General features: G+C 42.4%; 49 protein-coding genes and 1 long non-coding RNA gene across 112 annotated transcripts in view; 28 read left to right on the forward strand and 22 right to left on the reverse strand.

Moving 5' to 3' along the window:
• Nucleotides 1-1342, forward strand: part of LOC131137651 (potassium voltage-gated channel subfamily H member 7-like) — an 11350-nt gene extending 10008 nt beyond the window's left edge. For both annotated transcript variants that reach the window (XM_058085840.1, XM_058085841.1), the window contains 2 exons: nucleotides 413-491; nucleotides 960-1342. In XM_058085840.1, the coding sequence (XP_057941823.1) occupies nucleotides 413-491; nucleotides 960-1077 (197 nt within the window). In that variant the 3' untranslated portion in view covers nucleotides 1078-1342. The remainder of the gene's footprint in view (nucleotides 1-412; nucleotides 492-959) is intronic.
• A 10555-nt stretch (nucleotides 1343-11897) lies between these two features.
• gca (grancalcin) lies at nucleotides 11898-16121 on the reverse strand. The gene is made up of 8 exons (XM_058085973.1): nucleotides 15982-16121; nucleotides 15255-15491; nucleotides 15084-15153; nucleotides 14962-15005; nucleotides 14744-14891; nucleotides 13198-13311; nucleotides 13030-13088; nucleotides 11898-12385 (listed from the first exon to the last, which is right to left on the reverse strand). Exons 1-8 carry the CDS (start codon nucleotides 16003-16005, stop codon nucleotides 12359-12361), a joined length of 723 nt encoding a protein of 240 aa, XP_057941956.1. The 5' UTR covers nucleotides 16006-16121; the 3' UTR covers nucleotides 11898-12358.
• A 25-nt stretch (nucleotides 16122-16146) lies between these two features.
• Nucleotides 16147-25816, forward strand: LOC131137660 (dipeptidyl peptidase 4-like). 3 transcript variants are annotated; one of them, XM_058085858.1, is made up of 26 exons: nucleotides 16147-16192; nucleotides 17830-17917; nucleotides 18914-19012; nucleotides 19078-19169; nucleotides 19254-19328; nucleotides 19406-19458; nucleotides 19524-19596; nucleotides 19702-19822; nucleotides 19890-20044; nucleotides 20636-20733; nucleotides 20803-20932; nucleotides 21005-21043; nucleotides 21115-21213; nucleotides 21280-21350; nucleotides 21465-21518; nucleotides 21598-21707; nucleotides 21777-21824; nucleotides 21891-21989; nucleotides 22093-22162; nucleotides 22782-22976; nucleotides 23067-23121; nucleotides 23319-23418; nucleotides 23848-23906; nucleotides 23967-24039; nucleotides 24355-24428; nucleotides 24497-25815. In XM_058085858.1, exons 3-26 carry the CDS (start codon nucleotides 18997-18999, stop codon nucleotides 24587-24589), a joined length of 2052 nt encoding a protein of 683 aa, XP_057941841.1. In that variant the 5' UTR covers nucleotides 16147-16192; nucleotides 17830-17917; nucleotides 18914-18996; the 3' UTR covers nucleotides 24590-25815. The 3 variants fall into 3 exon arrangements, 2 of the variants coding, with proteins under 2 accessions (XP_057941841.1, XP_057941840.1); XR_009131956.1 differs by lacking the exon at nucleotides 16147-16192 and adding an exon at nucleotides 17652-17742 and having other exon boundaries at nucleotides 23848-23866; nucleotides 24497-24572; XM_058085857.1 differs by lacking the exon at nucleotides 16147-16192 and adding an exon at nucleotides 17652-17742 and having other exon boundaries at nucleotides 24497-25816.
• Nucleotides 24655-55129, reverse strand: LOC131137649 (sodium-driven chloride bicarbonate exchanger-like). Its single transcript, XM_058085837.1, has 26 exons — nucleotides 52836-55129; nucleotides 52148-52177; nucleotides 48811-48892; nucleotides 47517-47660; nucleotides 47312-47453; nucleotides 47074-47234; nucleotides 46061-46249; nucleotides 44793-44881; nucleotides 43179-43336; nucleotides 43012-43099; nucleotides 42763-42909; nucleotides 41285-41385; nucleotides 41036-41210; nucleotides 40832-40965; nucleotides 40491-40736; nucleotides 40020-40125; nucleotides 39218-39379; nucleotides 38999-39112; nucleotides 38386-38547; nucleotides 38065-38316; nucleotides 37929-37997; nucleotides 36964-37137; nucleotides 36774-36896; nucleotides 36022-36086; nucleotides 35852-35956; nucleotides 24655-32109 (listed from the first exon to the last, which is right to left on the reverse strand). The coding sequence occupies exons 1-26, from the start codon at nucleotides 52881-52883 to the stop codon at nucleotides 32034-32036; spliced, it is 3342 nt and encodes a 1113-aa protein (XP_057941820.1). The 5' UTR covers nucleotides 52884-55129; the 3' UTR covers nucleotides 24655-32033.
• Nucleotides 25950-29815, forward strand: LOC131137726 (pro-glucagon-like). 2 transcript variants are annotated; one of them, XM_058085987.1, is made up of 6 exons: nucleotides 25950-26133; nucleotides 27465-27567; nucleotides 27637-27765; nucleotides 28105-28221; nucleotides 29566-29712; nucleotides 29779-29815. In XM_058085987.1, exons 2-6 carry the CDS (start codon nucleotides 27479-27481, stop codon nucleotides 29801-29803), a joined length of 507 nt encoding a protein of 168 aa, XP_057941970.1. In that variant the 5' UTR covers nucleotides 25950-26133; nucleotides 27465-27478; the 3' UTR covers nucleotides 29804-29815. The 2 variants fall into 2 exon arrangements, with proteins under 2 accessions (XP_057941970.1, XP_057941971.1); XM_058085988.1 differs by lacking the exon at nucleotides 25950-26133 and adding an exon at nucleotides 26137-26185.
• LOC131137692 (serine/threonine-protein kinase 24-like) lies at nucleotides 54224-60942 on the forward strand. The gene is made up of 11 exons (XM_058085930.1): nucleotides 54224-55099; nucleotides 57082-57312; nucleotides 57390-57446; nucleotides 57514-57622; nucleotides 58522-58679; nucleotides 58748-58933; nucleotides 59023-59171; nucleotides 59247-59370; nucleotides 59649-59717; nucleotides 59789-59910; nucleotides 59986-60942. Exons 1-11 carry the CDS (start codon nucleotides 55058-55060, stop codon nucleotides 60017-60019), a joined length of 1281 nt encoding a protein of 426 aa, XP_057941913.1. The 5' UTR covers nucleotides 54224-55057; the 3' UTR covers nucleotides 60020-60942.
• Nucleotides 60943-61803: 861 nt separating this feature from the next.
• LOC131137667 (protein downstream neighbor of son homolog) lies at nucleotides 61804-66392 on the reverse strand. Of its 2 annotated transcripts, XM_058085885.1 has the most exons (10): nucleotides 65883-66392; nucleotides 65612-65803; nucleotides 64374-64552; nucleotides 64220-64295; nucleotides 64056-64158; nucleotides 63829-63994; nucleotides 63567-63762; nucleotides 62448-62517; nucleotides 62251-62381; nucleotides 61804-62184 (listed from the first exon to the last, which is right to left on the reverse strand). In XM_058085885.1, exons 1-10 carry the CDS (start codon nucleotides 66306-66308, stop codon nucleotides 62044-62046), a joined length of 1680 nt encoding a protein of 559 aa, XP_057941868.1. In that variant the 5' UTR covers nucleotides 66309-66392; the 3' UTR covers nucleotides 61804-62043. The 2 variants fall into 2 exon arrangements, with proteins under 2 accessions (XP_057941868.1, XP_057941867.1); XM_058085884.1 differs by having other exon boundaries at nucleotides 61804-62381.
• Nucleotides 66393-66408: 16 nt separating this feature from the next.
• On the reverse strand, nucleotides 66409-113442 carry runx1 (RUNX family transcription factor 1). Of its 4 annotated transcripts, XM_058085895.1 has the most exons (15): nucleotides 113235-113442; nucleotides 95019-95139; nucleotides 83307-83380; nucleotides 83129-83205; nucleotides 82924-83000; nucleotides 82719-82795; nucleotides 73495-73699; nucleotides 73313-73413; nucleotides 71187-71329; nucleotides 70995-71105; nucleotides 69793-69949; nucleotides 69386-69490; nucleotides 67815-68051; nucleotides 67405-67551; nucleotides 66409-67338 (listed from the first exon to the last, which is right to left on the reverse strand). In XM_058085895.1, the coding sequence occupies exons 7-15, from the start codon at nucleotides 73500-73502 to the stop codon at nucleotides 66806-66808; spliced, it is 1542 nt and encodes a 513-aa protein (XP_057941878.1). In that variant the 5' UTR covers nucleotides 73503-73699; nucleotides 82719-82795; nucleotides 82924-83000; nucleotides 83129-83205; nucleotides 83307-83380; nucleotides 95019-95139; nucleotides 113235-113442; the 3' UTR covers nucleotides 66409-66805. The 4 variants fall into 4 exon arrangements, with proteins under 4 accessions (XP_057941878.1, XP_057941879.1, XP_057941880.1 ...); XM_058085896.1 differs by lacking the exons at nucleotides 95019-95139; nucleotides 113235-113442 and adding an exon at nucleotides 83511-84073; XM_058085897.1 differs by lacking the exons at nucleotides 82719-82795; nucleotides 82924-83000.
• A 4195-nt stretch (nucleotides 113443-117637) lies between these two features.
• On the reverse strand, nucleotides 117638-125539 carry LOC131137685 (gap junction alpha-3 protein-like). 2 transcript variants are annotated; one of them, XM_058085918.1, is made up of 5 exons: nucleotides 125072-125539; nucleotides 120504-120555; nucleotides 120306-120394; nucleotides 119686-120236; nucleotides 117638-118619 (listed from the first exon to the last, which is right to left on the reverse strand). In XM_058085918.1, the coding sequence occupies exons 3-5, from the start codon at nucleotides 120372-120374 to the stop codon at nucleotides 117866-117868; spliced, it is 1374 nt and encodes a 457-aa protein (XP_057941901.1). In that variant the 5' UTR covers nucleotides 120375-120394; nucleotides 120504-120555; nucleotides 125072-125539; the 3' UTR covers nucleotides 117638-117865. The 2 variants fall into 2 exon arrangements, with proteins under 2 accessions (XP_057941901.1, XP_057941902.1); XM_058085919.1 differs by having other exon boundaries at nucleotides 120306-120431.
• Nucleotides 125540-126164: 625 nt separating this feature from the next.
• sap18 (Sin3A-associated protein) lies at nucleotides 126165-128476 on the forward strand. Its single transcript, XM_058085989.1, has 4 exons — nucleotides 126165-126361; nucleotides 126914-127023; nucleotides 127955-128077; nucleotides 128154-128476. Exons 1-4 carry the CDS (start codon nucleotides 126290-126292, stop codon nucleotides 128308-128310), a joined length of 462 nt encoding a protein of 153 aa, XP_057941972.1. The 5' UTR covers nucleotides 126165-126289; the 3' UTR covers nucleotides 128311-128476.
• A 243-nt stretch (nucleotides 128477-128719) lies between these two features.
• Nucleotides 128720-168748, forward strand: ptger2a (prostaglandin E receptor 2a (subtype EP2)). Of its 4 annotated transcripts, XM_058085911.1 has the most exons (6): nucleotides 128720-128807; nucleotides 129578-129677; nucleotides 130179-130227; nucleotides 135033-135289; nucleotides 164766-165667; nucleotides 167065-168748. In XM_058085911.1, exons 4-6 carry the CDS (start codon nucleotides 135070-135072, stop codon nucleotides 167338-167340), a joined length of 1398 nt encoding a protein of 465 aa, XP_057941894.1. In that variant the 5' UTR covers nucleotides 128720-128807; nucleotides 129578-129677; nucleotides 130179-130227; nucleotides 135033-135069; the 3' UTR covers nucleotides 167341-168748. The 4 variants fall into 4 exon arrangements, with proteins under 4 accessions (XP_057941894.1, XP_057941895.1, XP_057941897.1 ...); XM_058085912.1 differs by lacking the exon at nucleotides 130179-130227; XM_058085914.1 differs by lacking the exons at nucleotides 128720-128807; nucleotides 129578-129677; nucleotides 130179-130227 and adding an exon at nucleotides 162927-163059 and having other exon boundaries at nucleotides 135158-135289.
• Nucleotides 137491-179511, reverse strand: LOC131137643 (nidogen-2-like). 4 transcript variants are annotated; one of them, XM_058085822.1, is made up of 44 exons: nucleotides 167038-167433; nucleotides 162903-163025; nucleotides 160389-160656; nucleotides 159593-159778; nucleotides 159231-159350; nucleotides 154271-154372; nucleotides 154001-154140; nucleotides 152746-152878; nucleotides 152312-152665; nucleotides 150915-151017; nucleotides 149600-149639; nucleotides 149402-149511; nucleotides 149199-149332; nucleotides 149008-149119; nucleotides 148734-148934; nucleotides 148421-148651; nucleotides 146268-146414; nucleotides 145761-145889; nucleotides 145567-145692; nucleotides 145331-145470; nucleotides 145144-145249; nucleotides 143917-144044; nucleotides 143732-143837; nucleotides 143518-143648; nucleotides 143083-143188; nucleotides 142476-142609; nucleotides 141793-141898; nucleotides 141594-141721; nucleotides 141417-141522; nucleotides 141218-141342; nucleotides 141034-141139; nucleotides 140834-140958; nucleotides 140654-140759; nucleotides 140450-140574; nucleotides 140272-140377; nucleotides 139103-139230; nucleotides 138930-139035; nucleotides 138726-138850; nucleotides 138553-138658; nucleotides 138349-138473; nucleotides 138165-138270; nucleotides 137965-138089; nucleotides 137589-137893; nucleotides 137491-137521 (listed from the first exon to the last, which is right to left on the reverse strand). In XM_058085822.1, the coding sequence occupies exons 3-43, from the start codon at nucleotides 160572-160574 to the stop codon at nucleotides 137717-137719; spliced, it is 5436 nt and encodes a 1811-aa protein (XP_057941805.1). In that variant the 5' UTR covers nucleotides 160575-160656; nucleotides 162903-163025; nucleotides 167038-167433; the 3' UTR covers nucleotides 137491-137521; nucleotides 137589-137716. The 4 variants fall into 4 exon arrangements, with proteins under 4 accessions (XP_057941805.1, XP_057941807.1, XP_057941808.1 ...); XM_058085824.1 differs by lacking the exons at nucleotides 137491-137521; nucleotides 137589-137893; nucleotides 137965-138089; ... (37 more) ...; nucleotides 159593-159778; nucleotides 160389-160656 and adding exons at nucleotides 169982-170213; nucleotides 170282-170472; nucleotides 171568-171755; ... (13 more) ...; nucleotides 178521-178693; nucleotides 179349-179511 and having other exon boundaries at nucleotides 160666-163025; nucleotides 167038-167437; XM_058085825.1 differs by lacking the exons at nucleotides 137491-137521; nucleotides 137589-137893; nucleotides 137965-138089; ... (38 more) ...; nucleotides 160389-160656; nucleotides 162903-163025 and adding exons at nucleotides 169982-170213; nucleotides 170282-170472; nucleotides 171568-171755; ... (14 more) ...; nucleotides 178521-178693; nucleotides 179349-179511 and having other exon boundaries at nucleotides 166486-167437.
• A 1325-nt stretch (nucleotides 179512-180836) lies between these two features.
• rtraf (RNA transcription, translation and transport factor) lies at nucleotides 180837-184472 on the reverse strand. 4 transcript variants are annotated; one of them, XM_058085969.1, is made up of 10 exons: nucleotides 184414-184472; nucleotides 183915-184083; nucleotides 183756-183796; nucleotides 183477-183528; nucleotides 182950-183049; nucleotides 181703-181783; nucleotides 181546-181634; nucleotides 181396-181464; nucleotides 181249-181297; nucleotides 180837-181076 (listed from the first exon to the last, which is right to left on the reverse strand). In XM_058085969.1, exons 1-10 carry the CDS (start codon nucleotides 184446-184448, stop codon nucleotides 180922-180924), a joined length of 840 nt encoding a protein of 279 aa, XP_057941952.1. In that variant the 5' UTR covers nucleotides 184449-184472; the 3' UTR covers nucleotides 180837-180921. The 4 variants fall into 4 exon arrangements, with proteins under 4 accessions (XP_057941952.1, XP_057941953.1, XP_057941954.1 ...); XM_058085970.1 differs by having other exon boundaries at nucleotides 180839-181076; nucleotides 183915-184039; nucleotides 184125-184444; XM_058085971.1 differs by lacking the exons at nucleotides 183477-183528; nucleotides 183756-183796 and having other exon boundaries at nucleotides 180840-181076.
• Nucleotides 184473-184683: 211 nt separating this feature from the next.
• Nucleotides 184684-192983, reverse strand: acp2 (acid phosphatase 2, lysosomal). The gene is made up of 13 exons (XM_058085933.1): nucleotides 192741-192983; nucleotides 190348-190443; nucleotides 190178-190264; nucleotides 189990-190050; nucleotides 189824-189915; nucleotides 189659-189757; nucleotides 188602-188691; nucleotides 188436-188519; nucleotides 188293-188341; nucleotides 187777-187865; nucleotides 187573-187679; nucleotides 186554-186729; nucleotides 184684-185175 (listed from the first exon to the last, which is right to left on the reverse strand). The coding sequence occupies exons 1-13, from the start codon at nucleotides 192831-192833 to the stop codon at nucleotides 185030-185032; spliced, it is 1269 nt and encodes a 422-aa protein (XP_057941916.1). The 5' UTR covers nucleotides 192834-192983; the 3' UTR covers nucleotides 184684-185029.
• A 1472-nt stretch (nucleotides 192984-194455) lies between these two features.
• LOC131137652 (insulin receptor substrate 2-like) lies at nucleotides 194456-199001 on the forward strand. Its single transcript, XM_058085843.1, has 3 exons — nucleotides 194456-197117; nucleotides 197214-197683; nucleotides 198762-199001. Exons 1-3 carry the CDS (start codon nucleotides 194638-194640, stop codon nucleotides 198764-198766), a joined length of 2955 nt encoding a protein of 984 aa, XP_057941826.1. The 5' UTR covers nucleotides 194456-194637; the 3' UTR covers nucleotides 198767-199001.
• On the reverse strand, nucleotides 194530-235372 carry LOC131137661 (hemopexin-like). Of its 4 annotated transcripts, XM_058085860.1 has the most exons (17): nucleotides 235249-235372; nucleotides 234483-234508; nucleotides 233818-233942; nucleotides 233634-233739; nucleotides 233437-233561; nucleotides 233260-233365; nucleotides 233059-233183; nucleotides 232881-232986; nucleotides 232276-232350; nucleotides 230971-231113; nucleotides 230759-230912; nucleotides 211709-211921; nucleotides 211487-211579; nucleotides 211255-211385; nucleotides 210183-210330; nucleotides 209862-210096; nucleotides 194530-194540 (listed from the first exon to the last, which is right to left on the reverse strand). In XM_058085860.1, exons 1-16 carry the CDS (start codon nucleotides 235311-235313, stop codon nucleotides 209870-209872), a joined length of 1968 nt encoding a protein of 655 aa, XP_057941843.1. In that variant the 5' UTR covers nucleotides 235314-235372; the 3' UTR covers nucleotides 194530-194540; nucleotides 209862-209869. The 4 variants fall into 4 exon arrangements, with proteins under 4 accessions (XP_057941843.1, XP_057941845.1, XP_057941846.1 ...); XM_058085862.1 differs by lacking the exon at nucleotides 194530-194540 and having other exon boundaries at nucleotides 209788-210096; nucleotides 233437-233558; XM_058085863.1 differs by lacking the exon at nucleotides 194530-194540 and having other exon boundaries at nucleotides 209788-210096; nucleotides 233059-233180.
• LOC131137650 (chloride intracellular channel protein 6-like) lies at nucleotides 203331-209461 on the forward strand. Of its 2 annotated transcripts, XM_058085839.1 has the most exons (7): nucleotides 203331-203998; nucleotides 204119-206019; nucleotides 207167-207276; nucleotides 207349-207474; nucleotides 208345-208451; nucleotides 208522-208703; nucleotides 208764-209461. In XM_058085839.1, the coding sequence occupies exons 1-7, from the start codon at nucleotides 203515-203517 to the stop codon at nucleotides 208923-208925; spliced, it is 3072 nt and encodes a 1023-aa protein (XP_057941822.1). In that variant the 5' UTR covers nucleotides 203331-203514; the 3' UTR covers nucleotides 208926-209461. The 2 variants fall into 2 exon arrangements, with proteins under 2 accessions (XP_057941822.1, XP_057941821.1); XM_058085838.1 differs by having other exon boundaries at nucleotides 203332-206019; nucleotides 208764-209460.
• A 5637-nt stretch (nucleotides 235373-241009) lies between the features above and the next one.
• On the forward strand, nucleotides 241010-262323 carry nhlh2 (nescient helix loop helix 2). 4 transcript variants are annotated; one of them, XM_058085997.1, is made up of 6 exons: nucleotides 241010-241043; nucleotides 242526-243828; nucleotides 258974-259279; nucleotides 259398-259479; nucleotides 259562-259831; nucleotides 261153-262323. In XM_058085997.1, the coding sequence occupies exon 6, from the start codon at nucleotides 261183-261185 to the stop codon at nucleotides 261561-261563; it is 381 nt and encodes a 126-aa protein (XP_057941980.1). In that variant the 5' UTR covers nucleotides 241010-241043; nucleotides 242526-243828; nucleotides 258974-259279; nucleotides 259398-259479; nucleotides 259562-259831; nucleotides 261153-261182; the 3' UTR covers nucleotides 261564-262323. The 4 variants fall into 4 exon arrangements, with proteins under 4 accessions (XP_057941980.1, XP_057941978.1, XP_057941979.1 ...); XM_058085995.1 differs by lacking the exon at nucleotides 258974-259279; XM_058085996.1 differs by lacking the exons at nucleotides 241010-241043; nucleotides 258974-259279 and adding an exon at nucleotides 242099-242210.
• Nucleotides 262324-268234: 5911 nt separating this feature from the next.
• Nucleotides 268235-278665, forward strand: LOC131137672 (vang-like protein 1). The gene is made up of 9 exons (XM_058085892.1): nucleotides 268235-268446; nucleotides 270060-270155; nucleotides 271163-271289; nucleotides 272650-273075; nucleotides 273189-273364; nucleotides 273439-273599; nucleotides 273712-273862; nucleotides 274357-274606; nucleotides 274667-278665. Exons 2-9 carry the CDS (start codon nucleotides 270088-270090, stop codon nucleotides 274925-274927), a joined length of 1620 nt encoding a protein of 539 aa, XP_057941875.1. The 5' UTR covers nucleotides 268235-268446; nucleotides 270060-270087; the 3' UTR covers nucleotides 274928-278665.
• Nucleotides 276430-279976, reverse strand: LOC131137695 (oocyte zinc finger protein XlCOF6.1-like). The gene is made up of 2 exons (XM_058085934.1): nucleotides 279831-279976; nucleotides 276430-278521 (listed from the first exon to the last, which is right to left on the reverse strand). The coding sequence occupies exons 1-2, from the start codon at nucleotides 279946-279948 to the stop codon at nucleotides 277374-277376; spliced, it is 1266 nt and encodes a 421-aa protein (XP_057941917.1). The 5' UTR covers nucleotides 279949-279976; the 3' UTR covers nucleotides 276430-277373.
• A 465-nt stretch (nucleotides 279977-280441) lies between these two features.
• LOC131137697 (calsequestrin-2-like) lies at nucleotides 280442-283870 on the reverse strand. Its single transcript, XM_058085936.1, has 11 exons — nucleotides 283496-283870; nucleotides 283279-283363; nucleotides 283102-283202; nucleotides 281955-282063; nucleotides 281761-281834; nucleotides 281495-281625; nucleotides 281380-281425; nucleotides 281258-281312; nucleotides 281080-281180; nucleotides 280732-280806; nucleotides 280442-280648 (listed from the first exon to the last, which is right to left on the reverse strand). Exons 1-11 carry the CDS (start codon nucleotides 283736-283738, stop codon nucleotides 280445-280447), a joined length of 1224 nt encoding a protein of 407 aa, XP_057941919.1. The 5' UTR covers nucleotides 283739-283870; the 3' UTR covers nucleotides 280442-280444.
• poglut1 (protein O-glucosyltransferase 1) lies at nucleotides 282649-289298 on the forward strand. Of its 5 annotated transcripts, XM_058085943.1 has the most exons (13): nucleotides 282649-282721; nucleotides 283111-283544; nucleotides 283628-283757; nucleotides 284971-285055; nucleotides 285362-285505; nucleotides 285591-285726; nucleotides 286851-286972; nucleotides 287049-287108; nucleotides 288195-288294; nucleotides 288384-288442; nucleotides 288560-288727; nucleotides 288804-288860; nucleotides 288923-289298. In XM_058085943.1, exons 5-13 carry the CDS (start codon nucleotides 285414-285416, stop codon nucleotides 289077-289079), a joined length of 951 nt encoding a protein of 316 aa, XP_057941926.1. In that variant the 5' UTR covers nucleotides 282649-282721; nucleotides 283111-283544; nucleotides 283628-283757; nucleotides 284971-285055; nucleotides 285362-285413; the 3' UTR covers nucleotides 289080-289298. The 5 variants fall into 5 exon arrangements, with proteins under 5 accessions (XP_057941926.1, XP_057941924.1, XP_057941925.1 ...); XM_058085941.1 differs by having other exon boundaries at nucleotides 283111-283757; XM_058085942.1 differs by lacking the exon at nucleotides 282649-282721 and having other exon boundaries at nucleotides 282897-283757.
• A 403-nt stretch (nucleotides 289299-289701) lies between these two features.
• Nucleotides 289702-294696, forward strand: timmdc1 (translocase of inner mitochondrial membrane domain containing 1). Of its 2 annotated transcripts, XM_058085963.1 has the most exons (9): nucleotides 289702-289870; nucleotides 290791-291071; nucleotides 291139-291304; nucleotides 291436-291524; nucleotides 292684-292751; nucleotides 292823-292901; nucleotides 294227-294337; nucleotides 294406-294530; nucleotides 294561-294696. In XM_058085963.1, exons 2-9 carry the CDS (start codon nucleotides 290809-290811, stop codon nucleotides 294581-294583), a joined length of 924 nt encoding a protein of 307 aa, XP_057941946.1. In that variant the 5' UTR covers nucleotides 289702-289870; nucleotides 290791-290808; the 3' UTR covers nucleotides 294584-294696. The 2 variants fall into 2 exon arrangements, with proteins under 2 accessions (XP_057941946.1, XP_057941945.1); XM_058085962.1 differs by having other exon boundaries at nucleotides 294406-294696.
• A 1653-nt stretch (nucleotides 294697-296349) lies between these two features.
• Nucleotides 296350-314060, forward strand: LOC131137645 (ATP-binding cassette sub-family C member 4-like). Of its 3 annotated transcripts, none has more exons than XR_009131955.1 (31): nucleotides 296350-297016; nucleotides 299487-299597; nucleotides 299929-300049; nucleotides 302353-302577; nucleotides 302649-302738; nucleotides 304178-304341; nucleotides 304401-304526; nucleotides 304617-304866; nucleotides 305645-305746; nucleotides 306249-306338; nucleotides 306475-306666; nucleotides 307155-307249; nucleotides 307339-307425; nucleotides 307514-307610; nucleotides 307675-307884; nucleotides 308680-308820; nucleotides 309335-309372; nucleotides 309445-309557; nucleotides 309632-309778; nucleotides 309865-309944; nucleotides 310222-310372; nucleotides 310447-310566; nucleotides 311182-311292; nucleotides 311425-311525; nucleotides 311591-311782; nucleotides 311856-312011; nucleotides 312264-312353; nucleotides 312427-312599; nucleotides 312673-312778; nucleotides 312900-313044; nucleotides 313117-313139. XR_009131955.1 is itself a non-coding variant. In XM_058085830.1 (31 exons), exons 1-31 carry the CDS (start codon nucleotides 296940-296942, stop codon nucleotides 313132-313134), a joined length of 3897 nt encoding a protein of 1298 aa, XP_057941813.1. In that variant the 5' UTR covers nucleotides 296353-296939; the 3' UTR covers nucleotides 313135-314060. The 3 variants fall into 3 exon arrangements, 2 of the variants coding, with proteins under 2 accessions (XP_057941813.1, XP_057941812.1); XM_058085830.1 differs by having other exon boundaries at nucleotides 296353-297016; nucleotides 307514-307598; nucleotides 312910-313044; nucleotides 313117-314060; XM_058085829.1 differs by having other exon boundaries at nucleotides 296354-297016; nucleotides 312910-313044; nucleotides 313117-314058.
• Nucleotides 314061-314933: 873 nt separating this feature from the next.
• fmnl2b (formin-like 2b) lies at nucleotides 314934-328662 on the forward strand. 4 transcript variants are annotated; one of them, XM_058085834.1, is made up of 28 exons: nucleotides 314937-315409; nucleotides 315523-315606; nucleotides 316429-316509; nucleotides 317108-317184; nucleotides 317260-317343; nucleotides 317409-317552; nucleotides 317626-317752; nucleotides 317824-317900; nucleotides 317993-318086; nucleotides 319272-319346; nucleotides 319410-319520; nucleotides 319595-319744; nucleotides 319815-319916; nucleotides 319985-320205; nucleotides 320844-320947; nucleotides 321030-321221; nucleotides 321493-321513; nucleotides 322010-322134; nucleotides 322198-322400; nucleotides 322468-322702; nucleotides 322773-322841; nucleotides 323203-323283; nucleotides 323360-323489; nucleotides 323559-323719; nucleotides 323789-323890; nucleotides 323981-324079; nucleotides 325368-325491; nucleotides 325597-328519. In XM_058085834.1, the coding sequence occupies exons 1-28, from the start codon at nucleotides 315293-315295 to the stop codon at nucleotides 325683-325685; spliced, it is 3279 nt and encodes a 1092-aa protein (XP_057941817.1). In that variant the 5' UTR covers nucleotides 314937-315292; the 3' UTR covers nucleotides 325686-328519. The 4 variants fall into 4 exon arrangements, with proteins under 4 accessions (XP_057941816.1, XP_057941815.1, XP_057941817.1 ...); XM_058085832.1 differs by having other exon boundaries at nucleotides 314935-315409; nucleotides 323360-323719; nucleotides 325597-328662; XM_058085836.1 differs by lacking the exon at nucleotides 321493-321513 and having other exon boundaries at nucleotides 325597-328520.
• vps16 (VPS16 core subunit of CORVET and HOPS complexes) lies at nucleotides 328065-342152 on the reverse strand. 2 transcript variants are annotated; one of them, XM_058085849.1, is made up of 27 exons: nucleotides 339391-342152; nucleotides 338934-338997; nucleotides 338590-338738; nucleotides 337780-338062; nucleotides 336909-336997; nucleotides 336266-336357; nucleotides 336064-336192; nucleotides 335848-335992; nucleotides 335658-335773; nucleotides 335457-335579; nucleotides 335327-335382; nucleotides 335152-335241; nucleotides 334420-334591; nucleotides 333187-333318; nucleotides 332990-333117; nucleotides 332818-332853; nucleotides 331025-331133; nucleotides 330808-330942; nucleotides 330622-330730; nucleotides 329855-329952; nucleotides 329668-329772; nucleotides 329515-329592; nucleotides 329361-329447; nucleotides 329201-329283; nucleotides 328972-329068; nucleotides 328784-328887; nucleotides 328065-328719 (listed from the first exon to the last, which is right to left on the reverse strand). In XM_058085849.1, exons 4-27 carry the CDS (start codon nucleotides 337827-337829, stop codon nucleotides 328578-328580), a joined length of 2505 nt encoding a protein of 834 aa, XP_057941832.1. In that variant the 5' UTR covers nucleotides 337830-338062; nucleotides 338590-338738; nucleotides 338934-338997; nucleotides 339391-342152; the 3' UTR covers nucleotides 328065-328577. The 2 variants fall into 2 exon arrangements, with proteins under 2 accessions (XP_057941832.1, XP_057941833.1); XM_058085850.1 differs by lacking the exon at nucleotides 338934-338997.
• cavin2b (caveolae associated protein 2b) lies at nucleotides 339663-343848 on the forward strand. The gene is made up of 7 exons (XM_058085917.1): nucleotides 339663-339925; nucleotides 340141-340490; nucleotides 341563-341703; nucleotides 341769-341870; nucleotides 342718-342978; nucleotides 343047-343199; nucleotides 343264-343848. Exons 1-7 carry the CDS (start codon nucleotides 339859-339861, stop codon nucleotides 343561-343563), a joined length of 1374 nt encoding a protein of 457 aa, XP_057941900.1. The 5' UTR covers nucleotides 339663-339858; the 3' UTR covers nucleotides 343564-343848.
• On the reverse strand, nucleotides 342288-346099 carry arl11 (ADP-ribosylation factor-like 11). Its single transcript, XM_058085978.1, has 5 exons — nucleotides 345420-346099; nucleotides 344692-344757; nucleotides 344507-344622; nucleotides 344271-344448; nucleotides 342288-344185 (listed from the first exon to the last, which is right to left on the reverse strand). The coding sequence occupies exons 1-5, from the start codon at nucleotides 345450-345452 to the stop codon at nucleotides 344036-344038; spliced, it is 543 nt and encodes a 180-aa protein (XP_057941961.1). The 5' UTR covers nucleotides 345453-346099; the 3' UTR covers nucleotides 342288-344035.
• eef1b2 (eukaryotic translation elongation factor 1 beta 2) lies at nucleotides 345748-347813 on the forward strand. The gene is made up of 7 exons (XM_058085975.1): nucleotides 345748-345913; nucleotides 346429-346551; nucleotides 346608-346743; nucleotides 346825-346891; nucleotides 347083-347208; nucleotides 347394-347461; nucleotides 347694-347813. The coding sequence occupies exons 1-7, from the start codon at nucleotides 345834-345836 to the stop codon at nucleotides 347778-347780; spliced, it is 687 nt and encodes a 228-aa protein (XP_057941958.1). The 5' UTR covers nucleotides 345748-345833; the 3' UTR covers nucleotides 347781-347813.
• A 223-nt stretch (nucleotides 347814-348036) lies between these two features.
• On the forward strand, nucleotides 348037-352583 carry zdbf2 (zinc finger, DBF-type containing 2). The gene is made up of 8 exons (XM_058085886.1): nucleotides 348037-348100; nucleotides 348641-348737; nucleotides 348877-349013; nucleotides 349166-349481; nucleotides 349540-349614; nucleotides 349687-349976; nucleotides 350889-350991; nucleotides 351067-352583. Exons 2-8 carry the CDS (start codon nucleotides 348642-348644, stop codon nucleotides 351733-351735), a joined length of 1686 nt encoding a protein of 561 aa, XP_057941869.1. The 5' UTR covers nucleotides 348037-348100; nucleotide 348641; the 3' UTR covers nucleotides 351736-352583.
• On the reverse strand, nucleotides 351334-371298 carry dytn (dystrotelin). 5 transcript variants are annotated; one of them, XM_058085876.1, is made up of 15 exons: nucleotides 360664-364855; nucleotides 359993-360110; nucleotides 358341-358576; nucleotides 357103-357176; nucleotides 356986-357027; nucleotides 356762-356842; nucleotides 356480-356681; nucleotides 355737-355822; nucleotides 355553-355632; nucleotides 353922-354020; nucleotides 353692-353855; nucleotides 353532-353631; nucleotides 353341-353459; nucleotides 353181-353274; nucleotides 351334-353076 (listed from the first exon to the last, which is right to left on the reverse strand). In XM_058085876.1, exons 5-15 carry the CDS (start codon nucleotides 357002-357004, stop codon nucleotides 352219-352221), a joined length of 1902 nt encoding a protein of 633 aa, XP_057941859.1. In that variant the 5' UTR covers nucleotides 357005-357027; nucleotides 357103-357176; nucleotides 358341-358576; nucleotides 359993-360110; nucleotides 360664-364855; the 3' UTR covers nucleotides 351334-352218. The 5 variants fall into 5 exon arrangements, with proteins under 5 accessions (XP_057941859.1, XP_057941860.1, XP_057941858.1 ...); XM_058085877.1 differs by lacking the exon at nucleotides 360664-364855 and adding an exon at nucleotides 370890-371298 and having other exon boundaries at nucleotides 357103-358576; XM_058085875.1 differs by lacking the exon at nucleotides 358341-358576.
• On the forward strand, nucleotides 360029-362273 carry LOC131137733 (CD59 glycoprotein-like). The gene is made up of 5 exons (XM_058086000.1): nucleotides 360029-360130; nucleotides 360411-360484; nucleotides 360682-360783; nucleotides 361846-361919; nucleotides 361999-362273. The coding sequence occupies exons 2-5, from the start codon at nucleotides 360430-360432 to the stop codon at nucleotides 362122-362124; spliced, it is 357 nt and encodes a 118-aa protein (XP_057941983.1). The 5' UTR covers nucleotides 360029-360130; nucleotides 360411-360429; the 3' UTR covers nucleotides 362125-362273.
• mlpha (melanophilin a) lies at nucleotides 362353-370357 on the forward strand. 5 transcript variants are annotated; one of them, XM_058085870.1, is made up of 14 exons: nucleotides 362353-362889; nucleotides 363205-363426; nucleotides 363491-363603; nucleotides 364517-364561; nucleotides 366538-366596; nucleotides 366668-366757; nucleotides 366821-366902; nucleotides 366978-367168; nucleotides 368306-368383; nucleotides 368452-368637; nucleotides 368728-368901; nucleotides 369049-369210; nucleotides 369289-369345; nucleotides 369417-370357. In XM_058085870.1, the coding sequence occupies exons 1-14, from the start codon at nucleotides 362780-362782 to the stop codon at nucleotides 369753-369755; spliced, it is 1908 nt and encodes a 635-aa protein (XP_057941853.1). In that variant the 5' UTR covers nucleotides 362353-362779; the 3' UTR covers nucleotides 369756-370357. The 5 variants fall into 5 exon arrangements, with proteins under 5 accessions (XP_057941853.1, XP_057941854.1, XP_057941852.1 ...); XM_058085871.1 differs by having other exon boundaries at nucleotides 366830-366902; XM_058085872.1 differs by having other exon boundaries at nucleotides 362354-362889; nucleotides 366668-366902; nucleotides 369417-369462; nucleotides 369524-369721.
• Nucleotides 370866-373704, forward strand: LOC131137691 (leucine-rich repeat flightless-interacting protein 1-like). 3 transcript variants are annotated; one of them, XM_058085927.1, is made up of 5 exons: nucleotides 370866-370997; nucleotides 371193-371276; nucleotides 371693-371863; nucleotides 372358-372423; nucleotides 372539-373704. In XM_058085927.1, the coding sequence occupies exons 2-5, from the start codon at nucleotides 371250-371252 to the stop codon at nucleotides 373532-373534; spliced, it is 1260 nt and encodes a 419-aa protein (XP_057941910.1). In that variant the 5' UTR covers nucleotides 370866-370997; nucleotides 371193-371249; the 3' UTR covers nucleotides 373535-373704. The 3 variants fall into 3 exon arrangements, with proteins under 3 accessions (XP_057941910.1, XP_057941908.1, XP_057941909.1); XM_058085925.1 differs by having other exon boundaries at nucleotides 370868-370997; nucleotides 372358-372450; XM_058085926.1 differs by lacking the exon at nucleotides 370866-370997 and adding an exon at nucleotides 371002-371081 and having other exon boundaries at nucleotides 372358-372450.
• A 177-nt stretch (nucleotides 373705-373881) lies between these two features.
• On the reverse strand, nucleotides 373882-375761 carry dph3 (diphthamide biosynthesis 3). The gene is made up of 3 exons (XM_058086001.1): nucleotides 375497-375761; nucleotides 374944-375018; nucleotides 373882-374779 (listed from the first exon to the last, which is right to left on the reverse strand). The coding sequence occupies exons 1-3, from the start codon at nucleotides 375602-375604 to the stop codon at nucleotides 374711-374713; spliced, it is 252 nt and encodes an 83-aa protein (XP_057941984.1). The 5' UTR covers nucleotides 375605-375761; the 3' UTR covers nucleotides 373882-374710.
• Nucleotides 375762-376158: 397 nt separating this feature from the next.
• On the forward strand, nucleotides 376159-377655 carry LOC131137720 (claudin-22-like). The gene has a single exon (XM_058085976.1). It carries the CDS (start codon nucleotides 376531-376533, stop codon nucleotides 377167-377169), a length of 639 nt encoding a protein of 212 aa, XP_057941959.1. The 5' UTR covers nucleotides 376159-376530; the 3' UTR covers nucleotides 377170-377655.
• A 1267-nt stretch (nucleotides 377656-378922) lies between these two features.
• On the reverse strand, nucleotides 378923-380557 carry LOC131136819 (frizzled-7-like). Its single transcript, XM_058084081.1, has one exon. It carries the CDS (start codon nucleotides 380555-380557, stop codon nucleotides 378923-378925), a length of 1635 nt encoding a protein of 544 aa, XP_057940064.1.
• A 1673-nt stretch (nucleotides 380558-382230) lies between these two features.
• cdk15 (cyclin-dependent kinase 15) lies at nucleotides 382231-389625 on the reverse strand. 3 transcript variants are annotated; one of them, XM_058085909.1, is made up of 13 exons: nucleotides 388295-388557; nucleotides 387042-387173; nucleotides 386854-386948; nucleotides 386708-386787; nucleotides 386544-386638; nucleotides 386391-386453; nucleotides 384665-384788; nucleotides 384484-384604; nucleotides 384324-384417; nucleotides 384185-384248; nucleotides 384043-384091; nucleotides 383828-383970; nucleotides 382231-383757 (listed from the first exon to the last, which is right to left on the reverse strand). In XM_058085909.1, the coding sequence occupies exons 1-13, from the start codon at nucleotides 388448-388450 to the stop codon at nucleotides 383642-383644; spliced, it is 1332 nt and encodes a 443-aa protein (XP_057941892.1). In that variant the 5' UTR covers nucleotides 388451-388557; the 3' UTR covers nucleotides 382231-383641. The 3 variants fall into 3 exon arrangements, with proteins under 3 accessions (XP_057941892.1, XP_057941890.1, XP_057941891.1); XM_058085907.1 differs by adding an exon at nucleotides 389530-389625 and having other exon boundaries at nucleotides 384324-384604; nucleotides 386854-387173; nucleotides 388295-388509; XM_058085908.1 differs by having other exon boundaries at nucleotides 386854-387173.
• LOC131137736 (uncharacterized) lies at nucleotides 383458-387979 on the forward strand. The gene is made up of 4 exons (XR_009131962.1): nucleotides 383458-384984; nucleotides 386360-386562; nucleotides 386766-386912; nucleotides 387036-387979. It is a non-coding gene; the product is annotated as an uncharacterized LOC131137736 (long non-coding RNA).
• Nucleotides 389626-390273: 648 nt separating the features above from the next.
• LOC131137725 (pro-opiomelanocortin-like) lies at nucleotides 390274-391803 on the reverse strand. The gene is made up of 3 exons (XM_058085985.1): nucleotides 391760-391803; nucleotides 391004-391109; nucleotides 390274-390926 (listed from the first exon to the last, which is right to left on the reverse strand). Exons 2-3 carry the CDS (start codon nucleotides 391106-391108, stop codon nucleotides 390513-390515), a joined length of 519 nt encoding a protein of 172 aa, XP_057941968.1. The 5' UTR covers nucleotide 391109; nucleotides 391760-391803; the 3' UTR covers nucleotides 390274-390512.
• Nucleotides 391804-393071: 1268 nt separating this feature from the next.
• ftcd (formimidoyltransferase cyclodeaminase) lies at nucleotides 393072-398316 on the reverse strand. Of its 2 annotated transcripts, XM_058085891.1 has the most exons (15): nucleotides 398177-398316; nucleotides 397065-397164; nucleotides 396760-396943; nucleotides 396569-396697; nucleotides 396412-396500; nucleotides 396171-396350; nucleotides 395933-396070; nucleotides 395025-395156; nucleotides 394734-394795; nucleotides 394034-394160; nucleotides 393808-393969; nucleotides 393695-393738; nucleotides 393489-393627; nucleotides 393336-393431; nucleotides 393072-393272 (listed from the first exon to the last, which is right to left on the reverse strand). In XM_058085891.1, the coding sequence occupies exons 2-15, from the start codon at nucleotides 397116-397118 to the stop codon at nucleotides 393189-393191; spliced, it is 1620 nt and encodes a 539-aa protein (XP_057941874.1). In that variant the 5' UTR covers nucleotides 397119-397164; nucleotides 398177-398316; the 3' UTR covers nucleotides 393072-393188. The 2 variants fall into 2 exon arrangements, with proteins under 2 accessions (XP_057941874.1, XP_057941873.1); XM_058085890.1 differs by lacking the exon at nucleotides 398177-398316 and having other exon boundaries at nucleotides 397065-397236.
• On the forward strand, nucleotides 396337-405327 carry LOC131137658 (sentrin-specific protease 7-like). Of its 4 annotated transcripts, none has more exons than XM_058085854.1 (20): nucleotides 396337-397220; nucleotides 398862-398940; nucleotides 399012-399058; nucleotides 399134-399271; nucleotides 399481-399634; nucleotides 399701-399941; nucleotides 400019-400170; nucleotides 401565-401598; nucleotides 401673-401876; nucleotides 402129-402352; nucleotides 402413-402477; nucleotides 402554-402670; nucleotides 402733-402852; nucleotides 403797-403889; nucleotides 403970-404037; nucleotides 404109-404149; nucleotides 404223-404266; nucleotides 404347-404415; nucleotides 404481-404631; nucleotides 404708-405327. In XM_058085854.1, the coding sequence occupies exons 1-20, from the start codon at nucleotides 397207-397209 to the stop codon at nucleotides 404834-404836; spliced, it is 2184 nt and encodes a 727-aa protein (XP_057941837.1). In that variant the 5' UTR covers nucleotides 396337-397206; the 3' UTR covers nucleotides 404837-405327. The 4 variants fall into 4 exon arrangements, with proteins under 4 accessions (XP_057941837.1, XP_057941838.1, XP_057941836.1 ...); XM_058085855.1 differs by lacking the exon at nucleotides 396337-397220 and adding an exon at nucleotides 398024-398114; XM_058085853.1 differs by lacking the exon at nucleotides 396337-397220 and adding an exon at nucleotides 398481-398557.
• A 1038-nt stretch (nucleotides 405328-406365) lies between these two features.
• Nucleotides 406366-424996, forward strand: LOC131137644 (interphotoreceptor matrix proteoglycan 2-like). 3 transcript variants are annotated; one of them, XM_058085827.1, is made up of 22 exons: nucleotides 406366-406500; nucleotides 406577-406801; nucleotides 406868-407035; nucleotides 407224-407390; nucleotides 409165-409193; nucleotides 410176-410208; nucleotides 410321-410376; nucleotides 413447-414624; nucleotides 414694-414846; nucleotides 414923-414981; nucleotides 415066-415086; nucleotides 415157-415383; nucleotides 415453-415514; nucleotides 415590-415788; nucleotides 416981-418320; nucleotides 418380-418599; nucleotides 419896-420106; nucleotides 421351-421539; nucleotides 421601-421796; nucleotides 422468-422547; nucleotides 422639-422691; nucleotides 423096-424996. In XM_058085827.1, the coding sequence occupies exons 2-21, from the start codon at nucleotides 406729-406731 to the stop codon at nucleotides 422670-422672; spliced, it is 4695 nt and encodes a 1564-aa protein (XP_057941810.1). In that variant the 5' UTR covers nucleotides 406366-406500; nucleotides 406577-406728; the 3' UTR covers nucleotides 422673-422691; nucleotides 423096-424996. The 3 variants fall into 3 exon arrangements, with proteins under 3 accessions (XP_057941810.1, XP_057941809.1, XP_057941811.1); XM_058085826.1 differs by having other exon boundaries at nucleotides 406371-406507; XM_058085828.1 differs by lacking the exon at nucleotides 406366-406500 and having other exon boundaries at nucleotides 406583-406801; nucleotides 413537-414624.
• Nucleotides 424997-425447: 451 nt separating this feature from the next.
• On the forward strand, nucleotides 425448-428947 carry LOC131137717 (calcipressin-1-like). Its single transcript, XM_058085974.1, has 6 exons — nucleotides 425448-425563; nucleotides 425692-425759; nucleotides 425837-425979; nucleotides 426586-426759; nucleotides 426954-427113; nucleotides 427655-428947. The coding sequence occupies exons 2-6, from the start codon at nucleotides 425720-425722 to the stop codon at nucleotides 427834-427836; spliced, it is 699 nt and encodes a 232-aa protein (XP_057941957.1). The 5' UTR covers nucleotides 425448-425563; nucleotides 425692-425719; the 3' UTR covers nucleotides 427837-428947.
• A 673-nt stretch (nucleotides 428948-429620) lies between these two features.
• LOC131137654 (protein SON) lies at nucleotides 429621-443935 on the forward strand. 3 transcript variants are annotated; one of them, XM_058085846.1, is made up of 20 exons: nucleotides 429621-430028; nucleotides 430530-430733; nucleotides 430941-430972; nucleotides 431565-431716; nucleotides 431790-431980; nucleotides 432086-432249; nucleotides 432365-432623; nucleotides 433233-433417; nucleotides 433542-433694; nucleotides 433762-433934; nucleotides 435913-436047; nucleotides 436165-436242; nucleotides 436325-436522; nucleotides 436616-436726; nucleotides 438153-438269; nucleotides 438820-438967; nucleotides 439044-439112; nucleotides 439249-439364; nucleotides 442478-442579; nucleotides 443029-443935. In XM_058085846.1, the coding sequence occupies exons 1-20, from the start codon at nucleotides 429946-429948 to the stop codon at nucleotides 443104-443106; spliced, it is 2748 nt and encodes a 915-aa protein (XP_057941829.1). In that variant the 5' UTR covers nucleotides 429621-429945; the 3' UTR covers nucleotides 443107-443935. The 3 variants fall into 3 exon arrangements, with proteins under 3 accessions (XP_057941829.1, XP_057941828.1, XP_057941827.1); XM_058085845.1 differs by having other exon boundaries at nucleotides 429629-430028; nucleotides 430527-430733; nucleotides 432089-432249; XM_058085844.1 differs by having other exon boundaries at nucleotides 429639-430028; nucleotides 430527-430733.
• Nucleotides 443936-455239: 11304 nt separating this feature from the next.
• LOC131137674 (muscarinic acetylcholine receptor M4-like) lies at nucleotides 455240-474086 on the forward strand. Its single transcript, XM_058085894.1, has 7 exons — nucleotides 455240-455607; nucleotides 463915-464513; nucleotides 466003-466160; nucleotides 466235-466424; nucleotides 466984-467067; nucleotides 467891-468160; nucleotides 470134-474086. The coding sequence occupies exons 1-7, from the start codon at nucleotides 455553-455555 to the stop codon at nucleotides 470377-470379; spliced, it is 1602 nt and encodes a 533-aa protein (XP_057941877.1). The 5' UTR covers nucleotides 455240-455552; the 3' UTR covers nucleotides 470380-474086.
• A 1288-nt stretch (nucleotides 474087-475374) lies between these two features.
• LOC131137728 (midkine-B-like) lies at nucleotides 475375-488380 on the reverse strand. 2 transcript variants are annotated; one of them, XM_058085991.1, is made up of 5 exons: nucleotides 488026-488380; nucleotides 480448-480524; nucleotides 480102-480269; nucleotides 479848-480009; nucleotides 475375-476022 (listed from the first exon to the last, which is right to left on the reverse strand). In XM_058085991.1, the coding sequence occupies exons 2-5, from the start codon at nucleotides 480521-480523 to the stop codon at nucleotides 475994-475996; spliced, it is 435 nt and encodes a 144-aa protein (XP_057941974.1). In that variant the 5' UTR covers nucleotide 480524; nucleotides 488026-488380; the 3' UTR covers nucleotides 475375-475993. The 2 variants fall into 2 exon arrangements, with proteins under 2 accessions (XP_057941974.1, XP_057941973.1); XM_058085990.1 differs by lacking the exon at nucleotides 488026-488380 and adding an exon at nucleotides 486719-486821 and having other exon boundaries at nucleotides 475376-476022.
• Nucleotides 488381-488534: 154 nt separating this feature from the next.
• Nucleotides 488535-545052, reverse strand: LOC131137647 (diacylglycerol kinase zeta-like). The gene is made up of 37 exons (XM_058085831.1): nucleotides 544788-545052; nucleotides 537259-538391; nucleotides 535542-535650; nucleotides 534980-535075; nucleotides 534226-534303; nucleotides 533820-533876; nucleotides 533662-533730; nucleotides 533162-533233; nucleotides 532959-533075; nucleotides 531939-532010; nucleotides 531207-531305; nucleotides 531050-531132; nucleotides 530922-530982; nucleotides 530199-530312; nucleotides 529973-530110; nucleotides 529794-529872; nucleotides 529354-529409; nucleotides 528336-528398; nucleotides 528183-528256; nucleotides 527568-527679; nucleotides 527092-527178; nucleotides 526862-526974; nucleotides 526683-526783; nucleotides 523310-523389; nucleotides 523135-523179; nucleotides 513707-513773; nucleotides 510929-510969; nucleotides 510701-510843; nucleotides 510048-510122; nucleotides 500785-500856; nucleotides 500634-500690; nucleotides 500101-500156; nucleotides 492313-492353; nucleotides 492095-492215; nucleotides 491980-492016; nucleotides 491697-491796; nucleotides 488535-489476 (listed from the first exon to the last, which is right to left on the reverse strand). Exons 2-37 carry the CDS (start codon nucleotides 538260-538262, stop codon nucleotides 489360-489362), a joined length of 3906 nt encoding a protein of 1301 aa, XP_057941814.1. The 5' UTR covers nucleotides 538263-538391; nucleotides 544788-545052; the 3' UTR covers nucleotides 488535-489359.
• A 14579-nt stretch (nucleotides 545053-559631) lies between these two features.
• Nucleotides 559632-560813, forward strand: cryaa (crystallin, alpha A). The gene is made up of 3 exons (XM_058085979.1): nucleotides 559632-559981; nucleotides 560056-560178; nucleotides 560245-560813. Exons 1-3 carry the CDS (start codon nucleotides 559784-559786, stop codon nucleotides 560452-560454), a joined length of 531 nt encoding a protein of 176 aa, XP_057941962.1. The 5' UTR covers nucleotides 559632-559783; the 3' UTR covers nucleotides 560455-560813.
• Nucleotides 560814-561769: 956 nt separating this feature from the next.
• Nucleotides 561770-563272, reverse strand: part of hsf2bp (heat shock transcription factor 2 binding protein) — a 7534-nt gene continuing 6031 nt past the window's right edge. For 4 of the 6 annotated variants that reach the window (XM_058085958.1, XM_058085957.1, XM_058085954.1 and 1 more), the window contains 2 exons: nucleotides 562486-562589; nucleotides 562004-562320 (listed from right to left, as the gene is read on the reverse strand). In XM_058085958.1, coding sequence (XP_057941941.1) covers nucleotides 562091-562320; nucleotides 562486-562589 — 334 coding nt within the window. In that variant the 3' untranslated portion in view covers nucleotides 562004-562090. The other 2 variants (XM_058085955.1, XM_058085956.1) reach the window with 2 other exon arrangements.

Here is a 563272-nt window from a genome sequence, read left to right on the forward strand (position 1 = left end):
CAGTAAAAATACAGTAAAACAAAATTAAAGTAAAAATAACATTTTCTACCAACAAAAGTAATACTTCTATTTTTTGTCATAATGCTAAATAAATAAAATAAAAATACAGTAAATTATAAGTAAAACAAAAATAAAGTAAACATATATTTTTCTACCAACTAAACTAAATACCTCAATTTTTTTTTCTCAAAATGCCAAATAAAATAAAACTAAAAGTGTTTCTGCCAATAAAAGTAAAACTAAAAGTAGAAATGATTATTCATTAGAATGTGAAATAAATAGAATATCTTTGATGCCAACAAAAGTTACAGGTGATGAAGTCTAACATAAAAAAGTGAAATAAAAAATATTTTTGTACCAACATTGAAAAAAAAAATGTCCCTTGCCCCTCCTCCTCGCCACGCCACGCCAGCCGGAAGGGACGATGACGCAGACCTCACTTATGGAGAGGCGGAGCGACGACTGGACCGGCTGCAGCGGCACCTTGGCAGGTACGATCTACAGCTACTTCCTGTTTGAGAAAGAATGGTGACAATCACAAATGCATGAATGACAATATATGATCAATTCATTTTTCAAAACTCCAACTAAACGCATTATTGCCTTCTGATTAAATGCATGGATTTGTCAAATATTTGAATATGATTATTATTAAGGCGGCTGTCAATTAATTGTAAGAAATGCAGTTAATCGCAACATTACCTCCTGATTAACTTGCACTGATTTAAACTATTTAATTACCGGTGCTGTCACTTGATTTTTTTTAATGCAATTAATCGCAATTTGCTGCCCTTCGATTATTTTTTTAATCACATTACCTTCTGATTAAATGCATGGATTTAAAAAAAAGCAAAGAGTGGCCCCCACAGGCTCTCGGTTTCAGGTGTCAGTCCACACGCTGTGAAGACCAGATACCTGACCTGAGAACGGATGCTGTGTTGCGGTCTTTGGTCTAACAGGCTGGAGTCCCAGATGACGGCGGACATCCAAGCCATCCTCCAAATCCTCCAGCGGCAAACCGCCGCCGGCCCTCCTTCCTACGGCTCCGGCAGCCCCGAGGACCAGAGGCCACGGTAGACTAGACTGTTGACCGGCGTCAAGTCCTGGGACTCTAAGAGACCTTGGCTTTCCTGATCCACACGGAGTCTTCCAGATGCTCACGTTGCCGGATGATTGAACCGGAAACGGACGTGAGGCCCTTTGGTCTAGGATCAGACCTCAGACCTGTTTGTGACCCTCGGCTTCCTTGGGATCTGGTCCTTCACTGACGTGGAGGGAAAGAAGACCTGCTGATTTTCTAACTTGGAAGTCGACACCATTTTTAAGAGGAAACAAAAAATAAAGCTTGTAAATGAATTGAGTGTTGTCCATTGTGTGTGTGTGTGGGGGGGGGGGGGATAAATCTTTCCTCCATGTTTGATATGGATGCTGTATGGTATCATGTACCCGGAAACGACAGACTCAATTGACGTGATTTTGCCCCGCCCACACGCGAGCGAGCCCGCCTGTTTTGCTTTGTCTCATCATCCATGACCACCATGATCACCGCCGTCACAGTCCGAAGCTCCGCTGTCATTTCCGGGTACATGATACCCTCTCGAGGCGCACAGAGCCCGGCTTTCCAACGCTTCTCGCCGGAGGTCCGCCTGGTCGACGCGGCTTCCAGCGGTACTTCAGGCTCAGTTTGAGGACCTGCTAGCTTAGCTTAGCTGCTAGGTTAGCGCCAGGATTTCCAGGTAGGAAACCAGGAAACTCCAGGTGTTTTATTTCGGCTGCTAAGTGCCTGTCCGCCTGTCTCTGGTGAGTATAGCAATGTTTGTTGTGTCCAAATCAATAAGGGTACAACAAAAACAACGTTGGATTAGCAGTGAAGCTACAGGCATGACGCTTGGTACAAATAAATGCAGGAAATGATTTGGAATAAAAGTGTAAATACATGTCACAAGATGAAGCAGCTCATTAAACATGTGCTTAAAGTTATGGAAGTGAGTAGGATGCTAACTTGCTAATTGGGTCAAATGATGAAGTTCATGTTCATGTTAAAGGTTAAATAACTTAATACTGTTCATTTCAATCTGAAAAACATTATTTCACTCCCCATTACTTCTTTGCTGTTTTATTCTTATTTTATTTATTTATTACTGAATGATTTATTTATTTTCTTTATTCTTGATTTGTTTATTTATTTTTTCATCTCATTTTGTGTAGGAAAATAAAAAATGAAGATATTTGAGAACAGTGGAATGTTTTATCAGAGCTTTTCTTGTGGAAAACCTGAACCAAAGCACTGAAAAAGCGGAAGCAAAAGCATTGAAGACACTTTTTAAATTCTGTTTTTAATAAATGTGTTGTTTTTTTTGAATGGCGCAGCCTCACCCAGACCCGAGCTCCAGTGGCCCCCAGGTAAATTGTGGACATGATGTATAGTAAGGCTTTTTTTTAGGAGATGATCTATAGTAAGGCTTTTTTCTGGACATGATGTATAGTAAGGCATTTTTTTGCATTTTTTGGACATGATGTATAGTAAGGCATTTTTTTGCATTTTTTGGACTTGATGTATAATAAGGCATTTTTTTGCATTTTTTGGACATGATGTATAGTAAGGCATTTTTTGCATTTTTTGGACATGATGTATAGTAAGGCATTTTTTGCATTTTTTGGACATGATGTATAGTAAGGCTTTTTTTGCATTTTTTGGACATGATGTATAGTAAGGCTTTTTTTGCATTTTTTGGACATGATGTATAGTAAGGCATTTTTTTTTTTCATTTTTTGCACATGATGTATAGTAAGGCATTTTTTTGCATTTTTTGGACATGATGTATAGTAAGGCATTTTTTTGGACATGATGTATAGTAAGGCATTTTTTTGGACATGATGTATAGTAAGGCATTTTTTTGCATTTTTTGGACATGATGTATAGTAAGGCATTTTTTTGGACATGATGTATAATAAGGCATTTTTTTGCATTTTTTGGACATGATGTATAATAAGGCATTTTTTTGCATTTTTTGGACATGATGTATAGTAAGGCTTTTTTTGCATTTTTTGGACATGATGTATAGTAAGGCTTTTTTTGCATTTTTTGGACATGATGTATAGTAAGGCATTTTTTTTTTTCATTTTTTGCACATGATGTATAGTAAGGCATTTTTTTGCATTTTTTGGACATGATGTATAGTAAGGCATTTTTTGCATTTTTTGGACATGATGTATAGTAAGGCATTTTTTGCATTTTTTGGACATGATGTATAGTAAGGCATTTTTTGCATTTTTTGGACATGATGTATAGTAAGGCATTTTTTTGGACATGATGTATAGTAAGGCATTTTTTTGGACATGATGTATAATAAGGCATTTTTTTGCATTTTTTGGACATGATGTATAGTAAGGCTTTTTTTGCATTTTTTGGACATGATGTATAGTAAGGCTTTTTTTGCATTTTTTGGACATGATGTATAGTAAGGCATTTTTTTGGACATGATGTATAGTAAGGCATTTTTTTGCATTTTTTGGACATGATGTATAGTAAGGCATTTTTTTGCATTTTTTGGACATGATGTATAGTAAGGCATTTTTTTGGACATGATGTATAATAAGGCATTTTTTTGCATTTTTTGGACATGATGTATAGTAAGGCTTTTTTTGCATTTTTTGGACATGATGTATAGTAAGGCTTTTTTTGCATTTTTTGGACATGATGTATAGTAAGGCATTTTTTTGCATTTTTTGGACTTGATGTATAGTAAGGCATTTTTTTGGACATGATGTATAGTAAGGCATTTTTTTGCATTTTTTGGACATGATGTATAGTAAGGCATTTTTTTGGACATGATGTATAATAAGGCATTTTTTTGCATTTTTTGGACATGATGTATAGTAAGGCTTTTTTTGCATTTTTTGGACATGATGTATAGTAAGGCTTTTTTTGCATTTTTTGGACATGATGTATAGTAAGGCATTTTTTTTTTCATTTTTTGCACATGATGTATAGTAAGGCATTTTTTTGCATTTTTTGGACATGATGTATAGTAAGGCATTTTTTGCATTTTTTGGACATGATGTATAGTAAGGCATTTTTTGCATTTTTTGGACATGATGTATAGTAAGGCATTTTTTGCATTTTTTGGACATGATGTATAGTAAGGCATTTTTTTGGACATGATGTATAGTAAGGCATTTTTTTGGACATGATGTATAATAAGGCATTTTTTTGCATTTTTTGGACATGATGTATAGTAAGGCTTTTTTTGCATTTTTTGGACATGATGTATAGTAAGGCTTTTTTTGCATTTTTTGGACATGATGTATAGTAAGGCATTTTTTTTTTCATTTTTTGCACATGATGTATAGTAAGGCATTTTTTGCATTTTTTGGACATGATGTATAGTAAGGCATTTTTTGCATTTTTTGGACATGATGTATAGTAAGGCATTTTTTGCATTTTTTGGACATGATGTATAGTAAGGCATTTTTTGCATTTTTTGGACATGATGTATAGTAAGGCATTTTTTTGGACATGATGTATAGTAAGGCATTTTTTTGCATTTTTTGGACATGATGTATAGTAAGGCATTTTTTTGGACATGATGTATAATAAGGCATTTTTTGCATTTTTTGGACATGATGTATAGTAAGGCATTTTTTTGCATTTTTTGGACATGATGTATAGTAAGGCATTTTTTTGGACATGATGTATAATAAGGCATTTTTTTGCATTTTTTGGACATGATGTATAGTAAGGCATTTTTTTGCATTTTTTGGACATGATGTATAGTAAGGCTTTTTTTGCATTTTTTGGACATGATGTATAGTAAGGCATTTTTTTGCATTTTTGGACATGATGTATAGTAAGGCATTTTTTGCATTTTTTGGACATGATGTATAGTAAGGCATTTTTTGCATTTTTTGGACATGATGTATAGTAAGGCATTTTTTGCATTTTTTGGACATGATGTATAGTAAGGCATTTTTTTGCATTTTTGGACATGATGTATAGTAAGGCATTTTTTGCATTTTTTGGACATGATGTATAGTAAGGCATTTTTTGCATTTTTTGGACATGATGTATAGTAAGGCATTTTTTTGGACATGATGTATAGTAAGGCATTTTTTTGCATTTTTTGGACATGATGTATAGTAAGGCATTTTTTTGCATTTTTTGGACATGATGTATAGTAAGGCATTTTTTTGGACATGATGTATAATAAGGCATTTTTTTGCATTTTTTGGACATGATGTATAGTAAGGCATTTTTTTTTTCATTTTTTGCACATGATGTATAGTAAGGCATTTTTTGCATTTTTGGACATGATGTATAGTAAGGCATTTTTTTGGACATGATGTATAGTAAGGCATTTTTTTGCATTTTTTGGACATGATGTATAGTAAGGCATTTTTTTGCATTTTTTGGACATGATGTATAGTAAGGCATTTTTTGCATTTTTTGGACATGATGTATAGTAAGGCATTTTTTTGGACATGATGTATAGTAAGGCATTTTTTTGCATTTTTTGGACATGATGTATAGTAAGGCATTTTTTTGCATTTTTTGGACATGATGTATAGTAAGGCATTTTTTTGGACATGATGTATAATAAGGCATTTTTTTGCATTTTTTGGACATGATGTATAGTAAGGCTTTTTTTGCATTTTTTGGACATGATGTATAGTAAGGCTTTTTTTGCATTTTTGGACATGATGTATAGTAAGGCATTTTTTGCATTTTTTGGACATGATGTATAGTAAGGCATTTTTTGCATTTTTTGGACATGATGTATAGTAAGGCATTTTTTGCATTTTTTGGACATGATGTATAGTAAGGCATTTTTTTGCATTTTTGGACATGATGTATAGTAAGGCATTTTTTGCATTTTTTGGACATGATGTATAGTAAGGCATTTTTTGCATTTTTTGGACATGATGTATAGTAAGGCATTTTTTTGGACATGATGTATAGTAAGGCATTTTTTTGCATTTTTTGGACATGATGTATAGTAAGGCATTTTTTTGCATTTTTTGGACATGATGTATAGTAAGGCATTTTTTTGGACATGATGTATAATAAGGCATTTTTTTGCATTTTTTGGACATGATGTATAGTAAGGCATTTTTTTTTTCATTTTTTGCACATGATGTATAGTAAGGCATTTTTTGCATTTTTGGACATGATGTATAGTAAGGCATTTTTTTGGACATGATGTATAGTAAGGCATTTTTTTGCATTTTTTGGACATGATGTATAGTAAGGCATTTTTTTGCATTTTTTGGACATGATGTATAGTAAGGCATTTTTTGCATTTTTTGGACATGATGTATAGTAAGGCATTTTTTTGGACATGATGTATAGTAAGGCATTTTTTTGCATTTTTTGGACATGATGTATAGTAAGGCATTTTTTTGCATTTTTTGGACATGATGTATAGTAAGGCATTTTTTTGGACATGATGTATAATAAGGCATTTTTTTGCATTTTTTGGACATGATGTATAGTAAGGCTTTTTTTGCATTTTTTGGACATGATGTATAGTAAGGCTTTTTTTGCATTTTTTGGACATGATGTATAGTAAGGCATTTTTTTTTTCATTTTTTGCACATGATGTATAGTAAGGCATTTTTTTGCATTTTTTGGACTTGATGTATAGTAAGGCATTTTTTTGCATTTTTTGGACATGATGTATAGTAAGGCATTTTTTGCATTTTTTGGACATGATGTATAGTAAGGCATTTTTTTTGCATTTTTGGACATGATGTATAGTAAGGCATTTTTTGCATTTTTTGGACATGATGTATAGTAAGGCATTTTTTTGCATTTTTTGGACATGATGTATAGTAAGGCATTTTTTTGGACATGATGTATAATAAGGCATTTTTTTGCATTTTTTGGACATGATGTATAGTAAGGCTTTTTTTGCATTTTTTGGACATGATGTATAGTAAGGCATTTTTTTTTCATTTTTTGCACATGATGTATAGTAAGGCATTTTTTTGCATTTTTTGGACTTGATGTATAGTAAGGCATTTTTTGGACATGATGTATAGTAAGGCATTTTTTGCATTTTTTGGACATGATGTATAGTAAGGCATTTTTTGCATTTTTTGGACATGATGTATAGTAAGGCATTTTTTGCATTTTTTGGACATGATGTATAGTAAGGCATTTTTTTGGACATGATGTATAGTAAGGCATTTTTTTGCATTTTTTGGACATGATGTATAGTAAGGCATTTTTTTGGACATGATGTATAATAAGGCATTTTTTGCATTTTTTGGACATGATGTATAGTAAGGCATTTTTTTGCATTTTTTGGACATGATGTATAGTAAGGCATTTTTTTGGACATGATGTATAATAAGGCATTTTTTTGCATTTTTTGGACATGATGTATAGTAAGGCATTTTTTTGCATTTTTTGGACATGATGTATAGTAAGGCATTTTTTTGCATTTTTTGGACTTGATGTATAGTAAGGCATTTTTTGGACATGATGTATAGTAAGGCATTTTTTGCATTTTTTGGACATGATGTATAGTAAGGCATTTTTTGCATTTTTTGGACATGATGTATAGTAAGGCATTTTTTGCATTTTTTGGACATGATGTATAGTAAGGCATTTTTTGCATTTTTTGGACATGATGTATAGTAAGGCATTTTTTTGGACATGATGTATAATAAGGCATTTTTTGCATTTTTTGGACATGATGTATAGTAAGGCATTTTTTTGCATTTTTTGGACATGATGTATAGTAAGGCATTTTTTTGGACATGATGTATAATAAGGCATTTTTTTGCATTTTTTGGACATGATGTATAGTAAGGCATTTTTTTGCATTTTTTGGACATGATGTATAGTAAGGCATTTTTTTGCATTTTTTGGACATGATGTATAGTAAGGCATTTTTTTGGACATGATGTATAATAAGGCATTTTTTTGCATTTTTTGGACATGATGTATAGTAAGGCTTTTTTTGCATTTTTTGGACATGATGTATAGTAAGGCTTTTTTTGCATTTTTTGGACATGATGTATAGTAAGGCATTTTTTTTTTCATTTTTTGCACATGATGTATAGTAAGGCATTTTTTTGCATTTTTTGGACTTGATGTATAGTAAGGCATTTTTTTGCATTTTTTGGACATGATGTATAGTAAGGCATTTTTTGCATTTTTTGGACATGATGTATAGTAAGGCATTTTTTTTGCATTTTTGGACATGATGTATAGTAAGGCATTTTTTGCATTTTTTGGACATGATGTATAGTAAGGCATTTTTTTGCATTTTTTGGACATGATGTATAGTAAGGCATTTTTTTGGACATGATGTATAATAAGGCATTTTTTTGCATTTTTTGGACATGATGTATAGTAAGGCTTTTTTTGCATTTTTTGGACATGATGTATAGTAAGGCATTTTTTTTTCATTTTTTGCACATGATGTATAGTAAGGCATTTTTTTGCATTTTTTGGACTTGATGTATAGTAAGGCATTTTTTGGACATGATGTATAGTAAGGCATTTTTTGCATTTTTTGGACATGATGTATAGTAAGGCATTTTTTGCATTTTTTGGACATGATGTATAGTAAGGCATTTTTTGCATTTTTTGGACATGATGTATAGTAAGGCATTTTTTTGGACATGATGTATAGTAAGGCATTTTTTTGCATTTTTTGGACATGATGTATAGTAAGGCATTTTTTTGGACATGATGTATAATAAGGCATTTTTTGCATTTTTTGGACATGATGTATAGTAAGGCATTTTTTTGCATTTTTTGGACATGATGTATAGTAAGGCATTTTTTTGCATTTTTTGGACATGATGTATAGTAAGGCATTTTTTTGCATTTTTTGGACTTGATGTATAGTAAGGCATTTTTTGGACATGATGTATAGTAAGGCATTTTTTGCATTTTTTGGACATGATGTATAGTAAGGCATTTTTTGCATTTTTTGGACATGATGTATAGTAAGGCATTTTTTGCATTTTTTGGACATGATGTATAGTAAGGCATTTTTTTGGACATGATGTATAGTAAGGCATTTTTTTGCATTTTTTGGACATGATGTATAGTAAGGCATTTTTTTTTTCATTTTTTGCACATGATGTATAGTAAGGCATTTTTTTGCATTTTTTAGACATGATGTATAGTAAGGCATCTTTTTTGCATTTTTTGGACATGATGTATAGTAAGGCTTTTTTTGCATTTTTTGGACATGATGTATAGTAAGGCATTTTTTTTTTCATTTTTTGCACATGATGTATAGTAAGGCATTTTTTTGCATTTTTTGGACTTGATGTATAGTAAGGCATTTTTTGGACATGATGTATAGTAAGGCATTTTTTGCATTTTTTGGACATGATGTATAGTAAGGCATTTTTTGCATTTTTTGGACATGATGTATAGTAAGGCATTTTTTTGGACATGATGTATAGTAAGGCATTTTTTGGACATGATGTATAGTAAGGCATTTTTTTGGACATGATGTATAATAAGGCATTTTTTGCATTTTTTGGACATGATGTATAGTAAGGCATTTTTTTGCATTTTTTGGACATGATGTATAGTAAGGCATTTTTTTGCATTTTTTGGACATGATGTATAGTAAGGCATTTTTTTGGACATGATGTATAATAAGGCATTTTTTTGCATTTTTTGGACATGATGTATAGTAAGGCATTTTTTTTTTTCATTTTTTGCACATGATGTATAGTAAGGCATTTTTTTGCATTTTTTAGACATGATGTATAGTAAGGCATCTTTTTTGCATTTTTTGGACATGATGTATAGTAAGGCTTTTTTTGCATTTTTTGGACATGATGTATAGTAAGGCATTTTTTTTTTCATTTTTTGCACATGATGTATAGTAAGGCATTTTTTTGCATTTTTTGGACTTGATGTATAGTAAGGCATTTTTTGGACATGATGTATAGTAAGGCATTTTTTGCATTTTTTGGACATGATGTATAGTAAGGCATTTTTTGCATTTTTTGGACATGATGTATAGTAAGGCATTTTTTGCATTTTTTGGACATGATGTATAGTAAGGCATTTTTTGCATTTTTTGGACATGATGTATAGTAAGGCATTTTTTTGGACATGATGTATAGTAAGGCATTTTTTTGCATTTTTTGGACATGATGTATAGTAAGGCATTTTTTTGGACATGATGTATAATAAGGCATTTTTTGCATTTTTTGGACATGATGTATAGTAAGGCATTTTTTTGCATTTTTTGGACATGATGTATAGTAAGGCATTTTTTTGGACATGATGTATATAATAAGGCATTTTTTTGCATTTTTTGGGCATGATGTATAGTAAGGCATTTTTTTGCATTTTTTGGACATGATGTATAGTAAGGCATTTTTTTGGACATGATGTATAATAAGGCATTTTTTTGCATTTTTTGGACATGATGTATAGTAAGGCATTTTTTTTTTCATTTTTTGCACATGATGTATAGTAAGGCATTTTTTTGCATTTTTTAGACATGATGTATAGTAAGGCATCTTTTTTGCATTTTTTGGACATGATGTATAGTAAGGCTTTTTTTGCATTTTTTGGACATGATGTATAGTAAGGCATTTTTTTTTTCATTTTTTGCACATGATGTATAGTAAGGCATTTTTTTGCATTTTTTGGACTTGATGTATAGTAAGGCATTTTTTGGACATGATGTATAGTAAGGCATTTTTTGCATTTTTTGGACATGATGTATAGTAAGGCATTTTTTTGGACATGATGTATAGTAAGGCATTTTTTTGCATTTTTTGGACATGATGTATAGTAAGGCATTTTTTTGGACATGATGTATAATAAGGCATTTTTTGCATTTTTTGGACATGATGTATAGTAAGGCATTTTTTTGCATTTTTTGGACATGATGTATAGTAAGGCATTTTTTTGGACATGATGTATATAATAAGGCATTTTTTTGCATTTTTTGGACATGATGTATAGTAAGGCATTTTTTTGCATTTTTTGGACATGATGTATAGTAAGGCTTTTTTTTGGACATGATGTATAATAAGGCATTTTTTTGCATTTTTTAGACATGATGTATAGTAAGGCATCTTTTTTGCATTTTTGGACATGATGTATAGTAAGGCATCTTTTTTGCATTTTTGGACATGATGTATAGTAAGGCACCTTTTTTCAGCGCCACCCCCCGGCCCACTTTATCTTTTATGTTGACCTTTTCCAGCGGGACAGATCACTGCAGCACATTCTTTCCCTAGCACTGTTATTATGGGGGTGGAGTCTTTCGTCGTCGTCGCCTCCTCTTCGGCATCTTCATCATCTCCTCGGTGGCATAATTTCAAGTGGTCCAGGCATCCTCCACGTCAACCTTTCATGTCCCTATTAGCAAGTGCCTCATTGATCGCCAACTGGGAAGGCAACGCCCTATTTTTTGTAAGTAACCTTAACCGGGATTTGAACGCCGGTCCCCTGCACCATAAACCCGCGATGCTACCAGTGGAGTTAGCCAGCTGGCGAACACTCATGGTGTTATAACGGAGGTCATGACTACGATAGGTGCTGGACCTGGTAATATAGTAAAATCACCATCAATTGCCCTTACCGGGTATTGAACCGCGATCCACTGCACCATGAATCTGCGGTGCTACCAGTTGAGCTAACCAAATGGCAAAAATGTCAGCTACCAATGGTCTCTATACTCTTCTGCATCGCTGTCCTTGTCTTTGCCCAGGTCTGTTGGTGGCCTCTTGACTCCTCGGCTCTGGTGCTTGGCCTCCCCGTGGCTTGGAGCTGTGGCACTTCCTCTCCGAGGGTGAGCTGCCCGGCGGGTGTCGGCCGGTGCGGTGGGGTGCCTTGCTGCTCGCCTGCGAGCCCCCTCAGCTTGCTTAGATCAACAATACTAAATCATCAATTTGACTTTTTTCTTGTAAATTTATTACAACTTTATTTCTCATAAAATGACCACTTTTTTAATGACTTTTTCCCTGATTGCTCATGAGAAGCCATAGCTGTCAAAATAAGACATTTTTTGGCAAAATCGGGAAAAAGTTCAATGGGAATAATCATAACATCACAAGAAAAACAGGCTAAAAAGTGCTGTTTTCCGAGTATAAACTGGCAATATGAAAAAAAAGTCATTTTTAGCGGCATAGACTGGCAATATGAATATGAGAAAGCTTCATTATGACAAAAACTGTATGAAAATGATTCAAGAAGAAAGTTGTTTTACATGACATGTTAGCATTCATTCATAAGCCACAGGTTCCGCCACCGGGAACCCGACTGGCCTTGGTTCCTGCAGGACTGGGACGTGATCCATCCGCGATTGGCTCTTTAGCGGGTTCTGGACTCACGGCTCCGCCCATCGGCAGGCGGCACTTAAAGGGCCATGGTGCACGTGATGAACTGTCCAATGAGAACACGGCTGGTTAAGACGGACAGGCGGCGATTCCTTCATTCATTGACAAATATCTGATAAACTGATATATGTTACTGATATGTTATCATTCATCATTCATAATGCAATGATTTAAATGTTGAAGTTTTTTTTGTTTCATTTTTTAAATTTATTTTTCCAATAAAAATACATTCAAATTAAATTATTTAAATTGAGTGAGTGTTTCTGTCAACATAGATATAATATTAGAAGAATTAAAAATTTGCCACAATGCACCTTTTCTTCATGATTGTACAAATTAAAAAAATACTATTAATAAGAAAATAAAATAAATAAAAATATAATAAATAATAATAAATAAAATAAAAAAGTTCCATTTAATTAATTCATTTAGAAATAAATCTATAACATTTTAATAATTTGAACAATTTAATAAACATACATAGTATAGTTTTGACATTTTTATAAATAAAAAAAATAAAAAAATTAAATTACATATCCAAAAAAAATTAACAATTAAATACATTTCAAAATGTAATAATCTGAATAATATATATTTTTAAAATATGCTATGAATAAATTGATTTAGATGATATTATTTCTATGAAATATGTAAAATGTGAATTTTCGAGTGCAACGCTGACTGACTCACGTCATCATAGAGGAAGTTGACAGAACCTCGCTGCATGGTATCTCTCCTCTTAAAGTTCTCTGAAAGAGGAAGATGCAGTTGGAGTGCAAGAAGAATAATAGAAGAAGAATAAACTACACAGGAACAAAAAAAACAGGAACGTATTGAAAAACGGCGAGCCCTGCGTACCTGTGAGGGCGCGAAGCTTGACACAGCAGGCCACGTAGTCGTCAAAGAAGATGCGTCCGCCTCGGTTGTAGCGCTTCAGGATGGTGTTGAGGGCCTGCGGGCTGATGCGGTATCCTGGGGGGGGGCGGTAAAATACAATCCAGTCACCATCACTTGCCAGGGAGCAGAGAGCAGAGCCGGAAAACACCCACAACGTGATTTTTCATCATTTTTACTTTTATTGCTATTTATAGTTTTATTAATTATATTATTCATTATTTTGAACCGGATTATTAATTATTTTATTATCTTATTTATATATTTTATACTTTCTATTCACTTACTTATTTTTACATTATTTTTTTAGAATTTTTATTTGTATTATATTTTAATATTGTTTTTATTTTATTACTATCTATAATTATCATCATTTTAAGCATGCTGGGTAGCTTGCAGGACAAGGTGGTCTGGGAAGTAAAGGTGCTGAAGTGGCTGAAGGTGCTAGGTAAAGGTAAACAAGGTGCTAAAGGTGCTAGGTAAAGGTAACAAGGTTCTAAAGAGGCTAAAGGTGCTAGGTTTACAAATTTCCCCACTGAGGGACGAATAAAGGCATATCTTAATCTTAGGTAAAGGTAAACAAGGTGCTAAAGTGGCTAACGGTGCTAGGTAAAGGTAAACAAGGTGCTAGGTAAAGGTAAACACGGTGCCAAAAGGTGCTAGGTAAAGGTAAACAAGGTGCTAAAGTGGCTAGGTAAAGGTAAACAAGGTGTAAGGTAAAGGTAAACTAGGTGCCAAAAGGTGCTAGGTAAAGGTAAACAAGGTGCTAAAGTGGCTAGGTAAAGGTAAACAAGGTGTAAGGTAAAGGTAAACTAGGTGCCAAAAGGTGCTAGGTAAAGGTAAACAAGGTGCTAAAGTGGCTGGGTAAAGGTAAACAAGGTGTAAGGTAAAGGTAAACTAGGTGCCAAAATGTGCTAGGTAAAGGTAAACAAGGTGCCAAAGTGGCTAAAGGTGTTAGGTAAAGGTAAACAAGGTGCCAAAGTAGCTAAAGGTGTTAGGTAAAGGTAAACAAGGTGCTAAAGTGGCTAAAGGTGCTAGGTAAAGGTAAACAAGGTGCCAAAAGGTGCTAGGTAAAGGTAAACAAGGTGCTAAAAGGTGCTAGGTAAAGGTAAACAAGGTGCCAAAAGGTGCTAGGTAAAGGTAAACAAGGTGCCAAAAGGTGCTAGGTAAAGGTAAACAAGGTGCCAAAGGTGCTAGGTAAAGGTAAACAAGGTGCTAAAGGTGCTAGGTAAAGGTAAACAAGGTGCCAAAGGTGCTAGGTAAAGGTAAACAAGGTGCTAGGTAAATGTAAACAAGGTGCTAAAGGTGCTAGGTAAAGGTAAACAAGGTGCTAAAGGTGCAAGGTAAAGGTAAACAAGGTGCTAGGTAAAGGTAAACAAGGTGCTAGGTAAAGGTAAACAAGGTGCTAGGTGGCTAAAGGTGCTAGGTGGCTAAAGGTGCTAGGTGGCTAAAGTTGATAGGTAAAGGTAAACAAGGTGCCAAAAGTGGCAAACTAAAGTCAGCGACCCACCCATGGAGCTGATGGCCTGGCTCATCTCATGGGGCTCCACGGTCCCGCTCCTGTCGCGGTCGAACATCACGAAGTTCTGCTTCCAGCCATTCAGAGCCATAAACAACTCCTTGAACTCGTTGAAGCCCATCTTTCCCGTGAAGTCCCTCTGGGAAGGCGTGGTGAAGGTTCAATCACTGATGGCAGACATGTTGTGTGACGATACGTGAAAAGGATACGTCTAGCATTGCGATCATGATCCTGCAGGTCTCCAGGCTGAACGCTGCATCATGAAGAAAGAAAGTTTGTCAAGATTAGATTAGATTAGATTAGCCTAGCCTAGCCTAGCCTAGCTACTCACGGCTGTAGGTTCCAGTGAAGCCAGCCTGAGTCAGGCACCTTTGGAGCTCCTCTGCATCCACCTCACCGTCCTACAGAGAGGTGAGAAGACCACACGGTGGCGGCGTCTGTCTGGATGCGCCTCTGCTACTGGTACTGGTACTGGGGGGGTGGGGGTGGGGGTGGGGCTTACCTGGCCAGCAATGGCTGTGAAGTAACCCCACATGGGGTCATTGGCAGCTGGGGGTAGAGCACCGTATGCTGCGGGGTAGCCTCCTCCGTAGGGGGCATATCCAGGCCCCCGGGGTGGAGCACCTCCCATTGGACCACCCATGTGACCGGGCATTGGTCCACCGGGTATTCCGCCTGGTATTCCGCCTGGTATTCCGCCTGGTATTCCACCGGGTAGCATTGGTCCACCATGGCCATACTTAGAGGAGAAAAAGGAGCACATTACGTGACGTCATCGTGAAATTTGCATAATTAGCCATGCCACCAAAGTGACTGTCGGCATCGGGTACTGAAGGTGCACTTCCGGTTGTAATACTACTCGAACTTAAAACTTACAAACTTAACGTAACATAAGCACTAAGTAACGTATTAGTGTTTTCAAAGCTTACCCCAAGACGGAAGTTAAGTGGAGCAGGAGCACGTGAAAGTTAAATATTGTAATGTTGTCATTATTTGCACCCCGGAAGTCAGTGTTCACGACTCGTTTCTTTCCAAAGCACAGCTATAAAACTCGACATGTGATGCTTATTGTTTATATATAATTTATTTTGACAAATAGTATTACGACAAACTATTTTCACAAATAGTTTAGTAAAAACAAACTGATTAAGAATGTCCTGACATATTTCGCAAGAGGAGCGAACAGGCGAACACGTTCTTTTCATCTATACAAGTTTACGTTTACTTACCCCACCGTATCCCGGGTAAGCCATGCTAAGTTCAATTTTTTAATGGCACAAGTTGGTTCAAACAGGCTGTTTGAAGCGCTAACAGCACAGACTCCACTACTCCTTTGAGTTGCTCCTGTTCTACTTCCGGGAAAGACGTGTTTTTTTTCAGTCTTAACTTTATTGAAAATGACAAACCAGTCACAAAACTATAACTCAAAGTAAAATAAAGGTATGCAACATTATAATTGTAATAATTATCTTCACGGTATTGTACAGTAACGACCTTTCAACAATTCGTTATTGTATTTGAGTCGACGTTTTTATTTTTTGTACTTTAGCATCGTTAAGTTTCGACGAGCATCGTCGCCACTCGTTACTTTTCGTTTTATTTCGGCAGCCAATGGCTGCAAGATGTACTGCTGATGCCGCTCGCCAATCAAACCAAAGGATTTGAAAAAAAAAGGCGTGTGATTGGTTCCTTGTGCGAGGCGGTCACGTAAACAGGAAGTGTTTACAATATTTGTTTTTGTACTTATTTTGTTGACTAGGTATCAGTCTCCCTGTTGCTTCGAGTTCAATTTAAACTTGTTTTGTTATCTTTAAAACAGTTTGGTATGAGCTAACTGAAGAAAGCTGAATTTATTAAAATTGTAGATTTGTGTTTGAATTTCTAATTGTGTGAGAATAAATCATAAAAGCTGCACAAGCATACTTAAAGAAGCTTCTCTTTCTGTTTATTCCAATTGGAAACTTAAACCGTGAACGAATATTTGCTCATTTGCTCTGAGCTTTGTAGATTGGTTCCTCCTGTCCAAACGTTCATCATGAACGACAAGCAATATCATTAAGTGCTGGTAGTCCCAGTAAAAAAAGGCCGTATATAAACACTTTACTCTTCCATTGGGACCAAATGTGTTCACAGTCACCTATAAAGGATGTGCTTTAGTGGCAGCTAAATGGTACATTGCATCTCTTCAAACAAAGCACGCTGCATTTGTTTGCCCAGGATGTCCACTTTCAGGCCAACAAGTGACGGAAATGGTGTTTATTCCACATACAGGCAGAGCTTTTCTATTTGTTAAGCTTTTAACAGCCTTCTTACCGTTTTTTGGTCATTCGTTTCACTCAGTGGAGAAATAAGAGAAATTTAAAAATACATGTCCAAAAAGAAATAACATGTCAAAACATTTTTTATATAAAAAACATAAAATATAATAAATTAAAAAATATATATATAAAAATAAGAGTTTGAAATAATAAAAAATAATAAATTAATATTAATAGACAAATGAGAAAATACATGTCCAAAAAATTCAAATATTTTTAATGTAAAAAAAATACTTAAAATGTAAAAATATTAAATTAAAAATACATTAATTAGTATTAATAGAAAAATAAATGTCAAATAATGGAAAAAGTGAAATAAGTATTGAAATAAGTATTTGATCCCTGTACAAACTGTAACATCGTACTTGGTGGGGAAAGCCAGAGAGCGCCATCATAATGTATTGACAGATTCATCGTTGCCTTGGTGAAAAATCTCCTTTGATTGACTTTAAAACCAGAAAAGTCCTTCCAAAGTGGACAAACTTTGCTCTTTGCACGTTTATTGTGGTGGCTATGAAAGCTGGGCTAATATTTAACAGCTATGTTGGAAAGGCACGCCACAAACAACCTGTCCCGCACACTTCCCAGACACCTGCGTGGACGCCGGTGTCATTTCCTTCCTCCGCACGCTGTGGTTGTGTTTTTTTTTTGTGTGTGTGTCTTTCAGTTATGGTTAGTTGATGGACGAGCACACTGTTGCTGTTGCTGTTTTTAGCATTTGAGCACGGGCATTCACATCATAGCTTTTGCTTCTCTCAGGTCTCCGTTGCAAAGGTTCTCCTAGGGGTCTTTGGACTGGCCGTGGTGGTGGTTCTGATCACAGTGCCCACCGTCATTTATTTGAAAGGTAAGTCTTGGCTTCATTTCCAGCTTAATCGTCCACGTTTCCCTTTCCCGTCTTTATTGGGTTTAACAGCACGCCCCCTCGCCCCGCCCCGCCATTTTTTTATGGCACTTATCATGATGTCAAAAATCACCTGAGGACTTCAATTCCCAAAATGAAATGAAGAATAACGACGATGTAGCTTGAACCAATTCATACAAGTAGAAACGGGACAACAAAAATAACCCTGACATTTATTACCGCTTCTCCTAATTGACCTTTTTGACCTCATATAGGACTTTTATTCTCATATTACAAGAATATTACACTTTTCTCTCAATTTACAACTCCATTCTTATAGATTTACCACTTTATTCTAATCAGTTATGACTTGTTTCTCATCCTATACGACTTTTTGGTACATTTCTGACTTTATTTTCATAATACTATCAAATTTTTTCTTGAAAATCATTACTTTTTCTCGTAAATTTACACATGAATTCTCATATTACTATTTTTTTCTCACTAATTTACAACTTTATTCTCATAATTTTACCACTTTTTTCTCATAATGTAAGTGTTTTACGTGTAAACTTTATTTTTTTTATGTTTTTCTCATAATTTGCAACTTTATTCTTTACAACTTTTTTCTCATAATTTAGGACTTTATTCTCATGACTACTACTATATTCTTGTCATTTACAATATTTTCTCATCATTTACAACTTTTTTGTAAATTTCCTACTTTATTCTCATAATATTATGACTTTTTCTCTTGGAATTTGACTTTTTTGAATGAACTTTATTCTAATGTATAACTTTGTGTAGTACAACGACCTACTTTATAACTATAACTACCTACAATTTTGTTCTTAAAATTCATGACTTGGATGAAAATATGAAATGAAATAATGTGATTAATTGTGTTAATAAATGAAAATGGACGTTGATCAAATAACTTCTATGAATTGAGTGAAAACCAAATAAGGTGTTGGTGTCAAGTTGCCATGTGTGTTTCAGAGAAGCAAGATGGTGGCATCTACGAGAAGTACTTCACATTGGCGGACGTCTTCAACAGCTCCCTCAAACCCAGGGCTTACAGCATGAGGTGGATCTCAGGTGGGTCCATCGAGGTCCTATGACTGGCTCTCCATCCATAAGCATTCCTGTTCTCGCTCATCCAGATGCCGAGTACCTCCGGAGGCGAGAGGGCTCCGTTTATCTCCACAACGTGGCCACGGGAGGGTCCTCTGTCTTTCTGGGCGGAGACAAGTTTGTAAGTCATCCACGTGTGGAAGGTTTGACGGCACACAAAGTTGACGCTGAAGGATCAAATGGATCTTCATTTCTTGGAACTTAGAAGGAAAAAGACGCCACTGACTACCAGCTGTCGGCGGACCGAAGATACGTGGCGTTCATGAGCAACCACAGCAAGGTGAGACGCAGCTTTGGCTTTGCTTTGATCGATGAAATGTCCTCAACATGAATGATGCCTCCGTCGTGTCCCGCTAGCTTTGGAGGCATTCCTTCACGGCATCGTACTCGCTCTACGACCGCACGTTGGAGTAAGTATGCAGAAGTCCGACTTGAATGCCCTACGTGGTTTTGATGCTGTCGTACTTGGTCTCAGAAAGTTCCTGGAACCCAGTGACCTTCATCAACAAGTCCAGTATTTGGCTTGGGCTCCTGAAGGCAACAAACTGGTGAGTATGATGGAGGGCTTTCATCGTCAAAGCTTGATCCTCCTTTCCCAAACACGCCCGGCCTCCAAGATGGATTACCAGAACTGTTCTCTTTTGGATTCCTAGGCTTTTGTATTCCAAAATAACGTGTACATAAAGACCAGCCCAGATTCTCAGCCTCAGCAAGTTACCTTCGACGGCAAGGAGAACCTCGTGTTTAATGGAATTCCAGACTGGGTTTATGAGGGTAAGCCACAGTACATATATGTACTAGTACTAGTAGTAATAGTAATAGCTTTTCTTCCCCCTACCAGAGGAGATGTTCTCATCCAACCAGGGACTCTGGTGGTCTCCAGGAGGAAAATATGTGGCCTACATCCAGCTGAACGATACAGAGGTCCCCACTGTGGAGTACCCTTGGTATGGGGATAAACAGTACCCAAGTACTGTTTCCATCCCATATCCAAAAGTGAGTACCAATCCACCTTATATCCACCCTTGGTCCTAAAACCTAAACCTTGGCTGCTATCCGAAGGTGAGTACCCATCCACAGCCCTAAACCCGACCTTATATGCATCCAAGGTCCTACTTCCTAAACCCTTACCCATATCGAAAGGTGAGTCAGTATCTAACCAGTCTTAAATTATACCTGATACCCACTCAGTTCAAATTCCTAAACCTTGACCCAAATCCACAGTATGAAACCCTGCCTTATATCCACCTAAAGTCATAGTTGCTTAACCCTATAAGGTCCTAAACCCTACACAGTCCTAAACCCTACCTTATACCCAACCATGATTCCAGTTCCTAAGATCTGATCCATATCTAAATGTGAGTACCGATCCACAGTCCTAAACCCAACCTTAAACACACCCAAGGTTCAAATTCCAAAAATCTGATCCATATCTAAAAGTTGGTACACATCCATAGTCCTAAACCAAAGCTTATGCCCACCTATGGTTCAAATTCCCAAGTTCTGATCCATATCTAAAGGCGCGTACCCATCTACAGTCCTAAACCCTTACCCATATTCAAAGCTATTTTCTTTTGTCGTCTTCAGGCAGGTTCCCCCAACCCAGTCGCCAGTCTGTTCGTGGTGGACACTGACAACACAACCCACACTTGGCAAGTTCCCGTCCCAGAACCGTTCCGCTCCAGGTAAGGGAACCTTCCCAGCTGTTGAGTTGTGCGTCCATCCAGCATTTATGGCCATCTCCGGCTTTCCAGCGAGCACTACTTGGCTACCGTGACCTGGGGAACTGACCAGCGTCTCGCCGTCCAGTGGCTGAAGAGACTCCAAAACCACCTCATCCTTCAGATATACAACCTCAATGGCTCCACTTGGGACCCAGTTGAGGTAGCAAGTCCTCGTTTGGAGGGACATCTTCTTGAAACATCTTTTCACTCATCCTTGTCTTGATTTATGTAGCATCTGGACATGCGCAGCTCCTCTGGTTGGATCGGACGGGTAAAAAAAAAAAGGAAGAATAAGCTTTTAGAGAAGCATGCTTGTTTTTAGCTAAGTTTTTTTCTGGCTAGTTTTCACCACCGGATCCAGTTTTTGCTGCAGATAAGAAGAGCTTGTATTTGCTGATGAGTGACGGCAAAGGCTACAAACACATCCATCACATGGCGCAGGTCAGCAGCTGACGCTAGCTCTTACGTTAGCACAACTTTTTCATCCGATGCTACCTCACCTTGCAGGGCAAAGCCACAGCTATCACTACGGGAGCATGGGAAGTCGTCAACATTCAGAAGGTTACTGCGGATAGCGTGTGAGTTTCACTTTCAAAGATATGTCCAAAAACTCTTGAAAAATGAGAAAATGTAGCTCCGCCTACTTTCAAAAAGTAGTCCCAGGTTGAGATGAAATACTACGTATTCCACAGGTATTACTCCAGCAACCAAGAGGGTGGAAAACCTGGAGGACGCAACGTTTATAGGTGAAAATGGGCGTCGCCTACGGCTTCATCACCATTCGCCGGATCTCCTAACAGCATGTTACGGTTCCGCGTGTCGCAGGTGGACCAACGGAGCCGTGACGTGTCTGACCTGCACCCTAAGCGGTGACTGCCAGTACAACTCGGCGGATTTCAGCCACGATGCGTCTTTTTACCTCATGAGCTGCAGAGGTCAGTCAGTTTCCCGTTTGTCGCATTCCTGAAACACGCCTGTATTGTTTTGTTTTTTTTTGCTCCAAGGTCCCGGCGTTCCGTACAGTTCTCTGGTGGATAACAGGGACGGCACAGGTGAGCCGGATAGAGGGCATTCCTGTACAGGACAGTATTCCTTTCTAACCATCTTGCCGTTTTTAGAGGTGAAACGTGTGGAGGACAATAAGGAGTTCATCCAGCTGGTATCGCACATCCGCATGCCCCACATGCGTCGCGGCATCCTCAGGATTGCGGGATACGGTCAGTCGTGTTATTTATGATTACTCGTTATTCAAGAGATGGTAATGGTAATGAATGGCGGCCATTCCAATTCCATGATCTTGTTTTGTTGTTTTGGATGTAGATCTTTGGTACCAAATGTTTTTGCCGCCGGGCTTTGATGAGTCCAAGAAGTACCCGCTACTGCTGGATGTGTGAGAGATATTTCATAATATTTTTTATAACATTTATTTCTTTTTCAATTCATTTGTGTATTCATTTATTTTTTTAGTGATGGAAAATGATTATGATATAAATACATTTTTTAATTTTTTTTAATTTAATTCTGAATTTTAGTTATTTTATAAAGTTTATAGAAATTTATTTTGGTGTTGATTTTATTATTTTATTTCATTTATTATTTTTCATTTGGATACTTTTATTTTCTACTCATAAATATTTTTGTTATGTGAAATTTAATGTTTACAAAATATTTAATACACTTCAATAATATGGATACATTTTTAATTAGTTTTGTTTTAGCTATGTAATAAAATTTGTGGGATTTTATTAATTTTTTGTTGATTTGGTGGTTTTTATTTAATTGATTTTAAAATGTAATGTATATTTTCATTATTTTTTTAAATAAAAATGGGTGAATTTAGTTTTAATATTTTAATTTCATTTTTATTTGCATATTTATGTAACATAAATAAATTATATTTTACTTATTTTACTTATTTTATATATTTTACTTATTAATTTTATTGATGTATTTTTCATTGATATTGTGTTTTAATTGCTGTGTTTAATTGCTGTATGTATTTTTTGCAGGTATGCAGGTCCGTGCAGCCAGAAGACGGACTTCCTGTACCGGGTGAGCTGGTCCACCTACCTGGCCAGCGAGGAGAAAGTGGTTGTTGCCAGCTTTGACGGGAGAGGCAGCGGCTACCAGGGCGACAAGCTCATGCACGAAATCTACCGACGTCTGGGAACCTACGAGGTGGAGGATCAGATAACGGCGGCCCGGTAAGAGGCCCGCCCTCTCTGCAAACACGTTTCTGCTCAGATGAGGGGAGAAAGAAAAAGCCTCACTTTGACGTCCCGTTTGGATTTCAGGGAATTCATCAAAATGGGATTCATTGACAAAGATCGAATCGCCATCTGGGGATGGGTACGTACCTTTGAGGCCGGTAGCCGGATCGTGTCGGTGGTTTACCATCACTGTCGTCACGGTCCGGGGCTGCACGTGTACCTTGAGATGGTCAAGCAGAACCTGGGCCAAATGACATTGGTGCATCAGTAATGGAAACTCCCAACGCAGTCAATCCTGCAGCCTCCTAATAAAGCCCAGTCCCTTCTTCTGTGCAGTCTTACGGCGGCTATGTGGCATCCATGGCCTTGGGATCTGGAAGCGGCGTCTTTAAATGTGGGATGGCAGTTGCTCCAGTCTCCAAATGGGAATATTATGGTATTTTTTTTTCTTCTTGCTGTTTACCACTTCCACAATAATTTTACAGAAAAATGAAGACAAACAGGAAAAAACAGCATTCATTTTACAAGAATAAAGTCAAAATATTAAATGAATTTTTTTTTAATTGCAGCAAAAATTTATGAAAATAAATTTTATGAGGAAAAAAATAACATATTTAGTTATTTAGTCGTAGCATGAAGTCAAAATATTGAAGAAAAAATTTATTTATTTATATATTATTTATTTATTTATTTATTTATAAATTGCTAATATTATGAGAAACAAAGCAAACAACAAATAAAGTTGGAATATCTGGAAAAGTAAGGTGCGGAAAAAGTTCAAATATTCTGGAAATGATTGATTAAATGGTTGGAATGCTGGAAAAAGCTTGACATGCACTTTTTTTTTTTTTTAAATTCCCTCCAGATTCCATCTACACAGAGAGGTACATGTTGACGCCGGCTGACAATCCTGCAGCTTACATGGTAAACACACACACTCACACACGCGTGAACGGTGTCCAAGTGTGATATCCGTGTGCGCAGAACTCAACGGTGACGGCACGGGCCAAAAACTTCCATGCGGTGCAGTACCTTCTGGTTCACGGAACTGCCGACGGTAAGCCAAGGCTATGCTAGCTTTGACTTTTCAACTTTTGCAATTTTATTCTTGCAAATTCTTGTTTTTTTTTCAACAATTTTCTTGTAAATTTTCTTTGAATTATTTCTCAGAATATTTCTAGAATACATATTTTTACATTTTTACATATTTTATACAGCTTTTTTCTTTAATATTTCAACGTTATGCTACCAAAATGATGTTATTCTTTTCCTCCTATGGAAAATGACGTTTTAAAAGAATAACATTGATGTTGTTTATTGCTGCTGAAATAGAATTACCTTTGTGATGTGTGAAGTTTTGCGTATTTTGCAGACAACGTGCATTTCCAGCAGGCAGCGGAGATATCTGAAGCTCTGGTGGACGAGCAGGTGGACTTTGACGCCATGGTGAGAGCAACGCCAGCCGCAAGCTAGGCGTCACGTTGCGGAATGACTAACTGTTGTCGTCCCGGCAGTGGTACACGGACAAGGACCATGGGCTCGGCGGTTCAGCCTACCAGCATGTCTACACGCACATGAGCCACTTCCTGCAGAGGTGCTTTGCGTGAAGCCCACGGATCAACACAACTGGCATCAAGCAGACTACCGAGACTCTGACTCTATGACTAATGTATATTGTTTATAATGGAGAGTAATCACTACTCTGCCCTTCCTATTTACGGAACACAACCACTCCAAGACTCCCGCAATATTTAAGACATATATGAGATTATTTTTCCTCATAATATTACGCTATTCTCCCAAACCACAACTTTTTCAACACTCCGAAACCAGCTAATGTCATTCATAATTCCATAAAACCATTAAGAGTTCCACTAGAAACCTAACCTAGCTTATTGCTAACGCTAGCCACCATTTTTATTCCTCTGGCGCGAAAAATCACCGGACATACATGATGTGAATGAATTAGTTCATTGTTTGGAGTTACACCGAAATGATTCCTACCGCAAACCGCTGCATTCAGGACACATAACACACTTTAGTCCTGTCACTACAGTACATTATCGGAGAGCACAGCAAAAAATGGCAAAATACTATGGAACACTCCAGCTAATGTCATTAATGATTCCACACCACAAGCCTTCCACCATAAACTTCACCTAGCTTAGAGCCAACGTTAGCCACGGTGAAGAGTTGCAAAGTATGATTCCTCGAGCGCTAAAACTCTTCAGACGTGAAGACAAAACAGCTCCAAAACGAACGTTCATGATAATTAATCTTATCTTGCCTTTGCTATTTTATCTTCAGAACTTTGTTTCATAATTCGTTAATTTGTGAGGCGTTACACTGAAATGATTCCCACCGCAAACAACGAGGCTTTTCGCATGTTTCCTATCGCCTCTTAACATGTGGAGCTCGCTATTGGCTTTAATGTCTGTTAACCACGACACAGTCATCAATACGCACACGTTTATTCGAATAAAAACAAATTGTTTTGATTATTCCTTGACTTTTTTCACAGGCTCGGCATATATACGAAGGGTTTTATTATATGACAATAGAAATCCAGTTTTTGGTTACCCATTTTGATTTTTTAAAAATGTCACATGCAACAATATATGAAAATATACTTCCTATTTTTATACCAATAACCGGATTTTTAAAATATAAACGTGTTGCATAAAATATTAAATTATTAACTGTAACATATTAATAATTATAAAAGTAAACATTAGGCATTAACATTAATAGTGGGCTACATTGTGGCAGGATGGAAACAATATATTTTTTTAAATAAACAAATAATATTAATATATAATACAAAGAAAAAGTAATTTTCCGCCAGTAATTTCAAATCATGCTCCACGCCTATTTGGGCAATAAAAGAGCGTAAAAGTGTAAAAGCAAGTTGGTGAAAAAAGTTACACGATGACTGTATGATGTCACGCTCGCCCATTAAACCTTCCTGCTGTTTGCCAGGATGAGTGTTGCGTTTGTTTGAGCTTCTCACCCGAGCGCCAGCTGGCGTCACGCTTCCATCCTTCGCCTCGTTGACGGCGGAGCTGCCTGGCTAATGGCTCGAGAGTAATCGGCGGGGCGGATGGAGGAGGTGGCCGACCTGGGCTATTTAAGGGTGGACGGCAGAAACGGGGTAAGTAGTCCGGGGAAGTGGCGACGTTCTTCTGAAAGCCATACGGGAAAAGGTGAGGCGTCATTTCTGTGTCTGAGCGGCTCCTGAGTTTATTTCCTAAGGAACATGTCAGGTTAGGCTGATAATCTTAAAAAATCTTAAAATCATTATCATAATAACCATCTCATACAGGGCAGCAATAGTCACTACTAGACCGCCGGTCTCTCCGGTCTTTCCGACGTACAGTCCAGTCAGTAATGCCGTAATGCTTGTCTTTTTTTCTCTACTCCATGATAAACTACTTCCAACTTGCATCGTTATCTTCTTACCTGGATCAGTCATTAAATCATATTAGCATGCTAATATGGTCAAATTATTGGTAGCATGCTAATATGGTCATGGTAGTATCAAGGTAATGAAAAGTGTGTATCGATAGCATGCTAATATGGTCAAATTATCGGTAGCATGCTAATATGGTCGTAGTAGTATTAAGGTAATGAAAGGTGTGTATCGGTAGCATGCTAATATGGTCAAATTATTGGTAGCATGCTAATATTAGTCATAGTGGTATCAAGGTAATGAAAGATGTGTATCGGTAGCATGCTAATATGGTCAAATTATCGGTAGCATGCTAATATCAGTCGTAGTGGTATCAAGGCAATGAAAGGTGTTTATCAGTAGCATGCTAATATGGTGAAATTATCGGTAGCATGCTAATATGGTCAGAGTAGTATCAAGGTAATAAAAGGTGTGCATCGGTAGCATGCTAATATGGTCAAATTATCGGTAGCATGCTAATATGGTCATACTAGTATCAAGGTAATGAAAGGTGTGTATTGGTAGCATGCTAATATGGTCAAATTACCGATAGCATGCTAATATTAGTCATAGTGGTATCAAGGTAATGAAAGGTGTGTATCGGTAGCATGCTAATATGGTCATAGTAGTATCAAGGTAATGAAAGGTGTGTATCGGTAGCATGCTAATATGGTGAAATTATCGGTAGCATGCTAATATGGTGAAATTATCGGTAGCATGCTAATATGGTCAGAGTAGTATCAAGGTAATGAAAGGTGTGTATCGATAGCATACTAAGATGGTGAAATTATCGGTAGCATGCTAATATGATGAAATTATCTGTAGCATGCTAATATGATGAAATTATCTGTAGCATGCTAATATGGTGAAATTATCGGTAGCATGCTAATATGGTCATAGTAGTATCAAGGTAATGAAAGGTGACTTGTGTTTTTTAAGGCTTCACTGACATAACTCATTTGAACTTGGTTGTTATCAGTATCGGTGTTGTTATCAGTATCGGTGTTGGTATCAGTATCGGTGTGGTTCTGTAGTTCAGGTAGCGGCAATGACAAGCATCTGCTCCGTGGTCGGCCTCCTCGTCATCTTCAGTTTTGTCCACTGCGGCTGGCAGCTTCCACTTCAGGACACCTCAAGGTAGGACTCAAAGCGGGACATATTTTTATGGTTTGAGTCCGTGTGACGGATGTCTTCTTCCACCTGAAGCTCAGAGATGGACGAGGCTTTAGTGAGGAGACACTCGGAGGGAACGTTCTCCAACGACTACAGCAAGTATCTCCAAGACCGCAAAGCGCAGGACTTTGTTCGCTGGCTGATGAACAACAAGCGCAGCAGGTTGGTGGTCTGACGTCACAATAAGTCCTCGTGGTTTTCGTAGTGGAACCACATAGCAGGGTTGCTAGGTCATGGTCGTCATTGAGTCCCGTCATTATGGATACCGCTTCCTTAAGTTTGGGACACCAGTACCAAATTGTTGACAAGAACTGGAATGAGAATCAGGACCAGGGTCCGTGATCTAGGGTGAAGTTCTCCGGGTCAGGGATGAAATCTTGCCCAAAGTGGAGGAGTTCAAGTACCAGTAGGCGGGTTGGGTGGTCCACCGTGGTAACGCGCTGTAAACCTGCATCCTGATCCTCGATGTTGTCCCGATGAGCATTGTTGTTTTGTCCGCAGCGCCGCCGACAAGCGCCACGCCGAGGGCACCTACACCAGCGACATGAGCTCATACCTGACGGACCAGGCCATGAAAGACTTTGTCGCCGGGCTCATGACGGGACAGATCCGAAGAGAGTAGGGGAACTTCCCACTTCTTCTTAACGCTCCTCCAGTGCGTGATTGCACGACAACATGGCCTTGGCTTCTTTGTCCCGCCCCCCTTCACCTTTGAACCTGATGTGCCTTTTCCTGCCTGGTGCAACAATAAATCACATGAATGTGCTGAGTGGCGTGAGAGCGAGCGGAGAAGTTGTATTTTATAGCACAGTACACCTGTTAGCTTCTTACTTTAGCATCGTAGAAGCAGCTAACACAATCACGGCCAAAGATGCTAGTGGTTTTTGGTCTTGCCTGGTGGACTCGGTCAAGTATCTCAGGGCCTGGTTTTGGTTGTGACCGAAAGAACCAGATGTCGGATACAACAAAACCGTGGAAAGATTATTACTTTGCATTATTGTTTTAATAATTACTGATTACAGAACCCCTAACCTGGACCAAGCCCTGACACTAACCCCTAACTCCAAAACCCAAAACAAAATCTAATCCTAATCCCAAACCTAACACCAACCCCAAAAACCTAATCCTAACATAAACACCAATGTAAAAACCTATCCAACCTCTAAAACTAATCCCAACCAAAGCCTTACCTCAGCCTTGACCTTCAAGACCTAATCCTAGCCCAAACCCCAACCCTAACCTCTAAACCTAGTACAGGCCCTAACTGTAAACCTAACCCTAACCCCAAACCTAACACCAACCCCAAAAACCTAATCCTATCATAAACACTAATGTAAAAACCGAGTCCAACCTCTAAAACTAATCCCAACCAAAGCCTTACCTCAACCTTGACCTTCAAGACCTAATCCTAGCCCAAACCCCAACCCTAACCTCTAAACCTACTTCAGGCCCTAACTGTAACCCTAACCCCAACTCGAGTCCAATCCCCAATCCCAATCTAAACCTCAACCCTAACCTCTAAACATAGTTCAAGCCCTAACTGTAAACCTAACCCAAAACCCATTCCTAACTCCTAAACCTCGTCCAAGCCCTAATCATAATCATAACCCCAACCTTAACCTCTTTACCTAAACCCTAACCTCTAAACCTGTAAACCTAATTCAAGGCCTAGTCCTAACCCCAACCCTAACCTCTAAACCTACTTCAAGCTGTATTCTTAACCCAAACCTCAACCCTAAGTCCTAAACCTAGTCCTAACCCTAACCTCCAAATCTAGTCCAAGCCCTATTCCTAACCAAACCCCCAAACCTAACTTCTAAACCCATAAACCTAGTTTAAAAACCAACTGTAAACCTAAGCCAAAGTCCAAGGTCAAGGTCTGCTTTGCACACAGGGGCAAATGGGACCACCCCATGGGTGGCAACGGAGCCGTAACGGTTTCCGTGGTGTGCATGTACCCAGATGTGACGTCAGGAGGCAGCATGGGGGGTTAAGCCGGAGGAGGCACGTGGACGGAAGCTTCACCAGCGACGTCAACAAAGTCCTGGACTCCATGGCGGCCAAGGAGTACTTACTCTGGGTCATGACCTCCAAGCCTTCGGGTGAGAGGTAAAGCGGGGGCTTTCCGGGGATCGGCGGGCGGCGCTTGCCGGCGTGACGTTGCGTGTGTTGCAGGAAGAGAAGACAAGCAGAGCGCTGAAGAGACGGCGGAGCTCAAACGACGGGAAAGGGAAGCCATAGAAAAACATCCCATTCTTCCATAAGCACTCAGGGAGAGAAACACCAAATAAAGTTATCTTTTCCATCCTGTGTTGGCAGCCCACAATGTCAATAAGAACCGGTGGCTAGCTTTAGCATCCAGCTAGCTGACACGTCAATAAGAACCGCACCTGTTATCATAACCTGTGGCTAGCTTTAGCATTCAGCAAGCTGACATGTCAATAAGAACCACACCTGTTATCATAACCAGTGACTAGCTTTAGCATCCATAGCATTCAGCTAGCTGACACATGTCAATAAGAACCACACCTGTTCTCATAACCGGTGGCTAGCTTTAGCATCCAGCTAGCTGACACATGTCAATAAGAACCACACCTGTTATCATAACCAGTGGCTAGCTTTAGCATCAAGATAGCTGACACATGTCAATAAGAACCACATCTGTTATCATAACCAGTAGCTAGCTTTAGCATCCAGCTAGCTGACACATGTCAATAAGAACCACACCTGTTCTCATAACCAGTGGCAAGCTTTAGCATCCATAGCATTCAGCTAGCTGACACATGTCAATAAGAACCACACCTGTTCTCATAACCAGTGGTTAGCTTTAGCATCCAGCTAGCTGACCTTCATGCTGCTCCACACACGTTCTTAGCGTCTTGTTGATATCTTCTAAATGTTTCTCTTGTGATATTATGACTTTATTCCCATAATGATGACTTTATTCCCGTAATATGACTTATTCCATGATTTATTCTGATAATATGATGACTTTATTCTCATAATATTTTGACTTTACTCCCATATTTTTTCATTTTTGCTGTTGTTTTTTTTTTTAGTAATTTTTTGACTATTCCTCACAATATAAAAACAACATACATTTTTCCTTTAATATTTAATTGTTATGCTGCCTGCTAAAACATTATTTTATCTCATTATATTGTGTTGTAATTCTTGTAAAATCATGACTTTTTATGTTAATATTTTTACATCATTTTTTTTGTAAAACTATTGCAGATTTTTCATGGCGTTTTTACACTTTTTAGTATTATTTTTATTTAGTATTATTTTTAGTATTTTATTTTTAGTATTTGTAATAAAAAGGGCCTTTTTTTAGACAATAACTGAGACGGGGGGGAAAATCAAACATGAAATTAGTTTATTGAACATTTTCTAGACACTCTGGCTCGCTTCCTTCTCATTCTCCGCAAACGTTTTACAAAGTGGAACTCAAATCACAGCAAAAATCACCAGTCAAATTTATGAACAGAAAGCGCATGGTTACCATCTATCAAAGTTTTAAGGCAAAATAAAGATACATAGTATGAATTTGTCTAATAGAGAAAGAAGCGGGAAAGAAACATCTACCTGCCCTGGACATCATTTTAGTCCTATATTAGTAACACACAATCAAATATGGCATCACTCAGACAGTTAACACATATTACAGTTGCCCTTTGCTGATTTTTTTTTATTCCGATTATTGCATCTCTAAAAGTACTCGGGGTGTGTTTACTCAAGAACAGCACAAAGGAGTGCATATGTGGGTCAACGGACAACTGACGACGTGTGTTGGAAGTGCTCGCGACGCATTACCCGAGTCCGAGGAACGCCGATTTCCCACCAAAAATCAACCCTGGAAAAGGGGCATGTTTGGGAAAACGGCACAAACGCTAAGTTACGTGTATGGGACACGTCCTTGTGGTGTCCCTAAAGTCTGGACAGGACACGTTTACAGTAGTTTATATACAGTACAGTATATATATATATACATATATACCGTCATTCTAGTCATACCTCTATTTTTTCTTAATTTTGCAGTAAAAATTGTTTTTTCCACAATGAATGATGGACAAAAGGAGGGGGGTACTGTCATACATCCAGACTAGAGTTGACGCCGGTGCAATAAGCAGTTTTGTGTGTTTGTTTTTTTTTTTTTGCCAAGCATAAAAATCTCTAAAACACATCAGCTGTAGTTAAAAAGGTGAGACACTCACGGACGTTGCTGGTCGGGCACAAATGCGCACGTCGGACCCTTTGCACACGCAGGACGGGTAAGACCCAAAAAAAAAAAAAAAAATACAGTGTATCACAGTACAAATGTGGCACAGTATTTATATATATATATATATATATATGTATGTTATATATATGATATACTGTATATATATGATTAATAACAGAGAAATGACAGATGCCGGGATGTGTCATCACAAACTGGTCTCCCGGTCCAAGCTCTTGTCGTGTCGCCGACGCTTGTGACGCTTCTCGCCACTTTTGGGAAATCTGGGTGGTGGGAAAAAAAAATCACATGTATAAAATCATCAATAAATGATTAGAATGTCATGGAATTATACATCAAATATATCGGGAGATTGTAGAAAATATGGTTTATACTTTTTTTTTTAGCTTGAGAGTAATTTACTGAAAAAAGTAGTAACTGTAATCACACCCTATTTTGGTAATATGATTGGAATATTATGAGAAAAGTCTGGATTTTACTTAAAAAAAAGTGGAAGATGATTTAATTAAATTTGATTTTTTTTTTTAAATTAAAATTTTAAAATACAACACTGATGTATGATTTTATATTTAATTTTATTTTATTTAATTTTTACATGTTATTACATTTAAAATACAACATTGTTATATGATTTTATATTTAATTTACTTATTAAACTATTAAATGTATATATTTTTTATTTCATGAAAAAATATATTAGAAAAAATACTAAATAAAATACAATTTCAGCTAATTAAATTTTATTCAAAATTATGTGAAATTAAATATATTTATATATATTTTATATATATTTATTTATATGAAATATATAACATATTTCTATCTGTTTTTATATTTTTAGAAAAGTCTGAATTATCATGCTAGAATTTATTTTAATTTAAATACAACTGTTATATTTATCCATTTTATATGATGAGAAAAATTAATTTCATTAGAAAAAAGTTGCAATTGCAACTATAGAATTCAGTTAAATTAAAAGTAATATATTTATATCTTATTTTTATTATTATTATTGAAAAATGTTGCAACTGCAGAAGATGACAATTGCATAATTATGATCATAATTTCATTTCAATGAGAGAAATAAAAAGTATTGTGAGCCAAAGCCATTGAGTGTGGCTGCTGAGGGATGCCAGGATACGGTGAACACATCACAGCAAATCATAACAATCATCGATGCAAATCATCATGCAAATACATCTATGACGACCGTGTCTCCGGTGGAGTACTGTCCCGATACAGATCCAACCGGACCGCTACAGATCCAGTAAACACCGAAAGTGGTACTGAGCAGGTACCATTTCCTGTTTTGCACGCGAGCGCCCCACTGGAGACACAGCCAAAGTTTGGACGTCAAATAAGTAAAAAAGCAAGAAGCCAAGGAAAGGGAACATCCATGAAAGCACATGACATGGCATGCTAACATGCTAACACGCTAGCCAGGTGTGGTGTGCAGAGCAGAGGCAGGATGAGAGCATGCAAGCACAGGCGGCGTGCTGGTTAGGGGAAGGGGATTTTCAAAGTAAAAAAAAATTATTACAAAATTATTACAATTTATTCCTCGAAAAAAGTTGCAACTATACAAAATGAACATGGGCTAATTATGACAAGCTTTGAATTGAATTTCATGTAATTTAATTTAATTTCATATATTATATTTTACTTGCAACTATAAGTTGCAACTATATAAGAAAATAAAAAAATAAATATAATTTAATTGAATTCACTTATGAATTGTATTGGGAATTGAAAATAAAATAAAAATTAATTAAAATAAAATAAAATATGTATATCATATTTTACACCAAATTCAATTTAATTTTGTTTTATTTTATTTATGATATTGTATTTTTTACGTCTGAATTTTACTTGAAAAAGTTGCAACTATACAAAATGAACATGGGGCAATTATGACAAGCTTTGAATTGAATTTCATGTAATTTAATTTAATTTCATATATTATATTTTACATCTGAATTTTACTTGAAAAAAAGTTGCAACTATATAAGAAAATAAAAAAATAAATATAATTTAATTGAATTTTATTTCACTTATGAATTGTATTGCAAATAAAATAAAATAAAATAAAATAAAATAAAATAAAATAAAATAAAATAAAATAAAATAAAATAAAATAAAATAAAATAAAATAAAATAAAATAAAATAAAATAAAATAAAATAAAATAAAATAAAATAAAATAAAAAATGTATATCATATTTTACATCAAATTCCATTTAATTTAGTTTTATTTTATTTTTGATATTGTATTTTTTACATCTGAATTTTACTTGAAAAAGTTGCAACTATACAAGTGAGAAGCTTTTAATCCAATGTAATGTAAAGTCATGTAAAGTCATAAAGCAGCGGTGTCGCCGGATGAAGAAGAAGACGAAAGCAAAGCAGGAGTGTGATGACAAGAAGTCACGGACGGGAGAAGGACAAGCCATCAGCGTGCGCTTTTCAAGCTTCCTCGACGTGCAAACGGCGTAGCGTTCCACACCCTAGCGAGAGCAGAAGCGGGAGACTCACCTTGTCGCTGGTCGGCCTCTAGAGGTTAGGAGGGGGAGCTTGGAGGGGAGGGGAGGGGGGGGGGGAGAGGCAATGCGGGAGTTTCTATGTTAGTCTACGCCGTGGACGTCATCCTTCAATACACACCTTCTATCTCTCTTGTCCCTAGTGACAGCCTTTCCTTTTCCTTTCCTCTTTCACAAAGCACTGCTACAATGACGCAACGCTCATCATTAAATTACATGACATTTTTCATTGATTTCAATTGGATTTTATTTATTTTGACCAAAAAATACTACATACTGTTTTAAATAGTAGTCCTGTCCTCATTAAACTCATTAAAAGTCATAAAAATACGAGAGAAAAAAAAGCATGAATTTAGGAAAAAAAACTGTTGTGAACGTACAACAATAAAGTCAAAACTTTATGAGAAAAAAAATCATAAATATACAAGAATAAAGTTTAAAATTCACGCCAAAAAATAGCGAATTAAGTCGTAAAATTTCTTTACTTTATTTTGATTTATTTTTGGATTTTATGACTATTTTTTCATGTAAATGTACGGATTTATCCTCACAACTTGTTGTAAATTTTTGACTTTCTCTGAAATTCTTGCAATGTGACTTTGTGGCACTTAAATTTCCGACATTTGCTTCTTGGTTTTTGTTTTATAATTTGACGACTTCATTCTTGTAAATATATGACAAATTTTTCCTGTAAATTTACAGATTTTTTCTCTGAACTTACACAACTTTATTGGACATTTCAGACTTTTTTTCTTGGAAAAATTGTACTTTTTTGCTCCAACATGTTCAACATTTTCTTCTTGTAAATGTACAACTTTAATTTGTCTTGTAACTTCACAGCTTTTTTCTATTTTCTTTTTTATTCTTGTAATATTACTTTTTTGTTGTAAATTTATGACATTTCTTTTGTAAATTTACATGTCTGTTCTCGTAACTTTTTTTCATCATACATTTTCAACATTTTATTTTCATGAATTTACAACTTTATTTTTTTCTTGTAAATTAAAGACTTTTTTCTCAGAAATGTATGACTTTTTTTTCTCATAGAATTTATGTAATTATTCCCGGAAATTTTTGAATTTGTTTATTTAAATTTACGAATTTATTCTTGTAACATTACGACTTTATTGTTGTCAATTTCAGATTTTTTTTTCTTGTAAATTCTTGCAATATTGGTTTTGTGATCGTAAATTACCAAAATTTTCTTTCTTTTCTTTTTTCTCAGGATTTTTTTTTCTGAAATTTATGACTTTCTTGTTGTAAATCCACGACTTTCTCGATTTTCTTCTTGTGCAATTCATTCGTGCAAAAATACGACATTTTTCTTGTGAATGTACGACTTACAGAATAGAGTGGTCAATCTGCCACTTTATCATCAAAATGTGAGAAGGAAGTTTCTTTCTGATATGCCATAAGGAAAGAGGATAAGGAGTCTATGAAGGGAGCATCTCCTGATGAAGCAAGCGTACCTTTTAGCGGGTGGGTCCTTTTCCACGGGGCTGACGCTCTTCCACACGTCCCCGAAGGAGCCTTTGGACATCTCGTCCGTGATGTTGACCGTGGCCGGGTCGCTCCTTCAAAGAAGACACGACAATGGCGTCAAAGCGTGGGGGAAAGGGTGGGGCCGGGTCGGACTTACTTGAGGTGTCCCTCCAGTGGCACCTGGACCACGCCCTCTTCTTCCGCCATCATGCTGTGCTCCTCCTGTTCCAACATTTACACATTCAGTGTTTGCTGAAGAACATAAACATAACAGTAATACAAAAATATGCTTGCTGACTGTATTGTTTTAAATAATGGCCCATAGTTCCGAAATTGATATCATTTTACATAAAATTAGATGTAATTATCGTTGTAGTTGCACTTTGAATCGTTTACCACAAAGCGATTTCCCCTACTTTTTATAGATAAAAACTTATTTCTATCTGAAATTAAATGTAATTAATTCTGAGTTGCGATTAATCACAGTTAAATATTTTAATCAATTGACAGCCCTAATTTTTATTCATATTAATTTACATTTTTATCTATTCATTTTTAAATGCATTTTTGTTTTTTATTTATTTATTGTATTTCATCAATTTTATATTTGTTTATTTTGATTTTTCTATACAATTTTATGACATTGTTTAAAATTTTGAATGTATCTAATATTAAATGTATTTATTATTTTTAATAATTTAGTAGTAATTTAATTGATTTAATATTTATTTATTTTGTGACAATTTTTTTGTTTTTTTACTGAATCCTATTTCTATATTTTTCACTTATTTGGTAATGTAAAATAAACATAATTTTAAATATTTTTTTAAACATACTTTTTATTAATTGTATGTATGTATGTATGTATTTATTTATTTATGTTTTTGGAGGGGGGGTAAAGCATAGGACCTCTTGCGCAGCATCCTCCAGTTTCTTCTTCTTCCACTCAGGCATCAGGTCATCCAGCCAGCTCAACTCTCTCTTGCTGAAGATGAAGTCCAGAAGCTTGCGGATGAAGACCAGCGCCAAGACCTGAAATATGGATTGAGGGATCGTAATGATGTCCGATTCCCAGCATATAGAGCGGCCGGGCTTTTACCATCATGGGGAAAACGATGGCAGCCCTGGAGGTCTTGATGACCCACAGCAGCACCAAGCAGCTGAGCTGGATGATGGTGAAGAGGTGGACCTTCCTCAGTGGGACGTGGCGAAGGTAAATGAAGTCCGGTTGGTGTTTGGTCGGCATTCCGAACAGCTTCAGACGATCGAAGAACTGTGGACAAATCATTCTGGATGAGGTGTGGCCAACGAAAACATATTTTATTTATTTATATATTATGTATTTTTTCTTTTTTTGTATTTTTTTTGTATTTTTTTGTATTTTCTTGATTATGATTTATATTTCTAGTTATTTTAAAGATTCATTCATTCATTCATTAATTTTCTACCGCTTTTCCTCACGAGGGTCGCGGGGGGTGCTGGAGCCTATCCCAGCTGTCTTCGGGCGAGAGGCGGGGTACACCCTGGACTGGTGGCCAGCCAATCACAGGGCACATATAGACAAACAACCATTCACACTCACATTCATACCTATGGACAATTTGGAGTCGCTAATTAACCTAGCATGTTTTTGGAATGTGGGAGGAAACCGGAGTACCCGGAGAAAACCCATGCATGCACGGGGAGAACATGCAAACTCCACACAGAGATGGCCGAGGGTGGAATTGAACCCTGGTCTCCTAGCTGTGACGTCTGCGTGCTAACCACTCGACCGCCGTGCCGCACTATTTGGACATTTGATTAAAAATGTAACAAATGTATAATGAATAGGACAACCCCTGTTTAATATAATGCTGGAAAAATAATGGGGAGGGGGGTCCTGTCGTGCAAGCTTCCTGACCTGAATACCTAAGCTGGCGGTACGAAAACCGAATGGGATTACAATTTACCAAATTGTTAGCAAAAAGTTCAGACAACTGGAGTCTGGTAAAAACAGGACCCCCTACCCAATCGCCATTTGGAGAAATAATGGGGGGGGGGGTCCTGTCGTGTAAGCTTCCTGACCTGAATGCCTCGAAGCGAGGATGCCCCCATGTAGAGAAAGACTCCATAGAGCACCGGCATGGGAATGAACTGCAATCAGAAGGCGGATGTCAAGGACACGTGCTTCATCCCCGGACGTCTCGGCGTCTCTCCTGACCTTCAGCACGGAGGTCATGAAGACGGAGCAGCCCATCAGGGTGAAGATCATGAGGCCGGTGAAGCGCTGCTCACGGATGCCCAGGAACTTGGGCTGCTCACCGGGGGCCGAGCACTCGGACTCCAGCTTCAAGCTGTTGACATGGGAGATGGAGAGCACGGTGGCCGCCACGAACCACGGCAGGCCCATCACCGAGCACACGCCCAGCATCACCCCGACCACAAACAGGTCCAGGTGGTAGCCGCAGCCTTTCTGGAAGAGGACAGCCCAGACCAGCGTGTCTCGCACACGCGCCGCTGATCAAGTTGTCACCTGACATACCTTCAGTTTGTGCTCCTTCCTGTTGATGATGACCGCTGTGATCTGCTGGTCCATGAAGATCAGGATGGTGCACAGGAGAGCAGGGATGAAGGTGATGATGGTGGTCCACCACGGGTTCGGACCCACGGGGTTGATGACCCAACCACGATCGTCTCTGGTTGGCTAATTTCGTTCAAGACACAAAATCATAAAGTGCATTTTTATTACTCATTTTTCAAATGCAACATTTTTGTATTTTATTTTATTTAAATCACGTTGTATTCATTTTTAAATATTTATTTTTATATATTTGCAAAAACAGTAGAGTGCATTATTGCTTCTTGATTAAGATTAATTGGCATTTTAATTTCTCCTAAGAAAACAAATCATATTGTGTCTTGATTGAGATTTATATTTATATTACTGTACATTCTTATATTTATTTTAATTTAGTCATTTTAAAATATTTTTAAAAAATTGTTATTTCATATATATTTTTATTATAATTTTTTTTTTTATTATTTCTTGATAAAAATATATATGATATGAATTGACATTTGATATTTCTTGTGATGATTTTAATCTAATGAAGTCACAGTTAGAAAGTTTAAAGAGAAAAAAAAAGCGTACTGACTTTAAATTTGCTGGGAACTTGAAGTTTGGGCGATGGAATCCCCAGAGCGTAGTCCACCAGGACCATGGTGAGGATGGTGATGAAGACGGCAAAGTCACTGATGATGGCCCGCACCTGAACACAAACAATAACGAACACCCGACAGGACAAGTTGACCGCAGTGTGCATTTTGGCCACCAGGGGTGACGTGTCCCCCCCAGATGTGGCTTCGGTACCTACCTTGGTGGGGAAGTAGCGCCTGGTCTTGAACTCCTTGAGGAAGGCGGACATGAAGACGGTGGAGAAGAAGAGGACCACGCACCAGAAGAGGACGTCGGGGATGAAAGGGCCGTGGGGGCCGCAGGCGCTGCCCAGGAATTCCCCGTGCAGCTCTTCGCACTCCTACTGACACCCGAGGACACCGTCAAGGAATAGCAATAGCAGTAGCAGTAGCAATAGCAATAGCAATAGCAATAGCAATAGCAATAGCAATAGCAATAGCAATAGCAGAAATAGAGATAGAAATACAAATAGAAAATACAAATAGAAAATAAAAATAAAAATAAAAATAAAAATAAAAATAAAAATAAAAATAAAAATAAAAATAAAAATAAAAATAAAAATAAAAATAAAAATAAAAATAAAAATAAAAATAAAAATAAAAATAAAAATAAAAATAAAAATATTTGAAAAAGCATAAGCCCGGGAGGGGCTCAGATTAGAGCTGCTTCTCCTTCACATCGAGAGGAGCCAGTTGAGGTGGCTCGGGCATCTAGTCTGCATGCCTCCCGGATGCCCCCCTGGTGAGGTGTTCCGGGCATGCCCACACTGGGAAAAGACCTCAGGGCAGACCTAGGACACGCTGGAGGGATTATGTCTCACAGCTGACCTGGGAATGCCTCTGTGTCCTCCCGGTGGAGCTGGAGGAGGTGGCCGGGGACCGGGAAGTCCGGGCTTCCCTACTGAGACTGCTGCCCCCACGACCCGGACCCGGATAAGCGGAGGAAAACGGATGGATTGATGGGTGCCGGATCTTATTTACCTTCACGTCCAACATGGTCCAGTTGAGCTGGGAGGCCGTGATATTCCTCTCCTCCCACAAGCGCAGCGTCTCGTTGCTGGGATGGCCGGGTTCCACGCAAGCGCACCTGGGGGGGGGGCAACATTCACCGCATGCGATACTCTCAGTCATTACTATTCAATTCATTTTTTTAAAAACTAAAAAATGGAAAAGTGAAATAATTGGAGAAATGTATGATTTTTCAAATAAAATATATATTCAAAATAATATATATAGGAAAACGACACTTTGTAAAACAAAAAATATATAAAAAAAAAAAAATATTGCAAAATTAAAATATTTAAAACGTGTCTACTTTTATTGAATAAAAACCAAACATGAATAATAAAAAAAAGTTGAATAATCAACAAAATGTCTACTTTTATTAAATAAAGGTATTCTTTAAAATACCCCCCAAAAAGTGAAAGCACGAGAATAAAACGAAGTACTTACGAGTAGTGCGTCAGCTTCTGAAGGTCGTTGTTCTTGTTGATGGGGTAGTGCACGCCCAGGTGGATGAGCTTCTCCAGCGCCTCGTAGATGAAGATGATGCAGATGAGGGCGGCGAAGGCTTCCTCTGTGAAGCGCGTGATGTAGCAGACCAGCGAGCTGGCGTCGGTGGCCACCAGCAGGAGGCAGAAGAAGGACGTCCACAAGCCGATGCAGGCCCTCAGGGACAGGTAGGACAGCCCGTAGTCCCTGCGTGGAGGCACGTGAGACGTTGCAGACACGGCTTCGCTGCGCAAGAACCACCACCGAGCGAGAAAGCGACCAAAAAAAGCAAAAAAACACACTTGCAGAACTTGAAGAGAATCTTCTCAAACACAAGAACCGGACCTGTGCTGCCAAGGATGGTGAGAGGCTGGCCAGCAAAGAGCGAGTAGGCGATGCCGGTCATGGACGCCCCGAATAAAGACTCGATTGCGCTCTGGAAGCACCGCGGCAAAAGCCGGGGGTCAGAGAAACATCTCCTTTTCCAACAAGAGCCATCATCTTACCACGCGGCCCTCGGTGGCCTCGCCCAGGAGACCCCCGAAGGTGATGACAGGTGACATGCAGGCGCAGTAAAGGAAAAGGAAAGAAGCCAGACACTGCAGGCTGATGGCGTCCGTGTAGTCGGAAAGGTAGTGAGGTGCCTTTCTCTTGATGTCCATCACCAGGCCGCCAAACAGCCTGGAGGGGGAGGGGGGGGACAAAGAGGCATTTTTAGCGGCGTAGCAACGGCTAACGCTTTCTTTTCCACCTACTTTCCCGTGCGTTGGAGCTCAGGGCCGCCGTGGCCTCCGTGCTCCTCCGACTCCACCAGGTCGGTCACACCGTTGGGAACCGGAGGGATCTTACGCTTTTCCTGCAACAACAAAAAAATATTGCCAGGAAAATGCCGTACAAGTTGCATTTTTTACCAGAAATAATTAAACTGCTATCAGCTAAAAATATGTCTTCAACTACGTGCTTTGATGATGCAACTCCACTGTGGGAGGAGGGGGGGGGGACACAAACTGGAATGCCGAACACAACATTCCCTTCACAGGCTATTTCTGGGATGCTTTATTTAAGCATATCTTCTCCAGCCCCATCCATGCCAACGTTCTCTACCATGTCTCCCGCTCTGGGATGTGCTGGGCTGGAGCCTATCCCAGCCCACTTGGAGCCTTCCCAAGCAGCTAGAGCCTATCCCAACCCACTTTGAGCCCATCTCAGTAGCTAGAGCCTATCCCAGCCCACTTGGAGCCTTCCCAAGCAGCTAGAGCAGGGGTGGGCAAACTACGGCCCGGGGGCCACATTCGGCCCGCCAAGTGTTTCAATATGGCCCGCCTGTTTTTTCCAAATATTTCATTTGAACTCAACATACAACCTGGCATCATGGCTTGGGCCAATTTTTTGATGGTTGAGGTAGCTGCTTTATCAATTTCGTTATTTGATGTGGTCTGTTACAAAATGCTCCTGTAAAAAGGGACACAAGCACATAATAATAATAATAATAATATTAATAATAATAATAATAATAATAATGTTGTCAATAATGATAATAATACTACTATTATATTAATATTGTTGTTAATAATATTAATATAATAATGGTAGTAATATTACAAAATATTCCTGGAAAAAGGAGCACAAGCACAATAATAGTAATACAAATAATGACAATAATACTACTATTATATTAATATTGTTGCTAATAATATTAATATAATAATGGTAGTAATATTATTATTATAACAAAATAATAATAATAATAATATAATAACATTACTATAACTAATAATAATAATTCTAATAAAAATAACAATAATAATAATAATAATACATTGAGAAACACACTTTACATCAAATAAATGATTTCAAAGTGCACATATAGCAGATTGCATGACACTTTTACATGTAAAATATGTGTAAAAATATAGGCGTAAAAATGGACTGTTATGTGTAAAATACTACATAATCCCCCCGTCAATTTTGTTAAATTAATGCGGCCCGCGAGTCAAAAAGTTTGCCCACCCCTGAGCTAGAGCCTATCCCAACCCACTTGGAGCCCATCTCAGTAGCTAGAGCCTATCCCAGCCCACTTGTAGTCTACCCCAGCAGCTAGAGGCTATCCCAGCCCACTTGGAGCCTTCCCAAGCAGCTAGAGCCTATCCCAACCCACTTGGAGCCCATCTCAGTAGCTAGAGCCTATCCCAGCCCAACTTGCTACTTTGCTGTGCTGATCCCAGGTTGGTACCTGGGAGGGCACGTTCTTGGGAGGCTCTATCCTGATGGAGGGATCCCACTCCCCAGGGGGTAACACCGTCACTTGGTCCAGGAACTCATCGATGCCGGCCACCAGGTCGTTTCTGTCTTTGGCTTTATACGCCACATCATGGAAAACCTGGAGGGGAGGGGCCATGTTAGAAAAGCAGCATCGGCGCCGTGGGAAATGCTGACCAAACGGCGGGAAGGGTCCGGAAAGTCCACATTTGCGAGGTCTCACCTCGTCAGTCATCAGGGTGGCGATGGAGCGCCCAATTTCATGGTACTGCGGACCTTTTCCCAGCGGCCCCAGCAGGATGAAAAGGAACCTGGAAGAGACGCAGAGAGCGCTTAGCGATCGTCTGTTCCTAAGAAAGCACAGAGGTCAGCGGGGGGTGGGGGCGGGACCTGGTGGTGATGGGAACCTCGGCCAGGCCGTTGAGCAGCACGGCGGGCGCCAGACGCACAAAGGCCACCACGGGACGCTCCAGGAACTCCAGCTCCCCCACCAAGACGTTGGACGCCTCGGCACCGGGTGGGATTTTCTTCATGAAGTGAAGGTCAATCTAAGAACGTCAACAAGACATGACACAATGAAACTACAAACATGGAGTAGAAAGGGAACTACGAACATGGAATATAAATGAGACTACAAACAGGGAGTAGAAATGAAACTACAAACATGGAGTAGAAATGAGACTACAAACATGGAGGAGAAATGAGATAGTGAGACTACAAACATGGAGTAGAACTGAGATGACAAACAGGGAGTAGAAATGAAACTACAAACATGGAGTAGAAAGGAGACTACAAATATGAAGGAGGAAATTAGACTACAAACGTGGAGTAGAAATGAGACAATGAGACTACAAACATGGAGTACAACTGAGCCGACAAACAGGGAGTAGAAATGAAACTACAAACATGGAGTAGAAAGGAAACTACAAACATGGAGTAGAAATGAGACAATGAGACTACAAACAGGGAGTAGAAATGAAACTACAAACATGGAGTAGAAATGAAACTACAAACATGGAGGAGAAATTAGACTACAAACATGAAGGAGGAAATTAGACTACAAACATGGAGTAGAAATGAGACAATGAGACTACAAACATGGAGTACAACTGAGACGACAAACAGGGAGTAGAAATGAAACTACAAACATGGAGTAGAAAGGAAACTACAAACATGGAATATAAATGAGACAATGAGACTACAAACAGGGAGTAGAAATGAAACTACAAACATGGAGTAGAAATTAAACTACAAACATGGAGGAGAAATTAGACTACAAACATGAAGGAGGAAATTAGACTACAAACATGGAGTAGAAATGAGACAATGAGACTGCAAACATGGAGTACAACTGAGACGACAAACGGAGTAGAAAGGAAACTACAAACATGGAGTAGAAATGAGAGAATGAGACTACAAACATGGAGTAGAACTGAGACTACAAACAGGGAGTAAAAATTAAACTACAAACATGGAGTAGAAAGGAAACTACAAACATGGAATATAAATGAGACAATGAGACTACAAACAGGGAGTAGAAATGAAACTTCAAACATGGAGGAGAAATTAGACTACAAACATGAAGGAGGAAATTAGACTACAAACGTGGAGTAGAAATGAGACAATGAGACTACAAACATGGAGTACAACTGAGACGACAAACAGGGAGTAGAAATGAAACTACAAACATGGAGTAGAAATGAGACAATGAGACTACAAAGATGGAGTAGAACTGAGACTAAAAACATGGAGTAGAAATGGAACTACAAAGATGGAGTCTTTTCCAGAGTGGTATTCGCCGTGTGAGTGAGGAGTGAGTGTGGTGTTGGGAGGAAAAGAATCTGGTGTGAAGTCATCCTGAATTTTCCCAGGCTTGGAGGTGAAAGGTGAGCGGTCCGCACGTTATCCGACTCTTAATCAAACACGCACCCCCCTGCCGTTTTGGCCCAGGGTGGTTGGCGCGTCCCGTCGGGTGGACAAACAGCAGAAGAGGCGGTTGCTCACCTTGCTGAAGTCCACGGCGCTGTTTTCCCTGCTCACGTCTTGTTTGCCTTCGGTGCTGGCCGGCTGGGACTGCGGTGAAACCGTTTGGCCTGTGAAGAAAACCGCAGTGTCATTCCCGCCAAAACCAGGTGGGAAGAATGCCAAGGAAAAATGGGAAAAGGACTGCAGTGATGTGTGAGTGATGAACATTTCTGAAAAAAAATGTCTCAGTTTTGACGTTGGAATCAAAGCTTGGGCAATGTGGCAATGCTGGGTTGGCTTGGCAGCATGCCTTGCGGGCGCTGAATCTGTTGTGCTTCTCATCAAAACAAACATGGGGCATCACTAAAAGATGACTGGAATGCATTACACGGCCATCAAGAACATTGTAGACCTGCACAAAACTGGAACTAACTACACAAGTCTAAAAGACTGTAGACTTGAGCAAGACTGGAACGGACTACACACTCATCAACAACATCGTAGACCTGCGCTAGACTGGAACGGACTACGCGGTCATCAACAGCATTGTAGATCTACACAAAATGGACTACATGGCCAGCAGGAACATTGTAGACCCGCGCAAGATTGGAACAAACCATACGACTCGTAACAAGACTGTAGACCCGTGCAAGACTGGGACAAACTATACGACCAGCAACAAGACTGTAGAATTGTGCAAGACTGGAACGGACTACACGGTCATCAACAATATCGTAGACCTGCGCAAGACTGGAATGGACTACATGGGCATCAGGCACATTGTAGACCCGCGCAAGACTGGAACAAACTATACGACCCGCAACAAGACTGTAATGGACTGCAATAAAGTGTGTGTGAGTAAGCAGTGGGTGCTACCACTACAAGTGGAGAAAATCTAGTAGTTAGTCTATTGATCTATTGATCTATTGAGCTATTAATCTATTGATCTATTGATCTATTACGGAGGCTATCTCTACTGTGGTGGACTACAGATCTTCATTGCCTGTGCAGACTTCATGCTCTTCCAGCGAGATGGGCCGGTAGCCTTGCGCCACGGCCTCCAGGACGCTAAGACGCTTGTCCCGCTTCCCGTCAACCGCCGCCTCCGGCCCGGCTCTGACGTGACTCCTGAGCGCGCTCAGTGGTGACCGAGGCGCGGTCAGACACCGCATGCAGCACTCGTATGGCTGCCGCCACTCCGCCGGAGCGGTCGGAGCTGGGCAGGGTTCCGCTGGACTGGGAGGTGCTTTGAAGTTTGAGCAAAGATGAGCGAAGATGATGGTAGCGGACATCATGGAGGTACTCACCGTTCTTGTCCATGGAATGTGGTTCGGACTGCTTCTTGCCGATGTCTGCGAAGGAGCGCACGATGGGGATGCGGTTGGCCAGCTTCTTGTGGTTCTGGTGGTGATGCTGCTTGAGCAGAGCCTCACGGATCCTCCTCCGGGCGTCCTGACCCACTGGGCCTGACACTTCATGCTGGTCCAGGACCATATCTGCCGAGGACAATGCATGCGTTTCTGGCACACAGTCATCTGTTTGTTTTTTACTCATACATAATATATTTCTAAGGTGGAAAAATATTTCTACAAAAATATTTTTTAAAAACAGCAAAAGTTAAATTTTTTACAGGATTTTTAAATTTCAAAAATTTGCAAAAATGTCACTTATTTTTAGAAGAATAAACAAATAAAAAAAACAAATGTAAAAAGCAACAGTGGAAATATTATTTTTTCACCAAAACATAATTTAAAAAGAATAATGTGTTTTGTAATTAAAAAAATACTTTTTTTTTATCTCAAATAAATGCGAAAAAAACTTTTTTAATTAAAAAATATTTAGAAAAAATAATAACTACAAATATATTTTGTAAAACTGCAAATGTGCATTTTTTTTACAATTTTATAATTTTAAAAATATCCCAAATTTGCAAAAATGTCACTGTTATTTTTTATGCTGAAAATAAAGAAGTGGCATGGTGGACGAGTGGTTAGCGCGCAGACCTGACAGCTAAAAGACCAGGGTTCAATCCCACCCTCGGCCATCTCTGTGTGGAGTTTGCATGTTCTCTTTGCGCATGCGTGGGTTTTCTCTTCCCACATTCCAAAAACATGCTAGGTTACATGCTAATCCAAATTGTCCATAGGTATGAATGTGAGTGTGAATGGTTGTTTGTCTATATGTGCCCTGTGATTGGCTGGCCACCAGTCCAGGGTGTACCCCCCGCGACCCTCATGAGGAAAAGCGTTAGAAAACGAATGAATGAAAATAAAGAAGCAAAAAAAAATCAAATAAAGGCAACGTTGTTGTTGTTGTTTACCAGCGATCTCCTCCAGCGAGTGAGCCCTCATGTCCAGCATGACGGTGCCGTTCATGATGCAGCTGCGGAGTTCGAACAGACTGTGGAGAGACAGCGTGGCTACGTAGGGCTTGCTCCATCTTTCGCCGCCGTCCTCCACGTCCTCCTCAAACTTCAGCCATCTGCGTACACACAAACACACAAACACACACATGACTCACACGCACCTTTTCCCACGCGTGATACGACGTCCGCCCACCTGGCTGTCTCCTTCCACTCGGCGTCTTCCCCCTCCCTGAGGCAGATTTCGTCCAGCTCGGTGAAGAGGGCGTGTGGGATGTGCTCCTCGTCGCCATCCTCCGTCCCCAGCAGGAACTGCACCCTCTGCGCCGGCGTGTCTTCTGCGGGCACAACAAGCCCTCAGTTCTTTTTCCGTGCACGCCAACCGGGGTAGAGAGGCTTACTGTGCGAGGGGGATTCACGCCCGTCGTCGGCCGGCGAGTCCCTCTCCTTGGAGCGCTTCCGGTGGCGGTGGCCATGGTGGCGATGGCGGCGGTGTGACCTCCGACCCAGAGGGACGTGCACCCCGATGTAGAGCGTGCGGTGACCTGGAGGAAATGCAGCGTGACGGGAAAAGTGGAATTTTTTTTTAGGAGAATGCCTTCTGCTTCTTTTTTCCTTTTCTTTTCATGCAAAGCCACACAAAGGCCAGCTCAGAAAAAAGGCCTTTGCAGCGCCTGTGCTTGTGCGTGCCCAAGTCTAGCATGCATGCGCGCGGCGGGAGTGAAGATAATCCGAGCTGACTGTCTCCCCATCCCCCCCCCCCCCCCCCCACCTCCGCCCCCGACATCCAATGCTCACACAACTGTGGAGTCCCCTCTTCCCTCCTGCGCCACACCGAATCACTAAATATCACTTTTATTTTCATTTCATTTATTTATTTATGATGGAGAATTCTTTTTAAAAAAAATAGTTTTGGAAATGCATTAATTTTACATACAATATTTTATATTTTTAAATCTCATAATTTGATTTTTTTTAATTTTATTTTATTTATTTATTTAGGATGACAATTTGGAGTCATCTATTTGAAATATTTTTTTATTTAATTGATTTATTGGAGATTTTGTGTCATAAAGAAATTGTTTTTTAAATGTATTTATTTGATATTTAATGTGAACTTTTTATTTTCATTCATTTTAATTCATTTTATTTAATTCAATTATTAACTTATAAATAATAATTATTATTATTGATATTATTATTTTAGTTAAATGTATTTATGATGGAGATTTTGAGTGACCTCTTTTTAAAATATTGTTTTTAAATGTTTTTTTTACATATTTCATGTTTTAGTATAAAGTTTATTTATTTTTAATGAATGAATGAATTTCTAAATATTTAGTTATTTGTATTATTATGATTTTAGTTGAATTTATTTATTATAGAGATTTTGATTCATTACTGTTTTTGAAATTTGACATATTTAATATTGTTTAATATAATACTACTTAAATTTATTAACTTAAATACTTAAAGTATTTTTATTGAATTTGTTATTACCATTAAAAAAAATATTGCCCAAATATTTCAACTTACTTTCTTGGAATATTTTGGCTTTATTCCCATAATAGCACCTCTTTTCCCACAACCTAATTTTGCCAAGCTGGTGTGGTGTGCATAAATCCGGCATGGCACGGTGCGTCGCTGCCGTGGACGCTTTTGTTGGAGGGCATGAAAGAGAAGCAGGCTGGTTACCTTCCAGTTCTTCTTTCTCAAAGTTGGTGTTGAGCATGGAGCGTGTTCCTCCCCGATCCACCACCGCTTCCTCGTCAGCCCTCTGCCAACACAAACACCATAAAGGCTTAGTCGGAATTATTACAGGCATTTCCTCATTTCTCTATATTCTAACATTTTCGAAATAATTCAATTTTAATTATATATAATCATTTTCAAAAATTATTAAAAAGAATTTCTTTATTCCTCAAGATTATAAAATGTTCTACAAAATAATTAGAATTATTTTAAATAATTTTAAACTAATATATAACAATTTTAATTATTAATTTATTTTTGAATAATTTGTATTTTATCTTATTGGTATTCATTAATTTCTCTATATTTTAAAAGATTTCATTAGAATTATTTTTAATCATTTTTAGACAATTATTAAGAGCATGTAATTATTTCAAAATGTTGTAAATAATTTAATTGTAGTTATTTTTTATGACCAGGTGTATGAATATGCTATGAAAATGTTGAATTGTTGATTAAAAAGGGCTCCCATCGGTGGAGTTGCCAGGAACCGTGCAGGCCGCGGGGCGGTGCTGGGGTCATGTGATCAGCAAGACCGCAAGGGGATCGGGGATGGAGGAGATGGAGGAGGGGCGGACACGCTGCTCAGCGTGATGCACGTGTTTCTCTGGTACTGCGTGCCAAGTACACGGCGTATACAGTACACACCCTATACACATACATACTGTACATATGTACATACATACAGAGAAAATGTACAAATAAGTCAAAAAAACATTTTTTAAAAATGAAAGTGTTAAAAAAGTTACATGTTTTTTATTTTTTACATATTGTTTTTTAAATGCAATTTTGCCATATTTAATATTTTTAAAATAATACTTAAAAGTACTTAAATATTTATTTAATATATTACAAATATATATTTCATTTGATTTGATTTTGAGACATGTCTTTTTACAATATTGTTTTTTTAATGTATTTATTTGACATATTTCATATTTTTTCATATAATGCTTTCAATGACCATTTGGAGTTATTATTATTGTACAATACTTGATCTGTTTGATTGACATTTTATTGATTGATGATGGCCATTTGGAGTCCTCTTTGTTGTCATGTTGAAATAATAGAATGAATATGAATATGGTGTTATTGTTCTAGGGTATTACATAAGATGAGATGAATGGCCATCGTGCATGGCTTGGTTCTGTGGCTCGGGAGATGGATTATCAGCCGTGCTTGTAAGGAGCTCTGTGATTGGCCGTGGCGGTTTTAGTCGTCATGGTTTTTCATCCCTACAGATGTTTTTCCGAGGCGATCCTTCACTGAGAGCATCACTACGTTCCAAAAATGCATCGGCTGTACCGTACGCGTACGCTATGGACCAGATGTGGTCGTCCAAAGGGGAATATTTAATATCCCTAGCGGGGGGAGGGGGGGCGGGGGTCAGTGGGGGGACCACAACAGTCTTATGTGTCGGGTCTAGCTCATCAGGAAATCACGCAAGCACCAACCAAACACCTGTAGGCCTAGGGTTTATGGTTAGGGCTAGGGTTTAAGGTTATGGGTTGGGTTTAAGGTTCGGATGAAGGTTTAAATTTAGGGTTTAACACTAGGGCTTAAGGTTAGGGATAGGGTTTAAGTTTAGGATGAGGGTTTAAGGTTAGGGGTTGGGTTTAATGTTAGGATGAGGGTTTAAGGTTAGGGGTAGGGTTTAAGGTTAGGGATATGGTTTAACGTTAGGATGAGGGTTTAACGTTAGGATGAGGGTTTAAGGTTAGGACAAGGGTTTAAGTTAGGAAGAGGGTTTTAAAGTCAGGGCTAGGGTTTATGGTTGGGGTAGGGTTTAAGGTTGGAATAGGGTTTAAGGTTAGGATGAGGGTTTTAAAGTCAGGGCTAGGGTTTAAGGTCGGGGTAGGGTTTAAGGTTAGTGATATGGTTTAAGGTTAGGGATATGGTTTAACGTTAGGATGAGGGTTTAACGTTAGGATGAGGGTTTAAGGTTAGGGTAGGGTTTAAGGTTAGGGTAGGGTTTAAGGTTAGTGATAGGGTTTAAGGTTATGGGATATGGTTTAACGTTAGGATGAGGATTTAACGTTAGGATGAGGGTTTAACGTTAGGATGAGGGTTTAAAGTTAGTGATAGGGTTTAAGGTTAGTGATAGGGTTTAAGGTTAGGGATATGGTTTAATGTTAGGATGAGGATTTAACATTAGGATGAGGGTTTAAGGTTAGGGATATGGTTTAAGGTTAGGATGAGGGTTTAACGTTAGGACAAGGGTTTAAGATTAGGGGTGGTGTTTAAAGTCAGGGTGAGGGTTTGCGGTTAGAGATAAGGTTTAAGGTTATGGATAGAGTTTAAAGTTAGGGATAAGGTTTAAGGTTAGGATGAGGGTCTAAAGTTAGGGATAAGGTTTAAGGTTAGGATGAGGGTCTAAAGTTAGGGATAAGGTTTAAGGTAATGATGAGGGTTCACGGTTAGGGATACGGTTTAAGGTTAGGATGGGGGTTTAAGGTTCAGGTCAGGACTAGGTTTGAGACGCAGGCCTGTCCAGATAAAGGGCCCTGCAGTGACATACCTGCTGGATAAATCCTTTGTTGTAGTCGGCGGAGAGCATGTTGGTGGCGAGCTAGAGGTTACGAATACGAGGAAGGCGTTCACGTGCGGCGAAGACACGATGCTCTGACTCAATCTGGTCTCATCCAGGGTCAAATGATCGCACCCGTCCACCAATCCCCTCCTCGACCTCTCCCTCCGACGGGGATTAGTGTTGTGACATCAGAGATGCTACCCTGATGTCTCCCTCTCTCTCTCTCTCTCTCTCTCTCTCTCTCTCTCGCTCGCTCGCTCGCTGTCTCTCTGCTGAGCCGTGCGAGCCCCGTAGATCTGTTATCTAAGTCTCGGCCCGGGACGGGACGCTCCAAAAACTGGCGTGGGAAATGTTGCGGAATCAGGAACGCCGACTTGCGCCTTTACCCAGGAGTCCGGACCACCTGGCTTGTGTCTATGTTGCCATGGTAACCAGCAATATGACCACTAGCGCAATGAACTATTGAAATGCTTTACGACTATTGTCCTGTGTTTTCATTTGGACATTTCATGAACGAACGGTGCATTGAGGCATATCTTTAATGATTGATGATTTCTGACTGTTCCTAAATCGGCTTTTTTTTTTTTTACTCATAAACATTTAGAATTTAAAACCCGTATCATAAATAAATCTTATTTTGAGCTCACACTGTAATAAAAAAAAACATGTTTGTGTCATGTTTGTGACAATCAAATCTTTTAATCACCCAAAAATAAATCTAATATTGCATAGAGAAATAGGATGACTTACCACGTTCTTGCTTTCTTGAGCACTTTGTTCCTGCAAGCCAAAGCAGATGTTATTATTAGCTTAGCCGTGCTGCATCGCTCCTCCACACTGTGTGCCTACAACCCCCCCCCCCCCCCCCCCACTGCGATCGCTCCTCCGCACACTGGAGCAACATGGTACCCTGCTGAAACCATGGCAACGCTGTTGCTTGCTGGTGGAGGAGCAGGAGGGCTGCGGGGGACACAAGCACTGGCAAAATAACATCTCCCATGTGTCCTATATGTGTTCCTCATGTTCCTCTCCTGGTTCCTTTGGGCTGTGGGGGGTGGGGGGTATATACAGGGTGCTTTGTGGACATCATTTTTTTTAAATGGCCGCATTCCAGAAAAAAAAAAGTTAGGACACCCCTGTCGTGCTGCACTGCATTGTAGAGTGAAAAGAAATAAATAAAAAAAAGCAGGAAAAGATGGAGGAGGAGATGGCTCTCCTGCTAGCTGACAGGTTGCGTAAGACACCGCTGAAGGTCGAGGACGTGTGAAGTACACACATTGGACATTTCATTAGGTACACCTGCACACTACATCATGTCAGCGTATAACGTGACAGCATTGGGAGGGAAGAAGGTGTGTGTGTGGGGGGGGGGTGTCACGAAAAAACAGTCAATCCTATCTGCGTCCTCCAAGACAAGAAAGAAAGGATTGTGTCTTACCGATGGCAAAAGCGGCTCCATTTGAGCGCCCTGGTCGGTGACGTCCATCTTTTCTCCTCCGTCGTCTTCTTCTTCTTTCTCAGATGCAGCTTGGAGGTGATGATGAAAGTGACGAGGAGGAGGAGGAGGATGACGACGATGATGAGGAAGGTTGCCGAACAGTAAATTCAAAAAAAAAAAATGGAGGTCCTACATCATTTACGCATGGAGGTTGAGGGGTGGAGGGGGGCCGCTCTCGTGCAGGGTAGCTGAAGCGTGTGGGGCTAGGATACACCGGTATATGAAGCTATTTTATTCATTTCTATTCCCACTCTAAACGAAGCAATAGCATTCTTGACATACAAATACCTCATGTTTTTCCATTTATGTCTGTGTGCGTGTTAAATTGATGTATTACGGTAGTCATGTCATAATAAAATACAGTATATGAACAAAAACTGTGTAGAAATGTGACCAGGAGGTTGCAATTGGACACTGTACTCTGGCTCCCCCGTGTGGTCAACTTGTGAATTGCACGATCGTAGTCGTCATTTTAACCCATAAAACATCCCTGCAACACTTCAAATGTGATCTGTACTGCTTCTATGTTTAACCTGAACACATCAAGTCCGTACGTGACGTATAGGAAACATTTAAGAGAGCTTGTCATGTGACTATCCCAGGATGCTTCCCCAAAATGGCGGCGTGTCAAAGTAAGCTAGCTCATTCCCAAAATAATATTTCTTTGCCACAAAACCTCATTTTAAATAAATCTAACTATTGCAATGCTTTAACTGGGTATATAATATATTAAATATTAAACTAAAATATTTAAAACTATATTTCTTACAGGAATAATAAAAAAAACAGCTACAGAAACTAGCTAGCTTTTACAGCCTTAACCCATAAGAAGTCATAGTGTGTCCCACAAATGACAGTGTGTAAGCTAAGCTAGCTCATTTCACAAATCCAGTTATTTTTGTGCTAAAAGATTATTTTAGATTAATTTAATAACTGTAATACTTTAATAGGGTGTCAAATAATATAATTAAACTCTTATCTCGATATTTCTTCAATGAATTCACAGAAAAGAAGCTAGGAAACATTGCTATCGGGCTTTTAGTCATCAAACTGTTGTGAACTACGGATCTGCGAGTCATGAACGGGTCTTTCAACTCTTGAGTGTTTTACTGAATCGTGTTTGACTCCTAGCTAAGTGGAAAAATGAAAAAAGATGTGTCAGGGCGTGATGAGATGTGGCACACTTGTGACTTGAGTATCCGAATCACAACTTTCTGCACGTTCTGTGAATGTTACACAGTTGACTTCAGTGAGCGATTCAACAGATCGATTTTTGTCTTTATTCTCCTAAAATTATAGCTGTTTTTTCCTTTTCTGTTTTTTTATCTTCAACTTTCATCTTGTACATTTTCTTCTGTAATTATAACTTTATTCCCATATTTTGACCACATTTCTGCAACCAAATTTCCCAATAATTACAACTTTATTCGTTCCGCGAATGGCTCCTGGGCTGCACATTGCATACCCCTGCTCTAACGCATCCAAACAATAAAACATGGCGGTCAGTGTACTTGACAACGTTAGGGATTCGTATCACTGCACTTTTTTGTTTTGTTTAAGTTCTGCGTGTAGCAGCACCGGAGTGGGAAACACACATAGCGGGATGTCGTCCGGATCAGAACCACCCTGCGAGGCGTCATGACGCTGACAAAATGGCCGGGAGTTCTGGGCTTAAAGTGAGGCAGGAGAGCGAACGCACTGGCACGCTTACTGCTACCAAAATAATGCGACGCTCATGTCCTCCTGTTGAGGGACATTAGATGTAACATGCCGGCTGTCGTCGTTCGAGACCGTTACTGCTAGCATACAAGCTAGGTAGCGAGCGCGATAGCAAGCTAACGATGCTAGGCTAAGGCTAGCTGATACAACTCTTTAGCGAGAGAAAGAAAAGTTGTATTCCTGAATTAAAGCAAAAAAACACAAAACCCCCAACACATCCGCCGTTATTCGAACACGTTCAAATCGGGTGGGGGTTTATTACTCGCTTGCTCGCCTGACGGCCAGCAAACGTACGCTAGCGTGTGCGCCCTTATGCTATGATTATGTTTCTTATTCATTTCGAACGTTGTAATGTCTGCTGAACAATACGAGGTGTCCACTTAAGCGTCACCTGACAAGCTGTGGACGGAACTTTGGGCAAGAAGCTGTCAGCCATCACCGCCATGGCCCACCCCCCTGTTCAGGGGAACCTGCCCGGTATGCAGGTAGGACAAAGTTTCTTCTTCGTTTTTTTTTTTTTTTAAACCGGACTTGTTATGCCTGTTACCATCTGCACAATATGACACACGTTTCATGCGCAGTCTGCAGGGAGAGTCGGATCCATCCAAATAATGAGTGTATCGATACCCAGAGTCGGATTGATACTCAAGTGATGAGGTGTTATTATATTGTTCTACTTTGCCAGGGAAAGCGGGATGTTAGCCACGGCTACCAAGAAGTTAGCTACACAAGGAAGTTAGCCTGGGCTACCAGGAAATAAACCAGTGCAACCAGGAAGTTAGCCATGGTTATCAGGAAGCGAGCCAGTGCTACCAGGAAGTTAGCTACATAAGGAAGTCAGGCACAACTAATTGACGACAAGGAAGTTAGCCTGGGCTACCAGGAAATAAACCAGTGCAACCATGAAGTTAGCCATGATTATCAGGAAGCTAGCCAGTGCAACCAGGAAGTTAGCTACATGAGGAAGTCGGGGACAACTAATTGACGACAAGGAAGTTAGCCTGGGCTACCAGGAAATAAACCAGTGCAACCAGGAAGTTAGCCATGGTTATCAGGAAGCTAGCCAGTGCTACCAGGAAGTTAGCTACGTAAGGAAGTCATTCACAACTAACTGACGACAAGGAAGTTAGCATGAGCTACCAGGAAATAAACCAGTGCAACCACGAAGTTAGCCATGATTATCAGGAAGCGAGCCAGTGCTAGCAGGAAGTTAGCTACACGAGGAAGTCAGGCACAACTAATTGACGACAAGGAAGTTAGCCTGGGCTACCAGGAAATAAACCAGTGCAACCAGGAAGTTAGCCATGATTATCAGGAAGCTAGCCAGTGCTACCAGGAAGTTAGCTACACGAGGAAGTCAGGCACAACTAATTGACGACAAGGAAGTTAGCCTGGGCTACCAGGAAATAAACCAGTGCAACCAGGAAGTTAGCCATGATTATCAGTAAGCTAGCCAGTGCTAACCAGGAAGTTAGCTGCATGAAGAAGTCAGGCACAACTAATTGACGACAAGGAAGTTAGCCTGGGCTACCAGGAAATAAACCAGTACAACCATTAAGTTAGCCATGATTATCAGGAAGCTAGCCAGTGCTACCAGGAAGTTAGCTACATAAGGAAGTCAGGCACAACTAATTGACGACAAGGAAGTTAGCATGGGCTACCAGGAAATAAACCAGTGCAACCAGGAAGTAAGTTAGCCATGATTATCAGGAAGCTAGCCAGTGCTACCAGGAAGTTAGCTACACGAGGAAGTCAGGCACAACTAATTGACGACAAGGAAGTTAGCCTGGGCTACCAGGAAATAAACCAGTGCAACCAGGAAACTAGCCAGTGCTACCAGGAAGTTAGCTACATAAGGAAGTCAGGCACAACTAATTGACGACAAGGAAGTTAGCATGGGCTACCAGGAAATAAACCAGTGCAACCAGGAAGTAAGTTAGCCATGATTATCAGGAAGCTAGTCAGTGCTACCAGGAAGTTAGCTACATGAGGAAGTCAGGGACAACTAACTGACGACAAGGAGGTTAGCCTGGGCTACCAGGAAATAAACCAGTGCAACCAAGAAGTTAGCCATGATTATCAGGAAGCTAGCCAGTGCTACCAGAAAGTTAGCTACATGAGGAAGTCAGGCACAACTAATTGACGACAAGGAAGTTAGCCTGGGCTACCAGGAAATGAACCAGTGCAACCAGGAAGTTAGCCATGATTATCAGGAAGCTAGCCAGTGCTACCAGGAAGTGGGTTAGTCCTACCAGGAAGTTAGCAAAGGGTTTTTAATTTCTTTTCCTTGGCACTATTTCTAGCCGTGACTCCGGTTAGCTTGTCTGTGCTGCATTTGTTTACCGAGTAGGTGCCACAAACACTTCCTGTCCATCAGTTTTAACGTGTAACGCGTGGGAAATGTACCAAACCGATGGTTCCGTACCAAAAAGTCCTATTACGGTTGTGTAACATTTCCCCGCATCAGAACACCAGAGCGGATCCCGAGGAGCTTTTCACCAAGCTGGAACGCATCGGCAAGGGTTCCTTTGGCGAGGTCTTTAAAGGCATCGACAACCGGACGCAGAAGGTGGTGGCCATCAAGATCATCGACTTGGAGGAAGCCGAGGAAGAGATTGAGGACATTCAGCAGGAGATCACGGTGCTGAGTCAGTGTGACAGCCCCTTCGTCACCAAGTACTACGGATCCTACCTGAAGGTTTGCTGCGCATCAACACGCCTCGCACACTTCCACCATTTCCTGTCTGTAACCTCATCCTGTCCTTGGCATGGCAGGACACCAAGCTATGGATCATCATGGAGTATTTAGGAGGAGGCTCTGCTTTAGATCTGGTGAGTGTTTGATGAAACCCTTCCAATGCTCCTAAGGTTAGAGTTGAATAAACAAAGTCTTGGACAGATGGAACCAGGAGCGCTGGACGAGACCCAAATTGCCACCATTCTGAGGGAGATCCTGAAGGGGTTGGAGTATCTGCACTCTGAGAAGAAGATCCACAGGGATATCAAAGGTCAGAGTTGATTCCTCCATCTCCATAGGAGTTTCCAGCCTGAGCCACATTCATAACATTTCATTTTCTATATATTTAATATATTTAAACTTTCCTCCTAAATAACATTTGGCAATTTTTGACTTATAATATTATAACTTTATTCCCATAAATTGCATTTCCCCCCAAAATAATGTTTAATATTTTATATAATATTATTTATTTATGTATAAAAAATTATAATATTTACAATTTATTTATAATATTATTTATATAATATTTTATATTTTATTATAGTGAAATATTTTCAAAATCATTGCTGATTTTTCCACTTTTGCCATATACAATAAATCTTATTTATAGAATGCTGTGAGCTACACTTTGGACATCCCTTTTGTAGGTTCACAGCACCAGGCTGTCCTATCTAGTCGTTAAGCATGAACTGACTGTGGATATTTAAACTTGCCTCCTAAATAACATTTGGCAGTTTTTGACTTAATATTATAACTTTATTCCCATGAATTGCATTTTCCCCAAAATAATCTTTAATATTTTATATAATATTATTTATGTATAATAAATAATTTATATATTTACAATGTATTTATAATATTATTTATATAATATTTTATATAATATTATTTATTTATGTATAATAAATAATTTATAATATTTACAATTTATTTATAATATTATTTATATAATATTTTATATTTTATTATAGTGAAATATTTTCAAAATCATTGCTGATTTTTTCACTTTTGCCATATACAATAAAACTTATTTATAGAATGCTGTGAGCTACACTTTGGACATCCCTTTTGTAGGTTCACAGCACCGGGCTGTCCTATCTAGTGTTTAAGCATGAACCGACTGTGGACTAAAAGACAAATGCAATGCCCCCCAATCCCCCCCCACAGCCGCCAACGTGCTGCTCTCTGAGCAAGGCGAAGTAAAGCTGGCAGATTTCGGCGTGGCGGGCCAACTCACCGACACCCAGATCAAGCGCAACACCTTCGTGGGCACGCCTTTCTGGATGGCCCCCGAAGTCATCAAGCAGTCGGCGTACGACTCCAAGGTGAGGAAAACCCGGTCGCTTACCGGGAACACTTTTCTAAACGCCGTCCCCTCTTGTGTGCGTTCCAGGCTGACATCTGGTCCCTCGGCATAACCGCCATCGAGCTGGCCAAGGGCGAGCCCCCTCACTCGGAGCTCCACCCCATGAAGGTGTTATTTCTCATCCCAAAGAACAACCCCCCGACTCTGGAGGGAAACTACAGCAAACCGCTCAAAGAGTTTGTGGAGGCTTGCCTCAACAAAGAGCCCAGTTTTGTGAGTATATGCCCCCCCCCAATCACCCCCCTGTCACCACATGTGCCTCCGCCATCTTTTTAAATTCTCGCCCGCTTCGTTTTCCGCAGAGGCCGACTGCCAAAGAGCTGCTGAAGCATAAGCTGATTGTCCGCCACGCCAAGAAAACGTCCTACTTGACCGAGCTGGTTGACAAGTACAAACGATGGAAGGCCCAGCAGTCCAGAACCGCAGAGTCCAGTTCCGACGAGTCCGATTCGTAAGCGTCGTTAGCGACACACGTTAAGCGGCGAGTGCGGGGGTTGATCGCTTGTTTTTGAATGTGTCACAAAAGGGAGCAGGATGGGCAGGCGTCAGGCGGAAACGACTTCGGCAGCGACGACTGGATCTTCACCATCCGGGAGAAAGACCCGAAGAAGCTTCAGAATGGAGAGGGCCAGCCGGGGGCGGCAGAGCAGGTGCCCCATATGAGAAATTAAGACTAAACTCACAGTGTCGTCTTAGAAACGATATCAAAATCATCACACAGCAACTTAACACCCTAAAGATAGCTAGGAAATATACAAGTTGAAAACTATTTTGTTTCATTCAGCTGCCTCTGTCCACCAGAGGGAGCCATGGAGCTTTTTCGTTTTTTTGTTGCGTTTTTTTTTTTTTTACCAAGCATTGTTCCTGAAGTTTGATTTCCGTAAAATAACGTAAGTAACAACCTCTCACTCTCTCTGTCGCCCTGCAGACTAAAGACATTCCAAAGAGGCCTTATTCACAGAACCTGACCGCAGTCATCTCGCCCGCATTCACAGAGGTAACGCACTCTTCAAATCCACAGGAAGCGTTCAAGTCCGTGGAAGATACCATATCTGTGTTGACTCCCAGCTCAAGGCCGACCGTGACCCCTTAGTCCTCGACCGCTTGAAGGAGTCCATCCTACGGGCCGAGGAGGCCTACCCCGGCATTACGGATTCCCTCGTGGCTCACATGGTCCACCGCCTTCAGAGGTACCGCCGCATCCTCTTTGAGGTCCCGTCGGGCTTTCCTGGGCAGTAAATACCCCCCCCTCGTTTTTTCCCCAGTTTCTCCACAACGTCTCCTTTTACGGCGCAGTGAACAAGCTGAACTCTCGTGCAAAGAACCGACACACGCAAAAAGCTCAAAGACCGGAGACATCCACTTATCACGCGTACGACACCATCAGAAACCACACACACACGCGCCTCACGGCAAGCAGCTTCCATCATGGAAAAAAGCTCAGGTAAAGTCCTCGTCAGTGGGCGGGGTCACTTGCTGTGTCTCCATTGGCTCACTCGCGCCATTTGGGAATGTTCGCCTTCAACGCTAGGAAGGAAGTACACGGCGTACACAGAGTACTCTTTTGGATGTGTACCGATGCAAGTATTCCATTTGAGACACAGCCCGATTGTACCAAATGCTTTTAAAAGTCTGTTCGTAGTTTTACCTCCTCCTCTTTTTGTTGTTTCAAACGTCAGCAAGGGGTGTCCGAACCTTTTCCCACGGTGGGGGTGGATGGGTGGGGGGTCGGTCGGTCTGTTTTTACATTTGATTTCATCAACACAGAAAGGTGCGAGTCAAGATACACCACGCTAGCAAATAAACGTCAAGAAAAAGCAGCAGCTTTGCGGCATAGGCGAGTGGCGCGGTGGCTAGGTGTTAGCTTTAGCACTTTAGCATTTTTTTTTATAGCCGGTGGCACATTCTAAAAGTATACTTTAACAAGAAAATATGTATTTAAAAAAAATAATTGCAAAACAAGATTTTTTTTACAAGCATAAAGTTTAAATATTAAGAGACCAAAAAAATCTATTAAGAAATATGTTTCATTTTCCAAGAATGTTTAATTTTGAGGAAAATAATAACATAGTTTTAAAGTTGAAATGTTCTGAGGACAAATAGTACCATTTTAGTAGCATATTGTTGAAATATTTTACCCAAGAAAGTGGCAATTTTACGAGAATACTATGGAAATATTACAAGGACAAATAATGTCATATTCGTAGCATAAACCTGGGGGGGGGGGGACGGACTACTGTATGTGGCCCTGGGTTTGGACACCTTCTGGGTTGTTAAGCCAACAATGCCATATATATATATATATATATATATATATATATATATATATATATATATATATATATATATATATATATATATATATATATATATATATGCGTGTGTATGTAAATGTCTGATCATTGCAGATTTTCAAGTGAAATGTTAAGCTTTTAAAGTGACATAAGAAATAAAAATCTATTGTTAAACGCATCTTTTCTGCTTCCCTCACCATTATGAGTGCAGGGAGCCCCGCAAATATGAAAATACAGATTTCTTCATAATAATAATAATAATAATACACATAAATCAAGTCATTGAAAACAATATGCTTCTATTCTAGCCCACCTTTTGCTGTGCCATGTCGAAATGAAATATGGTATTTACTGTACTTTTCATGTTTCATTTTCATGTATGCATTATGCAAAAATTTATTTAAAAATGTAAAAAAAAATTGAAAATTGTTTAAAAAAATACATTTGTAAATGCAATTAAATAAATTAAAAATTTTAAAAATGAATAATGGTTTATATATTTTTTATGGAGTAAACATTTCAAAAATCAAAAACAATTACAAAATTAATTCAACAATATAAATGTATTTTGTATGCAAACGATATTTTAAAAATCAAATTATGAAAAATTGTTTGAAAATTATGTACGTATTTTGTAATTTAAATGCAGTAAATATTACAACTAGTGAATATACTTTTTAAAATGGTTCATATATTTTTAAAAATGCAACAAGAATAAATTATTTTTTTATATATTTTTTTACAAATGCAGTAACAGATTTGAAAAAATATTTAATAGTTTTTAAATGAAATAAAGTTTTAAATACATAAATGTATATTCATTCATTCATAGAATTTAGAAAATACAAAAATAAGTCACTGAAATATTTGACTAAAATACTGTAAAATGTGGTCCTAGTTTGAGGTCATTTGAAGACCTCTGCATTAAAAGGAAAATATTTATTAATATGCTATAATGTGCATAATTATAAAAAAGTAAGACCAAAGAACACAATGTGTAGAAAATAGGAGGAAAAAGCAGCACCAGGATCAGTTCTTCCAGGCGTAGCTGTAGTCCTTCATGGTGATCTGCGTGAGCGCCGACTTTCCCAGGCCAGACGGTCGCTGCAGCTGCCTGACGGAGGCGGGATGGAGGCCGCATTGGGACAGGTCCGCCGAGCCGCTTTCGCACTGCATGGATCCCATGTGAAAAGGTAAACGTGTTGTACTCGAACAACGTTCCAGGGATGGTTCTACCTGTTGCCGGGGATCGTGGACGTTGAGGACGGCCGTCGGCGTGTGAGTGTAGAGCGTAGCCGAAAAGTTCCCTTTCTGGGCGGGTCCCAGCAAAGTGGTGATGGCGTGGAGGGAGGACGGCAGGATGGGTCCTTCGGGGTGACCACAAAAAAGCCTCAACTATCGTCCCACGCTGCGTTCAATGACTGCTGGGTTACCTGCTATCTCGAGACTGCTGACGTTCTGGTAGGTGGAACCAACCTGGCTCTTCACGTTCACACAACGCGCCTCCAAGGAAGGAAGGAGAGAGCAGACTACATCAATCCTACCAGGATCAAGTCCCAAATTTACTGGGAAAAAATATCATATTACGAGAATGAAGTCTTAAAATTACAAAATAAATTTGTTAATGGACAAGAACATTTGAAGTCAAATTTACAGGAATAAAGTCATTAATTTACGGTAAAAATTTGTTTACTAAAGTCTGCAATTAATGAGAACAAAAAGTACATTTACAAGGGGAAAAAAGTCCAGTTTGAGAATAAAATAAAATGTACACCAATTAACTAATTAATTAATAATCTAAGTTGACAAGAAAAAATTATATGTCCTCAATTTAAAAAAAGTAACATTTACGAGAAAAGCCGTAAATTTATCCCCAAATTTTGAAAATTGGCAATATTTTCAAGTTGTCATTTTAAAGATGAAAAAGTCAAATTGATGAACATTTTTGAAAAGTCAGAAATTTCCAAGAATAAAGTCGCCCTTTTACGAAAATTAAGTTGTAAAATAAGTAATAAATTTATGGAAATAAATTTGTAAGTTGTCGAAATATTTTTAAAAGTCAAACTTATGAGGACAAAAAAATTTGGAGACTTAAGCCGTAAAATTTCCCCCCCAAAAATTCAAAAAATTGGTGAGAACTAGGGCTCATATTTATTTATTTTTTTTACTTTTTTTTATTTTATTTGAAGTATTCAAGAATTGTTAGTCTTATCTTCATATTTCAAATAATTGATTTCATGCTGGGCAATATTTTACTTATATAAGAAAATGACTTATATAAATGATGAAGCCGAGTTGATGGCGGATACATACGATGAATGAAATGCCGTCATGAGGAGAAGAAGCAACGTTCCTATGGGGAAGTATTAACTCTGCGGACCTCCCGACCTAAACCGGTTGAAACCGGTTGAAACGCCGGCTAATGTTGGCTAAATCTCCTCTCCAGAGTGAGAATAAAAGCAAGCAGGGGAAGGCTACATATTTGAGAGCGCCATCTTAAGTGCAAGAGAAGCCCCCCTTAAGGCGGGACCGTGAGAAGAACGGTGGCGTACCTTGAGCGTGTGCAAGGCGGCACCCCTGAAGGCGAGGGGGGCCAGCAGCGTGGGAGGAAGTCCCGCCTGTGAGCCGGCCGTGGCGACCACGCCCTTGGAGTTGATGAGGAAGTTGATGAGCGTGAAGGTGTGCGCTCCTTCCACGCATGCCGCCGACTCCGGCTTGTGGTCCACAATGGCCGCCCGGCCCTCTTTGCTGTTGGATGACAAGCGTTAGGGATGAAAGGTGGACACGGAATGGGGCGCGGCGGGGGACACACACAGTTGAACGGAGACGCCGTCTGGCTTCCTGATCTTGTCCCGTACTCCGATTTCCTCCAGCCAGGACAGGCCGCCGCCGCAGTCGTCGTCGTCTTCGTCGTCATCCTCGTCCCGCGGCTCTCCGCACTTCCTCCTTTCCTCCATCAGAGGCAACGTGAAGCGGATGCCTGACAGACCAAAAGCCGATGAGCACAGGAAGCAGGAAAACGGGCGTGGGCCACATCTCACCTTCAGCCTCCATGGCGTCTCGGAGGCCTCTGCTCGTGGGGGACATCGTGGCGGTGACGCCGCTGGAACCTCCCACGCCGGCCGCCCTGAACAACACTGTGAACTGACAGCGAGGAACGCTAGCTAGCGTGCGTGGGATCGGTGGAACAGGAAGTAAGCGGTACCTGATGCGCGCACACGTAGAAGTACGGACACAGCCTGGCCTTCAGGAGCCCGTACAGCGACGACAGAGCGGCCGACCTGCGCCCACGCACGCCACAAATCATTCCTCATTCACGGAGGCGCCACCTCACCCGACGGGCCCCGGCGTCACCTCACCATTCGCTCATCAGGCTCTGCTGCAGCGCCGCATCGTGCGCCCAGGGGGCGCTGGTGCCCGCGAACCTCCGCTCAGCGTCCATCCTGGGGAAGAGCGGCACCCACGGCAGGCTGGGGTGCTGCCAGTAGATCAGACTCTGCTGGAAGGCGCAACGCAGATCCACGCACGACCTCGCATCCTGGAAGACGAGGAGGAGGGTACTATAGGGCATACACTGGGCTGCTGGAGTCTACTATAAGATATATATTGGGCTGCTGGGGTGTACTACAGGGCATACATTGGGCTGCTGGAGTGTACTACAGGGCATACATTGGGCTGCTGGAGTGTACTACAGGGCATACACTGGGCTGCTGGAGTGTACTATAGCGCATACATTGGGCTGCTGGAGTGTACTACAGTGCATATATTGGGCTGATGGAGTGTACTACAGGGCATACATTGGGCTGCTGGAGTATACTACAGGGCATACATTGGGCTGCTGGAGTGTACTATAGCGCATACATTGGGCTGCTGGAGTGTACTATAGCGCATACATTGGGCTGCTGGAGTGTACTACAGGGCAAATATTGGGCTGCTGGAGTGTACTATAGGGCATACACTGGGCTGCTGGAGTGTACTACAGTGCATACACTGGACTGCTGGAGTGTACTACAGGGCATACACTGGGCTGCTGGAGTGTACTACAGGGCATACACTGGGCTGCTGGAGTGTACTACAGGGCATATATGTATTGGGCTGCTGGAGTGTACTACAGTGCATACACTGGGCTGCTGGAGTGTACTACAGGGCATACATTGTGCTGCTGGAGTGTACTATAGCGCATACATTGGGCTGCTGGAGTGTACTACAGGGCATATATGTATTGGGCTGCTGGAGTGTACTACAGGGCATACATGGGCTGCTGGAGTGTACTATAGGGCATACATTGTGCTGCTGGAGTGTACTATAGGGCATACATTGGGCTGCTGGAGTGTACTACAGGGCATACATTGGGCTGCTGGAGTGTACTACAAGGCATATATGTATTGGGCTGCTGGAGTGTACTATAGGGCATACACTGGGCTGCTGGAGTGTACTATAGGGCATACATTGGGCTGCTGGAGTGTACTACAAGACATACATTGGGCTGCTGGAGTGTACTCCTTTTTAACCAAATTGTCCTGAAGATGTACTAGTACTAACTGTGTAGTAATATTTCTAAAATAGTATTTTTTTTTAGGCGTGATGACTTGGGTACCTGCAGGCAGTGTGGTACGGTGGTGAAGTGTGTCCTGCAGTGCTGGCTCAGCCCCAACGCTTCTTCCTGAGCTTTTGGATGCTCCGTCCAAGCCAAGGTCAGCGAGGACGAGAAGAGCAGGCGGGTCTTCAGGCTCCAGTCGATCGGGTATTCCGTGCAGAGGGAGGGCGTTGCGGGTTCAGGAGCCACGGTCTAGGGGCAGGGAGGAGGAGTCAAACTCTGACCATTCGCTCAACTTTGCTAGAAATGTTCATGTTTTTGTCAACTATACCTTCAACAATGGCGTCTGGACGTCCCCCCCTTCGGAACCAGGGGAAGACTGAAGGGAAGACTCGGGAGAAGACGTCGGTACGTCCGCATCTTCTGCTTTGGCGGTCGAAACTCCCTCCGCCGTCGACTCCATCTTGTCATCTTTCCCGTCGTCGCGGGTGAGACCGAATCTGTTCTCGATGTTGGCGAACGGGTTCCTGCGTTTCGCCGCGCCGGCGGAGCGGCTCAGCTTGCCGACAAGCGGACCGGGTGCGAAGGGACGGAGGGACGGACACGAAGGCGGCGACGGGCTTGTTTGTCCTGTACCGCTGCCGTCGTGACCACCGCCCGGGCTGGGGAAAGCTTCGCTGCGGGATCTTTTCCTTCGCATGCGCATGGTTTCCGAAGGCCGCTTGAAGCTGGGAGAATAGCCGCACTCTTCCGACATTTTGTCGATATATGACCGAAACTGTACGACAAGACGTCAACAAACCACAGGTCTGTACCTTCCAAATTTGCCGCCTCTTCTTCTTCCGCTTTTGTCTTCTTCTGTTATTTTTTGGCGGTTGGCAGACTAGCCGTTAGTGCATTACCGCCACCTGCTGGACTGGAGTGGAGTAGAAGGGCCCAAGCGTCCCAAGTGCTGCGACAATGCAGTGTTGAAGTTCCACCGCTAGATGTCACAGTTTCACCAGCAAAACAACCAAACCAGCGACGAAAACACCGTTTATTGTATTTCAACATTCCCAGGTGACAGGTGGACGCCATGTTAGCAGGCAGCGTCATGACGTCATTATGACAAAAATAGATAGAAGTGGGTGGGAGGGGTACACGAACAGGCTGTCACACCTTAATATTTAACTTTTTTTAATTTTATACTTGCTGTCCTGCCTTTTATTTTGTATTGTTTCCTCCTGGTTTCGTCGATGAAAAGGTCCAGGTCAGTCAGTACGGCCTCCAGACGGCCTCGGCGGCGGCCATGTTGGCCGGCGAGCTGCTGTGGCTGGACTCCACCTCCACGCCCTCGCTGGGATTGGGCAGAGACGGGTGCAGCAGAGGCGAGCCGGTGGAAGCGTTGGTGCACGGCGGCAGGATCCTCGGCGGCGGGGAGCGTGAGTCCCCGCCTCCCCCCGCCATCATGGAGAACTGGTAGGAGCCGGCGGCAGCCGAGTAGTACACGTGGTACGGCGAGGTGGACTGAAAGGGTCGGTTCTGCGGCTGGTGCGGCGCGTTGGACGGGTACGGCGGAGGCAGGTAGGTGTGGTAGCGGCCGCTGGGCGTGGTCGCCATGGCCGTCGCCATGGTGATGCCCAGAGCGCCGTTGGAGACGGGGTTGTGGGGGGGCGTGTAGGTGAAGGCGGCCGCCGTGGGGGGGTAGTGGACGCGCGGGTCGGAGAAACGTGCGTCCGGCAAAGAGGGCAGAGAGGTGAAAGGGCGCTCCAAGGTCATCCTCGGGTCGCCGAACGTCAGCTCTGAACCTGAACGGGAATCGGGTCTTACATTTCCTCCTTCGAGATGTTTGCGTGCGTGCGTGGGCGTGTTACCTGTTAGACGCGAGGACAGCTCACCAAGCGACGAGCGAGTTGGTGAAAGGGGATTGGCTGAGTGGACGCTGGGCGTGGCTATCTGGGCCAGGTAGGGATACGATTGGTCGTAGGACCAAGATGGCGACGACTGCATCGGGCGAGCATCTGACAGAGACAGCCAATAAAAAACCTTTTACAAAATAATTTTAATCAAACTGCAAATCAATCAAAATTATAATACAATATTTTAAATATATCATAAAAATAGAATAAAAATATTCAAATGATAAAAATGAATGAACATGAAATCAATTATTTGAAATATGAAGATAAGACTAACAATTCTATACTTCAAATAAAATTAAAAAAAAGTAAAAATAATAAATAATACAAATAAAAAAAAGCAGAAATAGATGGGATGTTCTTACCAGCAGACACCTGCGTGTGGGCGGGGCTGGAGAAGGCGGCTGACTGGCGTGTGTTGGCGGCGGAGGCCTGATGATGATGATGATGATGCTGATGATGGGCATGATGATGATGGTGATGATGATGAGGGTGGGGGGGTGTGACTCTCACGGAGCTCCGCCTCAGCTGCTCCAGCTCCGTCAGCCTCTCGGAGAAAGCCAAGGACCCCGGCTTCATGTCCTCCATCTTTTGGCGGTGACCTAAAGGGGGGGGGCGTATGGGACTTATGGCCGCTTCCTCTTTTACACACACACACACTTCCTTGTTTGTGTTAGCCTACCTGAGAATTTATGACCAACCTTTTTTTCCAAAAAGAATCCAAACCCTCTTTTTGCTTCTTTCTCAGAATATTACGACTGATTTCAACTTCATGCTACTAACAATTTCCTCATAATATTACTACTTTATTCTTGCTAAATGATAATTTTTCCCTTTTTTCCCTTCATATTTGGACTTTATTGTTCTACAGTTACAGCTGCTGTTTCTTTTTGCATATTTTTACTTAAATATGATGACTTTATTCCCATAATATTGTGACTTTATTTCCATAACATTGTGACTTTATTTCCATAATATTGTGACTTTATTTCCATAATACTGTGACTTTATTACCATAATATTGTGAATTTATTCCCATAATATTGTAACTTTATTACCATAATATTGTGACTTTATTCCCATAATATTGTGACTTTATTTCCATAATACTGTGACTTTATTACCATAATATTGTGAATTTATTCCCATAATATTGTAACTTTATTACCATAATATGATGACTTTATTCCCATAATATGATGACTTTATTCCCATAATATTGTGACTTTATTCCCATAATATTGTGACTTTATTCCCATAATATTGTGACTTTATTCCAATAATATTGTAACTTTACCATAATATGATGACATTAGTCCCATAATATTGTGAATTTATTACCGCAATATAATGACTTTATTCCCATAATATTGTGACTTTATTTCCATAATATTGTGAATTTATTCCCATAATATGATGACTTTATTGCCATAATATTGTGACTTTATTCCCATAATATTGTGATTTTATTCCCATAATATTTTGACTTTATTACCATGATATTGTGACTTTATTTCCATAACACTGTGACTTTATTACCATAATATTGTGACTTTATTTCCATAATATTGTGACTTTATTAAAATAATATGATGACTTTATCACCATAATATTGTGACTTTATTTTCATAATATTGTGAATTTATTCCAATAAAATGATCACTTTATTACCATAATATTGTGACTTTATTTCCATAATATTGTGAATTTATTCCCATAATATTGTGACTTTGTTCCCATAATATTGTGATTTTATTCCCATAATATTGTGACTTTACTACCATAATATGATGACTTTATTCCCATTATATTGTGACTTTATTCCCATAAGATTTTGTTTTGTTTGTCTTTAATGTTTCAAGCTGGTAAAATTTTCTTCACGTTCCCGAAGGACTGCTGACGTTTCCATGTTTGCAGTTTAGTGTGTTCCACTCACGTCGGGGCTCCCTGGGACCGTCCACGGTGATTTTGATGGCCCTCTGGTAGGTGGCCACCTGGGGGGGGTTGGTGAAGACGGTGATGGTGAGGGTGAAACTCTTCCCTGCCAGGAGGACAGAGAGACAACATCACACCAGCTTCTCCTCTTCCGCTTTCTCATGCACTCCAAATCACCACAAAATACTACTACTAGTAGTACGAGTACTACCTTATATGTACTGTATGTAGCATGTACTTTAGGGCTGAGCGTAACGGTCGCAGCAGAGAGAGGAAGGAGGTTGGCGTCCATGAGGAAGTTGCTTTGAATACTGATCTTTATTCACGTGCACTTCCTCCTCTGCGTGTGTGTCTATGTGTGTGTATGTGTGTGTGTGTGTGTGTGTGTGTGTGTGTGTGCGCACACACCCCGGCCGCTGCGCCCGACGAAGCGCAGGTCGTTGAATCGGGCCACTTGGTTTTTCACGGCTGCCGTGGCGTTGCGAAGCTCGGCCGAGTAGTTCTCGTCATTTCCCGCCATCACCGTCACCATGGTGCCTTCAGGGACCTCGCCCAGTGCCACCACCTGAAAGACGCTGATGTGTCAAAGACTTTCCATGCGTATGTCACACAATCATTGTTTAAAAACATGTACATGCTATTTAGTCCATAAAGTCAGAAATAATAGAACATTTAACAAAGCCACAGTGCCAAGGATCTACTCATTGAACAAAGAGATCTACTCATTCAACAAAGAGATATTGCCAAGGATCTACTCGTTCAACAAAGAGATATTGCCAAGGATCTACACGTTCATCAAACAGTGCCAGGGACCTACTCGTTCATCAAACAGTGCCAAGGATCTACTTGTTCATTAAACAGTGCCAAGGATCAACTCGTTCACCAAAGAGATAGTGCCAAGAATCTACCCATTCATCAGATAGTGCCAAGGATCTACTCGTTCATCAGATAGTGCCAAGGATCTACTCGTTCATCAGATAGTGCCAAGGATCTATTTGTTCTTCAGATAGTGCCAAGGATCTATTTGTTCTTCAAATAGTGCCAAGGATCTACCCGTTGACCAAAGAGATAGTGCCAAGGATCTACTCGTTCATTAAACAGTGCCAAGGATCATCTCGTTCATCAAACAGTGCCAAGGATCAACTCGTTCACCAAAGAGATAGTGCCAAGAATCTACTCATTCATCAGATAGTGCCAAGGATCTACTCGTTCATCAGATAGTGCCAAGGATCTACTTGTTCATCAGATAGTGCCAAGGATCTATTTGTTCTTCAGATAGTGCCAAGGATCTATTTGTTCTTCAAATAGTGCCAAGGATCTACCCGTTGACCAAAGAGATAGTGCCAAGGATCTACTCGTTGACCAAAGAGATAGTGCCAAGGATCTACTCGTTCTTCAGATAGTGCCAAGGATCTACTTGTTGACCAAAGAGATAGTGCCAAGGATCTACTCGTTCACCAAAGAGATAGTGCCAAGAATCTACTCGTTCATCGGATGGTGCCAAGGATCTACTCGTTGACCAAAGAGATAGTGCCAAGGATCTGCTCATTCATCGGATGGTGCCAAGGATCTACTTGTTGACCAAAGAGATAGTGCCAAGGCTTTCTGACCTTGAAGGCAACAGGCAGTGTTTTGTTGCACCTCCAGTGGGTGGGCAGCACGGAGCACAGGAAGTTGGGGCTGTCGGTCTTCACCAAGTCGCCTGGGTGCTCCACCATGACCTGGCCAGAAGGAAAGGGTTGACGTGAAGCCTCGGAGAAACACACGGCGCCTCGGCCTCCGTGCCGGACCTCCCAGCCTACCGTGTCGTGGTTGGTCAGACGCAGCTTGCCCACCAGGGACGCCCCCCCGCCCTCCGCCTCCCGGGCGCCGAGGGCCTCGGCCATCTTTCCCCCGGACGCCGGCACGGTGGAAGGGGGGGTGTAGCGCCGGCCGAGGGAGGGGTCTGGAGGAGACATTTCTTTTTTTCAGATACTTCAGGCAAAAATACCACAGCTAGCATTCATGCTAAATCATATTTACGTATTTATGGCAGGAGTTCTTCATGTTAGCATACTTTCTTATTAGACCAGAAATATTACATTCATCATTTTATTCATTCTCTCCCTACTATTTGCAGGATGTATATTATTTGTCCGGACGCGCTGGACACACACACACACACACACACACACACATACGGAAAATGTGAATTTTTACCAAAACAACGATAAAAATTTAATATTACAATTAATATTTTTGTTAACTTTTATGGCACAGCACATATTTAGCATTTATGCCATGACATTTTTGACCCATTTAAATTAAAAATATATTCATACATAAAATTGACATTTTATGACAGAGGATGCCCGATAAATAAATATAATAAATATATATAACACTCCATTTATTAACTTCATTTTTAAATAACAGTTTTTTTTACATATTTGCAATTTATGTCTTAAGAAATATAATAATAAATATTTATATTAGAGTTAATGTATTTAATTTTTAGCTTAATTCTGACATTATTACTACAGCAAATTATTTAAATTATTATTATGATAAAATATTATTTATGTACGACAGCAAAGAGAATAATATGACCTGATTTGATTGATAATGATGAAATTGCTTGGTATCAATTAGGATAATAACAATAACCGAACATGACGTCACCTTGAAGGACATAAATATCCATTAAAATGATGATGTACCGTATTTGGCGTCCCACAGAAAGACCATTTGTGCGCCTCGTCGACAACAAACTTCCGGCGGAAGGGCAAATTCTTCGAGTTAATTGAAAAAAACAAACAGAAACAACCGTAGACTCCCAACACTTGCTTTTGTTTCGAGTGAATTAAAAGTCCTCAAAGCTCCGTCCCGAAGTGTGGCAACATTCTCACCCCCCAAAAAAAGATGAAAAAAAGACCTTTCCGACACGACCAAGTGTTGAAAACACGGCAGCGCACGCGCGCGTGTGTGTTTCCGTTTAATGCCAATTCAGACTGGCAGCGGGCTAGCTTTGACCGGCCTGTCATCAGTGCATTACAGCTCACTCGGAACCTGATTGGCTGAAGGCGACCATCGGGCAAGCTGATTGGCCTGAGGGGGCGGGGGCAACGGGGTGATGTTAACCAGTCAGGTCGAGATCCGTCCGAGTAAAGTGAAGCAAACTTGCACTTTTCTTGCCCAAACAACAAAAAAACGACGCAATAATATTTAATTATACTATATCCAAGTGTATCCACACTTATAATAAGTTATATACAATGCAATGAGGGTAAAAGGTGAGCTAAATGACGGGAAGTGTGCCGCTCGCTTGAAGTTAAAACTGAGCAATACCGGTGATAACCCATAGGGGTCAGTAAAGGATCGAAACCATGTCTTCAAGCCACAATAAAGATGGAAGGTAATGTTTTTCCTTCTTAATGTATATTTTTGACATGCTAATGTTGGAATAGTTGGACTTTATTCAAATGTCCTTGAAATTGAAGTATTTATTAAGTATTATTAACATTATTAGAGCATAATTTCTTTAAAATTAACACATTTATTTAGTTTTGTTTGACTTCAAAAACTGTTCCATCTGAAAAAAGTTATATATTTATGAACATTTGATCGACTTCAAGCTGCTGTCGGAAGAGTTTTGAGAAGACGCCAGTCTGCCTCCTGCAAAGCGGCGTGGCCAAAGGGGGAATGATGAAAAATGCAAACGCCTCCTTTCTTGTCTGACCCGCACACGGAAATATTTATATTTCACTTTCCCGATAATACCACAAAGGAAAAGCCAGAAATTAAAGATTTCATTCATTTAGATAGAATTCATTCTTCCTTTATCAATCTATAAAACAATATATCTTACATATGAAAGAAATTCATGTTAAAAAAAGGGAAAAAAAACTTTTCATTTTCAGAGAGTGTATAGAAAAAGATGGCGCTTTACCAAAGAGCTGGCTGCTTCCTGTGGGGCCTTTCCTCATCAAGAGCATGGCCCAAGAACCAGAGAAAGCCCCCGCGTTCATGCCGGGATCCTCAACGCCAGTCCTGCCGGCGATATCCAAAAATCACCAAAACTCAGATTCATGTGCACTCGGAGGAACGCGAGCAAGCTGTTTTTATACTCACCTCCCCATGCCCCCCCCCTCCAGCAAAAGGGAATCCGGTCAAGCTGAAGTTTGAAGGGGTCTGAAGCTCACCGCCACGGGGGACACGCGTCCACTTTGCCCTCGGGCGCCGGCCGCTGATTTCTTCTCCCCGCTCCTCCTCGCCACTTGGGATGTCTGCTCAGGACCGGAGACCTTTTCTCTAACGCCTCCCGGGGAGGACCGGGCTTTTGTACAAAGCAGAATGGGGGTTTCTTCACAAGAAGACCGGAAACCATCAAATTCTTTTATTAGTTAAAAAAATGATACATTTTTGTAACCGACTGTATTATTTTTTTTTTACATTTTTTAGAATGATGTGTTTATTTAAATTAAATTATTTATTTATTGATTTATATTATTTCATTTTTATTCATGAATGATTAATTAATTCTTTATTATAATTATGTTAGTTTATTTGTGATTATTTTATTCTATTCATTTAAGATTTTACATTAAAATGATTCATTTATTTATTTCAATGTAATGATTTATTCATGTGTTTTTTTATGTTTTTATTATTTATTTATGACTGGATGAATCTCAAATAAATATTCTTAATATTTATTTACTTATTTTCATTTTTGAACATTTTTGGCAGGAATTTTATAACTTTTTTTTTATTTTTATATTATTTTATATTTTTTATATAGCCGTAATTATTCATTCATGTGTTTTGGTTGATTTACTCTTTTTTTTATTGGACTTGACATTACTTTTAAGAGAACATTTTTTCATGTGAGGTGTGCTAGAATATTCCAAAATAAGTCAACAATAAGGAAGAGTATATTTGAGTATTTTCAGAATAAGTTCTACCCTTCCATGTGTACGGACTATGTGCAGCTTTGTGGAGCTGTCCGTGGTGCTGCACTGGTCTCGTCTCGTTCGACTGCTTTTTTCTATACAAGCAAACCCGAGCGGCGACACACGTGTCGCCTATTACCACTTCACACACACATACAGTCAAAGTAAGCGCGCGCGTGCACACACACACACACACACACACACACACCTTGTCTATAATTCATGGGGTGTATTGTGCGGATGCAGTTAACTGCCGCTTAAAAGTAATTAATTGATTTTCTGACATATCGGTTAGCAGGAGCCGCAAGTGACACACACACACACACACACACACAGCTTGATGACGATACACACTTATTAACATTGGGGCTACGTATATCTACTTAAATATCAATGTAAATATTTACATATTCATTCTAAACAAACAAATAATTTAAAACTGTAATATTTACAAAGAAATTAATGCAAATACAAACTTTAAACAAATAAAAACTTTTAAAGTTTCAAATAAAATAATTTAAAAGCAGTAATATTTGAAAATAAATGTAAAAAATGTAAATATGTGCACCCGATTCTTGTTTTTAAAAATATTGACAATCTATGTAGCATAAAAGGAGTGCTTTCAATGCAAATTTTAAATACATATAAATACATTCCAAAAAGTAAGAAAATATAGCATTTTAAAATAGTAATATTCAATAATAAATAATAATAATAATATAAATAATAAATAAATAATAAATAAAAAATAGTATTACTATTAATAGTAGTAGTATTGTTATTTAATAGTATAAAATAAAATCCCATAAGATTTAAAAAGAAAACTACAATTAAAAAACTGTTTATAAATTAATTTTCAAAATCCAACTAAAATGATGAAAAATCAGTCATTTTTACAAAAGAAAAATTATTTTAAAAAACGTGAAAAAAATGGTACTATTTGAAATGAGAGAAGTTCAGCAACTTTGGCAGCCATGAAGTCTTTTAGTCTCCTTTGAGGAAGAAGTTGGCCTTTCACCTTCTCCTATCACTCACTCCATCGCTGCAACTTTGGCAGGGAAAGGACTTGAAATATGCAAAAGGACGTCCTTTGGCTGTGTGTGTGTGTGTGTGTGTGTGTATGTGTGTTGACTGAATTATTCAGCCAGACTCGCGCCTCCGTCTCGCTAAACTCAACATTGATTTTCTGCCACAGGAGATGAAGGACGGGCAAGGAGGGATGGCGGGATAGCGCTTCCATCAAGAACACGGGCGGCGCTTTGGCCAGCGGAAGGTAGGAATGAGACGGAGGCGGACTGGCTGTGTGTGTGTGTGTGGGGGGGGGGTGATGGGGGGGGGTCCAAAGTGAGAGCACACGTGTGGAGTGACACCGGGGGCGCTGGGAAGAGATTGATGCGGGGCGATGAAGGAGCCTCCGGCGGTGTTTAGTGCAGTTTGAATGGCTGAGCAGGTGCATTAGGACCCGGGAACGCTTCAAGACACGCAAACACACACACACACACACACACACACACACACACACACCAGCCAAGATGGAGAAATATGAAGTCATTTTGACCAGAATAAAGTCCAAATATTGGGTGGAAAAAGTTATAATGTCACAAAAAAAGTCAGCATTTTACAAGAATAAGAAATCGGACTTTTTTTTTTACACTTTATCATTTGGAACTTTGGAACTTGCCATGACTCAACTGGACCACATCTGACGTGGTCCACCTCTTGGAGGTGCTGCAGCAGAGGGCCGCGTTTTGGCTGATGATCATCCCAAGAACCGCGGCTGACCAACCCCTCCTGATGGGACTACATCTAGGAAGTGGACTATTATATTAGGCTAGGCTATTTTCTATTGGTCTCTGTTTATACTTCATTGTGTCAGATGTTGGCCTCTCGACATCCATTGCAGCCTGGACATCCAGGAAGGGGGAATCCACCCATCTGCGGTCCCTTCTTTCCCAAATGGATTTTGAGTTTTTCCTTGTCTGGTTGGGGGTTCAGATCAGGGGATGTCGTCATATCATCTTGACTTGACATAAAGTAACCTCATGTTAGGGGCACAAAGTTGGCATATTTAATAATAGCAATATTTAAACAATATCATGTTGTCATTTTGGGAAAATTAGCTTGGGAAGAAAGTCATCATATGATGGGAATAAAGTGGTACTATTATGGGAATAAAGTTGTAGTATTATAGGAATAAAGTGGTAGTATGATGAGATTAAAGTGGAAGTATGATAGGAATAAAGTTGTACTATTATGGGAATAATGTGGTAGCACGATGGGAATAAAGTGGTAGTACGATGGGAATAAAGTTGTAGTATGATGGGAATAAAGTGGCAGTATGATGGGATTAAAGTGGTCATATGATGGGAATAAAGTGGTCGTGTGACGGGAATAAAGTGGTAGTACGATGGGAATAAAGTGGTAGTATGATGGGGATAAAGTCATCATATTATGGGAATAAAGTTGTAGTATGATGGGAATAAAGTTGTAGTATGATGGGAATAAAGTGGTAGTACGATGGGAATAAAGTGGTCGTACGATGGGAATAAAGTGGTCGTATGATGGGAATAAAGTGGTCGTGTGAAGGGAATAAAGTAATCGTGTGATGGGAATAAAGTAATCGTCTGATGGGAATAAAGTGGTCGTATGATGGGAATAAAGTGGTCGTATGATGGGAATAAAGTGGTCGTACGATGGGAATAAAGTGGTCGTATGATGGGAATAAAGTGGCCGTATGATGGGAATAAAGTGGTCGTACGATGGGAATAAAGTGGTACTATTATGGGAATAAAGTGGTCGTACGATGGGAATAAAGTTGATGGTACATAAGGTGGGAAATGTACAAAAAGCGGAAATTGGAATTGTTGTCCAAAGGTAAATGTAGGGAATGTTTTTCGGACAATGACACTGAGGCTTTGATGAAAATGGACGACAGATTTTGGACGGCACATTATCCATTCACGGCCTGGGGCGATTGTGGGCCGATGATGGCGCCCTACACGCGCTGCGTCTTTGCATGCTAAGTACCTGAGAAGATTGTATGTAAGGCGGGCGAGTCATTAAAGCGGAAGGACCCGTACCAAGGAGCCAATCGGATGCGTCGGGACGCTGCAAATCCCAAACGAGCCGATGAATAAATGAAAAGGCGCAGTCAATGTTTGGAATTTACAATACGGAATAGAAGGATGCTAATGGGAGGGGGCCCACACGCACACGTGAAGACAAGACTTCCCAACCACAAAGTGGGGACAAATGGGGTGCAGCCGAGGCGCATCGGGTGAGGATGAGCGAGGAAAAGGGTGAGGCGACTCGCCGCATGACTTCTTTGCTAACCACAGCACCGATGGGACTCGGGCGGCCTCGCACGGACGACTTTGCAGAGCGGCGAGCCGCCATTCGGGCCATTAAGAACATCCGGAGAGCTTCGGGTGATCACGGGCTCCATCGATCGTCAGATGGCTCTTCGCTGTCGGCGGTTTCTGCCGGCGGCGGTACAAAACTTTGACAGAGTTGAAGTCAGCCGGGAAGAGAACACGCGGTGACGGGCGGGGGGGTCGCCGGTACAAGTCCATTCCTGCAACTTGGTCTCCGATCCACGCGACTAAACCCATTCCGGATGCTGTCAGAATTCATGGTTTTCACTAAATTCCACATTTTCCAAACATAACTCAACAATATTCCACTTTTTCCATAAGTCAAACTGACTTTGATCCTAAGAATTCCTACTCATTCCGCATTTCTCACTAACACTAACAGGTTAGGGTTGGGGCCCTAATCCTAATCCTAATCCTAATCCTAACACTAACAGGTTAAGGTTGGGGCCCAAATCCCAATCCTAACCCTAACAGGTTAGGGTTGGGGCCCTAATCCTAATCCTAACACTAACAGGTTAAGGTCGGGGCCCTAATCCCAATCCTAACCCTAACACTAACAGGTTAGGGTTGGGGTCCTAATCCTAACCCTAACACTAACAGGTTAGGGTTGGGGCCCTAATCCCAATCCTAACCCTAACACTAACAGGTTAGGGTTGGGGCCCTAATCCCAATCCTAACCCTAACACTAACAGGTTAGGGTTGGGGCCCTAATCCTAATCCTAATCCTAACACTAACAGGTTAAGGTTGGGGCCCTATTCCCAATCCTAACCCTAACACTAACATGTTAGGGTTGGGGCCCTAGTCCTAATCCCAATCCTAACACTAACAGGTTAGGGTTGGGGTCCTAATCCCCAATCCTAACCCTAACACTAACAGGTTAGGGTTGGGGCCCTAATCCCAATCCTAACGCTAACACTAACAGGTTAGGGTTGGGGCCCTAATCCTAACCCTAACACTAAAAGGTTAGGGTTGGGGCCCTAATCTTAATCCTAACCCTAACACGAACCAGTTAGGATGAGGGTCCTAATCCTAACCCTACACCAACGTTCCAGACCTCGGCAAAGTGGTGGGTGTGCGCCATTCCATGCGGTGCTGTACAAGTTGGTGAAATGCCAGGGAAAAGGAAGCGGGACTTCTCACCTGCCGGGAGCGCCTGGGAGCCCATAAAGAGCCCTGCCTTTAAAACTGAGTTATGATGTGCTAACGGCAAGTTGGCATCCATCAAGCGCAAACAGACCTGTTGAGTTTCCTCTGTTGTGCGATGCCCCCCCCTGATAACACACGCACACAGCAGGTGGAGCCCCCAGATAACCACAAGCGCTACGGCGCGACCGGGCAGGGAACAGCAACAATGCCGGCTGGGATGTAAATTCATCAGAGAAAAGCACCGGCTTTGACCTACGAGGACTCGGGAAGGCCGCAAATCAACACCGACGGATGACGTGGGAGATATAGAGTACACTGAAATCCACGCTATGTTGTACACTCCAATGTTTGAAGCGCTGGCTTGAATCCAGTCGGGAGGGGGGGGGGGGGGGGGGGGCTGAGGAAAAAAACCACCAGTGGCTTAACCGCACGCTGCTTCACAATCCTTCCCGCTGTGGTCGGGATTCATTCGTTCCGCAAAAAGAAAGACTGTGTTTTCAGTGCAGGTTATTTGATAACCCGGGGGGGGGGGGGTGGACGTTCCTGTGAGGCTTGAACACAAAAGCCACAAGATGTCTTCTCCCGAGCAGCTGTGGTTGGACCGGTCACCGCCACGAACGCCGATCGCCCAAATTCTATCTCACGATGACCATGATGGACGGCTGCCATGTTTGCAACGGGAAAGCAAACATGGGAAAAATCCGGGAAAAAAAAACAATCACTAAAGTCTTTTTATGACATTTTATGAGAATAAAGTCCAAATATTTCAAAGAAACATCATTTTCTAACGAGAAAAAATTATAACGTAAACAATTTGGTAATATGATGAGGAAATATAATTCTATTTTAGTTATTTTTATTATTTTATTATTTTATTATATTATTATTATTATTTTATTATTATTTTATTATTATTTTATTATTATTTTATTATTATTTTATTATTTTATTATATTATAATTTTTGTAAGAAACATTATAATATTATAAGAATAAAACCTGAATATCACAAGGAAATTAAATTCTAAGAATTTGTTTTTTTAAACCAACAAAAATAAAAAAATTTCACAAGAAAAGTTGTACTCTGGCAAACATTTTTTTGCAATTTTATAATAATAATAAAGTTGGAATATTGTGAAAATTTATGGTCAAATAAGTTGGAGGAAAAAGTTTGAATAAAGCCCAAATATCACAATAAAATTTTTAAAAATACAGCAAAAATAGAAAAAATTGTACTCTAGCAAAGAAAAAAGTCACAATTTTATAATAATAATTTAAACCGTAAATGTATTTCTTTGATTGAATTTTATGAAATAATTTAGACATTTTAGTTGACATTTTGGCTGGGAGTGCTCACCGGGTGCCGACCCCTCCCCAGCTGCAACTTCCTGGACACCAAGTTCTTCTTCTACCGGAAGATGCCTTCATGGTAAGGACGCAGAGCAAAAGTAGCCTTTTTGCAGCAGAATTAGCATAAGACATTAGCACCAGAGTGCTATTGATCTTCCTGCGGTGCTGAAAAAGCTCCCCCGCCCCAGTTCCCTCGGCTCTGCCCCCCCGCCGGGCTCCCACGACATCAAACGCGGGAATACGCGGCCGTCGCGTCACTCTGTGTGCATCCGTGCAGCTGCTAAAACATCAACAACCAGAAGCAACGTGGGCGGCCTGGAGGGGAATGGGATGCTTTCCGCTGAGGTCAGAAGTGAACCACGGCCAGACGCTCACATTCCAGACTCGGAGACCGCGACCGGGTCTCCGCTCCTCCACCGGACAAGGTGCGGGCGCAACGGCAAGAAATAGTCGGCCCTCTGAGGTCACAGGTTGACATGGATGGGGAGGGGGGGTCCTGTCCCTTTAAGAAAACTCTCTCTCTCTTTTATTATTATTTTTTTTATATTAATTAATTTATTTGTACATTTCTTTACATTTTACATTTCTTTCATTTTATTTACCAAGACAATAATTACAAAAAAGTATTTTTGTAAATTATTAAAAATTTGCATTTCAGAAACTCTTTTTTTTTTTTTACCTGGCCACATAATTTTTTTTACAATTTATAAATACTAAATTGTATTTCAAAAACTGTAATTAAAAAAAAAATCTATGTTTCTTCCTGGGCAAATTTAATTTAATTCAATGAAAAACATGTTTTAAATAGTTAAAATTTTGCATGTAATATTTGATTTCACTTATTAAAAACATTAGTAAAGCATTTTTTCAAATATTTTAAATGAAAATTTAAAAACTTTTAAAAAAAGTGATTTTTAAAAATTTTTACATTTTTTTACTTTAATTGAACTTTTATTAAACTTTATTTACCAAAACAATAATTAAAAAAATGAATGTAGCATTTTTGTAAATGATTAAAAATTGTATAGCGCACAAGTGGTTAGTGCGCAGGCCTCACAGTAAGGAGACCCGAGTTCAATCCCACCCTCGGCCATCTCTGCATGGAGTTTGCATGTTCTCCCCGTGCATGCGTGGGTTTTCTCCGGGTACTCCGGTTTCCTCCCACATTCTAAAAACATGCTAGGTTAATTGGCGACTCCAAATTGTCCATAGGTATGAATGTGAGTGTGAATGGTTGTTTGTCTATATGTGCCCTGTGATTGGCTGGCCACCAGTCCAGGGTGTACCCCGCCTCTTGCCCAAAGACAGCTGGGATAGGCTCCAGCACCTCCACGACCCTTGTGAGGATAAGCGGTAGAAAATGAATGACTCAAATACTTTTACATTAAATTTTTTACTTTCAGGTAAATTATTATTATTTTTTAAATTTGATTTACTATCATATATCATGTATCCTATATCATGTATGTGATCCCTAAGCAATCACTCAAACACTCACAGCTCTCCACGACCGTGAGGGTGGGGTGTGGGGGTGGGGTTGTCCTCCCCCAGAGAGGCGTAGGGGTGGACGTCCTTTGAAAGTTGAAGCGGTGCAAACGGACGCAGGGTGCGTGACGCTAAACTAATAGCATCATTCAGGAGCCAAGATGACGGCACCCGGGGCTAATGAGGTGCGTTTACAGTATCCGTCAGTTACTTTGGGGTGTCGGCAAGTGGAATAATTGGTCCCAGGAGCTTTTCAAGCGTGTGCCGGCTGTGTGCATGCGGGCGGGCCGGCTCTGTGTTGCTGTTTTTGTTTCGGGCCGCATGGAGGAAAGATGCAGAAGTGACATTATTTCTACAAATGAGTATCATTTACAATAAAAAAAAATATTTTAAAAGAATAACACCACAAAATAAAAAATAACTTAAAAATATTTTTAAAGTAATAATAAAGTATGAGTTTGAATAATATAAATAATTCACGTCATGTAACCCCCGCCAAAGTGTTGTTTATGGTGTTTTTCTGAGCGCTGCCGTCAGCAAATACGACCCGCCTGTTGGAGATAACGACTGACGACGTGTGATTACGACGTGACGACTAAATGGAGCCAAACATCTTGATATTTGACGACGCGCTTTGCCCTTACGACCTCACAGGGGCACTTTATGGCGCCGGGGATTTGGCACGTAATTGGACAATTAGCGTGCCGCTAAGAATGGAACGACATGTTAGCGAACAAGATTATTTAACGCATGCTAAGTGGACGTCGCAAACAGCCTTAGGCAACAAGCACACACACACTATTTCTCTTTTGGGGGGGTCCTTATGTCCTTATGTCCACAGTCAGAAGTATATTCATTCAAACTCTCACATTTACTGAGTGTCTTATTAGCATCATCATTTATTTTAGCGCTTACTAGCATTTCCTAGCGTGTTGTCTATGAATTCATGGAAGAAAAAGAATAGAATTGTATCATTTGCTGCCCCATTCAAGTATTATAGTTATGCTTTCATGTCATAAAATAAGCTTTAGGCAATGAGCTAGCTTACCTGCTGATACACTGCCATTTTGGGGACACACCGTAGCTTCTTATGGGTTATGGCTGCTAGTTTGTGTAGCTTGTTGCCTATGAATTCATGGAAAAAATATAGTAACAATAAGTGAATAGTAATATTTGACACCCTATCAAACTATTACAGGTGTTACATGGATCTAATATGAGCTTTCATGGCTTTAGAAAATGAGCTAGCTTACCTGCTAATACACTGCCATTTTAGGGACACACCGTAGCTTCTTATGGGTTAAGGCTGCTAGTTTTTGTAGCTTGTTGCCTGTGAATTCATGGAAAAAATATAGTAACAATAAGTGAATGGTAATATTTGACAGCCTATCAAACTATTACAGGTGTTACATGGATCTAATATGAGCTTTCATGGCTTTAGAAAATGAGCTAGCTTACCTGCTGATACACTGCCATTTTGGGGACACACCGTAGCTTCTTATGGGTTAAGGCTGCTAGTTTTTGTAGCTTGTTGCCTATGAATTCATGGAAAAAATATAGTAACAATAAGTGAATAGTAATATTTGACACCCTATCTAACCGTTACAGGTGTTACATGGATCTAATATGAGCTTACCTGCTGACACACTGCCATTTTGGAGACACACCATGGCTTCTTGTAAAAGCCAGCTAGCTCGTGTAGCTTGTTTACTACAAATTCATTGAAAACATATCGTAAGAACAGTTGAATTAAGTAACATCTGACAGCATTACAGCATGACAAGATCTTATATTCGCGCTCATGGCATAAAAATAAGCTTTAGGAAATGAGCTAGCTTACCTGTTGACACACTGCCATTATGGGGACACAACATGGCTTCTCATGGGGTAAGTCTGTTAAAGCTGGCTAGCTTATAGCTTGTTTGCTGAGTTGAATTGTAGTGGTTGACACACAATTGAAGCAATATTCTTGTTAAATGGATCTAAGACCAGCTTTCATGGCTGAAAGTAAGTGTTTGGAAATGAGCTAGCTTAGGTAACATGCAGCCATTTGGGGACACACTATGGCTTCTTATGGGTTAAGGCTAAAAAAGCTAGCTAGCTTGTGTAGCTTGTTGTCTGTGAATGTATTGACGAAATATAGTATGAGCCTGAAGGGTTGCCAGGTATGCTGCAACCTCATCGTTTGTTCAGTCGCCAAGCTGCTAAAAGCAGAGAATGACCCCACATGACCCCCACACCTGGATACGTTGGCGGTAAAGTGCAACCTTCCGCTCGTGCCGCACATTCGGCGTGGACACGCCTCCCGCCGTCTGTCGCTAGCAAAACAAGCCAGTAATTTGCAGGCGAAGGCGTGCAATCTGCGGACAAGATGGCCACGCTACCTGGTGGCGGGGTGTAATTACAAGTAAGAGAAGCCGGGCGGGGCGGCAGGTGGCGGCCATATCGGATTGTAGTTGTGTGGATTGGAACGCCACACCCAAAGGAAATTATTTTGTGTTTTGTTTTTGTCAAAGCAATAATGAATAAGTAATACATTTGATGGCTTTTTATTTTTAGCTTTTAAAAAAAATGTTGGTTGTATTACGTTTTATTTAGTACTTTATTTATTTTTATCAGATTTATTTACATGTGTAAACTTTATTTCAGACATTTAATTTATGATGATGATGATGATTATGCTTGTGAACCCGGTGAGGATAAGCGGTTGAAAATGAATGATTATTATTTTTAGTTTTAATTTTTTTTATTGATGTTGTTATGAATTGTATTTTATTTTATTTTATTTATTTTGAATACTTTAAGTTTTTTGGTTGTATGTGATTTTATTTATTTTATTTTATTTTATTTATTTTTTTACCCAGGCAAACCCTTTAAATTAAATATAACATTTAAATTCCTCAAAGTCATTGAAAATAGCAAACATTTTATTATTTTTGTATTGTAAAAATAAAATAATTAATTAAAACCGAAAAAGTTTAAATGTTTTACTTATTTTGGTTGTAATTTATTATTTTATTTTTATTTATTAAATTTTGTATAATTTTTTTCGGATTGCATTTTATTTTTAATTATTAAATTTTACATTTTTTGTTCTTAGTTTTATTCAAATATTAGTTGTATCCAACAAATCCTGGACAGGTTCGCCCCCCCCCCAGCTCCCTCCAAGCAGCGCAAATATTAGTATAGAGAGTATCTTGAGTTGTCTAGAGTTAATTATATGAAATATGAATCTTGCTAATCCAACAATAAGACACAAAGATGCGTCAAATGCTGAGGCACCTGTAGATGGTGCTTGTCGCTGCCGTCCTTCCATAGACCGATTAGTGATGCTGACTAGAACGAACAGAGGGATTGCGTACGTAACAGATGTTTCAACCGTCTTCCTGTCCGCATTTTCTACGTCAAGTCTGACAAGAGGAGGGGCAGTACTGCCCCGGTCTTCATGTGGGGGGGTGGTGGTGGTGGTGAGGGGGTGAGAGACCGCATTGTTTGCTTGCTTTGTGTGAAGCCAACGTTGCGGCAAGCCACATCCCATACGAGTCCTGGCAGTCAACACCGTGGACCTCATACCCCATTGTGGTCTGTGTGTGTATGTGTGTGTGTGTGTGTGTGTGTGTGTCATACATCATCCAGCGTATCAGCACAAATATTTAGTGATGCCAAGCCTCAAGACAATGCCAATATTTGTAATGCTTTGTAAAGCCTAAAGCAGGGATGTCCAAATTGGCGGACCTTTGACGTTTTTATATTATTAAATATCACTTCACAAAAAACAACCAGCAAAAATAGAAAAGCAATCATTTTATGAGAATAAAATCAAATTATGAAATTGTGAAAAATGTCGTAATATAATGAGCGCCACATTTATTTTATCTACATATTTAGATTGCTGTTGTTAGCATGCTAACACATTGCATTATAGTGGCAATTTATTTATACAAGTGTCTCGCTATGAAAATGGGTAAAAATGCTGCTATGCTAATATTGAGATGCTAACACCTAGCATCATAGTGATATCTAGCTTACCACAATGATGCTTGGCGTTAGCATGTTAGCATTTTTAGACACTTCAGTAGCTAGACACTCAGTATATAAACACTTAGCACTGTGATGCTAGGTGTTAAAAGCAGCCAGGAAGTGCTGAGCTCCCAATCTGACATCCTTTACTGCTCTGGGGCTCACAGGAAGAAGAAAATAAGTCACAGAGGAGATCCAGTGAGTGTTTTTGCGGCCATTGTGTGGCGTGACAGTTATACGAGGCCGAGACGGCGACGATAAATAACACACAAGTTTGCGTGTTTGTCCATCATCATGTCTCCTGCACGTCCCGCATCCCTCAAATAAACTCTGCTGTGTTGTTTTTCCTCCATGAGCGCTTCAGGAGCAATCAAATATATCGAGCAGACATGCTGAGTTTCTGTCCGTCGGGTTCAAACGTGCAACCTTATCTGCTCCGGCGCTGCCGGTCTCGGCCCATTGATCCCACGTTTGGTGCCACCCGGGTTTCACTCTACCACCGACAAGACGTACGAGACTCTTTTCTCGTCTCGGAGCGTCTGAAACAGGATCCACATGGGAAGGTAACTACTGGACGCGGCGCTTTTCAGATAGTCATCAAACTTCTTCTTTCATGGCGACAAGACGCCTATTGATTTATCCTGATATCTGACACAACATGGCTTTTTATGGTGAAGCCAGAAGAACACAGCCAGGGCCGCCCAGGGCCGCCTAGCCAAACATGAAAGGATGCTAACAAGTGCAGATCTGCTTCGTCACAACGCGGGAAATATTACTCGGAATGATTCACTCTTTCCTTGTTTTTTCACCCATATTCACCAAACTCGTACCTCCCTCATATTTTTTTTACATTTTACTCTCAAATCATCTTCACCAATTTTCTTGGAATATTAACTTATTCCCATAACATGATGACTTTATTTCCATAATATGACGACTTTATTCCATAATATGATGACTTTATTTCCTTAATATGATGACTTTATTCCACAATATGATGATTTTTATTCCCATAATATGATGACTTTATTCCAACAATATGATGACTTTATTTCCTTAATATGACAATTTTATTCCCATAATATGACGACTTTATTCCCTAATATAATGATTTTATTCCCATAATATGATGACTTTATTCCCACAATATAACAACTTTATTCCCACAATATAACAACTTTATTCCCATAATATGATGACTTTATTTCCTTAAAATGACCATTTTATTCCCATAATATGATGACTTTATTCACTAATATGATGATTTTATTCCCATAATATGACTTTATTCCCATAATATGGTGACTTTATTTCCTCAATATGACGATTTCATTCCCATAATATGACGACTTTATTCCCTAATATGATGATTTTATTCCCATAACATGATTACTTTATTTCCACAATATAGCAACTTTATTCCCATAACATGACAACTTTATTCCCATAAGATGATTACTTTATTCCTGACTTATTCCCATAATATAATGACTTTATTTCCATAATATAAAAAAAATAAAAAAAAAATGTATCAGAATATTTTATTCCCAACCTAAGTAGCCAAAAATGTGTTGTGTTTTTTTTGTGATAATACCTTGTGTTGACTATTCCACCTCTATGCTACTAGAATGACCTAATTGTTCCCGTTCATTCTTTACTTGTTGTTGGTATTTACTATTGGTTCAGATTGGGTGAGAGAGAAAGGAGATACGAGGATGCAAGGAAGAGAGAGAGAGAGGGTCTCATTTGTCCCTGGGGGAGGACAAAGGATGCCATCACTCTCACGACTGAAGACGGACATATGGTTATGTCCTGCCAACACAATTTGCATGTGATGAAATGATACGCTGCGTAACATCGTAGTCGGGCGCCACCATGACACGTCCTACAAGGAAACAGCTGAAATCAACCAAAAACCCAGGAGTGTATGACACACACCTCAACCCCTTTGGCTTCTCCCAAGTGTGGTACAGTCAGAGCCATTTGGAAATATGCAAACGTGCCCTCCATTAACACGGGGTCATGTCCCATTTCACCCTCACATACCAATATGGGAATATTTATTTATATTTCCAAAAATAATCAATGAGGTAATCAAGTTGTCACGATGGAGGTGATATTTTTGCATAACACACACACACAGATATGATGAAATCGGCATCAGTCAGTGTCACCGCAGCCAACTGGCCCATGATTAGTTCCAGCTAAAATATCGAGCCGCGTCGCTAACATCTACTCCAATGAAAATATGCTGAATCTGCAAAATATTCAAAATACGTGGAACACGTTTACAGTCGAATACTTTTGCTTGGCTTACATCTTTTTCTGGCGTTATTGTCCTGTTTGCTGCTTTTATTTTATAGGTCTGTTTCCTGTTTGGACCAAATGCTTCACCAGGGGGAGCTGGGCGGCGCACCTGTCTAGGGTTTGGAATCAGGGTTCTCTTGACCTCAGTCGGGGATTCTGCTCGTCCAGGATTGTCCAAAGTGCCACCCCGGAGACCATTTGCTACCCCAAGGATGTTTGTTTTTGTTGTCCGCAAGATGTCCGCAAGAGACCGGATGGCTCACCTGAACCGCACTGAATCAAATGGCCAAACGGACCAAATGGAGGGACTGGAACAGACTGGACGGAAGGACCGGACAGACGGACAAACTGATAGGAGAGAGGGATCGGATGGAGAGATGGATGCAATGGACCAGACTGGACCAGGTGAACGGAGGGACTGGACAGACAAACAAATGAAGAATCAGATGGAGAGACCAGATGGACAAACTGAACTGGATGGACGAAGAGTTAACAGAGGGACCGGTTGGCTGCATGGAGGGCTGGATGGACGGAGAAGTGGAGAGACCAGATTGACAGACGGACAGAGAGACCGGATGGCTGACTCGGACCGCACTGAATCAAATGGCTAGAATGACCAGATTGATAGATGGAGGGACTGAACCAGACTGAACGGAAGGACCGGACAGACGAACAAACTGATGGGAGAGAAGGATCGGATGAAGAGATGGATGCAATGGACCAGACTGGATCGGGTGGATGGAGGGACTGGACAGACAGATAAATAAATGAAGAATCAGATGGAGAGACCAGATGGACAGACTAAACTGGACGGACGAAGAGAACAGCGAACAGAGGGACTGGTTGGCTGCACGGAGGACTGGATGGACGACCCGGACCAGACTAAACCGATCGACAGAATAGCAGAGAGACCAGATGGATAGATGGACGGTCTGGACCAGACTAGACGGAAGGAATAGACAGACCCAAAAAATCCCAGAAATCAGACAGAAGGATCAGATGGACAGACGGTTGGATTGGACCAGATTGGACTGGACGGACGGAGGGACCGGGTAAACAATCGAATGGATGGGATGGAAGGACTGGATCTGACAAACGGATGTAGGGACCAGCTGAACAGATGAACTGACCGAAGGATACATGGACTAGACAGACAGATTGACGGACAGCTGGACCAGGCACCTCGTGGGCGCCTCAATGACTGGCGTTTTTTTTTTTGTACAATTTGCTGGTGGTCTGAGATTATGGGAACCCCGGTGAATAGCAGGCAGAGACAGTCATGTCATCATCAAGAAGAGCTTTCAGCACATACATTAGCTTCTTTAGCTTGCATACCAAATTGGTTTATGTGCATTTACCAGAGTGCCTTATACTCCTCCAAAACATTCCTTCCTTTGAGAAGAGGGATGGTTTCTCTGGGGCGGAGGCGGAGGAAGAGTGCTTTGGAGAGGAAAGTGCCTTTGAGTCAGTTTACTCAGCTTCTGGCCGCTGATGAAAAAGCCTCTCATGTGTCAGAAATGACCGCATCACCTCTTGCCGGCCACACACACACCCACAGTCACTCACGCCTACGCCTTCCCACAAAGCCACAGTGCATCTTGGGAACCATTAAAGAAACCCGAGACCACCGCAGTGGGCAAAGGACACAAACACGGGGTGAGAAGAGGAGGGCAAAGAGAGACGGACGTATGAGATAGATGCAGAGATGGGGAAAGGGTGATGGCTTCCACGTTTCTCCACCCTTGAAAACTGTTACAGCTCGATACCCCTCCACGCCTATCAGGTGCTTCCTCCAAACCCGACTCCGAGGTAAGTTCACTGTGGTACAGGAAGGGGGTGGAGTCGCTGCCCTTGGTACTGAATGCAAAGGGAGGTAGCCTTGTCATATACATATGTTTGGTCCTTGAACACCACTCAGGTTGACCCTCAGTCCTAAAACTCGTACCTCCCTAACCTTTGCCCCTTGCACCCTCACAGTTCCACCCGACAGCCTTCACTCTTAGACCTTCACTCCTCTCCTCTCTGGTTTTTCCACCACCTGCTCCAACTTCAGATCACAATCTCTGAGCATCATTGTCCAAAGGACCTTCTGCCTCACCTCACCTGTCAATCTGTCCATCAAACAAGAAGCTAACCATCCAACCTACCAGCGACACCTCCAGTGATTCCTAAATCTTCCTGTTGACCAACAGATGGGTGACCAGCAGCACAGGTGCGCCCCAGGGAACCACCCTCCACACCCGTGACTTTACCTTACAGCTCCCATGCCAGACATTCTCACATGACACTGATAAACAATAACCCTGCCAAGAAATATCCTCCAAGTGGCCCTGGAGATGTATGCGGACCCTCTCTGTCGCTTAAAGATTTCCGCTCCTATTTCCCTCCATAAGAAAGCGATATTATCACACAGCAGCAGCGTTCCCTACGGAAAACAATCATCAAGTTACCGCACGGACAACAAGGTGCACCTGCTTCCCATTCATACCTACTTCACTCCTTTCCCCCATTTTTGCTCTTCCTTATTGCATTTTTCCAATAATTTGACTTTATTCCAATAATTTTTTGTTTTTTTTTCCCAAAAAATATTTTTGAGTTTTTCCATAATATTAGGACTTAATTCCCAAAGTATTTTGGACTTTATTCCCATAGTACTATGAGCTTATTCCAACAATATTATGACATTATTCCCATAGTATGACATTTGTATAATATTAGAACTGTAAAAAAAGGTGTTTTTTGGTATGTCAAGCTGACACTACTAAAGTGATTTATTTTGTTGTACTTTCCAGTTTCTTTGATATTTTTAAAAGGGTACAGTACACCCTAGTGATGATGCTGAATGCTGAGCATATTGTAATTAGAAGCCCTCCATCCATCCCGACCTCCCAGGTAGGGCATGACTTCCTGGCTATCCTATCCTGCTCATGACCTGCTTTACATACTGTACACCATATATGATATATGTAGTCTGTATACATCTCATACTGTACATACTGTACACCAAATATATGCTATATGTACTCTATATCCATCTCATACTGTACATACTGTACACCATATATGCTATATGTAATCTGTGTACATCTCATACTGTACAGTATGTACTCTATAACCATGTAATATTGTACATACTGTACACCTTATATGCTATACAGTATGTACTCCATTTCCATCTCATACTGTACATACTGTATATACCATATACTATATTTATATCCTGGTAATGACTAATTTTTTTCCACAGTTGGTCTTTAAAAACTCCAGTGTCCAACAGAGGATCTTTGACTAGCATTTTAATTTCCCAGATCCTTAAAAAGGACAGAGCATTACTTGTCTCATATAGAGGATCTTTGACTAGTGTATATATTTGCAGTAAGTCCTTTAAAAACAGCAAAGTGCTCCTGTCATATAGAGGATCTTTGACTAACTTTTTTTTTTTTTGCAGCTTGCCCTCTAAGAACGACAAACACACCTGTCATATAGAGGATCTTTGACTAGTGTATTTTTTTTTCCAGTATGTCCTTTAAGAATGATAGATTACGCCTGTCATTTAGAGGATCTTTGACTACCATTTCCCCCCAGATCCCCTCACTGGTCTCATATACATAAGATCTTTGACTAGCGTTTTTTGTTTGTAGTAGGTCCTTTAAGAACAACAGAGTGCTCCTGTCGTACAGAGGATCTTTGACTTATGACTTTGCAGTATAGGTCATTAAAAATGACAGAGTGCTCCTGTTATATAGAGGATCTTTGACTACCATTTTCTTCCCCCAGATCCTCACACTCGTCTCATATAGAGGGTCTTTGACTAGCGTATTTTTTTGTAGTATTTCCTTTAAGAACGACAGAGTGAGGATCTTTGACTGATGTTTTTGTCTGTAAAAGAAAAGTGGTCAAAAAACGGCCAAAGAAAAGCTTACGAGCGTGCAGGAAAGGCAGGAAGGAGTAAAGTGGCGTGCCTGGTTGGAGGGGGGTTATGGGGGGGGGTACTTCTTACTCTTCGTGGCAGTGTCACCAGACACCCTCGTCAACGGCGGCTAACGGGACTTTAATTACAGCTCGCTGATGACACTTAATACACAGCGATCGGGTAACTTCAAAGCCAGTGCTGGAAGAAAAGATTTTATTGGGGGGGTCGTGATTTTATTCAAGAAGAAAAAACACTGGATGATGAATGTGCCTTTTTTTTCCTCATGTTTGGAAATTGCTGATACATGAACAATAACACTAACTTTAATTTGTCATATTTAAATGTATATTATCATTATGAAATACATTATTATTATTAATTTTTTCCATGAAAAAAATGTGTATTATTTTATTGTGTTTATAAATAAAATAAATAAATAAATATTTAAAAAACACATTGAATTAATTTTTAAATGTAACATAAAATATACTTGAATTGGCTTGGATTGATTAGAATTTAATAACAAAAATAATCAATGTAATTGGCTATTTTTCCTTGGTGAAATAAAGATAAATCCTGTTTGCTGTGTGGCATGCTAATGTTTGTGGGTGGTGATGATTGTGTAAAGAAATAAAAAGTCCAGATGCAGCGTGGATGCCGGTAGCAAGCGCTGATCTCTCGCTCTTGTTTTGGCATCTGGCCGCTGTTATTTTGTTTGTGTTTTCCTCGGCTCGGTTCCGCTGGGCTGCCTTTCCTCCCGAGTGTCACTTTGGGATGTCGAAGCCGGCGCTAACGGGAGGCCTCGCAGGGTCAGCGTGCCAGCCTTTTTTGCATGTGTGTGCGCGAGCGGAGGTTTCCCATGGGTCAGAGTGAAATGTTTGCTTGTGTGAAAACACGACGTGGCAGGTAAACACACACAAGGGCCTGTCCACAAACTAGCAGCGTGAAAACAAAGCCATGAAGGCGAGTAAAAGTGCAGGAACGTGTTGGAAGATGCTAACAAATAAATACTAGTTAGCTATCACGCTATTTGGAAAGGGCTGGAAGTGTACACTAACCTTAACCTAACCCTAAACTAACTCTAAACTAACCCTAACCCAATTGTGCATACAACAAAATGAATATACTGTATAACAACATTCTGTATTCACTGTAAAATCACACACAGGACACAAAGACAAGAATAGCACAAATATTTATTTCGCGTTTTGTTTGTTTCCAAAGCATCAGCTCAATCATCAAAGCTGCGCGTGTGCGTTTGTGTGACTCTCGTATCCAGTAACACTGACTTCCTGTCTGTGCTCAGCAAAGAAACAGGATGAATCCTTGTTACTGACCACGACGCGCCACAGTCACGTCTTCCATCAACAAGCACACAAATGTCAGAAGAAAATAAGACATATTCGATATGTGGTCCCCTACGCTCACCTTTAATCTCCTATGACTCAATATAATAGACATCATAGAAGAAAATAAGACATATTAGGCATAATAAACCAGTTTACCCCCTTCTTAATACACTTTTTAACATCATTAGAGCCCTCTAGACATGACATAACACCCCTATAGTCTCCTTTACACTCCTATTACCCAATATAGTAGACATCATAAGAGAAAATAAGACATATTTGGCTTAATAATGCTGTTTACCATCGTCAAAATAGAAATTTTAACATAATTAGAGCCCTGTACACATAACATAACACCCCTATAGTCACCTTTACACTCCTATTACCCAATATAGTAGACATCATAAGAGAAAATAAGACATATTTGGCTTAATTAAGCTGTTTACCATCTTCTAAATACAAATCTTAACATAATTAGAGCCCTGTAGACATAACATAACACCCCTATAGTCACCTTTACACTTGACAGGACTTCTGAGTGCCATATTTTTGTGTTTGACTTCATTTTGCTTGGAAATGCTTGATTCGGGCAATAAAATTAGATGGCTACTAAGAACTAGGGACTGCATGTGTTTGTCACCGTAGAGACGTCAACAATGGGAGTAAATAATTGAAGGGGGTGAGGTGTGTATTATTGATGAGGCTAAAGGCCTAATTGTCCTTGAGGAGGTGCCTCAAGAAGGAAATGAGATTGCAAATAATCCAAATATAAAAAAAAGGGATGTGTGGTGTTTTACTAGCAGCACACTTTGGATGTGTATCGAGTAGCACACACGCTAGCTTGTTAATTGGCTGGAGATTGCAGTCATTGTGTGTGTGTGTGTGTGTGTGTGTGTGTGTGTGTGGCCTTTTAGCAGTAGCTCTCATCTATTGGATTGAGATCATGTTGACTGCATTAACACCTGCTAACATCTTTACACAAGCAAAACATTCCCTGCTCGCTACTCCTCGCTACTCCTCACTACACCACTGTACTCCACTCTACTCCTCTCTACTCCACTCTACTCTGGACTCTAATATTAGCACTTTATTCCCATCATGTTACCACCTTACCCCCCATGTTATTGTCCAAAAATGCCCCCTTTATTTTGTTTAGAATGTATTTTTCCTCCACTGTATGCTACTAAAAAGGCATTGTTTTACCTCAATATTATTTTAATATTTTCATTTTATTTTATGTGCATGTTTTATGTTTTTGTATTTATTTTCCAACTATTTTACCTCCCTTCTTTTTGTAATATTTTGACTTAATCCGTATGATATTGTGATATTTTTTTCTCTAATATCTAAACCTTCTGTTTCTAATTATATAATATTATCAATATTTAATATTATAGTAATATTATACTATTATAATATTATTATATTCATATATAATATTATACTATAATATTATCGTATTATAGTAATATTATAGATTGCAACTTTTTTCTCCTTAGAGTATGATTTTTTTAAAATTTCCTACTATTTCAAATATCTAGTAGTAATATATTTTTCCCTAATTATGACTTTTAAAAATAAATAATAAAATGAATTTGTATGTAATGTATTTTTTCTTGAATATTTCAACTCTATGCTATTAAAATGAAATCATACGATGAGTTCATCCTCAAAATGTTTTTTATTATTACTATTATTATTATTATTATTATTGATTTTAATAATAAGAAGGCTGAATAAGCCATGCATGCTCACTCACCCGCTGTTCCGGCACAGGAGTGAGGCGGGCGGCGGGTCCGGGTGGGGTCTTGTTGAGGACGTCGAGGCCACCTTTGGAGTTTAGACGGCCGTGTGGAGGCGTGTAATCTTTATCTTTATGGCTGCGTGAGAAAGAGGAGATATGATGAATAATAGTCATATATCATGCTCCTTACCAACCCCCCCCCCCCCGTGCTCGCTCCTTCACAATGACAGAGCACTCCTGTCATATAGAGGATCTTTGACTAGTGTATATCCTTACAGTAGAACATGACAGTCGTTATTTCTTTATTAGAAGTAGTGTATGTTTATGAAAAGTTAAAAGTGGTGCTCCTGTTATATTGATGATCTTTGACTCCTGAAAAAACCCCAAACACAAACAGAATTTAAAGAATTGAAATGTACTGCTCCTGTCGTGGAGATGATCTTTGACTCCTATGATATTTGTATGTATTATCGTTAGTAAATTGTTATACAAATATATATGCATACATACTCTGGTTCTCCCTGTCTGTCTTCCACGCCACAAATTCTCCATCTCTCTCAATTACTTCTCTACTGCTGCCATCTCTCCTTTGTCCTCCCCCCCTCCCTCAAGTGAGAGACGCAATAGGATTGGAAGCCGATCAATCAGGCCGGGTATGGAGCAGGGATTGGATTTGGCCGAGGCTGATGGGGCGGCCGGGTGCTTTTGATTTTAGCTCTGCTCCAATCAAGGTGGATCTGATGTATTATTATTATGGACACACACACTGTGTGTGTGTGTGTGTGTGCGAGTGTGCGTATTGAGTGTGATTGCGGTTGACGTGTGTCATGGTTCAACAACCAAATCTGTCAAATCCAGATGTTCTCTGTGAGTCGCTATCAAGGTCGTGTAATCACATCATACGATGTCTGTCGCCCTCAAGCTTTGACCTTGTCCCAACGTAACAAGAACCTTCTTCCCTGAGCTTCCCAACCAACAACTTGCTAAACACGCACCAGCACCACTCTTACTTATGCCTAATATGTCTTATGATGTCTACTATATTGGGTAATAGGAGTGTAAGGTGACTATAGGGGTGTTATGTCATGTCTAGAGGGCTCTAATATTGTTAAAATGTATATTTGGAAGGTGGTACACAGGTTTATTATGCCTAATATGTCATATTTCCTCTTAAGATGCCTACTATATTGGGTAATAGGAGTGTAAATGTGACTATAGGGGTGTTATGTCATGTCTAGAGGGCTCTAATTATGTTAAAAGTATATTTAGAAGGTGGTAAACAGGTTTATTATGCCTAATATGTCATATTTTCTCTTAAGATGCCTACTATATTGGATAATAGGAGTGTAAATGTGACTATAGGGGTGTTATGTCATGTCTAGAGGGCTCTAATTATGTTAAAAGTATATTTAGAAGGTGGTAAACAGGTTTATTATGCCTAATATGTCATATTTTCTCTTAAGATGCCTACTATATTGGATAATAGGAGTGTAAATGTGACTATAGGGGTGTTATGTCATGTCTAGAGAGCTCTAATGATGTTAAACTGTATATTTGGAAGGTGGTACATATGTTTATTATGCCTAATATGTCATATTTTCTCTTAAGATGTCTACTATATTGGGTAATAGGAGTGTAAATGTGACTATAGGGGTGTTATGTCATATCTACAGGGCTCTAATGATGTTAAAATGTATATTTGGAAGGTGGTACACAGGTTTATTATGCCTAATATGTCATATTTTCTCTTAAGATGTCTACTATATTGGGTGATAGGAGTGTAAAGGTGACTATTGTGCCGCGGGGGTCACAAAAGGCCCCCCCAGCAAGCCCTTTTTGGACATCACCTGCTTGAAATAGATCAATAATCATCTTTCCAATCTAAGTGGAAATGGTTTGTTCTTGTCTAATGTTACTGTGTGGCAGCACATTTGAGTAATGGAGGCATTAGTCATGTGACCTCCTCTATGACGTTTATGATGCTAAAAGATGTCTCACACAAACACACACACACACACACACACACACACAGAATGAAGAAGCTCGGCAGTTACACTGGAACGACAACACCACGACTGAAAGAAATCCCCATCATTCCTTGCAGGGTTCTAACGCCTTCTACGCAGCGGTTAGCTCGGACGGCCGTAGACGCTCTGTCGATGCTAACTCACTCACTGGCTGGCGCTAACCTGCTTTGCACTGACCAGTGTGTGTTTGTGTCTTTGCCTTTTCAAAGGGAATTTTAGCGTGTGTGTGTGTGTGTAACCTATTTAGTGCTCTGTGTACATATTTCTTTGCTGTAACTCGAAGCCCAATCAATAGGAATGTTTCTTTGTTACCCACCGTGCCAATGTGTGTGTGTGTGTGTGCGCGGCAACATTAGCTGACCGCAGCGATCAGTAAGAAGATATTTTATACCAAAAACATTCAGAAAACCACCAAAAGTCACCATAGTATAACACACGGGTGTCCCAGGTGCTGCCTCCCGCTTCTTTTTTATACATAATATAAACATTTAATAATATAATACATTATATGAATTAATTCATTAAGTTAAATAAATGTATTTAAAATATTTTATCATATAATAAATCATACAATTAATTGATATAACATTTAATTTCAGTTAAATAAATGTATTTAAGATATTTAATATTATGATAAATTATACAAATAAAGAAATTTAATGTCAATTAAATACATTTATTTAAAATATATAATAATATAATCAATTAGAATTGATTATAACACAGCTTCAAAATAACACACAAATAAAATATGAAAAAATGTAAAAAAAAAAAAAACAACAACAACAACAAAAAAAAACAATAAAGAATAAAGTCAAAATATTCAGGAAAAAAAGTCAAAATCTTATGAGAATAAAATAATATCATTTTAGTAGCGTAAAGTTGAAATAATCAAGAAAAAAATAGGAAAAAGTAATAATATTATGAGAAACCATAATGATGTTGCATATTTTGGAAACTTAGGTGGCGGAAAAAAATCACAACGTTACAACAATAAAGTCAAAATATTAATACAAAATATGCCCGTATTCATATATTCCTGACTTTAATTTTTCACTGGCTGGAAAAAAAGGGGCAAGAGTTAATAATTGCAGCGTGGGTCACAAAGAGGTCAATGTTTGAAGGTCAAAATTCCATCAGTGTGGAGATTTAGTGTTCTGATAACTTTGTCAATGTTTGCTGAGACGTGAAATTGATTAGACAAGTCATAGCTGGAGTCTCCACAGCTAATAATGCTACCTTGAAGAGTTGAATTGTAATTTCTGACACCATATTAAAACATTACAGTTGTTAAATGGATCTAAAACCAGTTTTCATGGCATAAAATAATGTTTACCTGCTGATGCGCTGCCATTTTGGGGACACACCATGGCTATAAAAGCTAGCTAGCTTTTGTAACGTGTTTTCTATGAAGTTATTGAAGAAATATAGTTGACTTGTTATATTTCCAGACATTAATAAAGCATTGCAGTTGTTAAATGGATCTAAAATGAGCTTTCATGGCATAAAATAATGTTTAGAAAATGAGCTAGCTTACCTGCTGACACACTGCCATTTTGGGGACACAACATGGCTTCTTATGGGTTAAGGCTATAAAAGCTAGCAAGTGTATATAGCGTGTTTAGTACTAATAACTTAGTACTAATGTTTAACAGGTGCATTGTAATAGTTGACAGCATATTAAAACATTACAGTTGACGAGCTTTCGTGGCATAAAATAATGTTTACCTGCTGATGCACTGGCATTTTGGGGACACACCATAGCTATAAAACCTGGCTAGCTTTTGTAGCGTGTTTTCTATTAAGTTATTGAAGAAATATAGTTGACTTGTTATATTTCCACACATTAATAAAGCATCACAGTTGTTAAATTGATCTTAAATGAGCTTTCATGGCATAAAATAATGTTTAGAAAAGGAGCTAGCTTACCTGCTGACACACTGCCATTTTGGGGACACAACATAGCTTCTTTTGGGTTAAGGCTATAAAAGCTAGCTAGTGTCTATAGCATGTTTTTTTATGAATCATTGAAGAAATATTACTAATAACAGCTGCATTGTAATAGTTGACACCATATTAAAACATTACAGTCGTTAAATTGATTGATTGAAATGATCTTTTGTGGCATAAAATCAGCTTTAAGAAATGAGCTAGCTTTCCTGCTGACACGCCGCCATTTTGGGGACACAACATAGCTTCTTATGGGATAAGGCTATAAAAGCTAGCTTGTGCCTATAGCATGTTTTTTATGAATCATGGAATAAATATTACTAATAGCAGGTGCATTGTAATAGTTGACACCGTATTAAAGCATTACAGTTGTTAAATTGATTGATTAAAATGATCTTTTGTGGCATAAAATCAGCTTTAGGAAATGAGCTAGCTTTCCTGCTGACACGCCGCCATTTTGGGGACATAACATAGCTTCTTATGGGTTAAGGCTATAAAAGCTAGCTAGTGTCTATAGCATTTTTTTGTTATGAATCATGGAAGAAATATTACTAATAACAGGTGTATTGTCATAGTTGACACCATATTAAAACATTACAGTCGTTAAATGATTGATTGAAATTATCTTTTGTGGCATAAAATCAGCTTTAGGAAATGAGCTAGCTTTCCTGCTGACACGCCGCCATTTTGGGGACACAACATGGCTTCTTATGGGTTAAGGCTGTAAAAAAAGTGACTTCATGTACTCTAATGTAAATTTAGCACACATGTTTACAGTTTCCATATGGGTTAAAAACAAGCAGTATATTCAGAAAAAAGGAAGATGAGGAGACATTGTCCTCCTCGTCCTTTTAGATGTTACGTACATCCTTCCCTTCCTTACAAGACATGCATCTTGGCTTAAATACACGTGAGTGTGTGTGAGACAGTCACCATTGATCCCCTGTCATCCTGATAAAATTACATCCTCCAACCCCCCCCCCCCCATAGATCTCCGCCCACCACTCAGATTAAATATACATTTTTAATTTGCCGCCACAAATGACCCCCTGCCCCAATAATACAGGAATAAATTACGACAAAAAATAACAAATTTTTACTTTATATTGCAACTCTATTTAACTAAAATGACATTATTTTTGCTATTTTCTCTTTTCTTGTGAAATTATATTTTTAGAATGCGTCAAATGGCCCCCGGGCCTCACTTTGGACACCCCCCCGGTTTGATAAAATCCTTTGTAAAAGCTCGTAATAAAATATTACCACGTTGTCCTGTCTCTTTGACGTCCAGATCTTTTCCCCCTGGCCTCTGGTCTTCCTTATTTCTCCATCTGTCTCATCCTGGCAAGGCCATTAAGTCATAAATCCAATACAGGCCACCTAAACACTATCTGTCTTCTGCCAATGGAAGGCGGGATTGGATGGAGGGAGCATGGCGGAGGATCAATGGCTCCCCTGGCTGTCAGTCTACTCACTTGTTTTCACATCCATCTACTGGCATCGCCTCCCTCCTGGACCCGGCCACCCCCCCCCCCTCCCCACCCACCCAAATGCTGACACCGAGTCCTCTCAGATACACCACTTTCATCACACGCTCATCAGCCTACTCAATTACTGTCAAAGATCCTTCTCGTATTTTTTAAATACACTTTTTTTTACTTGTTTTTTCAACTGATCAACACCTGGTGGGGGGTTGACTCCCAAGATGGGGGGAGGATGCCAGTCAGACCCGGCAGGCCCAAACACATTGTGAGGGTCTGTTGGGAAAGTCTGCCAGAGTTTCAACTCTGCTTGGACTACGTTCCCAGGGGAGGTGGTGGTCCGTGTTCTGTGCCTGCAGCCGTGAAGTGGTCGGTGCCCGTCATGGCGGTAATCCCGGAACCCGTTGGTGGACGGCAGTGCAGAGTGCCGTCCAGCTTAAGAGTTCTAGAATTCTATTGTGTCTTTTTGGCCCATGGGATTCGAGAGATAGCTGACAGGTACCAGGAGGCCAAGCGGTCTGGGACTCTGGCGGACGCTGAGGCAAAAAATCGGAGTGTCTCAGAGATTCTGGACCGCCGAGGGGGAAACAGTACCCTGTCAACACCGTGTATGGTGGGGTACTGACCTCCGCTCGAGGTGTTATGGACTGGTGGTAGGAATACTTCAAAGACCTCCTCGATCCCACTGACACGGCTTCCAATGAGGAAGTAGTGCCTGGGGCCTGAGGTTGCCGAGGTGGTCAAAAAACTCCTCGGTGGAAGAAAACTGCCCGGAGTTCCTCAAGGCCCTGGCTGCTGTGGGCATCATGTGGGGCGTTGCCCTTGAATTGGCGGAGAAGGCATTCATGTTCCTCGAGGAATCGGGGAATACAGTCTATGGGACCACCGAATTCAGGCTGTTCCTTCCCTGTCTGACCGGTTTCCGATGAGGGTTGGACTCCGCCAGGGCTGCCCTTTATTTTTATGGACAGAATTTCTAGGCGCAGCCAGGGTGTTCTGGTTCTGGGGTTTTGGTTTGATGGCTGCAGGATTGAGTCCCTGCTTTTTGAAGACAACGTGGTCCTGCTGGCTCCATGGAGCCGTGACCTTGGTTCTCTCCTGGAAAATCCTGACCTGACCTGACTTTGGGGTCTTGTTCACGAGTGATGTACAGGTAGATCTGTGATGCGGACTCTGCTTGTTGGCGTCAAGTAGATGAGTAGTTGAGCCCAAAGGATCAACATTCCTACCCTCATCTATGGTCGTGAGGTTTGGGTAGTGACCCAAGGACAAGATGGCGGGTTGGGTTGAGTCCCCTTAGGGATAAGGGCGCTGTCATCCGGCAGAGAAACTTCCAGTACAAGAGAGGAGCCAGATGATGTGGCTCGGCCATCTAGTCGGGACGTCTCCCGGTAGGACCAGTAGGAGGCCTCGGGGAAGACCCAGGACACCATGGACAGACTCTGTCTCCCAATATTTAATGCTATTAATATACTTAATGCAACTAATATAATGCACACATAAACAATCACACAAACGGCGTCAAATCAACGAGCATAGCGGCTACCAACGTCACACACACACACACACACTTTGAAGTCGTGCCCTTCTCGTGTTTCCTTTGACACACTGTAATAGATTCCACTGTAGCTCCACGCCGCAGCTAAGTGGCCTCACCTTTCACTGAAAACAAATCACTCACTCCTTTTTTCTCTCTCTCTCACACACACACACACACACACACACACACACATACACACACACACACACACTATATTTGTATTTGTGACCTTCCTTTTGTCCCACGGGTGCTCTCTTCTTCCTCCCCGTCACAGGGCCCGCCATCGTTTTAGTCTGATCGCATGCCTGCCTCTTCTAGAGAGTACACTAGGCCAGGGGTGTCCAAAGTGCGGCCCCGGGGGGGCCATTTGCAGCCCGCGGCTGTTTTTTTTTTTTTTTGGCACATTCTAATAATATCATTTAACAAGAAAATCCAACCACAGCAAAAATGGACAAATCAGAAGTCATTTGAGAAGAATAAAGTCCTCGAACTTGACAGCAGCTCGAAATCCAACCCGAACCTAAACCCCAGCCCGAACCCATCCCCAAACCTAAAACGCTAATTGTATACAAAACCCAATTTTAACCCCAATTCTAGTCCCAACCTTAACACCAACCGTACCCCCAACCCTAAGACAATCCCATCCCCAACCTTAACTCCCACCCCCATCCTCATCCCCACCCTAACCCCAATCCCATCTCCAACTAACCCCTAAATCTAACCCCAAATCTAGCCCCGACTCCATCCCCACCTAACCCCAACTCTTATCCCTACTCCATCCCCAACCTGAACACCAACCGTACCCCCCAATCTTAAAACCAATCCCATCCTCAACCTTAGTCCCCATTCTCAGCCCTATCCCTAATCTTAACCCGAGCCCTAAAAGCCCTAAATCCAACCCCAACCTTAACCCCAAGCATATTCTCAACCACAACCCCAACCTCAAAACCAAGCCCCACCCCAGAAAGACAGAAAGATGACTCATCCAAGGGTTGGGGTTGGGGTTGGGGTTGGGGTTGGGGTTAGGGTTAGGGTTAGAGTTAGAGTTAGGGTTAGGAGACTTCCTGCTGTAGAAAAATGCATTTGTGGTTTTGGCAAGGAATATTCTATCCACAAGCCCAGCTGGGGTCAAACACCTAAAAATTACTTTTTTTTTGTCTGTCATGATTACTATAACTATAAAGAATAATTAGGAAGATAGAATAGAAATGTTTATTTATGATCCCAAATGTTTGACCAGTAAGCTAAGAAGATTGAAGCGTGAGCTGCAGCATGGAGGTCTTGGAAAGACGAACACTGCCCTCTAATGGACACTTTATGTATTGAACATATGAAGTCACGTCAATGCGGAGACACAATGACACACTTAAACATATTATTATTACATGAAAAGAACAAAAAAACTTAGATTATAACCTTAGAAGTATAATGTTCTCCTCCCAGCCAATGCTATAAATTTAGAAAAAAAAATAAATTTACAAGAAAAAAGTCGTAAATTTAAATAAGTCAGAAATGTACGAGATAAAAGGCAATATGTTGCAAGTTTTCCAAAAAAAAAAGAAAGAACAATCTTCGAAATTAAATCATAAATTTACCACAAAAAGTCTTTACGAGAAAAAAAGCCATAACTTTGCAAGAATAACGATCTGAAATTCACAAGTTACAAAACCTACATTTATGAGAAAATGAGAAATATTGTACATTTACTTTTACAAGAGTACAAATTGGACAATTCTCCTCCGTGTAAATTTGCGAGAAATTTACAAGAATTTTACACAAAAAATGCTAAATTTATCAGAAAAAGTTTCACATCAATTTATGACTATGATTCCCATACATATTACACAAAAAAAAGTATGAGAATTCATGTAAATTCATGAAAAAAACGACACAGGAATAGAACCACTTTTGTAAAAAAAATAAATAAAATAAAATAAAAATATGTATGCTTTTTTTAAAGTAACAGTCGTAAATGTACAGAAAAAGTAAATTTATGAGAATAAAAGTCACATTTATTTTTACGAGAAAAAAGAAATGGAGAGAAAAAAGTAAATTAAGAAGAAAAAAAGTTGTACATTTATGTGAAAAAGCCATATATTAGTAAATGTACAAGAAATAAAAAACGTACATTTCCAAGAATACATTTCCGACTTTTTTCTTGCTAATTTACAACTTTGTCCTTGAAATCTCAGATTTTTTAAAATATGGCACAAATACCCTGTTGTAGATTTTGCCGTCTTGAAGCTAACTAGCTAGCTGGCTAATGTTAGCTCACCCTCGAGGCCTTGCAGCCGAAGAGTTGGCTATAGGGATGTTATTTACTGTCTGGAGGGCTCTAATGATGATGCGATGCTGTAGCTACTAAGATGATACGTGAAAGAAATGATCTAAGTCTGTTAGCAATGAACCGCTTATAAACGAGAGACGACTAATTTGCTCTTGGTCCTTCACTTCCTGTTGACCCCCAACCCCTCCCAACCCGCTTTCTTTACAGAGCGCAGGAATGAATGAGTGGATGTTCACAAGGGAAATTCTATTCTCCCAGCAACACACACACACACACACACACACACACGTAGTGAATACTTGTAAATATCATTTCTTTTGATTCCCTCCCAAAAGGAGCTTCTTGGGGACCCTGACATCGTCACTCGCTATGAATGGCCTGGTGTGTACTTTGGACGCCGTCTAATGCGCATCACACGTCTGCTTTGTTTTCCGGTGTGTGTGCGCGGCAACCTTTCGTCCCGGGATGGCGTGCGTTTGTGTACGCGTGGTGTTGTGAAGGTATTTGTATTTGCCTTGCGTGTCCTCCTGCGTCAGAGGGTCTTTCTGTCACTGTGGTCCGAGCAAACATGTTAAGAAGCACCTAATCACTGCCCCCCCCCAAACACTTTAAAGCCTAAACACACATTTACAAAACCATTTGGACTCAAAGCTCACCGCCACCATACTCAAATGTCACCGAGTCTTTGAGAAGCGAAGGGGCGGATCCGCGCCGACCCATTGGTCCACGGCCATGTCGCCGCTCTGTCTTTCCGAGGCAGATTTTTAAAAAGGCGACGCCGTGGAAGGGGAACGGCAAACGCTCGACAAGCCTTCTTCTTCAAGAGGCGCATTCCTCGAAGGAGAACTAAAGTATTTAAATCCATCCTTACATCGACGAGCACCTTCCCCGGGTTGAAATACTTCCTTTTTCAAAGGAACATCCAAATTCACGGCAAAAGGACAGAAAATATTGTAGAAATGCTGACAACCGATGGAGCGTCTCGGCAATAAGATCAAACCAAAGAATCCCGCCCCAAATCACTTCCTTATTTGACTTTTCATGTTTCTGACGTGATTGGCGACACCCGAGATGCTCTGGAAAACCACGTCGCTACTCAACATCATTGTCATGGCACTGGCTCTGGCGACCCGTGGAGGAGGGGCGGCGCCCACTGACCGGGGTAAGGATGAAGGACCCTTAGCGACTCTAACCCTGACCTACGCTGACCCTAATGTCGACCACGTCTAACCTACACTAACCCTAACGTCAACCACGTCTAACCCTGACCTACGTTGACCCTAATGTCAATCACGTTCAACCTACGCTGACCCTAACGTCAACCACATCTAACCCTAACCTACGCTGACCCTAATGTCAATCATGTTCAACCTACGCTAACCCTAACGTCAACCACATCTAACCCTAACCTACGCTAACCCTATCGTCAACCACGTCTAACCCTAACCTACACTGACCCTAATGTCGACCACGTCCAACCTACGCTAACCCTATCGTCAACCACGTCTAACCCTAACCTACGCTAACCCTAACCCCGACCACATCTAACCCTATCGTCAACCACGTCTAACCCTAACATAAGCGAACCCTAACCCGACCACATCTAACCCTATCCTACGCTAACCCTAACCCGACCACATCTATCCCTAACATACGCTAACCCTTACCCTGACCACATCTAACCCTAACCTACGCCAACCCTAACTCCAACTACATCTAATCCAAACCTATACTAAGCCTAATCCCGACTACGTCTAACCGCTAACCTATGCTGACCCCAACGTCGACCACGTCTAAACCCTAACCGCATCTAACCCTTAACCCTAACAAACGCTAACCCTAACCTATGTAAACCCTAATCCCGACCACATCTAACCCTAACCGCATCTAACCCCTAACCCAAACAAATGCTAACCCTAACCTATCCCGACCACGTCTAACCCTAACCTACGCTGACCCTAACGTACAGAAACCCTAACCCTGACCACATCTAACCCTAGCCCACGCTAACCCTAACCTCGACCATGTCTAACCCCTATCCCTAACCAAAGCTAACCTTAACCTGACCACATCTAACCCTAACCCACACTAACCCTAAACTACACTAACCCAGACCGTGTCTAACCCTAACCTACGTTAACCCGAACCCCGACCACGTCTAACCCTAACCCACGCTAACCCTAACCTCGACCATGTCTAATCCCTATCCCTAACCAAAGCTAACCCAAACCCAACCATGTCTAACCCTAACCTACTATAACCCTAACGTACAGTAACCCTAACCCACGCTAACCTCGACCATGTCTAACCCCTATCCCTAACCAAAGCTAACCCAAACCCAACCATGTCTAACCCCAACTCTAATCCCAACATCAAAACATTCAGGAAAACAATTTTCCACATCTTCTAAATTGCCTCTTTTCCCAAAAGTCCACATTTTCCATGCAGCATTTCTGGTTCAGCTTCAGCATTCACACACAAACACACACAACATCTCCTGCTATACTCTCATTGTTGATAAATGGACACTTCCTTTGACACGTTCACATTTCCAGACAACATTTCTTGTCATCTTCTTATTGAAAATGTACCATCATTTTCATAACTTCAGGGCAACAATTTTTCTTGTCCCAAAAATCCCCACTTTTCCCCAGAACAACACATTTTACGTACTACTTGTACATGTCTCAACCCAATCAGAGGTACCTACTAGTACCTTCCCTACTAGCTTGTATTTTCTGTCACATCTACAAGAATCACCGCCCATCCATATGGTCTCTCTCTCCACTTCTTTAGAACGTCTGTACACTCCGGAGCTTCATTCCAGTCTGACTCATTTGTCAGCCGTACCACCGAAGCCTCCAACCCCGGGTCAGAGCCAGATCCTCAAACAATGGCGCTGGAATGGCAGAGGAGAAGGCGCGAGGAGAGCCGATAGAACCACCTCCAGGACGTTTACTGCCGCCATGAGAACCCACCCTGGGCCAGACGGTCCGGAAAAGCGGGCCCAGATGCGGAAGATGATGTCAGTCCTGGAGGAGATGCAGCGGACTTTTAATAGTACACTGAGCACACGGATGACCTTCCTTCCGAGAGGTTCATATTCTCACACTTGACACTCATCGCTCCACAGCCGTACCACGCTTTCGTAATGAATCCGTTCCAAAAGCTAATTTTCCCATAAATCATGTATACCGAATGGATCTGTTTCACCTCATGGGTACTTGACAAAGACTCCAGTTTCACTGACTCACGGGTACTTGGAAAAAACTCAAGTTTCATTGACTCACAGGTGCTCAACAAAGGCACTGACTCACCGAAACTTGTGTTTTGCTGACTCATGGGTACTCAGCAAAGACTCGGGTTTCACTGAATATCACAGAGTCAAGAGGCCTCCGCAAAGATTCACTGACACATCAGTACTCAACGAAAACTCGAGCCAAGACTGGAGAGTCACTCACTTACAGATACTCAGCAAAGTCTTGACTCACAGGTACTCAACAAAAACTCAAGTTTTGCTGACCCACGGGTACGTGGCAAAGACTCAGGTTTCACAGACTCACGAGTACTTGGGGAAGAAGGGACTTTCACTGACTCACAAGTACTCGACTGAGACTGATACTTCACTGACTCACAGGTACTCAACAAAAACTCAAGTTTTATTGACCCACGGGTACTTGGCAAAGACTTAGGTTTCACTGACTCGCGAGTACTTGGGGAAGAAGCGACTTTCACTGACTCACAAGTACTCGACTAAGACTGATGAGTACCTGTGAGTCAGTGAAGCAACAAAAACTCAAGTTTTGTTGACCCACGGGTACTTGGCAAAGACTCAGGTTTCACCGACTCACGAGTACTTGGGGAAGAAGCGACTTTTACTGACTCACAAGTACTCGACAGAGACTGATGCTTCACTGACTCACAGGTACCCAACAAAAACTCAAGTTTTGTTGACCCACGGGTACTTGGCAAAGACTCAGGTTTCACAGACTCACGAGTACTTGGGGAAGAAGTGACTTTCACTGACTCACAAGTACTCGACTGAGACTGATACTTCACTGACTCACAGGTACTCAACAAAAACTCAAGTTTTATTGACCCACGGGTACTTGGCAAAGACTCAGGTTTCACTGACTCATGAGTACTTGGGGAAGAAGCGACTTTCACTGACTCACAAGTACTCGACTAAGACTGATGAGTACCTGTGAGTCAGTGAAGCAACAAAAACTCAAGTTTCGTTGGCCCACGGGTACTTGGCAAAGACTCAGGTTTCACCGACTCACGAGTACTTGGGGAAGAAGCGACTTTCACTGACTCACAAGTACTCGGGAAAAGCTCGAGTTGAACTGACTCACGGGTACTTGGCAAAGACTCAGGTTTCACTGACTCACGGGTATGTGGCAAAGATTCAGGTTTCACCGACTCACGAGTACTTGGTGAAGAAGCCACTTTCACTGACTCACAAGTACTCGACAGAGAATGATGCTTCACTGACTCACAGGTACTCAACAAAAATTCAAGTTTTGTTGACCCACGGGTACTTGGCAAAGACTCAGGTTTCACCGACTCACGAGTACTTGGGGAAGAAGCGACTTTCACCGACTCACAAGTACTCGACTGAGACTGATGCTTCACTGACTCACAGGTACTCAACAAAAAATCAAGTTTTGTTGACCCATGGATACTTGGCAAAGACTCAGGTTTCACCAACTCACGAGTACTTGGGGAAGAAGCCACTTTCACTGACTCACAAGTACTCGACAGAGACTGATGCTTCACTGACTCACAGGTACTCGGCAAAAGCTCGAGTTGAACTGACACACTGGTACTTGACAAAGACTGCTGCAGCTCTCACTCACAGGTACTCGGTGAAGACTTGAATATCACCGAGTCAAGGGGACTTGGCAAAGACTGACTTACAGGTACTTGATAATGATGCAACTTTTTACTGACTCACGGGTACTCAATGAAAACTCAAGTTTCACTGACTCATAGATACCCAGTCAAGACTGGAGAGTCACTCTCTTAGAGATACTCAGCAAAGACTTGAGTTTCACTGGTTCACGGGTAATCAACTAAAAACTCAGGTTTCACTGATTCACGGGTAATCGACGAAAACTCAGGTTTCACTGACTCACGGGTACTCATCAAATACTCAACATTCACTGACTCACTGTTCCAGTTTCGCTAACTCATGCGTACTCGGCAAAAAGTCAAGTTTCCCTGACTCACGGGTACTTCACTGGTACTACTTGGAAAATGTAAGATTGCTTATTGTGTTTATATGTATACTTTTTATTCTCCAGTATGAAATGATGATATTATGCTATAACATCTCAGTTAATGTGTTTTTTTTATTACAGCAAATGGCAGAAATGCAGGACGAAAAAATAAAGTGGTAGGTCTTTTTTTTTTTATTATATCTTTCCAATCTCGACTGACACCTTCTGTATTGTACTTTTATTTTAAGTAGTAGAGAACACAGTATAGATCAGGGGTGGGCAAACTTTTTTGACTCATGGGCCGCATTGAGTTAACAAAATTGTGCGGGGGGCCAGAACATATATTTAACACACACGATTTTTTGCTTATAATTTTAAATTTTTTAAGAATTTTTATAATTTTTATAATTTTTATAATTTTTATAATTTTTATAATTTTTATAATTTTTATAATTTTTATAATTTTTATAATTTTTATAATTTTACGCCGTGAATTATTTGTCTAATTTTAATTGTCATACTATCAGCTATATGTTCTCATTTCCTTTTTTTCAGGAGCACTTTAAACATCTTTAAACATCTTTTTTTATTTATTTATTTATTTTTTTTTACTGAATAAGACATCCGACTTGAAAGTCATGTTGCCAGCTGGTATGTTAAAAGTTGAAATACTTCAACTGGCGGGCCGGATTTAAACGCTTGGTGGGCCGCATGTGGCCCCCGGGCCGTAGTTTGCCCACCCCTGGTATAGATACTTGGGGCAGAGACACTTGCTAGACCAGCATGCTAGTGTTTGGGTATGCCACTAGATATCATCGCTAAGGCGCAACATCAACACTGGGGCACAGAGGACCCAATCCAGACCACCAGAGGCAGGGGTGGACGTAGGCTGGAGAGCACACCGAGAAACCCAGCACCATTCCAGTCTATGAACCCAGAGCCCAGGAGCCAGAGACATGTAAAAAAAAAAAAAAAACCCCGGTGGGCGGCCCACCATGCACTAGTCAGGATCCCTGATACACACCTCAAACGAGCAGACCGAGGTCCGCCACTAAAAGAGACAACAAAGACCGCAAGGTCAGGTCTTCCTGAGGGGTAGTTAGCCTTTAAGACAAAACCGATCGGTCAGCCCCCCGATGCAGCCTCCTCTCAAGCATCTCGTATAAAAGACTTTTCAGTCATCTCTCAAGTGTGAATGCTAATGCTAACACTGCTAACATACACTGCTCACTTTTCTATTGTCACTCTTGTTGCTGCATTAAGGTTGGAGTGTTTCCCAGCACCGTCACCCCAGCAGCTGATGACAGCACCGCATCCAGAGCGAGCGCCGACGTCCTCGTTCCCAGCCTGACTGGTCGGAACTTCCGGAAGTCCCTCCCACCGCAACCCAAGAAGACTAACAAAAGAGGTAAAAATGTCAGGCTTTCAACCCGGGGGTGGGCAAACATACAGAACACCAAAGCTGTCCCCGGTGATTTGCAGTACTATTTTCTAAATACACGGGGGTTTAGTTCGGATGCCTCCCCAGTGAGGAGGCCCTGGGGAAGACCTATGACACACTTGAGGGGTTATGTCTCAAAGCTGGTCTTCAGGTTGAACTGCACGAGTTGGCCAGAGATTGAGAAATCTGGGCTACACTACTGACACTGCCGCCCCCACGACCTGGGTCCAGAAAGGATGGACAATCTCGCTTAGTCATGATACGGTGGTACACATAAACGCATGCCCCCGTCGTCCCTGGCCCACATTTCTAAAGTGAAAATGTTTGCCCACCCTTGTTTGAGAATTTAGAATGTTTGGTCTCCAGCCTGAATTGATGGTATTTCTTCAACAGTATGTTTCTGGAAGTACTGCTCCCAGAACTGAGCGGGCGCCACCCAGCATAACCAGCGAGCTTCTTCCATTTAACCCCCTATCATCCATTCAACATAATGCTATAGTTTATCCCAGTGCTTGTGAGAGCATATGCAGCAACGTTTATTTGTCATCCATGCCCCCCCACCCCACCAAACCTCCCCACCTTCCATACCTCCCCCGTGGGCGAGTGTTTGACCTCTGAGTGCTAGGCAACGTCGCTGTGGCATCAGGAAGGCTCCCGTGGCGGCGCCAGCTTGGACGCAGACCTTTTCAAAAGTGACCAATCCAAGGAGACGATGTGTGCTCGCAGCCGAGCGCATGAAGAAACAACCCCGATTAATAGCACCCCTCCCACATTTTTTTGATTTGAAGACAGATGCACATTGTTTTTGGATGTGTACGCACTCGTGAAATAAAGTCCTTCTCGACCATAGCAACCACCTATGGCAACAATAAAGATTGATATTTCATTTTTATGCACGCCGTGCATTATCGTGCTGCATCGTGATCTGGTGCTTGTGTATGAACTGCACGAAAACGATGACATAAGGGCGTGCGTTGCTACGCTGCGACATTAGGTGATGCTAGTGGATGAATGGCACAACATGGGGCCGTGCATCATCATGCTGGGACATGAGTTGATGCTAGTGGATGAACGGCACGACGTGGGGCCATGCATGATTATGCTGGGACATGGGGCGGTGCTTGTGGATGAATGGCACGCTCATTTATAATCTGCACAAAAATGACAACATTTTTGTTGTCATTATTATCATAACAAAACATCCACTGGTGGTTGTGGATGAACGGCAACACAATCACAAGATGGGGCCGTGCATTATTATGCAGCAAAATGGGCAACTTTTTAAATTATATTTTTATAATGTGTTATACGCCAATAAAAATCAGCTCTGGGCTACAAATAGCCCCCATGTCCGCACTTTGAACACCACTAGTCGATGGTGGTGTTATTTGTCCTACCATAGTATTAACAGCAGAACATTCCTCCTGTGTCTCCATGGTAACTGAGTGTGTTTTCTGTCTGGATGAGTAAACTGTGCTTGATTATATTCAGAGTTGTAACGCCACTGTTGCCCGAGTGACGAATGTGTGTGTCTGTACACGCTTGTGTAAGAAATACACAACAGTTTTGTACGGAAATCATTTATTCATCAATTGACTTGACTTGTAGATCCACTCAATATTTTTATATAAAATATGCTACACAAGCTAGCTAGCTTTTATAGCCTTAACTAAGGGGTCGGCAACCCAAAATGTTGAAAGAGCCATATCGGACCAAAAAAAAAAACAAATGTCTGGAGCAGCAAAAAATTCAAAGCCTTATAATGAAGGCAACACATGCTCTATGTATCTATATTAGCTATATTAGCCTACAATCAAAACATAATGAGCCTTCATGATTAAATGTTTATTTTCCCTGCAGCACATCCTGTAGGGAATGACGCACCACGTGACTACTCTGTCATAGATGTCGCCTCAAGTTTAACTTCATTACAATATTAATAAATTATGTTTCGTTGCTTTGATTAAATTTTAAAAATCCGATTTTTGATGTAATTTTTATTTTGAGGATTCGAAAAAAACAACAACAAAATCGAACGTGCATAACAAAACGCAGCCTGCATTCATAAAAATAAAACAGCAGCCGAACGAACTTCCTGGTTCAAAGTTCATGCAAGTCCACCCTACATAGCTGCCCAAGGCAAATGCCTGTAACACTCGGACACGAGCAACAAAACACAATAATATTATAAGTGTCATTACAAATATATACTGACGAAAATCACTTTATAAAAACAACCACTTTGTTACTAAATTTGTGCTTATGACAGGATTGTGTTCTTACCCGTTTAATGTCACTTCTGTTTTCGGACATGACTGGTCAGCTTGTCAACATCGGGCATTGAAGATGAATGCAATGAATGCGATGAATGTAAATGATTCGGTCCAAAAACGTTTAATCCTCTTTTCTCCTGAGTTATTTTTCTTTTTTTCCCTTTGGGATGCATGGCCCATCACACAGCCGCCGGTTGGTTTACAACAGCCACCTGCCCGGCATCCCGCCCTGCTGATAGAAACGTGTGTCGCAGGCTATGACGCAATTCTTCGTTGACAGAAATGATGAAATTCAATATTTACTCTACACATTTTTACAACATTGGAAAACGTTAAAATGTTTGTGTCATGTTTGTTCTCCTACAGAAAACATATTAAAACAAAAAATGTATTTCCCTCCCCCATCTTTTTTTCATTTTTAAACATTTTTCAAAAAGCTCCAGGGAGCCACTAGGGCGGCGCTAAAGAGCTGCCGATCCCCCATCCGTCACCATGGTGTGTCCCCAAAATAAAATAAAAGCTAAATAATATCTTATTCTTTACCACGAAAGTTGGTTTGAGATCAATTTAGTAACTGTAATGCTTAAATATGGTGTCAAATGTTACAATTCACCTCTTCTTACAATGTTTCTTCCTAGTAAACATGCTACACAAGCTAGCTAGCTGTTAGCCATAACCCATTAGAAGCCATGGTATGTCCCCAAAATGGCGGCGTGTCAGGTGAGCCAGCTCCTTTCAAAAAGCTTATTTTTTACCATGAAAGTTGGTTTGAGATCCATTTAGTAATTGTAATGTTTAAATATGGTGTCAAATGTTACAATTCACCTCTTCTTACAATATTTCTTCCTGGAATTCATCGAAAATAAAATACACAAGCTATCTAGCTGTTAGCCATAACCCATTAGAAGCCATTGTATGTCCCCAAAATGGCGGCGTGTAAGGTGAGCCAGTTCCTTTCTAAAAGCTTATTTTTTAACATTAAAGTTGGTTTGAGATCCATTTACTAACTGTAATGCTTTCATATGGCATCAAATGTTACAATTGACCTCTTTGTACTATATTTCTTCCTGGAATTAATCGAAAATAAGATACACAAGCTAGCTAGCCGTTAGCATTAGCCTATTAGAAACGGGGAAGGAGGTTGTTGCAGGGATGTGCACGTGGTGATATCAGCCTGCTTGAGTTGGGGTGTGTTGCTTCGAGCAAAGCGGTCCGTAGAAGCGCAGGAGTGCAGAGGTCAGGATGGTATTAGCAAGCATTGAAGGCCCTTTCACTCCCTCCGCGCCTTTTTTGTTCAATTCAAATCCCTGCGACTTTCACAAACAATAAAGGAAGTGCTGGCCGCAGCACAGCTTGACGCACGCACACACCAAGCCTTTTCTTTTGATGTGCATGTGATGTCAAATGTAGAGAAATGTGTCATGTCCAAACTTTGATCCTGATCACTGTCTGGATTTTTTAACATTGCAAGATAGGACCATTTTTAGCCTTTGTTAGCATGCTAACATTTTCATGCGCAATGTTACCGGGATACGAGAATTATGAGCATTTTTTTCTATTTTCACGGGGAGACACACATAAACCAGGGCTGTCAATCAATTAAAATATTTGATCATGATTAATTGCATTGTGTCCATAGTTAACTCACAATTAATCACATTTAATCACAAGATAGAAATAAGTTTTTATCTGTAATAAGTAGGGGACATTATTGGTAGGTGTTAGCATGGCTAGCACATTAATATTAGCTTAATCGTATTTTTAGCCGTTTTCATGGGTAGACAATTGTATAAGCATTTACCACTATCATGCTAGGTATTAGCATATCGAAATGATAATTTTAACATTGCAATCATGTTAATATTAGCATATACAACTACTTAGCACTACCATGCTAGGTATTAGCATGCTAACATTATCATGTTACCATTGCTATGGTGCTAACATTAGCATATTTGCATTTGTAGACACTCTCATCGTTAGCATGCTAACATTAGTATGTGAGCACTGCCGGCATGCTAACATGATCCTACTAGCATGCAATTTTCATGGATATGAAGTTAAGTAGACACTATGAACATGTCTACGGTACAAAATAAGTTTATTGACAACACTTTTGTAAACATCTGAGGTAAATGTACATTTACATCAACATGGTCTTGAACAAAAATTCCAAGACGCACACACAAACACACACACACACACACACACAAGTAGATGAAAAGCAGGCGTCTTTAAAGCCGTGGGTGTCTCTGTTCTTACACAGGGAACAGAAGAAGCAAACCATCATTGAAGATCTTCTAAACTCTCCCAAGGCCATCCTTTGAGTGTACGTTGTCAGCCTAAAAGTGGGCTACCTAGCTTAGAAAACACCTCGTCTGTTTAGAGACAAACCTTGTCTTTCTGGAACACTTCTTTTATTTTGGTGGCGAAGGCGAGAACTGAATTTCCTGGTCTCTGCTGCGGTGCTAAAGTGTTCTTTAGAATGAAAGCTATAAAAATGAGGCCCTGTTCAATACTTCTACAACAACAACAACAACAAAAAGGAGATCATGTTGCTTTGTTTTCTTTTACCCCGCCTCAAATCTAAAAGCCGCAATGGTCATCTACAGCTAGTCTAGAAAAGAAAAGTCGTCCTATACGGAACAGCTAGAAGGAAGTCAACACTTCTGGAACACACTGCAAACACAAGCATCAGAAAGAAAATGTACATCTGTCCCCCGACCCAAAAGACCCTCGGAGAAGCTCGGCAATGTCACTCAAACATTTGCCACCATGACTTTTGGAGACGTTTCCCTGGATGGGGTCGACACCGGCGTTGGTTTTCTCCGTGAAAACGGGAATATTTCACCTGGCATGATATACTGTTACTGTAGATTTGGCGTTGACGTTGATGTGGCAGCAGAGCATACCTGGCAACGTTTGTATTTGAAAATCACGGAAATTCTGGTCTTTGCACCACCTCCTTTGGCTTCTTTCATTGCGGAGGAGCAGTGCTTCCACCCCAGATGCTTCTCACCCTATCTCCAAGGCAGAGCCCAGCCACCCTATAGAGAAACTAATTTTGGCCGCTTGTACCCGCCATCTTGTTCTTTCGGTCATGACCATCGGTGAGGGTGGTAACGGGAATCTACCGCTAAACTGAGACCACAACGGAATACAGAATCCACAGACGGCGAACCAATCCACCACGTGTCCATCTCACGTAGCATCCTTCCCTCACTCGTAAATAGGACCACCAGGTACTGAAACCGGCTCTACTCCACTCTCTATTTTTGGGATTAACCGGCAAGATGTTGACAGAAGCAGATCTACTCCGAAATAACCAGACTCAAAGCTCTCAACGTACCCGTTCAATCTATGTTCCCCCATGTGGTCATGAGGGCAGGCATCTCGTTTGGATGCCTCCCCGGCGAAGTGTTCTGGGCATGCCCAACTGGGAGGAGACCCCGACTAGACCTGGGATAAGCGAAAGGGATGACGTGTCACAGCTGGCCTGGAAATACCCCTACAAAGATATGACCAGTACATCATTTTGATGGTACATTTAGTATTCCCACAGAGCATGCCCATTAATAGGTTTGTAGTGAAGGATGATCCCCCCAGCATTCAGTATTTTGTATATCATAATAAAAAAATAATATATTTTTAAATAATTTTCCTCACAATATTTATATTTATTCTTTATTTAAATATTTATTTATTTATATCAACTTCTTTTTCTGTTTAGAGTACAACTTTATTCCCGTAAAATTACGACTTTATTCCTGTAATATTACGATTTTAATCCTGTAATATTACGACTTTATTTCTGTAATATTATCACTTTATTTCTGTAATATTACAACTCTACTCCTGTAATATTACAACCTTATTTCCGTAATATTATGACTCCATTCCTGTAATATTACGGCTTTATTGCCATAATATTTTGACTTTATTCCCATAATATTTTGACCGTATTCCCATATTATTATGACTTTATTCCCATTATATTAATACTTTATTCCCATAATATTTCAACTTTATTTCTGTAATATTACAACTTTATTCTCATAGTATTATGACTTCATTCTCATAATATTACAACTTTATTCCTGTAATATTAGGACTTTATTCCCATAATATTTCAACTTTATTTCCGTAATATTACAACTTTATTCCCGTAGTATTATGACTTTATTCTCGTAATATTACAACTTTATTCCCATAATATTACAACTTTATTTTCATGATATTATTACTTTATTTCTGTAATACCACGACTTTATTCCTTTTATATTTATTTTTTGTAATTTTTTTGGGTTGCTACACTTGGGACACCCCTGGAGTAATGCTAGCATAAAGATGATGTACTGTTCTTTTTTTTTTGGGGGGGGGGGGGGGGGGGCGAAGGGGGATGAAATACTGATTTCTCCCAGGAAAACCACGAAGCGTAAGCGACCTTTGCGCCCACGGTGGTGAACACGGCAGCCACAGGGTTTTGTTTCTGAAGCATTAGATGATGAAAAAGGAAGGTACACGGGAGAGGCGAGGGTGGGGGGGGGGGAGTACTCTGGCACTGATGGGGCGAGCGGACCTGGGTGGAGGTCACGTCCAGACTAAAATATCGACATCGCGGCTTGCGTTGACACGGCGTCGCTACACTGCCAGGTCGTCGGGGCGAGCTCGGGCGCCGCCGCTCCTTGGCTTTGGCACGTCGGGGGGCTGATGCATCTGGGCCTTGGTGACCACGGTGACGTGGTCGCCCGGCAACGCTTTCTCCTTGCTGGCCAAAGCCTCCTCCAGCGAGAGGAGGTAGAGGCGGGCGTGGCAGGGGAGCGTGGGAAAGGTGGAGTGCTGCGCCTCGGGCGGAGGAGGAGTCGTCGTGTCCTCCTCTTCCTCCTCCTCGGAGGAGGAGATCCGCGGCGAGGGAGGGGGATTGGAGTTTTTCCCATCTGCGTCGCGCAGCTCCAGCACTGTGTTGCTCCAGTTCTGCTCCTCAGCCGTCAGCCGACCGCCGCCGTAGAAAGACTCCAACAGGAGGTCGTCCGGGTGCAGCATGGCGCGGGCCAACTTGGCAGAACCGCTTGTCACATCGGGACTCAAGGAGACCACCTCGTTGGGACTGTCGCCGCCGCCCTCGCCCTCGGCCTCGCTGGCCCCGGCCACGCTCACGCTGGCGTAGGTGGGCAAGCGGTCCACCGCGGGTGGCCCGACCTCCTTGGGAAGAGTCTTGGGGTCGCCGCCTCGCACGGCGCCCAGCAGCAGCGACTCGTTGTCGGTGGCAAACTCGTTGGTGACGCCCTGCTTGACTTTCTTCCAACCCAGGTGATAGATCTCCAGCAGGTTGAGCACCAGAGACACGCAGGCCACCGCCAGCATGAAGATGATGAAGATGGTCTTCTCTGTCGGCCTGCGTGGATGACAGGGGACAGGACTTGGATCGCCGGCCGCAAAGCACAAAACACGTCGAGTGAAACCGAACAAATCTGAACAAACACGAATTGAACTGAATTGAATTTAATTAAATTGGATCAGATCCGATCAGATCCGATCAGATCCGATCAGATCCGATCAGATCCGATCAGATCCGATCAGATCCGATCTGACAGATCAGATCAGATCCGACCAGATCCGATCTGACAGATCAGATCAGATCCGACAGATCTGATCAGATCCTATCCGACAGATCCGACCCAATCCAACAGATCAGATCAGATCCGACAGATCCGATCAGATCAGATCAGATCCGACAGATCCGATCCGATCCGACAGATCCGATCAGATCCGATCAGATCTGACAGATCAGATCAGATCAGACAGATCAGATCCGATCAGATCCGATCCGACAGATCAGATCCGATCCCATCTGATCCGACAGATCAGATCAGATCAAAACCGACAGATCAGATCCGATCAGATCCGATCAGATCCGATCAGATCCGATCAGATCCGATCAGATCCGATCAGATCGGACAGATCCGATCAGATCCGATCAGATCAGATCAGATCCGATCAGATCAGATCCGATCCGATCTGATCCGACAGATCAGATCAAATCAAAACCGACAGATCCGATCAGATCCAATTTAATTTAATTTAATTTAATTTTAAAAAAAACTATCTGAAACTTTATAAAAAAAGTATTTTTTTTAAACATTATTTTACATGATTTACATCATGAGTACTTGACAAAAATTGCAGTATCTCTGACTCACAGGTACTTCTCAAAAAAGAAGTTTCACTGACTCTTGGGTACTCGAGAAGTACTTGCGTGCCACCAATTCACAGGTACTGGACGAAGACTCCAGTTTCATTGGCTCGTGGGTGCTTAACAAAGACAAGACTCAGAAGTACTTCACAATGAAGTATTTACACTGACTGCCGGGTACTCGACACAGGCTGTTGGAGTTGGACTGACTCCAGAAGTAGGAGTAAGAGTATGTAAAGAGTAGAGGAAGTGGTAAAAAGCCACTGACCTGGATATGAAGCAGTCCACGGTGTTGGGACAGGGCCAGCGGCGGCACTTGTAGAGCGGTCTCAAGTGGAAGCCATACAGGAAGTACTGCCCCAGGATGAAGCCCACCTCAAACAGGGTCTTGAAGATGATGTTGAAGATGTAGGTCCTCAGCAGCGCCCCACGGATGCGGATCTTGCCGTGCTCATCACGGATGGGCGGCTTCTCCTTCTTCCAGCCACCCCCTCCGTCTCCGTTGTGGTACAGGGGGTCGTGGTCTTCCAGGTGCCGCCCCAGCTTCCTGTTCTCGTCTTCCCGCTCCCTCCTCTTCTCCTCCATGCGCACGATGTGCAGCACGTGTCCCAGGTAGATGAGGGTGGGCGTGGACACGAAGATGATCTGCAGCACCCAGAAGCGCATGTGGGAGATGGGGAAGGCCTCGTCGTAGCAGACGTTCTCGCAGCCGGGCTGCTGCGTGTTGCAGGTGAAGTCCGACTGCTCATCGCCCCACACTTCTTCGGCCGCCGCGCCCAGCACCAAGATGCGGAAGATGAAGAGGACGGTCAGCCAGACCTGGAAGGAAGGACCACGAAGTTATCACCAAGGGTCGGCGGGGGGGGGTGTCGTCCGTCCATCGCTCACCTTTCCGATCACGGTGGAATGTTCCTGAGCGTTCTCCAGCAGCCGCCCCAGAAAGCTCCAGTCACCCATGCTTCACTCGCTTGTTTAGCCTCCCGCGACAAAAAGAAATAATCACACAAATAACAACTTATGGAACAATAACATCAATGACATCATCATCCTTGCACGCACCTCAGGCGTGAAACAAGCAAAACTCACAGAAATGTTGCTGTGTTGCCAGCAAGAAAGCCATCGACCAGGCAGCAAATATCTGCAAATTAGAAAAGCAGTCAGTCAGTTTGGTTTTCTTATATATAATAAGATAAATAAGAGAAAATAAGACATAATAGGCATAATAAACTTGTTTACCACCTTCTGAATGCACTTTTTAACATCATTAGAGCCCTCTAGACATGGCATAACACCCCTATAGTCACCTTTACACTCCTATTACCCAACAAAGTAGACATAATAAAAGAAAATAAGACATATTAGGCATGATAAACCTGTTTACCACTTTCTAAATACACTTTTTAACATCATTAGAGCCTGCTAGACATGACATAACACCCCTATAGTTACTATTACACTACTATTACCCAAAATAGTAGACATAATAAGAGAAAATAAGACATAATAGGAATATTAAACCTATTTACCACCTTGTAAATACACATTTTAACATCATTAGAGCTCTCTAGACATGACATAACACCCCTATAGTCACATTTACACTCCTATTACCCAATATAGTAAAGATCACAAGTGAAAATAAGACATGTTAGGCATAATAAACCTGTTTAGCACCTTCTAAATACACTTTTTTAACATCATTAGAGCCCTCTAGACATGATATAACACCCCTATAGTCACATTTACACTCATATTACCCAATATAGTAAAGATCACAAGTGAAAATAAGACATGTTAGGCATAATAAACCTGTTTAGCACCTTCTAAATACACATTTTAACATCATTAGAGCCCTCTAGACATGACATAACACCCCTATAGTCACATTTACACTCATATTACCCAATACAGTAAACATCATAAGAGAAAATAAGACACATTAGGTATAATAAATGTATTTACCACCTTCTAAATACTTTTTTTTACATCATTAGAGCCCTCTAGACATGACATAACACCCCTATAGTCACCTTTACACTCATATTACCCAATATAGTAAAGATCATAAGAGAAAATAAGACACATTAGGCATAATAAATGTATTTACCACCTTCTAAATATTTTTTTCACATAATTAGAGCCCTCTAGACATGAATTAAAAAGTTGTAATTCTGGAGTATTTTTGCGTAATGTTGCGAGAATGTACAGTACAGTACAATAGAGTACTGTACATTTGCAGTAGACACGCACATACAACAACATCTTGGTGCATTTGTGAGCTTTTGATGGATGAGACGTACTGGAGGAAGGTACTGTAAGAGTGTGTGCGTGTGCATGTGTGTGTGTGTGTGTGTGTGTGAGTGTGTTTTTGTGCATATGGGTTGATCCCAGGCAAACATTTGCCCTCCTCAGCATTCCTGGGATGTGATGAGTCCAGCATTCAACAGGGACAACCTGTTATCCACTCTTTCACTTCCCACACATGGCCTGCCATTGTCCCGCCTGCACACACACACACACACACACACACATACACACATTCTTGTCCACAACTGTCCACATGAGCAAGTCTGCTTGCTGACGTCAAGGCAGCGGCCATGCATGCAAACATTCCCAAGGAGTGTGTGTGTGTGTGTGTGTGTGTGTGTGTGTGGTGTGTGTGTGTTGTACATCCACTCATTGGATGGAAATGGAAACAATCATTTAGCAATAATCCATAATATTATGACAAACAACAAAAATAAACAAAATTCTATTCTTTTCTATTTAAAAAATAATATAGACTTCAACCCCCTCCCCAAAACCCCCATACCTCCTAGTTTTGCATGTTTAATGCAAGCTGCATTTTGTCCCACTTTCTTTAGCCGTCCTTGAACGCACCACGTAACTCCTATCATGCTGTAAATATGGACTACAGAACTGTATATTTCGCCTTTTAATTTCGCTTCATATTCTCTCCCAAATGTCGATACGATGCGTGAATGTGTAAAATGCTTTAGTTTGTTGTTCCTGTCTTCGTTTTACACCATCAGTGGAAAAATTAAATATATTAGATCGCTGTATGTTAGCGCTGCCACTGCTAGTAGCTAGCAGCTAGCAGCTCGTTGTCAGTCATGCTACGCTAAAAGCAACCAAGCCTGCGCTACAAACGTTTGGTGTCTAAGACATACTTTGGGAAAGAAATAAAAACAAAAATAAAAATATAATTTTGGGGGGGAATGAAATATTCGGAATGAAATAAAAATGTTATTTTTGGGATAGAGACTATTAGAAAAACGTTTTGGGGGGGTAAAAAAAAAACAAAATAACATACCTGATTTTTGTTGGGTTGGAAAACTAAAAACATTTTTTGAGTGGAAAAGGAAATTATTTAAAAATAATAAAATAAATAAGATTAAAAAAATATTATTGAAATAAAGTCATAATATTAAGAGAGTAAAGTCATGTTGTTATGATAATAAAGTCATCATATTGTGGGAATAATGTCAACATATGAGAGGAATAAAGTCATTCTACTATGGAATAAAGTTATCATATGATTGGAATAAAGTCATCATATTATGGGAATAAAGTCATAAGAATAAAATGTATAAGAAAAAGGTTTAAAATGAAGAAAAAAGAGGAAAACAGGAATAAAATCAGCTGTAATCAGGAGGGATAGAATGACATCCAGGCAGCATGGAGGTGACATAGTCAACAAGACGTGGTGCAGGGAAGGCATGAGAAAGTGTAGGAAGTAGGAAATAGGGAGTAGGAAGTAGGAAGTAGTAAGGTGTCCTCCCGAGGAGCCACATGCCGCAGCCCCAGCCTGTACGGACATCACGTCCACCTGGTGCTGTGATCACGTGACCGCATGCCATGCGTCCTCACGCATAATAGAGAAGATGCCAGATGGACATTGTCCCTACGCTCTTTGTTACACACGACCCCCCACCCACCCGCCTCTCCCCTCTGTGCCCCCCCACACAGCTTTTACCTCCCTACCTCTCTCTACCTCTCTCTACCTCTCTCTACCAATCTCTCTACCTCTCTCTACCTCTCTCTACCAATCTCTCTACCTCTCTCTACCTCTCTCTACCAATCTCTCTACCTCTCTCTACCTATGTCTACCTCTCTCTACCTCTCTCTACCAATCTCTCTACCTCTCTCTACCTCTCTCTACCTATGTCTACCTCTCTCTACCTCTCTCTACCAATCTCTCTACCTCTCTCTACCAATCTCTCTACCTCTCTCTACCTCTCTCTACCAATCTCTCTACCTCTCTCTACCTCTCTCTACCAATCTCTCTACCTCTCTCTACCTCTCTCTACCAATCTCTCTACCTCTCTCTCTACCTCTCTCTACTTCTCTCTACCAATCTCTCTCTCTACCTCTCTCTACCTCTCTCTACCTCTCTCTACCAATCTCTCTACCTCTCTCTACCAATCTCTCTCTACCTCTCTCTACCAATCTCTCTACCTCTCTCTCTACCTCTCTCTACTTCTCTCTACCAATCTCTCTCTCTACCTCTCTCTACCTCTCTCTACCTCTCTCTACCAATATCTACCTCTCTCTACCAATCTCTCTACCTCTCTCTACCTCTCTCTACCAATCTCTATACCTCTCTCTACCTCTCTCTACCTCTCTCTACCAATCTCTCTACCTCTCTCTCTCTACCTCTCTCTACCTCTCTCTACCAATCTCTATACCTCTCTCTACCAATCTCTCTACCTCTCTCTAACTCTCTCTACCAATCTCTCTACCTCTCTCTACCAATCTCTATACCTCTCTCTACCTCTCTCTACCAATCTCTCTACCTCTCTCTAACTCTCTCTACCAATCTCTCTACCTCTCTCTACCAATCTCTCTACCTCGCTCTCTCTACCTCTCTCTACCAATCTCTCAATCTCTCTCTACCTCCCTCTACCTCCTACCTCTCTCTCTACCTCTCCTTACCTCTCTCTCTCGCTCTACCTCTCTCTACCTCCCTACCTCTCTCGCTACCTCCCTACCTCTCTCTCTACCTCTCCTTACCTCTCTCTCTCTCGCTCTACCTCTGTCTACTTCCCTCTCTCTCTACATCACCTTTCTACCTCCCAACCTCTCTCTCTACCTCTTTACCTCCTCGTTTATTCCCATAATATTAGGACTTTATTCCTCATTATGACTTTACTCCTATAATCATTACTTTATTCCTCTAATATTATGACTTTATTCCTATAATATCATTACTTTATTCCAATAATATTATGTCTTTATTCCTATCCAATAATATTATGATTTTACTCCTATAATATCATTACTTTATTCCTATAATGTTATGAATTTATTCCTGAAATCTTAAGACCTTATTCCAGTAATATTTAGACTTTATTCCCATTGTATTATGATAGTATAATCTGCCATCTTTTCCCAATTTGGATGAGGTTTCTGGTTTCTGAGGTCATCTGCTGTTGTTTTCCTTTCCTTCAATGTTATTTTGACAAAACAACAAACACACCCTTGGTACACCCTCCTGCCTTAGGGGACGGGGGTGGAGCCAGTAGGGTGGTCTCAGTATTGGATGGATACCGGCATAGACGACGCTCTACATCTTTATGACCTTTGACCCTCACTCCTGTTCCCCGCCAAGGTCACCTTCCTATGAGAGGATGGTACCATCCTTGTGCACCCACCTTCTCCTGCGGCAAGACTCCTCCGGCCTCTCCAAGCTCCTTCTCCTCCCCCCGGCGGGAGGCGGCCCCTCGACGGAACGGGCGAGGAAGGGGGGGACGCGGAAGCGGAGGAAGACGGACGAGGGAAAAGTCCAGTGTGAATATGAAGACAGGGCGCGCGTGGAACCAGCAGTCCCGCGTGGCCAAGGCCATCCGCCTCTGTCGCTTGTCGCCCCCCACCCTGCTGTGCACGGGGGCCACGGGGGTGGGGGGTGGGGAGGGGCGGGGTGGGTGGCATGCCCGGAGGAGGGCGGGGTGGAGTGCGAGCGTGTATTGTGTTAAAGTGGTCGGCTATCACAATCAGCAAAGACTTGACAAGTTCAACAACAACACCGTCATCGGCGCCGCAACGCTACGTCACGCTCGCCTTCCACCTTTCCACCTTCCGACTTGCAGATCCCGTACACTTCCGGTTGAAATATACATTGTCAATTCTTTTCAAATATTCCCAATTGCTTTCAAGAAAATTATCTTTTCAAATTCAGTTCTAATATTTCAGGGGTTTAATAATTAATACAAATTCATACTATATATTAATATAAATATAATATAAATTATATAAATATAATAATACATTAAATAATTTTATTTCTTTTAATTCATAATATTTTGTAAAATTGCACTTCCTTTCAAATATGTTGTTTGTGTTTTTGCTTTGTTTCAAATATTGTCCTTTAAAAAAAACTATTTACTTTCTGATCAAATATTTATTTTTTCACCAAAATATTGTTTCTTAAATATTAAATTTGAAACTATACATTTATAAATTTATTATTTATAAATACGTTTCTAAACATTTTTTCCAATTTTATTGCTTTTTAAAATCGTTAGTTTTACGTTTAATTTATTTTCAAATATTTCTAGTTGTTTTTCTCCAGAATTTTTTTTATTTTTTTTACTTACTTTAAAATATTGATATGTTTCCCAGAAAAAGTTACTATTTTATTTTCATGTCAACTATAATATTTGAATACTTCAGTCTCTGAAATCGTTTTATCAGCCAACCAACGGATGTAGTGACTACTCCCAAGCAAAAGGGGGCGACAAGCTCACGTCCCGCGAACCGGAAACGAATCCGCTTTTTGTCCGATTGTACAGTGAGCCAGACGCATTCAGTAACATTGCAGCGGGCTTGTATGAAGTGTTGCCGTCATCCAGACGAACACAACAATCGTAAAAATGGCTCTGGAGTCGCGTATTACGCAGGAAGAAATCAAGAAAGAAACAGAGAAGCCAATCGACAGGGAAAAGGTAATGGAGTTGAGCGCTTTTTAGCTTTTGCGAGGGTGTCGAGCTAGCTGTTAACATGAAGCTAACGAGCACTTAAGTGTGCTTCCAAGCTCATATCGGACAAGAGTAAGTGTTCGACGTCCACGTGCGTGAATGTATCGGTTTCGACCAAGTAGTCTAGCTAATTATCTCGACGGGTTAGCTTCTTTTCAATTTCACTTACCGTAACATACTGTATCTTGCTTTGTTTAAATTCTTAAACATTGTGATGGTGTTATGTGTGTACGGATAAAATGTCTGCAAATGTTTAAAAAAAAACGAGGCTTTGGATGTGCGGCACACTTCCATACTCGTTTTGAGTGCACAAGTAAGTTGGTGGTACCCGGATGTTGAAAATGTCCATAGGCTCTTAGTGGACACTTAGTGCGCTACAACGGCCACAGAAGGAAGTGCACATTGTGTGTATATATTATTCTCGAAGAATTACAGCTATTTTAATTTTCTGTTGGATACGAGTGAGTGTACATAAGTGTGCTGACACAAGTATTTACAATCTGATTGTGTTTGTCACAGACCTGCCCCCTTCTCCTGCGCGTCTTCACCACCAACAATGGCAGACACCACAGACCCGACGAGTTTGCCCGTGGCAACGTTCCCTCCAGCGAGCTGCAGATATATACATGGTGAGATGGGATGCTCCGCTCTTATTATGCCACTCCACGCCATCGCTGACTTTTCAACATGGAAGTAGAGCACACACAAGAAAAGTACAATAAATGCCAGACAAAAATAGGATAAATCATTTTACTCGATTATATGAAATCTCGAAATATGAAGGGGGGAAAAAGTCACCACTTTGGAATATTATCATTGCAAGTGGGAATATTCATATGACTAGTTTAATCTTAATTAAACATCTTAGAATATGATGTTATTCCCAAAATATTTTCCCCTAATATTCTGACTTTATTCTCATAATATTTTGACTTTATTCCTGTAATATATTTCAACTTTACCCCCATAACATTGTGACTTTATTCCAATAATATTTGTGTTTTATTCTCATATTGTTTTGACTTTATTCCCCTAATATTTTACTTTACTCTCATTTACTTTATTCTCATAATATTTTTACTTTCCTCCTGTAATATATTCCCATAATATTCTGATTTTATTCCTGTAATATATTCCAACTTTACCCCCATAACATTGTGACTTTATTCCAATAATATTTGTGCTTTATTACCATAGTGTTTTGACTTTATTCCCCTAATATTTTACTTTATTCTCATCATATTTGGACTTTGTTCCCATAGTACTAACTAATAACTTTTGCACTGGTTTCAATTTCCAAATAAATGTTCTTTAAATAAAAGTTCTTTTGAGGAAAAAAAAGTTGTCATCTAAATTTAGCAAAATATAAATTTGAAATATAAACGCGAGTTACGAAAAACAAAATAAAATTGCCATTTTGTAAAACGAGGGTGTGGAAAAAGTGGTAATATAACGGGAATAACGTGGTAATGTTCTGGTCATAAAATTGTATTTTACCCTTTACATCGGACATGGCTGCCGTACGTGATGTCAAGGCTGATGGCGTTTGTGTTTTCCCAGGATGGACGCTACCTTGCGGGAGCTGACCAGCCTGGTGAAGGAGGTGTATCCAGACGCCAGGAAAAAGGGAACCCATTTCAGTTTCTCCATCGTCTTCCCTGACCTACGTGGGAAAGTTTATCGGTCAGTGCGGCGAGCATATGTGCGCCACTCCCGGCGGCGAGTTAACTTTTTTCCTTTTTTCCCCTTCGTCCTTCAGCCTCAAAGACATTGGTAACACAGTGTCGGGCAGGAAGGGTGCTGATGACTCCATGACGCTGCAGTCTCAGCGCTTCCACATCGGAGACTACCTGGACATCGCCATCACACCGCCCAACAGAGCCCCACCACTCGGTGCGCGGATGAGGCCCTTCTGAGTAAAACACGCCCAAGCACGCTGCTGTTTTTTTGTTTTTATATTCTCTTCAACTATTTTTGCTCTCATCTTGGACTATTTCATGCTTAATAAAATGTTTCCCCTGAGTTTCAATCCATCATGCTTGATCAAAAACATGTGAATAAATCGGATGTTTCCAAAAAATAGCCAAATTCTTGTTAATGCCTCTCATTTCTGCATTCACGCACGCACTAATATACTTATAGAGGTAAATAGTTAAGACACTAAAAGAATGTATTTTATGTTTTCATTGTTTATGCCATTAGTTTACAGCCAGCCTTGGGACATCCAATATGGCGGCAACTTTGACGTATGGTAGCGATGGGCAAAGCTACTCGCCAACCGGCAAAAATGGCGGCAAAATACCAACGAAGAAGAAACCGTAGGAAGCGTTTGTGGTCAAATATGTCAACTACGAACAGTGTGCGACGGCCTTCGGATTCAGGGTACATTCTACAACTTCTTCCAATCCGTCAGGTGAGTAAAACAATAAAATACGTCAATTTTATGAGAAACTTGTGAAGCAGCAAACGAATGATACTTCATACTATGGCTACTGTAGCCAAATGAATTATCCAGCTTACGTAAGGCGACCCGACGCTAATGCTAATGTTAGCTAATGCTAGCTTTAGCCAGGAAGTTGACCAGACCAGTAAATGTTTTTTTTCTTGCGTTGAGCGTCGTATTTACTTTTTTTTTTTTTTTTTTAAAGAACAGAACACATACAAAAAGTATATACATACAAAATTGGCAACAACTTCAAGCAAATTCCAGAATAATGTAATAGCAGGCTGTTATAGAATAAAAAGACAAAAAGGACAAAACAAAGGCAAACAATAAAAAAGTAGCAAAATACATATAAGAGAGAAAAATGACGTTAACTTAACTAGGAGTTCTCATTAGATTTAAAACACTAGTTTCACACCTTGTTTTTTTGTCTATAAATGTAAGAGGTAGAGTTCCTTGTGAAAGGTGGGGAAGACATTTATTAATAATAAATGTTCCCAGAATAATGACCACATTCAATACATTTTCATGTTATTTTCCTTTTCCTTAAAGCACCAAAAATGATCTCTGAAACTGAGAATTCAGATACATTTGGAATGTTGTGGTAAATCCAGTAATGTACATCTTTCCATAAAGCTTTACTGAGAGTACCATAAATGACGTAATTTCCCCTCACAGTATTAGAAGTTTATTCCAATCAATATGAGTATTTAATTTTCTATTCGTGTACTTTTGTGCAGTACCTGCAGGACTTGAACTGTCCGTTCGGACCTTCTGAGAGAGCGGAGGCTGTGGACTGGCTGCTGGGCCTGGCTGTGCGTTATGAATATGGAGACAATGGTGAGAGCAAAGCAGAGGCATAATATTGTTGTTGCAGCACAAAGCCAGCAGATGGCGCCATAGGAAAATGAATGGCTTTTCTCAAGCGTTGACCCCACTGCTTGTAAAAAGGTGTGGATGTCATTTTTATCTCATAACATAAATGTCTTCACATCCGGTGTATAAAAATGCTGAGTCAGTGTAAGTCAGCAAATGATGAAAACGTGAATTAAATCAAGTGTAATAAAGTAGAAGTATACACCACTTACATTTTCACACACACGTTACCACTTTTTGGAAGATATGCAAAGACCTCATAGTTACCTTGCTGTTTCCATCGTAATAGAGTAGAAGTTGTAGTAATTCTCCATCTGATGAAAGGTACTTCAGATGTTGGGATTGCACCCCGAATGTTTACCTCCGTGCCGAATTAGGAGCCATCAGACCTTGAAAGTGCTTGTAACTTCCTTGACTGCGTTACGTAAGTGTGGCGTATCAATGCGGTGTTGTGTCTGTGTTCAGGGAGTCCCGGTGGCTTTAGACCAGCACATCTTGGCCTTTGACACGGGAGGTGAGTATTTGTTGGCTTGTTCAACAAACTAAACTACCGCATGTTGTAACGTCACAAAATAATATTGAAATTTTAAAATTTTGTGAATTTACAAGAACAAAATTCCTAAAAACTATTAAACAATTGAATAAATCACACCTTTTCAAGAATATGATCATAAATTTACGAAAATAAAGTCTTACATTTAGAAGAATATTGTGAATTGGAGAAAAAAAAATAGTACATTTACAAGGAAAAAAGTTGTAATATTATGGGAATAAAAAGTCCGGAATTCAAGAGTCGTAAATTTAGAATATCTTAAAATTGGAGAAAAAGGTAATTTACAAGGAGTAAAACTGGTACACTTACAAGAAAAATCATTGTAAATTCACCAGAACAAAATTGTACATTTACAAAAAAAAATCTGTTAGAAAATTCCAAGGTTTATGAGAAAAAAGCCATACATTTATGAGAAAAAAAAGTGGAGAATTCACAAGAATAAATAGTAAATTCAAGAGAAAAAAATCCATCATTGTACAAGAAAAAAAGTGGTAATACCAGAATAAAATTGTAAATTGAATTTTTTTTCTCTTAAATTTATGATTTTATTCTTTTGAATTTCCAACTTTTTTTCCTGTAAATTTACAATTTTAATTTTGACAAATTTTCTTCTACACTTATGATTTTTTGGAAAATTAGTTTACAAGAAAAAAATGAAATTCACAAGGAAAAAGTCATAAACTTATGGAGGAAAAAAAATGCAAAAAATCTACAAGGAAAGAAGTAATATTATGAGAATAAATTCCTAAATGTACAAATATAAAAATTCCCCAGAATCAAATCGTACATTTACAAGGAAAAAAGTTGGAATATTACAAAAAATAAAGGCATAAATTTACAAGAACGGTTTGAGAAAAAGTCGTACCGTATTCAAATAGAGAATAGAGAAAAAAAGTGAATTTACAAGAATAAAGTTGTAAATATTAAGTTGAAAGAAAATTCATGTGTATGAGAAAAAAGTAGCAATATTTAGGAAAATAAAATTGTCAATTTAGAAGAATATAATGAATTTCTGAAAAAGTTGTAATATTATAATAAAATCCGTAATAAAAAAGGTCATAATATTTCAAGAATCATGTCTAATTTGCGAGAGAAAAAACTATTTAATAATAAATTATAATAATGATACTAATAAAGTAATTTTACTTAATATTGTAAATTAGAGAATAAAGTGGTGAGATGAGTATAATATATGTGAAATAAAATGAGGTTTGTGTCCTAAAGGTAGCCATTTATTCAGCCAATATCCTGACTCTTATTTCTGGTGAATTGACTTTATTATGGCTAATGATGGCTGCTTCCTGTCTTCACGCCAGGCGGCCATGTTAGCCTGGCGTCCAGACTCTCATCCAAGATGGCTTCAACAGCTACTGGAGTCCAGACTCCAGCAGTCCTATCTAGTAGACCAGATAGGACAGCTCTCGTATACGTAGAGCACAGACCTGAGCTGTCCTATCTGGTCTGTGAGCCTTCCGTGATGAGCGACCGGAAGGTCGGAACAATCCAAGTGTAATGTCCTCACTTATAGATAGACTTGGGGGGAGGGGGGGGGGTACAAGAAGGGATTGTATAGAAAAATAGAGTAGAAAAAGCCTTTAAAAAATGAGGTATGAGACAAATGTAGAACATCTTGATGCTCCACGAGAATCCATGTCGCTCCTGCCGGAGCCTCCTTTTCCGCGAGGGACACCAGGGGTGGGGGGGGGGGCCATCACGCCCTAGACTCGAAACAACCGGAACTTTAGCACCAAAGGACCCGCGCGGCCGCCGCTCTGATGTTCGCGCTTCCTGTCACAGACAACACGTCACATTTGTCAACACGCGGACCTGGCTGGTCCAGCTAACATCCTGAACAAAGACGTCTGAAGGACGCCGGCTGTCAGCGTGCTCGTCATTACACAATGGCCTCCGTGGGAGATAACAGTGTTTAGTGACACGCTCTGTACTTTCCAGGTTTTCCAGGGGGAGGGGGGGGCTCAAACGTGATGCCACAGGTACACATTCCTGCTGGCATTGGGGGGTAGTTACTGAGGAAGTAATGACTAGGACACATACATTTAGAGTAGTTATCGATGAACCAATGACTAGGGTATGTGTATTTAGAGTAGTTACTGAGGAAGTAATGACTCGGACATGTTCATTTAGAGTAGTTACTGGTGAACCAATGTCTAGGACATGTATATTTAGAGTTGTTACAGAGGAAGTGATGACTCTGTTTGTTCATTTAGAGTAGTTACTGATGAACCAATGACTAGGGTATGTGCATTTAGAGTAGTTACTGAGGAAGTAATGACTCGGGCATGTTCATTTAGAGTAGTTACTGGTGAACCAATGTCTAGGGCATGTATATTTAGAGTTGTTACAGAGGAAGTGATGACTCGGTATGTTTATGTAGAGTAGTTACTGATGAACCAATGACTAGGGCACATGCATTTAGAGTAGTTACCGGGGAAGTAATGACTAGGGTGCGTACATTTAGAGTAGTTACTGATTAACCAATGCCTAGGGTTTGTGCATTTGGAGTAGTTACAGAGGATGTAATGACTCTGTATGTTTATTTAGAGTAGTTACTGATGAACCAATGACTAGGGCACATGCATTTAGAGTAGTTACCAGGGAAGTAATGACTAGGGTGTGTACATTTAGAGTAGTTATTGATTAACCAATGCCTAGGGTTTGTGCATTTGGAGTAGTTACAGAGGAAGTAATGACTCGGTATGTTTATTTAGAGTAGTTACTAATGAACCAATGACTAGGGCACATGCATATAGAGTAGTTACCAGGGAAGTAATGACTAGGGTGCGTACATTTAGAGTAGTTATTGATTAACCAATGCCTAGGGTTTGTGCATTTGGAGTAGTTACAGAGGAAGTAATGACTAGGGCATGTTCATTTAGAGTAGTTACTGGTGAACCAATGTCTAGGGCATGTATATTTAGTGTTGTTACAGAGGAAGTGATTACTGGGTTTGTTTATTTAGAGTAGTTACTGATGAACCAATGACTAGGGCACATGCATTTAGAGTAGTTACCAAGTAAGTAATGACAAGTTCCTCACTAACTACTCTAAATGCATTGCCCAACTTTTAATTTGGAAGGGTTAGCAGCTTCCTTTGCTTGGCGGTTGAAAAAGAGGACGTTCTTACCTCATAGACAGCGGGACGTTGCTACGGCGATGCCGTACAGGTGAGATCGCTGGTCCGGTAAATATTCCTCGGTGAGTTTGCCGCCATCTTTGCTGACGGCGATGACACCGTCCCTGCGAGGAGAGGTGAAGAGGAAGCGAGTGAAGGGGGAGCGTCAAGGAGCGCTAAAGAGGAATGAAAGACGAGACCGACCTCCTCCAGTCGGTGTAGTAGAAGTGCTTGCGGTGGTAAACCATACTGAAGGGGTAGTTGAGGCCGGGGTGGATCACTCTTCGTCCCGACCCGTCTGGGAATATACACTCCAGCCGCTTGGTTCCTGAACGAGACAGGAAAGGCGCTCGCATCATCAAAAGGTCGACGTCGTCGGGGAGGGGGGGGAACCCCTTATACCGGACTCTCGTTCACCTGCGTCGGCCCAGCAGAGCTGCCCGGAGGACGAGTCATAGGTCAGAGCGTTGGGCAAACCGATGCCGTCTGTCACCACCGCCCGCCGGTTCTGGCCGTCCACCGACGAGCTCTCGATCTTGGGAGCCTCTCGGTTCCAGTCGGTCCAGTACAGAGAACTGCAGGGAAGTGGAAATAAAGCACATTTCCACATGCCTTTCCTTTTATATACATATATATCCCTGCCGCAAGGCATGCTGGGTAGCTTTTGCTAATCTTTCTCCCAACATTCAGCTATACCACGTTTTGGGATGCTAATGGACAACGTTGTTCATAGTACATATTGTTGTCGCGGCTTGGCTACCCAGCATGCCTTGCGGGTGTTTGGAAATAAAATCTTTAAGTGATGATTGGGCAAACATGCTAGGTTAATTGTCCATAGGTATGAATGTGAGTGTGAATGGTTGTTTGTCTATATGTGCCCTGTGATTGGCTGGCCACCAGCTGGGATAGGCTCCAGCATACCCATGACCCTCGTGAGGATAAGCGGCATAGAAAAAGGATGGCTGTGACGTTTAGCGCTTTGTTGTGGATTTGTACGATGCGTCAACTCGTTGGGGATGTGTTGTGTTTTGTTTAGTTGCACCGTGAGCGAGTATTTCCTTCAATGTGATGCCAGACAGTTTAGGAACACCATGCATGTGAAAAATACAAATGACGATCAGGGTGTGCATGTGTCATGTCTGTCTGCGGGTGACAGCTTACACAGAGCACATGTGCTATCACACACACACACACACAGACAGAGTTGTGTGTGTGTGTCATGCTCCATAAACAAAGATAAGTGTAGCCATGTGAAGCACTAATTATCTTTGGGGTAAGGTACGGTACACAAGCGTGGCCTCAGGTGCAACGTCTAACACGTACAGTATTTCCACATTTTTGGCATTTGGCTCACAGCTGTTGTGTTTAACCACGGATTAAATGCACAAACACGCCACACACACACACACATACACACACATATATCTGCTGATGATATGTGATTAGTGGCAGTGATGCACAACAGATGTCTGACTGATGACGGCCTTGTGTTGTTCAGTGTGTGTGTGTGTGTGTGACAGAGCGAGCACTCCCAACGTCTTCCAGATAGCAAACACATGTTGCTAAAAGCGCTGTAAAAACATCAAACGCCGACAAATGATTGATGAGCTGCACTTCCTATCTGCTCCACCAGGGGGACGGAACTTTACCCGGTAGACGAGACCACCACGATGGCCCGGGGATTGACCAGGTTGCTGTCGAAAAGCGTCCTCCTGTCGCTGCCGTCCAAGTTGGACCTCTCGATCAGATCGGGGTTGGAGTCCACCCAAAACATCAGCCTTCGCTTGACGTCCACAGCCAGACCCTCCGGACTGACCAGATCTACAAGGGGGCAGAGAATGGAAACATCAACCACATGGTACTCCTTTGGTACTCATGCTTCTACATCAGGTACAGTCTGCGTCTCTGACCCCCAAACACTGGGGGGTGGTAGTGGTCATCAGCTTGTTCAGCAGTGCTGATGGAGGAAGACAATGCTACATGCTAATAGCTAACAGTGACAGCAAACTCCTTTTACTCACTCAGTATCACTAAGCACATGCGTAGAAACTACCCGTGAGTCAGTGAGACTCGTGTCTTTAAGTACCCGTGAGTCAGTGAGACTCGTGTCTTTAAGTACCCGTGAGTCAGTGAGACTCGTGTCTTTAAGTACCCGTGAGTCAGTGAGACTCGTGTCTTTAAGTACCCGTGAGTCAGTGAGACTCGTGTCTTTAAGTACCCGTGAGTCAGTGAGACTCGTGTCTTTAAGTACCCGTGAGTCAGTGAGACTCGTGTCTTTAAGTACCCGTGAGTCGGTGAGACTCGTGTCTTTTAGTACCCGTGAGTCAGTGAGACTCGTGTCTTTAGGTACCCGTGAGTCAGTGAGACTCGTGTCTTTAAGTACCCGTGAGTCAGTAAGACTCGAGTATTCAACAGTAGGCAAACCCCTACTTGTCGAGCACCTTTGAGTCACTTCAACGAGTCGGGTACCCGTGAATCAGTGAAACTCAAATATTTGTTGTCGTAAGTCGGTTGAGCGCGATTCTTCATCAACAGATGAGTCTCTGTCAAGCACCCGTGAGTCAGTAAGATTTGAGTATTCATAAATAGTATTGCGAGTAGGCAAACCCCAAGTCTTTGTCGAGCACCGCTGAGTCACTTCAACTCGAATCTTCAGGTACCCGTGAGTCAGTAAAACTCAAGTCATTGTCGAGCACCTGCAAATCAGTGAAACACGAATCCTCATCAAGCAGCCTCTGTCTTCTGCAGAGTCTCCTTGAGTCAGTGAAACCTGAGTCGTCATCTGTAGATGAGTCAGTAGATGAGCCGTTCATCGACCCAACAAATCCGTGAAACTCGGACACTGAGCGAGTGAATGGTTTGTTTTGTCAAAGTGGAAAGGAGAGTTGATTTGAGGCGATGATGTGTTGCAATAGGAGGGATGAGAAGAGTACCCGTGAGTCCCGGTTCGGTCAAAGACCTCCAAGTTTTGAACAATTCATTCATGACTCACACATACAGTATCTACAAATGTTACTGCTAGAAGCCGGCGGGTAAACGGGTAATCTGAACGTGTAAAAAGGCACGTTAGCGTACGTGTGAACTTACTTGAGCTGATGAGTATCTCTGGTTCGGCTCCCGGCGCTATGGCTGCTCTATTGATGGTGCGTGCAGACAAATCCGTCCAATAGACTTTGTTGTCTTGGCAGTCGTAGGACAGACCGACCACGATGGAGCCCTGCACACACGCAGCCCATCGTTCAAGTTCAATGTACACTAGGAAAGCGGATCAACTGGAACTGGTCTACACATACATGTAGGGTCAGGAGTGTTCTGGACTGGCTTGGATCGAGTCTGGTCCCATTGAGGGGCAGTGCTCCTATCTTCTGTCCCTGAGCATACAGCAGTGTGACATCAGCGTGAGGAGGTGGGGTCACGTCTGGGCGGGGGAATGGACGCACGGTGGGTGGAGCCGCCGAGGGAAGGCCTGCGATGAAATTTGGGAGAAGAAAAGTCAGCAGGTGGATCACACGGTTCCGTCGGGTTCTCGCGGGATCCAACACTCACATGCGGGTTTGACAGCATCATGTGACCTGGTACCAGGAACCTCTCGTCCATCTTGGTCCACACACCAGCAGTACGTGGTCTCCCCGTAGCACTGGACGGAACTGAAAGGTTGCAAGAACTGAGCAGAAGCTCCCACGACAGGACGCTTTGTGGTGTTCAGAAGGGATTCTTGTGGACTACCTGAAGTGTCCCTCAGAGTCACACTGGGGGAGGTACTGTTGCGGCTCTGGCTTCCAACCATAGTGCTCCATTAGGCTGGTCCTCCATCGCTCGCACACGCTCTCTGGACGCTCTGTCGGAAGCACCCGGGCTGTGAGTGACACATGAGCAAACATGTTTTTATGAGCATCCTCCGGGACTTCCTGTTCCTCAGGCTCAGCGCCCCCCCCAGAATCATTCTTCCACCACGATAAGGTGGTACTTTAAATAGAATGTAGTACATAATGTACCGATTTTAAGCTTAGGCTCACCTGGTTTATCACAGTCTATTGGTGTTGTACCAGGAGGAGTTCTGGTTCCTGGTCTTTCTTGGCCTTGACTGTCCACACACCAACAATGTCCACTGGAACCATGACACTGAAATGTACTTTAGTCATCTACTGTACATGATATACAGAATATATACCACACTTGTAGTATGTACCTGTTGAGGTGTGTATTGTCCATTAGCATCACACTGAGGTACAAAAGCTCCTACTATAGGATAACCTTCTGGACTGGTGGTCTGGACACTGTCCCTGTGATGCTCACAATGGCTTTTAGGACCTTCTGTCAAGTACATTTCACAGTTATACATGACCTGACAATATGACCAAGTATACAAAGATTTAGCTTCAGCTCACCTGGTTTATCACAGTCTGTTGGTGTTGCACCAGGAGGAGTTCTGGTTCCTGGTCTTTCTTGGCCTTGACTGTCCACACACCAACAATGTCCACTGGAACCATGACACTGAAATACAAATTAGGTTTGAGTGAACCAATACATAGAAAAGACCAGTCCATAGCACTTGTAGTATGTACCTGTTGAGGTGTGTATTGTCCATTAGCATCACACTGAGGTACAAAAGCTCCTACTATAGGATAACCTTCTGGACTGGTGGTCTGGACACTGTCCCTGTGATGCTCACAATGGCTTTTAGGACCTTCTGTCAAGTACATTTAATAGTTATACATGACCTGACAATATTAATACATTTGAAAAATATTGAGGTTAATCTCACCTGGTTTATCACAGTCTGTTGGTGTTGTACCAGGAGGAGTTCTGGTTCCTGGTCTTTCCTGGCCTTGACTGTCCACACACCAACAATGTCCACTGGAACCATGACACTGAAAAATACAATACCCTTTAATAAAACATATCATATAGTAAAGACACAATGGTGCTTTTAATCTTGTAGTATGTACCTGTTGAGGCGTGTATTGTCCATTAGCATCACACTGAGGTACAAAAGCTCCTACTATAGGATAACCTTCTGGACTGGTGGTCTGGACACTGTCCCTGTGATGCTCACAATGGCTTTTAGGACCTTCTGTCAAGTACATTTAATAGTTATTCAATAAATGACATGACAATATGACCAAGTATACAAAGATTTAGCTTGAGCTCACCTGGTTTATCACAGTCTGTTGGTGTTGTACCAGGAGGAGTTCTGGTTCCTGGTCTTTCCTGGCCTTGATTGTCCACACACCAACAATGTCCACTGGAACCATGACACTGAAATGTACTTTAGTCATCTACTGTACATGATATACAGAAGACATATCATACTTGCAGTATGTACCTGTTGAGGTGTGTATTGTCCATTAGCATCACACTGAGGTACAAAAGCTCCCAGTATAGGATAACCTTCTGGACTGGTGGTCTGGACACTGTCCCTGTGATGCTCACAATGGCTTTTAGGACCTTCTGTCAAGTACATTTCACAGTTATACAATAAATGACCTGACAATATGACCAAGTCTACAAAGATTTAGCTTAAGCTCACCTGGTTTATCACAGTCTGTTGGTGTTGTACCAGGAGGAGTTCTGGTTCCTGGTCTTTCCTGTCCTTGACTGTCCACACACCAACAATGTCCACTGGAACCATGACACTGAAATGTACTTTAGTCATCTACTGTACATGATATACAGAAGACATACCACACTTGTAGTATGTACCTGTTGAGGTGTGTATTGTCCATTAGCATCACACTGAGGTACAAAAGCTCCTACTATAGGATAACCTTCTGGACTGGTGGTCTGGACACGGTCCCTGTGACGCTCACAATGGCTTTTAGGACGTTCATCTGAGGATGGAAAGTGGTGCCAAAGAAAAGCTCCTGTTACATTCTTTCTGCGTATGTTTAAGACTCTTATACTCATACTGAGGCTGGATTCCACTTGCGAGAAGTAATTAGCAGAGTCATACAGCTATTGTGTGCGCCAAGAGGTAAATCCAGCAACCTCAAGCAGGTTCTGTGCAGAAGGTGCAGACCGTCTGCCAGAGTCCGGCCGGCATGGCTGTATGTCTGATTTACAGTATCATGTTTGCTGGGATCAGAGGATGGCATGTTGGTGTCCCCACATATTCTCCTCCACCACCTTCTGGCTCCGGCGTGCGAGGTGCTGGCTAACTCTCCTCCCTCGGCTGAGGAAGCTAACCACACGACTCGTGTGAGCGTTTTCCCAGGTCGCTTAGGGCAGAGATGCATGCTGGCCTCGGATGGCAACTGGGTCATGCTCGGTTTGCGTTCTGTTCCTAAGGAGGATCTTAACGACGTCTGAGCTGCTACTTGGTCAGCCACTCCGAGACCCTGGCAAGGTTTTGCCTGAGAGTTCCACTTTGCAGCTGCAATCGTTTTTGTCAAACGCCTCTTGGCCCCCCGCCCGACTTGCCAGTGTTTTCCCCGTTCTTTGGTGCCAATGCAGCTCAAATGATGGCACGTTGCTTTTGGATGCCGTGATGTGTACCCTTCGCCCCTCCAACAGCCTATGAAGGCCTGTTTGGGATACTGGAGGATGGACTTCTCAGGGCGTTGTCCATGTATGGTAGCTGGTGAGTTGTTACTGGTCCAGGTCTCCCACACCACAGCTGGTGGACGTTTCTGAGCCTTGGCAGGTCAGTGTCGGTGTGTCGTCTTTCCCCCTACTGCTTACTCTTAAGTTGTTAGATTCTCGCAGTCTCCCTAAGACTTGCTTATGTCTGGGCGTCCCAGATGGAGGGGGGGCGCATCACAGTGCAAATGGACTAACATGAATGCACCCACTTTAGTGGGTTATTGTGTTATTGTGGGTGTGGATGAAATGATAGAGACAACTAATGAAATGTCTTGTGCAGCATTGTTTACCTGATTTATCACAGTCTGTTGGTGTTGTACCAGGAGGAGTTCTGGTTCCTGGTCTTTCTTGGCCTTGACTGTCCACACACCAACAATGTCCACTGGAACCATGACACTTAAAAATACAATACCCTTTAATAAAATATATCATATAGTAAAGTCATGATGGTAATCTTGTAGTATGTACCTGTTGAGGTGTGTATTGTCCATTAGCATCACACTGAGGTACAAAAGCTCCTACTATAGGATAACCTTCTGGACTGGTGGTCTGGACACTGTCCCTGTGATGCTCACAATGGCTTTTAGGACCTTCTGTCAAGTACATTTAATAGTTATTCAATAAATGACCTGACAATATGACCAAGTATACAAAGATTTAGCTTGAGCTCACCTGGTTTATCACAGTCTGTTGGTGTTGCACCAGGAGGGGTTCTGGTTCCTGGTCTTTCTTGGCCTTGATTGTCCACACACCAACAATGTCCACTGGAACCATGACACTGAAATGTACTTTAGTCATCTACTGTACACATGATACTATATATGAAAGACATACCACACTTGTAGTATGTACCTGTTGAGGTGTGTATTGTCCATTAGCATCACACTGAGGTACAAAAGCTCCTACTATAGGATAACCTTCTGGACTGGTGGTCTGGACACTGTCCCTGTGATGCTCACAGTGACTTTTAGGACCTTCTGTCAAGTACATTTAATAGTTATACATGACCTGACAATATTAATACATTTAAAAAATATTGAGGTTAATCTCACCTGGTTTATCACAGTCTGTTGGTGTTGTACCAGGAGGAGTTCTGGTTCCTGGTCTTTCTTGGCCTTGACTGTCCACACACCAACAATGTCCACTGGAACCATGACACTGAAAAATACAATACCCTTTAATAAAACATATCATATAGTAAAGACATGATGGTGCTTTTAATCTTGTAGTATGTACCTGTTGAGGTGTGTATTGACCATTAGCATCACACTGAGGTACAAAAGCTCCTACTATAGGATAACCTTCTGGACTGGTGGTCTGGACACTGTCCCTGTGATGCTCACAATGGCTTTTGGGACCTTCTGTCAAGTACATTTTAGAATTATACATGACCTGATAATATGACCAAGTCTACAAAGATTTAGCTTCAGCTCACCTGGTTTATCACAGTCTGTTGGTGTTGTACCAGGAGGAGTTCTGGTTCCTGGTCTTTCCTGCCCTTGACTGTCCACACACCAACAATGTCCACTGGAACCATGACACTGAAATACAAATTAGGTGTGAGTGAACCAATACATAGAAAAGACCAGTCCATAGCACTTGTAGTATGTACCTGTTGAGGTGTGTATTGTCCATTAGCATCACACTGAGGTACAAAAGCTCCCAGTATAGGATAACCTTCTGGACTGGTGGTCTGGACACTGTCCCTGTGATGCTCACAATGGCTTTTAGGACGTTCATCTGAGGATGGGTTGTCAAAACAAAACTTTCATTATACCATCAATGACAGAGACAAGTAATCTAAGATCTACCTGATCTAGCACAGTCCATGGGTGTTGTTCCAGCTTGTGTTCTGGTTCCTGGTCTTTCTTGTCCTTGACTGTCCACACACCAGCAATGCCCACTTGATCCATGACACTAAAATACAAATAAGGTCTGATTGAATCAATCAATGTTCTTCTGCGGTACAGAGGTCCAGTATTCCACCACTGGTACATTGAATCTACGATGGCTGAACTTTGGTGGTACCCTTCTCCCCAACAACCTGACATAGACTTTCCTGACTTTCCCCCTGTAGTAGGAACACACCCTCGAGGTGGACCATCACCCCGGTCTGCCAATCCAGAGACATTGTTCCAACTTCAATGCAATGTCCAAGAGACGTGTCAACAAGACCCACCAAAACACCCGAAGCCTTGAGGACTTCAGGGCGAAACCCGTCCATCCCATACTGATGGACCTGTCTGTGTTTGTCCTTAGACTCTGCTTCCAGTACGGAAGAACTGTTAGTAGGTCTGCAGGCATCCGCCCCGATTACTTCCCTTCTGAGTTGTCAGATGGTTTGCCGGAACGTCTTTGAATCGGACTGAAATTGGTGCTCCACGGTCTCACAGACCTCCTCCCACACCACACGTCCGGTGGAGGTGCGGCCTATCCTTATGTTCTTCTCATTCGGTTTGAGTGAACCAAATTCCTTGACACTTTAGGTACTTACCTGTTGAGGTGTGTATTGTCCATCAGCGTCACACTGGGGTACAAACGCTCCCAGTATAGGATAACCTTCTGGGCTGCTGGTCTGGACTCTGTCTCTGTGACGCTCACAGTCACTTTTAGGACCTTCTCGTTCCTCTGGTTGGAAACAAAGATAAGGTACTGTAAATATATGATCTGAATTCTTATTGTTGTCTCAGTATCTGTACCGTGACTATGTTGAATCTTTAAAAAGTACAGTTTGGAGCCCTGCTTTTTGCCCCCTAACCCCCCCCCCCCCCCCATGCGTGTGTTTATTGCAATTCTAGTACCTGTTTTTGTAGGCATTCCAAAGTAATGACCTCAATGGCTGAGCGCTTAAAAGCTTGATGAAAACGTGCTGTCTGGTGTGACTTGTTATTGTGGTGACTGATGGGGTTCAAAGGGCAAGGTTTAGCAAGAAAGCCTTGGAAAACCCTGACATAAGACATCTGCCGCTAAGGTTCCGGGACTGCCGAGCTCAGTTTAGCAAGGCATGCGACTGTGTAGACTATAGTATACTGGTGGAAAATGGCCGCCTCATGTTTCCGTTTGCTAGCTGGAAAAGATTTGGATGACATTTCTTCTCTTACCTGCTTTGTCACAGTCTGTGGGTGGTGCACCGGGTCCGGTCCTGGTTCCTGGTCTTTCTTGGCCTTGGATGTTCACGCACCAGCAATGCCCAGTGGAACCGTGACACTGTCATACACACCTTATTTATTTAGACATATTACATACTCTACATACTGGAGTGAAAAGTCGTAATTAAATTATACTTAATCCATATTTTTTTTAATTAGAAATCAGTTTTAATGTAAAAAAAATATTTATTATGAATAAAATAAAGCAGCAAAAATCTTAAAATCTGAAGTAATTTTACTGTAATAAACAAAATATGTAGAGAAAAAAAATCTCAATTTTATGAGAATAAACCTGTAATATTTGGAGGAAAAGTATCATTTTAGTAGCAATATTAAGTCAATATTTCCTTTTTATGTGTATATAATATAAGCTGGCATTGCACCTACCTGCAGTGGTGTGTACTGCCCGTCGGCATCGCACTGAGGAACATAGCCTCCCACGCCGAGGGGGCCCTGAGAAGCGGAAGTCTGCGCACGGTCTCGATGGTGCTCACACTGGCCTTTGGGTCGGGATCCATCTTTACGGGAAATATTGACTATATTGGTTTAACGGAACCACCATGACGGGCGAGGGTTTCATTTTCTACACGCGAAGAGCTACCCGCTTTGTCACAGTTTCTGGGTGTCGTTCCGGGTGGAGTCCTGGTTCCCTCTCTCTCCTGCCCTCTATGGTCTACACACCAACAATATCCAGTAGAACCATGGCACTGAATCCACAAAAACCACAGTAAGGACCAGAATATATCTTTTATCGTGACGGGATTTTGGTGGATGGGTGTCCTGTACCTGTTGTGGTGTGTATTGTCCATCTGCATCACACTCAGGGACAAAAGCTCCCACGAGAGGATCACCTTCTGGACCGCTGGTCTGCACGCTGTCCCTGTGATGCTCACACTGGCTTTTGGGACGTTCTCCTGAGGATGGAAAACTCATTTTTAGAACTCCAATGGCATACGATGGCACTGATGTTTCTTCTCAGGAAGATGGCGCCTGATGGTTATTGAACTGCACCCTCAGCACAAAGAACTACCTTCGTTTGCTAACCTTAGCATGCTAGCACTGCCAGAATATTAACGCTGGCATGGTAGTATTTTTAGCTATTTTCATTGGTAGACACATGGAAACGCTTAACACCATCATATTAAGTGGCAGTATGTTAGCATGCTGCATCAATTTTCATTGATAATTATTATCATTATTATGCTAGGTGTTATCCTTCTAATATAAGCATTTAGCATTGCAGGCGTTCTAACATGAGCATAGCAGCCTAGTCGTTTTCATAGATAGACACACACATAAACACATAAACACACATTTTTATCCATTTTCATTGCTAGAAACATACATATGAACACTTTAGCACTATTATGCTAAGTGTTAGCATGCTAACATTAGCATAGTAGCATTTTTATCCATTTTCATTGCGAGACACATACATATGAACATTTTAGCACTATTATGCTAAGTGTTAGCATGCTAATGTTGGATATTTAGCATGCTAAAATTAGCATAGTAGCGTTTTTAATCCATTTTCATTGTGAGACACATATATATGAACACTTTAGCACTATTATGCTAAGTGTTAGCATGCTAATGTTAGATATTTAGCATGTTAAAATTAGCATAGTAGCGTTTTTATCCATTTTCATTGCTAGACACATACCTATGAACATTTTAGCACTAATGTTAGATATTTAGCATGCTAAAATTAGCATAGTAGTGTTTTTATCCATTTTCATTGCTAGACACATACATATGAACACTTTAGCACTATTATGCTAAGTGTTAGCATGCTAATGTTAGATATTTAGCATGCTAAAGTTAGCATAGTAGCGTTTTTATCCATTTTCATAGTGCTAAATGTTTCTATAACAGTCTACTCTATCATCAGCTATGTGTTAATCATGCTAACGTTTATATATAAACGCATTTGTTAGGTCGGAAAAGTGTTTGTATTTGCATTTGTATTCGAGTAAAATGTAAATGTTGATATTGCTATGATAACGGGCGTACCGTGTCTGTCACAGTCCACACGAGAAACACCAGGAGGAGTTCTGGTTCCTGGTCTCTCCTGTCCTTGACCGTCCACACACCAACAATGTCCACTGGAGCCGTGACACTACAAGGCACAATAAGCCTTGATCAATAACATATATGATGTGGTAAAGACATGATGTTATTCATGTATTTAAGTATGTACCTGTTGAGGTGTGTATTGTCCGTCAGCATCACACTGAGGTACAAAAGCTCCCAGTATAGGATAACCTTCTGGACTGGTGGTCTGGACACTGTCCCTGTGATGCTCACAATGGCTTTTAGGACGTTCAGAAGTTGCGTTCTCTGGTTGAGGAGGAAAGATGAGCAAAATCATCTCAAGCTCAAAGAAGACGAGGCTTTGACACTGAGACGTAAACCCTGAAAGCTGACATGGCTGACCTTCCTGCCGGGAGCACAGCGAACCGTCTCCGTCAAATCCCGGCTGGCAGCGGCAGGAGAAAGAACCCAAGCTGTTGGTGCATCTGGCGTTGCTGTGGCACGGCGACGAGCCGCACTCGTCCACGTCTGAGAAGAAAGAGACGGATAGGAAGTTCATCAAAAGTTCATCCCGCTCGCATTAACGTCCGACTCACCCACACACGTGCGTCCGTCAAAGCCGAACTCGTAGCCGCGCTGACACTGGCAGCGATGGCTGCCGGGGAGGTTGACGCACTGGGAGTGAGCGCCGCACGCCGCCGAGCCCTCGGCGCACTCATCCACATCTAAATTTGAACGTGGCAAAGATGTGATTTTCGATGTTTGGCCCGATGTGTTAATATTCATTGAGAAAATGCTAGCAGGAAGTGTCAGGTCCCACACGTGCATGTACTTGTTTGTGAGGGAGCCCTACACCTGGAATGGAGTGGTGATTAGGGGAGACACTAAGGCCCACTCATGGGAACCGTGGCAACGCTCGGGGGGCTTTCCTAGCGCCGTCAGACACGCTAATGACAGGACAACGCAACTCAACTACATGCTTAAACACCACAAGGGGAGGACGAGTGTGTTATGACACCTTCAGCCCTCGTGTGGGGCAGACGGCGTTCCAGAAAAAGGTGGAAAGGCACGGGGGTGAAGGAAAATAGGGTTGGAGTGGGTACCGTTGCAGTTGCGTCCGTCCCCCGTGTAACCGGTGGCGCAGCGGCATTGGAAGTCCTGCCCCTCCAGCGGGACACACTGAGCGCTGGTGTCGCAGTCGTGGCTTCCATCGTAGCAGGGGTGCAGCACCTCCGGCCCCGGCGGCCCCGCTGAAACAACAGCAACATTTGGCCACCTTAGATTTTTACACAATTTGCTGCTAGGTGTTTTTTTGTTTTGTTTTTTACTTTCTTTGATTTGTTGGTAAATTGCTACCTGTTGGCCCTAAAAAATGAAACCTTAAATACTAAATATTTTGTAAAAGTCAAAAAAGTTTTTTTTGTAATTTAATATTTAGTTTAATTTAAATTAATTATTTTATTTTATTAATTTTTTAGTTAATTTACTTTTGGAAAATTATGTCAGAAAAAAGTTAGAAGTAAGTAATATTTGGTTGAATCTTAATTTCATAATTACAAATTCAATAATTACATTTTATTTTTTTAGAAATTATTTTACACTTTTATTTTAATTTAGGAATATTATGTCAGAGAAAAAGTCATAATATTATGATAATTTTTTATTTAATTTTAAATGATTTCATTTCATAGCTATTTTACTTTTAGGCATTTAATTTTTGAATTTTTAATAGAATTTAATTTTGGAAAATTAAGTCAGACAAAAAGTTATAATAAACTTAAATCTAATTTTTATTTAATTTAGTTTAATTTTAATTTTATTTAATTTATTCCTTGGCCTTGGCTGGTGTCATTCCCATCCCATTCCCGTCCTGTGAGTCAGTCCAGTCGTTCTCATGACATCACAGAGCAACTATTTCTACCCCCCCTTCTTCAAATCTGTCACCTGTCATTGGATGGGATATTACTTCCCAGACGCCGGGAGACCCATCCACACACACACACACACACACACACACAGCACTTAACCCATGTTTACAAAACCCCTGATCTCCAAAAGCTTTTCCAGCTGTGCTCTGCTTGTGTGTGTGTGTGTGTGTGTGTACGTGGGGCTGCACGGGTGTGCACGTGTGCGTCACGGTAACCTTTCTTAATCAATGTGTTGACATCCAAATGACAGAAAGTTGGCCTGGCCTGCCAAATAAATGGTAAAAAAAAAGCCTTCTATGGAAAAGTATGGAAGAGAATGCTGATGTTTCTTGGTAGTAAAGTCAGGTTTCTGATTGGTTGAAGCGTAGTCCCGCCCACGTCTCTGCTGGACAATGGCGGCACGCTTCTTTCACCGTATCCGCTCGTTTTCCTTTTACGTATTTTACCAGAATGGCCAAATCTTCTCAAATGATGGAAGAAGGTTTTTAAGATTTTACTGAGTCATTAACTCTTTTTAATGAAATGGGTACTCCACTGAGTACCCGTAACGCAGTCAAACTGGAGTCTTTGTTGAGCACCCGTGAGTCAGTGAGACTCGAGTCTTCCATGAGTGCCCCTGACGTCGTCTAGTAAGTCTTCGTCTTGAAACTTGAGTCCTTGTTGAGCACCTGTGAGTCAGTTTGTTAGGTACCCATGAGTCGCTGAACATTGAGTAGTTGTTGAGCGCCAATGTGTCGGTGTAACGCGAGTCTTCACTGAGCACCTGTGAGGTCGTTCAGTACCCGTGTGAAACCTGTGAATCTGTGAAACCTGAGGACTTTGTCAAGTACCCGTGAGTCAGTGAAACTTCATTGAGCGCCAATGAGTCAGTGTGATACCAGTCTTCATCAAGTACCCGTGAGTCAGTGAAACTTCACTGAGCGCCAATGAGTCAGTGTAATGCCAGTCTTCATCAAGTACCCGTGAGTCAGTGAAACTTTGAGCACCAATGAGTCAGTGTAATGCCAGTCTTCATCAAGTACCCGTGAGTCAGTGAAACTTTGAGCACCAATGAGTCAGTGTAATGCCAGTCTTCATCAAGTACCCGTGAGTCAGTGAAACTTCATCGAGCGCCAATGAGTCAGTGTGATACCAGTCTTCATCAAGTACCCGTGAGTCGGTGAGACTTCATTAAGCCCCAATGAGTCAGTGTGATGCCAGTCTTCATCAAGTACCCGTGAGTCAGTGAGACTTCATTAAGCCCCAATGAGTCAGTGTAATGCCAGTCTTCATCAAGTACCCGTGAGTCGGTGAGACTGGACTGGATGAAGCTTAAAGACAGGACTCACCTCCGACCGGGCTGATCTTGTTGGTGATGGCGTATCTCAGGATGCGCTCCTCCTTCACGTACATGACAAACACTCTCTCCATGGTGATCTGCAAGGTCTCCACCGGGGGGGCCCGGCTGCCATGGCGACAGTCGCGGTATGTGATGTTTTGCTTCATCTGGAAGGAGAAGGATTCGGATCCTCTGTCCGGGGAGACCACGTTGAACTCCCTCACAGACGTGGAGGTGGCAACTGGAAACAGAAAGGACAGACGGTCTTAAAGCTGCGGCACGCCCCCTTTCTCTTTCGGGACTCCTGCGGTTGTCACGGTTACCCGACGGGTAGTACTGGTAGGTCTCCTTGAAGGGGTTCATGGTCACTTCAGCGCCGGGCGGTATGAAGGGCACGCTGCCGTTGAGCACCGTGTCCACGGTGAGGTGGTTGTGGTCGTCGAGGCCTCGTCCCGTTTGAGTGATTGACAGGTGCTGATTTCCCGGGTAAAAGACCAGCTCCACGTGACGCGTGAACTCAGCTCCTGGTAAGGAACAAATACTTGGATTCAAACGAGGACACTTCGGGACACCACGTGTACGGATTCTATTTGGTACCGGTGGTTTTGAAGCCTGCTTGGCTATTGGGCAGCTCCAGAGCAAACAGCCACCCAAAGAGCTCTCCGATTGGTGCGACCGGCATCAAGGCCCAGCCCACCGGTTCAGGGATCTAGTAGAGAAACCAGGAAGGAGGAAAACATTTGGATGTTGTGTTTGTTTTAAGGAAAACATTTGGGAAGCGGCGCTACCTCGCTGACGGCTGTGTACGCCCTCCCGTCTCCCACCACGACGTACGCGTGAAGATCGATTTTGTTCAGCTCCACGGGGGTCATGCCCACGATCACCGTCCCGCTGAGCGTGCCGCTGACGCGCTGGGGGGCCGCTGAAAACCGGAAAGGAGTTCATCAGGCTCATTGTGCTTTTAAGGCAAGTTGAACGGGAGATGACCAACCCTCGGGCAGGCAGTGGCGGCCGTTTCCGTAGAAACCGTGACGACAGTGGCAGCAGAAGCCTGTGGCGTAGTCGGTGCAAAAGGCGTTGCGGGAACACTGATGCTGGAACCTGTGACAGCCGGCGTTCAAGTCAATGAAACATGAACATGGAACGACTTCGACCGCGACATCAAACCTTGGGGAAAACCACAGCCTACCTGGCACAGGTCTCCTTATTCTCTGTGGTGTACTGGATCACTGGGGAACACAAAGAAGACGTTTGATGCTATAAGTCACATGTCAGCATTGTACTCTTTTTACGCTTTTAGTCTTAATATCGATCTTTCACTCTTCCTCATTCATCATCCGAAATATTTAAGTATGACAAACGTGCCAAAAAATACGAAATATATACGCACATGGTATATAGTAGAGTACATACACTATATACACACAAGTTGGAGATACAGCAGCTGTTGTTAGGAGGCCTCCCACACCCTGACCCTCATCTGAAAGGTATGTGGAGTAAAACGCTTGGGAGAGCAGCACAGTCCTTCTTTGTGCTCGTCCATCAATGTCCCGCACTCGTATTGACACATTTCCTGTTACAGCGTTTTCACGCTACATTTCGTTTTTCGTTTTGTGGTGTTCCGTGTCGCGGCGTTTTGTGATGCAACATTTCATGTAGCAGCGTTTCAATTTGTGTTGAGACATTTTAATGCTGGAATGTTTCGTGATGCGGCGTTTCGTTTTGGGGTATTTTGTGCTGCTGTGGTTCACGTCGCCGTATTTGACGTAGCAGGACTTCATGTGTTTCTATAATGCCTCATATTAAGTCACTAGCAAGATCTCATAGTGTATAGACTGGTCATATATCTCATCTCGTTTCATATTATCTGCATACTGTATTTGTATATAACTCTGGGTAAAACTGTTGATTTTGTTCATACTTGTTTATATTGTTTATTTTTTATATTGTGTATTTTGTACTGCTTAACTGATTCTGTACCCTTGCTGCTGTGTAATGCAAATTTCCCCACTGAGGGACGAACAAAGGCATATCTTAGCTTATCTTATCTTATGTTGTGAGATTTGGAGTTGTAACATTTTGTTTTGTGGGGTTTCTTTGTGGCAGCGTAGATGCGTTTGACGCAGCGGCGTTTCATGTTACGGCATTTCATTTTGTGTTGTGGTGATTCGACATTTTGTGGTGTTTTCATATTACAGTATTTGGTTTTGTGGTATTTAGTGTTGCTGCTAGTGACTGTGGTTAACCCGGTTTTAATCTCAAGCTTTAGTTTAGTTTAGTTTTCTTGTCGCATACTGCCATAGACTTTTCAAATAAACCGTGTTGTACAACAACGTTATTGTGTGGGGGGTCCACTATCACTGAGAAGACATTTTCACACACACACACACACACACCTGGGAGCCACACAACAGCGGTATTGTGCTGCAGCTGCAGAGGGCGAGGTCGCCATAATCCTCTGTCACATTTCCAGTGATGTACGTTTACGTGGGTATTTGTCTTACCTCCTGTGTCAAAATCAATGTCGTCTTCCTCCACACTGACAATATGGCCTCCAGGGGACAGGGGGGGCTCATTTCTGTGAGGGGGGTACAGGTCCACAGGAACCTACAAGGGAAGCAACGTTCACTGAGTCATTCTCAAACAGCTTCCAAAACTCATCTCTCCATCAGGTACCCGTTTAAGTCATCATTGTACTTTGTATAAAAAAGCCAAAGGTGGTTCCTGGAGATCAGGAGATCCGATCATTGGATGACTTTTATTTCCAAAGCCCTACTTGGGATGGTCCATCCTATGTCGGAGTTGACCTTGTTAGGAATCATCAGTCCAGTGGGGAAAAGGTATTTTGTTTGGCTGCTCCCTTTGCTTGGAACTCTGCAAGACGAATTCAAATTGTTGGACCCGATCCCCCTTAATAACTTTGTTAGAATCCTTCAAACTCAGGAACTGGAACACATTGGACCGTTTATGAAGTTTATAAATCAGATGTTACGCTTCTGTCAACTTAGCCCTGATAATCTGCTTGTGTTGATCCAACTCATCTTATTTCAATTATTACTGCTTGTACTTTTGAAAACCAGATTTTATATCTCAACTGGAGAAGCGCTCGGAGAGCCCAGACCTCCGCCAAGCGGCATACATGCTAACGCTAGCATGCTAACAAAAAGCGTTACTAAGTGTTTATATAATAGTCAACCTTGAAAACAGCTAAAAATGCTGCTATGCTAATGTAAGCATGCTACCAATGCTAACATTAGCATGCTAACACCTAGCATAATAGTGGTGTTTATATGGTTTATAAGTGTCTAGCTATGAAAATGGCTAAAAATGCTAATATGCTAATGTTGGAATACTCGCAATGCAAACATCCTAACATTAACATGCTAACACCTAGCATAATAGTGCTAAGTGTTTATATGTGTCAAGCTATGAAAATGGCTAAAATGCTAATGTTAACATGCTAGCAATGCTAACATTATCATGCTAACACCTAGCATAATAGTGCTAAGTGTGTCTAGCTATGAAAATGGCTAGAAATGCTAATGTTAACATGCTAGCAATGCTAACATTAACATACTAACACCTAGCATAATAGTGGTAAGTGTTTATATACTGTACGTGTCTCGCTATGAAAATATCTAAAAATGCTAATATGCTAAAGTTAGCATGCTAGCAATGCTAACACGCAACATATTAATGCTATGTGTCTGGCTATGAAAATGGCTAAAAATGCTAAAATACTAATGCTAGCAATGCTAACATAGTATGCTAACACTGGCATGACGGCACAATGTATTAGAAGGTCTAGATGTCCTGAATGAAAGGAAGTCTGCCCCTTGTGATGTCACACGGTGACGAACACGGGCTTGTGCTGGACTGTGGTGTCCTGGTGATGAGTTACCTGTGGTCGTGGCGGCTTGGAGCGCGGATCCCCTCCATCCGGGATGGCGTCTTGACCAGGAGGAGGCGGGGGAGGAGCATACTGGCGCTCCACCGCCTCGGAGGCGTGTCTGGGTTCAGAGGTCAAAGGCAAGTCTTGGCTCCCGTGTGACACGGGATGAGCCGAGTCCTCCGACGGCGATGACGGGAGGTCAGAGCTTCTGGGCTGCAGGGGTTCGCTCACCACCACCGGCTGGAATTCCAGATCTTCACTCGTCAGGGGGTAATCGCCCTCCTCTTCTTCTTCGTGGGCAGGGTCAAAGTTACCGTTGTCTGTGTAGTCTTCAAAGTCTCCGTACTCCGGCGTGGTGGTGTCCTGGTGGAGCCAAGCACCGAGTATGATACCCCACCTTGACCACAATCAAACGCCAGGAGCGATAGAGAGAGAGTCCTTACCAGAGGGAGGCCATGTTGTCTTGGTGGAGGCGTAGCAAGTAGACCTCCAACGGACGCGGGGACAATGTTGTCAAAAGAATAGCGGTTCCCAGTGTGGAAGAGCCAAACGCCCGGAGTTCCTGTGTTGCCAACCCTTGATCGGAGCAAACATCCAAAATGTCAGCGTGCAGTGGCGTGAGTGCAGAAACAGGTTTTGAAAAAACTGATTGCCCTCCAAAACGAATCTCCTCCCCTCCATCTTTGTAAAACCGGATAAAAGTGATATTCAGTTGTCCGTTCATTTGCATTTGGAATTACTTTTGCATCACTTCCTGCTTGGAAATGTAGAATTATTGTCTTTAAAATGTTCTTTTGTGTTAACATTTTGGCGTGTATGGAACGGATTCATTGGATTTTCATTATTTTCTATGGGAAAACTTGCTTTGGTTAGAGTCCGTTTTGGTTTGAGTTTAACCGAGATGTTAACCAAGGCCTCGCTGTAGTCCAACTATGTTTTGTTCTTTAATAGTTCAGTTTTATGCTACTAAAACTTTATATTAGGACTGTAATCTGATAAAATTGTGACTTTTTTCTATTAATATTTTTACGTTATTATCATAAAAATTAACTTTCTTCTTGTAAATGTTCTTTTTGTAATATTATGACTACTTATTTTATTTGGCTGGGTTGTTATATTATATTATATATTATATTATTTTTATATGATATTATTATCATGTTATTATAACATGATAAGCAGGCTACCAATGCTAACATTAGCATGCTAACACCTAGCATAATAGTGGTGTTTATATGGTTTATAAGTGTCTAGCTATGAAAATGGCTAAAAATGCTAATATGCTATGTTAGAATACTCACAATGCAAACATCCTAGCATTAACATGCTAACACCTAGCATAATAGTGCTAAGTGTTTATATATGTGTCTAGCTATGAAAATGGCTAGAAATGCTAATGTTAACATGCTAGCAATGCTAACATTATCATGCTAACATGTAGCATAATAGTGCTAAGTGTTCATATATGTGTCTAGCTATATTATTATCATGTTATTATAACATGATAATAATATAATTACAAATTTTTCATAATATTATGACAGCTTTTTTGCAGGGAATTTCCCCAACATTCCAATATTATTATATTATTTTGACTTTATTCCCATACTTTTCAAGCTTTTCCGTCAACCTTCTATGTTGGTTTTGTTTCTCATAATATGACATTACTTTAAAACTGGTAAAAAGATGTGCACTAACTGGTGGAGGTGTTTGATACTCTGCTCGTTGCTGGTCACGCTGTAGTACGGTCCCTCCGTTCGGGAAAAAATCAGATACGTGACTTCACCCCTGCTGAATCCGACTCGAGCGGGAAGCTCTATCTCCACGTTATACGACTCCTGGGAAGAGAAGAAAACAATGCAATGTTTAGCTTGTGTGGGGGGGGGGGATGCTAAGCTATGATGCTCAGCATCTGCATGCAGGCATGAGCGCGCAAAACAAGCGCCTCCTTGTTTCTGCCTCGTTTACCTTGGGTCTGGTCCCAAAGAAGTTCAGGCCACCCTCGGGGTACAGGAAGAGAACGTACGAGTCGGTTTCGTCGTATCCTATCACGGCCTGGAAGGTGTTGACCTGCATGGAGGAAGGGACGCTGCACTTTTATATAAAAAAATAAATAAAAACACATTTTCTCTTTCACTGCTCTTCCAGCTGACAATTACATCATTAAACACACAAAAACATCCCATAATTCTTTCACTCCCGTGTTAAAAAGGTATTATCTGGCAAATAAAACCATAGTCGGTGAAGTAAAACACACTTGGACACTTTTATGTTTGAGCACATTCTTCTGGCTGTTATCAAGCCACGTTCATGCTAACCCAAAGCATTTCCACAACATCAAAATTCATGCCTTTCCAAGAAGTCTACACGTGTTTCCACTCGGCGGGGAGGGAAAGACCAACAACCATCAAGTCTACACTCTTACACAACTTTAAACACACACACACACACACACACACACACACTCAACGTACATACTCTCTCCACCAAACATGGATGACAAGAGGGTTCACTCTGCATCTGTTGGTTATTCCGTCAACCCTCCTGTCAGTCACTCGGGGAAAACGCTTTCTGGCTCAGGTTTTGTTAGCATGTCAGCATTGCTAGCATGCTAACATTAGCATTGTAGAATTTTTGCCATTTTCATAGACACTAATACACGTAAGCATGCTAACGCTAGCATGCCAACATTAGCACAGCAGCATTTTGAAACGTTTTCATAGGTAGGCACATATATAAAAAACATAGCATTATTATGTTAGACGTTAGCATGCTAATGTTAGCATGTCTGCGCATGTCTTGTTTGGACAATTACTGTCTAGCTAAATATGTTGTGGTGACAGGCCTATGTCAATGTGTAGCATAGTAGAATTTTAGCCATTTTCATAAACACTAATATAAAGGCTTAGCACTATCATGCTACACGTAAGCATGCTAACGCTAGCATGTCAACATTAGCACAGCAGCATTTCGAGCCGTTTTCATAGGTAGACACATATATAAAACACATACCATTATTATGTTCGATGTTAGCATGCTAATGTTAGCATTTCTGCACATGTCTTGTTTGGACAATACTGTCTAGCTAAATATGTTGTGGTGACAGGCCTATGTCAGTGTGTAGCATAGTAGCATTTTAGCCATTTTCATAGACCCTAATATAAAGGCTTAGCACTATCATGCTACATGTAAGCATGCTAACGCTAGCACGCCAACATTAGCACAGCAGCATTTCGAGCCGTTTTCATAGGTAGACGCATATATAAAACACATAGCATTATTATGTTAGATGTTAGCATGCTAATGTTAGCATGTCTGCGCATGTCTTGTTTGGACAATTACTGTTTAGCTAAATATGTTGTGGTGACAGGCCTATGTCAGTGTGTAGCATAGTAGAATTTTAGCCGATTTCATAGACACTAATATAAAGGCTTAGCACTATGATGCTACACGTAAGCATGCTAACGCTAGCTGTGTGACGTCATGTTTTCTACGCATTATTTTTTAAATTACTTGTTAGAATTTTCTTAATATTTGGACTTTATTCCCGTAGAATTACAGCTGTTTTAAACTTGATGCTAAAAATGACACCATTTTCTTTTTTTTCTACTAATATTTTGACATCATTCTTGTCTAGCGGACCCCCTGGGGCCACACTTTGGACACCCCTGACTTAAGTCTTGAAGTGGAAATCTCGGGACTAAAGCTGGAAGGGGGCGGTCTGTCCCAACCCGACTTGCAAACACAGCCGGGGGTGTGTGTGTGGGGGGGGGCGTGAAGGGAGAGGAGTGTGAGTTCCCAGATGTGGTGGATGTACGCAGCTGTCTTTCAGCGGGTGCAGACATCTTTCTTTCACGGGGGTGTTAAAAGTCATGCATGCGTGCAGCAGACATGCTTATAAAGCAAACACACGTACTGTGCTGTACAACGTATACGTAGTACATATAGTAAATACACACATGTATATTCATGTACATGTGCTACATCTTTAAGTCATCTTGTGTCTTGTTAATGGCTTAGGAGGACTTTGCAGCTTCCAGCCGGGGCTGGGGGGGGGGGGGGGGGGGGGGGTTGTGTGTGTGTGTGTTTGACCACAGACGGCTTTGCACCACAGGATCTTTACCTCCCCTTCCCCAGGCGGAGTACAGAATTCACCACCCCGCAGATTTTTCATCAGAACACACATTTTTAAAAAATGTTTCCTCCTTAAAATAGGCGGAAAACACAACAAGTATATCCCGGGGGCGGGTGTCCTATGGTTTTCCCAGCAGCGAAGAAAGGATGCTACTTCCAGGCTAACGTGAATGATGGCACCAAAGCCGGCAAAAAGGAATATTTTGTTTGTTCGGCAAAGTAAACATAAACAAAATGGTGCGCGCTCGCAGACGGTGTCGCTGGCTACGCTGCAATAACAAACACCTGTGTCAAGCTAACGTCTCACACGGCTAGCTGCACTAATGCAAATCCCCCCCTCTATGGGTGGCTCCTTGGACACCCCGATTGACATAAACGTTAGTGGGAGTGGGCTCCTCTGCAAAGCAAAGCAATGGGAGCACAGGAAGCTTTTAGTTGCAGGAAGTACAATTAGCAAGAAGTCAAAGAGTCCTGACCATTTGGTGGAAGACAATGGCAGCGTACACACATCAAAAGCGGCAGACCCCCCCCCCCCTTTTTCTTCTCACCTTGGCTTTCAGAAGTTGACACACACAAATACACACCCACCCAAGTACTTGGGACCACCAGCAAGTGTTTGGTGTTGGAGTCACCGTGTGAAATATTTCGGTGGCTAACAGCCAGCAGTTTCTCATCATGTCACCAACGTCCACTAATTATGGCGATAAAGTCACATGTCACTTTAGGAGAATAAAGTCACAACATTATGGGAATAAAGTCATAACATTACAAGAATAAAGTCACAACATTACAGGAATAAAGTCCTAACATTACAGGAATAAAGTCCTAACATTACAGGAATAAAGTCCTAATATTATGGGAATTAAGTGAACACTATGGGAATAAAGTTAACATTATGAGAATAAAGCCATAATATTATGGGAATGAAGACATAATATAATGGGAATAAAGTCATCATATTATGAGAAGAAAGTCCTAACATTATGGGAATAAAGTCATCATATTATGGAAATAAAGTGATAACATTATGGGAATAAAGTCATTGTATGATGGGAATAAAGTCATCGTATGATGGGAATAAAGTCATGATATGATGGGAATAAAGTCGTCATATTATGAGAATAAATTGAAAACATTATGGGAATAAAGTCCTAATCTTATGGGAATAAAGTCATCATATTATGAGAATAAATTGATAACATTATGGGAATAAAGTCCTAATATTATGGGAATAAAGTCATCATATTATGAGAACAAAGTCTTAATATTATGGGAATAAAGTCCTCATATGCTGGGAATGAAGTCATCATGTGATGGGAATAAAGTCATCATGTGATGGGAATAAATTGATAACATTATGGGAATAAAGTCCTCATATTATGGGAATAAAGTCATTGTGTGATGGGAATAAAATCCTAATATTATGGGAATAAAGTCATCGTATGATGGGAATAACATCCTAATATGGGAAAAAAGTCATCGTATGATGGGAATAAAATCCTAATATTATGGGAATAAAGTCATTGTATGATGGGAATAACATCCTAATATTATGGGAATAAAGTCATTGTATGATGGGAATAACATCCTAATATTATGGGAATAAAGTCATCGTATGATGGGAATAACATTCCTAATATTATGGGAATAAAGTCATCGTATGATGGGAATAACATCCTAATATTATGGGAATAAAGTCATTGTATGATGGGAATAACATCCTAATATTATGGGAATAAAGTCATCGTATGATGGGAATAACATTCCTAATATTATGGGAATAAAGTCATCGTATGATGGGAATAACATCCTAATATTATGGGAATAAAGTCATCATATGATGGGAATAAATTGATAACATGATGGGAATAAAATCCTAATATTATGATAATAAAGTCATCGTATGTCATCGTAGTTGGATGTATTCCCAAAGGCCAACATGTGATCCCAAAGGCGTATTTAAGATGGAGGCCAATCCAGCATGGATACGCTTTGGTTGTGTTGCTGATGCAAGTCCACCCTGATGGATGGGACTTGTAGAGCAATGCTGACGACATAGGAAAGGCCACAAGGGGGCAGCGCTGCATCAGATGGGAACTGACCACACCACCCCCGGGGCAGGTCACCTGGAATCCACATCCTTAATCACTTCACACATCTAGGACACCCACCCCCGCCACCACCCCCCCCGCCCCCACCCAGCTCCACCCAGCACCTCTGGCTAATCTCCTTCAAAGCCAGATGCTATCAGCCTCCCGGGACAGGCCGTTTATCACATCCCCCCCCCACCATGACTAACGACCTTCCTCTTCACTTCATAGCAACTCTTTCATTCATTCATTCATCCTGCATGAAGGAACGGCCAATCAGGCCACATTGAAAAGTTTGAACAAAATACGGAAACATACAAAAAAAACAGGCGGTAAGGTTCTAAGACATATGGACTGGTTCTGGGGCATGCGGTCTGGTTCTATGCGTGTATCCTAGTGGACCACAAGGGTCCTTACACCCTGCATTATGTGTGTGTGTGCTATGCTATGCTATGCTATGCTATGAGGCAGAACATGGACGACAAAGAAGAAGCAGGAAGTGACTTGGATTGTTGTGGTTTGTCGGCACCGAAAGACAGGCAAGGACGACCCTTAAAGATGACCTGTGACCTCTAGGAAAGGTCAAGCGGCGGATTAGTAGAGCCCAAACGTACTCGCCCCGAGGCAAGAACACAAAGGATGCGGGAATCCTGCGGGAATTTGCGCTAAATGTTGACTTTTCCCGACTCGGAATCGAACCTTACCTTGTTTGAAGCGCCTTCGTTGATGCGAGCGGGCTCCTCGTAGGCGGCCACGTTTTCCCACGTGGCGACCACAGCGTAGCTGGGCGTGAATTTGGCATCCGGGAACCCCCGTTGGACTTCCTGTGTGACAGCGTATGAAAGACGGACGACTTGTCAGGCTCTCGGAGCTAGCTAGTACGGACGCTAACGTACAAAGATTTGCACTGAGCATGCATCATCACTAGATAGGACAGCTCTAAGTCTTAGAGCCGGTTTCATGCACAGAGACTAGATAGGACAGCTCCAGCTGAAACCAAAGGTCTCCAAAGAGTCCAGTTGCGATGTGTTCAATGACCTGGCACTTTAAGAGCGTTCCAACGCACCTGCGCCACCCTGTTGAGGACGCCGGGTGTCTCAGTGACCCGGTAGTAAATCTGCCCCCGTCCCCCGCTGGTGTCCATGTCGGCCAGGAAGGGCGCCACCACCGGGAAGTCGGTGGGGAAGCCGTCGTCCACGTACTGCTTCTCCATGGGCAAGTCCTGGGCTGAGATGATTCCGTTGGTGGCCACCTGGACAAAGCCCCGCCCCCCCATGGAGAAGACGTTCACTTCCTGTTTGTGTACACCACGACTTTTTCTCTTGGGAGAATACGACGTTCTTGGAAAATGACATCGTTTTATGGTATTTATTTTCCAACTATTTCAAGTTTCTTGCTGTCAATTTTCATGGAATAATTATGACGTTATTTTAAAATATAATAATAATATATAATATAAATAATAACAACAATAATAATAATAATAATATAAATTTATTTGGACTTTTTTTGTCACATTTTTGTCTTGAACATTTCAACATTATTCTGGAAAAATAATTAAGATGACAAGTGTTTTCTCCAAATATTCCCATTTGTTGAGTTTCCTTGGGAAATGCTATTTTTGAAAATTGCGCGGGGGCGGCGGTTTGGTTTCCCCGTGCATAAAGATGCCGTCCAAATGGAATAAAGTGGAGCAAAGGTTGCTCCGCGTGCAACAAGCGGAATAAAGACAATAATGACATGCTATGTGAGATTGCAGAGGGATGGCTTTTTTTTTTTTTACCCACATGGGAGCTCTTGAACGCATCACCGGGGTGCAAAGTCCAGACAAAAAACCAAAGAAGAAGAAGAAGCCGACTTACATAGAGGTGTGAGAAGGGGGTATCGTAGAAGTAGAAGGCTTTGGGCAGAGATAAGACTTTGGAGGTTTCATCGTCCCCCTCCTCCAGCAGGGAATCTCCAGCGGGGACGCCGTAGGGGAACATGCGGGCCCCCCGCAAGGCCGCGGCCACGCCGCAGCACAGGCTCACCAGGTACACGGGCAACATCGCTGCGGAAGAAGAACTCCAGGAGGACTAGGAGGAGGAAGAAGTCATCCAGCTCCAAGCAACACGGCCGCTTGTACTCATACTGGCGGAGAAAAGGGAGGAGTTACACACTGGGGGGGGCGGGGGGGGGGCAGCAGTGGGTGGCGACACTCAACATCTGGCTCCACTTAAGAGGAAATAAATACATCTCTATTTATTTCTCTCATTATTGTTACACCGCCATCACAGCCAATGTAGAACCATCGTGCTAACTAGCATAGCCGCTTACACCTTTCGTAACAACACGCGTCTTCTCTGCTCAAATATCTATATGTACTACTATATATACTACTATACTATATACTACATATACTTCACTCTTCTTCCAAACCTTTGCTTTCTCTTTTTGCATAAATATACGGACACTTTTTGTACACTTTATTCCACTAATAGGATTACTTGATTCCCATTGACTTTGTTCCTATAATACTATGCCTTTATTCCCATAATATGATGACTTATTCCTATACTATGACTTTGTTCCCATCATATTATGACTTTATTCCCATCGTATTGTTATTTTATTCCCATAATAAGATGACTTTATTCCCATCGTATGCTTTTATTCTCAGCATGATGACTTTATTCCAATAATATTGTGACTTTATTCCCATTATATGACTTTATTCCCACAATATGATTACTTTATTTCATATGATTACTTTATTCCCCTAATATAATGACTTTAATCCATCATATGATGACTTTATTCCCCTAATATAATGACTTTAATCCATCATATGATGACTTTAGTGCTATAACATTATGACTTATTCCCTAACCAATTTTTTTTTTAAATGGCAACTTTATTTTGTTTTGTTTCTTTAAAAAACGAAAAATAAAATGTGTGGGCACCCACGATCTCATAGTAATTTTGTTTTGGTCATTATTAGTTTGTGTTGTTGTTATTTAGCATTATTGTTAATGTTTTATTTTGTTGTAGTGTTGTTTAGAAAAATGCAATTGTGCGTGACTTTTGCGCCTCCTGGTGCCCGAAGCAGTGCAGTGCAATTATAGTAATATTATAGTAATAATAACAACAATATTACTAATAATTCTGTATTATTGGATGTGTTAAGTTTGATTGCAAGACGTATATTTAGATATAGATATATAGATAAATTCCACCACACTATACACAGATATAAGAAGAATGTAGCGAATGTTGTCACCTGCAGCGACACGGACAAACACTAGGTGGCAGCAGAGGCAGCGATATAAACACTAATGGCAGCCAAACGAGCAGAATGTCATTTTTACACTTAATAAAATCAATAATTCATAATAGAATGTAAACATATAAGACAACCAGTGGATATAATTACAGCAGATGGTTGAACCGCAATGGTTGAACAAAGGCTACTGAGTTTCTTGATATCACATAACCGCCACAATCAATCAACTCATCAATAATTCACCTTCACGGGTGTGCGCGCGCATGCGCGGGGGGGTGGCACTCTTTCCAAGTATTTTCTGGTTAACTCTTTCCGCAGACTTCTCAGACCGGAACCTTTACAAACCTCAGTACGCTAACGAGCTCACGAGCCCCGGAGAGTCGTCCACTTTCCCGCCTGCAATCGGGACTCACGAGTACTCGTCTGTGTTATGACTCGTTCACGCGCGCTCTTGCTACCGCTAGCTAACATGAAAAACCAGGGTAACCGGGTAACGTGCATGTGCGCTCTGTGACGGGCGGTTCGAGTGAATCGAATACCCGATTGAATTCAGTAAGTGAATCATTTCATCAAACGAGACATTCTTGTTTTTGTCCTATTATAGGGAGCACGTTTTGGTTCGGCGGCTGCGCAGTACAGGCTAAAATGGCATTACTGCGTGTGTGTGTGTGTGTGTGTGGTATACAAATGTGCCATTTGTCAGCACTTTAAGGGCCCGCCAGGCCCTCAATAACAAATGTGTTTACGAGCAGAGCCGACGAGGGGATTCGCGGCTTAAAACCCTCGATCAATAAGGGAATTGTGAGCACAGGACAGCCAGGACAGGACAGTCAGTTCACTTCCAGATGATGGAAATGTCATAAAGATCATATTTCAGTCAAAACAACACCTTCTAATCGCTGCAAGGACTTTCTAATAAATCAATAAATTAAATAATTGTGTTCTTATGCTAGCTATAATCTACAAAAAGTTGCATTTTAATTCATACTTCATAAATAATACATTAAATACTGTAATTAACATCAACGGAAATGAATCTAAATGACCTTTAGACCTGAAATAAAGACATTATGAATGATAATATAAACTGAAAGAGTGGGCGCGGCTCACTCACATGACGTCACCCCCTCCCTGCCAGGCCGCCTGCCAGCGGTCCGGGTCCATCAGGTCCTCTCATGTCTTGATGCGGTGAAGCTTTGTCATCTCCGACTTGGCTTCAGGATGTCGTGTTCTCCATCTGGAATGACGAGCACAAGCCACTCTGACCCCTGGTAATGACATTTTTATTCTTATTCTTGTGTGTGTGTGTGTGTGTGTGTGTGATTGGGCAATATTTTTCCTGTGTTGGGGGAAAAAAAGCCCACATGTACACAACTTCCTGTTGTGAGAAAAGCTTAGAAAGCTGTCCATGTGCGATACGCTCTGTTGCAATTCAGCAGCACACTGCTGTGCTTCATTTAAGTAGTACTACAAGTACTTGGAGTACACATTTGGACCTAAAAGACGGGGACAGGGACCACTTGGTCCATGATTGAAGCTTTGTTTGTTTTTTTTGGGAAGGAGGCGCAAAAAACCCTTAAGTCTCCAGGAAAACCTCATCAAGAATTCACTTTAGTCCTTTGATCGGCCCTCAGCACATTAATTATGAAATACCAACAAAAACTGGAATTTTACAAGAATGGTTGGTAATGTATGTAAATGAGGTTGAGAAAAAATAGTATTAAAGTTATGCTTAATAGTGGGGATTCGAACCCGGGGTGTTTGCTATGAAGTCCAGATTGCTATGTCAAAATATTATGGGAATATAATTATAATATTATGGGAATAAAGTGAAAATATTATGAGAATAGTCATGATATTATGGGAATAATGCCATCATATTACAGGAATAAACTCATATCACGGGAACAAAGTAATATTACGGAAAAAAGTAATCATATTACGGGAATAAACTCATCGTATTTACGGAAATAAACTCATTGTATTTATGGGAATAAACCCATAATATTACGAGAATAAACTCATGATATCACTGGAACAAAGTAATATTACGGGAACAAAAGTCATCATATTACAGGAATAAACTCATCATATTTATAGGAATAAACTAATCATTATACAGGAATAAACGCATCATTATACAGGAATAAGCTGATCATATTGCGGAAAGAAACTCATATGGGAATAAACTCATCATATTACGGGAATAAACTCATCATATTACGGGAATGAACTCATCATATTACAGAATAAACTCATGGGAATAAATTCATCATATTACGGGAATAAAGTCATCATATTTATGGGAATAAACTAATCATATTACGGGAATAAACTCATCATATTACAGAATTAACTCATTATGGGAATAAATTCATCATATTACGTGAATAAACTCGTCATATTTATGGGAATAAACTAATCATATTACAGAATAAACTCATTATGGGATAAATTCATCATATTACGGGAATAAACTCATCATATTTATGGGAATAAACTAATCATGTTCCGAAATAAACTCATATTATGGGAATAAATTCATCATATTACGGGAATAAACTCATCATATTTATGGGAATAAACTCATACTATGGGAATAAATTCATCATATTATGGGAATAAACTCATCATATTATGGGAATAAACTAATCATATTACGGAATAAACTCATATTATGGGAATAAATTCATCATATTATGGGAATAAACTCATCATATTATGGGAATAAACTAATCATATTACGGAATAAACTCATATTATGGGAATAAATTCATCATATTACAGGAATAAACTCATCATATTATGGGAATAAAGTCATGATACAGCGATCACATGACATCAGGCTTTGCTCCTTGAATATTCGTTACCATGGAGGATCGATCCCGTTAGTCGGCTTTGTGCGTCTACCGTAGACGGCTAATCACGTTCCAGTGGAAACACGCCAACAGTGTCGGTATCTTCTGTGTTCTAACAGGACGGCTGCTGACTTCCCGCCATCTTTTTGATGCCATCTCGGAACGGCGGAGGCGTTTTTACCGGACAAGTCGGGCACGGTGTTCCGGCATGATGGAGTCCCAGGACCAGTGCCACAGCAAGCACCACATGGACTCGGGCGGCAGCCCGGCTATCAGCGCCGTCATGTTCGCCGCCGGCATCCTGGGCAACGTGGCCGCCCTGGCCATCCTGGAGATCCGGCGCCGGCGCCGCACGGGGGCAGTGACCGGCCACGGCCGCACGCCGTTCCAGGTCCTCATCACGTCTCTGGTGGTGACGGACTTGGGCGGGACGTGTCTGATCAGCCCGCTGGTGCAGGTGTCGTACTCCGGCAACGTCACCCTGGAGGGGATGACGCCCGCCACCCACGCCGTGTGCTCCTACTTTGGCTTCAGCATGACCTTCTTCAGCTTGGCCACCATGTCGCTGCTCTTGGCCACGGCGCTGGAAAGGTGCTTAGCCATCGGCCACCCCTACCTGTACAGCCGCCGCGTCACCAGGAAGTGCGCCTACGTGGCCATCCCGGCCGTCTTCCTGCTCTGCGTCACGTTCTGCCTCCTCCCTTTCCTGGGTTTCGGTAAATACGTACAGTACTGCCCCGGCACGTGGTGCTTCATCGACATGAATCCGGAGAGGACGGAGGACAGGGTCTACGCCAACCTGTACGCCACCGTCATGTTGCTGCTGGTGCTCGCCGTGGCGGCGTGCAACGCCTTCGTGGTCTACCAGCTGCTTCGCATGTATCGGCGCCGCAGGATCGGCCAGGGCTCCGTGGCGGCTAACGTGCGGCCCAACCCCGCGTCCTTGGCCGAGGAGGTGGAGCATCTCATCCTGCTGGTCTTCATGACCGTCATCTTCATCATCTGCACGCTGCCCCTAGTGGTGAGGACGCACGATACCTAGTCTGGCCTAAAGGAAGGACTGCCGCACCCTTTATTGGTCAGGAGCCTACTGTGCCGCTACCGTAACGCTACCGTAACACCACTGTACCGCTACCGTAATGCTTCCGTAACGCTACCGTAACGCTACCGTAACACCACTGTACCGCTACCGCAATGCTTCCGTACCGCTACCGTAACGCTTCCATACTGCTACCGTATTGGTTCTGTACCACTACCGTAACACTACTGTACCACTACCGTGATGCTTCCGTACCGCTACCGTAACACCACTGTACCGCTAACGAAACGCTTCCGTACCGCTACCGTAACACTACTGTACCGCTTCCGTAACACCACTGTACCGCTACCGTAAAGCTTCCGTACCACTACCGTAATGCTTCTGTACCGCTACCGAACGCTTCCGTACCGCTACCGTATTGTTTCTGTACCACTACCGTAACACTACTGTACCGCTACCGTAACACTACTGTACCGCTACCGTAATGCCTCCGTACCACTACTGTAACACCACCGTACCACTACCGTAACACCACTGTACCGCTAACGTAACGCTACTGTAACACTACTGTACCACTACTGTAATGCTTCCATACCTCCACCGAACGCTTCCGGACCGCTACCGTAATGCTTCCGTACCGCTACTGTAACGCTTCTGTACCACTACCGTGACACTTCTGTACCGCTTCCACACCGCTACTGTACGGCTAGCCACACACACAATTTCCATTTGCTTCCACAGTATCAGATGTTCAACAATTCATCCTTGAAACCAGGAGGGGCGTCTTTATTAATGAATAGATTGATTGATTGATTGATTGATGATTTAATGATTTAATATACTTTAATAGAACAGCATCTTTTTGTGGAGGGAGGAGGTTCTTCTTCTGCTTTTTTACTGTAACCATTAGAGGATTAGGGTGAGGTTATACTATAATAGGATTAGGATTAGAAGGTTAGGATTAGGATGAGGTTTTATTATAACAGGATTAGGTAGGATTAGAGGGTTAGGTTTAGGATGAGGTTTTACTATAATAGGATTAGGATTAGAGGGTTAGGATTAGGGTGTGTTCATATTATAATTTGTGCTGTCAATGGATTGAAACATTTGATCACGATTAATCTCATTTGTCCATAGTTAACTCAGAATGAATCGCATTTAATCAATAGACAGCCCTAATTAGAATAGGTGATATTATAATGGGATTAGGATTAGAGGGTTAGGATAAAAGTTAGCATAGCATTGAACTATGAAGCCCTGCTGGCTTGATAAAGAATATATCCACTTTCTTCTTCCTTTGAGGTAGCATAGCATGATGTGTTTTTCAATGTGCTTTAGAAATAAACCTTGACCTTGACCCCGCTGTGGTCGGCTTCCAGGTCCGCGTGTACATCAACTCGGCGGGAGCACGCAAGGAATCGCACCAGCTGGACCTGATCGCCCTCCGCTTCATCTCCGTCAACTCCATCGTGGACCCGTGGGTGTTCATCCTCCTCTCCCCCGGCGTGCTGCACTTCTGCTGGGCCGCCATCCGCAAAGCTCCGACCGGCTCGCCTGAGGCCCGCCACCTCCGCAAAGATGGCGGCGTCAGCGTGGAGCTAGCTCGGCCACCGGCGGACAACACGCAGCCGAGTGCGCTTGGAGAAAGCGTATGAGCGCAGGGTTTGGTTCTCGACCTCGCCAAAGCCTTCCAGACGTCCACGCTGATGGGCTGATGTCATCTTTGGGGGCGGGGGGCATATGTGGGGGCACCTTGGGAAAGTACCAGAAAACATTTGCAGTCAAAATACTCAAAGTCATTTTGGGATTATAAACACGTAATGTTTTAGGATCACATACACTTTAAATGAATATGAATATTTAAAAATATATATTTATCCTAAAGTCGGAATATGATTCAAATCTAAACAACTAAATTCATTGTTGGAAAATTAGCTTGTGGAATTAGTGGAATAAAGTCACAATAGTACAAAACCAAACACTTCAGATATTTTGGGGGGGGGGGAAGAAATATAAAAAATGTAATTTTATGACAATGATCATACTATGGGAATAAGTCATCATATTATGGGAATAAAGTCCTCATATTATCGGAATAAAGTAAAAATATTATGAAAATAACATCACATTATTGGATTAATGTCAATATGGGAATAAAGTCATGACATTATTGGAATAAAGTCAATACATGGGAATAACAACATCATATTATTAGAATAAAGTCCTCATATTATGGGAATAAGGTCATGATAGAATGGGAATAAAGTCATAATACAGGAATGAAGTCCTCATATTATGGGAATAAAGTCATCATATAAGGGGAATAAAGTCATAATATTACAAGAAGAAAATTGAAAAGAAAAATAGAAATAAATGGACTTTTTCCAGTTTATTCCTCTAAAATGAAAACATCGATTATTGTGACCCCCCCCCCCCCCCAAGTTTTGCTGCTGTTTTTTGTTCTGGAAAATGTTCTTGTGAGATGCTATTTTTCCAAAGCAGGCACCACCTGCTGTTAGCAAGACTGTTAGCTAGCCTGGATGCTAACATTGCTGGACCGTCGTCTTTGTGCTGCTCATCTGTGACACGTTGCCTTACTCTTCTAAGTGTGTAATTGTATAAAGTACTGCAAAGTACTGTGCTGTACAACATTTCTAATCACATATTATATTTAACATGAAGGAAAAAAAAGGTTCTTCTGATGTCATTTTGGGAAAAGGAGGGTGGGAAAAAAGAGAATATTATGGGAATCAAGTCCAAATATTATTAGATGAAAATTCACACAAAAAAAACTACAAATATTTGGAAAATTCCCCCCGAAAATATCAGAAATGTGACAAAAGAGCTTAATTGAAAGAGAATAAAGTCATATTGTAAGCATAAAGCTGGAATATTGTCAGGGAGGTGTTACCGTGGGCGTCCCAGCATGAATGCGGGGATGAGTGACGGCCTGTCAGGCTAATGAAGCATTAGCGGGACCAGACACCCCCACCTGACCCACCTAACCCACTTTACCCTCCCTCAATGCTCATCAAGCTGCTCCGTGTATTGCATCATCAGGAAGGAAGGACATAGACAGCATCTATCTCTTCCTGCCAAGGATGCTCCCGGCAGCCTACAAACTTAGACCACGTCTTCACCAGAGACCAGAGACCACCTCCGCCTACTGGAGGGGGGGGGGGGGGGGGGTGGCAACGTGCGGCCCCAGCAGCCTCGAAAAACATCACTTCATGAGAACATACATACTTCATAATACTTCATGAGACATAGCATCCAGGCCAAATATTCATATTCATATTAATATTCAATAATACCCTTGGAAAAATAGGATTATATCACAAATACACAATTATGTTGAAGAAAAGTTATCATATTACAGGAATAAAGTCATATTACAGGAATAAAGTCATACTACTGCAATAAAGTCATCATATGATGGGAATAAAGTCCTCACAGTACGGGAATAAAGTCCTCATATGATGGGAATAAAGTCCTCATATGATGGGAATAAAGTCATCATATGATGGGAATAAAGTCCTCACAGTACGGGAATAAAGTCCTCACAGTACGGGAATAAAGTCCTCACAGTACGGGAATAAAGTCCTCATATGATGGGAATAAAGTCCTTGTAGTACGGGAATAAAGTCCTCGTAGTACGGGAATAAAGTCCTCGTAGTACGGGAATAAAGTCCTCGTAGTACGGGAATAAAGTCCTCATATGATGGGAATAAAGTCCTCATATGATGGGAATAAAGTCCTCATATGATGGGAATAAAGTCACCATAGTACGGGAATAAAGTCACCATAGTACGGGAATAAAGTCCTCACAGTACGGGAATAAAGTCCTCATATGATGGGAATAAAGTCATCATAGTACGGGAATAAAGTCATCATAGTACGGGAATAAAGTCCTCATAGTACGGGAATAAAGTCCTCATATGATGGGAATAAAGTCATCATATGGTGGGAATAAAGTCATCATATGGTGGGAATAAAGTCATCATATGGTGGGAATAAAGTCCTCATATGATGGGAATAAAGTCCTCATATGATGGGAATAAAGTCCTCATATGATGGGAATAAAGTCATCATATGATGGGAATAAAGTCCTCATATGATGGGAATAAAGTCCTCATATGATGGGAATAAAGTCCTTATATGATGGCAATATCTACAGATGGTTTCCTTGTTGATTGGCCAATAAAAAGCAGCTATGGACATGCTAAGACGTATTAGCTAAAGCCACTTGTTCTTATTTATAGCAATATGAAAATGTGCACCAAGACGGGAACTGACCTGGACTTGGGCTCGGTCAAGTCCTCCACCAAGGATTCTCGCCATCAGAACTCAGAGCGGTCCGGCACTCGGAAGGAGGAACGTGCCCTTTCATCCTCTGAGGTCGACTCGGCCGTATCCGCCTCCTCTTCTTCTTCTTCGTGGTCTTCCAGGCCAGGCTCCTCCTCATCCATGACCTCCAGGAAGTGATAGAAGTCCACGGTGGGAGGCCAGTCGTCTTCCTTTAACATTCCTATACACCAATTTGCACTTTATTCCCACAGCGAGTGGGAGCGCTCCCACGTAGACGTGGATTCTTACCGGCAGGAGATTCTCTGGCGTCCTCCACCCGCTGCAGCCAGCCCAGGACGGAGGGGGCCAGGATGGGGGAGTAAGGCGGGTACTGGTACACCTGGGGTCCGCCGGGCAAGTGGGTGAGAAGCAGAGCCGGCAGCGGGGGCATGGAGCCCAGGTAGGAGTCCAGGACCAACATGGCCGCTGGGGTGCGCCCGCTGCAATACACACACACACACACATTTACAACAATAAAAGGTGCAAACTCAGGACTTTATTCTCCTAAATTCACTATTTCATTCTCATACAGTTACTGGAATAACACTGGGAATATAGCGACAACTTTATCCTCGTAAATGGTTGACTTTTTACGAGACAGTCTCTCCCTCTAGCTCAAAGTAGGTTGGGATAGGCTCCAGCATACTCCCACCCTAGTGGGAATAAGCAGCATAGAAAAAGAATAGATGGATGACTTTATTCTCAAAATATTCTGGATTTATTCTCGCTTTATTTACAAGAATAATGTAAATTTATGAGAATAACATTGTAAATGTATTACTTCATTCTTGTACATTTATGACTCTGTAATGTCATAAATGGAAACCGGAATAATACTTTATTACTGTAACTTTACAGGAATAAACTTGTAAGTTTACAGTGTTTACTCGTAAATTTATGGGAATAAAGTCGCTGTCATTGAAGTTCTTCTCCTGCTAATTAATGACTTTATTCTCACTTCATTTTCGAGAATTAATTAGTAAATTTAGGATATGTAAATGCACAACTTTTTTCTCGCAAATGACATTATTCTTGTAAATTTACCACTTTATTCCGGCTATGTTTATGAGAATAAAGTTGTAATTTTTTATTACTATTATTTTTATTTTACTTTTTTTTTTTTTAAGTATGATGACTTATTTTATTTTATTATTATTATTAATTTATTTTATTATTATTATTAATTTATTCTTGTACATGTAGGACTTTATTATGGTACATTTATGACTTGATAACCTCATAAATGTATGACTTTATTCTCATAATATTCTGTCTTTATTTACGAAATTAAAGTTGCTACTCCAGGACTTTATTCTGGTAAATTAAGGAGAATAAAGCAGTGAAATCTACCATTTTATTCTTGTAAATTTACGAGGATAAAGTCCTGAATGTTTGACTTTACAGTCATAAAAATGCAAATGTAGGACTGTAATACTATGTTGTATTATATTGTACTATGACTTTTTTCCATATATTTCAAATTGCTGAAAAAGTGTTGAGATGGCAGCGTTACGCTAGTAAGGGTTTTGCCGTACAGGTGGATCCAGCAGGCCAGGTAGCGCTCCATCCTGCGACCTCCCGACTCCAGCGCTTTCCTCATCTCCCCCAGCAGCGCCGTGTTCTGCCTCCGCCCCGCCTCGTCCTCATCCTCGCCCACAAAGAGCAGGAGGAGGGCTTTGCCCCGCCCCAGCAGGGCCGGCAGGTTCTCCACCGTCACTTCAGGCTCAAGACGCAAAAACACCTTCTATTAGTATGATTAGTATCATTTTTATTATTATTATTATTATTATCATTAGCTCTCCTCATAGTTTTATGACTTCAAAAACAGATTTTTTTTCCCCTCTGGAATATTTGACCTCTATGATGCTTACTTGACAGGATTTATTTCAAGCTTATTCTCGGAAAATTTGGACTTTTGCTTCAGAATATTTGCATTTTATTTTTTTATTAATCAATTTTCTTTGCCTAACAGTATGATTTTATTCTCATAAAATTACACCCATGTTTCCTGTTAGGCTGTATATTTTTTCTAAATAAAATTGTAACTTATGTTTGAAATATTAAACTTTATTGCCATAATATTATAATTATAATAATATAAGATATGTTACAATTTATTGGGTTCACAAAAAAAATTCTTAAATATTTCAATATGCCATTTTTTTTTCTTTTTTCGCTTTTTTTGTCCTCAAAATATTTTGACTTTATTATCATAAAACCTGTCAATTTCCTTCTGCTATATTGTGACTTTATTCTATTCTCAGACTATGATTTTTTTCTATTCATAATTTCATTACATTTTCATCAAATTGCAGCTAATTTTTTAAATGTTAACGATTGTAATATTATGACTTTATTGCCTTAATATTATAACCCCCCCCCCCTTTTTAAATACATTTTTTTCATGCTTGGCATGATTTTTGTCTGATCAAATATGAACTGATGTAATATTTGGACTCATATGATGATGACCTGATGCGGTACGTCATGTTACCAAAGGATGCAGCAGCGCCGCCTCGATGCGGGACGGCAAGTCCTCCACGGAGGAAGACAAGGACAAGACGGAGGCGTGGGAGTGCCCCCCTCCCCAGCGTGGAAACAACACGACGGCAGGAAGCTCCACGGAGCGCTCTGCGGCCCTGCACACACGTGGGAATATCCCACCTTTCACTTTATTCTCCTAAAATTCCAGCTCATTTTTCTCCATTTTGAATTTTCAACCGTGTCAATCGTGATGGTGCGGCTTTACCATTCCCGCGCCAGGCCGTCTGTCATCAGCGCGCTCGACACACGCCCTCGTAGCGCCCTCGCCGCTTGCTCAAACGCTGACACGCCTGAAAGAGGAGGAGAGAGAGACGTGGGCATCACATGACACCGAGCCGTGCCGCAACGCCGCTTACGTGAGTGTGAGCGCGTGTTGAACAGTCCCAGCATCCTGTGGGGGGTGGAGCCCGCCAGCGTCGGGTGGGGCACGCCGTCAAGGAATGATGTCACTTCCTGCGGGGTAGAGAGCACGCCGGGAGACGGCGCCAGGCTCCTGGGTCAACACAGACACACGGATTGGATTGGAAACTCTTCATATTCATAGAAATATTCATTTCATTTGAGTAGCATAACATTGAAATATTACATATTACATTAAAAACTAGTTACTTTTTTATGTCACAATATTTGGGGAATAATGTCTTCATATGACAGGAATAACATCTTCAATTTATGGGAATAAAGTGGTAATGTTATAGGAATAAAGTCATCATATTATGGGGGTGTTATGAGAATAAAGTGTTCATGTTTTGGGAATAAAGTCATCATATTACAGGGTGGGAATAAAGTCAAATTGTTATGAGAATAAAGTGGTAATCTTGTGGGAATAAAGTGGTATTATTACAAGAATAAAGTGGTATTATTATGATAATAAAGTGCTATTATTATGATAATAAAGTGGTATTATTACAAGAATAAAGTGGTAATGTTATGATAATAAAGTCATCATATTATGGGGTGGGAATAAAGTCAAATTGTTATGGGAATAAAGTAGTAATGTTGTGGGAATAAAGTGGTATTACAAGAACAAAGTGGTAATGTTATGGGAATAAAGTGGTAATGTTATGGGAATAAAGTGGTAATGTTGTGGGAATAAGGTGGTAATGTTGTGGGAATAAAGTGGTATTACAAGAATAAAGTGGGATTATTACGATAAAGTGCTAATGTTATGGGAATAAAGTGCTAATGTTATGGGAATAAAGTGGTAATGTTATGGGAATAAAGTGGTAATGTTATGGGAATAAAGTCATCATATTATGGGGTGGGAATAAAGTGGTAATGTTGTGGAAATAAAGCGGTATTATTACGAGAATAAAGTAGTAATGTTATGGGAATAAAGTGGTAATGTTATGGGAATAAAGTCATCATATTATGGGGTAGGAATAAAGTCAAATTGTTATGGGAATAAAATGGTAATGTTGTGGGAATAAAGTGGTAATGTTATGGGAATAAAGTGGTAATGTTAAAGTATGTTAAAGTGATAATACTTGTGTTGTAGAGAAAGAGAGAGAGAGAGAAAGAAAGAGAGAGAGAGAGAGAGAGAGAGAGAGCATCTCACAGCAGGATGAAGCCAAGTAGCGCCTGGCACCCCAGCATTCCCGTGTACTCCTGGGGGGGCTCCAGGTGGCGGAGCAGAAGCACGCTGGGAAAGGCAGTGACGGGTGGGAACGCGGCGGCGGGCGGAGACGAGCAGAGGTGACTCCATTCCCCGCAGTCCACCGTGCTCATGTGTACACCTTCAACACCGCTCTCTGTGACGTTCGACACCGTCATCAGCAATACCGCTACTACTAGTACTACTAGTACTACTAGTACTACCAGTACTACTACACACCTGCCAGCGTGTCTGCCACTTCCATGAAGGCGCTGTGGAAAGCCATGGACACGGCATCCCATTCCAGGTAGAAGAGCAGCACCTGGAGACCGCTCTGGGCCAGGGCGGCGGGGAAGCGCTCGGCCGTCAGCCGACTGACGGCGTCGCTACGTGCCCCACCTCTTCCTCCTCGCTTTTCGTACACGCTGCGTGAAACCTCGTCCTCCAACTCCAACCTCCCTGCATGACAGCAACATCAACACAAGGGTTGTGGTGGTGCCAGCCAATCACAGGGCACATATAGACAAACAACCATTCACACTCACATTCATACCTATGGACAATTCCCATCATTCCCATCATATGATGACTTTATTCCCATCATATGAGATGTTTGTCATAGTGACTAAAAATATATGAAGATGTTTTGCTTTACTTAGTAAATGTTAAAATATGAAATGAATTTTACCATCAGACATCAGATCTTCATCCATGTTGTCCCCTCCACCTTCCTGTTCCTTTTTGTCTTGCTGCGTGGCTTCCTGGTGATGAAGGAACATGTCCAACAGCTCATCCAGGTCAGTCAAGGTCAAATACTTGACCTCGGAGCTCTGGAAAGCAGACATGGAGTGGCTATGAGAGGCAAGGAGGTAAAAGGAAGAATGGAGTGGTGTGACTCTACCTTGTCTGATAGTCTATAGGCCACCTCTAGTTCATCACCTGACCTCCTCCTGGGAACACATACACACCTTCCTAAACGCTTCATCACACTACGACAGGAATACTGTCATCATGTTGTAGGAATAAACTCATCATATTATGGGAATAAAGTCAGAACATTATGGGCATAAAGTGACAATATTATGGAAATTAAAGTCATCACATTATGGGACTTAAGTCATCATATGATGGGAATAAAGTCAGAAAATTATAGGAATAAAGTCACCCTATGATGGGAATAAAGCCATCATATTATGGGAACAAAGCCATCATATTATGGGAACAAAGCCATCATATTATGGGAATAAAGTCAGAACATTATGGGAATAAAATCACCCTATGATGGGAATAAAGTGACATTATTATGGGAATTAAAGTAATCATATTATGGGAATAAAGTCATCAAATTATGGGAATAAAGTCATCAAATTATAGGAATAAAGTCATCAAATTATAGGAAGAAATTCATCATCATATTATGGGAATAAAGCCATCATATTATGGGAACAAAGCCATCATATTATGGGAATAAAGTCAGAACATTATGGGAATAAAGTGACATTATTATGGGAATTAAAGTAATCATATTATGGGAATAAAGTCATCAAATTATAGGAATAAATTCATCATATTATGGGAATAAAGTCTTCAAATTATGGGAATAAAGTCATCAAATTATAGGAATAAAGTCATCAAATTATGGGAATAAAGTCATCAAATTATAGGAATAAATTCATCATCATATTATGGGAATGAAGTGACAATAGCATTGACATAAAGTCAGACCATTATGAGACTCAAGGTTCCTCTTGCGTCTTCCTTACCCGTGCACGAGCACCAGCAGGGCGAGGCCACGGAGCCTCCAGGCCAGAGCCTCGGCCGCATCCCGGTCCCAGCGCTTTCCCTGGGGACATGAGAAGAGGAAGACCTGGGGGGTCTGCTGGTAGGGCGAGGGCGGGCCCGGAACGTCGGAGGGGTCTTCGTAGACTTCAGACTGGTGACGTCCAAGAGTCAACATTTCGAGATGTGTTGCTTGTCTTCTTGCTGTGTGTGTGTGTGTGTGTGTTACCAAGAGCGGAGCCTCCATGAGCTGCAGGAAGGTGTGCAGGCTGAGTGCAGAGAGAGGAGTCCTCATGGGAGTCAAAGGGCAGCGCTCGGACTGGGAAGACGCACAGTGGAGGAACCAGACCCCCCACGCTCCCACGACACTAATGGAAAGAGTGGAGAAGATCTCAGCAGGTCGTGACGACACCATGACGCGACGACACCACGACGCGACGACACCATGACGTGACGACACCAACCTACCCCAGTTGCTTCAGAACCGGACCCCCCGTGATCAGGATAAACTGGTACTTGGACCCATACACGTATGCCGTCTCCATGATCCATCTGTGCTCTACACACACACACACACACACACACACATAAAGTTATGAATAATCATAACTTTATTCCCATAAGATTTCTACTTTGTTCTCATGATATTGCAACTTCTTTCTTGTTGGAGTATAGACTTTTTTTCTACTAATATTGTGACTTTTTTCTCATAAAATTTCAAATGTTTTTTGTCTTAACTTTTATGTAAATGAGATTGGGATGAAAGTCATAATATGGGAATAATGTCAAAGTAATAAAGTCATCATATCATGGGAATAAAGTCATTATATTACAGGAATAAAGTCATTATATTATGGGAATAAAGTCATATGACAATAAAGTCATCATATCATGGGAATAAAGTCATGATATTCCAGGAATAAAGTCATCATATGATGGGAATTAAGTCTTGATATAATGGGAATAAAGTCATAATATTATGGGACTACAGTCATCATATAATGGAATAAAATCATAATGGGAATGAAATCAATGTAATGGAAATAAAGTCATAATATTATGGGAATAGCATCATCATATGATGAGGAATAAAGTCATATTACGGGGAATAAACACATGATATTACGGGGAATAAACACATGATATTACGGGGAATAAACACATGATATTACGGGGAATAAACACATAATATTACGGGAATAAACACATAATATTACGGGAATAAACACATAATATTACGGGGAATAAACACATAATATTACGGGGAATAAACACATAATATTACGGGAATAAACACATGATATTACGGGGAATAAACACATGATATTACGGGGAATAAACACATGATATTACGGGAAGAAACACATAATATTACGGGAATAAACACATAATATTACGGGAAGAAACACATAATATTACGGGAATAAACACATAATATTACGGGAATAAACACATGATATTACGGGAAGAAACACATGATATTAAAGCAGACAACTGAAGAATAAATTAGAAATATTGAAGGAAAAAAAGGTGTTGGGTGTCATGTGGTCCCGTCCCCAGGCGGGTGGGATCGGACTAAGTGAGCTTGGTGAATGACTCCCCCAACGGAGCCGTACCTTGTGTCCCCAGACTGCTGACATAAGCCAACACCAGGTCCTTCTTCCCCCTGCACCTCTTCTCCATGGCCAGCAGGTCGGCGCCAGAATGCACATACTTCACCTCCTCTCGCAAAATGGCACTGAAGAATAGAGAAAAACACATAAAAGCATCAAACAATAACAAAAATACATATAAATAAAAAATACAGTTACAAAAAATAAAAATGACCAAGAACAGTAAGGAAAAAAAGAACATTGAACGACAGAGTTAAGGAACTACTGCAGCAAGACTAGACAAAGATCCTCTATAACAGGAAGATGGCCGTCTTTCTGCTGACTTACAAGAGGACTTCAGAGACGATGGAGTTGACGTCAAACACGGTGTCCAGATCCAAAGCGGCCAGCTCCTTACCCCCCCTTCAAAAGAGACGCGTCAGGAGTGAGAAACAAACAACAAAAACCACCAAGTGCGCTCGGTACCCAAAGACAAAGGCGGCGTTTGGAGCCCTCGCTTTCACGCAGTGGGACGGAATCATCTCCTGGTTGCACTTCATCTGCAAACACACATACAGTATACAGTATACAGTATATATCAAATACTACACAACTCAGGACGTATCATTTTCTTTCCTTTGACTCTCAGCAGTTGTTTTCATTTTCCAACTGTTTCATTATGACTTTATTCTAAGAATATTGGACTTTATTGCCCAATCTTATTTTCCAAAAACAACACCTTTATTTTGCTTTGTTTCTCATAATATGAGAAGAAAGTATTCCAACTTTATGCTCCTACCTTTCCCACCAGGATTCCATACTCCTGCAGAGCCTGTGCAGACTTTTCCAACTCCCCCAAGAAGAGTGAGATGGTTGGAGAGGCTGAAGACAAAGTAGAGTAGACACATATGATAATGATGATGATGATTATTATTAATATTGTTATAATTAAGGTTGCATTGATCCAGTGGAGACACACCTTGACTCTCAAAGTAGATAAAAAGCATCTTCCCGGCGTTGAGTTTATCATAGAAGTCCACCGTGGTGAATTCAAGCAAAGGGCCAGACGTGTTGAAGGCGTCTGCGTGTCCTCCCCAATGCATGCACAGCAGGGAGAAAGCCACACGCACCCACATGGTGGACCACCGCACGCTGCAGGGACAAAACACACAAGACACTGCAGCCATCATGCATCTCTTTACATGTTTGTATTTATGTGTAACATTAGACATTACATCCAAGTCCAAGTCCACAAAGCACATGTAGACCGGTTAAGCTAACTCCAATGCAACCTCCAGCACCCTTGCAAGGGTGTAGAGCTGGTCCAGTGTTCCGGGACAAAAACCGCATTGGACCTCTTGAAGCAGAGGTTCGACCAACCATTGTTCCCTTCTCTACAGCACCCTGGAATAGACTTTCCCAGGGAGGCTGAGGAGTGTGATCCTTCATAGTTGGAACACAATTATGGGATTATTTTTATTATTATTATTATGGAAGTAAAGTCTAAATTCAAGAAACAATACAAGCAGTTGAACCAGTCTTGAACCAGTCATGATGTGCTATATATATCACTATATTGACACTTACTATGGTACACATTATGTCATTGGATGCTCATATCACCTTGTACTTCGGTATGTGACAAAAAATTAAAAAATAACGTTTTTCTTATATATAATTTCTTAGTATATCTTTTTATATCAAAGTGGCAGTTCTACAAAGTTCGCTGGTGACATAGATTAGTAATTAGTCACGTGGTCTCTTTCCAAATGATTTATATGACATATTGGTTTGATGTATTACCCACCTGAGAATGTCAACGTAGGTCTCTCCCGGTGCAGAAATAGCAACAAATTGTAGTTAGGAAGAATAACATCATATACATGACGATATCAGACGTCCTCCCGAAGGTGAAAGTATTAACAAACAGTGTTCTTTCGGCTAACATGCCAAGAAAGATGCTTGTTTGTATGCTAGCAGCCGCTCGCATTGTCAAGTCAGTTGGAAGACAAAACAACTTCCGGCTTGGGTTTTCAAGATAAAGGTGTTTAATTGACGAAACCAACGTGAAAACGGCGACACATTCTTTTTCAAAGAAGAAATTAGAGATCAACATTATAAATAACACTTGATACCAACACTAATTAGTTTAAACCGGACAACAATTTGTGCAAGTGTTTTATTTCAGCTTTTATTTTAAAGCACTACTCGCTTTTTCAGAATCGATGGTACAATTGGAAGGTGTCCGAATTCTGGCCAATCACCGCACTGAGGAGGCGGGCAGTTTGTTGGGAGTGGGCGTGTCTCACGCCTGATTCGCCCTGGCGGGGAAACGTCCTGCACTACCGCACCTGCTGACGGCTGTCCCCATTCATACCTTCATATGTTTCTCTTTAGGCAATATGCAAGGCCAAAGCCCAAGTCCAGGTAACTTTGCCACTTTCATATTTTTTCAGATATGCTAAGAAATTATATATATATATATATATATATATATATATATATATATATATATATATATATATATTTACTTATATATAAGTGTATATAGAAGGTGGTAAACTGGTTTATTATCCCCAATATGTCTTATGACGTCTACTATATTGAGTAATAGGAGTCTAAAAGTCACTATAGGGGTGTTATGTCATGTCTACAGAGCTCTAATGATGTTAAAAAGTGTATAGAAGGTGGTAAAAGGGTTTATTATCCCCAATATGTCTTATTTTGTCTTAAGACGCCTACTATATTGAGTAATAGGAGTCTAAAGGTCACTATAGGGGTGTTATGTCATGTCTACAGAGCTCTAATGATATTAAAAAGTGTATATAGAAGGTGGTAAAAAGGTTTATTATCCCTAATATGTCTTATTATGTTTACTATATGGGGTAATAAGAGTCAAAAGATCACTATAGGGGTGTTATGTCATGTCTACAGAGCTCTAATGATATTAAAGTGTATATAGAAGGTGGTAAAAAGGTTTATTATCCCTAATATGTCTTATTATGTCTACTATATGGGGTAATAAGAGTCTAAAGGTCACTATAGGGGTGTTATGTCATATCTACAGAGCTCTAATGATATTAAAAAGTGTATATAGAAGGTGGTAAAAAGGTTTATTATCCCTGTCTTATTTTTTCTACTATATGGGGTAATAAGAGTCTAAAGGTCACTATATAGGGGTGTTATGCCATGTCCATAGAGTCGAACGGCCACCTTCATGATGTGGATGGAAAAATGGCACATGACAGGAAGCAGGAAGTGAAAGCATGGAGAAGGTTATGCATGTAAAGATGAGCCATTTAGAAGAAGAAAATGAGATTTGCTGCTTGACTTGCTTTTATTTTCATCTTTCAAAGTGTGTGTTTGTCCCGAGGCGAGCTTCATCTGCCCACTTTGCCTAACCGGTGGTCCGTCTTTGGGTCAGCGATGACGGCCTGGACCGCCACGATGGCTTCGTTGATCTTAGTCTGAAGCTCCCGCAGCTCCTCGATGTGCAGGAGGCGCAAGATCTGAGCCGCTTCGTTTAAGGTGGCGTCTGGCCGGGGAATAAACCTCTTCATTCAATAAAAAAAGTGACTTCTTTCTATTAAGAAATTTCTTTCTATTTCTTCTATCTGTGTAAATGAGGACTTCATGTTTCAAGGTGAAGATGATGTGCGGCGTCCATGCGGGCCCCCGATAGCGGGCGGTAGCCAACAAATACTCACCTCCCGTGTCAAAGCCCAAGATGTGCTGGTCTAAAGCCACCGGGACTCCCTGAAGAGGTGAGACCGCCATCATGATTGGTGATGAGCAAACAATAGCAAGGAAAGCGTTGACAAGGTGAGAAGAAATAAAAGGTGCGTTGCGTTTACCTCGCCACTCTGGTCGGCTTTGGCCATGGCGTCTGGTGAAAGTCTCTCCTGAACGAGGATGCGAACGGCCTTGCGGGTACGACAGAGACGGCGTGAGAAAGCGTGCACGTTAAAAAGGGGGATGGGTCATCGAGACCCGTTGGTGCACACCTTGAGCATCACCAGGTAGTCGTCGTGACGTGGGATCTTCAGGATGTTGGCCAGGGCGACCACGCCCGCTTTAAAGTCCGGCGAGTCACCTGAACAACGCAAACACATGATTGGCGTCCGTTCACCAGGCGGCCGCGCGGAGAGACGTGATGCGTACTGTCCAGGTTGACGAGAGGGTCCGACGCTGCCCGGATGCCGCCGGACATGTCAGGTGGCTGACAGTTCCTGTACTTGTTCACTAGGTGGAGACAAAAACACACCATCAGTTACCACGCTTCCATTATTAAACTAATATATCAATGCTGGAATACATCCTGTGATGAAGCATATTGTTCCCCAAAATGTCATGTTGACTGAGACACACAAGCACCAGACTTGATGGGTGGAACAACAGGCACAAAAATGCCTAATAAAGACCCCTATTAATTATCTACTGTATTGCGTAAAAGGAGATTAAAGGTGACTATAGGGGTGTTATTTCATGTCAAGAGGGCTCTAATGATAAGTGTATTTAGAAGGTGGTAGCGCGCTTTATTGTGCCTAATGTATCTTATTTACCCTTATTACGTCTACTGTATTGGGTAACAGGAAAGTAAAGGTGACTATAGGGGTGTTATTTCATGTCTAGAGGGCTCTAATGATGTTAAAAGTGTATTTAGAAGGTGGTAAACAGCTTTATTGTGCCTAATGTATCTTATTTACCCTTATTACGTCTACTGTATGGGGTAATAGGAAAGTAAAGGTGACTATAGGGGTGTTATTTCATGTCTAGAGGGCTCTAATAATGTTAAAAAGTGTATTTAGAAGGTGGTAAACACCTTTATTGTGCCTAATGTATCCGATTTACCCTAATTACATCTACTGCATTGGGTAATAGGAGAGTAAAGGTGACTATAGGGGTGTTATTTCATGTCTAGAGGGCTCTAGTAATATTTTTAAATGTATTTAGAAGGTGGCATGGAGGCTTTCTTCGCTGTAACTGCCAAAATATTTCATTTATTAATCAACTTGTCACAGTCAGGTCTGGAACCAAAGAACCGCCATTAACGAGGGATTACCGTAACGCAACCAAGCCAACGTCAGCAAAAACACGGCACAATTCTAACCACTACTTCAATGGACAAATGTCCAAAACTATGAAACACTTTGAGACAAGCTAAACTTATTAATAAATTCCATAATATTATGAAGACGAGTGATAATGAGAGTCTTGTCTTGCCTTCGCTATTTTCTATTCATAACTTTGTTCCATATGAATGAATTCACTCATTGTTCGGTGGTAACCTGAACTGATCAGCAGTGGGGTCAACGTTTGAGAAAAGCCATTCCTTTTCATATGGCGCCATCTGCTGGTGTTTATTATGCTGCGACAACAACAATATTATGCCTCTGCTTTGCTCTCACCATTGTCTCCATATTCATAACGCACAGCCAGGCCCAGCAGCCAGTCCACAGCCTCCGCTCTCTCAGAAGGTCCAAACGGACAGTTCAAGTCCTGCAGGTACTGCAAAAAAGTACACGAATAGAAAATTAAATACCCATAAATATTGATTGGAATAAACTTCTAATACTTTTTTGTTTCTTTCTTTCGGCTTTTTGATTGTTTACGGAGTCGCCACAGAATATATGCTATAATACAGTATATGCTACATAAAGCGTAAAGTGAAAGTAGAGGTGGCAAAGGCCAAACAAGAGGTCTATGATGACTTGTACGCTTGGTTGAACAATAAGGAGGGGGAGATGGATCTATACAGGTTGGCAAAGCAGAGAGATAGAGATGGGAAGGGTGTACAGAAGTTCAAGGAGAGGAAGAGGAACACGAGAGTGAAGGAACTGCAGAAGAGGTGTCTGTTGTGGACCAGGAAGTAGCAAAGATTGGTAAAGATGACGGGAGAAGATCATTGACAAGGCATTTGGTCCTGATGGAATACCTGTGGAGGTATGGAAGCGTCTAGGTGAGGTAGTAGTCCTGACTGTTCCTGACTGGGTTGTTCAATAGGATCTTAGATGGTGAGAAGATGCCTCAGGAATGGAGGAAAAGTGTATTGGTGCCCATTTTTAAAAACAAGGGTGCAGATCTGTGACAACTACAGAGGCATAAAGCTAATGAGCCTACAATGAAGTTATGGGAAAGAGTAGTTGAAGCTAGACGAAGGGAAGAAGTGAGTATTTGTGAGGAGCAGTATGGTTTCATGCCCCAAAAAAGGTACTACAGGGTTGGATGGAAGCGATTGATTTGCTGAGGCGACCCCTGAAGAGAAAAGCCGAAAAAGAAAGAAAAAAAGACAGTATATACTATATGGTGTACATGCTCTAATATATAGTATAGTATATGCTATAATACATCGTATGCTATCCACTTGTCTCACCTTGTGGTAAGCTTTGGGCCAATCTGAGCTTGGGATGTTCCTCAGATTGCCCCTGTCTTCTATTTTGTAGTGCCGAATCTTCTGGTCCTCCAGCCACACGATGCAGTTCCTCAGCTGCGTCTCGTCTGTCGACACAGGTACCGTATTTCGCTTCCGGGACGACACCACTCTTTCGTAAAAGAGATAATAAAACTGTGACAAATGTCTTACCTGAGCAGTCAAAGCCACTCGGATTGTGGTAATCTAAAGCCGTCAGTTTCCTCCGGAACATCGCTACGTTTGTGTCTACCAATTAGCATCCACACATTAGCAAATGACACGCTTCCGGGGTTGTCCAGTTATGGCGGCACGCATGCGCAGAAACGGCTCGCCTTGTAGCACTTCCGCTTAATTAGCAGTCAAATGTGTTGTTTTACTGAACGTTTGTTTTGTTCTACCATTTGATAAAGAATATATACATAGCTAGCTAAAAAAGCAGTTACTTGCTCTTGTCACTGACCGACGTTCAACGGAAATCACGTCCGTTCTGCGCATGTTCCAGTGGTACGTCACTCGCTTCAGTCCCACCTCCAAACTAATCCCCGGACTTGTTTCTTTAAATGGAAAGTTCCGGTGTTCGAATATGAAAACGCCAGTTTTGGTCTGTTTTTACACACACGAAATACATAATATCAGTAAAACAAAGTCAATGTAATAGAGCAAGTGTTTTAATTTCTACTGTGTGTGTGTTTTGTTGAAATTCTCCTAAAATGACTATTTGTCATCCTCGTAATTGTTAAAGACTTTATTCTTGTAAAATGATGCTGGTTTTTCCATGTCCCTGCTGTTCCAGTGAAATCAAACATTTGTTTTGGCAACAAAACAGAAACGTGAAGTACAAACATTCATCCAGCAGGCCACACCTACTTGGTCGGGAGCATAACAAAACACTCACAAAAACAGGCGTACGAGCGCACACTCCTCATCTTTAAAAGATTCTCCGTCTAAAAGAGGAAAGCCGTGAGCTCCCTCTTCCCCCCTCATGTGTGTCAAACTTCATCTTCATCGCTGCGGTCCCACGACGACGAGCTGCTTCGTCTGCGACCGACGACGACCACCCCGCCGCCCCGCTCCTGTCAGGACTCCTCGCCCCCGTCCTGGTTGATGACGTGGCGGTAGCCCCGGCCGCCCGGCGGCTCCCTGTGGCGGATGATGGAGATGAAGAGGACGACGACGAGGAACAGCAGCAGGCACCCCGACGCCGCCAGAGTGATGATCACTTCTGATGGCGGAAAGAAACATTAAGCAAACAAGTGTTTCATGCTAAGCTAGCCAAGTTGGAGAATATGCGAGGATGATTCCCCTGAAAGGCTGCCGTCACTTTTCATTTAAAGCTACAGTCGTCCAACCTTTAGCTCCAGACCCAGCCACCATATTGGACTCCAAGTTCATTCATTCATTCATTTTCTATCGCTTTTTCCTCACAAGGGTCGCAGGGGTGCTGGAGCCTATCCCAGCTGTCTTCGGGCGAGAGGCGGGGTACACCCTGGACTGGTGGCCAGCCAATCACAGGGCACATATAGACAAACAACCATTCACACTCACATTCATACCTATGGACCATTTGGAGTCGCCAATTAACCTAGCATGTTTTTGGAATGTGGGAGGAAACCGGAGTACCCGGAGAAAACCCACGCATGCACGGGGAGAACATGCAAACTCCACACAGAGATGGCCGAGGGTGGGGAAAGACAAAATAAGAAGCCAAAATGTTACCACTTCCACACAAAATAGGAGGAGAACTCATTCATTAATTTTCTACCACTTATCCTTGCTGGAGCCTATCCCAGCTGTCTTGGGGCGAGAGGTGGGGTACACCGTGGACTGGTGGCCAGCCAGCCAATCACAGGGCACATATAGACAAACAACCATTCACACTCACATTCCTACCTATGGACAATTTGAAGACGCCAATTAACCTAGCATGTTTTTGGAATGTGGGGGCAAACCGGAGTACCCGGAGAAAACCCACGCATGCACGGGGAGAACATGCAAACTCCACACAGAGATGGCAGAGGGTGGAATTGAACCCTGGTCTCCTAGCTGTGAGGTCTGTGCGCTAACCACTAAACCGCCGTGCCGCCCGGACTCCAAGTTAATAAATAGAATGTCATGGCAGTTAGAACATAAAAAACATGTTCACCACATTCTAAATATGCTTTTCAACATCATTAGAGCCCATCAGACATGACATAACACCCCTATAGTCACCTTTACACTCCTATTACTCAACATAGTCGACATCATGACAGAAAACAAGACATTCCTGAGACCCTTGGGCATCTCTGTGTGGAGTTTGCATGTTCTCCCCGTGCATGTGTGGGTTTTTTCCGGGTATTCCGGTTTCCTCCCACATTCCAAAAACATGCTAGGTTAATTAGCGACTCCAAATTGTCCACAGGTATGAATGTGAGTGTGAATGGTTGTTTGTCTATATATGCCCTGTGATTGGCTGGCCACCAGTCCAGGGTGTACCCCGCCTCTCGCCGGAAGTCAGCTGGGATAGGCTCCAGCATGGTAGAAAATGAATGATAAAATGACTTGTCATCGCATGTTAACTAGTGAAAGTGGATATGAAGTCGTAAGCGTATTTGTGTCACCTTTGTTGCTGGCGCTGGAAGGCAGCCGGCATTCTTGCTCTCTGTCGTCGGAGATGGAGAGCTTTGTGATTCTGATAAAGTCCTCTAGGGGGCAGTCCATGGAGCAGCCCGGCAGCTGAAGAGCGTACGGATCCTCCCTGCTGTCGTTGCGGTAAAACATGGACACCGATGCGGACCTGGGCGCACACATACACACAGTTATTACACTAGTGTGTGTGTGTGTGTGTGTGTGTGTGTGTGTGTGTGCACATTGTTTATTCTGTTTTGTTTCTCATCAAATTAAAATAAATTAAAATAAACATGAGCAGTCACTATATTAACATGTAAAACAGGTTTATTCTCATCTAAATGCCACTTTTTCAAAAAGGAATAGAAATTAAACAATTGAGTTTAATATTTTTAAGATAAGTAATATTAATATTATTCACATATACTACAATTTCTCCATTTTCATTTTCCAAATATTGTAGCTTTGTGTAAATTTTGTTACCATACTTTATTCCCATATGTTAAATGTATTCTCATTATGACTTTATTCCCATAATAGTGAATTTATTCACATTATGATCTTATTCCCATAATATTGTGATTTTATTCCCATATGTTGTTTTTTTCCCCATTATACTATGACTTTATTCCCATAATTGTGCCTTTATTCCCATATGTAGAATTTTTCCCATAACATTTTGACCTTATTCGCATAACATTGTGACTTTATTCCCATCATATAACTCTAATCCCGATATGATCACTTTATTCCCATAATAGTGAATTTATTCCCATTATGATCTTATTCCCATAATATTGTGATTTTATTCCCATATGTTGATTTTTTCCCCATTATACTATGACTTTATTCCCATAATTGTGCCTTTATTCCCATATGTAGAATTTTTTCCCATAACATTTTGACCTTATTTGCATAACATTGTGACTATATTCCCATAATATGACTTTAATCCCGATATGATGATGACTTTATTCCCATAATATGATGACTGTATTCCCATATTGTTTACCCGTTTTCCTCCAAGTACAGCTCGATCATGTGACAGGAGGCGTAGGGCGGCTGTCTGCCATTGAAGACGTTCAAGCTGGCCTGCAGGGCGGCCACGGTGGTGTCATGCTGCAACACACACACACACACACACACACACACACACACACACACACAGGAGTGTAAGGTACGGTGATGGAGGGAAGAGAGAAGGAAGTTCCCTCACCGCTGAAAGCATCATCATTTTCAGACGCTGCTTGTCCGTAGAAACGGCGGCTTTGGAAAGATTCTTCACTATTTCGCCCAATAACATCCCTGGAACAACACAGCTTATTATTATTATTATTATTATTATTATTATTAGCATCATACTCTTTTATATTTTACAATAAAAGACAACTTTTTTTAAATAAAAGTGGCAAGAAAAAAGGGGGCACCTTACTAAGCACGTGTATAGAGTGTATGGACAGTATAGTATATTTTTTTACATACTTTTACATAAAATTTGATGTCATTATTATTGTAGTTGCACATTGTATCGTTTACCACACCACCACATTTTCTACTACTCATTATAGATAAAAACTTATTTCTATCTGTGATTAAATGCAATTAATTCTGAGTTAACTATGGACAATGCAATTAATTGCAATCAAATATTTGTGTGTATATATTACTGTATATGTACAGTATGGATGGTGTATTTGATGAAGGTACAGTATGTATAAGTATAAGTACACACCTCCCTGCAGGCGACTCTTCTCCTGCTGCTTGTAGACGCCAAAGACAACCTGGGGAAGGACAGGACAGGACGTGAGCGGCGCTTGGCCTCCAACTCCAGGATGGAAGACGGGACGCTGTCCCTTTAAGAGTCGTCCTCCTCACCCGGAAGCCAAAGTCTTTGAGGAAGCGCAGCTTCTCCATGACGGACGGGGTCACCCAGGTAGGAGCCGTCATGTTGTGACGGGACTAAAACACACACACACCTGCATTCAATAAAGCTGTGTGTGTGTGTGTGTGTGTGTGTGTGTGTGTGTGTGTGTGCGGTTACCTCACAGAAGAGGGTGTCATACACCCCCCACACCGTGTCCACGCTGGTCTTATTCAGTCCTGTTTGGTTTTTCACCAGCGCTATGATGTCCTGTAAAACACACACACACTCCATCACAGACACGCCCACTTTTTTTTTTGGGGGGGGGGGGGGGGGAGAAAGCTTACAAATATTTCACCCATTTCATCAATCATCTCTTCTCCTATTCTCTATTCCCATTATATCAACACTTTATTCCTTTAACATTACGACTCTATTCTCATATCAACACTTTATTCCTATAACATTGGGATTCTATTCCCATTATATCAAGGCTTTATTCCCATATCATTAAGTCTCTATTCCCATTATATTGACGCTTTATTCCATAACATTACGACTCTATTCCCATTATATCAACACTTTATTCCTATAACATTACAACTCTAATCCCTTTATATCAACACTTTATTCCCATTACATTACGACTCTATTCTCATAAACACTTTATTCCTATAACATTGGGATTCTATTCCCATTATATCAAGACTTTATTCCCATATCATTAAGTCTCTATTCCCATTATATTGACGCTTTATTCCATAACATTACGACTCTATTCCCATTATATCAACACTTTATTCCTATAACATTACAACTCTAATCCCTTTATATCAACACTTTATTCCCATTACATTACGACTCTATTCCCATTGTATCAACCTTTATTCCCATAACATTGGGACGCTATTCCCAATATATCAACACTTTATTCCCATAACATTACGTCTCTATTGCCATTATATCAGCACTATTCCCATAACATTACGACTCTATTCCCATTATATCAAGACTTTATTCCTATAACATTGGGACTCTATTCCCATTATATCAAGACTTTACTCCTTTAACATTAGGACTCTATTCCCATTATATTTTAGTTGCATACCCATATTAGAAATGTACTCGTTAATGTACTTGTCATGCAGGTGGAATAAGTGATTGTGTTCCATGTTGTTGTTGCTGTGTGGAGTGGAATGTGCCAGTGGGGACAAGAAAGGGGTGGTGTTAGCGGGACCTTGTTAGCGGCCGTTACGTTGAGGAATTCCTGGGTGAGTTCAGTCTGGTTCATGAGCTCCTCGTAGCGAGGGCAGTCGCCCAGAGGGAAGGACAGCAGCTGCGGGGAAAAAATGGCGGGCGCTGAGATACGGTGACGTGCTAAGATGGCCGCGTGGTTGCGTACCTTCTCTTCGCTCTTCGGCACGGTGTGCACGGGGATGGGCTGCCACTTCAAGTCCGGGGAGAAGAGTTGCTCATCGCTGGGAGGGTAGAGCCCTGAGGGACGCCCACACACATAAATACTAAGTACGACCCCATAGGTGGGGCGGGGAACAAACAGGCGGCGCCACCTGCGAGGTTGGCCTCGGCGCTCATCAGGGTGCGATCGTAGTCCGTGCTGCGAACAGAGATCTGAAAACACACACAAAAAAAAGAAGTCCTTGAATGCATCACAAATTATGACTAGCCACTTTTGCCGCCATGGTGTAGTGGTTAGCATGCTGGACTTAGAAAAGGTCACATGACGCCAGGCACATACCTCGTGTCGGACGTAGCTGTCATTGAGAAAGCCTCGGTATCGAGTCCTTAAAAAGCGGCCCAACTCCAAGTGCTGACGCATCCCTTCCTGGGAACACACACACACCAGGACAAGGGAAGACGTGATCGGGGGACGTACGGGGGGGTACGCTTAGGGCTGAGGGCGCGTACCCGGGACAGCTGGCCGAAGCCTTGAGGCCAGGCGTTCTCTTGGTAGGGGTCGGTGGGATAGGCCTTCACCGGCGATCTGTCGCCGTGGCGAAACAGCTGCAGGAGACAAGCCAGATTGGTTACGCCGGATCCACAAGATTCCAAAGTCAGTCAGTCTCGGAAAACTGCTCAGCTTTCTCCCACATTTTGATGTTTTTTTTCTAACAATATTTTGACTTTATTCTCAGAAAATTACACACATTTTTATATATTTTTTTTCTCTTAATGTTTTTAATTTATTCTCAGAAGATTAGAGTTGTTAATACTGCTTTTTTTCTCTGAGTATTTTGACTTTATTATCATAAAATTACAGCTGGTTTTACCACACTTTTACTGTTTGTTTTCTCTTAATATTTTGACTTTATTCTCATGAAATTACAGCTGTTTCCCCTCACTTTTACAGTTTTTTTCTCTTAATATTTTGACTTTATTCTCAGAAGATTAAAGCTGTTATTTCCCCATTTTTACTGCTTTTTTCTGTTAATATTTTGATGTTATTCTGATGAAATTACACACACTTCCCACAGATTTTTATTGTTTTTTTCCTCTTAAAATTTTGACTTTATTCTGATAAAATGACAGATATTTTCCCAACATTTTAAAGCTTTTTTTTCTCTGAATATTTTGACTTTATTCTCATAAAATTACAGCTGGTTTTACCCCACTTTTACTGTTTGTTTTCTCTTAATATTTTGACTTAATTGTCATACAATTACAGCTGTTTCCCCCCACTTTTAAGGGTTTTTTGTCTTAATATTTTGACTTTATTCTCATAAAATTACAGCTGGTTTTACCCCACTTTTACTGTTTGTTTTCTCTTAATATTTTGACTTTATTCTCACAAAATTACAGCTGTTTCCCCCCACTTTTACAATTTTTTTCTCTTAATATTTTGACTTTATTCTCAGAAGATTAAAGCTGTTATTTCCCCATTTTACTGCTTTTTTTCCTGTTAATATTTTCATGTTATTCTGACAAAATCACACATTACATTATTGTTTTTTCCTCTTAATATTTTGACTTTATTCTTATAAAATTACAGCTGGTTTCACCCCACTTTTAAGGTTATTTTTCTCTTAATATTTTGACTTTATTCTCATAAAATTACAGCTGTTTCCACCCACTTTTAAGGTTTTTTTTCCTCTTAATATTTTGACTTTATTCTCAGAAGATCACAGTTGGGTTTTCACAATTTTTACTGTTTTTTATGTTAATATTTAGATTTTATTCTCATAAAATTACAGCTGTTTCCCCCCATTTTAACAGTTTTTTTTCTTTGAATATTTTGACTTTATTCTGATAGAAATCACACACATTTCTTTTTTTCATTTTTACTGTTTTTTCCTCTTAATATTTTAACTTTAGTATCATAAAATGACAACTGTTTTTCCACCTTTTTTGCTGTCTTGTCTCATACTATTTTGACTTTCTCATAATACTGAATGTGTTTTCTTCCCCCGTGTTTGTTTGTTTTTTGTCTATGAATATTCGGACTTTATTCTCGCTGATTCACCCATACGTGCCTGTTCTATGTTGTCACGTCCCCGACACATTCCATGGCCACTGAAGAAAAAAAAGCCAGCAGAGGGTGTGAAGCCTGAAGCAGCCAGTCAGCATGATTATCGATAATCATGTCATAATAGGACATTTTGGAGGTTATTTCACAACAGTAACTGCTGGGGCTTTTTCCTTTTTGCTGCTCTGGTTGCTTTCTGGCAGTGAGATCGCTGCTTTCACCAGCAGAAAACATCTTTGCAATCTTTCCTCCTGTAATATTTGCACATTAAAGCTGGTTCCCCCTCATTTGTGCATTTTTTAAATCTTAATATTTTGATTTTATTTTGATAAAATTCCAGCTGGTCCCCCCCCCATTTTTTGTTTGTTTCTCTTAATAGTTTGACTTTAACCTCCTACAACAGCATGTTTTTCCCCATTTTTTGTCATCATATTTTGACTCTATTGTCATAAAAGTGAATGATTTCCCCCATTATTGACTTTGTTCTGATAAAATGCAAGCATATTGTAGTCATGGCATGATTGACAGTCTATGCATGGCACTTTAATAGGAGTTCTTTTGATAGGATCAATACCACGAGCATACCACGTGACATAAAAGAAGCTTTATTTTAGTCCTGATGATACAGCTTGTCGAAGTTTTCGACTACTACACTGACTACTTAAAGTGGAATCCAAGAGTGTAGTGGCGGACTTTGGAAAGGTATGCTAGCTAGCTAGTCACAAGACGTGTTAGCTCGCCAGTCGCTTTCAACGAACCCAGAAAGACTTACCAGGGTAACTTACCAGTTACCAGGGTTAGATGGTGCCGCTTTTTACCCCCAATACTAAACACTCACCACGGTTACATAGTGCAGCTTTCTCCCGGCTGTGCTGTCCGCGCCGAGCAGCGAGCCCATCGCCGACACAAACAAAAGCAACCCGGGCAGCATTTCGGAGTCCGTCCAGACCGTCTTCGTGACCCGAGTGTCACAAGACACGACGCACTATTTCGTACTACAATGTGACGCTTTACTACACGAATAAAACACACACACATCACAGAAGGCCATCCCGAAATTCTTCTTCGGCTAACAGCAGGCGTCTGCGCTTTTGTGGTTTAGCTCATTGCTGCCCCCCGCAGGCGGACAAGCGACGTGCAGCTGGGTTATTATATGTTTTTGTTAATGAATACAAGTTAGCAAAAGGCTTCATGTTAACATTGTTCACATTACAGTGGTGTGCATTCTAAAAATATAATTACACAAAAACAACAAAAGTAAATGGACAACTCAAATCAACTTTCTCGTAAATACCTGACTTTTCTCGTGAATTTACCAGAAATTTCGAGAAAATTCTCATATATCCATTATGACTGGTGTGAATTCTGCCTAGCAACAGGCGGCTCGTGCTCTGCTTGCTATCTAAAACACTGACAATTTCTCTGTTGTTTTCAGGTTTCACAATAAATCATATTTTGGGTGGTAAACAGATTTATTATGTCTAATATGTTTTATCTTCTTTTATGATGTCTACTATATTGGGTAATAGGAATGCAAAAGTGACTATGGGGGTGTTATGTCATGTCTAGAGGGCTCTAATGATGTTTAAAAGCGTATTTAGAAGGTGGTAAACAGGTTTATTATGTCTAATATGTTTTATTTTCTCTTATGATGTCTACTATATTGGGTAATAGGAATGCAAAAGTGACTATGGGGGTGTTATGTCATGTCTAGAGGGCTCTAATGATGTTAAAAAGTGTATTTAGAAGGTAGTAAACAGGTTTATTATGACTAATATGTCTTATTTTCTTTTATGATGTCTACTATATTGGTAATATGAGTGTAAAGGTGACTATAGGGGTGTTATGTCATGTCTAGAGGGCTCTAATGATGTTTAAAAGGTGTATTTACAAGGTCGCAACAAGTATTATTAACATCTTGTAATTAATTTTTGAGCGTAACCTTTCCCCAACCTCATGTACCAAGAATTACAACTTTATTGTGTGCTAATTTGTATTAACTTTATTTAGATTGTAATTATTATTGTATTATAACATGTCATATTGCAGTTTACAGTATGAGTGTGTTTGTCTGAAAAGGCCAGATGATGGCAGTGTTTGTCCACCACTTCACATCACCCTTCCTGTTTTTCCAAGAACATTTATGAGGCATATTAAGCAATAACAACAATCATTCCGTCACTTCAAGTGCAGTTCATTTATTTATGATTTTTTTATGATGATGATTTATGATTAATATATTGGTTTGAAAACACTGCTTATGTAACAAGTGAGATTATAGAACGGCATTAACGTCCCGCCTTGCAAATGTTCAATCGTCCAATTCAATCGAAAGACCCACGTACCACGTTCCACGAACGACACTGTTTTGTGACTAAAAACCCGGAAATTCAACAGGCTCCCAATGTTGTTTTTCTCCAAATGAGCCAAGAAGAAGGGGGGCGTTGCTTATCGTGCTTGAATGACGGAGCCAGCCAATAGGCGGCCTCGGATCGGGATGATTGACAGGCACGCCCCCCTATGACTCGCCTCTCCATTCTGTTTTTAGAGCAGCGCGTCACGTGTTGTTTTTCTCCACAACTGGATCACTCGGACGCCAGTTTTGACCGCAGCTTTGCTGTCCAACGCGGCGGACATGTTTGACACGGACTGAATGACGACGCCGTCGCTTTTACAGCTTTTATCTTTAACTTTGCGTGGCCGGGATTGAGATATTTTTATTTTACGGGACAGCAATGGCAAGTCCACCGGGGACGGCGGGACACCTGTTATCTAATGGCGTGAAAAAGTGCGGCTACCTACGGAAACACAAACACGGACACCGGCGCTTTTTTGTGCTCAGAGAGCCGGCGGAGGGATCTCCAGCCCGGCTGGAGTACTACGACAGCGAGAAGAAATGGCGGAGCAAGGGCGCCGCCAAACGGATCATCGGCTTGGACTCCTGCCTCTGCGTCAACAAGCGGGCGGACGCCAAACACAAACACCTGATCGCCCTCTACACCAAGGACGAGTACTTCGCCGTGGCCGCGGACTGCGAGCAGGACCAGGAGAGCTGGTACGTCGTTCTGACGGACCTTCTGACCGAGGGCAGGATGTACGACAGCCCCGCTTGCACTTCCTCTTTGGTGGGCTTCGAAGAGGCCAGCTACGGACTGGTCGCCCCTGCAGCCTACAAGGAGGTATGGCAGGTCAATTTAAAATCCAAAGGTCTGGGTCAGGTGAAAAACCTAACAGGGGTCTTCAGGCTTTGCTTGTCCAGCCGGACCATCAGCTTTGTGAAGCTGAACTCTGAAAGGGCAGCAGTTTGTTTACAGCTGATGAACATCAGAAGATGCGGCCACTCGGACAGCTTCTTCTTCATCGAGGTTGGCCGATCTGCAATTACCGGGCCCGGGGAGTTCTGGATGCAGGCTGAGGACTCGGTGGTGGCCCAGAATATCCACGAGACCATCCTGGAAGCCATGAAGGCTATGAAAGAGCTCTCGGAGTTCAGGCCCAGGAGCAAAAGCCAGTCCGCTAGCACCAACCCGATTTCGGTGCCGTCGCGACGCAACCTCAACAACTTGCCCCCGAGTCAGACCGGCTTGGTGAGAAGATCCAGAACCGACAGCGCAGCTGCAACGTCCCCGGGGAGGAAGTTCACATCCTGTCGGGTGAGAACCTCCAGCGAAGGAGACGGGAGCGTGTCGTGGCCTGTGTCCACGTCGATGCCGGGGACCGGGACGGCTACCGGTCCTAACGTGGGCGCCCAACTCAGCCGGTCCCACACTCTGAGCAGCGGGCGTACTTGCAGGATGCTCGAGTCGTCCTCGAACTTGCATCACAGCCTGTCCATACCGGCGTCCAACTCCCCTCCTGGCGCCTCCAGCCCCATTAGTGTTTCTCCTGGGTGCCCCGGTCTCGCCACCCCCGACAAGGGTGGCCGACCCTTCAGCTGTAGCACATCCATCTCCGGTTCCCTTAGTGACACCGCATTCATGCTGTGCGAAGATTACAGCTGTAGTCCGGTGGAAGCAAAGTTCACGTCCGACTCCTTGTCCAGCACCCCCCCGTCCCGCGACGAAGGAGCGGCGCTGGACAAAGCTTACAGGAAGCGAACCCACTCGCTCACTACGCCGCGTCAACAGAAGGTGGTGACGCCGCTGTCCTCCGCCTCCCTGGACGAGTACACGCTCATGAGGTTGGCTCGCGATGGAGATGGACACAACTCCGCGTCGCCCAAAGTGAGCTACCCCGAAGATTACGGAGACGTAGAAATCGGTTCATCCCGAAGTTCAAGTAGTAACCTGGGCGACGACGGCTATGTGGCGATGACTCCGGGGGTGGTACCGTTCTCCGGCAAGGTAGACAACTACCTACCCATGAGCCCCATGTGCGTCTCTGCTCCGAAGCAGATCATCAACCCCAGAGTTCGTCCCCATGGGGTGGCCGCCAGGGGCTACAAGACCAGCTCCCCGTCCAACATGTCCCTGGAGGACAACGGTTACATGAGAATGTGGTGTGGCTCCAAGTCCTCCATGGACAGCCCAGACCGGCACGGAGAATACATGAACATGTCACCGGGAAACCCACCTGCACTCCAGACCCCACCTGACTACTACACCGGGAGGGCGGCGTACCAGTCGGGTTCCTTATCTCTCCCCGCCAAAAGCCCCGCCTCCAAGAGTGACGACGGAGGTCAGTATGTGTTGATGAGCCCTCAAAGTTCCTTCCCGAGGGCGTCGGATTGCGACGACTATTCTGTGATGCAAGCTCAAACCTTGCCGCCGAGTCCGGCCAGACACGGTTGGGCGGCGGACAACCTGCCCCACAGGGGGAGGCAATGCCGGCCCAACAGGCTGTCCCTGGACGCCGTCAGGACCCTGCCTAGCATGAACGAGCACCCGCTGCCTGGGGAGCCCCGCAGCCCCGGAGAGTACATAAACATCAACTATGGTAAAAAACGGTTCTCTCCGACTTCTACGGGGTCTGAAGAGAGACTCTTGTCGTCTTTGAGTCCCCACAACGAGCGCCCGAGGAACACTTCCTGTGACCTTGCCTTGCACCTGCCGGAGGCTGCGGTCCCAGACCGGTCTGCATGTCCCAGTTCTGAAGAGTACCGTCTGGATGGTGGGACCGGGCCCAGGGAGGGGACTGACGTGGAGAGCGACTACACGGAAAGGACGTTTGGGATGACCAGCTCGCCCCCGCAGCTGGTTCCTCAGGGCTCCACAAGGTATGGGCATCAACCCCAAATCTACACCAAGGGTGTCCAAAGGGCGGCCCTTTGGCACAGACCATGTTGTTAATAATAATAATAATATTTGTGCAGTGGCGAGAACATCAGAGGGAGGAAGCCGGCCATCTCAGAAGGCATCGGCGTCTTCCTCCTGGAGGAGGCCCCCTCCTGCCTCCTGGACCCTGTCGGCTCCGCAAAGGTGATCCGCGCCAACCCGCAAGGACGTCGGCGCCACAGCTCCGAGACCTTCTCCTCCACGGCCACGGTGACACCCGTCATCCCTTCCTTCGCTCGTGGCGAGATCGGGAAGAGGCACAGCTCGGTGGAGAACATCTCGTCGCGAAGCAGCGAGGGCTCCGACGAAGAGTGCGGCGGCAGCCCTATGGACCGGGCGGCGGGTTACCCGCACGGACTTGACTACATCGCCTTGAACCTCCTGGACGGCAAACGCGAACGTATGGTTGGCTTCAAAGCGGCGAGCAGCTGCAAGGGTGGCGTGGGCGGATTACACAGCGCGCCCTACGTCTGCTTGGGCTTCAAGGAGGCTGCCACCACCGCCAAAGGTGAGACTTATGCCTAATATGGAGTGTAAATGTGACCATAGGGGTGTTATGTCATGTCTAGAGGACTCTAATGATGTTAAAATGTATATTTAGAAGGTGGTAAACATGTTTATTATGCCTAATATGTCCTATTTTGTCTTATTATTGGCTAATAGGAGTGTAAAGGTGACTATAGGGGTGTTATACCATGTCTAGAGGGCTCTAATGATGTTAAAAAAGTGCATTTAGAAGGTGGTAAACATGTTTATTATGCCTAATATGTCTTATTTTTTTCTTATGATGTCTACTATATTGGGTAATAGGAGTGTAAAGGGGATTATAGGGGTGTTATGTCATATCTAGAGGGCTCTAATGATGTTAAAAAGTGCATTTAGATGGTGGTAAACAGCTTTATTATGCCTAAAATGTCTTATTTTTTTTATGATGTCTACTATATTGGGTAATAGGAGTGTAAAGGTGACTGTAGGGCTGTTATGTCATGTCTAGAGGGCTCTAATGATGTTAAAAAGTGTATTTAGAAGGTGGTAAACAGGTTTATTATGCCTAATATGTATTATTTTCTCTTCTTAGGTCTACTATATTGGCTAATAGGAGTGTAAATGTAGCAACATTATTGTCATAAAATTCTAATAATGTTTAATGGCACAATTGAAACATGGGGCTTTGCATTGTTCCATATTATTTACTAAAATATAATAATAATAATAATAATAATAATAATAAAATATTATTACTAAAACTTTTTCCTACCAGATTTTTCAAAAACTTTATTTTGTTTTGTTTCAGACAAGATTATGACTTGAAAAAAACATTTTTTAAGAAAATGTTATGGACAATATGGATTATCGAGGATGATTTGTGACGGGGCTACGGGACGTGGAAGTTCTAAGTTCCATCGTGGCTTTCCTCTCTCTCTCTCTCTCTCTGGCAGCAACGCGGCACGGCCCCTCCCCCCATCGCACTGCGTTACGTAACGGAGAGCGCGTGCAGAGAGGGGATGAAATCGTGTGTGTGTGTGTGTGTGTGTGTGTGTGTGTTCCTTTCTAAAGGTTTATAATTGCTTGCACTTGTCTTTCAGACTGAGGTAGACGTCAACAAGACACCTGCACTGACCGCAAAAGAAGGCACGCGACCTCCAAGCTACACGCACACACGGTTAAAGATGGCTGCTGAGGGCAGGATGCGCATGTGTGTGTGTTTGTTTTTGCTGCAACCCAAATGTGAGCACACAAACCAAGGTACCAAGACTATTTATTGTGACGACTCCCGGTGTGAGTGCGGCTACGATATGGCTATGCTTTTTTTCTTTGCTTCAAAACTTAAACGGGGGGGGCACTTGCACCTTCCAAAAAAAATAGCATTAGACAAGAAAAATTCCCCAAAAATGTCAGAAATTAAAAATTCACAAAAGTATTGTTCAGATTTTTACTATTCTAAGAAACAAACAAAGCAAAATGGGCATTTCTGGAAAATTAGGTATGAGATAAAATGTAGAATAAAGTCAAAATATTAATATAATAACATGTGGTACGCTAACTGGGAAGAAGACACATTTTTATTTTATTTTAATGCTGTTTTTAGGTGCATGGAGTTGAAATATTCCAGAAAAAAAAGGTGAATTAAGTCAAAGTGTGTGTGTCAGTCGATGTGCACTGTCACTATGAAATGTATGCGCGGTACACAAGTATAGAAGTATATTTATACAAGTTGATTTCTTTTAATAGTACGAATGTCTAGCAGGTCCCACCCGATGCCTTATGAAATGTCTAGATGATATTTTCTTCATGTAAGAATCTCTATATTATTATTCTATGGTCCAAGTATTTTACCACACAGGAAACAAATGTGGCATTGGAGCAGAAATACAAGCATAAAGAATACTCTGATATATTTTACTAAATATTTATTTATCTGGATTGGATTTTGGTTTTGTTTACCATACGTGAAGTTGGGATTCTCGGCGCATGTGTAGCGGGATTCCGAGTGCAGGATTCCCAGCATGTGAAGTGGGATTCACCACGTTGTCACCGCTCCTCCACTGTGCGATAGAAGCGTGCCAAGTCCACCCACTTGAGAGTATCAGAAGTAGAAGAGCGTAGAATAGGAATGGGGTTCCGCTGCTGGTGTTTTCTCATCTACCTGCGTATTTATAGATTTGTAAATACTGTCATAAAGAGTACACCCAATGAAAAACGTATAGATTTGTATAATATTATATTGTAATATTCCTGTTAAAAAGATTTTGTTTTGTTATTTTTGGGGTTGTACTGAGTGTTCTATGCTTTCTCCTTCACAGTGTCAAAGACAACATATATATATGTCTATATTTAATACATTCATCACATGCATAATAAATATATTGCCTTGTTGACAGACTTGACCTAATGGTGTATATATATCTAGATTTCTATATTTCTATGTGCAATGAATACAAATACTCACGTACCGCAGCCCAGCTCATTCCTTCTCATTCCTTCTCATCCCTTCTCATCCTCAATGGCTTCATGGAAAAACAGCAGATAACAAATAAAGACATTTATTTATGTGCAGAAAAAAATGCCTGTCCTTTTTTTTTATACAGACTAACTGAGAATACATGAAATACAATGACAATATTTTAATTATCTATATCAATGCAATTTAAATATTTAAAAAAACGATCTAATTACATCCTTGGACAAACGCTGTGTGCCTCCTAAACACTAGGGGGCGATGGTGGTCATAGCAGATTGTTAGGAAGAAAATGCGACATGCTAATAGCTAACCACTAGCTCATACAATCAAAGAAAACAATCACTGGCTGCTGCCGTGGTGTCCTAAATACCCTCACTACTACTTGCAAGTACCACAAGTACTTATACACTTATATATATATATACTTACGCACTCGTAGGGGGATTTTGAAAGATCTCCAAACAAACGTGGTCGATACTGATAGTGATACATTCACGTAACATTTTTCAACATCAGTGAATTATTTTGTGACTTTTGCCTTTCATTTGTTGATTAAGATCAGAATTAGTTGATAAATAATATATGAATACAACAATACAAGACAATGTAACAATACGGACAATATAAAAGCCCCGTTCAGTGACGTCATGTGTTTACTTGTCCAGGCTTGCAGTGACGTCAGGCGGGAATTATGTAACGCGCGTGCACGCTGCAGGACACGCGCGGTGTTACAGAAGTGCAGATGGACCCGAGACGTTCAAATGTCGAGGCTGCATGCACCGCAATGTGTGTGTGTGTGTGTGTGTGTGTGTGTGTGTGTGTGAAAGCATTGCCAGTGCACGTCATGGCTCCACCCCACGTGACACACGCACAAACATTTCCCAGCATCCTCCGCGGCAGCAACAGCAGAAGTCAATAACCCTGACAAGTCAGCATTTTCACCTTCAATGCGCGCTCCTTTTCCGCCTCCTGCTGGCCGTCGACTGGAATAACACCCTTTAGTATCCAAAAGGAAAAGGGGTAAGATTGTTCATACTACAATCGGTACAGCATTATTATTTATCACCTAAATCATATCAAATCATATTTCTGTTTAAAATGCACTTTAGGTATGAATATAGTCCAATTATATACACATTCAATAACACTACGATGAAATTATCAATGGTTCAGTTAAGTTTCGTGGAGCAACAATGGCATGCATTCCCAATTCAACACTACCCAGTCATTTGGGCGCATATCAAAAAGTAACAAACCCCCCCACAAAAGTAAGAAAACTAACAAACCAGGGTTCATCTAAAATAATATATTTCGGCAGCCTGTTCGGTTGTAAAATAAACTTCCTTAATAGGGCCGTGGGTAAAATACGGCTATTTAACGAGTCAAGCCGACCGGGGTTGTTGCTATGGTAGATTAGCCATTACGTCGATGCAACTCTTGAACGGCACGAGTGCGGTGCCGTGGCGATTCATAAAGTTTATAAATAAAGTTTGACACACCACTGAGTGGATGATACTAGCAATTCCAGTCGTGGAATTTATGTAGTGGTTTAGGTAGATTCAGCATTAGCAGCGGATAAAGGACGAGCAGCAAGAGAGAAGGAATGACAGCATGACCCCGGAACTTAAAGAGGGTTGGGACCTGCCTCGCCAAGATGACAACCGGAAGTGTGGGGCTGCGTTACGTGAATGCTGAAGCGGAAGTGAAAAGCTGAGAGAATGAGAAGGCTGAAATGCACATTTCTATGTGGCACAGATGTCATAATGTCATAATGTATGGCCCCATGATAATGGTATGATAATGCACAGCCCCATGTTTCAATTATGCAATTCATCCACTATTGTCACCTCATGTTGTGGTATGATAATGCACAGCCCCCTGTTGCAATTGTTATTAAACCACAGGCATCACCTCATGTTGCGGCATGATAATGCACAGCCCCTTGTTGCAAATGTTATTAAACCAAAGGCATCACCTCATGTTGCGGCATGATAATGCACAGCCCTCTGTTGCAATTGTTATTAAACGGAAGACATCACCTCATGTTGCGTCATGATAATGCACAGCCTCGTTTCAATTGAGCAATTCATCCACAACTGTCACTTCCTGTTGCGGCATGATAATGCACAGCCCCCTATTGCAATTGTTATTAAACCAAGGGCATCACCTCATGTTGCGGCATGATAATACACAGCCCTATGTTTCAATTGTTATTAAACCAAAGGCATCACCTCATGTTGCGGCATGATAATGCACAGCCCTCATGTTGCAATGGTTGCATCGTTCATCCACGACCATCACCTTATGTTGTAGTACAGTAAACCTCGGATATATCGGATTCAATTGTTCCCACTGGTTTTGTCCGATATAAGCGTATACCGGAAAATGTCCGTTTTACGCATATATCGGATTTATATCCGGTATATGCGTAAATCGGATTTTATCCGTTATAAAAAGGCACTTCCTTGACTATGTTTCCAATGTACCTGGACTGGGCAATGAAAAGAGACGTAAGGTAATGAGAATTGAACTTTATTGGACTCTGAGCATAACAAATTGTTAATTAAGCTAGGCCCTGTCACGCCCGTCAGGCCTACGTTATTTCCAATAGTGAGGTTAAGATCTCATTCACTGCTGTGCTAGTATTATTGACGTCACTCACTTTTATATTTGTCCTAAATCTGGAGTCAGGAGAAAGACAATAGCCAGTGACATCAACAAGATTAGCATAACAATGCGGCCATGCGATATATGCGAGGGAAATTTCATGGAAATGCATTGGAACGGGACTGGAGATTTTGTCCGAAATAGGCGAAGTCCGTTATAAAAAATCCGATATATGCAATGAATTTTTATTGGAAATGCATTTCTGAAAAATTGGTTCTTTTTTATCTGTCCGTTGTGAGCGAATTTCCGATATATCCGAGGTTTACTGTACAATAATGCACGGCCCTGTGTTGCCTGTGTTGCAATGGTGCTGTAGGATGATAATCTGTGGACAAATGTGAGGACATTGGGAATATTATGGATATATTTTATTGTCAAACGGAATTATGTTTGTAGCAATTGTTCACGTACTTCCTGCATTTGTGTTTGCCTTGCACTATTAGTGAGTGTGCAGGACTTGAAGTCAAGTTATACTGGGGTTTAAGCTCCCAGTCATGTGGGGATCAGGCTGGATTTAATCCTCCAGATGGAGTCTGAGGTTGTGAGAGAGAGAGAGTGACTGTTCAACTGTTCTCAAGTTGTTCTCAAGTTGTTCTCCATTGTTCGGTGTGCAACAGGCGGAAAGCAACTACAGCTCATTCCTTTTTTGTGCCAAACAAGCGTTTTCACGCAGACCTTCCGCCGCCCAGAAGGTTTGCGTTCCACTTTGGATGCCACACAAAATCTGGACCGAGCAAACTCTTGGAGTGTCTTTGGATTGTGGACTCTTTACTGGAGCGCCAACAGATCTCCAGTCTACTTTTTCAATGGCTCAGCCCGACTTGTGGCCCAACCCGGATCTGTCAAACTCAACCGTGGTTCACAGTCCGCTGGCTTTCTGTTCCGATGCAAACACACCCAGCGGAGGAGAAAACGGGAACGGAGAAGATGAGGAGGTGGAAGTCGCCGAGGAGGTGGGTGAAGACGTTGTACTGATGGCTGGAGCTGCTGGAGCAGAAAGTCCGGAGGACGCTGAAGAAGGACTCGTCCCGACGCTGCTGATGTCAAGCGATGCCACGAAGGAGCAAGACGGGGATGGAGGAAGGCCGCCACAACCAGAAGGTGAAGAAGAAGTTTTCCACACGTCGACTGGTGAGCCGTGCGACTTCCAAATCCAGAGTGTGCAACAGGAAGTTGAGGACAACAAAGAGTCAGGTAATGTAGAAGACAAAAACAAACGGCAGGTGAACACAGTTGTAGAAGATACGGAAGAACCGCAGATAGCCATCAGGACTGAGGATTATGTTGTGACCAGCGACGGCATTCCGGTTTCAGAGACCGAACAAGAAAACGACGGAGATGAGGGGATTATCCAGGAAGAACGCGCAAATACAGGAGCGATACGGACCGCCGAAAACCCGATTTGCTTCCCAGCTGTGGTCCAAATGGAGAACATGGATGACCTGGATGGAATTAGCCACCAAAACCAAGAGACTGAGAAGGAGGTTAGAATTCCGAACGGGGAAGAACTCAGAACTCCAAGTTTTTGTGATGTTTCCCAACTGGTAGAAGATGAAAACCAACACAAGGACACCGAAAAAGCTGGAACTGTAACACACGGTCAACTAGATAAACCATCTGGGAATGAGGAACGGTCACCATCCACGGAAGAACCCCACCCCACAAATACGGATCCTGAGTGTCTTTCGTACTGTAGGTCATTGGGTGAAGGCCAGGAAGTCACAACAGATACCAGAGCATTAGAAGATCACCGGATAACCATGGATGAAGACTCTCACGACATTCAAGCCTCAGATACAAATTCCCAGCATTCCCATGAAGGGGAACCGACCATGGATGGAGTCGTTCTTCATGACCACGTTGAGGACACTCCTGGTGTTCAAGCCTTAGATACAATTTCCCAGAATTCCCATGAAGGGTCACCGACCACGGATGGAGTCGTTCTCCATGACCACGTTGAGGACCCTCCTGGTGTTGAAGGCTCAGATTCAAATTCCCGGCCGTCTCCTGAAGGGGCACCGACCTTCATCGTTCATGACCACGTTGAAGACGCTGCTGGTGTTCAAGCCTCTGGTGCAAATTCCCAGAAGATCCATGATGGTTGTGACTCGGAAGCTTCCGAGACATGCACCAGTTCAGAGGACCTAAAGAAAGATGCTAGTCCGGAGGTAGCCTTGGAAGTACAAGGCAGAAGCGGTTTTCCTGAAAGTCGGGTTATCATACCTGACGTACCACCGATGGAACCTCCTGATGATCAGACCATGCAGCTGAGGAACACGGAGAAAACCATCAACAGCATCTCATGGCAGGAGCTCCAGGATAAGGAGATTTTGGACGGTGGTAACGTCGCCAAGTTTGCTTCAGACAAGGACGCAAAACCAAGACCGGAAACTGAAGACACACCTGACCTTGCAGTGGTATCTTCTTTGACTCAAGTAGAGGAAGGAAGTTCTAAAGGAGGAGTCAAGGAGACGCATGGAAATGGAGAACCGGATCACATGGTTGAGCTTGAACACCAGGTTGAGGCTGCGCCACAAAACGAAATCGAGCACGACCTTGGACCGGAGACGGATGCGGACCTTGGAGAGGACCTACATCAAGACGAGAAAGCAGAACCTGTGACCGTTTTAGATGATGACGTGGAAGACATAGCAGAAGTCAAAGGCCTGAAGATGACTCTTCAAGGTGAATGTGTCCTACATCAGGAGCTTCAAGAAGAAGATAAGCCAGCCAGGAATGAGTTAGACGTGGAGACAAATGGTCGAGTCAGAGAACTAAGGCAGGCCATGGAGAATGGAGTAACTTCTCCTCAGCCACAACCAGTAAGGAACGAGGTGAAGCTGTTGTCCACGAGGAGAAAAGACGACGCGTGGATTCAAACAGAGCAACCACAACAAGACCGGAAGGAGAGTTCCTTAAAAACACAAGAACCTTCCACGGAACATCTCGGTCTTCCTGTGAGGGATGCTTGGATGAAGGAACTGAAGTCTGCCATCAAAAATGAAGTTCTGACCAACAAGAGAGAGCGGCAAGCCAAGAAGAAGAGAGTGGTGCTTTTAGAGGACGGCCAGTCGTTTTTCCCTCAACGGGAGAAGCCCACAGAGAAGAAGCAGGAGGCATCTAACAAAGCTGTGGACCGACCTTTGCTTCCTGTCAAGGAAGACACCACAGGAACACCACCAGACCAAGACCATGAGATCTCCCTTTATGTCAAGGTAAACATCTGCAACACAGAACCTTCAACATATGCAACCAACTCAGGAGTGTCCAAAGTGCCGCCCGGGGGCCATTTCAGGTCCGCCAGTGAAAATATGAAGATTGGAATGTGTAGGAGTGTTGTGGTGCTGGAGGTAGAGAGCTAATCTTTGCATTCTCCACGGCTAAGCTGATTAGCCAGCTGCTGCTGCTTAGCTTCAATTCATTCCAGGCTTTTCCAGAAACTTCCGCTGCTGGAACCAACAGTGAGGCGGACACGCACCTCAAAATCTTTCCAGCATGTGACAACACTCGGCTTGTTCTCCTGATCCCTTTCCTGCATGGATCCAATACACCTTTTATGTTAAAGTCAAGTTTTATGATAAAGTCAAATACAAACATGGTATGATGTAGGGACACTGTAGGACAGCCTGGGCACTTTTGATGCTAGCATGCTAACTGTTAGCGTGTTAGCATTTGAGCAAATTTTCTTATGTCTAAAGTCAACTACAAACATGGCATGATGTAGCGATACTGTAGGACAGTCTGGGCACTTTTGATGCTAGCATGCTAACTGTTAGCATGTTAGCATTTGAGCTAAGTTTCTTATGTCTAAAGTCAAATAGAGACATGGCATGATGTAGGGATACTGTAGGACAGTCTGGGCACTTTTGATGCTAGCATGCTAACTGTTAGCATGTTAGCATTTGAGCTAATTTTTTATGTCTAAAGTCAAATACAGAAATGTCATGATGTAAGGACACTCTAGAATAGCCTTGGCACTTTTGATGCTAGCATGCTAATTGTTAGCGTGTTAGCATTTGAGCTACTTTTCTTATGTCTAAAGTCAAATACAGACATGGCATGATGTAGGGATACTGTAGGACAGCCTTGGCACCTGTGATGCTAACATGCTAACTGTTAGCGTGTTAGCATTTGAGCTAATTTTCTTATATCTAAAGTCAAATACGTAGGGACACTGTAGGACAGCATCTGCACTTTTGATGCTAGCATGCTAACTGTTAGCATGTTGAAGCCACACTATATCAATACAAGGTCTAAAAGCATAAAAAGCCCACTTTGACAGGTATTGCTTATTCAAAGCAAGACTTGATGCTTACGTATATGTGATATAATTTGTATGTATATGTGTGTGTATATATGTAGGCAGGGAGCGACGGGGAGAGCATCGGGAACTGTCCTTTCTCCCAGCGACTTTTCATGATCCTCTGGCTCAAAGGCGTCATCTTCAACGTCACCACCGTCGACCTCAAGCGGTAACCGTGGCGCCGTGTTCGCTTCTGCAGTCGGTTCACATGACGTGGTTTTGTCTTGTCCTGTGTCGCCAGGAAACCTGCAGACCTACAGGACCTGGCTCCTGGTACCAACCCCCCATTCATTATCTTCAACGGCGAGGTCAAGGTGGACGTCAACAAGATAGAGGAGTTCCTGGAGGAGAAACTGACACCACCACGGTACATAAACACACGTACGCTCTGATAAAGCCTCTTGATAGTATGGGAGTAAAGTCATTATATTGTGGGAATAAAGTCATCATATTTAGGGAATAAAGTCATCATATTATGGGACTAAAGCCATCATATTAGGGGAATAAAATCATTATATTGTGGGAATAAAGTCATCATATTACAGAAATAATGTCATCGCGGGTAGTCATTGTATTCATGGGAATAAATTGATAATATGGGAATAAAGAGATCATATTATGGAAATAATGTGATCATATTATGGGAATAAAGTTATCATTTGATTGGAATAAGGTGATCATATGGGAATAAAGTGATCATTTGATTGGAGTAAGGTGATAAATGGGAATAAAGTGATCATATTATGGGAATTAAGTGATCATATTAGGGGAATAAAGAGATCATATTATGGGAATAACGTGATCATATTGTGGGAATAAAGTGATCATATTATAGAATAATTTGATCATATTATGGGAATAAATTGATCACATTATGGGAATAAAGTGATCATATGATGGGAATAAAGTGATCCCATTGTGGGAATAAAGTGATCATATTATAGAATAATTTGATCATATTATGGGAATAAAGTAATCATATTATGGGAAAATAGTGATCACAATATGGGAATAAAGTGATCATATTGTGGGAATAAAGTGATCACATGATGGGAATAAGGTGAAATATTATGAGAAGAATATTTGTGAAGATGATATAAGAAGAAAATAGAAATAAAGAGAAAAAAGAGTGAAGCTGCTACGATAATGATAATATTAAGTATATGTACATGTATATGAAGTATATGAAGTATATGATGGTAGTAATAACTTGTACCACATGTGATGGTACGGGCAGGTACCCCCGGCTGGCGGCTAAGCATGCTGAGTCCAACACGGCGGGCATCGACGTCTTTGCCAAGTTCTCTGCGTACATCAAGAACGGCAGGAAGGACACCAATGAAGGTGGACACAGCACTCAAACAGGAAGTTGGAAAGATCTCCTTCCTCCGTCTCACGGTTGTTTTGTGTTCAGTCTTGGAGAAAGCCTTACTGAAGTCTCTGCGCCATCTGGACGTCTTCCTGCGGACGCCTTTCCCCGACGAGTTCGACGCCGATGCCCCGGGAGACGTTCCCGAGTCCACGAGGAACTTCCTGGACGGACCCGAGCTCACCCTGGTGGACTGCAACCTGCTACCCAAACTCCACATCCTCAAGGTTGATGCTTCATATGTGATATGTGCAAGATGATGGTTCTCATTCACGTTCATATTCCAGGTGGTAGCCAAGAAATACCGCGGCTTTGACATTCCGGCCGACATGGCGGCCCTCTGCCGTTACTTGGACAATGCCTACCAGAGGGAGGAGTTCACCAACACTTGCCCCGCCCACACCGAAATTGAGTTTGCTTACCTGGACGTGGCAAAAAATATTAAATAGGCTTTAAAAAAAACACAACAACAACAACAAAGCCCACTCTTGCTAATCTATACCTAATCAATACTCATTCATACATATACTATGTACTCTATGTACTACACTTGTACTACACATACACCATACATACCGCCAAACCCTATTATGGTATTCGCAACATCATGAATGATTACTTTTTTATGAAAAATTAATTTGAACAAATACTTTATATTTGTATTCGGGAACAATTACTTGAATACAAATACTTTCCCATCTCAACAAATACAAATACAAGCTGCTTTGCACACCCCTACTACACATGTAATACACATACACCACACATATACTACCCACATGTATGGTGTATTACATTATATGTATTAGAGATGTATTACACATGTATAAAAGGTGTATTGCATATGTATCAGAGGTGTATTAAACATGTATTACACATGTATAAGAGGTGTATTATATATGTATTAGAGATGTATTAAACAGGTATAATATTATGATTAATAATAAAGTGCAAATATTATGGGAATAAAGTGTTAATATTATGGAAATAAATGTATACTATTATGGGAATAACATCCAAATATTATTGGGAATACATTTAAAATATGGGACTACATTAATAATATTGTTTACAATATTATAAATCTAATATAATTATATATAATATATATAAATAACATATATAATAATAATAAAATATAAAATAAAAAAATATATAAATAATATAAAAATATAATAAAATATTAAAATAATTATATATATAATTTAATGTAATATAATATAATATATGTCAGTGGTGACATTACCTTGACTGTGTTGTGTTGTGAGAAATGACATAAGGTAAGATACGATAAGGTAAGACAAGGTAAGATAAGGTAAGGTAAATCTTTATTGGTCCCACGAGGGGCAAGGGAAGGCGGACATGAGTCGAGCCAGCCAGGAGGAAGGCCAGACTAGGACCGACATCCCATCATGTCAGGGGTGATGTCCAGAGGCACCGGGGCGATTTTGGTGACGGCCAATAGGAAGGCATTGGGGTAGCGGTAGTACTGGTGGCCCCGGAACACGTCCACCCCATCGGGGCCGCACCTGGCGGCGTCGATCTCGGACAGGGGGAGGGGGATGTCTCGGGTCACGGCTCTGGGCGTGGCATTCAGGTCCACGTCAAGCATTCTGCTTCCTGCACACACCGTCGCCACGCCGGATGAAACCATCATCATCATCATCATCATCATCATCATCATCATCATCATGGGGGGCGGGTACCTTGGATGATGTGCACCGTGTGCTCGTTCGGACACAGGAAGGCGGCGTCCACTCGGCCCTGGATGCCCAGCTCTTCCCTCAGGGATTTGGGGTAGCCCTGGATCAGGGTGTAGTGCGCCTCCTGCTTGTAGATGAACACCTCTTCCCCCTGCACACACACACACACACACACACACACAAGTGCACACGCACACCCATATATTTATATATATTTCTTACATTGAAAAAGGATGACATTTCAATGACTGTCAAGAAAAATGAATGACAGTATTTACTAAAGCAACTTTACTATTATTTATTATCTGTTTTTATTAATAATAAATTATCATTATTTAATATCATATTTCATTCATGTAAATATATGATTGTATTTATCATTACAATAATTTATTCTATACTTAAAAATAGCATTCATCATGAATTGATTTATTTTCCTTTTTAACCTACTTTTTTTAATCTTTTACATGAATATCTGCTTATTAAAATACCACATTGTATTATGTTATTTATCATTGGAATAATTTGTTCAATATTGTTTTACAAATATATGACAATATATATGACAAATATTTATGATGAATTTTAATGGAATGTATTGGCTTTATTTTTGCTACATTTGATAATAATGATATTTGAATTCCTGTAAAAAATGTATTGTATTTATTCTATTATTTATTCTAAAAATTCTATTCAAATTTTTAGATTGTATAGTATTATTGATATTCTATTTGTTATTTATTTACTATTATTTTGCATTATTTATTACATTAGATTATAATATTTAATATTAAATTCACACCTATCCATATTAAATAGTATTAATATTAAATTATAATATTTTTTTTCAGCAAAATGTCTTGTATAATTGTATTTTTTTACATTTATTATTACATGTATTTATTTTAATGTTGTGTATTTGAGGGAGGGTGTGTAGCGTGTAGCGTGTAGCGTGTAGTGTGTAGCGTGTAGCGTGTAGCGTGTAGCGTGTAGCATGTAGCATGTAGCATGTAGCATTTAGCATGTAGCATGTAGCATGTAGCGTATGCCGTGTGGTGTGTGGTGTGTGGCGTGCCTTGATCATGTAGATTTTGTCGGAATAGGAGAAGACGGCGTCCACCCTTCCCGTCATCGCCTTCCAGTTCCTGCTGATGGGGAAGGCGTGCCAACCGTCCCGCTGGGTGTCCAGACGCATGTACATTTCACCTGTGGAGGTACTTCACCTTCAACTTCTGGACATTTTCATCAATTGATGGATGGATGGATGGATGGACGGATGGATGGATGGATGGATGGACGTGGCATACCTGTAAAGATATATTTCTTGCCTGCGTCGTCGGTGGTGATGGCATCCAGTTGAACTTGGCTGCACTTTGGCACTTTATAATCACCGCCGTGGCCTGCAGGGAACACGTAACCATGGCAACCATGTTTGATATGCTATGATATGAGTGGATTTTCCCCCAAATACATGCTACTCCAGGAAAGGCCAGCAGGGGGTGCACCAGCCCCCTTCCTGTTGATCTCACCAAAGTTGGGACAGGTCATGAAGTATCGCCGTGCATCCTTGGGGTAGGAGGCGTTGACGTGTCCCGTCACCGGGTGGAATCTGGTGAAGTTGTTCCCGTGGAAGCAGTAGTAGTGCTCCAGCCAGCGCAATGCCGACGTGCACGCCGGCAACTCCGACCACGTCTTTGTCTTCACTGACTTCGTGCTGATGTCGTACACGTGCACGTCCTGGCCTGTCAAGGACAACATCGTCACATGCTTGTCACTTTATTCCCATTGTATCAACACTCTATTCCCATAATACACCACTTTATTCGCCTTATATCAACACTTTATTCCCATAATACCGTCACTTTATTCCCATTATATCACCACTTTATTCCCATAATATCGTCACTTTATTCCCATTATATCACCACTTTATTCCCATAATACCGTCACTTTCTTCCCATTATATAACCACTTTATTCCCATAATACCGTCACTTTATTCCCTTTATATCACCACTTTATTCCCATAACACTGTCACTTTATTCCCATTATATCACTACTTTATTCCCATAATACCGTCACTTTATTCCCATTATATCACCACTTTATTCCCATAATACCGTCACTTTATTCCCTTTATATCACCACTTTATTCCCATAATACCGTCACTTGATTCCCTTTATATCACCACTTTATTCCCATAATGCCGTCACTTTATTCCCATTATATCACTACTTTATTCCCATAATACTGTCACTTGATTCCCTTTATATCACCACTTTATTCCCATAATGCCGTCACTTTATTCACCTTATATCACCACTTTATTCCCATAACACCACCACTTTATTTCCCTTATATCATCACTTTATTCCCATCATACCATGACTTTATTCCCCTTATATCACCATTTTATTCCCATCATATCATGACTTTATTTCCATGACATAATTTCATCCCATAATATGATGATATTATTATATTATATGAATATATTCTATTATTCCCATAATATCATGGCTGTATTCCCATAATATGATGACTTTATTCATATTGTCAAGTCAAACCATTGTTAAATCTAAAAATAATTTCGATAAGATGAACATTAGGAAAAACTCTATTTTGAATCACTGGAACGAATAAATGACCCCATTAAAAAAATAATATAAATAAAATAAATAAATAAAAATACTTTTCATAGCCCTAATTAAGCGAATAACGAATATTTCGTTTGCAGTTATCATGTTTAAATTTTTTTAAAAATGAAAGACGTGAGCTAAGGTGGAAAAAATCGGAACCGGAAGTGGGAATCAGGTCCAAGCGCACCTGGGCGTCTGCAATCAAGCCCCAAAAGTTTGGCCAAGCTGGAGCTCCAACACTGAAAAGGCAGCCGGTAGGAGACTGAAATTGATCAATGAAATGAATATTTGACTCTCCGGTGCCACGCACGGCGTGACTCTTTTTTTTTGGGGGGGGGGGATAAGACGGCCGCCGATGACGCTCGCCTAATGATTTGCGTTATTGTGATTGAGTTGAAAGCATTATCAGGCTGTAGTTGGGTGAATGAGGCCATCTGGAACGCCGTCGATGGCCTGTGTTCGGTGGTTGATTTAATTAGCCCTAATTAGCCCTAATTGGGCATCCAAAGGAATGCTATGCTCATTCCTTTGCGCGTTTAGTGGGCTTATCTTAAACTGGATCCTTTCTAATAATTGTAGTTATCTGACTAAACAGGCGCGATGCAAATGGTTCAATAAGTAAATAAGCAAATCTAATCAAATAAAGTCATAATGAAGAAATAAATTAAGTAAAGAGTAGGTTAACAAATGCAGATAAAAGGGGATAAGAATATTTTCAACCGTTGTCAAAAATGTATAATTGTATATTATACACAATATACACTTTCCCTTTTTTATTTGAAGGTTTTCACCTTTTTATATACCTTTTATATACTTGTATATGTATATATTATTGTTATATATATTTTATTTTACATATATATAGTGTGTGTGTATATGTATATATATGTGTGTGTGTGTGTGTGTGTATATGTGTATATATATATATTGTATATGCTTGTACACTTTCCCTTTTTTATTTGAAGGTTTTCACAACATGGCACTGATTTATATCTTATATACTTATATATGTATATGTTATTGTGTTTTATATATTGTGTTATATATATATATATGTGTATATGTATATATGTATATATGTGTACGTATATGTACATACGTGTATATGTACATATACGTGTATATGTACATATACGTGTATATGTACATATACGTGTATATGTACATAGTATATATGTATATGTATATGTACATAGTATATATGTATATGTATATGTACATAGTATATATGTATATGTATATGTACATAGTATATATGTGTGTATGTACATATATATGTGTGTATGTACATATATGTGTGTATGTACATATATATGTACATGTATATATGTATATGTACATATGTATATGTACATATATATATGTATATGTACATATGTATATGTACATATATATATGTATATGTACATATGTATATGTACATATATATATGTATATGTACATGTACATATATATGTATGTGTACATGTATATGTGTACATGTGTGTATATATATGTGTGTATATATATGTATGTATATGTGTGTATATGTATATGTATATATGTGTATGTATATATATGTATGTATATGTATATGTATATATGTGTATGTATATATATATATATATATATATATATATATATATATATATTTTATTGTAACCTGGTTAACATCACATGTAATAAAGTTAAAGTTTAAAACAATTTAAGTAGGATAAATAAGGTTAAAAATGAGTTCATAAAAGATATATCATGAATATTAATTATTACAATTATTTTATGAGATTTTTAAAAAGGGTGCAATGATATAAATAGGTTAAAAAGTACTGTGTAGCACGCCGAATGTATGATTTTCACGGTATTTATTATTAGCGCATTAGCTGTTAGCCACCACATTGTTAAGCTAAGTGACTGACCTTTTAGCCGTAGTACAGCTAACTCTGCTAAACTCCGCTAAACTAACAAGGCTGGAATTCATCTTTCCCAAAAGATCTGAAGAGATCCAGAGGGGTGACGGAGTTTGGAGTATTTGGGACTGCACTGCTCACGCCTACGACCGAGGAGGATCCTGGCGGGCATCATCATCATCATCATCATCCTCACCAGAGACCACCGCACCCTCGCCAGATGGTTTGAGAGGCTTCCTATCACCAACTGGACTTCACTGGGGAAATAAGGTACTACATTTATTTATTTTGGCTCGTTTTCAGTGAAGCGACCGCACAGGTTTTGGCCTCACCGTACACAAGCGTCGCATCAGGCCTGCACCGAGAGGGACTTTTGCGAGTATTTGCCGGCTTTTGTGTGTGTGTGTGTGTGTGTGTGTGGGCCCACAGATTGTTTGTTTTGTTTACGCACCGATTGTGTTTTTGTTTACATGGTTGAATACCCGATCAAGGTTGTATGAGACTTGCCTATATATTGATTCTCTGTAAATAATTGAGATTATTTTTTATACCAATGATTCCAATGTGATTTTTGGTTATTTCATCTGTTTAATGTCTGTATGCAAGATTTAAAATAAGACGTTCTGGCTAAGAGGAACTGATTATTTGCAGTGGGTAAAAGACTCGATACACAGACGTGATGTGAAATAAAACAAGCGAGCAAAGCATCTACTGGATCCAGTCTTTCAGTGTGGCTACTCGGCCCCCCTTTTTCAAGTTCAAGGGAAGCACAAGGAGGAACCTGACAGTTAAAAACCGCACCAGTGAGCTAAAAAACCAGGAGTGCTTGACCTCTGTGTGTATGTGGAACGATCAGGTAAGAAAAATTAAGACTACATCAGGAACAAATAAATTGTAAGGAAGATCAAAATGGCCGATCAGGTCGCTACCAAGACCGTGGAGCAACTTGAAGTGGACAGGACAACGGCAAAAAGAGCATTCTCACGAAGCTTTGGGGACATGTCAGAAGAAGAGCCGAAGTGCGATTTCGACAAGATCACACAAGAGGCTGAAAGTGATGACGAAATGATGACGTGGAAGCCGGACTTATTGCAGAGCTGGAGGCGGAGCTTGGGACAGATGAGGAAGTCGCATTACCCGAACAGCAAAAAAACTGAATGTGAGGCAGAACTAAAGGAAGTCAGACGCCTGATCCGAAAGACTCTTTGGTCAAACTATGGATGTGAGGAGATGTCCACAGCCTTTCAAGTGGCGGAAGCGGAGTATGAACGTGTTGCTAACCTTGAGACATATGATTACATACTCGGTCATCAAAAGAAGCCTATGGTGAGTGGAAGCGTTGGATCCCACCAGAAGGCGTGAGGGATCTCCAAAGCCGGCTAAAGGCGCTGGAGCTCCATGTTCCAAAGGAAGACTTCATCCAAGCCAAGGCACCCTCCAACCCCAGATACCCCATGCAGGCAATCAGATTCCCTTCCCAAATTCTCAGGTAAGAAACGGGATTTTACCAGGTGGAGAAAAGATTGGGAAGCACTTCAAAGCCAGGGAATGGCTTGTGTACGCAGCTGAGAAACTCCGGCGAGAAGATTTGACTGTCTGTTGGCATTCCTCAGGGCACAGGAGTCCATATGAACGACTGGATTTGCTACGAGAGGAGGAGCCTCACAAAAGAGATCCCAGATCGGGGCAGATATGCCAGAACAAGATGGACCAAAGTAGGTGATGATCAGGTCTTCTGGGTCTTCTGTCGGAAAGTGGTTTGCCAGAGCTCCCAGTCAACTAAACCTCCGAAGCGAGGAAATCCCCCTTGTTGTGCGTGGCGTTGGATGAATGAAAATGCATCTTGAGACAAGAAGATACCTCCTAAAAATCAGCGTCAACACCACAAGAGGCACGGTCAAATAACACCAGATGGTTTGGACACCATTGGCGATGTTCATAAAACAGTGACCCCCAAAGTTCTTCCCAGACACCTCACTCGAAGAATTGAGGAGACCCGAAGACTTAAACCTCCTTGTGGGAGATCTTGTATTGTGGGACGGACCACTCAGAAAGACAGTTGGGGGAATTCATCCAGAACATGAAGACCTTCATGTCGCTACCCACATGTCCAAGACACATTTTGCGCGGTGGATGAGAACAGCCGCTATGAAGTACGAGGACTTTGGTTGGAGGGCTCCACAGAGAATTTCTGCTAAGCCAGAAGATGTCAAGAAGCTTCAACAAGTAGACGCCATTTCCTAAACTGGTGGAAGCGGGAGAGCATTGTGAACCAAAAGGTGGAGGCTGTCGCTCTGGAAACTACCAACCAGGTGGTGAAGAAACGATGAAAATGACGACTGGAATGACTGATGAAAAGGAACTGGAAGCTGTGAATGCCGTGCTGTGCCGTGCTGTGCCGTGCCGAGCCGTGCCGTGCTGTGCCGAGCTGAGCCGTGCAGAGCCGTGCCGTGCAGAGCCGTGCCGTGCCGCGTGAGCTTTGTCGAGCCGTGCCGGTGCCGTGCCGGAGCTGCGCCGGACCCGTGCCGGTGCCGTGTCGGTGCCGTGCCGGAGCCGTGCCGGAGCCGTGCAGGTGCCTGTGCCCTGCCTGTGCCGTGCGTGTGCCGTGCCTGTGCCCTGCCTGTGCCGTGCCTGTGCCGTGCCTGTGCTGAGCCGTGCCGAGCCGTACTGAGCCGTACCGAGCCGCGCCGCGCCGAGCCGAGCCGTGCCGAGCCGCGCTGAGCCGAGCCATGCCGAGCCGTGCCGTGCCGAGCCGTGCCGAGCCGCCTGTCATCTTCGCCAGCTGCCCAGCTCATCCAAAGAAGCCAATGGTCAGTGGAATATTTGGATCCCACCAGAAGGCATGAGAGATTTCCTAAGCCAGCCAAAGAGGCTGGAGCTCCATGTTCCAAAGCTCAACTCCAGGAAGGCACACTTGCTCCAAGCTAAATGTGAGGAAGATGCAGAAAGGCCAAGGCACCTTACAACCCTTGGGAAGCACTTCAGAGCTTGTGTACGCAGCTGATGGAGGGAATGGTGTAACTCCGATGAGAAGATTTGACTGTCTGTTGGCATTCCTAAGGGCACAGGAGTCCATATATGAGCGACTGGAGTTGCCACGAGAGGAGGAGCCTCACAAGAGATCCCAGACCGGAGCAGATATGCCAGAACAAGATGGACCAAAGCTGTATTTCTGACTTCCTGAACTGGTGGAAGTGGGAAAGCATTGGTGAAGCTTGCCAACCAAAATGTGGAGGCTGTCGCTGTGGAAACTGCCAACCGGGTGGCAAAGAAATGACTCTTGCTGAGGAAAGGGAACAGGAAGTTGTGAAAGCAGGCCTCACCGACATCAAAGGGGATGACCACAGCAAGGAACCCACCAACAAGAGCGCTGTTGAAGCTTTCTCGGAACAGAGAAAATATTGGCAAAAGAACTCGAATGGAAGGCTGCGTATGCTGAACAGGAGCATGAGATGGTCGCCAGCAAAGCTGCAATGGAGTTATCCAGAGAAGAGATCCTGACTTGGACTCTGTAACCACAGAAATTTCGGGGCAGGAGCCTAAATGACCTGCTGATGAAAGGCCCAGATGTTCTAAATCAAATCCGTGCTGACCTTCTCAGATTCAGGTGTGGAGTTTATGCTGCTCTCTGAGACATTAAAAAGACTGGCTGGAGGACCAGGAAGTACACCTACACCGATTCCTTTGGCGTGACTCGGAGAATGAGGAACTCGAGGAATACGCACTCACCTCAAAGAGGGGCAGCAGGTACTCCATAAAGACAGCTACGTTGACGACATCCTCAGAAGATCTTGAAGGCAGGAGGATTTGACCTGAAGCCCTGGGTCTTTCTGGTGTCAAAGTGGGAGGCACAGAGGCGAGCACCGTGGAGACCATGGTGTTGCCAAATCAGATGCGAGACGATGACAACAAGGCCCTTGGTTTGGGCTACCTGGTGGAGGAAGACTGCAGAACTGCACGTGATGATGGGCATCAACTGAGACACCAAACCTCGGACCAGAAGAGAGCTGCTCAGCCAGGTGTCGAGCTTCTATGACCGGCTAGGCCGAGTCACACTAGCTAAGCAGAAAGGTGCGGAATGACAGTTGCCGCGTCAAGCTGACATGGGGCCTGGCACTTTCAGATTGTCTCGGAGAAGATGCAGTTCATCTCTTTGAGGAATATTCAAGACTCAGCAGGATGAAATTCCCAAGAGCACTAACTCAACCCCGGCGTGTCTGGGTAACCGCTGGCGATTACGTTCTCTGATTGGAAGTGAGCACGCTTACGGAGCAGTACTCTACCTAAGATGGGAATCCAGGACTTGTCCAATCATCAGACGAGTGGAGTCCGAGGCAAAATTAACTCCTGGATCTTTGTTTTTCTTCCCCAAGATGGCGACGTGTGCACACGCAGTGGCTCCTCTCTGTCCTAACAGAACGGTGTTTTTGTGTTATTCATGTCGTTTGACAGTCCTCGTCGTGCTTTAACATCTCAAGGCGCACTAATTCCCCTGGAACTTTCACATCCACGGAACTGAATACACAGACTTAAATCCAGCGGACGAGGAACCCGAAGAGTCATATTCCTCACGGCACAAGAGGACGCTATGTTCCCGGATACTACCACCACCAGGTTAGTGGTCTACAAAGAGAAACACGGGGCTGCTGCTCTGTGGCGGACGTGTACAGATCTTCAAAGTGCTGTACCCCTCCTGCCGTATGGAGCTTGGGTGTCCACGTTACTTGCTCGGGAAGCCCACAGTGAAGGTCATGAAGGCGTAGCTGGTACCTTGCTTAAAATGAGACGGAAGGCATGGGTAATCAAGGGAAGGAGAATAGCCCAAAAGGTTGTTGATGGTTGCGTTCTTTTCAGGAAAGCAGAGGCGGTAAAATGCCAGCAAGTGATGGGAGACTTGCCACCTCAAGGCGCACTAATTCCCCTGGGTTTCTGCTTAGCATCCGCGGAACTAAATACACAGACATAAATCCAGCGGAAGAGGAACAGCTACGTGCCTGCGGTTTGGTCCAGATGCCTGCTCGACCCCGGAACCCCACTCCTGTGTCAAGCCCACAGTGGAGGTGCCATGGGCGGAACATGAGGAAGCAAAAGGAGGGGTAAGCGTGGAGGTATCAGGGCTAGATTAGCCGCAACGCCACACCGGCCGGCACCACCCTAGCCAACGTACGCTCGCTGGACAATAAACTGGACTATATCCGTTTACTCCGGACTTCTTCCAAGACTGTCAGTGTTGTGTCTTTGTCTTTGTGGAAACATGTCTAAATGAGAGCATGGATGATGTCACAGTTTCCAAAACCATCTCCATTTGGGCCAATCAGAAGCCATGGTTGACAGGGAAAGTCCACAGGATCCTGAAGGCTCGGAGCACTGCCTTCAGAGTTGGGGACAAGGTCAGCCTAAGGAAAGGCAGATCCAACCTGTCACTGGGTATCAGAGAGGCCAAGAGACAGTACTCCAGGAGGATCGCTGACCGCTTCAACGACAGCGGATAGACTGTATGGAGCTTGGGTGTCCACGTTACTTGCTCGGGAAGCCCACAGTGAAGGTCATGAAGGCTGGTACCTTGCTTAAAATGAGACGGAAGGCATGGGTAATCAAGGGAAGGAGAATAGCCCAAAAGGTTGTTGATGGTTGCGTTTTTTGCAGGAAAGCAAAGGCGTTAAAATGCCAGCAAGTGATGGGAGACTTGCCACCTCAAGGCGCACTAATTCCCCTGGGTTTCTGCTTAGCATCCGCGGAACTAAATACACAGACATAAATCCAGCGGACGAGGAACAGCTACGTGCCTGCGGTTTGGTCCGAATGCCTGCTTGACCCCGGAACCCCACCCCTGATTCTAGCCCACAGTGGAGGTGCCATGGGCGGAACATGAAAAAGCAAAAGAGGAGTTAATGCGGAGGTATCCGGGTTAGATTAGCCGCAACGCCACACCGGCCGGCTATCCCTACCATCACCCTAGCCAACGTACGCTCGCTGGACAATAAACTGGACTATATCAGTTTACTCCGGACATGACTGAGTGTTGTGTCTTTTTGGAAACATGGCTAAATGAGAGCATGGATGACATCAGTTTCCAAAACCATCTCCATTCGGGCCAATCAGAAACCATGGTTGACAAGGGAAGTCCACAGGATCCTGAAGGCTTGGAACACTGCCTTCAGAGTTGGGGATAAGGTCAGCCTAAGGAAAGCCAGGTCCAACCTGTCACTGGGTACCAGAGAGGCCAAGAGACAGTACTCCAGGAGACCTGTCCTGGAACATCAACACCACATCTCTGGCCAAGAAACTCTCACCAACAGGTTAGTGGTCTACAAAGACAAACACTGGGTTGCTGCTTTGTGGCGGACGTGTACAGATCTTCAAAGAGGACAAAAGTGCGGTACCCATCCTGCCGTATGGAGCTTGGGTGTCCACGTTACTTGCTCGGGAAGCCCACAGTGAAGGTCATGAAGGCGTAGCTGGTACCGTGCTTAAAATGAGACGGAAGGCATGGGTAATCAAGGGAAGGAGAATAGCCCAAAAGGTTGTTGATGGTTGCGTTCTTTGCAGGAAAGCAAAGGCGGTAAAATACCAGCAAGTGATGGGAGACTTGCCACCTCAAGGCACACTAATTCCTCTGGGTTTCTGCTTAGCATCCGTGGAACAAATACACAGACATAAATCCAGCGGACGAGGAACAGCTACGTGCCTGCAGTTTGGTCCGGATCCCTGCTCGACCCCGGAACCCCACCCCTGTGTCTAGCCCACAGTGGAGGTGCCATGGGCGGAACATGAGGAAGCAAAAGGAGGGGTAAGCGTGGAGGTATCAGGGCTAGATTAGCCACACTGGCCGGCACCACCCTAGCCAACGTACGCTCGCTGGACAATAAACTGGACTATATCCGTTTACTCCGGACATCTTCCAAGACTGTGAGTGTTGTGTCTTAGTCTTTATGGAAACATGGCTAAATGAGAGCATGGATGATGTCACAGTTTCCAAAACCATCTCTATTCGGGCCAATCAGAAACCATGGTTGACTGGGAAAGTCCACAGGATCCTGAAGGCTCGGAACACTGCCTTCAGAGTTGGGGACAAGGTCAGCCTAAGGAAAGCCAGGTCCAACCTGTCACCGGGTATCAGAAAGGCCAAGAGACATGACTCCAGGAGGATCGCTGACTGCTTCAACGACAGTAGAGATACCAGGAACCTGTGGCGGGGGATCCAGACCATCACGGACTACAAGCCGCTTCGACAAACCTGCGACAACTCTGCTGAATCAGTTGAATGACTTCTTGGCTCGCTTTGAGGCAGACAACAACACCCCAGCACAGAAGATCCCTCCACCTCCCAATGACCAGGTGCTGTTGCTTTCTCCGGACAGGGTGAGAAGATCATTTCGGTCCAACCGCTCAACCAAAGATGCTATCTCCACTGCCCTCCACTCAGCCTCACTCACCTGGAGACCAAAGACCCACATGTCAGAATGCTGTTCATGGACTTCAGCTCAGCGTTCAACACGATCGTCCCCCAGCAGCTCATCCTCAAACTGGTCCGGCTGGGACTCAACACTTCCCTGTGCAACTGGCTGTTGGACTTTCTGACGAGGAAAGTCGAAGAGGGGTAAGCGTGGAAGTATCCGGGCTAGATTAGCCGCAACGCCACACCGGCCTGCTATCCCTACCATCACCCTAGCCAACGTACACTCGCTGGACAATACTGGACTATATCCGTTTACCCCGGACATCTTCCAAGACTGAGTGAAGATTCCTCCACCTCCCAATGACCAGGTGCTGTTGCTTTCTCCGGACAGGGTGAGAAGATCACTCAGAAGGACCAACGCAAGGAAGGCCCTGGGTCCTGATGATATTCCTGGTCGGGTCCTGAGAGACTCTGCTGAGGAACTCACAGATGTTTTCACAGACATCTTCAACACCTCACTGAGTCAAGCTGTTGTCCCGACGTGCCTCAATGCCACCACCATCATTCCGGTCCTGAAGAAGCCGTCTCCCTCCTGTTACGACGACTACCGCCCGGTGCAACTCACTCCCATCATTATGAAAGGCTTTGAACGGCTCGCCATGCACCACATCAAATCTACCCTCCATCTTGCACCGGACCCCGACCAGTTAGCATCTTTGGTCGAGCGGTTAGATCGATATGCTATCTCCACTGTCCTCCACTCAGCCCTCACTCACCTGGAGACCAAAGACCCACATGTCAAAATGCTGTTCATGGACTTCAGCTCAGCATTCAACACGATCGTCCCCCAGCAGCTCATTCTCAAACTGGTCCGGCTGGGACTCAACACCTCCCTGTGCAACTGACTGTTGTACTTCCTGACGGGGAGACCACAGGCAGTCCGGGTTGGCAGCACCACCTCCAGCACCATCACGCTGAACACAGGGGCCCCCCAAGGATGTGTGTTGAGCCCCCTCCTCTTCACTCTGTTGACCCACTACTGCACACCCTCATCCAGCTCAAACCTGTGATGAGGGTCTCATCAACAATGAGTTCCTGGGTGTACATATCTCCCAAGACCTGTCCTGGAACATCAACACCACATCTCTGCAGCGCACTGTGAAAGCAGCTGAGAAAATCATTGGTGTCTCTCTACCACCCCCCCAACTGGACACCCTACTGGACATCTATCTCATCCGCAAATCCACCGGGATTGCAGGTGACCCCATCCATCCTACAGTCTCTTCAGCCTGCTGTCATCGGGGAGGAGACTACAGAGTCTCCGGGCTAAAACCAGCAGGCTCAGCAGCAGAAGGTCCAAAGTGGGAGGCAATCCCCTCAACAGGTGTCATCTCAGCAAAAGAGCGAGAGAATGCCCTAGGAGTCATATTCCTCATGGCACAAGAGGGCGCTATGTTCCCGGATACTACCACCAACAGGTTAACACTGGGTTGCTGCTTTGTGGCAGATGTGTACTCCGTATGGAGCTTGGGTGTCCACGTTACTTGCTCGGGAAGCCCACAGTGAAGGTCATGAAGGCGTAGCTGGTACCTTGCTTAAATGAGACGGAAGGCATGGGTAATCAAGGGAAGGAGAATAGCCCAAAAGGTTGTTGATGGTTGCATTCGAGGAACAGCTACGTGCCTGCGGTTTGGTCCGGATGCCTGCTCGACCCCGGAACCCCACTCCTGTGTCAAGCCCACAGTGGAGGTGCCATGGGCGGAACATGAGGAAGCAAAAGGAGGGGTAAGCGTGGAGGTATCAGGGCTAGATTAGCCGCAACGCCACACCGGCCGGCACCACCCTAGCCAACGTACGCTCGCTGGACAATAAACTGGACTATATCCGTTTACTCCGGACTTCTTCCAAGACTGTCAGTGTTGTGTCTTTGTCTTTGTGGAAACATGGCTAAATGAGAGCATGGATGATGTCACAGTTTCCAAAACCATCTCCATTTGGGCCAATCAGAAGCCATGGTTGACAGGGAAAGTCCACAGGATCCTGAAGGCTCGGAGCACTGCCTTCAGAGTTGGGGATAAGGTCAGCCTAAGGAAAGGCAGGTCCAACCTGTCACTGGCTATCAGAGAGGCCAAGAGACAGTACTCCAGGAGGATCGCTGACCGCTTCAACGACAGCGGATATACCGTATGGAGCTAGGGTGTCCACGTTACTTGCTCGGGAAGCCCACAGTGAAGGTCATGAAGGCTGGTACCTTGCTTAAAATGAGACGGAAGGCATGGGTAATCAAGGGAAGGAGAATAGCCCAAAAGGTTGTTGATGGTTGCGTTTTTTGCAGGAACGCAAAGGCGTTAAAATGCCAGCAAGTGATGGGAGACTTGCCACCTCAAGGCGCACTAATTCCCCTGGGTTTCTGCTTAGCATCCGCGGAACTAAATACACAGACATAAATCCAGCGGACGAGGAACAGCTACGTGCCTGCGGTTTGGTCTGAATGCCTGCTTGACCCCGGAACCCCACCCCTGATTCTAGCCCACAGTGGAGGTGCCATGGGCGGAACATGAAAAAGCAAAAGAGGAGTTAGTGCGGAGGTATCCGGGTTAGATTAGCCGCAACGCCACACCGGCCGGCTATCCCTACCATCACCCTAGCCAACGTACGCTCGCTGGACAATAAACTGGACTATATCAGTTTACTCCGGACATGACTGAGAGTTGTGTCTTTTTGGAAACATGGCTAAATGAGAGCATGGATGACATCAGTTTCCAAAACCATCTCCATTCGGGCCAATCAGAAACCATGGTTGACAGGGAAAGTCCACAGGATCCTGAAGGCTTGGAACACTGCCTTCAGAGTTGGGGATAAGGAAAGCCAGGTCCAACCTGTCACTGGGTACCAGAGAGGCCAAGAGACAGTACTCCAGGAGACCTGTCCTGGAACATCAACACCACATCTCTGGCCAAGAAACTCTCACCAACAGGTTAGTGGTCTACAAAGACAAACACTGGGTTGCTGCTTTGTGGTGGACGTGTACAGATCTTCAAAGAGGACAAAAATGCTGTACCCCTCCTGCTGTATGGAGCTCAGCTCAGCATTCAATGATCGTCCCCCAGCAACTCATCCTCAAACTGGTCCGGCTGGGACTCAACACCTCCTTGTGCAACTGGCTGTTTTACTTTCTGACGGGGAGACCACAGGCAGTCCGGGTTGGCAGCACCATCACGCTGAACACAGGGGCCCCCCCAATGATGTGTGTTGAGCCCCCTCCTCTTCACTCTGTTGACCCACTACTGCACACCCTCATCCAGCTCAAACCTGTGATGAGGGTCTCATCAACATCAACGAAGAGACAATCTACAGGAGTGAGGTGAGTCGCCTGGCAACGTGGTGTAAGGACAACCATCTCCACCTGAATGTGAAGAAGACGAAGGAGATTGTAGTGGACTTCAGGAGGGAGCACGCCCAGCACTCTCCATTAACCATCAACAGTGCTGCAGTGGAGGAGGTGAGCAACGCCAAGTTCCTGGGTGTACATATCTCCCAAGACCTGTCCTGGAACATCAACACCACATCTCTGCAGCGCACCGTGAAAGCAGCTGAGAAAATCATTGGTGTCTCTCTACCACCCCCCCAACTGGACACCCTACTGGACATCTATCTCATCCGCAAATCCATCGGGATTGCAGGTGAACCCATCCATCCCACAGTCTCTTCAGCCTGCTGCCATCGGGGAGGAGACTACAGAGTCTCCGGGCTAAAACCAGCAGGCTCAGCAGCAGAAGGTCCAAAGTGGGAGGCAATCCCCTCAACAGGTGTCATCTCAGCAAAAGAGCGAGAGAATGCCCTAGGAGTCATATTCCTCACGGCACAAGAGGGCGCTACGTTCCCGGATACTACCACCAACAGGTTAACACTGGGTTGCTGCTTTGTGGCAGACGTGTACTCCGTATGGAGCTTGGGTGTCCACGTTACTTGCTCACAGTGAAGGTCATGAAGGCGTAGCTGGTACCTTGCTTAAAATGAGACGGAAGGCATGGGTAATCAAGGGAAGGAGAATCGCCCAAAAGGTTGTTGATGGTTGCGTTCTTTGCAGGAAAGCAAAGGCGGTAAAATGCCAGCAAGTGATGGGAGACTTGCCACCTCAAGGCGCACTAATTCCCCTGGGTTTCTGCTTAGCATCCGCGGAACTAAATACACAGACATAAATCCAGCGGACGAGGAACAGCTACGTGCCTGCGGTTTGGTCCGGATGCCTGCTCGACCCCGGAACCCCACCCCTGTGTCTAGCCCACAGTGGAGGTGCCATGGGCGGAACATGAGGAAGCAAAAGGAGGGGTAAGCACGGAGGTATCAGGGCTAGATTAGCGGCAACGCCACACCGGCCGGCACCACCCTAGCCAACGTACGCTCGCTGGACAATAAACTGGACTATATCAGTTTACTCCGGACATGACTGAGTGCTGTGTCTTTGTGGAAACATGGCTAAATGAGAGCATGGATGACATCAGTTTCCAAAACCATCTCCATTTGGGCCAATCAGAAACCATGGTTGACAGGGAAAGTCCACAGGATCTTGAAGGCTCGGAACACTGCCTTCAGAGTTGGGGATAAGGTCAGCCTAAGGAAAGCCAGGTCCAACCTGTCACTGGGTATCAGAGAGGCCAAGAGACAGTACTCCAGGAGACCTGTCCTGGAACATCAACACCACATCTCTGGCCAAGAAACTCTCGCCAACAGGTTAGTGGTCTACAAAGACAAACACTGGGTTGCTGCTTTGTGGCGGACGTGTACAGATCATCAAAGAGGACAAAAGTGCGGTACCCATCCTGCCGTATGGAGCTTGGGTGTCCACGTTACTTGCTCGGGAAGCCCACAGTGAAGGTCATGAAGGCGTAGCTGGTACCTTGCTTAAAATGAGACGGAAGGCATGGGTAATCAAAGGAAGGAGAATAGCCCAAAAGGTTGTTGATGGTTGCGTTCTTTGCAGGAAAGCAAAGGCGGTAAAATGCCAGCAAGTGATGGAAGACTCGCCACCTCAAGGCACACTAATTCCTCTGGGTTTCTGCTTAGCATCCGCGGAACTAAATACACAGACATAAATCCAGCGGAAGAGGAACAGCTACGTGCCTGCGGTTTGGTCCGGATGCCTGCTCGACCCGGAACCCCACTCCTGTGTCAAGCCCACAGTGGAGGTGCCATGGGCGGAACATGAGGAAGCAAAAGGAGGGGTAAGTATGGAGGTATCAGGGCTAGATTAGCCGCAACGCCACACTGGCCGGCACCACCCTAGCCAACGTACGCTCGCTGGACAATAAACAGGACTATATCCGTTTACTCCGGACTTCTTCCAAGACTGTCAGTGTTGTGTCTTTGTCTTTGTGGAAACATGGCTAAATGAGAGCATGGATGATGTCACAGTTTCCAAAACCATCTCCATTCGGGCCAATCGGAAACCATGGTTGACAGGGAAAGTCCACAGGATCCTGAAGGCTCGGAGCACTGCCTTCAGAGTTGGGGATAAGGTCAGCCTAAGGAAAGCCAGGTCCAACCTGTCACCGGGTATCAGAGAGGCCAAGAGACAGTACTCCAGGAGACCTGTCCTGGAACATCAACACCACATCTCTGGCCAAGAAACTCTCGCCAACAGGTTAGTGGTCTACAAAGACAAACACTGGGTTGCTGCTTTGTGGCGGACGTGTACGGATCTTCAAAGAGGACAAAAGTGCTGTACCCCTCCTGCCGTATGGAGCTTGGGTGTCCACGTTACTTGCTCGGGAAGCCCACAGTGAAGGTCATGAAGGCGTAGCTGGTACCTTGCTTAAAATGAGACGGAAGGCATGGGTAATCAAAGGAAGGAGAATAGCCCAAAAGGTTGTTGACGGTTGCGTTCTTTGCAGGAAAGCAAAGGCGGTAAAATGCCAGCAAGTGATGGGAGACTTGCCACCTCAAGGCGCACTAATTCCTCTGGGTTTCTGCTTAGCATTCGTGGAACTAAATACACAGATGTAAATCCAGCGGACAAGGAACAGCTACGTGCCTGCGGTTTGGTCCGGATGCCTGCTCGACCCCGGGACCCCACCCCTGATTCTAGCCCACAGTGAAGGTGCCATGGGCGGAACATGAGGAAGCAAAAGAGGGGTAAGCGCGGAGGTATCAGGGCGAGATTAGCCGCAACGCCACACCGGCCGGCTATCTCTACCATCACCCTAGCCAACGTATGCTCGCTGGACAATAAACTGGACTATATCCGTTTAATCCGGACATCTTCCAAGACTGAGTGTTGTGTCTTTGTCTTTGTGGAAACATGGTTAAATGAGAGCATGGATGACGTCACAGTTTCCAAAACCTTCTCCATGCGGGCCAATCAGTAACTCAGGCTCCTGAAGGCTCGGAACACTGCCTTCACAGTTGGGGACAAGGTCAGCCTAAGGAAAGCCAGGTCCAACCTGTCACTGAGTATCAGAGAGGCCAAGAGACGGTACTCCAGGAGGATCACTGACCGCTTCAACGACAGCGAAGATACCAGGAACCTGTGGCGGGGGAACCAGACCATCACAGACTACAAGCCGCTTCCACAAACCTGCGACAACTCTCTAACTCTGCTGAATCAGTTGAATGACTTCTTGGCTCGCTTTGAGGCAGACAACACCCCAGCACAGAAGATCCCTCCACCTCCCAAGGACAAGGTGCTGTTGCTTTCTCCGGACAGGGTAAGAAGATCATTCAGAAGGACCAATGCAAGGAAGGCCCTGGGTCCTGATGATATTCCTGGTCGGGTCCTGAGAGACTGTGCTGAGGAGCTCACAGATGTTTTCACGGACATCTTCAAAACCTTGCTGCTTTGCTACCAATTCCCCTCGCTGGCCCCCACACCATTGACTCTGGGCCCCTGACTCTGACTTGACTCAGGACTGCACACTTGACTTTAGCCATGCTCATTTGCTCTATTGTTACATATACCTCATGTCTGTTTATACTGCTCACACTGTTAATTATTTCATCTAGTTTAATTGTTGTAAATGTCAGGGGTCCGACAGGACTGAAATTTCAGCTCAGCGAATCAGCCCAACCTCCTCACCAACATCCCCCCCCTGCTGCAACCTGACCCTCGCAACATTCCAGGTGAGAAACCAGCTCCGGAAGGCGGCGGGACCAGGCGGCGGGACCAGCTCCAGGCTCCTGAAGTCCTGCGCTGACGAGCTACGCGGGATTGTCGAGCACATCTTCAACCTGAGCCTGAAGCTGGGGAGGGAGTGCCACAGCTGTGGAAGACATCCTGCGTGGTTCCTGTCCCCAAGACGCCGCACCCCAATGACCTCCGCAGCTACAGTCCGGTGGCATTAACATCCCATCTGATGAAGACCCTGGCGCGGCTGATCCTTGCCCATCTCCACCCCCTGGTGGGTCCTTCGATGGACCCGTTTCAGTTCGTCTATCAACCTGGCACTGGGGTGTCAGGTGTCATGTCTTCTTGTCCGTCATGTTGTTTGATTTCTCCAGTGCGTTCAATACCATCCAGCCAGCACTTCTTAGGGACAAGCTGGAGAACACGGGTGGACCTGCACCTCACATTGTGCATACTGGACTACCTCGTCAAACGTCCACAGTATGTGAGGACACGGGACTGTGTGTCCGACACGGTTGTCTGCAGTACGGGGACCCCGCAGGGAACTTTTCACCCTTTACACCACAGGTAGTAGTCAGCATTTCGGCTGCGGACAGGAAGAGACTGGACAAGATCATCAAGAAGGCCAGCTCTGCCCTGGGTTGCCCCCTAGTGTGTTTCCAGAGGTACTTCAGTTGGCGGCAATCTGGTGAATGACCGCCCCATCGATGCAACGTGGACAAAATCGGACTTTCCCCCCCTTTTGCAGGTAAGGCTGCAGACAGGTGGGATCAAATAGGTAGCCGGAGCTGCGGCCCAAAACTTTGGGCAAGCTGGCGTTCCAACACTGAAGAGGCAGCCGGTAAGGAAGTGAAATTCCCATTAATGTTAGCGCTGTGGCTTGACTCGCCCAAACAGGTTAGCAAATGCAGCTAAAGGGGATGAGGATATTTACAACTGTTGTCAAAAAATGTATAATAATTAATGTACTGCTGAACAACATGGCACTGATTTATATACCTTTATATATGTATATATTATGTATATGTATATATAGTATGTATATTGTATATGCTTATACACTTTCCCTTTTGTATTTAAAGGTTTTCAGCTGTGCCATGCCGTGCTGTGCCTTGCTGTGCCGTGCCGTGCCATGCTGTGCCGTGCTGTACCATGCTATGATGAGACCTGCGACTTGCTAAATAAAACAAATGATAGTAGAGCATCGAGTGGATCCTGTCTTTAATAATATGATTACTTTAGTCCCATAATATCATTGGTTTATTCCCATAATATGACGACTTTATTCCCATAATATGATGTTATTTCCCTAGTATGGTGACTTTATTCCCGTAATATCATTGCTTTATTCCCATAATATGATGACTTTATTTCCATAATATGATGACTTTATTTCCATAATATGATGACTTTATTCTCATTATATAAAGACTTTATTACCATAATATGGAGATGTTATTCCCCTAGTATTGTGACTTTATTCCCATACCGTTGAGTTGTTTAATTGTGAGAATTGTAGAAGTTTCCTTACCCTTGAAGAAGAGAACAGAGTCAGAGGCGCATTCTCCTTTGGGACACTCCACGGCGGCGTCCAGGTGTGACGGGACTCCGGGGAAGTCGTCCTGTATGGGTTTGGGGTAGCCGTCCTCCAGGGAGCGGTCGTAGTAGCGGAACACCTTGTCACCCTGGAGGACACAAGGCAGCGGTGATGATGGAAGCTTGCAAAGGCCTGTCAGGTCTTACCAGGAAGAAATAGATGTGGTCGTGGTGGTCCGGTTTCTCCGTGTCGTGCATGCGGAGGGCGGCATCCACATGAGGGCCCAGCTCCTTGAAGGACTCACTGGAGAGCCGGGCTGGACCGTGGAAGCCCTCCCATAAGTGGCCACCTGCCAGGATCATCAGGTACATGTCTTAGATGTTTGAATTTCATGACTTCTCCTCCCACATTAAAGAGAATGGCTGTCCAAAGTGCAGACGGCCGGCGGCCATTTGCAACCTACCGCTGGGTTTTCATGGCACATTCCAAAAATATCACTTATGGGAATATAGTCATGATAAATGGGAATATAGTCATGATATATGGGAATAAATTAATCATATTATGGGAATAAAGTCATTATATTATGGAATAAAGTAATGTTATATGGGACTAAATTCATAATATGATGGGAATAAAGTCAAAATATTATTTGAATAAAGTCATCAGATTTTGAGAATAAAGTCATTATATTATGGTAATTAAGTCATATTTTGTGAATAAAGTCATATGGGAATAAGGTAAAAATATTATGAGAATAAAGTCATATTAAGGGAATAAAGTTATATTTTGGGAATGAAGTAAAAATATTATGGGAATGAAGTCATATTTTGGGAATAAAGTCATATGGGAATAAAGTCATCATTTTGGGAATAAAGTCATATGGGAATAAAGTAAAAATATTATGAGAATAAAGTCATATTAAGGGAATAAAGTCATATTTTGGGAATAAAGTCAAAATATGGGAATTAAGTCATCATAGTTTGGGAATAAAGTCATATGGGAATAAAGTCAAAATATTATGAGAATTAAGTCATAAAGTCATATTTTGGGAATAAAGTCAAAATATTATGAGAATTAAGTCATAAAGTCATATTTTGGGAATAAAGTCAAAATATTATGAGAATAAAGTCATATTAAGGAATAAAGTCATATTTTGGGAATAAAGTCAAAATAGTAAAAAGTCATAAAAAATGGGAATTAAGTCAATTTTATGGAAATAACGTCATCTTATGGGAATAAAGTCATCATATTATGGGAATAAGGTCATTATATTATGGGAATAAAGTCATAAGATGGGAAAAAAGTTATAGTATCAGAAGAAGAATGTTGACCTGTAGAAAGTTGAAATAGTTGTTAAAAAAAAGGGCGTTATGTGGGCGTTGAGCATGTGCATACTGATACAAGTGTGGTTACCGTAACAACACGGGGTTGAAGAGGTCATGTGTGACAGCGTCATGAGTAAAGCGGGAAAGGGAGGTGAATGTGGCGTGGACGTGAGAAGAAGTCACCTTTGAAGAAGAGAGTGTTTCCTTTCTCGTCTGGCGTGATGGCGTCAAATTCTATCCCATCACATCGGTCCGGCACTGAGTACGAAATCAACACACCACATACGCCATTATTAGACTACAGTATACTCTTCTTCTTCACTACGTCCATAAACCTCCTCTTTGGTCTTCCTCTACACTTCCTACCTGGCAACATCCTTCTACCAAAATATTTACTATCATCCCAACCATCTCAGTCTGGCCTAAAGGACTTTATCTCCAAGGCCTCTAACATGTAATGTCCCTCCTTCCTGATCCTATCCATCCTGGTCACTCCCAATGATGAGAACCTCAGCATCCCTGATGCAGTCCCACATCCACCTTGAACTCTTCTGTCACACCCACAGCACATTTGACCACCGTCTTACCGTCTTCATACATGTTCTGCACCACTTGAACATACTTCTGTCACTCCAGACTTCCTCATACAATACCACAGTTCCTCTCTAGGCACCCCGTCATAGGCTTTCTCATCATCTGACCTTCTCTGTACTTCTCTATTAACATTCTTAAAGCAAATACTGCATCTGTACTAATCTTTGAAGAAGAAATATTTAGCCTTAGCTCACCTGGGTTATCACAGACTGTTGGTGTTGTACCAGGAGGAGTTCTGGATCCTGGTCTTTCCTGTCCTTGACTGTCCACACACCAACAATGTCCACTGGAACCATGACACTGAAATGTACTTTAGTCATCTACTGTACATGATACTATATATGAAAGATATACCACACTTGTAGTATGTACCTGTTGAGGTGTGTATTGTCCATTAGCATCACACTGAGGTACAAAAGCTCCTACTATAGGATAACCTTCTGGACTGGTGGTCTGGACACTGTCCCTGTGATGCTCACAGTGGCTTTTAGGACCTTCTGTCAAGTACATTTCACAGTTATATATATACCTGACAATATTAATACATTTTAAAAATATTTAGCTTAATCTCACCTGGTTTATCACAGACAGTTCGTGCTGTACCAGGAGGAGTTCTGGTTCCTGGTCTTTCCTGGCCTTGACTGTCCACACACCAACAATGTCCACTGGAACCATGACACTGAAATACAAATTAGGTTTGAGTGAACCAATACATAGAAAAGACCAGTCCATAGCACTTGTAGTATGTACCTGTTGAGGTGTGTATTGTCCATTAGCATCACACTGAGGTACAAAAGCTCCTGCTATAGGATAACCTTCTGGACTGGTGGTCTGGACACTGTCCCTGTGATGCTCACAATGGCTTTTAGGACCTTCTCAAGTACATTTCAGAATTATACATGACCTGATAATATGACCAAGTATACAAAGATTTAGCTTAATCTCACCTGGTTTATCACAGTCTGTTGGTGTTGTACCAGGAGGAGTTCTGGTTCCTGGTCTTTCTTGGCCTTGATTGTCCACACACCAACAATGTCCACTGGAACCATGACACTTAAAAATACAATACCCTTTAATAAAACATATCATATAGTAAAGACACGATGGTGTTTTTAATCTTGTAGTATGTACCTGTTGAGGTGTGTATTGTCCATTAGCATCACACTGAGGTACAAAAGCTCCTACTATAGGATAACCTTCTGGACTGGTGGTCTGGACACTGTCCCTGTGATGCTCACATGCTTTAGGAAGTTCATCTGAGGATGGAAAGTGGAAGACACGAACATTGTCACAACCTTCACCCTATTAGGGTGTATAAAAATATTATAATAATTAAAATAAAATTAAAATAATAATTATTATATTATTATGTAAAATATGCAAATATAACAATATTATTGTATATAATTAATATAATAATTAGCATTAATATAATACATATAATAATCATAATAGTTATAATAATAATATAATAATTATTATTTTAATTTTTATTATTATTATGTGCATGTGTCTCTTTTTTCAGGAGCACTTTGTAAACAACAGACCATGTCAAACAACGAAATTGATACAACCATCAAAAGGTTGGCTCAGGCCATGATGCCAGGTTGTATGTTGAGTTTAAATTAAATATTTTTGAAAGATTGGGCGGGCCGTATTCAAACATTTGGCGGGCCGGATGTGGCCCCCGGGCCGTAGTTTGCCCACCCCTGCCCTAGCTCAATGGGAAGAGGAGCTGTCAAAAACTGTATATGTGGGTTCTTATTCCAGTCCCATGATGGTTTTCTTGTACCCACCTCCTGCTGTGTGAGCTGCAAGGTGCCTGTTAACGAAAAAGAAAAGATAAACAGAACAAGAAGGGTGTTGCAATGTTCCAAAAGTTATTATTTCAGGTCATGAGAGGTTGAATCAGCATCTAAGCATGACTAATATTTGCGCAATCGAACTGCTTTGTCAACAAAAGCGAAAATCAATGTCCACTGCACAGAAAAGTAAAAAACACTTAAATTCCGATTCATTATTTTTGACAGCAAACACAGTATTATTATTATTATATTATTCATTCATTCATTTTCTACCGCTTTTTCCTCATGAGGGTCGCGGGGGGTTGCTGGAGCCTATCCCAGCTGTCTTTGGGGCGAGAGGCAGGGTACACCCTGGACTGGTGGCCAGCCAATCACAGGGCACATATAGACAAACAACCATTCACACTCACATTCATACCTATGGACAATTTGGAGTGGCTAATTAACCTAGCATGTTTTTGGAATGTGGGAGGAAACCGGAGTACCCGGAGAAAACCCACGCATGCACGGGCAGAACACAGAGATGGCCGAGGGTGGAATTGAACCCTGGTCTCCTAGCTGTGAGGTCTGCGTGCTAACCACTAGACATTATTATATTATGATATCCGGTATTATGAACATGTACTTTCATTGAAGTATTGTGTGTATGCAGGACCCGAAGATGAATAACATAACAATAACAAGTGGAGTTATACGATAAGACAACATTTCAGACGAGCTATATTAAGAAGAAGAACCCAAAAGTGGGATGCCTTACACCGACGCGGCGGCGGTCAGGTGGAGCGCGAGGCCCAAGAAGCAAAGCGTGACGAGCGGCTTCATGCTGAGCGATCCCGATGGCTCGCTCTCCCGTACACATGCGCTTTTATACTTGCTAAATTGCGCCCTTTGCATGTTTGCACAGGTGACTCATGACCACGGGGTCACTGGTTCAAGTGCTTGCTCAAAGGTTTGGAGACACGCGACCGTGTATTTTCATGAGAGGGCGTCTCCAAAAAGATTTCTCCAAATATTTGTAGACACTTTGTTATGTTATTATATGAGTGTCTCTAAACATTTTCTTTTTTTTATGTCCTCCTTTTTAATAATTAGAGCAACACCATTGAGGTCAAACTTTTGTTTGCACAGTTTAGTTTGCACACTGCCAATCCATCTACAGTAAGGGCAGTAAGACGTCAAAAGCGGGAATTTCATGCTGAAAAACAACATTGAAAAAAAACAAAGCTTTGTCTGATGAAAACTGACATTGATAATAAAAAAATAAAATTTTGGATTTTATTTTGCGATGAAATCTTTTTTCAGTGTCAATAGATATTTTACAACAACAAAGGAAAAATATGTAGAGGAAAAAGTTATACAGTCATAATATTCCTATAGTGACACAGTGCTGAAAAAGGCTGCACAGTGGTCAAGTGGTTAGCACTTGGACCACATAGTCATGAAATTGGGAAAACATGGCTTAGATTCTCCGCTTGGATTCCATGTTCTCCGGTTTCGTCCCACATTCCAAAAACGTGTGAATTGTGAGTGTGAATGGTTGTTTGTCTTTTTGTGTCCTGATGATGATGATGGCATGATTTTGATTTCCAACTCTCGCCCAAAGACAGCTGGGATAGGCTCCAGCATACCCGCGACCATAGTATGGATAATCGGCATAGAAAAACGATGGGTGGAAGGTTAAAGAAAACATATATTTTTTCAAGTAAAAAAATTACACAAAGAAACAAACTAACAAAATAACATGAAAAAGTCATAATAATATGAGAAGAATATTTACTGTACAAAGTCGAAATAAAAACAGCAGACACGAAAGCAGTAATTTTACAAGATTCAAACATGAGCAGAATGAGGTCCGTCTGATTCAAACATGGGCGGTAATAGGTCTGATTCATATATGGGCGGTACAAGGTCAGATTCAAAAATAGGCGGAACAAGGTCAGAATCAAACATGGGCGGTGCAAGGTCCGATTTAAAATGCGAAAAACAAGGTCCAATTCAAACATGGACAGTACAAGGTCAGAATCCAATGTGGGCGGTACAAGGTCCAATTCAAACATGGGCGGTACAAGGTCAGATTCAAACATAGGCGGAACAAGGTCAGATTCAAACATGGGCAGTACAAGGTCCGATTCAAACTTGGTAAGTCCAAGGTCTGATTCAAACATAGGCGGAACAAGGTCAGAATCAAAAGTGGGCAGTACGACGTCCGATTCAAACTTGGGAAGTACAAGGTCAGATTTAAAAATAGGCAGAACAAGGTCCGATTCAAACATGGGTGGTACAAGGTCAGAATCAAAAATAGGCGGAACAAGGTCCGATTCAAACATGGGCAGTACAAGGTCAGAATCAAATGTGGACAGTACAAGGTCCAATTCAAACTTGGGAATTACAAGCTCTGATTCAAACATAGGCGGAACAAGGTCAGAATCAAAAGTGGGAAGTGCGAGGTCCGATTCAAACTTGGGAAGTCCAAGGTCTGATCCATACATAGGCGAAACAAGGTCAGATTCAAACATGGGAAGAACAAGGTCCGATTCAAACATGGGCAGTACAAGGTCAGAATCAAATGTGGACAGTACAAGGTCCAATTCAAACTTGGGAATTACAAGCTCTGATTCAAACAAAGGCGGAACAAGGTCAGAATCAAAAGTTGGAAGTACGAGGTCCGATTCAAACTTGGGAAGTCCAAGGTCTTATTCAAACATAGGCGAAACAAGGTCAGATTCAAACATGGGCAGTACAAGGTCCGATTCAAACTTGGGAAGTCCAAGGTCTTATTCAAACCTGGGCCGTACAAGGTCAGAATCAAAAGTGGGCAGTACGAGGTCCGATTCAAACTTGGGAAGTACAAGGTCCGATTCAAATATGGGCGGTACAAGGTCAGATTCAAACATGGTGCATGGTCCGATTCAAACATCGGTGGTATAAAGTCCGATTAAAACACTGGAAGTACAACGTTCCTCATTTGTAGCGGTAGATCTTGATGGAATGATTCATGCTGTCCGACATGGCCATGTGTCCATCAGGGAGCAGCGCCAGACCTCTCGGGCTGTTCAGATGATCAGTTACCAGCGGCCAGCCTGCACCCTTGGACGGGTAGAGGAGAACCTGATGGCGCTGCTTGCCCCAGTCTACCACCAGAACATCCCCGTCGCTGTCGATACAAAGGCCCCAAGGGCAGGAAAGGACAGGTCCAAGACCAGAGCAGACCCCAAGGATACGGATTGTGGTCCATCCAGGCTCCAGGACCCGAATACATGGCACACGACCCGATTCGCTCCCTCGTTCCGACACGGCGATGAGACCAGTGACGAGACAGGCTGCCACCATGTAGGGCCGATGGTAACCGGTCACCACGGTGCGCTCTAACCTGGCACCGCTTTTGGGGTCCAGCTTCAAGGCAGTTAAAGTGCCACGTTTGATGTCCGCAATCAGGAACTCATCTTGACGGGTAAGAGTAACGCCCCTGGGAGCGTCCAGCTCTTCGTTAGTGACGCCACTCGCCATGCCTCCAAATGTTTGCAGGAGGCGTCCGTGGCGACTGAACACCAACACGGCTCGTTCGGCAGCGCAGGTCAAAGCAATGAGACCCTTTGAGTTCACAGCCACGTCAAAGTAGTTGCAGATACGGGACGATCTCTCCGTTCCTGAAGTAGAAACCTGCTGCACAACGTTCTTCTGGCCGTCGGTCACCTGAATGCGTGCATTCCCACAATCCACCACAAACAGCTGCCCGGTAACAGTTGCATGGAGACCGCTTGGCAGGTTGAAGTCCGTGCGACCTGATCCTTGTTTCCCAAACTGCTTCACCAGATAAGCCGAGTCCAGTGCACTTGAACCTCCTCCTTCATCCCTAGATTCCCTGCCGGTGTTGCCTTGTTCCCACTCGGTTCCTCCAATGGCCGACATGGACACAGATTTGCTCCCAAAGTTGAAACCAAAATCATGTGAAACCGAAGAATGTGATCTTGAATGTCGCTCATCCACACTTGTAGCGTTCCCGTCTGATCCAAGTCCTCGACCTTGTTCAAGCGGTGAAGGCTCAGATGCCAGGAGCATTCTGTTCACCTTCCTGATGGCTCCACAGTCTCCCTTGTCAGCATGGACCGTAGACCTTGACGAATTCTTCTGCTTGATGGATCCATCGACATTTTCAGGGTACATGTCGGATGGATCGTCCCTGTTTCCTGGAGAGGCGGGGCTCCCGATGTCCTTTGATGATTCATTTGAGGTATTTCTCAAGGAATGACCTCTCGTAGAAAGGGATCCAGGACCAGGTCGGCAAGATGAATCCTCACATTTTTCTGGGGGACAAAATTGTTCTTCACATGATACCAGGATTTGGGACTTTTGCTTTTTCTTTCCCTTAAGCGTAAATCGCTTCTTGGTCACGCACCTTCTGCCCTCTAATGCATCATCCTCAGATTCTCCTTGGCTGGAGATTACTGGAATAGAGAGGAAGAGGTCTTGACTATGGGCGTCTGAACACACTGAGGCTGGTTCCTCCTCCTGAGAGGACTCTGATACTCCACGATGTCTCGGTGTGAGCGACGTTGGCGATACAAATTGATCTTCATTCTCTGGAGGATTCAATAGATGGAGTTTCCTTACACTCTTGGTCTTGATGCTCTCTTGAGGTTCTTTACGTATCTCCACAGGGGTGATGTTTGAAAATGTTGACTCTCCCGCGTGCAAAGCACACTTCTGTCCTTGGACACCACAGACCCCAATTGGATAAGTCATACCTTGCTCGTGAACAGCTACCTGGTTGGAAATGTTTGATGTTTCAGACGTGCTGTTTGGTAGGAAGCTGACTCTTTTCAGCGTGAGACAGATTTCCCACGGTTTGGTGACCTCCTCTACGCCTCTTTGCAGCTGATGCAGCTTCTCGGAACCCCCGGTCGAGCTGTCCCACCTCTGTACCTGCTCCTTCAGTCGACCCATTTTCTGGAGTTGCCGATCGACGAGGGACTGAACGACTCTCACTGCCGCGGCGTTCTCCCTCCTCACCTGACTCAGGAGCTGCTGGGTTTCTCTGTGGTCGCGTTCGACTTCCTCAAGAAGGCGGCGTTCTTCCTTTTGCGCGTCAATGACTGCGCTGTCCAACTCCCGGTTCACCTCATCCGCTTCTGCCTGCTGTCGCTCCCTGAGTCTTTGCAGTTCTCTTTCTCCTCGATCGATACGGGAAACGGCCTGTGTTACCCACGGAGGTGGCGGCGTAAGAGACTGCAATGTCAGGACGGACTCTTTTGCGGACAAAGGTGGAGGTACTGTAGATCCAAGTGGTCTTTGTTGCGTTAATAAGGCGGAAAACCCAAGCAGGGGTCTTCTTTCTGAATGGGAGCGGAGCAACATTCTGGACTGTGGAGGTACGGTCAATTCTTCTGCCAAATGAGGTTTCCCATCATCTTCTGTCTAGAAAGAAAAATGAAACACCTTAGACAGCTTGAATAAACTGCGTGGTCTGCTCGTGCTTCTCTTGGATCTCCGTGCACGGGACACACAAGCCACCGAGGATCATGTGACTTAATTCCCCTCCACCCCTTGTCAAAACTGGGACGCAGCATCGGCACTATGTAACTTTATCCATCGCCTTCATCTTCGGCACAATATTCCCTTTCTCACAGGACCCGCCAAAGCGCTGACCTGCTTCCCTGATTCTGCCCTCCCCGCACTCTTTCTCACATGACTTTCTCCTTAGGTGACAACTTTATTCTCATACAATAACTTTTGAACAAAACCCTGTTTTCTTTCTTCTGCTGTGAGCATGTGAATTCTTGGCTATGGAGATCATGTTTCCAGACAAGAACCCGACACCTCAGTTGTTCATTCATCCATCACCAAAGCGGGGTAGGGGGGTGGGGGTCACCGTGATACCTTCCACACATTATGATGTCATCTGTCTTCATATTGTGTCTAATATGTCATATCTATATATCTATAGAACCACCTCAGCTTTGACATATAGCTGCAAAAACACATTATCTCCTTATTATCTTATTATATCTTGTGTGATGCTGCTCTCTCGAGTCACATGAGTGGACAAGATGGTGAATAAAAATCCACGCACGCAGTCAACCGGCATGCAAGAAGAGGAACAAGGCAACAAGCGCTTTGCAAGAATAAAATGGATAAAAGATGTAGACAGGACCTACCTGGGCCTGCGTGCAAGGTGATCTGCTCCCCACCTCTTCCTCCCACCTTCTTTTCATCACTCACTCCACCCCCCCACCCGCTCTGTCATTGGCTGCCATGTGAAATAATACACTTTCCCCCATTTATTTAAATTAAATGACATGCAACATCAAAGAAATCCATTCAAACATAACAAATATGCTAGCTGAATGCTAACAACACTCAAGCAAGTGTAATGAGTTTTAAATGTCTTTTTATTTCACAAAATCATTTAAACTATTATTTTTTCTACTTTGTATGTGTAAATATGTAAATAGGATATGTAGAGTTGTTCTATGGTGCGACGTACGGTGACGTCATCACGTTGCTACGCGCGTGCCCTCGTCCACTCAAGCCGCAGCCGCAGACATGGACGAGGTAAGACATTTTTTTTTTTGGCGCTGTAAAATTGCGTGTAGCGATTGTTGAGTTGTGTGTATGTTGTATTGTGTGTGTGGTATTGTGTTTAGTGAGAGTTTCCGCCTGTGTTTGTTTCTGTAAAGTTTATCATGTGACGATAACCTGTGAGCGGAGGCTAGCTCCGTTAGCATGGGTCGGCTAGCGGCCTGTTCATTCGCGTTAGGCATCCTATTTAGCGTGTTCTTCTTCCCGTTCCAGGGGAGGCGGGAGCTCGCGGAGGGCCGCACACCTTTGTTTTTTTGTTGCTCTACGCAGATGTGGACGAAAATAAAAACCCTGTGAAAACCTTTGAAGACTCTCTCTTTACAACAACGCAGAAAGAAATGAAAATGACAGGTTACACTAGCTTCCAATTCTACTTTATTCTACTTATTCTAAACCTTCTAACCTTTAACCCGGAAGCCTTATATGTCACTGTTGCTCCAAATTCCGCGTCATCTAGCGGCCATTTTGGGCACTGCAAGTGTTTTCATATGAACTCACTTTCTTCTGCAACTTCTTGGCAAATCCTTGGCAAAAGGCATCTAAGTGTTGGAATATGTTATGTATTTACACTTTATTACACTCACTGTATGTAAATTGTCGTCTCTGTATAAGACGTGAACAAAACAGAGCCAGCAAACAAGCGTGAGCCGCCATTTTGAACAAGGAGCACCAGGAGGAAAAAACGGAAATATTAGACTGTTCAAATATAGACACAAAACCACTTCAATTTGTCCAAAACGTCACAAAACAGCCCTTATTAGTAGTATATACATGCAGTGACACTTTAAATGGACACCCACTAGTTAAAACGGGGATAAATGAATGCGGAAGTCACGTGACGTCAGTCTTCTCGCGAGGGGTAATCGCTCCACTGCTCTCTCGTGGCGAAGCTAGGAATGTCCCAGTCATGTCATCATCGTGGTCAACACAATATCGATAGTAATAAACAAGACGTTTGTAAATAGATGTCTTAAATAAATATATTTTTTTAAAACTTAGTATTAATATTGTATAATTATACTAAGTCAAACAATTGTATCTAACAACATGCGTTTTTGCCTTTGTTTCTACACACCCTGTATAATTGAGGGAATGTCTTCCGGTCACCATTAAGTGTCACGCATTGAGCCGCCCATAGAGGTCAGTAGACGACTGCTCGCAACTTCCATTCAAGATTTGTGTGGCTTTTCCCCGGCGTGGCAGGACAGCAGCCGAGCAGATTGAGGAGCCAATGAAGCCGTCACACATGCTTTATTTAGCAGCACGTGTTTTCATCCAATATTTCTCCCTGATTGGCGGAAGCAAGCTGTGTCGTCCCAGCTGCGTTCCACACACACACATTCATCTTTGCACCTCTAACGACGCTCCACCTCAGGGGGGCGCTCTTGTAGTCATTCCATGCTGATTGTTGTCCTTCTCATCTTGTGTGATTCATTTCATGCTTTATTTTGACAGGAGACCCACGTGGCAAAAACACACCACCACCATGGGCAAGACCAAAGAGCTCACCTCTGGAGACCTGCACCAGAATCAGCTACAAGTCCACCAGTGAGACTGTAGACCTGGACAAGACCGGAATATGCTACAAGCCCACCAGCAAGAATGTAGACATGCACAAGACTGGAATGGGCCACAAGTCCACCAGGAAGAATGTAGAACCGCACAAGACGGGAATACGCTTCAAGTCCAACAGCAAGAGAGTAGACCTGCACAAGACCAGAATGCGCTACAAGTCCACCAGTAACACTGTAGACTTGTACAAGACTGTAATATGCTACAAGTCCACCAGTAAGACTGTAGACCTGTACAAGACTGTAATATGCTACAAGTCCAACAGTAAGAATGTAGACCTGTACAAGACCGGAATGATCTACAAGTCCACTAGTAAGACTGTAGACCTGAACAAGACTAATATGCTACAAGTCCAACAGCAAGAAAGTAGACCTGCACAAGACCAGAATGAGCTACAAGTCCACTAGTAAGACTGTAGACCTGCACAAGACTAATATGCTACAAGTCCACCAGCAAGAATGTAGACCTGTACAAGACCAGAATGATCTACAAGTCCACTCGTAAGACTGTAGACCTGTACAAGACTGTAATATGCTACAAGTCCAACAGTAAGAATATAGACCTGTACAAGACCGGAATGATCTACAAGTCCACTAGTAAGACTGTAGACCTGAACAAGACTAATATGCTACAAGTCCAACAGCAAGAAAGTAGACCTGCACAAGACCAGAATGAGCTACAAGTCCACCAGTAAGACTGTAGACCTGCACAAGACTAATATGCTCCAAGTCCAACAGCAAGAATGTAGACCTGTACAAGACCGGAATGATCTACAAGTCCACTAGTAAGACTGTAGACCTGCACAAGACTAATATGCTCCAAGTCCAACAGCAAGAATGTAGACCTGTACAAGACCAGAATGAGCTACTAGTCCACCAGTAAGACTGTAGACTTGCACAAGACTAATATGCTCCAAGTCCAACAGCAAGAATGTAGACCTGTACAAGACCAGAATGAGCTACGAGTCCACCAGTAAGACTGTAGACCTGCACAAGACTAATATGCTACAAGTTCAACAGCAAGAATGTAGACCTGTACAAGACCAGAATGAGCTACAAGTCCACCAGTAAGACTGTAGACCTGCACAAGATCAGAATATGCCACAAGTCCACCAGCAAGTGTGTAGACCTGTACAAGACCAGGATGGAGTCCAAGTGATGCAGTGCCTGACGATGGTGATATGCGGGTGAGTGTAATCGAATGAGGCGGCTTCATGGAGGAAACAATAAACGTGTGATATCTGTGACGCCGCTACATGGCAGCCAGGCTAATGCCTGCTTATTAGCATGCTAGCGAGCGGACCTGTTGCTAGCAAACAATAAGAAGCGCTTAGCAAGGTTGCATCCGGAAGGTAATATGAGGTGATGAATATGCTAATGGTCTTCATCTCGCCTCCCGCTCTCCATTCCATTAATTCCTCTTCACGCCACTCCTCATTTGGCTAGCCCGCGCCCCCCCCCAATTCGCCCCCGCTTCCCCGCTCGCCGTCAGGCCCGTGATATTAGAGCAACAATCACAGAAACAAAACGAGCTGGAACAACCAAGATGGGAACAGATGGCACGTAATTGCCTGGCGGAGGAAGCCGGGGAGTCCATTTTTACCCGTCCCAGAGGAGTTGCACTTGCGGGGGCGGGGGGAGAGGGGGGCGTTCCGAGTGCAGGTGCGTTTGTTTTGATCAGATACGGCCCGGAGGAGGAAGCGCGTGAACGAGTTTCATCAAGAGCGCCGACAAAGCGGGGTGAGACTTCAGTCGGGGGCGCCTGCTCGACACGCTTATGTCGGGGTGCGCCCCTAAAGCGCCCAGCCCCGCCTAGCCACACTGAGCCCCGCCCGTGTACTCCCCATCCATGCTTCAAACTCTATTCGTCCGCCACAAAAATGCACATTGCAGCTCATGTGACAGCTTCTGGGGCCCTCAATGCAGCATAAAGACGCCATTGAGAAGACGCAGTGACAGAGGTCATGTAGTATTGCACGCTGGCCGCTAGGTGGCACCAACAACAAAGACGCTAAATATCTCATGGAACAAGAAAAGTAGCAGCAGCAAAAACAAGAACATTTATAATTATTTTCCATCCATCCTTTTTCTATGCCGCTTATCCTCAGTAGGGTCACAGGTATGCTGGAGCCTATCCCAGCAGGCGAGAGGTGGGGTACACCCTGTACTGGTCGCCAACCAATCACAGGACACATAGACAAACAACCATTCACACTCACATTCATACCTATGGACAATTTGGAGTCACCAATTAACCTAGCACCTCACTTTATTCCACTCATGTTATCACTTTATTCCACTGACTTTATCACTTTATTCCACACACTTTTATCACTTTGTTCCACTAATTTTATTCCACTACTGGGAAAATGTAATTCCACAAATGTTCTGATTTAATTCCACTAGTTCCACTATTCCAAGTGAAGAATCATTATTATTATTATTATTATTTTGGGGGGAAAAGTCTGAATATTTGGCAAAGTTTACAAGAAAATTTGCTGTAATTTTACAAGAAGGAATTCCAAATATTGAGAAAAAAGTAAACTAATGAGAAAAAAGAAAAAAAATGGTAATTTTCAAATCATTTTATTGTAATATTATGAGATGTAACAACATTTTAACTGCACAAAATGAACTTTAATATTCTGAAAAAACACACAAACAGTAGAGAATTTTTAGAATATTAAATTGGGAATATTCTGGGAATAAAAATATGCTAAATAAATAAATGCTAAATAAAATGCTAATATTTGGCAGGAAAAAAAGTTGAACCAGTTGGAAAAAAGTCCAAATATGAAGAGAAAGAAGGAGGAAATGCTAGTATCATGCTACCGTAGCGTACGTGATGACGTAGCGCGGTGAGCTAGGAGGAATGTGGGCGTGGACTGAGGCGGCAGGAAGGGTCCAGGATGGATGAGTGATGGCGAGGGAGCATCTGTTCAATTACCAGCATGGAAGGTGCATTACCCTTGGCTTTGTTGTCAGGGATGCTTGAAAAAAAGAAAAAAAATGAATTTCTAATGATGTGATCCTTCTCTTTACCATCTGAAACTTGCTCCGGCCGTCCAATATCCCGCTAATAAATTACAGCCCCCCCGCCCCCGCCCCTCCATAACAGTCTGATAAATAAAAAAAAGCATTTGTGGTAGCGAGCAGCTGTGACCCAGGGTTACCTAGCAACAGGTCATGCCCAGACACGACGCACAAGGTGGAGATACACCTCAGAGGAGCACCGTTGCGGGGGGGGGGGGGGGTGACAACGCCTCTCGTTCCTGCTCTCCCTGACCCTCCACAGATGGAAAAGCCACTCGGAGGAAACGCCATTTGATTGACAGGAAGCTCTGAGTGCTTACTTCTATATACCACACCGTACAATACTACTATACAGTATATACCACACCGTACAGTACCACTATACAGTATATACCACACCGTACAGTACCACTGTACAGTATATACCACAACGTACAATACTACTATACAGTATATACCACACCGTACAATACTACTATACAGTATATACCACACCGTACAGTACCACTATACAGTATATACCACACTGTAGACACTAAAAGTCATAGCAATTTTAGAGGAATAAGTCACAACATTAATTGTATAAAGTTATAATATTAGTGGAATAAAATCCTAATAATATAAAATAGTCATAACATAAGACATAATAGTGGAATAAAATCATAGCAGTGGAATAAAGTATAAAATAAATATATATAATATAAAATAATATAAAAAATAATATTAGAGGAATTCAATCCTATTAATCGTGGAATAATGTCATAATATTAGTGGAATACAGCCATAACAGTAGTGGAATAAAATCATAATTATTGGTAGAATTAGTGGAATTAAATCAGAACATTTGTGGAATTATATTTGTCCAGTAGTGGAATAAAATTAGTGGAACAAAGTGATAAAACTGTGTGGAATAAAGTGATAAAGTCAGTGGAACAAAGCAGGTGGAATAAAGTGATAACATGAGTGGAATAAAGTGAGATGCTAGGTTAATTGGCCACTCCAAATTGTCCATAGGTATGAATGTGAGTGTGAATGGTTGTTTGTCTATATGTGCCCTGTGATTGGCTGGCCACCAGTCCAGGGTGTACCCCGCCTCTCGCCCGAAGAAGACAGCTGGGATAGGCTCCAGCACCCCACGACCCTCGTGAGGATAAGCGGTAGAAAATGAATGAATTAATGAATGTTAATAGAAGGATAATGGATGAAAAACAAACACTGGTCAGTGATCCCGTGTGTGTGTGTGTGTGTGTGCACGTGTGCATGGATGGCATGCACTGGTGCACGTTTGCGGCAGCCAAGAATGGGTATGGAGAAGACGGACGGATGAAAAGCTCGTAAAGCAGAACACATCCGTGTGACAAAGCCTCCAGGGAACTATGCAGCTGTGCTCCGTTAGCATACGCTACACTGACCACACACACACACACACACACACACACACACACACACACACACACACACACACACACACTGCAATAACCTTCATGACAATATTTGACTAGGGCGGAAAATACGCCAATGTTTGTCTTTCCATTACAAGTATTATTATTATTATTATTATTAATTCATTTTCTACCGCTTATCCTCATGAGGGGTGCTGGAGCCTATCCCAGCTGTCTTGGGGCGAGAGGCAGGGTACACCCTGGACTGGTGGCCAGCCAATCACAGGGCACGTATAGACAAACAACCATTCACACTCACATTCATACCTATGGACAATTTGGAGTCGCTAATTAACCTAGCATGTTTTTGGAATGTGGGAGGAAACCGGAGTACCCGGAGAAAACCCACGCATGCACGGGGAGAACATGCAAACTCCACACAGAGATGGCCGAGGGTGGAATCGAACTTGTGCCTATTATTATTATTATTATTATTATTATTATTATTATTATTATTATTAGTATTATTAGTATTATTATTATTATTATTATTATTATTATTATTATTATTATTATTATTATTATTATTATTATTATTATTATTATTAATATTATTATTATTCACCTCATTCATCATAATAATACACACTAAGTCATCAAGTCTTCATTGAGCACCTGTCAATCACTGAAAGCACCAGTCAGTCAGTGACACTTGAGTCCTAATTGGTCTTCCATGAGCGCCCATGAGTTAGTAAGAGCACAAATGAGTCAGTGAAAGTTGAGTCTTTGTTGAGCAGCCGTCAATCAGTGGAACTCGAGTCTTGGCCCAACGGCCGTGAGTCAGTAAAAGTCCATGTGAGTGTATCGGTGTAGCGGTGAGTGAGTGAGTGTAAGTGGAGGTGTTGAATGAGTATGTAGAAATAAGATTAGCATAGAAAGATAGCATGTCGGTGTCATGTGACATGACAGACGCTAAAAGCTTGCATTAAAAATACACCTCCCGCCCCCTCCCGATCTAATTGCAATTGGTTCCTGTTAGCATCACACCTGCTCACTCACCCTTAGCACCCACTGTCCCATCATCATCATCATCATCATCATCCACATGGTCAGTATGTTAGCATCCGTGAAGGACAATCACATCCTCTCCTTTAATTCAACATCACTTTGTTCCACTAATGTAATCACTTTATTCCACTAATAATCATCACATTATTCCACTAAGATCATCACTTTATTCAACTAACAAGCATAACTTTATTTCATTAATATCATCACTTCATTCCACTAATATCATCACTTTATTCCACTAATAATCATCACTTTATTACACTAAGATCATCACTTTATTCGACTAACAAACATAACTTTATTTCATTAATATCATCACTTCATTCCACTAATAATCCACTAATATCATCACTTTATTCTACTAATAAGCATCACTTTATTCCACTAAGATCATCACTTTATTCCACTAAAAAGCATAACTTTATTTCATTAATATCATCACTTCATTCCACTAATATTCCACTAATATCATCACTTTATTCCAATAATAAGCATCACTTTATTCCACTAAGATCATCACTTTATTCGACTAACAAGCATAACTTTATTTCATTAATATCATCACTTCATTCCACTAATATCACTTTATTCCACTAATAATCATTACCTTGTATCGTTAATATCATCACTTTATTCAACTAATAAGTATAACTTTATTCCATTAATATTAGCATTTCATTCTACTAATATTCCACTACTATCATCGCTTTATTCCACTAATATCATCACTTTATTCCACTAATATCATCACTTTATTGCGGTAATATTATCACTTTATTCCCATAATATTGGGACTTTTTCCCTGTAACATTACAACTTTATTCCCATAATATTCAGACTTTATTCCAGTAACATTTTAACTTTATTCCCATAATATGGTGACTTAAAGTTATTCTGCTGATGTTTTTCATAACACTACGGCTCTAAATCTTTTAGCATATGTTGCGAAAGTGAAATAACATTTGTTCCTAATATTACCAGTTTGTTCTTGTTTTTTGGACTTTCTACTCAAACATGTACATCTGTTTTATTATTATTATTTTTTACCAATTGTATGGCTGCCGTTTTCTGGCTACATGAATGCGTCACTAGGAACCGGCCGTAGAGGGTGGCATATGGAATAGCTGGAATCGATGGAATAGATGGAATAGAAAGGATAGGCCCCGTTTAAGCGTCTTGACAGGATTAGAGCAGAGTTAAAGTGCTTTGCGAGTGCGGTTAATTGAAGCGGATGAGCTTTTTAATAAAGCGTGCAGTGTTAGCAGCTGACAAATGGCTCGCCTGACACGCCAGGGAAATCGCATTTAATGGCATCAGGTATGTGCTCATCACACCTCACACCATGGCCTACTTAACACACACACCTGTTTCACGTTTCTTGCCCACTTCACGCTACACTGGAACATTCAGGGAGTAAAGTCGCAACGTAGACGGCGGCCATGACGCCACGTGCTGTTAGTGCAGAGGCCGAGAAGCGAAAAAGCAAAGGCGTCAGAAATCAGCAGAAGAGTTGAAGCCATACGTCGTGTGACTGCAGCCTGAGGAGGTGCGGCTTTGATGTTTGGCCCCGACAGCGGCCATCCTGGACGGGCATGGATCAGAGGACGCCATGCTAATGTGAAGGATGAATGAAGTGCGTGATGGCTGCCCGGCACGGGCCTGAGCAGTCCGTGGCGCCTTCTCACAGCGCATCCTCTGGACGCCTGTCACTCCTCGTTAGGGAGGCGGCCTAGCAGGGACGCCCTGAAGGTGAGGATGGCTAGCCGGGGCGGGGGTGTCATGTCGGGGTGTCATGTGTGTCCGTGCACGCCTCCTCAGGACAAACACCAGCTCTCCTGCACCCTCAGGCAGGACAGGCAGAAATAGAGCCGCTGTAGGACGGACTGTCCAGACGCTCTGTGGTGCTGCGAGGGGGAAGGAAGGAAGGAAGGAAGGAAGGAAGGAAGGAAGGAGGGAAGGACGGAAGGAAGAAAGAATGGAAGGAAGCATTGAAGGACAGAAAGAAGGAAGGAAGGAAGAATGGAAGGAAGGAAGGATAGATGGATGGAAGGAAGGGAGGATAGAAGGAAGGAAAGAAGGATGGAAGAAATGAAGGTAGGATGAAGGGTGGAAGGAAGCACAGAAGGAAGGATGGAAGGACAGAAGAAAGGAAGGATGAAGGGTGGAAGGAAGGATGGACAGGCGGACGGAAGAAAGGAAGGAAAGACAGAAGGAAGAAAGGATGGAACGAAGCATTGAAGGACAGATGGAAGAAAGGAAAGAAGGATGCAAGGAAGGAAGGATGGATTAAAGAAGGAGGGAAGGACGGAAGGAAGAAAGAATGGAAGGAAGCATTGAAGGACAGAAGGAAGGAAAGAAGGAAGAATGGAAGGAAGGAAGGATACATGGATGGAAGGAAGGGAGGATAGAAGGAAGGAAAGAAGGATGGAAGAAATGAAGGAAGGATGAAGGGTGGAAGGAAGGACGGAAGGAAGGATGGAAGAAAGGAAGGAAGGATGAAGGGTGGAAGGAAGCACAGAAGGAAGGATGGAAGGACAGAAGAAAGGAAGGATGAAGGGTGGAAGGATGGACGGATGGACGGACAGGCGGACGGAAGGAAGGAAAGAGGGAAAGACAGAAGGAAGAAAGGATGGAACGAAGCATTGAAGGACAGATGGAAGAAAGGAAAGAAGGATGCAAGGAAGGAAGGATGGAAGGAAAGAAGGAGGGAAGGACGGAAGGAAGAAAGAATGGAAGGAAGCATTGAAGGACGGAAGGAAGAATGGAAGGAAGGATAGATGGATGGAAGGAAGGGAGGATGGAAGGAAGGAAAGAAGGATGGAAGAAAGGAAGGAAGGATGAAGGACGGAAGAAAGGAAGGAAGGCTGAAGGGTGGAAGGAAGCACAGAAGGAAGGATGGAAGGACAGAAGAAAGAAAGGATGAAGGGTGGAAGGAAGGACGGACGGAAGAAAGGAAGGATGGAATTAAGGACGGACAGGCGGACAGAAGGAAGGAAGGAAAGAGGGAAAGACAGAAGGAAGAAAGGATGGAAGGAAGCATTGAAGGACAGATGGAAGAAAGGAAAGAAGGATGCAAGGAAGGAAGGATGGAAGGACAGAAGGAAGGAAGGAAAGAAGAATGGAAGGAAGGAAGGATAGATGGATGGAAGGAAGGGAGGATGGAAGGAAGGAAAGAAGGATGGAAGGAAGGAAGGATGAAGGGTGGAAGGACGGAAGGAAGGATGGAAGGACAGAAGAAAGGAAGGACAGATGGAAGGACGGACGAAAGGAAGGAAGGAAGGAAGGGCGGACGGACAGATGGAAGGACGGAAGGAAGGAAGGACGGAAGGAAGGAAGGACGGACGGAAGGAAGGAAGGAAGGAAGGAATGGGCGGAGTATGCGATCAAATATTCATATTCATACAAACGGAATAGCTTGAGCTCATCAGGCCTGCTGAGCGTCTTCCTGACGGCACAGCAGCTTGGATAATGTCACCTATAAATCTTTCATTCCTTCCCTGATTGATAGGAAGACCACTACACTGCACTCACATTGGATGATTAAGACAGCATATGTACTTTTACACCGTACATTCATTGCTAGTAGCATGCTAACAGCGAGCACCTCCGATATTTGTGCTATTTTTCAAAGGTATTAACTTCCATGGTGTTGCCATGTTTCCTATTAGCATGCTAACAGCGAGCATGTTAAATATTTGTGCTATTTTTCAAAGGCATTAACTTACATAGTCAGTTAATGACATTAACACGTTAGCACATTCGCCATAGAGTAAGTATATGATATTTGGCTAGTAGTTAGAGTATATGGAGTAAGTATATGATATTTGGCTAGTAGTTGGAGTATATGGAGTAAGTATATGATATTTGGTGAGTATGAGAGGAGGGAAGATGCCACATTAGATGTAGTGATGGTGCAATGGGGTTGCTTGATTCCAGCTGGCAGCTGGCAGTGGGGGCCTTCCTTCCTTCCTTCAGGGTTTGCCCGTGCATGAACCCACCCCATCCTCCTACCCCCACCCACATGGACATCAATCTAAGCCCCCCCCCCGTGCCTCTATACATGCCCACATCAAACACACATCCACATATGTATACACGTATGCATACATACTGTACATGTACATTATATACTGTACATACCAGTTGACACACACAGGAGGAGGCGCAGTCAAATTTCTTTTTCTAAAATCTCTGAATACTTTATTCCATAATATGAAGACTTTATTCCCATCTTATGATGACTTTATTCCCATTTTATGATGACTTTATTCCCATAGTACTTTGACTTTATTGCCATAATATGATGACTTTATTCCCATAATATGATTACTTTATTCAACTAATATTATCCCTTTATTCCATTAATATTATCCCTTTATTCCCATAAAATGGTGACTTTATTCCATTAACATTATCCCTTTATTCCCATAATCTGATGACTTTATTCACATAATATGATGACTTTATGCCCATAAAATGATGACTTTATTCAACTAATATTATCCCTTTATTCCCATAAAATGGTGACTTTATTCCATTAATATTATCCCTTTATTCCCATAATCTGATGACTTTATTCACATAATATGATGACTTTATGCCCATAAAATGATTACTTTATTCAACTAATATTATCCCTTTATTCCCATAATATGATGACTTCATTCCCATAAAATGATGACTTTATTCCATTAATATTATCCATTTATTCCCATAATCTGATAACTTTATTCCCATAATATGACTTTTTCCCATAATATGATGACTTTATTTCCATAATATTTTGAAAGTATTTTCTCTAAAACAATTGTAGATTATTTAATGTTTTTAAAAATATGATTATGAAATAATATTTTAAGGACGTCCCAGCGTCGGTCAGGTTGCAGTCAAGTTGAGCACATGTTAGCATATGCTAAGTATGGTAGGGGGCTGGGGGGGGTATTAATAGTCGCAGACAGCAGCGGTGCGCTCTTATTTTGCAAGGCTGGGATATTGATCGCTGCTGGATGGCAGCGGAATGAGATGCAGAGGGAAGAGGACGCCGGATCATCAAATAACACTCAGCTGGGCCCCACACGCACGCAAATCACATCATGCTACATAATCAACAATATCACAAGACGCATGGATGCTGTCATGCACGGCCACCTTCTCTCTCCCTCCCTCTCTCTTTCTCTCTCTCTCGCTCCAACTCTGTGTGTGTGTGTGTGTGTGTGTGTGTGTGTGTGTGTGTGTGTGTGTGTGTGTGCAAGCAGACAAACACTTTTGTACTCAACACCTCTGCACAGTTTGAGCAGGGCAGCTCTCTGTACCACTCAAGGCCAGCCTGTGTGTGTGTGTGTGTGTGTGTGTGTGTGGCCTCAAGCCACCTTCGCCTGCTCCATCACATCATTGTGTAACCATAGCAACAATTCTGATCAATCCATGGCCAAAGATCAATGGCCGTATTCCCACATGTACAGCAGGGCTGTCCAAAGCCTTTATTATGTCACAATATCATTCATATGACTAATACCATATATTAATATCATTCATATCACAACAACTCAAATATACCCAAATATCAGCAGCTATTTCACAACAATAAAGACAAGATATGACCACAAAACCAGAATAACTTCATAACACGTGAGGAAAATAACGTCATCAAAGGAGAATAAACTTCATATATGAAAGAATAAACACATCAAAGTCTTGCAAAATTACTTTGTCCAACAATATATCTTATTATGGAATAAAGTCATCACATTATGGAATGAAGTCTTCATATTAAGGAATAAAGTCATCATATTATGGAATGAAGTCTTCATATTATGGAATAAAGTCTTCATATTATGGAATAAAGTCTTCCTATTATGGAGTAAAGTCTTCATATTAAGGAATAAAGTCATCATGTTATGGAATGAAGTCTTCATATTATGGAATAGCATCTTAATGTGATGGAACAAAGTCTTCATATTATGGAAAGAAGTCATCAAATAGAATAAAGCTTCATATTATGGAGTATATATATATATATATATATATATATATATGAATCCTCATGTTCTGGAATAAGGTCTTCACATTATGGAATAAAGTCTTCATGTTATGGAACAAAATCATAATGTTATGAATAAAATCTTCATATTATGGAATAAAGTCTTCATATTAAGGAATAAAGTCATCATGTTATGGAATGAAGTCTTCCATGATGGAATAAAGTCTTCCATTATGGAATAAAGTCATAAAATATGGGGAAGTCTTGTACTGTATTGCCCATACAGTATAGTAAAGTTGATTATAGGAGTATTGTACATATAGTATAGTAAAGTTGATTATAGGAGTATTGTACATATAGTATAATAAAGTTGATTATAGGAGTATTGTACATATAGTATAGTAAAGTTGATTATAGGAGGAGTATTGCCCATAGAGTACATTAAAGTTAATTATATGAGGAGTATTGTACATACAGTATAGTATGTAGAACTCTGTATACTAGTATTATGCTATGCTAAATGAAATAGGACATCGGTACATAGTGGATGTTAGCATGTCTTAGCATGAAGAGGAAGTCGCTCGTGAGGAGGGGTGTGTCACTTTCACTTTATGTCATCTAGCTTGCTGGGGGGGGGCGGTTCAAAGTGCGACACCTTGATATTTTTCTGCGAGTGTTGTGGATGGGCTAGCTGCCCTTCCCTGCGAAGGAGAGGATGGAGAAACAGGAGGATGAAGAAGGAGAGAAGAAGGCTTATTAGCCCAACACAGATGCCCCCCTGCTATTTATATCCATCCACCAGGAGGGCAGGTCTTTGCACCTCCAGCAGGAGGGGCGAGGGGGGCGCCACTGCATCAACTTGTCAAGGCAAATAAAAAAAACAAACCATTTTATGCTCAGCTTATACTGGAGGTTACCCAGCATGCCTTGCGGGTCTGTACATGTTTCCCAAGAAAGAGGGTGGAATCACACTCGGGTCTCCTCGCTGTGAGGCCTGCGTGCTAATAGTAATTATAATGAATATAATATAATTATCATTTTTTTAGCTCAAATTTTATATTTGCTCAAAAAGCTCATATGCTAACAATCAAAAAATAGTCATACAAATATAATTCCAAAATTGATATCCTTTTACATAAATTGTGATGTAATTATCGTTGTAGCTGCACATTGAATCGTTTATCACAAAGATATGTTATGAATAAAAATGTATTTCTATTTGTGATTAAATGTGATTAATTTTGAGTTAACTATGGACAAAAAAAAATTGATTAATCGCGATCAAATATTTTAATCGATTGACAGCCCTAGTGTGTGTATATATATATTTATTTATGTATTTTTTTATTTCTCGATATGCGGCAAAGTTTGTAATCCTGACGTACTGGGAAGAGGGTGCCGGGTGCTGGGTGCTGGGTACTGGGTGCAGGGTGCAGGGTGCTGGGTGCCGGGTGCAGGGTGCGCGTGCGTGACAGGCAGTGAGCGGTAATGAAGGATTTGGACTTCCATCCCGTTACATTATGCAGCAGATGGCGTCCAGGCCCCGCTCGTCCCAGGAGACGGGGGGACAGATGATGGGGGAGGTGTGGAAAGAGGCCAAAGGGACAAAGCTGTGGGGTTTTTATTTCTTTCTTTTTTTTTTTTTTTTTTACTCGCACGTTTGTTTTCTTTTTTCATTTTTTTGACACACTGGCTCTCGTAGGAGTCAAAGCTCCGCCCCTCCCCCCCCTTTGCTCCAGCTGAGGCTCCACCTGAGCCCATCCGCCGAGACCCCGACCCGGTTTGACCTGTGAAGGCGAGCGTGTAGGACAGAGCAGAATGTTTTGACCAAAAATACTCTGACGTGACAGATGTGTGATTGTTACCGCTTTTTATGTAGTACTAATGTACTTTCAATTGGAGTAAAGAACATATCTTGATGGACTTAGCATTAGCATTTCATTTGGCACTTGTTAGCATTATTTTCCTCGCTTCTTCTGCATGAATTTATTGAAAAAATCTAGTAAGAGTCGAATTGTAGCGTTTGACACTCTCTTAAATTGATTTCAAATGAGATTTCACGGCGTGAAATCAGCATTTGGAAATGAGCTAGCTTGCCTGCTGAGATGCTGCCATTTTGGGGACACATCATATTTTCTATGGGGTAAGGCTATGAAAGCTTGCTAGTTTCTGTAGCTTGTTTTCTATTAATTCATGAAATAAATATACAACTATAATGTTGGCGATCCTATCAAAGCATTCCAACTGACTACAATATATTTCTGATACACTGCCATGTTGGACGAAGACTAAAAACTAGGTAGTTCCTGTAGCTTGTTTCTTATAAATTCAATGAAGTATAGTCACAAGTGTCTGACACCCTGTTAAAGGCTTTACAATTGATAAATGGATCTCAAATGATCTTTAATGATATAAAAGTAAACTTTTGGAAATGAGCTAGCTTAGCTTTACTCATAACAAGCCATGGCCTGTCCCCAAAATGGCAGCTTGTCTGCCAAAGTAGCTCATTTCCAAAAGATGATTTTTCTATCATGGAAGCTCATTTAAAATCCATGTAACAACTGTAATGCTTACTAATGCTAATACTTACTTACTATATTTATTGAATTATTTCATAGAAGACAAGCTACAGAAGCTTAGTTACTAGCTAAGAAGTCATGACATGTGTGACGTGTGTGTCCCCAAAATGTCGCTTGTCAGGTAAGCTAGCTCAAATCCAAAATATATTTTTTTTGCCACAAAAGCTCATTTCAATTCCATTTAACAATTTCAACATTTTAATAGGGTGTAAAATTTTACAATTTAACTATTCTTATTATATTTCTTGAATGATTTCATCGAAAACTAACTACGGAAGCTAGCTAGCTTTTAGCTTTAAGTCATAAGAAGCTATGGTGTGTCACAATGGCGGTGTGACAGGTAAGCTAGCTCATTTCCAAAAGATTTTTTTTTGCCACAAAAGCTCATTTCAGATCCATTTAACAATTTCAACGCTTTAATAGCGTGTACAATTTTACAATTCAACTCTTCTTATTATATTTCTTGAATGATTTCTGAGAAAACTAACTACGGAAGCTAGCTAGCGTTTAGCCTTAAGTCATAAGAAGCTATTGTGTGTCACAATGGCGGTGTGACAGGTAAGCTAGCTCATTTCCAAAAGATTTTTTTGCCACAAAAGCTAATTTTAAATCCATATAACAACTGTAATGATTTATGGGGGTGTCAAATGTTACAATTCCACCAGCTGGTGAAATCAAAGTGAAATCAAAGTGTAAAAGATGTGTTTAGAAAGTCAGATTGCTGACTCATTGTTCTCACATTCCTCAGTGATGTCATCATCATCATCATCCTCTCAACTTGGCAAGTGTGTGTGTTTGTGTTGATGGTAGGGAAAGAGAAAGGGAGCACCTTTGTGTGTCCATATGACAGTCTCTATGGTGGGGTGGGGGGGGGGCACAGATGGTGCAGGCGATGGCCATGTTTTCACATGGGACCCCCCCAGCTTTCTGCATCCCACACCTCCTGTTCTCACACACACACACACACACACATCATTACAATGCCATATATTTACATTTCTGTCTAAAATGATTTCTTTGATATACGATAATGAATTTTTATAATTGTATTGAATGTATGATTTCAATCTTGAAGTGTTTTTTTTTTTTTGAGGACATGTTATTTCGTCTTCGTGTCTCCCGTCGTGTCTTTGTGTGATGCTTCTCCCCCGTGATGTCATCTTTCTTGTCTCCTACCGCCCCCGTGGCTCTCCATCCAGGTGAGAGGAGGCTGACGAGGTGACAGAGTGACTAATCTCTCTCGTTTCGCCTTGGGAATCACGTGTCGCCTCAGCATGCTAGCCGTTAGCATTTTAGCCACTCGCATTTGAAACGGGACAGACACGCCGACAAGGCGTGATGGAAAATTGACTGTGGGACCACCTTAGCAGTCGCTTACTTTGTGCTATCTTGTTAGCCGCAAGAATGCTAACTGTAGCATGTTAGCATCGTATAGTTTTTTTGCTACATGGAATGAAGTACTTTTTGTACTTAGTGCTATAGCTCTAGCAGCTTGCATGTAAACTGTTAGCATGTAGGCATGTTTGCCATTTTACTAAGGTTAAACAGTAGAGTTAAGTGCTTTTATGCTAACTGTTAGCATTTTTCTTTACTCATATTATATAGCATATAGCTACATGGCATGATGTAACACAACTATGGAACTGCATTAGCACCTTTTGGTAATTAGGGCTATCTCGCTAGGTGCTGTCATGCCATTTTACTAATGTAAACGGTAGAGTTAAGTGCTTTCATGCTAACTGTTAGCATGTTAGCATTTTTCTTTACTCATGTTATATAGCATATAGCTACATGGCATGATGTAACACAACTATGGAACTGCATTAGCACCTTTTGGTAATTAGTGCTATCTCGCTAGGTGCTGTCATGCTAACTGTTAGCATGTTGGCATTTTTATCACTTTATGCATGTTACATAGCATATAGCTACATGGCATGATCTAAAATAATGTACCAGCTCGTACTTGTAGTACTTAGCTGGATGCTAGCATGCTAGCTGTGAGTTTTTGTCCTGATTTAAAGTAGCAGATGCTCGCCTGTATTGGCGGGATGCGGAGTGAAGTGCATTTCAGACGGTGTAGATTCGGCCACGTTCAGTCACAGCAGCTTTGTCAAGCTTTGGCCAGGGGCTTCACACACTGGGGCGAGGTCTGGGCATCACGACATCACACATGACCAAGCACGCACCATCTCTGCTTCTTCAAGCAATTAGTGTGTGTGTGTGTGTGTGTGTGTGTGTGTGTGTGTGTGTGTGTGTGTGTGTGTGTGTGTGTCTCCATGGGCTCCAGCTGTCAGGAGGCCTCTGTCTCCCGGTCCTGACGTGTCTCTGATACGCCCTGCTGTGAGGCAGTGTCTCACCAACACACACACAGCCCAGGGCGACCTGTCCGTCCGTCATGTCATACAGACTCACTTGACAGTGCAGCGTGTGTCCGTCACCCTGCAGGCCGCCGCCACCACTGCCACGTCCTAATTGCAATCACCTGGCTCGGCTGTCTGGCAGCACCTTCTCCTCCTGACAGGAAGAGCAATGAAGGGCACAATGTGTGTCCAACGAATCAACCCTGTGGGTCCGGGGTGTCCCCTCCGCAAAAGTCGGGATATTTCTTCATATATCATGACTATATATTTAGGAATGTTATGAAAGTTTGCCAGATGAACCTTTGAAGACGTGAATAGGTGCTTTTTCATCTTCTATCTTGACTCTCCCAGGGGAGAAGAGGGAGAGAGAGCGAGAGAGAGAAGAGAGAGAGAGGCAGCGAGAGAGAGAGGGAGAGAGAGAGAGAGACAATAGGTTTGCTGAAATAAATTCCATCCCCTCCATCCGTGAAGTCATTCTTCATGTGACGCTGCTGTTTGCATCTTATCTCCCCAAGTGAGGTGGAAAGGAAGTGGATTATCTTCCTGTCCTTCATCTCCACCATCTCCATCCTCCGATGGACCGCTAGCAGCCGTCCTCTCTCCATTGTCTCCCCATCCAGGATCTCCTCCTCTTCCTCCTCCTCCTCCTCAAACCATCCGCCGTGCCGTTCCTCATCTCCATGCCGTGTCACTTGGCCCACAAAGTTGGTGCTGAAGCTGCAACATCCGGCAGGAAAATGACGTCTGCTGGAGCATAAAGACTTTTACTCCAAAATACTGACAAGGTGAGTACCAAAACACTCCGGCAAATACTACTTCATACCTCTAGCACTCCGGCAAATACTACTTCATACCTATAGCACTACAGCAAATATTACTTCACACCTATCGCACTCCGGCAAATAGTACTTCATACCTCTTAGCACTGCAGGAAATAGTACTTCATACTTCTAGCACTCCAGCAAATTAGCAAATACTACTTCAAACCTCTAACACTGCTACAAATACTCTTCATACCTCTAGCATTTCAGGAAATACTACTTCATACCTCTAACACTGCTACAAATACTACTACACGCATGTATGACCACAATATTTACTACCATGCATGTATGACTACAATAAAAATGTTGTCTGACTGCAATAAATATTATACTTCATGCGAGTCATGTGCGAGTCCAAATAAATACAACTTTGTGCATGTATTACAATAATAAATACTACTTTGTGAATGTATGACTGCAATAAATACTACTTCATGCATGTATGACTGTAAAAAATACTATTTGATGCATGTATGACAGTACTAAATACTACTTGATGCATGTATGACATTCATAAATACTACTTGATGCAGGTATGACAGTAATAAATACTACTTAATGCACTTATGGCAGTAATAAATACTACTTAATGCACGTATGACAGTAAGAAATACTACCTGACGCACGTATGACAGTAAGAAATTCTACTTGATGCATGTATGATAGTAATAAGTACTACTTGATGCACGTATGACAGTAATAAATACTACTTAATGCATGTATGACATTAATAAATACTACTTGATGCATGTATGACAGTAATAAATACTACTTGATGCAGCTATGACTGTAATAAATACTACCTGATGCACGTATGACAGTAATAAATACTACTTGATGCATGTATGACAGTAATAAATACTACTTGATGCACGTATGACAGCAATAAATACTACTTGATGCATGGATTGTGTTTGTACCAGACTGACAGGTGTGCAATTTGTAATTATTCCACAGAATAATTCATATTTATTCCTGCATGTCATGAAAAAGCTAATGAGTCAAGTCAACATGTGATTAAAAGCTGAAAGTATAAATGTATTTTTGAAAAATGTCCAATGTTTAAACATGATTTCATGTGTGAATCCTTTCTAAAATGAAAAAGACACATGTCATATGTAAATATTGTTTATCATGAGGGCCAACAGGTACATTATCATATTAGTGCATTTGTAGAGGTGATCAAAGATAAATGATTTTTTTCATTCAATTCAATAGAGTTTAAAAATGCGGAAAAATGAAAAAAGTGGAGTCCTAAATGGTGCTTGTTTCCCTCCTGCAGGAAGCTGAGTCCAAAGAGAGAATTTTCAAGATGATGCTCAGTCCGGACCAGGCCGAGGCGGACCTCTCGTGGACTCAATCCGACCCGGAGACGCTGCTGAGCGGCCTGAAGTCGGCCGGTTGCTCGTCGGAGGATCCGGCCGAGGAGGGCGAGGAGCGGTCCGCCGGCAAGCACCGGGCCGAGCAGCCGCTCAGCCGCGAGGAGAAGCGGCGACGGCGGCGGGCCACGGCAAAGTACCGCTCGGCCCACGCCACCCGGGAGCGGATCCGGGTGGAGGCATTCAACGTGGCCTTCGCGGAGCTCCGCAAACTGCTGCCCACTTTGCCCCCCGACAAGAAACTGTCCAAGATCGAGATCCTCAGACTGGCAATCTGTTACATCTCCTACCTGAACCACGTGCTGGACGTCTAGACCGCCCTCCACGTGAGGCCTTCACGTGCTCATCAGCAGTATTTCTACACCGTGCTCCGCGTGCGGCCCGGGGCCACGTGCAGCCCGCCGCCACTTTCCCGTCGGCCCTCCGAACAAACACAATAAAAGTCCCCTTAAAGTCTTCACGACGCTTGTTATGACATGATTTATCCCAACTTCCCTGCTTTTGACGTGCTGTTCTCACATATCCTGCACCTTTTGTTGATTTGTCGGCGTGGAGGGCCGGGCTGTGTTGGCAAAGGGGACCATCTAGCGCTGCTTTAGACTTCTAGCTTAGACGAAAAACGCATACAGTAAGTGCCACTTATGACGTATGAAAATGTCACCTTATTGTTCTTGGTCGTGTTTCCTCCTGTCTTGCTATTTATGAAGAGTTCTTATTTATGTATTTATGTTTCTATCTCTTTCCGATGGCACTTTCTGTTCTCTGTCTTGACGTGCGTATTTATGATCATTATGCTTTCCGCTCCGTCGTCCCTCAGTAGCAACGATAAGCACTTGAAGATGTGGTACACGCCATTTCATTTGGGACGCGACGTTTTTGCTGATTATATCATATCATCATCATCATCATCATATTTGGGTGTGGTTGTGATGATGTGTTTTTGTCTGGTTTTTCTAGTAATATCCAAAGATCTGTTTGTCTCTTCAGGGTCGTGCACATCCTTTTCTAGTCCAGATATTCTTGCTTTCTAAAGGACACACTTTTCATATTTTCAATTAAAATGGACATATCGGGAAAGGCTTTTGCTTGTCAATCATTTTTTAATTCATACTTACTGATTTATTTATATTATTATTGATTTTAGGCAAAAACCTGTTTACCGCCTTCTACATACACTTTTTTAAACATAATTAGAGCTTCTAGACATGAAATAACATCCCTATAGTCACCTTTAAACTCCTATTCCCAATATAGTAGACATCTTAAGAGAAAATATGACATATCAGGCATAATAAACCTGTTTACCACCTTCTAAATACAATTTTTAACATCATTAGAGCCCTCTAGACATGACATAACACCCCTATAGTCACCTTTACACTCCTATTGCCCAATATAGTAGACATCATAAGAGGAAATAAAACACATTAGGCATAATAAAGCTGTTTACCAACTTCTAAATACAATTTTTAACATCATTAGAGGCCTCTAGACATGACATAACACCCCTATAGTCACCTGTACACTCCTATGACCCAATATAGTAAACATCATACGAGAAAATAAAACATATTAGCATAATAAACCTGTTTACCACCTTCAAAATACACTTTTTAACATCATTAGAGCCCTCTAGACATGGCATAACACCCCTATAGTCACCTGTACCCTCCTATGACCCAATATAGTAAACATCATACGAGAAAATAAAACATATTAGGCATAATAAACCTGTTTACCACCTTCTAAATACACTTTTTAACATCATTAGAGCCCTCTAGACATGACATAACACCCCTATAGTTTTATTTATTGATATTTTTATTGCTCGTATTTTATGAGCTTGATGTGATATTGTAATAGTGCAGCAAATGAAATATACTTTAAATATATGTAACATATACTGTATTGGCCCATAATGTGCATAAATATTATATTAAAAATATAAAAATGTATTGTAAGAATAATAAACTACAGTAATTATGAATAAATATATTAAAATATCAAATATTGCATGATTATGTGCAAAACTGAAATATAGCCGATATTACGAATATGAATGAATATGTGATTTAACTGACTGCATTGCATAATGATGATACAATACTGTGTTATAATGTGTATAATACAGTATATGGTATATAGAGTATATGATACAGTACAATTATGATATTCCAGTGTGTACTTCAGGGACGTCCTGTGTAAAAGTCAGGGTGACGTCACGCTGGTGCGTGTGGACGCGTGGCGAGCGACGCGTGCGTCTTCACATAGAGCGAGAGAGCGAGAGAGAGAGGTGAGGAGCTTAAGGCCGTGTCGGGCGGGTCCATTTGTGCCGCTGCTGGCTGAAAGGCTCCGGCCCTCCCCAGAGAGGGGGCAGGTGTTACTCCAGACGAGCCAAGACAACCAAATTACTGGCCGTCTGGCACCTCCCGTGGGAAAGCCGGCGAGCGCAGGGACGGACGGGAGACGTGCAAATACGTCAGCGGGCCCCGCTGTCTTTTTGCCCAAACACTGACACCGAAAAAACCCCAATCTTGACGACTACCAACCTTGACCACACCCAGGCCCCGCCTTTTTGCTACAGCTGTCATTCTATCATTTATTTAGTGATTCTACCATTTATTCTGTTATTATGCCTCCTATGTTTGGTAACAAGAGTGAAAAGGTGACTATAGGGGTGTTATGTCATGTCTAGAGGGCTCTAATGATGCTAAAAAGTGTATTTAGAAGGTGGTAAACAGGTTTATTATGCCTAATATGTCTTATTTTCTTTTAAGATGTCTACTATATTGGGTAATAAGAGTGTCAAGGTGACTATAGGGGTGTTATATCATGTCTAGAGGGCTCTAATGATGTTAAAAAGTGTATTTAGAAGGTGGTAAACAGGTTTATTATGCTTATTATGTCTTATTTTCTCTTAAGATGTCTACTATATTGGGTAATAGGAGTGTAAAGGTGACTATAGGGGTGTTATATCATGTCTAGAGGGCTCTAATGATGTTAAAATGTGTATTTAGAAGGTGGTAAACAGCTTTATTTTGCCTATTATGTCTTACTTTCTCTTAATGATGTCTACTATATTGGGTAATAGGACTGTAAAGGTAACTATAGGGGTGTTATGTCATGTCTAGAGGGCTCTAATGATGTTAAAAAGTGTATGTAGAAGGTGGTAAACAGGTTTATTATGCCTAATATGTCTTATTTTCTCTTAGCCTGTCTACTATATTGGGTAATAGAAGTGAAAAGGTGACTATAGGGGTGTTATGTCATGTCTAGAGGGCTCTAATGATGTTAAGAAGTATATTTAGAAGGTGGTAAACAGGTTTATTATGCCTAATATGTCTTATTTTCTCTTGTGATGTCTACCATATTGGGTAATAGGAGTGTAGAGGTGACTATAGGGGTGTTATGTCATGTCTAGAGGGCTCTAATGATGTTAAAAGGTGTATTTAGAAGGTGGTAAACAGGTTTATTATGCCTATTGTGTCTTATTTTTAGTATGGGGTGTATTAAGTATGCACCGGTGAATGTGGTTAAGTGTACTAAGTGCACTAATGGAGTGTAATGTGCAAAGGAGATGTGCCGGAGAAGCAAGCAACCATATGTTGCCAATCTGAGAGAGCTGTCATCTTTGTGCGTTACGTGATGTGCATGTCACGCGTGTGTGTGTGTGTGGCAGCTGATGTCCAGCGAGCTCGCTGGCGAGCCAGCCAGGTAGAGCGCTACAAAGAAGTTGTCCATGTGTTGAAATGCAGCCCTGGGGATGAGAGGTATTATGGGGGCCTACTTCACCAGCAGGGTCCCGGGGCCCGGGCTGGCTCGTGTCCTTTGTCTCCAAACAGATGGGAATGGGCGAAGAGAAGAAATGGAGAATCAGAGTGTGTGTGTGTGGGGAGGGGTTGAGAAAGGGCCAGTCTGTTCTCATTAGAGGCGGTATTGAAGACCCCCCCCTCACCCCCCCAACACACACACAATGCGTCACGCTTCCCTCCTCATTCAGACGCACGCTCGCACCATCTGTACACGGCCTATCATGAGGTGTGTGTGCATACATTACACACACAATCTGGACACGCACAATCAGCACTTTTACAATACGCAATCTGGACACACACACACGTTCTACATGTTTACGTTTTGTTGGTTTTTTAACTTTATTCTTGTCATTGTTTAATCATTTGATAATGACTTTATTCCCATAATATGATGACTTTATTCCCATAATATGATGACTTTATTCCCAATATATGACGACTTTATTGCCATAATATGATGACTTTATTCCCATAATATGATGACTTTATTCCCAATATATGATGACTTTTTTCCCATAATATGATGACTTTATTCCCATAATATTGTGACTTTATTCCCATAATATTGTGACTTTATTCCCATAATATTGTGACTTTATTCCCATCATATGATTACTTTATTCCCATAACATGATGACTTTATTCCCATACGTGAGAACTTTATTCCCATAATATGATGACTTTATTCCCATAATATGATGACTTTATTCCCATAATATGATGACTTTATTCCCATAATATGATGACTTTATTCCCATAATATGATAACTTTATTCCCATAATATGACGACTTTATCGCCCTAATATGATGACTTTATTCCCATAATATTGTGACTTTATTTCCATTGTATGATTACTTTATTCCCATAACATGAGAACTTTATTCCCATAATATGATGACTTTATTTCCATTGTATGATTACTTTATTCCCATTATATGATGACTTTAAGGCTGCACGGTGTGAGTGGTTAGCGTGCAGGCCACACAGCTAGGAGACCTGAGTTCGATTCCACCTTTGGCCATGCATGTTCTCCCCCGTTTTCTCCAGCTTCCTCCCACATTCCAAAAACATGCTAGGTTAATCGGCGACTCCAAATTGTCCATAGGTATGAATGTGAGTGTGAATGGTTGTTTGTCTATATGTGCCCTGTGATTGGCTGGCCACCAGTCCAGGGTGTAACCTGCCTCTCGCCTGAAGACAGCTGGGATAGGCTCCAGCACCCCTGCGAACCTCGTGAGGATAAGCGGTAGAAAATGAATGTCTACTATATTGGGTAATATGAGTGTAAAGGTGACTATAGGGGTGTTATGTCATGCATAGAGGGCTCTAATGATGTTAAAAAGTGTATTTAGAAGGTGCTAAACAAGTTTATCAAGCCTAATATGTCTGATTTTCTTTTATGATGTCTACTATATTGGGTAGTAAGAGTGTAAAGTTGAATATAGGGGTGTTATGTCATGTCTAGAGGGCTCTAATAATGTTAAAAGTGTATTTAGAAGGTGGCAAACAGGTTTATTATGCCTATTATGTCTTATTTTCTTTTATGATGTCTACGATATTGGGTAATAGGAGTGTAAAGATGACTATAGGGGTGTTATGTCATGTCTAGAGGGCTCTAACGATGTTAGAAAGTGTATTTAGAAGGTGGTAAACAGCTTTATTATGCCTAATATGTCTTATTTTCTCTTATGATGTCTACTATATTGGGTAATAAGAGTGTAAAGTTGAATATAGGGGTGTTATGTCATGTCTAAAGGGCTCTAATGATGTTAAAATGTGTATTTAGAAGGTGGTAAACATGTTTACTATGCCTATGATGTATTATTTTCTCTTATGGTGTCTACTATATTGGGTAATAGGAGTGCAAGGTGACTATAGGGGTGTTATATCATGTCTAGAGGGCTCCAATGATGTTCTAAAGTGTATTTAGAAGGCGGTAAACATGTTTATTATGAAACGATTCCATACGTAAGTCAAGAATCCTCATTGTAGGTTTCCTCGTCTTCATATTGACACACTTTCACTTTTGCTCCCAATTTAGCAAAAAGCCCTATGAGGTCATAAAGTGTCTCTTTGGGGAGGAAGACATCCATCTTCATCGCAACTAATTCCATTGTGTGTTGGGGGGGGGGGGGGCAGGGGGACTTCCCAATTGGCGCCATCTGTGTGGGCTTCCCGCTTTGAAAAGTCACGTGACATCACGTGCTTCCCATATCAAACATGAGGACACTCGCATGTCAACACGCCACCACGTCTTCTTCCTTGTGTATAATAAATACTACAATACTTCATAGAAATACTATCATTTAATTTGAATAAAGTCATCATATTATGGGAATAATAGGTTATATTATGGGAATAAAGTGGTGATATTATTGAATAAAGTGGTGATATTATGGGAACAAAGTGGTGTTATTAGGGGAATAAACTGATATTATGGGAATAAAGTGGTGATATGAAGAGAAGAATATTTACAAAGATGAATGTGATGTTAAAAGAAATGTAGTAGCAAAAAAGCATCAGCAGGTGGCAGAATTTCTAACGTGATTGAATGACGTGAATATGAATATGAATAAAAATGTAGCTATGCATAAGAATATGAATATGAATTTGAAGGTTAGCATAAATGTTAGCCTGTTTTGTGGTAAGAATGATGAAAAACAAGAATGTTTATTCTTTGGGCTCCCTGAGGAGATGGCGCTTAGGTCGTGCACCAGCACTGACCTGCATTGTGTGTGTGTGTGTGTGTGTGTGTGTGTGTGTGTGTGTGTGTGCGTGTGTGTTGAAGTACAACTATTGATTTGTCGGCATGCATCCTCCACGTTACTGCCGGAGGCATCTGTTGGCTTTTTCCATGGTTGCTGTTTTTTTTTGTTCATTTTGCAAGTCTTATTACACTATGCGACTATAACGATATTATCTTTTTTTGTATATAAAAGTATATCTCTCAATATTTTTACTTTATTTCAGTCGGGCAAAGATGATAATAAAGCATTCTGTGCTAATGTATTTTCACAAGAAAAATTGTTGTAGTTTTTTGAGAATTAACTGGTAATATTATGAAGGGAAATAATGTCATAGTAGCATAGAGTAGAAATATTGAGGAAAAACATCACGTTGAAAATAGATGACTTAACGCCGCCCCCTTGCGGGCGCGTGAGGCACTGCAGCCTAGCATGCTAGCGAGCAGTGTGAACATTCCAAACTGTCCGCGACTCCTGCTTGTTAGCAAGGCTGCTGCCACTTCACTCCACTCCACTCCACCAACTCTTGGAATAATCATCGTAACACAACTCCTTTCATCATTCGAACAACACAACTCGTCCGTCTTCGGCTACCTCGACGTGGCGGCCGAGCAGCAGGAATAATGGCGACAGCAGGTGAGTTTTACTCCACTTCATTCAGTGAGGCTGTGCTTAGTTCCTGCTTCGCTCAAAAATACTGCGTGTAGTCTCGTGTGTGTATTACATGTATGTCCCACATAAATGACATGACACGGTCATAACAACATGAAAGTTACGGTAGTGTATTACAGTCACGCCCTGTTGTCGTCTACCTGTACACAGACGCACTATTTTTTAACCGAAGCCCAGGAAGTCATTCGCGGTATCCGTGTTGTGTTTTGCTTTTTTGACGCGTGTCACGTGACGGCCATGTTGTTCAGCGTATGGACACTTGGAGAAAGCGTCTTTGTTGTAGTGGGTAGTGAGTTGGTTTGGCGAAGCGGAAGCGTAGGGCTACACGGCGGTCAGCTCCACACAGCGGAAGGATACTGAAGGATATCCCTGCGCGCAGATGAATCGTTTGTTCTTCGTGACACTAGTTGACTGTTTTTGTTGACTGCTTTTTTGTGTTCAAAAGTACTTGAAATTTTTTTAATGTACTTGGATGACATTTTCAGGAAGATTCATTATGTCTGACACAATTCTCAACCAATTTAGCTATTTTCAAGGACTTAAATACATAAGCGCTTAGCACTATTATGGGAGGTGTTAGTATTGCTAGCATGCTAACATTAGAATAGTAAAATTTTTACCCATTTGCATAGCTACACACTAGCATTTTCAGCTATTTTCATATATACATAAACACTATGATGCTAGGTCTTGCTGCAAGAGCCATGTTCCGGGGCTTTGAAGCTAACTTTACTAATCAAAATATTCTTTTCTTTCTCAATTTCTGCTCATATTTGTTCCAGCTTGTGGCTTCAATCAAACTAATTTGTGGGTCAAGGGTCAAACAGGAGGAGCGCATGTTAATCACGCGTCAAAAAAAATGCCGCCACATGAAACTTCCGTTAATGCGTCATTTGCTAGCATGCTAACATTAGCATAGTAGCATTTTTATCGAAAGTTTATCAAAGTTAGACATACAGTACATAAACACTATCATGTTAGATTGCTAACCTTAGCATGTTGACATTGCTAGCATGCTGATATTAGCATAGTAAACACTAGCATCTAAACACGCGATTATGCTATGTGTTAATATGCTCAGATTAGCATGTTAGCATTGCTAGCATAGCATTTTTTAAAATAAATGTTCATCCCTAGACACATACATAAACATGCTCATGATTTTACATGCTCATAGTCTATGTTGGAGAAGATGGTGTGTGAGGAAGGGTTTTGGACTGCAGGTGGAGATATTCCGCCCCTCCGCCATTCCAACAAAGCTTACAGGTTTGCCAAGAGCAGGAATGCGGGGCTGCTCGCTTGTGAGCTGTCTTGCATCAACCCGCCCACATTCTCAAGATACCATTGACAAGGAAAGAATACAACAACAGCAACCACATCCATCATCATTCATTATGGTAGCACAATAACAACATTGGAATCAATATGGAAATATTTCTACCAATGATATTCAAAGAAGTGTCAGAAATATTTTATGTTGTATAATCTTTTTTACTAATATAGCAGGTTATTTTCAGAATAATGAAAAACTAATCAATGTCATAATGAAAAGTTTGGACTACTGTATGTTTCTATAGTTTGCTGATTCCTTTGGACGGCGCCTCCATGGACACGCAGTCCACCTACTCGGGATATTCCTGCCATTCGGAGCGCTCGCGGGACCATCGGCACGGGTGAGACCTCTGACCTCCCCACAGTCTTCCTCAGGAGACATGGCGTGTGTGTGTGTGTGTGTGTGTGTGCATTTCACACAGCAACATTAGTCAGGAGGTGTTCTACTTGGCACCCCTGCTTCACCTTTCACACATGGCCCCGAACTGTATGTATCAGGAGTTAGTGTGTGACATTCTGGCCATGTCCACACTCAAAGGGAAGCGGAAAGCACACCCTGCAATCAAAACACAGCAATCGCTACACTGTCGCCCACTGCCTCTTTCCTCTCATTCTTCCCCCACCAGGACGTCCTGGAACTATTCTCATGCAACTATACACCTTCATCATATTACACCCTCTCTGTCTCACTGAGCCAGCACCCCGCGCCTGTTTACCACCTTCTACATACACTTTTTAACATCATTAGAGCCCTCGAGACATGACATAACACCCCTATATTCACCTTTACACTCCTATTACCCAATATAGTAGACATCAAAAGAGAAAACAAGACATATTAGGCATAATAAAGCTGTTTACCACCTTCTAAATACACTTGTTAGCATCATTAGAGCCCTCTAGAAATGACATAACACCCCTATAGCCACCATAACACTATTACCCAATATAGTAGTCATCATAAGAGAAAATAGGACATATTAGGCATAATAAACCTGTTTACCACCTATTAAAAACACTTTTTAACATCATTAGAGCCCTCTAGACATGACATAACACCCCTATATTCACATTTACACTCTTATTACCCAATATAGTAGACATCATAAGAGAAAATAAGACATATTAGGCATAATAAACCTGTTTACCACCTTCTAAATACACCTTTTAACATCATTAGAGCCCTCTAGACATGCCATAACACCCCCATAGTCACCTTTACACTTATTTGGACTTCATTTGGATAAAATTATAACATTTTCCATAATCTAATTGTCCACAAATGACCAAAATGGTGGTTTTGACGTCGACATTGACTTGACTTTGTGGTTGTTATGTTTTTCCTCAGAGAGAGAAGTCGGGACCGCCACAAGTCACGCAGCAAAGATGGCCAGTTGGATAAATCAGTAACAATCCAGCCGGCGCCCAGGGATCCGTTGTTGGGTGATGCTGGTGCTCGGGGAGAGCACGTTCAGGTGGCGAACGTCACACAATCACTGCTCATCAGCTTCCTTCCATCAGCACACAAACTCCGCCCCCTATGATTATGAAGTGTAGTATGAGTTATGTGTATAAGTTGTATGAGGTATATGAGGTGAGGTGTATGAGATGTCAGGTATCTAAGGTATCTGAGATTATGATTATGAGGTGTATGTGGTATAAGTTGTATGAGGTATATGAGGTGAGGTGTATGAGATGTCAGGTATATGAGGTGATGTGTATGAAATGTCAGGTATATAAGGTATATGAGATTATGATTATGAGATATGAGGTATGAGATCGATAAGATATGAGGTGTATGAGATTAAGCTACATTAGGTATAAGGTGTATGAGATATGAGGTATATGAAGTGAGGTGTTTTAGGTGTATGAGATATCAGGTGTATGGGATAAGAGGGGTATTATGTATGAGGTGTATGAGATATGGGATATGAGGTGTATGAGATATGAGCTATATGAGGTATAATGTGTTTCAGATATGAGGTGTATGAGGTATATGAGGTGAGGTGTATGAGATATAAGGTATATAAGGTATATGAGATTATGATTATGAGCTATATGAGGTATAATGTGTATGAGATATGAGGTGTATGAGGTATATGAGGTGAGGTGTTTGAGGTGTATGAGATATCAGGTGTATGAGATGGGATATGAGGTGTATGTTATATGAGGTATATAAGGTATGAGCTATATGAGGTATAAGGTGTATGAGATATGAGGTGTATGAGATATGGGATATGAGGTTTATGTGATATGAGGTATATGAGGTATAAGGTGCATGAGATATGAGGTGTATGAGGTATATGAGGTGAGGTGTTTGAGGTGTATGAGATATCAGGTGTATGATATATGGGATATGAGGTGTATGTGATATGAGGTATATAAGGTATCAGCTACTATATGAGGTATAAGGTGTATGAGATATGAGGTGTATGAGGTATAAGGTGTATGAGATATGAGCTATATGAGGTATAAGGTGTATGAGATATGAAGTGTATGAGATATGAGGTGTATGAGATATGAGCTATATGAGGTATAAGGTGTATGAGATAAGAAGTGTATGAGATATGAGGTGTATGAGATATGAGCTATATGAGGTATAAGGTGTATGAGATATGAAGTGTATGAGATATGAGCTATATGAGGTATAAGGTGTATGAGATATGAGCTATATGAGGTATAAGGTGTATGAGATATGAGCTATATGAGGTATAAGGTGTATGAGATATGAGGTATAAGGTGTATGAGATATGAAGTGTATGAGATATGAGCTATATGAGGTATAAGGTGTATGAGATATGAGGTGCATGACTTTGCGCCAACGTGTGCCGGCAGGATGACACGTGGGGCGAGACCACCACAGCCATCACGTCGGAGCGCAGCCTGTCCCGGGAGGACGTGGCGCGCATCGCCAAGGACCTGGAGGACAGCGTGGGGCTGGACTGCCGCCGCTGCTCAACGCTGGCCCTCGCCGCCGTCCTGGGGGTCCTGGTGTTCCTCACGCCACCCGCCTTCCTGGCGCTGCCCCACCTGCTGTGGCCCGAGAAGCTGCGGAGCTGCGGCACGGCCTGCGAGGGCCTCTTCATCTCCGTGGCCTTCAAGATGCTCATCCTGATGCTCGCCGTCTGGGCCCTCTTCTTCCGAGCGCCGCGCACCGGCCTCCCGCGCCTCTTCGTGTTGCGTGCCCTCCTCGCCGTCCTCGTGCTGCTGTTGGTGCTCTGCTACTGGTTGTTCTACGCCGTAAGGATCCTCCACTCACAGGTCAGACCATCACTATACTATTACTTCATGAAGAATGCTAGCTAGATATGCACGTACATACATATGTACGTACGTACGTATGTACGTAAGTAAAAGATGTGCTAAACACGCAGGATGAGGACTACCGAGGCATTGTCCAGTTCGCCGTTTCGCTGGTGGACGCTCTGCTCTTCATCCACTACCTGGCTGTGGTGCTGCTGGAGCTCCGCCAGCTGCGGCCATGTTTCTCCGTGTGCGTCACACGCTCCACCGACGGCCACACCAGACACTACGACCTGGGCCGGCTCAGGTGAGAGACGGCGGTGGAAAGTACGCCGCGGCGCTGTCATGTCTTCTGCTGACCGCTGCTCCTCACGTACGCAGCATCCAGCGAGCGGCCTCGGCCGTCCTGGAACGCTACTATTCCCATTTCCCCATCCACAACCCGGCTCGGATCGCCGCTTCCAAGTCCCGCACCGCCAAACACCTGGCCGGTCTTAAGGTGTATGAAGTGGATGGAGACTTCCCAGCTGCCTCCACTGAAGGTGCGCCCCTTTCTTGTGTCCCCGACCTCTACCTCAGAGATGCTACGTATGCTAAACGTAGATGCTAAAATATGTACCAAGGTGAATGGTGTTTCACGTGTTCCCCATCCAGGCCCACCAGGGAATAACGCCAGAGCAGGACTAGGACACTCCCAGTCCAGGGCCATGATCGCTGCCGCCGCCCGTCACCGAGACGCCGGTCACAACGAGCTCTACTATGAGGAGGCGGAGCATGAGAGGCGTGTACGCAAACGTAGAGCCAGGTGAGGGGGGGGGGGGGGGGCGCCTCATATATATATATATATTGATATATGGCATATTTGTTACATATTGTTATATATATATTCCATATGTGTTATTGATATATGGCATGTGTGTTACAAATAGTATATATATATATATATATATATATATATATATATATATATATATATATATATATATATATATATACATATTCCATATGTGTTGTTGATATATGGCATGTGTTACATATATGTATATATATGTATGTATATATATATATATATATATTCCATATGTGTTATTGATATATGGCATATGTGTTACATGTGTGTTATTGATATATATATATATAGATAGATATGATGTATATGTGTGTTACATATATGTATATATATATTCCATATGTGTTATTGATATAATATGCCATATGTGATACATATGGAAAAACCAGCTGTGACTGTAGACGAATGTGAGCGTGTTGAGTTCATGACTCGTACATGTCGGCGCCCAGGCTGGTGGTGGCCGTAGAAGAGGCCTTCGCTCACATCAAGCAGGTGCAGGAGGAAGAGGAGGAGGAGGAGAAGAAGAAGAAAGCTCCGGGAGACGCGATGGACCCGCGAGAGGCGGCCCAAGCCATCTTCCCGTCCATGGCACGGGCCCTGCAGAAGTACCTGAGGAGCACCGAGCAGCAGCACTGCCACAGCATGGAGACCATCCAGCAGCACCTGGCCTTCTGCATCCGCAACAACATGTCCCCCCAGGTACGTCTCACCTGCGTCCACCCCCCCTCTTGGCGTCACTCCTGTCCTTTCTTGACGCAGGCCTTCCTGGAGAGCTACCTGACGCCGGGCCCCGTCCTGCGGTACGCTCAGGACGGCCGCCCCACGTGTCGCTGGACACTACTCAGCGAGGCGTCGGTCACGGGCGGCCTGAAGGACGGCACCGTCTTCCTGCTCAGGTGCGTGGACTTCAGCCTGGTGGTGAGCGTCAAGGAGATCCCCTACATCCGCATGTCGGAGGAGTACGTCGACCCCAAGTCCCACAAGTTTGTCCTGCGCCTGCAGTCCGAAACCTCGGTATAGCTACATTTTTTTTTCTTACTTTTTATGCAGCTGCACACTTTTTACCCCAACTTGTGGGAATCCATGCTGGATTTATACGCCACCGTCAAGCGGATTGTTACTCAATTTCAACATCTTTGTTCTTCGCTGGTAATGCTTTATCCTCACGCATTATGGTCCTTGAACGCACCACGGTGGCAGGGAGATGCCAAAGTGTAGGACTTCTATAAACGTCTGCTGTCATTTTCACCAAAATGATCAATATGGTGGTCAATATTCAAAGAGAAAAAAAGCTCGCTAACGACCAAGCAGAATTGTACGAGAATAACTTTGTGATATTTTGAGGAAAAATATCATTTTAGGAGCACAATTTTGAAATAGAAAAATTATATTTTTTATGTAACGTTATGAGAAACAAAACAACAAATAGAGTTTGAATATTTTGGGAATAAAGTCAAAATATCAGGAGAAGAAAGTTGCAATAGTTGGAACATTTTAATTTCAAAAAAATGCAAAAATGGGGGGGGGGGGGACCATTTTACCAGAAGAAGGTTATAAAAATATTTTTACAAGATAAAAAATTCTAACCAAAAAAACAAAAAATAAGCTTGCGTATGAAAGATTATACCACCTCCTGGTAGGCACTGAACAGAAACTCTCCTTTTGGGGGGTCCCAAAACCCCCAAAATAGTTTATCAGGAGAATAAAGGATTTTTGTTAATGTTTGACTTTCCTTCTATGTTCATGAAAAAAAAAAAAAAACAAGACGCAAAGGTGGGATCTGGACCATATTTTGCGGGGGGGTATTTGGGTATTTGGTCCATTTCCAGTTTTGCTTCCATCATGGGCCAATCGGCAATAAGCTGCGGGCTGTAAACGGCCCCCGGTCCAGTGCCTTGTCGTAACAGCGCGTTTGGACCTCAAACCGACGGGGAAACGAAGCCCATCACTCGACGGTGCGCCTGTCGCCCCTCATCTGTCGCCGCCTCGGCGGTCCCGTGCGGGTCCGGGATGAGGCCGACGGAGGGAAATGAACATTTGCATGCAAATGGAAAGCTTGTCCTCTCCTATTTCTTTGGTAATGACTCGGATACGTGCCGACGGATGCGTCTCCCGCTGCTTCATCTCCGCTCTGATTGGATTCCTCTTTGTCTCCTGGTCCCGCCAAAACTCCGCTGTCGGCTCGTCTGGAGTCCCCGCCGCCGCCGACGCTGAATGAATATGATCGTCCATGGTGACGCGTGGATTTCTTCAATCCGGTCTTTGAACACAAACCTTTTACCAGCGAAGGTTACATCGTGTAAAAAGTCTTTTTATTTGTAAAAAGATGATTGATTATGATGAGAAACTAAACAAAACACAATCAAGTTGTCATTTTTGGAAAATTTGGTTGGGCAAAAAGTTAGAATATTATGAGAATCAAGTCCAAATATTCTAGGAATAAAGTCATTAATAAATTCACAAGAAGTGAGGTCAAACTATTTAAAAAAAATTAATTAAATTAAAAAAATTTAAAGCAACAACAACAGGGGGAAATGGCGGCCATTTTACAAGTAAAAGTAGTGTAAACAGTATTTTTATTTGTGAAAAGATGATTGATTATGATGAGAAACTAAACAAAACACAATCAAGTTGTCATTTTTGGAAATTTTGGTTTGGCAAAAAGTTAGAATATTATGAGAATCAAGTCCAAATATTCTAGGAATAAAGTCATTAATAAATTCACAAGAAGTGAGGTCAAACTATTTAAAAAAAATTAAAAATAATTAAATAAAAAAATTTAAAGCAACAACAACAACAACAGGGGAAAATGGTGGCCATTTTACAAGTAAAAGTAGTGTAAAAAGTATTTTTATTTGTAAAAAGGTGATTTTTCAGGGTTAGATGAGAAACTAAACAAAACACAATCAAGTTGTCATTTTTGGAAAATTTGGTTAGAATATTATGAGAATCAAGTCCAAATATTCTAGGAATAAAGTCATTAATAAATTCACAAGAAGTGAGGTCAAACTATTTAAAAAAATAATAAAATTAATTAAATAAAATTGTTTTAAAAAGCAACAACAACAAGGGGAAATGGCGGCCATTTTACAAGAAGAAGATGATTTTTGAACATTTTTGAATGTTGCAAGGGCGGTAAGGCGGTCGAGTGGTTAGCGCGCAGACCTCACAGCCAGGAGACCAGGGTTCAATTCCACCCTTGGCCATCTCTGTGTGGAGTTTGCATGTTCTCCCCGTGGGTTTTCTCCCGGTACTCCGGTTTCCTCCCACATTCCAAAAACATGCTAGGTTAATTAGCGACTCCAAATTGTCCATAGGTATGAATGTGAGTGTGAATGGTTGTTTGTCTATATGTGCCCTGTGATTGGCTGGACACCCTTGTGAGGAAAAGCGGTAGAAAATGAATGAATGAATGAATGAATGAATGTTGCAATATGATGACTTAGGTTGGGCAATACGATGAGAATCAAGCGAAGTGTTCATTTCCATTTCTCTCCTCGCTGTGTCGTCGCGTGTGTCTTTTCAAATACTGATTTCGTCTGAACGCTTTGCCGCAGACGGAGCAGTTGAAAGGTTTCTCGCCGGTGTGTTTCCTCATGTGTGTTTTCAAAGTATCGTTTTGCACGAAAGCCGCGCCGCACACTGAGCAGGGAAAGGGTTTCTCTCCGCTGTGTATCCTTCTGTGCGCTGTCAAATTGGACTTTTCCGAGAAGGTTTTGCCACAAACTGAGCACACGAAGGGTTTCTCTCCAGTGTGGACTCTCATGTGTTTTTTTAAACTGTGGTTCTGTACAAAGGCCACACGGCACACCGGACAGGAAAATGCTTTCTCCCCCGTGTGTGTCTTCATGTGTCTCACAAGAGTCGTTCGGTCATAAGAGCCTCTGTTGCAGATGGAGCAGGAATATGGTTTCTCTCCGGTGTGTATTCTCATGTGCGTGGTTAAGTTGGACTTTTGAGAGAAGCTTTTACCGCACACCGAACACGTAAAAGGTTTCTCTCCGGTGTGCGTCCTCGAGTGGATTTTCAAATCCTGATTTCGCCGGCAACTCACGCCGCACACGGAACAAGTGAAAGGTTTTTCTCCGGTGTGTATTCTCGCGTGTGTCGTCAAACTGCCTTTCTGAGTGAAAGCTTTACCGCACACTGAGCACACAAAGGGTTTCTCTCCTGTGTGGGTTCTCACGTGCCTCTCCAGGGTGGACTTGTTGACAAAGGTCTCGCCACACCGGGAGCATTTCCGACATGCGGTGTCATCATCGGTGTCCGGGGAGCGTGACCACGCATCGTCGCCGTTTGACGGCGTCGCCGAGAGGTCGTCTGCTTCATTGCCGCTTTGAAGCTCCTCCTCCTCATCTTCACTCTTCACCTGGACCACAAACACTGGGAGCTCCTCCACTCCTTCGAAACGCTCGTCGCTGTGATCCTCCTCTTCCTCTTTCATGTGGGGGGGCTGTGGCTCCCACTTTTCCTTCTTAATGCGGGGGGGCTGTTGCTCCCACTTTTCCTCAATGTGGGGGGGCTGTGGCACCCACTCCTTCTCCTTACTGTGGGGGAACTGCGGCTCCTCTTTTTCCTCCTCCTGCTGCTGAGGAAGATCTTCTTTACAGACGTCTGCAGGGCAGAAAAGTGAAAGTGAAAGTAGCTTTTGGTAGAAGTCAAGACTCGGTCACCTGCCTGGCGGTGTCCCGGAGCGTGTGATGGAAGAAGGATGCTTGACCAATAGTAACTATGTACCAATAGTAACTATGTACCAATAGTAACAATGTACCAATAGTAACTATATACCAATAGTAACCATGTACCAATAGTAACCATGTACCAATAGTAACTATGTACCAATAGTAACCATGTACCAATAGTAACCATGTACCAATAGTAACTATATACCAATAGTAACCATGTACCAATAGTAACTATGTACCAATAGTAACCATGTACCAATAGTAACTATATACCAATAGTAACCATGTACCAATAGTAACTATGTACCAATAGTAACTATGTGCCAATAGTAACTATGTGCCAATAGTAACTATGTACCAATAGTAACCATGTACCAATAGTAACTATGTACCAATAGTAACTATGTACCAATAGTAACTATGTACCAATAGTAACTATGTGCCAATAGTAACTATGTACCAATAGTAACCATGTACCAATAGTAACTATGTACCAATAGTAACTATGTAGTAACTATGTGCCAATAGTAACTATGTACCAATAGTAACTATGTACCAATAGTAACTATGTAGTAACTATGTGCCAATAGTAACTATGTACCAATAGTAACTATGTAGTAACTATGTGCCAATAGTAACTATGTACCAATAGTAACTATGTACCAATAGTAACTATGTACCAATAGTAACTATGTATCAATAGTAACTACCAATAGTAACTATGTACCAATAGTAACTATGTACCAATAGTAACTATGTATCAATAGTAACTATATACCAATAGTAACTATGTACCAATAGTAACTATGTACTAATAGTAACTATGTACCAATAGTAACTATATACCAATAGTAACTATGTACCAATAGTAACTATATACCAATAGTAACTATGTACTAATAGTAACTATGTACCAATAGTAACTATGTACTGGCTGGAGAGGAGTCATTTTATTTAGATATTTAGATGAAGTCATGGTCAAATCAAGTTTATTTATAGGTGTCAACCTAATTAAGGTGCTATGCCTTTTTCCGTACAACACCTGTAACAACATTATAGGCGAATTAGCCGATGACGTCATCTCCGTACTTCTAGAGCAGCCAATAATTGTATTACTGAGGCGAGACAGTGCGGACACGCATGCGCGATGACGCCCATAACACCCCGTCTACGAGTTTAACCTGTTGGATTCATTTTTGGTGTCGACTATTCATCGGCTAGCAAACATGTAAACAAACCTTCAACGTGTAGCACAATTCGAGTCTTGCTGACAGCTTCCGGTTGCTCCTCCGTTGTGTGGCAAATAAGTTCCTCTTCGTACGACTCCATCGTTAATATTTCACCGGATGCCGCCATTAGTCGCTGCTTTGCTAACTATTTCAACACTTTGAATGTTTTTTTATTTTAAACACGATTCCATTTTGCCGCGGCGGTGCTTTATCTCCAAGTGTTGCTGACTTCCGCCTTTTCTTCTTCGATGGTGGTTTTACGGCATCTATCAGTCATGGCGTTACACTGCTGCCATCTTGGGGCGGTATCGAAGACTACTACAGAAGTCAGACGCTATATTAAGATTGATTGTATAAGAATGGAGTTTAGTGAGATTATAATGAGCATTGCGCCATATTTTAGCACTTTTATGCTCTGTTATGCGTCAACATGTGAGCTCCTTACTTTTACCACAAACCAATGACAGAAGAAAGTATGTATAGTGAACATACTGTACAGGCTTCTTACACAATGCTAGTACACTCCTTCACTAATTATAATAATAACAATGATGATGTAGTAGCTTTCCTGTATGAATGATGCATAAGCAAAAGGATGATAATAATAATGGTCCAATAAAGGTCTAGTAGTCATCATCATCATCATCATCATCATGGGTGAGGTGGTGGTCATCAAGGGCAGCGTCGTCATCATCATCATCATCATCATCATCGTCGTCATCCTCGGTGTTGACCCTGCCCGACAGGACATCCTCGATCCAGTCCTCCAGCTCCTCAGCAGTGGGCAGGTCCTCGTCGTCAGACATGTCCAACCAGACGCTGTCCGCCTGTGGTGGGTGGGGGGGTGGAAAGGACACCAACCAGTATGAATGTGATGGATGCAGATGGCGGCCTGCGGACGCTGACTTACGTCTGTCACGTTGACCACGCCGATCTGAGGGCGGAACAAGTCCAGCTTGAAGGTTTTCTCCCAGTACGTGGTCAGCTGTAAAACACCACACAACCTTTCTCACCTCCCATCCTCTTCCTCCTACGGCTACTTCCTGTTTAGCTTCATCACACTTATTAAAAACTATAGTAGTATATACTCTTTATTGAATAAAGTCATCATATTATGGGAATACCAATGACTTTATTTCCATAATATGATGACTTTAGAAGCTAGTGAGGTAAGGTGCTGCTGTTGGTGGGGGCTGGGGGTGCCTAGTATGTACCTTATGATAAGAAATAGATAGAATATGAAGTGAATGAATCCCACCAGAGGGAAGTCGTCGGGATCAATCCAGATGATACTGAGATCCGGGTTGTTGGTGTTGTCTCTGGCTACGTCCTTTAAGATTTCCAGGAACTCGTAGCCATCTGGGGGGGGGGGGGGGGGGGGGGGCGTCAAGATGTAAGAGTAGCTGGACGTGAAGGAGAGAATGGATTTGTCAGACCTGGGTCCTCCTCTTCGGCAAAGGCAACAATGTGTATTCCGTCCATGTGGTCCTCCTGTAGAAGAAGAAGAAGAGTGAGTAAGGGATCGAGTAACATGCCAGCACACCGCTCCGCCACGTACCCACGTCTCAAACATGTTCTCCGCCCGTAGCTTCCTCAGAGTGGCCCTGCGAGACAAACAGCCAGAGTTGCAACCAGGCGGAACGGAAGAACATGGGGAATGAAGAGCATCAAACCTCCTGTGTTGCTTGACAAAGTCCACGATGTCCATCTCGGACAGAGCTCTGCCGGGCAGGACGGCCGCCTCCTCCATGAAGGGCTCGAAGAAATGGACCTGGTTCATCTTCAGGGAGAGATGTTTGGCCACCTGACGCCCAGCCCAAGGTCAAGAGAAAGTATCATAGATTTATCATCACCTCATACAAACACACCATCAAAAATGACACATTTGTTTCTCATATTAGGACTGTTTTTGTACGCTAAAAAACACATGAGCACTTACGGATTTATCAAATATAGCAAAGAACTTGATGTAAGGTTGGAAACGTTCCGACGCCTCCTGGAAGGCTTTGTAGTCTGAAAAAGAAGAAGAAGAAGGAGCAGGAGTGAGGTGAATCTCATTGGGTTTGCCCTGATTGCTGCTGAACTAGATGCTATTTCTATTTCCATGCTCTCCTGAGACAGTGAAGCACTCACATAAATCCTCTCCTTTGAAGTAGCCAATCAGGCGGATGTCTTCCTCCATCCTCTCGAAGGCTCGCAGCTCCATGGCGTTGTTGATCACTTCCACTGGCTCCTCCAGAACCTGCAAGCCAGCCAGGACCGGCAAGGTCAACCCAAAACATCAATACATTTCATGAAAATTAGCCATTGCTTTTAAGTTGTTTCTTTAAATATTTTATTCCAAAATAAGCCATAAGACCATTTGTCCCACTTTTTTTCACTGTCCTTGAACACACCTTCTTCAGTTCTCTCCGGCTGATGTGGTATATATTTGTGGTACACAACCTATTTGTACAAGTCTACCTGTGTTTATATTATACTATTCATTTAATCTAGTTTTACACCATTATCGCTATAATGTACCTCTGTTTTATTGCTGTGTTGACGACTAGTTTTTTTTTTGTTTTTGTGTGTGTTGACGACTAGTTCTGTATTGCTAATTCTAGCTAACGCTCCCGCTCAATGACGAAGACCCAGCATAGCGGTCCTCGGCTATGCCTGCTGTTAACCAACGACTCGTATGCAAATTTTACCTCGCAGGTCCAACAAAAAAAATAAAAAATAAGTCTAAATTAATGTGAGTTTTCTTAGAAAAGACTCATTAATTGTGAGACTCGTATTCTTTAATACGACTGCGGGGATGTCAATTTAAAAATACAGGCAGTGTATTCAATACCTTCCCGGATCTCTCAAGTCAGCAGATGACGACCTGGTCCTTGATGAAACAAATCCCAGCGACGGTAGATAAAAATAACTTTGTTCTTGTTGCCAGAGCTATCGGTCAGGGCTTTTAAGCTAAATTTAACAATGAAAATATAAATTTCTTCCTTCATATCTGCTCAATGTTTGCTCCCGTTTGTATTAACATAGTGACAACTACGGCGTCAGCCGAGGGTCAAACAGGACGTAAGCACTATAATAGCGCGTCAAAAAGTCTGTTAAGGCGGATTTTTTGGGAATTTCCTGTCATGTTGAGCTGTTTTTTTTTTTACTTTAACTTTTTTTTAACACCAAATGCTTCCTGATGCAAGCCTGCCATTTTAGGAGCAGCATCAGCAGTTGAATACTTTTATTCTTCCCAACAATATTCACAATCACGTTATATTGGTGGTCCACTCACATCCAACAGGAACTCCACCAGCGTGTCTGCTGACAGCTGTCCGTCAAACTCAATGATGCGCTGGTCCTTGAAGACGTACAGGCTGCCCACCTCCTCCAGACCTGCAAGGGCAGGGTCCAACACCATTGGCACAGACAACAATATAACATCTACGTCATCTACGTGATAGCATCTCACCGAGCTTCTTGGCTACTTTGGCATCCTTCTCAGAGTCCACCATCCCGAAGCCGATGTCTTTGTCCTCCAGGACCTGAGCACTCAGCTGGGTGGTGGGCGAGCACACACACACACACTTTATTTCCTTAAAACTTTTTTCTCTTAATATTTTGACTTTATCCTCGTAAAGTTACAGCATTTCTTTCAACTTTCTTCCTGTAAGAGAAGAAGATCTCACCTCCAGGACCAGCTCGGTCATCTGGAAGCGCTTCTGCAGGCCCTTGCTGGTGGGAAGCGGCTGGTGGTAGAAGACGCACAGCAGCTCAAAGCTCCTCAGCGCCTTCTTGTAGCTGTGCTCATTTATGTCCAGCACCCGGTCTTTGCCGTCAAAGTTGGGGAACTCCAGACCTTCCTCCGCGGCACAAAAGCAAAGCAGGTGGAGGCAGAAGGTCCAAACCAAGGACAAGGACACAGGACGCATTGTTGCTGAAGGCGTGGAAGTATGGAATGATCTACTTTTCTCTTCGTCTGACTCGTCTGTACTCTTACTCCTGCTTGGGCTTCACCTTTCCTTTGTTTCTTTCTCTCTCCATCACTTCATGTCACATCTCACAGGAGACACTTTCCTCCTCCTCCTCCTCCTTCCTCACACAAAAATCTAATCTACATGACCTAGAAAGAGGTTGATTTAAAATATGTCAACAGGTTCATAGTTGCTCAATAACTATGTTTAGAAAATGTATAGTACAAATGGTTAAAAAGCTAAAAGTAAGATATCTTCTCTGAGCGCAAGAGTGAGCGATCATCTCGCTATTAGATAACCTTTGATTGTTGATCTTTACCAGGTTAGCAGGCTGTCTAGCAGTCCGTGAACTAATTAAAAAAAAACTTTTTTGTTTCTATTAATATTTTAACTATAAATATTTTAACATAAACTACCAAAATTATATTTTTTCCTCTTAATATTTATTATATTTATAAATTACACATTACAAATTTCATATTATGCACCTTTGAGGCAATTATTCCACCATTACGGTACTGTACTGAACGGTTGTGGTGCGCATTACCGTAATGACTACACTCAGACATAAGTAGCCGATCCCGGATCAGCAACAAGTGTCTTGAATGTAGAGATGGGACAACTCGGTTGTTTTTTTTAATTGACTCGAAGTCTTATGAGTCACCCACTGAAGTGAATCTTCTGCTAAGTAGACGGAGACGAGTAGCCGTGAGTCCCTACACAGTTTTAAAAAACTCGCGAGTTTGAACGACTCGTTCATGACTCTCATGTCTTCATCTGTGTGCCGGATAGTCAAAGCTTGACGATTGAGGACAAATGGAGCGTTCTTGCGTGTGGACTTTTCTGTTTGTGTTGCAAGTGTTTGTTTTGTGTTCGCCTTGTGAAGCAGGTATTGGTGTTTCGATGGATATTCTTAAAACGATACCGAACGCGATAGTCTCGGCTATGTTTTGCTAACACACTGTGCTCTTTTCATTCATTAGCCGGCAAGCTAGCTCCGACTAGAACAATATAAAGTAACACAACGCGCCGATTCACGTTTAAATGTTTGCACTAGCGATTTCACAAGCAATTTCATTTCTTATAAGTGGTTTAGCTACATGATTATTATTTGCGTCGTTACGTGAAGCAATAGCAACAGTTACACGACATGTGTGGGGGATTTAACTTTTATGTTTTTGTTTCTCCAGGACAACAGGAAGTGAAGGACAAGATCTCAGAGGCGGTTAAAGTATATCGTCAGTGCAACTCTGCCAACTGTAGCTGCCACCTTAGGTAAATGTCCTCATCATCACTAATAATTATATGAACATATTGTGATTATCGGGACCAGAATGATCACTGTATTGTTGTATTTGCTCAGAGTGATACACACAAATGAACAATATACTTTTCTTAGACAATTCCTTGTAAAATTACAGCAGTTTTTTCAATTTCTGATGTTTATTATTTTATATTTTTGTAACTATATCTACTCTATGCTACTAAACATTATTTTCCCCGTCATCTTAAAAGTGATATGTACTGTAGATGGCCAGTACTGTATTTTTGCAGTGATTTCTATATGAATGTGTACTTTAGGGTCCTAGAAGAAGACTTGGCTCCCTTCCGAGGAGGCATCTCCCAGGATGTCATGACTCAGACGGTAGAAAGAGGGGTGGGCACCCACTACCAGATCATTGACCATAAGTTGTACCGGGAGCGCCAGTGCATGTTCCCTGCCAGGTCTGTTCTGCCTAGCAACGGGAACTAAGTGCAAAACAGCAGAAGCGTTCATGGTGCCGGTCACTTCCCCTTTTGGTGTGTTCAGGTGCAGCGGGGTGGAGCACTTCCTGTTAGAGGTGATTGACAGGTTACCTGATGTGGAGATGGTGGTCAATGTCAGAGATTATCCTCAAGTGCCAAACTGGGTGCAGCCGACCCTCCCAGTTTTCTCCTTTAGTAAGGTTAGTGTGTGCGCTACCTTGACTATTTAGTTCTACTTGTTTTTGGTCAACTTCCTGGAATGTTCTACTTGTTTTTGGTCAACTTCCTGTAATGTTCTACTTGTTTTTGGTCAACTTCCTGTCATGTTCTACTTGTTTTTGGTCAACTTCCTGTCATGTTCTGCTTGTTTTTGGTCAACTTCCTGTCACGTTCTGCTTGTTTTTGGTCAACTTCCTGTCACGTTCTGCTTGTTTTTGGTCAACTTCCTGTCACATTCTGCTTGTTTTTGGTGAACTTCCTGTCACGTTCTGCTTGTTTTTGGTGAACTTCCTGTCACGTTCTGCTTGTTTTTGGTCAACTTCCTGTCACGTTCTGCTTGTTTTTGGTCAACTTCCTGTCACGTTCTGCTTGTTTTTGGTCAACTTCCTGCCACGTTCTGCTTGTTTTTTGGTCAACTTCCTGCCACGTTCTGCTTGTTTTTGGTCTACTTCCTGTCACGTTCTGCTTGTTTTTGGTCTACTTCCTGTCACGTTCTGCTTGTTTTTGGTCAACTTCCTGTCACGTTTTGCTTGTTTTTGGTCAACTTCCTGTCACGTTTTGCTTGTTTTTGGTCAACTTCCTGTCACGTTTTGCTTGTTTTTGGTCAACTTCCTGTCACGTTTTGCTTGTTTTTGGTCAACTTCCTGTCACGTTTTGCTTGTTTTTGGTCAACTTCCTGTCACGTTTTGCTTGTTTTTGGTCAACTTCCTGTCACGTTCTGCTTGTTTTTGGTCAACTTCCTGTCACGTTCTGCTTGTTTTTGGTCAACTTCCTCTACCGTTCTGCTTGTTTTTGGTCAACTTCCTGTCACGTTCTGCTTGTTTTTGGTCAACTTCCTGTCACGTTCTGCTTGTTTTTGGTCAACTTCCTGTCACGTTCTGCTTGTTTTTGGTCAACTTCCTGTCACGTTCTGCTTGTTTTTGGTCAACTTCCTGTCACGTTCTGCTTGTTTTTGGTCAACTTCCTGTCACGTTCTGCTTGTTTTTGGTCAACTTCCTGTCACGTTCTGCTTGTTTTTGGTCGACTTCCTGTCACGTTCTGCTTACACTGCACACTAACACGTTGTGGTGTGTGTGTGTGTGTGTGTGTGTGCGTGTGTGAGAAGACATCAGACTACCAGGACATCATGTACCCAGCATGGACCTTCTGGGAGGGTGGTCCTGCTGTGTGGCCCATATATCCTACAGGACTAGGAAGATGGGACCTAATGAGGGACGATCTTAAAAAGTAAGGCCTAAGAAAGGTGCAAAGATATCATCACAATATCATGATATCATCGTGATGCATAACGTGTATATTTTAGATCTGCTGCTCGGTGGCCGTGGAAGAACAAAGAATCCAAAGGGTTCTTCAGAGGATCCAGGTTAGTGCTTCTTGGTGTGCATCACAACTAAACTTCCTAGCTTCCTGCTAGCCTGGCTAGCATCCTGATAACCTGGCAAAGTCTGGCTTTCCTGGCTAATTTCCTGCTAGTTTGACCAACTTCCTGCTAGCCAGGCCAGCTTCCTGCTAACCTGGCTAGCTTCCATCTATCATGGCAAACGTCTGACTAGCCTGGCTAGCTTCCTGCTAACCTGGCTAACCGCTTGCTAGCCTGGCGAGCATCCTGAACATCTGGCGCTCCTGGCTAATTTCCTACTAGTTTGAGCAACTTCCTGCTAGCCGGGCTAGCTTCCTGCTAACCTGGCTAGCGTCCATCTATTTTGGCAAACATCCGACTAGCCTGGCTAGCTTCCTGCTAACCTGGCTAACCTCTTGTTAGCCTGGCCAGCATCCTGAACATCTGGCGCTCCTAGCTAATTTCCTGCTAATTTGAGCAACTTCCTGCTAGCCGGGCTAGCTTCCTGCTAACCAGGCTAACCTCTTGCTAGCCTGGCGAGGATCCTGATAACCTGGCGAACATCTGGCGCTCCTGGCTAATTTCCTGCTAGTTTGAGCAAGTTCCTGCTAGCCGGGCTAGCTTCCTGCTAACCTGGCTAGCTTCCATCTATCATGGCAAATGTCCGACTAGCCTGGCTAGCTTCCTGCTAATCTGGCTAACCTCTTGCTAGCCTGGTGAGCATCCTTATACCCTGGTGAATGTCTGGCTTTCCTGGCTAATTTCCTGCTAGTTTGAGCAACTTTCTGCTAGCCGGGCTAGTTTCCTGCTAAGCTGGCTAGTGTCCATCTATCTTGGCAAACGTCCGACTAGCCTGACTAGCTTCCTGCTAACCTGGCTAACCTCTTGCTTGCCTGGCGAGCATCCTGATAACCTGGCGAACGTCTAGCTTTCCTGGCTAATTTCCTGCTAGTTTGAGCAACTTCCTGCTAGCCTGGCTAGCTTCCTGGCTGTTTGGCTAACATCCTGGCAGATAAAAAAAGCCTAAGCATATTATTTAGAATCATAGAGGTGTTTCTTATCCTCCATAGAGCATTGTGGCGACCTCATCCTCCCCTTTTTTCCTGGTAGGACCAGTTCAGAGCGTGACCCTCTGGTCGTCCTGTCCAGGGAGATGCCAGATCTGGTTGATGCAGAATACACGAAGAACCAGGCCTGGAAGTCAGACAAGGTCAGACGTCTTGCTTCTTTCTGTGTGTCCAAACCTTCATTTGCACTCCACCCTGACCAGGATCTTCTTTTCCTTCACGGTACTTGAAGGACACACTCGGGAGAGCACCGGCCAAAGAAATCCCACTGGTGGACCACTGCAAGTACAAGTACGCTTTAGCTCACACATTCAATCTCATCTCATGCTAATGTTAGAATGCTAACATGCTAACACAATAACAGAAACAACAACCCAACGAGCATCAAATGTTTTGTTTCCTTTGAAGATATTTATTTAACTTCCGAGGCGTGGCGGCCAGTTTTCGCTTCAAGCATCTGTTCCTGTGCGGCTCCTTGGTGTTTCACGTGGGCGACCAATGGCAAGAGTTCTTCTACCCTCAGCTCAAGCCCTGGGTCCACTACGTCCCCGTCAAGCAGGACCTCTCCGACGTCAGGTGCTTCTGTTGGTCCGATCACGCGGTACTTCCACCCTCACTTCCGTGACTCTGCCATGTTTAAATGTGTTTCCAGAGAACTCTTAGAGTTCGTGCAGGAGAACGACGCCATTGCAGAAGAGATCGCCATCAGGTAATGTTTCCCCGGGCGGCGCGTGGAGTCTCTCACGGCCGACATCTTCCTTCTCTCCACAGAGGCGCCCGCTTCGTCTGGGAGCACCTGCAGATGCGAGACGTCTCCTGCTACTGGGAGACGCTCCTCACCCGCTTCGCCCGCCTGCTGGCCTACCGCCCCAAAAGACGCCCACACTACTCGCACATCCTGCCCCCGTCCACCAGGACTGAGCTGTGATGGCTGCGTGCCCTGCCTTGGACCCTACCTTCATCATTTGGACTATCTCGTCTTCATCATATCCTATCATTCTCATAGAATACAGCTTTTATTACTACATGTGCTTTTTTTCTTCCATTTGTAGTTTTTTCATCTTTCAGCTACTTTGACTTTATTCCACAAACACAACTTTATTCCCCTAATACGAGGACTTTATTCCCTTAATACGAGGACTTGTTTTTCAATTGTTCAATTCAATGGTTTGTTTTTCAAATTATATTTTTGTAATAATGTCATTTTCTGAATATTCCACCGTGATTTCGTTGTTTCTATAGTAGTAAAATATTATGTATTTTTCTCATAATATGCCAAATTTATTCTCCTAAAATAGTGACACTTTAGTTGGAATAGCGTGTTTTTTTCTCTTAATATTTAGACTTTATTCTGGTGAAATGACAGTATTTTATTTATTATTTAGTATTTTTATTTATTCTGTGTTTTATTTTTTTATTTCCCAAGTGTTCCAACTGTCAGGTAATATTATGACTTTTTTTTACAGATGAAACTAGTAGTTGTGTATTGCTTGGACAGCACTTGAACGCAGCACTGCACTGTCATGGAGTTGGTCATCCACCACACGAGGGCGCTGTGGTCCGTGTCGCTGTATGGACAAGTAGAGAGGTCGACAAGCAAGGACAACGATGACTCCTTCATTCTACATTCGAGTACCGGCATTAAACGACACTAATTATTAACATCTGTCGTTGATGGGCTTTTCCCAAGTGACTGGAATTCGGACCTGCACCTCCATGGTAAGTACAACTGTTGGACTGTTAGACGAAGAAGGAGCTTCCGGTGGCTAATGCTAACGTGAGCACGACAAACCTTCCTGGTCTAAATGAAAAGAATATCACTGGAAGTACTGCATCCAAATACATTTAATACGTACTGTTACACGCCAATGCAATATAGACACGACATTTTAGTCAGAAGATGCAGTTAAAGGACTCACTTGACACGCTAGCTAGTCGGACACGATCGGCATCCCGACATTTAAAGAGCGAACAACTGAGTTGGAATCCGTGTTCATGTTATTTATGTTTATGTTCATGTTATAATTCATGTTAGCATTGCTGCCTATTGTGTATCATTTTATTAACGCATGTTATTAATGCCTGTCTGGCACTCCACGTTATAAACATGCATGTGAGGTGAATCGTTCACCATAGTGGTTGTGACGTCACGAGCCAGTCCCTCCCACAGTTATCCGGGTAGAAAGCTGACCTACAAACCACTAAGGTTCCGCGTCAAATAAACAAAATAAATAACAGGTGGCTCCGAATCTTTAGAAAAATCTTTTAAATGGTTGCGCCAAATGTAAAAATGAATTTTAAGCAAAAAAAAAGTTGGTACCTGAGCTAAAAAAAAAAAATTAAAAAAGGTAGCAGCAAATCTTAAAAGAATGAAAATATTCTGAAGTTATCTCAGGACGCATTTGAAACAAAAAAGGGTGGTAGCCGAAGTGTAAAAGTGAAGAAGAGAATAAGGACGGTGCAGTTAGGATAGACTTAGGAAAGGCCACCACCTGACAGCTGCTAATGTATTCGGACAAGCTGAGCGCCAGGCAGGCTTTCTTGTGCCTGAGGGCTGTTTGTTTGGAGGGGCGGAGGGGGGGCAGGGGCTGCGGCGGCCAGCTGTTAAGTCCGTGTGTGTGTGTGTGTGTGTGCCGCAGCCTGATGCCAGCTGAAGCATGATGCATCCGGATCAGACCGCGACAAGCTTCACCCTTTGGAGACGACTGGCAGATTGTGGCCCCCGGGGCCCGATCTGGACTTCCAGGCCTCCTGGCCTCGGCTCCCTGCTCCCCAGGGTCCATGCGGCTGACGTGGCTTCTGGCCAGCCCGCACCCTCCTGTCCCTCCTCCTCCTGTGCTGCTCCCGTGCACGCCCTCGCGGCCGACACCGTGCCAAACGAAAGCGGCTGGGACCGCGTGAAGGATCTGTTTCAGAGAGAGTCGGTAGCGTCCAGCTTTGCATCACGATGATGTACTTCCTTGACTCTGAAAACTTTCTTCCATCAGTGCGAGCCGCGGCTACTCGGACGAGGTCACCAATGTGCTAAAAAGCGCATTTGTTGCCGCCATCGCTGGCTTCATCTATGGAGGCCTGCCGGCGGCTCGCCACGCCAAGCAGAGGTACATCCAAATGAGCCAGGCGGAACTCTACAATAGTCGTGTAGAAGCCGTGGTAAGCTAACCCTCCAAGTGATGGTGATGATGGCTGGCTTTGCAGTTGGTCACCAAAAAGTCTGTGTGGAAAAACATCAACAGAAGTCCAGACGGATGATTGTTGCTTTTGCTCCTTGCCTGTCCAAACAGCGTTCTGCACACAACGCGGCCGTCCGCGGCTTTGTCCGGTATGGAAGCCGATGGAGCTGGAGAGTGGCTGCATTTGTCACCCTGTTCAAGTAAGCTCTCACATACCGTATCATGTCTACCACTAACCCTTGACACCAGTGGATCACCACTCGCATGAAAAAAACTGTTTACCACCTTCGAAATACACATTTTAACATCATTTGAGCCCTCTAGACATGACATAACACCCCTATAGTCACCTTTACACTCCTATAAGCCAATATAGTAGACATCATAAGAGAAAATAAGACATATTGGGCATAATTAACCTGTTTACCACCTTCTAAATAAAATTGTATACATTAGAGCCCTCTAGACATGACATAACACCCCTAGAGTAATTTTCTACACTGTTATTAGCCAATATAGTAGACATCATAAGAGAAAACAAGACATTGGGCATAATTAACCTGTTTACCACCTTCTAAATACAATTTTTAACATCATTAGAGCCCTCTAGACATGACATAACACCCCTATAGTCACCTTTGCTCTCCTATGCCCCAATATAGTAGACGTCATAAGAGAAAATAAAACATATTGGGCATAATTAACCAGTTTACCACCTTCTAAATACAATTTTAAACATTATTAGAGCCCTCTAGACATGACATAACACCCCTATAGTCACTTTTACATCTCTATGACCCAATATAGTAGACATCATATGAGAAAATAAGACATATTTGGCATAATAAAGCTGTTTACCACCTTCTAAATCCACTTTTTAACATCATTAGAGCCCTCTAGACATGACATAACACCCCTAGAGTCATTTTCTACACTGTTATTAGCCAATATAGTAGACATCATAAGAGAAAATAAGACATATTGGGCATAACTAACCTGTTTACCACCTTCTAAATACACTTCTTAACATCATTAGAGCCCTCTAGACATGACATAACACCCCTACAGTCACCTTTACTCTACTATGCCCCAATATAGTAGACGTCATAAGTGAAAATAAGATATATTAGACACAATAAACCTGTTTACCACCTTCTAAATCCACTTTTTAATGTCATTAGAGCTCTCTAGACATGACATAACACCCCTACAGTCACCTTTATGTTGTTATTAGCCAATACATGATAAGAGGAAATAAGTAACTTGTGCTGGTGTGTGTTGCTATAAATGTGTTTGGGTGCCAGGAGAGTAGAGCAGTAGGCTTCATGTGTCCGTCATGTTCCTCTGCCCCGCCTCCAGTTCCATCAGTACGGGCCTGTGTGTTTACCGGGACAAATACAGCCTGAGCAGCTTTGCTGTGGCTGGAGGTGAGTCCATGGAGTCCTCCCTGCAGCATCCCTACTAAAATGACCTAGTAATGATATGTTTTACAATGCAGCGGTGACTGGAGGTGTCTTCAGGCTGACCCTGGGCGTACGAGGACTGGTGGCAGGCGGCATCATGGGAGCGGTGTTGGGGTGAGTGGCCCGTGCTCGTGGTTTATTTGCGTTTGAGAGCGAGGAGCGCTCTGCTCTGGCAGACAGCCGCGTTCTTTCCAGCTGCGATACCCGACCCCGTGCTGGCTGCCAGAGGCGCTCATGTGCATGAAGTACTGCTGGGCTTTGGCTCACGGAGCAGAGGGGCACGGCCGAGGCAGCAGCTGTCCCTCTCCTTCTTCCTAGCATCTCTTTTTCTCCAGTCTGCTTTGCTGTAGTCTCTCTCCCCTCCCTTACACATGTCTTTAAGATACAGCAATACCAGTCTACTCAAAAAGCTGCTATGCTAATGCTAGCATGCTGACACGTAGCATATTAGTGCTGAGTGTTGATGTACTGTGTGTGTCTCGCTATGCAAATTGTTAAAAATGCCACGACATGAATGTTAGCATGCTAGCAATGCTAACATAATAATGTTAGCATGACAACACATCTCATAATAGTGCTGAGTGTTGATGTACTGCATGTGTTTTGCCATGAAAATGGCTAAAAATGCTACTATGCAAATGTTGGCATGCTAACAGCATGTTAACATGCTAACACATAGCATAATAGTGCTGACTGTCGATCTACTGTATGTGTCTCGCTATAAAAATGGCTCAACATGCTACTACTACTATGCGAATGTTGGCATGCCAGCAATGCTATCATGTCAATGTTGGCATGCTAACACATAGCATAATAGTGCTGACTGTTGATGTACTGTAAGCGTCTCCCTGTAAAAATGGCTAAAAGTGCTACTATGCGAATATTGGCATGCCAGCAATTTTAGCATGCTAACACATAGCATAATAGTGCTGACTGTTGATGTACTGTATGTGTCTCGCTATAAAAATGGCTCAACATGCTACTATGCGAATGTTGGCATGCTAGCAATGCTAACATGTCAATGTTGGCATGCTAACACATAGCATAATAGTGCTGACTGTTGATGTACTGTATGTGTCTTGCTATAAAAATGGCTCAACATGCTACTATGCTAATGCTGGCATGCTAGCAATGCTAACATGTCAATGTTGGCATGCTAACACATAGCATAATAGTGCTGACTGTTGATGTACTGTATGTGTCTCGCTATAAAAATGGCTCAACATGCTACTATGCGAATGTTGGCATGCTAGCAATGCTAACATGTCAATGTTGGCATGCTAACACATAGCATAATAACGCTGACTGTTGATGTACTGTATGTGTCTTGTTATATAAATGGCTAAAAATGCTACTATGCGAATGTTGGCATGCTAGCAATGCTAATTATATGCAGGAGGTGCGACGTGTATGGAAATGTGAATGGATCATCTTTGTAGGATTCCGACAGGCGCGCTGATCCTCGGCATGAACGCGCTGACGGGAGAAAGCGTGCAGGAACGGAGGTGGCGAGAGCGCCAGGAGATTCATCGACTGGGGGCTGAAGAGTGGTGAGTCGGATTACAGAAACACGACGTAGATAACCTCAGGTCTTCAACCTGTCGTCTTCCTTCTCCAGGACGGCTCGACTTCACCTGACGGACGAGCTGATCGGCGATCTAAACGCGAGCTCGGGGACGGAGAGCGAAAAGGACGCAGAAAGGATCCGGGAGCTGCTGGGCTCCGGGCAGGATGAGGATAGAGGTCAGGACTCCAGGCAGGATGAGGATAGAGGTCAGGACTCCAGCAGCCAGTGACGGTGGTTGTCATTGGCTGCTGGCCACTGAACACTTTTGGATCTGCACAATCTCTCTGCTACTTCCTGGGAATATCGTACATATTCCAAGCCAATAAATGTTGTAGAAATATTTCTACTGTTTCTGTGTCCTCGTGTATGTGGAATTCAAAACACTATTTTCTGGACTTGAGTCTACTCCATCCGACCCTGTCTTCTGCATCTGTCTCTCTTTGGTCTCCCAACCATCTCAGTCTGGCCTCTCTGACTTTATCTCAAAGGCCTCTAACATGTAATGTCCCTCTGACGTACTCCTTCCTGATCCTATCCATCCTGGTCGCTCCCAATGAGAACCTCAGCATCCTCATCTCTGTCACCTCCAGTTCCCAACCATCAGTCTGGCCTCTCTCTCCGAGGCTTCTAACATGTAATGTCCCTCTGATGTACTCCTTCCTGATCCTATCCATCCTGGTCACTCCCAATGAGAACCTCAGCATCCTCATCTCTGTCACCTCCAGTTCCCAACCATCAGTCTGGCCTCTCTCTCCAAGGCTTCTAACATGTAATGTCCCTCTGATGTACTCCTTCCTGATCCTATCCATCCTGGTCACTCCCGTTGAGAACCTCAGCATCCTCATTTCTGCTACCTCCAGTTCCCAACCATCAGTCTGGCCTCTCTCTCCAAGGCTTCTAACATGTAATGTCCCTCTGATGTACTCCTTCCTGATCCTATCCATCCTGGTCATTCCCAGTGAGAACCTCAGCATCCTCATCTCTGCCACCTCCGGTTCCCAACCATCAGTCTGGCCTCTCTGACTTTATCTCCAAGGCCTCTAACATGTAATGTTCCTCTGATGTACTCCTTCCTGATCCTATCCATCCTGGTCACTCCCGTTGAGAACCTCAGCATCCTCATTTCTGCTACCTCCAGTTCCCAACCATCAGTCTGGCCTCTCTCTCCAAGGCCTCTAACAAGTAATGTCCCTCTGATGTACTCCTTCCTGATCCTATCCATCCTGGTCACTCCCATTGAGAACCTCAGCATCCTCATCTCTGCTACCTGCAGTTTCTCCCCTGCATCATGTCAACCTTTCATAGTTCCAACATTCAAAGTCCCTACTCTTAGTTCTAGGTTCTTGGCGCTCCTCTTCTCTCTTCTCTTATGGGGACATCTTCCTCCTCTCCTTCTTTCACCAACAGTAACCCGTTTAACAAAAAGGTACAAGCATGTTTAATTGAGGCATTTCCGTGTTAAGATGCTGTGTGATTGTCTGCATCATCAGGATTGTTGCTGTTATTTGTGGAATTGGGTCGTCATGAAAAGCAGGTAATTAATGTGTGGATTTAATACGGGCTAACAGCTCCCTCTGCTGGCGTCTGTGTGGCATTGCATTTATACCCAATCTTGTTATCGCTCATGTTTTATGAGCTTATTTATGGTTGTACAAGGTGGATTGGACATGTTATGGATACATTGATATTATATATTGATGTCAGGCAGACTCAATGCACTTATGTTTTATTACGTGACAGAAACGATGTAGGGTTTGGACTTTGGTTGCATGTAACACGTTACAAAGTCTACAAGTGCAATGATTTCTGGTGATATTTCTACTATGTATGATCCAGTTTGGGGTCAAGGGTTGCTTGAAAGCAGCAACCGCTGGACACATATTTTGACTCTTTTGTGTGTGTGTGGGGGGGGGGGGGGCGCTCAACTTATCTGCTTTTCAAGGTTAAAAGACTGAAAACACTCAAGACTCTTTTACAGCGGGGCGGCAGCGTGCGCCATTACGGTATCATATCAACATTTATAGAAAAGTATTCATAGTATTGATTCATACAAACACGGCAATAATGCACATCAAATTCATTCATTTCAAAACACAATCATTACAATTAAATATTTTTTTTTAAATTTGCAAATTAAAATTCTAATAGAAGTAAAATATTTCAAAATGAATATTATTATTTGAAATAATAGAAGTTTTACGCTCACATGACGTGTCGCGTGCGGCTAACTCCACATTAGCCGTCAAAGCCGTCAAAGTAAAAAGTTCCGTGTTACAAGGTCTGCGTGTACACGTGACCACCGGAGGGGCGTGGTCTTTGCGTGGCCTTCAATAGCTCCTGACTGACGATGACAATCATTTGCCTTTCGTTTCTCAATATCTGTCCATGAAATATTAATAAGCACACGCCGCGTGTACGTTTAGCAACCCCCCCACCACCCCGGGTCTCGTCCATAGCCGACACCAGGAGTGTGAGCTTTACGTGATGTCAGTGAAGTGAACACGGCAGTGCGGTGCGGCGCGGCGCTCGTTACTTTTCACGTTCGGAGTTCGGAAGACTTTTTCCAAGTTCTTTGATCGAGTCCAATGTTCCCGCAGAAGAAAAAGGTGCAGACTTTGAATCCGCTGCAAAACGCGGGTTTTGTTTCTCAGCTTTTCTTGTGGTGAGTAAGCATGACAAAGCTCAACTAGCTTCATTGTCTTTGCTGACACACTAACCGCTTGCTAGCACTACATAACATTGGATCATCAAGTCCGCTTCTTCCTGTTGCTTCCTGTCGTCGACCTTTGGGATCCTATGGGATCCATTTGACACGTGCTGCCAAAGGGAAACCAACAACTGCACTCCCTCATAAGAAACCTCTACAGCACCTTCTAAATACACCTTTTAACATCATGAGAGCCCTCTAGACATGACATAACACTCCTATAGTCACCTTTACACTCCTATTACCCAATATAGTAGACATCATAAGAGAAAATAAGACATATTCGACATAATAAAGCTGTTTTCCACCTTTTAAATTGACTTTAACATTAGAGCCCTCTAGACATGACATAACACCCCTATAGTCACCTTTACACTCCTATTACCCAATATAGTAGACATCATAAGAGAAAATAAGACATATTGGGCATAATAAACCAGTTTACCACCTTCTAAATATACTTTTTAATATCATTAGAGCTCTGTAGACACAACATAACACCCCTATAGTCACCTTCACACTCCTATTAGTCAATATAGTAGACATCATAAGAGAAAATAAGATATACTGGGCATAATAAACCTGTTTACCAGCTTCTAAATATACTTTTTTAACATCATTAGAGCTCTGTAGACAAGACATAACACCCCTATAGTCACCTTTACACTCCTATTAGTCAATATAGTAGACGTCATAAGAGAAAATAAGACATATTTGACATAATAAAGCTGTTTACTACCTTCTAAATCGACTTTTTAACATCATTAGAGCTCTATAGACACGACATAACATCCCTATAGTCACCTTTACACTCCTATTAGCCAATATAGTAGACATCATAAGAGAAAATAAAACATATTGGCCATAATAAACCTGTTTACCAACTTGTAAATATACTTTTTAACATCATTAGAGCTCTGTAGACACGACATAACACCCCTATAGTCACCTTTACACTCCTATTAGTCAATATAGTAGACGTCATAAGAGAAAATAAGACATATTTGACATAATAAAGCTGTTTACCACCTTCTAAATTGACTTTTTAACATCATTAGAGCCCTCTAGACATGACATAACACCCCTATAGTCACCTTTACACTCCTAGATGTTATCATCCTGACTTTTCTCAACGCCTCATATTTGCATTTGACCTCTTATGCTTGGAAATGTTTCATTTATGCTTAAATGTGCATCAAGTGGAATCTTTGCATGGCGATGTAACCGTGTTCGCTAGCTCGGACACGTGTAGTTAGCATGTGAGAGGTTCAGACACGTCAACATGTCTTAACTAAAGCTCTTGTGCTTGCCTCTGTTGTTTTTTTGTTTTTTTTTATCGGCATCTTTTCATGTTCTTTTGGTGAACAACACAAAGTCGCTGCTAATCTAAAGCCGTTTAGCCGAGCGCCGTGTTTTACGTCACAAGGTCATATAAACGAGCAAGTCACACCGTGTTTACCTTTGGTGAGTCTGTCTGGGAGCCATATTTTTTCCCGCGAGTTTTTTAGTTCCTTAGCACCCGACCCTTAACCCTTAGCGCCCTAACCTAACCCCTAGCTCTAACCCTTGGCCGCCTAAGCCCTAAGGTGTTGTAACATGTATGAAGGTATATGCATGGGATGGGTCCCTACAGTAACGCAGTGGAAGCGTGCCCCCCAATGGGGACGGCATCCCTGTTAGTAATTTTTGGCAGCGGTTAGCCATTGGCGGCGTGTTAGCGCTGAAGCACAGAAGCGTTAAATCCCAACACAAAGAAAACGGCAAACACACTCAGGCTGCTAATTGCCAGCTCGGCTGGACATCCGCCCTCAAGAACCACCCCAGATACCTAAGCTTCTCTTGGAACACCCCCCTCCTCTTGTTCTACATGACCTTCACTTTTCCAACACACACGCACACTCCAAGAACCTCCTACATGACGTACAGACCAAAATAATCCAAAAAGTCAACTCTTAAATCTTCCCTTGGGACAAAAGAACTAAAACTGGTCTCTCCGAAAACCTTTATTTTCATTCATTTTCTACCACTTATCCTCACGGGGGTGCTGGAGCCTATCCCAGGGGTACACCCTGGACTGGTGGCCAGCCAATCACAGGGCACATATAGACAAACAACCATTCACACTCACATTCATACCTATGGACAATTTGGAGTCGCTAATTAACCTAGCATGTTTTTTTTTGGAATGTGGGAGGAAACCGGAGTACCCGGAGAAAACCCACGCATGCACGGGGAGAAAATGCAAACTCCACACAGAGATGGCCGAGGGTGGAATTGAACTCGGGTCTCCTAGCTGTGAGGTCTGCGGGCTAACCACTCGTCCACCGTGCAGCCCACCTTTATTATTACTCCCTTTATATTCCCTTTATTCCCACAGTATGATGACTTTATTCCTACAGTACGGCATGTATGATATATGTTGCAGCTGGCTCCGCCCCCTGCTGCAACTGGGACGCAAGCGAAGGTTGGAGGAAAGCGACTTGTACACCCTTCTTCCCCAAGATGGAGCACACTTGTTGGGACAAGACCTCCAAAGGTACTCGTCTCCTTTCTTCACGTTAGAAGCCACGCTAGACTTCCGAACCTTCTTACACTTCCTCATTCTTTATGTACATACACACATACATACATACTGTATATACGTATACACATACATACTGTATATACTTACATACATACATACACACATACATAGAATATAGCCATACAGTGTAAAAAAACATTGGTCAATTTATTCCTAATTATTATTATTGCATTATTGTAATAGTTATTCTTAGTATTTTATTTAACGAGTTATTATTAATGAATTAGTGATAGTACCCTTGGTATGCCAGCATGAGGATGATGAGGATGATGATGTTTTGCAGGTGTTGGGATGTGGAGGTAAAAAAGGCCACCAAGGAGCTGCGGAAGCCCAAACTCAGCAAAGTCCTGATCAGGTGCTACGGGAAGTCCTACGTAGCCGCCGGACTCTTTGCATTCTCACTGGTACGATATCATCATCATCATCATCATCATCACAGTCAGTCAGTGTGACCTCCTTAATCGCTCCTCCAAACACACTCCTCCCAAAACACCTCCGTCATCATCCCCTTCCTCAGGCTGTACCTCCTACCCGACCAAGCCTACCCTACTTTAGCCTAGCTTAGCCTACCCAAGCCTACCCTGTTCTAGCCTAGCCAAGCCAACCCTACCCGAGCCTACCCTACTCTAGCCTAGCCTAGCTTAGCCACACTGCACTTCCTTCCTTTCACATCCCATCATCATATACCACCACCACTACTACTACAACTAATATTAATATTACTATTACTACAACTACTACTATGCCAATACACTCATACCGCTACTACTAACTACTAACTACTACTACTACAATGCCAATACACTCATAGTATTGGGAATAGAGGGTATTTTTATTGTTGGGTATTGGGTATTTTTATGGGAATAGAGTGGTATTGTTATGGGAATAAAGTGGTATTGTTATGGGAATAATATGGTATTTTTATGGGAATAAAGTGACACTATAATGGGAATAAAGTGGTATTGTTTTGGGAATAATGTGCTACTTTTAAGAGAGTACAGTGGTATTGTAATAGGAATAAAGTGACAGTATAATGGGAATACGGTGACAGTATAATGGGAATAAAGTGGTATTGTTTTGGGAATAATGTGGTATTTTTATGGGAATAATGTGGTATTGTTATGGGAATAAAGTGCTCCTTTTATGAGAGTACAATGGTATTGTAATAGGAATAAAGTGACAGTATAATGGGAATACGGTGACAGTGTAATGGGAATAAAGTGGTATTGTTTTGGGAATAATGTGGTATTGTTATGGGAATAAAGTGCTACTTTTAAGAGAGTACAGTGGTATTGTAATGGGAATAAAGTGACAGCGTAATGGGAATACGGTGACAGTATAATGGGAATACAGTGACAGTGTCCTAGGAAAAAGTGTTCTTATTCCGGGAATGTTATGATGCAGTATGAATATGATGAGCTGCAGAAGGAAGGTGGTGTTTTTGGGGCCAGGCTGTTTACGTGCATAGCAGCAGGAATGCTACCTAGCAGGATGCTAATTGCCACTGGCACATGCCTATTTGCTGCTTCTGCTCCGCTAAGCACTGACATGCAGCACATAACGGCCTCCTACGACCTATGCCCTGACGTCTTCCATTCCCAATGTGCCTGAAGGGGCCTCCTGGCCTCGGTCTTGGAGTAAAATGATAAACAATCTTTGTGCAAATGTTTTGGCCATGACACAAATGAAGAATGAAAAATGATCCAAGAATCACATTTATCGGGTAAATATGCAATATTCTTCTCTTGGCTGAAATGCTTGGGTTCCCCCGACCACGCCTACTATGTTGCCATTGGTCAGTGGTGGCCAACCAACCTGTACAGACACGCCCCCTTCAGGCGATTAGGTGCTCATGGTTATCAGCAGCAGTAAATAACTGGGTACTGGATAGTGGATACTGGGTACTGGGTAGTGGATAGTGGATACTGGGCACTGGGTACTGGATAGTGGATACTGGGCACTGCGTACAGGATACTGGGCATTGCGTACAGGATACTGGGTACTGGATAGTGGATACTGGGCACTGGATACTGGGCACTGGGTACTGGATACTGGGTACTGGATAGTGGATACTGGGCACTGGATAGTGGATACTGGATACTGGGCACTGGATACTGGGCACTGCGTACTGGATACTGGGCACTGGGTACTGGATAGTGGATACTGGGCACTGGGTACTGCGTACTGGATACTGGGCACTGGGTACTGGCTACTGGATAGTGGATACTGGGCACTGGATACTGGGTACTGGATAGTGGATATTGGGCACTGGGCACTTCGTACTGGATACTGGGCACTGGATAATGGATAATGGATACTGGGTACTGGATATTGGGCACTGCGTACTGGGTACTGGGTACTGGATAGTGGATGTTGGGCACTGGGTACTGGGCACTGGATGCTGGATACTGGATATTGGGTAATGACTATTGGATGTTCGATATTGGATACTGGGAAATGGATACTGGATAATGGATAATGATATTGGATATTGGGTGATGGCCATTAGTTATTGGATACTGGGCACTGGATAGTGGGTACTGGATAGTGGATGTTCGATATTGGATACTGGGTACTGGATAGTGGATATTGGGCACTGGGTACGCGTTGCAGAAGCTGTGATGAGACATAGGAGCGAGCATGGATGATACCGTATGACACGTCCAGGCTGCACATGTTGCATCATGCTTTGCTTTTTCTTTTCCAGGAAGCAATTAAAGTCATCCAGCCGCTCCTGCTGGGGAAAATCCTGGTCTTCTTTGAGAATTACGACCCGGATGACCGCCGTGGCGTTCAGGTGGCGTACCTATGCGCCGCTGGCATGTGCCTATCCACTTTTGCTCTCACGCTCCTCCAGCACGTCTACTACTACTTAGTGCAAAGAATGGGCATGAAGATGAGAGTGGCCGTGTGTCACGTCATCTACTGCAAGGTCAGTCTGGATGACACGCTCCTCCATAATGCTGACATCTACTTCCTCCATGTCTCTGTGGCTCTCTGCAGGCCCTTCGCCTCAGCAGCCAAGCCATGGGACACACCACCACGGGACAAATCGTTAACCTCCTCTCCAACGACATCAACCGCTTTGATGAGGTCAATGTTTCACATGAGATGATGCCTTTTATCTCCAAACACACACACACACACAATGCAGAGAAGACCATTTGACAGCTCTGACGGGATTTAAAATGAGCCTTCATGTTAAAACATATCTGCAAAGAAGTCACACTCATAATCCTAGCAAGGAAGGGCGCCCTCTGCTGGTTGATGCTGAGTACATCAAGCCATGCTGCTTCTATCGCTGCGAGACCGCAACACATGACAGCTTGGAATGCCCAGACGGGGTGTGAACTCTTCCTACTACATTTCTGGAATGTATAGAAAACAAGCCGCAGAAACTAACTCGCTCAAAAGCGTTAACCCATAAGTAGCCTGGCTGTGTCCCCAAAATGTCAGCAGGTAAGCTAGCTCATTTGCTAAAGCTTATTTCTTGCCACAAGAGCTCATTTTATCTCTATGTAACAAATGTAATGCTTTCATAAGATATCAAATATTACAATTGACCTCGTCTGACTATATTTCTGGTATTATTTCATAGAAAAAAAAATAGCTACAGAAACTAGCTAGCTTGTAGCCTTTTCTCATAAGAAGCCACACTCTCCCTAAAATGGCGGTGTAGCAGGTAAGCTAGCTCATTTCCTAAAGCTTAGATTTTGCCACAAAACCTCATTTTAGATCCATGTAACAAATGTAATGCTTTCATAGGATATCAAATGTTACAATTCACCTCGTCTGACTATATTTCTGGTATTATTTCATAGAAAAAAAAACTAGCTACAGAAACTAGCTAGCTTGTAGCCTTTTCTCATAAGAAGCCACACAGTCGCCAAAATGGTGGTGTAGCAGGTAAGCTAGCGCATTTCGTAAAGCTTAGATTTTGCCACAAAACTTCATTTTAGATCCATGTAACAAATGTAATGCTTTTATTAGATATCAAATATTACAATTCACCTTGTCTGACTATATTTCTGGTATTATTTCATAGAAAAAAAATAGCTACAGAAACTAACCAGTTTGTAGCCTTTTCTTATAAGAAGCCACACTGTCCCCAAAATGGCGGTGTAGCAGGTAAGCTAGCTCATTTCCTAAAGCTTAGATTTTGCCACAAAACCTCATTTTAGATCCATGTAACAACCGTAATGCTCTAATAGGATGTCAGATATTATAATTCAGCTATTCCTACTATATTTCTGGAATGATTTCATAGACAACTAGCTAAAGATGCCATCTAGCTTGTAGCCTTAGGCAATAAGAAGCCATGGTATGTCCCCAAAATGGCGGTGTGTCATCAGGTAAGCTAGCCCATTTCCAAAAGCTTAGATATTTTACCATGAAATCTCATTGTAGATCTATGGAATAATGCTTTAATAGGGTGTGAAATATTACAATTCAGCTCTTTCTACTGTATTTCTTCAGGGGTTGCAAATGAAAATATGGAACAAGTTGGCTGATGCTGTATTTGTTTGTTGTAGATTACGCTCAATCTCCACTACCTGTGGATCGGGCCGCTCCAAGCAGCCGTGATCATCACGTTCCTTTGGTATGAGATCGGACCGTCCTGTCTTGGTGGCGTGGCCGTCCTGGCCTTGCTGATTCCTGTGCAGACGTGGTTTGGGAAGCTCTTTGGGATCTTCAGGTGAGTCACGCGGACGTCTGTCGTTTCGCCCGCTCCGAGTGAATGATTCTTCCATGCAGGAGTAAAACAGCGGTTCTGACTGACCGTCGAATCCGCATCATGAATGAAGTGGTGTCTGGCATCAGGGTCATCAAGATGTACGCCTGGGAAAAACCTTTCTCTGCTCTCGTCACAGAGTCCAGGAGGTAAAACACCACGTTTTTCCTCAGTTTATTCACCCAAAGTAGTGACATTTTTTTCTCATCTACATCAACTGTCTTCCTGTACATGTTCAGGAAGGAAATCAGCCAGATCATGAAGAGCTCCTATTTACGAGGACTCAACATGGCGTCCTTCTTCGCCAGCAGTAAGATTGTGGTCTTTGTGACCTTCGCTGTGTACGCGGCGCTGGGCAACAGCATCAGCGCGAGCCGAGTGTTTGTCACCGTGTCCCTGTACGGAACCATCAAGCTCACGATCACGCTCTTCTTCCCGCTGGCCATCGAAAAACTGTCAGAGACCATTGTCAGCATTCGCAGGATCAAGGTAACGCTCATTAGCCACCTTGTGAGCGTCTATGCGAGCATATTTCCACAGGACCTTATAATCAGCTGTCAGGACTAGCTATGAACATGGCTAAAAATGATACTGTGCTAATGTTAACATGCTGGCATGTCAACATTAGTATGCTAGCATGTAGTAATAGTTTAGCTAAATGGCTAAAAATGATAATATGCTAACATTAGCATGCTAACACCTAAAAGAGTCTTTGTATAAGTGTCTACCGATGAAAACGGATACTACTATACTAATGTTAACATGCAAACGTTGCATGATAACAGCTAACACCTAGCATAAGAGTGGTGTTTAGCTAGTGTCTAGCTATGAAAATGAATAAAAATGGTATTATGCATGGTTAGCATGCTAGCAATGTAACTAGCAATGTAACATGCCACCATTAGTATGCCAACATGTAGCTAAATAGTGCAGAGTGCTTATATATGTGTCTAGCTATGAAAATGGCTAAAAATACAATTATGCTAATGTTAGCATGCTAACACCTAAAAGGGTTTTATACAGAGACCACCTGTGAAAACAGCTAAAAATGCTACTATGCTAATGTTAACATGCTAGCAATGCGAACAAGCCAATGTTAGCATGCTAACACCTAGTATGATAGTGTTGAAATAGTATGATGATGTTAGCATGCAAGCAATGCTTATATGCTAATGACGAATGAAGTTATTTTTGGGAATGAAGTCATAGTATTAGGAGAAGCTGATGGCGGGTGTTGGGCTATCAATCCATTTATCCATCCTTCCAGAATTTCCTCCTGCTGGATGAAATGAAGCGAGGGAAGTTGAGAGTGGAAGAGATGAAGGCGGACTGCATCGAGATGAAGAGTGTGACCTGCTACTGGGACAAGGTGACAGTTTACCTCACTGTATGTACACTTACAGCACGTATGTACATATGTACACGTATGTACTGCAGTCTTGGCTGGGCACGGTCCTTCCATTTCTAAGTTTGGACGTTATTGCCGTAAAATGTTGTACTGTTGTTGTTTTTTTTCTTGGACTTTCCCACTATTTAAAATTTTTACAAATGAATAAGCCTGTCTCTCCCTCCCTTGCAACGCCCTTTCCAGTGTGCAAGACAAGCACAGGGAGAAAGTAAGCAACTGATGTGTGTTGTATGCGTGTATCTGATATGTGTTTTGTGTACACTGGGAGTGAGTGACTTACTGTATTCCCAAGTAACCATGTCCACTAAAAGTCAACTTACATCGCCGTCGTATGTAGACCCAGGCCCTCCTGTAGCTTTAACGTATTAGTTCTATCACTTCTGAAGACAATTGGTGTGGAACAGCATCCCAGAATGGAACACATGATGTTCAACTTGTCATGTCCAATGTGTGCTCCTTTCAGGTCCTGGATGCACCGTCTCTGCAGGACATTACTCTCACTGTGAAGTCACAGCAGCTCCTAGCTATCATTGGTCCAGTGGGGGCCGGAAAGGTACACCCATGATAACATACATAACAGTATTTTACCCCATTTGGTCATAATGGGAGACCTGTTTCCAATATAAAGCTTGCTAATGAGACACCTATTTCCACTATTTCCAAAACCTCCCTCCCCCCTTTTTCGCCAGTCTACCCTACTGAGCGCCATCCTGGGTGAGCTGCCCCATGAGAGCGGAACAATGACGGTCAGAGGTCAAGTCAACTATGCATCCCAGCAGCCCTGGGTATTCCCGGGAACCATCCGTAGTAACATCCTCTTTGGTAGAGTGCTGAATCAGCAGAAATATGAACAAGTCCTACGGGCCTGCGCTCTGAAGAAGGTGAATTGCTTGTCAGAGAAATGCCAACACAAAATACATTAGCATGCATGCTAATGTTTGCATTAGCATAGTACCATTTTTAGCCATTTTCAGACGTAGTCACTTATATAAAGACTGCTAGGTGTTAGCATGTTAACATTAGCACATTAGCATTGCTAACATTAGCATTGCATAAACAGTTAGCACTAATTAATGCACAGTTAGCATTATGTTACATGTTAGCATGCTAACATTAGCATAGTAGCATTTTTAGCCACTTTCAGAGCAACTCCGTAATCAGGAAAAAGCCGAAAGAAAACAAACACATATATAAAGCACTATTATGTTAGCATTGCTAGCATGCTAGCATTAGCATAGTAGCATTTGTATCCATTGTCATTCATAGACCCCGATATAAAGGCTTAGTGTAACCCGCCTGCTTCACACCGGCTCCTCCCTTGTGGGCTGAGACAAGGTGACAAGTTAAGTCGCTTGTGTTTGGAGCGCAGGACCTGGAGCTATTCCCGGAGGGAGACCAGACCCTCATCGGGGACAAGGGAGGCACCCTCAGCGGGGGGCAGAGGGCTCGCATCAACCTGGCTAGGTGAGAGGATGCTTTTCCCATTTAGACATCAGATTGATAGATACAGTAACATTGAAACAGATAGGATAACCAAGCGTGTGTGTGGTCAGGGCGGTGTATGAAGAAGCGGATATCTACCTCCTGGACGATCCTCTGAGTGCCGTGGATGCTGAGGTTGGGAAGTATCTGTTTGAGGCGTGAGTGTCAACGCTATACATAACGTTGTTTTTATAGTTTTCTGGGAATATTTGGAAGTGATGTAAAATGACTGCTGATGGGTCTCAGGTGCATCTGTGGGCTGCTGAAGAACAAGTGCCGCATCCTGGTCACGCACCAACTTCAGCATCTGAGGGCAGCCGACCAGATCATGGTGATCAAGGAGGTTGGTGCTGGTGCCGCTCCGTCTCGGGACAACCCAACATGACAAAGTTTTTGCTGTCTCCAAGGGTCACATAATGGCCCAGGGTACATACAGCGAGTTGCAGAGCTCCGGCCTGGACGTGGGCTTCCTGCTGAGGAGCCCGGAGGAACAGGAGCAGCAATGGCGGAACGCAAGCTGCGATGCCGTGTCGCTCGCCAGCCGCAGGACCATTCACTCCAACGCGTCGCACGGCTCCCTCCTGACACCAGAGGGCGCCAGCCATGAACACCTCCCTGTGAGCATCTTCCTGTTTCATTCCTGTGTTGCATCTCAAAACATCATCATAGTGGCCGCCTTTAATCATCTTCACACTTGCTCTTTCTTTACATTCAACAACTATCTCTACTTTCTTCTTGCACATTTCATTACGACTTTATTCCCAGAATATTTTGACTTTATTCCAATAATATTAGGACTTTATTCCCTTAATATTAGGACTTTATTCTTGTAATATTAGGACTTTATTCCCATAATATTAGCACTTCGTTCCTGTAATATGAGGACTTTCTTCCCGTAATATGAGGACTTTATTCCCATAATATTCTGACTTTGTTCCTGTAATATTTTGACCTTATTCCCATAATATTACCACTTCATTCCTGTAATATGAGGACTTTATTCACATAATATTAGAACTTTATTCACATTATTCTGACTTTGTTCCTGTAATATATTTACCTTATTCCTATAATATTATGACTTTATTCCTATAATATTATGACTTTATTCCTGAAATGTTATCATGTTTTCCTTAAGTGAAATTCCAACTTTATTCCTTGTTTGTCACAGTGTGAGGACTTTTCCTAGTCAGATTCCAACGTATTTCTCTTCATATTTAGACTCTGTTGCGGCCATGTTGCAATTTTTGCAGTTGTTTATTGTGATTCTTAGCACTTCTCTGATGAGGTGGTATTTTTAGAGCGCCACATTGGACAGCCGTGATGTAGATGGCAGCCCTTGAGGAGATGTAAGAAGAGGAAGAAGGAAGTAAGAGGAGAGAGAGATTGTATTTTGTGCTGATGTCTTCCAGGCTGACGGCGCGCACGCGTGCGTGGCGGAAGAGGCTCGTGCAGATGGAGACGTGAGCGCTGACATCTATGTCAGGTATTTCACGGCCCATTGCCCCCCCGTGGCCTTGGCAGCTATAGTGCTGCTCAGCGTTGTGGCGGAGGTGAGCGGGTACGACCAGCATGCGGCGCTAGCGGCTCTCACTCTTTGACTATTTGCCAAACAACATAAACATAAGTATACACATAACATTAAACATCATTCTGTTACAGCCTCTTTTTAAAAACACCCAACATACTGTAAGTTGTAAGTTGCTTTATTCTCATATTATAATTACTTAATTCCCATAATATGATTACTTTGTTGCCATAATATTTTTACTTTATTCCTATAATATGATGACTTTATTCCCATTATATAACAACGTTATTCCCATTATGTGATGGGAATATACCAAATGTGCCAAATGTTATTGTGTCATGATATTCCAAGCTGATAAAAAGTGTACTTTTCACTTTTTTTTATGTTTTTTGGTTGTAGTTTTGTTTTGGCTGTTGAATGATGTTGTTGGACCGTGGGGTGGCCATGTTGCCACACTGTGGACACGTGCGGTCCAGCGTTGGAGTGACGAGTGTGTTTTTGTGAGCGCCAGTCACGTTTTGTGGTCTTGTCCCCAGGTTGCTTATATTCTGCAGGACTGGTGGTTGGTGTTGTGGTGAGTCCAGAGTGCGACTCCACACACACACACACACACAGGTGCTAAGTGTGTGTGACGTTGTCGTGTCAGGGCTAGCAAGGAGGCGGCCTCAAACAGCACGGCTGCGAGTGACGAGCGAGGCATCAACGGCACCGCATCCCACGGCGACGCCCGCCTCGGCTTTTACCTGGGCGTCTATTCAGGTCGGTGCAAGGATGCTGGCTGTCTTTCAACTTCACGTCTCCAGCGGCGCCGGCTGTGTTGCCGTGTGTTGCAGGTTTGACCGCCGCCGCCGTGCTCCTGGGCTACACCAGGAGCTTGGTGATCTTTCACGGGCTGGTGAGATCCACTCAGACGCTGCACAATCGCATGTTCAACGCCGTCCTCCGCACGCCCGTCTCCTTCTTTGACCTCAACCCCATAGGTGAACCTCAGCCTCCTCATCATCTTGCCAGGTCACATGTGGCCGCTCTCTTCTGATCTCAGCCTCTGCTTGTTCCCGCCTGCTAGGAAGGATCCTCAACCGCTTCTCCAAGGACATCGGCCAGATGGACTCCATGCTACCCCTCACCTTTGTGGATTTCTACCAGGTCGGCCTCATCGCCCTCACACAGCACACTAGACTTATTTTCACCACATTGTACTTATTTACGATACCATCTCACATGCCAGAAATAAAGCCTCCTCAAAGGTCCAACTGTTAGGGACCTGCTGTAATACAAACATGAGTCAAAGATCCTCTATTTGACAGGAGTGTTGTGATGTATTTAAGGACATAGTGTAAAAAAAAGAAAGCTTGTCAAAATCATAAGAATATGACTTTGTGGGCGGGATTAGGTTTTTTCTGAAGAGGAGATGTTTCGGTAGCTCTTTTGGCAGAATGTGGGCGTGCTAGCGGTGGCGGCTTCCATCATCCCTCACCTCCTCATGTGCATGGCTCCCCTGCTCTTCATCTTCCTCTACCTGCGGCGGTTCTACCTGTCCACATCCCGAGATATCAAGCGTCTGGAGTCCACAGGTACGTGTGGAGGGAGTAATGTCTGACTGATGATTGAATCTGATTGGCCCTCCCCCCTCCGTCCTGCCTTGCAGCCAGGAGTCCGGTCTTGTCCCATCTTTCCTGCTCCCTTCAGGGCCTGTGGAGCATCCGAGCCTTTAGAGCAGAGGAGAGGTTGACCAAAGCCTTTGACTCCCACCAGGACTGTCACTCAGGTTTTTCTCATCACGCCATGGTGGCCCTTTGCTACCTACCTACTTACCTACCTATCAATCTATCACCTAAAAAGTGAAAATACTATGGGAATAAAGTCATAATAATACAGGAATACATTTATGATATTATGGTAATAAAGTCTTGACATTATGGGAATAAATTTATAATGTTATGGGAATAATGTCATAATATGGGAATAAATTGATAATAGGATGGGAATAAAGTCATAATAACATGGGAATAAATTGTAAAAATGATGGCAATAAACCACAATATGTGAATACAGTTATCATATATCATATAGAATATTGCTATGAAATTATATGACTTTATTTTGGAAATAAAGTCTTAACATTACAGGAAGAAGGTGTGTGATATGACACATGTACTGTACTGTATATACTGTAGTAGATCTTAGCATATTTGATGACAATATGAAAGTGTACAGTATGTGGCTGAGAAAGGTGTTGGCCATGCACTGTACTGTATATGTTTATGGTTTATGGATTGATGGTGTTATGGTTGATGTATTTGAGTGAGAGAGTGTGAAGGCCAAGTGGCCGGATGGGGTACTGTGTATACACACGCATGCTATTGTATTGGTGTCGTCGTAGAGGCGTGGTTCCTCTTCCTGATGACCTCCCGCTGGTTTGCGCTGCGTCTGGACAGCATTTGCTCCATCTTTATCGCCGTGGCAACGCTGGGCTGCATCTTGCTGCGAGATGGTGAGGACGTGTTTAGTGATTGGCCTTGCTCCATCCATCATGTGTCCACTAGCACCTGTAGTAGTAGTAGTAGTAGTAGTAGTAGTAGTAGTACACGGTAAAAGTCCAAGGTGCTTGTGCTGTCTGTGTCAGGCTTGGAGGCGGGCCAGGTGGGCCTGGTGCTGACATACGCCGTGACGCTCGTGGGAAACTTCCAGTGGACCGTGAGGCAAAGTGCAGAGTTAGAGAACACGGTATGAATTAACCAGGCTGCTTTGTTTGGTGTTACACTCAAATCATTCCCCCCTCGTGGCCTCAGATGACCTCAGTGGAGAGGGTGGTGGAGTACACAGAGTTAAAGAACGAAGCCCCCTGGGAAACCGCCGAGCGTCCTCCTCCGGATTGGCCTGTACGGGGTCAGGTGACCTTGGAGGGAGTGCATTTGTCGTACGGCGCTGACGGCCCACTCGTCCTCAAGGACATCAGCGCCACCTTCTGCCCTGAGGAGAAGGTGAGATGTTTGCCGTGTGTGGACCAGGAGACCAGGAGACCAGGAGCTTTGCTCAAGGTGTTGTCTGGGTCAGGTGGGCATTGTGGGTCGGACGGGCGCCGGGAAGAGCTCTCTGGTGGCCGCGCTCTTTCGTCTGGCCGAGCCACGAGGGAACATCTACATCGATGGCGTGCTCACCTCCCAGCTGGGCCTGCATGACCTGCGACAAAAGATCTCCATCATACCTCAGGTACAATTAAGTCAGAATATTACAGGAATAAAGTCAGAATATGAGGGGAATAAAGTCATCAGTTTCCAAGATGAAGTTGAAATATTGAAATATTTGAAAAAGTAAAGAAGTTGAACATCTGTAAGCAGTGGAAAATACAGTAGCTTCAAAGTAGGAAGAGCAAAAAGTAGCCATTTTTAGCAATTGTTAGCATGTTTGACACAAACAGGAAGTCAGGTGTAGATGCTAGTCGTGCGTTTGTGTGTGAGCCAGGACCCGGTGCTGTTTAGCGATTCTGTGAGGAAGAACCTGGACCCGTTCCAGCAGCACATGGACGCTGATCTGTGGAAAGCTCTGGAGCTGGCAAGTGTCTCCTCGCTCAGTGCCCACGGACCGCTCGTCCTGACCTGACGCCCGCCCCCTGTTCCACCCGAAGGTCCAGCTGAAGAGCACGGTGGAGGATCTTCCTGCAAAGTTAGACACGGTCCTGGCAGAGTGCGGCTCCAACTTCAGCGTGGGCCAGAGGCAGCTGGTGTGTCTGGCCAGGGCCGTTCTCACCAAGAACCGCATCCTGGTCATCGACGAGGCCACGGCCAATGTGGACCCCAGGTGCCTGGTCGGGACGGAGCAGCGGGACTGCAGTGGCTGGCGGAGGCTAATTTAGGATGTTTGTCTGTGGCAGGACGGACCAGCTGATCCAACAAACCATCCGGCAGGAGTTCCGACATTGCACCGTGTTCACCATCGCTCACCGACTCCACACCATCATCGACAGCGACCGCATCCTGGTCAGTTTCTTTCTTAACAGCGACTGCTTCCTGATAAGATGACCAAAGAAAAAAAAGACATTATCACTTTATTCCAATAATATGAAAAAAACAAAGTGTGATGTGTGTGTCTGCGTGTGAGATGCTGGCAGGTGCTGGATGAAGGTCGGATCCAAGAGTTGGGTCGTCCATTGGAGCTCCTCCAGAAGAAAGACGGTGCTCTGCACAGACTGGTTCAGCAGTTGGGTCCCACGGAGGCCGAGGCTTTGTTGGCGTCGGCCAAGCAGGTGAGCTGCAGTGTGGTCTCATGACACGTCCATCCACGTCTAACTGCGCGTCTGCATGCCCACCACGCCAAGGCCGCCGAGGCCACCTGATGGGCACACCTGGAGGGAACCATCCTTGGAGTTCCTGCAGGAGCCACGCTAACTTAGTCAGCTTTGATGACTGCTCATCCTCATACTCAGGACTTTTGGAGGTCAGTGTTATTTCTGACTTTCTTCTAAATATACCTTTGTACTCCACATAGTTGAAAGTATCGTCATCACAGCTACCGTACAAACTCTCGTGGTGTACAAGCAGGAGCACAATTCCTCTGGCGACTAGATGTCAGTCGTGTTACTGTAATATTGGTTAAGACACACCAGCACCATCGTCTACTCTACTTGCGTGTTGGAGTGTAAAAGTGACTATGGGGGTGTTATTTCATGTCTACAGGGCTCTAATAATGTTAATAAAACATATTTACAAGTGGTAAACAGCTTTACTGTGCCTTATATGTCTTATTTTCTTTTAGGATGTCGACTATATTGGGTCAGAGGAGAGTAAATGTGACTATAGGGGTGTTATGTCATGTTTAGAGGGCTCTAATGATGTTTAAACGTTTATTTAGAAGGTGGTAAACAGGTTTTAGTACGAAAATATTGCATTTGTAAATGAGTATGCACGTATCACGGTCGTGTGTGGAAGCAATGAAGCGCCATCATGGAGGCATGCTGTCCTGTGATTGGCTGCTTGTTTGCATGTGACCCATCCTCCAACCTAAAACCTGTCAAGGTACTCCATTTTCAAGATGAGGTGCACCGAGTCAAATGTTCTTTTTTTTTTGCACTGTCCAATCCTAAAAAACAGATCAAAAGACAAGCATACAAAGTCTCTTAACAAAACAAAAACTAAATTGAACCCACTGCAGCAGAAATTTAACAAAAATGATGTCCAGATATTTAAAGAGAAAATGAAGAGCAGCCCTGGGATAGACTCCAGCCTCGTATGACCCTGATGATTGGCATCATGAACAGTGTAGAACGTGCCTTCCTTACACGACGTCATTTTGGGGACACACATTGGCTTCCTATGGGTTGTAGGCTGTTTTCTATGAATTCATTCAGGGAATATAGTAAAAAGAATTTAACTGTAATATATGAAACTTTATTACAACATTACACTTCAGCTCTCTTGGTACAAAAAAGCTTTTTGAAATGAGCTAGCTTACCTACTGACACGCCGCCATTTTGGGGACACACCATGGCTTCTTATGGGTTTAAGCTATTACAGCTAGCTAGTTTCTGTAGCTTGTTTTGTATGAATTCATTGCAGAAATATAGTTAGAAGAGGTGAATTGTAATATGTGCCACACTATTAAATAATTAGACTTGTTATATGGATTTAAAGTGAGCTCTCATCATACAAAAATAAGAATTTGGAAATGAGCGAGCCTCCCTGACACGCCACCATTTTGGAGCCACATCAGGGCTTATTATATCAATGCTAAAAGCTAGCTACTTTCTGTAGTTTGTTTTCTATGAATTCATAGATGAAATATAGTATGAAGAGGTGAATTGTCATATGTGCCATTAACACTTATTATAATTGCTATGTGGATTCAAAATGACCTTTTTAATAGTAAAAAAAAAACATTTTATGGAAATGAGATAGAGCTGACATACTGCCATTTTGGGGAAGCACAGTCACATGACAACCGCTCCTGTCTTAATGGATTCATGTCGGTAGTGAATATTGATTTTTTTCTTGATTTGATTGACTTTAGCTGGCTTATGCTGATGAATGGATAAAGTGGTGGTGATTTCAAGTGACAATCCTTTCTGCTGGCTCGCCTTTCAATGAAGTGGATGAGCCTGCAGGGGGCGGAGCCTGTGTCAGTAGAGGCGTCATTGTGTGAGGATGCAGAGGAGGAGGAGGAGGAGGAGGAAGGCTGGCGCGAGCTAACAAAGACCGGGAGGCCAGGAAGGAGAGACAAAGAGGAGGTGGCGACAACTCTGTCTTCATGCGGGGGAGGAGAGGGGGAGGATTAAGCGGCTGATCTGCGACGCGCACGGCATATAGACACACCAAACACACACGCCGATCACCGCCGCCATCATCATCCTCATCACCAGTGGTGGCCGGCCACAGACAAAGAGAGTGTGCGGTGGGGGCGGGAGGGGGAGAGGACGGCCTTCATCACCTCCGGTGGCGCTCGTGATGGCCCGCCACATGTTCTTGCTGCCTTGTGTGTGCTGAGTGTGTGTGTGTGTGATGGGGAACACGGAGAGCATGGAGAGCCAGCTGGCCGTGATCCGGTCCAGAGCCGCACCGGTCCGACTCCCCATGCCCGACGCCGCCGAGCTGGAGGAGAGGTTTTCCATCGCCCTGGTAACCGCACACACATACACTACACAATAACATCACTGGCACCACTGCAGGCTCCAGACAGCACCCATCCACCACTGGAAGACGTTTTCATTTAGTTTGCTTTGGAATTGCAGAATTCCATGAACCTTCCTCCGGACAAGGTGCGTCTGCTGCGTTCCTACGATAACGACAAGAAGTGGGAGCTCATCTGTGATCAGGTAAGACTTTCCCAACCACTCGCCTCACCCATTAGGCTCCACAGCCCCTGGTACATTTGTGTTGTCATGGTAACTGTGGCTCCACGTATATATGCTAAACGGGACAATTCAAGCAGCATGGGAATAAAGTCAGAATATTATGGGAATAAAGTCAGAATATTATGGCAATAAAGTCAGAATAGGGGAATAATGTCATTGTATTATGGGAATAAAATCACAATTGTATGAGAATAAAGTTAGAATATGAGAATTAAGTTAGAATATTGGATGGATATTATGGAAATAATATGGGAATAATGTCAGAATATGTATGTATGGATATTATGGGAATAATATGTGAATATAGTCATAGTATAATGGGAATAAAGTGATTGTATTATGGGAATAGGGTCACAGTATCAAGGGAATTAAGTCATTGTGTAATAGGAATAAAGTCTTAATATGGGAATAAAGTCAATAGTATCATGGGAATAGATTTATAATATAATGGGAATAAAGTCATCGTATAATGGGAATACATTTGCCAAGAAAGAAAGTTGAAACATCTGTAATTTGAGGAGAATAAGGTTAAGTTGTCATGTGACAAGAGTAAGGTAATAAAAGAATATTTGTCTAGCATAAAGACTCAGTAATCAGGAAAAAGCCGAAAGAAACAAACAAACAAAGTTGAGAGTGACTAAAAAGGATGTTATTTGAAGTGATAGTATGGTGAGAAAGGTAGAAAAGAGGAAATGAAGTCCTGGGGTTGATACTATGCACGTTGGTGTGGCAGCCTTTGAGATGCTCCACAAGGTTGAAGGAGATGTGATGTTTGTGTGCTAGGAGAGATTCCAGGTGAAAAACCCGCCCCACACGTACATCCACAAGCTGAGAGGATTCCTTGACCCAGCCGTCACACGCAAGGTAAGGCGGCAATGCAAACCTCACATCCTCTACCAATACCTCCTCCTAACTCAACACACCAGTCACTCCAACTCCAGTCTTTGTCCACCACCAGTGAGTCACTGAAATGCTAGTCTTCAACTCATGAGTCAGTGAAACTCGAATCTTCTTTAACCCGTGAGTCAGTGAAAGTCGAGCCTTGTTCAACTGGTGAGTCAGTGATGCTCGAATCTTCCTTAACTCGTGAAACTTGAATCTTCTTCAACACAGGAATCAGTAAAACTCAAATCTTCTTTAACCTGCGAGTCAGTGAAACTCAAATTTTCTTTTACCCGTGAGTCACTGAACGTCGAGTCTTGTTCAACATGTGAGTCAGTGAAGCTTGAATCTTCTTTAACCAGTGAGTCAGTGACAGGCGAGTCAGACAAGTTATCCGGTTATCTTTTTTTCACTGAGCTGGTTTTCACTGCTTCAGAGTGAAGGAGCTCATGGAGATAAATACCCGTGAGTCCCAGTTTAGTCAGAAATTGGGGTGTTTTGAAGGAGTCGTTCATGAGAAGTCTTTGACATGCAGCGTGCCAGGAGAATATGAACCGTGCATATCTTTTTGTGTGTGTAGAAGTTCAGGAGGCGGGTCCAGGAGTCGACGCAGACGCTCAGAGAACTTGAGATTTCTCTCCGCACGAACCACATCGGGTAGCGTACGACCAGTTGGCCGCTGTGTGTGAGTCGTATGTATGTCTGACCCCACACGCCATCCGCTGTGTGCAGGTGGGTCAGGGAGTTTCTAAACGAGGAGAACCGAGGTCTGGATGTCCTGGTGGAGTATTTGTCCTTGGCGCAATATGCCGTCACGTGAGTCCAGGGAATATAGCAGCCGTTTTTGTGTTGCCACGGTAACAGCGGATTTCTCTCCGCAGGTTTGACGGCGAGCAGTCCGAGTCTGGGGGAGACGCGGCTTCCATCGACTCGCCGTGGAGTCGCTCCATCGAGGATCTCCACGGCGACTGCAGCCTCCCGTCCCCATCCTCCTCGGCACCCAGAGCGGCACGCCACTCCATCAGGTGAGAAAGGGAAGCGGTGTGCGTGAAGGCGGTCCTGGTCCCGGTCCCTGACGGCGTTGCCTTTTGCTAGCAGTTCCACCTTGGTGACTCGCTCCAACACGCTGCCCAGCAGTCGCACGCTGAAGAACTCCAGACTGGTGTGCAAGAAGGACGACGTCCATGTGTGCATCATGTGTCTGCGAGCCATCATGAACTACCAGGTGAGGCCGTCTCTCTTTCACAGGAAGTAACCCATGGAAGTAACCCAACGCCGCGTCCCTGTGCTCCTCAGTATGGCTTCAACATGGTTATGTCTCATCCGCACGCCGTCAACGAAATCGCTCTCAGCCTCAATAACAGGAATGCCAGGTGAGCACTAGCACACGCGCACACACACACACACACACACACACACACACACACAATCCTAGCATAATTTCCTCTCTGGGACTACCCCGCAGGACCAAGGCTCTGGTGTTGGAACTGCTGGCGGCCGTGTGTTTGGTACGAGGAGGACATGAGATCATCTTGTCTGCTTTCGACAACTTCAAAACGGTAAACGACAACCACCGACGTCACACACACATAAATAACCCTGTGCTGCCACAATGACCTTCTTTTTCCTCATCATCTGACCACCTTATTCTTTTTCCTCTTTACAATGCCACCTTTTTCTCTTAAAATTTTCACTTAATTCTCAGCCTTTGTTTTTTTTTTACCCTTTTTTATCAACTAGGTTGACCTACTTATTATTATTATTATTATTATTACTGTTATTATGCCTTTATTTCCATAACATCATAACTTTATTCCCGTAATATCATCACTTCATTCCCATAACATTAGGACTTTATTCCTGTAATATCATCACTTTATTTCTGTAATATCATCACTTTATTCCTATAACATTATGACTTTATTCCAGTAATATCATCACTTTATTTCTGTAATATCATCACTTCATTCCCATAACATTAGGACTTTATTCCTGTTATATCATCACTTTATTCCCATAACATTAGGACTTTATTCCTGTAATATCATCACTTTATTTCTGTAACATTATGACTTTATTTCTGTAATATCATCACTTTATTCCTATAACATTATGACTTTATTCCTGTAATATCATCACTTTATTCCTGTAATATCATCACTTTATTCCTGTAAAATCATCACTTTATTCCTAAAACATTATGACTTTATGCAAGCAGTCATGTTATTGTCGTTATTATGTCCTGCTAGAGGCTGCACGGTGGAAGAGTGATTAGCACGCAGGCCTCACAGCTAGGAGACCCGAGTTCGATTCCACCCTCGGCCATCTCTGTGTGGAGTTTGCATGTTCTCCCCGTGCATGCGTGGGTTTCCTCCGGGTACTCCGGTTTCATCCCACATTCCAAAAACATGCTAGGTTAATTGGCGACTCCAAATTGTCCATAGGTATGAATGTGAGTGTGAATGGTTGTTTGTCTATATGTGCCCTGTGATTGGCTGGCCAACCAGTCCAGGGTGTACCCCGCCTCTCGCCCGAAGACAGCTGGGATAGGCTCAAGCACCCCCGCGACCCTCGTGAGGATAAGCGGTAGAAAATGAATGTCCTGCTAGCAGACATGTGATGATCATTATTATGTCCTTAGGATGTTATTGTCATCAAAGGACAGCATTTCCTGTTTGTTCCTGGTAATATTTTACGTGTGAAATGTTTCAGAAGGTGCTAAGCGATTACTTGACGTTTTGCAGGTGTGCTCAGAGTCCATGCGCTTTGAGAAGCTGATGGAGCATTTCAAGAATGAAGATGACAACATAGACTTCCTGGTAAGCAGAGCACGTGTCTGGTGTGGACGGCTCCCGGAGTGAACGCTTGCGGTTCCTCGTCAGGTGGCCTGCATGCAGTTCATCAACATTGCGGTCCACTCGGTGGAAGACATGAACTTCAGAGTGCATCTGCAGTACGACTTCACCAAACTCAACCTGGATGAGCACTTGGAGGTAACAGAGGGGTCCACATGACCCGCGTACCCCAGAAGTGCAGCTGATCCCCCGCTCCCTCCCTCACCCACCAGAGGCTGAAGCACACTGAGAGCGACAGGCTCCAGGTGCAGATTCAGGCGTACCTGGACAACGTGTTTGATGTCGGGACGCTGTTGGAGGATGCCGAGACCAAAACGGCCGCGCTGGAAAGGGTGGAAGAGCTGGAGGAGAACCTGAGCACCGTGCGTCAAGCAGAGATCGAACGGTGACGGGACGGACCGCGTCGCCCTGCTGACGTCTTTCTCTCCTCAGATGTCGGAACGTCTGCTCGACGTGGAAAACGAAGCCATGCTGAAGATCGTGGAGCTGGAGAAGCAGCTGATGCAAACCAACAAGGAGCTGGACCAGCTCCGGGTCAGTACTGTTACAGAGGACAAATACCACTCTGTGTCGAATACCACAAATACTACTCTGTCCTACAGGAGGGGTATGCCAGCGCCAACACACAGGTACACACGCTGCGGCGCATCGTTCGCGAGAAGGACCAGACCATTCGTCGCCAGAGTCGTCTGGAGCGTCAGGCCCAGGAGGCCCAGCAAGCCGGGGGTCCTGGAGCCCCTCAACCCCAAAGAGGAGAGGGTGACGGGGGCGTGGTCCATTCTGCCTCACCCTCACCTCCCCCTTGCCCCAATCTCTCCCCCAGGTAGGACAAATATCCTCTGCATATTCTCTTCACATACTGCTAAATATACTACAACACAGCATACTGTTCTACTGGAAATACACTACACCATACACTACTGGAAATATACTACACAACGGGAGCGTATGTATGCTAGTATAGTAGTGTAAGTATGGTAGTATAGTATTGTAGGTACGGTAAAGCATACAGTATATAGTGTATGTATGGTAGTGTAGTAGTGTAAGTATGGTAGTATGGTATTGTAGGTACAGTAGAGCATACAGTATATAGTGTATGTATGGTAGTATAGTAGTGTAAGTATGTAGTATAGTATTGTACGTACGGTAGCGCATACTGTATATAGTGTATGTATGGTAGTATAGTAGTGTAAGTATAGTATTGTAGGTACGGTACAGCATACAGTATATAGTGTATGTATGGTAGTGTAAGTATGGTAGAGCGTACAGCGCAGAGTAGTGTATAGTGTATTCGAGTAGTATGAGTAGTATGCTGTATTTGTGTAGGTTTGTAGGTACTGTACTTAGTAGTACTAAGTAGTACTTAGTAGTAATCCTAGGTTGTTGAGTGTAAGTGGTCCATGCTAATGTGATGTCTATTCAATGCTGTGTGTGTAAACAATGAATGATTCTCCTGTGTAGCCCAGAGACGGTAGCCTATCACAACGCGGGAGCAGGACTGGGCGGAGCTCCAGATATGCCGGCCCCGCCCGCGCCTCCACCCCCACCGCCGATGCCGGCTTCAGGTGGGTCACCTGCCCGCCTTCCCTGATGAAGATGATGATGATGACGATGATGATGATGAAGTACTTCCTGTCTTCTTGACAGTGTCCAATGGGGTGTACCCGGCCCCTCCCCACCCCGCTCCTCCTCCACCCCCACCACCTCCGCCCCCACCTCCGTGTCGGACCGGCGAGTTCTCATCCGCCCTCCCTGTGCCGCCTCCTCCCCCTCCTGTGGCCCCGCCACTTCCGGGGTCAGGGTGCTCGCCCACCGTCATCTTCAACTCTGGGCTGGCAGGTGAGCACACACATCTTTATCATATTTACCTTTAGCGTATTTATATATATCTTTATTCATATTTATCTATATACATTTTTATCTTTATACTTACATATTTATCTCGATACATATTTATATACAGTATAGAAATATGTATCTGTATATATACGTATTTATCTTTATACATATTTATCTTAATGTATTTTGACATACATTTGCCTCCAGGGACTAGAAGGTTCTTGGGACAGGAAGTCACTAACACCTTTCTTCTCTTTTATCCTGCTGCCAGAGGGACCACTCAAGTTATTCTGTACGTTTACATCACCTGTCCATCACCTGTGCATCACCTGTGTATCAGCTGTCTGTCACCTGTGTGTCAGCTTTCCATCAGCTGTGTGTCACCTGTCCGTCAGCTGTCCATCACTTGCGTATCGCCTGTCTATCACCTGTGAATCACTGTCCATCACCTGTCTATCTCCTGTCCATCACCTGTGTATCACTGTCCATCACCTGCCTATCACCTGTGTATCACTGTCCATCACCTGCCTATCACCTGTGTATCACTGTCCATCACCTGTCCATCACCTGTCCATCACCTGTCCATCACCTGTCTATCACTGTCCATCACCTGTCTATCAGCTGTCCATCACCTGTGTATCACTGTCCATGATCCATCCCTGTCTGTCTGGTCCACCTGTCCATGTCCGTGTATCCATGATGCAGAGAAGGCAGGCGTGTATAAACAGGAAGCGTGTGAAGATGTGAGAGTTTTCCAGTAATGACTTTGTGACGGCATGCGTTGACAGCGGTGAAGATCAAGAAGCCCATCCAGACCAAGTTCCGGATGCCGGTGCTGAATTGGGTGGCCCTGAAGCCGAGTCAGATCAACGGCACGGTCTTCAACGACATTGACGATGAAGCCATCCTGCAGGTAAGTGAAAGCGGTGCCTCACGGTGGAAGATCTAGAAGAAAGCGTGCTGTGCTGTTGTGCAGGACTTGGATGTGGAGGTGTTTGAGGAGCTGTTTAAAACAAAAGCCCAGGGTCCGGCCATGGATCTAACTCTATCCAGACACAAGCTTCCTCAGAAGGCTCCGTCCAGAGTTTCTCTGCTGGATGCCAACCGAGCCAAGAACCTGGCCATCACGTTGAGGAAAGCCGGCCAGGGTCCAGAGGTCATCTGCCGCGCCATCCACACGTAAGACCCGGCCATCCCCCTTAACCCGTGCGGGCCGGCGTCGCTAACCGGGACTGTGCCGGCGTAGGTTTGATCTGCGGAGCGTTCGAGTGGACTTTGTGGAGTGCCTGATGCGCTTCCTGCCGACAGAAGCCGAGGTGAAGCTTCTGCGTCAGTACGAAAGAGACCGCAAGCCCTTGGAGGCGCTGAGTGACGAAGACAGCTTCATGATCCACTTCAGCCGCATCGAAAGACTCAACCAGCGCATGTCCATCATGACCTTCATGGGCAACTTCAGCGACAACGTGCAGCTGCTCACACCAGTACGCACACACACACACAAACACGTGCACACGCACACACATCATCTCACCATGCGCCGTTCTCTTGCAGCAACTCCACGCCATCATCGCTGCGTCTGTTTCCATTAAATCGTCTCAGAAGCTCAAGAAGATACTTGAGGTCAGATGGCTTTCATTATTACTCAACATCACACGTATCCTCACTTCTTCCCAGCATGCTAAGATGCTACTTTAGTCCTACTTAGTCCCACGATGCTCACACTTTATTCCATATTGATGATGTGGTGTAGTACCAAACATAAACTATATTCATTATGCTCTACCATACATAGACTATTATGATGGGAATACAGTCATGCATTATTGTCCCTAATTGGCCCCATAATGTTTATAAAAATATGACTTTTGTCTTCCTATGTTGACATTAGTTTTGTCAAATGTTATTTTTCAGTTTTCTAGTTGAAAGCATTAGTAGAACGTGTTGTTGACGTGAGCGTGGCGGCGGTGTTTCCTCCTTGCAGATCATCTTAGCGCTTGGGAACTACATGAACAGCAGTAAGAGAGGTGCCGTGTACGGATTCAAACTCCAGAGCTTAGACCTGGTAACTCACACACGTTAGCATGATCAAACGTTAGCATGGGATTTGGAGTGAGCGCATGCGTTGGACGTGCTTCCAGCTGCTGGAGACCAAGTCTACGGACAGGACGCAGACGTTGCTTCACTACATCGCCAACGTGGTGAGAGAAAAATATCCTGCGGTGGCGCTCTTCTACAACGAGCTTCACTACGTGGACAAGGCGGCGGCAGGTCAGAGGAGGCTCATTGCACGCTCTGTGTGTGTATGTTTGTGTGCTCACACGTGTGTGTGTGTGTTAGTGAGTCTGGAGAACGTGTTGTGTGACGTGAAGGAGCTGCAGCGAGGGATGGAACTCACTTGGCGGGAATTCAGCATGCAGCATAATTCCACCTTGAAAGACTTCATCAGCAGGAACGAATCACGACTCAACAAACTTCAGGAAGATGCACGCATCGCCCAGGTACACACAGACACACACACACAGACACACACACACAGAATGGCTGTCAAAATGTTTGTTTGACTGAAGGACGCGTTTGAAGACGCGGTGAAGTTCTTTGGGGAAAGCTCCAAGACCATGCCGCCATCCGTCTTCTTCCCCATCTTTGTTCGTTTCATCAAAGCTTACAGGGTGAGTCATCGCACCTTTAACTGCATCTCTGTAGGCTTCACCTCACCTGTGTGCGTGTGTGTGTGTGTGTGTGTGTGTGTGTGTGTGTAGCTGGCTGAGGAGGACAATGAGCAGCGACGACGTCAAGAGCAAATGATGTTGGAGAAACTGGAACAGGAGGAGCAGCAGCACCAGGAGGAAGAAACCAAGGTATTGTTTGCAAATGTAACAAACATAACATAACATACCATGCCTAACATAACATACCATAACAAACAAAAAATCCCATAACAACATGCCTAATATAACATAACACACCTAACATAAAATATCATACATAACATACCATGCCTAATATAGCATAACATAACGAACATAACATAACATGCCATAACGTTACGTGGCGTAAGACTAGCGTAACACATAACACACTGCAGCGTAACATATACTGTAGCATAACACTGTAATGTAACACACTGTAGCGTAACACATACTTTAGCGTAAAACTGTAACATCACATATACTGTATATAACGTATTTTAATGTAGCATATGTAGCGTACAGTAACAACATACAGTAATGTAACATACTGTAAAGTAACTTGACATACAATATCATAACATACTGTACTGTAATACTACATACAGTAGCGTAACATAACGTACTGTAAGGTAACATACTATAACATGACATATATAACATACTGTGACCTAACATACAGTAGTGTAACATGACGTACTGTAATGTAACATACTATAACATGACATGTAACATACTGTAACCTAACATACAGTAGTGTAACATAACGTACTGTAATGTAACATACTATAACATGACATATAACATACTGTAACCTAACATACAGTAGTGTAACATAACGTACTGTAATGTAACATACTATAACATGACATATAACATACTGTAACGTAACGTACTGTAGTGTAATATACTGTAACGTAACGCACTGTGGTGTAACATACTATAACATGATATATAAGATACTGTAACGTAATGTACTGTAATGTAACATACTATAACATGGCATATAACATACTGTAACCTTAACATACAGTAGTGTAACATAACGTACTGTAATGTAACATACTATAACATGACATATATAACATACTGTAACCTAACATACAGTAGCTTGACATACATACATACATACTGTTATGTAACAATCTACTGTAGTGTAACATACTGTATCATAATGTACTGTAATGTGAAATAGATATATGGTGTAACGTAACATACTGTAAAGTAGTAGTAATAATATAATAAAAACTACAAGAATATAGTATTGGGGGGCTTGTATAACCATTCTATGATACAGTATATACCGTATATAGCCATTCTAATAATAATGTCATATTATTATGTCATATGAAAGCATATTTTGGGGTACATGGTGGAGGGCAGGTTTGACCGCTTGTGCTGTAGAAGATGGTTGTTGTGTGAGGTGAAAGGTCACGCCTGTCTCCCATCGCCCCCGCAGTCGCCGTCCCACAAGGGCAAGCGGCAGCAGCAGGAGCTTCTAAGCGAGCTGAGACGACGACAAGGGAAGGACAGCCGCCATGTTTACGAGGGGAAGGACGGCGCCATCGAGGACATCATCACCGGTAACGTCCCATCCGCCTCGCTTTCCGCCTTCCACGCCGCTTCCTCTTTGTGCTCACGTGACCTCTCACTCTCTCTCTCTCTCTCTCTGTCTCTCTCTCTCTCAGCCCTGAAGACTGGCCCCTTCACGGCTCGATCGGCCAAACGTAGCTCGCGCTTCTTCTGCGACCCCGCCCACAGCGAAGAACACTATTGAGGCTGGGCGGGGCGTAGGCGTTCTTGGCAACAATCAGCACTTTGAACCTTTTGCCGTCTCATTGGTCAGCTCGTTGGCGCATCAAGTGTTCCACCGCATTGCAACTGAAAGCACACAGGAAGTCGCCTTCCTTTCACGGTAAAAGTCCTTAAAGGGGGGTTTAGTTGAAAGAAACAGGGTTTGACTTTCTTCTACTCATCACCGAGCACATTCCACTTCATGTCTTTCCAAATTCTCCTTTCTGAGCCCTTCTACTGCAACTTCCCTGACTTTTTATTTGCTAGTTCTTCCCGCCGTTATTCCTATGACATTAATCCCTGCTGTGTCGCGGTTCTAGAAAAAGATTGAAAGATAACTTATATGCAGTGTTACGGCCATGTTATGAGATGACATTACGTCACGCTGCACGGAGACCGGCTAATGAGCTAGCATAACCCAGCCAACACGCTATGGCTGAAATGGGAGTCTTAAGTTTAGACAAGTCAGTTGGCGAGGGGACCGAGTTAGTCCGCTAACTTGCTATGCTAGCGGCTGCCGCCTGTCATATCCGTTCAGTGATCCCGTAGCCTGGGGAAATGTGACCTAATGTTGAGTATTGGGGTGTTATTTATTTGGCTACGGGGCTGTAATAAGGTTAAAATCCCCTATTTATGGAACCAATTAACTGCCACAAAGGAGGGATTACTGTATCATTTCTATTGTTATTCCCACTACTATGGTCATTCATCATGTATGGGAGGAAGGGAATATAGTCTTTTATTACTACAATGTTCATTCCCGTCATGAAGTGTGTGTGTGTGTGTGTGTGTGTGTGTGTTCACCTATGGTGCCCGGGTTCACGTTTGGCGCGGTGCACTTGTACGCCGTCACCAGTCATGCACACGCAGCACATAACCTGTTATGGTTATATGGCAGCCAGTCAGTCATAGAAATACAATACATAGACTCCACCCGATCCCGAACCCACAGCACCCTTGCTTCACCTGCAACTACATCCACGGGCAATTGCTCCTCACAAAACAACAAATAAAGTTGCCATTTTTGGGAAATTTGCTTGAGGGAAAAGTAAAAATAGTAGTTGTAATTTTACAAGAAAAAAATCCAAATATCTAACGGGACAAAAATGTTGCATTTTAAGAGAATAAAGTGGTCATATTATGAGGAAAGATAATGTCATTTTAGTAGCATGTTCCAGAAAAAAATACATTCCTTTTTAAAGTTGTATCATAGACAAAACTAAATAAAGTTGTAATTGGTGGAAAAATGGGTTTGGGGAGGAAATTATAATATTTTGGGAATAGTTGAAATATTTGGAGAAGTTGCAGTAAAAGAGCAGACTAACTGTTGCGCGCATGCTCAGTGAGTACGCCGCATGCTTCCCGTGCACGTGCGTGTGCTTGGCTTGGTGGGGGTGGTACCAAGCATGGTGGACTTTTATGACTTCCGCGGGGTGTCACGGTCCAAACCACGCCCCATTTCCACAAACCACACCCCTTTTCATTCCCTATTAAATCCATCTAATCATGTAACATATTAGCCATAGACGTCGTAGAGCCGCAGCTCTGTCAATGTCGCCGCCATATTGGATGGGTCACGGTTTCGCCGCAAATGAACTTACGTTCATAAAGCGCCTTTCTACAGCTTCGTGGAAGTAAGTTTACTTTTATGAAATGGTAAATGACAGGTGCGCCACTCCCTCTAATCAACTAACTAGCGCTAGCCGTCTCTTATGTCCCTTCAGCCACCCCGTAGCCTAAGCGATGTGACGTCAACAATGAATCATAGCAGTGTAAAAGTGACTATTGCGGCGTCATTTGGTGTCTTCAGGCGTCTCATAATTTTTAAACCTAGTATTAACAAAGCTATAAACAGGTTTACCACTCCTTTTAGAACAATTACGTAACTTTAGAACTCGACATTAAACCGGCAAGGCTAAATAGTTACCTCGCTAGCTTGCTATGCTAGCTGTAGCTGTGTTATGTCCCTTCAGTGATCCCGTGCCCTGACAGACGTGACGTAAGAGTAACTAGTGGGAGTGGAAAAGCAGCCTTGACTCATGTGATCGGGCGGCGACGTTGATGTACGGCTTACCATTTGATGCGGCGTCTCCGTGTTACGTCTATGGTGTAGCGAACATGTGACAATGGAGAGCCGAAGCACTGGAGGGTTCCTCTCCAGCAGCCGATTTAATTGATGAGCTCCTTCGCTCACATTTAATGTGGCATTGATCGTTAAAATCACCTGCTTTGGTTAACGACTAGAAAGAAAACCTGCACTGTCTCGGCCCTCCACGGCATGAGTTTGACCCCCCCCCTCCGGTGTAGCTTATAGCAAACACATGCTAACATCAACTCCGCCCCCACTTCCCGCCTATCTGCAGCCACGCCCCCAATGTACATCCTTCATTTCCCAAACGTCAAGATGAAAAGAGAAGAGCACAAGGTTTTGTACGTAAAAAAACATTTTCTAGCTTCTCCACTTTTGGTTGTTCTTGTTCCAGTTGTTCCATCGACATTTGGTGTAAATAAATCAAACGTACATGGCTTTTCTTTCTCCCCTCCTTGGATGGAAATACTGGAGTATTACACATGTACACCAATAGTACAATACAGTACCATGTTTGATTACAGAATTTTGTCAATATAATGAGGGGGAACAATCCGATTTTAGTCGCATAAAGTTTAAATATTCAAGAAAAAATGTTATTTTGTAAAGATAGTAATGACAAAACATATTTGGAATTTTTGGAAAAATTAGGTCGTTGGAAGTGGTAAATACCGGAAGAAAAAAATTGGAAAATAAAGTCCCGGAGGCCAATAGTAATATTAATAAATGTGTATTACTGCAGTAGTAGTAGTAGTAGTGTTTTTCTGGGCCGACATGAGCGACCAATCACTTTTTGCCGGCTGACATTTTGGCTCGATGTAATCGTTCCGCCAACAAGCGGTCGGAGGCGGAGCATCTCGCCACGACCGACGCCATCTCCGACTCGTTCCTCCGCTCGATGGCCGCATCTGCTGCCCCCTCCAGGTCACTGGGGAGAAGAGCGTTTGTAAAGCCATTGTGGGTTTTTGGGGGGGTGGGGGGCGTAGTCTTACCCCACGGCCAGATGAGCTTTGACCTTCTGCTCGGGTGCGACTCTGGAAAGATACTTCTTGGCTTCATGCTTGTTATTTCTCTTCATGCACGCTTCCACAAAAGCCTACACATACACACACACACATATACACACATATACACACACCATCATTCTTCCTTCAGCTGGGGGGGCGGGGCCATCACTCACCAGGTAGCCAATAGGAGACTTTTTACTTTTGGAGAACTTCTCCAATTCTTCCCACTCCTCCTTCTCTGCTAGGGACTTCACTTTTAACCACCAGTACCTACACACACACACACACACACACACACACACACCAAGGTCATGTGACTTGGTAGGGTAGGGCGGTTTCGTGTAGAGAGGAGCACTGTCATCCAGGAGGAAGTGGTGGTTGAAGTCAGGTGGGCTGTCTCACCTTTTGTCGGGTACTTTAAAGTCTCTGTAAAGTTGGTCGGTCTGCTTGTAAAGTCCCAAGGCCAGCAGGGTTTCCATGGTAACCTGAACAGGAAGCGCCATCACGGTCATAAAAAAAGCCAGCGTGGCAAATGTCGTCCCTGTCCGTGTCTTCGCTCTACCTGCAGTGACAGGCCCAGGAGCCCCGCCCCTTTCTCGTCGTCCAGCTTCTTCTGGAAGCGTAGCAGACGTATGTCGTCTTCGGTGGCCTGCGAAGCGGCGTGGGGTCGAGTGAGTGATGGCGTCGTACGTCCCGACGAGCCCGTCCCCACTTACCTTGGCGGCAAAGTCGTTCTTGGCTTTGTTGAATTCATCCACGGCGCTCTGGAGCAGCGACAGGCGGCCATCTAACCTCTACACACACACGCACACACACACGTCATGGCGAGCTCAAGCTGAGGTCACATGACTAACGTCTGCAGGTCAAACCTTCTCTCTGTAGCTGGCAGACACGTAGTAGTTGGCCAACTCCTGGTGGTCGTCATCCTGGTTGTACAGATCCCGCAGCGTTTCCTGTTCCTGCACCTTACAGAACTGACACGCACAGGTGACAAGATGGAGTCACATGACCTTGCTGTAGCATGCGGGGGGAGTGTGGTGGTGGGTGGGGGAGAACCTGTCTGTAGAGACTCAACGCCACAGGTTGGTTTCTCAGAGTCATGAAGAAATCTCCTCTGTTCATCTCCTTCTTCAGGTAACTCACCACAGTGTACACTGCACACGCACACACACACACACACACACAATAATATGAGGTCTGTATTGCTGTAGTATCAGGTCTATATTGGTGTAGTATCAGGTCTATATTGGTGTAGCACGAGGTCTATATTGGTGAAGCACGAGGTCTATATTGGTGTAGCACGAGGTCTATATTGGTGCAGTATCAGGTCTACATTGGTGTAGCACGAGGTCTACATTGGTGTAGCACGAGGTCTATATTGGTGTAGCACGAGGTCTATATTGGTGTAGCACGAGGTCTATATTGGTGCAGTACGAGGTCTATATTGGTGCAGTACGAGGTCTATATTGGTGCAGTATCAGGTCTACATTGGTGTAGCACGAGGTCTATATTGGTGTAGCACGAGGTCTATATTGGTGTAGTATAAGGTCTATATTGGTGTAGTACAAGGTCTATATTGGTGCAGTATCAGGTCTATATCGGTGTAGCACGAGGTCTACATCGGTGTAGCACGAGGCCTATATCGGTGTAGCACGAGGCCTATATCGGTGTAGCACGAGGCCTATATCGGTGTAGCACGAGGCCTATATCGGTGTAGCACGAGGCCTATATCGGTGTAGTACGAGGTCTATATTGGTGTAATATTAGGTCTATATCTGTGTACTATGAGGACTTTGTTGCTAAGTGTGACGGGATGGGGGTACCCAGGTCAGTGTCTCCACTCTCCACGGCTTTACTGAGGGCCAGCTGACTCCTCTTCATCTTCAGCAGGAGAGGAACCTGCTCACCGGACCGAGCCTCCGAGTCCAGCAGCTAGGGACACACAAAGACGCGGCTGAACGAACGGTCGCTCCAACGGCTTTCTGCCGAGCCGAGACGGGACTCGCTACCTTGATGGCGAGCTCGGTGCGCCCGCATTCGTACGCTTTGGAAGCGATGTGCGAGTAGGACACTCCGGGGGAGTCTCCCACCTTCTCACACACCGCCCTGGCTATGGCCTCGTCCGACAGGTCCTTCTGCTGCACCTGGGGGGGCATGCACACGGAGGCAGGTGTGGAAGGGAGTCTGGCTTTGGGAAGTGGGAGGAGTCAGAGAACGTAGACTCACCTTGCACGCGGCCCAGTGCTTGAGAACTCTGCTCACACCCTGATAATCTGGGATCTTCAGGTAACGGCACATCTCTATGGCTAAGCGATACATCTGGCGGTACACTAACCTACATGTACGTACATACATAGTACATACAGTGAAGAAAATAAGTATTTGAACACCCTGCTATTTTGCTATTTCTCCCACTTAGAAATCATGGAGGGGTCTGAAATTTTCATCGTAGGTGCATGTCCACTGTGAGAGAGATAAACTAAAAAGAAAAATCCAGAAATCACAATGCATGATTTTTTAACAATTTATTTGTGTGATACAGCTGCAAATAAGTATTTGAACACCTGTGTATCATCTAGAATTCTGACCCTGAAAGACCTGTTAGTCTGCCCATTAGAAGTCCACCTGCACTCCATGTATCATCCTGAATCAGATGCACCTGTTTGAGGTCGTTAGCTGCATAAAGACACCTGTCCACCCCATACAATCAGTAAGACTTTAACTTGTAACATGGCGAAGACCAAAGAGCTGTCCAAAGACACCAGAGACAAAATTGTACACCTCCACAAGGCTGGAAAGGGCTACGGAGCAATTACCAAGCAGCTTGGTGAAAAAAGGTCCACTGTTGGAGCTATCATTAGAAAATGGAAGAAGCTAAACATGACGGTCAATCTCAATCGGAGTGGAGCCCCATGCAAGATATCACCTCGTGGGGTCTCAATGATTCTAAGAAAGGTGAGGAATCAGCCCAGAACTACACGACAGGACTTGGTCAATGACCTGAAAAGAGCTGGGACCACCGTTTCCAAGGTTACTGTAGGTAATACACTAAGACGTCATGATGTGAAATCATGCATGGCACGAAAGGTTCCCCTGCTTAAACCAGCACATGTCAAGGCCCGTCTTAAGTTTGCATATGACCATTTGGATGATACAGAGGAGTCATGGGAGAAAGTTTTATGGTCAGATGAGACCAAAATAGAACTTTTTGGTCATAATTCCAATAAGCGTGTTTGGAGGAAGAAGAATGAAGAGTACAATCCGAAGAACACCATCCCTACTGTGAAGCATGGGGGTGGTAGCATCATGCTTTGGGGGTGTTTTTCTGCACATGGGACAGGACGAGTGCACTGCATTAAAGAGAGGATGACTGGGGCCGTGTATTGTGAGATTTTGGGGAACAACCTCCTTCCCTCTGTCAGAGCATTGAAGATGGGTCGTGGCTGGGTCTTCCAACACGACAACGACCCGAAGCACACAGCCAGGAAAACCAAGGAGTGGCTCCGTAAGAAGCATATCAAGGTTCTAGCATGGCCCAGCCAGTCTCCAGACCTGAACCCAATCGAAAATCTTTGGAGGGAGCTCAAACTCCGTGTTTCTCAGCGACAGCCCAGAAACCTGACTGATCTAGAGAAGATCTGTGTGGAGGAGTGGGCCAAGATCCCTCCTGCAGTGTGTGCAAACCTGGTGAAAAACTACAGGAAACGTTTGACCTCTGTAATAGCAAACAAAGGCTACTGTACCAAATATTAACATTCATTTTCTCAGGTGTTCAAATACTTATTTGCAGCTGTATCACACAAATAAATTGTTAAAAAATCATGCATTGTGATTTCTGGATTTTTCTTTTTAGTTTATCTCTCTCACAGTGGACATGCACCTACGATGAAAATTTCAGACCCCTCCATGATTTCTAAGTGGGAGAAATAGCAAAATAGCAGGGTGTTCAAATACTTATTTTCTTCACTGTATATACATACATAGAGTACTGTATGCAGGTAGGAGTCAATGTACTTCACCTGTCAATCAGCACCTGCAGGGTCATCTGTTTGAATCTGACATCACATGTCAAGGAAGACAACCAATCATCTCCACATTCACCCCAGCAGGAGCCTCTCAGCCTGCTTCCACACCCACATCCATCATGGCCGACCTCCCACACATTAGGATGATGTGTACACGTCAGGATACTGTGTGTGTGTGAGCGGCAGACCCACGCTGCGCTCTCTGATGGCATTCAGCACACGCAGCTCTCGACACGTCGACACAAAGTGTTCGGGACTGAAGTCCGTCAGGAAACATTTCCCGAAAGACGCCGCCTGGTGGATGGAGGCACCGACGGCTCAGACGCACACCTTCCACCCTCGTCAACAACCATCAGTGCTTACCCGGAGCAGGGACTTCTGGGTGCTGGGGTCGTATTCATGTCCCGCTGCCTCCACGCACTGCCTGACCGCCTCTCCCAGCATGCTTTGCTCCTTGATCTCACGCAGGTACTCGTCTGCCTTTTGACTGGACTTCTACACACACAACAAGAAACCTCTTCACCACCTTCTAAATACACTTTTTAACATCATTAGAGCCCGCTAGATGTGACATAACACCCCTATAGTCACCTTTACACTCTATTAGCCAATATAGTAGACATCATAAGAGTAAATAAGACATATTAGGCATAATAAACCTGTTTACCACCTTCTAAATACACTTTTTAACATCATTAGAGCCCTCTACACGACATAACACCCCTATAGTGACCTTTACACTCCTATTACCCAATCTAGTAGAAATCATAAGAGAAAATAAAACATATTAGACATAATAAACCTATTTACCACCTTCTAAATACACTTTTAACATCATTAGAGCCCTCTAGACATGACATAACACCCCTATAGTCACCTTTACACTCCTATTACCCAATCTAGTAAACACCATAAGATAAAATAAGACATATTAGGCCTAATAAACCTGTTTTCCACCTTCTAAATACACTTTAACATAATTAGAGCCCCCTAGACATGACATAACACCCCTATAGTCACCTTTACACTCCTATTACCCAATATAGAAGACATCATAAGAGACAATAAGACATATTAGGCATAATAAACCTGTTTACCACCTTCTAAATATACTTTTTAACATAATTAGAGCCCTCTAGACATGACATAATACCCCTATAGTCACCTTTACACTCCTATTACCCAATATAGTAGACATCATAACAGAAAATAAGACATATTAGGCATAATAAACCTGCTTATCAGCTTCTAAATACACTTTTAACATCATTAGAGCCCTCTAGACATGGCATAACACCCCTATAGTCACCTTTACACTCCTATTACCCAATATAGTAGACATAAAAAGAGAAAAAAACAGCATAAATAAGACTCATGCCTGTGTGTGTTGCTGTAAATGTTTCCCACTGTTGGACAGGAAGTGAGTTGAGGGACACTGAAAGCAGCAAGCATCAAGTCTGGTGCTTGTGTGTCTCAGCCATCATTACAGTAGCATACATATCATCACTCCCTCTGAATGTGTCTAGTGTTGTCCGTGTTTCCAATGAGGACCTGATCCTGGTCCAAGCGGCTGGAGAGGAAGCGGTGAGCGTTTACCTCGTACTCACGATGGGCCTCCAGCAGCAGAGCTCCGGGTGCCATGGAGGCGATTTTGAAGATGTCCTGACAGACGAGCGGAACCTCCTGCAAAAGCTCCTGATTGGCTGCGCTGATGATCCGAACGCCGTCCAGCTCCCCAACGCACACACACGGACTTTCTAGAGGGAATCTGCAGTGGGGCGAAAGGTCAAACACTACTTGACGGACAACTAAACCAGGGGTGTCCAAACCTTTTCCTTCTAAACCTTCTAAATACACTTTTTAACATAATTAGAGCCCTCTAGACATGACATAACACCCCTATAGTCACCTTTACACTCCTATTATTAGACATTCATTCATTTTCTACCGCTTTTCCTCACGAGGGTCGTGGGGGGTGCTGGAGCCTATCCCAGCTGTCTTCGGGCGTAAGGCGGTAGGGGTACACCCTAGACTGGTCGCCAGCCAATCACAGGACACATATAGACAAACAACCATTCACACTCACATTCATACCTACGGACAATTTGGAGTGGCCAATTAACCTAGCATGTTTTTGGAATGTGGGAGGAACCCGGAGTACCCGGAGAAAACCCACGCATGCACAGGGAGAACATGCAAACTCCACACAGAGATGCCCGAGGGTGGAATTGAACCCTGGTCTCCTAGCTGTGAGGTCTGCGCGCTAACCCCTAGACCACCGTGCCGCCCATTATTAGACATATTAAACATAATAAAGAGTGAACATACTGGATGATGTCATTACACAGTCCCACCACCAGGAGGAGCCGATCCCACACCATAACCACAGATGGCTGCTGGGACTTGGACCTGCGACACCTGGACACACACACACACACACATGCAGGTACGGTACAGCAGGAAGTTGAACAATGGATGTGTTTCCTTTGTTTGTCCCACGTACCAAACCATCTGCTTGGGTGGCGTCCTGACTTTGGTGTCGGCTTCACTCAGGTTCTCCTGGAAGACACAGTTGTCAATCATCCAACGAGACCACACCCCCTCCAATGTGACGAGACAACATGGAGGTTCACCTGAAGGTCAGAGTAGCCCGTCCACAGGTGTCCGCCGTCGGTGAAGAGAGCCAGATATTTGTAACTGAAGGACACGGACATGTGGACCACGTTGCCCGACTGAGGACCGAGACCTGGAGGACACTGACAGCGAGACGGTGGCGGGTTACTTCCTGTCTGCGTCTCCGTTGCGGCATCGATCTATATGTGTGTCTGTCTCACCACGGCCGTACAGGACGTGTTGTCCAGGATGTAAAGCTCCGCCCCGGTGGCCAGTAAGACTTTAGTCTGGCGGTCCTGAGTGAGGACGGTCCAGCAGGACGGCGCCGCCTGCAGGCCTTGCATGCACACGGCGAGTAAACATCACTTGGGGTTGGCGTGGGTGGTGTGGGTGCCGCGGCGTGGGCGTTACCTGGGACTGCGGGTAATCTCCTCAGTTTCAGGTCATTGATGTTGGTCGCCAAGGTGAAGCGGAAGGAGCCTGTTACTATGGCAACGCCCGTCCCATACGGAGAATGGAAGACTTTGGCTTCTAAGGCCTGAGACTGGACCACTTCCTGCACAAAGCAGGACATGAAGCTTAAACGCCATGTTGGCCAGGTGCTGGAACACGGTCCGCGCGTCTCACCTGTCCCATGCTGAAGTGTCTCTTGAAGGATCCAAACAGGTCGTAGATCAGAACCGAACCATCTTCTTGGACGCACAGCAACTCATCACAGACTGTCCAACCCAGCTGGATGACGGGGCCGCTCTTCCACTATCACACACACACACCAGCTGACTGATCCACCCGGGTCCAGGAGTGGTGCATTCAGTGTCACCATGCTTACCGGAAAAGTGGCAATGACAAGTCCGGAAGCAGAATAAATCTCCAGCTGAGGACGACAACTTGGAGAACGTCTCAAAGGTTCTCTGAGGAGAGCTGCAACCAACCACACAAACTTTTCCATATGGACTGATCTTCCAAGGAATATCCTAACCAAAACCAAGACTACACTCTCATTTTTCCGTTCCTGAGTCATCAGCAGTCAAACATAGGTAGGTTTCAGGGAAATATCAGTTCCCGACTAAAAAAAAACAAAAAACACCATCCACCATTTTATATTGGAAAACTAAACCCTGTGTGTGTGCACGCGTTAATATGTTCCTACAATGCCTAACCTTCTGCATGCTATACCCCACCGTGCTCTCGCACTTCCTACTTCCTGTCCAGCAGTTGATACATTGCACTTATGCCATCTTATGCCCGTTTTTATGGCTGACAACTGCGTGAAATGTCGCCTCTTTTTGCCTCTCAAAAAAAAACAGTCTTTGGTATTGAATCAGGTAAAGAAATAAGCAATGTAGTCATTTTACAAGAATAAAGTCAAAATATGAAGTGAAAAAAGTAATGACGTCATGAATTGATAATGAAAAGCAAGTCTGAGTCGTGTAATTAGATCCAGGCTTTGGTGTGATGCACGGCGCGTGTACCTATAGGCCCGCCATACGGTGCCGCCGCCACCAAGCAGTCCTTCAGTCCGTCTCTCAGGTTCCAACTCATCTCGTACAGTTCTGTTTTACTGCACACACACACACACAAAATCTGTCAGTTCAACCCACACAGTCATTCTAGAATGCTTTACCTCTGGTGACCGCTAGGTGGCGACTATAGTTTGTTGCCAATATTGTAGTATTTGTTATAGACTCTAAATTCATTGCGTTACAATTAATGATATTTTTAAACAATAAATTATACTAAAAATCCCATTGAATAACAATTTTAAAAAATGCACGTGTTTAAAAAAATCATTTTTGCTGAAATATGCTGTTTTTAAATTCAGCTTCTAAAAATGCTGACTACTCCAAACTCACACATCCGGTTTTATTTGTTGCAAGACACGTGCCACGTGACTATGCACCTTGACACCCCATTGGTTGGCTCTGAGACACCAATACATTATTGTGTCTCAATTTACCGGAAGTGTATAGGTCAATTTTGAAACGTCATATTTACAAATTTATAAAACACTGCATTTTAGTAAAAGGATTTTTTAAGTCGTTATTTTAATATAGTGAATTTCAAAACAGGCATATTTGCTTACATTTTAATGTATTTTAATTTTTAGCATCAAATCAGGTTTCGGTCACCTAACCAACATTTACTACAAGCCATAGTAAACATGTAGAAGCAAAAGACAAGAATGACAGATGATGTGAATGAATTATGTATTCTATGTCGTCACAGGAGATGAAAAGAGTATCTTAGGACGGAAGCTATTGAAGTCAAATATTTATTATGACTAGTAGCAGTCGGAGGATGTATAAACATAGGGCTGATGATGGATAGCGTACACAAACTTACCGGTAAAAAGCTTCTCCCAGCGGATTCCAGTTGGCTGTTATTAGCGCCATGCTCTTTTCGTCTTTTCCTGAGATGTAAACTGGATTCAGGGCGGCAACTGTGATATTTAATAACGCATAATAAATACTATATTTACTCCTGTTGGATTGGCTTCAGTCAGCTGACCACTTTCTTTTGTCGTCTACTTCCGCCTCGTCTTCTTCTTCGCTGTCGTTTTCTCTTCCGGAATCCAAATGGATACGTGCATTACTGCCATCTAGCGGGCAGGAGTGTGCTACAGCACCTTGCAGAAACGTGGAAAAACAAAGCAGTTATGCTTCGATAAAATATTTAAATTGTTTACCGTAACTGAATAACATGAATTAGCACCACCGAAGCTAAACACATCTCATCACAATGCTCATTTTGCAAAATTGAAGAAGAGTCAATAAAGCACTTCTTCTATGAATGCTCCAATTTTCAAGTATTTTGGACAGAAGTCTCCATTTGACTATTTATGTTTTTTTAAAATACACTCACTGACATCAGAGTGGAAATTATCTTGTTGCTACAACGTAACCTTCATACAGATTGGGAGAATGCTGTGTAATTTATTAGTTTATTAGGTAAACTCCAGAGTGATGTCATGTAAACCAAATATTCACGGCTTTTCTTCTGAACTGAAGATATTATATGAGTCACTGGAGCTGATAATTAAAAACAGAAAAGCGATGAAAACCTTTCCTATATTGGAGAGCGTTCTAAAAACCAATGTTTTGGTTGAGTTTTTTGTGTAGTTTTCTTGTTGTTTTTGGAGTCTAATATGGTTACCTGACATCTCCTTGAAGTGGAAAGCTTGACAGTAGCAGATTTCTGTGTGATTGTTTCAGCTGCAGGGCACGCTGGGGTCAGTCACTTTGTTTTTTTGTCCACACATTTCCTTTCCAAGCCAGGCTGTTTCCTCGCTATATGCTCTCTTCCTGGAATTCACAAGAAATCACCTTATTGACTTCAATGTCTTTGTAGTGTCATGAGCACCCATACAATGTACGGTATGCTACGACTGTCAGGAAGCCCCCTCCCCACATTGTCCCAAGTCCTGATTTTGACTGTGTGTGTGTGTGTGTGTGTGTGTGTGTGTGTGTGTGTGTGTGTGAGTGAGTGTGTGTCCTTACGTCACAGCCGATGTTGGCAGTTCCTGGAGGCCTCACCAGTGTGCTTGCACTATTCTGGCATGACCTATGATGACTTTATTAATATATTATTATACATTATACACATAAATTATGACTTTATTCGTATATCAGTATACATTTATTCCCATAATATTATAATTTTTTTCCCCAAAATAAGTTAATAAGTTAAGTTTGTTTGTCATAATATTACAACTTTAAATAAATAAAATTTAAAATAAAAAAAGAGTTTTCTTTGTGACTGTTTCACTTCATATTTAGGCTTTATTCGTGTAAAAAAATAATTTCAATCATTTTAAATATATAGAATATTGCAGCATTTTTCCTCATCGTGTTGTAATGCTATTTTCGTTGTTTTACAACCTTGAATATTATATATATTTGGACTTTAATCTTGTAAATTTCATGCTGCTTGTTCCAGGTACAACGAATCACACACCTTGTTCCTCTCCTTTGGGTTAATTGGCGGCCCACATCGTAGTATTTCTTGCAGCTATTGGCTGCCGAAATAGTGACGACGGCGCTTTTGAGTAATTATACAAACAACTTCGTTTAAAATAAAGTCGTCTCTGTGCTTTCCGTATCACTTCCTGTTTACTTCGCACTGTCAACCAATCACACACAGTCTTGTTCCTCTCCTTTGCCTTGATTGGCGCTGGACATGTCAGTATATCTAGCAGCCATTGGCTGCCGAAACAGCGGGGTCGGCTCTCCCAGGAAATGCATGGAGAGGAAAATTGTCCGAATTCCTTTAACAGTAGATTTAATGTAGCTAAACGAAGTCGAAATAAAAATCGCCGACTTAAATACTTATGCCGTACACCGTGAGTCGTTGGTGAAAGGCGTGGGATTCAAATCTATTTTTGAAAGGAAGTGTGACGGAAGGGAAAGCCTTCTTTCTTTCCAGATGACTTCACGGGGAAGGCACGAGGGCGAGAGACATTCCCCCAATACACACACACACTGTTGTCATGGTAACATGTTGAAACTTAATTAACTCTTTACCTGCCCGTTTTCTATTATGGTAATCATATAGAATTGTCATTGTATAATATGTACATTTAATGTGGCTGAATGTATTGACTGATTATGCAAGTGTCCCCAAAGAGTGGACACTGAGTGTGTGTGTGTGTGTGTGTGTGTGCGTGTGCGTGGCAGTGCAGGAGTTAAAGGTGTGCATTCCCCGCAGGGCCGCTGAGGGCGGAGCTCAGCACACACAAACCCAAGCAAAGTTTCCAGTCTTTTTCACGCCGCACAACTTTTTCCCGTCTGATGAGCGACCGTGCCGTTCGGGCCCCCGAGACCATGGTGACAACCGACCCCCACCAGATCCAGGACCCGGTGGTCCCGGCCCAGGTCCAAGAGCAGCAGGACCCGTTGAAAGAAGAGAAGGAGCGAGAGGAGCCCTTCTCGGGCACGGCTGGATTTGACCTGGAGAAAATGGGCCAAGGCCCCGTCAACGCCATCACGGTGCTGACTTTGCTGGACAAGCTGGTCAACATGCTGGACGTGGTGCAGGAGAACCAGCACAAGATGGAGGTGAGTCAAGGGTGGGGCCGCCTCACGCTCAAACCTGCAAACTGTCATATTCTGCCAAATAGGCTCACAGGTCTTACTTTATGTGCTGTATTTCTATCTTCTCACCTTATGCACCATTTTACATAACACATCCTTTCTATTTCACTCCTTTTTTACCACTTCTTTCCTCATTTACAGCACATTCCGAAAGTATTCACAGCGCTTCCTTCATTTTTTTCCACATTTTTTATATCACAGCCTTATCGCGGTCATGCTGGAGCCTATCCCAGCTGTCATCGGGCAAGAGGCGGGGTACACCCTGGACTGGTGGCCAGCCAATCACAGGGCACATATAAACAAACAACCATTCACACTCACATTCATACCTATGGACAATTTGGAGTCACCAATTAACCTAGCATGTTTTTGGAATGTGGGAGGAAACCGGAATACCCGGAGAACACCGGGAGAACATGCAAACTCCACAAAGAGATGGCCGAGGGTGGGATTGAACTCGGGTCTCCTAGCTGTTAGGTCTGCACGCTAACCACTTGACTGTACTGTAGTGTACTCACTGTACTTCATCCTTCTTCTTAATACGCTTCCTCCACTTTATTCCCCTCCCATAACATTACCACTTTATTCCTATACATTACAGCTTTAGTCCAATAATATAACCACTTTATTCCCGTATTTTATTCCCATCATATGATGACTTTAGTAAACTAATGCGATGGCTTTATTCACATGACTTTATTCGCGTAATATGTTGACTTTATTCCCATCATATGATGACTTTATTCCCGTAATATGATGACTTTATTCCCATCATGACGACTTTATTCCCGTAATATGACTTTATTCCCATCATTACTTTATTCCCATATGACTTTATTGCAGTAGTATGACTTTATTGCAGTAGTATGACTTTATTCCTGTAATATGACTTTATTCCCATCATATGATGACTTTATTCCCGTAATATGATTACTCTATTCCCATCATGATTACTTTATTCCCGTATTTGAAGCCAGTGAGTATGGTAACGACCGTGCATCATACATAACACCATATGATGTATCACGTACGCTAGGCCCATCAGGTGGAGATGGAGGGCGTGGTCAGAGGGATCCAGGCCGATATGTTCAAACTGTCCAAGAGCCACAGCCACACCTCCAACACCGTCAGCAAACTGCTGGACAAGAGCCGCAAGCTTTCCGTCACCATGAAGGAGGTCAGGACGCCGCATGACACGATGACGCGTGCATAGCGTGTACAATATGCAGTATGTGTACTTAGGTACGTGACAAGATGGAGCGCCAGGGCGCACAGGTCAGGAAGCTGGAGGCCAACCACGCCCACCTGGCCAACAGAAATGGCTTCAAAGTTCTCATCTTTCAGGTCAGCTCCTCTACTGCCGTCGCATCTCATCATCTACCTTCCTCACATGCTACTCCATCCATCCATCCACCCGTGTCGTAGCATACCATGTATATGGTAGCATACTAGTGTTAGCTTTGGGGAATCATGTGCCTGCCTCCTCCCACCAATACTCAACATTTTCCACATTCCTCACCTCCTACACGTTAGCATGTGTGTGCATGTTAGTATGGCTGTCTGTCACTCTGTGTGCTAGCATGTTAGTGTGTGTATGTATGTTATCACGCATGCATGTTAACATGTGCTGTGTGTTAGTGTGCATATTCAAATGTGCACATGTTGACATGTGCTGTGTTAGTGTGTCCATGTTAGCATGTCTGTATGTGTGCATGTGCTATGTGTTAGCATGTGTGTAGCTTCGCATGCGTGCATGTTAGCATGTATATATGTTAGCATGTATATATGTTAGCATGTGTCTGTGTTGCTATTTTTATGTTATTGTGTGTGCATGTTAGCATTTGTGCATGTTTGCATGTGCTGGGTTAACATATGCGCTGGTTAGCATGTGTATATGTTAGCATATGGGCATGTTAGCATGTGCTGTTTGTTAGCATCTGTGCACGTTAACATGTGTGCATGTAAGAATGTGTTTGTCAGCATGTGTGTGTTAGCGTGTGTTCATGTTAGCGTGTGTGTATATTAGCATATGTGCATGTTAGCATGTGTGTATATTAGTGTGTGCATGGTAGCATGTGTGTATATTAGCACGTGTGTGTTAGTGTGTGTACATGTTAGCCTGTGTGTGTTAGCAGCACATTAGCGATTGCGTGTTTGTGGCTAACTGTGGTGGTTGTGCGGGTCCTTAAAGGAGGAGAACGAGATCCCCGCCAGTGTCTTTGTGAAGGATGCACCTCCATTCCCTCGCGATGAGATTCTGGAAGAAGGGGATGAACTTGCGCCAGGCGTGGAAGGAGATCAGCCCTCGGAGGGTGGACTCCATACCATCAACCTGTCATCTGACGAGGATGTGGGCCTGGAGGACGACGTGGAAGAGGAGATATGGCCTCAAGACTTGGAGAACATGGAGAAGTCCAGAGCTGAGAAGCTGAAACGCTCCAGTATGAAGAAGGTAAGACACGCCAATGTTTCTGCGAGGTTTACAGCGTTGGACTGAGCCTGCTGGCATCCATCTTGCAGGTCGACAACCTGAAGAAAGCCTTGTCACGACAAAACATCGAGAAGAAGATGACAAAGATTGGAACCAAAATTGTTTCGGCTGAGCAACGAGAGAGGATCAAACAGAAAACCGCCAGCCTGAAGGTGTCCCCTCTGACCTTTGGCATCAAGAAGGTATGACCTCCAGATAACCCTGGACTCTTCATCTGTATGACCTACAAGGCGTGTGTCTCTACAGCCTCGCAGCAAGTCCGACTCACAGCCTCCTGAGGAACATCTCACTCAGTTGGAAGAGGCTCCGGTCCCAGAGGACCATGTCCAGCTGCCCCCGATGAGCGGCCACGATGAGGGGGTGACCTTCACGGAGATCCACCAGCAGATGACCCCAGCAGATGAACAGCAGGGTGAAGAGGAGCCAGCAGGCCCTGCAGAGGTCAGTGTGACTTCTGAAGGTGTGAGCGAGGAGTACGCTCTATCCGCCACGCTGCTGCAGGATCCGGAACCCAAGCAGGAGCCTTCAGCTTCTCTTGAGGAATAAGATCTTGCTCCCAGACCAACCTTCATCTAAGCATTGCTAACACAGCGTCTTAGTGTTGCTCGCACTAACACCATCATTAGCATTTTTATAGCACCGGCACCTTCTCACGACATTCCATACCTGAATACAAACACGCTAACCCTGCAATGCTAACATTCCTGCTGCACTTGGAACACCTTCTCTTCTATGTACAACCAAAGAATATTTACCAGTAATACGACTATTTGTATTTGATATAGTATACATTGTACCTCACACAGCACAATAAATCCTATTTGAACCTTGGAGTGTTTTATTCCTTCCATTCAACATGCGGCGCTAGCGGTGGCCAGGAGGTGGCAGTGTTGCCGTGTTGGAATTAAGAAGTGTTTTCCTGCAGCCATTTGTTTGATGATCTGACAAGTGAAAGTGAAAGTGGCATCCTTCCATTTTTCCACTAGTATTTTGCTAGTCTTTGTCGTCTTCTAGCTAATCATCTGCGTCGGACCCCGCCGGAGTTCTTCTTGATGAGTTTAGCCACGGAAGTGAAGGCCTGCCGCAAGCCGACGCCTTGCAGAGCGCTGCATGCTTGAATCTCCCACAGCAGCTGCGGGTAGCTGGACACGCCCAGCTGCTTGGAGATCTGCTCGTAGGGATGGCGGCGAAGAATGAAAGAACCCCACACGGTGTCTGATTTAACGATAAAGCGTTGTCGCAGCGAGTTCTACCTCTTGCACGCTCATGGCACCGGGCTGGTCCGCCTTGTTGGCAAGAACCATCAGAGGAACACCTTGTAGCCTTTCGTCACTCAGAACCTTCTTCAATGCCTTCTGGGCCTCCGGCATCCGACCGGGGTCGCTACTGTCCACCATGAAGACCAGCGCCTTACAATCATCCAGGTAGTACCTGAAGGCGACGCCGCGAGGAAGAAGAGGAAATGGGAAGAAATAAAGTGCGTATTTACCTCCAGTTGGGTATCATGCTCTTTTGTCCTCCGATGTCCCAAACTGTCAACCATGTCTTCTTGTCCAAGTAGAAAGAACCCACGTTGAATCCGATGGTTGGCGACGTGTCCACCACCTGCCGGGTCACGGTAAGACGTCAGCCACACACACGTGGTGATGCCCGGATGTGGGGGCGGAGCCTCACCTGTCCTGTCAGCAGTCGAGCCAGCAGCGTCGTCTTTCCAGCAGAATCTAAACCAATCAGGACCACCTAATTGGACCACGTGATTAGGATTTTAGCTGCTACACACTCAACTGACAGCAACATCCATTATAACACAGTGTTTAACACTTCACTAACACCATAAAACAATTGTAATTCTTTCATCAAATATTACAATTCATGTATTCTTACTATATTTACTCAATAAATTTATAGAAAACAAGCTACAGAAACTAGCTAGCTTTTAGCATTAACACATTAACAAGCCACGGTGTGTCCCCAAAATGGCGGCATGTCCGGTAAGCTAGCTCAGAGTTTTTTACTACAAAAACTCATTTAAAATCAATACAATAACTGTAATGTCTTAGTAGGGTGTCAAATATTACAATCCAACTCTTCTTACAAAATTCTTTAATTTAATTCCTGAAAAACAAGCTAGGAAATTGGGTTTTTAGCCCAACTATAGAATGGATTTCTTATACACGGATAAACCGCTGCAATGCATGTTGGGTGATTTATTTTTTATTTTAGGTTTACAGATTATATTCTAAATTCGCCTTCAAATTGCTATGTAAAGCATTTTCAAATACATGTTCTCTACTTGAATTCAATATGTTAGAGCTACACACAATGTGAAGAATATACGTATTTAGCAATGTAGTCAACTTGTGTGTCACTTGCTTTGTAGTTTATAAAATGTGTGTAGTTACCTGTGGACTTTTGGACGTTTGTGTCTGACCCATGACGTCTTCTCACTCTTTCTCCTGGTCCTTAAGGCTGACCCAGTCGTGTTACTACATAAAAAGTGTGTGGACTGAGGCAGGAGTCCATGACATCACAAACTGGTTTGACTGCATGTTCTTCATGCTAGCAGCACACATACTACGTACAGTAGAGTACTCATATTTGACAACAAACCGACTCATAATAAGTCATAAATAGTATTAGAAGCGTAACCACTTGTAAAAAATATGTAAAAAATAATGTTGGGACTTATGGAAGATGTTCAACATTCCTCGTTTGAGAAGGAGGAGTTGGAAGGAGGAGCCAGACTTCCGATATAAAATGGCGGCTTTCCGTCTTCTCGGTCCTTCTTCCCCCTCCAGAAGCCACACGTTGTCAGGATGGGTTTCGGTGACCTGAACGCGACTTCAGGCCTCAAAGTGCTCAACGACTTCCTTTCGGATCGGAGCTACATTGAGGGGTCAGTACCGCAGAAAAGAACAACAGACTGTGCTGTGCAAACGGGAGAAGGAAATACGGAGATTGGGTGAAGTTACCGGCGGCGCCATCTTGGCATCGCGTGGCTAACTAGTAGCTGCTAGTTAGCCACAACCTGACACGAAAACATGAGGGAACATACGCGACCATGACATGACAATGTCTTAGCAACTGTATCCTGGTGTTTTCCCTCATTCTATGTTTTGTGAATGAAATGGGTCTGTACTGTTGGCAGTAGCCATACATGGACGCCGCATCTCGCGTTGAGCCTTACGTCAACGACGACGCCATATTGGATAGGTCAAGTCTAGCACCAAAACAATGTGACTTTTTTGGTGCTTAACTGTTTCCCAAGTATATCATGGCATGTGTGAATGTATAAAAGAGAGGTACTCCTTGTATTTATTTACAGTGCAGCTTAGACAAATCCAATGCAATGTGGCTACCGTAGCAACTGTTGTGGTATTGTACCTTGAACGAAGCATCTCTTCTTCTCAGGTATGTTCCGTCCCAAGCCGACGTTGCTGTCTTTGAGGCGGTGGCATCCTCACCCCCAGCCGAGCTTTGCCATGCACTCCGTTGGTTCAACCACATCAAGTCCTACCAGAGCCAGAAGAACAGGTAACTGTTGTTGTTGACGCGTGTGACGTCTGACTGAAGCCCACCTCATCTGTCAGCCTTCCAGGTGTGAAGAAGCCATTGGGACAGTACGGGCCAGTGGGTGTGGCCGACACCACGGCGAGCTCTGTCGCCCCCGCCACCACAAAGGACGATGATGAGGATGATGATATTGACCTGTTTGGCTCTGATGAGGTGAGTTCATGTTTGGATACGCCGTACTACGAAAACATCAGCCTGTTAGCTTGTATAAATACTACAATATGACTCCTGTAGGAAGATGCAGAGACTGCTCGCTTAAAGGAGGAGCGTGTGGCAGCCTATGCAGCCAAGAAAGCAAAGAGTAAGTCCCGCCCCTCCCAACAGTCTTCTCTTCCACTTCCGTGCACTCTTGATGATGATACCTAATCACCATCTTTCGGCTGATACCTGATGGATGCCTTATTTACCTGACGAGTTGACTTGTGTACTGACGAGTATTTTATTTGAGATGCAGCTTTAGCGTAACTCTACTACTTTTTGTTTTCCCTTCAGAACCTGCCCTCATTGCTAAATCGTCCATATTGCTGGATGTCAAGCCCTGGGACGATGAGACCGACATGGCAAAGTTAGAGGAGTGCGTCCGCAGCATCCAGATGGATGGACTCGTCTGGGGGCAGTGTAAGCAGAAGCGGACATGCTGGGTTTCAGGGTCGTGGGTCTCTAATGTGATGATTTTGTATTTCACCATCTTTCGGCTGAAGCTGTGATGTCTGTTACATGATCTGAAGCGTGGCCTGCTTATGTTTTTCCTTGCTTGTAAGCTGGAAAAGCTTTTGACATGCGTTGTTGTTGTGCTCCTGTAGCTAAACTGCTTCCTGTGGGTTACGGTATCAAGAAGCTGCAGATCAACTGTGTGGTGGAAGACGACAAGGTGAGTGTGGTGTTGGTAGTTCCTTGGCAAGCCAGTAGATGTCAGTTTTACGCTGTGTCAAAGTAAAAGTGCACCTTTTTAATTAAAACTCCTCCAGCAAGGCTGTTTAGATCCTGTGTTATTGACCAAAACCAGTCCATTAATGGCAGCTAACTGGTTCCTGACCACCAAGTGAATTTCTGCAAAGTATCCCTGATGGGTTTCGTATCTGACTGTTGTGTTTTGTTTTTAGGTGGGCACTGACATTCTGGAGGAGCAAATTACCGCATTTGAAGATTTTGTTCAGTCAATGGATGTTGCTGCATTTAACAAAATCTGAACATAATGTTTCAAAATAAAGCACTTGATGAAAGTTGGCTCTTATTTTTTTATATATTTTTTTTGTAGTGTAATGTTGTAAAGGGATATGCTTTTCATTGTATAATGTCAATATCAGAGTTTAAATTGGCCACATTGTTTCAAAAGGATTTCAGCCCAACGGAGCTGATGAAAAGTATCTGTAGTTCTCATTGTGGCCTGCAGGGGGTGGCAGACTCCGGTTGCGCGCGTAGCACGGTCAAGTCGCAGAAGGAGAGAGACCGGAAGCAACCGAAAGCGCGGGGCGGAAGATGGTTTTCCACTGTCTGAAAGTAAAACGAGGTAAGTTGAAATGTTTGCCTGTTGATGCTAATAGCAAAGGAAACCTTAAAGGGTGGTTTAAAGTTTTAAACAGTAAACGGGGCAAAGTTCGAGCCGATGACTTGTCGCAGGGCAGCGCTTGTTGGAACACGTCACGTGACTCCCCGGGGTTACCTGGGTCTCATTGACCCGAATAAAGAGTTATATGTTGTTCAAGGAAGCTCGCATGTCGGCGTTAATGTTCGTTAACAGCAGCTAAAGTGGAGATTCGGCATGGTAATTGGGGACTCGTGGGCTGACCTGTGATTGGCCACGTGGCGAGGGCAGGTCGCCTTTCATTGGGCAGAGGACCACAAAGGGAGGGGCTTGTCCTTTTTTTTGATGACAGAAACTACAAACTAGTTGGATCAGGAGTGCCACATTTGGTATGAACCACTGCATTTACTTCTCGGTGGTTTGGTACGGCTTTGACTGCTAAGATCAATTGTATGCTTGTAAGTCATCAATTGGTATAACCGTAGTTATGTCAATCATATTAATATACAACAAAATATGTCACAGGATGTGGGCAGAGTCTCAGCAAGGGCCATCTGGATGCGCCCCGTGTCGGCGAGGGTACTGCGCCTGCTGCCAAGTCCACTACAAAGACCTGGATCAGGTGACTGAAAATACTATTCCCACAGTATTTTTAGTACATAGGGTTTTTCCATGTTTGCTCTTGTGGCACCAGAGCCGCACTTTGGGCACCAAGTGTGGTGCCATTTCCTGCTGATATCTAACACGATTGTTGTCCTCAGCATCTGTCCAGTGGAAGACACCTGGATCGTGTCGCCGGCTCCTCCGGGGTCACCGGTAGCCGAGGTGATGAGACGCTACTGGAGCGCTTCCTGCGGGACGTCTTGTTGCACCACCCACGCTGCTCCGAGGATGGCAGGTCCGGAATGCCACACAGACGCCTCATGTTTCCACAGATCCACCTTTCTCTCCTAATATCTTGTTCTGCCTACTGCTGGTTAGCGTGGCTGACGTCTTTCTTGTCCATCTTGTGCTCCACTCGGCCTCTTCGTGTGTCTTTGCATCCACAAGGGACTCGGACTCGGACTTCCTGTCTGCTCCCCTTTTACCGACACAGCTGCCGGATAAAGATGGCTCCTCATCGGGCACTCGCCACCACCTGAACGATGCGGAAGTAGGTGCCGGTCCTCTCAGCCGACCGGAGGAGAGCGGTCGAGGTAGACCTACGCCCCCCGTGCACAGGAAAGCCCACAGGAAGACCGACAGGAGGAAAAGCGCAGGGTCCGCCAAGGGTCCAGATGCGGGAACGCGGCCCCTGCGTCGGGCACACCATCAAAGCTGGCGGCATCGGCACTTGGCGGCGCCCAAAGAGCGGACTCCTGAAAAGGTTTGACTCCCTCTTTTTCCCGACGCTTTGGTGTTTTACTCACGCTTGCCGTCAACAGGAGGACACGGAGAGCTTCCACGTCAGCGCGCCTCTACACACGCAGAGCGACTCGGACTGGGACTCGCTGGTCCAGGTGAGCGGGGACCGCGGGGAGCGGGTGAACCCTCTGTGTTTCTTTGCTTACATCTTTGCTTGGCTTTCCCAGGTGCCTGACCCCCGGCGACCCGGCATGCACGCCACGGATATCAGCCACCTAACCGACGCTCAGGTCCACCTGATGGACCCGATGTACTCACGGCGGCTCCAGGCCGCCCTCCGCGGCGAGCTGCATGCGGCCCCGGTGCTTTGTGGCGTGCCGCAGAATATCCCGCCATCCTTCAGGGGCAAGACCTGGAGCCAGATTGAAGAGGAAGACGAGAAGAAGGTGGAGGACCTGGTCCGACAGTTCAGACGAGGTCGTTTTGTCTGCTACTTCGACAAAGAGTCACTAGACAGGTCACATGACTCTTATCTGCCGCTCATTTGCATATGCAGTAATCCCTCCGTAGTCACACTTCCAATTTCACTATTCTATTGTGGTGTGTAAAGGTTACTATAGGGGTGTTATGTCATGCCTAGAGGGCTCTAATGATGTTACAAAGTGTATATAGAAGGCGTTAAAGAGGTTTATTATGTCTTATGGTGTGTAAAAGTGACTATAGGGGTGTTATGTCATGTCTTGAGGGCTCTAATGATGTTACAAAGTCTATATAGAAGGCGTTAAAGAGGTTTATTATGTCTTATTTTTCTCTTTTGGTGTGTAAAGGTGACTATAGGGGTGTTATGTCATGTCTAGAGGGCTCTAATGATGTTACAAAGTGTATATAGAAGGCGTTAAAGAGGTTTATTATGTCTTATTTTCTCTTATGGTGTGTAAATGTGACTATAGGGGTGTTATGTCATGTCTAGAGGGCTCTATTGATGTTACAAAGTGTATATAGAAGGCGTTAAAGAGGTTTATTATGTCTTATTTTCTCTTATGGTGTGTAAATGTGACTATAGGGGTGTTATGTCATGTCTAGAGGGCTCTATTGATGTTACAAAGTGTATATAGAAGGCGTTAAAGAGGTTTATTATGTCTTATTTTCTCTTATGGTGTGTAAAGGTGACTATAGGGGTGTTATGTCATGTCTAGAGGGCTCTAATGATGTTATAAAGTGTATATAGAAGGTGGTAAAGAAGTTTTATGTCTTATTTTCTCTTATTGTGTGTGTAAAGGTGACTATAGGGGTGTTATGTCATGTCTAGAGGGCTCTAATGAAGGTGGTAAATATGTATTTAAAGGTGAGTTGGTGGTGATATTTTGGTGCTAATATGTGGACGTCATTGTTGTGAAATGGATGATGATGATGGTGTTGTGTCAAACAGGAGTGGGCGTGGTCAGGAGGACGCGGGTTTCCTTCCTCTCGCCGACACGGACGGGGAGGCAGTGAGAAAGAGGAAGTACTTCAGGACGGCTTCCAGGTGTCAGGTGAGTGAGGGTGAAAGATGCGGGGGTGTTGTTGGGGCGGGGAGGGGTGACGTGTCTACATGGCTTTCTCTCCAGGTGGTCAAAGTGAGTCACAGCACTCAGACCGCCCGCCTCGTCGTCCCCGCTGTCTGCCAATCGACGCCGGAGGCCCCTCCCGCCGCACGGCCTCCAGCGGGAGTGGAAACGACTCCCCGGGGGCAACGCCAGCGTCTTCCGCACTCCTACTCCCCCATCGTGACGCCGCTGCAGGCCGCCACATCCGTGGTCTACCTTCTCTGCTCGCCTACGTTTCCCGCCCCCGCCCGCAAGCCGGCGAAACGCAGCAGGAAGAGGCGGCAGGACCTTGAGCGCCCCAAGGTCAAATATAAATCCTTCCCCATGCGCTTCTACGACCCCTGCGGCAATCGCATCATCAAGAACCCCCCCAAAGATTTGAAACGTTCCATCCTCCACGGCCCCCTGCCGCCGTGCGCCCGTAAACTCTTCCGTAGTCTGAGCCCGGACCTGAACGCCGACCGACCTTCGGGGGAGGCGGCCTCGGGCTCTTGCGGAAGCAAGGGTCCCGCCTCATCCCTCCGCAGCCACGTCATGGTGAGTGCGCTCAGCGCCAACCCGGCGCCCGTCCGCAGACGGGGCGTGCGGGAAGCACGGGCCGCGTCCTCCTCGCCTGCGACGGGCAGGCTCCGTCACAAACGGCCACGACGAGGAAGGTCTCGGGGCGGCTGTGAGAAGGCGGCTGAGTAGCGCTTGGATGCCAGTTCATCCTCACTCTCCAGCGCCGCTTCCCTGTGGGACAACGGCCGGCTCCCAACTAACGAATCCCCCCATTATAATCCAATTTTCTTTCCATAATGGGACTTTTTCTCAGAAAATTATTCAATTTCTGCTGCTTTTTATAGCTATTTGATTCTATATATTTATTTGTATTTAAATCATTTTGTTGTCTTATATTATGAATATCTTATTTTTTGGAATATTTCAAGTCTATAAATGGCTCTCATATTACAATGTTATGTCTCTGAATATTTAGACTTTATTTTGGTTAACTGACTGCTTAATATTTATAAATATGTAATATATAAATTTATTAATATATATATATATTTATATATTTTTAATATATATATTTTTGGAAGTTTTCATGTTAAATGGTGACATTTCACCAGCAGATGGCGCCATTTAAATGGGCCATTCATTTCTAATGGGAACAGAATATGGAATATATATTCATATTTGCCATGTAGATATCCCAGTCAGGGGCGGGGCTTGTCTCATAGTGTCCACCAGGCAGCATAAGGAGTCTGCGACCTGCATTGCGGCCTCATTAAGCTCCGCCCCCTCACCCTGGCTTGATCCAATCAAATGGAAAACATGTTGTGATGCAAGGTAGACCTCATTTACATCCTTCCCCAAAACCCGTGTCAGCCTGTCCACCGTCTCCTGCAGCAGCTCCTCCGGACTGGACTCGGCCACGCCCCCGTCCTCCTCTTGCGCCCAATCTGCCTCCTCATAGTGGAGGTCATGTGACCTGGTGGACAGGGTGTCCTCTTTTTCACTCACCTCCTCTTCCACCAAATCCTCGTCTTCACAACATGGTGTACCGCTTCCTCTGCTGTCCCGCCGTGGGGCCTCCTTGTTGTCCCGTCTTGGGGCCTCCTTGCTGTCCCGTCTTGGGGGTTCCTCTTTGCTGTCCCGTCTTGGGGGTTCCTCTTTGCTGTCCCGTCTTGGGGGTTCCTCCTCGCTGTCCCATCCTGGTTCCTCCTCGCTGTCCAGTCCTGGTTCCTCCTCGCTGTCCAGTCCTGGTTCCTCCTCGCTGTCCCTTCCTGGTTCCTCCTCGCTGTCCCTTCCTGGTTCCTCCTCGCTGTCCCTTCCTGGTTCCTCCTCGCTGTCCCTGCCTGGTTCCTCCTCGCTGTCCCTGCCTGGTTCCTCCTCGCTGTCCCTTCCTGGTTCCTCCTCGCTGTCCCGTCCGGGGACCTCCTCGCTGTCCAGTCCTGGTTCCTCCTCGCTGTCCCGTCCGGGGACCTCCTCGCTGTCCCGTCCGGGGACCTCCTCGCTGTCCTGCTGTATCTCCCCTGTCTTCAGTGTCTGAAAAATGCAAATGTCCAATAAGAGCAGCAAGATGATGGATGGGGTGCTTGAACCCCTACACCTGTCCAAAGCGGAGCGGCGTGTACGAGTGGGTGGGTCACCTGTTCCATCAGCATGTGATGAGTGTGCGGGGATGAGGATGAGGAACAGTGGGAGGCGGTGCCTGTGTATGATTCATAGGAGGAGGCGCCGTGGCTGCAAAGTTGAAGGTGAAGATAAAGGTGAGTGATGGCTGCATTTTATTGTGAAAGGTGTGGTCACCTGCTGGGACTGTCCTTCAGGCCCCTCCCCCTGGCAGCTCCTCTTCCGCCACGCCGCCGTGGTGACAGGAAGCGGGCGGCGCATCGCACCAACGAGGACACGGACTCTCGCCAGGTGGGCTGAGCGGAAGAGGAGACTTTGTGTCACACCACTTCCTGTCCCCATTGTCGAGCACTTCCTGTGTGTCTCACCTGTGTGGTCATCTCCATGAGCGGGTGGTGACGCTTGTGTCGCTCTGAGAGGAAGCACACCTGGCACACCTGGAAGCTCACACACCTCGTGCAGCGATACCTCCACACACACACAGAGGTCACGCAACTGCGCTGGCTGTGATTGGACGACGGCTCTCACCTGAGTCCTCTGATGGGACGTATCCTGCAAATGCCACAGCGCACCTCATGAACTAGCGTCCCAGTACCGGCCAGATGAGACAAGAGCGGTAACCATAGCAACAGAGGAGGTTGCTTCTGCAGCCACGCCTGCACTTGGTCAACGCTCAGGGCGTGGCCACGCACCTGTGCGGGCGGGACAACGTCAACTTCTGCATTCTTATTGGCTGCCGACCTTTACTCTTTACTCACCCCCGCAAAACACAACCTCACCGCCTCCTCCGTCTCCTGCGCCTCCTCCGCCTCCTCCGCCTCACCATACACCACTTCCTGCTCCACCAGCCTGGGAACCTCAAACACACGTCATAATACTACACACCTCATAGTACATACTGTACATACATGCACTACCTGATACTACATACCTGATAGTATCTGTATGATACTACATACCTGATAGTAGCTGACTGATACTACATACCTGATAGTAGCTGTATGATACTACATACCTGATAGTCATACTACATAGTACCTGATAGTAGCTGACTGATACTACATACCTGATAGTAGCTGTATGATACTACATACCTGATAGTAGCTGACTGATACTACATACCTGATAGTCATACTACATAGTACCTGATAGTAGCTGACTGATACTACATACCTGATAGTAGCTGTATGATACTACATACCTGATAGTCATACTACATAGTACCTGATAGTAGCTGACTGATACTACATACCTGATAGTAGCTGTATGATACTACATACCTGATAGTAGCTGACTGATACTACATACCTGATAGTCATACTACATAGTACCTGATAGTAGCTGACTGATACTACATACCTGATAGTAGCTGTATGATACTACATACCTGATAGTCATACTACATAGTACCTGATAGTAGCTGACTGATACTACATACCTGATAGTAGCTGTATGATACTACATACCTGATAGTAGCTGACTGATACTACATACCTGATAGTCATACTACATAGTACCTGATAGTAGCTGACTGATACTACATACCTGATAGTAGCTGTATGATACTACATACCTAATAGTCATACTACATACCTGATAGTAGCTGTCTGATACTACATACCTGATAGTAGCTGACTGATACTACATAATTGATAGTCATACTACATAGTACCTGATAGTAGCTGACTGATACTACATAACTGATAGTAGGTGACTGATACTACATACCTGATAGTAGCTGACTGATACTACATACCTGATAGTAGCTGACTGATACTACATACCTGATAGTAGCTGTATGATACTACATACCTAATAGTCATACTACATAACTGATAGTAGCTGTATGATACTACATAGTACCTGATAGTAGCTGACTGATACTACGTACCTGATAGTCGCTGTATGATACTACATACCTGATAGTCGCTGTATGATACTACATACCTGATAGTAGCTGTATGATACTACATACCTGATAGTAGCTGTATGATACTACATACCTAATAGTCATACTACATACCTGATAGTAGCTGAATGATACTACATACCTGATAGTAGCTGTATGATACTACATACCTGATAGTAGCTGTATGATACTACATACATGATAGTAGCTGACCGATACTACATAACTGATAGTCATACTATATACCTGATAGTCATACTACATACCTGATAGTAGCTGAATGATACTACATACCTGATAGTCATACTACATACCTGATAGTAGCTGTGTGATACTACATACCTAATAGTCATACTACATACCTGATAGTAGCTGTGTGATACTACATACCTGATAGTCATACTACATACCTATAGTAGCTGTCTGATACTACATACCTGATAATCATACTATGTACCTATAGTAGCTGTCTGATAGTACCTGACTCATGTCAACCAACAAGGATCTGAGCGAAGACCTGCTGATGGATCCACAAGCACCAGCAGCTGCACATGCCAGGGCTATCCACACACACACATATTACATACATAGTACATACATAGAGTTGTGAAGTAGTGAAAAAATACAAGCTATATCTGCTAAAAGTTTTTTTCGATATTTGTACCTTGGTATTTCCGTGGCGGTGTGTCAGCTGCTAGGCAGATAAGAGCAATATGAAGAGAAAGAGACGCAATGTGACCCGAGCCGTTCCTGGAACACCAACACAACATCACTCTATACACTCTATTTCTACAATACATGCTAATCATCATATAGTATACATCCTCTACTTAGTCTATCAGCAAAAATGTCAACAATAATACACATTTCTTGACCTTTGGATTTATAATCTTGATTTTGTCAATATCATCTTTTAATATTCTATATGACAAATATTTCAAATTAAAGAATTGTAAAAATATATCTATTTTATAATTATGACTATACTACATTATATATCGGTACATTGTTTATTTGTAAAACTACGCCCTCTGTCGGTCATGTTGAGCAATATCATAGCGATTATTCAGAAATTGTCAACACTATTGACCAGAACGTTGTGTGTCTGCTGCATAAATGGACCCCCACCCAATTTGCACTTTACGTAGCTCTCTTACTGTACATACTGTATACACAAACACGCAAGAAAGAATTTAATAATTCGTAAGATTGATATGTGCAAAAGGGATAAGAATATAATGGCAGTGTAACTGGGTGTGCGATTAATAAACGTGATTTTATAACAAACACACAAAAAACACTAGATATGATTTACATTCAAGTGATTTAAAAGTATAATATGAATTATTGTGTAGTTATTTGTGAATATTTATGAAACTTGTGAATGTGGACTAGAGACCTGGGTACCTGTCGAACATCCAGAACATCAGACCGCATATCTTCTTTGACGCCTCCGAGGTCACGCGACTCCACGGCTCCGCCCTCGAGTGGCAGAACATCCTGTTCAGTTTCCGAGTCACTTCCGGTTCGCTCAGCAAGCACGTGCGTTCGACTCCGCCGCCGCCCGGGTCAAGCGCGGCGCTGATGTGGTGAAGCAGCACCCTGTCCACTGGCACGGCAGCAACAACCCGTCAATCAACCCGAACAGGAAAACAAGAAATCCAAGAAAAAGCATGAAAACAACCAAACTGTGGCAGGCGTGCTGCAGACGTTCAAGCTTCACCGCCACTCGGTACGCCCGCATTCCCACCTCACCCAAAGACTCCACACCTGTAAGACACATGCTTGCATCACACAAGCAGACTAGACCAGCAGACGCATCTCATGCAATACAAATACAGTATATAACTAGCCAATAGCATAAATGTACTTCTACAATGTATATAAGAGTCATGAAATGTAAAGAAAGCTACTGAGGGTGTTGTCCTCCATGCTGATCTGTACGTTGTGTTGATCTGCAAAAGAAAGGATTGCATTGATGACTGTGTCTTTTCCAAAAAGGAAGAAGAAGAATATGAAAGGTGACTCACCTGCAGCCGTCTCAGCGTGGAAACCAAGCTGCTGAATTCTTCATGGGTCATCTGAGCCGCCGCTCGCCTGCCACCTGTCCACCAATCGGCATGTGGGAAGGCGATGACGTCACACACGTAGACATGGAAGACAGTTAGCCGCATTGGATGGGTGGGACGAATGTGTCCAAACAAATCATTCAGAAAATAAAACATATTAGGCATAATAAACCGGTTTACCACCTTCTAAATACACATTTTAACATCATTAGAGCCCTCTAGACATGACATAACACCCCTATAGTCACCTTTACACTCCTATTAGCCAATATAGTAGCCATCATAAGAGGAAATAAGACATATTAGGCATAATAAAGCTGTTTACCACCTTCTAAATACACCTTTTAACATCATTAGAGCCCTCTAGACATGACATAACACCCCTATAGTCACCTTTACACTCCTATTAGCCAATATAGTAGACATCATAAGAGAAAATAAAACATATTTGGCATAATAAAGCTGTTTACCACCTTCTAAATACACTTTTTAACATCATTAGAGCCCTCTAGACATGACATAACACCCCTATAGTCACCTTTACACTCCTATCGCCCAATATAGTAGACATCATAAGAGAAAGTGAGACATATTAGGCATAATAAACCTGTCTACCACCTTCTAAATACACTTTTTTAAACATCATTAGAGCCCTCTAGACATGACATAACACCCCTATAATCACCATCACACTCCTATGACCCAATATAGTTGTCAACATGAGAGAAAATAAGACATATTAGGCATAATAAACCTGTTTACCACCTTCTAAATCCACTTTTTAACATCAATAGAGCCCTCTAGACATGACGTAACACCCCTATAGTCAGCTTTACACTCATATGACCCAATATAGTAGCATCATAAGAGAAAATAAAACACATTAGGCATAATAAACCTGTTTACCACCTTTTAAATACACTTTAACATCATTAGAGCCCTCTAGACATGACATAACACCCCTATAGGGCACACTGGACACAAATGGTGTAAGAAAATGAGCCAGCGTATGATTTGGACCATAAGGAGGAGATGACATGTTGTTATGATGCTCCAATGGCGCTAGTGTGAATGCATTGACACAATGCAGCCTATTGAGGCACACCACGGTTAGCTAATTGCTGCACAATGCTCACACTGGACATTTGTCCACGTCTTCTGTGCTTCCTTTGTCGCGCCGCAACAACACACACCCGCACCTTTCTTCTCCTGCTCGTCATCATCCTATCGCTAGCGGCGCGGCGCGGTGCCACGCTCGTCCTGACGCCAGGCTCGTCCTCCCTGTGACACGGGCGCCGCGGCGGCGTACCAACAGCTCCATGGTCCACATATGCTCCTCGTAGCTTGCCTGTAGGAGCCCCTTATGCTGCCTCTAGCTTGCATTCACCTGTTTTAGAGTCCTTGAAGTGCTGTCATTGGTTGTCCACTGGCGGCGCTATGGAGGTGTTGGTATACACTAGTTTAAACATGCTAACATACTAGTAAGCATGCCAGTATGCTCGTTGTGCAATATGCTTGTGATCTAATTCACCATTAAGCATGATAATATATGAGTAAGCATGCTAACATCGTCGTAAGAATGCTAATATACTCGTAAGTTTGTTGACAATCACATGTTAATATACAGTACTAGTAAGTAAGCTAATAGTAGCATGCTAATATATAGTAGTAGTAAGCATGCTTATATACTAGTAAATATGCTGACAGTCACATGTTAATAGTAGCATGCTAATATATAGTAGTGGTCAGCATGCTAATATACTAGTAAATATGCTGACAGTCACATGTTAATAGTAGCATGCTAATATATAGTAGTGGTCAGCATGCTCATATACTAGTAAGTATGCTGACAGTCACATGTTAATATACAGTATTAGTAAGCATGCTAATAGTAGCATGCTAATATATAGTAGTAGTAAGCATGCTTATATACTAGTAAATATGCTGACAGTCACATGTTAATAGTAGCATGCTAATATATAGTAGTAGTAAGCATGCTAATATGCTAGTTAGTATGCCAATATGCTTGTGATCTAATTCACTATTAAGCATGATAATATATGAGTAAGCATGCTAACATAGTCGTAAGAATGCTAATATACTAGTAAGTATGCTGACAGTCACATGTTAATATACAGTATTAGTAAGTATGCTAATAGTAGCATGCCAATATACTCGTAAGTATGCTGACAGTCACATGTTAATATACTGTACTACTAAGCATGCTAATATATAGTAGTAGTAAGCATGCTAATATCCTAGTAAGTATGCTGACAGTCACATGTTAATATACAGTACTAGTAAGCATGCTAATATATAGTAGTAGTAAGCATGCTAATATGCTAGTAAGTATGCTGACAGTCACATGTTAACATACAGTACTAGTTAGCATGCTAATATATAGTAGTAGTAAGCATGCTAATATGCTAGTAAGTATGCTGACAGTCACATGTTAACATACAGTACTATTAAGCATGCTAATATATAGTAGTAGTAAGCATGCTAATATGCTAGTAAGTATGCTGACAGTCACATGAAAGTACAGAAGCTAGCTTTGATCATCTTTACCCATAAGAAGTCATGGTGTGTCCCCAAAATGGCGGCGTGAATGAGCAATGAATTCACAGAAATCAAGCTAAGAAAATGTCATTATTGGGATTTGAACCTTCAAATTGCTATGGAAAAGCAGGACGTGATTGACATATGTCACTCTTTCTATGTTTTCCCATCAACGTATGTCCTTTACTTCACTTTAAATGTCTGAATGTGTATGTATGTATGTATATGGTATGTATGTACGTGTATATATACACAGTATGTATGTATACAGTATGTGACATATTGTACGCACCATCATTTGGCGCTCCTTGCCTCCTTGTGGTTCCATCAGGCCCCACCCAGTGGGCGTGGTCTAAGAGTGTCCTTGCTGGGTCACGTCCATCGTTGGTCAGTTTGAAGCGAGGTGGCATCTGGCAAGTTCCATAGTTGGGTGAGTACTCCTCGCAGCACCACACACACACACACACACACAACGCAGTACACAAAAGTAGTACATGTGTATAAAGCAGAATGCGAGTATCAGATAGTATGTATGTATAAAATAGTATGTGTATATAACGCAGGATGTGAGTATGAGATAGTAGTATGCGAGTATGAGATAGTATGTGTGTATAAAGTATAAAGTAGTATGTGCGTATACAGCAGAATGTGAGTATGAGATAGTAGTATGTGTATATAAAGTATAAAGCAGTACACGTGTGATTTGACAGTGACTGCGCTGTGAGGAAGATGACGTTCTCTGTTAGCATCTTTCTGCTGGTTTGCTTCACTCTGATGGGACTTGGTATGTTGGACTTCTTATCAATAATAATAATAATCAATAATAATTCTTATCGGTATGTCATATTCATGTTTGCTCTCATCATCCGTACCGTATGTAGATATACCTGGACAAATATGATGATGATAAGATAAATAGGAAGATATGCTATCTAGCGCATATGAAAGATGAAAATGTGTAACCTGAAGATGTGCTTCCAGGATCAGCCATCCGTTGTTACAGTTGTAAAGACTACACATCCAGCTGCTCCAAGCAACGAGACTGTAGCTATGACGACGCCTGTCTGACGCTCACAGAGAGAGGTTGTCATCATTGTTACTATCATTGCTTTTATCGGCTCATTTTGTCTCATTTTTATCTGTGGGACTAATATGGTAAACTACTGTATCCTAACAGCTACTACACGGTAAAGCTAACATGTATGTACAGCTGCTACACAGTAAGCTAACAATGTATATACAGCTAGTACACTAACATGTACGTACAGCTGCTACACAGTAAGCTAACATGTACATACAGCTAGTACACTAACATGTACGTACAGCTACTACACTGTAAAGCTAACATGTACAGCTGCTACACTGTAAAGCTAACATGTACGTACAGCTGCTACACAGTAAGCTAACATGTACATACAGCAAGTACACTAATATGTATGTACAGCTACTACACTGTAAAGCTAACATGTATGTACAGCTGCTACACAGTAAGCTAACATGTACATACGAGTACACTAACATGTACGTACAGCTACTACACAGTAAGCTAACATGTACATACAGCTAGTACACTAACATGTACATACAGCTACTACATAGTAAGCTAACATGTACATACAGCTAGTACACTAACATGTACGTACAGCTACTACACTGTAAAGCTAACATGTACGTACAGCTGCTACACAGTAAGCTAACATGTACGTACAGCTGCTACACAGTAAGCTAACATGTACGTACAGCTACTACACCATAAGCTAATTATGTACGGACAGCTACTGCACTGTAAAGCTAACATGTAGGTACAGCTAGTACACAGTAAGCTAACATGTAGGTACAGCTAGTACACAGTAAGCTAACATGTAGGTACAGCTAGCACACTGTAAAGCTAACATGTACGTACAGCTAGTACACAGTAAGCTAACATGTAGGTACACTGTGGTGGAAAAGTCACCCTTGTTGATGACCATTGCGTACCACTGCGGGAACAAAATACATGCAAGTGTAAACAAGGCTGATGCTAGCACGCTTTGTAGCACTGCTTTACGCTGCTGACTTTGAAGCCTATTTTGAAGAACATCTGTCCTCCACGACCACGCCCCTATGAATGTCGCTAACTGAGTTAACGTCCTGTGTGCGTTGCAGGAGGGATGACATTCCGCCAGTGCCTCAAGTATTCCGACTGCGAGTACAGCCGACTGGGACAGATGTTCCCGCAGGTAGGAAGCAGCATCAAAAGCTCTGAAGGTCAGGCGAGGATGCGCTAAGGGAACCATGGCTTTTTCTTTTCTTTTCCAGGTGTCCTCTTTTACTTTCAAGTGCTGCAACTCGGACTTGTGTAACTCCGCCCCCTCCGCCGCAGCAGCCACTTCTGCCATCGGTGCGATGGCGTCGGTGGCGGTCACGTGGTGGCTGACTCGCTGATGTCAGCGATTTTGAAAATGGATCGGAATGTGGAGCTGCTTGAATAACCGAGGAAAAGCTGATCAATGAGCTGATCAATGCTATGACTTGTTGACTTATATGTTGACTCACAATACTACTGCACATCAATAAATCATACCAAGGTAAAACATGGCTACTGGATTCTGTCTACCGTACCTGAGAAGGGGGGGGGGGCTGCCCTCACCTATAGCTAGGATGCGCTAATAGGAGCATTAGTGAGACACAAAAATCCAACATGCCGTCCTCCTCTTATGGGGAGAACATGTGTGTCGTCTTGTCCTGGGGGGGTGCTGTGGTGATCGGGCCAAACAAAGTGTTGATTGTGAGCTGTGATGATGATGTCAGGAGCATGTGAACCAGCGCTCAGCTGATCTTCTCACTCTAAGGCTGGAGCTGCAGCTGCACGGAGGTGAGTTCTTTGCGTCTCCATTCTGTTCTATCTCTATAAGTCCGGGTATTTGAGGAGGTTCGGGAAAGTAGAACGTTACATCTTTGGACCAGGTCATCATGTCAAGTCAAGTCCTTCCTGGGACCAAATGTTGATAACTTGTGTTTTGAATAAGATGTGTCTTTTTGGAACTAAGACTAACCAAAGGCCATTTTTGCTTCCCAACTGAGGTCTTTTTTTTCCATCATGGAACGCAAACTGGATTTATCACGTCTGACCGACGAGGAAGCTAAGCACGTCTGGGAGGTGATTCAACGGGACTTCAACCTGCGCAAGAAAGAAGAAGAGCGACTAGGGTGGGTCCCCCCTACCCTCCCCGTCAGATGGCCCCTACTGTTCATGGCCTTGCAGGTCATGTGACCGGCTGTCACGGAATGCGAGCGTGAAAGCTGCGCTCTACCATGACTGGAGTCACACGGAGATGCTACAAAGACACGCTTGTCTCCGCACACACACACACACACACACACGGCATGGCGGATCACCAAGGTGGACAACTTGCTACCTTTCTCTTATCTGCGTTCTTTGTGTTTTCTTTAGTCTTATACAACTGCTATCATATGATATGATATGATATATGATAACGACATGATGATTCTAACGTTCCACAGCAAGCTGAAGGACTCCATCGACAAGGAGGACAACAAACGGGAGCTGCTGGGTTCGCAGAACAACTTGGCCGACTCTCTGTGCATCCGCTGCCTGCAGCCCTTCAAGTTCCTGGTCAACAGCAAGCGTCGGTGCCTGGACTGCCGCTTGTTCACCTGCAAGTCCTGCAGCCGCTACAACAAGAAGGAGCACGGCTGGGTGTGCGACAACTGCCGCATGACCAGGTCAGCCACGCCCCCCCTTTTATTGCGCGGCCTCCGGCGTCCTCACATGCTCGTTTTCCCGAAGGGTTCTGAAGATCGGCACCCTGGGGTGGTACCATGACAACGTCCGGAATCGATTTAAACGCTTCGGCAGCGCCAAGGTCATGAGGTCACTCTACAAGAGGCTGAACGGAGAAGGTGGCTGTCTTCACATCTCAGATATGTAAACATATACTACTGCTTACGTTGGTACTTACAGCATTGTACTTACCACCTTTTAAACATCATTAGAGCCCCCTGGACATGACATAGCACCCCTATAGTCACCTTTACACTCCAATGACCCAATATAGTAGACATCATAAGAGAAAATAAGACATATTAGGCATAATAAACCCGTTTACCACCTTCTAAATACACTTTTCAACATCATTAGAGCCCTCTAGACATGACATAACACCCCTATAGTCACCTTTATACTCCTATTAGCCAATATAGTAGACATCATAAGAGAAAATAAGACAAATTAGGTATTATAAACGTGTTTACCACCTTCTAAATACACTTTATAACATCGTCAGAAAGAAGAGGCCTCTAGACATGACATAACACCCCTATAGTCACCTTTATACTCCTATTAGCCAATATAGTAGACATCATAAGAGAAAATAAGACAAATTAGGTATAATAAACGTGTTTACCACCTTCTAAATACACTTTATAACATCGTCAGAAAGAAGAGCCCTCTAGACATGACAACACCCCTATAGTCACCTTTACACTCCTATTAGCCAATATAGTAGACATCATAAGAGAAAATAAGACATATTAGGTATAATAAACCTGGTTACCACCTTCTGAATACACTTTTTTAACATCGTCAGAAAGAAGAGCCCTCTAGACATGACATAACACCCCTATAGTCACCTTTACACTCCTATTAGCCAATATAGTAGACATCATCAGTAAAAATAAGACATATTAGTAATAATAAAGCTGTTTACCACCTTCTAAATACATATAATGTACTTTATATTAAGTTGTATAATATATGCAAATGTTGATGTCACATGCTCACGGCTACATGCTAATAAAGTATTTTTTACATCAGGTGGGCGTGACGATGACACCCAGAGCATGCCGGATGTCCGCAGCTGTGAGTACTGGATATCAGTATTTGTATTTAGTATGTGAGTAGTTGCTAGCAAAGCACAGCCGATGACAAGCAGGCAATTTTCTTTTCTTTCTTTCTTCTGACTTCTTGCTGATTGTACTTCCTGGTTGTGAAAAATTCCATGTCTATTCCATGAAAGCCAGCAGTGATTGAAGAAGAAAACACCAATATTAGCAGTAATAACACGAATTATATCATAATAACATTAGGGGGAACTTTTTTGTGTGTAAAAATTTGGTTGAGGGAAAACTGTATTACTTTTATTATATTACATAATAATTCTACAGGACTGAAGCCATAATAATATTAATATTATATAATACTATACCATAAAAGATCAATATTATTAATAGTATCATGACAATCAAGTTGCAGTACTATGGGAATAACATTATGATATAATGGGAATAAAGTGATATTTTCAGGAATAGATCATATTATGCGAATAAAGTCATGGTGTTACAGGAATAAAGAGGTAATGGTCGTGGAATAAAGCCATGATGTTATGGGAATAAGCAGGTAATAGTAGTGGAATAAAGTAATGATATTAAGGAAATAAGGAAGTAATGTTAGTGGAATAAAGCCATGATGTTACAGGAATAAGCAGGTAGTGAAACAGGAATAAGGAGGTAATGTTAGTGGAATAAAGTCATGATCTTACGAGAATAAGCAGGTAATGTTACAGGAATAAGGAGGTAATGTTAGTGGAATAAAGCCATGATTGTACAGGAATAAGCAGGTAATGTTACAGGCGTAAGGAGGCAATGTTAGTGGAATAAAGCCATGTTGTTATGGGAATAAGCAGGTAATCTTACAGGAATAAGGAGGTAATGTTAGTGGAATAAAGCCATGATGTTAAGGGAATAAGTAGGTAATGTTACAGGAACAAGGAGGTAATGTTAGTGGAATAAAGTAATGATGTTACGGGACTAAGCAGGTAATGTTACAGGAGTAAGGAGGCAATGTTAGTGGAATAAAGCCATGATGTTATGGGAATAAGCAGGTAATGTTACAGGAATAAGGAGGTAATGTTAGTGGAATAAAGCCATGGTGTTAAGGGAATAAGTAGGTAATGTTACAGGAACAAGGAGGTAATGTTAGTGGAATAAAGTAATGATGTTACGGGACTAAGCAGGTAATGTTACAGGAGTAAGGAGGCAATGTTAGTGGAATAAAGCCATGATGTTATGGGAATAAGCAGGTAATGTTACAGGAATAAGGAGGTGATGTTAGTGGAATAAAGCCATGGTGTTAAGGGAATAAGTAGGTAATGTTACAGGAATAAGGAGGTGATGTTAGTGGAATAAAGCCATGATGTTACGGGAATAAGCAGGTAATGTTACAGGAGTAAGGAGGCAATGTTAGTGGAATAAAGCCATGATGTTATGGGAATAAGCAGGTAATGTTACAGGAATAAGGAGGTAATGTTAGTGGAATAAAGCCATGATGTTAAGGGAATAAGTAGGTAATGTTACAAGAACAAGGAGGTAATGTTAGTGGAATAAAGTAATGATGTTACGGGACTAAGAAGGTAATGTTACAGGGGTAAGGAGGCAATGTTAGTGGAATAAAGCCATGATGTTATGGGAATAAGCAGGTAATGTTACAGGAATAAGGAGGTAATGTTAGTGGAATAAAGCCATGGTGTTAAGGGAATAAGTAGGTAATGTTACAGGAACAAGGAGGTAATGTTAGTGGAATAAAGCCATGGTGTTAAGGGAATAAGTAGGTAATGTTACAGGAACAAGGAGGTAATGTTAGTGGAATAAAGCTATGGTGTTAAGGCAATAAGCAGGTTATGTTACAGGAACAAGGGTGTAATGTTAGTGGAATAAAGTGATGATGTTACAGGAACAAGGATGTAATGTTAGTGGAATAAAGTGATGATGTTACAGGAATAAGGAGGTAAGGTTCGGAGGCCACAGGTAGGCTGATACGAGACGTTCGATGTCTTGCAGACGGGTACAACGGCGCTGAGGAGGAGCAGGGCGACGTGGAGGCACAGAGATACAAATCGGTGAAGCCAAGACGAGCAGGCGCCCTTTGAAGAAGCCGCCATTGTTGATTGGACGCCATATTGTCTTTCAGATGCGTAAAAAGAAACGTCTGCTGTCCGTTCATCCCTTTGACTTTGAGTCGGAGGAATACTTCCCGTATTCGCGGCGGGCATCGATGCAGGTAAAGCACGTAGGTAGGACAGTACAGGTAACACTTGCACACCTGAGCGGATCTCCTCCTCAGCACATTCAGGACGCCGAGTACGACTTCAACATTCAGCGAATGCATCGTAGGAGGAGCCTGGACCGATATGCTCCGAGAAACGGTGAACATCAATACACACCCATGTGAGGCCACGCCCACCATCAGGTAACCCCGCCGCCTTTCCTCTTCCAACCAGATGATTACGGCGACAGTCGCGCGGTCCGGACTCGTTCCCTAACCAAGATGGGCTCGGCGGCTCGTCAGCAGTACATGGACACGTCTGACGAGGAAGAGTGCGCAAGACTCCCGACCCTTTACCCGCCCCCGCCCTACCGCCGCCGCAACAGCCGCGCCTCCTCTCAGGAGAACTTGGGTTTCACCCCGCCTGTGAGACATCTACTCCTGCACCGTGTTCTCACATACTTCCTGTACATACACCGTGTACCCGCACCGTGTATACTGTGTACCTTCACTACTTCACCTACAGTATTCCCCTTTTGACCCGCCTCTTATTTCCTCTCATCCAATCACAGCAGGACTGTACAATTTATACATATATCATCTGTATGCATCATCCAATCATAGCAGGACTGTACCATATATACATATATCATCCATACGCATCATCCAATCATAACAGGACTGTACCATATATACATATATCATCCATATGCATCATCCAATCATAGCAGGACTGTACCATATGTACATATATCATCCATATGCATCATCCAATCATAACAGGAATGTACCATATATAGTACATATATCATCCATACGCATCATCCAATCATAACAGGACTGTACCATATGTACATATATCATCCATATGCATCATCCAATCATAACAGGACTGTACCATATATACATATATCATCCATATGCATCATCCAATCATAACAGGACTGTACCATATATACATATATCATCCATATGCATCATCCAATCATAGCAGGACTGTACCATATATACATATATCATCCATATGCATCATCCAATCATAACAGGACTGTACCATATATACATATATCTTCCATACACATCCTCCAATCATAACAGGACTGTACCATATGTACATATATCATCCATATGCATCATCCAATCATAACAGGAATGTACCATATATAGTACATATATCATCCATACGCATCATCAATCATAACAGGACTGTACCATATATACATATATCATCCATACGCATCCTCCAATCATAGCAGGACTGTACCATATATACATATATCATCCATATGCATCCTCCAATCATAGGACTGTACCATATATACATATATCATCCATACACATCCTCCAATCATAACAGGACTGTACCATATATACATATATCATCCATACGCATCCTCCAATCATAGGACTGTACCATATATACATATATCATCCATATGCATCATCCAATCATAACAGGACTGTACCATATATACATATATCATCCATACGCCACTGCCTGGCCTCCATGTTGAATATGGTCTCCATGGAAACATCATCCCATCTTCCTCCTCTGTCTGGCAGATCAACCAGTTGAGCAAACGCATGTCCGCCATCGAGAACCTGCTGAGTCGCTTGGAGGAGAAGATGACGCCCGACAAGGTGAAGCGGGAATTTCACAATAAAAGCCTGAGGTAAGCGCTTTGATGTGAATACGCTGGTGTCGGCAGGCGTCCGCTCCATCGGGTAACGAGGAGGAGAACCTCAGGAAGAAGCTGAGCGAACTGGCCGGACATCTGAGCGGCAAACGCCTGTCATCCGATGACGAGACCGACAAGAAGAAAAGCCTCGGCAGGGGGGCGTCCATGAAGGATCTCAGTTCTTCCAGCGAGGACCTCCCTAGTCAAGCTCAGAAGGTATGGAAGACATCCATACTCATGAATATGATTATATGGCGGGAATATGATGGCTAATATGACTAAATGATGGGAATAAATGTCTTTCAGAGATCCACGGCATCGGCCCTCTGTGAGCTGACCACCGAGGCCCTGAGAAGCATGAACGCCACCGAGAAGGCCATGGTGGACTTTGGCCTGTCAGAGGCCGCCCACTCAAGCCTCATGTTCAGTCCTGCTGATGCTAAGCCGGCCCATGAGGCCTTCAGGGAACTGGAGGAAAACGTAAGCCTTATTCCGTCGTCTCCTTGTCGTGTTTGTGTCCAATTTCCAAGGTCAGGAGGTGGACACCTTAGTTCCCAGAAGATTAGAACTTTTTTTTGGAAATAGCTACATAGCTGTGACGCGGCGTGCGTATGTGTACCCGTTCAGGTGTATGTGGCGGCCGGCCAGTCCTACGGATTGGAGAGCAAGCTGCGGCGGCTGGAACAAAGCGCCAGAAATCGCTTCGGCGGAGCCACCGACTCTGAGCTGTCGGAGTTGGAGGACGTGGTGGCGCTGACGGCCGCCCGGGTACAGGGCGCTGAAAGCGAGGTAGGCGGGGCCCCCGCCTCCTTTCAGCCAATCCCAAGCCTTCCTGTGTAATTTAGCATGTTGTCTTCTTCTTGGCAGGTTTCTGATATCGAAAGCAAGATTGCGGCTCTGAGCGCTGTGGGATCCAAGAAGAAGGTGAGATCATGATCAACATCATCCCGTCCTTCAACGCTGACTCATCAATATCTTCTCTCTCTCTCTTCAAGATGTCGTCATCGCAGAGGAAAGCGTCCATGCACGAGCACGCCGCCAGTAAGAACAGGTTCTTGCAGAACGTAACCCTTTCTACTCAAACACGCTCCTCTCTCCTCAGAAGCTGCCAATGGAGCTGCCTGGAAGTCCAACATCTCCTGAGGCTTCGTCCCTTCACCCAAATCCGGATGCTTTGTCGTCTCACCAGAACAACCATAAAGTACCTCAGCACCATCGTGGAGTTGAAATACTGTAGTATCCCAAATACTGTGCCTTTCTTCCTCAAATACATTTCACATAAGTTCCAAAGTTCATACATTATCTTCACACGCTTTGATGTCTTCCTGCCATGAACACATCTCCCTGACCTTAGTATCGCTTTACGCTTCCGAGCCTTCTTCCTTCTGATGATGTCATTATTGCTTCTAGTCTCACACACCTTTGGGTGCCATTTTGGATAATAAATATAGACTCCTCATCACCGCATCTGCCTCACCTGTTTGGCTTCCATTAACTAGCACCTAACAGGAAATAAAGTCATCATATGAAGAATAAACTAGTAAATGTGGATAGTACATATAGTGTATCGTGTAGTAGATGTTGATAGTACATATAGTGTATCGTGTAGTAGATGTTGATAGTACATATAGTGTATATTGTAGTAGATGTTGATAGTACATATAGTGTATCGTGTAGTAGATGTTGATAGTACATATAGTGTATCGTGTAGTAGATGTGGATAGTACATATAGTGTATCGTGTAGTAGATGTTGATGGTACATATAGTGTATCGTGTAGTAGATGTTGATAGTACATATAGTGTATCGTGTAGTAGATGTTGATGGTACATATAGTGTATCGTGTAGTAGATGTTGATAGTACATATAGAGTATCGTGTAGTAGATGTTGATAGTACATATAGTGTATATTGTAGTAGATGTGGATAGTACATATAGTGTATCGTGTAGTAGATGTTGATAGTACATATAGTGTATCGTGTAGTAGATGTTGATAGTACATATAGTGTATCGTGTAGTAGATATTGATAGTACATATAGTGTATCGTGTAGTAGATGTTGATAGTACATATACGTAGTGTATCGTGTAGTAGATGTTGATAGTACATATAGTGTATCGTTTAGTAGATGTTGATAGTACATATACGTAGTGTATCGTGTAGTAGATGTTGATAGTACATATAGTGTATCGTGTAGTAGATGTGGATAGTACATATAGTGTATCGTGTAGTAGATGTGGATAGTACATATAGTGTATCGTGTAGTAGATGTTGATAGTACATATAGTGTATCGTGTAGTAGATGTGGATAGTACATATAGTGTATCGTGTAGTAGATATTGATAGTACATATAGTATATGGTGTAGTAGATGTAGAGAGACAAGTACAGTACAAGTAGAGACATGTACTGTAGTAGTTTCCCACGTGGGCAGGTTGCCTGCTTTCCAAACGAGCTAAGAACGCCCTCACCTGGCTGTGGACTAGCACTCTACGTCCGGCAAGACTTCCGGGTGGTCATAGGTCACAGGTCACAGGTCACGGGTCAATATTTGGCTAGCAAGACGAGTCATCACGAAGGTGAGTGACGTCTCCAATGTTCTTTTTGTGCGTGTGAAGTCCGGCATGGATTCCAAAGTATGAAAGCAAATTAGGTGTAATACGGTAAAGTACGGTTCCTGTCTAGGAAACATTTAGGAGTCATGTGACTATCACAGCTCTAGCTTCTCCAAAGGGCCGGCTAGCTAAACTAGCTAATATTTCATTTCTTTTTAGATGAAAGCTGATTGTAAAGTGGGATGTCGTTTGACGTGAAAGCGACCCGAAGTGGCCATGGAGTCGTCCGTCCAGGACATGAAGGTACCGACATTTTAGCAGCAGGTGTCGCTGTCGTTCGTGTTGATTTTGGTCCCGCCGCCATAATCCATAAATGGATGAATTCCGAGCATGAAAAAAAAAACTGCTTAGTCATTTTGGCGGCCTATGCGCGTGCGCGTGCATGTGCATGCCAGTGCGGGGCTACTGGTGAGCGGGGTCACGTGCAGGCTCGTGATCTCGGTGGTGGCCTCCACCAAATGATACACATTGCTACTTCTGAACAAAGTAACCCCAATAAAATACTTAAATGATACTTTCTTGCTCATCTGTGTAGAAAATACTGTAATGTTGAAAATTGTACCAACAACAAATCCAATTCAAGAGAAGTTATAAATGTTCCACATCTGATTAGCATGATGATTGACTGAAGTGGGTGATGTGGTTTTACTGTGTGTCAGGACTGTCTGGCAGAGGCGCGGGAAAAGTACAGGAAGGTTCTGGTCTCCAACGCTCAGCTGCACGACGACAAGGCAGCTCTGACGTACCAGGTGGAAATGCTGCAGGAGGAGCTGAGCTACACGGAGGAGCTGCTTTGGGAGACGTGGCGCCGCTCCATTGAGTGTGCAAAGGTGCGTATTTGACAGGAACAACAAACAACACTAAATCCACTTCCAGGACGAGTGGGGGGGATTTTCGCCTATTATCCCAATCTTGATGCCGCCATTTTTTATTGCCATTTATACACCGGTACCTTAGCGTACGGGTATCCCATTTCACCAGTGCTCATATTTGACTTTGAACTGCCACATAAAATTTGGGCAGGAGCTGCTAGTTTAAGGCGGGTGTTGCCGAGGACAGCTATTTTGGGGGCTTATGTCCATGTAACCGTGGCTGAAGAGCTAGCATCACTTAGTCTTCAACACACCAGCAAAACATGCGTATTATTTATCATGTCGTGTAAAAGTAAGACAGGAATAAGGTGAAATGAATATGGAGCCACCTTCCACTAGTACCAGCCTGGACCACACCAATCATATTTCCTATTTATGGAAGCTGGAGTTCTATCCTGGAATTGGATGGATCAGTAGAAATGCCAAAGACGTCATAACGATGTTCTTGTCAGGCATTAGAGCATCAGAAGGAACTCTACCACGTGGCTAAGATGGAGCGTGACCAGATGAGAGCGGAGGTGATCAGCCTACGAGACGTTATCAAGGTCCCTGCGTCATGTTTGTCCGCCAACTGGCCTCGTTGTTCACTGATTGCTGAAGCATTCTTCATCATCCCCCCCCCCCCCCCAACAGAAAGGCGGAGGGTCCGGGGGAACGGGATTGGACCAGGCTGAGGAAGCTGCTGGCAGACATGGTAGCTGCATTCCTGCAGTGACTTCCTGTGTGTCCTCCATGGTTCTTCATGGTCCTTCAAGGACCAAATACATGTGTGCCGGCGAGCTCATGGGGGTGTCGAAGAGGAGTCGAAGGAAAGCTGTGGCGGGAAGGAAGATGACATTGAACGGACGCGGCAAAAGACAAGCCGTGAAGCAGAGTGGCACCTCTGAAGATGAGTGGGCTTTTCTCCCTGGTGTCATATCACCTACGGAGTCACAAGAGGAACATCCCAAGTACCGGTCAGATGTTTCCCCTGGCAGGGACGTGATCCTGGAACACCAGACTGTCCTGTCCAGAAGCTCGGTAGACCGGCGTCATGTCTCCACTGCTTTGTCACACCAACATGAAAACGAAGAGCACAAAGAACTTCCTGCTTCTGCTGAGCACAGTCGGGCGTGGCCGCGCGCCAGTCACTCACCAGGCCGTACTGGGAATCAGACATCAACTCGGACGACTGAGTCAGTGCAGGACAAAGATCCTCCTGCAATGCACCGGAAGGAACCAACAGGAGATTCATCTGAGGCCATCGGTCCAGCTAACCGTCGCTCCACCGACTTCGATTCTTACTTTGCTCCCAAAGACTTCCTTCCAGGGCATCAAACATCACCAGCTGTCGGTCGTCGCGACAAGCTCAAAGCTTTCTTCAGAGTCCTAGCTGCTCCTGAAGGGCCGCTCATCAACGTCCGAGAAGGAAAACGCCTCGGCGAGCGACGCTCCAGCCGGTTGAACGTGCAGGCGCTCCGAGATCCTTTAGAGGGCGACGTGGACAGTTGTGAGGAAGCTGGCGAGGAGACTGAAGACGCCCATCTGGCTGCAGTGACGAGTGGACATACGGTGCCCGTGCGTGTCAAGGCCGCGGTCACTTCCTTCAGTCGCACGGACGGCGCATCCTTGGGACGTAACATGTCATGACGTTTGAAGGTGAACCACCTTGGAAATGGAGAAATTGAGGTGGAACGACGACTCCCTTCTGGAGGTGTACTCCCACTCCGGGAGTTCTGCGGACCGGACTGTTGCCAAAGACAGATCAACATGGACGTCAACTTCCTGTTTCTTTCCCCAGTTCAATAAAAGCGTTTTTCCTCTGCTGCTGCTTTCTTTGCCTCCATTTTGTCTCACTTTGCAACTGTGATCAATAAGATAACAGCGAGCCAAGAACTACTACTTCTGACTTCCACCTCCTGTTTCCATGTCTTAGTGAGCTAGTAGGATGCTAACAAGGATGTGATTACAATTAGGGCTGGGACGACACATCATCATTGATGGTTGGAGCGGTAGATAATATTTATTATGTTTATTCACAATCAGACATCAAATCAATGATCAACCGACACCTGCTCAAATCACAAGGTCACTGACCTTCGGCCTCAAGGACACTTTTGATTCACCTTTCTTCATGTCAGGCGTTCATGTTATTTCCAATGTTATTGTTGTCATCATGTCAGGCGTTCATCTTGTGTCGGACGTTCCATGTTGTTATGTCAGGCTGTCACATTATGTCAGACATCCATAGTCCTCTAGACACTTTTATTACCCAATATAGTAGACATAATAAATTAAAATAAAAAATATAAAACAGAGAAAACCTGTTTTAGACTTTCTAAATATGCTTTTTGCCAATATTAGAGCCCTGTAGACATTAAATAGCATCCCTATAGTCACCTTTACACCTCTATTCTTTGTTGACCCCTCATTGCACAACTATTATGTGCAGGATATGAGACTGAGCTAACTAGTTAGCTTACACTGTATTCATTTTAACTTAAGAGAGTGGGGAAGAAGGCCAGAGCAAGAACCACTTCCACAAGGAGTGTGAGGAGAACAGACTCTGCATCCAATCAAGTACTTGTGAACCAGTAGCATAAATAAATTTAAATAGTATTTACATGTCAGCACTTTTTTAGCCAGCTTCATCACCTGGTCACATGACCCATCATGAAAAATCCTAAAGATGAGTTGGAAATGTCTGAGCGTGTGTACGTTGTACGTCCTGATAGAACATGTGTACAGTAGGGCTGCACAGACGCGTCGAGGGACATCGGGATTCCTGGGAGAAAAGCCCGCAAACAAAGTCTGGAGGTCATCTGATCAGGTGTGAAGCATCTCCGCTTTACTTCCCGGCGCCGCCTCCAGGATTTCACCCACCATGAAGGACTCCTGCAAGGCAGAATCAAACTCTGTCAGCACCCCCTGCTGGACAAATACAAGCCTGATCTACTCCTAACAGAAAGTGAGACACCAACACACACGTCTTTCTCTTTTCTGGGCTACAAAACCCAGTTTCTTCTTTGTATGACGTGAAATCATGTCTGGTCTTTCACCTTGTCGTAGATGACCTTGACGAGAAGGGAGCAGCTCGGACACGTGGCCACGTCTTCACCGTTTTCCAGCTCCTCCTGTACACAGCACAGACGCCATGACACACAAGTAAGTTTATCTCCTCTTAACAGAACTACTTTGATACACAGCCATGATAACCTTACTAGTTGGCATCCGTTACACATGTAGGGACATGCTATTTTTCTTTAGTGGACACAAGGTAAATGGCTCTTTTCATAGTAAAGGTTGCCGACCCCTAGTCTAGTGTGGTTCAAGTGAGGACTAGAAAGGTGTTTGTGAGTTGGATGTATAAATGGTGTTGGAATTGCACTGCTGTTGATGTATCGGTCACAATAATGTTCTAAAAGAACGACAGACTGAGTGATACTATGGGGAAGCTAGCATAGCATTTCCCTGCTTCAGTCGGTTGTTATAACAGAGGCAAGGCTTGACATAATGCGCATGCGTTAATTAAAAAAAAATAACGAATTACTGCAGTTTACAGCCCTACTTTAAAGTGACCAAATGTGTTAGCCGATAGCTAGCATGACTCACTTTGCTTATGGCGAATTTGTCTCCACAGGGACAAGGAAAGTAATACATTTCCGTGTCTTCGTCGTATTCAAAGTCTTCGATCTCCACTTCGTCGTGAAAAACAGACATTTTGACAAAATAATCCACTCACAGATGACAAAAAGAAAAAAGATTAAAAAAAATAACTGAGGAATTTACATGGAGAAACGATTCAATAGTCCTGTCACTGTGGAGCCCACGCTGACCAAAACATGCAGTCGCTACTTGATGACGTCACTGGCCCGTGTCACCAATATATGACGAGTTGCAAAAAATGCTGCGTTCCTTACTGCTAGGAAAATATACTATTTGTGATTCAAAGGTCCGACTTCAAACTGTGCTCGGTACAAAAAAAGAAGTAAATTAAATCCTTTGTAAGGAAAAATGTGATGGCTAGTTTTAAAAGCGAATACAAACACGTGTGTCTTAGCAAAAATACAATTACTAAGCCCCTTTAATGGTTGAAGAGCTGAAGTATCCAAGTTCCCAAATAATATGTACAGTTCTAAAATAAGATTAGTCTACTTTCAATTTGAACATGTATGTTTAAAACGGTGTAGTTCGTGTAGTTTTTTTTAAACTAATAGTGCAGATAGATTGACTCGTGCCGGTGCAATGCACTTTCTGACCATTGGGTGGTGCTCGTGCTCTTCAAGGGTTCTTTATGCTTTGTCTCCCTCTACCGACAAACATGGAGGCATCAACAAGTTCTAACTTGTCCATTTAGTTGAACATTTCATCAATAATGCGCTAATTAAAAAAATATATGATAAATTATTGTATGGTCTCTCGGTGTGGACACACAGAAACATTGACGCTCTTGTTTTAAACCTAGAGGCACTTCCTGGCTATCCAGGGACATTCAGGAACACCGGACATCCGAACATCAACAGGCACAACAAATAGTAGCAAATAAAAGTGACAATGTTGGAGGTTTTGCGTGACGGTGGGGGCGTGTGTTGGGTTTGGAAGAGCTTCAGCAAACAGAACAGACGCTGAGCAGAATCGGGAAGATCATGGACCCAAGAACTCTGGTTCTGGAGCTGCTCGGGGTCGCGCTATGTGCTTGCGCATGGTGGTTACTGTTGGCTTGCACGCTCATGTCCGCGTGGCTGACCTTGTCCACGGAGCTGCTTCCCGCGGAGGTGTACGAGCTGGGCCTGTGGGAGACGTGCGTGGTGCAGGTGCACGGTGCGCTCCTGTGCCGGCGCCACGACACTCCGCTGGCGCTGCCGCGTGACATCAAGCTGGCGCGCGCGCTCGTGTGCGCCGCTCTGTGCGCCGGACTCGCAGCGCTCTGCCTCGCAGTACCCGGCTTGCACGTGATCAAGGTGTGCGACGGACGCGCCAAGAGAGCGATGAAGACATGCGGTGGGGTGGCGAGTCTCGTGTGCGCGGTTCTGGTTCTGGTTCCGGTGTCGTACGTGGCCCACATGGCCGCGGTGCGCTTCTTCGACGAGTCCCTGCCGGAAGTGGTACCGCGATGGGAGTTCGGGGACGCGCTGTTCTGCGGTTGGACTGCGGGTGTGCTGCACTTGATGGCGGGAGTTTTGCTGCTCAGCTCCTGTGCGTCCCTGCGGTGCCTTCACGTCCCGGAAATGCAGCCTGGACAAACCCACATCGGAACCGTTACAAGCAGAACAGAGTACGTCTGAGTCCGAAGAACCTTCTGGAATGAAACATGAACACCCCATTCTTTTGGATCAAACATCATTTATTACAGGATTTGATAGATATTGGTAAATATATACATAGAGTATACGATGTTATTGTTCATAGATACAATACATATTAGATATATAATCGCACATAGCATCCATTTGTATTTGTAGTATAGAAAGAGAAACAAACATGGTTATGTGTTTCTATATGGGACTGCATGGTGGGGAAGTGGACTTTTGTGATGGCCACGCTTTTCCTGCGTGATACAATAGAGTGTGAGTTTATTGTTCACATCAGTTCCTCTCATCAGCAGCCAATCAGAAGCAAGTTCTTCAACTTCAAACGCTTCAACTCTATGCTAGTAAAGTCTTATTTTTCCACGTTATTCTCCTACAATGACAGCTTTTTCTTGTTAGATGATACATATTTGGACTTCATTCATTCATTCATTTTCTACCGCTTATTCTCACAAGAAGAACACCTTCTAAATACACTTTTTTAAAACATCATTAGAGCCCTCTATACATGACATAACACCCCTATAGTCACCTTTACACTCCTATTACCCAATATAATAGACACCATAAGAGAAAATAAGACATAATAGGCATAATAAACCTGTTTAACACCTTCTAAATACACTTTTTTTTAACATCATTAGAGCCCTCTATACATGACATAACACCCCTATAGTCACCTTTACACTCCTATTACCCAATATAGTAGACATTCATTTTCTACCGCTTATCCTCACGAAGTTCGCAGGGGTGCTGGAGCCTATCCCAGCTGTCTTAGAGCGAGAGGCGGGGTACACCCTGGACTGGTGGCCAGCCAGCCAATCACAGGGCACATATAGACAAACAACCATTCACACTCACATTCATACCTATGGACAATTTGGAGTCGCTAATTAACCTAGCATGTTTTTGGAATGTGGGAGGAAAACCCACGCATGCACGGGGAGAACATGCAAACTCCACATAGAGATAGCCGAGGGTGGAATTGAACCCTGGTCTCCTAGCTGTGAGGTCTGCGCGCGAACCACTCGATCGCCGTGCCGCCATATTTGGACTTACTCTTGTCAAATTGATGCTGATGTTTTTCATTAGATTTTTTTTTCAATGAAATCATCTAAATGACGCATGCAGGTCCAAATGAAATGATGGAAAACATCAACATGGACGACATACTGTATTGCCAAGTTTTATGGATCATACTTACTGCCCCCATAGCTTGTTTTTTATTGGCCATTGTGAAAATACAAATAAACTGCACTAAAACATCCAAAAAGATCATAAAAAGAATCATACTACAGGTTATTTACTTAGTGTGTTTACATTTTCAGCCAAAAGTGGCTAACGATTCTTGGTCCTTTTTTCTTATATGTGTGAGTGGGTGGCTCACGACGTCCCCCCACCCCCGCCCGTCAGGTGTCCCGTCTTGGATCTCAGTTCCCAGGGTGTCATAGCGATAAAACAGAGGAGAACAAACAACAGGCGTCCGTGAAGAAACAATGGAGGGTCAGAGTGTCCCGCTGTAGCAATCTGTTAGAAGTTGTTGTCACAACATGACCTTGGTTAGCCGTGGGGGTAGTGGGGGGGGGGGTCACGAGTTTTCCCGCTCCAATACGCCAATTCTTAATCCAACAATACTGTACGTCTTATTGCGTCATGATGATGAGTGTGGACACACCCTTAGTGTCCACCAAAGGCGCGACCTAACCTCGAAGTCCGACCCCACACCCACTTAAGGCGCCGCATCTTCCAACTCTGAGCCACTTAGTCGCTTATAAAAGTGGCGCCAGGACTGCAAGGTCTTTCCAGACCAGATCCAAAACCCCGATGCGATCCCAACAACCATGGTCATCAGGTACTTGATCATAAACACGGTCAAGTTCGGCGTTGACGGAGGAACGTTTTGGGAAGGACACGGAATGGAGAGTTGCTTGCATGTCATCAATCGCCACGTGTATTCCCAGCGTGGTCGGAATGTTTGCTCGTAGAAGATGCAGGCCAGCACGATGGCGGCAGGAAGTACGGACAGAACGCCGAACACACCGAGCCGCATCATCAGCTTCTCCAGTTTTTTGGTCTCGGTACCGTCCAATGTGACAATGGAGCGAATTCGAACAAGCGAGACGAAGCCGGCCACCAGGAAGGAAGTACCGGCAACGAGGTAGATCAAAAGCGGCGTCATCACGAAGCCCCGCAGAGCGCCAACATTGTACACGCCTACGTAGCACAGACCGGTGAGAAGGTCACCTTCAACTTGTCCCATCGCCACGATGGCGAGGGTCTTCAAAGCCGGCACGATCCACGCCACCAGGTGGAAGTGTCTGGAATTGGCCTCAATGGCTTCGTGACCCCACTTCATCCCCGCCGCCAGGAACCAGCAGAACGCCAAAACGACCCACCAGACGGCACTGGCCATGCTGAAGAAGTAGACCACCATGAAAAGAACGGTGCAGGCCTCGTTCTTGGTACCCTGAACCACCATTTTCCAACCGTTTGCTTTCATCTTGTCCACACAGATGACTTTATCCTCCAACAGGAAGCCGGTGACGTGCGCCAGCGCCACCAGGAAGTAGCAACCAGAGAGAAAAACCACAGGTTTCTCCGGGTAGCGGAAGCGCTGAGCGTCTATGGCGTACGTGAGGATGGTGACAAAAGTGCTGACGCAGCATAAAAAAGCCCAACAGAGAACCCAGAACCGTCCAAACTTGATCTCCTCCTCTGTGAAGTACATGAGTCCACCAGGCGTGTAGACCTCGCAGGGGGCACCGCAGTCCTTAGCGCCAAGGAAGTGGTAGCCCAGGTAAGCCGGCACCTCCAGCTGTGACGGGCAGAAGAAAGATGGCTTCCTGAACGGTTCTGGGAGTTCTGGGACAGGATCCGTCACGGCATCGCTGCTCTCTGATGAGTTCTGACCCACGCAGATCTCTCCGGCACCGTGGACAGGGAAGTTCTCGCAGCGCAGCTTCTCGGGCCACTGGAAGCCGAATTTATTCATGAGTGCCTCACAGCCCTGCCGAGCCCGCTCACACAGAGTCCTGCAGGGTGGGATGGCCTGGTCTAGAACTGTACACACGGGTGCGTACATGGAACACAGGAAGAACTGGAGGTCTGCTGAGCACTGGACTTTGACAAGTGGGTAGAACTGGTGGACCTCAAGCCCGGCGTCTTCTTGGTTGGTGTGGCCCAGCAGGTTGGGCATGATGGTCTGGTTGTAGGCCATGTCGGTGCACAGTGGGATGGAGATGGTCTGGCAAAATCCATGTTCTGGGATAGAAAATCCCGGCTGTTGCTGGGCAAAGCACGGCAGAAAGAGCAGAGGTAGAACGTGGTAACTCAACCACCACGACCAGGTCCCCCCTGTTGCCATCATGGTCCACTCTACCCCGAGGAGGGAAATGGCCGCAAACCGTTCCGGCATCTCCAACCCGTCTACGGAACTCATCTGTAGACCTTCATATCATCCCTGAGTCGGAAGGTCTTCTGTGCCAGTGTGGGCTGGAACCAATCAGATGCTCTCTTGACACTGATTGGCTCAGGAGGCGGGGCTACACGCAGTCATTGACAGATGAACAGAAAAGTCTGGAATGCTAAGAAGAACATCCACCATGGAGATGAAGAAGGAGACGAGGTGCTAACCCACAGAACAATTCCCACTTAGACCTTTTTGGCGTACAACTTCAAAGTAAAATAGCTAACTGTGTACCAGCAATTACCATACTTTAGTTAGAGTAGGTTCTGGTTAGAGTTGGTTTGGTTAGAGTAGGTTTGGGTTAGAATAGGTTTGGGTTACAGTTGGGACTGGGTTAGAGTTTGGTCTGGGTTAGAATAGGTTTGAATTAGAATAGGTTTTGGTTAGAATCGGTGTGGGTTAGAGTAGGTTTGGGTTAGAGTCGGTTTGGGTTAGAGTTGGGTCTGGGTTAGAATAGGTTTGGGTTAGAGTAGGTTTGAATTAGAATAGGTTTTGGTTAGAGTAAATGTGGGTTAGAGTCACTTTGGGTTAGAGTTGGGTCTGGGTTAGAATAGGTTTGGGTTAGAATAGGTTTTGGTTAGAGTAGGTTTGGGTTAGAGTCGGTTTCGGTTAGAGTCTGTTTGGGTTGGAGTTGGTTTGAATTAGAAATAGGTTTTGGTTAGAGTGGCTTTGGGTTAAAGTAGCTTTGGGTTAGAGTTGGGTCTGGGTTAGAGTTGGGTCTGGGTTAGAATAGGTTTGAATTAGAATAGGTTTGGGTTACAGTTGGGTCTGGGTTAGAATAGGTTTGGGTTAGAATAGGTTTTGGTTAGAGTCTGCGTGGGTTAGAGTAGGTTTGGGTTAGAGTCGGTTTGAATTAGAGTAGGTCTGGGTTAGAATAGGTTTGGGTTAGAGTAGGTTTGAATTAGAATAGGTTTTGGTTAGAGTCGGTTTGAGTTAGAGTAGGTTTAGGTTAGATTTGGGTCTGGGTTAGAATAGATGTGGGTTAGAGTAGGTCTGCGTTTGAGTTGGGTCTGGGTTAGAGTAGCTTTTGGTTTAGAGTGGGAGCTTCTGAAAGTCCAGCTTCTTCCACAGTCCAGTATTTCCAAAACACTTTCCATACTAATTCATTACTTATGATGGGCTCATTCATTTTCTCATCCAATTCATTTATTGGAAAAATACCTAGTAACTGGAACTATGGACTTTCTTCAGCTGATTTACCCAACATGACTATTTACTATGACAGTAATACCTCATTTATGGCAGTTATGGGGTTCCAACACGACCATTTTAAATGAATTGTATGAGTAACTTGACTTGAATAACTGCCATTTAGTGAGGGGTGTACTGTTACTATTACTACGACTTTTACTATGAATTCTTTGCTACTTTTACTGACCCCAATAACACACACACACACACACACACACACACACGTCATCCTTGACTTTTGGTTTGACTTTGAAAGATGAAAAGAAATCGTCACTTTCTTTCAACTTGGATTATTTGCATGCCATTAGCAATAAGAAGCATATCAAAATAAGACGCTTGTCACAAGACTAATGTTTATTTATGTCAAATAGTTGGAGAAAAACAAACAAGCAGTTAATATTCACACAAAAGATTTTTGCTTTTATCTTGATGCCGCTGGCTGTCAATCAAATGATGACATTCTCATCCAGCCGTTGGGGGAAAAGATGCTTTTTCATGGAAACATATTTCTTTGACATTGCCGACAAGTTTACCAGCAACAAAAACAAACTTGTCCTCCGTAGCGTCAACACAAAGCGCCATATGTGGCGTGTAAATAAAGAAAGCTTTAAAAAAAAAAAAAAAGCACGGAATAACACACTGGCTGCTAATATAGCATGTCCAGCTAATTAGCTTGCACTAGCCGAGATTTTTGTTCATCAGGCTATCTTTTCCAATTGAATATAAAAATTATATTTCTTGCCAGGCACGTGTGGTGAGGTTCATGTCTGGTGAGGCTCTGATTCATTTGGAGGTTTTTTTTAACTCCTTTTGGATCAACAAACACACCAGCACTAATCTTATTTTCTGTTATTATGATGTTAAAAAATGTGATTAGAAGGCGGTAAAAAGGTTTATTATGCCTAATATGTCGTATTTTCTCTTATAATGTCTACTATATTGGTAATGGGAGTGTAAAGGTGACTATAGGGGTGTTATGTCATGTCTAGAGGGCTCTAATGATGTTAAAAAGTGTATTTAGAAGATGGTAAACAGGTTTCTTATGCCTAATATTTTGTATTTTCTCTTATGATGTCTGCTATATCGGGTCTTTGAAGTGTAAAGGTGAATATAGGGGTGTTATATCATGTCTGGAGGGCTCTAATGATGTTAAAAAGTGTACTGACAAGGTGGTAAACAGGTTTATTATGCCTAATATGTCTTATTTTCTCTTATGATGTGTACTATATTGGGTCATAGAAGTGTAAACGTGACTATAGGGGTGTTATATCATCTCTAGAGGGCTCTAATGATGTTAAAAAGTGTATTTAGAAGGTGGGAAACAGGTTTATTATACCTAATATGTTGTATTTTCTCTGATGATATCTACTATATTGGGTCATAGAAGTGTGAAGGTTACTATAGGGGTGTTATATCATGTCTAGAGGGCTCTAAGGACGTTAAAAAGTGTATTGAGAAGGTGCTAATCAGGGTTATTATGCCTAATATGTCGTATTTTCTCTTATGATGTCTACTATATTGGGTCTTTGAAGTGTAAAGGTGACTATAGGGGTGTTATATCATGTCTAGAGGGCTCTAATGATGTAATGTGTATTTAGAATGTGGTAAATGGTAATCTGACGCTGTCAGATGCAAACAGATGCTAGCTGATGCTAACAGCTGCTAAATGATGCTATCAGGTGCTCACTGATGCTATCAGATGCTAACAGACACTAGCTGATGCAAACAGACGCCATACCGACGACTTTCCCTCTGAGCGGAGACAAAGTCTGTCTGTTGGAGTTGATGGTGTCACCAGAACTTAGCGGTCGATAGCAGTGAAGGTCTGACTCTGGGCCTGCTGGGGTTGAAGGTGTCACGGATCTCAGTCTCCAGGTAGACACCGGGCACCTTGAAGATGGAGACGGCTGCAAAGGCACATGAAGGTGACTCGGAATGTGAAATGAGCAGCACGTCCACGACGGAATTGGCTCTTACTGTCCCTCAGGTGCATGACGGGCTGCGGCAGCACGCTAAAGTACGGGTGGTGCAGGGCGTCCGCCGCTGACATCCGGTCTGCGGGCGCCAACATCAGCATCTTCTGGACAAGATCTTCGGTTTTATATGGAAGTTGGTTTAACCTGATGAAGAGATAATAACTTTATTGTTAGCATGATTTAAACACTTTAGCATCCGCCTGCTCCTTTTCTCACCTTTTCCAGACGCAGCGAATCGGCTTGGACTCGGATGGAAGAGACCAGTCTGGAACAAAAAGGACCACAACATGACCTCCTCATTCATGCTGTCATGTGACATGTCAATCATCATGGCACCTCTTGTAAAGGCGTGTCTGACCTGGTTGATAATTGGGGAGTCGGGTCAGTCCAGGCCAGTTGTCCTCTGACGGGGCGCCAAGAACCTGCAGGGTCAGGTCATGAGTGATAAGGGTGGGGGGGCTTGGTAGCTTCTGAGTTTCGGAGATAATGGTACCAACCGTCCAGATTTTCCGCAGCTGGTCAAACACATCAGTGAGTCCGGGGAATGCCGGCGCCCCCTGGAGCATCTCCACAAAGATGCACCCGGCTCCCCTGACACACATCGAAATGATATCAAGCTCAAGTCTGTGTTCCACGTCGCACCTGAAGCACACGTACCAGATGTCCAGAGCTGTGGAATAATCTGTAGAACCCAGCAGAACATCCGGGGGCCGGTACCATAGCGTAACTACATCTGATGAGAAACTCTGACAGGGGACAGACTTGGAGCGGGCCAGACCTGCATGAAGAATCTGTTAGAATCTGCGGCAATAAGCACGGCCTGCATGAAGGAACCTACCAAAATCAGCCAGTTTGAGTTCTCCCAAGTAGCTGATGAGCAGGTTCTGAGGCTTCAGGTCGCGGTGGAGGATCTGGCGACCGTGGATGAAGTTCAGGCCCCGCAACAGCTGGAACATGAAGATCTACAAGGAAAGAATGTTCTGTACTTGACAGTTCCTCACTTTATGTACGCGTTCCAGTCCGACGTCGGCGGCCATGACACCTTAATGACGGCTACGTGAAGCACAACGTACATGGAGGCCATACCACCTTCTTCCTCCTACGTATCCTACTACCTAGTTCCTTCTTTGTATCTTACCTCCTACACTCTAAAACCTGGTAAGTTAAAAAATTATGTTTTAACAGATTACATAATAATATTTTTGTAATATTTTCAAAAGTTTCAAGTTTACACAAAACAAAAATTAATGATGTTAAGAAGTGTATTTAGAAGGTAGTAAACAGGTTTATTATGCCTAATATGTTGTATTTTCTTTTATGATGTCTACTATATTGGGTCTTTGAAGTGTAAAGGTGACTATAGGGGTGTTATATCATGGTTAGAGGACTCTAATGATGTTAAAAAGTGTATTGAGAAGGTAGTAAACAGCTTTATTATGCCTAATATGTCTTATTGTCTCTTATAATGTCTAATATATAGGGTAATGGGAGTGGAATGGTGGCTATAGGGGTGTTATATAATGCCTAGAGGTCTCTATTGATGTTAAAAAGTGTATTGAGAAGGTGGTAAACAGGTTTATTATGCCTAATATGTTGTATTTTCTTTTATGATGTCTACTATATTGGGTCTTTGAAGTCTAAAGGTGACTATAGGGGTGTTATATCATGGTTAGAGTACTCTAATGATGTTAAAAAGTGTATTGAGAAGGTAGTAAACAGGTTTATTATGCCTAATATGTCTTATTATCTCCTATAATGTCTACTATGTTGGGTCTTTGAAGTGTAAAGGTGACTATAGGGGTGTTATGTCATGTCCAGAGGGCTCTAATGATGTTAAAAAGTGTATTTACAAGGCGGTAAACAGGTTTATTATGCCTAATATGTTGTATTTTCTTTTATGATGTCTACTATATCGGGTCTTTGAAGTGTAAAGGTGAATATAGGGGTGTTATATCATGTTAGGAAGGCTCTAATGATGTTAAAAAGTGTATTTAGAAGGTGATAAACAGGTTTATTATGCCTAATATGTCGTATTTTCTCTTACGATGTCTACTATATTGGGTCTTTGAAGTGTAAAGGTGAATATAGGAGTGTTATATAATATCTAGAGGGCTCTAATGATGTTAAAAAGTGTATTTAGAAGGTGGTAAATGGTAATCTGATGCTATCAGACGCTATCAGAGGCTAACAGGTGCTAGCTGATGCTAACAGTTGCTAAATGATGCTATCAGGTGCTCACTGATGCTGATGAAATTTTCTGTTGGCTTAAATTGTCTCGATGTCATCTTATAAATATTGATTTATACAACTCATATTTAGGGAGTAATTCACTTCAAACTTTCAATATTTTTCAAGTCATAATGTAGGAAATACACTCAAAATTGTGATTGTTAGTAGGAAGAATACTCCTACATATCCTACTAGCTAGTTCCTTTTTTGTATCTTACCTCCTATGTATTCTTCCTCCAACACATCCTATGTCCTACCACCTATTTCCTTCTTTGTATCTTACCTCCTAAGTATTCTTCCGTAGGTATTCTTAGGTATTGGGTGAGGACTCGTACCCGTACGTTGTGAGAGTGCAGACCGCCCGGATGCTGGTTCATGTACTGGGCCAGGTCCGTCTGCTGCAGCGACACAACACCTCACCATGAACCAATCCATCCATCTCAGAGTCATGTGACCTGCCGCTGAAGACCACCTTACGTATGTCTCACCACATATTCGAAGACGAAGGTGAGCGAGTCTCTAGTGTGGATGATGTCGTGGAGGAGGACGATGTTGGCATGTTTCAGGCCTTTGAGCAGAGACGCTACACATAAAACATAAAACATGGTTTAGCCCAAAAGAGGAGTTCAAATGTCCTAAAATGTCCTAAAACCTTCTCTGATGGCGGTGAACGGCACCCCCTCCTCCGTCTTTGTCTCAATCACTTTCAGCGCCACCAGCTGCCCGTTAATCCTGGATACAAATTCATCATCATCATCATCATGTCGTGATGACATCATACACCATGTGACCTGTCACCTGCTGATGCCTTTGTAAACGGACGCGTATGAGCCTTCACCGAGTTTCTCCAGACTCACGTAAGAGTTGGCTGTTCCGAACTGGAGCTGTGCTTTCTGACCACACACACACACACACACACACACACATGGTCGCATCAAGAAGTTAGCAGAGGTAGCATCGAGTGTACGTTTGTGTAACAGCCAAACCCAGATGGAGAGATCCTGGCAGCTCTTCCTGCTCCACGGGTCGCTGTTACTACGCCCTCGCTGCACCCGAAGGCGTCGCATCTGCAGCGTGTGGAACCAGTGGGGATCCCTGCCAGGAACATCCTGGTCCAACTGGGCCCGGAAGACACAAAACAATCCATGATTAATCAATGAACTCGGGTCGGCTATCCTTTAGATAACTATAGGGGTGTTATGTCATGTCCAGAGGGCTCTAATGATGTTAAAAAGTGTATTTAGAAGGTGGTAAACAGGTTTATTATGCCTAATATGTCGTATTTTCTCTTATGATGTCTACTACATTGGGTAATATGAGTGTAAAGGTGACTATAGGGGTGTTATATCATGTCCAGGGGGCTCTAATGATGTTAAAAAGTGTATTTAGAAGGTGGTAAACAGGTTTATTATGCTTAATATGTCTCATTTTCTCCTATGATGTCTACTACATTGGGCGATAGTAGTGTAAAGGTGACTATAGGGGTGTTATATCATGTCCACAGGGCTCTAATGATGTTAAAAAAGTGTATTTAGAAGGTGGTAAATATGTTTATTATGCTTAATATGTCTCATTTTCTCCTATGATGTCTACTATATTGGGTGATAGGAGTGTAAAGGTGACTATAGGGGTGTTATGTCATATCCAGAGGGCTCTAATGATGTTAAAAAGTGTATTTAGAAGGTGGTAAACAGGTTTATTATGCCTAATATGTCTTATTTTCTCTTATGATGTCTACCATATTGGCTAATAGAAGTATACAGGTGACTATAGGGGTGTTATGTCATGTCCAGAGGACTCTAATGATGTTAAAAAGTGTATTTAGTAGGTGGTAAACAGGTTTATTATGCCTAATATGTCTTATTTTCTCTTATGATGTCTACTATATTGGGTAATAGGAGTGTAAATGTGACTATAGGGGTGTTATGTCATCTCTAGAGGGCTTTAATCATTTAAAAGAAACATTCAGAAGTAGTTTGATTTTTTGTAATTATTTTTAAGCATATTTTTTATCTATATGAATTATTTTTGAATGAATGAAAAAGTCTGTATATAGTTAAATGATGTAATTGTAAAAAAGAAGTTATGAATGTATTTATTTTAATGTGAGTTACGAATGGAAGTAAAGTATTGTTAAATAGTAATGTAAAAGTAGCCAGAATAGAGGAGGGAAATGTTGCTGTTGTTGTTGAAGTTGCTCCAAGTGTACAAGTTGCATTTTTTTAGTGAAGTTAGCGACCTGAGCAGCCGGAAGAGATGAAGAACTTCGGCTCTTCTTGACGACGCTCTCCTCCATCCTCAGCCCTTCCATTTCTTCCTCTTCCTTGTTTGTTTCTCTCGCCTCGTCGCCATCGCCACAGCAGCACCTCCTCATCCAACGGAACAAGTCCTCCATTACCGTTTCTTCTTCTTCTTCTTCTTCTTCTTCTGCTGCTCATATGACCGCCGTGCTGTCTGGAGAGGAGCAAACATGGTCCCATGACCGATCCTGCACCCTCCATCTCCCCCAGCAAGACAACAACGGTGTCATTCAACGTGTGGCACATTACTGCCCCCCAGTGGCCACGGTTAGGAACGACCTCAGCTTTCACGTCAATAATACTTGAAACTCATCTTTAAACATGAACCGACAAGAAGACTTCACATGGGTTTAAATGTGTACTATGCAGCTTTAAGTAAGTAAATAAACACAAGTCTAAGTGATGGAAATATTACGTGCTGGTCATGTGACAGTCATGTGACCCACTATATGACCGCTTGTTTGTTTTTTGTTTTTTTTTTTTACCAGGAAAGCGTATTTTTCAATCCATGTAATAATACCAATGCTCTTATTGAGTCTCAGATATTGCAGTTCAACTCTTGTTAAGATATTTCTTCAGTGATTTAATAGAAAACAAGCTAGCTAGCTTTTAGCATTCAGCAATAAGAAGCAATTGTGTCCCCAAAATGGCAGCAGGTAAGCTAGGTCATATCCTTTTTACTATGAGACCTCATGATGTAACAATAGTAATATTCTTATAGAGTGTCAAATATCCAAGTCTTGTTAAGATTTAGACCTCCTGGCCGAGTGGTTAGCATGTAGGCCACACAGTCAATAGATATTTGTTCAGTGATTTAGCATTCATGCTTAATAAGAAGCCATGGTGTGTCCCCAAAATGGCGGCAGGTAAGCTAGCTCATATTCTTTTTACTATGAGAGCTCATGATGTAACAATAGTAATATTCTTATAGAGTGTCAAATATCCAAGTCTTGTTAAGATTTAGACCTCCTGGCCGAGTGGTTAGCATGTAGGCCACAAAGTCAAGAGATATTTGTTCAGTGCTTTAGCATTTATGCTTAATAAGAAGCCATGGTGTGTCACCAAAATGGCGGCAGGTAAGCTAGCTCATATTCTTTTTACTATGAGACGTCATGACGTAACAATAGTAATATTCTTATAGAATGTCAAATATCCAAGCCTTGTTAAGACTTACACCTCCTGGCCGAGTGGTTAGCATGTAGGCCACACAGTCGAGATATTTGTTCAGTGATTTAGCATTCATGCTTAATAAGAAGCCATGGTGTGTCCCCAAAATGGCGGCAGGTAAGCTAGCTCATATTCTTTTTACTATGAGACGTCATGATGTAACAATAGTAATATTCTTATAGAATGTCAAATATCCAAGTCTTGTTAAGACTTAGACCTCCTGGCCGAGTGGTTAGCATTTAGGCCACACAGTCAAGAGATATTTGTTCAATGATTTAGCATTTATGCTTAATAAGAAGCCATGGTGTGTCACCAAAATGGCGGCAGGTAAGCTAGCTCATATTCTTTTTACTATGAGACGTCATGATGTAACAATAGTAATATTCTTATAGAATGTCAAATATCCAAGTCTTGTTAAGACTTAGACCTCCTGGCCGAGTGGTTAGCATGTAGGCCACAAAGTCAAGAGATATTTGTTCAGTGCTTTAGCATTTATGCTTAATAAGAAGCCATGGTGTGTCCCCAAAATGGCGGCAAGTAAGCTAGCTTATTTCCAACATGGATGGTTCACAGCTGCAGTGTAAAGAAGCCTTTTTTACTTTCAGCACGCACTTAGATCTCTACATAAAGTTGCTATGACTTTTAGTTTTTTTAAGGGAGAAGGGGAGTGTTATTGCAGATGGACGTACTTCATGCGTTACAACACTGATTTTTTTTATTGCAAATGTTGATGTGGAACGAGTCGTATACTCCCAGAGAAGAATGTATTCCAAACCGACCAATCGCAGCCTTTAGATTTTTTACAGACAGAAGGAGGGTTTTCAGGGTAGATTTATTTTTCACAGACAGTACTCCTAACTGAAACCAAGAAAAGGCGTACATGGGGGGCGGTATGTGCCCCCCAGGCGAGGCACAGGAATACAATAAATGAGCAGTCTGGTGTTTTTGTTTGCAAGACTTTATGAATATTTCTGAATATTACTATTAGTACTATTCTACTGTATTCTGTGCGTCTTTGTTGAGGAGCCTGACCAGCAGCGGCCTCAGCTTGGTGGCGTCCCAGCTCTGCGTGACGCCGCCATAGCGTTTGCTAGCAAGCGGGACGCTCCAGCGGAAGTGCTTCATCTTGTAGGAACCGTCTTTCTTCTGGGCCATGTCCAAGAGCTGCTCCTCTGTCACCTCCTCATCTGCTCCTTTGCTTAAATCTCGCCTCATCTCTGCAGGAAACATTTCTGATGAGTCCTTCGCCCCGCTGGAGATGTACGCTGTGATGGGGCGGCGTTTTCGGCCAACAGGCTTCCCCCAGCGGAAGTGCTCCATAGAGTAGGAGCGTTTGGCAACCGGGGAGGAAGAGGTGTCCGGCAGGCGAGGAGGCTGGAGTTGGGCGTCATGAGGGTCACGGAGCTGCAGACAGGAAGTGACACAGACATCAATCGGTGAGCTGCAGCTTCCCACAGGAAACCAGCAGTGTTGGACTTTACCGTCTCATCAGACTCCTCACACTCTGATTGGTCCCAGCATCGACTGATGGTTCCTCTGGACACGCCCACCAGAACCGCACACACTAATAGCCATGCAGGACACATCCTGACAACAGATGATAGATGATGACAATAGATGATGACAATAGATGATGACAATAGATGATAATATAATGATAGATGATGATAATATATGATAGATGATGACAATAGATGATGACAATAGATGATAATACGATGATAGATGATGACAATAGATGATGGTACGATGATAGATGATGACAATAGATGATGATACGAAGATAGATGATGCCAATAGATAATATGATAGATGATGACAATAGATAATATGATAGATGATGATAATATAATGATAGATGATGACAATATATGATAATACGATGATAGATGATGACAATAGGTGATAATACGATGATAGATGATGACAAGAGAAGATAATACGATGATAGATGATGACAACAGATGATAATATAATGATAGATGATGACAACAGATGATGTACGATGACAGATGATGACAATAGATGATAATATAATGATAGATGATGGCATCACATATGTTAGTACACACACTACAGTATATACTGTGAACCTGTAAGAAATGATAGCCATAACCTCATCGATGGCTGAACCAAAATATTATATATATACACGTGTATATATGTGTGTGTGTGTGTGTACAGTATATGTGTATACGTATAGTCAATGAGTAGTAAAAAGAAAAGTTGAGTCTGACCTGTGTTGTGTGATTGTTGTTCTCTTTTGGATGCTGGCTTCTTCTTCTTGCTTTATGTTGGATCAGACTGTTTTTATTCTCTCAGCGCACACACACACACACACATGATGACGTGTTAAAGGTCAATCATCAGCATGTGTAGCTTAGCACCGACGTGGGATGTCCTCGCTGGGACGGGAACGTACGTTTAGGAGGCATACCCATCCATGTACCTCTTTTGTTTGGAGGCTCAGTCTCGCTGGTGATGATTCTCCACACGCCTTCCACCTGACCTTCTTCTTTCCGCTCAGTCTTCTATGACGTCATGTCACCGCTGGCCAAGGCCGGTGTACAGGATCCCAAGAGGTTGTACGTCTTATATTGATGTTGTAAATGTCTTATTCGGTTACACGTCTTATATTGATGTTGTAAATGACTTATTTGGTTATACGTCTTATTTTGATGTTGTAAATGTCTTATTCGGTTATACGTCTTATATTGATGTTGTAAATGTCTTATTCGGTTATACGTCTTATATTGATGTTGTAAATGTCTTTTTAGGTTACACGTCTTACATTTATGTCGTAAATTTCTTATTCGGTTATATGTCTTATATTTATGTTGTAAATGTCTTTTTAGGTTACACGTCTTACATTTATGTCGTAAATTTCTTATTCGGTTATATGTCTTATATTTATGTTGTAAATGTTTTTTTAGGTTAAACGTCTTATATTTTTGTTGTAAATGTCTTATTAGGTTAAACGTCTTATATTTATGTTGTAAATGTCTTTTTAGGTTAAACGTCTTATTTTTGTTGTAAATGTCTTATTAGGTTATACCTCTTATATTTATGTTGTAAATGTCTTATTTGGTTATACGTCTTATATTTATGTTGTAAATGTCTTTTTAGGTTATACGCCTTATATTGATGTTGTAAATGTCTTATTAGGTTATACGTCTTATATTGATATTGTAAATGTCTTTTCAGGATATACGTCTTATATTGATGTTGTAAATGTCTTATTAGGTTATACGTCTTATATTGATATTGTAAATGGCTTTTCAGGATATACGTCTTATATTGATGTTGTAAATGTCTTATTAGGTTACACGTCTTATATTGATGTTGTGAATGTTACAATTAGGTTACATGTCTTATATTTATGTTGTGAAGTGCTACATAAATGTTACTCTGAAAAAAACAATCATTGTCTCCAAAGCTGAAGTAATGGAAGACGTGATGCCTTGATCTGGTCTGGTGGGCTTCAACCTCCTGACAAACAAAGGTATGTTCCACAGGAAGCAGGTAATGACATTTTCATGACTCCTGGAGTTGAAAAGTGTATTTTTTTAATATTTCAGTTTAAGTATTACAAGTGTTGATGCTGGTATGGTTTAGCATGTAGCACGCTCCAAGAAGGCACTGGTACTTTGTGGGAATTTTCAACGCTCAGGTCCGCCCATCTGCGGCGTGGAGGATGGCGGCGGCACAGCTTTTGGCTTCCTGTAACAGCGCTTCCACTTTGGAGCGAGTCTGCAGCACAGGACAGAAGGTAAGGTGTGGAGACGGGAGTCTCGTCCACGTGTGGCCACCTACCTCCACCTTGAAAGTGTGGTCTGTGATGTCCTTAAGGTTGATGATGACGTTATAGTATGCCCCAAAAACCGCCGTCTCCAACGCTTTGACCGCAACCTAGAAGTCGCACAGGTGAGCGTTCCTTCAAGCTCCTCAAATGTCACGGCTACACACCTGAGCATCTGATTTGCAGGCGATGTTTCCATGAAGGACAAGTTCTTTGAGGGGCGGCCAGAGGACACTGATTCTCTGGGCCAGGGCCAACGGGACACTCACTGCTCGCTTCAGGCCATCCTGCATCGCCGCCTCTCGCCTGTCAGGACGCAACACGACCTTCAAATCATTCTTCTCTGCCACAACGTGACAACAAGCCTGTCTACCTTTGGACTTCCTCCTCAGAGTTTTTGGGCATCTTCAGCGCTGCCTACGGTCCAAAGGACAAATGAGAAGACGAGCTGTTGATGACAGTTGAATGGATGGAGTGAATGGTCACCATGTAAGCGCTGAAGGCAGAAGAGTCGCTGTCCACCATGTCCAGCAGCTCATTCATGGCCTGATGGAACGGAGGAATCAACCTTCTCATCACGGCGTCCACGCTCTCAAACTGCCTCTTGCCGTACGTCATCTGGCCCACCATGGCGCCCAGCGCCGCTCCCTGTGGCACACGCATCACCATGACAACCATGTCAAACACACTGTCCGGGCAAAGACCTCGGTACCAGCGCGGCGATGGCGGCCGACGCTGATCCTCCGCCAGGGGCCGCTGTCCGAGCACCAACGCTTCGAACAAACTGCTGCAGGGGAAGCGACGCCAGGCGGCCGTCGTTCTGTGACCTCACCATGTACCTGCACACATCACACATCTTACTTACAGCATTAGCATTGGCACGGAACATGTGCATGTCCTTCAGCTTTAGCATGGAACATGTGCATGTCCTTTAGCATTAGCATGGAACATGTGCACGTCCTGCAGCATTCGCACGGAACATGTGCACGTCTTACAACATTAGCACAGAACATGTGCACGTCTTGCAGCATTAGCATGGAACATGTGCACGTCTTGCAGCATTAGCATGGAACATGTGCGTGTCTTGCAGCATAAGCATGGAACATGTACACATCTTGCAGCTTTAGCATGGAACATGTGCACCTCTTGCAGCATTAGCATGGAACATGTGCACCTCTTGGAACATTAGCATGGAACATGTGCACCTCTTGGAACATTAGCATGGAACATAGGCACCTCTTGCAACATTAGCATGGAACATGTGCACCTCTTGCAGCATTAGCATGGAACATGTGCACGTCTTGCAGCATTAGCATGGAACATGTGCACGTCTTGCAGCATTAGCATGGAACATGTGCACGTCCTGCACTATTAGCATGGAACATGTACAGGTCTTCCATCATCAAACTTACTCAATGATTCGTTCCTTTGCTTTGAAAGGTCCTAGAGAGTCCAGACCCAGCTTGTTGATCACCTGACCACACACAAGAGGTTTAGATGGTTAGAAGCCGTCAAGCAAGGAACTCTTACGCTGCTTCCCATTGGTGCCATTGCGTACTTACACTTAACTTTTGAGTCAATATTGTGGGTACATCCACAATACTTTTGAAAGAGTACTACAGTAGCTTATCTGTATTGAAGTGTACTACAGTATACGCAAGTATTCCATTGGAAACACAGCCTTGAGGATGATGAATTCTCACCAGCCGCACTTTGTGCTCCTCCTCCAGGATGAAAAGTTGCTGTGTTTGGATGTAGAAGTCCGCAGCGTCCAGAAGAGCTTGGAGAGGAATCAAACCAACGATCTGAGAGCCCACAACCGGCAGCTTGAGATCCTGAAGACGTGAGCGGAAGTCGTCAGCGGATGGAACGCCATCTCATCTTACTTCCATGAAGGTTGCTTTATTCCTCCTGTTCCTTCATCACATCATGATACCGTGGCGTCATCAGTGTGATGATATCGCATCATGATACCATGGCATCATCAGTGTGATACCATCACATCATGATACCATGGTGTCATCACATTGTGATATCATCACATTGTGATATCATCACATCATCATACCATGGTATCATCGCATTGATATCATCACATCATGATACCATGGCATCATCACATTGTGATATCATCACATCATCATACCATGGCGTCATCACTTCATGACATCATGATACCATGACATCACATTTTGATTTCATCACATCATCATACCATGGTGTCATCACATTGTGATATCATCACATCATGATACATGGGTCATCAAATTGTGATATCATCACATCATGATACCATGGTGTCAACACATTGTGATATCATCACATTATGATACCATGGCATCATCAGTGTGATATCATAACCTTATCATACCATGTCGTCATCACTTCATGACATCATGATACCATGGCATCATCACATTGTGATATCATCACATTATGATACCATGGAATCATCACATCATCATACCATGGCGTCATCACATTGGGGCATTATGACATTCTCGTATCATGACATGATGGCACCGTAATGATGTCATGGTATCATGTATCATAATATGAGATGGTGATGACATATGATGACGTAATGAACATGTGTGTCATACGGACGTACCTGGGCGTCCTTGCAGATGGCTTGGTAGACGCAGTGGAGGGGCGTATGTTGGTAGTCTAGGATGTTGGTGGACACCTGAGCCATGTTATCTTCTTCCAGGTACCAACCTATTGCCTGCACCTTCTTCAGCAACCCTGGCTGATATCATCACGTGTATCGTATCACGCTTTCATCTCATCATCATCATCATCTATGCTTTATCATGTCTATCATATCACTTTCATTTCCCAGCATGCACCTGGTCTTTGCCCCGTCCTTGCTCCCTGATGTTCAGCGCGATGCGATGCGCCTGCTCCTTGGTGCCAATAATGTTGACATTGTAGGCGATGAGGAAGTTTCGGGCGCCCGTCACCGTGGCGCCCCAAGACGCCACAAAGCTGCCGGGCCCAAAGTCCGGAGCCCACTCCTTTTGTTGAAGCTGGAGAACAAAGCTGATGTTATCACAAGAAGACATGAAAGAAAGGCAAGCGGGCTGTCACCTTGTCTGCTAGAGCTTCGTATTCGCCAGCTCTCACGGACGGAAGACTTCTCCTGGACTCGCTGCGTGCTGCTTCGCCGTAAAGGAACACTGACGACACACAAGTGCTTCAAGTTTTTCATTTTCATGTGGGATTTTTTTATGGTGCAACGTCTGACCAGGCACGTGCAGCAAGGACGCCAACTTCTGTCCAAAGACATTAGCGCAGCGGACACAGTCCTCCATGGTGACATTCTGGACAGGGATGAAAGGACAGACGTCCAGTGCTCCCATACGAGGGTGCTCCCCTACACACACACACACATGAAAATGTACATGTTGTGTGTCTCTGTGGACGTTGCGGACTCACCCGAGTGTTTGCTCATATCAATGAGGCTGAAGGCCTGACGGGCGGCGTTCAGAGCGCCTTCCACCGCAGCTTCAGGCGCACCCACAAAAGTGTAAACGGTGCGGTTGGTGGAAGCTCCGGGGTCCACATCCAGGAGGCTGCAGCCAGGTGTGCTGCTGATGGCCGCCGAAATGGCATCGATCACCTGGAAAACATTTCATCTTTTCTTATAGATCAGCTAAACATGGAAACCATCAAGGAGACCAGCATCTAGATCCACTCACATGTTCCTCACCAATCGCTTATGATGAAGGACAAGAACTCACCTCTTGATTCCGCCCCTCTGAGAAGTTTGGGACACATTCGACCAGTTGAGCCATGATGTCTTCACTCCAAAAGGAACTACCCGAACGACTCACTTCTTTTCTGAAACACACACACAGCCATACAGGGCTGAATCATTAACAGATGCACCCCTGCAGGTTAGTGTGTGTTTGCGTGCTGCAAGCAGACTACCAGTAGATGATTGTTTACGTGCTCTTCATCAAACATTCAGCAAGTCGCAAAACAACACCACTGACCAGCGAGCAAAGGTCACGCCCCTTGTGCTCTTCAAACACAAAACATGCTTCTGGGGAGGTCAGAGGTCATGTGTTGGTTGAACATCAACTCCAAGTCTTTGACATGCAAGCTGAAGGTCAAGCTTGTGCGTTCCATGTTACTGTATTACGTAATCATAACTTTTATCATTTATTCTTTACATTTCAATTTTCAACCATGGACCTGAGAATTGTTTACATTCTAAGCTAAAACATAGCGCACGTGTCTGAAATTCATTTTTTTTCATAGTTGCACCACATTTTAATACCGCTTTAACAGGTTATCAGCAATGAGAAGTTGCGTTCAAAGGCACCACGTCATTTAAGTTGCATTCACCTGTTTTAAGAGTATTTTTGGGGACTTCCGGGCACACTTATATGCAGCGAATGGGACTTCCACATTAAGAGTTACAAAGTGAGTTGTTTTAAGGCCTAATTATTACATTTTTAAAGTAATTTGCCCCACACAGGTCATGGTATTTGTTTAGAATCAATAGAAGAGTTGATTAAATTAAAACATGTGATGGGTTCAGAAATACTCTTCAAGTAATATATGATTAATTCCACACCATCATAAATCATTCAAATACTGTAGTTCTATAATGGGTTGTGGTTAGGAATTCCCTTTTTACGACACTCTGTTGTTCCCTAAACGTTACACCGACGTAGACGTACTGAACTTCCGTAGTCTACGCAATACGTCATTTCGTAGTTAGCTTGTGCAGCTACGCGTCTCAGCGACAAACGGCAGAGTCACAGCATATTTGTGAAATAATGGTAATATACTCATAATAATTTGCCCCCAGAAGGAGAAAACAGTAACAACCGGATATACATACGTATGGAGAGACTATACTAGCATTTGTTGGAACGACGTGAAGGCAGGCAGGAGGTTTCACGGGTTTGCTTTCATTCCACTGGCTAGCTTAGCTAGATTGACTTACTTTGCCATAGACATACTGTATATAGACGCCGCATCGAGTGGGTTTGTCCACTGCTGCGATACGTCAAAGTCGCCGCCATATTGGATGAGTCAGGTTGCACTGTAAATGAATATAAGTCGATGCACTGACTGATAAAACGCCATTCTATAAAGAAATTTAAGTTAATTCCTCTCGTTCCTACATTTACACACGCTAAAATACACAGTTGAAAACAATGACCCCGAAAACAAGCACAGCTACATTGTTCAAAAACAATCACGTTGGCTCTTTATGGAAGTAAATACATTTACAGCAGTCTTGACCCATCCGATATGGCGGCGACGTTGACGTACTGCTCAGCGCTCGATGTGGCGTCTATCTATGTTTATGAACTTGCCAAGTTAGCTAGCTAGCTAATTGTTAACCGTCGTTAAAGTTTCTACACAGTGACACTCGTCTTTAGTCATGTAATGGGTTCTACAGAGAGATACTTAGTTATTACTCATTGAGTTATAGTATTGAAGTGTTTGTTTCTGCAACATTCTTATTGTTGTAACAGTATCAGTGTCTTTATTGTCAATTAATTGTGACCCTTTTTCAGATTCATGACATCTCCTTTTGAGAAGCCAACAACATTTGACTTGGCCCATCAACGTTTCCAGAGTCCCGGCCCTGACAAGGTGAGGGTTTTTGTCTTGTGAAGTTTTTGCAAGTATTTAAATACTGTCTTTATATTTCTTTTTGGCTGAAGCGTGATGGCGAGTGGAGCCATGTTAGAACCGCACCAATTGGACACAGGTCAGTAGAGGCCTCCTCCGGGCACCACGTTCAATGTTTCGGTGTTTCTGGAGTCTTTCTTCTGCTTTGTCTCAGCGTGCATTTCGAACAAGCCGTCAAAACACTGATGGGACTGACAAGACCAAGCACATCAACCAATTACTGGGCAGGAATAGACGAGGACAGCCAACTGCAGCCGCCACTGGAAGAATCTTCAATTTCTTTGTCCCATGGGTGAGTTTGGTTAGTCCTGAATGCTCCATGGTGATCTTCATCTATTTAATAAGGCTGGCATCATTGACATGTAAGCAGATTTTGTGGAAAGCATACAAATATTAAGGAGATGTACAGAGAAGAATTTGCAGCTGTACATGTGGACCATTCCACTATCAATTCACTGACTGATCACTGACCAGGCCTGTATTGTGCATGTCGTCCACCAGATGGCGCCCACACACAGCTTGTTCACCTAATGAAAGTGTATCTGTGGAGGCGCATGACTCTCTTGCTGGGCTAAGAGGACACATGCGTGATGGGAGCTTGGCGTCGTCCTCGCCAGGACACACGACATGGATGAGATCTGTTAGGATGCAGGAGGTGAAGTTGAAAGGTTATGAAGTCTTTGTCTGCGGTTGACTTCATAGATTTGCTGCTTCTTCTCAGTGTGCTTCAGATGACCATGCAGACCACTGCGGATCTTCTTCCTCGTCAGTGATGTCCCCTCAATTGCTGGAGATGACCCCTGCCGGAGGAAGAGACAACAGGAAGTCCAGCAGGAGCAAAGCCGATGCAGAACCGGGCGAGGAAGACAGGAGGAGCTGGATGGCCTTCAGACAGAGAAAGAAAAGCAGCAGGTTGGCGGGTTTTCATCCCGGTCGCAGGAAAGCGGACAAGTCCAGACCCAGTGAGTCCAGCAAACACTTCATCCAACTTCCTTCCAAAGCAAACTATGGACACACATTCTTCTTCTTCTTCTTCCAGTCGTATTGTCCAGTGAGGAAGACGAGCATGGCGAAGGTGACGAGAACAGCTGGATTGACACAACTCCATGGGGACATCCTTCCTTCCTGGAACTGGACTTTTTGTTGCTTCACGCCGGCCTGGCGCATGCTGCTGCCAACGGCAAGATGATGGTGACTACATGCCGTTACATCAACAGGAACAGGAAATACGCTCCAGGCTAACCATAACTAGCACAATGCACTTCCCATTGACACTGCGTTACTTTCTCTAACCAACCTGGACTACATAATAATTATATATATAATATAATATAATAATAATGTTTACATGCTTATATTGGCATAGTAGCATTATAGCCATTTTTGTAGCCAGAAACATATTTAAACACTTGGCCCCCATTATGCTATGTGTTTACATGCTAATGTTAGCAAAGTGGCATTGTAGCCATTTTCATATCCAGACACATATTTAAACACTTGGCACTACTATGCTATATCTTTACATACTAATGTTAGCATTGCTAGTATGCTAATATTATCAAAGCAGCATTGTAGCCATTTTCATAGCCAGGCACATATATACTTGGCACTATTATGCTATGTGTTTACATGCTAATGTTAGCATTGCTAGCATGCTAATATTAGCAAAGCGGCATTGTAGCCATTTTCATAGCCAGACACATATTTAAGCACTTGGCACTATTATGCTATGTGTTTACATGCTAATGTTAGCATTGCTAGCATGCTAATATTAGCAAAGCGGCATTGTAGCCATTTTCATAGCCAGACACATATTTAAACACTTGGCACTATTGTGCTATGTGTTTACATGCTAATGTTAGCATTGCTAGCATGCTAATATTAGCAAAGCGGCATTGTAGCCATTTTCATAGCCAGACACATATTTAAACACTTGGCACTATTGTGCTATGTGTTTACATGCTAATGTTAGCATTGCTAGCATGCTAATATTAGCAAAGCAGCATTGTAGCCATTTTCATAGCCAGACACATATATACTTGACACTATTATGCTATGTGTTTACATGCTAATGTTAGCATTGCTAGCATGCTAATATTAGCAAAGCGGCATTGTAGCCATTTTCATAGCCAGACACATATTTAAACACTGTTTACATGCTAATGTTAGCATTGCTAACATAAGTATAGTAGCATTTTTAGCCATGGTCATTGCTAGACAAGTATATTAAGACTTACCACTATTATGCTATGTGTTGCTTGCAAACATTAGCAATCTACATATATAGATAGGAGTAATATTTGTGATGTAATTGCCCCTCAAGTTTCCCCAAATGCAGTAGATCTTCCAGGAGGAGTGGTGCCTGTAGGAAAGGTGAAGAAGGTGACTGCGTATCCTCCAGTGTACTTTCTCTAACCAACCTGGACTACATAATAATGACACCACATGCACGACTAGATGAAGAATTAACTTTCCGACATCATTCCAAACATTTAGCTGTAGTCTGGAGTCCTGTTCCATGACACAAGTGTGTCCCGTAGGGAAGGAATGTTCTTGTAATGGAACATTGGTGTCTTTGTGTCTAGGTTACATCAAGCGGCATCCATCTTCCTTTAAAAGGTACCAAGCTTTGTATCCCTCCTCACCTTTGTGCGCTGAAAATGTGAAAATGATGTGCTGCTGCGTCTGTCCAGTCGGAAGGGAAGAAGGCGACGTCACCGTTGTGGCGTCGCAGGTGCGAGGTTACGGTTTATGGAGCGGGGGCGTCGCTCGAGGCGGAACTTTGCTGGATGAAGTGGAAGGGCGGGCCCCCTCGTTGCTCTTCCTGTGGGTGACGGACGCTCAGGCTAACATGTTGCAGAGGGAGATGGCCATCATTCACAACGCCGCCGCCACGGGTACGACACATTCATCTCCAATCCACTTAACTCTTTCAAGCCCAGAGATATCCCTCAGTAGCCATTGGTGTTATATTGCTATATAAACATGGAAGCTACCAAAAGAAAGGTTAGATTCCCATCTTTACAAATGAACCCTTAGTTGACTGAGCCATCAGCATCCAAGATAATAAGCTGTGTTTTTATTATCAACCATTGATGCAATGGAATATTTAGTGGTGTCTTTCAGATGTTTAGAATTATTTCTTCCAGGTCCTGCCTGCTCCTTCCTGTTGCTGCTGATGGCAGAGCATCTTCCTGACATCCAGGCCGCACTGCTGGTATCCATGTTGGAGACGACGGAGTTCAAGGAGAGCCGCTCCTCCTCAGCAGGTCACCCGACCTCCCCCCTTGACTGGAATGATTGCCAACGGCTCCTCCAGAGCTTGGCGCCCCCCCTGGATGAACACCTCCTCGGTCTGCTGGGCCAGTCGCCGGTAAGGCTGTCGTCTCGGGGAGGAGCAGGGCTGGATTGTGAGATTGTGTTTGCGTTCCAGGAGGTGCGCAATGCGGGAATGAGAAGCTACACAAAGCAGTCATCTGCTATGCAGGCGACCACCAGGTGAAATACTCAACTTAACCACAGCAGCCATCATCATCATCATCGCAGCACCCGTGTGACCTTGTTTGCCGCACAGGTTGATTCAGTATCCTCCAGCACCCTCCAGAGGCCGCATCACAGTGACAAAGGAGGACCTGGCCTGTCTGGAAAAGGGCCAATTCCTGAACGACATCATTATCGACTTTTACCTCAAGTACGTCAACAGGCAGCATCAATCGTCTAAGCCATCCACCACTAAGTCTTGTCCTCCTGCAGGTATCTCCTGCTGGAGGGCGGGGGGCGTGCTGTGGCGGAGCGCAGTCACGTCTTCAGCAGTTTCTTCTTCAGGCAGCTCAGCAGACAGCAAGTCTGTGCTGGAAGCCTCGCTGATACCGCGTAAGAATGACTGGTATCATCTTTCATGTGAAAATGTTGATATCAGGGATCCACACAGAAGACTAAATGATGCATTGATATAAGGGATCCACACAGAAGAGTACATGATGCATTGATATCAGGGACTCGTACAGATGAATACATGATGCATTGATATCAGGGACTCGTACAGATGAATACATGATGCATTGATATCAGGGATCCATACAGAAGAGTACATGATGTGCTGATATCAGGGATCCATACAGAAGAGTACATGATGTGCTGATATCAGGGATCCATACAGAAGAGTACATGATGTGCTGATATCAGGGATCCATACAGAAGAGTACATGATGTGCTGATATCAGGGGTCCATACAGAAGAGTATATGATGTGCTGATATCAGGGGTCCATACAGAAAAGTATATGATGCATTGATATCAGGGGTCCATACAGAAGAGTACATGATGCATTGATATCAGGGATCCATACAGAAGAGTACATGATGTGCTGATATCATGGGTCCACACGAAGAATACAAGATGTGGTGATATCAGGGATCCATACAGAAGAGTACATGATGTGACGATATCAGGGATCCATGCAGAAGAGTACATGATACGTTGATATCAGGGATCCATACAGAAGAGTACATGATACGTTGATATCAGGGATCCATGCAGAAGAGTACATGATGTGGTGATATCAGGGATCCATACAGTAGAGTAGGTGATACGTTGATATCAGGGATCTATACAGAAGAGTACATGATACGTTGATATCAGGGATCCATACAGAAGAGTACATGATACGTTGCTGATGTGCTGATATCAGGGATCCACACAGAAGAGTACATGATGTGTTGATATCAGGGATCCATACAGAAGAGTACATGGTGTGCTGATATCAGAGATCCATACAGAAGAGTACATGATACGTTGCTGTGTGTATGTGTTTATCAGGGATCCCTACAGAAGACACCAGGGAGTGAAGACGTGGACTCGCCATGTTGATGTTTTCAGCAAAGACTTCCTGTTTGTGCCCATCAACGAGGAGTAAGACATCTTTTCCCCGTCACCGCGTCATGGTGTACTCGGTTGTACTTTGGTGTACTTTCATGTACTTTGCACCGCAGTGCACACTGGTTCCTGGCGGTGGTTTGTTTCCCCGGCCAAGACGGCGTTGGTTATGAGTTGCGAACAAGTAAGTCATTTCCACATCGTGTGTCAATCAGTCACTTGTCAGCGAAGCGATTGCATCATCTCCTGTCTTAGATGCATCGGAGCTCGTCGGTAGGGGATCAGAGCATCAGCCGGTAAGCACGGACTAGAGAAAGGTATGATGGCGTAGACGGCGGCGGGATGAGGAAGTAAAGTGTCTGTTTGCAGGCGTGTACGCAGCAAGGCTGCAGGAGGGGCGTGGTGTTGACACGGTGAGTCCAGACGGACGCCAGGGATCGGATGTCTGTCACACGGCTCCTTTTAAATCAACACGTCTGCTCTCGTATTCCAGGCCATGCATCCTGGTGATGGATTCCCTGAAAAAGCAGCAGCGTCAACGTGTTTGCCAGCTCCTGAGAGAGTGAGCTTTTCCTTTTCTAGAAGAATCCCACACATCAGAAGCGCTGACCAATCAGGTGTGTGCAGCTACCTGCAGGTGGAGTGGGAGGAGCGCAGGGAGCAGCGGCGTGTCTTCTCCTCGGACAGCATGCACAGCTGCAGCTGCGACGTCCCACGGCAGGACAACAGCAGCGACTGTGGTTTGTACCTCCTGCAGTACGTGGAGAGCTTCCTTCAGGTGATGCACGGATGTCCGCACGGTCACATGACCGCCACGTCGTACTCACACCATAAAACGCTATTTCGCTCCTCAGAACCCCGTGGTGCACTTTGACCTCCCTCTGTGTTTGCTCAACTGGTTTCCACGACAACAGGCACGACAGAAGCGCGACGAGATCAGACACTTGATCATGAGGCTGCACAAGAGCCAATCACAGACCTGAAGGCATTTCATCTCGTATTCCTTTATTCGTTCAAATAGCCGTGATGTAGACCGATGTTGCTACGGCAACACCAGCCTCTTGCTGACCCTTCCAGATGTTGCCTAAGAGTCATTGATAGGAATTTGACAGACTGACTCAGGAAGCAGCGTGGTCAGAATACTCTTGGCTTCCACGCTGGAGGTCCTGATGCCGTCCTAGCCTCGTCTAATCTGCACGATGGGAGGGAAAGATTAAAGGATTTGTATCCCTAACTCCAAAAATAATCTTTGTCCTTAAGCAGCCACCGGACTCTAAAGTCAAACATGCACCATGGGGGCACACTTGAGTATTTTACCCCCTGGCGTCTATTAAGCTGATTATCCAATAAAAGATGTCCACCTATGTTGATGTGGGCGGAGGAGATTGAATCACAGCCGTGTTTGGTCTGCTAATACAATATTTACTCACTTCATTGCTAGTGCTCACGACCCAAACAATAATACAATGAACTTACACACCTATAAACATCTATATCATACGTCTGTAATAGCAAAATGAATAGCAAAGTATGAAATATCAAGTGTGAAAAACATACATGGCGTCTTTTTCCATGTTCAAAAGTCTTGATTTTGATGAAATGTTCAGGAATTGTTGCAGCCATTACATTTTGGGGTTGGTCCAAAATCTAAAGAGTTCTAGCTACTAGCTAGCTTCTGGCTACTTCCAACTCATTCAGGACATTTAGCATGTTAGCATTGCTAGCATGCTAACATTAGTATTATAGCATTATAGCCATTTTCGTAGCCAGAGACATATTTAAACACTTGGCACTATTATGCAAGGTGTTTACATGCTAATGTTAGCATTGCTAGCATGCTAATATTAGCAAAGTGGCATTGTAGCCATTTTCATAGCCAGACACATATTTAAACACTTGGCATTATTATGCTATGTGTTTACATGCTAATGTTAGCATTGCTAGCATGCTAATATTAGCAAAGTGGCATTGTAGCCATTTTCATAGCCAGACACATATTTAAACACTTGGCATTATTATGCTATGTGTTTACATGCTAATGTTAGCATTGCTAGCATGCTAATATTAGCAAAGCGGCATTGTAGCCATTTTCACAGCCAGACACATTTAAACACTTGGCACTATTATGCTATGTGTTTACATGCTAATGTTAGCATTGCTAGCATGCTAATATTAGCAAAGCGGCATTGTAGCCATTTTCATATCCAGACACATATTTAAACACTTGGCACTATTATGCTGATGTGTTTACATGCTAATGTTAGCATTGCTAACATAAGTATAGTAGCTTTTTTAGCCATGTTCATTGCCATGTTCATGATATCATTCAAGTATATTAAGACTTACCACTATTATGCTATGTGTTGCTCGCAAACATTAGCAATCTACATATATAGATAGGAGTAATATTTGTGATGTAATTGCCCCTCAAGTTTCCCCAAATGCAGTAGATCTTCCAGGAGGAGTGGTGTCTGTAGGAAAGGTGAAGAAGGTGACTGCGTATCCTCCAGTGTTCCAGCAACACAACAATAACGTTCGCTTGGGAACGCTACAGATAAAGGTTCAAGTCCACATCTAACACAGGAAAGGTGGTCTTTTATGTTTTGGTGTGAACACGGACCTTGGGGGACGGGAGAGGAGATTGAAGGTTGAAGGTTGGTGGTGGCGCTCTCGAAGAGAAACGTAAATAATGTCTGCCCACTGACACTCATCCACCCCAACAGCTTAGCAAATAGGATTAAAGCTCCCATCTGCTCACCTGAGAGGAAGCCACCCGGCCACTTCTCTTCCTCCACCACGTCACCAAACGGCGTCTGGACACGTCTGAGGGAAGGTCCACATGAGCTGAGGACGTGGACTGCGGTGTCGGTTCCAAATGGCGGGACAGTGGAGCGGCTTGCGTCTGTGGACGATAGGAATGCTGCTGATGTCCGTCAACATGGACACAGGTCTGGGAATGTCTGTCACGCTCCTCAGTACTTACCTGCATTCACCTCTCACCTCCGAACCCTCAGGTGAGAAGGCAGAGAATTCTTCAGAAGACCTCCAGCTCGTATTCAGACATCACGGGTCTCTGGCTCGCAGAAAAAGGGACCTTCTGTTCCCCAGCGGGGTGAAACTTTGCAGTCAGGAGACGTTTGACCAAGCGGTCTCCAACCATCTCAAGTACTTCCACCTCAGAGGTTTGTACTCTTGCTGCCATATCTCTGAGAACGTTTAGATGTTGTCCCAAGGTGCTTTACAGCTTAAACGCTAGGTCTGCAGCCCGTGGCAGGGAGGTCAGAGGTCACACACACGCAGCCTAATACTAAAACCTCCAACACGGCGACACAGGTCTACTTCCTTCAGCCTCCTTTGTGCTGTCTTCCAGTGTGTCAGGAGACGGTGTGGGAGGCCTTCAAGATATTTTGGGACCAGCTGCCAGAACGTGATCAGTACCAGGACTGGGTCGGGCGTTGCATGGATGGCTCCGCTAGCATCACGGATATCGGCCGCTTCTTCAGCCAATCGCAGGAGCACCTCAGCCTCATAAGAAGCGTGAGTGTCCATTGTTCGTCACCAGGGGTGCTCCCATCCATCGGCCTCAGATTAGCATTGGACCATTTCTGTGCTAACACACCAAGAGTTCGTATCATAGTAACACCAACATGATGGAACCTGCACCATCACTATTCTTTACACGTTTTGCGGAGCTATCACTAGAGCTCGCTAGCTAGTTATTCGCCTAAGCTCTTGGGATCGTCACTGCACAATACATACCCGGAACTCGATGGCTTCCACTAGTTGATACGCATGTAGCCATTTTCATATCCGCACACTAAACACTTAAACACTTGTCACTATCATGCTATGTGTTTACATGCTAATGTTAGCATTGCTAGCATGCTAATATTAGCAAAGCGGCATTGTAGCCATTTTCATAGCCAGACACATATTTAAACACTTGGCACTATTATGCTGATGTGTTTACATGCTAATGTTAGCATTGCTAGCATGCTAATATTAGCAAAGCAGCATTGTAGCCATTTTCATATCCAGACACATATTTAAACACTTGGCACTATTATGCTGATGTGTTTACATGCTAATGTTAGCATTGCTAACATAAGTATAGTAGCTTAAGCTCTTGGGATCGTCACTGCACAATACATACCCGGAATTCGATGGCTTCCACTAGTTGGTACGCATGTCCACAACACGTCTACACAAGCACTGCAGTTAGTCGGGAGCTCCTTTTTGTCCCACAGGGAAGTGGATATGACATTGATGGGATTGTCATGATACTGACGATGTTCTTAGTGAAGCTCACCAAAAAATATTTGCGTCATGTCTTCGTAGAAGTGTTGACGTGATGGCTGCCTGTCACGTTCAAGGATCAGACACGATAAATGGCAAATTATTGTCCAATGGTGGGTTTGCATGCTAGGTTAATTGGCGATTCCAAATTGTCCATAGGTATAAATGTGAGTGTGAATGGTTGTTTGTCTCTATGTGCCCTATATGATATGTTTGGATATTGTATTTTAATGCATTGTTTACTGTTTTTACTCAACTCTTATTTTTATTTCTTTTTTCTCTACTGTAAAGTGTCTACAAATAAAATGTATTATTATTATTATTATTAGGCTGCATGGCAGTCGTGTGGTTAGCGTGCAGACCTCACAGCTAGGAGACCGGGGTTCAATTCCACCCTCTGCCATCTCTGTGTGGAGTTTGCATGTTCATCCACGTTTTCTCCGGGTACTCCGGTTTCCTCCCACATTCCAAAAACATGCTAGGTTAATTGGCGACTCCAAATTGTCCATAGGTATGAATGTGAGTGTGAATGGTTGTTTGTCTATATGTGCCCTGTGATTGGCTGGCCACCGGTCATAAGCGGTAGAAAATGAATGAAGGTCCAATGGTGCCCCTGCTCAATAGCACTCATCATAAATACATATTATTATCAGCTGATCTCACTAATGGAGGATTTGGATGATGGTTGGAGCATCCCTGTTTTTCATCTCTAAGTCTGTAAGGTGCTCAGGGCTGAATGTACGCCAGCTGGACGCTTCAGTGTGTACATTGCTTGTGTTTTGAGGTGGCAATAGCGTTGACCAGAAGAGTTAGCGTGTCTTAGCATGCGCCTGCTCAGTGGCTGCTTGCTTTCACCGTAATAAGACTAGCGCTGTCTTATCTGAAGCCTGCATGGATGACAGATGAGAGGAGACAACCTGAACCGTCCAGTCGGTATACATTCAACGCCCTGAGTGATACAATGACCATGATGAAAAAATCTCAACGCTGATGTCTCTTTGGATGTCTCTTTCAGAGAGTTGGCATGGTGGCACCGCCGAGCAGGTCAGTGGAATTGTATGCAAGAAAACGTTGACGCTGCACCTGATATCTGTTGAAGTTGCACCTTGCACTTACTGTACATCCGTCACTGTCGTGCTGCTGTACTTCACATGTGTTTAGAAGACACTTCCAAATGATCACTGCAAAGGTGGGCGTCCATCTGTCTCTCCTTTGTCCATTGAAAAGAAAGTTCCAGTATGAGTTGGATTCTGTGAACATCCAGCAGCAACACAACACTTTGGCATGACTACTATTATGATGGAAAAATATACTGCACCAAGTCCATATCGGAAAGCCTTTGTTCACTGTGCTTTAGCTGAGAGGTGTCACCCCCATGATGTCACTTCCAAAAATTATGCTAAGCTAATAGCTAGCTCATCACGGCTGGCCCCATCAACTATCATGTTGCTAACCAATCTTAGCAGCAGGAGTAAGCCAAACGCTTCCAAATGATCACTGCAAAGATGGGCGTCCATCTGTCTCTCTTTTGTCCATTGAAAGGAAAGTTCCAGTATGAGTGGGATTCTGTGAACATCCAGCAGCAACACAACACTTTGGCATGACTACTATTATGATGGAAAAATATAGTGGGCTAAGTCCATGTCGGAAAGCCTTTGTTCGCTCTGCTTTAGCTGAGAGGTGTCACCCCCATGATGTCACTTCTAGAAATTATGCTTTTGCTAATTTGCTAACCAATCGTAGCAGCAGGAGTAGCATCTGCTGCATTTTTATAAGGTCCATGTTGGTGTGGACAGAGTCTACGTTGGTCACTGCGTCTACATAATAGCACCATTTTGACATTTTTACTGACTGCTGACGTTTTTTTTCATCAAGCATTGAGATGTTGTACTTTGTTTGGCCTCCTTGAACGCACCACAGCTGCTGCTGTGAGATCACACAGACGGCATTATTGTGTTAAGTACATTTGTCGCAAATGTTTCTTGTTGTTGACGAAAGGTGTGTTGTGTGTCCTCAACTGCTGCAGTGTACCCATCGGGTCTGGCCCCCCTCCGTGCAGGTATCTCCAAATATCCATCAGACTCTACCTGTTCTTCTTTTCACTTTCTTTCTTTTTTTTTTACTGGACTCTGTTCTGATAAAGCGTCTGTTTGCCATATCTTACGTTACAGCTCTGAAGGTACAGCGGGGGACGATACTGGAGGACTTGTGAGCAGCACTCAGCCAGGTAAACGCTCACGTAGAAATCTCATTAAGTTTGACTAACACAATGTGCTGGGTACGTCAGCTCTTCCCGTCAAGCACTTGATGCTTCTTCTGCAAGGCTAATATTGGAATATGCAATGCAAGCTGGGTTGTTGTCGGCCCCGCCTTTAAGAGCGTATTTGTATTAGGAAGTCAGAGCAAAATTGCCACATATATGTTGTATAATTGTTCACGTATGTATTTGGGAAAAGGCTATTCCTAAGATAGTCTGTCATAACAGGGAAAATGCCCAAGAAACACCTTTCTCAGCGTTTGCTAACGTTGTCGCCGCAACTTATATTCAAACCAAAGTTCAAACATTGGAAAATGCAATAAACATGACAAATAAAGTAAAAGTAAGATAAAAAAAAGAGGGTCTCAACGCTCCTCAGCCTGCCTCACTGTCCCCTCCGCCCGATGATGACTCCAAGGCGGACAGCTGAGGTGTTCCCTGGCCTATCTGCACCCTGGTTCTCCCGGTGTTCCGCCAGGAAGAATGTGTCCACCTCTGCTCCGTGGAGAAGCGTGACAGTGTCCGGGCCTTTGCAGCCTGGAACAGCGCATCAGATATGTCTGAAAGTAGGCTAGGGGGCTCACAGTAAACAAGCAAAGCAGTGAGGGACACATGCTAAACCATGCTAACCTCAGGGAGAACGACGTGCAATGTTGTGGTATTGCATTTTACAATGTTTGTCTGATTTGGTGCTCATCTGTGAAATACAATATAATTAAATAATCATAAGTAATAAAAGTGGTCAGAGGTGATCGTGAAAGCGCTGGAGATGCTGCTTGTGCACGCAGACCTTTCGCTGCAGTCAGTCACCTTCCACCCCGTTTGGTCTTATGGGTGCTGGGATGCACATGTGCCAGTCCAGGAATAGCCCATTAAGCCTATTTACAGGCCACAGCCTGGTCAATGGAGGACCCGAGCTTACTGCTGGGCGAGTATCAGGGTCATTGCAAGGGGCCAGCTGACGTGTCGGGTCTGGGATTTGTTGAAAGAATCATCTAGCGGCCGTACAAAGTTGAGATGAGTACCCCCAGTAGGTCATGCTTCGACAAGAACCGCATTCGAGTTCTCCAAATGTATTTTATGTCGGCATACTTTGCACTTGACTATCTTCTTCTGTGGATGTTTGTGCCACATACAAATGTGCAGCTTTACAAATGGTCAAGTTTCTAGCATTATCTCTTATTTGGGAATGTATTTCGTCTAACTTGTTGATAGTAGGAGAATGGTCAAGTTGCCAGCATTATCTCTTATTTGGGAAGGTATTATGTCTAACTTGTTGATAGTAAGAGAATGGTGAAGTTGCCAGCGTTATCTCTTGTTTGGGAATGTATTTCATCCAACTTGTTTATAGTAGGAGAATGGTCAAGTTGACAGTATTATCTCTTATTTGGGAATGTATTTCGTCTAACTTGTTGATAGTAGGAGAATGGACAAGTTGCCAGCATTATCTCTTATTTGGGAATGTATTTCGTCTAACTTGTTGATAGTAGGAGAATGGTGATGTGTCCAGTATTATCTCTTATTTGGGAATGTATTTCGTCTAACTTGTTGATAGTAGGAGAATGGTCAAGTTGCCAAAATTATCTCTTATTTGGGAATGTATTACTTCTAACTTGTTAATAGTAGAAGAATGGTCAAGTTGCCAGAATTATCTCTTATTTGGGAATGTATTACGTCTAACTTGTTGGTTGTAGAAGAATGGTCAAGTTGCTAGAATTATCTCTTATTTGGGAATGTATTACGTCTAACTTTTTGATAGTAGGAGAATGGTCAAGTTGCCAGCGTTATCTCTTATTTGGGAATGTATTTCATCAAACTTGTTGATAGTAGGAGAATGGACAAGTTACCAGCATTATCTCTTATTTGGGAATGTATTTCGTCTAAGTTGTTGATAGTAGGAGAATGGACAAGTTGCCAGCATTATCTCTTATTTGGGAATGTATTTCGTCTAACTTGTTGATAGTAGGAGAATGGTGATGTGTCCAGTATTATCTCTTATTTGGGAATGTATTTCGTCTAACTTGTTGATAGTAGGAGAATGGTCAAGTTGCCAAAATTATCTCTTATTTGGGAATGTATTACTTCTAACTTGTTAATAGTAGAAGAATGGTCAAGTTGCCAGAATTATCTCTTATTTGGGAATGTATTACGTCTAACTTGTTGGTTGTAGAAGAATGGTCAAGTTGCTAGAATTATCTCTTATTTGGGAATGTATTACGTCTAACTTTTTGATAGTAGGAGAATGGTCAAGTTGCCAGCGTTATCTCTTATTTGGGAATGTATTTCATCAAACTTGTTGATAGTAGGAGAATGGACAAGTTACCAGCATTATCTCTTATTTGGGAATGTATTTCGTCTAAGTTGTTGATAGTAGGAGAATGGACAAGTTGCCAGCATTATCTCTTATTTGGGAATGTATTTTGTCTAACTTGTTGATAGTAGGAGAATGGACAAGTTTCCAGCATTATCTCTTTTCGGGAATGTATTACGTCTAACTTGTTGATAGTAGGAGAATGGTGATGTGTCCACCATTATCTCTTATGTTGGAATGTATTACGTCTAACTTGTTGATAGTAGCAGAATGGTGATGTGTCCAGCATTATCTCTTATTTGGGAAGGTATTACGTCTAACTTGTTGATATTGGAGAATGTCCAAGTTGCCAGCATTACCTCTTATTTGGGAATGTATTACGTCTAACTTGTTTATAGTAGGAGAATGGTCAAGTTGCCAGCGTTATCTCTTGTTTGGGAATGTATTACGTCTAGATAGTAGTTGACTATTGCTACATGATTTTTCAAGGATTATTCATGTTTGAAAAGTAAATACTATGGCATTACGATAACGTACATATTGCAGTATTTGTAATTATCTGTATTTGTAAGTATCTTGTCTTAGTTTACATGCATCCCGTAGCATCACAGTAAACGTCTTGCTTCATTACACGCCATGTCACCTGCCCTTGATTTGAGGGTGTATCAGTAATGATAAGAGAGCCAACATTGAGCGTCTCTAATTCGATGTTTTACTGGAATGTTCCAGGTGAAGAAATCCCCTCCCTTGCTTGGACATCCTCCCCCCATGAAAAAGTCCTTGAAGAAGAATTAACAAAGATCACCTCTGACCCGACAGTACCTGCTGTGCCAGACAAGTCAGGAGGCTGCGGCTCTAACGCCTCACGTCGCTCTGACGACACCACCACCGCCGTGGTTAAGCTAATCTCTAAGCCGACTGTCCAACAACAGGACAGTATTGCTGGGGCCACCTCCTTAAATGAAGATGGTTCTCCAGAGATATTTAGTCAACCAGATGTTGTGACTGGAGAGCCAGAAAGAGAAGATGTTTTCTCCCAAACAACAGAAGAAGCTGGCCACAAAATGGAGGAGAGTGAAGTTGCTGTGATGTCTGATCACCTTGGGAATGAGGACGAGGAGGAGGATCAAGCAGAAGAAGCATTACAGTCCCCTGACATGGAAACAACAACAATAAAGAAAGCAGAAGAAGAGGAAGACTCCACCAACTCCATGGAGGAGGCATCTCTTACAGAAGAACCGGAGGAAAACCCATCTGAAGCAGCTATGGTACCAGCAGAGGCTGCGGTCGTCATAGAAACACAAGATGCACCTGAAATCCAGCCATCACAAATAGCAACACAAGACGTGAAATCTAGCACCGAACAAGAACCAGAACCAGTACCTGACCCACACAGAACCCATCTTGACTTGCCATCTGAAGCTGCTGGGGGTGAGAGTTTAGAGGGGAGGGGTGACGCAGAATCCACATCAGACAGTTCTGGACCTGAAGTTCCATTAGATGTGCATCCAGAATCTGATCATGACACTCCGGTTTTCGTTGTGGAGGACTTAGTGTTGGACCCGCAGGAAGCATCTGACCAGGAGCAGAGCACACAGATATCTTTACCAGGAGACGACAATACAAGGACAGAAGTATTTGGCCCAGCGGCATCACCTGAGGAGCATGTCACCCAGACAACTCTTCCAGATCTTCTCCCTGACAAGGTCCAGCTCATCTTTCCAGACGTCACAGCAGGATACGAAATACTTCCCGAGGCGCCAGTCAGCAAAGTCGATGACTCACCTCTACAAACCGCAAAGTACACGGCGGAGTATAACAACGGCAACTTCCCAGATGCTACCGAGAGCCCACTGAAGGCTGATGACGGCTTGGCGGGTTTCCCGTTTGAGGAACAGGAGAACTCGGTGAGTCATGTGCTTCACAGAGATCCTCCTGGACAACATTAAACCTTTGTCGTGTTCTTGCACATGCAGCTCGGTAACGAAATCGACAACAGCTTCCTGAGGCCTCTGAAAGAGCAGACGGTGGAGCTGAGCATCACGCTGAGAGAAGAAACCTACAACGGTGCTCTGAGGGACCCGAGTAGCTTCCACTACCAGCAACTAGCCCGACATTTAACCCGCAGGGTATTAAGTTGACCTTTGATGCTCATGATGATGATGATGATAAGAAGGAGGACACTGATTTTTTTTTCCTGTCCAGATTGGTGATGTGTTTGAAAAAGTTCCTGGCTTCAAGAACGTTTTTGTCATCGAATTCAGGTGCAAAATTATTCTTAATAAATCATCAAAATCCAAATTTAGATAATTTTTTTAGTTATATTTGTCTTTTGTTTATGTTTTCAGGCCTCAGAAGGACCTGGAGCGGTACGTCTAGGTTCTTTTAGAACATTGATGGATGCACATGCTGGAAGAAGAGTGTTTTTTGTCTTTTCAGGGGTCTGGTGGTCCATGTCCACTATGCCATCACGCTGGAGGTGGACGACGGCGGCGTCTCAAATGAAACGTTGGACTTGATCGCGATGCAGAACAACCTGGTGGAGAAGAACTACCCTGCCAGCGCCGAGCAGCCGACGGTCGTTTATACCATCACAGACTTCCGGAACTACATTACGGAAGCGCTGCGCAAAGATCACTTCCTGAACAACAGCAGCCTCGGGAACGGTAATCGGATGATTCTTCACCGCCATGTTTATTTTTTCTAACATTTCCAACATCTTCTGGGCTCTTCAGGTGAGAATTTGTTGCCTTCAGGGAAACCTACCGCCCGACCGGCCGACATCTTCGACAGCATGGTGAGTTGTCATCCAAATCTACTGGTCATCAGTGCTTGCTGTTGCTGATGGATGCATGCTAATCATGGTGGACAGGATAATGTTCTCGCTGCAGAGAGGCCACCAGATGCACCAAATCAGGGGATGGAAAGCAGTGAAGGTTTTCTGAAGACTGATGATTTCCTTTTCCACTCGTGGAAAAGCACCAAGAGCGAAGCAGTGAGCGAAAACGACGTCTTCGCGGTTGACGAGAGTACGACTTTCCCAACGAGCTTTCTGCCAAGCACGCCGAACTGTGAGATGTTTATCTGATTTATTTCTGCTTGGCTTCCATCTTGTCCTTTGTTGTAAGGCTTCCAATATCCATGGGAATATTCTCATTCATCCTGGTCTTTGGATCCTCAGAGCAGGCAGTCCATCGCAACTGGACTCTTAGGGTTGGCTTAGAAGACATTCATAGTCAAAGACTAGGTGACACACACACCAGGCAGACTAGATAGGACAGCACTACTAGAACGTAAAGACGAGGTGGGACACATACCAGGAAGACTAGATAGGACAGGACTACTGGAGCTTAAAGACTAGGTGGGACACACACCAGGCAGACTAGATAGGACAGCTCTACTAGACCTCAAAGGTTAGGTGGGACACACACCAGGAAGACTAGATAGGACAGCACTACTAGAACCTGAAGACTAGATGGGACACACACCAGGAAGACTAGATAGGACAGCACTATTAGACCTCAAAGACGAGGTGGGACACTCACCAGGCAGACTAGATAGGACAGTACTACTAGAACTTAAAGACTAGGTGGGACACACATCAGGCAGACTAGATAGGACAGCACTACGAGAACTTAAAGACTAGGTGGGACACACACCAGTCAGCCTAGATAGGACAGCTCTACTAGAACTCAAAATTAGGTGAGACACACCCTAGGCAGACTAGATAGGACAGCTCTACTAGAGTTAAAGACTAGAAGGGACACTCACCAGGCAGACTAGAAAGGACAGCACTACTAGAACCTAAAGACTAGATGGGACACACACCAGGCAGACTAGATAGGACAGCTCTACTAAAGCTTGAAGACTAGGCGGGACACTCACCAGGCAGACTAGATAGGACAGCTCTACTAGAGTTAAAGACCAGGTAGGATACTCACCAGGCAGACTAGATAGGACAGCTCTACTAGAGTTAAAGACTAGATGGGGACACTCACCAGTCAGTGCTAGTCATCTCAGGACAGCTCTAGTTTTGAGCTCTAGTAGAGCTGTCCTATCTAGTCTGACTGGCGTGTGTCCCACCTAGTCTTTGACCATGAAGTGATGATGCCTGCTCAGATGAGAAGCAAAACATCTTTTAAGACACGCCCAACAGTCCAGTACGATGGATTCAATGCTCTGAACCACGTGTGCAACGTTATGGTGATGGTGTCTTATGGTGATGGTGTCTTATGGTGATTGATCTCTGGCTTTGATTGGCAGCTGACAGAAGTGTTGACAAGGAGGGCTTTCTGGCGGGGGTTGGAATCAAACCCTTCCAAGAGGACCATGATTCAACCAGTGATTCAACTGGCCACAAGTTCACCGGGGATGATGGATCCGGCTCTGGTTTCTCAGGAGACGGACAGGAAGCGCTTCTCCAGTCCTGGGAAATGGCCGCAAGTCTTTATGGTGAAAGCCACGTTGAGGTCCTGCCACCACCGGATCTGGAGGACATGGATGAGGAGGATGGAATCCATGATGTTCAGTTACAAAGCAGTGAACAGGACAACGGCATGGTTTTCCACTTCACCCCTGCTACGCCTGTCCGAACACTTTCCACATTAGAGGACGACGAGGCAGACCCATTCTTGGATCAGGTTTTATTCACACCCCACTTCTCCACCACTCACGCACCCGTATTTTCACCTGAAGGCACCTTAACGGTGGAGTTGTCGATGCAAACAGTGGAAGTTGATGAGGAGTTTGATTTGACTCGTTCACATCACAGTACGGTGGCCGCTACCACCCTCAGGACTCAGGAGGACCCGGTCATTGACAACGCCGCACGAGAACCGGTGTTTGAAGACGTACATCCAACCGACTTTGATGCCATCACTCCACAGTGGCCTCATGAGGAGGAGCTCCCCGAAGAACCAAATTTACCCCTTCCGGAAATCCACCACAGAGAGGTGGAGGTGATCGAGGAGCAACTGGGCTTTTCTGAAGCAACAATGACGACAACGCCTGGGAGCCCTGAAGATGACATGGTTGTGGATGAAATCTTTGCCGTTACCACGGCTGCTTCCGTTCCTGCCAGTACTTCCTCTTCTCTCGGTTCTGACCCCTTTGCCCTCTCTCCTGAGAAAGACTCGCCTTTTACCCGAGTGTCAGATTCCGCCCCTGAAGATGAGGACTCGCTTCACCCGGAGAACCAAAACCACGATCATGGTCCGTCCAGCACACTGTCTTCTCAAGTCAGCGAAACAAGAACTTCCTCGTCAGAGAAAGATTCCAGCACTAAATTAGAAGTTTTGAAAAAAGAAGAAAGTACAGAACCTACCAAAACCGAGCCCATGAAAAGTAACTTCTCAGATATGTCGGGTGTGGATGTCAGCCTCGACGTCTTCCAGTACGGAGGAATAGTGACAGAAGGCGACAGCAGCGGGTACTCCAGCGGGGCGCAGGGCCCGGAATCGGAAGCAATAGCATTGCCAACCAGGCCGGTCCAAGCCCTCACGGTGTTTTTCAGACTCCGAGTAACCAACATGGCGTTCTCCACGGACCTCTTCAACAAGAGCTCCCCTGAATACAAATCACTGGAGCAACGCTTTCTCCAACTGGTGAGAAGGATGCATTAGTAAGAACCTTGGCAAGAATAACCTTTTACTTTCACTTTCAGCTGGTGCCGCACCTGCAGTCCAACCTGAACAACTTCCAGAACCTGGAGATCCTCAACTTCAGAAACGGCAGTATCGTGGTCAACAGCCGCATGAGGTTTGACAAACCGGTTTCCAAAGGTGTTGCCAACGTCGTCTTCCTCATCCTTGAGGACTTTGCCAACACGGCCTATCAGACGATGAACCTCGCCATTGACAAGTACTCCTTGGATGTGGAATCTGGTAAGACCAAAAGCGTCTTTGTGACTTCAAGCTTACTGCACCTTCTATGAGAGATCTTCTAGCTTTGGGTTTTTTATTGATGTAGTTTTTTCTATTGAAATCAACGTTGAAATATTCAATTTTCTTGGAAGCCATTGAAATATACGCAAGTATAGAAAGAATTCATAATCGAAAATTCATTCATTTTCTACCGCTTATCCTCACGAGGGTCGTGGGCGTGCTGGAGCCTATCCCAGCCAATCACAGGGCACATATAGACAAACAACCATTCACACTCACATTCATACCTATGGACAATTTGGAGTCGCCAATTAACCTAGCATGTTTTTGGAATGTCGGAGGAAACCGGAGTACCCGGAGAAAACCCACACATGCACGGGGAGAACATTCCCACTCCATACAGAGATGGCTGAGGGTGGAATTGAACTCGGGTTTCTCAGCTGTGAGGCCTGCGTGTTAACCACTAGATCGCTGTGCAGCCTGCAATTTTTCATTCATTCATTTTTTACCGCTTATCCTCACGAGGGTCGCGGGGGGTGCTGGAGCCTATCCCAGCTGTCTTTGTGCCAGAGGCGGGGGTACACCCAATCACAGGGCACATATAGACAAACAACCATTCACACTCACATTCATACCTATGGACAATTTGGAGTCGCTAATTAACCTAGCATGTTTTTGGAATGTGGGAGGAAACCCACGCATGCACGGGGAGAACATGCAAACTCCACACAGAGATGGCCGATGGTGGAATTGAAGTATGGTCTCCTAGCTGTGAGGCCTGCGCGCTAACCACTCGTCCACCATGCAGCCATAGAAAATTCAGTTTGTGAAAATTGTACAATATGGAAAAAGGAATTGCATTGGACATGAGTTTGCTATTCTGTTGCCATGGTTACAAGTGCCAATGAGACGCATACCTGTGACCCTTGTGAGGACAAGCGCTACAGAAATGCTAAAGTGGAATAAATATGAAAGATGAGGAATAGCAAGATGGATTTTAGTCCCATTCCACAATGAAGAATAATACTGTATTTAAAACATGGCTTTTAGTGTACTTGTGGTATGTTTGTGGGTCTTAAAGGTAGAATTCCACCTGTGATTGTGTACTGTAGTTAATTCCATAAGTGGACGAGGGGTCAGGTGGGTCAGGCTCTGCTAATCCGTCTGGGAGGAACGTGAGCGACTGACGCTGATCATCTTGCTGAATCCTGTCTGTTGCACGTCACTCGCTTCCTTCCCGTTCCTACCTTCCTCCACGAGATACACCAGGTGAAACGTGTGCTCCCATCTGTGCAGGCGACAGAGCAGACCCGTGTAAGTTCCAGGCGTGTAACGCCTTCTCGCAGTGTATGGTCAATGGCTGGTCCGGCGAGGCCGAGTGCGTGTGTGACGCCGGGTACCTGAGCGTGGACGGTCTACCGTGTCAGAGCGTATGTGACGTCCAACGAGACTTCTGCCTCAACGACGGCAAATGTGATGTCATCCCCGGCAAGGGCGCCATTTGCAGGTCAGACTGCTTTTCTACCAAAACACTTTCTGTTTTTCTTTTCACCATCACTCACTCACATAATAATAATAATAATTCATTTTCTTCCGCTTATCCTCACGAGTGTCGTGGGGGTGCTGGAGCCTATCCCAGGCGGGGTACACCCTGGACTGGTGGCCAGCCAGCCAATCACAGGGCACATATAGACAAACAACCATTCACACTCACATTCATACCTATGGACAATTTGGAGTCGCTAATTAACCTAGCATGTTTTTGGAATGTGGGAGGAAACCCACGCATGCACGGGGAGAACATGCAAACTCCACACAGAGATGGCCGAGGGTGGAATTGAACCCGGGTATCCTAGCTGTGAGGTCTGCGCGCTAACCACTCGACCACCGTGCAGCCTAATAATAATAATAATAATACATTTTATTTGTATAGCACTTTTCAGAGTACTCAAAGACGCTTTACAGTAGAGAAAAAAGAAATAAAAATAGAGTTGAGTAAAAACTGAGTTAAAGATGCATTAAAATATAATATCCATACATTCATACAGCGGGGGGGGAGGGCAGGTATAAAAAGTTAGTCATTAAAATTTAAACAGGATTTAAACAGGTGGGTTTTAAGTTGTTTTTGGAAGGAGGGAAGGTCAGGGCAAGCACAGAGTGAATGGGGCAGTGGATGGGGGCAGCGATGGAGAAGGCTCCGTCTCCCCAGGTTCGTAGCTCGGTCTTAAAGGGGAGTTCCAGGAGGCTGGAGTCTAGGGGGCGAAGGGGAGGCAGGAGATGTGTGGATGAAGGAGGTCTGTGAGGTATGGAGGGGTCAGATTGTGGAGAGCTTTGTAGGTGATGAGAAGGACTTTGAAATGGGATACGTTGGGGGGGACGGGAAGCCATGGAGGTTTTTAAGGATGCATGTTGTAGTGTGAAGCATGCGTATGAAATGAGAAAATAGCATGATGATGCTAACATCACTAACATGCTAACCAAAACCTGCTCCAAATTGTACGAGCACTCATAGCAGATGATCTGCAACACATCCACTAATACCTGACACTTTTCACTTGGACCAACCATCATTAACACTCGGTCTGGTCGACTTCCTGGTGTCACAAACAGGCCCCTCTGCTCCTTCTTCCTTGGTGTCGCTTGTTCAATCATCAAACGTAGGCGCAGACATATACAAAAAAGAATGATTGCACATTGCAATGTGAAATATGAAATGATTTTGTATGACCTACAAGTCCTTGGTCCATGCAGATGTCGTGTAGGTGAGAACTGGTGGTATCGTGGCGAGCACTGCGAAGAGTACGTCTCCGAGCCGCTGGTGGTCGGCATCGCTATCATCTCCGTGGCGGGATTCCTGGTGGTGGCGGCCGGAATCATCTTCTTCCTGGCTAGGACTCTTCGAGAGCAGTATGACGGCGAGGACACGGAGGATCCTCTGAGGTCAGCGTGGTGGTCAGTGTGCATTTTTTGCGCTGTTGATCAACACGTGTTCATGTTGCAGACGAGGTGACAGCATGGCCACGCTGGAACGCGCAACCAAATTCAACCCCATGTTTGAGAGCGACCCGGTCACCACCCAGTATTACCGCCGCTACGACCACGACCTCCCCCAGTACAGCAGCCCCACCGCTTCCTCTCGGGAGCTCAGCAGCGACGAGGTCCAACACCTCCATCAGAACACGGCGCTCACCAAAGAAGTACGAAACCGGGGGATACAAGGGTCACAGGGGTGCTGGAGCCTATCCCAGCTGTCTTCAGGCTAGTGTACACCCTGGACTGGTGTCCAGCCAATCACAGGGCACATATAGACAAACAACCATTCACACTCACATTCATACCTATGGACAATTTGGAGTCGCTAATTAACCTAGCATGTTTTTGGAATGTGGGAGGAAACCGGAATACCCAGAGAACATGCAAACTCCACACAGAGATGGCGGAGGCTGGAATTGAACCCTGGTCTCCTAGCTGTGAGGTCTGCGCGCTAACCACTCGTCCAACGTGCAGCCCCAGCTTGAAACACTACTTTTAAAAACATAAACCTAACCAAAAACAAATAGAAGAATATTACATATAAGGTGTATTTATGTACTTTAGGACAAGTGGCTATAGTCAACCATTAAACAGCCGTCATTTAGGAATGACATATTCAAACTGTACACCAGTAATACAGTATTACTGTACGTACTGCATGTACTCCAAGTACATTTCCAGAAAGAAAAAGACAAACTTCTGCAGAAAGTTGAAAGGTATTCATGAAAGTCAACTATGAGATTCAGAAGATGGACTAAGATGGACGATGCATTATGTTAGCTACTGTGAAACAAGGCACAGTATACCAGTCTTGCTGACCTTTGACCTGCTGCAGGAGATCCAGGAGCGTCTGAGGATCATCGAGCTTTGCAGCAGAGATCAACATTTTGCTGACTTTGTGCGACAGACGCAAGTGTGAGTGATTGTTGTTGTTCCACGGAAACTGCTGAGTTGTCAAAGGTAAAAAAAAACAACTAATAATTTTTTTTTTTTTTTCCTGGAGCAGATTCTTGGAACGGCGAGGCAGCTCCACCACGTAACCCCCATCCAACCTCAGAGGTACCGAAACCTTCAATCTCTTTTGAAGTCATTCAAGGAAAAGTAATCCATAATCGTCATATGCCTTATAAAGATATAAAAACAAGTGAAAAGAGGCAGCTAATAATGCACATCATGGGACACGCCTGTTATTTCCGATTTCCTGTTTCCTTGGAAAGACCCTACCAGGGGCATATAGCTCCTAGCCACCATTAGTTGGAGATCCATAGACGGGAGTATGGATGTAAGGCGTTTTAATACTAGGCTGTGTAGGTGTGTCCCATGACGTGTATCCATTAGCTGCCTCTTTTCATCATTTTTTTTCTACAGTATCTTTCCAACCAAAGGATTATGTGTTGATGCCTCACATAAGGAATGTAAACAATGATCTTGAAGATAACCATGCTAATGATATCTTTATACAGAGTTCCTGATTGGACAGGAAGACACGCTGCTCACCTTTCTGACCTTTTCTTCATCGTTCTGCTTTTGATGGCCACACTTAACATCACATTTGAAAAAGGAACGTTCCATTGTGGTTTTTCCTTTGGTCCACACGCAAACATATCGTACCCAGGAAGGGGTGTTGGGTGATCAACGCTGCTAACAGATCATGAGGAGAAGAGAGGGCAGATGTTAGTAGCATTTGTAAAGTAGCAGTTAGGTTAGATGTTTTAGAACTGGAAGATGTTTTATTGCGTGCCTCAGTTTTCAGGGGCTCCACAGGTGACAAAGGCTTTGTCCACATCAATATGGATCTTTGTGTCTTTTCACAAAATTATCCTTTCGCCCTGAAAAGAAAGGGAGCTTCTCGTAGGTTTCATTCAGCAAGCGAGAAGCCACATGATTTGATGTTTGAAAGCTTTTTTTAAACATCAGCACAAGAACTTCCAGGTCCTGTTTTATTTACTACGTCAGGAAAACAGTGAAAGAACCTTGCTTGTGTTCTGATTGGCCAAAATGTACATTTTGCATGTCCAGTCATGAAAAGATAGAAAAACCCATATTTGTGTGGACGTAGCCAAAGTAACTCAAAGCATCATTTTCAATACAAATTCTTGGTTTGACCTTCATCATATGATGACCTTCACTTCCTGCTTCTTTGTGGCAATTCCTGCTCTCACTTTAGTTATCAGGAAGTGAAGTCAGTCATTTGACTGGACTCAATGAATGTGTGTGTGTGTATGGAAGCGTATACTGTATATATACTACGCACACACATGCAGTATGTACAGTATAATACTGTATATTAGGGATGCTCCAATCAATATTGGTTGTTTTCTGTGGAACAGCACATGATTTGCATCTGTGGCTGGTACTCCATGCATGAGTGGACTGTGGACGTCCCCCGCCCACTTTACTTCTCATTCATTCATTCATTTTCTACCGCTTATCCTCACAAGGGTCGCAGGGGGTGCTGGAGCCTATCCCAGCTGTCTTCAGGCGAGAGGCGGGCGGGGTATACCCTGGACTGGTGGCCAGCCAATCACAGGGCACATATAGACAAACAACCATTCACACTCACATTCATACCTATGGACAATTTGGAGTCGCCAATTAACCTAGCATGTTTTTGGAATGTGGGAGGAAACCCACACATGCAAACTCCACATAGGGTGGAATTGAACTCAGGTCTCCTAGCTGTGAGGCCTGTGTCTTAACCACTCTTCCACCGTGCAGCCAGTTTCCTTCTCACTATCCTTAAAAGTTAAAGGACACTTGTTGCAAAGTGTGGGTTTCCCCACTGACACGTGACAACACACACACACGACAATGTGACAGAGACACGCTGACTCAGCATAAATACTGTCTCTTTCTGCTCTGCACTCTAGCAGCCTCTAGTGTACAAAAGGGGTACTGACTTAATTGTCGCTTCACAGGGGTCACCTAAGGACAGCACTCCACTCACAAAGGTTACTAGCAATCATCATTCAGTACTGTATTTTTTACTGCAATCAAACCTTTGATCATACATGATCACATGCTAGCACACTAAAGATGATAAGGACTCCAAATCGGCAACAGAACCCTGTTGGGGGTCCGATCGAGTGCAGGAGGAACTTTGCTTGTGTGCGGGGCTGCGACTCCGGATGATGTGTGGCACATGTGACGAGCGAGCGTTTGCGTTGCGCTAGAAACGTTATACACACTGATATCACTCTGATATTTTATGTGTGATCCTTATTGATATCAGTATCGGCCCATTTCACTCATGGATGATCGGAACATCCCTAGTACAGTATACACTGTACATACCCCTTTATCGTTAACTCTATGGAATGTTGTTGTGGGTTTTGTATTTTTCCTAATAAAAAGTGTCAACATGGTAAGTGTGTCTGTCTGTATGGTGTGTTGATAGATTGAAATAGCATCTTTGGACTATTTATTTAACCACACCTCCTCGTATTGTATGTCAGTAGCCACAGCAGCCCTGGGGTCCATGATGGAAACATGGCTACCATCGCTACGTATATCTTGTCTATTTGTCAACCGTGTTGGATCGCCTCAAACATCAATTCATACATCATCCATTTTCATTTAATTTACTATATATAGTAACAATGGTCGATTTCTGGTATTTTGGACCAACTATTTGAGCAATTAATGGTTGAGTGGTGTAGCTAAAGCATGTTTTCAAAGCAAATTTTGCACCTTAAAATGCTAGCCAACCCCGCTCCGGAAGTAATACGGAAGCGGATTTATAATTGGCTCTCCTGCTGTATAATCTCCTTGGTTTTGCATTACCACCACTTTGTGTATTTGTGCTCTCGCTTTTTAGTATTTTGAGGTTTCTCGGCCACCGTAGAGTGAAGTCATACGGAAACAAAACACACGTCGTGGAAACCGGAAGTGACAGCTTCTTCACTTGCGACACTCGGGAAACAAAACTAATGTGACGTATTTTCTATTTTCGTATGAAGGTTTGATTGCTATTTTTATGGAGTTAGGAACGAGAGACTTAATTTGTGACGTACTTTGCTCGTTTCGCGTCGGTTTCTCTCTTCCTGCTTATCTTTTCAGCCGGCCTCGATAGGATTGTCTCTGTTGGATGGGATCAGTCAACCATTGTTTGGAATTACTACTAAAGGGTGGGTATCACACAATGAACATTACTTCTTCATTATTATTATCTGCGTTTATGTTCATCTTATGTCTGTGTTTCCAGGTTGCATTCTGTACAAAAAAATGCAGCAATCAGACAATATTTGCGAAGATGACGCGATGGTGGATGTTCATTTTAATGCTTTACCCAATGCTCTGGTTGCATACAAAGTGCCAGCAGACTTATTTAACGGTGGACATCTGAAGGTAAGAAAAATAACAATATTGACTACAACGGTGGTGAAATGAAATGTAAATGTATGTAATGTATTTGCTGTAGTAGTGCAATAAGTTCCTAAGTGCTTCAATCAAACTGTGGCGTGGGCCTAGGGTCGAACAGGAGAAACGCACGTGCCATTAAAGGAAACTAGCGTTAAAGCGTCATTGATGCGTTAACTTTGACAGCCACGATTAATATATCTGGTTTAGCCATGAGTTGGAGATGAAGCTAGCAGAGTTTAGCATGTGTGTTAGCTTGCGTGCGCGATTAGTATATTTTCACCATATTGTATTTTACGACTTTAATGTAAGGAAGGTTTTAGACTGCCTGGTGATGATGTGGAAGTAAATACGAGAAGCACATTTATTATTAAACTTAGCTTGTCTTTGCTGTAAACACACACACACAAAACACACTTCAGTGACCATCCTTCAAAATAAGAGCGTCGCTTGTCCGATGCCTACTTAAAACAAAACAAGAGTGTCATAAAAATATCATACATAGGCAGTTAGAATTGCATACAACGTCTGTCCTTATTGATCCATTTATTTCCCACTAATTTTCTCTCTCTCTCTCCCTTCTTCCGTGTGCAGGCTAGCTTTGAGGCTTTATTCCATTCTTTTGATCCGGAAGTTCAGTTCCAGTACTTCAAATCCTTCCGTCGGATCAGAATGAATTTCAGCAACACTCTGGCTGCGGCCAAAGCAAGACTACAACTGCATAAAACAGATTTCCACGGCAAAGAAATGCACCTTTATTTTGCACAGGTATGTTAATGAGCGATATTGTGTTATTTTCTTGAAAGTAGTGCCTATACTCAGATATGCTAGCATTTTTATATATCTGGGTCCGCATTAAAATTGCATTTAGCATCGTGGTCAAGTGTTTAGCATGTAGACCACAGGCGATCAGGAAGACCTGGTTTGGCACGTACGTCATGGTTGTCTGCTTTTCTCCACAGTCTGTTCACATTGGCAGTCCTCGACTTGAGCCGCCAAAGCCAGATAAGCAATTCCTGATCTCGCCCCCCGCATCGCCTCCAGTCGGCTGGGAGCAGTCTCAGGACTCCATGCCTGTCATCAACTACGACCTGTTGTGTGCAATCTCAAAACTAGGACCAGGTACCGCAATGACTATATATTTTGGGGATGTTCCGATTAAGATTTGATGCTGCCAATACTGATCTCCATAATCCATGAGTGAAATCGATCGATACCGATCACACAGTTTTGATCAGTTTATCATCTAGCATCTAGTTTATCTTGGCTGTTTATATGGGCGATAATCCTGCTGAAAGACGGAATATTATTCAATTTTAGATTATTTTAATTGTGATCCGTTAATTGCTCATGCGGGCGGCACGGCGGTCGTGTGGTTAGCGCACAGACCTCACAGTGGAGTTTGCATGTTCTCCCCGGTTTCCTCCCACATTCCAAAAACATGCTAGGTTAATTGGCGACTCCAAATTGTCCATAGGTATGAATGTGAGTGTGAATGGTTGTTTGTCTATATGTGCCCTGTGATTGGCTGGCGACCAGTCCAGGGTGTACCCCGCCTCTTGCCCGAAGACAGCTGGGATAGGCTCCAGCACCCCTCGCGAGGAAAAAGCGGTAGAAAATGAATGAATGAATAATTGCTCATGCTAACAAATCCCATCTCCAGGTGACAAGTACGAGCTCCACACAGCTACACCCACAACTCCCAGTGTCGTCGTCCACGTTTGCGAAGAGGACCTTTGCGACACCTCGTCTCAGGATGACGGCGATCCAAACAAGCGACAGCCTTCACGGCCCAAGATCATCCAGACGCGTCGGCCCGACTTTACATCCACTGACAAGCACTGAACCTTACCTGGATTACGGTTACAAAATATCCTTGCGATGTAATTGTTCCAGGGGGGCAGGAGATGTGCTCTCTGAGGTTCAAATGTTTGGGGGATGATGGAGCCTATTTTTGGAGGCAACCAGAGAATCCTGTAGGTTCAGTCTTCAGGTTAGTTACCTAATGATCCGTACCACTCTTCATTTTGAGGGTCAGGGATCATTTTGGAAAATAATATATAGATTATGTTCATGCATGTTTATTTTTGTTTTTTTTACTGGTTATATGTATTAATTAAATAGTTAAGTTTGTGTGCTATTATAATGTGTTCATGAGAAGAGCTTGTATAACAGACAAGATCGTGCAGCATCATTCTTGCATGTCTTGGGTGGGAAAAACAAAGTGTGACTGTTCAATAAAACGCAATAGATACATGCATGTCATATTTCCATAGTTGCTATTTCAGAGGCTGTGTGTGTGTGTGTGTGTGTGTGATCATACGTCGTTACACTGTAACCGTGTGTTGTGGTGTACAGTATGTATTGTCCCCATGTGTGCTGCTTTACACTGTATACTGCACCAAAATGGGGACCTAATATTAAGTGTTGTGAATTCTAAATGTTAAAAGACATGGAAATATGATTCTGTCATTTCCTAGTCATCGAAAAAGGAAGAAGCTGTGTATTCAGATTCATTCATTTTAAGAATTGAACATTTTTCAAATAACGCATATCATATTACCACATTATATATAGTTAAAAAAAATGTCCATTATATATTATTCTGATGTAGGAACTACTGCAAGATGCTGTTGCTGAGCCAAGATGCCATTAAAAGAAGGGAACTGAATAATATCATGTGTGTAAATACATTGCATCTCAATGGACTTCAGGTCAGGACTTTGAGGTGGACTTGTGGGTGTGTTTTGGATCATTGTCCTGCTGTAGACCCCGGGTTTGTTTCAGTTTGAGGTCACCAACACATGGCTGGACATTTGCCTTAAGGATTGTTTTGGTATAGCAAGTCTTCCAGGTCCTGAAGCAGCAAAACAGCCCCAAACCATCACACTACCACCACCATATTTTACTGTTCTTTGGGATCTCTTTCTGTTTCTTGGCAAAATTGAGACACGTTTTTTTTTTTTGTTCAGCTGTAGTTTTTGTCTTGGAACTTTGCCATACAGTCCAATATGCCCTGTGTCTGTCTTATGGTGACCTTAACTAAGGCAAGTTGATGTTATTTTGGGGTCTTTTGTGACCTCTTAGATGAATAGTTGTTGCGCTCTTGGAGTAATTTTGGTTGGCCGGCCATTTTCCGGTGAAGTTTCACCACTAATTTCCATGTTTTTGTGGATAATGGCTCTCACTGTGGTTTGCTGGAGTCCCAAAGCTTTAGAAAAGGCTTTATATAATATTTTCCAGAATGATAAATCTCCATTAATCTGTTATGTTTTAACAGTGGGTGTTATGTCCCGTAGTGGGTTGGATGCCTTGTGTGTGTTCGCTCATCATTAATAACAAGCAACATTATTATTATACATTATTCAGTGTATATATTAGGAGCACACATCATTACCATTTCAAGTTGAATTTTGATATTTTTTCATGACCATAAGGAACAAGAGAAATTTGATTGAAAAGTACTTATATTGTATGGATATTTTCCTGGAAGTATTTACACAATGCAACGTTTATTTTAGTAAACATATTACTGGGCATGTTTTCAATGCAATTTTTCTGGATTCAGCACTTTAAAATGGCGGCCAAACCCGCCCAGGGAATAATACGAAAGTTAATAATGAGTCCTCTCTCACATTGTACAATCTCCTTGGTTTGAACGCTGAAAACAGCATTCTTGCCATACGCATGCGCGAAGAGGCGCATTTAAGCCGGCACACATCTCGTCATTACACCGGCTCCAGCTGCAATATTATTGTTTTTTTTTTTTACAATTTGTAAAATGATTACTGATTATTATACAAAACCGCTAGGAATGGATATCAGGCTCAAAACAAACAAAAAAAGATCAACGACCCTCGTGAGGATAAGCTGAATAGAAAATAAATGCATAACGCGGAACGTTAACTCCCCAACAACTGTTCCTACCCGGACACTTGGCTGCACACTTTAAAAATGGCAGCCAACATAGAGCAAATCTTTCAAGATTTTATTTTAAATAAAATCAGAGAAATCGAAGACCAGAATGTCGACACAACGTATGTCCCGGTTTTATTTTTGCATGCATGCTAGCTACCGGACTGAATGTGATGTGTTTCAATACAATGTTAAAATTGGTCGTTAAGCGATATTTACGTTAGTTTATCGCACCCATTCGTAATAACATGGGAATTGCTTGTCGGTAAGCAGTGGCTGATATATAGCTAACGGCATTGTTGCATGGCAGAATGAGGGATCGTAGAGCATGAAACTTTCTGTGGTGTACATGACGCTGATGATGGTTTTAATTCTGCATTTGCATGGTCATGAATAACTGGTTTGTGGTTTACAATGTCATACAGCGTGATGTTTTTATTGCTACTATGGCTAAGCTATACTATACTATACATGAATGAGTACGATGCATAAAATGCAGTGAAATTAACACTACTCTGACAACGTCAATCAAAATAAAGCCAAATTATCAGTGATTATTCAGATGTGTTTAATGTGTCTATTGAATCCCATGATATTTATCTATACATTCACTTTTATAGCAGTGCTGCAAATGCCGATTCATGCAGTGACGCGGCTTCTGGAGACAACGGAGACAGAAAAAGCGATGGCAGGAGCTCACATAAGAAACATAAGAAGCACAAAAAGCATAAAAGTAAGAAGAAGAAAAAGAAACGAGAGAAGGAGGAAAAAGAGAGCCATTCGGAATCCGGGGAAGAATTGGACACGCAAACAAAATCTCCATGCAGGTAAAACTGACTAACCGATTATTGTAAAGTTGCTCAAAATAACCCCTTAATGATTAATATGTGATGGTACGTTTGTTGTGCTGACTCAGGAGGTTCTGTTTCAAATTGTCCAGTGACTTTAAATTACTGAAATAGTAGGTAGAACTCGAACACAAACCGATCTAATGCTAATCTAATTGTAACGCTGTTTTCATTCATTTATCACAGAAAAGGAGCCTCAACAGTGAATGAGCAGCAAAGTAAGTGTTTTCCGTCTTAATATGAAATATGGAAGAACCTACAAAGAAAAATGTACTTTTTGGAATTTTGTCCATCAGCCACAATTCTTGTGAGACATGTATGTATTTCTGTTTTTGTGCGTTGTAAAGATATACAAACAGATAAAGATTTATCTAAGAATGCATGTAACAATTTACACATAATGTCATGTGCATATTAAAGCGGTCCTGTTATGCTTTTTTCCATTTTTCTGACCTATAAATGTTGTTGGAATGTTATATTTTCATGTTAAACAATGACACACAAGAAAGAAGCTTAGGAAGCAAAAATACTGAAAGTATAAAATGTTACCATGAATGTACCTGTTACTACATTTTAACAACTTGTATATTATATTATATTAAAGCATACAAATTTATTGTAGGTGTTTTAATAGCGGTCTTTGTTGGTGGCATAGGTGTATCCCATCACGTGCAGCCATTAGCTGTCTCTTTTAGCCGTTTTTATTTATTTAGAAGGCACAAAAAAGAGAAAGATGTTTGTTCATGTCTCACAAAAGGATTGTGAATGAGTTCAATTCTCTTTTAACAAGCTGTTGTCATGTTTTTCGAGGCGACGATAGCAGCTCCAGAAGTCAGAAGCACAAAACAGGAAAAAGGAAGAAGAAGAAGAAGAGGCACAAAGATGAGAGACGAGAATTTGACCGAAAGCAAAGAGAGATGAGAAGGCAACGAGAGGAGCTACCTGATATCATCCCAAAAGACGTAAGAAGAACATCTTATACAATATACTTCATGCTCAAATTCCTGATCTCCTGTCTGTGTTGTATCTCTCCAGGATGGTTCCAGCAACTTAAAAGCGAAGGAGAGAAGGAGGAGTAGGAGGAGCTACTCACGTTCACATTCCAACTGTTCACATTCCAGTGGAGAGAAGTGGACCTCACGACTCGGCAAGCGAGAATCCAGATCTCGTTCGAGATCCACTTCACGTAATCACAGCACCCGGTCCAGGTCTAGAGCAAGACACAGGTTCTATAAAATAATACAGTTTCGATATATGCAGTATATACAAATCAATTTAAATAATCTTATCCATCCTTTCTTGCTTATTCTCTTGTTTGTGTGGGAATTCAGTAGATCCTTAGAAAACAAACGGGATTTGGACCGGTCCACAGAGTCCAAACAAAATATCTCAAAAGGTATCCAGCTTCTGTCTCAAAGTCCGACAGGAGGAGCCACAGTAGAACTACAGAAGCCAGACCAGAGTCTCAAGTCAGCAGCGACGACAAATCGGAATGGTACGTTGTTTTGTCCACTATACGTAAATAACTTTTTCTTGGTTGTCATAGTAGCGTTACCCTCTGAAGCTACTTCTTGTAGATGTTTTATTGTGATTTAATGCTACAATTGCAGATGATCCTGCATCCTGGTCCCTGCCGAGCCCATGTGTTGACTCGAAACATATCCATGAGTCCATCGTCCCACAACTAAAAGCATCAGAACACATGAGAAAATCCCCTGCAAAGACGAGGCATAGCTCCTCCAAGACTCAGCCGAGGAGTAAAGAAAGGAAATTGTCGACGAGGCAGCAAAGATCCAGGTCACCTCATAGAACCCACAGGACGAGGTCCAGATCCAGGAGCTCCTCAAGGAGGAAAAGATCCCGGTCAAGGTAGAGTGTGCTGGATTATTTCTTAATGTTGCTGTCTTTTAGTTTGCTACTGAGGAAAAGACATTGGGAGTGACCAGGATGGATAGGATCAGGAAAGAGTACATCAGAGGGACATTACATGTTAGAGAAAAAGTCAGAGAGGCCAGACTGAGATGGTTGGGATGTCCAGAGGAGAGATAGTGAATATTTTGGTAGGAGGCGAAAAAGGAGGTTTATGGATGTAGTGAAGGAGGACATGAGGGGAGTTGGTGTGAGGGGGACAGATGCAGAAGACAGGGTTGGGTGGAGGAGGTTGATTTGCAGTTTGTGTACGACTCTGTTAGCATGTTTTTATAAAATTTACTGCAAAAGCTAACCTCAGTTCATGTACATTTACCTTACATTTTACCTTACAATGTTATTAATACACGATATGAGACCAGCTGTGTACTTCATGTATTTGTATCACAAAACATCCTTTTTTAGCAACCTATTAGCTTGCTAATGAAACCATAACCGCAAATCAGCTTTGACATTATCAGTGATTGACTTTATAGTTTTTTGCTAACTAACACAATTACACCACAAGTACAGTATCAGTTTTTCTTTTTATTCATGTGGTCTATTCAGGTCCAGAGTCCGGAAGTCCCGGAGGTCACGTTCTGCATCGCGGGGATGGCAGGCCACTTACAGCCAGAGGGACCGCTGGAAACGAGAGCCAAGCCACTCGCCTGTGCTTATTTTACGCAAAAAAAGATCCCCGACGCGGCAACGACGCACACATGCCAGCAGCCCTCAACGAATCAGTGAACTAGGTCGGATATTATTTTTACCATTTTGTTACCAAATCCGGCCTTATTCACTATATCGCTGTGGTAGATAATGAATAAAGGTACTAAAGTACTACTTGGTGGGAATGTACCTTTTTTGTCCCCTCAGGAAAAGAACAGCTATTGGAAATTGCCAAGGCCAATGCGGCCGCCATGTGTGCCAAAGCAGGTATGTCCATCCCCGCCAGCCTGAGGACCTCAATTCTACCGTTGGCATTGCCAAACATGGCCATGAACGCCGCTATGGCCAGTATGACAGCAGGTATGAATATTAATGGCATCAAACGTGCTCACGCAACATTTAACTCTATACATTATTTACTTTACAGCCACTATGACGGCCGCCTTGTCCAACATTGGCACCCTGTCCTCGCTGCTGCCCACCATTTCCAACAAAGCTGCTGGTGCGAACCTCGCTCAGCCCATGAACGCTGCTTTTGAGGAAGTGAAAAAGAAAGTAGTGAAGCAGGCGAATAGCATCAGCATTAAGGAGTTCACTGATGTAAGGCCGTCTTGCAGCGTTGTATTTCTATATGTATTGTATTCTATAAGGCGCACTTAATAGTCTTTACTGTCCTTTTTAATGCTGTGCTCCTTATGTGTGTTCCAAAGTCTGTAAAAATGTTGTTGTTCTACTTGGGTAAAACTATTTTTGCAGCGACCCCCCCCCCCCCCCCCCCCCAACCGTTTTCTGAGTAGTAGTAGTAGTAGTCAAAACACAATTTTACTGTATTTTCTGCGTCAATTTTGCCATCAAACATACCGGGTTCCCTCTTATCATTGTCGGAGTCTGTTATCGTTAGATAGTCCTAACGGTAGCACCACCGTCATAGCGGCAATTTCGCCCTCAAACATTCCGGGTTCCCTTACATCATTGTCGGAGTCTGTTGTCGTTAGGTAGTCCTACCGGTAGCGTCACCGTCATTGCAGGAATTTCGGCCTCAAACATATCGGGTTCCTTCTCATCATTGTCGGAGTCCTACCTGTTGTTAGGTAGTCCTACTGGCACCATCATCGCGGCAATTTCGCTATCAAACATACCGGGTTCCCTCTCATCATTGTCGGAGTCTGTCATTGTTAGGTAGTCCTACCGGTAGCACGACCATCATCGCGGCAATTTTGCCATTAAACATGTCGGGTTCCCTCCAACCATTGTCGGAGTCTGTTGTTGTTAGTTAGTCCTACCGGCAGCGTCACCGTCATAGCGGGAATTTCGCCCTCAAACATACCGGGTTCCCTCTCATCATTGTCGGAGTCTGTTATCATTAGATAGTTCTACTGGTAGCGCCACCGTCATCGCGACAATTTCGCCATCAAACATGCCGGGTTCCCTCCAACCATTGTCGGAGTCAGTTGTCGTTGATAGTCCTACCGGTAGTGCCACTGTCATAGCGGTAATTTTGCCATCAAACATACTGGGTTCCCTCTCATCATTGTCGGAGTCTGTTGTTGTTAGGTAGTCCTACTGGCACCATCATCGCGGCAATTTCGCTATCAAACATACCGGGTTCCCTCTCATCATTGTCGGAGTCTGTCATTGTTAGGTAGTCCTACCGGTAGCACGACCGTCATCGCGGCAATTTTGCCATTAAACATGTCGGGTTCCCTCCAACCATTGTCGGAGTCTGTTGTTGTTAGTTAGTCCTACCGGCAGCGTCACCGTCTTCGCGGCAATTTTGCCATCAAATATGTTGGGTTCCCTCCAACCATTGTCGGAGTCTGTCGTCGTTAGATACTTCTACCGGTAGCGTCACCATCATAGCAGTAATTTCGCCCTCAAACATACCGGGTTCCCTCTCATCATTGTCGGAGTCTGTCGTTGTTAGGTAGTCCTACTGGTAGCACCACCATCATCAGTAGTAGTAGTAGTAGTAGTCAAAACACAATTTCACTGTATTTTCTGTGTCAATTTTGCTATCAAACATTCCGGGTTCCCTCTCATCATTGTCAGAGTCTGTTGTCGTTAGGTAGTCCTACCGGCAGTGTCACCGTCATAGCGGAATTTTCGCCCTCAAACATACCGGGTTCCCTCTCATCATTGTCGGAGTCTGTTGTCGTTAGGTAGTTCTACCGGTAGCGCCACCGTCATCGCGGCAATTTCACCATCAAACATGACGGGTTCCCTCCAACCATTGTCAGAGTCTGTTGCCGTTGGGTAGTCCTACCGGTGGCGCCACCGTCATCAGTAGTAGTAGTAGTAATAATAGTAGTAGTCAAAACACAATTTCACTGTATTTTCTTTGTCAATTTCGCTATCAAACATTCCGGGTTCCCTCTCATCATTGTCGGAGTCTGTTTGTCATTAGGTAGTCCTACCGGTATTGCCACCGTCATCACCGTTGGTGATGTTGCCAGATATTGTTTTCTAAGCTAGGACAGCATCATTAAATATTATTTCATGTTTATTCTACAACTGTATTGCTTTACACTGTGGAGAATTTTTGAAAATTGTCATCTGTACGTCGTATTTGTGATTGTAGAAGTGCAAGATGATCGTGGACAGCAAAGGCGAGCTGCCGGTAGCAATACCACACGTGTCATTGGAGGAGGATGATGAGAAACCATGTGGGGGATTGCTTCTACGTGAACATAAAGCCATCAGCTTCAATATTAATGTAACATATTCCTTCATATACATCCATGTATTTTGGGCAATTTACTGTCTTAATGTAATCCAGTACATTGTACAGTGAACGCCATTTGAACGTACAATCTTCCTGTTGTTGAACCAGAGTACAACTGTACGACCAGCAGCCACAGGCATGGCTAAAGAGTTCCCCGTGTCTTCAGGATCTCAACACCGTAAAAAGGTCTCAGTGAAAGATTCACAGTGTTTTTTTTTTTGTTATTGTGTTGTGATTTGAGTGTTTTGATACAGTGTGTGCTTTCCAGGAGAGCAGGACACTAAACGCCTACGGAGATTGGGTCCCAGTGGACAAAACGTACGAGGAGGCGCAGACCGCCGGTCTCATGGTTGCACCGAGCTCGCTATCAGGAACCAGTGAAACTCTGAAAGCCGCCGCGTTGCTGGGACCTGCTGAGTCCTTGACAGTAGATGGCGACAGCGTTTTTCCTGACCCACCACCTCAGGTTCGATTGCCCTGAGAAGGTTTTTTTTTTAATTTTTATATTAATAAATTTAGAATGAGTGACATGTTTCCTAAACACTTTTCATCTTTGTAGCCTGTGGACATTTCTCAGGCTGTGAGTGAGAGGATCAAAGCTCAGAGGCGCTTGGCCGAGAACCCCCATGATGTCAGCGCCATCTGCATGCTTAGCCGGGCCCAAGAGCAGGTAGATGTTTAATATTATTTTATTATTATTATTATTATTATTGTTGTTGTTGTTATTGCTATTGCTAATGTTATGATTATTATGATTATGATGATGATGATTATTATTCATTCATTTTCTACCGCTTTTCCTCACGAGGGTTATTATTATTATTATTATTAATTCATTCATTCATTTTCTACCACTTTTCCTCACGAGGGTTATTATTATTATTAATAGTCATTCATTCATTTTCTACCACTTTTCCTCACAAGGGTTATTATTATTATTATTCATTCATTCATTCATTTTCTACCGCTTTTCTTCATGAGGGTTATTATTATTATTATTCATTCATTCATTTTCTACCGCTTTTCCTCACGAGGGTTATTATTATCATTATTATTATTATTATTATTCATTTTCTACCACTTTTCCTCATGAGGGTTATTATTATTATTATTATTATTCATTCATTCATTTTCTACCGCTTTTCCTCATGAGGGTTATTATTATTATTATTAATTCATTCATTTTCTACCACTTTTCCTCATGAGGGTTATTTTTATTTTTATTTTTATTTTTATTTTTATTTTTATTTTTATTTTTATTTTTATTTTTATTTTTATTTTTATTTTTATTTTTATTTTTATTTTTATTTTTATTTTTATTTTTATTTTTATTTTTATTTTTATTTTTATTTTTATTTTTATTTTTATTTTTATTTTTATTTTTATTTTTATTTTTATTTTTATTTTTATTTTTATTTTTATTTTTATTTTTATTTTTATTTTTATTTTTATTTTTATTTTTATTTTTATTTTTATTTTTATTTTTATTTTTATTTTTATTTTTATTTTTATTTTTATTTTTATTTTTATTTTTATTTTTATTTTTATTTTTATTCATCATCAAAGATACAATAGCACACTATTGTTTCCAGTCACTTTTGCTAGTAGTTTAGATAAAAAGATCCATAGGCAGATTTCTACCATTTTTTCTGTTTTTACTATAGACTTGATTACACATATTTGTGTTTGGCATCAATAAGGCCAGAGAGCAACATTTCAGCTTTTATTACCAAGTATTTTTATGATATACAACAGAGAAGGAGCGATAAAAACAAACACACACAAGACTTTATATCAGCATACACGATAACAGTAGTCTTCCGCTGGAGTCCTTTGGCGCTCTCTGGTGGACAGTGGCAGCATTGCAGTGCCCTGGCATATCCAATAGAATATTTTACTGGGACGAAATACATTATGGGATGAAGTTTTTTTTCTTAAACTAATATTGGCTTGTCTTTTACTTGGTTCTTACGTAACCTTTGAGTCAGGTAGTTAATTTGCATCTGCAATGTGAATGAATTGTATTGACGATGCCCAAACGATAGATACACCTTGCATTGTCTTATCTTAAGTCATCCTAAGTTTTCCTTTCGTAGGTGGATTTGTGGGCCCAGTCCAACACAGTTCCTGGTCTATTCACGGGCTCCACCGGAGCCCAGGTCCTTTCTACGGAGGAGCTGTCCAATAGCGGACCACAGGCTTGGCTGAAGAAGGTAATGACCACGCAGTCCAGTACTGTTCTATATATAGAACCCATCTTCTTATTAGCAAATGCTAATTGTAGTAATTTGTAGTTAATGACGTTACCTCGCAGTAAGAATTCTGCGGCTTCTCTCAATAATACATTTAGTAGTTTTGTGTTTGAATATACTATATACTTATTAAAAACTGTATTTGGGGTGGTAGAGCGGTCGTTTCCCAATCGGCAAGGTTGCGGGTTTGATCCTCCATCCTCCCTTGATCATGTTGAAATATCCTTGGGCAAGATACTGAACCCCCAGTTGGTCCTGATGCTGCATCATCAGTAGGTGTCAAAGCGGTGGAAAAGCGCTGTACTGGGATCAGGGATGACTGGAAATCACGGAATCCACAACTCTCTTACCTGGGTGACTTGCTGTGGCCTGTGGGCGGGCTTAGCAATTTTGGTTTTGGGGCCTAAGGGGCCCTCTTAATACTGTATGTAGGAAAGGCAGCCTCAATATAAAACCATGTACTCATTTATTACAAGGCAAACAGAATGAGAGAATAAAGTTTCTGTTCTAGGACCAGTTCCTCAAGGCTGCACCAGTGTCAGGCGGCGTAGGCGAGTTTCTAATGAGAAAGATGGGCTGGAGGACAGGGGAAGGCCTGGGGAGGAACCGTGAAGGCACCGTGGAGCCCATCATCATCGACTTTAAGGTGGACCGCAAAGGTTCGGAGGCCCCGCAGTACTTGGTTTCACGGACTTGAAATGAACCGTGATAAAATACTGATCTTGTTTGATCTAGGTCTGGTTGCTGAAGGGGAGAAGCCACAAAAACCAACGGGGGGACTGGTGGTAACCAAGGACCTCATGGGTAAATGATAAAAGTATTATTGCTAATAAGATGACTGAATTGAAGTGAACTGTGTGTGTATAACTGTGTGTATAAATAAGTATACTAGTATTTGGAGATCTGGACTGGACCACCTCCTTTATTTCTTCTCATCCAGGCAAGCACCCGGTGTCGGCTCTCATCGAGCTGTGCACCAAGAAAAGGATGATGCAACCAGACTTTGTCATGGTTCATCACAGCGGACCGGACCATCGCAAGAATTTCCTCTTCAAGGTATGCTTTGATCGGATCTCACCTACTTTTGTGGAGACATGGGTGCAACCACTATAAAAGCGATCTCCACCACACCCAGCAAGGTCATCAAAATGTCTGATCCACTCGTCATACTGGCATCATACTGGCATCATCATCATCATCATTTACAGCAGGATATTGAACTGCTGCTTTCTACAGTATTAGAAGTATTAGAAGTATTTTCATTGCATGTATGTACCGTATTTTCCGCATTTAAAAGTCTTTACTGTCTTTTTAATGCTGTGCGCCTTATGTGTGTTCCAAAGTCTGGAAAAATGTTGTTCTACTTGGGTAAAAATTTTTTTTTGCAGTGCTCCCCCCCCAACCGTGTTCTTAGTAGTAGTAGTAGTAGTAGGAGTAGTAGTCAAAACACAATTTTACTGTATTTTCTGCGTCAATTTTGCCATCATCAAACATGCCGGGTTCCCTCCAACCATTGTCGGAGTCTGTTGTCATTAGATAGTCCTACTGGCAGTGTCACCGTCATCATGGCAATTTCACCATCAAACATGCCGGGTTCCCTCTCATCATTGTCGGAGTGAGTTGTCCTTAGGTAGTTCTACTGGTAGCACCACCGTCATCGCATCAATTTCGCCCTCAAACATACCGGGTTCCCCTTCATCATTGTCGGAGTCTGTTGTTCTTGGGTAGTCCTACCGGTAGCACCACCGTCATGACGGCAATTTCGGCATCAAACATGCCGGGTTCCCTCCAACCATTGTCGGAGTCTGTTGTCGTTAGTTAGTCCGACCGGTAGCGCCACCGTCATCGCGGCAATTTCGCTATCAAACATACCGGGTTCCCTCTCATCATTGTCGGAGTCAGTTGTCCTTAGGTAGTTCTACTGGTAGCGCCACCGTCATCGCAGCAATTTCGCCCTCAAACATACCGGGTTCCCTCCAACAATTGTCGGAGTCTGTCGTCGTTAGGTAGTCCTACCGGTAGCACCACCGTCATCAGTAGTAGTAGTAGTAGTAGTAGTAGTAATAAAAACACAATTTTACTGTATTTTCTGCGTCAATTTCGCTATCAAACATACCGGGTTCCCTCTCATCATTGTCGGAGTCAGTTGTTCTTAGGTATTCCTACCAGTAGCGCCACCGTCAATGCGTCAATACTGCCCTCAAACATGCCGGGTTCCCTCCAACCATTGTTGGAGTCTGTTCTTGTTAGGTAGTCCTACTGGCACAGTCATAGTGGCAATTTTGCTATCAAACATGCCGGGTTCCCTTTCATCATTGTCAGAGTCTCTTGTTGTTAGGTAGTTTGTGGTCGCCGGGGGCAACATCTCCTTGAACTCCCTGTCTTTTGTTTACCCTCCTAGAATGCTAGCAAGCTCTTAATTCACTTCACTTAACTTAGCTTTTCACAGGACGGATATTAGCGGTGTTGTTGGTGAAGATACATGCTGTGCGTATTACGTGTAGCTCTCTGATTGGTTTATCCATGCCAGCGTCGTGTTACGTTCCTGTGTCAGGAGGAAATGGTCTACACTGGTCTATAGTGTTGACCATTTTTACACATTTTTGGAACTCATACTCAACATAAAGAGCATTTTTTTTAGAAAATTAAAAGCTTTTAGTGCAGGAAAAACTTGTAATTATGGGATGTATAAAAACGTAAGGGGTTAGTATGTCGTTTTTTTCAGTTTTTTCAACTTGCTGCTAATGCACTTTTCTGGTGAAAAAACAGGGGAAACCTCACACACACTCAACAGGGGCCCCAGGAGCACCCCAAAATGGCATAAAATGCCAAAAATTTAGGCCGTCAATTTTTGAAAAAAACGTAAGGGGTTAGTATGTCGTTTTTTTTCAGTTTTTTCAACTTGCTGCTAATGCACTTTTCTGGTTAAAAAAACACAAAAAACCTCACACACACTCAACAGGGGCCCCAGGAGCACCCAAAAATGGCATAAAATGCAAAAAATTTAGGGCGTCAATTTTTGAAAAAAAACGTAAGGGGTTAGTATGTCGTTTTTTTCAGTTTTTTCAACTTGCTGCTAATGCACTTTTCTGGTTAAAAAACACAAAAAACCTCACACACACTCAACAGGGGCCCCAGGAGCACCCAAAAATGGCATAAAATGCAAAAAATTTAGGGCGTCAATTTTTGAAAAAAAACGTAAGGGGTTAGTATGTCGTTTTTTTCAGTTTTTTCAACTTGCTTCTAATGCACTTTTCTGGTGAAAAAAAACAGGGGAAACCTCACACACACTCAACAGGGGCCCCAGGAGCATCCAAAAATGGCATAAAATGCCAAAATTTTAGGGCGTCAATTTTTGACAAAAAACGTAAGTATGTCGTTTTTTTCAGTTTTTTCAACTTGCTGCTAATGCACTTTTCTGGTGAAAAAAAACAGGGGAAACCTCACACACACTCAACAGGGGCCCCAGGAGCACCCAAAAATGGCATAAAATGCAAAAAATTTAGGGCGTCAATTTTTGAAAAAAAACGTAAGGGGTTAGTATGTCGTTTTTTTCAGTTTTTTCAACTTGCTTCTAATGCACTTTTCTGGTGAAAAAAACACAAGAAACCTCACACACACTCAACAGGGGCCCCAGGAGCACCCAAAAATGGCATAGAATGCAAAAAATTTTAGGGCGTCAATTTTTGAAAAAAAACGTAAGGGGTTAGTATGTCGTTTTTTTCAGTTTTTTCAACTTGCTTCTAATGCACTTTTCTGGTGAAAAAAAACAGGGGAAACCTCACACACACTCAACAGGGGCCCCAGGAGCACCCAAAATGGCATAAAATGCCAAAATTTTAGGGCGTCAATTTTTGAAAAAAAACGTAAGGGGTTAGTATGTCGTTTTTTTCAGTTTTTTCAACTTGCTGCTAATGCACTTTTCTGGTTAAAAAAACACAAAAAACCTCACACACACTCAACAGGGGCCCCAGGAGCACCCCAAAATGGCATAAAATGCAAAAAATTTAGGCCGTCAATTTTTGAAAAAAAACGTAAGGGGTTAGTATGTCGTTTTTTTCAGTTTTTTTCAACTTGCTGCTAATGCACTTTTCTGGTGAAAAAAACAGCAGGAAAAACTTGTAATTATGGGATGTATTCCATTGTAACTTGTGTTGTGTCCTCACCAGGTGACAGTGAATGGCGTGGACTACCAGCCTCAGACGGCCAGTCCAAACAAGAAGCATGCCAAGGCGATGGCGGCGACTGTGGCACTGCAGGCTCTTGGCGAGGTATCGAGTCCAATTAGACACTCCAGTACTAGTTTTTCTTGCTTTGCCTAAGAAGTCTACCTTATTTATTTGTTCCAAACGGTCAGACTAAAACGTAAATGTAAATTCTTTGCGTATGTATCATGTAAATACACGTAATTATCTTTCACTTGTATAGCGCTTTTGCATATCAAAGCGCTTTGACGCTGTTAGCATATTTACCTAGTGATGACGCAGCATCAGGACCAACTTGGGGGTTGGGTATCTTGACCAAAAATGCATGATTACAGCAGGACAGAGGCTTGAACCCACAACCTTTAGGTTGGGAAACGACCACTGGCCCCCGCCTCTGTGAAATATAAGTTAACGTAGGAAAGACACGGACAAGGGCCTATAAGTAACATACATGTGACGTGATGTCAGTCATGTTATGGGACTTCATCTAAAACTGTTTTTGTTTCGTTGACTAGGTTCCTGTTGATGGACCAGGACTTTACACAGGCCCCGTCTTCACCGCCGCTTCCACTGGGCCCCTGTTCTCCACGTAGACGCACGACTGTTGCGTTGACCTACTTTTTATATCCTGTCCCATCGTTTCTAATTTATTTCTCTGGACGCACACTAATACGAAGAAATACTGTGTTACTTGTGGAGTATTTTAAATTGAGAATTGTAAAATATTTCCAGTAATGGTATAGTTGTAGTACAATACACAGATTGCTACTGTTAAAGATGTTTTTCATATACTGTGTACTAAAATAAAGATTATATTTATTTCACATATATAGTGAAAAAAGCCCACTTCTTGTCTTTAAGAACGTATAATGTTGATGTTTGGTCCCCTGAGTTAATGTGCTCGGTCGGTAAGGGCTAGCATTTCTTAGCTTCTATTTTTTAGCCATGTGTCATCCACAAATCTGGATCAGTGATTTTGGGGGGGCGTTCTCTTTTAAAAGGGGACCTATTATGCTCATTTTTCGAACCTTTGTATTGAGTTGTGGACTCCTATAGAGCAGCTACACACAATAACCAGCACAGCTTTCTAGATCTTCCAGAATTTGCACCCATTCCTGCTGTATTTCTTGGATTTCGTGCTTCCCCGCAGGAACAGTCTGTTTTAATTTATTTCACCCAGGTCCCCACTCCGCTTTTAACCCCCACAGACTGTGTATGAACTCAGTTGCAAATGTGAAAATTGTAAATAGTTGATGGTGATAAAATATATTTGTAAATAAATGTTATTTTCATGTAAGAAAATTTGTACACATGTATGTATGTATTGTCATTATATATGTAGGGTTAGATGGATGTATGGTTGGATGGATGTATTATGTATGCATTATCATTATGTATGGTAATACATGTATGTAGCATGTATGTATGTTTACAACTTGCTTCTAATGCACTTTTCTGGTGAAAAAAACACAAAAAACCTCACACACACTCAACAGGGGCCCCAGGAGCACCCAAAAATGGCATAAAATGCAAAAAATTTAGGGCGTCAATTTTTGAAAAAAAACGTAAGGGGTTAGTATGTCGTTTTTTTCGTTTTTTTCAACTTGCTTCTAATGCACTTTTCTGGTGAAAAAAACAGGGGAAACCTCACACACACTCAACAGGGGCCCCAGGAGCACCCAAAAATGGCATAAAATGCAAAAAATTTAGGGCGTCAATTTTTGAAAAAAAACGTAAGGGGTTAGTATGTCGTTTTTTTTTTCAGTTTTTTCAACTTGCTGCTAATGCACTTTTCTGGTGAAAAAAACACAAGAAACCTCACACACACTCAACAGGGGCCCCAGGAGCACCCAAAAGTGGCATGAAATGCAAAAAATTTAGGGCGTCAATTTTTGAAAAAAAACGTAAGGGGTTAGTATGTCGTTTTTTTCAGTTTTTTCAACTTGCTTCTAATGCACTTTTCTGGTGAAAAAAACAAGGGAAACCTCACACACACTCAACAGGGGCCCCAGGAGCACCCAAAAATGGCATAAAATGCAAAAAATTTAGGGTGTCAATTTTTGAAAAAAAACGTAAGGGGTTAGTATGTCGTTTTTTTTCAGTTTTTTCAACTTGCTGCTAATGCACTTTTCTGGTGAAAAAAACAGGGGAAACCTCACACACACTCAACAGGGGCCCCAGGAGCATCCAAAAATGGCATAAAATGCAAAAAATTTAGGGCGTCAATTTTTGAAAAAAAAACGTAAGGGGTTAGTATGTCGTTTTTTTCAGTTTTTTCAACTTGCTGCTAATGCACTTTTCTGGTGAAAAAAACACAAAAAACCTCACACACACTCAACAGGGGCCCCAGGAGCACCCAAAAATGGCATAAAATGCAAAAAACTTAGGGCGTCAATTTTTGAAAAAAAACGTAAGGGGTTAGTATGTCGTTTTTTTCAGTTTTTTCAACTTGCTTCTAATGCACTTTTCTGGTGAAAAAAAACAGGGGAAACCTCACACACACTCAACAGGGGCCCCAGGAGCACCCAAAAATGGCATAAAATGCAAAAAACTTAGGGCGTCAATTTTTGAAAAAAAACGTAAGGGGTTAGTATGTCGTTTTTTTCAGTTTTTTCAACTTGCTGCTAATGCACTTTTCTGGTGAAAAAAACACAAAAAACCTCACACACACTAAACAGGGGCCCCAGGAGCACCCAAAAATGGCATAAAATGCAAAAAACTTAGGGCGTCAATTTTTGAAAAAAAACGTAAGGGGTTAGTATGTCGTTTTTTTCGTTTTTTTCAACTTGCTTCTAATGCACTTTTCTGGTGAAAAAAACAGGGGAAACCTCACACACACTCAACAGGGGCCCCAGGAGCACCCAAAAATGGCATAAAATGCAAAAAATTTAGGGCGTCAATTTTTGAAAAAAAACGTAAGGGGTTAGTATGTCGTTTTTTTTTTCAGTTTTTTCAACTTGCTGCTAATGCACTTTTCTGGTGAAAAAAACACAAGAAACCTCACACACACTCAACAGGGGCCCCAGGAGCACCCAAAAGTGGCATGAAATGCAAAAAATTTAGGGCGTCAATTTTTGAAAAAAAACGTAAGGGGTTAGTATGTCGTTTTTTTCAGTTTTTTCAACTTGCTTCTAATGCACTTTTCTGGTGAAAAAAACAAGGGAAACCTCACACACACTCAACAGGGGCCCCAGGAGCACCCAAAAATGGCATAAAATGCAAAAAATTTAGGGTGTCAATTTTTGAAAAAAAACGTAAGGGGTTAGTATGTCGTTTTTTTTCAGTTTTTTCAACTTGCTGCTAATGCACTTTTCTGGTGAAAAAAACAGGGGAAACCTCACACACACTCAACAGGGGCCCCAGGAGCATCCAAAAATGGCATAAAATGCAAAAAATTTAGGGCGTCAATTTTTGAAAAAAAAACGTAAGGGGTTAGTATGTCGTTTTTTTCAGTTTTTTCAACTTGCTGCTAATGCACTTTTCTGGTGAAAAAAACACAAAAAACCTCACACACACTCAACAGGGGCCCCAGGAGCACCCAAAAATGGCATAAAATGCAAAAAACTTAGGGCGTCAATTTTTGAAAAAAAACGTAAGGGGTTAGTATGTCGTTTTTTTCAGTTTTTTCAACTTGCTTCTAATGCACTTTTCTGGTGAAAAAAAACAGGGGAAACCTCACACACACTCAACAGGGGCCCCAGGAGCACCCAAAAATGGCATAAAATGCAAAAAACTTAGGGCGTCAATTTTTGAAAAAAAACGTAAGGGGTTAGTATGTCGTTTTTTTCAGTTTTTTCAACTTGCTGCTAATGCACTTTTCTGGTGAAAAAAACACAAAAAACCTCACACACACTAAACAGGGGCCCCAGGAGCACCCAAAAATGGCATAAAATGCAAAAAACTTAGGGCGTCAATTTTTGAAAAAAAACGTAAGGGGTTAGTATGTCGTTTTTTTCAGTTTTTTCAACTTGCTTCTAATGCACTTTTCTAGTGAAAAAAACAGGGGAAACCTCACACACACTCAACAGGGGCCCCAGGAGCACCCAAAAATGGCATAAAATGCAAAAAATTTAGGGTGTCAATTTTTGAAAAAAACGTAAGGGGTTAGTATGTCGTTTTTTTTCAGTTTTTTCAACTTGCTGCTAATGCACTTTTCTGGTGAAAAAAACAGGGGAAACCTCACACACACTCAACAGGGGCCCCAGGAGCATCCAAAAATGGCATAAAATGCAAAAAATTTAGGGCGTCAATTTTTGAAAAAAAACGTAAGGGGTTAGTATGTCGTTTTTTTCAGTTTTTTCAACTTGCTGCTAATGCACTTTTCTGGTGAAAAAAACACAAAAAACCTCACACACACTCAACAGGGGCCCCAGGAGCAGCCAAAAATGGCATAAAATGCAAAAAACTTAGGGCGTCAATTTTTGAAAAAAAACGTAAGGGGTTAGTATGTCGTTTTTTTTCAGTTTTTTCAACTTGCTGCTAATGCACTTTTCTGGTGAAAAAAACAGGGGAAACCTCACACACACTCAACAGGGGCCCCAGGAGCATCCAAAAATGGCATAAAATGCAAAAAATTTAGGGCGTCAATTTTTGAAAAAAAACGTAAGGGGTTAGTATGTCGTTTTTTTCAGTTTTTTCAACTTGCTGCTAATGCACTTTTCTGGTGAAAAAAACACAAAAAACCTCACACACACTCAACAGGGGCCCCAGGAGCACCCAAAAATGGCATAAAATGCAAAAAACTTAGGGCGTCAATTTTTGAAAAAAAACGTAAGGGGTTAGTATGTCGTTTTTTTCAGTTTTTTCAACTTGCTTCTAATGCACTTTTCTGGTGAAAAAAAAACAGGGGAAACCTCACACACACTCAACAGGGGCCCCAGGAGCACCCAAAAATGGCATAAAATGCAAAAAATTTAGGGCGTCAATTTTTGAAAAAAAACGTAAGGGGTTAGTATGTCGTTTTTTTCAGTTTTTTCAACTTGCTGCTAATGCACTTTTCTGGTGAAAATAACACAAAAAACCTCACACACACTCAACAGGGGCCCCAGGAGCACCCAAAAATGGCATAAAATGCAAAAAATTTAGGGCGTCAATTTTTGAAAAAAAACGTAAGGGGTTAGTATGTCGTTTTTTTCAGTTTTTTCAACTTGCTTCTAATGCACTTTTCTGGTGAAAAAAACAGGGGAAACCTCACACACACTCAACAGGGGCCCCAGGAGCACCCAAAAATGGCATAAAATGCAAAAAATTTAGGGCGTCAATTTTTGAAAAAAAACGTAAGGGGTTAGTATGTCGTTTTTTTTTCAGTTTTTTCAACTTGCTGCTAATGCACTTTTCTGGTGAAAAAAACACAAAAAACCTCACACACACTCAACAGGGGCCCCAGGAGCACCCAAAAATGGCATAAAATGCAAAAAACTTAGGGCCTCAATTTTTGAAAAAAAACGTAAGGGGTTAGTATGTCGTTTTTTTCAGTTTTTTCAACTTGCTGCTAATGCACTTTTCTGGTGAAAAAAACACAAAAAACCTCACACACACTCAACAGGGGCCCCAGGAGCACCCAAAAATGGCATAAAATGCAAAAAACTTAGGGCGTCAATTTTTGAAAAAAAACGTAAGGGGTTAGTATGTCGTTTTTTTCAGTTTTTTCAACTTGCTTCTAATGCACTTTTCTGGTGAAAAAAAACAGGGGAAACCTCACACACACTCAACAGGGGCCCCAGGAGCACCCAAAAATGGCATAAAATGCAAAAAATTTAGGGCGTCAATTTTTGAAAAAAAACGTAAGGGGTTAGTATGTCGTTTTTTTCAGTTTTTTCAACTTGCTGCTAATGCACTTTTCTGGTGAAAAGAACACAAAAAACCTCACACACACTCAACAGGGGCCCCAGGAGCACCCAAAAATGGCATAAAATGCAAAAAACTTAGGGCGTCAATTTTTGAAAAAAAACGTAAGGGGTTAGTATGTCGTTTTTTTCAGTTTTTTCAACTTGCTTCTAATGCACTTTTCTGGTGAAAAAAAACAGGGGAAACCTCACACACACTCAACAGGGGCCCCAGGAGCACCCAAAAATGGCATAAAATGCAAAAAATTTAGGGTGTCAATTTTTGAAAAAAAACGTAAGGGGTTAGTATGTCGTTTTTTTTCAGTTTTTTCAACTTGCTTCTAATGCACTTTTCTGGTGAAAAAAAACAGGGGAAACCTCACACACACTCAACAGGGGACCCAGGAGCATCCAAAAATGGCATAAAATGCAAAAAATTTAGGGCGTCAATTTTTGAAAAAAAACGTAAGGGGTTAGTATGTCGTTTTTTTCAGTTTTTTCAACTTGCTGCTAATGCACTTTTCTGGTGAAAAAAACACAAAAAACCTCACACACACTCAACAGGGGCCCCAGGAGCAGCCAAAAATGGCATAAAATGCAAAAAACTTAGGGCGTCAATTTTTGAAAAAAAACGTAAGGGGTTAGTATGTCGTTTTTTTTCAGTTTTTTCAACTTGCTTCTAATGCACTTTTCTGGTGAAAAAAACAGGGGAAACCTCACACACACTCAACAGGGGCCCCAGGAGCATCCAAAAATGGCATAAAATGCAAAAAATTTAGGGCGTCAATTTTTGAAAAAAAAACGTAAGGGGTTAGTATGTCGTTTTTTTCAGTTTTTTCAACTTGCTGCTAATGCACTTTTCTGGTGAAAAAAACACAAAAAACCTCACACACACTCAACAGGGGCCCCAGGAGCACCCAAAAATGGCATAAAATGCAAAAAACTTAGGGCGTCAATTTTTGAAAAAAAACGTAAGGGGTTAGTACGTCGTTTTTTTCAGTTTTTTCAACTTGCTTCTAATGCACTTTTCTGGTGAAAAAAAACAGGGGAAACCTCACACACACTCAACAGGGGCCCCAGGAGCACCCAAAAATGGCATAAAATGCAAAAAATTTAGGGCGTCAATTTTTGAAAAAAAACGTAAGGGGTTAGTATGTCGTTTTTTTCAGTTTTTTCAACTTGCTGCTAATGCACTTTTCTGGTGAAAAAAACACAAAAAACCTCACACACACTCAACAGGGGCCCCAGGAGCACCCAAAAATGGCATAAAATGCAAAAAACTTAGGGCGTCAATTTTTGAAAAAAAACGTAAGGGGTTAGTATGTCGTTTTTTTCAGTTTTTTCAACTTGCTTCTAATGCACTTTTCTGGTGAAAAAAAACAGGGGAAACCTCACACACACTCAACAGGGGCCCCAGGAGCACCCAAAAATGGCATAAAATGCAAAAACTTTAGGGTGTCAATTTTTGAAAAAAAACGTAAGGGGTTAGTATGTCGTTTTTTTTCAGTTTTTTCAACTTGCTGCTAATGCACTTTTCTGGTGAAAAAAACAGGGGAAACCTCACACACACTCAACAGGGGCCCCAGGAGCATCCAAAAATGGCATAAAATGCAAAAAATTTAGGGCGTCAATTTTTGAAAAAAAACGTAAGGGGTTAGTATGTCGTTTTTTTCAGTTTTTTCAACTTGCTGCTAATGCACTTTTCTGGTGAAAAAAACACAAAAAACCTCACACACACTCAACAGGGGCCCCAGGAGCACCCAAAAATGGCATAAAATGCAAAAAACTTAGGGCGTCAATTTTTGAAAAAAAACGTAAGGGGTTAGTATGTCGTTTTTTTCAGTTTTTTCAACTTGCTTCTAATGCACTTTTCTGGTGAAAAAAAACAGGGGAAACCTCACACACACTCAACAGGGGCCCCAGGAGCACCCAAAAATGGCATAAAATGCAAAAAATTTAGGGCGTCAATTTTTGAAAAAAAACGTAAGGGGTTAGTATGTCGTTTTTTTCAGTTTTTTCAACTTGCTGCTAATGCACTTTTCTGATGAAAAAAACACAAAAAACCTCACACACACTCAACAGGGGCCCCAGGAGCACCCAAAAATGGCATAAAATGCAAAAAACTTAGGGCGTCAATTTTTGAAAAAAAACGTAAGGGGTTAGTATGTCGTTTTTTTTCAGTTTTTTCAACTTGCTTCTAATGCACTTTTCTGGTGAAAAAAAACAGGGGAAACCTCACACACACTCAACAGGGGCCCCAGGAGCACCCAAAAATGGCATAAAATGCAAAAAATTTAGGGCGTCAATTTTTGAAAAAAAACGTAAGGGGTTAGTATGTCGTTTTTTTCAGTTTTTTCAACTTGCTGCTAATGCACTTTTCTGGTGAAAAAAACACAAAAAACCTCACACACACTCAACAGGGGCCCCAGGAGCACCCAAAAATGGCATAAAATGCAAAAAATTTAGGGCGTCAATTTTTGAAAAAAAACGTAAGGGGTTAGTATGTCGTTTTTTTTCAGTTTTTTCAACTTGCTGCTAATGCACTTTTCTGGTGAAAAAAACACAAAAAACCTCACACACACTCAACAGGGGCCCCAGGAGCACCCAAAAATGGCATAAAATGCAAAAAATTTAGGGCGTCAATTTTTGAAAAAAAACGTAAGGGGTTAGTATGTCGTTTTTTTTTCAGTTTTTTCAACTTGCTGCTAATGCACTTTTCTGGTGAAAAAAACACAAAAAACCTCACACACACTCAACAGGGGCCCCAGGAGCACCCAAAAATGGCATAAAATGCAAAAAACTTAGGGCGTCAATTTTTGAAAAAAAACGTAAGGGGTTAGTATGTCGTTTTTTTCAGTTTTTTCAACTTGCTGCTAATGCACTTTTCTGGTGAAAAAAACACAAAAAACCTCACACACACTCAACAGGGGCCCCAGGAGCACCCAAAAATGGCATAAAATGCAAAAAACCTAGGGCGTCAATTTTTGAAAAAAAACGTAAGGGGTTAGTATGTCGTTTTTTTAAGTTTTTTCAACTTGCTTCTAATGCACTTTTCTGGTGAAAAAAAACAGGGGAAACCTCACACACACTCAACAGGGGCCCCAGGAGCACCCAAAAATGGCATAAAATGCAAAAAATTTAGGGCGTCAATTTTTGAAAAAAAACGTAAGGGGTTAGTATGTCGTTTTTTTCAGTTTTTTCAACTTGCTGCTAATGCACTTTTCTGGTGAAAATAACACAAAAAACCTCACACACACTCAACAGGGGCCCCAGGAGCACCCAAAAATGGCATAAAATGCAAAAAATTTAGCGCGTCAATTTTTGAAAAAAAACGTAAGGGGTTAGTATGTCGTTTTTTTCAGTTTTTTCAACTTGCTTCTAATGCACTTTTCTGGTGAAAAAAACAGGGGAAACCTCACACACACTCTACAGGGGCCCCAGGAGCACCCAAAAATGGCATAAAATGCAAAAAACTTAGGGCGTCAATTTTTGAAAAAAAACGTAAGGGGTTAGTATGTCGTTTTTTTCAGTTTTTTCAACTTGCTTCTAATGCACTTTTCTAGTGAAAAAAAACAGGGGAAACCTCACACACACTCAACAGGGGCCCCAGGAGCACCCAAAAATGGCATAAAATGCAAAAAATTTAGGGCGTCAATTTTTGAAAAAAAACGTAAGGGGTTAGTATGTCGTTTTTTTCAGTTTTTTCAACTTGCTGCTAATGCACTTTTCTGGTGAAAAAAAACACAAAAAACCTCACACACACTCAACAGGGGCCCCAGGAGCACCCAAAAATGGCATAAAATGCAAAAAACTTAGGGCGTCAATTTTTGAAAAAAAACGTAAGGGGTTAGTATGTCGTTTTTTTTCAGTTTTTTCAACTTGCTGCTAATGCACTTTTCTGGTGAAAAAAACAGGGGAAACCTCACACACACTCAACAGGGGCCCCAGGAGCATCCAAAAATGGCATAAAATGCAAAAAATTTAGGGCGTCAATTTTTGAAAAAAAACGTAAGGGGTTAGTATGTGTTTTTTTTCAGTTTTTTCAACTTGCTGCTAATGCACTTTTCTGGTGAAAAAAACACAAAAAACCTCACACACACTCAACAGGGGCCCCAGGAGCACCCAAAAATGGCATAAAATGCAAAAAACTTAGGGCGTCAATTTTTGAAAAAAAACGTAAGGGGTTAGTATGTCGTTTTTTTCAGTTTTTTCAACTTGCTTCTAATGCACTTTTCTGGTGAAAAAAAACAGGGGAAACCTCACACACACTAAACAGGGGCCCCAGGAGCACCCAAAAATGGCATAAAATGCAAAAAATTTAGCGCGTCAATTTTTGAAAAAAAACGTAAGGGGTTAGTATGTCGTTTTTTTTCAGTTTTTTCAACTTGCTGCTAATGCACTTTTCTGGTGAAAATAACACAAAAAACCTCACACACACTCAACAGGGGCCCCAGGAGCACCCAAAAATGGCATAAAATGCAAAAAATTTAGGGCGTCAATTTTTGAAAAAAAACGTAAGGGGTTAGTATGTCGTTTTTTTTCAGTTTTTTCAACTTGCTGCTAATGCACTTTTCTGGTGAAAATAACACAAAAAACCTCACACACACTCAACAGGGGCCCCAGGAGCACCCAAAAATGGCATAAAATGCAAAAAATTTAGGGCGTCAATTTTTGAAAAAAAACGTAAGGGGTTAGTATGTCGTTTTTTTTCAGTTTTTTCAACTTGCTGCTAATGCACTTTTCTGGTGAAAAAAACACAAAAAACCTCACACACACTCAACAGGGGCCCCAGGAGCACCCAGAAATGGCATAAAATGCAAAAAACTTAGGGCGTCAATTTTTGAAAAAAAACGTAAGGGGTTAGTATGTCGTTTTTTTCAGTTTTTTCAACTTGCTGCTAATGCACTTTTCTGGTGAAAAAACAGGGGAAACCTCACACACACTCAACAGGGGCCCCAGGAGCACCCAAAAATGGCATAAAATGCAAAAAATTTAGGGCGTCAATTTCTGAAAAAAAACGTAAGGGGTTAGTATGTCGTTTTTTTCATCTTTTTCACCAGTCTTGATTGGAATGAATACACTGACACCCTTGTACGAGCTGTATCATCATGAAGAATGAATTCATGATGAGCATTTTCTCGAAACACCAAAATGGATAATGACAAAATGTACTCGTTTCATCCTCATGTTCGGCTATTCCCTAATGATAACCACGGGTGTACCCTGGGTGACTAAGATGATGCAAGGCTGCTTGATCTAGAATTTTGGATGGAATTAACCGCAAAGCCTCAACACTGAAACTCAGACAGAAAACAAAACTTGTCCCACATGAGAGTGCAGTGGATGCATTCAAGGCCAGGTTGTGTGTTTGGACTACTAATCGGAAATCAGGGACACTAATGCATTTCCTTAACCTGGAAAAAATATTTCCCCTGTTTTTTTTTTTTAGCAGAAAAGTGCATGAGAAGCAAGTTGAAAAAAACTGAAAAAAACGACATACTAACCCCTTACGTTTTTAGTCAAAAATTGACGCCCTAAAATGTTGGCATTTTATGCCATTTTTGGGTGCTCCTGGGGCCCCTGTTGAGTGTGTGTGAGGTTTCCCCTGTTTTTTTCACCAGAAAAGTGCATTAGAAGCGAGTTAAAAAAAAACTGAAAAAAACGACATACTAACCCCTTACGTTTTTTGTCAAAAATTGACGCCATAAAATTTTGGTATTTTATGCCATTTTTGGGTGCTCCTGGGGCCCCTGTTGAGTGTGTTTGAGGTTTTTTGTGTTTTTTTTAACCAGAAAAGTGCATTAGAAGCAAGTTGAAAAAAACTGAAAAAAACGACATACTAACCCCTTACGTTTTTTGTCAAAAATTGATGTGCTAAAATTTTGGCATTTTATGCCATTTTTGGGTGCTCCTGCGGCCCCTGTTGAGTATGTGTGAGGTTTCCCATGTTTTTGAGCAGAAAAGTGCATTAGAAGCAAGTTGAAAAAAACTGAAAAAACGACATACTAACCCCTTACGTTTTTTTTCAAAAATTGACGCCCTAAATTTTTGCCATTTTATGCCATTTTTGGGTGCTCCTGGGGCCCCTGCTGAGTGTGTGTGAGGTTTTTTGTGTTTTTTTTTAACCAGAAAAGTGCATTAGAAGCAAGTTGAAAAAAACTGAAAAAAACGACATACTAACCCCTTACGTTTTTTGTCAAAAATTGACGCCCTAAAATTTTTGCATTTTATGCCATTTTTGGATGCTTCTGGGGCCCCTGATGAGTGTGTGTGAGGTTTTTTGTGTTTTTTTTTAACCAGAAAAGTGCATTAGAAGCAAGTTGAAAAAAACTGAAAAAAAAGACATACTAACCCCTTACGTTTTTTGTCAAAAATTGACACCCTAAAATTTTTGCATTTTATGCCATTTTTGGATGCTTCTGGGGCCCCTGATGAGTGTGTGTGAGGTGCCCCCTGTCTTTTGAGCAGAAAAGTGCATTAGAAGCAAGTTGTAAACATACATACATGCATACATGCATAATACATACATACGCACATACATACATACATGCTACATACATGTATTACCATACATAATGACAATACATACATAATACATCCATCCAACCATACATCCATCTAACCCTACATATATAATGACAATACATACATACATGTGTACAAATGTATGTATGTATCCAAATGTATGTCTATGTAAGTATACAAATGTATGTATGTATCCAAATGTATGTCTATGTAAGTATCCAAATGTATGTCTATGTAAGTATCCAAATGTATGTCTATGTAAGTATCCAAATGTATGTCTATGTAAGTATCCAAATACAGCCTTTCTCTTTCTGTGAAAAGGTGAAGATGGCATATGACGTCACACGTCTTTCCCAGTCCTCCGGAGCGCGCGTGTTGCGCGCTTTGCTGGATCTTTTGGAGATCACTCAGTGAGGGAGTAAGGGAGCCGACCTCCAATGCTCACAGTTATCATTAGCTTATATTTAATATTTCATCTTTTTAACACCAATTCGGCGCTATTGTTATTTTTTTTACACCAGTTAATGTCGTAAATGCCAGTGCATTTCTGGCTCTTCTGCTTTAGAAGACTAACGCACGCAATTAAGCTGGTATCTGAAACAAGGTGGCTCCTCTGTTTGGAGAAGATAGGTAGCGGAAAAAAAGCAAGAACAGAAAGAAGGACGAGGTTAAGGACATAACCATGCGACATGAGTAACATCAGTGATGGAGCTGGAGGGCTTCTGCCCTTCTGGAACTTCAAGGGTGAGTGGGAAACATTCTAGTTCTCCATACTTCCTTATTTACAACCAAAATGTCTGTTTTCCTGTGACTGTTGTATTGAGGGGAAAATGAACACGTTCATATTGACATCTAAGTGAAGAAGATGTGTGTTAAACAACAACAACAACAAAAATCCTCTCCTCCAAATAATGACAACCAGGTACTCGGTTGTGCTGTGATGGATTTGAGGTTCTTGTTTTTCTCAGTGTCTTCCAAATGGTACGATAGTTCTAGTTAGCGCATAAAGGGGTTTGATGAAGAACGTTCTCCATTTTCTGAGGTTCCTCGCCGCCTTCCCTCCGGCAAGTTATGTGCTTACTTCTCCTCTGCTTTAATGTCCCCATCTTTGCCTCCACGTTTCTACCCTGAACACATCACAACGCTGCCGATGTGGTCATGAAAATGACAAAGGTGATCGATAAAAGGATTTTTTGCATTTTGTGGCAAGTCCTTCAACAACACAAGTCAATCTTACTTATTGTTGCGTTTGTAATAGTGTGAATTATGTATAATTCAATAAATTTGACATTTGTTTCAATGAAGTTACGCTGTGTGGTGTTGCGCCTTCAAGCTATGTTGGCACAATGGAGTTCATACTTAATAGCAACGCCAGAGGGCGCAATTCAGCCAATCAGGCAGCCCCTAACTAGTTTTCCCCCCTGGAGTATTTTGAGTACAAAAAAGAACGGAGTCAGGTTCACCAGGCTGCTAGAGTTAGCTTTTCAATACGTTGGCATCGCTTCAAAGTCAGTTTTTGTAGCAATTTTTGTCAAATATATATTTTTCATCAAGAATCAGTAGAGTTACTTATTGTGTTACATTTGATCTGTCCATTAGAATGTGCAAAGTGTGCCTTAGGCATGACAAAACGCAGTAACTTTTCACAGGGCTTAGGTATATTTTAACCCTAATGGAGGCGCAATGTGTAATGGAGTGCTATGTCATTGTTTTAAAAAAATGGATAATAGACTGCTTTCACCACCCATGCACACAAGGTCATGGTTAAATTCATTATATTCTTGCTTTAAAGTGATTCTAAAAAGAAAATATGTCAGTAAACGGCAGAGCAAGGTGAGAAAATAAACCAAACATTATAAAAGCCAAACTGTGAATGCACCCAAGTGTCACCGGCAGCCATTATAGCATCATTTTTTATTATGTTCTTTTTCAATGACCTCATTTCTGCCTTCTACGGTTGTTGCCATGTTACACGTATGTATGTATGTATGATAATCGCTAATGTGTGAATATGTCAGCTGGAGATGTTGTAGGAGCGCAAGATGGCAGATACTAGAATGTGACGTTGGAGGGAAAAGGGTCTTACTGCATTGATATTATTTTCATAAGATGTTTTTTTTTTAATGTTGTATTTATGTTTTATGTGTTGTTGAAGTATAGATAAAGTTACAATTCGGTCTGACATACCATATCAAAACAAGAAATTGATAAGTTACATTGACAATATGGACGATAACTACTGTATCAACAAGAAGAAATAACATAATATGAAGGAATTAAACACTATTTAAAAATAATGAACTAACGGTACTCCAATCGTTTGGCCACCGATCGGTATTGAACCATACTTGCATTTAGGGCTAGGTGATATATATTGATATTGTTAAAATATATTGTTAATATATATTTTTTTTACGTACAATATCAAAAACAAGCCATACCGACCCTTTAAGCAAGTGTTCAGCGACAATACACATCCTACACACACACACGGAACACACTTCCATGATCGTCCTTCAAATTTAGAGCACTGTTAGCCCCACGTCAACGTAAACAAAACAAGAATGTCATAAAAATATCTTCTATGCAGTTACAATTGCATGGGTGACTACATCTTCCTTAATCACGAGCACAGGCATTACAGTTTACATCCCATTAGAAAAGTTAGCCACTTTGTTACCAATTGTTGCTTTATTATTTGCGACAAGTGTATGTATTTATACGGCTTTTTCTAATGGCTTTTTTCTATGTGAAACAAGAACATATACTGTATTCCTTACCCTTTTCTGTGCATTCTAGCAAAAGAAAACAAGTTAATATGAGCTAGCTAGCAACGGACATCATGGGAAAACCTATTTTCATGTAAAAAAAAATTCAAATTCTATATCTATACGTCTATATTGATATTGACGATATGCTTGTTTTTAATATAGTGTGTAAAATATCGATATTTAAAAAAATCCAGCCCTTATTTATGGTATTTGTTACATTGTTAGAATGCAATTTTATTTTTCATTCATTTTCTATCCCAGCTGTTTCAGGCGAGAGGCGGGGTACACCCTGGACTGGTGGCCAGCCAATCACAGGGCACATATAGACAAACAACCATTCACACTCACATTCATACCTATGGACAATTTGGAGTCGCCAATTAACCTAGCATGTTTTTGGAATGTGGGAGGAAATCGGAGTACCCGGAGAAAACCAACGCATGCACAGGGAGAACATGCAAACTCCACACAGAGATGGCCGAGGGTGGAATCGAATTCGGGTTTCCTAGCTGTGAGACTGTGTAGCCTCAATTTCATTTATTTACTTTAATTTATTACTATATGTCAGTGTCTATTTCAGTGTAAGGACTCGAAAAATTCAAGCCTGTGACTTCGGACTTGACTTGACTGAAGCTGTCTTGTCTTGACTTGAGACTCGACACCGTCTGGTTGTGTGTTTATGTTCTGTCAGCATGTTGTGATGCTAAACAAGTGGGGTTTTTATGTTTTGTTATCATATGTAGAGTCTGCTAGCTTTGGGTATAATAGGTGTATCCCAATGACAGTATTGTAAGCTAGCTGAAATTAACTTGTTTAATATTATGTGTTTAATGATAAGCATATATAATTAGCTTTTTCGTTAAAAAAATATTTTTTTTTTATTCCATGGAATATTGGTAAATGACTTGTGTGTATTTACTTTTTTTACTGTATTTATTTACTAGTTACTTAATGCTAATGTTATATCGTTTGTTCATTTGACACTATGACTATGCTCATTCATTTTCAATAGGAACATTTTCATTGAAAATATAAAATTACATTAAAGTTGGGACACACTCGCAAAACTTTTAAATAGCAACCTCCCGGTGTCCAAATACGATTATGTTTTTTTGGTTTGTTTTTTTTTCTGCAGCTTTTCTTATATTTCTTCTATACAGCCCGAATCCGCTTACTTTTTTTGAACCCGATGCAGCCTTTCAGTCCGAAAGTTTGTTTACTACTTTTACAAAATGTTACAAAAATCCACAAAAGGCCAAAGGAAAAGAATAACGTTCAGCGTTAATCCTTTGATGCAGGCTGAAATGAGTTTGACTGATTTTGCACAGTATAGATAATTGTCCAGATACGTTTCTTTTCAATGTACGAGTTGAACCGCTAAGACTCACCGCTTCCGACTCCCAGAATTGCTATTTGTCAATGGATTACAACACAATCAAATAATTAAATCTTTTTAACGCATAGTCAATTTATTGGGCGGAAATCCACAGTTATCTCCACTCTGGTATGCTATACAACTTATGAAATAGAATGACACAATAAGATATCATGTTTTCCAACATGTATCAGCAGTGCCGTGCACTGAAATAACACCCGAAGGAAAGCCTTTGGAGACAGTGAGCATCCATGATTCAAGTCCTGCACATACAGTACATGTCATGTATATTTCATCATAGAGCCATGTCTCTGCATGCTATGTGTGTATGCATATATGTTAGTCACACGTGTATCCGTGCTTCATATTTTATTACGGCTCAACTTCTTATTATGGCTCAACTTTTGATTCGTAATCTAGCCATTCTGAACTATATATGATATTTTCTGTATATTAGTAGTATGTAGTACATACACAGTATGGCGGTGGTGTACAATCAGAGGCTGAAAATCCGAAACACGATCATAAGCAGTGACCTACATTTAGTCTCTTGGCTGCAATGCTTCCAGTAGTGTATGTTTTATGTTTTATGTTTTATGTGTGGCTTTTTTTTGTTCACTCATATTCAGTCTGCCTGTGATATCATCGCCACATTGATACTGATTTATACTTAGAGTATGTACTTGATATAGTGTTGGACCACATTGAAACTTATGGATCGGAGCTTCAAACTAAGCTAAAAAATATGTAGGACATGAATTCACTTGAATATCTATCTTTAGATGACATTTTGTTCAAATCTAATATTATGAAATATGTTGATTTTGGCTACTCTGTTGACATTTCAAAGAAATGTCACAGCTTAAGTTCTATATTTTGTAGTACGGTTGTGCTTGCCAAGGTCTGTGGGTCCATCACAGCTTTTGTTAAAGCAATGGGAACCAAAAGCACTTTTTCCCAGCATGAAATCTTTAATACCTCACTCTGTCAATTTAAAGTTCAAACTGTGTAGATCAAATATAATTAATCACAGACTGTTAATTCATTTGTTGTTAATTCAACTAGAAGAGTTGGTTTATTTACGGCTGTCAATCGATTAAAATATTTGATCGTGATTAATCACATTTTGGTTAGCAAGTTAACGCAGAATTAACTCAGCGACTAATTCCGAATTAACTCAGTGACTAATTCTGAGTTAACTTGTAGATCAAATATAATTAATCACAGACTGTTAATTCATTTGTTGTTAATTCAACTAGAAGAGTTGGTTTATTTACGGCTGTCAATCGATTAAAATATTTGATCGTGATTAATCACATTTTGGTTAGCAAGTTAACTCAGAATTAACTCAGTGACTAATTCTGAGTTAACTTGTAGATCAAATATAATTAATCACAGACTGTTAATTCATTTGTTGTTAATTCAACTAGAAGAGTTGGTTTATTTACGGCTGTCAATCGATTAAAATATTTGATCGTGATTAATCACATTTTGTTTAACAAGTTAACTCAGAATTAACTCAGTGACTAATTCCGAATTAACTCAGTGACTAATTCTGAGTTAACTTGTAGATCAAATATAATTAATCACAGACTGTTAATTCATTTGTTGTTAATTCAACTAGAAGAGTTGGTTTACTTACGGCTGTCAATCGATTAAAATATTTGATCGTGATTAATCACATTTTGGTTAACAAGCTTACTCAAAATTAACGCAGTGATTAATTCTGAATTAACTCAGTTATTAATTCTGAATTAGCTCAGTGATTAATTCCGAATTAACTCAGCGACTTAACTTGCAAAACAAATGTGATTAATCATGATCAAATATTTTAATTGATTGACAGCCGTAAATAAACCAACTCTTCTAGTTTAATCGCAGCTAGAAATAAGTTGTTATCTATCATAAGGGAAATTTCTTTGTGGTAAACTACAACGATAATTACATTACATTTGATGTAAAAGAATATCAATTTGAGAACTAAAGGCGAGTTTTTTTTAAAACAATACATTCATATTTTTGCATTACTAGATGAATATTGCATTCTTATGATATATACTACTATAACTTTTATATGTTATAACTCTTATCCTTGTATGGTAACATTTCACTATCATAGGTGATATTGTTAAAGTGCTTGGAGTACACTGAAAGTAGAATTATTATATATAAGCAAAAAACACTGCTGTGCCCACCAAACGTGATCTATTCATTTTAGGTAAAATGACATCGATCCACATTGTTTGACTTTAGCGTTTACATGTTATAGACATTCCCAAATAAATAGTGCAGACTGTAGTGCAGGGTAATCCAATCCAATCCAATCCGCAGTGATGACATCAGACTGCATGCTTAGCAAATGGTATGACCTACTTTTTATATGAGCTCACCTTTGATCTTCTTGCAAATAATGTCTAAACGTCAAATAAATATGAAGAAAAATCTCCACCTGGGTTACACATTATGTTCTGTGTAGTCTTTATTTAGAAAAAGAACACATGAATGTATTCATTGTTAAAACAAAAAATAATGTCTTCAGAGACACTTTGCTTAAGGGCTGATGTAGCATGAAAGAAACTGATGACTGCTTCATTTCCATAAGAAACTTGGACTTCATGTTGGTGTCTTATCCAGCTTTTGGTATTATTAGCTTATTGCTTCCTGTTTTAGCTGCACTTGCATTTTTTGCAGCACAATCGCTCAAATTATTTAAACTCAACAGTAGGGATGGGTTAGGGATGGCTTAGGGATGGGTTAAGGATGGGTTAGGGATGGGCTAGGGATGGTTAAGGATGGGTTAGGGATGGGTTAAGGATGGGTTAGGGATGGGCTAGGGATGGGTTAAGGATGGGTTAGGGATGGGCTAGGGATGGGTTAAGGATGGGTTAAGGATGGGTTAAGGATGGGTTAAGCATGGGTTAAGGATGGGTTAAGGATGGGTTAGGGATGGGTTAAGGATGGGTTACGCATGGGTTAGGGATGGGTTAGGGATGAGTGACTACACCACTATCCGTATCTGTATCTGAGTCATGAACACAGACCCTAAGTGAGGAAAATGAGGCCTGCTATTCATTAAATGTTGTTGTGGGGTCTTTTGTGACCTGTTCCATGTTTTTTGAAATTTGTGCTAAGTTTCCTACCAGCTGGATCATAGGAATATGAAAAGATATACTGTATCATGTAGTAGGCCAATCGTTACACCCCTACCAATGACAATGCTAACATGCTAGCATAATTATGCCGTGTAATTCATGAAAAAATGTTTTGATTTACTATAATTTGTAGGACAGTTTTCCTCGTCTGTTCCTGTGCTTTAATTATTTTGCTGGTTTTCCTCATTACCTACTCCTTTGTCTGCTTAGCTGGGGTCATCTTGTCCTGTGGTGGCAAGGTGTCGGCATGGGTTGTGTGGTGTCTGGCTTCATACTCTTGTGCCAATCTGGCATGATGCCCTAATGGGGAATATCAGGGTGCTAAAACGTAGGGGAGCGACTGCAGTGTTGGTGGGCGTGTGGGCTTTTATATTATTAGAAATGATTAGAAGGGTGGTTGGCGACTTTGGTGTTTGGCCCCTGGTACCATGATGTGGTCTTTTTTTCGGGCTGATGCCGATACTGATTTTTTTTCCATCACCCTGAGCCGATTTTGCTTGGGACGATATTTGTGGCCGATACTGCTTTTGCTTTCTCAATTTACATTAAAAAAATGACAATGATAACAAATATTACAGGTCTCAAGTTTAAGCAAATATTTATTGAAATGTAAACACTGAACACAGTAGGATTCAGCTTTCTTAAATACACATTTAAACGGCATTATCAACTTTAGGAACTCAAGGAATAAATATTTTTTTAAAGATGAAGCATTCAGCAGAATTCCTGTTTTTTGGACCTGCAAACTAAACTATTATTATATTAGTTATTAATTATATTAGTTATATTATATTATATAATATTTTTATTATACTAAGCTATTTTCAAGCACGTTATGGTTCTGTTATGTTCTGAATGAAATCGTGGTTCATTCCGGTTTCATCCTTTTTCTATGTTATGGTTCTGTTATGTTATGAATGAAATCGGGATTCATTCCGGTTTCATCCTTTTACTATGTTACGGTTCTGTTATGTTATGAATGAAATCGGGATTCATTCCAGTTTAATCCTTTTACTATGTTACGGTTCTGTTATGTTATGAATGAAATCGGGACTCATTCCAGTTTAATCCTTTTACTATGTTATGGTTCTGTTATGTTATGAATGAAATCGGGATTCATTCCAGTTTCATTCTTTTACTATGTTATGGTTCTGTTCTGTTCTGAATGAAATCGGGATTCATTCCAGTTTCATCCTTTTGCTATGTTATGGTTCTGTTATGTTATGAATGAAATCGGGATTCATTCCGGTTTCATCCTTTTACTATGTTACGGTTCTGTTATGTTATGAATGAAATCGGGATTCATTCCAGTTTAATCCTTTTACTATGTTACGGTTCTGTTATGTTATGAATGAAATCGGGATTCATTCCAGTTTAATCCTTTTACTATGTTATGGTTCTGTTATGTTATGAATGAAATCGGGATTCATTCCAGTTTCATTCTTTTACTATGTTATGGTTCTGTTCTGTTCTGAATGAAATCGGGATTCATTCCAGTTTCATCCTTTTGCTATGTTATGGTTCTGTTATGTTATGAATGAAATCGGGATTCATTCCAGTTTCATTCTTTTACTATGTTATGGTTCTGTTCTGTTCTGAATGAAATCGGGATTCATTCCAGTTTCATCGTTTTACTATGTTATAGTTCTGTTATGTTATGAATGAAATCGGGATTCATTCCGGTTTCATCCTTTTACTATGTTACGGTTCTGTGGTTCTTCTGTCCAACTAATGTCCCTGATTTCTCATTCAGGATCCCCACTCAACCAGTCCAGTGACCTGTTTGTCAACGCCTCGTGCAATGTATCCACAAATGACTCAACTTCCTGCTCGGCGGTGGAGGACGGCGTGGGAGCCCCGAGTCGGTACAAGGCGGTCGAGATGTTTTTTATAGCCCTGGTCACTGGATCGCTGAGCCTTGTGACAGTAACCGGGAACATTTTGGTCATGCTGTCCATCAAAGTCAATCGCCACTTACAAACTGTCAACAACTACTTCCTGTTCTCGTTGGCCTGCGCTGACCTGATCATCGGCGTGTTCAGTATGAATCTGTACACCGTCTACATCATCGTTGGATCCTGGCCTCTTGGACCCGTGATCTGTGACCTGTGGCTGGCTTTGGACTATGTGGTCTCCAACGCGTCAGTGATGAACTTGTTGATTATTAGTTTCGATCGCTACTTCTGTGTCACCAAGCCCCTCACGTACCCCGCAAGAAGGACCACAAAGTTGGCGGGGTTGATGATTGCGGCAGCGTGGATCTTATCCTTCATTCTTTGGGCCCCCGCCATCTTGTTTTGGCAGTTCATAGTTGGACAGCGAACAGTGCCACCCGGAGAGTGCTACATTCAGGTACAGAAACCTTTGTCTTCTATATGGACGTGTCATCTCCATATTTAAACCTATTGTACGTATACATCATACTCATACGCCTCTCGCCCGTACCGTAGGCATGGATTGACATAAGACTGTTCTAAATTGTCCGTAGGTGTGAATGTGAGTGTGAAACCTGTCACAGAATCAGTCTCCATTCAAAAGTGTCCACCACCATGGCCAAGACCAAAGTGCTGACAAAGATTGTAGAGCTGCACAAGACTAGAATGGGCTAAAAGACCACCAGCGAGACACTTGGTGAGAAAGAGACCACTCTTTGGTGGAATCATTCACTAATGCGAGAAATACAAGAACAGTGAATTGTCTTTGCCCCCCACCCACGGAGACCCACGCAAGACTTCTTGTGAGGTTGATTCTGAGAAAAGTGAAGGATCAGCTCAGGATTATAAGATCTCAAGGGAACTGACACGATGTTGGGAATGGAGAAATGAACCAATATGTAACAATGTGTTGTCATAATTGTGAGACCCCCAGAATTGGACCCCCCATCCCAAAAAAAAATGCTTATTAACTTTTGAAATTAAGCCCCATATGTATGGGACCATGCATTTGTAGCATGAGTATGTGCTTTGTAAAAGAGACACATCAGATAATGAGGGTCGAGCATTCGGACGTGAGCCCTGAAAGCCATCAAAAGGGGGGCGGGATGTAAATTAGTAAATTACACAGACTGTTTAGGAGCAAAGCAGGAAACTCAGGGAGAGGCGCAGAGTCTGGATGATCTAGAAAGCTTTCTGTAGGGGTAATCATGTGTAGCTGCTCTGTAGGAGTCCAGAACTTAATACAAAGGCCCGGGAATGAGTCTAATTGGTCTTATTTAAGACTAGAATGGGATAAAAGACCACCAACAAGAATCGAATTGTCTTTGCCCCCCCCCCGGAGACCTACGCAAGACTTCTTGTGAGGTTGATTCTGAGAAAAGTGAAGATCTCAAGGGAACTGACACAACAATCACCAATTGACCGTTGGTATCCTGGTGTGGGCTGGTTCTTGGACTTGAGCACACAAGGGGTTGCTAACAAGTCCATGTACTGTAGAAATCTTGGAGGGGAACCTGGTCTGCGTCTGAACACTTCAGATGACCATCGAGCCAAACTAGAAGGCTCAAAAAGAAGTACAATAAGATCGTGGAACGTATCGAATCCTCAAATGTTGTAGAACCAAGGTTCTCCTGAATCAGTCAAGAATCAGTCAAAGAAACACCTGACCTTTGTGCCTCAACAAAGGTCGTGTTTTTCTTTCCGATTTCCCTCAATCCAATAAAAGTCTTCCATTTGATTAAACATTCCATAAGCTAATAAGAGGCTCTCCTGCTTCATGGTATTTTTCAGTCGTCTTTCCTTCATACTCCATAGTCCGATGGTGCCAACATGGCTCCTTGATAAAAACCATTTAATGTGGTGTCACATTTTATTGAGTATAATTTGTCTCTTTGTCTCCATTTTAGTTCCTGTCAAACCCGGCGGTGACGTTTGGCACAGCGATTGCTGCCTTCTATCTCCCCGTCATTATCATGACAGTCCTGTACATCCACATCTCCCTGGCATCCAGGAGCAGGGTCTCCAAACATAAGCTGGACAAGAAGGAGAAGAAAGGAGGCCCAAAGTAAAAGTTATTTCATGTTTGACTGGAAGATATGATTTTTTTTTTTTTTTAATGACATTTTTTTTGTGTCTTAGAACGACAAGCATAATTAAGAGCCACATGCTAAAGCAAAACAACAACGAAACCAGTCCTCAGACCAGTCCCCGTCTGACTCCTAAGCTCAGCTTGGACTCCACAACCGTTGCAGACGAGGCCTTGAAGAATGGAAGAGTGGATGCATCGAAACCAGATGGACCACAACCAAGTCCGGGCCTCCCAACACAGGTACTATCATTCACCCAAAATATAAACACTAGTTTTTGCTGCCATCTTTCCTTCTAAAACTTGATCCTTTGAGTACACAAAAGGTAAAAGTACACACGGTAGCTAGTGTGAACATGGTATACCTCAAGCAGTACAACTGCATGTAAGAACTGGGATGTTTTTCAGTTTCAGGTAATTGTGTACTCATCTTTGCAATGTAGGGTTGTGCATTATTAACCAGGATCTCAGGACCTCATGGTGTCTCCGTACAGGAATCAAACTTGTGTTTGTTGTTGATAAAACAGCTACGTCGTCAACACGGGCTAGTCAATAACAAAGGTGGAAATCCTGGCTGCCATTTGGGAAAACTTGTAATCATCCACGATGAGAACATCTTCTCTCCAAGAACGTCCTGCCAAATTTTTGGAGTGGCCTTTTATTGTGGCCAGTTATCATGCATCTTAATATGCCACACCTGCAAGGGGTACAAAGTGGCACCGATTTAGGGAAATATGGATTTTGTGTACATGGAAAAATGTGTTGTATCTATATTCTTGGTGAATGTATCCATCTCGTCTAGGAGGAAAAGGAAAGCTCCAACGATTCGTCCACAGCATTCATCCATCCAACAGAACCAAAAGCTAGCAATGAAGTCATACCTCAGGTTGGTACATTTCACCGTATGAATTATTTGTTGTCTATGTTAGGAATGGAGAAATGAAGCAATATGTAACAATATGTGTTGTCATAATTGTGAGACCCCCGGAATTGACCCCCCTAAAAAAAAACCTAAAAGCCTGCTTATTAACTATTGAAATTTAGCCCCATATGTATGGGACCATGCATTTGTAGGATGAGTATTCATTCATTCGGCTTTTTCCTCACAAGGGTTGCGGGGGGTGCTGGAGTCTATCCCAGCTGTTTTCGGGCGAGAGGTGGGGTACACCCTGGACTGGTGGCCAGCCAATCACAGGGCACATATAGACAAACAACCATTCACACTCACATTCATACCTATGGATGAGCTTTGTAAAAGAGACACGTCAGATAATGAGGGTCGAGTCGTCAAGGGGGGGGGGTTTGACTGTAAATTAGTAAATTAGTAAATTACACAGACTGTTTGGGAGCAAGGCAGGAAACTCAGGGAGAGGCGCAGGGTCTGGATGATCTAGAAAGCTTTCTGTGGGGGTAATTATGTGTAGCTGCTCTATAGAAGTCCAGAACTTAATACAAAGGCCCGGGAATGAGTCTAATTGGTCTCATTTAAGGTTCATGTCTGTGAAACAGATCCTGGAGGCTCTCGAGTCCTCATTGTTTATTTTTTTAGTGAAGGTTTGCGGGAATCACGGACTGTATTGTCTTATTAGCTGTGTATATTCTGTATAAATTGCCTTCTATGATGGAATTGCATATTTACAGATGAAAGTGTCAACAACCAATCAGCAACAGCAGTAAAAAAAAACAAACGTTTCTCCGTTTGATTCCAGAATCCAATCACGTCTACCCGAGTGAGCACAAGCGTCTCAAATCCTTCCGTGTCCAAGAACAACTCCACCTCGAGGTGGTCCAAGATAAAGATCGTGACCAAGCAGGCTGGTGATGAATGCATAACAGCGATCGAGATCGTCCCCCCCTTGGAGGGGGCGGAGAGGCATTCCATCCCCATCAGCCGTCCCAGGACGGTTGCAAGAAAGTTTGCAAGCATTGCTCGGAGCCAAGTGAAGCGTAAAAGACAGATGGCCGCCAGAGAAAAGAAAGTAGGTTTTGCTCAAGTTATTTCCAAGCAGGGTTTGAATGACCAGGGAGCCAATGAGAAGCAGCCTCCCATGGTGGGGGCCGTGGCCAATATGTATTCTATCTTCAAAATCATATTCATGTTAATTAGACAAGTAAGAACTTGCACTTTCACTTATGGATGACAACATTTCAAGCCAGCAATATAATTGTTAGAACTTTCCATTGCTCTTTAGATTCTAATCAAATTTCTAATCAAATGTAACCTTTTTAACACGCTACCCTCCTGAGATGTTTTTCATTGCATGTGTGGTCATGGAATATGCCAATTACAGGCTTTTTTCACGTCCCTAAAGCGTCCCTAATGCTAACATGAAAGAAATATGCACACCAACACTCAGCACATCATTTAACATGATTAAACTTCACCTTTGAGCATTCAAGCGTAACATTAATATTTCTCAACAAGGAAGAGATGAAAGGAAGAAGAATGAAAAGCACGTGCAGCATCAGCGAAAGTCACATGAGCTTCACTTCGCCGTTTTTTCTGCATTTCATTGATTGCCGAACCAAGACGGAGCTGAGATAAACAAAGCTTGTAAAATGATGGCTGATAAAGTCATTCATAAAAACTAGGGCTGGCAATCCATTAAAACATTTAATTGAGATTAATCACATTTAAATAAGCGCTGTCAATTGATTAAAACATTTGATCATGATTAATCACATTTCAATTTGAGCAGTCAATTGATTAAAATATTTGATGGTGATTAATCACATATGAATTAGGGCTGTCAATTTATTAAAACATTTGATCACGATTAATCACATTTCAATTTGAGCAGTCAATCGATTACAATATTTGATCATGATTAATCACATAAATTAGAGCTGTCAATCGATTAAAACATTTGATTGTGATTAATCACATTTAAATTGGAGCGGGCAATCAATTCAAATAGTTGATCGTAATTAATCACATATAAATTAGAGCTGTCAATCGATTAAAACATTTGATTGTGATTAATCACATTTAAATTGGAGCGGGCAATCAATTAAAATAGTTGATCGTGATTAATCACATATAAATTATGGCTGTCAATCATTTAAAACATTTGATCGGGTTAATCATATTTAAATTAGGGCTGCCAATCAATAACAATAGTTGATTGTGATTAATCACATATGAATTATGGCTGTCAATCGATTAAAACATTTGATTGTGATTAATCATATTTAAATTATGGCTGTCAATCGATTAAAACATTTGATTGTGATTAATCATATTTAAATTAGGGCTGCCAATCAATACAATATTTGATTGTGATTAATCACACTTAAATTAGAGCTGTCAACCGATTAAAAGATTTGATCGCAATAATCGCATTATACACAGTTAACTCACAATTAATCACATTTAATCGCAGATAGAAATACGTTTTTCTCTATAATAAGTAGGAGAAATCTGTGGAGTTGGCTCTCTCTCTCTTTGTACTGCACTTGAACACACCACTCGAGTCAGTGGTGAGCTGAGCGCTGCAGTGCGTGTGTGGATCCACAAAGAAATATAAAGGACACAGGAGTGAAAATGTGACCTCTAATGATTGGCTGGAGAGTAAGATGAGACTCAGTGACCGATGCCATGATTAATCAATCTTTTACACCCCATGTCATTATGTGTCATTCATTACGTGTCATTCATGACCAGTACCAGTCCAGTGCTCCCAGTTTGCAAATGTGTGCTGGTCATTTGAAGATGGATTGTGGGAGTGGTTTACAAGTGAGGCTTGAATCCCATTAGAGCTTCTCTTTTACAAAAAACGACCCTTATTTCTCCACCCGAGGGAAAGATGTGGATTAGCCCTGAAGTCAAGATGTTCCAAGAGATACACCATGAATATTTTCAAATGAAAAACCGACCAAGTAGAAATGATCAAAAGGCTTCTTTGTTCTTCTCACGCTTTTCTCGTTTGTCTCATCTTTGCTGTCCACTAAGGTGACCAAGACCATCTTTGCCATCTTGCTGGCTTTCATCATCACATGGACTCCCTATAATGTCATGGTGCTGATCTCCACCTTCTGCCAGTCGTGCGTTCCTGACACGGTGTGGGCCATCGGCTACTGGCTGTGCTACGTCAACTCCACCATCAATCCGGCTTGTTACGCCTTGTGCAACGCCACATTCAAAAAGACTTTCAAGAACTTGCTGCTGTGCCAGTACAAGAACATCGGTACCAGATGAAAGGGGACAGAACGTGATGGATGGAGGGATTGGATCTGGACAGATTGGGGATTATGTAAACTGGATGGAATATTGAAAGTGTTGAATTATTAGTCTATGAAAGAACAGACTGTACAGATGATGGATGAATGATAACATTGAAAGAGTGGATGACAGACATTGGATGGATTCTAGTGGATGAATGGATGGGAAGATCTTAAATAGATAATCTAACTACCTATTATTTTTATAAAGATGTCAATCTACTGTCAGAGACTAGGAACCTTTTTTTTTTTTTTTCTTTTTCTGGGTTTTTAGTTGATTTTCTGTCTCTACCCTAAAAATATCAACTGTTCATGTAAGAGGCTAAACTAAAATGGGGACCTATTATGCTTTTTCTAATTTTCTGACCTATAAACGTTGTTGGAATGTTGTATTCTCGTGTTAAATTATACCAAAGTATCAGATAAGGAGGTTTGCGCATTTGGAAGTGAAGTTTGGGATGGCGCTGAACACTCGGTTTCAGACTTCTTTTCTAACACTCTCCGTTTGTGACATCACAGAGAGCCGGTCTTCCTTATATGGGCATGCGCTGTAGGCCAGAGATGCTCTAGGTTTGACCTTCGCTCTGTTTACGGTTGTTTTGCTATGGCTTCCAGGAAATCTTTCTACGAGGCAAGCTAAGGCTAAAGTGGTTGGAGTCGGTGATTCCCAGCGAGAGAAATATATTTTCGGCATTTCACAGGAAGCAGTTCTTCAGAACATTAATGTCGGTCAAAATATACCTGGACTCTGTAAACACCGACCTACGTTAGCACTATTTCAGTTCATACACAGGAAGTCGGGGGTCTCCAGCCAGTAGCTCCTAACCACTTTTCAAGTAGCTCCCTGAAGGCTTTATTCATTTATTATAAACTCCTACATACACCCACTAAATTAGAAAGTGTGGGTTTCGGCAGTAGTCCGGAAGTACTTGGGAATGTAACCAATTACAGTGGAGTCGACATGCTCCGAGGCGGTCCGTAGGTGGAATGAATTAAAACAGTCAAATCCAAAGAAATACATCTGGAATAGGTGGAGATTCAGGAAGATCTAGAAAGTTTTCTGTGCGGGGTATTGTGTGTAGCTGCTCTATAGGAGTCACAACTCAATGCAAAGAAAAAAAATGAGCATAATAGGTCCCCCTTTTAAAAAGCGGATGAAATAATGAGTTCCTCCACTGTATATACTGTAGTTATATAAGAGTTACTGTACGTATGAAATTGCTAACTTAGCTTTTCCAACATGTATACTGCACACATTTTGCACATCCTCCACTGTATCAAGAATTAAACATGAATTCCCATGAATATAGCATATAGCATGTGGTAATATGGACATAGCCATTAACCATTGTTGATAATAGAACATTCCTGTCTACAGATATCACCTCAACAGAATACAAGCATAACCGATATAGATATATAGTATATAGATATACATTTACAGCCACGGATGGTGAAAAATAATGAGCATCAAGTGGAAATGAGCTTTTCATTGAAACACTTTTGTACTCTACTTAGTGGAAACACTAAGTAGAAAAACCAGCTAGCACAAGGCAACAATATTCCATTTACATAACATGACCAAAAATGATCTCACTATGCAGCTGTTTTTATAGGCGGAGAGTGACCTGGGAGTGACCAGGATGGATAGGATCAGGAAGGAGTACATCAGAGGGACATAAAAAATGTCCGAGATGCCAGACTGAGATGGTTGGGACGTCCAGAGGAGAGATATTGAATATATGAATATTGAATATATGAAGATATTAATATTTTGGTAGAAGGATGGTGCGTTAATCAGCGAATCCTCAATAGATGCTTTGTGCTAGCCGTTTTTCAATATGTGGAACACACAGAAAAGGGAATGATGTATGTTCGTGACTCACGTAAGGATTGTGGATGATGGACAAAATTCCGAAATGTGCAGTTTTCCTTAGCATTGGGATCTGTGGCCATTCAAGCTGAAGAAAGTGAAAAATGTGAGATAATATCATCATCTTTGTTGTTGTTATTGACTGGAAAGGACATACGTGGCAAGATGTCTGCTGTTGGTTCTAGACTTGCTGCTTTCTTGACTAGGCTTCTGGAACACAATCAGGATCAGAACTGGTTTTTGTTCAGCTATCAAGAGGTGGACTTGTTGGGAGTGTGCAAAATAACGCCAGACCATCACACTACCACCACCATATTTTACTGTTGCTATGATGTTCTTACTTTTACGAAATTTTACAAAAAATGGCCGGATGTTTGCCTTCAGGATTTTTTTGGTATACAGCAGAATCCATGGTTCCATTTATCACAGCAAGGCAGCAAAATAACGCCAGACCATCACACTACCACCACCATATTTTACTGTTACGAAATTCAACCTGAAGAAAGTGAAAAATGTGAGATAATATGGATTTTTATGGATGCCAGCCAAGGTTTATTGCATCTTATTGTCCATGTTTCTCAACTTCATTAGAGAATCCCTCTCTAAATGTTTTGGAATTTTCCTGCTTTTGGAATCTCCCACATCCTGTAGGTTGGTAGCTGCACCCCAACAGGACAATAGTTGGACCCCCATAGTAGCCGCTTGTATTTTTTTCCATTTTCAAACCACCAAAGGTTTTTTTTTTTGTGGGTGAATCATAAAGTCTGAATGTATTTGTCACAAATACAATTGGTGTGTGTGGAAAAAAATAATTCCAAGTTACGATTTTGATTTGAAAGGTGTATTTTATATGTGTATTATTTAGAACAAATGGAAATGGAAATATACAATGTATATTTGTTTTATTCTGGAAATGTACATACTATATGGAATGTATATTATTTGTATTTAAAATCCGAATTAGACAGAGTTGGGTTCCCAAAAGCTAAATATTCTCTTTTAAAGGGTAAATCAACCACTAAACGAACAGTAATGTTTTATTGTTGTTCCAGGGCCCATTCCACGGGTATGGAGTATAACTGAGTATACTGTAAAGTGCGCTCGGTTCTTTTAGATTTTGCTTAGATTTTAGATTTTGAACAAAAAAAAAAATTATTTTTCATAATGACAAGTTTAAACTGAATATAAATATTTTTTTTGGGGGCCAAATAAGACGAATTACAATCATGGCGTTATACGTCATGTCGACGTTGCGCTTGCCTATGCATTCAGTGCTAACTAACGTGAGTAGCTAAACTTTGTCGTTAGCATTGACGTAGCTCACACCAAACATATTCAGTTCATTTGAGTTGAAATGAGCTAAGTTGCGCTCACAAGAAAGCTTTAAAGAAACATTTGTTAAACAAGCTAGCTTGCTAGCTTACAAAGCTCAATAATTGATCATAAGTTGATTTACTTTTTAAAACCCTTTTTCGCAGCTTTTGGGAAAACAACTTTTGTTTGTAATGTTTTTTTTGTTCCATTTGTACTGTTTTCTTTTGTAAAATATATTTTCCAAAATACATATTGTATGTTGTAAATACAAAATATGTGGTCAAATTATAAGTATGTACAAGATCTTCATTTTACAATAATAATAAACACCCTCTATTGCACAACTCGATGCTGCGTTTTATCTTCCCTTTAAAGTCATCAGCATGCTGTAACCATGGTGACGCAAATATAAGCTACACTACACTGGATCTCTTCCAGCTAGGAGGCAAACTGAAGTCACAACAATGTTTATATGTGTTGTTTCGAATATTTCCACCATCTCTTGTGGCCACTAAATGAGGCCACCGAAACGATGTATTTTGCCAAGGTCCATTCTTTGGTGAAAGAACTAATATGTGATGTGGGTTATGTCAACGCTGCCAAGCAATCTGTGGGATTGATTCCCTTGTCTCCATTTCCTGTTCCTTTGTTGCTCTTCCCAGTTTGTCCTCAAATCACAGCTTTAGAAATGTCGTTCCCCCACTTTACTTTGGAGGTATAATGTCTTGTTTATATTCTTAGCAATGATGCAACGACAATAAGCTCTTTTATTTTATGTAAAAATGAATTTTGACAAGGTCTTATGGCAGATTTTGACAGATTTTTGGACGCTTTCGGCTTCAAATGTGCATTATAAAAATACGGTTATAAAATATGGTTTGTATAAATGGCGTCATTAGAAGGTAGCTTGGGTTAGCATGGACGATCGGTTCAGGACAGGAAGTGGAGAGTGAGTCGCTGTTGACGGACTTCACTGCTTATGGGGGGGGGGGGGGGGGTCATACAACTTCATGTAAAAAAAAAAAAATCCCAAATATCCCTTTAAATTTGTTTCCTAACTACCACAATGCAGCAGGCACGATCGTGCATCAGTCACTGTTTAAAAAAAAATATGTATTTTTTGTCTGCTTTTTTTTCGAGTGGTTGCTGGTGATATAAAGTCATTTTGAGAACTGCTTCTATTAATAAACGACATATTATTGTTATGTTTATTGCTATGTTTGCATGAATCACCAACTTCACACAACTTTTTTTAATTAACTCTTTATTATTATTAGTATCAGTTCATGTAAAAAAAAAAATCCCAACTAAGCCTTTAAGTTTGTTTCCTAACTACCGCAATGCAGCGGGCACGATTGTGCATCAGTCACTGACTGTTCAAAAAAAAAATTTTTTTTTGTCTGCTTGTTTCGGTTGGTGGCTGATTATAAAAAGTCATTTTGAGAATTGCTTGTATTATTGAACGACATATTATTATTTTTATCGCTATGTTTGCATGAATAACCAACTTCACACAACTTTTTTTTTTATTAACTCTTTATTATTATTAGTATCAGTTCATGTAAAAAAAAAAATCCCAACTATCCCTTTAAATTTGTTTCCTAACTACCACAATGCAGCGGGCACGATTGTGCATCAGTCACTGACTGTTCAAAGTTGGGTTAGCATGGACGATCGGTTCAGGACAGGAAGTGGAGAGTGAGTCGCTGTTGACGGACTTCACTGCTTATGGGGGGGGGGGGGGGGGGGGGGGTCATCCAACTTCATGTAAAAAAAAAAAAAATCCCAAATATCCCTTTAAATTTGTTTCCTAACTACCACAATGCAGCAGGCACGATCGTGCATCAGTCACTGTTTAAAAAAATATATATTTTTTTTGTCTGCTTTTTTTTCCGAGTGGTTGCTGGTGATATAAAGTCATTTTGAGAACTGCTTCTATTAATAAACGACATATTATTGTTATGTTTATTGCCATGTTTGTATGAATTACCAACTTCACACAACTTTTTTTAATTAACTCTTTATTATTATTAGTATCAGTTCCTGTATACAAAAAAAAGATCCGCACCATAATTATTATTAGTAGTATTATACATTTTGTACTTCTATTGATATTATAACATAATACCTGATGGCAGTTGTCTGTGTTGCTACAAAGTTGACCCAATAATGCTAATTACTAATCGCTACGCATGAATAAACATTAGTAAATTGCAGGTTGATGCAAATCCCTTTTGAAGATCATCAAATTGACAACATGAGATTGTCTCCGAGATTTATTTGTGATGAATTATTGTGGAATCTCATCTAGTTGAATTCTAACAATGTCAGTCCTACTGTCCAAATGTCAGAGATGAGTTGGTTCAATTCCAAAAGATCTCCTGGTCCAAGTCTTCTCTTGTCTCTACTGTCTGTTGCCTTTTTTCTTCTTTCCTGGAAAACCAAAGATGAAACAGGAAGAAAATAATTTGGCAGAATCCAAACAAAACCTCAGTTAACAAACAAACAGTTCATAATACAAAATAGAATATTCATGCAAGGATGGTGATTTAATATTCCATTTCTTATCAAGTGTCAGGGAAGGTGTGTCGATTTCAGACATCGGGTAATGTGAGATGCCCCCCTGTATCTCGGCAATAGAACACATTTGTGGTCATGTGACCACTCCCATTTCCCCCTGGCTATGAAGAAAGGTAAGCATGTTTTTCAGGTAGAAATATGACAGGAAGTGACTCGTGCACAACAGGACATCAGGCACATTGCCGTGTGTTCATGGAAGTAAACTTTGCCCCATTTGTGGAAATTTCTAGGATTTTGCTCTCGTTTTCTTAACCAAAAGACTTTTTGGCGATGACAGTTTACAACGTCTGTACTTGGGAATGTAACCAATTACAGCAGAGCGGGCGTGCTCGGAGGCGGGCCATAGGTGGAATGAATCAAAACAAATCAAATCCAAAGAAATACAGCTGGAATAGGTGCAGATTCTGGAAGATCTAGAAAGTTTTCTGTGCGGGGTATTGTGTGTAGCTGCTCTATAGGAGTCCACAGGAGTGTATAAAATTGCTAACTTAGCTTTTCCAACATGTAAACGGCACACAATTGATTGAATTGATGTGCACAACAGGGCATCAAGCACATTGTCGTGTGTTTTCTATTTGTGGAAATTTCTAGGATTTTGTTCTCGTTTTCTTTAACCAAATGAGTCCAAGAAGGAAGAGACAAGATTTTTCGCGATGGCAGTTTGCGGAGAACGTCTGTTCCGGGGGTTTGTGAGTGGGTGGATGTCAGAGCCAGGAGTGGTGGGTAATGGGAGCTACTTCAGCGCTTCAACGTTTTTTCCAACTAACTTTTGGATGTGAAGAAGAGCTTTTCCATCATCTGCGAGGACCTTTATTGGAGTCTGGCATGGCAACGCATGCCTTTGAGGGACATATAGGTCACATGACATAAAGGTCACATACGTACGTATATGCGACCCCGCCATTAAGACTGCAGTCGATGGGATACGTATCCTATTTCTATCCACATAACCAATGAGGCCTGAGTCCCATTTGAAATAGATTGGTATTGAACAGTAAATCAGATATAGCTCACATATGACCTGCAGCTAACAAAGCTAAGTGTCATTTAGTGGGAACCATCATTTTTGTTGTTGTTGTTATTGACCGGAAAGGACATACGTGGCAAGATGTCTGCCGTTGGTTCTAGACTTGCTGTTTTCTTGACTAGGCTTCTCGAACACAATCAGGATCAGAAGTGGTTTTTGTTCAGCTATCCAGAGGTGGACTTGTTGGAGTGTTTTGGATCAGGACCGAGGTTCATTTCAGTATGAGGTCACAAAAAACGTCAGACCATCACACTACCACCACCATATTTTACTGTTGCTATGATGTTCTTACTTTTAGGAAATTTTACAAAAAATGGCCGGATGTTTGCCTTCAGGATTGTTTTGATATACAGCAGAATCCATGGTTCCATTTATTACAGCAAGGCACCAAAATAAGGCCAGACCATCACACTACCACCACAATATTTTACTGTTGGTAAGATGTTCTTACTTTTACAAAATTTTAGAAAAAATGGACGGATGTTTGCCTTCAGGATTGTTTTGATATACAGCAGAATCCATGGTTCCATTTATTACAGCAAGGCTGCAAAATAACGCCAGACCATCACACTACCACCACCATATTTTACTGTCGCTATGATGTTCTTACTTTTACGAAATTTTACAAAAAATGGACGGATGTTTGCCTTCAGGATTGTTTTGGTATACAGCAGAATCCATGGTTCCATTTATGACAGCAAGGTAGCAAAATAACGACAGACCACCACACTACCACCACCATATTTTACTGTTGCTGATATTCTTACTTTTATGAAATTTTACAAAAAATGGCCGGATGTTTGCCTTCGGGAATTTTTGGTATACAGCAGAATCCATGGTTCCATTAATCACAGCAAGGCAGCAAAACTAACACCAGACCATCAGACTACCACCACCATATTTTACTGTTAGTATGATGTTCTTACTTTTACGAAATTTTACAAAAAAATGGACGGATGTTTGCCTTCAGGATTGTTTTGGTATACAGCAGAATCCATGGTTCCATTTATCACAGCAAGGCAGCAAAATAATGCCAGACGATCACACGACCACCACCATATTTTACTGTTAGTATGATGTTCTTACTTTTACGAAATTTTACAAAAAATAGCCGGATGTTTGCCTTCGGGAATTTTTGGTATACAGCAGAATCCATGGTTCCATTTATCACAGCAAGGCAGCAAAATAACGCCAGACCATCACACTACCACCACCATATTTTACTGTTGCTATGATATTCTTACTTTTACGAAATTTTATAAAAAAGGTCAAATTTTGTCTTGTAAGACCACAGAGTATTTTCAAGAAGGTCTTTGATTTTTTGCCCAGTGTCGTTCTTATGGTGGAGTCAAGAACCCTGACCCCCTTAACTGCAGTTCTTTGAATATTGTGGGGACTTTTGTGACCTCTTGGTTGAAGCACTGTTGCGCTCTTGGGGTCATTTTGGCTAGCCGGCCGGCTAATCCTGGGACGGTTAACCACTGGTCATGTTTTCGACATTTGTGGATAATGGCTCTCACTGTGGTTAGCTAAAGTCTCAAAGCTTTATAAATGGGAAGGAGTGGGCACCTTTTCACACATGGCTATGTCGGGTTTTTTTTGTGCCACTTTTGAGGAAGAAAAAGAAGCAAAGGAAAATATGATTGAGCAAATAAAAAATAGATTTGATGAGATGGATCTGAACGCACGAATGAACGACGACGTAATCATCACAGGGCTTTGAACGCCACCCAGGGCAGCCCAGAACAAAGGAGAGCTAGATGAAATAGATGTTGGCACGTTCCTCCAATCAAAGGAGATGGATGGAGCATCCTGACACCTCACCCGTCATTATCGTTAAGTTCTCCATAGGGAATTCAGAACCGCACCGCTGAAACATTCCGCGCATCGGACAAAATGCAAGCAAGACTTTAGGAAGCTCGATCATGTGACGGTGATGAGCTAATCATGATTCTTTTACGACTAAAACGTGACAAGAGTTTTTGTTGACAATCCAAATGTTAGCTGGAGGTGTGTCAGATGTTCAGATGTTGGTGTCAGATGTTCAAAATGAACGACATGTAATCACGTCTATTAGAGTGGAACCTTTACCCATTGATTGGTTCCAGAGGTTTCCCAGTGGGTCAGAATGAGCCATGGTCTCCATCTCTGCCTAACGTCTCTTGTGGCGCATCACCCAGGAGTTATTTTTTTCATTCACGAGTGTTTCTCATCTTCTTTGGCTCCCGCTTTGGGTTATGGAGGTGACAAATACTATTTCATCCAAGAAATAATTCATGGCAAAACGTCCGTTTTCACTTAAGAGTCGGACCTTCTGGAAAGCATACGGAATAAAGTCACACCTCGATTGGATAGCGTATGTCTATAGCCCTATAATATAACTAATATAACTAATAACTAACTAACTCCACACAGAGATGGCCAAGGGTGGAATTGAACCCTGGTCTCCTAGCTGTGAGGTCTGTGCGCTAACCACTCGTCCACTGTGCAGCCCTATAATATAACTAATATGACTAATAACTAACTAACTCCACACAGAGATGGCCGAGGGTGGAATTGAACAAAATGAGGGTATACTACTATAAAATTACTGCATATTACGGAGGGACGGTTATGCTTGTGTCGTGTTTTTCCACAGCAGGTATTCTAACCTTTGCTTTTTGTCTTGGTTTTGCCGAGGCAGGGTTTGGAGACAGAAATAGTCTGTTGGCATTCAGCGTTGTAGAGCGCCTTCTTCAGCGTCCCGTTCCTGGTCTGGATACCAGCGCTTGCGTCACACTCGCTCCAACTTCCGAAGCGATACTTGCAGTCGGCTAAACAGGAAAAAAACACTGATTAGTTTTTTTTTCCTTCAATGAAAAAAATTCTCTTTGGTTTGTCCCATTTGAGGATTTAGGGGTGTTACCTCCAAAGTTTTTTTTCCAGTTGCAGGGCACTTTGCATTTCATTCTCTTTGTCTGCTGGTCACATGACCCCTCCCTAAATCCGGTGCCGCAGTCGCCGTTGCTAGGGACACAGTTTCCATAGCGCCAGTCGGTGCAGTCTGACCCGGAATGGGAAGGTTTGATTTTCTCTGTGGATTGAGTAAAGATTTAGTAAGAGACGTGCCTCCAGAGTATGTGCTGCTAATTCAAGCACAACAACAAAATACCTTTGAAATTTGTATTTGTATATAAGTATATGATTTGTAAACAAATAAAAAGAACATTTTTTTGGAGTAAAATGTACACGTGGGAAAGAAAATCTCCTACCTTTGTTGTTTTTCCCTCCAGCTACCATTTTGATGGTGATGAGAGCGACGAGGAGCAGCAGCAGCGTAGCCTTCATCCTGTCCGAGTGCACAAAAATCAAGAAAATCCATATGATAAAAAATCACTATGCTATGCTAGGCAGCACTTTGCCCGGAATAAACCAACTGAGGTTACCGAACATAAAAAAAATAAACCAATAATCTTCAATTTGTTATGCTTTTTGGAAGCTGATCGGATGCTAATGAGTAGCTTTTGTTTAGCAACCCTTTAAAAGCAGGGGTCTCAAACTCAATTTACTGGGGGGCTACTGGAGCTCGGGTCTGGGTGAGACTGGGCCGCATCAGGTTTTCCAAAAAAAAAAAAAAAAAAACGCATTTACTAAAAAAAAAAAAAAAAATTTTTAAATTTAAATTTTTCTACAAGAAAATTGATAAAAAAATTCCACTGTTCTCAAATATCTTACATTTTATTTTTCTACACAAAATAAGATGAAAAATAAAAAAACAAATCAAGAAGAAGAAGAAAATCAATCAATCAGTAATAAATAAATAAATAAATATAATAATAATAATAATAATAAAACGGCAAACAATAAAAACTTAAGAAACCACATATAGTTGGTGGGTAGACAAATTATTTTTTTCAGATTAAAATTACCAAAGCATTATTAGAGCCCTGTAGACATGACAAAACACGACTATAGTCACATTTATACTTTATACTTTTTTATTTACAACATATTGCGCAACTGCAGGGTCTTTTGAGACACATGCTAACTCGCAAACTAGACAGCTAGCCACCTAAACGGTAGCCTTCAAGTTATTTCCTTTCAACTTAAAATAGCCAAAAACTTACCACTTCCACACGGATAGGGAGGATAACTATTAACAGTTATTTAACCTTTAACATGAACATTCATCAAAACGTAATAATTTTTTCTGGGTACATGATACCATACAGCATCCATATCAAACATTAAACTTTCATATCAAGGCGGGGGGCCTCAAACAAGTGTCCTGCGGGCCACATTTGGCCCGCGGCACGCATGTTTGAGAGCCCTTTGCAACATTGATGCATTTTGGGCTTAAAGTTTGCTGAAAGTAATCCAATGTAAGTAAATATAACTCAACCATTTTCAGCTATCTAAATAAGACATTAAATATCTTCACTAAGTAGTTATATTTTAGGCCTAAAAATAAATCTGCGAGCCAAAAACGGCCCCTGGGCGGCACTTTGGAGACCTTTGATTTAAACACTTAATATGAAGCACTTGCTTCCCGATAAAATATTGTCGTTTACGGTGGTTTTAGGTAAGAATTTATCCTTGCTGTATCCATTCCAGTATAAACAAAAAGCAGTCTGAGAATGGAAGACTGCAATTAGAACTCGGTTGCTCTAATAGGCTGTCCAGGGAAGGAGGTGAAGGCATCTCCGGAGCCTCCCATGAGGAAAGGAGCTGTCTTACTCCAAGACCAGCAAACAGATAAAAAAAAAATTAGAGATTGCTACAATTGCCATAAAGTGGTTGGTCATTTCCAGCTCTTCCAGTGCAACGCTGACATTAAACACGGAGCATTTTCCCGTTTCCCTCACAGACGGAAAGATGTGAGTCTCATTAAGTTTGCTGGTGGAAGTCAGAGGTCAATTGCTTTGCGTTCAGTCAGCACAGACAAATGTACCCATGTGGGCACGTGGTCACAAGCTGAAGACCACACCAGGAATTTAATATATAAGAAATGTCATTTACTTGAATATAATGCTTTGGTTTTTTTAATATATACGCAGACTGGTATGAAAAAGTCTGATTTCTTATTATTTTTGCAGGTTTGTCACACTTAAATGTTTCAGATCATTAAACAAATATTGTTTATATAATATTTATTATGTAAATATTAGTCAATGACAAGACATGTTATATTTTAACAGAGATTAATTGTGATCTACCAGCGCGGAAAAGGTAATAAAGCCATTTCTACAGCTTTGGGACTGCAGCAAACCACAGTGAGAGCTATTATCAACAATTGGGAAAACATGGAACAGTGGTGAAAACTTCCCAGGAGTGCCTGGCCAACCAAAATTACACCAAGAGCTCAGCGACAACTCATCCAAGAGGTCACAAAAGACCCCACAACAACATCCAAATATACGCAGGCCCCCACTTTCCTCAGTTACTGTCAGTATTCATGACAAGTAATAAAGTATGGTGGTGGTAGTGTGATGACTACCATCTGTTTGTGATCTAAAACGCACCAGCAGGTCTAACTCTGAATGGCGGAAGAAAAACTAAATGAAGACTTTGGAGTGGCCTAGTGAAAGTCCTGACCTGAAGACCAAAAACCCTCGATTGTGGTCAAATTACAACAATTCTGCAAAAATGAGTGAGCCTAAAATCATCCACAGCACTGTAGGGTATGAATGTGAATGTTTGTCTATATGTGCCCTGTGATTGGCTGGCGACCCTCCTCTGGTCTGAGGTCAGCTGGATGGATGATCCGAGACATTTGAGTGTGACAAATAAAATACAAAATCAGGAAAAAAAATCAGGGAAAAGACGTTTTTTTTGCTTAGCAAATAACCAACAGAACACAATGGAACCTTGGTTAGCATCATTAATCTGTTGCATTCATTTCCCATAGAAAATCACGTAAATCCAATTCATCCTTTTCAGAAAGCTGAAATTGTCAGTTTTGTTAGTTTCACATACAGAAACAATTAAAAATAGAAATAATAATTTCATATCCAAAAGTGTTTGATAACCACTGATTTCAGGCTAGTTTTACCTTGAGGTCACCATGGACACCATCTTTGTTATTTCTTGAATCCAGTCGTGTTTGTCTCTCATGGCTTTTTTTGCGTCTTTTTAAGTAACCCAAAATGGAGCCAAAGAAAGTTGCAAGCGCCAGCATTTCATAAAGTCAATGAGAAGCACTACTGACCCCTGAAATACGCCTCACACTAATTAACTCACTGACTGCCAGACATTTTCACACAAGAGAGCAAAGTTTTGGGGGTATTTTGGATTTCAAGACCCTCGGAATATTGAGTTTTAGTACTATATAAACATTGAAATTATGTAGAGAAACTTTTGACTCTTTTCTTAATGAAATATAACTGGGATGGGTGCAGATTCTGGAAGATCTAGAAAGCTTTTTGTGCAGGTTATTGTGTGTAGCTACTCTATAGGAGTCTATAACTCAATACAAAGGAATAACAACAAAGTATAATAGGTCGCCTTTAATAGATGACTTAGCAAAATGCTTAGTACTTATTTTGAGACTGATTTACATCAATGATGACTAAAGCTGGACGGCTAATTATGGTCTGGATTCTTTTCAAGAAAGTCCTGTATCTGTTTCTAAACTTGCGTTTAATCCAAAGAGCTAGCGTCTCTCACCAGAACGGGGTTGGACCAGCCGCAATTGTGACACAATAGTTAAGAGTGTTTTTCAGTCATTTGTTCTGCTAAGAATGAGGTCAGTTGACTACTATGGGATGCCGGGGGAGACACGTCTCTGTTTGTCTCCAATCCTATCATACACAGCCTATACTGTCTGGAGGATTCGCTCTCAAGCCTTTTCCAAGGCTGCGCACAGAAAACATTTGGGAACAGCTTTGATACATTTTGTACAACATGCTAAAACCAAACCAATGTAGGGCAATGTTTGCTAGGCTATCTGAACAAAACATACACACATCTTCGCTTAGCTCTGTCTTAGTTTTATTTTTAGAATAGCCCAAAAGCCAATAAAAAATAAGGAGTGTTGACTATTTATCAGGGCTACACAGTGGTCAAGTGGTTAGCGCGCAGGCCTCACAGCTAGGAGACCTGAGTTCAATCCCACCATTGGCCATCTCTGTGTGGAGTTTGCATGTTCTCCCCGGGTTTTCTCCGGGTACTCCGGTTTCCTCCCATATTCCAAAAACATGCTAGGTTAATTAGCTAATAACCAAAAACTTACCACTTCCACACGGATAGGGAGGATAACTTTAACCTTTAACATGAACATTAATCAAAACGTAATAATTTTTTCTGGGTACATGATACCATACAGCATCCATATCAAACATTAAACTTTCACATCAAGGCGGGGGACTCAAACTAGTGTCCGGGCCACATTTGGCCCGCGGGCCGCATGTTTGAGACCCCTGCTTTAAAGCATAGTTTGTCCAAACTATTTCCACGGAACAAGCTAAGGATGCGTGGGGCCGCATTGATGCATTTTGGGCTTAAAGTTTGCTGAAAGCGATCCAATGTAAGTAAATAGAACTCAACCATTTTCAGCTATCTAAACAAGACATTAAATATCATTAATCCAAATTGTCCATAGGTGTGAATGTGAGTGTGAATGGTTGTTTGTCTATATGTGCCCTGTGATTGGCTGGCTGGCCACCAGTCCAGGGTGTACCCCGCCTCTCGCCTCTTGAAGACAGCTGGGATAGGCTCCAGCACCCCCCCACGACCCTTGTGAGGATAAGCGGTAAAAATGAATGAATATTTATCAGGACTTTTCAAAGATTTCCTACATTAACCGGAAATTTCCGACCCTCATGAACTTTGGGTAGTGACCGAAAGGACAAGATCGGGGGTACAAGCGGGCGAAATGAGTTTTCTCCGTGGGGTGTTTGGGATCTCCCTTAGAGATAAAGCAAGAAGCAATATTATCCGGGAGAAACTCAAAGTAGAACCACTTCTACTCCGAATTCAGAGGAGCCAGATGAGGTGGTTTGGGGATCTGGTTAGGATGCCAACCGGTAGAAGACCCAGGACACGGTGGAGAGACTATGGCCTGGGAATTTGGGTTCAGTTGTGTTGTCATTGACAAATATTTAGTAAATCCGATTGATGATCTATATTGATCTGTATTGATGTGACATAGAGGATATAAACATTGTTGTCACCATCGCTGTCCTCTAATTCTTCATCATACTCAATGATTTCATAGCAAAAGGTAAATGAGTCAACAAGGGGGGGGGTTCTTAGACCTGCCTTTGTGTGTAGACACTTCACAATGTTGCATGGTACATAATGGTTTCCTTGGTTACGCTGGCACAGCAATGCAGGACCCGGACCTTTTCTTGTGTCCTTTAAACGTTTACATTTTGTATATTTTTGTTGTGGCAGTTTTACAGGTTTTCAAATGCTATTTGATAGTTCTAACTAAAAGTATAACCCCCCCCCCCCCCCCCCCCCCCCGCTGTGGTCAACATCTAAAGAAATAATATTTTCTGCATATTATAGTTCTTACATTTACACTATTTTTTTTTGTTTAGGCTAGGCTAGTTTGTTTGCCCTGGTTTGTTTATATTTCTCAGTTAGCGACCGGTTTGGGTTGTCGAACAGTGTTAACATATTCATTCATTTTCTACCGCTTATCGCGCATATGGAGGAGCCAATCCCAGCTGTCTTCGGGCGAGCCAGCCAATCACAGGGCACATATAGTCAAACAACCATTCACACTCACATTCATACCTATGGACAATTTGGAGTCGCTAATTAACCTAGCATGTTTTTGGAATGTGGGAGGAAGCCACACAGAGACGGCTGACAGTGGAATCGAATTTGGGTCTCCGAGCTGTGTGGCCTTCACGCTAACCACTCAGATGTTTTTGTCTTGCGTGGAAACCGGAAATCAATGCCCTCCCCCCCGTCTATGACATCATCAGCAGCTGACTGTGGTTCTTTGCTAACTAATAGAGTTGTTAGCTTATGTAAGTTAGTCAATGTGAGGCTCTGCTACACTGTAGTACCAGAAATTCTGTAATAGTTGAATTTAAAACAACCAGAGAGGTAAATATATCCTGTGGTGTGACCTTTGACCTCCATAATAATAACTTTTTGACTCTTGGGAGTTAACAAAATTGATATTTTACACATATAATTAGTCCACCTGGAATTATTTGTCTTATTTTACAATCTGCTATATGTGCTTATCTCTTATCTATATCTCTTCATATTATAGCAGACCACATCCAATAACAAAACTGAATTTTTTTTACTGAAAAAGACACTCTTGATAACAACTGTTGGACCAGATTCAAACACTTGATGTACCGGTTTTGGCCCCTGGGCCGTAGTTTGCCTACCCATGTGTTAAAATTACAGAATAACAGCAAAAAAACTACACACCATCTCAATGCTCTCTTTAGCCCTATTGGCGCCTGTTGCATAATAAAAAAAACATGAAAAAAAACATGAAAAAAGGAATAAAAACTACAGAATCGTCGCTACAAAGACAATAAACAACTTCAAAGAAGTTAAAAGGGTACTTACTTGTGGAGCAGCTTGGACTTGAGTGGTAGTCGAGGATGTAAACTTTCTCTCTGAGTACTTTGTCTCTGTGAGCATCACACAACCCCCCCTCACCCCCCCCCTCCTCCTCCCGAGGCACCCCCCAGTTGCTTTTGTCTCCAAAACCAGTTCATTCTGGTTGCATTAGCTCAATTCAGATCCCCATCACCCCACTCCACACATGAGCACACAAACACACAAAGACCCGTGTTACTCCACAGACCAACAGAAGTAACTAGAGGGCATAAAACGCTGCTTTTTACTTTTGGGATGCGTGTGTCCAAACAAGCCCCCCCACCATCGCAAAGCTTAATTAGTTCAATCTTTTGCAAAACGGACTTTATGTCAAGTGGGATTAATACATTTTGGATCGATTCCTGTCTGTTTGCATGAAGATGACAGGATGCAAGCAACAGGAATTTTAGTCATTTGCATGCCACAGCGGTTTGAGACTAGCATCCCCTTGTTACCATGGTAATCTACCTACTAGACTACACCAGTCTGACACCACTCATTGTGTTGGAACGAGTGTAAAACTAAAAAATTGTTATTATTGTTCATTCATTTATTTATTTTCTACCGCTGGAGCCTAACCCAGCTGTCTTAGAGCCTGGACTGGTGGCCAGCCAATCACAGGGCACATATAGACAAACAACCATTCACACTCACATTCATACCTATGGACAATTTGGAGTCGCTAATTAACCTAGCATGTTTTTGGAATGTGGGAGGAAACCGGAGTACCCGGAGAAAACCCACGCATGCACGGGGAGAACATGCAAACTCGAACTCAGAATCGAACTCGGGTCTCCTAGCTGTGAGGCCCGTGCACACAGAGATGGCAGAGGGTGGAATTAAACTTGGGTCTCGTAGCTGTGAGGCCTGTGTGCTAACCACTTGGTTATTATTGTTATTATTATTCATTCATTCATTTTCTACCGCTTTTTCCTCACAAGGGTCGCGGGGGTGCTGGAGCCTATCCCAATTGTCTCCGGGCGAGAGGCGGGGTACACCCTGGACTGGTGGCCAGCCAGCCAATCACAGGGCACATATAGACAAACAACCATTCACACTCACATTCATACCTATGGATAATTTGGAGCGGCTAATTAACCTAGCATGTTTTTGGAATGTGGGAGGAAACCGGAGTACCCGGAGAAAACCCACGCATGCATGGGGATAACATGCAAACTCGGAATCGAACTCTCACATGGAATGTCACTTCTCTGATGGGGGAAAAAGGCCGAACTTGTGCGAGAGACATTCCGTCTAAATATAGTCTGACTCACCTCGACCCACAGTTCAGGTTCTGGAACCAAACTCCTCGTTTTGTGCATACGTCCCAAACGACACTTCAGAGTACCCGGCCTTCCTGGAGTCCATCAGGGCGATTACTATTTCATGTGCACTGTAATTAGCTGGCAAACAGTCCAGGGTGTACCACACATCTTGTCTGAAGTCAGCTGGGATAGGCTCCATCATACACCTTGTGACCCTAGTAGTAGGATGCATGGATATTACTATTTCAAATGGTTGTAGCTTAAAAATACTTAGAGATAAATGCATACTGTAAATGAGAAAAGTCTTAAGTACAACCAAAGGTTTATGATGGGAATAAATTCACTCATCTTATTTGCATTATGACGTCACCAGGCTCCGAAACGGTCAGATTTCTGTCTCCATCATACCCAACAAGTCATCAAAATGTCTGATCCACTTCTCATAGTCTTCTTCGTCTCTCACGGAAATCACCTGATTTGTCGGATCGTCAGAAAACTTTATGAACTGTGAACTAAAATCACAGGATTTTTTTTTTTAATCATAATAACAATGTTATTAAACAAACACTTCCACAAGTAAATGTATCTACTGTAAATAATGATCTCACAACCAGTGTATCTACTTACAGTCCATGAAAGAATCATTGGCAAAGTCTAGAATATAAAAAAATTATCATTCTGTTCAGTTTCAGTTGGAAAGCACATGTAAGTTGCTAACAAAATTAAAAAAAAAATAATAATTTTTGGTATGGGAATATTTGGTCTTAGGCCATGTCCACACCAACATTGATATTTTTAAAAAGGCATTTTTTATATGTGTTTTCACCTTAAAATTGAACTTTTTGGAAAATATTTTTTTTATATATGGAGACTTGTGTAAAATACCTCATGTGTCAACATAACCGTTACTGACTGGTGTTGATTTCATTTGGGATATATTGAAAATATCTTAGTTTATGTGGATATGGCCTTAATATACTACATATATATACTATTTATATATACATTTTCATCAAAAAGGCAACAGAAGCCCTCAGCACTGATACAATACAGCACACTACAATAGCAACAAGTGCTGAAGGCAGGTTAAAAAATTAAAAAATTAAATGAAATATTAATGTGAATGTTTTACATGGCAACAAAAAATTGCCCTATATGGCTTACTGATAATAGCGGAAATCTGTTCCCCAGACGTTCCCCAGTCCGGCGTTTTTAAAACTGCGTCTCACGAGAACGTAGACACACGGTAAAGTAAATATTCACTGAGGTTGTGTGTCCTGAGCTGCTTTTGTGACATTTAAAGTCGTCATTGTCATCATCATTATTTTGTTTCTAAAAGACGCTTAAACCGCCGTTTCCTGGTCTTCCCTCTGAATCATCTGATAGTGTTGCCGGTTCTCCAGGTAGGCTGCCAGCTCAGCGTCATTCGCTTTCTCCGCCCGGTTCCTTGGCGTGTCACCCTGGCGAGAGACATAAGTTTGAATTTTTATTTATTTTAAAAATGGTAGGCAAATAATTATTCCCTTGCTCATCGGTGCTAACTCAACATCAGATGTTGATTGGTTGACACCTCCGTCCTCGCTTCACCCGAGCATCCAAAACATGGTCTCATTCCGATTATCTAAGTGCGGCGGCGGTTATTGACACTCGAATAAACTCAAAAGATTCACCTCACAAGCCTTTTTTTAGTGCCCCACCTAAAGGCACAGCCCACGGATTGGGATTAGGGTCCTGAGGTTGGGTAGGCCACTAAATCATCTTCATGTGAGACGCTGTTATTTTGGCCAAAAGTGTTGTTGTTTTTTTTTTGGTCTTTTTTTTTCTTCTTCTTTCTTCTTTTTCTCGCATTAAAATGAAAACGCACACCCCCCCGACAGTCCCCTCCCGTCCAAATATTTGAGAAGCACTGTTGTAAAGTAACAATACTCTTAAATGACTACACTTGATTGGGCTATTCTACCCATATCTGAATAAATAATTCATGTATTATACTGTATATTTCATATATATACAGTATATATGGAACTTGGCATGTGAACACTTTTGCTCTGATCTGATGGAGAAATACTGATGTGGGCCAACTAGCTGACCCTGATAGGTCAATCTTAAATTTAATAAACTATAAATTTATGTGCAGCTGGGATAGGCTCCAGCACTCCCTGCGACCCTCGTGAGGAAAAAGCGGTAGAAAATGAATGAATGAATGAATAAATTAGACTCCTCTCGCCCAAAGACAGCTGGGATAGGCTCCAGCACCCCCGCGAGGAAAAAGACGTAGAAAATGAATGAAGAAATTAGACTATAAAAATAGTCCCACTGTTAATAGTGTGTATGTTTCTTCTATTTTCTCGTTTATGCTTTTTGTACAGTAAACCTCGGATATATCGGACTCGGATATATCGGAAATTCGCACACAACGGACAGATAAAAAAGAACCGATTTTTCTGTAATGCATTTCCAATAAAAATTCATTGCATATATCGGATTTTTTATAACGGATTTCGCCTATTTCGGACAAAATCTCCAGTCCCGTTCCAATGCATTTCCATTAAATTTCCCTCGCATATATCGGATGGCCGCATCGTGGCGCTCCGATTCGCCGAATCGTGACAGGCCGCTATACGACGTCATTTGCAGCGTTTGCAGCGTTGCCTGCGCGTCCAGGTACATTGGAAACATAGTCAAGGAAGTGCCTTTTTATAACGGATAAAATCCGATTTACGCATATACCGGATATAAATCCGATATATGCGTAAAACGGACATTTTCCGGTATATGCATATAACGGATTTCGCTTATATCGGACAAAACCAGTGGGAACAATTGAATCCGATATATCTGAGGTTTACTGTATATAGTTTTACTATGTCTGTCATGTACTGTATGTCTCTGATGGTAGTATACAGCTGTACCCTGCCTCTAAACCAAAATTCTCCCAAGGGAGACAAATAAATTGAATTGAACTGAACTATGTTACTGGGGGCGGCACTCCGGATTATGAAGACCCTGGGCAGATAGCATTGATATGGCAACACATAGAAGAAGAAATCTGATTGGACAAAAAAATCTAGCATACATATACACGACTGGAAGTACTGCAGCCAAGAGATACGTGTAGATATATTTTTTCACTCCTTTCTTAAATAATCATAATTTTTTTTATTTGTTAGATTATATTTCTACTGTGTCCATGTACTCCAGGCACAAAAATCTTGACTTAAGGTGAAATTTGTATTTGTCATGGTGAAACTCAACTCTGAAACCCTAACGTCATTTCCTGTCCACCACTCCTCTTCTCCCCTAGGGAACCTATTTATAGTAACACACACAAGCACAAGTCTTATTTATGTCTTAAATAGCTTATTTACTCCTATTATAGTGACTATTTTGGGCTATACGGGTGTTTATTCTAATCTAGAGGTCTCTGATAATGTCAAAAACCGTATTTAGAAGGTTATTCTTGTGAATATATTAAATGTAAACAAAGGATAACCAACCAATGGTACTTGTACCCTACATTAGCATTAGCGAGAAGAGCAGCATAACTGATGCTGATGATGTGACGTGCCAAACCACTTCTCCCCCAAACCGAATCTTTGTCAGATGGCTCAGGTATCAAAGTTGAAAGGTCAGCGTAGAAGTTATTATGGTATGTGATTTTTTTTTTTTTTTTAACCAACCTGTATATCCGTTTTCATCAGCGAGGCTCCCGCTTCCACCAGATAATGGCAGATGGTCCTGTGACACAACGACGCAGCCTGATGGAGAACCGTTTCGCCGCTGTGGAGGAACAGCGGTAGCGTGAGAGCCACAGAAGCTAACTGCTATTATATTTGAGTCTGGTGTGTATGCATTGCTAGCATGCTAAACAACACAGGTTTTACAAATGAAATACAAGAAATTATTTGTGTGGTTCCACCGTACATCAAGTTCTTCTAAGAATAAAAACAAACATGGACTCACTGTATGTGTTCCGTCACATCAACAATGTCACTCGGCGCTGAAAAATTAAGCAGATGATGACAAATGATATAAATATGCATATGACATCTCCACGGAGACGCGTCACCACACTTACCATTGTCAAGAATGAAGCGGACCATCTCCTTGCTTCCCGCCTTGACGGCGTGATGCAGCAGGCTACAACCCGATTGGTCAACACAACTGAGGTCGCACCCACTTTTATGCAGTTCCTGCAGCTTTTCCACACAAAAACAATATTGAATTCGACGTTAAAACAGGAAGCAACAAACTGGCGGTTAGCATGAATGAACGTTAGCCAAAATATCCACTCACCTTCTTCACATTGTTGTTCTTTACACACTGAATCAGCAGCTCTAGAAAAGACACAAAAGAATTGCATGCACAATATTTACAGGGGCTGACACCGATATGATGGAGCCTATCCCAGCTGTCTTTGGGCGGGGTACACCCTGGACTGGTTCACAGCACACTCACATTCATACCTATGGACACGTTGGAGTCAACCTGTAGCATGTTTTGGAATGTGGGAGGAAACCGGAGTACCCGAAAATGCAAACTATACACAGAGATACCCAGGTAGGGAATCGAACCTGAGTCTCAGAGCAAGTGACTACATTCATTCATTTTGTACCGCTTTTCCTCACGAGGGTCACGGGGGTGCTGGAGCCTATCCCAGCTGTCTTTGTGCAAGAGGCGGGGTACACCCTGGACTGGTGGCCAGACAATCACAGGGCACATATAGACAAACAACCATTCACACTCACATTCATACCTATGGACAATTTGGAGTCGCTAATTAACCTAGCATGTTTTTGGAATGTGGGAGGAAGCCGGAGTACCCGGAGAAAACCCACGCATGAATGGAGAGAACATGCAAACTCAGAATCGAACTCGGGTCTCCTAGCTGTGAGACCCATGCACTAACCACTCAACCACAGTGCAGCCTTATCCTAATGTCACCACCTAAAATACAAATGAATTCATTCATTAATTTTCTACCACTTATTCTCACGAGCGTCGTGGGGGGTGCTGGAGCCTATCCCAGCTGTCTTCGGGCGAGAGGCGGGATACACCCTGGACTGGTGGCCAGCCAATCACAGGGCACATATAGACAAACAACCATTCACACTCACATTCATACCTATGGACAATTTGAAATCGCCAATTAACCTAGCATGTTTTTGGAATGTGGGAGGAAACCACACAGAGACGGCCGACGGTGGAATCGAATTTGGGTCTCCGAGCTGTGTGGCCTTCACGCTAACCACTCAGATGTTTTTGTCTTGCATGGAAACCGGAAATCAATGCCCTCCCCCCGTCTATGACATCATCAGCAGCTGACTGTGGTTCTTTGCTAACTAATAAGAGTTGTTTATGTTGGACTGGTGGCCAGCCAATCACAGGGCACATATAGACAAACAACCATTCACACTCACATTCATACCTATGGACAATTTGAAATCACCAATTAACCTAGCATGTTTTTGGAATGTGGGAGGAAACCGGAGTACCCGGAGAAAACCCACTCATGCACGGGGAGAACATGCAAACTCCACACAGAGATGTCCGAGGGTGGAATTGAACCCTGGTCTCCTAGCTGTGAGACCACTAGACCGCCGTGCCGACCGCAAGTGACTACATAGAGGAGCAAAATAAACGGTGCTGATCTCATGTTGACTCACTATCCTCCACTTCCTCCTGCATCTTGATCACCAGGGATCCTCCCGAGGGTGAGGATTCATGCCAACATAGCAACGGAAACAGTAAGCTTCCTGATCTTCACCGTGTTTCTGTCAATCTGCCAGAATTCCCACCCAGAAGCCGCACTCCAAAGACATGGAAAACATTTCCAAACCACTAAGCTTGATCGTAAATAATATAAAATGCACTGTTTATAAAATTTGCCGTTCGATCCCTAAAAGATCTCACTAGATTAAGGGAACCTGAAGGGGATGTCCTCATGGAGCTTCAGTATCCTTAAAGAGAAGGAATAGTTGCTAGATCCTCCATACAGCCTTGGGCATCGAACCTCTTAATTCTCTCCAAGACAAATGGCTTAGAGTTGCTAAATATATTTCACATTTACAGTATTTCACATGAGAAATGATCCTTCAGTCAAGGAACAATAATGACATGAAGACATGAAGGAGGTGGATTAGATGGTGGCGGATGACGGACAGATATGGCAGATCCAAACATTGAGTGAGGGTGTAATGGGAATGTTTGGAAGACTCTGTCGTCCATCAATTCTTCCAATCACAACGCTGACAGAGCTTCATTTGGAGGCCGGAGATATTGAACCTGAAAGGGTCCACGGCAACCCCCGAACCCGATGGCGGACACCAGAGGTTAAGTTCTTAAGCGTGCTTATGAGAGATTTACTGTTACATATTATCGTCCCGTGGCCGTCACTTTGGTAATCGGGAAGTTCTTTAACAGTCTGGTGCTCCAACACATCAAGGACCGTCTTCCGTAGAGGATTCCATCACTGTCGCTCCGTGTTGAGCCACCTGGAACAGCGGCAGAGCTACGCCCGGATGCTCTTTGTGGATTACAGCTCAGCCTTTAGTAGAATCATTCCGAAACATTCTCACCACCAAACTGGACACTCTCGGCCTTCCGCTTCTCAAATATTCCCGGATAAAAGACTTCCTCACCAGGGTTCCCTCTAAGCTACGAGCATTCATTGCTCTCACGCTTTCTACACACTGCAAATCCTTGCTGCCCAAAAAATCCATTCTAACCTCAACTGTAAACAAAATAAACATCATTTATTCTGTACTACTATGCAATGCAACTCTGTGATAGACAGGTGATGTTGGCGGTAACAATTTATTATGCAAATCTTTCTGCCCTTTGTATGGAGTTGTGGACTCCTATAGAGCAGCTACACACAATAATCTGCACAGAAAGCTTTCTAGTTCTTCCAGAATCTGCACCTATTCAGCTGTATTGAATTGTATTGTACTGTATTGCCCACTCCAGTGTGGTTGGTCACACTCGCTAGTACTTAAAAGGACTTCCGGTAGCTGCGAACAATATAGGAGTTGATAATAAACAGCGATCATTCATTTGTTGCCTCTGAACATACAGCCATATATGTGGGAATCCGAATCCGATCCGGAAGTACAGACTGGACAGTGCAAAGTTTCTCAAGAAAAGATGTTACTTCAAGACATCGCTAAATGTTAAGTAGATTTAGCATTACAGAATCTGTAACGGCGGCCATGAATTGTGGTGGGAAACGACAATTAGTATATGCGCACGCTATAATGCTACACAGACTTTTGACTTACACAAAATAAACAGAGTTAGGACACTAATAATTGCTCTTTTGACTCTTCCCCACGACCAAACGTTGGAAAGGCGTCGGCTTTCAGCAAGTTTGTTGGCTAGTCCAGCTGCATACTGGCCCATGTTCACAAAACAGTCCAGTGTGAAATGCCGATGACAGATTCAAATCCATTCTCTGTGCTGGTAAGGAATCAGGAACTCCAACCACTTGTTCCTGATGGTGGCGTCTTTCGGAATTGTAAACAAATATGGCTTTCCTGTACGAGCCATTGCTCGCAACATAAACAGAGAAGCACAGCTTGGGGAAAGGAAGAGAGCTTATCTGGCTAACAGCCACGTCCATATAATGAAGTCCACCCCTCTGTGACATCACAAAGGTGCAGATTTGCCACGCCTTTTGAAACCGGGTGTTTTGAGCCATCCCAAACTTCTTTCAGGGTTCACTTCCAAATCCGCAAAGCTCATTATCTGAAACTTTGGCATGGTTTAAAACAAGAATTTAACATTCTAATTACATTTATAGGTCATAAAAATGCAAAAAGGTACAATATGTTCCCTTTCATCCCCACTGTTTTTTATCGTTTGCTTTTGTTTACCGTATATATTTTTCTACAGATTATATATTTACTTTGATAGGGGGTTAAACTTCCAAAGTCAGCAGGGGCGCAAATACTTATTCCCCTCCACCGTACGCTGTGGCACGGTGGAAACAAAGCGTGTACAACTGAAGTAAGATCCTGAGATGAATGTTTATAAGATTGACCTCAATTCTTGCTCTCCCCGCCCCTCACTCTAAAAAGAAGAGACCTATAATCCAGTTATGTGAGCCTTCCCTCGGAGGGGGGGCGGTTGGGGGTTAAAGGGAGAACAGACATGAAAAATCTTTAAGAGCTTTTGTGGCTGGAAGACAAATCAAAAACACACACGCATCACAAGAAACAGCTAACATTTGACACGAAACAAGGGTTTGTGTACAAATTACAGCTAAAGTAGAAAAAGTGAATAATTGTACACACGTGATGTACTTCAGGAAATAAAGGATTTTAAGAAGGATCTAAGTAGAGCTAAGTACATTTTTTGAGAAAGCATTTTTTGCAAACAAGAGAGTCTTGGAGAAAGGAGACAAGAAACAAAGGAAGCTTACTATGGAAAATTACTTTTATAAGTTTATCCCTTGGCATCAATATTTAGTACAGTAAACCTCGGATATATCGGATTCAATTGTTTCCACTGGTTTTGTCCGATATAAGCGAAATCCGTTATATGCGTATACCGGAAAATGTCCGTTTTACGCATATATCGGATTTATATCCGGTATATGCGTAAATCGGATTTTATCCGTTATAAAAAGGCACTTCCTTGACTATGTTTCCAATGTACCTGGACGCGCAGGCAACGCTGCAAATGATGTCGTATAGCGGCCTGTCACGATTCGGCGAATCGGAGCGCCACGATGCGGCCATTCGATATATGCGAGGGAAATTTAATGGAAATGCATTGGAACGGGACTGGAGATTTTGTCCGAAATAGGCGAAATCCGTTATAAAAAATCCGATATATGCAATGAATTTTTATTGGAAATGCATTACAGAAAAATCGGTTCTTTTTTATCTGTCCGTTGTGAGCGAATTTCCGATATATCCGAGTCCGATATATCCGAGGTTTACTGTAGATACTCCTTTTGCAGAAATAAACGCTTCCAATGAGGTTTTAGATCCTGGTTGAAGGTATTTTTTGACAATTCTTCTTTCCAAAACATCTCCAGTTTTGTCAGGTTTGATGGTTTCTGAGCATGGACAACTTGCTTCAAATTAGTATATGCGCACGCTATAATGCTACACATATTTTTGCTCCATGACTAACACAAAAATAAACACAGTTAGGATACTAACTGACTGGTGATGGTTTCTGAGCATGGACAACCACAGATTTTCAACAATATTTCGGTCTGGGGACTGAGATGGCCATTCCAGAACGTAGTACTTTGTAGTACTCTGCATGAATGCCTTAGGAGAATTTGAGTAGGTTTTAGGTTAAACTTTGTCACTGATTCTTGAGGATTGTTGGCAAGAATCTGCTGATAATCTGCTGGAATCCATTCCACCTTTAACCTGAACAAGATTCCCAGTACCTGCACTGGCCACACAGCCCTACAGCATGATGGAACCACCACCAAATGCTACTGTAGGCAGCAAGTCTTATGCCCCTTGTTATGTCCAAAAACTCCATTTTAGTTTCATCAGTCCACAGCACATTATTCCAAAATGACGCTGGTTTGTCCAAATGTGCTTTAGCATACCTCAAGCGACGCCATTTGTGGCATGTGGGCAGAAAAGGCTTCTTATGCATGACTTTCCCGTTTAGCATCCCCTTGTGTAAAGTACACTGAATACTTGAAGGATGTACAGTGACGCCATCTGCACCAAGATCATGTTGAAGGTCTTTGGAGATGATCTGCGGGTTGACTTTGACTGTTCTCACCATCCTTGGCCTCTACATATTTTTTTGAACTTTTTTTGTATCCTTCCCCTAGACCATGATGTTGAACAATCTTTGCTGTCAGGTCATTTGACAGTTGGCTACCGTGGTTCTACTTGTTAGAAATGATGCAACTTGCAATTGGTCACCTTGAATACCCTATCACCTGTGTATGCAGGTCAAGGGTCAATGAGCTTGCCGAACTAATTTTGTGTTCCAATAATTAGTCTTCAAATCAATAAAAGGCACCTGCCTACTTAAAAAATAATTATTGCATACTTCCTGTAAATCCTATAAACATCATTTCCCTTCTCTTCCCAATAACCAGAGGATTACTAGGGGTGCCCAAACTTTTTCCTACCACTGTACAGTATACTATATAGCGCCTTTGAAGGCTTCACAGTGCACCCATTATTCATTCAAGCTACATCTGTAGTCTCAGCTCACATTCAATGTGGGCAGCACGCTGACGCCAAGTGGGCGCAGTATCTTGCCAAAGGACACAACAACAGTGCCTGGGATCGAACCACTAATCTTCCGGTTTCTGAACAACCTGCTCTACCTCCCGTGCCGCTGCCGCCCACGTGCATGGGACCTGGTTGCCGGTCGAACACTCCACAATTTCTGTGTTTCTCGCTTTGCCTTGACAATATCAATATATCGAGTAGATGAACGAATGAAGGAGGACTACCTCCAATTTTTTTCAAATTCACCTTATATCCGCAAAATTGAGAGTTCTTGCAGCACATACCTAAACTGGTTCCCATGCTGAGTGAGTAAATGGAGGGAAAACCTTGACTGCTTCTTCTGCTTCACCAGATAAGACGGAAGGGCCAGTAAGTGCGTGCATTGGAGGCTATTAAGTGCATTGGAGAGAAAGTTACATTTCACGTCATTTTCCCTTGCATTGAGATAGTTACAGATGATCTCATTCAACTCAGGCTTCCTTGTGATTAAACTTATACAAAGACCATGTGATTAAATTACCTTGTCATTATAGATTAGATTTTATGCAGCATTTTTGACCCGGAATTACGATAAAATGAATGAATCACTGCAATATCAACAGGAAATAATACAGGAGATCCTTGTTAAAACACACACCCACACACACACACACACACACACACACCACGAGACATACATGTCACTTGCTCCACTGAGCTCTTCAGTTTGATGCTACCTGCCTGACCTTTTGGGATCTGTCAGTGTGTCAAAGCAACTAACAAAACAGAAGGTTAAGAAACAGAAACAATATGTGCGGAATATTTATTTATACTGTAGTTTCGGCAGTTTTAGATGTTCTCTGGAAACAATATTCGGCTTAATTTAAATTTTAATTTATTCTTTCCTTTTCTATCGCCTCCTGCTTCGTTCTGAGCGCACCAAATACATCTCATAATAAAACATTATTCATTTTCTACCGCTTATCCTCATGAGGGTCGTGGGGGTGCTGGAACCAGTACACCCTGGACTGGTGGCCAGCCAATCACAGGGCACATATAGACAAACAACCATTCACACTCACATTCATATCTATGGACAATTTGGAGTCACTGATTAATTAACCTAACATGTTTTTGGAATGTGGGAGGAAACCGGAGTACCCGGAGAAAACCCACGCATGCACACGGAGAACATGCAAACTCCACACAAAGATGGCCGAGGGTGGAATTGAACACGTGTCTCCTAGCTGTGAAGCCCGTATGCTAACCACTCCCAAGAAAACATTAAATAATTAATTTATTCATTTTCTACCGCTTATCCTCACGAGGGTGCTGGAGCCTATCCCAGCTGACTTAGGGCGAGAGGCGGGGTACACCCTGGACTGGTGGCCAGCCAATCACAGGGCACATATAGACAAACAACCATTCACACTCACATTCATACCTATGGACAATTTGGAGTCGCCAATTAACCTAGCATGTTTTTTTTGGAATGTGGGAGGAAACCGGAGTACCCGGAGAACATGCAAACTCCACACAGAGATGGCCGAGGGCGGAATTGAACACGTGTCTCCTAGCTGTGAAGCCCGTATGCTAACCATTCCCAATAAAACATGAAATAATGTCAAATATAAACATGTAAGGGCATGCAGATCAATTTGCCCTACTGGTTGAACAGGACATTAAAATAAATAACTAAACAAACAATAATAACGGATTAGATTTATATACTGTACTGCTTTTTTTTTTTTTTTTTTTAGACACAGAAGCTGCATTATTTCTGAAGCGCCTGAGGCACACAAGTTCACCAAAGAGCTAGAGTTGCAAAAAAAAAAAAAAAAAAAGAATCACACTTGTGTATGAGTCAGTATGTGTGCAGTACCTTTTTCTTCTCCTTCTTCACATCCTGCATCACTTGGCTTCTGACCCTTTTCATGTCTGGAGGGAGACCACCACACAAACACACACACACACACACATATATATATATATGCATGTTTTGTCACGGTTTCTGTTCGATCCGCATGTGCAGCATTAAATCAATACGGATCTTATTGTCAAAATGGGGAATTCAATTAAGTATCAAAAAGAAACATCCAACTCGTATTTCCGTTTTGTCTTGAATCAATCACAGGCAAGCAAGCTTCATCAATTCATGCTAAAGACTACAAGGTAGGACAGCTTTATTCTAAGAGGATGGTGTGGGAGGCCACCCCCCAACCAAGAATGTCTTTACTCTTTTGGGAATGCAAAATGACAGTCGTTATGATACAGTGGAGTGAGACCCTTGCAAGCCAACAACAGCCAACTGGATCCCACACCATATCTTCAGATGGTGGGCCTAATCTAGTCTTGTCCTCCCCTGTCCTACCTAGTCTTGACACACAGATTGTACTTTTTCATTTGTGTACTCACCTCACTATTGGCTTGAGTTCATCTTGTGTGACGACAGAACGCTGGATGCAGCCTTTCCTGAAACCGACAAAAAAGCAGTAACAGCATTAGAGGGGAAAAAAAACAACAAAACAAAACAATATGGTAGACAATAGGCGGTTTTGTGACCAACCTTCGGAGTTTTCGGACCTCAGGTGTTGGGCTGCCTGCGAAGGCTTCGGCTGCAGGGCCGTCATTGGTCATCCTACAATGACAAAACAGACTGGTTGTGACATAAGGTCATCACCGGAAGTGAATATACAAGAATATATTATAATATAATATATTTATTTTTAATTTATTATTTTAATTTATTTTATTTTATTTTTTTTTTTTTTTGTCCCGTCCAGCCATTGGGGCAGATAGTATTGTTGATCTAAATGCCCTTACATGCTAGACAGATTTGCTCTGTGTCAGGAAAGGTGTTGGCTACAACTTCCCTGTACCATGAAATTTTATTTGCCGTTATTTGATGTCTTTGTTATGCCATTTGGGACGACCGGACCGGAGCAAGAAGAAGAACAGAAAAGAAGAAGAGAGAAGAGAAAGGTGGGGTCGGGGGGGGGGGGGGCAGTAGAGGGAGAGACAAAAACAGCAGCAACAAGAATTCCCAAAACAACAACAGTGACAAACAGAACAGTTAAATGTCAATGATGGCTAAGGGTCACACTGGAGATGATATCAGTGGAATGAAACAGTCCAACTTACCAATAGCAATAGTAACAATGAGGACATGACCCATGATAGTAAACACAATTGCAACCATACAGTTACAGTAATTAAAATCTCATTGCTTGACATCATTATTACTGTAATAATAGCATACCAATACTATATAAACATCAGGGATAAGAGAGTAGATTGTATAGAGAAGCACCCATGTGCTGTGAGTGCCCATATGGAGGTGTGTTGTGTATGTGAATGCGAGTGTGTGAATGTGTAATTGTCACTGAGAATGACAAAAGGAGAGAGACTGCCTTCTACCACCCAGCAAACCCCGCCCCGCGCAGCCAGGTCAAGCCCCCACCGCCAGAGATCCTCCGGCCCCGTGGGTGTGGGCAAAGCCAGGGCCGACTCCCCAAGACCCGCCCCCGAAGCAACTCCCCGAAGAGACCAGCAAGAGGCCATGGAGGAGCAATCCCAACCGGCAACAGGGCGCCAGCAGGCCGGAGGAGAGCCGCACCCCCGAGACCAGCGGGAGACCATACCCTACTATTATTTTAATTTATAATTTAATATATTGTTTGCATGTTCTCCCCGTGGGTTTTCTCCGGGTACTCCGGTTTCCTCCCACATTCCAAAAACATGCTAGGTTAATTAGCGACTCCAAATTGTCCATAGGTATGAATGTGAGTGTGAATGGTTTTTTGTCTATATGTGCCCTGTGATTGGCTGGCCACCAGTCCAGGGTGTACCCCACCTCTTGCCCTAAGTCAGCTGGGATAGGCTCCAGCACCCTCGTGAGGATAAGCGGTAGAAAATGAATTAATTAATTATTTAATGTTTTATTGGGAGTGGTTAGCATACGGGCTTCACAGCTAGGAGACACGTGTTCAATTCCACCCTCGGCCATCTCTGTGTGGAGTTTGCATGTTCTCCGGGTACTCCGGTTTCCTCCCACATTCCAAAAACATGCTAGGTTAATTGGCGACTCCAAATTGTCCATAGGTATGAATGTGAGTGTGAATGGTTGTTTGTCTATATGTGCCCTGTGATTGGCTGCATGGCCACCAGTCCAGGGTGTACCCCGCCTCTCACCCGAAGACAGCTGGGATAGGCTCCAGCACCCCCCGCCCCCTGGACTGGTGGCCAGCCAATCACAGGGCACATATAGACAAACAACCATTCACACTCACATTCATACCTATGGACAATTTGGAGTCGCTAATTAACCTAGCATGTTTTTTTTGGAATGTGGGAGGAAACCGGAGTACCCGGAGAACATGCAAACTCCACACAGAGATGGCCGAGGGTGGAATTGAACCCTGGTCTCCTAGCTGTGAGGTCTGCGCGCTAACCACTAGACCGCCGTGCCACCCATATATATATATATTATTTAAAATGTATTTTTAAATATAATATAATATACTATAACAGCGTTATAAATGAGTTATACATAGTATCAATCAATCTTTGTTTATTTGTTGGGGCTGAGGAGATCAATGATACAATCCCCACATATGAAAATGACCTTTATGTTCATTCTATGAAAGTTGTCGAGTGGCTTGTTAGTCGGTTTTCTTAATTGGAATCCATTTTATTTCATATCGGTATGCCGCGTAGCGCGGTGGGAAGCTGTTGCGCAAATTGCATGGTTTGATGCCTTCTTTTATGTCAGTGGGAGGGAGAGCTTTTGTCCTGATGCCAGCGTGTTTGTGTTTGGTTGCAGGTACTCCGCGAGGCAGGCGGTACGTTGGCTCGTGGCGGTGACGAGCTTTCCCTGGTAGGCTGGAGCAACATTCATACTAGAAGTTTGCGTAGGTTGAAGCGTTTGCTTAAGGGGGCATGTCCGTGATTTTAGAGGGGTTGGTAGACTTCCTGGGTTAGTAGTCTACAGTGGAAATAAATAAATATCCACCATATGTGACCGCAGGATGACGAGGGGTCGTTTAGATAGCGGGGGGACTTATTAGTTTAGCAAGGACACTACCAACCATGCAGCAACCTCCAGTACTACTAAAACTACGATAATACTTTTTACAACAAGATACAACCAAGTTTGTTTTTTTTAATCAAAACAAGCAGTCCTCTGTGCTTGGTCAGAATTTATGGAGTACAACCAGCCAGGGTGCTGTGCACGGGCCGCTAAGCTGAATTACCATTAAGATGGGTGCAAGTTCATTATGGCTTCAGAACAAAGTATTTAATGCATGGTTGAAGCCGGTGAATGGAAAATATATTAAGCACGGATGGAAAATTCTTAAAGGTTTTATATTGTATTATCAAAAATGAAGTCTTAAATTTTGTTGAAAACCTGATAATGCAAATCCAATTAATCCAGACACCCAAAAATATTAACAGAAAATACATTTTCTGGAGTACATAAACATATAAAGTGACTTGCATGGTGACAGTAGTTACAGATACATGGATTAGCTTCACCTTTAGCTTGCTATGCTTTCCCTGCATCTGATCCTACAAGCCTGTGCTGGAACCCCTTGAACACAACACATGATCCCATACAATAGCACCTTCCATAAAGCTACCCTTATGTCTGAATCCAGAGTGGACAATAAAGTGAAGCTCAAATTAAAGATGCCAACATCAGAGTGGAATAAAAGATATGTAGGATGATCATTTATCGATTTATCAGTGCTCATGTCAAACAACCATTCACACTCACATTAATACCTATGGACAATTTGGAGTCGCTAATTAACCTAGCATGTTTTTGGAATGTGGGAGGAAACCGGAGTACCCGGAGAAAACCCACGCATGCACGGAGAGAACATGCAAACTCAGACTCGGAATCGAACTTGGGTCTCCTAGCTGTGAGACCCATGCACTAACCACTCAACCACCATGCAGCCTTATCCTAATGTCACCATCCAAAATACAAATTAATTCATTCATTCATTTTCTACCACTTATCCTCACAAGGGTCGCGGGGGTGCTGGAGCCTATCCCAGCTGTCTTTGTGCCAGAGGCGGGGTACACTCTGGACTGGTGGCCAGCCAATCACAGGGCACATATAGACAAACAACCATTCACACTCACATTCATACCTATGGACAATTTGGAGTCGCTAATTAACCTAGCATGTTTTTGGAATGTGGGAGGAAACCGGAGTACCCGGAGAAAACCCACGCTTGCACGGAGAGAACATGCAAACTCAAACTCGGAATCGAACTCGGGTCTCCTAGCTGTGAGACCCATGCACTAACCACTCAACCACAGTGCAGCTTTATCCTAATGTCACCATCTAAAATATATATTTTTTACCGAGAATTATAGGATCAATTAATGATGTTGGGCCGCACGTTGTGCAAGTGGTTAGTGCGCAGACCACACAGCGAGGACACCCGGGTTCAATTCCCACATCTCGACCGAAGACAGCTGGGATAGGCTCCAGCATGCCCACGACCCTCGTGAGGATAGATGAATTATGTTCAATATTTCAAGTTCATTGACCTAATAAAGTTGATGATTTTTAAGTGTTTTTTTAAGTAGAGGGTTCATGGCTTCAAGTGAAATGTGTGAAAAAGTTTGGGAACCACTGCTGTATAGTTAACACATGGATCCACCTTCTTGAAAAAATGAAAAAAGGGTCAGCTAAAATTGCCTGCGACTGCCATTTTTGTCGTTTTAAAAGCCCCGTGAAGGGTATTTTTACATATTTAAACATTTCTACACCTATGACACATTTGAGGAAAAACAACATGTTTTTGTGTGTAGGTGTGTTTGTCAGAGTGAGACAGGGAGATGGAGAGAAGCATAAGAGAGGGATGTAATTATAGTGGGAGGAATATTGTTCACCTCTGGCCGAGTGTGGGCTAACTGCTACACCGCTTGTCTGTGTGTGTGTGCGCGCTCCCGGTACAGTAAAACCATGTGATTCAAGTACTCTGACAGGCATTCCATTTCTCTCGCCATCAACCTTTTTTCAGATTACCATCTCCATTCCCTCTCTCTCTCTCTCTCTCTCTCTCTCTCCGATGGCCTGAATGCCTCTCGGACGACTCATCTCTGCACCTCATCCTCCCACTTTAGGCACTCAGGATTGCAAATCACACTGCCAACACAAGCATACACATGTACTCGCACATGAATTAGCCAAAGGATGCTGTTGTTAGCATTGCTATTTCAATGAAAGCAAAGAAAACTCAAATGTGTCTGCAGGAATTTTATGGGAGGATTTTTGTATCAGAGACAGAAGCAATGTAAGCAAGACCCCGGAAAAAAATTAATAATAATAATGAATACTAGAGGTGCTGCGTTTGTGTGTTCCAATGATGCTAGGAGCTAAGTTGTTTACATCCCGGTAGGGTCACCGTAGCAAAAAGGTCCTATGTGGGGGATCAGGCAAAAATGCATGGATATCAATATTGGACCATGACACGGGTCACGGGGGCCACCCTTCTGGAGCTAGGCCTGGAGGAGGGGCATGAAAAGTAATCGTCTGGTGGCTGGCCTTACACCCATTGGGCCCAGTTGGGCACACCTCAAAAAAGGCTACATGGGTCCCCTCCTCCGATGAGCTCGTGATGTGCTATATGTCTTAAAATTCAGCAGTGTAGTGAAGCTGTAGCATGTAGCATGCACGTGGTAGTATGCACTAGGTTTCTCACTATATTGACAGTCACTATGGTAGCCATTATGTCATTGGATGCTCATATCACCTAGTACTTCAGTATGTGACAAATAAATAAATAAATAAAAAGATTAAAAAAAACATAAAAATTTATACAATAAATAAAAATAAATACTTCAATTATATTAGGAAAGCAGGAAGTGAACAAATGTAACAGTTACTGATTGTAAAAGTACCATTATGGAGGGGTAGGATTTAATAAGCTTTGCTTCTTCCTACTCCTTTTGGACATGTGGAACTGGGAACTGTGATTATGTGATGCATTCAATTGTAATCTGATGCATGTTCAAATGAAATAATACCATTACCATGACCAAGTAGTCATAGTACTACAGCTATGAGATAATACACAACCTTCCTTTTCTGCAGTGAGAGCTTCTTCTCTGTATATAAACATCTTGGAGGGCCCTTGAGGAATTAATGAAGCCGAGGTGATGCCTGCTATAGTGGGGGGGGGTCACGCACAAAGGGAGTCCAAATGATGAGTTCTAGTGTTGTGCAGGTCTAGCGTCTTGTTCCTAAGGTGCTTTGACAACTGTCTTGTATTTTTTTTACATGAATTTGACTATTTATTGTGCTTTTATGATGATTATGCTGTTGAATTGATATTGTACATGTTGTATTGTGTCTCTTAACATCTGTTTGGTGACCGCAGATGAAAATGAGCCTCGACAAATTAGTTGGAAGCGTCTTCTCTTTGCAGCTTCGTCTCCATCTGTGAGTGTTGATGCGTGCGCTGAATTAGAAATTTATATTTTAGAAAGGTATTTAAGACAGCATACAGCTGGCGACTGAATGCATATGCTTCGTACAGTAAACCTCGGATATATCGGATTCAATTGTTCCCACTGGTTTTGTCCGATATAAGCGAAATCCGTTATATGCGTATACCGGAAAATGTCCGTTTTACGCATATATCGGATTTATATCCGGTATATGCGTGAATCGGATTTTATCCGTTATAAAAAGGCACTTCCTTGACTATGTTTCCAATGTACCTGGACGCGCAGGCAACGCTGCAAACGCTGCAAATGACGTCGTATAGCGGCCTGTCACGATTCGGCGAATCGGAGCGCCACGATGCGGCCATCCGATATATGCGAGGGAAATTTAATGGAAATGCATTGGAACGGGACTGGAGATTTTGTCCGAAATAGGCGAAATCCGTTATAAAAAATCCGATATATGCAATGAATTTTTATTGGAAATGCATTACAGAAAAATTGGTTCTTTTTTATCTGTCCGTTGTGAGCGAATTTCCGATATATCCGAGTCCAATATATCCGAGGTTTACTGTACTTCCTTTGGTCGGATGACAAAAGTGTACCATTTTTATGATTTTTTTTTTTTGGTGTGAACATATCCCTATAAACTTTCACTTACAAGTCCGCAACAGAGAGTTTTCCTGTTGTAATGAGGAAAATAAATCAAATCTCCAAAGAAGACAGGATTTTATATTAATAAATAATACATTTAATTATGTGTTGAAATGAAAAGGCGGACATTGAGTAAGCCTCGCGGGATTTTTTGTACTCCCAATTCGAACATAATTTATTTATTAACATAACGTCTGTGATCCACAATGTACAACACTAATCAATAAAGAAAGGAAACTGTACGAATAATATTGAACTGAGACAGTGCATGTATTTGTCCGTTTGTCACTCACAAAAATAAAGAAAACTGAAGCCAATCTAATATAACAAGGAGAATTGTAGCGCTACGTGTCTGTAATAATAATGCATGGGGTTAAAAACAATGAAGCGTATATGGACATGTGCATATAATAGACACACAAACACATACACGTTGCTTTCTTTCTGCAAAGAAACGGCAGCGAACATGTAAATAAGCACTATTATTCATGTAAGTACAGTATACACCTACACAGAAATGCACACGCATAAGCACAGACACATAAAGGAATACAATTATGCAAGCACTCTTCATGCAGGCTTCGCGCTCTAACAGGCTCAACAATCCCAACTGCCACCATTCAGGGCGAGCCAATTCTATCCCACAGCACCAACGGCACCATTTTCTCTATAGGGATGCCATCATGCAAGTCATTTATACAGCCTCCAATAACCTTTATTATTATTATTCCAATTATTATTCTGGATACTTTATTTTGTTAAGTGAGGCTTAAAACAGACAAAAAGATGTGGACACTAATTAAATCACCGGTAACTGAAAATGTAGGAACATATGTGTGTGTGTTTGTGTGTGTGTGTGTTGCACACAGGAACTGCAAACTCTGCCTAAGACGTTCCTAGTTCCTGCAGAGGAAAAGGGGCTTATGAACCCTGATTTAAATCCAATTAAACATCTGAGGAAGAGCTGAAACATGCAATCTGGAGAATGCAAGCATCAAACCTGAGAAAGCTACCGAGCGGGCATAAAAAAAAAAAAACACCGACAATAATCAACAGGTGCAGGAGTCACATCGAGAATTACAGGAAGCGCTTGATTGCAGTAATTGCTTCAAAATGAAATCTTAACGAATCTTTCGAAAACTCCATATCCACACAACTATGCTGTTAGTGTACAAATATCTGCGATATATTACGTTATCATATCTATAAACGGAGAGCTACTTGTACTGCGTATATATGGGTATGGGGTCCCGTCACCCCCAAAAACTGGGAATGGGTAATAAGACTCACAAACAGAACAGCACAACACAATGAAGTCCTGGGGGCACTGCCCCTATGTGCCAAGGCTAAATAAAACCAAAAAGGTAACTACTGTAAATATCCCTACCAAGGACATAGCCCACGAGTTGCTGGCAAGAAGCAAAAATAATGACGACTGGAGAGACGTTAGTTTCCTAACACAGCCGAGGAAGGGCTTTTGTTGCGTTTTCTTCTTCATGGGTATCTGTGAGGTGACCTTGTTTGCTTACTTCACTGTCCTTTTGTTTGTTTGGACCGCCGCATGGATATCTTCTTAAATATGTGTGATGTGTTTATTTAGCAACACTTCCTCCAGCTGCTCGGAGGGCATTTAAAACATTTAAAAGTACTGCTATAGCAACATACCGTATGCCACCTCTTCCTGCTTTGGGTATGCCGACTAACTGGTTTGTTGTTAGCAATCTGGTAAAAAAATTGAGCTACTAAGAAAATGACTGCAAATTGTTGATCTGAGACTACTTTTTGAGACTATTCACGTACATGTACGTGAATACCTAGAGCCGTGAACCATGCCTTGAAAGTCAGTTATTTTATTTTGGGCCAATTCACAGCCATTTTTCAAAAGCGCTCTCTCTCGATATCGGCCATTTTTGACAGATTTTTTACAAAATTTTTCAAAATTCTGAATAATTGCTTTTTGTGAAGGTACATTTCAAACATAACTTTTGGGGGTGCTGGAGCCTATCCCAGCTGTCTTCGGGCCACAGGCGGGGTACACCCTGGACTGGTTGCCAGCCAATCACAGGGCACATATAGACAAACAACCATTCACACTCACATTCATACCTATGGACAATTTGGAGTCGCTAATTAACCTAGCATGTTTTTGGAATGTGGGAGGAAACCGGAGGAAATCTCCACATAGAGATGGCCGAGGGTGGAATTGAACTCCTAGCTGTGAGGTCTGCGCACTAACCACTCGACCACCGTGCAGCCTAAGCCATATGTATTTAGTCTAAATATATAACACAGAGAACAAAACAACGGTTGTTTAACATGATAATAACAATTTCTTTACAAAAATAACACAATGAACTACAATTTTCACATTGAACTATGTGTGTGTGCACGTGTGCACGTGTATGAATGCATAATCTCTTCACTTCCTGGTTGCTGTGCAGCGTGTATTTCTATCGGTTCTTAAAAATGCACTTGTGCCACCTTGTAGACATTTTTCCAGCTTAGAACCGCACTAGACATGCTGTCTTCTACAGTGGAGTTACATCATCACCTCTTTTTGCCTTTAGCATGAAAAACATAATCACGATCTACTGACTGTGTAGCCTACATGCTAACCACTCGTCCATTTTGCGGTTGTGTAAAGTCTAATTCTAATTAATATGAAAATCCCACTATGAAAAGATGTGTATGAGTGAAGTGTGTCCTTACTTGGGAGCAGAAGAAGATGATAAGGTGGGAGATGAAGCCACGGGAAAGACAAACACATCGTCGGAGGTCTGTTCCCTTAAGATTACAAAAAAAAAGTTTAGGTGATGGTGGTTAGGCCGGCCTTTTTAATTAACACAAGGTGTTAATTAATGCTGTATGTAGGTTATATTAGGTTTATTTAAACAGACTGAGATACATACACTACACAATATTTGGATTTGATTGGCTGAAGTCATGATTTCATTTCCTACCAACCAGCAACATGTCTTTATAAATTTGTTAGCAAGAAGCTTGATGAGATAGAAACCACTGACAACAGTCAAGTCTGAAACCCCACGTAAGATTTCCCCTTGTGGGCTAAGGGTGAGTTGGACAATACTGAGGGATCAGTCCGGAATTACACAGGAGCAGCTTGCTAATTATCACAAGGGAGCTAAGACCACATTCGCCAAGAAAAACATTGCTAACCCACTCTGCAAGGATGGAGACTGAGATCCTGCAGTACTCAAAATTCTTTTTGAGGACTAAGGGTACGGGAAGAATGATGAACGGGGGTCACGTTAGATGCCAAAATACTGTTCTCTCAACTTTCAAAACCAGCAAGGACTCAAATAATCATTTCCATACGTCCACAAAGTCGATATTCTACTCACCCGTTGTTTGTCAAGTTGGATGAAGGTTGTACCAGATCAGGCACGGCGGTTGGCGAAGTGCCAACTGTCATTGTCACAACCAGTTCGGGGTCGAGGATGAAGAGTTCCTCGTGGGAGATTTCAGATACATAGTTTAGATGCTCCTGATGAAAGAGCAGAGTTAATGCAGAGGGAAATGTTTACCGCACGCCAATATTCGCTCCGAAGAGCGAGCGAACGAGCGCCTACCTGTGCTCTGTCTATCCTGTAAAAACGATCAGCGGTTGTAGCTGTGGAAGCAAAACACAGAAATCATTCCTTCTGTACAGGCACAGAACGTTCTGGCTTTTTCAAAAGATCCGCTATGAGGAGCTACATTGTTAGCTAGTGATAAGAAGTATTAGCACAGCGAGTTCCATTCTTTTCTATTTGCTGTACACCAAAAATGTTTGGGATCAGAGAGCAACAGTTCAGGTTTTACTTTCATACATTTGCATATGGATATGCTTCACTCCATATGGATATATCTTCACTACATCCATAAAACTCCTCTTTGGTCTTCCTCGACGACTCCTACCTGGCAGCATCCTTCTACCAAAATATTCACTGGACATGTCCCAAACATCTCAGTCTGGCCTCTCTGACTTTATCTCCAAGGTATCTAACATTTTTTATGTCTCTCTGATGTACTCCTTCCTGATCCTATCCATCCTGGTCACTCCCAATAAGAACTTCCAGAGTAAACACTCTGGAAGACTCCACTGTCTTCCAGAGTGTTTACAGTAAGTACAGTACAAAACTGTGCCAATGAAAAGCTCATTTCCATCTGATGTTCATTTTTTTTCACCATCTCTGGCATCTGACTTTATCGCCAAAGCCTCTAACATGTAATGTCCCTCTGATGTACTCCTTCCTGATCCTATCCATCCTGGTCACTCCCAATAAAAACCTCAGCATCCTCATCTCTATCGCCTATAAAAAGATATATTGTTGGAATATTGTTGCCTTGTGTTAGCTGTTTTTCTCTCTTTTACAACAAGAGTTGTTTGGATCCACTGTCTTCCAGAGTGTTTACACTAAGTACAGTACAAAACTGTGCCAATGAAAAGCTCATTTCCATCTGATGCTCATTCGTTTTCACGATCTCTGGACTCTGACTTTATCGCCAAAGCCTCTAACATGTCCCTCTGATGTACTCCTTCCTGATCCTATCCATCCTGGTCACTCCCAATAAGAACCTCAGCATCCTCAGCTCTCTCGCCTATAAAAACAGATATATTGTTGGAATATTGTTGCATTGTATCGCCAAAGCCTCTAACATGTCCCTCTGATGTACTCCTTCCTGATCCTATCCATCGTGGTCACTCCCAATTAAAACCTCAGCATCCTCATCTCTCCGCCTATAAAAACAGCTGCATAGGGAGATCATTTGGTCACGTTATGTAACCTGTCTTTTCCTCAGTGGCGCTGTCTCTAGACCAAACAACATGGCTGATCTCACCACAGTTTTGTATACCTTTCCTGTAATTTTATTTTATCTATCACACATCACGCCTGACACTTTTCTCCACCCGTTCCATCCTGCCTGCAGACGCTTCTTCACCTCCTTTTCACATTCTCCACCTTCTGTATCTCTTCTCCCTGGAACCTCACTCTTCTACATGGGTCCCTCTCATTCACACACATATACTCCGTCTTGCTGCAGTATATGTGTGTGCACATATCTTCTAAGTGCACAACTTAGAAGATAGCGTCTTGTTTTCTTCTTGCCCTGGCGTGCCCTAATGCATTAATTCTTCAATAAATAAATAGCACAACGTCTACGCTCAGTTTCAGGTCGGGTAAGAGAGATTTTGCATTTCATGAAATGAAACATCAAAACTAGAGCTTTGTCTATAAGTGAAAAACAAACAAATGGAAATCTGAGAGAAGATGGAACCATTGGTCACAGCCATCGCTGCAACCATTTTGAATGTCCTAAAGAGGAAACAAACCACTGGTGTATTAATGACGGATGTCCAATAGGCAGACCGAGGAAAACAAGACCCTAAAATCGGCACAGTTCCACATGTCCAAAATCAGTAGGAAGAAACAAAGCTCATTAAATCCTACCCCTCCATCTGGTACTTTTACAATCAGTAACCGTTACATTTGTTCACTTCCTGCTTTCCATGATACAGTTGAAGTTTAAAAAAAATAATTTTTTTAAATTTTTGTCCCATACCGTCCATATAGTGATATATATATATATAGCACATCATGACTGGTTCAAGACTCTTCATCCTTGTACATTTGTTCACTTCCTGCTTTCTGTAATACAGTTTAAAAATGCACAATTAGGTAGAAAAAAAACAGACATTACGGCCTCTTGGAAGGCAAATTCTAACAATAAAAGAATAGAGAACCAACAGGCAGACCGAGGAAAACAAGACCCTAAAACAACTGCTAGTGACACCAAGAACAACCTGCAGGGGGCAGGAGTGAAGGTATCACTAGAAGACTTCATGAACTAAGTACAATGGCTACACCAGAAGATGTAAAACAACATTAAAAAATATATATAAGCTAATAAGTTACAGTACAGAAGTATGACTTTGATGACTGATAATCATAATATGTATATAATATGTATAACAATGTCTTGTGCAGCCTGCAGCGTTTATCGATGTCATGAGGTTGGCGAATACTCCGTTAACAAATAAAAATAACAAACTGCGTGGGTTGTTTCTCTTTGCAGACATCTGATCGGCTGACGGCATGAAACTTCATTAAAAGTAAAGTTTAGCTGCAAAGTTCCAGCATCCTCCGAGCTGGCTAAAAAAAAAATTGTTTTATAAGATCCGTAATGAGGATGCGAACATGTGCACTAATGTTCGTATTTTTATTGTCATGTATTTCGGGGGTCGTATTAAAATGTCTTGTTGTTCAAGTCACTGTGAGGACACGCTGGTCTTTATGCGTACATTCTGGTCCTCTAATTGCTTACAGCTACGGAACAGATTGATCATTGTGTGTTGTGGAACTTACAATCAAGGAAACACCACTTTGGGGATAATCGCTGCGAGGACAGATTCTTCGTCTTGGCGGTGTCCTCCTAAAAGATAAATTAAAAGTGCTGAAGAACAATATTGTAGTACACATACTGCAACCACATTAATAACCGTTGAACAAAATGATATATCACTCATGGTTATGCCTTTATGAAGCACATCAGGAATACGACTGAAACTTTAGATCAAGAACGGAACAAATCGGTTCGTTTTGGACTGTAAGTTCCAAACAAGAGTGTGATGTTTTCAGAGAAAAATATAATATGAACTCCTGCTCTGTACTGCACTGTCGGACTCCTCTGACACTGATACAAACATCGCCGTCAGTCCACATAGCCAAGACTAAATAAATGAGCAACAGGGCTTTAGCGACACAGACAAAAAAGTCTGGATTTTCTATCAATTTTTTCCTACCACCCCCACCCACCCTCGACCCCACGCTGATGCTGTGGACTTAACTCCCAACTTTGTGTTCACTAATAACTTGCTGAATTCTATTTCAGGCATGTTTCTATTGCACAAGGCACCACTAATGGCTAAGGGGACCAAACATCCTGTGTTCCCACGACATGTTCCTGTTTTCATGCCCTATCCTGTCCTGGGATTTTTTTTTTTTTTTTAAATTAGAAAGTGATGAAAACTAAATAAAATTGACCAGCATGGAGGCACATTGCTGCATACAAAGTATATATAAATATACTCAACAAAAATATAAACGTAACACTTTTTGCTCCCATTTTTCATGAGATGGACTCAAATATTTCATTCATTCATTCATTTTCTACCGCTTTTTCCTCACGAGGGTCGCGGGGGGTGCTGGAGCCTATCCCAGCTGTCTTCGGGCGTAAGGCGGGGTACACCCTGGACTGGTCGCCAGCCAATCACAGGGCACACATAGACAAACAACCATTCACACTCACATTCATACCTATGGACAATTTGGAGTGGCCAATTAACCTAGCATGTTTTTGGAATGTGGGAGGAAACCGGAGTACCCGGAGAAAACCCACGCATGCACGGGGAGAACATGCAAACTCCACACAGAGATGCCCGAGGGTGGAATTGAACCCTGGTCTCCTAGCTGTGAGGTCTGTGCGCTAACCCCTAGAACACCGTGCCGCCCCGACTCAAATATTTATTATTATAATTTATTAGGGGGTCTGGGGACCATTCAGTATCTGCTGTGACCACCATTTGCCTCATTCGCATAGAGATTGTTAATTGTGGTCCACTCCTCTTCAATGGCTGCGCAAAGTTGCTGGATAACAGATAACAGAACTGGTACAAGCTGTCATATACGCCGGCCAAACATGCTCAATGGGTGACATGTCCATGCCCATTTTTCATGAGACGGACTCAAAGATCTGAAATTAATTCCACATAAACAATATTACAATTTCTCTCCAAATTTGTTCACAAATCTGTCTAAATGTGTGATAGTGAGCACTTGTGCTTTGTTGAGATAATCCATCCCACCTCAATGGTGTTCCACATCAAGATGCTCATTAGACACCATGATTAGTGTAAAGGTGTGCCTTAGACTGTCTGCAATAAATTAAAATTGAATTTTTTATTTATTAGGGGGTCTGGGGACCATTCAGTGTCTGCTGTGACCACCATTTGCCTCATGTAGTGCAACACATCTTATTCGCATAGAGATTGCTAATTGTGGTCCACTCCTCTTCAATGGCTGCGCAAAGTTGCTGGATAACAATGGGAACTGGTACAAGCTGTCATATACGCCAGCCAAACATGCTCATGTTTCTTGTGGGTCCAGCCAAAATGGCTTATTATTGGAGGGCAGCGGGGTGTGCGGGGACTGCTGGGGTGCTGGGCACCAATCATTTATTGAATTGGTAACTGCTATGGCGTGGAGAAGGGGTAGGATTTAATAAGCTTTGCTTCTTCCTGCTCCCTTTCAGACATGTGTAGTAATGAGGTGTTGTGTGTGTGTGTGTGTGTGTGTGTGTGTGTATATATATATATATATATATATATATATACACACACACACACACATATACATTGTGGTCCACTCCTCTTCGATGGCTGTGCAAAGTTGCTGGATAACAATGGGAACTCGAACAAGCTATCGTATACGCCGGTCAAACATGCTCAATGGGTGACATGACCCGGTGAGTATGCTGGCAATGCAAGGTCCATGCAACATGGGGCCGTGCATTATATTGCTGAAACATTCTTAATTTCTTAATTTATTTCAGACATGCATACTATGTTACATTATTGTTTCTCACATATACACTTACAATACATTACACTTACAATATATATATATAAATATATTGTAAGTGTATTGTATTGTAAGTGTATGTGTATATATATATATACACTGTATATATATACACTGTATATATACACTTACAATATCTATATATATATATATAGATAGATATTGTAAGTGTATTGTATTGTAAGTGTATATATATATATATATATATATATATATATATATATATATATATATATATATATATATATTGTAAGTGTATTGTATTGTAAGTGTATATGTGAGAAACAACAATGTAACATAGTATGCATGTCTGAAATAAATTAAGAAATTAAGAATTAAGAATGTTTCAGCAATATAATGCACGGCCCCATGTTGCATGGACCTTGCATTGCCAGCATACTCACCGGGTCATGTCACCCATTGAGCATGTTTGACCAGCGTATACGATAGCTTGTACCAGTTCCCATTGTTATCCAGCAACTTTGCACAGCCATCAACGAGGAGTGGACCACAATTAACAATCTCTATGCGAATAAGATGTGTGAAAATGATAAAATAAGTGCACATTTCAATGTGGCCTTTTATTGTGGACAGTCTAAGGCACACGTCTACACTAATCACGATGAGTCTGATGAGCACACCAGTGAGGTGGGATGGATTATCTCAGCAAAGCAGAAGTGCTCACTATCACACGTTTTTGTGAACAATGTTTGAGAGAAATGTTAATATTGTTTATCTGGAATGAATTTTAGATCTTTAAGTCCACCATATTGTATTATTGGAAGTGATGAGCTTCATCCTGCATGTCATTCGGAGTGTATCAAGATACGTATAGTAATGGCCTTTGTAATAGAGAGAGCTAGTGGTTCTGTGCCGGCTACAAAAGTGTGTAAAAGTGTCGAATGTACTGCAAAAAAAAATCGATGTGATGAGGTAAAAGTTAATCTATAACCATCATCAGTCATGAGAGCAGAAGATTAAGCAGCGCTGCATCCATCTAGTTGCTACGCAACACAATGATTCACGGCAACTCTCAAGCGGTATTCATAATCGTATAATTCATTTGGATGTAACATTTAAATGTAAATAAAGTTGCGCATTGTGAAAAGTAAAAAATGCACCTCACAAAATTACCGGATGTGAATGAGCAAATGCTATTTCTGTCAACAACAACAACAACATGAACGCCGCTTGAGTTCGGCACACGATAAAAAAAAAAAGCGATGCTGGGCCAGCATGGCGTTATAAAAGCAACAGCGACCGCATTCCCCAGTTTGCACAAGTCACCGTGTATGACAGCATCGCGGCATCACAAGATTCTTGGCAGCGACAATCCCCCCCCCCCTGGACGCCAAGATGAAAGACAGACAAAAAATAATTTGGTGCTACGGGGGCCCGGGGGGGAGGGGGGTTAGTGCATTAAGGGAGCTTGTTTTCTAATAAATTAGCAGAGGATGGAAAATAATCACCATAAACCACGGAAAACACAAAGCCACTCATGAGTGGTTGTTTTTTTTGTTGTTTTTTTTTTTTAAAAAGGATGTTTTCTCACCTTCCACCTCATGTTGATGCGCAATATGCTGAGTGAATTTTAGTGGCTTGCTTTGCTAGACCAGAAATACATTTGTTTTAAAATCCTAAACTGTGAAATTACCATCAAGCTTTTTTTTTTTTTTTTAAATCATGCGGATAAACTAATTATTTAAAGTCGTTAAGGAGGAAATAACACAGCCTAAAGCATGTCTGTGAACACACACAGAACAACATTTGGCAGGCGTAAAGATGCTATTTTAAGTGGAAATTATTTGAATGCTTTATTAAGACTGAGAGCATTTTTTTGTATTTTTGTATAGTTTTTGTATTTTTCTGTTTCTTGCCAATAAATTTAACAGCCTGTTTTTTTTTTTTTTTTACTTTATTTGGGCAAATATATGAATCATTACAGTACATTCCTTACATCAATGAAAATATAATTATTTCCATTATTATTATTTTTTTATTATTTACATTTGTATTCAACTATCTGATCCCAAGCCAAAAAGGAGTAGGTAGAAGCAAAAGCTTATAAATGCCTACCCCTTTTTGCAAGATATAATCATGTTCATGCCACTGTCTTGTTTCCCCTGTTATTATTATCATTGTAATATTATTATTAGCATTATTGTTATAATCTTTATCATTATTACCATCATTATAATCATTATTAATATTACAATTTTCATCATTATAGTTGAAAATTTTCTGATTTTTTTTTTAATTTTAATTTTACAGACTTCATTGGTAATATATTTAAGGTATTTCCCGGGTTCAAAATTGAATTATGTTCCATTTTGTAAAGAACAGCACAACAAATGTTGCATGCAGCTAAAACGTTGACTGCTTATGCCGCAGTTTATTGTGCTTTGTTTTGCTCGTCTGCTGTATCGCCTCGGTTTGAGATAGCGGTATACACACACACACACACACACACACACACACACACACACGAGCGCCCGACTGTAGTGTGAGGCGATGCTTTCCATCGCTGGGAAAAGGCTTATCATCACTGAAGGCAATCCCGTCTCGGGACTGAACTTGATCCTCAAAGACGACACCGTAGAGACAACCGCCACAATTTGGGAATGGAATACTCTTCCTGTTATATGAGCAACACAACAATGTTGCGGCAACTTTTGCTATATGAGTGGATTCCAAAATCCCACGGCTGGTGATCAAACTGAGATCAGTTTAGGTAGGATTCGGTTTTTAACGCAAATTTCCATACACAGTCTCAGGTATTGTATAACATTTTGTTAAACAAACTAGTCCATTTACTCTGTTTTGTATCATTCCACTGAATCGATTCCCCAAATGAAGACTAATTCTTTAATTGAGTGACACTGCAAAATAACCCGACACCAATAACAAAGAAAGTCGGGAATGCCGGCAATTTGACAAAAAACTACATGATGGACTATCAGCAGACATTGCGTGTAAATGAAAAAAAGCAAAAGCGAAACGGACTCGCTTTGAAAATTTAGAATGAACGCTGAAACTTGGCTGAAATGCTGTGGAAATATGATAAAAGGTAGAATGAAAGAAAGAGCACATTGGAATCTGATCCAACCATCTCTGGGTCTGGATTCAAACCCTCTACCAGCTCCAACTTTTACTAATTTGTCCCAATTGGAGTAGAAGTAGATTCTACCAGATAAGTCTACTGTCATCTCCCATCATTGTGTGTGATGATGTGTTTAATGTTGTATATTTAGTGATTTTGTTATTCCATGTACATAAGTAAATATTCGAACTTGGGTCTCCTAGCTGTGAGGCCTGCGTGCTAACCACTCGACCGCCGTGCAGCCCTCTCCATGTTTTGTTTACTGTAAATACGTCTACATGTGATTGCATTTGTTGATGTTAATAACATTTCTTTGGTTTACATACGATTGGTTGTAAAGCACATAATAATAGTAAGTTTTGCTGTTTATTAAATATGATTAGAAGGGAAATAAAAAGACTTTCCAAAATGTATAGATGTCCCGTGTGTCCAAAATGTTCTTACTGTTAGAAAAAAAAGTACTGTATTTTCTGGAGTATAAGGCCAAAAATGGTAATGGTATTATTTCATTTGAACATGCATCAGATTACAATTGAATGCATCCCATAATCAGTTCCCAGTTCCACATGTCCAAAAGGAGTAGGAAGAAGCAAAGCTTATTAAATCCTACCCCTCTATCTGGTACTTTTACAATCAGTAACTGTTACATTTGTTCACTTCCTGCTTTCCATAATTCATTCATTCATTCATTTTCTACCGCTTTTCCTCAAGAGGGTCGCGGGGGTGCTGGAGCCTATCCCAGCTGTCTTTGGGCGAGAGGCGGGGTAAACCCTGGACTGGTGGGCCAGCCAATCACAGGGCACATATGGACAAACAACCATTCACACTCACATTCATACCTATGGACAATTTGGAGTCGCTAATTAACCTAGCATGTTTTTGGAATGTGGGAGGAAACCGGAGTACCCAGAGAAAACCCACGCATGCACGGGGAGAACATGCAAACTCCACACAGAGATGGCCGAGGGTGGAATTGAAACCTGGTCTCCTAGCTGTGAGGTCTGCGCGCTAACCACTTTTCCACCGTGCCGCCCGCTTTCCATAATAATTTTTTTATTTTTTTTATTTTTAAATTTTTTGTCCCGTACCAAATTACGAGGTGATATGACCATCCAATGACATAATGGGTACCATAGTAAGTGTCCATATAGTGATATATATAGCACATCATGACTGGTTCAAGACTCTTCATCCTTGTACATTTGTTCACTTCCTGCTTTCTGTAATACAGTTTAAAAATGCATAATTACTAGGTAGAAAAAAACAGACATTACATCATCTTGGAAGGCAAGTTCTAACAATAAAAGAATAGAGAACAGTCTGAATAGGTGTAAGATATGCTAACACAATGGTTATTATTCAGCTACTCAAAAAATAAACATGAACAGGAAAGGTGTCCAGTGTTTTTGTAACATAAACAGTTTTTTTTTCATTTAAAACCCCACCTCTTTAAATCTGTTTTTAATGTTTTAACTGTATATAAACGAACGAATGTTGTATTTTAACGTATCTTTTACACTCTTTACTTGTTTTTATTCAACTCCATATTTCCGTAAAGTGTCTTTGAGTATTTTGAAAAGCGCTATACAAATAAAATTATTATTTATTATTATTTATAAGTCGCTCTGGAGTATAAGTCACAGGAACAGCCAACCTATGACAAAAAGTGCGACTTATAGTCCGAAAAATACGGTCTTATAATATGAATATCTGTTTTGGAATCTAAAGTTAGACTGAATAAAAGGTTGGTTTTTTTTTTCTGTGATCCTGTTCCGGGCCAAATTGTATCTGAGTAAGCGTGTGCATGTTGTGTGTTGTGCAATGCAACCCCTCGAGTGCAGAACCTTTTCAGATTTTGTGTGTGGGTGTTTGTTGTTAGCACCGGCATTTCATTTCATGTGTGCACCAATAAAATATCAAGGCGGATGTTAGAAAGGCAACACACATTGATCCCGAAAGGCAAACTTCTTTCAGTAGGTTGGTCACATGTAACCTTTTTTTTTAAATTTATTTATTGAGATGTATTTGTGCAAGGGAATAAACCTCGGAATGAAGCAAGAGTGCTTGGCATGGTAGCCTTCTACACGCTAACTGGACATGCTCTAATTGGACAGATGGCTTAATTGCTGCTTTACTAGTTAGCTAATATTACCCGGTTCAGACAGCGGAATGGAGTCCGGCTTAATTAGCGCTTCCCTCTGAAACATCTCCCTTAATTCGCTTGGACACGACACAATTTTAGGTTCTGTTTTGTTATTGGAAGCGACTGTGACAGAAACTCAAACCTAACGATTGAAGTGCTTACAATGCAAAGTGACTTAGCCAACTTGACCCGTCGGTGTCGGTAGAGCGTGTTTCAAACGCTGATTGCCCAAACTAATCAAAAAGACATTTCTCTTCTTGTGGCCGCTGAATCTTAAAACTTTGCAACCAGCAACGTAATGGGCTTCTCATTAAAGTCTTGACGGTGTGCGCCTTGATCTGCACCGAACAGTCAAATACACGCAGGCACGTCAGGTTCTGGCCGGCATAATTGGCCCACTTGAAAGTTTTCCATAAACTATTTAACAACCGCTGAGGAAAAAAAAAATGGAAATATGCCAAATGTATTTACAGGCGTCTCGCAGTTCACTCTAAAATCATTCATTCATTTTCTACCGCTTATCCTCGCTGGAGCCTATCCCAGCTGACTTCGAGCGAGACGCGGACGGGGTAACACCCCTGGACTGGTGGCCAGCCAATCACAGGGCACATATAGACAAACAACCATTCACACTCACATTCATACCTATGGACAATTTGGAGTCGCTAATTAACCTAGCATGTTTTTTCGGAATGTGGGAGGAAACCGGAGGAAAAAAAAAACCCACGCATGAACATGCAAACTCCACACAGAAATGGTCGAGGGTGGAATTGAACTCGGGTCTCCTAGCTGTGAGGCCTGCACGCTAACCACTCATCCACCGTGCAGCCTACAGTAATTTAATTTAATGGTGTTACAAACATAATAATAATAATAACATGGGTTAACATTGTGGCCGTAATCCAAACAAAACTCTGATGTCACTTCCTGTCCACATGTTCAAGCAATATTTATTGCAACACACACATAAGCACAAGTATTGTTCATGTCTTAAATGGCTGATTTTCTTTGATTATATGGACTATATTGGGTAATATGAATGGGAAATGAAACCAAAAAAATGGCGGCTGCAGTGTTTGGGTGACCAACCCAATTTAACCGTGTAGGTTTGGGGAATGTTGCGCCACATTAGTTCTGCTTTTGATCTCTGATCAGACGTGCCGATATGCGTCCATATATAATATCGGTGCAATCGGCCAATCACGAGTTAATCTTTTTGATGGCAAACAAAGTAGCTATCAATGGATGTGTACAATTTGCAAAAGCCGTTATGTTGACCTTTTAACTCATTGAAGAGAATGTCAACAGAATGCTATGATAGACTGTGATGTACAAGGTTATAGTCCTCCGGTCATTTCATCTTCATCTTTCATCAACGGGGTGTGGCTTGCGCACTTTGCAAATTTTCTGAGCAGCGCAGTCTGGCGCAGCGCCGCGCACCCACACTTCCATCCTCCCACCAACGCAAGTGGTAAAAGAGGGATGAGAGAAAGCATGAGAGAATTTAAAGGGATAGTTCAGATTTTTTTTTGACATGAAGTTGTATAAGCAGTGAAGTCCGTCAACAACGACTCCCCTCTCCACTTCCTGTCCTGAGTCCTGAGTTCTGGTTGGGTTTTAGTGCTGAGGAAAGTAGTTCCAGGTAGTTGCTGGGGACAGTTTGGCGTCTCAAAACAATAATGCTAACAAATAATAAATGCTGACGAATTTGTCACTGCGCTACGCTGAAAATATGGACACCTCTCATGGTGCGCCGCCATACCCTCTAATCACCAAATTGGCTGACCAAATTACCACTGCGCTTCACCACCCTGCGCCACGGAATTAGAGTCCCTTTGTGTTCACAATAAAGTTATTGGTCCTATTTCGACATACAAAAACCACAAGGATCTCCAGAATCAGACAACCAACCTGCGTTCCCCCACTTCTGGAAGGTGAATGAATAGAACAGAAGTCCTGGATAGACAGACGGAAGTATAGAAATGTAAGGAAAAAGCGTCCCGTCCTGACAACACCATTCCTTCAATGAGCGACTATTTGGTCTTTTCCATTCACATTCATATCCGTCCCCGCCGTCACGTCTCACCTCATGTAAGCGCTGGATATGCTCTCTGCACGTCTCTAAGTCGCTGTCTCCAGGAACCACAATCAATCCCAGAGGAATGGCTGGGGACACACAGACGCAAGACAATTACTCGACTGCAACTTCGATATCCTTTTACATCAAACCTGAGCAAACCGTGGACCATGTGTGGAATGTTAAGCCTTTTTAATATACAGTATAATAAACAGGAATAAGTCCCAGCAGCTCCTGTGTGTGTACAGAGCGTGTAGCGAGCTCGATTCTATGGGACCGAGAGAGATGCAGAAGCAATCGATTTTGGGGGGGGGATTTATTCTATAAAATCAGAGACCAAGAACAGACAATTAATCTTCATTTATTGTTGAATTACTAACAATAAAATGGAGAAAAAAAGGCTAAATAGACGTCTGTTAACGCAGTGATTTTCAACAACTGTGTGCCGTGAGGAATTATTCAATATCACTTTTTTAATTAACATGTATTAATAATTTTCTGCAAATATTATGTCATTGTTGCGTGTCGTTGGTAATGTAATATTAGACTTAGTGATGCACGTGAGTGGTAGTGGTGACATTTTGTAACATTGTTGGTTAAAATTAGTATGCGGATCAAAAGGATCTGCTGTGGCGAGTCCATAATCAGGAAAAAGCTGAAAGAAGTAAATAATGTTGGTTATTTGTGTGCCGCAAAATTTTTCCAACATAAAAAAACGTGCTGTGGCTCAAAAAAGGTTGAAAAACACTGTGTTAACGTACCCGGAATAGGTGGTAAGTCAACATAACTATAGTCTAAACAACATAACATAGAGCGCCCTCTTGTGGGTATCAATGTAGAAAAAAACTGTTCCAGAGTATAAGTCGTAGAACCGGTCAAATCATGAAAAAAAATGGAAATATGCCAAATGTATTTACAGGCGTCTCGCAGTTCACTCTAAAATCATTCATTCATTCATTTTCTACCGCTTATCCTCGCTGGAGCCTATCCCAGCTGACTTCGAGCGAGACGCGGACGGGGTAACACTCCTGGACTGGTGGCCAGCCAATCACAGGGCACATATAGACAAACAACCATTCACACTCACATTCATACCTATGGACAATTTGGAGTCGCTAATTAACCTAGCATGTTTTTTCGGAATGTGGGAGGAAACCGGAGTAAAAAAAAACTCACGCATGAACATGCAAACTCCACACAGAAATGGTCGAGGGTGGAATTGAACTTGAGTCTCCTAGCTGTGAGGTCTGCGCGCTAACCACTCAATCCACCGTGCAGCCTACAGTAATTTAATTTAATGGTGTTACAAACATAATAATAATAATAACATGGGTTAACATTGTGGCCGTAATCCAAGCAAAACTCTGATGTCACTTCCTGTCCACATGTTCAGGCAATATTTATTGCAACACACACATATAAGACATACAAGTCGTAGAACCGGTCAAATCATGAAAAAAAAGTGTAAAAAAAAATGTTAAATTCGGTGCTCAAGCTCAGCGTTATATATGCACAGCTTGTGTTTGGGAAAATAGACGCACGAGTGCCGCCAACACTGCTGCAGAGGTTGGAGGGGTCAGCGCTCAGACCATATGCCCCCGTATCGCTTCAAATTGGTCTCCATGGCGGTTCTTCCAGAAGCTGTTTACTACTCAGAACTTGATGATATCCATGGACTTCATTGATTAAAATGGTGGCTATATTTACAGTATGTGTGTTTGAACACACTATATTCTATACTTCTATATATATTTTTGTGCCAAGCTGACAATATGTTGATTTATTTACCAATTTATTTAATCCATATCCATTGACATTATATTGACAGTAATAGATTTTCATACTGAAACATAAATAAATATATACTGTATAGCGAGAAAAAGACAATTATTTTTGCCCTTGGCTTATTCATGTGGTTCTTCAATTGATTTGCATATTTTTTCACCATTTATTGATTAGACTTGGGTCTTAGGGCACCATGCTGCACATACAAATAATCACAAAAAAAGAACATACTGTCTGTGCTATCGCTACTACACCACCTTGTGTCGGAATACAGAACGGCATGTACAGTAGAAGAGGAAAGCCGTTTGTGTGACATATTTCATGAGTCATAAGTTGCTTAAGATGGGGACCAAAAATAAAAAATGCAACGCTGATTGGGGGATGGTTGCACCACGGGTGACGAAACACACAAACACGTGTATTTTATAGCCATAACCTTTCATAATAGACATTAGATCCCAAAATAATACACAGTCACAATAGGGATGTGTCATTGAATTAATGCCATTGCTTCTGTAATGTGAAACAAGGAGCAGATGAGAATTGATATGATGATTGATATGCATTTTGTCCAATGAGCAACAACAGTGTCTGAAAAGTAAGCCAATGGGAGTAAAGTAAGGCCAAGAATAAAATGCTTTGTAAAGTAATACAAGGAATAAGAGTCATGAACCAGTCATGATGTGCTATATATATATATATATATCACTATATGGACAGTTACTATGGTACACATTATGTCATTGGATGCTCATATCACCTCGTAATTTGGTACGGGACAAAAAATTAAAAAATAAAAAAAATAAAAAAATTATTATGGAAAGCGGACGGCACGGCGGAAAAGTGGTTAGCGCGCAGACCTCACAGCTAGGAGACCAGGGTTCAATCCCACCCTCCGCCATCTCTGTGTGGAGTTTGCATGTTCTCCCCGTGCATGTGTGGGTTTTCTCCGGGTACTCCGGTTTTCCTCCCACATTCCAAAAACATGCTAGGTTAATTAGCAACTCCAAATTGTCCATAGGTATGAATGTGAGTGTGAATGGTTGTTTGTCTATATGTGCCCTGTGATTGGCTGGTCACCAGTCCATGGTGTACCCCGCCTCTCGCCGGAAGACAGCTGGGATAGGCTCCAGCACCCCCCGCGACCCTCGTGAGGAAAAGCGGTAGAAAATAAATGAATGAATAAATTATGGAAAGCAGGAAGTGAACAAATGTAACAGTTACTGATTATAAAAGTACCAGATGGAGGGGTAGGATTTAATAAGCTTTGCTTCTTCCTACTCCTTTTGGACATGTGGAACTGTGAATTGATTATGGGATGCATTCAATTGTAATCTGATGCATGTTTACCACTACAATGTATGGTACTGAGACTGGAAACGGGTATGCAGTAAATTAATACAATTACTGAAATTGTATTAGTAATGCTGTATATATATTACCTATACTGTGTTATTACTTCCAGCAATGTGCAGAGAGCACCATAGCAACCAGTAGTAGCAACTCCATTACACAATACTAAGATGTGTCCAGGCTGGTCCACTAATACAATACAATCCAAATGGTTCTATAAGTAATATAGTGTATTTTTCCTTACATGCTTGCCGTAGTTTGTCATTGTCGTAGTGCAGAGCCTCATAGTCACCCATGCTGATTCTGCTGACTCGAAGCCGCAGCTTCTCCGGGACCGGCTGCTGGCTGAGACACAAACAGCAAGGTGCCGATTTAAGTCCAAAACTGTTTTAATGACTCCGAAGATTGTGAGGTGTGACTTACTTATTGAGATGTTGCAGGGATGTCCGCCGTTTGGTCTTCTGGACCATGTTGGCCTGGTTTCTGAGGCTGATGTTGATGATAGAGGGAGCGAGTCTACATGGTTCCCCATCCACCTGGATACAAACAATACAAATGTTTAATAAATATTTAATGAATAAACCACCGTCTATTACATGATAGTTAGTTAGTTCATGAATTAAAAGTCGCATACAAACGTTGTGGGGCGGTACCTGAACGGGAAGAGGTTTTGTCGTGGTGAGGGTTACTTCTCGACACTGATTAAGACGCTCGCCATGACCTCCAACCTGGAGGGTAGCCTACACAAAAAGGCACACAGAATACATTTAATGAGAGATACAGTCATGTTGATGATGATGGCTGGGTTTGCTTGAGAGATGAAAAAAAGAGTGATGAAAAAGTGGATCAGACATTTTGATGAGCCGGTATTATGAAGACAGGGATCTGACTAATTCTGAGCCTGGTGACATCATAATATTTACATTAGATGAATACATTTATTCCCATCACTAACTTTCGGTTATACTGATAATTTTTCTAATTTACAGATATTATTTGCAAGTCCTAAACCACATTTGCTGGCCGGTGTGTTTTTATATTTTTTAGTATGCAAAAGTGCCATTTAGCACCTTTAAATGTAAATAATGATACGATATAATGAATTAAAATATCAATTATTCTTCCATACCAGTGATGTCATGGTGAAACCAATGACCTCAATGTATCCATCATCATGGCGTTGTGGTTCAAAGTCATGGTGCTCGCTTGGATTCCCCCAAGGGGTGGTGCCTGCACAGTACCTGGTACACAAACACACACCAGTGAGACCAGGTAGAGACTGATGAAAAACATCAAATAAATATTAATATTTGTCCGTTGAACTGTATTATAAATGTATGGTCTGTTTTTTGCGTTGTGCTTTCTGGATGCATTACGTTCACTTTTTTTTTTTTTTTTTTTGTAATGTGAACGACCACATTAAAATTTGGACTTGAAGAAAAAACAAAAATCAATAGCAATGGAAGAAGTAAATGAAAGTGGTTGTGCTTCACTGTGGAAGGACAAATTAATTAAAACTGTTATCCTACAAGTGAAGGATACTTTGATTTACCCTCGGTCTTAATTAGTTTTTTGTTTCTGGGGTGTGTATTATAATATCACGGGGAGACACACCATTCTTATCTCTTAACTGGAAGTAAAAACTAATTAAGACCGAGGGTAAATTAGGGGTATCTTTCAACCAGCCATAGCAAACCTAGTGGGGGGGTAACTGCTGTCAGGAGTTGAAGCGGTAGCGACTAACCTGGGGATGTTGAGGAAGACCAGACATTGCAGCTTCAAATCCTGAACCTTGGATGTTAAATCCGTCCCGTCACACTGGGGACACGCACAAGCAGACGCACAAATGAAGTGGTCGTGTTTCTACACAAGAGCTGACTGATTGACGGTTACTCACCACCACTCGGATGTGCTTTGACAGGTCTTTGGAGCTCCCCATTAGGAAATCTGAGAATGCTGTCTGAATGAGAGTCAAAAACAAACACAATTAATTAGAATTACAATACTTGCTCATAGTTCGGCCCGTTGTATTGACTTGTGGACTCCTACAAAGCAGCTACACACGATAACCAGCACACAAAGCTTTAGTAGTTCTTCCAGTATCTGCGCCTATTCAGCAGTATTTCTCTGGATTTTGTGTTCCCGAAGAAAACGGTCTGTTTTCATTTATTCCACCCACGCTTCCCTTGCAGGCACGGACATTCCGTTGTGGTTGGTCACAATCGCGAAGCATAGATGGACTTCCGGTTTGTGCGGCTAGCTGCAAACGGTATCGGAGTTGACTATAAACGGTGATGTATCTTATTAAAATGTCGTTTTTTATCATACAGCTGGGTGATATATCGATTTTTTTTAATATTGATATTTCTTTTAAGCACAATATCAAAAACAAGCATATCGTTCATATCGATATAGACTGGATTTGATACGGAGGTCTCATGTTTCAAGATGGCGCCCGAGTGCAAGCTAGTTAAAGCAGTTCTGTGGCGTTTTTAGTGTTTAAGAACGTTTTATTTATTACTTCCTGGTTGTTTTTGTGCCATACCGACCCCTTAAGCGAGTGTGCAGCTATGTTATTACGTATGTAGCTCGGTGGGTAGAGAAACTAAAATATCGTAAATAGGTCCCGTTTAATGATTACATTTAATTAATTAGTATAAAAATTCAGTATCAGTTCTTGCCATGTATGTGCTTTCCAGTCAACAGCAAGGAAATAAAAATAAAAATAAAAATAAAAATAAAAATAAAAATAAAAATAAAAATAAAAATAAAAATAAAAATAAAAATAAAAATAAAAATAAAAATAAAAATAAAAATAAATTGCTCCTTAACATGCCCAAAATGTTGCTCAAGTATTAAATACTATTAAATAGTATTAAATTGTAGCTTCAATTTAAAAGCCAGCGTTCACTCACCCCAGCATAGAACATCTTATTCCTGAAACGACTGTTAAACTTCTCTGGGTTGGCTTCTGAAACAGCAACATAGAGATACAAACAGTAAATCAAACACGCAAAAAAATATCCAACAACATGCATAGCTAATGTATAACCAAAATGTTCTATGGCATTGGTTTTTTGAGCTATGTTCTTAAAGCTCCTTCCAAACATTACTCTCTGAACCAGCTTCATCAAGGCGCTGAAATGAGGTTCGTGCATTTGGAAGTGAAAGAAGTTTGGGATGGGTTTCAGAAAGAATCATTGTGACATCACAGTAAGCCGGACTTCCTTATATGGGCGTGCCCTGGGTACGCCTACCCTTTTTTTGTGGAAGATTTCACCATGTTAGCACGGTGAAATAACCAATCAGCATTCAGATCATTTTTTGTTAAAAAAAAATTAAATTTGTGACATACCTCTTGACTCGTGAAACTCCAGGGTCACATGAGCATCGAATCCCAGACTAAAGTAATTGTTGAACACGTCGAGGGGAAGCTGAGGAGACACATTAAATACATGTAATAGTATTCCTCATAAAAGTATGTAAATCCTTGAATTGCACAATGACAATAACAGTTGCATTCAAGTGTCCTACCTTGTCTGCTTGTTGCTCATCCACCTCGGCCCCTGCACTCTGGTTGGGCTCCACTTGGAGATTCCAGCGGTCAAGTTGCACCACAGTTCCATCCTCGACATGAGATAAGATCTTAGACAGAGGTTCATCTGTATAACCCTGGGAACAAATACGGTAAACAGTCGCATCAGACTTAGACTACACAATAAGCTGCGTTGTAGACGACTTGTTGTCCGCCTGGACTTACGCCTCCCCAGTTGAGAGTTCTAGCGAGGTCGTTTCCTGTCCCGAGCGGTAAGACCGCGACAGGAGGTTGAGGGTTCAATGACAGTTCATCAAGGCAGGACAGGATCCATCCCACCTGGTTTTATACATGAACATACAAAAAACATATTATATTTACCGTATTTTCGGGACTATAAGTCGCACTTTTTGCACGGCGGTAAAGTGGTTAGCGCGCAGACCTCACAGCTAGGAGACAAGGGTTCAATTCCACCCTCGGCCATCTCTGTGTGGAGTTTGCATGTTCTCCCCGTGCATGCGTGGGTTTTCTCCGGGTACTCCGGTTTCCTCCCACATTCCAAAAACATGCTAGGTTAATTAGCGACTCCAAATTGTCCATAGGTATGAATGTGAGTGTGAATGGTTGTTTGTCTATATGTGCCCTGTGATTGGCTGGACACTCGATTGGCCTCTCGTCCAAAGACAACTGGGATAGGCTCCAGCTTCCCCCCGCGTAACCGAAACCGCAGTACCCGGAGAAAACCCACGCATGCACAATGAGAACATGTTTTGGTCGATTAGTTTGTAAAATAAATTACCCGCAAAAAATGCGACTTATGTATGTTTTTTTCTACCTAATTATGCATTTTTGGCCTTGTGCGACTTATAGTCCAGAAAATATGGTAATTACAGTCATATAAATAATCAAGAAAAGTGATAAATCATGTACATTTCTGTTAGTACTCACAGTTCCATCTCCTCCACACGCCAGAATCCTCAAATTATGAACTTTACGATACAGCTCCAAGCTACATATTTAAAAACAGGTTAATATCTAATTTGTCAGACTATTTGAATATTTCTGTCAATAATTACCCATCTTTTGGTCCTCCCTGGCTCAGATCAAATACCTGCCTTGGGTTCAGATACCACATAAAGGACTGGAGGATCTTAGTGCCCTGTTTAAATGAACAAAATGTAATAAATAAATCATACATCCACAGATAATTGACTTTAACAAATGATTTAATACCTGATTTCCTCCACTTTTGGGATTTACAAACACTATGAGCGGTTTCATCAAAGGTGATGGGATGGCTCGGATAATGAAGGGCTTCCATTGTCGTCCATCCTGTGAGTAACCAAGAAAAAAAAAAAAACACAAATTGCAATTTCCTCAGTAATTATGTGTCAATGTTTGAGACAGGCCTCCGACAAATTATAAAAAAAAAAAAAAAAATGTAATTTTAGGATTGTAATGCTGATTAACAAACCGCTGCATATCAGATCCGTATCAGGTACCCACAGGCATGTCGGGAATATCACGATATGAATAATGCAATTGTCATTAATAACTGACCCACTGCTATATTGGTCGGGCACAAGTACTGAGAAATGTAACTGCATTGAGGGGATAAAGAATAGGACCACGTCCAGTAGAATCTTCCATGGGTGATGCAATGACCCAAAACATGAGCAACAATAAAATGCTCTTGTTCTAGAGATAATTATATACAGGCTCAAGGGTGTTTTACTCTGATCTGACAGTATTTGTAGCAAGCTGCTGACACCATTTTGACCACTCTTGGTTTGTTTCAATTGGTTAGTTTCCTGGCACGGCCCCGGCTTTCAAGCATAGTTTACAAATACTCAATCTGGTTGAGATTGGGACTAGAATTCTACTATTCCATGCCTTCTTTATCCTTTCCCAGTTGAGTCTTTGGAAGTACTCCTCAAGTATCATAATCAGAAATTGCTGGCATACCTCAGTGGCTTTTTTACTGCTTTTTCTCTTGAAGGATGTTCTTTTCTTCTTCTTGCTCGTCTTCATGGCCGCCTGTTTGAAAGCAGAGTATAAGTGAGGGATGTTGTGTTGGGAAGCGACGAGACGGGATGGAGTTGACAAACAAATGGATATTCACGGATATACATCCATGGACAAATGGCACATATGGTAATGGTAATGGTTTTATTTCATTTGAACATGCATCAGATTACAATTGAATGCATCACATAATCAGTTCACAGTTCAAAAGGAGTAGGAAGAAGCAAAGCTTATTAAATCCTACCCCTCCATCTGCTACTTTTACAATCAGTAACTGTTACATTTGTTCACTTCCTGCTTTCCTAATATAATTGATTTTTTTTTTTTACTCTATTAAATTGAATTTTTTTATTTATTTATTTTTTTTTGTCACATACCGAAGTACGAGGTCATATGACATAATTATTACATTCATTATGTCCGATGTGGAAGGTAAGCGGTCATAATTTTTCACCTTTTTAAAAAACTTTTGTTACTTTATGTCTTTATTCAACACACCATGCACACTTGTGTAGCCTAGTTCAAGTGTTGAGTTGTTGAATGTTGTATTCTCGTGTTAAACCATGCCAAAGTGTCAGATAATGAGGTTTCCGCATTTGGAAGTGAACTTTGAAAAAAGTTTGGGATGGCTCAAAACGCTCAGTTTCAAAAGGCGTGGTTAAACTGCCCTTTTGTGATGTCACAGAGGGGCAGACTTCCTTATATGGGCGTGGTTGTAAGCCAGATAAACTCTCTGCCCTCCCTACAGCTGTGCTCCTATGTTTACTTGCTAGCAATGGTTTGTACAAATTGTCATAGAGGGTTCTTGAAGAAAAACAACAAAGATTTAAAGAAGTTTTTTCTTTAAGTGTTCATGAGTAGAAGGTACCGGTACATGGCTTCAAGTCAAATGTGTGAAGGGGTTTGTTTGCTTGTATGTTACAAAGAGTACACAATGAATCATCACTGAATCCATTTTACCTGGCAACGTCGAACTCGAACAATCCACGAAGGTGGAACTATGAGGGCGGCATGAGCTCCTATTGGACAAACCTCCTCAATTTGGGGCAACATAAAACAGGAGACCTTGTTGTGGTACTAAAGCAGAAAAAAGTCAAATAAAGCAATTTGTCATTGTGAGATATTCATTTGATAAAGATAGTCAAATAGGTAAACATCCTCACCGCTTGTTTGCACCAGGAACAACTAATGGCAACAATCTCTTTACTGTGGAAAGCAAACTTCTGCTGGAAGCCCTAAATATCAAAACATGCAAAACATTAATAAATTGATAAAATTAATAAATCAATAAAAATACACCAAATGCAGTAGAACCTTGGTTTTCAAAATTACATTTTTGCCATACCTCAGTTATTGTACAATATTGCTGGAACTGTTATTTGGTAGCATTTGGAACAGTGACTTTTGTGGTATTATTAAAGTTAATAAAGTTGTTACACACAGTTCTCATTGGGAGTGACCAGGATGGATAGGATCAGAAAGGAGTACATCAGAGGGACATTACGTGTTAGAGGCCTTGGAGATAAAGTCAGAGAGGCCAGACTGAGATGGTTCGGATGAATGAATGAATGAAAATCAAGGTTCCACTGTAAACTATAGACACAATAGACACAAACCTAAATAAACAATAAAAACCTAAAAAAAAATTAAATTCTCCACCCACCTTGCCACATTGTTTACATTTTCCCTCTTGTCTTCTCCGATGCACCCAGTGATGACGTACGACGTTAGGCTGGAAATGACCAAAAATAAGAATTTTTCATGAAACAAACTGATGCTTTCAGCCAAAATATGGAATGTTTCTGTTTTTCCAGAACTCACCTCTCGAATGTTTTTGGAACTAGATTCCCTGAACGATGGCTTACATCTAAAATTGATCTAGAATACAGAAGAGGAAGTATTCAGAGGTGTAAACAAAGTACAATGGAGGACAATACAGTTATAGAACACACACACACACACACATACAGTATATACACTGTAGCATTGCAATACCATCCATCCACAATGCTAATTATTTGCATTATCTCTAATTCAGTTATTTTGGTTTTCCCAACAAATCAACATTTACTTTATTCAAACAGAATACTGTGTGACATACTGTAAAGGATTTTGGATTACCAATACCCACCAATGACTTAATTACATATTTTCTAGATTTTTGTTCCAAAAAATTTTTGACCAATTTGGTCTCATGGGGGAACAGAACAAAACAAATCTAATTTACCTTGTCCAGTTGTTCAATACAGACTGTGTGGACGACTATCTTACAGGCTGCACACTTTCTCCGGCTGACTGACTTTTGCTGTGAAAACAATACGACATAAACAATGACTTGTTTTATCAGTGTCAATCCATCCATTCATCCCATAGCATCATAATAGGAAGTCATTCTCAAAATGAACACTGGGGGCAATTCCAAAAAGCCAAGCCAATTCAACCACAGATACTTAATGTAAACAAGCAGATCAGAAGAGGCTTGAATTCCTTATTAATTTGCATCCTTGAGTTGGAATGCTATTACAATGCACATCTTCAATAAAACAGGTTTATTAATTAAACAATAATTGTTCTAATACAGACCTGCAAACGTTTCAAGATACCCAAAGCTCTTTCCAGTGAAATCCCACTGGTGGTAGTAAGCTAACATCGTGCTTGCTAGGGTTTTACAATATGTAATGTTCAATTCGTCTGCTAATGAAGCCCGTGACCTTTTCTTAAGCAGCTCCTTCCTGACTTCTAATGTCCGCCTCGACAATAATTTCAATCAAACAATAACTTTTAGCCCTACTTGTATTCTGAACTCATTTCTAAAATCAGCTATAACTTTCCACGGGGGGTTGAAGCCACCCTAAAATAAAATTTTGTATGCAATTCTAGTTTTAAACATGATGTCATCATTCACCGCTAGAAAAATTAATATGAAATATATCACTATTCAATATTCAAATATATCACCAGAATGTGTATGCAATACTAACCAGCGCTCTGGCAGTACAGTGTTGCTCTCCCGCGTAACAGTAGTCCCCCGAAGCGTTCGTCTCAAACCAGATATGATCTCCATACTGAGCAGACTCCTGAACACATAGTGTAAACATATGGAAAATGGTGAAGCAAAACGAATGGGAATTAATACAGTGCATAAAAATTATAGGAATTTTCAGTTGAAAACGTTCCATGAAGACCGGATAGAGGAATTTACAGCACAAAGTCCATGATTGAGAGTGTGATGCTTAATTGTTTGTGATTTGGACAGGCGGAGTCTATTATTATGCTATGAGGATTTAGATTAATTTTTCATTGAGATTTAGATTAATCTGTCCAAAGCAAATTGTTTCAGTACAGCTTTCCTTCTTGTGGTCTTTGTCCTGGTTTGCGGAACACTGGATGAGCTCTACATTCTTTGGAAGGAACGAGTTTTCCCAACCAGTCTACATGTCTACAGTCTACGACTTGGAAATTGGGATTGGTCTGGGAGTACGGGATCGGTACCTTTCAAATTGACAAACCGGTCATTTGACCATACTGTTTAGCGATACTCACGGTCCAGTCAACAGTGCTGCGGATATTTGCTTCTGGATCTGGTCGGTTTAAAGATGATGTACTGGGCTCACATGGCAGGTGGCGCAAGCCGGATTTTGCTATTGCTTTCCTGGAAACACAAGAGAAGTAGGAATATTAAAGCCGGTGCTTTATATTGCATAAGGTCATTATAGAATAGTTCAAAAAGGAATCTAATTAAAGAGAACGAAATCATCATGGTTCAACAGGTCACACTGTTAGCATTGGACTGCCACAAAATAAACAACAGTGCTGTACATCAGACATGAGTCTTTGTAAAAAATAAATGGTTAATTGTGTCTGTTGTTTTGTTACCAAGATTGTGGTTGTTAGTTATTAGTTTGTAATTGGATGTTTAGTCACACTTATCTTGACAGACTTGCTTTCATTACTAATACCGTAGCTGTTTTATGATCACCAGTGCTAAGGTTTTAGCATGGAGGGAATGCATTACAGTAAACCTTGGATATATCGGACTCGGATATATCGGAAATTCGCTCACAACGGACAGATAAAAAAGAACCGATTTTTCTGTAATGCATTTCCAATAAAAATTCATTGCATATTTTGGATTTTTTATAACGGATTTCGCCTATTTCGGACAAAATCTCCAGTCCCGTTCCAATGCATTTCCATTAAATTTCCCTCGCATATATCGGATGGCCGCATCGTGGCGCTCCGATTCGCCGAATTGTGACAGGCCGCTATACAACGTCATTTGCAGCGTTTGCAGCGTTGCCTGCGCGTCCAGGTACATTGGAAACATAGTCAAGGAAGTGCCTTTTTATAACGGATAAAATCCGATTTACGCATATACCGGATATAAATCCGATATATGCGTAAAACGGACATTTTCCGGTATACGCATATAACGGATTTCGCTTATATCGGACAAAACCAGTGGGAACAATTGAATCCGATATATCCGAGGTTTACTGTATAAGTATACACCACAGTCATGGACAAAGAACACTCTTTAAAGCAGGGGTCCATCCATCCATCCATCCATTTTCCTCCGCTTATCCGGGTCCAGGGAAGCCCAGACTTCCCGGTCCCCAGCCACCTACTCCAGCTCCACCATGAGGACACCCAGGCCAGCTGTGAGACATAATCCCTCCAGCGTGTCCTAGGTCTACCCCTGAGCCTTTTACCGACTGGGCATGCCCGGAACACCTCACCAGGGAGGTGTCCGGGAGGCATCCGGACTAGATGCCCGAGCCACCTCAACTGACTCCTCTCGATTTGAAGGAGAAATGGCTCTACTTTGAGACCCTCCCGGATGGCTGAGTTCTGATCTCTTAGAGTGAGTCCAGCTACCCTACGGAGGAAACTCATTTCAGCCGCCTGTATCCGCGATCTCATTCTTTCGGAATGACCCAAAGGTGAGGGTAGGAACATAAATCGACCGGTAAATTGAGAGCTTTGTGTCCGACTCAATTGAACAAGTTTATAGAACAGCTAAGACCATTGCTACATGTTGCTAAAATGTCTATGAATATTCTCATTCATCCAAGTAAGGGCATTCTCAGGGGGTTCAATCGATTCGGAACCGGACTGTTCAGGTTGTGTTGTTCATGCTGAAAGACTACGTGGGACACACAGCAGTCAGACTACATAGTACAGGTCTAGTCCGAGGGCTTAGGCATTGCTACAGATGAAGCAGAATCGGTCTGTTTGTGACAGAAGGTAGATTACATACGATAGGACGTTTTCCCACGTTTCCAGATAAGCATCATAGTATGTCAACTTCCTTGATCCCCTCAGATGTGAAGAAGTGCTTCTGGGGAGGGTAGATACTGAGTGGGGTCCCCTGAGATCACATCTCAGGTCCGCCGAGACCATCTGACCGAGAGAGATGCCGGTTGAATTTTGACATTGAGTATTTAAAGTCCGAGGACCTTGACTCAACCGTCGGTGATAATAGCGACCGTATAACCCATAGTGCATTTCTCTACTCCCACAGATGGATTGAGGTGTGAGGAGATCGGAGGAGTTCCGTCTTAGACAGCGAGGGGTTCGGAGGAACGGGGAGGGTTTCATGCGTTCCATGACAAGCGCTTGAGTAAAGTGTGTCCGAGATGCGGGCCTGGCATCTGGAGTTCTACGAGTTTTATTCTCCAGCTCTTGGATCCAAGCGTCCTCGCTATCGGAACCCGAAGAAGAACTTAGTGAGGCATTGGATTCTTCGCCTTGGTTTTCTTTTGCACATCTGCCCATGTGGACGACACTTGCGAGTAAAATGGAGGAACCGAGCAAATGTGGCTCAATTGACTTGACTTTGGAAGGGTGGCGGTATCGCACTGCCAACCTTCGATGTCTGCCAGAGAACGTTACGGAAGAACGGTCAGCATTGTTATGCTTGTATTTCAATGCCGTCAATTCCTTTTTGATCGATAGATCCGTGCTCTCGGATCCGGTTTCTTCGGCTGATTCTCTCGGGTTGGTAAACGCCACATCTTCTATGGACTGTCGCTTCTGTCCAATGGCAACCAGAACGCCAACACTTGGGCGCCTTTGATACGGAAGCGGTGGAAGGCCAACAGAAGAACGTCTGCTTTCTTGTAGCGCCACAGATGGCAGGCCGATACTAGAACGCCTCCTGGCTTTACTGGTCTGAACCGCAGGACCAGACAGACAGACACCAGCAGGGTAATCTTTTCTCTTTTGCCATCGATGGATACGACGTTGGAAGAAGAACTCCATATCACATCAATGTGATTGACCATATCAGTCCCTGACGTCTTCTCTGACAGTAAGCTAGAACTTCCGAGGTCAGCTGCCAGAGTGTGATGATGGTCACCCAATGGTCCACCTCCCCAGGCCGAGGCTGTTCTGTAAATTAAACAACAATGACTTCAAAAGGGCTCAAGGAAAATTTTCATCACCACAATCATTATATGAGAGAGGAACACATCCTTCCATCCATGTCGTGGGATTGCCCAATTTTGCTTATGAAGCCGTCGGAAAAACAACCCTAAAGCCTCCAACAACGATGATGTTTTTGTATACATGTTGTGAAAGTGTGAAATTTTTCATTTTTCCAGAATCCAATGCCAAAGCGCTGTGTCTCATGTGCTCTGAAACTGTAGCAACCGCTATGAAAAATAATATAGACAGTAATAATCTACCAGAGAAACCAGCAAAATGCAACAAAATGGAGAGCAGTGAAGCATACAAGTGTATTCAAACTGCATACCAAGTACCACAAACTCACATCCTCACGAGGTGTGCTGGAGCCTATCCCAGCTGTATTCAACCCTGAACTGGTTGCCAGCCAATCACAGGGCACATATAGACAAACAACCATTCACACTCACATTCATACCTATGGACAATTTGGAGTCGCTAATTAACCTAGCATGTTTTGGGAATGTGGGAGGAAACCGGAGTACCCGGAGAAAACCCACGCATGCACGGGGAGAACATGCAAACTCCACACAGAGATAGCCAAAGGTGGAATTGAGCTTGGGTCTTCTAGCTGTGAGGCCATGTGCTAACCACTCGGTAACCACTCAGCTCAAGATGGATAGATATTTTAAAATTGATATGCTGAATGAATGCATGAATTTGATGGCTAAAATGAAGAATTATATAACCAATCTCAGAAATGTATTTGGATAATACAAATACCTAGATTACAAAAAGTAGTCCAAAATTTTGGTAGAATACTCGATTACTAAAATATCAGATAGCTGCAATCCTGCACTTAAACGGAGCCCAGAAACCATCAATGTTTCTGTTACAAATCATTTTTTTTTGAATAATTGGAAAAAAAATTATGAATGCGTAAAAAGTGGTAACATTTTATTGGCCCACCCTTATGCTGTTGGTCTACAGTACAACAACAATGTTGCTAACGCTTGATTAATATGCCGGTCCCACATGGAAATGAACCGTTGTTGGCGGTTTTTGAACTTTTTTTTTTTTTAAGAGGGCTTGATAGGCAGAATTGGGGAATCCCATTGCATGAATTATTAGCTGCCTCCAGCTAGCAGATTTTTGCTATTTAAACTCACAGAAATGAATAAAAATAAAAATAAAAATAAAAATAAAAATAAAAATAAAAATAAAAATAAAAATAAAAATAAAAATAAAAATACAAATAAAAATAAAAATAAAAATAAAAATAAAAATACCCCATTGAATTCAACACATCAAATACATGACTTTACAATACATTCCAACCAGCAGCTGAAATAAATCAATGGGTCTATATAGTGCAGTGCTGTGCTGTCCAAGTAGGGTTGGGTGATATACGTGATGTACCATCAGTACATCAGTATAGATTCTTGTAGGGGTTAGCTTGTGTGGTTATGTGTGTGCGTGACTCGAGCTCGATTTGTTTATTTTCACCAAGTTGTGTTTAACAGTTTTAATGTAAAAAAGGAACGTACTGTTTCTACGTGAAAACATACGAGAAGCACATTTATTTTTTTAGCAGGATTATTCCTAAATGCCATAAGCAATTATTTCCAGACAACTTAGTGGAATGGATGGTACATGCCAAGTGCGGTGCTCAGACAGAAATTGAAAAAAAACATTTCCAGTGCTCTGCTTATTAATTATTCATTTATTTATTTTCCATCTGAATTAATTGTGATGAAAACATTTTCGATCTGGTTTAACTTTTACTAAAAACTATATTCTGTTTCCCATTGGATTGGAAGTGGGAAGTCAGTATGTGTGATATGAGTGTGCTTTGCCCAACACCATGCCTGTTGTGTGTGTGTGTTTTGTGTTGTGTGTGTGTGTGCGTTGTTATTATGCAACAGCTGCTTCCTGTGTTTATAATCCCCTTCCATGATGGTAGAAGCGAGTGATTTGCCAGATGTGAAAATACAGTAAGTAAATATTACTTACCGAAGTAAGTACTCAAGACTATGGTATTGTGAGTTATTGTCAAATGTTATTTTACAATAGTTTTTTTTAATTACTGGTGATATTAAAACAAGGAGACGGTTTCCTGAGCTTCGGGAAATGACTCGGCACGGCGTACTGCATAAGCTGAGTCCTGATAAGTGACATTGGTTAACGTGCTCTTCGGCAGGCTTGTGGCCCATTACAGTAATCCTACTCGGTTTTGATTGACACTGGAAGAGAGGAATGAATGTAACACTATGTGGCAGTGATGTACGGTTCTAATGTATTATGAATGTATTATCAAGGTATCTTCTGAGGCTAATCCTGCAACTCAAGTCACAACACACAAAACTTATTCCATAGTGGCAGGTCCACACTTTGGTTTGTGGGTCATTCCGGGTGATTGTTGTTAGCAACTGACACGTTGTTGTGTGTTGTTCTGTGGAGACAAAAGGCTTTATACCACTTATGTTCCACTCCTGTGTCCACTCAGTATCACATTTGGTGACGTGAGTAATATGTTAGCCGACAACATCGCAGCCGTACCGGCACGTTCTGTGCTAACGCCGGTGGTTTCAACACATCGACGTCCACTTCCGACTGGGATGAATAACACAAAACGTGACAAAGTATTTACTATGTAGTGGCCGAGCTGGACATCCACTTTCTCTCACATCGTTGGAACGTTATGACGTACAATTTTAGTGGTTTTGGTATACTTTGATAGCAAATTTTTGGCCAATGCCTATTTGTTTAAATCTGTCTCTCATACACCAACTACCCTCATGACTTTATCTCCGAGGCCTCTAACATGTAATGTCCCTCTGATGTCTACTCGTTCCTGATCCTATCCATCCTGGTCACTCCCAATAAGAACCTCAGCATCCTTATCTCTGCTACCTCCAGTTCTGCCAAACATTCATTCATTTTCTACCGCTTATCCTCACAAGGGTCGTGGTGGGTGCTGGAGCCTATCCCAGCTGTCTTCGGGCGAGAGGTGGGCGGGGTACACCCTGGACTGGTGGCCAGCCAATCACAGGGCACATATAGACAAACAACCATTCACACTCACATAACCTAGCATGTTCTTGGAATGTGGGAGAAAACCCACGCATGCACCGGGAGAACATGCAAACTCCACACAGAGATGGCCGAGGGTGGAATTGAACTCGGGTCTCCTAGCTGTGAGGCCTGCGTGCTAACCACTCGACCGCCGTGCAACCCTCTAAGCCAAACAATGGGTTCTAATTTCGAGGACCAGCCCACACAGTGGTAACCAGTACTTCACTGTACTGTGTACAATTTGGTAATTTGGTAGAGTGGACTGCGCCAAGATGGCCCAATATTTAATTGCATGTAATTGCTCTATTTGATAATATTGGACTGGGCTGGAACTATTTCCATAACTGCTTCTTACATTTACTAAATAAAATATGCCTGCTTCCGCAAATTCAGAGATGACATAATCCATGGTTTTCAAGAGACATCTCAGATATACCACATAAACATGATCGATGCTGCTTGCGCCTAATGAAATCCCAATGGACTGGAAACATGCCCTTGTCACCCCCTTCCTGTGGAGTATTTTCAATAATTAAAAACTACAGTCTGATCATCTCAGTCAGCATAAAAGTCTGCTCCAGTCGGAGAATAACTTTGCTGAGTGCGAGACAGATCCAACTTTAATGAAACACTAACACTATTCTCTTATGTTGTACTAGTGTTCAACGTTTCATTGACAACATAAGAACAGTCACTTAGAATGTCTGCTTTGATTGGGATGTTGAGAACTAACGAGCGTCTATCTCTTCCCGGCAATGTCATACGGTCTAATTTGAGAGGCAGTAGGCCTGTCACGATAATCAATAAATAAATAATTATTATTATAACGCCCTTGAGAAACTGACATACGCACGTATAGCGTGTGTCTCACAATAACACAATAAGGCGAAGACACCATTCATTTTCTACCGCTTTTTCCTCACGACGGTCGCGGGGGTGCTGGAGCATATCCCAGCTGTCTTCGGGCAAGAGGCGGGGTACACCCTGGACTGGTCGCCAGCCAGCCAATCACAGGGCACATATAGACAAACAACCATTCACACTCACATTCATACCTATGGACAATTTGGAGTCGCTAATTAACCTAGCATGATTTTGGAATGTGGGAGGAAACCCACGCATGCACGGGGAGAACATGCAAACTCCACACAGAGATGGCCGAGGGTGGAATTGAACCCTGGTCTCCTAGCTGCGAGGTCTGCACGCTAACCACTCGACCGCCGTGCCGCCGCAAAGACACCATATTTAAGTATATTTGTGTCAAACGAGAGACCAACAGCTAAACTACCAATGACATCATGGAAAGCATTCAAGATTTACAAGTGTGAGACTTTCCAGAGCTGCTGTTTGGTTAAATATTTACTGGAAAAGTAGCGGTGCGCTAAGTAAATACACTGAGAGCGCTGTTGCACAACAACCACGTCACCGTTTCTCAGATGCTATGTCACTATGTGACGGGCAGTGGTCATGGCAAGACGTTAAATATGCCAACCAATTTCAGTAATATATGCTGAGCATGACAAATCATCACCATCTTAGCTCTGTGCTAAAAACAACAAGGCCAATTAGTACAATATGTAATAGAATCTCTCGTTAACAAGGGTTTATTTTTAGAATATGTAGAAGGCCAATAAAAAAACATCTCTGCGGAGACACCAGTCATTCATTCCATTACTGTACTGGAATAGCAACTAATGTACACTGCCCTCCTTGGCAACGTCAAGAAGTGGTTTTTCAGCACAGCCGCCATTGTTATTAACCATGGAAAGATGAGCAGACATCTGAGAAGGTTGAAATGCTAAAGTAGGCATCATCCTTCTGTCTCCAGAGACAATAGTAGCGCCCCCGGGGAAGGGCGCAACGCTGGAGTGAGTGTATGGACACCATGTGATGCCCATTCAACATGACCCTCCTCTCGGTCCAAGTTGGTACGTGGTTTTGAACCAAACGGAATCGCTATTAAATCTGTATGTGTTTGCTACACACAGAAAGATTTCTAGAGCTTCCAGAATCTGCACCTATTCCACAGCTGTATTTAATTTAGACCATTACACTCCCTCCACCATATTTTACTGTATAAAATTTGTCATTACTTTTACGCTCGATTTAATGGGACACAGACCTTCTAAAAAGTTCAACACAGAGTATTTCGCCAAAGGTCTTGGGCATCATCAAGATGTTCTCTGGCAAAATTAAGATGGGTATTAATGTTCTTTTTATTCTTATTTTATTTTTATTATTTTGGTCTTGGTACTCCACCATGCAAGGATTTTTTTTTACATGTTTTGAATGTTTTCAATGACGACATTGATTCATTCTATTATACATGATACTAATAAATACAGTGACATTAAAACATAGCTCTGATAACCAATAAAAATAAAATTGAAACAAAATAAAAAATATATATATTTATTTTTTTATTTAAAAAGGGGCACTACTGAATGAATTTTGGTGCTTATGCTGCACGGTACTCGAGTGGTTAGCGCGCAGGCCACACAGCGAGGAGACCCGAGTTCAATTCCATCGCATCTTTGCGTGGATTTTTTTTTCTGGGTATTCCGGTTTCCTCCCACATTCCAAAAAACATGCTAGGTTAATTAGCAACTCCAAATAGTCCATAGGTATGAATGTGAGTGTGAATGGTTGTTTGTCTTTATGTGCCCTGTGATTGGCTGGTGTACCCTGCCTCTCGCCTGAAGACAGCTGTGATAGGCTCCAGCAACCCTTGTGAGGATAAGCGGTAGAAAATGAATGAATGTTTGGGACCCATGAAATATGAAAATTTTTCGCCCCAAAATTTTTTCACACTTTGGTGAGAAAATTTGGTGAGTTTTCGCGCATATTAAGGCCCTCAAAAATGGGGAGAAAGTTGCGGAATAAAAACAAACAATAATAATAAACATAGCAATTTCAATAGGGCCTTACAGCATATACTCCATTAATATTTTGTATTACTCTTGATTCTCATCATTGACATTTGACCCAAAACGACATCTTGCCTTATTGACGCTAACATAAAAGTGGTGATGATCTCAACACACACAATTGAAATATGTCATTTTAAATACTTCTAACCGTATTTGACCTGAAAAGAGCCAATTCATGATGACTATGTCCTAGTTCGTGTACCATAGTTGTGAAAAGTTCCCTCCTGATACGGAATATTGGCGTCACCTTTGATGATATGCTGACGTACACAAAGACACAGCACAGCACTGCATTGACCCTAACACCATTGAGTCTTTGATACAACTGTAGCAATATGTTTACTAAATCAATAAGTATAGCAAATCAAGTACAAACCTGCCAAATCTGAAGTAATCTATCCAGCCAAGCTCACCCTCCTGTTTCTCATGTTAATCTGTTATGCTTTGACTAAGTCTTCCTGTATTAGCGACAGAAGCACACAGAGAGCGAGAGAACCAGAGAGAAAGAGGCGGAGGGTGTGTCGGAGAGAGACGCAAACAGCATGAGAGCCTGAAACTGGGACAAAAATAAACCAGTGTATCCTTCCTTGACGAGTTGAGGTTAGCAACCCACCATGAAACCATTAAACACATTTTTAAAAAAAAGTAAAAAATGTGATCATGGGACTGGTCGGGACGTTCCACGATAAAAACCTGAAACACTTATCATTCAGAGAGCGCTAAAACATGTCATTAAAAAGATAAAAACTGCTGCATCCAACCAGAATTACCAGTTCTATTATTGACAAGCACTTAGTGTGATAAATGCTGTCAATGCAAATGCCGGGAGACAAGCATTCACTCAAAACAAGACACAAACATGCGCACACATGCACTCGTGCAGCATAAGCAGTAATGTAATGCCATCACACAAGATAAAAGGAGAAGAAAGCCTCCCAGCACAATACTACACACTATAAAAGAAAACTATTCGCTAAAAATGTAAACGTACTTAACATGCACATGCATAAATCAAGAACTCATGAGCCGGATGGATCTGCGGGTGATCTGTATCTTTGACCTGAGGGTAGCAGGCTGTAGTGGCTGTGCAATGTGTGAGTAATATACGAAGCTATGCTCACTACTCCGTTTGTGATGCAAAATAGCAGAAAGAAATGAGATGCTATCAAGTACGTGACCAAGGTTATTTACTTTGGTTCAACGAAAACGAGAAAAATGTTTACTATTACATTGGTTGTTTACTACTTTTTTCACTTATGAGCATCAACTGAACACAAAAATGACAAAAATAAATTCAACTTTTTCTTATTAAAGGAGAAAATATCCAAACCTACATAGCCCTGTGTGAAGAAGTGATTGCCCCGCTTGGTCTATCAGTATGGAAAAGGTTATAAAGCCATTTCTAAAGTTTAGGACTCCAGCAAACCACAGTGAGAGCCACTATTCACAAATGGCGAAAACATGGAACAGCGGTAAACCTTCCCAGGAGTAGCCGGCCAACCGAAATGACCCGTAAAACGCAGTGACGACTAATCCAAGAGGTCACAAAAGACCCCACAACAACATCAAAAGTTAAGGTCAGTGTTCATGACTGCACCATAAGAAAGACACTGGGGGGGAAACGACCTGCATGGCACAGTTGCTGAACAAATAGAACAGAAGGCTCATCTCCAAGAGGTCACAAAAGACCCCACAACAACATCAAAAGACTTGTATGCCTCACTTGCCTCAGTTAAGGTCAGTGTTCATGACTGCACCATAAGAAAGACACTGGGAAAAAGACAACGGCCTGCATGGCACAGTTGCTGAACAAATAGAACAGAAGGCTGATCTCCAAGAGGTCACAAAAGACCCCACAACAACATCAAAAGACCTGAAGGCCTCACTTGCCTCAGTTAAGGTCAGTGTTCATGACTCCACCATAAGAAAGACACTGGGGGTAAAAAACAGCCTGCATGGCAGAGTTGCTCAACAAATAGAACAGAAGGCTCATCTCTAAAAGGTCACAAAAGACCCCACAACAACATCGAAAGAGCTGTCGGCCTTACTTGCCTCAGTTAAGGTCAGTGTTCATGACTGCACCATAAGAAAGACACTGGGAAAAAGACAACGGCCTGCATGGCAGATTTCCTGAACAAATAGAACAGAAGGCTCATCTCCAAGAGGTCACAAAAGACCCCACAAAAACATCGAAAGACCTGTAGGCCTCACTTGCCTCAGTTAAGGTCAGTTTTCATGACTGCATGGTAAAGTTGCTTAACAAATAGAAGGCTTGTCTCAGTTTGGAAGGTTATCATCTTCCATTCGGAAGGTATATGGCAGAAAAAGAACATCATACCAACAGTAAAATATGGTGGTGGTAGTGTGATGGTCTGTCACGTGATCTCTATTAATGTCAGTCATGTTTAAAGGGAGGTGGGGGAGGGGGCACAATCACTTTTTTACACATTTATAATAAAAACAATAACAAGTTTTACTTGTTATACAAAACTGTATTTTGTGTTCAATTGAAGGAGGTGTCCAAAGTGCGGTACAGGGGGCATTTGTGGTTCACAGCTATTTTTTTATTGTCCCGCAATGTCGAAATAACATTTTTTTAAAAAGTACAACAATTGGAAAAATAGAGCATAGAGGAAATAAAGATACCGCAGCGATGGAGGAAAGATGACTATTCTCTGTGATGTAAGTGACTGTCTCATTAATGCTCTTTTTTTCCGTTTGTACGCATCGGAACTCCGCTCCGAATTCCCATGCGGTGCACATTGAAAAAGTCTCTCTGTCTCTTTTTGTGTGTTTCTTTTGTCACGCATTTACTCATCAAGAGGGTTTCAAAAGGGGCTTGCGACTTGGGACCGTCCCTCTACGAGTCTGCTGGGTGCAGTCTGTGCCACAAAAACACAGCATGGAGACACTCATTTTCTAACACTACACACTCTCTGTGAAATATGTCATCCAGGGGATGTCCAAAGTGCGGCCCGCGGGACCACATTTTTATGTGCACATGTGAACGGCACATTGTAGGAACAAAAATATCACTGGAACACTCTATAGCAGTATATAAAAGATATCTCGCCAACGCCTAATATATATTCATATATAACATGTACAGTAACAATCAATTTACTCATTGCCACGACAAAGTGCTTACCACTGCTGGGAGAGAGTGCGTAGAAGTGTAAATGAGGCTTTACTTATTTATCTTAGCAAGTCATCTCTACAAGGGGAAACATTTACAATTCTCCTCATCTCTCTGTACTGCATTATTTGCAATGACTCATGTTTATTATGTATGCAAATGTACTTGCAAGTAAGCACGCATACCCTGCAGGGTTTCCCATACATTCATTCATTTGCGGCAGGCCGCTAATGTAACGATTTTATTGTTATATTTAAAGAATAATCAAACCTAGCTGCTTTGTTTTGTTATGGACATAAAACGTTGATTCATAGTTCTAAACATTTGTGTTATTTTCAATTTTTTAAACCCACTTTTAGTAAAAATTTAGTAAAAAAAAATGCTTCATTCCCCAAAACAACAACACACCACCACTAACCTGGGTTTTGTTTACTCCATCAATGAAAGATGGCAGCTATCACATGTAAGAAAAATCATGGGACATTCATAATTGAACCAATGGCGCCACCTGTTGTCAACATCAGCTAATTACACTTATACTGTTTCTTACCTTCTTGAGAAGAGTTTGAGTCCAGTGAATGATTTGGAGCATCCGAAAAGCATTTCATTCTCATCCTCGGTATAATTTGAGGAAAAACAAGTGTTGGAGTGAGGTACTGGGGAGGAGGAGCATCTTGAGGAGTTGGATGAACTGGAAGTAAAAATGGCATCTATGTCGCCGTTTCCGAATAAAAATAATTCCTCTTCATTGCCTGATTTTTCCTGGAGGGTACAACCACGGATGTCCATGCCGGCCTCAAAGGCCTCATCAGTGTTGACATCCATGGCAGTCAATTTGTCAGTCAAATTCTTAGCCCTGCCTCATTTTGAATAAGGAATAACTCACAATTGTTAGCTAAAATAACGATATAAGTGTCTGCAGTGAGTGCACATTCTGTGCGCAAAAACACTTAACTTGTGCTTCAGTAACTATTACGCCTCTTATAAGAAGCAAAAGTTGTATTTTGACAAAACAGGAACACATCCACTTTGACACAAGCCATTATCCAAATACTTAAAAACAGATGAATGGAACAATTCGAATAGTGTTACCGTGCACACTCTACCAAGAAGCCAAAGGTGTTTGTATGCAAAGAGAGATTAGTGTTGAGTCCTAAGGGGGGAGATAATCCTTGACAGCATTCCTCTTTAGGTCTCTTAAACAGTACTTTTACACCGGGTCGCAGTAGTATTACTTCATATCTCTGACAAGTCAGTACTCCGGTGTATTCGCTCTCTTGTTTGTTTTTCTCACACGTTCCTTCCTCCTTCAATCCTCTTCTTCTGGAAGTTCAAACTGCTTCCTCGCCCGTTCCTTCCTGTTTGTTTTAAATGGATTAAATAAAGACAGTGACACAGATAAATGTCTATATACACTTGCCACGCAAACGCAAACACGGGCACGGCCGCTTGCACGCCACAACACGTTCGTATTCCCACTCGGAGCCACTACTTCATCCCCGCCCGGCTAAAACGCGGAAGTGGATCATGACAACAATCTACCCATCGGGTCCTTGAATGGTTAGCTGCCCCGTTATGTGCCTGATTGAAACTTCCACGATTTTGTATCCATTTGCTGCGTAGCGTTTGATGTGTCAAACACATAAAAGTACAATTTATACTCTTTATTAAGAATGTGTGTTCCCACGCACACACAGAGAAAACGCTGAATAGTAATATAATAATGAGTGGACGGTAACGTGCATGTAAGTCGAATCCTATCTACTTGTAGAGCCGCCTTGTCACTTTAGGAATGCAAAAATACAGAGTTACAGAAAAATATTTCTAATTAAATACCTGTTACTATATATTAAAATAGCCTTGCAGTAAGTTGTTGCATGCAAGTATTATTGTATCGGATTATAATTTTGGACTAGAGTCAATTAAGATGCAGATCCAGCTCTCATCTGTGCATGAATACATTTACTTTATTCTACAAGGCTTGAAAAGGGTGGATATTTGTTTTTCTGTAACTCGAACCTCAACACACACACACACACACACACACACACACCTGTCCACTGTGTCATTCAGTGTGCATTTCCATAATAAATAAAATGCTACTCAGAGGCATGACACAGTTTCCTAAGAGATCCTTTCAACAACACAATGGCTTCCATTGAGCCATTTTTTCTCCAGTGTCTCTCCAACAAAGGACTTTAATGGTGAATTTGAGTCATCTGTAATCCTGAACATGAGCGTGATAAAATAATTTTCCGAGTGAAACACAGTTTGGTCTTGGTTTGAGCTGTGTTTTTCAATATGAGTCTCCCATGGTTTTAATTGGCTGTCTTGCTAGTACCGGATCTTGCTAGCATTGAAGATGAACGTATGATGAATGTAAACATATCCGCTATGTTTATTCTGGCACCAACAAGTTCCCATGTCAGCGTTTTTTTAATTTAATTAAATTATTTTTCGAAATAACTCCAGGAACTCTGACACGGCAAGTATACTGTACCGATGAGCAACGTGTGTGCTCATTGGTTGATCAATGAAACTCCTGCTGATTGGTCCTCTTCTGGGTGATTGCGATGAAAAATTGAACACAGTCCTCGTGCACACACTGGAGTAAACATAATGAGTATGTTTACATTAATTTACACAGACATTTATGTAAGTTTATCTTCGATACTAGTAAGATTTGATATTAGCAATGTGATACATCGCTGAATGAACGGTGAATATCGCCATTCGCCATTGTTTGTGGCGCCCATAACTCAAATAGCTATAGATGTTAACATTAGCGATAACGATTTGATTCATTATATTATGTGTTTTCTGGAGCTGCAGCTATCAAATATTTTAGTAATGGAGTATTCTACCGACATTTTTAGTAATTTTAGTAAATATTTAATATATATATTTTTTGTTTAATTAAGTAAATACAATAATAATACATGGAATAATACATTCATTCATTTTCTACCGCTTATCCTCACAAGGGTCGAGGGGGTGCTGGAGCCTACCCCAGGTGTCTTCGAGCGAGAGGTGGACGGGGTACACCCTGGACTGGTCGCCAGCCAATCACAGGGCACATATAGACAAACAACCATTCACACTCACATTCATACCTATGGACAATTTGGAGTGTTTTTGGAATGTGGGAGGAAACTGGAGTACCCGGAGAAAACCCACGCATGCACGGGGAGAACATACAAACTCCACACAGAGAGGGGTGGACTTGAACTCGAGTCTCCTAGCTGTGAGACCTACGCGCTAACCACTCATCCACCATGCAGGTAAAAGTACATAATAAATAATAATAATAGTAATACATAATGTAAAAAGTCCAGTTCTGTGTGTGTGTGTTTTTAGGGTGGGGGGGAGGGCAAGTTGACTAATCGAAAAAAAAAAAAAAAGTTAATTAGTGGACTATCAAAATAATCATTTGTGGCACCAACAGAGGCCACCCAGACCAGGCTGTGCTGCCTGGTTTTCTTTGTTGTCCGTCTGTTGTTGTTGTCATTGGCTTCATCTGGCACGCTGTGGTGTTACATTATACACGTTTGTGGCTGGAGGCAAAGCCTGCCCCCCCCCCCCCACTCCCTCAGCTGTTTGACAAATCAGTCAATATTAATTACAAGTTCAGACATTGATGAGGGAGACATAGAAAGTATATGAGCGTGAATAGCTAGCTAGTGAAACGCTTTAAAGCCGTTTATTAAAGAGGGATTCAAACCCGCTGAAAATACACCTAACAAATTAAAGGCATGGAAGGCCAAATACTCTGTACTGACCACGCTAATTGGCTAGCCTGTTGCCGTCATGTTCATCTTGTCAGTTTCATTTCCACTGGACATCCGTCTGCCGTGTTCTAATTGGACAATAAGCACATTAAATCCAGGAAGTCAAAGCGTAATGGCTGATCCTTGTCCGTGTTTATTATCTCCAATAAGACAACGCGTGGTATGATGATACACTAATTGGCGCGCCAATTAGGATAAGAGGCATAGAAAATGGATGGATGGAAAACCTCTACCAAAGCTGAGGTAGCTACTGGCCCCATCTCTGGTGTGCATTATGAATATAATTAAAAATAAAAATAAAAATAAAAATAAAAATAAAAATAAAAATAAAAATAAAAATAAAAATAAAAATAAAAATAAAAATAAAAATAAAAATAAAAATAAAAATAAAAATAAAAATAAAAATAAAAATAAAAATAAAAATAAAAATATTTACTATGCCGCTTATTCTCACTAGGGCGGCGGCGGTATGCTGGAGCCTATCCCAGCTGACTTCTGGCGACTGGACTGGTCAAACAACCATTCACACTCACATTCATACCTATTAGTTAGACTTTTAGACAATTTAGACAGAACTGCAGGGAGCAGAGATGAGCATCCTGAGGTTCTCATTGGGAGTGACCAGGATGGATAGGATCAGGAAGTTGTACATCAGAGGGACATTTGATACAAAGTGATGTTTGGGATGTCCAGAGGAGAGATAGTGAATATTTAATTTTAAAAAAAGTATTTTTGTGAAAAGATATGTTTCAAGCATAACATTTACTTTGATAAAAATGTAGCCATATAAATTTAGCCAAAATGCCACAATATAAACAACACAAAAAACGGTTGTTGAACATGAAAATTATATTTTGTTTACAAATATACCATGAATTATGACAATGTTTACATTTGCAACTGAACTGCGTGTGTATGCAAACATTTGCGTGCACGCGTGTGTATGCCTTCGCACAACACGGCATGAATACTACTTAATAAAAATGCATAAATATGTCTTAAGTTACATTATATAATTATAAGTAAATGGAGCGTTGTTGGTGCTTTTTTTATAGTGCTTCCCATTACGTGTTGTCTCTTTTTATCTGTTATATATCTTTATAATGCGCTGAAAAAAGACAGACAAGTGTGCTCATGTCTCTCCTAAGGATGGGCAAAATTCCCAAAAAAGTGCAGTTTTCCTTTAAGAGAGATGAAACATGCACACGGCGGACAACACTCCCACTTACATAACCAAGTCGTGTCAGTATTAGCAGCCACTGTGTTACTGATTATTCTAACATGGGTTGAGATTAAGCTCCGAGGGGTTTGCAATTCACCTCACAGAGGACATGCCGCGTATTACATAATACGGCATTAAAGCCATCTCATGTAGCCGCGCCATTCTCAGACGCTTTCATGTTTCCTATAGAGAAACATATACAAAGAAGACATCTTTGAGGGTCGCTGTGACCCAATCGGATGCAGTGATGCATGCATGTATAAAACCGACACACAAACAGAGGAACACTGGTGTCAGGTTCAGGTCGAACAGGTTAGCGGATAAACACGTTCCCCTTTTTCTGTCGCTTCCTTACCTGTAAGACACCTGCTTCCTGAAGGTCAGCTGCACGAAGTCAGCTTCCATCTGAGAGGCGTCCTCCTTCGCTTCTTCCCCCAACCCTGACTGAAACAAACAAAATTAAATTCATATTTTATCGATGTTCAAAAATCACACATTTTTACAGTGTGATGTCTAACCTTAATTAGCCAATTAATTAACCACATAATTAGGTACACCTGCACTATCCAGCAATGAAGTTCAAAACCGTCAATTATTTAGCACAGGAGTGTCCAAACTTATTTCTGTTAAGCACGATATCAAAAACAAGCATATCGTTCATATCGATATAGACTGGATTTCTGACGCGGAGGTCTCATGTTTCAAGATGGCGTCGCCCGATTCATCTTATTATGTTTGTAGTTTGCCGCTTGCGCCATTGTTGACACTCGGTAGCAGCTCTTAGCAACTGTTAGCATCCCTTTGCTGCATCGAATGATCGGATATCCCTGCGGAAATATGAAGGTGGAGAGGCTGCATAGTGAGATAGAGCAGTGAAAAAGACGGTATAAAGGTCTTCAAAGATGGTATCAACTATGTTTATCGTCATGGGGAACGTGAGATAGAGGTGCTAACAGCGCTAATCTAACTGCAGAGACTACCGTGAGTGCACATCATTTTCTATCGCTTATCCTCGCCGGCATGCTGGAGCCTATCCCAGCTGTCTTCAGGCGAGAGGCGGGGTACACCCTGGACTGGTGGCCAGCCAATCACAGGGCACGTATAGACAAACATCGTGTATCCTGCCTCTCACCCAAAGACAGCTGGGATAGGCTCCAGCATAAGCGGCATAGAAAATGGATGGATAGATATAAAATATGGGATGTGAAGGCAACAGCGGACAGTATGAGGACAGTAACGACCCCAAGTTGGATGGATGGATGGCTCCAGCAGATAACAGGAGCAATATATGCCATCTGTCCAGAAGAGTGCAGCACTGCTTAGATCCTGGAAGCCAGAAGCTCCCATCCCTCTGGTAGTCCCTTGAAGGAGACACCACCTTGGTGTAATATTTTATTTTTGATATTTTTTGAGGGTGAAGATTGACATTTCTAGCAATGCAAATAAAGCTTTGTGAAATTGCTTTTAAATTCTATAGCAGTTTGTTGTTTATTTTTACTTTATTTTAATTTTGTCTAGGATTGGGGTGTCCTAACTTTTTCCACCAAGAGCTGCATGTAGAAAAATTGAAGTATGCAGAGGATCCTTTTGACATATTTTATCCAGTAAAGATGCTACAAGCAAATCAACGTTAATGTATAAACACAACGTTAACATTCCAGCTGTTTATAAAGTTGATTAATGCCGATTAATGTCGATTATATGTAGTTAAGACTATATATATATAGGCCTATTTACTTTTGATTGTAATATACTGATCTCCAGTCTTCGGTAGATTGCGTGTAAAACTGTCATTGCGGGTGTTAATATTGTTGTAAAATACAGTAAAAATATGAAAAAAAACAAGTGTGTTCGGTGTGATATGAATATGAATGTGCTCAGGTTCAGACTAAAAATCCAACTCACCTGGCAACTCCCAGACTGCAGCGGACCGACAACGATCTCCTCCCCGCCGCCGAACACGTCGTCCTCCTCGAAAACATCATCCAGGACGGGAGGTGCAGAGCCGCTCAACATGCCCGCGGTGCCGTTCGTTCCGACCTCGATGAACCGGCGGAAGTCACACTTCAACCCCAGCGGTTTTATGTTCTTTTCTCTCTTTTGTTTTACTTGTTTTGTTGCTAATTTAAAAGATTATTTATACCGGCCCTGTGCGCGCGCAACTCCTCGGTGCGATCTTTCTGCTCGGTTCGACAGAACTCCAAAATATTGTAATTAAAAAAAAAACATATCCTGTAGTTGACGCTATAACGTCACGTTTGATGTTGCAGGAAATAGTGACGCTCTGCTACACATCTCTTTCTCTCTCTCTCTGTTAGCTTTCCCTTTGCTAACACATCTCTCTGTTTACAGCGTCTCTTCCCTGTAATACTACCCTTTCAGCCTCACGTGCACACGACTCTCAAACAAGGCAATTCCGGCTCTTTTAAGTGATTCGGTTCTTATAGTTTGCTCACAGACGCTCTATCGGCTCCCCAGTGGCTCCTCGCATTTGTTGCTGCTAAATTTATGTCAAGAATAATGTAAATATATAACGTTCCAAACAACTATTATGTCATTTTTGTGCTTATATGGCTTAACATTTAAAAGAGTCGTATGGGATCATTTTAAGTAGCGAGAGTATCGAGTAGTATCAGAATTGGGTTGATAACTTAGTTTATTTTCACAAATATGTATTGTTTAGTAACACAAATTCACCTTTTCTAAGTTCTCAGAGTCCCATGGGTGGACTGGGACAAAAACCGTAGACTTTTTAGTTTAGACTCCTCCAAAAACAACAAGAGTGCTCTGGCTTACTTTATGAGTTTTTTGTTTGTTTGTTTTTTGCAGAAACTGCGCCCCCTAGTGGCAAATGGGTGTCAGTGTATCATGGCTTGACATTTGACTGCTGTGCACCACATGAGGAAATTAAGGAAGTGAAAACAGACATTAATCAAGATAGCAAACTGGCATTTCTTGTTTGCTGTTATTAATGAAAGCCAAATACAATGTGGCATGATTGTACAATGTCTTTGCAGTAAAGACACAAAAAGACCTGAATATTAGAGTTGAAAATACATAATGTATATGTCAATAAGAGTTATTTGATATATATATAAAGCATAAGTGGAAGAACACTATGTAACATTACCTTCAAGTAGGTTTTAATTAGTATGATGTCACCCTTTGATCAAACATTCAGATGGGAATACTTGGGAATATGAAGTACTGGGAAGTAGTTGGAGAAAAAATAGTTTGAGAACCCTGCACATGATTGTCTTGTAATGTAAAAGTACTCCAGTAGAGAGTAGTAGAGCACAGCTCACCAAAATGGTGGATAAGAATCTGGATATCATTAGGAGTGTTTTGTGTTTTTCTATTCATAATTCAAATTAAAATCTGAAAATCATAAGTTTGTGTTGTGTTTGTTTTGTCATTTCTGAAGGTGTTTTTTGGTTTTGACTGTTCTTGAAGTATTTGTTCAGAAACGGGGCTCTCCCCCTTGTAGGCTGCAGAGGCATTGTGTGTGCTCGCAGTACCAGGTCCCCTATGTGGTGTTCCTGGGGGCACCTTAGTGGGACTCCTAATCCACTGGTTTCAGGTGAGAAATATGAAAAGGCTTGGAAATCTTGTGACTTTATGGTACCCAATTGTTCAGAAATTTTAGGTTTAGATTGAAACCACCACCAAGTTCATGGTAGGACACATCGTACATACTACATGTGTAAGGTCTGACACGTAGAACAGGGCCCCTTTCATCAAGTCTGGTTAGCCAAGTTCTCGTTATGAAGGAACCCAAGATGCTATGTTTTTGATTATAGCACCAAAACAGGAGCTCACAGGAATAAAGCCCGGATAGAGGATCTCGGGAAAGACCATTAGTACTGTAAAGTAAAATACAGTACTAATCAGCTCCCAGAATGCCAACCCATCTAGCATCTGGCTTAAGATGCTGGTCCTGGTACCACCCTTCCACAGAATCTAGTTGAAACACAAACAAAAGAAGTACTACAAAAATAAAAAAAATAGACAAGAAGATAAGAAAACCCAACAACAAGAAGACCTCTAACAGTTCTAGTTGCACCCAGTGATGGATCTAGCAGCATGGTCCAAGATCCTGACCAAAGCGCACATGGTCAAAGACTACCTGTATCACTCGCAAAAACATGAAAACTGTTTTGGGGTTTTTGAGTGGTTAGCGTGCAGACCTCACAGCTAGGAAACCCGGGTTCAATTCCACCCTCGGCCATCTCTGTGTGGAGTTTGCATGTTCTCCCCGTGCATGCGTGGGTTTTCTCCGGGTACTCCGGTTTCCTCCCACATTCCAAAAACATGCTAGGTTAATTAGCGACTCCAAATTGTCCATAGTTATGAATGTGAGTGTGAATGGTTGTTTGTCTATATGTGCCCTGTGATTGGCTGGCGACCAGTCCAGAGTGTACCCCACCTCTCGCCTGAAGACAGCTGGGATAGGCTCCAGCATGCCCGCGAGGATAAGCGATATAAATGAATAAATGAATGAATCTTCAGTGCAGTAGTGGTGCACTCACGGTTAGCACCGTTCGCGCCTCTATCTCACGTTCCCCGTGACAAAAGACAATAAACATGGTTGATACCGTCTTTGAAGACCTTTATACCGTCTTTTCCACTGTTCCCCCCGTGACCCTCGTGAGGATAAGCAGTAGAAAATGAATGAATGAATGATTTTGGGTACCAAAAATTGTCACCCTATTGGTCAACCTTATCCACTCAAGCATACTCTGATACTGTTTGTAACCCCCAGGTTAAAGAGCCCCCTGCCGGGCCCCCTGCCGGGCCCCCTGTGCTTGAAGGACCAGCAGGATTTGTTCAGATACAAAAGTTGAAGCTCTACAAAAGATCAAACAAACAAACAAAAAAAGAAAAAATATAGTGGGCGCAGTCATGGCGCACCTGCGCTTCGAAAAAAATGCCATTGCAATGTTCAAGACAATAGAAATAATCCAATCGGATCACGTGCCTCCGCATCAAACTAAAAAAAGTGTGAATGAATAACAGCACGCATGTTAGCGTAGCAGCCACAACCGTAGAGGTTTTGAACACACAGGAATTGTCTGTCCCATTGATTAAAAAGCCAGAGTGCTGACTCTGGTCGACTGAAGCCAGTCTAATCAAGGTCTGTGTCCGGTCCGGCAGCAGCTAGCCGACCCCGAACTTCAGACAACCTCCACCACCCGAGTCTACAACCACCGTGGCTGCCTGGCCCGGTTGCTCTTGGCCCATGAGGACATAGGGCGACTAAGCTTGTGTTAACAGGCCAAAGCCCTGCAGGATTAGACTAATACCACTAGTGGCGAAATGGGCATGGGAAGTCACCCCCTCTTTAGTCTTCGTATATTTTGTTCAATCGGAATTTCTTATCTTTTGCTTTGGAATATTGGGTTCAATGTGGCACATTTGAATAACAAACGTTATTATTATTAGCCGCAGACCTCACATCTAGGAGACCAGGGTTCAATTCCACCCTCGGCTATCTCTGTGTGGAGTTTGCATGTTGAATGGTTGCTTGTCTATATGAAGACAGCTTGACAGTGACTGAGGCGAGTCCAAGGAAATACAGCTAGAATAGGTGCAGATTCTGGAAGATCTAGAAAGTTTTCTGTGCGGGTTATTGTGTGTAGCTGCTCTATAGGAGTCCAAAGATATTTGTCCATAGGTATGAATGTGAGTGTGAATGGTTGTTTGTCTACATGTGTGCCCTGTGGAAAAAAGATTCCTCTCATTCCATGTGGAAGTGGTAGGTTTTTGGATTCTGACTATGCCCTTCTATGCACGACCTGAGTTTAATTCCACTCTCGGCCATCTCTGTGTGGAGTTTGCATGTTCTCCCCGTGCATGAGTGGGTTTTCTCCGGGTACTCCGGTTTCCTCCCACATTCCAAAAACATGCTAGGTTAATTAGCGACTCCAAATTGTTTATAGGTATGAATGTGAGTGTGAATGGTTGTTTGTCTATATGTGCCCTGTGATTGGCTGGCTGGCGACCAGTCCAGGGTGTACCCCGCCTCTCGCCCGAAGACAGCTGGGATAGGCTCCAGCACCCCCGCTAGGTTAATTAGCGACTCCAAATTGTCCATAGGTATGAATGTGAGTGTGAGTGGTTGTTTGTCTATATGTGCCCTGTGATTGGCTGGCTGGCCACCAGTCCAGGGTGTACCCCACCTCTCGCCCGAAGACAGCTGGGATAGGCTCCAGCACCCCCCGCAACCCTCGTGAGGAAAAAGCGGTAGAAAATGAATGAATGAATGAATGATTATTAGCATTTCGATCTGGTCAAGGTCAGGTCAAGGTTGTTAATGTGTGCCAGTGGACAAAGTTCTAGTCGAAATAAGGATGCCTCCCTCTTGGGTGCACAAACATGTGGCTTTGAGGCAAAAGCAGGGCTCAGTTAGCTTAGTCTGTTGTCATGCTGGGTGCATTCATTCATAACATTTCACATTGGGATTAGCATGGATGGCTGGAAAAGGACAGCAGGCAGCAAAGAAAAAAAAAAATATTTTTCCTGGTTAAGTTTCGACCTGGCGCACCGCCTGCAATGGGATTTCGGGGATATTGGGGCCCCATGACAAAAACATCACTGTGGATCTCACTAACAAAAGTCATATTTAGCACCACTGGTTTTAAAGACAGAGATGGAAGACTTCAGGGTTCTGAATTGTGCCCACTATTTTTTTTTTTTTTACAGGGTCTGATTGATAATGCTGTATATACTTTACTGTCCAGTGAATGTTTTAATGTCTTCATCTAGCACTGCCTTTATCCACCCTTGGCCTCGGCTCCCACAGTGGAACAATACAGCAATCCACTTCCTGGTCCTGCCTTCCACATGGAGAATGGTTTGTTTTGGCAGCCCCCGGGTGTCTGGCTTGTTGGTGGCATTGAGTCACATCAGCCGCCCTGAAACCCCACCACCACCATCCCAGACCCCATCCATCAGTGCATCCTCAAGCCAATTTTCTGCTGACTGTGCTAAACTCGCTATGACATAATGCCATTCCAGAGGGATCGTGGCTAAAGCCTGTCTTTCTGCTTCTTAGATATATAAAGAGGGAGCTGTTGAGCAAGCCCATCCATTCGCTTCGTTTTTCATCATCGCTCTGACCTCCGCCTTTTTTTTTGCCTGCTGGAATCTAAGCTGAACGGTTCGCCTGCCTTTGAATACCTGAGCCAAGCCGAGCTGCGCCAGACTAAAACCTCTTAACGGTCACTATGGATATTGCCATTCAGCATCCCTGGTTTAGACGGGCCCTGGGCTCGGTCTACCCTGCTCGACTCTTCGATCAGTTCTTTGGAGAGGGCATGTTTGATTATGACCTCTTCCCATATGCCGCTTCTACTATAAGCCCTTATTATAGACAGTCCCTTTTCCGAAGCTTTTTGGATTCTTCCAACTCTGGAATGTCTGAGGTAACAACTAAGCTGAAAGCACGTCAAGTGTGATTAATGATTAATGATTAATTACGTCCTTTTTTCCCCCCAAGGTGAGGTCTGACAGAGATAAGTTCACAGTCTATTTGGACGTCAAACACTTCTCTCCTGATGAGCTGAGTGTGAAGATCACGGATGATTACGTAGAGATCCAAGGAAAGCACGGAGAGAGACAGGTGAGTCCTTTCAGAAAGTCTTACCGCTCATAATTAACTTAATTAATTAACTGCTCAATGTTGCAGGATGACCACGGTTACATCTCCCGTGAGTTTCACAGACGCTACCGCCTCCCTTCCAGCGTGGACCAATCAGCCATCACTTGCACGCTGTCCGCTGATGGTCTCCTGACACTGACCGGGCCGAAAGTTGGCGGGGGGAGCGAATCCGGCCGTAGCGAGCGCAAGATCCCTGTCACTCGTGATGACAAGCCCAATGTTGCTGCCTCTTCCTAAAAGCTTAAGTGGTGGATGATCTCCACATATTCTCCATTCCCTAACACTCGCTTCACTCCTACCCCCCCACCCCTAGCGTGTTCTTAGCATAATCTCATAGAGCATCTCTAGTATTTTTTTTTTAACAAAAAATGCTCCTGTGAGAAAAGTTTAGGTCAAGCGGTCAAGTTGTCATCTGCTGATAAAAAGGTACAAACGTTACACTCTGCTTCCATTACTGCACCAGACCATGAAACTTCTCCTCACAGGTCTTCCATTATATCCTGTCTTGTAGTCTATGCCTTGTTAACTGGATACCTCTACACTGAGAAGTCCGTGCTAAAGAAAAAAAAAGAAATAAAGCTACACAATTAACAATATGATATTCTTGTGTGCTTCTCTCAAACCAACAAACCACAAGGGTGTCCAACCTTTACCATCGAGGACGGCGCACACATGAAAAACTAGGGACTCAGATAAAGATTCAATCCACATCTTAGCTTTGTGTATCAGGTGACAAAGCACATCATTGCAATATCTAATAAAATATATCTATAATAATGAAGAAATTGTATTTTTAGAAGAAAAAGAGCTGTAGACCAAAAATGGCCTCCGGACATCTCAATTTAACATTATTCATTCATTAATTTTCTACTGCTTATCCTCACGAGGGTCGCAGGGGGTGCTGGAGCCTATCCCAGCTGTCTTCGGGCAAGAGGCAGGGGTACACCCTGGACTTGTGGCCAGCCAATCACAGGGCACATATAGACAAACAACCATTCACACTCACATTCATACCTATGGACAAATTTGGAGTCGTTAATTAACCTAGCATGTTTTTGGAACAGCGGCACGGCGGTCGAGTGGTGAGCGCACAGACCTCACAGCGAGGAAACCAGGGTTCAATTCCACCCTCGGCCATCTCTGTATGGAGTGGGAATGTTCTCCCCGTGCATGCGTGGGTTTTCTCCGGGTACTCCCACATTCCAAAAACATGCTAGGTTAATTAGCGACTCCAAATTGTCCATAGGTATGAATGTGAGTGTGAATGGTTGTTTGTCTATATGTGCCCTGTGATTGGCTGGTCACCAGTCCAGGGTGTACCCCGCCTATCGCCCGAAGACAGCTGGGATAGGCTCCAGCACAACCGCGACACTCGTGAGGAAAAAGCGGTAGAAAATGAATGAATGAATGAATGAATATTTTTGGAACGTGGGAGGAAACCTGAATTGGAATCGAACTCGGGTCTCTTAGCTGTGAGGTCTGCACGCTAACCACTCGTCCACCGTGCAGCCCAACTGCAAATGCGCTGACGTAAAAACAATGTAACTAAACTAAACTAACTGAAACAGGAGTTGAAAGTGGTCACTTTTTAACGGCCTCTTTAATGTTCTTTGCACAGACTTCTAATAGTCAAACACTTCTAGTTCTTTAAAGAGAAAAGGACAAAATATGAACATGTAACTGCTGTCATTCCTCTGTACCCCAGAACAATACACAGCGATGAAAAGGGGAACTAGAGGAATGAAAGTCATGTCTAAGCTTCACATCCCCGACCCTGAAAACACACAAATATTTATGTCATCCAACATCAATTTGAATTATTTAAAAACATTTTCAATTATGGTCTGACGGCTTTGACCCAATGAGGTTTCTGTTACTGTGTTTGTTTTTTTTTTACGGATACCTGTTTGAGCACCTGGATGTCTTCCAAAGTCTGCTGCGCTATCAATCTCAAGCTCGGCTCAACACTGGACGTAAGTCGGCTAACACGGGCCTGTAGGTCCAAATCCATGACAGCGGTGCCCAAACAGTCATGCACTCCATCTTCCATGAGCACAGACTGCAGGAGGCGCAGGGAGTGCAGGCACACCTCCCAGGATCTGTCTGTTGCACAAAACATGAGCCAAGCAGTGTGGGCTTAACACCCTGGGATGATAGCGCCCTCCAGTGGCTTTACCACTGCCACAATGTTATGAGTGTGCTTATTTGATATGATATTATTGTGGCTTGAGTGTATGTGTGTGGTGTGTTTTCTACATACTGCTTTACCTTCAAGTAGAGTCCAAATAAGAGGCAGCAGTCTTGGGTTCTCACTCATGCGCTTCAGCCCCATCACACTGATGCTGGCATTATAAAGTGCCATTAGCACCAACCTGCATTTAGCATATGGATAGTGGGAAAACATACCTTGATAATTAAGCATCACATGCAGTGGTGTGCAAAACACCCCAACAAGTCCACCCCTGAACTAACATGGTGTGACATGACCTGAAAGGAGAACTACTATGATTTTTCTACGTTTCTGACCAATAAATGTTGGTACAGTAAACCTCGGATATATCAGACTCGGATATATCGGAAATTCGCTCACAACGGACAGATAAAAAAGAACCGATTTTTCTGTAATGCATTTCCAATAAAAATTCATTGCATATATCGGATTTTTTATAACGGATTTCGCCTATTTCGGACAAAATCTCCAGTCCCGTTCCAATGCATTTCCATTAAATTTCCCTCGCATATATCGGATGGCCGCATCGTGGCGCTCCGATTCGCCGAATGTTGTATTCTCCTGTTAAACGATGCCAATGTTTTAAACAATGAGGTTTGCGATTTGAAAGTGAGGCCTGATAGAAGTTTGTGATGGCTCTAAACGCTCGTTTTTTTCGTAGATTTCACCGTGTTAGCACACAGCAAACATTAATGGCTTCCAGGAAACATTTGTTCAGGTTTGAACTTGCCTTAAGAGGCAAACATCAGGCAGAAGTGGTTGGAGTTGAAGATTCCTGTCCAGCAAAAGAAAAATACGGGACTGTCTGGACTATCTGCCAAACCG

Source organism: Doryrhamphus excisus, chromosome 10 (genome assembly GCF_030265055.1).
Source record: "Doryrhamphus excisus isolate RoL2022-K1 chromosome 10, RoL_Dexc_1.0, whole genome shotgun sequence".
NCBI lineage: Eukaryota > Metazoa > Chordata > Actinopteri > Syngnathiformes > Syngnathidae > Doryrhamphus > Doryrhamphus excisus.

Bases quoted from the DNA above. Each gene is read 5' to 3' on its own strand.
- LOC131137654 (XM_058085844.1), top strand. From the start codon at position 429,946: ATGGCAGCCAACATAGAGCAAATCTTTCAAGATTTTATTTTAAATAAA. The intron at 430,973-431,564 runs GTAAGTGTTTTC...ATGTTTTTCGAG, and splicing joins AACAGTGAATGAGCAGCAAA to GCGACGATAGCAGCTCCAGA. The intron at 442,580-443,028 runs GTATCGAGTCCA...TTCGTTGACTAG, and splicing joins CACTGCAGGCTCTTGGCGAG to GTTCCTGTTGATGGACCAGG.
- LOC131137726 (XM_058085987.1), top strand. From the start codon at position 27,479: ATGACAAGCATCTGCTCCGTGGTCGGCCTCCTCGTCATCTTCAGTTTT. The intron at 27,568-27,636 runs GTAGGACTCAAA...TTCCACCTGAAG, and splicing joins CCACTTCAGGACACCTCAAG to CTCAGAGATGGACGAGGCTT. The intron at 27,766-28,104 runs GTTGGTGGTCTG...TTTTGTCCGCAG, and splicing joins ATGAACAACAAGCGCAGCAG to CGCCGCCGACAAGCGCCACG.
- timmdc1 (XM_058085962.1), top strand. From the start codon at position 290,809: ATGATGCATCCGGATCAGACCGCGACAAGCTTCACCCTTTGGAGACGA. The intron at 291,072-291,138 runs GTCGGTAGCGTC...TTCTTCCATCAG, and splicing joins AAGGATCTGTTTCAGAGAGA to TGCGAGCCGCGGCTACTCGG. The intron at 291,525-292,683 runs GTAAGCTCTCAC...CCCCGCCTCCAG, and splicing joins GCATTTGTCACCCTGTTCAA to TTCCATCAGTACGGGCCTGT.
- LOC131137695 (XM_058085934.1), bottom strand. From the start codon at position 279,948: ATGGCGGCATCCGGTGAAATATTAACGATGGAGTCGTACGAAGAGGAA. The intron at 278,522-279,830 runs GTTTGTTTACAT...TCTGCCCTGCAG, and splicing joins AATTGTGCTACACGTTGAAG to ACGTCTGTAAAGAAGATCTT.
- sap18 (XM_058085989.1), top strand. From the start codon at position 126,290: ATGGCTCTGGAGTCGCGTATTACGCAGGAAGAAATCAAGAAAGAAACA. The intron at 126,362-126,913 runs GTAATGGAGTTG...TGTTTGTCACAG, and splicing joins AGCCAATCGACAGGGAAAAG to ACCTGCCCCCTTCTCCTGCG. The intron at 128,078-128,153 runs GTCAGTGCGGCG...TTCGTCCTTCAG, and splicing joins CTACGTGGGAAAGTTTATCG to CCTCAAAGACATTGGTAACA.
- LOC131137649 (XM_058085837.1), bottom strand. From the start codon at position 52,883: ATGGACGTCACCGACCAGGGCGCTCAAATGGAGCCGCTTTTGCCATCG. The intron at 48,893-52,147 runs GTAAGTCATCCT...TTGTGTTGGCAG, and splicing joins CTCAAGAAAGCAAGAACGTG to AGGGCTGACGAGGAAGCGGT. The intron at 40,737-40,831 runs GTGTGTTTTTTT...GCCTCCACGCAG, and splicing joins ATTCTCTTCAAGTTCTGCAA to GGACTACGGGCTGTCCTACC.
- LOC131137674 (XM_058085894.1), top strand. From the start codon at position 455,553: ATGAGTAACATCAGTGATGGAGCTGGAGGGCTTCTGCCCTTCTGGAAC. The intron at 455,608-463,914 runs GTGAGTGGGAAA...TTTCTCATTCAG, and splicing joins GCCCTTCTGGAACTTCAAGG to GATCCCCACTCAACCAGTCC. The intron at 467,068-467,890 runs GTTGGTACATTT...GTTTGATTCCAG, and splicing joins GCAATGAAGTCATACCTCAG to AATCCAATCACGTCTACCCG.
- zdbf2 (XM_058085886.1), top strand. From the start codon at position 348,642: ATGTGGGCAGAGTCTCAGCAAGGGCCATCTGGATGCGCCCCGTGTCGG. The intron at 349,482-349,539 runs GTTTGACTCCCT...TGCCGTCAACAG, and splicing joins AAGAGCGGACTCCTGAAAAG to GAGGACACGGAGAGCTTCCA. The intron at 349,615-349,686 runs GTGAGCGGGGAC...TGGCTTTCCCAG, and splicing joins ACTGGGACTCGCTGGTCCAG to GTGCCTGACCCCCGGCGACC.
- LOC131137697 (XM_058085936.1), bottom strand. From the start codon at position 283,738: ATGCGTCCTGTGTCCTTGTCCTTGGTTTGGACCTTCTGCCTCCACCTG. The intron at 281,626-281,760 runs GTAAGTGCTCAT...GCTGGGCGTCAG, and splicing joins TTGCTATATTTGATAAATCC to GTGGCCAAACATCTCTCCCT. The intron at 281,313-281,379 runs GTACGTGGCGGA...CTTCTTCTACAG, and splicing joins AGAACATGTTTGAGACGTGG to GAGGACCACATGGACGGAAT.
- acp2 (XM_058085933.1), bottom strand. From the start codon at position 192,833: ATGCTGCCCGGGTTGCTTTTGTTTGTGTCGGCGATGGGCTCGCTGCTC. The intron at 189,758-189,823 runs GTACGCAACCAC...TTTTCCCCGCAG, and splicing joins TGCCGAAGAGCGAAGAGAAG to CTGCTGTCCTTCCCTCTGGG. The intron at 186,730-187,572 runs GTAAACAATATG...GTGTGCGCCCAG, and splicing joins CTGTACTTGGAGGAAAACGG to GTCCGCATCGGTGTCCATGT.
- LOC131137650 (XM_058085838.1), top strand. From the start codon at position 203,515: ATGCCACACAAAATCTGGACCGAGCAAACTCTTGGAGTGTCTTTGGAT. The intron at 206,020-207,166 runs GTAAACATCTGC...GTATATATGTAG, and splicing joins AGATCTCCCTTTATGTCAAG to GCAGGGAGCGACGGGGAGAG. The intron at 207,277-207,348 runs GTAACCGTGGCG...CTGTGTCGCCAG, and splicing joins ACCACCGTCGACCTCAAGCG to GAAACCTGCAGACCTACAGG.
- cdk15 (XM_058085907.1), bottom strand. From the start codon at position 388,450: ATGGAGGACTTGTTCCGTTGGATGAGGAGGTGCTGCTGTGGCGATGGC. The intron at 386,788-386,853 runs GTGACAGGTCAC...ATTTGTATCCAG, and splicing joins GTTTACAAAGGCATCAGCAG to GATTAACGGGCAGCTGGTGG. The intron at 383,758-383,827 runs GTAAGAGCCAAT...GTGCCTTTGCAG, and splicing joins CGTCATGCACCTGAGGGACA to CCGTCTCCATCTTCAAGGTG.
- gca (XM_058085973.1), bottom strand. From the start codon at position 16,005: ATGGCTTACCCGGGATACGGTGGG. The intron at 14,892-14,961 runs GTATCCTTTTCA...ACGCCTTCCCAG, and splicing joins TCATGATCGCAATGCTAGAC to AGGGACTTCACGGGAAAGAT. The intron at 12,386-13,029 runs GTGAGTCAGTCA...CTCATTGGACAG, and splicing joins TCAACTTCCTCTATGATGAC to TTCATCACGTGCACCATGGC.
- fmnl2b (XM_058085832.1), top strand. From the start codon at position 315,293: ATGGGGAACACGGAGAGCATGGAGAGCCAGCTGGCCGTGATCCGGTCC. The intron at 321,514-322,009 runs GTACGTTTACAT...ATGCGTTGACAG, and splicing joins GGGACCACTCAAGTTATTCT to CGGTGAAGATCAAGAAGCCC. The intron at 323,284-323,359 runs GTAACTCACACA...ACGTGCTTCCAG, and splicing joins AACTCCAGAGCTTAGACCTG to CTGCTGGAGACCAAGTCTAC.
- cryaa (XM_058085979.1), top strand. From the start codon at position 559,784: ATGGATATTGCCATTCAGCATCCCTGGTTTAGACGGGCCCTGGGCTCG. The intron at 559,982-560,055 runs GTAACAACTAAG...TTTCCCCCCAAG, and splicing joins CCAACTCTGGAATGTCTGAG to GTGAGGTCTGACAGAGATAA. The intron at 560,179-560,244 runs GTGAGTCCTTTC...TCAATGTTGCAG, and splicing joins GAAAGCACGGAGAGAGACAG to GATGACCACGGTTACATCTC.
- poglut1 (XM_058085939.1), top strand. From the start codon at position 284,597: ATGGAGCGTTCTTGCGTGTGGACTTTTCTGTTTGTGTTGCAAGTGTTT. The intron at 285,056-285,361 runs GTAAATGTCCTC...TGTGTACTTTAG, and splicing joins AACTGTAGCTGCCACCTTAG to GGTCCTAGAAGAAGACTTGG. The intron at 286,973-287,048 runs GTAAGGCCTAAG...TGTATATTTTAG, and splicing joins ATGAGGGACGATCTTAAAAA to ATCTGCTGCTCGGTGGCCGT.
- LOC131137717 (XM_058085974.1), top strand. From the start codon at position 425,720: ATGGGATCAGTCAACCATTGTTTGGAATTACTACTAAAGG. The intron at 425,980-426,585 runs GTAAGAAAAATA...TTCCGTGTGCAG, and splicing joins TTAACGGTGGACATCTGAAG to GCTAGCTTTGAGGCTTTATT. The intron at 426,760-426,953 runs GTATGTTAATGA...TTTTCTCCACAG, and splicing joins TGCACCTTTATTTTGCACAG to TCTGTTCACATTGGCAGTCC.
- LOC131137725 (XM_058085985.1), bottom strand. From the start codon at position 391,108: ATGTGTCCTGCATGGCTATTAGTGTGTGCGGTTCTGGTGGGCGTGTCC. The intron at 390,927-391,003 runs GTAAAGTCCAAC...TCCTGTCTGCAG, and splicing joins GTGAGGAGTCTGATGAGACG to CTCCGTGACCCTCATGACGC.
- LOC131137685 (XM_058085918.1), bottom strand. From the start codon at position 120,374: ATGGGTGACTGGAGCTTTCTGGGGCGGCTGCTGGAGAACGCTCAGGAA. The intron at 120,237-120,305 runs GTGAGCGATGGA...CCTTCCTTCCAG, and splicing joins ATTCCACCGTGATCGGAAAG to GTCTGGCTGACCGTCCTCTT. The intron at 118,620-119,685 runs GTCAGTGGCTTT...TCATCCACGCAG, and splicing joins GTGGACTGCTTCATATCCAG to GCCGACAGAGAAGACCATCT.
- mlpha (XM_058085869.1), top strand. From the start codon at position 362,780: ATGGAACGCAAACTGGATTTATCACGTCTGACCGACGAGGAAGCTAAG. The intron at 362,890-363,204 runs GTGGGTCCCCCC...AACGTTCCACAG, and splicing joins AAAGAAGAAGAGCGACTAGG to CAAGCTGAAGGACTCCATCG. The intron at 363,604-364,516 runs GTGGCTGTCTTC...TTTTTACATCAG, and splicing joins CAAGAGGCTGAACGGAGAAG to GTGGGCGTGACGATGACACC.
- LOC131137733 (XM_058086000.1), top strand. From the start codon at position 360,430: ATGACGTTCTCTGTTAGCATCTTTCTGCTGGTTTGCTTCACTCTGATG. The intron at 360,485-360,681 runs GTATGTTGGACT...ATGTGCTTCCAG, and splicing joins CTTCACTCTGATGGGACTTG to GATCAGCCATCCGTTGTTAC. The intron at 360,784-361,845 runs GTTGTCATCATT...TGTGCGTTGCAG, and splicing joins TCTGACGCTCACAGAGAGAG to GAGGGATGACATTCCGCCAG.
- LOC131137652 (XM_058085843.1), top strand. From the start codon at position 194,638: ATGGCAAGTCCACCGGGGACGGCGGGACACCTGTTATCTAATGGCGTG. The intron at 197,118-197,213 runs GTATGGGCATCA...ATATTTGTGCAG, and splicing joins GTTCCTCAGGGCTCCACAAG to TGGCGAGAACATCAGAGGGA.
- LOC131137667 (XM_058085884.1), bottom strand. From the start codon at position 66,308: ATGTCGGAAGAGTGCGGCTATTCTCCCAGCTTCAAGCGGCCTTCGGAA. The intron at 63,763-63,828 runs GTGTGTGTCCCC...GTCATCCAACAG, and splicing joins GACGGCGTCTCCGTTCAACT to CAAAGAGGGCCGGGCGGCCA. The intron at 62,382-62,447 runs GTAACCCAGCAG...GTCACCCCGAAG, and splicing joins CAGCAGTCTCGAGATAGCAG to GACCCATCCTGCCGTCCTCC.
- LOC131137658 (XM_058085853.1), top strand. From the start codon at position 398,496: ATGACCCCGAAAACAAGCACAGCTACATTGTTCAAAAACAATCACGTT. The intron at 400,171-401,564 runs GTGACTACATGC...CTTTGTGTCTAG, and splicing joins CTGCCAACGGCAAGATGATG to GTTACATCAAGCGGCATCCA. The intron at 404,038-404,108 runs GTAAGTCATTTC...CTCCTGTCTTAG, and splicing joins TGGTTATGAGTTGCGAACAA to ATGCATCGGAGCTCGTCGGT.
- arl11 (XM_058085978.1), bottom strand. From the start codon at position 345,452: ATGGGTCAGACACAAACGTCCAAAAGTCCACAG. The intron at 344,623-344,691 runs GTGAGGCTCCGC...GTGACCCGGCAG, and splicing joins CTCGACTGCTGACAGGACAG to GTGGTGGACACGTCGCCAAC. The intron at 344,449-344,506 runs GTAAATACGCAC...CGTCGCCTTCAG, and splicing joins AGCATGATACCCAACTGGAG to GTACTACCTGGATGATTGTA.
- LOC131137692 (XM_058085930.1), top strand. From the start codon at position 55,058: ATGGCCCACCCCCCTGTTCAGGGGAACCTGCCCGGTATGCAG. The intron at 57,447-57,513 runs GTGAGTGTTTGA...AGTCTTGGACAG, and splicing joins GAGGCTCTGCTTTAGATCTG to ATGGAACCAGGAGCGCTGGA. The intron at 59,911-59,985 runs GTACCGCCGCAT...TTTTTTCCCCAG, and splicing joins ATGGTCCACCGCCTTCAGAG to TTTCTCCACAACGTCTCCTT.
- LOC131137672 (XM_058085892.1), top strand. From the start codon at position 270,088: ATGGACACGCAGTCCACCTACTCGGGATATTCCTGCCATTCGGAGCGC. The intron at 271,290-272,649 runs GTGGCGAACGTC...GTGTGCCGGCAG, and splicing joins CTCGGGGAGAGCACGTTCAG to GATGACACGTGGGGCGAGAC. The intron at 274,607-274,666 runs GTACGTCTCACC...TTCTTGACGCAG, and splicing joins GCAACAACATGTCCCCCCAG to GCCTTCCTGGAGAGCTACCT.
- LOC131137645 (XM_058085829.1), top strand. From the start codon at position 296,940: ATGTTCCCGCAGAAGAAAAAGGTGCAGACTTTGAATCCGCTGCAAAAC. The intron at 304,867-305,644 runs GTAACGCTCATT...CCATCCTTCCAG, and splicing joins TCAGCATTCGCAGGATCAAG to AATTTCCTCCTGCTGGATGA. The intron at 309,779-309,864 runs GTGAACCTCAGC...CCCGCCTGCTAG, and splicing joins CTTTGACCTCAACCCCATAG to GAAGGATCCTCAACCGCTTC.
- LOC131137643 (XM_058085822.1), bottom strand. From the start codon at position 160,574: ATGTTGCCCGTGTACCTGGTGAGCCTGTGCTGCGGCGTGGCCGCGGCC. The intron at 145,250-145,330 runs GTACATACTTAA...TGTGCCTTGTAG, and splicing joins GACAATACACACCTCAACAG to TGTCACGGCTCCAGTGGACA. The intron at 143,649-143,731 runs GTAGCTCTTCGC...TTTCCCGTAAAG, and splicing joins CAGAAACTGTGACAAAGCGG to ATGGATCCCGACCCAAAGGC.
- ptger2a (XM_058085911.1), top strand. From the start codon at position 135,070: ATGGCCCGGGGATTGACCAGGTTGCTGTCGAAAAGCGTCCTCCTGTCG. The intron at 135,290-164,765 runs GTACAGTCTGCG...GTGTTCTAACAG, and splicing joins TACTCATGCTTCTACATCAG to GACGGCTGCTGACTTCCCGC. The intron at 165,668-167,064 runs GTGAGGACGCAC...GTCGGCTTCCAG, and splicing joins TCTGCACGCTGCCCCTAGTG to GTCCGCGTGTACATCAACTC.
- LOC131137660 (XM_058085857.1), top strand. The intron at 19,013-19,077 runs GTGGGTCCATCG...TCGCTCATCCAG, and splicing joins CAGCATGAGGTGGATCTCAG to ATGCCGAGTACCTCCGGAGG. The intron at 21,214-21,279 runs GTCAGCAGCTGA...CTCACCTTGCAG, and splicing joins ACATCCATCACATGGCGCAG to GGCAAAGCCACAGCTATCAC.
- cavin2b (XM_058085917.1), top strand. From the start codon at position 339,859: ATGACTTCACGGGGAAGGCACGAGGGCGAGAGACATTCCCCCAATACA. The intron at 339,926-340,140 runs GTAACATGTTGA...CATTCCCCGCAG, and splicing joins ACACACACACTGTTGTCATG to GGCCGCTGAGGGCGGAGCTC. The intron at 340,491-341,562 runs GTGAGTCAAGGG...CACGTACGCTAG, and splicing joins AGAACCAGCACAAGATGGAG to GCCCATCAGGTGGAGATGGA.
- dytn (XM_058085877.1), bottom strand. The intron at 353,856-353,921 runs GTGAGTAAAGAG...CCGCCCGCACAG, and splicing joins TGAGGTTGTGTTTTGCGGGG to GTGCGTGGCCACGCCCTGAG. The intron at 353,460-353,531 runs GTGAGACACACA...TCTTCCGCTCAG, and splicing joins TCATGGAGATGACCACACAG to CCCACCTGGCGAGAGTCCGT.
- LOC131137691 (XM_058085925.1), top strand. From the start codon at position 371,250: ATGGAGTCGTCCGTCCAGGACATGAAG. The intron at 371,864-372,357 runs GTGCGTATTTGA...TGTTCTTGTCAG, and splicing joins GCTCCATTGAGTGTGCAAAG to GCATTAGAGCATCAGAAGGA. The intron at 372,451-372,538 runs GTCCCTGCGTCA...CCCCCCCAACAG, and splicing joins GCCTACGAGACGTTATCAAG to AAAGGCGGAGGGTCCGGGGG.
- LOC131137728 (XM_058085991.1), bottom strand. From the start codon at position 480,523: ATGAAGGCTACGCTGCTGCTGCTCCTCGTCGCTCTCATCACCATCAAA. The intron at 480,270-480,447 runs GTAGGAGATTTT...CTCAATCCACAG, and splicing joins TGGAGGGAAAAACAACAAAG to AGAAAATCAAACCTTCCCAT. The intron at 480,010-480,101 runs GTAACACCCCTA...TTTCCTGTTTAG, and splicing joins CTGGAAAAAAAACTTTGGAG to CCGACTGCAAGTATCGCTTC.
- LOC131137661 (XM_058085860.1), bottom strand. From the start codon at position 235,313: ATGAAGCCGCTCGTCACGCTTTGCTTCTTGGGCCTCGCGCTCCACCTG. The intron at 233,366-233,436 runs GTACATACTACA...TTTGTATTTCAG, and splicing joins GACAATACACACCTCAACAG to TGTCATGGTTCCAGTGGACA. The intron at 232,987-233,058 runs GTACATACTACA...AGTACATTTCAG, and splicing joins GACAATACACACCTCAACAG to TGTCATGGTTCCAGTGGACA.
- nhlh2 (XM_058085997.1), top strand. From the start codon at position 261,183: ATGATGCTCAGTCCGGACCAGGCCGAGGCGGACCTCTCGTGGACTCAA.
- runx1 (XM_058085897.1), bottom strand. The intron at 71,330-73,312 runs GTAAAGCGCCAT...TGTCTCCTCCAG, and splicing joins AGGAAGCAGCCAGCTCTTTG to ACCCCTCCCTCGGCCGGCGC. The intron at 68,052-69,385 runs GTGAGTGGAACA...CCCCCCCTTTAG, and splicing joins CGGTCCCAGGGAGCCCCGAC to GTCACCGCCAAAAGATGGAG.
- LOC131137644 (XM_058085827.1), top strand. From the start codon at position 406,729: ATGGCGGGACAGTGGAGCGGCTTGCGTCTGTGGACGATAGGAATGCTG. The intron at 414,625-414,693 runs GTGAGTCATGTG...TTGCACATGCAG, and splicing joins TTGAGGAACAGGAGAACTCG to CTCGGTAACGAAATCGACAA. The intron at 415,087-415,156 runs GTACGTCTAGGT...TTGTCTTTTCAG, and splicing joins CCTCAGAAGGACCTGGAGCG to GGGTCTGGTGGTCCATGTCC.
- dph3 (XM_058086001.1), bottom strand. From the start codon at position 375,604: ATGTCTGTTTTTCACGACGAAGTGGAGATCGAAGACTTTGAATACGAC. The intron at 375,019-375,496 runs GTGAGTCATGCT...TGCTGTGTACAG, and splicing joins ACAAATTCGCCATAAGCAAA to GAGGAGCTGGAAAACGGTGA. The intron at 374,780-374,943 runs GTGAAAGACCAG...TCTGCCTTGCAG, and splicing joins TCAAGGTCATCTACGACAAG to GAGTCCTTCATGGTGGGTGA.
- LOC131136819 (XM_058084081.1), bottom strand. From the start codon at position 380,557: ATGGCAACAGGGGGGACCTGGTCGTGGTGGTTGAGTTACCACGTTCTA.
- vps16 (XM_058085850.1), bottom strand. From the start codon at position 337,829: ATGGCGCTAATAACAGCCAACTGGAATCCGCTGGGAGAAGCTTTTTAC. The intron at 334,592-335,151 runs GTATGTTCACTC...GCCCCACTGCAG, and splicing joins CTGTGTAATGACATCATCCA to ATTCCCTCTAGAAAGTCCGT. The intron at 333,118-333,186 runs GTAAGCACTGAT...TCCATCCACCAG, and splicing joins CCCAGAAGTCCCTGCTCCGG to GCGGCGTCTTTCGGGAAATG.
- LOC131137720 (XM_058085976.1), top strand. From the start codon at position 376,531: ATGGACCCAAGAACTCTGGTTCTGGAGCTGCTCGGGGTCGCGCTATGT.
- LOC131137647 (XM_058085831.1), bottom strand. From the start codon at position 538,262: ATGGAGTTCTTCTTCCAACGTCGTATCCATCGATGGCAAAAGAGAAAA. The intron at 529,410-529,793 runs GTATGTCACAAA...TTGCTGTTTCAG, and splicing joins GGAGTTTCACGAGTCAAGAG to AAGCCAACCCAGAGAAGTTT. The intron at 510,844-510,928 runs GTAGGCGCTCGT...CTCTTTCATCAG, and splicing joins ACAGGATAGACAGAGCACAG to GAGCATCTAAACTATGTATC.
- eef1b2 (XM_058085975.1), top strand. From the start codon at position 345,834: ATGGGTTTCGGTGACCTGAACGCGACTTCAGGCCTCAAAGTGCTCAAC. The intron at 346,552-346,607 runs GTAACTGTTGTT...CTCATCTGTCAG, and splicing joins TACCAGAGCCAGAAGAACAG to CCTTCCAGGTGTGAAGAAGC. The intron at 346,892-347,082 runs GTAAGTCCCGCC...TTTTCCCTTCAG, and splicing joins TGCAGCCAAGAAAGCAAAGA to AACCTGCCCTCATTGCTAAA.
- ftcd (XM_058085891.1), bottom strand. From the start codon at position 397,118: ATGGCTCAACTGGTCGAATGTGTCCCAAACTTCTCAGAGGGGCGGAAT. The intron at 396,071-396,170 runs GTGCATGCTGGG...TGATGATATCAG, and splicing joins AAGGACGGGGCAAAGACCAG to CCAGGGTTGCTGAAGAAGGT. The intron at 393,739-393,807 runs GTGACCATTCAC...TTTGGACCGTAG, and splicing joins CTGCCTTCAGCGCTTACATG to GCAGCGCTGAAGATGCCCAA.
- rtraf (XM_058085969.1), bottom strand. From the start codon at position 184,448: ATGCGCAGAACGGACGTGATTTCCGTTGAACGTCG. The intron at 184,084-184,413 runs GTCAGTGACAAG...CTTTTACGAAAG, and splicing joins GTGATTTCCGTTGAACGTCG to AGTGGTGTCGTCCCGGAAGC. The intron at 181,635-181,702 runs GTACGCATCACG...TGCGTTGTTCAG, and splicing joins CCCTCTCGTCAACCTGGACA to GTGACTCGCCGGACTTTAAA.